This window comes from Carassius carassius, chromosome 9 (genome assembly GCF_963082965.1).
Source record: "Carassius carassius chromosome 9, fCarCar2.1, whole genome shotgun sequence".
NCBI classification, from domain to species: Eukaryota; Metazoa; Chordata; class Actinopteri; order Cypriniformes; family Cyprinidae; genus Carassius; species Carassius carassius.
In genome coordinates, this window is record NC_081763.1 from 23549266 (window position 1) to 24125981 (window position 576716).

Consider the following 576716-nt stretch of genomic DNA (forward strand, 5'->3'; position numbering starts at 1 on the left):
CGGTGAGAGGAGGTTGAGCGAGAACGCGCGGGTGCCTGACGGCGTTCAACCTCTCTGGGTCTGCGGGGAATCATCTGGCGGAAAGCGGCTGATTGCTGTTTCGCTGCTCTGAATTTCTCCACCACTGAAGTAACAGCCTCTCCAAACAAACCGTCCTTAGACACAGGGGCATCCATGAGGAAAGATTTATCCTTTTCCTTTATATCGGTGAGATTAAGCCAGAGGTGGCGCTCAACCATAATTAATCCAGCCATGGAACGGCCCACTGCTCGAGCAGTATGTTTGGTAGCACGAAGCGCCAAATCAGTTGCTCGCCGTAGTTCCTTAACCGCCTCAGGTGTAATGCCGTCCCCTTCGTCCAATCCTTTTAACAGCTCCGCTTGGTAGGCCTGAAGGACTGTTCTGTCGATTTGTGCTGCCTTGTCGAAAAATGCTACCTCCCATTAAAACCAATGGTAGCATAATTCGATAGCGAAAAGTGTTACCTATCAGATTTTGCTTCATGCATGATATTAATAAGGTGTGAGGCTTTATTAACATGTACACCTACCCCAACCCTAAACCTACCCTTACAGTATGATAAATACAGTGTTGGTAGCATAATCTGATAGGTAGCATTATTTGTCAGAACAAGGACCGCCATAGAATGAAGCGAAGCAGCCGCTTGGCCAGCGGCCATATAGGATTTTCCCACTAAACTAGACGTGACTCGACACGCCTTCGAGGGGAGGAGGGGGCGGGACTTCCACGCCGCGGCCGAATTAGGCGCAAGATGTTCGGCGAGAGTCTCTTCCACCGGCGGTATCGCTGTATAGCCATGGCCCGCCATGTCCGAAATGGTGGCGAAATCCGCAGCCGCAGCGTTCGTGATGCGCGCCGCAAACGGCTGTTTCCAGGACCTCAAAACCTCCTGGTGGAGATCCGGGAAAAAGGATAAAGGCCTCCGGGGCTGCGCAGGTGTCCGACTAGTTAGGAAACGGTCGTCCAGCTTCGAAGAAGGTTGGGCCTCGGCCTTCTCAACCTCCCATTCCAGCCCCAATGTACCCACTGCACGGGAAACCACATCTAACAGCTCACTGTAGGAGGGGGAAACACGCCTCTCCTGTCCACTAGGAGGGAGAGGGCTCATGTCGGCCGCGAAGTCCTCGGACCCCGAGGCCGCAGTGGAAAGAACGTCGTCATCATGACGGTCACAACCGAAGGAGATGGCACTACATGCCTCCGGTGTGGGCCGTAAATCCTCACAGGAAAAGACGACAGGTTCAAAAGTTTTTCTGTGTATTAGAGTAGGGGAGAGCGAGCGATGTGGAGAAAAATTTTCCATCGCTGAACTGTCCTCAAACTCCATGTCACACGTGTCACCCCAAGCTATCACCTCGTGCGGTGCCTCCGCAGTCGCAGAAGTGGTGTGGCGGGGGTTAGACACGGCGACATCGGAGAACACATCTACCCTAGAGCGAAGCACCCTGAGCCGCAGGCCATCGCAATGGGGGCATGAAGAAAGGCCGCTAAGCGCCTCCTGTGCGTGGTGTAAGCCTAGGCAAACTACGCACCTGTCATGAGTGTCCCCCTTAACGATGTACCTGGTACACAGGTCCTTGCACTTTTTGAAGCTCATCGCGTCTGCGGAGAGGAGTATACTGCTCGTAGATGATCGCTGAGAACGCGAGACAATAGGGCACAGAAGATTCGCTTCGTACTGAAGGAATGAAATCTGAGGTAAATGGCGCGCGGCACCAGGTATATATATGCTTACGCATGCTGGGCGGTGCCACGCGCTATTTGGCCAATAGGATTGGCGGGATGGTATAGGGCTTCAGACATTCGTCACACCGAAGGTGTTCCCATAAGTGGTGACGTCACCGCAGCATCGAAGTGACCTATGAAAGGGAAATACGTTTTCCTACTAAAACGTACACTCTCACATTGTCCCCTAACATTAATATCTACAAACACATCATGCATCAAATCCTGCCTAAAACCCCTGCCTCCCTTAAAACGTAATCAATATTCTACTCTGTGTCGCCATTTTGCCAACAACTTATCGTTTTGAGGTCTCGCGAGGTTCTGTGTGATTTGGACAACTTCAAGTTACGCCTCCTACTTCAAGTTACGCCCACTTCAAGTTACGCCCCCGTCTTGCAGTCTGCAGACGAACACGCTTGGCCTGACAGGGCGCGTACGAGAGAGAGCCCGGGCTGTGCGCGCGCACTCACAGTCTTCAAACAACACGTGCGCTTCTTGCTCTCTCCCTCCCTCGTGCATATTAACCAAAATCATTAGACACGATAGAAAAAGGGCGAAACACCCAAGTTTCACGCGCGCTCGTGCATTCACAGTCTTCAAACTACACAAGCGCTGTCTTGCTCTCTCTCTCGCTCTCTATAGAAGCAGATTAGTCTCAAATATAATTCACGCAAAAAACACGATTCACACATGCGTAGACAATTTCACATGCATGAAACCTAACTCACGTACACACAAAAAAAATTCACGTGCGTGAAAAAAAAATATATTCACAAAAAGCAATTCACAAGCACAAAATAAAATTATATATTTATAAAATACATTTCACAAATGCAAAAAACTATTTGTAGATATACAACTGTGCACAAAAACCTTTGAATGTTTAAAATGTACGAGTGTACGAATCGTCATTTACTACGAATCCACTCGGATTTGTGTGTGTGTGTTTTTGAGACTTTCCTGGCAGAGCTCTCTTCCCACAGTGGGTCTGTCGTACTCTTTAGCCAATCAGATGCGAGCTTACCATTCAACCAATCATATCATAAGCCACTGAGTGCATTCAAGGAGCACGATTCTGCGCACCTTTAGCGCAATATGGATTAATTCGTTTACACATTCAATCAAGACAGTTTTTCTAGTTAGAAAACTAGTTAGAAAAAAATACAGTTGTAACAGGACAGTTACAGTAATTATAAATTAAACTGCAATCAGGATAGTAAAAAGAAAGACCTGTAAAGACAAAAGTAACATTTTGAGAGTTGTGAAATTATAATTCTGAATAATCTTGTTTTATAAATTGATGTCTGTTAGGTCAGTGTGTACTTTCTTTACAGTAATACATTTTAAAACATGTAGCCTAGTCATTGTTAACCACTACGTTGAAGCAATGTAGTTCGATCAAGATAAACAACATCACATATTTAGAAATGTTGTTTAATTTGTAAATATATTGTCTGTACATTGTAATGCATCTTTCTCTTCTTATAATTTAGGAATATCTAAAGCAGTATATTCTTCAGCGACTTCACGATCGTTTAGTTCAGGGATTCCCAAAGTGTGGTGCGCGAGAGGAATAATGTAATGGCGGTCAGTTTTTTTTTTAAATGGGATTTTTCCATACAATAAAAAAACATGAACAGTAAACATTTCCTTTGTAATCGCTTTTATTTAAAAAAACCTATAATTTATTAATTTTCGATGGAAACGTAGAAGACAGATGCTGTCTTCAACGCACTGTTCTTCTTTTATGTGCTGCAGGCTAATATGCGTGCCAACTCGTTTCATTCATTCCATAATATATATTATAAATATGCTTAGCTGGCTGAAATCAGAGAAACTGTCAAGTCGGACATCTTATGATAAAGTTTTTAGTCAGGAGGAGAGGGGCCAAGAGAGAGTGAGGATTTGGAGGCAACAGAGACGAAGAGAATAGAGAAAGAAAATGAGCAAATAAAAAATCTTGAGGAAATCTCTCTCTCTCTGCAGGCTGAGCGACTTTTGCGCTGCACTCGAAAAGTTCCAGATGCATCCCCTTTCATTTTATTTTATGTTTGAGCCTATGCTCTTTGCAACTTAATTATGTTGTGGATCATGTGTAGGTTATTTATTGTCGCACTTGAAAAGTTTCGGATTGATCCTCGTTTATTTTTATTTTATCTATTTCGGAGCTTATTCTCTTTGTGATGTGGATCGTTTGTAACTTCATTGCAATTTAATTCAATGTACTGTCGTTCTAATTTCCATAAACGTTATGTTATGCAGCGGTTCCCAAACCTTTTTTCCTGTGCTCCCCCTTCTATGTCCCAACCATAGACTGTAAAAAAAGATGGACGACTCGCCTTCGCTCTCTTCCATTGGTCAAAACTGAAGCCGCCAGTGTCCCGATATGGCGCTGACATCTTGGACTTGCGCCTGTGCAGATAGCGATCTAGGGACAAGTTCTGCGCAGTAGCTATGCACAGTAGCAAGCAGGAAGTAAAGCCGCGAAATCAACGGCCCCGCCCCTGTGCCCCGCCCTCACTCTCCCTCGCAGAATGCACATACCGTAATCTGCACTGTTTTGGAAGTGGAGTCCTGCTCCTGTGAACTCTGTCTGCTCCGTTCCACTCTAATCTCATTAAAATAAGGTAAATACAATCTCCTCAGTCCTCCGAAGATCATGAAAAAAGCCTGTTGACGCTTCAGTGCCTCCTCGGCTCAGAGAGCTGTCAATCACAGCTGTCAATCACGACGTCACACCACCATTTTTAGAGCATTAAATAACTATCTAAAAAACAACTTATTTTAAAAACGAAAACTTGAATTTACATTAGCGTGATACAAACTACAGTAAATGACAAAAAACAGCTTCGGAAAAAAGATATTTGAAGGGTAATTTAATTGTTTAGTTGGTCTCGCGTCCCATTGAATTACATGGGGAGGCGGGGTTTATGACCTATACTAGGACCACTCACCAGGGGGCGATCGAGACGTCTTGGCTTCACTTTTCAGGGCTTGTGCGGCACGCTTGGTCCCAACCGGGTTGGCGCACCCCCAATCCCCACTTAAAAAAAAACGCAATAAAGCTGTCTTTTATCGCCATATAAAGAGTCATGAACAAAGAACATCAACAAAGTTTCAATATAATGCAACAAAGCACAAGCTTCCACTTTTAAGAGGACGAGTGACAGACACAGGCTCAGTAACAGAAAGCAAGGTTATTTTCAGCCATGTAAAAGAAACAATAGGCTAGGGCAATTAAATGACCATGGAGCTAGCAGCAGCATCATCTCAACCCGCGGCCCGTCACCAATTCAAATGCGTCCCACCATGCTGAACACAATTAATTTTTTTTTCAGTTTTACAATTATTATTATTTTTTACATTTATTTAAACATTTACTTAAGAAATATAAGCTATAGCCTAATGTTTTTTATGTTAAATTATTTTGTGTTTCATATATTATTTTCAGACATGATCAGACCTACTCACATAACATTAGTACGCATTTAACGAACACATACAAGCGCCCACTTTGGCAGAATTCAATCAACAGCCATTAGTTCGGTAAAATTGTGCATCATAATGGACAAATTTGTTTTTAAGGGAGAAAAAAAAGAAATGTGAAAAAGGCCAGCGAATGAACACGTATAAAAAATAATAGTCGCAGTATCAGTAGTGAAGGAGAGTGTTGGATTTTCGGTTTGCCCCGCATTTTACTTGAAGAAGTTCAGGCAAATGGGAACACCATATATTACATAGCATTCATCCTTAATTGAAGAAATGTGGCAAAACATCTCTGGAGAGAACCTTATATTATTAAATTCGAATGTGCTTTCCATAATTGATCAACATAGGCTACATTTGTGAATGCACATTTTCTGCAATGTCGCGTCAAGTCATGCTCCCGTGCGCGTCTTACAGACTGCATCTTAAGCCATATGTTAAACTTTCCGCGTCCGTGGGGAGACCGTTATGGACCGCTAGGTAGGCGTGACGTAATCATCGTCATGGGAGAGTGTGTGCGGAGGCTCTGAGAGGACGAACGCGTACCTCACATTTTTTTATGACCACACGGACAGGTGCGCATGGTCAGTAGGCTTCAAAAGCACAATTGCACATGTGAAGGCAGTGTGAAGAAGCCCATTGCTACTCGAACCTGTGCAATCCGCTTGCGCTTGGACTTGGACCATAGTGCGGCCCAGTGGAAAAAAAGGTTGAGAACGAGAATCACTATAACATATATAGTTACAAATTAAACAACGTTTCTAAATATCTGACGTTGTTTATCTTGATCGAACTACATTGTTTCAACGTAGTGGTTAACAATGACTAGGCTACATTTTTTAAAATGTATTACTGTAAGAAAGTACACACTGACCTAACAGACATCAATTTATAAAACAAGATTATTTAGAATTATAATTTCACAACTCTCAAAATGTTACTTTTGTCTTTACAGGTCTTTCTTTTTACTATCCTGATTGCAGTTTAATTTATAATTACTGTAACTGTCCTGTTACAACTGTATTTTTTTCTAACTAGTTTTCTAACTAGAAAAACTGTCTTGATTGAATGTGTAAACGATAAAATGTGTAAACTCAGACTTTTATGAAATAAACTAAACTCTTACCCGTGCTTCCCGTTCTTCATTTGCCATGCTGGATTACTGATGTAAAGGCTTAATTTCCATTCTAATTAATCCATATTGCGCTAAAGGTGCACAGAATCGTGCTCCTTGAATGCACTCAGTGGCTTATGATATGATTGGTTGAATGGTAAGCTCACATCTGATTGGCTAAAGAGTACGACAGACCCACTGTGGGAAGAGAGCTCTGCCAGGAAAGTCTCAAAAACACACACATACAAATCCGAGTGGATTCGTAGTAAATGACGATTCGTACATTCAGACACTCGTACATTTTAAACATTCAAAGGTTTTTGTGCACAGTTGTATATCTACAAATTGGTTTTTGCATTTGTGAAACGTATTTTATAAATATATAATTTTATTTTGCGCTTGTGAATTGCTTTTTGTGAATATTTTTTTTTTTCACGCAGGTGAATTTTTTTTGTGTGTACGTGAATTAGGTTACATGCATGTGAAATTGTCTACGCATGTGTGAATCGTGTTTTTTGCATGAATTATATTTGAGACTAATCTGCTTCCATAGCGCTCTCTCTCGCTCTCTCTCACTCTCCCTCCCTCGTGCATATTAACCAAAATCATTAGACACGATAGAAAAAGGGCGGAACGCCAAAGTTTCACATGGAGCATTCGGAGATTTTTTTTTCTACATGACAGACCGCTGGCTCCCACTGTTAATTTTTATTTTTTATTTTTTGGAAAAGCACTCTCTGTATTAGCTTAAAGCCCTAAAGTTTACATTGGTTACTGTATTCTTTCAATTGCTCTAAACAAGTATTTTGGGTGAACTTTTTTATTGAATGCTAGACATCAAGTTGTTGTTATTTTCATCTGAAAGAAGAACTATTTTTCAGTAAGCTAGGCCCTATGTGTTCAGTAAGCTTGTTTCAGTAAGCTATGTGTTTTCAAGGCTTCAAGGTTTTATTGAATGCTATCTCTGTACAAGTGCAAAGTAATGCATTCTTAGTCAGTCTTTTATTTTGTAATTTTAAGAGCAATAAACATATATTGCAATGTTAAGGAATTCATGTTTTTTTCATTCAGATATGTAAATCAAGATGTATAAATTGTTAGTAGTCAATTAATGGGGAGATAATCGAAATCAAATCGGTCTGGAAAAATTAATCGTTAGATTAATCGATGCATCGAAAAAAATAATCGCTAGATTAATCGTTTAAAAAATAATCGTTTATCCCAGCCCTAGTGGGAGAATACTTGTGGAGAAAGAACTGCTGGACAACACTGAGTATCACAATAAGCTGAATATGCATATGCCAGCCTCAGTTGTGGATAAATGCTTCATAAAGTGAAAAAATTTTTTTGATCTGTAGGAAAAATGGACAGTATATTGAGGTAGCAAACAGGATACAGAATTGTAAATAAAAAATTAAAAATAAAAAGAATGCAATTTAAATAATTGCCTAATGTTAAAAACCATGAAATGCCAGCTGTAGACGTTTGTATTTAATTTATAGAGACTTTTTGAAGTTTGAAGTAAGTAAAGTGTTTTCAGAATGCATTTCAAGTCTCTTATGCTCATCAAAAATGTGATGTCAAAGCTGAATTTTCAGCATCATTACTCCAGTCTTTAGTGTAACATATCCTTCAGAAATCATTCTAATATACTGATTGGCTGCTCAGGAAACGTTGATGAAAATAGTAGAGCTGTTTCCTTGTGTGTGTGTGTGTGTGGAAACTTTGTTTGTTTGTTTATTTAGGATTATTTGATTCATTTATTTGAAATAGAAATCTTTTGTAACAATGCAAACCTAATTTATTTTAAAAAAATAGATACTGACCACAAGCTTTTATATGGTAGGCTAGTGTAGCCCATATGCATGTATGTAATAATGAATATTTTGCCCATCTTCTGACAACTAATTTGGCCTTGGTTATAGCTACTGCAGTATTGGCAAAGTGGCATAATTCATCCCACATGAACCAAAATCAGGAAGAGCAGTGAACAAGAAAAGGACTATTAAGAGGGAGAAGTGGTCTTTCGAACAAAACAACGTCAAGAAATCCACACTGTAATATTGCACCGATATATTAAGGACTAGTCCTTATCGAGGACATACTAATAAAATCAAGCTAATCCCGCTTTAGATCAAAAATCGCACACTGCTTTGATCCCCTGGCCTGCTCGTACACTTTTTCTTTTACTGTCTATGGTACACTCCCAGGCAAGCCCGCACGGCGCACTATCCTGAATTACTTGCACACGGACACGCCCACCGTTTGCCGCGCGTACGCACGCGCACTGAGCGGTGTGCCATTTCCTGGATTCCTTGACAGGCCGAAATCAGGGAGCGAGGAGAGCCGTCGGAGTGAATTCGTGTCGACTGTCCAGAGTCCGCGAATTCAAGTCCGTCCAACAGGTGAACATCCGAGAGCGAACATCCTTACGAACATCTCCACCAGAAGCGGAGCATCAGTTCAGGTAAATGAAGCCCGTGTCATGCCTTTCTCCGACAGCAGGGAGCGAACTCAACCGGCATCTGGAGCAAGGCCTTCCTGATCCTCAAATGTAACCACAAACATTTCTGTAACTTCACTCGCGTTATTACAATGTTCACGGATGTATAAGCTACTACAGACCTTTATCTTGAAACCCGGAATATATTTTTTAGCTTTCTGCGTAATTTTACTTGAATTTGATCTGTTTTTCGCGTTAGCTATCGGCTAATACAGCAGGCAGGCAGCTCGCGAACAGAAGCCTGTGGCATTAGATATTGATCTTCTGCCTCACCACGCCCAAAATCGGGAACTGACAGCCGTTACCAGGTTTTGCCGGTTGAACAGGCAACTTTTGCTTTAGTAAGTTATATAAGTACAAAATAAAAACAGTGCAGATTTATTCGGAGACTTGGACTAATGTATGTGATTTAGCCCCGGCTTGCCAGTTTTTCAGTGCTGGTTTTCATCGTTTTTGACACTCAAGAAGCCATTCACAAATACATCCACGATTGCAAATTATTTATTATTAAACTCAAAATAAGCAGTTCAGTAAACATGTAATTAATGTCGATAAACTTGCGTTTCCAAATACATTTTGTCCAGTTAGTTTCTATATGTGTTTTCTGCAAAGAAAATAGTTAAAAAAGAAGCCAAAACAGCAAGCTTTGCGTGTCACCAATCAAAACCGGACTGGATCAGTCTGCAGGAGTGGAGAGGACCTCCTAGTGTTTGAAATAACTCCTGCACTTTTCCCAGCTGCATTACATGCATTACATGTATTCACAGTGTTGTTATACTAAATTCCTAATTTTTTATGTCTCTTTGGATAAACCCATCTGCTTAATGAATAAATGTAAATATCGAGACTGCTTGAATAGAAGTTAAGTATAATTGAAGTTATAATATTACTACCATATCAATCAATCAAACATGATTGTGTTTCATTTCAGGCAGAGCTGCAACTTATTTGAAGACAATGTCACTCCACCAGTTTTTGTTGGAACCAATTACATGCCATGCGTGGAACCGGGACCGGACTCGTAAGAAAGAGTTTCACTGTCATTTATTCGTAGATGGTGCCTGAAACCATGATTTTATCATTTCTGAACCAATGCCTCATCTCATGCAATGTTTTTCAATTACAGAAATTGCTATCAGTCCAAATAATCACGAGGTCCATATATACAAGAAAAGTGGGAATCAGTGGGTGAAATCTCACGAGTTAAAAGAACACAATGGACACATCACGGGTAAAAACTCCCTGTAAACTGAATTTCAAACATGAATGTTACATTTTTTAAAGTGTGACTCCACCCCAAAATGAGATTTTTGTTATTAATCACTTTCCCCCATGTCATTCCAAACCCATAAAAGCTTTGTTCATCTTCGGAGCACAATTTAAGATATTTTGGATGAAAACTGTGATGCTTGAGACCGTCCCATAGACTGCCAAGTAAGTTACACTGTCAAGGTCCAGAAAAGTATGAAAGTCATTATCAGAATAGTCCATCTGCCATCAGTGGTTCAACTGTAACATTATGAAACAACGAGAATACTCTTTGTAAGCGAAGAAAACAAAAATAACGACTTTATTCAACAATTCTTTTGTCAACAGTCTCCTCTGTGTCTCTTCATATCACTGTATGATCTTCTGTATCAGCCGCGCCACAAGGATGCACTGTTTTCTTTCAAATCAAAACTAAATATGCGTAGAAACAGTGCATCCTTGTGGCGCGGCTGATATTGTTGAATAAACTCGTTCTTTTTGTTTTCTTCGCTTACAAACAGTATTCTCGTCGCTTCATAACATTGCGGTTAAACCACTGATGGCAGATGGACTTTTCTGACAATGTCTTTCATACTTTTCTGGACCTTGACAGTGTAACTTACTCTGCAGTCTATGTGACCATCTCAAGCCTCCCGGTTTTCATCCAGAATATCTTAAATTGTGTTCCGAAGACGAACAAAGCTTTTATGGGTTTGGAACGACATTTTGGGATGGAGTATCCCTTTCAATTCCTCACATTATGTTGAAACAGACAGTTGACCATTATTATTGTTTTTTTGTTTTTGTTGTTGTTCTCCAGGCATTGATTGGGCTCCTAAAAGTGATCGTATTGTGACCTGTGGAGCTGACCGTAATGCTTATGTATGGAGTCAAAAGGACGGCGTGTGGAAACCCACCCTCGTTATTCTCAGGATCAACCGCGCTGCCACGTTTGTGAAATGGTCTCCGCTGGAGAACAAGTTTGCAGTGGGGAGCGGAGCGCGACTCATATCCGTTTGCTACTTTGAGTCTGAAAATGATTGGTAGGGCACAGCTGATATGTTGGACTACACTGATTGATTTATCTCTCAGTTCTTGTCACTTTATATATAATTATTATTTTTTAGGTGGGTTAGTAAACACATCAAGAAGCCCATCCGTTCAACTGTCCTCAGTTTAGACTGGCATCCAAATAATGTGCTTCTGGCAGCTGGGTCATGTGACTTCAAATGCAGGTGATTCTGCATATTAAATCTGGTTAACCCTTCCATGTAAATGTCAGTGGTACTGAAAAACTTTGTTAACGCTCTGAATCATATTTGCATGTTTGTTTCTTAGGGTATTCTCTGCGTACATCAAGGAGGTGGATGAGAAACCAGCTCCAACCCCATGGGGGTCCAAGATGCCCTTTGGGCAGGTGATGGCAGAGTTTGGCGGGGCAGGAAGTGGAGGATGGGTTCACAGCGTCTGTTTCTCAGCCAGTGGGAACAAACTGGCTTGGGTCAGCCATGACAGCACCGTCACTGTAGTGGACCCCACAATAAGCTCAACGTGAGTATTGGAAATGGTTGGTGTGTATTTAGGAAAAAAAACTGCTTATGATTTGTGGATGGACACTTTTTGTAATCCATCATGCTCGTTAATGACTAATAGCACACTTCTGTTTTGCAGGCCAAGTCAGCTGAAGACAGAATACCTTGCCCTTCTGAGTGTGACTTTTGTTTCTGAAAACAACATTGTGGCAGCAGTAAGAAGCTTTTTTTTCATTGGTTGAAACATGTTTTTTGTGCCATACTTTAGAGGTGATTGCCTTTTTTTTTCGTCAGGGTCACGATTGCTGTCCTATGCTGTTCAGTTTTGATGATGGTGGAACCTTGACCTTCATATCCAAGTTGGACATTCCAAAGCAGAGCATCCAGCGCAACATTTCTGCCATGGAGCGCTTCCGCAACATGGACAAGAGGGCCACCACTGAGGACCGCAACAGCACCCTAGAAACTCTACATCAGAACAGCATCACGTAGGGCAAATTATATATATAAATTTTGTGGAAATTTTTTTTTCCCCCAAAATAAACTAATTCAGTCAAACAAAAATGACAGTAAAGACATTTACAATGTTGCAAAATATTTCTATTTCAAATAAATGCAGTTCTTTTGAACTTACTGTATATCAGAAAATCCTGAAAAAAATGTATTATGGTTTCCACAAAAATATATTAAGCAGCACAACACTGATGTTGATAATAAGAAATGTTACTTAAGCTGCAAATTGGCATATTTAAATGATTTCTGAAGGATCATGTGACACTGAAGACTGGAGTAATGATGCTGAAAATTCAGCTTTGTTATCAGAATAAATTACTTCAGTTTCACAATGTTACTGTTTTTTACTTTAAAGTTAAAATAAATGCAGCCTTTGTGACCGTAAGAGACTTTTTTGAAAAAGATTTAAATTCTTACTGACCCCTAACTTTGTAAATAAATGATCATGTTTATTATTGTAATTGTGCACAATTATTTATAATTTGTAATTTCAACTTTGCAGCCAAGTGTCTATATATGAAGGAGACAAAAGAGATTGTCGCAAATTCTGCACTACAGGGATTGACGGAGCAATGACCATATGGGATTTCAAAGTTTGTATTTAATTCTTTCGAAACTATGCCAAACATCAACTTACTTCTGTTTTATCCCTTGAGTCTCAGATAACCAGAATTATGACCTTGTTTACTTAATTCTTTCCACAGACCTTAGAGTCTTCAATCCAAGGCCTGCGGATCATGTAAAACTCACACGAACTAGCATGACACAGCACAAGCAATGCAGCTTGAAGACTAACAAGGAGATTTCCGATAACACTTCTGAAAGTAAAAAAAGAAAGAAAAAAGAAACACAGAGCAATGGTATGACCTGATATGACACTCTTAAAAACTGAAAAACACTAATGGAAAAAGGGGTCAGGAACTTGTTTTCTTTTTTTTTGTTTTTTGTTTTTAGGAAAAAAAAAAGCCAAAGCTGGCACCCCAGCAGTGTGTGATGTTTGATCAAAATGTACTGGGTCTCCAGGGGAACCGGAGAGGTGTTAAATTAAAAGGAGAATTTTATGTAAATGGTCTGCTAGAAATAAATCATGTATACTACACACCATTTGCAAATGTCGTCTCTTTCTGTTTGAATCAATGCCTTTGTCGCTGAGATTGACTGCTTTCCATGCTAACAGGAAACATCTAGGCTTTCAAATGCTACTAGATATACACAGCTCTCAGATTGCAACAGATTGCAACCAAAGGTTGGGTTATACATGTTTTTTTTTAAGTTAACAGTTCTTGTAAATGATTACAATGCACATAAATATTTATTCAAAATAGTTAGTGACCATAAATCAGCTTTGCAGACGAAGGGTTTTAAAAAACATGCAAGTGAAGGGGAGTTGAACTGCAAACCCTCCTCACCAGCAGACAGCCGCCCACACAAGGAAGTGGTTATATGTTTCTAACAGGGAAGGGGAAGTAGTGCATATTTGGAGAGAATAACGAACAAGGAAATACTTTAGTTCATTCAGAGCAAAGCCAGCGTTTGTGTTGACTGCTCAGAGTCCACGAACTCAGGCTTCTGTTGCAGACTGTCAATTCCCCCCACATCTCTCAGTTTTTTTACGGTTTGCCGGGTAAGTAGAAAAAAACATGGTTTTGCTTATATGAATGGAAGAATTTTTTTTTTTCAGATGTGAAACAATCAGTAGATTCAAAATGCTTGGGTTTGTGCCTCACTAACATGCAGAATTACAACTAGAAAGTATGTTTCAGTATTTCTGTGACTTTCTAGCTGTAGCGAGAGATTTTCAGTTCTGCCTGACATTTGAAACTCACTGCTGCAAACTCCCTCAGCAGAGAACCGTTATGTTTTAAACGGAAACTATGATAGATACTGGGGGTGTTTTGTGTGTTTTTCTTGTAAGTGGAGCATCTGCTTTGTCGCATTCCCTTCTGGTCTGGTTTTAATTTACTTCAAACATTGAGGAAAATAATACTACTTGCTATTACAAATGCAAAACCGTTTTAGTTTTAAGTATGACTAAAACAGAAATAAGTAAAAAACCCAGAAAAGAAAATGAACAAACTTAAATGGGAAGTTCAAAACTTCTCCATTTAAGTGACAGGCCTTTACTGAAGTGAATGAGGTGTCATGTTGCAGGGGTATGATAAAACATTGTTTTTACCAGTTTATCTCAAAATATCTTCAAATTGAATTTGCAGGAAGAAGCAGCCATGTCTTATCACAGCTTTCTTCTTGAACCTATCAGCTGTCATGCCTGGAACAAGGACCGAACTCGTAAGTTCTCATAGTTGCAGCATCTCTTAGTCTTTGGAGCAATTCCCAGTGTCTAGGGCTAAATACATCCTTTATCATCTGAACTATGTATTCTTGTGGGAGCATCACTGACCGAATACACACATGATTCGTCTCCAAAGCTCATTTGATCACGAATCAAATACGTCTTTTGAGGATTTTTCTGAATAGGGTTGAGATTTGAACTATGGACTAATGTTTAACATTTTCTCACAGATATGGTCTTGCTACCCATATTACATGAATTTTAACATTTATTAGAGTTTTAAATCGTCTTGTGAACCACCACCCATCAAGCGCCTACTGAATGTCTACATTGTTCTGCTGAAACCTACATTTTGGATGAAAAGCTGCATATCCTTCCGCAAATGTACAAACACATGTATTATCATGCATGCCACATGTGCACTTGGTTTTATGTGGTTTATGATGCCAGTTAGAATCCTTTCGCATCAAAAGTTAAGTGCTCTCAAAAACCCAAAACAAGAAATTAAGAGTTTAAAAAACGACTTTAAAGAGCAAAAATCTAAACGTCAAAGTTGTGTCTTTTCACGGTTGCCGCCCTGCTTTTCTTTTCATGCTGATGAGAGAAGCAGTAATGACTAATTCCCCCCAGACTTCCTGTTTTACCATGAATGGTGCTTGGTTGCTGATGCCATACGTCTTCAGCAGACCACAGAGCAACAGAAACGATACGCCTGAGAAAGACTTTGAGGTTTAACTGCTGCTGTTAAAAACATAGCTCACCTATAAAAAATGTGAGACCACATCTGCTGTGCCGGGAAACAGATGCTGTGTCAGAATCCAGGATCGGGACTGTTCCCAATCTCTACGCTTGTTGCCTTTGTATTTGACCATTTGCTACGTATGTGACATACTTCCAACATTTTGCAAATGACGTGATACACTTCGTCAACCAAATACTGCTTTGAAGCAGTGTGGGTATTGGGATAGGCCTATTTACTTTTAAACACTATTCTGCAAACATGAGCGATGATGCCTGCCATAATGTTAGAGAGTTAAAGGTGGTTGCCAAGTGTTTTTGCATTGCAGTTCCTAAGGTTTTTTGAGTAGTTTTTAGTGTGTTGCTTAGTAGTTTTTCATTGCTCCAAAAGAGCAAAGTAGAGTCCATTTTAATGATAGTCTATGGGATTTTTTTTTCACTCATTTTTTTTTTTTTTTACACCAGACCAAAATATATCCCACCATCATAAATCCAACCTCTCCTCAACAATCCACACAGTAATGGGGATATTAATAATCATTTTAATAAAGTGGCACTAATAAAACTTGAAGAAACAAGTACTTACTACCAGAGGTGGGTAGTAACGAGTTACATTTACTTCGTTACATTTACTTGAGTAATTTTTTGGGGTAACGAATACTTTTCGGAGTATATTTAAAGATGGGTACTTTATACTCTTACTTGAGTAAATTTTTGGGGGGAAATCTGTAGTTTTACTTCGTTACTGTGTGTTACGCTCCTCTCGTTACTTTATCTTAATGCAATAAATGTTATAATGCTTCAGTTTATTCCAAACGCGCCGTCTACTTTTCTCTGGGCAATGAGCGATGCCCATTCGCGAATGATTCATTCTTTTGAGTCAATTCTGTTCAAAGGCTTGATCAAACCAATTGGCAAACGAGTGAATAGGTTCATGAATCAGTTTGAATGAGTCGTTCAGTTCCCTGCCGCACCGTACGCGCTGAGCATCTGAAGTGGTTCACTCGGAGTTGTAACGTTTAAGAACAGAAAGAGCGTTGAAAACGTGGCTGGAACTGCACTGAATTGAAATCTGCAAAGGCTATTATTTGCTAGCGATGGAGATCCTTATTAGATGAATACCGCGTGTGCTGTCTACTGTTTAACAGGTAATAACTTGGGCTACATTCGATTACAGTACACGATACCACTGTGACATTAGTTTGTTGTACGTGTGTGGCTTATAACAGAGGGGAGTCAAGTTGAATGCAGCTTCCAAAAGACAAAAAATAGCCGATTAAGATTTTATTGATTTTAATACAATCACACCTGTGCAAGTACGTTCAGCGAGTCATATTATCAGCTGCTAAATTCAGATCTGTGATTGCTTGCTGGCGCTTAGCCAGAGATAGATGCGTTTATACAGCGCTGCGCATTATAACCAATCACACATGATTCTTTTGAGCTTATTAAAGCATTGGCCAATCAGAGGCGTTCAGATGAGTCATCGCTAAAATGCCGGTGCTTCCTTCACTCGCTCACTGACTGGAGACCTCTTTCTGGCGAATTCTCTCGCAGGAACAACAAAGTGCAGATGTGTGTACGAATCTTTAATTAAGATATTGATTTCACAGTGTTAACAGTTTCAGTGATTTTAATGGGAGTTTCTGAGAGTGATTGAAATCTAGACTGTCAGTGAAAATTATCTTTAATAATGTAAATGTTATTTGCTCTCTTTCTGAACAATGAAAGATTAGTAGCAATATTTATATCACATTAACTTTCAATGTTAAATTCACATTTAATATAAAGTCAGTCGTATTAAAAATATGTTATGGCATGACACCTATATCTGTTACTTAAGTAAACAGACAGGGTTTTATAATAAATTACATAAATTGGAGTAAAGGCTGATGAAATATATACATTTATACATGCACACATACATTACATACATTTTATCTATAGATCTAAATAAAAATAGGCTCAGTATATATGACCCAAAGTAACTAGTAACTAACTACTTGAGTAGATTTTTTATCCGATACTCTTTTACTCTTACTCAAGTAACTATTCAAGACTAGTACTTTTACTTTTACTTGAGTAAATATTTCTAGAAGTACTTTTACTTTTACTTGAGTACAGTTTTTGGGTACTCTACCCACCTCTGCTTACTACTAACATATTTAGGCGGTTATCCAATGCATAAAGCCAAAGTATTTTTGTCCTTGCGCTGAATATCTTATACACTGGGATTCCTGTTTTCTTTAGAAATTGCACTGTGTCCTAATAACCATGAAGTCCATATCTACAAGAAGGACGGAAACAACTGGAGCAAAATCCATGTGCTGAAGGAGCACAATGGTCAAGTAACTGGTAAGTCTAGATGGTTCACTTGACCTACACAAAGCATTACTGTGACCAACATCATCTTATGCTGGCCATTTCTTCATCACCCAGGTATTGACTGGGCCCCCGAGAGCAATCGCATTGTGACATGCGGCACTGACCGTAATGCGTACGTCTGGACCCTAAAAGGAGATGTATGGAAACCCACCCTGGTCATTCTGAGGATCAACCGTGCTGCCCGCTGTGTGAAATGGTCTCCTAAAGAAAACAAGTTTGCAGTGGGCAGTGGCTCACGTCTGATCTCAGTCTGCTATTTTGAGCAGGATAATGACTGGTGAGTATAAAGCAGGAGAAATGGATATAGTGAGCTTTTTCTGGCAGAAGTGCTAATCTACTACTGTTATGAGGCAGATGGGCTCTCTGTTATTTTTAAATGGCTCGGTTTTAAGCAGTGCTTGGAATGGCATGACTAGAAATGCACAGCAGAGGATGCTGGTACTCACCAACCGCCTTGAAACTTGATTCATCAGTCGATTTGTCACTTTCAGAAACTTCCATGTGCAACAATGCTGGATTACAGGTTACATGTTACACATCAACTTGTGAGCCGCATGTGACCATATTTAACTCAATATACTCAATTTATCACGCTGTTGGTGTGAATTCCAGAATTGCTGTTTTGGGCCCTAGGCAATCATAATCTTGCTGATACACAGCAGACAATATCACAACAGAGTGAATGTGATATTGCTTTAATACAATAAAGTAGTTCAATAAACACTGCTACTAACAATACTGAAAAACTTTTTAGACACAAGTTTCTATTTCAGGGGGAGAATAGACAAACAAATGAACAACGGAATTTGCCCATCAACGCATTTGGTGGCGTTGCTAAACAAATCTAACTTTAAGGAATCGGTTTTATGAATGATTTTATGACTCACTCACTTGTTTCATTCCTGAATCAGTCAGTGTTTTTGAATAAATCAGTTGAATTAGTGAAAGTGAAAGTCATGACCCATACTCGGCATTTAACCCAAGTATCACACACCTGGAGCAGTGGGCAGCTATATCCAGCAACTGGAGGGTTCAGTGCCTTGCTCAAGGGCACTTCAGCCATGGGTGTTGAGGGGTGGAAGAGAGCGCACTGTTCATTCACTCGCTCCCACCTACAACTCCTGCCAGCACTGAGACTCAAACCTGCGATCTTCAGATTACAAGTCCAACTCTCTAAGCATTAGGCCACAGCTGCCATTAATGAATAATCATTCCTAAAGAAGCATGCAACGTCCGGTAGGTGACGCTTGCTCGCTCTCATTGGCTATCGTGGGGAACACGTCAGGAGCCGCAAATCGGGCCACCACCCCCAAATCGACCTTAAAATCATCTAGTGTGCGGCCAGCATTAGATAAAAAATTATTTAATGACTCACTTGTAAAGTAACTGTCACCACCAACTGGCAAAACTAAGTTACCTGCAGAAATCCCAAAAAAATATTACCCTTACGGAAATTAACCATGGTTTTACTACAAATAAATAAAAAACCCTGCTTACTATAATTAAACCATGCTAACCACAAATTAACCATGGTTTTGCTGCACTGACCATAGTTTAACCATGGTATTTGTAGTAAAACTGGTAATCAATACACCAAAAAAAACATGGTTACTACACTTTGACTGTAGTAAAACCATGGTTAATTTTCAGAACGGTAGTGAAAAATCCCAGTGCTACTTAACTGTTATACCAACAATGCGAGGACCAGAACTAACAAATGTTGTATTATGAACTACATTTTAGGATTTCAGCAGACATTAATTACTGTCAAATAATACAAACTAATCAATTGTTTTGATTTGGTGTATCTAAGATGCTTAAAGTTATTTTTTATTATGCTAGGTGGGTGTGCAAACACATTAAGAAGCCCATACGCTCTACCATCCTTTGTTTGGACTGGCACCCCAATAACGTTCTTTTAGCAGCTGGATCATGTGACTTTAAATGCAGGTTAGTTCAATCTTATTTGCATTATAATTTCTCTTTTATGAACACAGCTGTTATTTGAACTTCCTATTGGTTAAATCCCCATCCAGGATCTTTTCTGCTTACATAAAGGAAGTAGAAGAGAAGCCTGCTCCAACACCATGGGGCTCTAAAATGCCCTTTGGAGAGGTCATGTTCGAATCTACTGGAACTTCAGGTTGGGTGCATGGCGTCTGTTTCTCAGACAGTGGGAATCGTGTGGCCTGGGCCAGCCATGACAGCACTGTGGCAGTGGCTGAGGGAGGAAAGACTGCTGTGTGAGTATTGCCTTTCAAATCTGGGCCTTCACACACATGCCTTTAAAAATCATATTTACCTAATCATTTCATTTCATCTTGCCAGCTGCACCAGTCTTACTTCAGAAACCTTGCCTCTTCTGTGTGTGACTTTCATTACTGAGAACAGCCTAGTGGCAGCTGTAAGTATCTTCAGATGTCAGGCCTTGATGCCAAAGTAATCTGTTTTTTAGATTGTCCCCTAATTTTTATATATTTTTCAGGGCCATGACTGCTACCCCGTGTTGTTTGTCTATGATTCGAACAAAGCAGCCTTGTCTTTTGGAGGAAAACTCGACATACCCAAACAGAGTGCTCAGAAGGGCATGTCAGCCAGAGAACGCTTCCAGAACCTGGATAAGAAAGCCACCACTGACACCAAAGAAGCTGTCCTTGAGTCTGTGCACAAGAACAGCATCAGGTACCACATATAGTTTGTCTTTCAGCCACATTCCTTTATGTTGAAAGTTAGTAATTTCTCATCCACTGTGGCATTAAAAGTTTCAGTCACTCCCCGTCCTTTATTGGGAAAAAAATAGCTCTGCCCCAAAATCAAAAGATGGACTGAGCCAATGTTGAGATGCCCCACCCAGCATTAAATAAACAGATTGCAATTCCGTTTGCTGCCTCTAGTGGTGCTGAAAATACTTCAACTTGAAACATTAATATACAACAACAAACATTTTGATCTGTTAATGTATTTAAAAATTTTTTATCACTTCTTAGCCAAATCTCAATTCTTAATGGGGGAAAAGCACAGTGTGCCAAATTCTGCACCACTGGTATGGACGGAGGCATGACTATTTGGGATGTAAAGGTACTTGTTTAACTTTTGTGAATTTCATAATTATTCATTTGTTAGCAGTAGTCAAAAAGTGCATAAAGATGATTATAATTATTTTGTTAATTCTGTTTCAGACCCTTGAATCTGCAATGAAGGACCTCAAGATTGTCTAGACATTGCAGACATCAGAACAAAATGTCTGCCGTTCATATTGTTGCCTTTTTGCGATCTCTATTTTAATGCAGTAAGATTATGTTTTGATTAAGTGTAAGTGGTTTAAGGATTGTATACTGATACAATTTAGGACGTGGTTCAGGATGAACCAAAAACAGTATTTTGTCTGAATTTATGTGCTGGTCATTGATTGCTTTTCTTTAAATACTGCAGGTACCTTGCATTGGATTTTTAATAAACTGCAATTGAAACTAATAAAATAAAAATGATTACTTGCTAAGGATTAAACATGTTGAATATTTCCTGTGTTAACCCAATCATTTCAATGCAACTCTATGTAATTTGAGATGTATAATGTACATAAAAGATCAGTACACCACTTTCTACACTGAATTTAAATAGTTATGGAATGATGGGGGAAAATCTAATAAGATGCTAAACATTTTCAACAGAGGTTTTATTTAATTTTTTTTATATGGAACAATTTACATTTTATACAAAAATCATTAGAAAACAGATTAAAGTGGCCTTAGGGGTTGAGAGCTCATTGGCTGATGAAGACACAAGTCAATTTATTACTGACATTTGTTGATAAGCAACATCAAAACATGCTCAAGAGGCAATCATGCAGAAAAATCATCTCAAGATTCTTTAGAGCTCCGAGAATTCAGGCAGTATCTCCGAATGTCTATGTATTTTGTTTGCTCTGTGTGCTTATTTGGACACACCGGCTAACATTGTGTATTATTGTGAATATTTGGTAATCACATTCAAAAACCCTGAATATCTCTTTAAACTTTTGACCTGTTCTGGTTCAACTGCCAGACTATGTGACCTGTCTGTTCAGACTGACATCCATACGGATGTCTGAGAGAACATACCCCACTTGTAAGATAAAAGCTGCAAACTTTTACTAAAAATTGATGTTTATAGTGAAATATATTCCGCTTTTTCTCTTTGCAAAGGACAAGGCCCTCAAAGTAGGAACCTACCAAAAATGAGGCTCATGAGCAATCATCAGCTGCTGGTATTGAGAATAAATCAAAGGGACGAGGCATGACTTCCTTCATTCATTCCTTAGGTTTCAAACAAAATGTCCTAGAAACCAGTTGATGACTGGCTGCCTCTTGAAACCACGTTCAACACAGGCTAGTTCCTTCTCAAATCAATACATTAAATGCCTTCATCATTCATCAGTTCTACTACTGAGGTTGCTTAAGTGTTTGGGACTTCAAATAATACAGCTTTTTCAAAGAAATTAGGCTGTATGAAGACACGAGGGGAAATTCAAAGCCAAACAAAGTTTTGATCTCCACATTGCCTGTTTAACCTTAATGTGGTATAGGATTAATTAGAAGAGAGTATTGTAAAGCATGTGCATGTATAGATGCAGAAATTCAAGATAAAACTAAAAACAACCCTCTCAGCCTGTTAAAAACACTTTTCAAACAGTAATTGTAACCAGGACGTCATGTTAACATGTCATATAGATTATTACAGGACAATATTCACATTTTGCCACAGATGTTGATGATTGGTAAGGGACTCCACAATGCAGACACTGCACAGTCGTGTGGTGATGTAGCAGGTGGCGCAAGCCAGTTTGCTTTCAATCACAATCAAAAAATGACACAAATGGTCAGCAAACACATCAGAACCATCTACATGAAAAGCAAAGGTTTTCTAGGATTTCTATTCTTGGCACATGTACATGCAAAGCTAAGAAATGTGACACCTGCAGCTTGGATTTCATATTTTGGTCTGATTAAGGACATAACTGGGCATTAAAAAAAGGAAACAAAAGAAAAGTTCACCTGGTTTTATAAAGCCACAAAGGTGGGGGAAGGGAAACATCTATACGCAACAAGAGACAGAATAAGGCTACAGCTAGGCTTGCTTTAAAATGATCTCTCTTTTAATCCCGTTCTCTATCTGGTCACACATGTCCATAGCAGCACCAGAGGAGGGAAGCCCCCTCTGCAATGTCACTCAGTCGCTTCCATCTTCCATCCAGGGCATGACTGGCAGCAGCTCAGTCTGTTTCCAGGATTAACGGAGGCTGCTCGTTCTCTTCATCCAGGTGCATGGTGTTCATGTCATCCTCCACCCCAGCACCCCCCACCGCCCCCTGATCCTCAGTGTAACCTGAGCCAATGAAAACCATTCCAGGCCATTTTTAACATTTACATCTGATCATTCTTTAAGTGAAAACGACAGCTTCTTACCTTTGGCAACAGCAGCACTGTAGGTCTGTGCCACAAGTGGCCGGTCGTGAGCTGTTTGTTCAAGAATTTCATTCGCTGGCTCTGCACTTCCATCTAACCTAAAGGAAGAATCATATTTACATAAGAAATTCACATGACATTTCAATCAGTGTAAACCTAAAACTATTTCAGACAGATTCCATTACAATACATACTATTTAAAGGAAAGCGTTTTTCCATATTCCACTATGTTCTTCCCTCAACTTAGACAAGTTGATACGTACCTCTCCCATCTCAATCACTGTATTGCGCAGTGCCACTATGCTAGCGTTTAGCATCATTCATTCCTTAGGATCCAAACATGGATGAATTTAAAAGCTACCAAACACGTCCATGTTTTCCCTACATGAGTTACATGAGCAGTTACACGAGTGAGTATAGTGACACAAAATACTGCCAGTTTATTTTGTGTCACCATACTGACTCGTAACTACTCATGTAATCGTCTTTAAATAGGGAAAACATGGACGTGTTTGGAAGCTTCTAAATTCATCCCTGTTTGGATCCCAAGGAATGAATGGTGCTAAGCTAAACGCTAACATAGTGGTGCTGAAGGTTACAGTGATGAAAAAAAAAAAAAAAAATATATATATATATATATATATATATATATAACACTCTTTAGTAGCCATGATGCATTACATTTTGAGTGTCAAGCAATTCCTCTTTTTCCATGTACAAACAGAGAGAGAGAGAAATAAATTACAGCCAATCAGAAAATATTTGGCATTTAGCATTCAGCTATGGATTGGGATTACCCAGCACAATGCATTAGTCCTGTTCACAGTAAATTGTACAGGATACTCGATAACCAACAGAAACATTCTATTTATACATTACCATTCAAAATTTTGGGGCACTAAGATTTTTTTCTGAAAGAAATGAATGCTTTTCTTCAGCAAAGATGCATTAAATTGTTCGGAAGCGACAGTAAAGACATTTATCTTATTTCAAATAAATACTGTTCTTTAAACTTTCTATTTATTAAAGACACCTAAAAAAACTGATCACTGTTTCCACAAAATCAAACAGATTTCTGCTCTGATCCTTCACAGGAATAAATTAGTTTCAAATCTATCCAGAGACTTCTTCCAGAAACTTTTTCAAATCTTACCAACCCCAAACTTACATGATCGTGTATGTCAACACTTTAGTATAGGGACCAATTCTCACTATTAATTAGTTGCTTATTAGCATGCATATTACTACTGTAGTATATTGGCTGTTTATTAGTACTTATAAAGCACATATTCTGCTGCATGACCATATTCTACATCCCTAATCCTACTCAATACATAAACATAACACCTACCTTACTTACTATTAAGAAGCAGTAATTAGGAGTTTACTGAGGCAAACGTCATAGTTAATAGTGAGAACTAGACCTTAAAATAAAGTGAGACCGTATAGACTAGTAGTCTGATAGATAGTTCCAACTTGGTAACACCAGGTCTCACTTATGCTGCTTCATTAGTGTGCACTCTCCCCCCTCCTGTGGGTCCAGATTGTACAGGTAAAGATAACCATCAGCTGCAGCCACCAGCAGACGTGGGATCTTCTGGATTCTAGAAACCAATCACAAGCAAGATAATCAGAGACACATCGGGGTTGCTGATAGCATATTTAGACTGAGCGGTTTCCTCACATGGCCAGAGCGCAGACGTTCTTGTGACCTGAAAAGGGCAGTCTGACTGTAGCGAATGCCCTTCCTTGAGTGAACATCTCTGTCACATGTGCTGGCAGATACGTTGTGGAGGCCATCAATACTTTACCAAAGTATCCCGTCCAAGTAGTGGGCTCCTCTTGAGGCCTAAGATGAAAATAAAAAAAATAAAAAAGTTGCTGCAAAATAAAAGATGAAAAAGAAAACTATGCCTATGTTCTGTTTTTAGCACAGCTTGCAGATCTGTTATCAGAAGGAGGCTTGCTCTTGCTCAAACAAGATTTTAATCAATAAAAAGGAAAATGTACAAATGCTCAGGATTGTGTTTGAGGTGTGAGAAGAAGGTCTGAAGAACCACTTATTTCAGTGGGCATCATTACACTGACTTCTCTCTCTGGGTCTCCAGCTTAAAAATATGAACTGTCTCCGTGTTGCTTGAAGCAGACAGATAGAGTCCCTCCATACTGAAGGCGAGGGAACAGATGCTCACACATCTGTCGAGGGATAATTAAAGAAAGTGCATTGTTTTCACTCTGTGTGCTTATTATAGTTCTTGGTGTTTTTGTGTTGATAGAAATATAGTACAGTAATAGTTTACTACCTCTTTACTCCCCTCCGGAACTCAAAGAGCTTTTGGCCCTCCGGAATGGAGAACACTCGGATTACAGTGCCCTAAATAATACCAAGAAAAGAGGGTCTGAAAATGTAACTGAGTAAGCTTACAAAAACTAAAACTCTTGATCCATTATTATTCAGCACTTTAAATCTTGAAGGTCAATTTGCAAACACCATTCAAAAATTTGAAAGAAATTAATATTTTATTCATCAAGGACAACTTAAATTGCTCAAAAGTGACAGTCAAGATATTTATAATGTTGCAGATTATTTAAAAACAAAATTCTGTTCTTATGAACTTTCTATTTATCAAAAAAGTATATCATAAATATGAAGCAGCACAACTGTTTTCAATATTGAAAAAAAGTATTTCTTTGAAAATTCAGTTTTGCCATCACATGAATAAATAATACTTTAAAATAGAAAATGTGTTTTAAATTGTAATAATTTTGCACAATGTTATTGTTTTTCATAAAAATTAGCATTCTTTTCATTAGTAAACCTAATACTTCTTTCATAAACATTATTATTAACCTGAAAATTTTGATCGGTAGTGCATATACAGTAGTTGGGCAATATCACTAAAAATTGAAAGATTTGAGCTACAATTTATTTTCTTTATCACCCAAACAAGTGTAGCTAAGCAGAAGCCAAAATATAAACTTTTAATGCAAGAGGAAAAAAGTTATAAAGTTGTTTAATATAATGACATTTAATCATTTACTCATATTCACAAATACAACACATAGTAATAAAGAGCCTTCATATATTTTTAAACTACAACAAAAAAAAGTCATGGAAAATTCCATTCAGTGACTTCTGTAAACATTTTTGATTGACAATACAAGCAAACAGTTCAGAGTTTGGAATCGATTCACTGAGTTAGAAGTGAATTATGTGAATATTGGCCATATCACCCAGCTTTATTCTAACTGAATGAGTGTCTCTCACTCACACACACACACACACACACACACACACACACACACACACACACACACAGCTCTACCTTCTCAGATGCCGTGGCCAATTTGGTGCCGCTCGCATCAAATGCGAGTGCTGCTAGTGGACTATCATGGGCAGGTATCATGTTAGCTGCCCTCTGGGGAGGATTATCACACACACAGACATAGTGACCAACCCTGTTTAACACAATCCCTTAATTAAGCCATAATTAAGGCAAACATTAAAACTACACAGTACTTACCAGATTGACAGTGTCAAAAACTTGTACCTCTCCAATTGTTGCACTTCCCGGATAGGCCAAGTAACAGTTGTCATTACTGATTGACAGGGTACATAGTCCTATAAATGTTTACTGACATTAATAATCACAAATAAAACATCTGTCTGGTTAATACTAATAACAACAAGGCCATGCCATTAGCAACAGTTGCAAACCTACGCTTTCAGTTCCCCAAACATAAATAGAGTACTAGATCTTTCTGAAAGAAGCAGCTGCTACATGTACTTCCCCAAGAAAAGTCTGGAAAAAAAACGGCACACTGACAATGATGCATTGACGGCAAGCAGTGGTACCCACCGGAAGGATTCGGAGGGGTCTCTCGAATGGTATGTAGTACTTTCATATCCCTAATGTTGTGGATATAGAGTGACTCCTCTAAACACACGATCAGTCTCTGTGGAAATAAAGCAGGTTTGCAACATTCTCATTTGGTCTGATCACTTGCAATAAAACACAAAACTGTGAACATGCATCACAGGAAATGGATGTTTGCGTACTTACCTGTCTGTTTAGTTTTACAGCCAGTATAGTGTTTGAGTAGCTGTAGTTGCATATCTCAGTCCCTTTCTTGAAATGACAGACTTTCAGCTTCCTAGGTGCCTTAAGGCTGACAATAGCGACAAGGCTGCTGGAGAACAATCTCTCCACGATGCACACATCTTCTGTGTCAGCTGAGCACAAACACATGAGAATATAAAACATGTCTTATGCACTACACTCATGCAAACATTTAAGTGAAAGTGACGTGACATACAGCCAAGTATGATGACGCATACTCAGAATTCGTGCTCTGCATTTAACCCATCCAAAGTGCACACACACCATGAACACACACACACACCATGAAAACACAACCAGATTTATAATGGACTACAGCAGTGATTCTCAACCAGTTCAACTCAAAGGCTCCCCGTTTATTATTCAAAGTCTTTCCCCAATAACAGCAGCGATTATAGTTTTGGTATTTCTGCTGTAATTAAGCAGCTTGTTTTTGTTTTTTTCAACCATTTTTATTTACAGAAACTGGGCGTATTGATTTATTAATTTGAATTAACCACAATTATTTTGTGATGAAAGAATATTCAAGAACTGGATGTTCTTCAACAACAACAAGAGTTACGAAGAGGATATGATTTTGAAAGCTGGAAGTTTGCTGAGGCCACTGTTTAAGAACCAGTGGACTACAGGGACGTAGCAAAATTAACTAACACAACCCATTTTGAAGACTTTTTGAAATGTCTACATCCTGCCCTATTACTTTTTTTGAAGTTTAAACACTTACAGACAGGAAGACTTTTTCTGAATTTAGTTACAGTTTAAGACAATTGAGAGGCACAAAGTGTGCATGCAAGCCCTTCAGCTGTGACTTTGATGATACAGCACGTCGCTGAGTGCTGACTCCCTTTATAAAACCATTATTACATTAATGGAAATATCATAAGGATGCATAACTTATTTAAAATGGTATTTTACTAAGTAAATCGCAGTGCTGCCATCCTTACACTATGGTTTCTGACATTTAAACGAAGGTTAAGAGCTGGCCTCTATAGATAGTATTTCGGCACAGCTGGAATCTTACATTGAAATGTTGCCAATCAGCATCTAGAACTCTTCATTTGAATAATTTCAAGGACTCTCACTTTTCAAACTCCTTGTACACCCCTGATTATCTCTGACTTCCAGAGAGAGCATGATATATTATCAACCCCCTCAATCAACTTATATCATGCCAGAAGTATAAGCAGCCATACTAGGTATGATTTGCATGACTACACAAGCTGAATAAAGCCTGACAATAACTAAAACAAAAATAACTTACTACATTCGTAAATTTGTTCCAATTTGTCCACTGATGACAAGGAGAAAAACTTGTACCCGGACTTGGTACCAACAGCTAGGGATCTGGAAAAAGCAAAAGTAGTAAAAATAACGAAATGCTACAGTAAGTCATTAAAACACAAATCCACTTCTTTATGTTCTACTGGTTTGCTTAATGACTAAAAGCAGGTTGTAGCCCTGATGGGGAAATGTGTTCAAGAGCTATTATGCAATCGAACTTCAAGATACAAAAGTTAGACTACTAAACTATTTTAGAGTAGTTTACTTTCTATAGTGCTGAAATGTAGCAGCTGTTATTCTTAGACTTCACAGCTGGTTCTTTGGTTACTGGATTTGGAAAGATAAAAAACATAAAATTGCATAGAAACTATCAGCCAAAAGACGAAATCAAAGCTCAGTTTTAAGTCATAGGTTACTCTGGCGTTGCTAACATTTGAGCTAACGTTATTTCGCTGTGTCGTCCTACTTCATTAAACACACAGCTAAAAGATACCTTTATATAACACTTGCCAAATGAAATAACGTTATATAACCAAAGTTTGATTTAACATCCCGTGTTTAATATTTCACACAGTTAGGCTGAAACATAAAGCTTTGCAGAAAAGCAAATGTGTATTTTTCGTGTTAGCACGGGCGCTAGTGCTACAAGTCTCGTGGGTGAATTTGTCTAACGTTACTTCACAGGGCAAAATTGGGTGCTGATTTAAACAAAAATTGCATTAACACATCGTGTGCAATCGTCTTAAGAAGGACCGACTTAAAAGTCAGTAAGGATAACAAGAGTGAATTAGCACGCTTTAAAAACCTATCCGCACTGCACTGGAGCGACGACACAGCGAAACGCTTCAGTTACAACAAACGCAGCTTCGCAGGACTGCGGTGCAAATTACTCGTTGATTATACTGACAGCACTGTGTTGTTGTCGAGTAGACGGGCTGTTAGGCCAGCAGCAGTAGCGTGTTTCTTTTCTTACGTGTTATCCTGATTAAAGTTGGCGAAGAGCAGCTGGCTGCAGCCTGCCTCTCCGCTCTGACTGGCCAGGTTCATGGGCTCGACACCATTTACAGATTAAGCCGAAGGGAAAAGGGCTCCGATGTGGATTGAATCAATGAAATCTGGTGTCGTCTCGCACTGCCATAAGTTCCACCCTTGCTCCAATGAATGTTGTTGTTTTTCTCCAGCCACTGTTGCACCTTTTCCGTGCGCATGCGCAGTGACTGCTGCACGCACAGGCTCCGTTCCAATTAAAGGGAAAGGTGCTCTATTTCTCACTAAAGCGGGGATGTGTCCAGTGCTTTGCAGAACGTTTACACAATTTATCCTAATTAATTTCAGAAGCTTCCCAGTGAAGCCCCAACTTTAAGGTGGTGTTACATTTGTCTGTTTGCTGTGAGTAATAAGTAAATGTAAGAATAACTTTTAAATTGTTATTAATATTTCAAGATGAACACTTGGCCTGAAGTATCAAGATTTAGCATACTTGATTATGCAAACATAGTTTTTTTCTTTTCTTTTTTTTTTATAAATAAAACTCATGTTAATATGAGTTAATAAAACTAAACATTTTAATATCATCTTACGTAGCCATATTTTTGGGTGACAACTGACATTTTCTATGCATTTTACATTAGTAGTCTGCTTACCGCTACCGTTAGGACTATAAAATTGAATTGATTTACATTATAAGCTGTTACAATTTCACCTTACTTTTGGCCATATAAATAACATCTGCATCAAATTGCATACATTTTGTTCAGTTTGTTTTCAGTCCATAATTTCACAACATCATACAATATAGGCCATGAAAGCTTGATATCAAATGTGATACAAACATGAACACATTTGCAAGATATGCAATAATAATTTTGATTTTCTTTTTCCTAAACTCTAAAGGTTCAAAACTTCCATTTAAAAAATTTACTAATCAATAAATATCTGGATTTTTTTTGCCTATTTTATAGCCTGTTTTGTCTTTAAAATATTATTCAATTGTATCTTTAAAATATTTGATGTGATCTGGAAGCCATCTCTGCAATCATGATGGATCAGACGCAGATGGAAATGTTATGAACTTATTTAACCAGCAGAGGGCTTCATGTCTCTGAGATGACCATAGACTGGATCATTATACCGACTCGGACTTTTGAGTCGCGTTCAGCAAAATGAACGAATCTTTTTTCGAGTCATTTCGTTCATTTTAGCAAAATGTAATTAAAATGTTACGTGTTATTTCCCCAACACATCTAGTACTTACGCAAACGTTGATCACACTACAAACAATACAAAACTAAAATGCTATAAGATACAGAAAATATTAATTATTTTTTTTTATTGCAATATTAACAAACAAAAGACGATACATACAAGAAATATAAACAATCTTTCAAGACAAAAGAGAAATTATGGTTCAGTGTACATTAAAAGAGGAAATATAAAATAAATGTAAATCTATTCAACAATATAGTCTTAAAAGAAAAAGAGAGAAGAGAAGAGAAAAAATAAAAATAAAAGGAGAGGGCACAAAAAAGAAAAAACATTAAGGAAGAATATTAAACATGGCACAAATTCTGGAAGTTTTCATTGCTTTCTTGTTAACGGAAGATGAAATTGTATTTAAATACATCTTCAATTCTTCTTTGAAAAAGCTAAAGTGGGGTTTACTTTTCATATATTTACATTTATGGATATGAAACTTTCCAATATATAAAAGAAGGTTTATACAAAAACTTGCATTAATTAGATTCTTGTCTTTAACATAAAACCCAAAAAGAATTGTCTATATGATAAAGAAAAATTACAAAAAACCTTTTGGACAATCAGAGCATCAATATTATTCCAGAAAGACAGAGCAAAAAGACATTCCCAAAACAAATGATCAACAGTTTCAGAAGAGGCTTCACAAAAAGAGCAGGAAGTATCAATATCACTTCTAAATTTCTTTAAAAAGTATTTAACTGGATAAAATCTTTGAATAATTTTATAGGATATTTCTTTAACTTTATTTGTTAGAAAAAATTTCTGAGGAAGTGACCAAACATATGACCATTTAATTCATCAAAAAGGTTATTCCAATAAGAAATGGAGGAAGGAATTCAAGTAACAGGGTCCAAAAATAATGACCTGATTTTATAGTTGGATTTATATGCATTGAAAAACAAATAGAACCAACCACAGTGGATTCAGGGCTAGGGTGATAAACAGAAGTCACTGTAGCACTGTTATTGTTTCTAAACAGCATACAGATTTCCAAAGAGATGGCCTTGAAAACTATATTAAATTCTTTAATAGATACTGGGAATTGGTATCCTGAAACAAAATCGGAATAATTAAATAAATTACCTTCACTATCAAATAGCTGGTTTACAAACATCACTCCATTATTGAACCAGTTCTCAAAAAACAAAGATTTCCTCCTATGTAGAATATTACAGTTGTTCCAAATTAAAAAATTGTGTGGCGAGAAATTATGCTTGTAAATAAGTCTCCAAGCCATAAGCATCTGCTGATGATAATTGGAAAGCTTGACAGGAAGTTTATTAACTGAATAATTGCACATTAAAAGAAAATGTATACCTCCTAATTGAGAAAAGATATATCTTGGGATTATACTCCAAATAGAAGATTGATTGTGTAGGAAACGTTTAAGCCAATTAATTTTTAAGGTATTGTTAAGAGAATCAAAATCAATGAAATTTAAGCCACCTTTATTATAAGAATTCAAAATAACTGATTTTCTAATATAATGAGTTTTATTTTTCCAAAGAAATTTGAGCAACACTAAAATTCATCTGACATCTCAGTTTAGTATCTTTTATTATTTTTATTCCTAAACAGGTGACACTTTTTTTTGATGGGAATGTTAGAGATAGAGGTTGCAGCACATTTTTTTATCGGGAGTAATTCGCATTTATTAATATTAAGCAAAAGGCCAGATGCATTAGAGAAAGACTGAAGAGAGGTTAAAGCAATTGGGATCTGAGAGACATCTCTTAGAAACAATGCTGTATCATCTGCCAGTTGGCTAATAAACAATTCCGTACCAGCAATAGAAATTCCCTTCACAGGGGTCTCTTTAATATGTAAATTTAAAAATTGTGTAGCAATTAAAAAAAGATATGGGGAAATGGGGCAACCTTGTCTTACACCACGCTTTAAAGAAAATCTAGGAGAGGTGCCATTATTGAGTCGGATAGAGCTATTACCATTACAGTAAAGCATTTTAATACATTTGCAAAAAAAATTACCGAAACCCAATCTGTGCAGGGCTTGTAACATAAATTCGTTTTCTAAGCAATCAAATGCTTTATAATAGTCAAGAAAGAGGATAAAACTATCAGTAGAAATAAGATCTGAATAATCCAACAAGTCAAAAATCAAGCGTATATTATTAGAAATATGTCTCTGATGTATAAAACCTGATTGGCACTCATCTGACAACAATATCTATACTTCATGTTGAACATAAATATAAAGCCTACTGATAAAGGACACCATCAACAGTATTGACGGCAAAATAGACTTATGTTTGACAGGTGCAATATTTGAAAATCGATAATTATTTATTTATTTTTTAAATTACATTTGTATCTGAATTTATGTCAACCTATAGACTTTCAAACATCAAAATGTCATGAATTAATATGTATTTGTGTACAAAATTACATATAAACATATTTTCCTATTATATTTTGCCTGGAAACGCTTCCAACATTCTCGCGTGTCGCGCGAAAAATAGGCATCAGTTCTATTTCTAGCATGCACACGTTTTCCGCGCGGCTCGAGCCGCGCCTGAGACACGTGTCTCACGCAGGCAGTCTGCAAGCTCTAACCTATTAACATGGGAGCCGAATTAAAAACTGACACGCCACGCATCCAGTGTGTCGCCGGCCTCAGTTAAAATGAGTGAGGAATGTGGGGAGCGACAGAACGCGTGTTCCAATGAACAACAACTCCCATGAGCCTACGCTCTTTCCCGACGTCATCAAAGTACGTCTCATGTTATTATTTTGATTGAGTGACCCCTGGTGGCCAAAAATTCCATACTGCACGTTTAAATATGTACAATTGAGGAACAACAACTATAATTCCCTTTTTTAAGGGGTTGAAATAATTCGCATTGTTTACTTTAAATCGATGAAAGTCTGAAATGATCATATTTCTTTTTAAGTGGATGTAAACAAAAAAGATTCAGGGAAGATGTAAAAAAAAAAAAAAAAAAAAAAAAAAATTATGTTCAGGGAAGAAAAATAAGCGCATCACCGTCAGAAGTGGGTAACGGCATTTTTGGCTCAAAGTGGAAGTTCCAGAGATTCACGCACATATCGTTCCAAGGTCAAGTCAGCCTACCATCAGTCAGTGCGGAATTCAGATCCGTTACCTTTTAAGCCTTAGGAAATACTTCCGTCCAGTCCACAAATGCTCGTCCACCGACGAAAAAAGCTCTTTTGTTCTCTTTTCGGGCCTTTTCAACTATGGGCCAAAGCGTAATCCTCCTCGCTCTATCGGCCGGTGACAGATCTTCCGTGATTTTCAGTCGGCTCTCAATCAGAAAATCTCAGCGTCCTTGGCGGCACGCCAGACAGCATCTCGGTAGAAACGCGAGGTGAATTGGAAGATGATTCCACGAGATTTATTATTTGAATTAACACGGCCAAGTCGGTGTGCCAGATCAACTACTCCAGGGAATTTATTTTTAAATTGTGGTAGACGACATTGGCACACGTTGATAACCTCATGTCGGACGTTTTCTCTTTCTTTTTCTGGAATTCCGTGGATTCTCAGGTTCCATCTGCGTGTGTAGGCTTCTAGATGAGCCAGGCGATTTTCTCGCTCAGTGGAGTTAATTTCTTCTTTCTTTGCGCGCGAGTCAATAGAATCAACTCTTTTTTTTCAAACTTTTAACCTCACTGCAGACAAACTCAATGGTTTCCATCATTCCAGAGATTCGTTCCGTATTCCTACAGATCTCCTCCTTCATGTCTTTAATCACCCGCGAGTTTTCGCCAATCAACTTTTCCAAACCGTCTGATCTGTTTTTCACCAACTGAGAAAGCTCAGAGAGTTGTGTGGAAATAATTGCCACATTTACGTTATCAGTTCTTCGAAGTTTAACGGCCGGGGAACTGCATGGAGTGTCGGGAAACGGCGGAATCGCCTCCTCCGCCAGCATAATCTCAGAATCATCATTTTGTTCACAATAATCATGCAAACTGTCCCCAGATGCAGGAGTACTGTTATGTCGTCCGACTGTTTGTTTATCGTCACCTGTGCTACCAGATCTAGCAGGAGTATCCGACACTGTTTTTCCTGACTTCTTCGCACCTTTTCTCTTTTCAGATCCTCCCATTATTGTTGTTCCAAGAGTCCAAAACATTAATAAACGGAAATTCTCAAAAAAAAAAAAAAAAATCTAAAGTTTCGTTATAACTACTATAAAACAGTTTGGGATAGCTGAGCTCACAAACGTACAGGTGATCAGGGCGCCATATTGCACACCTCCCTTAATTAATTCTTTACCTGGGTCTTCAGTCTGTGATTAACTCACCCCCAATAGTATGTTCCTGCACAACCGGAGGCTGCAGTTTTAGGACCCCGTCTATAGGGCCCCGGTTATAGGACCCTAGTTTTTTGTGATAGTGCCACCTACCGAACTGGATGATATAGCAACGGTTGCAGTTTCAGGACCACAGTTATAAGACCCAGGTGGTTTAGTTTGTACATACATAGTTTGAAAGACATTTAATCTCAGGAGAATTTTTATTATATTTTATAAAATTAGTTTTTTATTCAAAATACATCAGAGGTAAAATTTAAACAATTTACACAAAACAAATTACAAATGTATATCAATCTTTAAACAACTGAAAAAGTGAAGTCTTAGTTTCTTGAATTATACTGTATATTGATAAACCTCCTTAGGTTTAACTAATTTGCTCGTTATCAGGTAAAATAAAGATGGAATCAGAATATGCAGTCACTAAATGATATAGCCAGATATTGTAATGGTTGTAGAGAGGCAAGACAAAACTCGAGAATGATTAAAGAATTAATTTATTGACATACATATATACATATACATACATACATATATACATTTACATACAAATATACATTTATATATACAGGTCCTTCTCAAAATATTAGCATAAAGTTCATTGTTTTCCATAATGTAATGATAAAAATTAAACTTTCATATATTTTAGATTCATTGCACACCAACTGAAATATTTCAGGTCTTTTATTGTTTTAATACTGATGATTTTGGCATACAGCTCATGAAAACCCAAAATTCCTATCTCAAAAAATTAGCATATCATGAAAAGGTTCTCTAAACAAGCTATTAATCTAATCATCTGAATCAACTAATTAACTCTAAACACCTGCAAAAGATTCCGGAGGCTTTTAAAAACTCCCAGCCTGGTTCATTACTCAAAACCGCAATCATGGGTAAGACTGCTGGCCAGAAGGCCATCATTGACACCCTCAAGCTAGAGGGTAAGACACAGAAAGAAATTTCTGAACGAACAGGCTGTTCCCAGAGTGCTGTATCAAGGCACCTCAGTGGGAAGTCTGTGGGAAGGAAAAAGTGTGGCAAAAAACGCTGCACAACAAGAAGAGGTGCCCGGACCCTGAGGAAGATTGTGGAGAAGGACCGATTCCAGACCTTGGGGGACCTGCGGAAGCAGTGGACTGAGTCTGGAGTAGAAACATCCAGAGCCACCGTGCACAGGCGTGTGCAGGAAATGGGCTACAGGTGCCGCATTCCCCAGGTCAAGCCACTTTTGAACCAGAAACAGCGGCAGAAGCGCCTGACCTGGGCTACAGAGAAGCAGCACTGGACTATTGGACAAATTTTGCATGTCATTCGGAAATCAAGGTGCCAGAGTCTGGAGGAAGACTGGGGAGAAGGAAATGCCAAAATGCCTGAAGTCCAGTGTCAAGTACCCACAGTCAGTGATGGTTTGGGGTGCCATGTCAGCTGCTGCTGTTGGTCCACTGTGTTTTATCAAGGGCAGGGTCAATGCAGCTAGCTATCAGAGATTTTGGAGCACTTCATGCTTCCATCTGCTGAAAAGCTTTATGGAGATGAAGATTTCATTTTTCAGCACGACCTGGCACCTGCGCACGGTGCCAAAACTACTGGTAAATGGTTTACTGACCATGGTATTACTGTGCTCAATTGGCCTGCCAACTCTCCTGACCTGAACCCCATAGAGAATCTGTGGGATACTGTGAAGAGAAAGTTGAGAGACGCAAGACCCAACACTCTGGATGAGCTTAAGGCCGCTATCGAAGCATCCTGGGCCTCCATAACACCTCAGCAGTGCCACAGGCTGATTGCCTCCATGCCACGCCGCATTGAATCCGTCATTTCTGCAAAAGGATTCCCGACCAAGTATTGAGTGCATAACTGAACATAATTATTTGAAGGTTGACTTTTTTTATATTAAAAACACTTTTCTTTTATTGGTCGGATGAAATATGCTAATTTTTTGAGACAGGCAGTTTGGGTTTTCATGAGCTGTATGCCAAAATCATCAGTATTAAAACAATAAAAGACCTGAAATATTTCAGTTGGTGTGCAATGAATCTAAAATATATGAAAGTTTAATTTTTATCATTACATTATGTATCGGGTCTTAGAGAAGCTAGTTTGTTTAGGTCTTTCTAAATAAGCCTTTCTAAAGCAGATATCCGTTACATGTTTTACATTACAGTTTACCTGGAAGGAAGTAAAGCGGAGGGGAGGGGATTGAGCGCACGCATAGCACAGCGGCATTGCTGACAGAGAGAGGAGTCGCGAGACAAATCAAATCCGCGGTCACCGCCTCGCGGCCGCTTCTCGCAGTTCAGCTCCCGAGCGCGCGCTGAGCAGCGCAAGTGTTCACGTGCTCGTAAAGGGCTGTGTACTGCTTCCTTCGAAGTTTGGGACGCACCGAGTCATCCGGAGTTTGCTCGTCGCTGGCACTGGGAGTATTCCGGCTGTCTACCCAGGAGCAAGTTCCGCTGCGAACATGTTCAAATATGTACAGTATGGATTTTAGGAGGACGAAGTTCAGCAGGTAAATTATCTAAAATAAAAAAATAAAAAAACGTTATAACATTGTTTTCTTAATATTATTGAAAAAATGTTTGGCTTTTACACTTGTTTTTTGTCCTATGTTAATAACAGAAAACCAGTAGCCTATTGAAAAGAGAATAAGGTCTGCTTAATAAGAACACAACACTATTAAACAAAGTAAAACAGCGCGAGCCAAGGTGTGTTTATTCATGGAGAAAATATTGAGGTTCTGTCAACTTCTACTTTCATTTTATTTTTGCACTGTTGCAACTTGCCTTTAGGGAGGATTTCCTGCAGACCTTTACACACACACAATGAATAGAAATGGATTGCAACATTAGCTAAAAAAAAAGAAAAAAAAAACAGGTCTGGCGTTAAACATATTTGTGTTTGTGCTAAAAAAATCGTCAATTTTAGATAATGTACATTATAATACCTATATTTATTTTACACAAATGTAAAGTCATCATATGAATTTACCACCCCCCCCCCCCCAAAAAAAAAAAAAAAAAATTATACACTTTACTCATATTGTCTTTGTGAAATGACCGAACTTCTTAGTATTAAACTCTCATCATTTCCATAAATTGTCATTCAACGTGACTTTCCAACAATAACGTTTTGGATAACATGAACTTTATTAATAAGAACATTTTCCAAATAATTTTTTTTTTCAGTAGGACATACAGATACTGTAAATGTGTTGATAGTTTTGTGTGATGACAAGATGTCAATGTCAGGTCACATACTTGGCAAACATAAGCAGGCCTTGTGTTTGTCTTTTAAGATCTTTGCCCCAGAGGATGTCGACTAGATTATGTGCAAATGCTGTTTTTGTTCTCTCTTTTATCTCATGTGAGCATTTTAAGAGCATCTCAATGCTAAATATATGTGTAAAAAATACTTTTGATTTATACTCCCACAACATGCTTTGCATAATGAAACAGTTCAATTTGTTGAAAATGTACATACATTAGGCCATCCAAGATGTAGGTGAGTTTGTTTATTCATCTACAAATTTCTCTGATTTGGAAAATTTAAGCATTATATCACTTGCTCACCAATGGATCCTCTGCAGTCAATGGGTGCCGTCAGAAAAAGAGTCCAAACAGCTGATAAAAACATCACAATAATCCTCTCCAGTACATCACTTCACATCTTGTGAAGTGACAAGCTGCATGTTTGTAAGAAACAAATCCATAAAGAAGTTTGAATTTTATTCTGTTGCTTGCTACTAAAATTCTCCAGTCTTCTGTCCATAACATTGCTTTCTCCTGTGCAAAGTTGTCTTGTCTGAATCAGGAGAGAAATATGGACAGATCAAGCACAGTCCAAAAGAGTTCTAATCAAATATGTTGGCAGATTTTCATGTGAATGGACAACAGCGGATTGACTTTTTCACTGGAGGAAGCATTGTTATGGAAAACTGAGTTGTATTTTGGCCAGAAGCAATGGTTTAAAGTTAAAAGATACATTTCTTTAAATTTTTGGGTGAACTGTTCCTTTAACCAAAGAACAGTGGCTAAAAATGGTGACTTTAGTTAGACTGTATTATTATACCTAGATGCAGTGTTTCCTCTGATCTCCAGATAACTCTGAGGTGAGTCATAAACTCCAGTCAGCACCTGATACCTTTCATTTAATTCTCCAGAATCTTCCCAGAAAGGTCAGACACAGGGTTCCCTTTCAATCTCCTCTTCTAAAGTACAGTACAATTAGTTGGACTGTGTGTATTTTTGACCCCTGTGATTATTGGTTTTGGATTCTCCTTGTTTCAGCGACAAGAAACTTGCATTGTGGCCATCTGAGTGCAAATGTTTTCAGTTTTCAGCCTCTGTCATATGCAATTGTTACACTCAACAATACATCACTCAGGAAAATTGTCTGTGCTCATAGAAGAACCAAACTTTATGAAGCTGGAGCATATGAAAGGATATATATATATATAATAGCATATAGACATTGATCTTTCCAGTTTAGCCCCAGATGCCATCATATAAAAGTAATTCCTTTTATAAAGGCCAAGCAGAGACACATGGGGTGCTGAACCCTGTAGTGTTGCCAAACATTAACTTATTAAACTTATTCATAATAATGAACAGGATGGCCTGCAGTGCTCAGAGTAAATATTTTTCCTGAATATAGTAAAAAATATTATGATATGAAAAGTGACACTATACCCAATAAATATGTTGCTTAAAGGCACAGTCTGGAGCTCTGTTACATTCACGCATTATAATTGAATGACTGTGAATGCAGTTCCTACATCACACCTGGATCACACCACACGTTTTTTTGTTAAAGAATATTAATTGCTTAATGAAAAAAAAATAACCCCAACAGCAAATATTTATATTCAAATAGAAATTAAGATATTTTTAAAAAAAAGGACAGGACTGCAACTGAAGACAATTAATCTGTTTACTGCTTGAAATACACTATAATCAAGACATTTAACCGAGAAGCAAAGTAAGATGGTTTCCGGAGCTTGGCTGGTTTATTCTGTTAAGCAGTGTAGCCCACTTCCCTGTGTCCTCAAGCACATTAATTAAACCAAACAGATAAAGAGTGTTTGGGGGGAAATAAGAAAATCCCAAGCCTCGGGTTGGCATGGAGACTATGACATCATCTCTCGATACATCAGCAGCTCAATGTAAGTTGCATAAAAGACCTCATTCCGAACAGGATTAGCTTCGTCGTTATAGTTACAGATGCTAGGCAACCATGCAATATAACAAAAATTCTGAAAATGTGATCCGAATGCATATTAAATCCTTGAGGTGCCTCAAAGAGGCTTATCTAATGCTCTTGAACCTGAACATTATGTGCTCTTTATCCTTAATGTGTTACATATATCTGAATTAACCTCTGAAATGAAAAGGACTATAACCTGTAACATTGTTCTGCTGTTTCTGTGGCATCAGATCCAGGGACGGCTCTAGACATTTGGAGGACCTAGGCAAAATTCATGCACTTGGAACAAATATTATTCCTAACTTTTTTATTTATACAACATTTAATTCATATTTTGTATATTTTTACTTATACAGTACCGGTCAAACATTTGGACACATTACTATTTTTCATGTTTTTGAAAGAAGTCTCTTATCCTCATCAAGCCTGCATTTATTTGATCAAAAATACACAAAAAGTAGTTATATTTTGAAATATTGTTACAATTTAAAATAATGTTTTTATTTTATTTTACTATACTTTAAATATAATTTATTCCTGTGATGTCAAAGCTGATATTTCAGCAGTCATTGCTCCAGTCTTCAGTGTCACATGATCCCTCAGAAATTATTCTAATTTGCTGATTTATTATCAATGTTAGAAACAGTTGTGCTGCTTAATATTTATTTTATGACCTATGATACTTTTTTCAGTATCACAGTACTTTTTTTTTGATGATTAAAAAGATGTTTAAAAATGAACAAAAATAAAAAGAAATCTTTAATAACATTACTATCACTTTTTATAAATTTAACACATCCTTGCTGAATATTACTGTTTTGTCCTGCATTTTTGATCCAATAAATGCAGACTTGAGCAAAATAGACACTTTGAAAAAAAAAAAAAAAACATTAAAAGTAGTAACAGCAATGTCCAAACTTTTGACCAGTACTGTATGTTTATATTAATCTAACTTTATATATAAGGTAATATCTTTATTATTGGTTGAGGATGTTATTATAGCCATGCTATTATTATTATTTTGCAATAATTTATTCACAGTTCCTCTTCAGTAAATGAACATCAGTGCTTTTATCATTTTTTACTAGCTGGGTATGGGCAGGATTTCCCCCTCCCATTCAATCAATAATGACTAGATGCTTTCATAATATTAATAAGATATTTATGTATTGCATTGTTACTTTAAATATACACTATACAGTACACAAATCAAGTGGAAGTGAAAGACAATCCCAAAGCAGAAAATAAGTTAATTTCTAGTCAGTTGAAACTGAATGAGCAGCAATGTGATCATTAGCAGAATTTAGAAGATATGCATACAAATGGATACCCCCCCCCCTTTTTTAAACATTAAAAATTGTTCTAGTGTTTTTGCTTTTTGACTTTTAATACAAACTTTATTTTATTAAGTATACTTAAGTAAAGATATTTTTAAGTATACTTTATGTAGCAAGTATACAAATATCAGTGTTCTATTAGTATACTCCTTGGGACTTAATTGGCCCACTTTCTAGTATATAAAAGTAGTTTGTACTGCAATTATATTAAAAGCGAACTTATAGGTATACTGATAGTTTACATATTAAATACTTTGTACACTTTGAAGTATAGTCTCAGTTAACTACTAGTTTAGTAGTTTTATACTGCAAGTTTACTCATAAGTTTCATTTAAGTGAACTTTACATCATACTTTAAGTATACTACTATGTCCATATTTAGGTTTTAATGTGTATATATTTTGTTGTACGAATATCTGAACATACAAAACATACAAATAAAGAACAGGGAATCTGCTTGTAAACAAAAACATTTTATTCTAGCTTCATGCATTCTTTTTTTAAACACTTTAATGTGCGTAAGTTTCATAAAAAATAAAGAAATACAATTTTAAACAAAAAGCTGAAAAAACTATGAATTGGATTCAGAATGATAATCAAAACGTAGATGGGGTCGATCAACACCCTAAAGCTTGACTGTAATTATTACCTCTTCAGCGGTCATTTTATTCCACAAGGTCACAGTTTTGATGCTGTTTCATGTCAGATGATCATGTTAGATTACACGTGCTAGTATCTGGTGTTTCTTTTTCTTCTTCACTTGTGTTTTTTTGGAAATTCTGTGCAGAAGATGTGTACTAGCGCCCTCTACCGTATAATAATGAAAACACGGATTCTAGGAGTATAGCTCAAATATACTTAGACTTTTTGTAAGTATAAGTCAAGTATACTTAAATGTCATTTAAAGAAGTACATAAAAAGTAAACTAAAAGCATACTTTCCATTAAGAAGTAAACTACTTGAATAAACTTCTTTTTGGTAATGGGCAATGTCATTCATTGTACGTGCAAATTCAGAATAGGGATATGCCGGTATCAAATTTTCCTGTTGTGTTTAATTGCTCATGCTTTTATATAAGGATAAACGTTATTATCATAGTATTGAAATTTAGTTTAAAAAAGTGCTCATAATACAGTATAACAGGTTAAAAACAGTTTTTCTTACAACCCGAATTCCGGAAAAGTTGGGACGTTTTTTAAATTTTAATAAAATGAAAACTAAAAGACTTTCAAATCACATGAGCCAATATTTTATTCACAATAGAACATAGATAACATAGCAAATGTTTAAACTGAGAAAGTTTACAATTTTATGCACAAAATGAGCTCATTTCAATTTTGATTTCTGCTACAGGTCTCAAAATAGTTGGGACGGGGCATGTTTACCATGGTGTAGCATCTCCTTTTCTTTTCAAAACAGTTTGAAAACGTCTGGGCATTAAGGCTATGAGTTGCTGGAGTTTTGCTGTTGGAATTTGGTCCCATTCTTGCCTTATATAGATTTCCAGCTGCTGAAGAGTTCGTGGTCGTCTTTGACGTATTTTTCGTTTAATGATGCGCCAAATGTTCCCTATAGGTGAAAGATCTGGACTGCAGGCAGGCCAGGTTAGCACCCGGACTCTTCTACGACGAAGCCATGCTGTTGTTATAGCTGCAGTATGTGGTTTTGCATTGTCCTGCTGAAATAAACAAGGCCTTCTCTGAAATAGACGTTGTTTGGAGGGAAGCATATTTTGCTCTAAAACCTTTATATACCTTTCAGCATTCACAGAGCCTTCCAAAACATGCAAGCTGCCCATACCGTATGCACTTATGCACCCGCATACCATCAGAGATGCTGGCTTTTGAACTGAACGCTGATAACATGCTGGAAGGTCTCCCTCCTCTTTAGCCCGGAGGACACGGCGTCCGTGATTTCCAACAAGAATGTCAAATTTGGACTCGTCTGACCATAAAACACTATTCCACTTTGAAATAGTCCATTTTAAATGAGCCTTGGCCCACAGGACACGACGGCGCTTCTGGACCATGTTCACATATGGGTTCCTTTTTGCATGATAGAGCTTTAGTTGGCATCTGCTGATGGCACGGTGGATTGTGTTTACCAACAGTGGTTTCTGAAAGTATTCCTGGGCCCATTTAGTAATGTCATTGACACGATCATGCCGATGAGTGATGCAGTGTCGTCTGAGAGCCCGAAGACCACGGGCATCCAATAAAGGTCTCCAGCCTTGTCCCTTACGCACAGAGATTTCTCCAGTTTCTCTGAATCTTTTGAAGATGTTATGCACTGTAGATGATGAGATTTGCAAAGCCTTTGCAATTTGACGTTGAGGAACATTGTTTTTAAAGTTTTCCACAATTTTTTTTACGCAGTCTTTCACAGATTGGAGAGCCTCTGCCCATCTTTACTTCTGAGAGACTCTGCTTCTCTAAGACAAAGCTTTTATAGCTAATCATGTTACAGACCTGATATCAATTAACTTAATTAATCACTAGATGTTCTCCCAGCTGAATCTTTTCAAAACTGCTTGCTTTTTTAGCCATTTGTTGCCCCCGTGCCAACTTTTTTGAGACCTGTAGCAGGCATTAAATTTAAAATGAGCTAATTAAGTGGATAAAAGTGTAAAATTTCTCAGTTTAAACATTTGCTACGTTATCTATGTTCTATTTTGAATAAAATATTGGCTCATGTGATTTGAAATTCCTTTAGTTTTCATTTTATTAAAATTTAAAAAACGTCCCAACTTTTCCGGAATTCGGGTTGTACAACAAAAATAACTGAACATTTAAATACAATAAAGCAATACAGAAAAATATATAAAGTTAAAAGTTTTGCACCGATTAAAGTGCAAAAGAACTATAAAGACCCAAAGGTATCACTTTACAATAAGATCTCTTTAGTAACATTCACAATGAGCAATAGCTACATTTGCTACAGAATTTATTAATCTTTGTTAAAAAATAAAAATTTTAGTTCATGTGAGCTCATTAAATAATACAGTTGCAACTTTAGTTTTTATCAACGTGTTATTAAATATTGGAATACCTAAGATGAATGAATGTTCAGAAGAATTTTTCATTGGCAGTTTATGTAAACTAATGAATTAACTAGTTAAAAATGAAGCCCTAATGTAAAATATAAATTAACAATAAAAAAAAATCTAAACACTTTCAAACAATTTCTGTTTGTAGTCCAATCATGTTGTAGTCCAGATTAAAAGCCTATTAAGACATAATACTTAGTATTTGGCACTGTGATGAACATCATAGCAAATACACAAATCTGATTGCCTATTTAAAATAATTAAATATGTTTTAGAAAGTAGGGCAGCTATTTTATTTGTGGTGTTTCAAGGGTAAGGACTGCATTTTCTGCAGTTTAGAGCCATCTGCTGTCAGAGAGTGAATGTGCTTTCATTCAGCGCGTCCCTCACGTGTTCCTCCATGTGCTTCTCATGAGCGCTTGTTTACATCAGAGTCTTTCAAGCAGCATGCAGCGGTGTTGTGCATTTTGACCAGTTGATGGGAATAGTATTCTTAAAATGCATTCCAAATTCTGAATAATTTGTAATATATAATTATTCACGGTATTTAGAAGTGCCCACGATAACAATATTGTGCATATTCATTACCGTGATATATCGCATTACCGAATACCGGCTCAAGTCTAATTCAGAACGGTGCTCGCACTTTTTTAAACTTTTTTTTTTTTTTAAAGCGGTCAGTGATCAGTGCAGAAATGACGCTGATCGACACAAGTTAATATTTATAATACAGTGCAATCACTTCAAAATAGATAAGGACAACTCACACACCTGCATTAGGAGCTATATTAGCCATTTGCTTCGCAGCACCTCAAGGATGTGTTCAGTGTTCGTCACAGCCAGGTTTTTATAACAAAACCCGCCCAATCGCTACTCAAAACTGGACCAAACGCATTTCAAGTGGGATCCCCCATTAAAAATCGCATTAAGGGGATAACATACAAGTGTTTTGACTTGATTCCCCTGGTAAAATTTGCATTACAGGGTCTAAATATCACGTTGTTGGGGTTGTTTTAACCCAAGGCAACAGTGTTAAAGTAGACCTTGGCAAAACTGATCACAGCAAACATTCAAAAGGTGGGACCTGCTTTGAAATGGCAACATTAATTGGTTTAATTGCAGGTGATAATTCAAGTATATCCAACGAACAATGAGGCTATACAGTGTTACGGTTATGGAGGCACCGCCTCAAAGCCCAAGGCCATAGACAGTTGTCTGTCGCTTACAGGTAGCAACATGTGTTCTGACAAATAATGCTACCTATCAGATTATGCTACCAACAATGTATTTATCCTGCTGCAAAGGTATGTTTATGGTTGGGGTAGGTGTACATATTAATAAAGCCCTGAAATGAGATGCATGAGAAACGGGGTCAAATGGGGATAGTTCTATTCACCAAAGACATTAAATCGATGCATTAATGTGACAGTAAAGACATTTAAAAAGTAATAAAAAAATTAAGACAAATGCTGTTTTTGAACTTTGTATTCATCAAAGAATCAAAAAACAAAACAAAACAAAAAAACAAGAGAAAAATCTAGAGCAGTTGTTCTAGAACTAGAGAAGACTGAAGCTCTACCTTCAGTCACAAAATTTATTTAATTAATACATTTATTTTTAGGTTTATGAACAACCGAGTCCCATCTAGCAAGAGATACCAGCCAACTGAATACGAGCATGCTGCCAACTGTGCCACCCATGGAGTAAGTGGACATCTACTTCTTATCTCACGCAGAGCTCAGAGCAGGTCAAAACAATATGTTGAAGAAACCTCACTGAAAATAAATTGCTTAATAAAGGTACGTGAGATGACAAACTGGATGGGTTGGTCAACATTTAGTATACAGACCTCTGGTTTTGTGAAGGAGTGGGTGTTTTCAAGAGGGAAAGGTTTGATGCCATTGTCCTTTGACACAGAAGGATCTCCAAGGTCACAAAAAGAGCACAGAGATTGTGTGATGTAATACTGCTTAATAAAGAACAATACTTTAAGGATATACAGGGACAAAATCATTGAACAATACCATTAGGTCACAGTCATCAAGTAGTCTTCTTAATACTGTCATTTGCTTGACTCGGTTCCTTTTCACCCTTGCTTCTGATCTTGGATTATGTTTTTTATGGGCATGCTCGGCATGTTCTTGCTTCGTGATGTTGTTTGGATAACATCTTGCTCTCTAATCCACGCCTCTCAGAGCCGCACATCTGGCACGCTTCAGCATGAGACATTGACCACACACCAAATCCTCTTTGCACCAATGTATTGTCGTTTGGCTAGTAAGTAAATGCTCAAGAATACTGTGCATCTACCTTTCTGATGTCTACAAATTAAAGTCAAGCCATGAAAATGTATGGTGTATGTTTGTCGATAATGTAATTTTGTCAGACTGCTTTTGCTGGCTTCTGCAGAAAACCAGTAAAGCTTGTGGGATATGTTAAGAAGATTTGATCAGACACAGATGGAAGGAGGATTGGTCAATGGTCAGGCTACAAATATTAGAATTTGTAATTTTTCAGATGTGATTACAGTAATCCAAATAGCAAAATGTACACATCACAGCGTTATTTAGCAACAAATCAACCTTCCTTTAGCAACTTCCTCTGAAAATTATTTGGCAACACTGACCAAACCGCATGTCTGCGCCATTTTTTCCCACACAGAACATGCAGGATTCATATTTAAATAGTATTTTTGCAGCTTAATATTCAGAACACTAGTCCATATTGCATTTTCATTTAAGTGTACTAACCTACTTTTGATTTAGTCATCCAATCTTTGGAAAATTCTGTGACATTCCACATTATAGTAAATTCTGTTTTTATGACTGGATTCTGCATTTTCCACATCACAAGACCAAGACCATGAAGAATTATTCTCGACTCGCCATCATCGAGTCTAAGACCTTATCTTCACAGTCTTGGTCTTTGAGTCTTAAACAATATTGTATGGTCTTGTTCATCAGGTCTGAGTCCAAGGCCATATTATCATGATCTTGGTCTTAATCCACATGCAAGACTAATACTAGTCCACAGCAATACTTGTTCTTGATTCGGATTCAACCCTCTTCTGATCTTGTTCTTGACTCAAACTCACATGGGCTGGTCTGCTCTTAAACACTGCTTTAACGCATACACACTCAAGTAATATATTGAGAATATACAAAAAAGATAGATATTTTGTCTTCTGTTCAGTTCTGGATCATTCCCAGTATCCTGGGCAGCTCTGTGTTGTACCTTCTTTCTGATGACCAGTGGGAGACCATCTCTGCATGGATGTATGGGACGGGTCTGTCTGGGCTGTTCATCATGTCCACCATGTTCCACACGGTGTCCTGGAAGAAAAGTCATCTCAGGTAAGTCATAACAGAGCAATGATATATAGCTATTATTTTAAAAAGTTAGAATGTTTTAAAGGCTTTCTTCATATACAGTTCTATTTTATTTTAAAACAGACAGTAAAGAACCTCGGCTGCACCTAAAATATATACTTTCGCATGTACATTCACATACATTTTAACCAAAAATCTTGACACTGAAAAAAAAAAAAGCATGTTCACTCTTTGTTAACTAAAGAAAAAAAAAAGTGCATGCAGCATGTTTAACATGTTTCCTCCTAAGGGGATTCAAGAATGACTAAACACACACTCATTATAAAGTGCTTTAAGATGTGAAACAAACTGATTTCATAAGTTAATTAGGCAGGTTTCCTTTTTTCTATACAATACAAAAATAATTCAGCTGCAAAAAGCAGAATATTGCATTTATGCACTTGCTTTGCATTTCTTCTAATTTTAAAACCCATGCATGACAACAGACGCCATCTGAAATTAATTATTTCCACCCGCCGTGTTGACTGCCAAGCCCTGAATTTACAGAAAACAAAGAGTAGTCATATGTCATCTGCATGCATACAGATGTCTGATTGTTAAATAGCTTATGAGGACTCTTCCTAGATAAAGAGCAGCTTCACGCTACGTTAGCAGCACCATTGTAAATTTACTGAAATATAGTACAAACTTTTCATATGTCTATGGTGCAATATTTAATCTTTAATGTGAAATGTTGTTTAGGCTTTAGTATATTTGCATATTCTGTGCTAAGAGGAAGTGTTAGCTGTAAATTCAGATTTAGTGGAAACATTACGAATGAACTTTGGATCTCTATTCATCCGTCTGTCATTCAGTCATGACCCTGCCCATTCCAAATAACACATACTGAAAAAAAAAAAAAAAAAGTCTCATTAAGAAAAACAGGACTCAAATCTGAATAAAAGGGTTGCAACATGCTTCACTGGAGTCACCTACATACCATTCTTCATTTAGAACAGGGGTGTCAGAGTTTAGTTCCAACTCTGCTCCAGCACACATAATGTAGTTTTCAAATAAGCCTGAATGACCTGATTAGCTGGATCCTCGTTTCCTCCAGGAACTGATTTAGAAGATCAAATCAGCATATAAGAATGATTTCTGAAGGATCATGCAACACTGAAGATTGGAATAATGATGCTGAAAATTCAGCTTTACCATCACAGGAAAAAATAACATTGTTAATTATATTCAAATGGGTTATTTTAAATTATACACAATATTACTGTTTATACTGTATTTCTAATCCAACAAATGAATCCCAGATAGCATAAGACTCACTTTTAAACAGAAGTGTAGTGCAAACTATAAAAAAAGAGAGTGGTTTTTATTTTGAAACATTTTCTTGCTGTAACAGGAAAGTGGAGCAGCGATTTCACATGTGCGACAGGATGGTGATATATTTCTTTATTGCTGCATCTTATGCACCCTGGTGAGTATGTGATGTGTGTGTGTGCCAGTAACATCACCATCAGTGTTTTCCAGCTTCACAGGGTTGAGTGTCATGTAAGTGGATGTGTTGTGTGCAGGCTGAACCTGAGGGAACTAGGACCCTGGGCTGTGCACATGCGCTGGTTGGTGTGGATCATGGCCTGCGCTGGCTCTGCCTATGTCTTCTTCTTTCATGAGAAGTAGGTGCCCACTTTTTTGAGGATGTAGAGGATAATAATCACTCTCAGATACTGATGGGGTCGTAAACATCCAAAATTGTGTAAAAAATGCTGTCTGTGCTTGTTAGTTTGCCAAGCAATTGCATTATGAATGCATCAAACAATGCAATTGAATATTAGCATCAGAAAATCTTTAAAATGGCTGTGTTACGTTTTAGGAACAAGATATTAGACTTACTGTGCTACACCGCCATGGGAGCTGTTCCTGCAGTTGTTCTTCTGTCAATGGTATGTGTCACCGACACCTATACATGTGTTCATAAATACAGTAATGAAGGCTTTTGAGATGTCCTAAGCAGCTTATTTATATTTTACAACATCTCTGTTAGCTAGCGATGTTAATATCAAGTATTCTTTGCAACTGAAGTAGGTTTTTATTTTCCCATGTGAGACCTAGGGCCAGTTGCATAAACATAGGCACTAGTTTGACCAACCAGCAGTTAGCCAAGGGGCAATCAGTCTTACTTTCTGGATTCACTTTAGACCAATCTACCTTTTTGTAGCTGACTTTAAAACTTATGACCAGTCTTGGAGAAAAGAAATTAGATGACTAACTTTTTAACACTAGTCTAAGCAGTTTACGCAACCCGCCACAAGTCATTAAGTCATTCAATGAATCAGGTGCCTTTTCTGATGAATCTTAGGAGGATTTAAAACATCCTATCAGACAAACACTCTGCTAAATGAATGCATTTTAATAAATAGGTTGGGATATATTTGTGCCCTCAGAAAGGGTTGACATTACATTATTTTTGTACAAGCCTTGTGGTTCTACAGGGTGCTTCTTAGAAAAATAATTTAATCACTTGTTTACTACTGTATATGACCTCATTCGATTGTAACTTATATAAATAATTTTTATTTGTTTATTATTTAAAGATTTATCCACAAGTTAAGTATCCTTCCTGTTATCACCATTCATTATATATATATATATATATGCATGCACACACACTTTCACGTTTATATTTTATGTATCAAATCATACATTTGCATCAGAATATGTGCATATTTGTAAAATGAAAGAGCTGGTAATGGATTGGTAACAGCAAGTTGTTATTATTATTATTTTTACAAATGCATACAAGAGAAACAAATGGGACACTTTTTGTACAGTGTCCCTTGTGTATTTTATCTGTGGGGGGCGACCTGTTTAAACTGAACACATTATTTCAGCCTAACAGAGAGGGCATATTAGAGCTGTCAGTGGGCGGAGTCTTCTACTGCCTGGGAATTGTCTTCTTCAAGAGTGATGGCCTCATCCCATTCGCTCATGCCATCTGGCACGTCTTCGTGGCAGTGGGGGCAGGCATACACTATTATGCCATCTGGAGGTACTTGTATACAACGGGGACCAGCCAAATAAAAAATATCAAGGTGACAGATGTAAAAGATCTGACACATACAGGGTTTGTTGAGCTATAAAAGACAGTGTATTTGATCATGTGCTGCCTTTGCATCCCTCTATATTAATCATAGACGGGCACGTTCCAGTACTGTTGGTCTAAAATACATTTTTCTATAGAAGGATTTCTGTCCTGTTAACTGGCCAGTCTATTTTTGCAGATGTGGTCTTAACCTGTTGACATAATGTACTGTATCAGCTGTCAGTGTTTACAGGGAAATGTGTGTATAATACAGAAAACATGAATAACATTCCACATCCTTTAACTGAGCTGTCTACTGCCTTGATATGAACTCCCATAATCAGCCTGTGCTTGTGACTAATGTATTGAGATTCATTGGCATCAAGCAGAATAATGTAATAATTAATAATAATTATTCGTGCTCAATTAATAAAATTGGTTATTATTATTATTCTCAAAGTTTTGCTGTTTAATATTTTTTTGTGGAAACTGAGATGCATTTTTTCAGGATTCTTTGATGAATTGAAGGTTTCAGAAATGTATTGCCATTCTTTACCTCTTTTTTAGTTGTTTTAATTTTTTTTAAATCTTACCCTGAACCTTTGAGAGGTAATCAGTTTCCACAAAAATATAAAGCAACACTTTATTATTGATCATAATAATGTTTCTTGATCACCAAATCAGCACCAAATTATTATCCACATGAAAGTTTAGCTCCCACAGAGCCATTTGATTCGTTATTGGGAGCGAGCCATGCACAGAAGCTCACATGGAAACTAGCCTTCATGAATGAGGTTTTTAGTAAAACCCAATAAGACTTAGCTCAAGGTCTAATAAAACTATAAACCTTGAGGAAATTCTTGCAACTAAATCGTCACTTTTAGTTAACAGTTAATCATAATGGTTTAATAATTGCAGATTTTTGTTGTGTGTTAGTTCTTCACGTGTTTCCATCTGTGCTCAGTTCAATGAATAACTCCAGCAGTTCTTTCCATGACTCTTTTACCTACTGACACATTTAGCCAGGATAGATCAGATATGAAAGAGTATGTTTTTAAGCACTTTGAATGTAAAACAGCTTTTTACTCATTTTGTCATAATGGTGCATTAATATGACAGTAAGAACCTGAGACATCTGTATTGTCAGATTTCATTTATATGGTCAATTATTTTGCACCATTAGTTTCAAAGACTTTTAATCAAAGGGACCAAATCTAAACTGTATTTTAACAGTTTTGACACTAATCATAAGTGACAGTAATAAATGCAACCTGAGAATAAACACACTGGATGTTTAAATTTATAGAAATGTGTCTCTAAAAACCATTTCAATAAATCAAGAAAGAAAGCACAATCCCCTTGTGTCTTGATATTTATTTGAATACACTTGTGACTGACTAGCATGTGATCAGCAGAAGTGAAACTCTTCTCTGATTTGCTCCGGTTTCCTAGAATTGGCTTACGTGGTCAGGAAGCTGGAATGTCTGTGGAGGAGCCCGCTGACTGCTCTCATGCCCTGAGGAAGTGAGGCGTTGGTGTCTCGGTGCCAGCGGGGGCTGTCGCCTCCGGCTGAAGGGGCCAGAACAAACTGAGCTACATTTGGTAACTTGAGCAAGTTAATAAGTTCATGGGCTCGTGTGATGATCTCCTCAGTGTCCTCCTCACTGTAGCACGCCATTACAGGAGCACTACGGGCAAACGTCCGCATCTTAGACAGGCAAAGCGACACTCTGAGAGAAACAGAAGGAAATGGAAAGAGAGAGATATAAAACTATTAGTTGATACAGGATTTGAATTCTACTCTATGTTATGGCTGATGATCATTTATTAGAGAGAGAGAGAGAGAGAGAGAGAGGGGAAAAAATATGCCTTGATTTTATTTTCTTACAATATCTGGCTAATACAGACTTGATCACAAATATGGAAAAGTCCAAAAGTTACATGAGAAAATCATGAAATCTTGCATGAGCACAGGGCTGGACAATAATTTAATATCAATATGTATGGCGATATATATTTTTTCAATAACGGTGATATGATTTTTTTATTATTTATATTCATTTAAATTATAGAAATTACTACTTTCATTTAGCAAGGATGCTTTAAATTGATCTAAAGTTATGATAAAGAGATTTATAATGTTACAAAAGATTTCCATTTCCGATAAATGCTGTTCTTCTGAACTTTCTGTTCATCAAAGAAACCTGATAAATTCCACTCGGCTGTTTTCAACATAATAATAATTGTTTTTTGAGCAGCGAATCAGAATATTAGAATGATCTCTGAAGGATCATGTGACTGGAGTAATGATGCTAAAGCTCAGCTTTGAAATCACAGGAATAAATTCTATTTTCAAATGGAAAACTGTTATTTTAAAGAGTTTTTTTTTGGGGGGGGGGGTGAACTACTCCTTTAATTAGTTGTTTATTAATATGTAGATAGAAAATTGTTTTTAATGAAATGATACTCTAAAGAAGGAACTAAAACTGTAAATGTCTTAATAAGTAAATGTCTTAAGTCATTGAGTGAGCCACTGAATAATTGTTTAAACTATTCATTCAAAACGTGGATTCATTCAGAAATTGAGCTTTGCTTTGAAAAGCACAATAATTCTGCTGTGGTTTCACGTCTGCAAAACTGAGCAAAAACAAATAATATTGTGCTTTATGAACTGTTGTATAAAATTACATTTACCCTCATGCTATTCAGGACAAAAACAATACTCGTGTGATATCGCTCATCAAATGATATAAAAATGAGACAAAGTTTCATACAGTGACATTTTTGGGGCCAATATCTTGAATTATAGGGGCACATAACTGCATTTATGGACTACATAGATGTTTCCCTGGCTGGGGACGTTAAAATATTTTAATTGTGTTATTATATATATATATATATGCATATAAGTTTTACTGCTCAAGACAAATAATGGACTCATGAACAACTATTACAGATTCAAGGGGATGCAAACCTTTGAACTGGTTCATTTGTGTAATTTCAGTTATTATTTTCCTTGGATTATATGTAAACATTTGTGATGTGAAACAGAATATTCAAGCCAGTACTAAAAAAAAAACAACATGTCATTTTTATGATCCTCTTATTTTGACAAAAGTTTTAACATTAAAGGGGTATGTACACAATATATGATATCATTTGTTGTGAACAAACTATAGTGTTGGAGCAGGCTGGTTTACCTGGGAATCAGATCCTGACTGCGTGTGGCCAGTTTGGCCAGGGTGGTCATGAGCACGGTGATGAGGCGCGGGGAGAAGCTCGGAGGACTGGCTGACTGTCGCACCTGTGTAATCTCAAACAGCACCGCCTCCAAACTCTCAAAAAAAGAGGTGATCAGTTCTACCGTGCAGCGAGGATCGTAGGACACGGAGAGATACTCGCCAATGACCCACACCTACATATAAACGTTAAATACAGTCACCTCAAGTACAGCATGATGACGCTAACAGCCACAGTTCACTTCTGATGCTCACCACATGTGTGTAGAAGTCTTCTTTACTGTATATGTTGACAGGGGAGCTTGCGAATTCCAGGATCTCTCTGGACTGATCCACAATCAGTGGTGGGCGGAGTCTGCACAGCGCCTGCAGATGGGTGCTGAACACCCTACAATCAATCATTAACACACGCAGAATTAAAAGAGATTAGAATATTCTGAAATGTACAACTAATTCAAGGAATTACTGAATAATCACCCCATTAGTATCCCCAGAGTATCTCTCCATTAATTAAAATAAGAATTCAATTCAAAAGAATAACTCTGGTAACAACATGCCACTTTACTGAGGTTTTGCCAATAAAGAGTGCCTCACTTTTGGACCTCAACATTAAATGTCTTGATGTTGTAGAGCAGACTATTTCTCTCCAGCAGCACTAGCAACATCTGGTTCATCATTTTCTCATCAGCTTTCTATAAAACACAATAAAATATAATAAAAAAAACACAAACAGATGGCACAACTGAGACCTCCACATATTGCTTGTACAAAATGATACTGAAGGCAAAAGCGAGTCATTTTTTCATAACGGTGTGGGCTATTAAATGGCCTGACCTTTCATTTGTGACTCTCACCTGAGTGACTGTGTTGAAGTACACATGCAGAAGCACAGGAACGACCTGAGCGCACCGAACAACACGTGGACTCTCTGCCATGTCATCCAGTATCTCATGAAGCATTTTTAACCTACGAGGCAATCACACTCCGATTTTTAGAGTAAGCAGGCATTTAACACACACATTTCATTTTGAATAGTGGCAAGCCATTTTTGTGCTGTAGGAGTGGTTATTAATTATAAGGTTGCAGGTCCGTGAGTATAACCATTAGAGCAGTTGTCACCAACCTTTTCAAGCCTAAGATCACATCCAAAGTACAAATGTAAACCAAGATCTACCACTTGCAAAAAAATTATGAAAAAACAAGGCCACAAAGTAAGTTCTACTTTGACATTCTTTGTTGCATGTTAGCACTAGCACTAGCAAAATATTTAACTATACAAATAGTATATAACTATACAAACTGTCAACTTTAATTCAACATTTTCAACAGTAATATAACATTAAGTATTTCCACAGGCTTATTACTCATATATAAACACAATAATCAGTCAATTACAGGCTTAAGCCAATAATGTACGGTTTCACTTTCCCTTTTTTAAACATATTTCAAACATTTCAAAATGGAAATACTCAGGTTAGTGCAACTAGCATACACAATGTTATGAGAACAGTCATCCTTCAATTCTTCAAAAATATTTTCACAAATTACAGACCTACATTCATTACCTCAATAATCAATCAATTACAGGCCTAAAACAATCATGTACAGCACTGATTCTCTTTCCCTTTTTCAACAACATAAAACACAAAACACTTAACAATATAGCCAACAGATTTCAAACTAGCAATACTCCCTCACTCTGAATGACATCATTGTAACAGCGCGCGCGCTCCGCATCCGAAGATGCACGACTTTGAGCCGAATCTGCCCGAGCAGACGGATATTAGTACAACTCTGGTACAACTCATCACACCGGCACCCAGTTTGCCCATCTAAATCAGTTGTACGGTCTGGCTTTCAGTCTAAAACAGTTGCATCAAGTATAAATGCCTCATCTTTTTGGCGAGGTGTGCGCAAAGTCAGCGGAGGCTCGCGCTGCAGTGCCAGGTGAAAGTATAAAGAAAGCGGTTGTTTAACAGACATTATATGTAAACTATAGGCTATTTGATTGGACAGATATACCCCTCTCCCTCCCCTAGCAGAGATGTATAAAGTACTAGAGATCCAGACTTGAGTAAGAGTACAAGTGCTCTATCAAAAAAATGACTTGAGTAGAAGTTGAAGTGCTCTTTAAGCACCACACTTAAGTAGAAGTACTAAAGTATTCAACATTTTTTGTACTTAAGTATTGCAAGTAGTCTATTTGAAAATGTACTACTCAAGTACTGAAAGTAAAAGTACAAGTATTACAGGGTTTCCCATACATTCATTAATTTGTGGCGGCCCGCCACAAACAACGCTGACCGCCACGGATTGATTCAGATTTTGAAACTATTTAATATGGGTACGATTGTATTTTATTGTAGAGCTGCACCCTGCTTGCTCCCTCCCTCTCAAAAACTGACAACGGAGGCACACACGACTAGCCCCTCCTCTTCGAACACGATCTGAATCAAAACATGAGCATGTGTTAGTTAGAGGACGGATTGTTGCCGGTGCTTAATGCTTATTCCCCCAGCGAAGATTCCAGAATCAATCCGGAGTTGAATGGTTAGTTATGAACACTGTTGCTCAACATAACTCTGAGAAGTTAGTCTATGTTAAGCGCTGTCGCGTTTCCATTACAGATTCGCGCAAAACTTTTGTGTTTTTTTTTTCTAAATATTGATAAACAACTATTGCGAAATGACGGCGTTTCCATTAACCGTTGTTATGCGACTAAAACGTCATTTTTTTCCTCTCGCGATCAGTCATTCCAAAAATCATGGCAACGGACGTTGGTAGGTAGATTTATATATATCACAGCCACCAGACTAGACATTATATTGTTATTATCTCCAGGTTCAGGTTGGTGTGTGTTGGTTTTTGTCCACCTCAATCTCCAGGTTTGTGTGTGTGTGTGTGTGTGTGTGTGTGTGTGTGTGTCAGAGTCTGTGTGTGTCCACCTCCAGGTCCAGTTTGGTGTGTGTGTGAGCCTGTGTGTGTCTGAGTGTGTGTGTGAGTCTTTTTGAATGTTTGAGTGTGTGAGCCTGTGTTTGAGTGTGTCAGTAAGTTTGTGAGTTTGAGTGTGTGTGAGTGTGTGTGTGTGTGTGTGTGTGTGTGTGTGCATCTCCAGGTCCAGGTTTGTGTGTATGTGTGTGTGAGCAAAATTTGCAACAAGAAGTCTGTGGAGCAGACATAGCATAGAAAGTGTAGCAATGGCATAGCAATGTAGCAATAGCAATGTCTTAAAAGGGATAGTTCACCCAAAAATGAAAATTCTATCATCGTTTATTCACCCTAAAGTTGTTACAAACCTGTATGAGTTTCTTTGTTCTGCTGAACACAAAGGAAGATATTTGGAAGAATGTTTGTAACCAAACAGATGTCAGTCCCTATTGACTACCATAGTATATATTTTTTCCTACTATGGAAGTCAATGGGGACCTAGATCTGTTTGATTCTTTCATTCTTCCAAATATCTTCCTTTGTGTTCAACAGAACAAAGAAACTCTGGAACAACTTTGGAACAACTTGAGGGTGAGTAAACGATGATAGAATTTTCATTTTTGGGTGAACTATCCCTTTAAGGTATCTGACACTAAGTGTTGGCAATGGAAATGTGTACTTGTCACTAAAAATATATGATATATATGATGAAACACTGTATTGTGTTATGTAGTTATTAAAGAAAGTACTCAAAAGTTTGAACATATTGTTTTTACTATTTCAAATGATTAACCTAAAGGACATTCCAAATTCCTTTGACTGTAACTTTTTGTAAACAAAAAACAGATTAAAGGGTTAGTTCGCCCAATTTGCAAAATTATGTCATTAATAACTTACCCTCATGTTGTTTCAAACCCGTAAGACCTCCGTTTATTTTTGGAACACAGTTTAAGATATTTTAGATTTAGTCCGAGAGCTCTCAGTCCCTCCATTGAAGCTGTGTGTACGGTCTACTGTGCATGTCCAGAAAGGTAAGAAAAACATCATCAAAGTAGTCCATGTGACATCAGAGGGTCAGTTAGAATTTTTTGAAGCATTGAAAATACATTTTGGTCCAAAAACGAATCATTCGATGTAACCGGATCTTTTTGAACCAGTTCACCAAATCGACCTGAATCGTTTTAAACGGTTCGCGTCTCCAATACGCATTGATCCACAAATGAATTAAGCCGCTAACTTTTTATTGTGGCTGACACTCCCTCTGAGTTAAAACAAACCAATATCCCGGAGTAATTCATTTACTCAAACAGTACACTGACTGAACTGATGTGAAGATAGAACTGAAGATGAACACCGAGCCGAGCCAGATAACGAACAACAGACTGACTCGTTCACGAGTCAGGAACACTGATCTATATATATAACTTATATTATAGATCAGTGGTCAAGAACCGTTTCTGTCAGACGTGTCCGATTCGAGAACCGATGAGCTGATGATACTGCGCATGTGTGATTCAGCGTGAAAGCAAACCGACACACAGAGCGCATGAACCGAACTGACTCTTTTGGTGATTGATTCTGAACTGATTCTGTGCTAATGTTATGAGCCCAGGTAAACCGAAGGCTTGCAGTCAACGCAAATGACGCCATTACGTCGAGCGCAAAAGAACCGGTGAACTGTTTCTTCAACTGGTTTATTGAATCGAACTGTCAGAAAGAACTACTGGTGATTCGAAAACCGATGCAACCGGTTCTTGACTCGTGAACGAGTCATTATCTGGCTCGGCTCGGTGTTCATCTCTCTCTTCACAGCAGTTCAGTCAGCACGCGCAGTTTTCTCAATCGCTTGATTCGCTCAGTGATGTGCCAACAAACCTGCCATCTACAGTTCTGGCAGTGGTAATGTGGGTTTGTAATGGAATGATTCGTAACATTTTTATAATTGTAACGAGTAACGATGCAGCACATAAAAAAAATATCGGAGTAAAAGTATTAAACTCATCGAAAATATGTACTGAAGTAAAAGTGGAAGTAGGAGAAAAAAATAATACTCTAATAAAGTACAGATACCGCCTTTTAGTACTTAAGTACAGTAGTGAAGTAGTTCTACTTCGTTACTATACATCTCTGTCCCCTAGACACCATTTACTACACACAATAGGCTCACACGTGGTGCATTTTAAATTAATAAATAATAGTTAATAAAAATATAGTTTTTTTCCCCTCTGATTTAAAAAACTCTTTGCGATCGACTTAAAATGCTTCCAAGATCGACTTGTCGACCGCTATCGACGGGTTGGTGACTCCAGCATTAGAGCATATTTTAATATGCACTACCGTTTAAAGGTTTTGGTCAGAATTTTCTCAGCAATGACATATTAAATTGATCAAAAGTGACAGTAAAGACATGTATGAAATGTTTATTGGGAAGCAAATCAGCATACTAGAATGATTTCTGAAGCATCATGTGACACTGAAGACTGGAGTAATGATGCTGAAAATTCAGCTTTACATTACATAAATAAACTTTTTATACAATAAAAACATAAAACCGTTATTTAAAATGGTATAATTTCACTAAATCACTTTTTTACTGCATATTTGATCAAATAAATTCAGCCTTGATGAACATAAAAGATTTTATTTGAAATTTGACTGACTCGAAACTTATAATTGTTATTATGTACATGTGATTGTAATTATACCTCCTTAAATTCTGCATCCTGCTACCCAGTTTTAAATTTAGGAATTGAATTGCTGAATTCTTCCTAGATTAAATTCTATAAATGAGTTGCCAGGCATTACCTGTCTATTGTGTCTCCAGTCCCGGCCTCAGGTCTGAGGATGTAGAGGAAGAGGCCCCTGTAGAGCGGCTGGCGAAAGGCATCCAGACAAGCGGCCACCTTCGCCCCCTGCTGGTCCCACGTGGTACGGTCTGAAGCATGATAGCACGCTGATCTGCAACAGCATTGCATTGCTAATTCACATCACAATCAACTCTAGTTTAAGCGCTGATCTGCAGTCTGTAAAGTCACATACCTCTGCTGGAGGTCCAGGGCTGCTGCCAAGCAGGGCAGATCAAGGATAGTGTGCAGTAACTCCATGGCTGTCTCTGGAGCGATCAGTGATGGGAGCAGCTCCACAAACTCTGCAATCAATCCTGAACTGTTCCACGCCAAGAACTGGTGGGAAAATTGAACATTTAAAAATCACTTCTTCAGAAAAAAAACAGTTCTCCAGAAAATGAAAATTTAGTTGAAAACTTTACCCCCAAGGTAGTGCTGCACAATTAATCGAATTTCTAATCGCATAATTGATTACAATTATGGATGACACTTTGGATTTGAATTTTGAAGGCAGCATAGATGTATCCTTTGCTGCCTTTGATATCCCACAATCCTCTGTGCGTTCCATTCTGTGTGTAAATTTATATTTCTGACTAACTTTTTGCATTTTTGATGTTCTAGCGAGAAATCATTATGATAGTAATTAAATATTAATATTACAGTTATCACAAAAACTCATTCTGTTTTTTTGTAGATCATTAAACTGTTACGCTGCCTCAGAATTCTGTTCGAAATCAGTTTCATGAGTTTGTGCAAAAACGCCGTCTGCAAAGTCATTGACGTGACGTGACATTCAGCCAAGTATGGTGACCCATACTCAGAATTCGTGCTCTGCATTTAACCCATCCAAAGTGCACACACCCGGATCAGTGGGCAGCCATTTATGCTGTGGTGCTCAGGGAGCAGTTGGGGGTTCAGTGCCTTGCTCAAGGACACCGAAGTCATGGTATTGCCAGCCCGAGCCTCGAACCCACAACCCTAGGGTTAGGAGGCAAACTCTCTAACCACTAAGCCACAACTTCCCTCATTGCCTCATACGGCAACAAGTCAGCTGCCTAAGTTTTCGGATGCAGCCAGCATTTCTACACAGTGTTCATTGCTCCATACTCCCTGAGCAGGGTGAAATCTGTTGTAGTTTACTTTACTTCGGAACATTCATTCACAGATTTGAGGTCCTCAACGTCTTCACACACAGAATATCCTGTGATGTCCACTTCGCAGATAATAAGAGAGACGTACAAAATGTGCAGAACAGTGGGGCGCAAGGACTGGAATTGAGAACTGCTGTATAAACATCATTCAATGTAAATTTTGATAATCGTAATAAACAGTCGCAATTACAATTTCAAGGGAATAATTGACAATTATGATTTTTTTGTCATAATCGTGCAGCCCTACTTCCAAGGCAGATGAAGATGAGTTTGTTTCTTCATCGGAACAGATTTGGAGAATGGATCCTCTGCAGTGAAATGGCTGCTGTCAGAATGAGAGTCCAAACATCTGATAAAATCATCATAATAATCCACAAGTAATCTATATGACTCCATTCCTTTAATTAATGTCTTGTGAAGTGAAAAGCTGAGTGTTTGTTTTAAAGTTAACAAATGATTGGTTTGCTTCTTATAAAGACACAGCCTTTCACTTCACAAGACATTACATGGACTGGAGTCATGTGGATTACTGTGATGTGATGTTTTCATCAGCTGGATAAAAACTCTTGACGGCACCCATTCACTGCAGAGGATCCATTAGTGAGCAAGTGACGTAATGCTAAATTTGATAATGAAACAAATTCATTTACATCTTGGATGGAGGATGAGTACATTTTTAGAAAAATTTCTTTAAATATATAAGTCCACCAGTCCACCTTCAGGAGGTTTGGGAAGCTCTGTCTGTAGTTGGCCACTCTGTCCTGCAGCACGCTAGCATTGAGAAGACAGAACTGGACAAACTCAAAGGCGAGCATGGGCTCGTTGAACTGCTCGGCGGGACAGTGGCTGAAGAGTTGGCAGAACACAGCCTCCGAGTCCACTGCGGCTGTCTCGCCTGATATTACAGCATATAGACACAGATGTATTCATAACGTCACACTATCAGAGCCATACACTACTGAATGGCCGCGTCACTCACTGTGGTTGAGGTAGAACTGAGCGATAGGCAGCAGGGCTCGAGCATAAGTAAGGTCTCCATGCAGTCTGCCGTACAAGGCTTTGATGCAGGGGAAGGCACGGTACACGTAGGACGGGTCCTCACCACAGATGATGTCCATTATTGACACTGACTCAACAATACACTGTACAACAGATAAACAGTCAGCATCCATATGCCATTTAATCATGACATGATTCATCAGTAACACAGTGTAATCCCATTTTATTTGAAATGATTCGAACATTGTTTTAAAGTTCTAATAATTTTTTGTCAGTAAAACCATTTTTACTATATTTTTGAATAAATAATGAATAAATGCAGCCTTGGTGTGCATAAGAGACTTCTTTCAAAGATTTTACTGAGACCAAACTTCTGAATGGTAAAGTATGTGGCACTTACTGCTTTCTGTAGCTCTGTATCTGTCTTCTTTAGTGCTTCTACGTTGTAAAAAAAAAAAATTAATAAAAAAAACAAAAAAGAGACATAAATCTATATATTCTCTAGCAGAGTGTATAAAGACTCTAATAGTTGATCTTTGCTCTACTCACTCCGGTCACTCTGTTCAATGAGACGCTGGCAGTACTCAAAAGCCTTCTCTCTGAGTCTCTCTTTAGGAGGAAGAAGTCTGCTGGAAGAGGATGTGGCCGACACCATGGACATCACTGAACTGTCCACCTCCGAGCGATCATCTGCACCAACAGCACAGCACATTACAGTACACTACAAAACCCAGAGCGTCTCCAGGAGGATCTAAACAAGCAAGCTCTCTGGCAGCACCCAATGCCAATGCAGGGCTGAACATATGACAGGATGCACAGGCTATGTTTGGAATTAATATTGTACAATTAGCACTACAATAGAACTATTTTTGTAAGTAGTTTATATAGTGTGCACATTATGCACATTTTCTGAATATCCACATGACTTACTACATATGCCAAAATGTGAAGTATACAAACAAGAGCACACAGAGTGAAACGCTTTATCATGCAAAACAAAGATATATTCTTACTCAAAATTAAATAATAAATAAAATATGGAATACTTTTCTATTATAATAGTATGTGCTTATCAGCAGTATGTCCAAATTCATAGTATTCATAAAACAGTAACACAGCTGACTTACTACCACGAGGTTCTGAAGTGCTCATCCAATGAACACTTTAATATCCCATGAAGTCATGGGAGAGGAGCTGTGGATGGCAGTATAGCAGCACAACTGTGAGTCACATGACAATTACAACATGACCAATGTAGTGCATCCTGTTTTCATTCATATTACCCAGAACATACTTTTGTTTAAATGTTATGACTTCATTAACTGGATGTCACACAAAAGTAAAGATGATAAGGTCATGTGAGAGCAATGCAGCATTAAATCCTATTCGCTTTATACTGTGTGTCTTGCACTATTTTATAAAAATAGGAAGCTGTATGAAGTTTATAATCCACATTAGAGAATAAGTAGTAGGGCTATGCTAGTGATTCATTCCAAAAATAGCCATAGAATCAAAATCAATTTGATACAGACAGCAGTTAATTATGAATCATGGATCAACGTCATTCAGTAATAGAGAGTTTCTGATTGGGTAGGAAAGAGAAGCACACTGGTCGTAGATTGATCATATCAGGCTTTAACGCTTGCATCTTACCTTGGTGCTGTGAATGAATGCCCTGTGATTTTTTTTTTTAGATTTTTTTAGCAAAGATGAAAATCCCATGTTACATGTCTTAACTAAGTGAAGTGTATATCTTACACGGGACAGTTTAAATACAGTGCTGATACCGTTACATTCATTTTCTGGTCATTTAAATAAAGCAAATAAAATATAAATCATTTAAGTAAAAAGGAAATATTTAATATAACAATGACAAAAAAATTATAATATGAAAATAAAAGCTAATCCAAAATATGAATCAGTAATATAACAATATATAAGTACTATTAAAATAACACTGATCATAAAGCAAACCAAGTGCCACAGCGTCTGTTTGGACTACCTGAATCTGTGTTCGTAGTCCCGTCCGTGTCATAAGTGAGAAGCCAACTCTTGATCATAGAGAAAGTGTACATATTCATCCACTGGTCCTCAGTGTAGCTCTGACCCACACACAGCACAGTGAAGAAGTTACCCATGACCACCCCGTCCACCTCCGTCAGCGGAGCAGGCTGATGAAGAGATGTTGACAAGTGATGGTCAGTTCACGGAGATCACTCAACAGTGTCTTTATAAACTTGCACTTGAGCTAATCGGTTGATGGTGAAGGTACTGACGAATGAAGAAAAGCAATATGCCCCACCTGACGTGCTCTCGGTCCACTGAAAAATCCCCCAGAAGACATGGAGGCTCCCTGGTGCATACTGGCATAACGCAACCAGTCCACCAACTTACGACTGACCAGATTCACCTGATCTGGGTTTAAATGAGCACATAATCCATTTTAACGTCTTTGCATTTTCCAGATTACAGTATTTCAATCATGCCTATCAGTGTACAAGAAGCAAACTATAGAGTGGGTGCATTTTGAAAATCTTATTGGAACAAACAGATTGGAACAGATTTGGAATCACATTATATTACTTGCTCACCAGCGAATCCTCTACTGTGACAAAACATCACAATAATCCACACAACTCCAGTCCATCAATTAGAACCTTGTGCAGCAAAAAGCTGCATGTTTATAATAAACCTTTATACAAAATATTACTTTCTTCAGTGAATAAGTCATCTAGTCTGAATCAGGAGAGAAATATGCACAGATAAAGCACAATTTAAATGTAAAAACAGCCCTAGACAGTTCTAAACAAATATCTTGGTGGATTTTGATGTGAGATGACAACAGCAGATGGACTTTTTCCACCGCATCGGAAGCATCGGTGTTCATTATGGACTCTTGGATTTTTGGCCAGAAGCAATGATTTAAAGTTAAAACATCTCAATGAGGCATTTGTTTCTTACAAACACACAGCTTTTCACTTCACAAAATGTTACCTGATGGACTGGAGTCTTGTGTAACACTGAGATGTTTTTTATCCGTTGTTTCTGCTTTTCATTACTTCTGACATTTGGACCCCACTGTAAATCCCAGAGACACTTCCAATATACTATTGCGTTTCACAAATGTGATCAACTTTACCATCTGTGAGAATCTCTGGATAGACAGTAATCATCTTCGAGAGAATGGGAAGCGTATGTCTGGATATCTGCCCATCAGACAGCCGAGACTCGAGACTTTTCAGCAAATGGTGGCAAAGGGGCATCACATCTTCTTTATTTCCAGCCTGAGGACATTTAGGCGATTAGTTCAGTGTTCATGAAGAGAACTCGAGCCGATCATGAACAGCATGTAACTCACCTGAGCAAGAACAACACTGGCCACGTGGCTGAAGGTCCTGCTGTCGGGACTGAGATCAGAGCACAGGCTGTTTACGCTGGGAGTAAAGCTGTCCCGGATGATGGAGGAGGACAGAACCTGAAGCTGCTCTGGACATGATGAAGACCGAAGAACCGTCTGCAGCTTCATCACCAGATCTGACGGGAGCCTGATGGTGATGGAGGTGTTCAATTACACACTTAAAATGCTCCTAAATACACCTTTCAGCACTCTTCTGAATGGTCAGACGAAAGGTGTCATGCCTATGCGCTGTTCATATATATTTCACATGAACATGACTCACTCTCTCGCATATTTAGTGGCAGAAACGATCAGATTGAGTCTCTGGAGGGAGTCCACTGTGTCTCCACTAACGTCTTTAGTGTGGAGCAGCTTAAATATGCGCCCGCAGAACCTCTGCAGCTCTTCCTCCTTTATTTCTCTGAAATAAATATTTATAACAAACGTATTAACTGATTTGTCACGGAGAAGAACTTGTCTAACTCATAGGCTACAACTGACCAGTCATGTGACGAATACTGCTTTTGACAGTAAACATTTTACGTAAAGAAACAGTTTTACCTTGCCTGCTTTATTAAACTCTCCGTCGCGGCAGCATACATTCTGAAAATAATGCAATTACATGTCAGAACATGTAACAAGGATCAAAACATTTGCTCCGTCAGCTATGATGTCCTGACTACAAATCACATGACAACAATTGGTTCCGCTTTTCCGCGTTAGTCGGCCACAAAACAGTGTAACAAACAGGAAGGTAGAATTTGCATGTATTTATACTGTTGTTGAATATCATATTTAATAATAGGACTATTCTATGTGTATAAAACCATATACGTAGAATATTCGTATCTGTCGGTAGATTTATGCTTTATATACGGTTCCCCTTTTGCCAGTCGACGGGGATCATTTTTAACTTGCAATTTATTGAAGCTCTTCAAGCAACAGCCATATGAAAATAGTTTATAGTAAAAATGTAGCGAGTTGAATGCTAGTTATTCCGAAATAATAATAAAAAAAAAAAATTCTAGTTTTATATTTACCTAAATTCTCTACAACAAAATATAATACAATTAACATATAACAAACAAACAAAGTTACTGAAGGACTGACTAACTACAATAAAAACAACAATCCTATAACATTGCAGTGTTAATGCACAGTGCTTTCTTAACTGTAAAACATTTTAAGAAGTAGTTTTGTCAAACTAATTAAATAAAAAGTCCTTGTTCAAAATTAATTAATAAAGCCAGCCCCCTGATCATTTACAATAGCTTTCATTAATTTCGTAAAATCCTTGTCCTTCATTTTAAATATTTGAACAAGATTTATAACACTTAGACTAGCAACGAGGCAATTTATTTGTTAACACTTAACAACAAAGTCCATTAGTTAATTACTTTGTTTACACAAATTAAGAAGGATCAACACTTATACAGCATTTATTAATCTTGGTTAATGTTAATTTAAACATTTATTAATGCATTATTAAAATAAGAAGTTGTGTTTGTTAACGGTTTATGTACTGTGAATTAAAAAACAATGAATGACTGTATTTTCATTAACTAACATTAACAAAGATTAATAAATGCTGTACTAAATGAACTGTTGATGTTAGTTAATACATTAACATTAACTAATGGAACCTTCTTGTAAAGTGTTACCATTTATTTTTATATAGATTACAATGATGCTGTAAAAATCAAAGCTGTTATTAGCCAATAGCAAGGTATAAATTCATACCTACTCTTCTTATAATAAGAGATCCTCATTACATATGCAAGCAGGCTGCAGTTGAAACTTTGTAGTTCAAACTTTTTAATAGTTTGCTGTTAACATTCCAGCATATTCAGGAGTTTTGCTCAGGCAAAGACAGGACAGAGTTGCACAGTTTTGATGCACAGGTTTATAAAGAGTGTTAATGCAATACAACGTGGAGGCAAATTGTGAAAAATTGAGCAAGGTACCCTGAATACAATAAAGACAGTAAGATTTAAATCTTTGAAAATAAATTACATGAATGATAAAAGAAAACAAAATGATGGTGAAGGCGCAGACATTCAAGGCAATGCTTAAACCTTCATCCATGTGGAATCAAAACAGAAAATGCCATCATCACTGATTCATTTAAAAGATTAGCCAGTGAAGTATGTTTATTTGTTCCAGATACACCATTGCATAAAATGCATAGACAGAAGAAAAGTCCTCATACACTTTGTGTAGTTGAATACACATTAAAACAACAACAGACAAACCTAGAGACATTCACAGATGCATGGCATGATCTCACTGATTTGTGGGGTGTTTTGTGTCCAATGCAAACAGATTATATCTTTTAACTAGTCAAAAGAGGAAAAAAAACCCCTACATCAGTTTAAATTAGAAATGTTTAGTGTATAAACACTTGCATATGCTAATATGCACAACACAAGAAGCACAAAAAGAAAAAAAATCTCTGAATCTTTGTGATAAAAATACTCCATGGTTATATATGCGTACAGACATTGTGAGATTGTGAAAAATACAATTATGAAAAAAAAACATTTAGGCAGTGACAGCTAATTCTGTATGATAAGTGTGTTAACAATGACAATGTTTGTTTCACCATTCTACTGGTTACTCCATTATGATCTAAAAGGAGAGAGAGAGAAAAAAAAGTGTACATATGGATTGGTTTCATTTGTCAGGCAAATCAAAATTTTGTTCTTGATTTTGAAATAAAAATATACTTCAAATGGAATAGTGTTTCTCTCATTTATTGAAGCTCATGTGAATACATGAATCAAAGGGCCATATTTAAGATCAATCTTTACGTTTTTTCACTGATATCTGCATCGTTTGAATCCAAATGTTCTTTCAAAGCTTTCAAAGGAACAGTTGAATCAAAAATAATCAATTTGGTGAAAATGTACTCACCCTCAGGCCATCCAAGATTTCTTCTTGGTTTGTTTCTTCATCTGAACAGATTTTGTGGAATATAGCATTACATCACTTGCTGACTTTCTCTGGGGAAAGCCATATAATCGACAGAGGACTATGGATAGCCAGAAGAAACAGTCTGAAGTTAAAAGTGACTCGATGAATTTGTTTCTTACAAACACACAACTTTTCACAAGTCATTAATTGATGGTCTGTAGTCTTGTGCATTACTGTGATGTTTTTATCTGCTTATAAAACCTTTTTTTAACTGCTAAGGCTTTCATTCTGACGGCACCCGGGTTCCTGACTGCAGAGGAACCATTGCTGAGCAAGTGATGTAATGCAAAATTTCTCCAAATCTGTTCAAATGAAGAAACAAACTACAAAAATCTACATCTTGGATGGCCTGAGAGTTTGTACATTTTCATTTTTGGCTGAACTGTTCCTTTAAATCCACCAAAAGACTTTTCGGTTTACTGAGCTGTAAGAAGTTCTCAATCAAAAAAAGCTTGCAAATGGTGCAAAACCTCACTGGTCAAAAAAGAAAGAAGATCTAGATTTAATTTCCTGTGCACATTTATCATATTGCTCAGTCAATTCCAGTCACAATATGATTCATCATCTCAAGTTTCTAGACATTATTACACTTTTTTTTTCACACAAGATGTGTTCATTTAAACCTGCAAATTAACTTCTTAGTAGGTAAGTTTGATGTGGTTTATCTTTAAGTAGTAGATCACAATGTTTGTTATTTTATTTAGTCCTGAAAGAAGTGGAGCACTAAGGCACTAATGATGAGGATATGTATTTGGTCTGTTAATATTTCGATTTCTATCACAAAAGGAACACTGCACGGCTGTCACTGTTCAACTACACTAGTATACAAAGAAGCTATCGGTAGCTCACGTAAAGCTACTTCACTATAATTTGCAACTTACAAAGCGATTACTGAACTGAATCCTGTTAGTGATTGTCTTGAAAACACATTTGAATCATTCTAACAATATATATTTACTCTTCTTTTAGTTAAACTAGAAAGTCTCATTAAAAGGCTGACTTTGTGTATATCACTGAGAGATAAGTTTCTTGAAAATACTGAACATTCATTTAGTGGCTTCTGTGATCAAGTGCTCACAGAAAGTCAGTGAAGAAACAATCAATATGAACAGTTACATTCCTAGGTCTGGAAAAGCATTTGGTTGACATCAGCAACGTATCACGTGCTTGCATTCATCCGTTGATGTTGCGCAGAAGTGCTAATCGGGATGGACTGAGCTTCACGAAACATCAAAAATGTATCCACATACAAATTCTAATGGTTTAATATATTGTTTAGGTCAAAAGTGGGTGTCAGGAGTCAAAACAAATGGCTCTTACATTCATTCATTTTTGCGCTAAACATAAACCAATCATGAAATTAGAATTCTTCTAGACATTTCTCTTTGTAGTAAGCAAGAAAGAAAGATATACACTATAATAATGTAGGTTAAAGGACTCCAGCTAGAAAAGGCCTCTGTTATATCTATTAATTTCTGCTTTGAGTTGTAACAATCTTATTTCATTAAAGACAGCCTTTTTTCTTTTAAACAGAGAGATAAATAAATCCTCACAAAGGCCGCACAGGTAACTGCAGGGACGCACAGCTTCCTGTGACCCTTCTTATATACTGCTTCATTTCAGAGACACTCACGGTCTCAGACTGTAATAGCTGCATAGGTATTGGTCCCACCCCATCCCGAAAAAAGAAGAACTCTCTCTCAGCTGTACCTTGTGAGGAACTACCTGGGCACACGTGCCTAGCTGGTGTCTTTAAGCACGTGTACCACTCTTCACACTTCTTTCAAACATTCTTACAAGATTAAAAACCCCTACAAAATTAAAACTGTGAGAGCATTGAATTTTAATGCTGCTCAATGAATTTACCCTCATGAAACAACAACCTTTTCTTACAAAGACATTCGAACAGTTACCCGTGTCGGGCGTTTACAAAACTTTGAAGTTCTTGTTTTAAAGAAAACCAAACACGTTTCCCTCAACATGTTTAACGACATTGCGAGATGTGCTTTAAAGATCGGTAGTCGGCTCACTCGCTCGCTCACTCGCTCACTCACTCGTTCATTTGCTGGCCTCTTGGTTCATTGCAACAATTACAGGCTGAGGGACGGGAGCGACACTGTCCTCCTCCATTTTGGGCCGCTTGGGCTCGGGCTCGTTGATGCTGGATTCGTTGGTTTTCATGCCGGAGGGCCTGTTGACCAGCACAGGTGGGGATGTTGAAGCCTGCGCAGCCAAGATCTGAAGAGGATTGGTAAGAGCTGATGACACAAAGAAAATGGTTACAGCTCAATGACTAGAAACAGAAAAATGTAGTCTAGTTTAAAACAAATGTACAATTTGTTTTCATGCTGGCTTTGTATTCATGATTTTCAACACTTTTATATAATTTCCAATACATAAATATATAAATAAAATGTATAATAAAAAAACTAAAAGTAATAATCATTCATGAATACCAGTATTTATTCATTATTTTTTAATGCCATTTCAGAATCAGAACATGAGTATATAACAAAATCATGCTATTAACAAAAAAAAACAGACAAGACATTTAAAATTATACAATGCATTCAGGTGTTACTTTTAAAATACATCAGTTAAACATCTTTAGTAGAAACCGTATAATCCACAGGAATAGGTTTAACAGTCAGGAACTACATTATATTTTACAACCTGAACTAATCTTGCCTTGTCATAAAAAGGTCAAAATTATCTGATATTTTAAAAGACTTACTGAACCAGACACACAGTCCTGAGGGTCTGCTGAAATAATATTAAGTTTTAGTTTTTTCCCCACCATCATCTTGGTTACATCATGACCGTTTTATTTTAGTATCACTGATAAACTGTTTTTTTTTCCTCTCACATTTTTTTTTACATTTTATTATGATGTTATGTTTCCACCTCTTTGTATTATGACTTAGATGTTATGTTTCCATTTTCATTTTTTAAAATTTTAAGTAATTTAGCTGTGTGTTTTACTTCGCTTTAGTTTATTTAGTGTTATTTTAGTATCACTGATAACCTGTTATAGGTTATTTCATAATTTGATTTTATTTTTATATTTTGCGTTTTCATTTTAGGTCTATTTAAACTGATAGTAAATTCATATTGTGTTTTATTTAATTTGGTGTTATTTTAGTATCATTGATAAGCTGTAACTATTTGAAAAACAAACTTTTTTTAAAAGAATTTCAAAACCTTAAAAAAAAATTAACAAAATGAATTAAACTCATGATGGAAAGGTTGTATCCATTCATTGCATGCATGAATTGCATTTCTATGTATTTTAAATGAATAGATCTGGACAAAAAAAAAAGTATGTTACGATGCTTACATTTAAAGCAAGTAAAAAAAATAATCATGCACCGTAAATTTCACATTTACTGGCTTCATAACAATGCACACGTAATTTACCGTAAGCACTGGTCACAGGAAGAGCATGTTTACCATTCTGAGCAATGGTCTGCACAGGAAGCTGGTGAATGGCGCTCTGCTGGACAACAGTGTAGCTCTGCTGCCCTCTATTGACCGAGCTTACGTGACTCCCTACAGCCTGAATCACTCTACTGCCAACCACAGGCATCTCCTCCACTGCACCTACACAGACCATAGACAGACTGTTAAGGCCTGTTCATAGAGAGTGCACATTTTAACAACTTGACATCCATGTAGATTTTGCAAAAAATTATTTGCAATAAAAAAGAAATAACGGGTAGTTGTACCTCTCTGATCTCCATGTACCTCTCCAGAGCCCGAAGAGGTGGTGTTAGCCAGGATGTAGCCATTTGGGGAGCTGGTCGAGGTGGTCAATACACGGACCATGGTGACAGCTGGCGCCTGCTGCACCACATGGATGGCCTGACCAGAGGCCTGGGAGGAGCTAATGATGGAGGCAGGCATGTAGGCCACAGGCTTGGGCATCGCGGCTGTGGACTGAGGAGGCACAGCCATGATTACAGGCTGAGCGCTCACTGGAGAGCCTGAGAGACGAGAGGAATCCCAGAAAATATATTTAGGCTTGAGAAGTGACACTGAAATAGTAGCTTGCTAAGATAGCAAAGATAAAAAAAGTAGTTAGCGACATTACAAGTTATAACAAAAAAACTGAAAACAAACAAACAAAATGAACCCAAATGAAAAAAAAACCTTGTATGAAACTAAGAAAAAAATAAAAAATAAAATAATAATAATACAGTGCTACAAATTTTTGCTACAAATAAGATGGAACAAAATGCCTTCCAGGAACTTCTGGGAAAACTTTTGGAAAAAGTGATGACTATTGAAACTATGAGCTTGTAAGGTTGTGTGTGTGTCATACAATAGGGCATTTTCAATTAATAACTAAATAATTAGTAACAGATTTTTCCATTCTTAACCAGATACAAACAGTACACTCATGGTAAGCCATATATATATATATATATATATACAGTACAGACCAAAAGTTTGGAAACATTACTATTTTTAATGTTTTTGAAAGAAGTTTCTTCTGCTCATCAAGCCTGCATTTATTTGATCAAAAATACATTAAAAAATGTAATATTGTGATATATTATTACAATTTAAAATAATTGTTTTTAAATGTATTATATAGCAAATCACATCTGCTTAATTGTCAAATGCTATATTAATGCCCAATTATACATTAATATACTATACTGAAAAACATAGTACTGAAAAAATGTAGGCAAGTTAGTATTGTTTCTGTTTGGAGACTTTATATCCAAAAACTGCTGTGCAGTCAGTCGGTACTGCTGTGCTATGAAAGGAAACATGCTCACCTGGTGCACTCTGGGAGTATCGGTACTCAGGCACAGAAGCAAGCTTAGAACCAAAGTCATGCTCATGAGACACTGGTGATCCTTCCCGTGACAGGCACTCAGGGGTCTGGAGGCCGCTCGAGTGTGGAGAGAGGAGGCCGGAGTGGGTGGGAGATGCTGGAGCGCTCCTGAAACCAACAGAATGATCGGTCAGTCACACGCAACTGACATCCTGCCACACAGAAACTCTCAAACACATGGTGAATGCTACACATAGTTGTTCAGATGTTCCTCGCCAAGCAGGGTCAAAGTGGGACAATTTGAATGGAAACATTTTCCAATGTTAAACTTTTAACAACTTTAAGAAGTGTGAATTGTTTGAGGGAGAAGCTTTCAAAACACTGTTCTTTTCGTGTGAGTTTGGGGTGACACTAGCAAATAATGGGTTGGTGCCAACATAGGTGCAGAGATGGGACACTTTGCTTTTACAAAAATAAATGGCCTTTAAATAGATGGCACCTCATTAGCCAAACTCAATTTTAGATGGGGGTGGGGGCTTACATTAAAGGTTCAATAGGTGATTGTCTTCAGAAACATTTTTTGTTATACTGGTTGAAAGTCTCTTCATATCCTGATAGCAATCATTAAGTTAAGTGGTTTAAATGTATTTATCTGCATTTATATATTCTGTGAAAGGTGTAGGACCAAGAAATGTACGTCCAATCAAAATGAGCATTTTAAATAGCTTTCCTACCTGCCTGTCAATGTATTTATCTACATACCTCTGGGCACCCTGTTCGCGCAGACAGAATACGTCATTAGCACATTCATAGAATGGGAGGCAAACATCACCAACCCGGTCTTCCTTCCTGGTACTGTAGTACTTTTAAAGTTTTCTTGCTGGTTAATGACACGATGTAGCCCAGCAGTTCCCAATTCCAGTGCTCGCGCACATATTTTACATGTCTCGCTTAGTTAACACACCTGATTCAGATGACCAACCCGAGCTACGTGAATGAACTGTGTTCCAATCGATATGATCCCTACACCGTGTTCATTGCTCCCTACTGCCTGAGCAGGGGTTTACTTCACTTTAAAACATGGACTGGAATTGGGAACTGCTGATGTAGCCTATTGTAATCATGTTGTCTCTGGTATTCTGGTCTGTGAGCATAAATGCGTTCAGGGATCTTTGGACGGCATTTGTAGGGAGACTTGGGCATTCGATTTCAGTGCTAATCAGGCTAATGATAGCATTTCCCAAGATCTCCTAATTGCACCTTTAACTGTCATGACAATACATTACTATGGTAACATGAAAACGGAAAAATACTAAACTACTACTTATAATTTTGTTTTATTTATTAACATATGCCTTGTAATGATAATGTAATGTTATGTATTACTAATTAACTAACTAGTTACTAAGTAACCAATGTTAATCACTACCATTTGTAATGTTAAACTTTGCATAATTGTATCACAACGTTAATAATAGATATATACAAAAACATTAAGCAGGACAGCAGTGTTTAATTTTGCGTTATTTTATATTATTATTGGGATTCTTTTGGTGAATGAAAAGTTCAAAAGAAGAAAAAAAAGATTTTGTAACATTTTTGTAAAACTGTCTTTACTGCCACTTTTTGCCAATTTAAAGTGTCTTTGTTGAAAATTATCAATTGCTTAACACTGATATCAATTTCTTGACACTGAATGGGTTAGTTGATCCAAAGATAAATTAATTATTAATCTGTGAATGTCTTGCAGGATCCCATCAGCCAGTCACCTGGTGAAATGGTACCTCCTACTAAAATACTAAAACACTGCAATTTTTTATATTAGGTCTAGTGGATGAAACGATAACGATAATTATCGCAATTTAATTTTCCTAGATAAAATGATAACAAGAGTTGGATAAATGTTTATGTGCTATTAGCAGAATGAAACCGTGTGGCTCATTTGAACCTCACCACATGGAGCATTTATCTGCTTGGCTCAAAGTTCAAGCAGCAGCACAGCGGGAGCTCACTAGAATAGATGAGTTTACTCGCTGATGTTCTCAGTCACACGACACTAAACAGTGCTGTGAGATCCAGTGTGAAGCACTCAAATTCATTGACAAACCCAAATGGCTCATGATTTAAACTAGTTTATAGCCAGATGAAACAGCGCTGATAAACAGCAGAAACACTGCGCGCAACAAGACAGTCAGAAGCATTTCAATCTGCAAATCGCCATGGATTTGTTAAAGGCAGAGAGCACAAGGATGGGTGTGATTTATGCTGCTTTACCAAATGACTCCTTAATCAAATGAAACGGATCAAATACAAAGAGGTGGCAGACTTACTTTGTTCTGCCCAGTGAAGAAACAGACAGAAGGGGAATAAAAAGGGAAACAGAATAGGCTAAGCAGGCTTCTATTACATCAGACAGTGTGAGTGTTTTAAGGGGACAGTGGGTGCATGCAAAGTAAAAGTGGGGGGTTTAATCATCTCACCTCGAAGACAGCGGGCCGAAGGGTGTGCGGAAGCAGGACACTCCTCTCTGCCGGCGCTTTCTAAAGGCCTGTTCCACCAACTTGGACTCCGATGAGGGGTCCACACGCCAGAACGAACCTTTGCCTGGCTCTTCCTGTGAGCGCGGCACTTTAATAAAGTAGCGGTTCAGAGACAGGTTGTGTCTAATGGAGTTCTGGAGCGAAATGAGAACCAAATTAGCACACAAACATGACAAACCAACAAAATTTAATTTTCGCAAATAAACTGACCTGCCAGCCTTTGTCGGCTGTCCTGTAGTAGGGATAATGCTTGGTGATGTGAGCGTAGATGCCACTTAGTGTTAGCTGTCTGTCCGGTGCTGACGAGATGGCCTGGACTATCAGCTGAGCGTATGAGTATGGAGGTTTGGACTCATCCTGAAGGAATAGCGGACCATGAATCTTGTGAACAAACATACTGATATTGACACTGACATGCATTAGGATGCTGGAGGTTCTTACCTTAGGACTGTCTCCTCCTGTTGCTTCAGAGTGCTGTTCTGACACAGCTTTGGCTGCGTACTCTGCTGCCAGTTGGAGATCTGAGGTGATGTTGTGCCCGTAGCGATATCCCGAGGAACCTGCACCCCGAGGGCTCGCTGGGCAGGAATTGGGAACGCTGGGTGGAGAAAAGATGAGCAGAAAGGTGTATAGAGGTCATCATCTATAACAGTCCAAGAAGATCAGAGATTAAAGGAACATGCCTCATTATTATTTTTATATTCCAGTTCAATGTTAATGTTTAAAGGCATTCGTTAGTGCTCACGAAGGCTGCAATTAATTGATAAAAAAAACCCTGTAAAACAGTACTATTTAGTGGTCGACCGATATATCGCCAAGGCCGATATATCGGCCGATATTTTGCATTTTTCAAATATTGCATTGGTCGATAAGTTTTTCTGCGTTACCGAGGTGTTTGAGGTGGGACTTTCATTTTGACGGTACACCTGAGCGCACACAGCTCACATTCTCCCTCGTTTGCTGTTGTCGTTAACTGTTGGTCTAATACAGATACAAGTGTGTCTAATAATCATATAGAACAGTTAAACAAAGGAATTAATGTATACAAAAAGTATTATAACGATTGATTTTATATTATTAGTAATAGAAAGGCAAACATTATAATACTTTCTAATCTGCCGTCAGCATTAAGCAAATACTCATTTATATAATTTAAACAAATCTTTGAATGGCTAATGAACATTTAATTTCACAAACCTTGCAAACTTAGTCAAATCCAGCTGTGAGATCTAGTGAAGTGTGCATTTTTATCCAGCATGATCGCGTGTTCTCTGTGTGCCGATCAGTGCGTGTGAATTAAATGCTTTACTTTTAACTCATGCTTTCAAATGATGCTGTGGTTTATGCATTTGCCCACTGTCATATTCATGTCATTTTCTCTGTGTGCTGTATGTAAAATGAGGGTTTACCTTGGCTTTATTTGAAAAATATGATTCCCAGTGCACGCAAACTTCCCATAACACTCAGTGCCCAGCTGGTTACAGTGTTTACTTCCTTTTTAATAAAATTTTTATTAAATATATATTTATTTCTTTGTGAAAAATACTTTGTCATCTAAAGTAGAAGTATGTTTATTTTACACATTTATTTTTTAATCCATTGTCAAATGATTTCAAATGTCTTAAATATATTATAAAAAACAAATATTATTATTATATTGGCTTTATATCCGCTTACCATATAATTATTTTGGTGAAAACAGACATTTTTTTTCGGGATCCTTTGATGAACAGAAAGTTCCAAAGAGCAGCATTTGAAATATAAATATTTTGTAACATTATAAATGTCTTCACTGTCACTTCTTGCTACATAAAGTTATTAATTTCTTTCAAAAGAAAAAACTAAACTTTTGAATGATAACGTACAACCCCCCCCTAATATAAACATCACGACAAGCACAGAAAGAAAACCTGGTTCTTTTCACTAAGTAGCAATAGTTCATTTTCATGTTGTGGCCAATATTGCAAATCTTGACTCTTTTTTAGAAAACTAAACATCCAATATCGACCAATAAATAGTCAATATTAATCAGAAAAAACTTAATGTTACAATTTTACTGTGAATCTCTAGATAAAGCACTGTTTGCGTAAAATACTACCACACAACCAGAACAACCACATCCATCTATAACAGCCATCCCGATCAACACTTTACAGCTTAAGTTAATTTTGGGGGAAAAATCCATGCTTCAAGTTTCTGCTTTTTAACCCTCCAACTTGCTTGCCTTTTTAGCCCCGATTTTAAGTGTATTTTGTCAGTATAAACATGTTTCCCAATTGTTTTTACACAGAGGGACATGTTAAATTGACTGCCTGTGGTAATGTTGAAAATAACCCACAACATTATAAGCTATATTATAACCCTTGTTATGCACCTGACATAAAAAAACAATGTGCCAGTAAGTGGCCCCGTGCCCAATAAACCCAACCGTTCAGATAAACAAACAAAATAATAACTAAGCCATTAGCCGCAGGGTTTTCCGAAATGTAACAATAATAACTATTATTTAGACTGATAGTGACAGAAGTGCATCCTGAGCCAAGCTATTTTAAGGCTGTTGTTTATTGACTACAGTTCAGTAAGTCTCCCGTAACACAGACACACCCCACCATTCCTTCACTCGCTCTGTTATTTTTTTTACCACTGGCTTTCTGACAGCAGGGCACAACAGAGCGCTCAGATAAGGATGTTGTACTGCAGGCTCCATTGTGTTGTGCGGGCAGAGACAAACCGGTTTCTCTGAGCGGCCGGGGGAAGGCAATTGTGTGCATGAGGGCACAGCGGGCAGGGTGCATTGGGTTGAAGTCCAGTCCTGAGGCAGCATTTTCACAACAGCTGGACCGTATTACAAAAACAACTTAAGGACAAGCAAAAAAATTCAGCTTAAAACTTCTGTACTAGAACTGAAACTTCTATACTAAATGTGTATCAAGTATATGTAAAAATAAATAAAATAATTTAAAAGTAAAATATATGTCCAAGAAATTTCGATTTGGAGTTTATATCATAAAATGGAACCAATCCCAAAGGATCCTAATGGGCCCAAAGTCAAATCAAAGAACCCAGATTTTACATTAGGCATCAAATGATGTTCCAACACAGTAATAACATTGTTTATGGCACAAAAGTGAACAAATATATACAAAAATAATCCAATAATTTAATACAATTTTATACTATTAAATAAAATATATGATATATAAATATGATATTTTTTTACACATTCAGGGTTATATTTATATATACTGTCCAAAAGCCTTTTAGAAATGACCAGTTTACTAGATTTAGATTTACTAGACTAGATGTGATGAACTCATTCAAACCTGTTTTGGGTCAACAAATATGCATAACGAATTGCATTTATATTAAAAAGCAATAACATGCCGCCACTTTCAGTGCTCATCAAGTTCAAAACATAATGTGTTATAAACAGTGAAGGTTAGTGAAACACAGCCACGTGATTCCAAAGGGTCATGTGCAGTAATGATTTACCGAAGACAACTATTAAACCAACTGATCATTAACCCATTTAACTTCCAGACATCTTTTCTGAATAAAAAAAAATAATAATTCACCCCAAATTCAACCCAACATCTAGTTTTATTGGTAACACTTAACAACAAGGTTAAAACAGTTGACTTTAACTAATATGTTATGCAATTATGAACTAAGAATGAGTGACAAATAGCCTACTGTTTCAACATGTATTCATGTACATTTCCATAGGATAAACTATCATTCAAAAGTTTGAGGTTGGTAAGATTTTTTAATCAATACTTTTATCCAGCAAGGATGCATTTAATTAATCAGAAATGACAGTAAGGATATTTACATTGTTACAAAATATTTAAATTAGATGATGTTCTTATGAACTTTCTATTCATTTGCATTCTTGAGCAGCAAATCAGCTAGGGATTAGGGCTGGATGATTAATCGGAAAGTAATCGAAACCGACATTCAGAACCTCTAACCGACTTAATTTTTTTCTTAATTTTAAATTTTTTTTTTTTACTTTATTATCTTTATCTCTTACACCGAGCAATAATCTGTAAAAAAAAAATGTTACGAACATAGATAAAATAACTGCTGATAGTGAGCTATGATGTCAGATCACGCTTTCAATAGGAAAAAATATCCCACCTTTACTAGTCGATCTCAACCGTCTGGCTGAGGCCAGTCTAAAAAGACGCTCAGGACAGTTGACAGAAAGCTGCTGCGTGTCGCCATGAAAGCATATCATTTTCACGTGTTATTAAGCCTTGCCACCATTCAAAAAACTTTAAAGCATTCAAACACAAGACGCGGAAAAGCTGAACTGAGCAGCTGGTCACTCGCGCTGTGCTCGGTGCGCACGCGGAGAGAGCCGCATCTCACAGACAGTAACACTGAACTGAGTTCTCCTTTGCGGAATTGCTAACGCAACCTTTTTACACCACAGACTGAACACAATTAATCATTGATTGGTAATTGGCCAACAAAGTATTGACTGTTGTCTGAAGTTTTGTTTGATTGTAATCCATTACATATCTTTCTATCAAAGTTGTCTGATATTATCAAGACGAATTTGTTCTGACAGTTTAACTATTGAGTTCTTGTTGAAGGTGTCTGAATTTTGGTTTGACTATGTTTAATTTTTACAGTGCTATTTTACCTTTAATTTTTCGGTTTCTGTACCTGGACACTTACAAACTTGAAAAAACTTAAACTCTGTGTAAATAGCACAAACAAATAAATAGAACGAACATACAAATTAAACTCTTTTAAACAGGGCCCACTGGTACAACGTGCACCGGGGCCCTTCTAACCCCAGCTACAGCCCTGCTTACAGTACAAACCTTGTCATTGAACTTTAAGAAAAAAAAAAAAAAAAAAAAAACGAAACAAAATAATCGTTCTTTAATCGTAATCGAGGTAAAATGTTTAGTTAACCGAGGTTTTGATTTTAGGCCATAATCGTCCAGCCCTACTAGGGATACACAATATTTTCGGAAAGTTATAGGAAGCAGCCGATAATGGCTTAAAATGTAAATATCGGCTTTGGCCCGACATGAAAAATTATGCCGATATGCCCTGCCAATAAGATGAATAACTCATATGTGCTCAGGGTGTGCTAGCGATAAGATCATGTCAGCAGTGTGGTCATTCTTGAAGTGAACTTTTTCCTGAATGATGATTAAAAGTTGAATGATGAATGAAAGTACAGAATGATGCATCCTTTGTGCGGAAGAGTCCCCGGGTCCAATGCCTCTCTGATAAGACATTTTATTTACTTAGGGGGCGCTGTTGGCCTACTTGTAATAAAATGAAAATGAAATACACAAATTTTCAAATGGATTATGAAAACTTTAATATAAGGAGCTCTAAAAGATTGTATATTGTATTGGATTTTTTATTTTTTTTTGTTTTACACATTTTCAATGTTCAAATAAAATGTTAAGGTTACCACTGCATCTGTCTGGAAAACAAACGCAGTGATTGATTTATAGTTGATTCATAGTTATTTTCAAAGCTTTCATATAGAAGAACTTAATTGTTTTTTATTTAATTCTAATGAGCAAGTTTTTATTAAAACGAACCAAAACAAAAAATAATTTGTTTATAATCTCTGCACGGGAAAGACTTTCCAAACAAAAGAAAATATATTGGTATTGGCATCCGCGAAAATCAGTTGTAAATAAATATATCTGAAATATATCTGCATATCGGATATCGGCAAAAATCCAATATTGTGCGTCCCTAAAATCAGCATATAAGAATGATATCTGAAGGATATTGTGACACTGTCTGACTGGAGTGATGACATTACAGGAATAATTTACATTATAAAAACAATTGCCATTTTAAATTGTAATATTTCACAATATTACTGTCTGTACTGTTATTTTTTTATCAAACAAATGCAGCCTTGTTTAGCATAAGAGAAATTATTAAAAACTTTTTTTTATCGTGTAGACACCAAATCTTTAGATGATAGTGAACAATATATATTAACAATACTTAATTTATCAGGAACAAACATCAATTAACAATGAAGAAAAAAAGGTAGCTCAATGTTAGTTATAATACTTATGCATAACTGATGTCAACCTCATTGTCAAGTGTTATCCAACATCAAAATTGTACTATTCTATTAATTAAAAAACAAACAAACAAAAAAAAACCTGCAGAAGGAAAACAGACAGTGGGGTCAAACATGCGCAAAGGAGAGGCTGATATTGCAGGTTGTACTGTACATGGCAGTTGTTCAAGTAGCTCCATGTGTGGGGAATTCAAAGGTTTACGCACATCTGCTGTTTGTGCAGCAGGCTGACAATCTGGGAAATGTCCCTAATCTATCACTCCACGCTGAGTGTATCCTACAAGAGAAAAATATTACAGTAGAAGTGCAGCTCAGCCGTCGATAACTAGTTCCAACCCTTGTAGAGCTGAATAGAAGGAAATACTCCCCCCCAGTAAGTGAAGAGGAATCAGGAAGGACAGAAAGCATGTGTCTGTTTGTGTTGGGTGTAGAAACAGTCCAAGAAGTGGGATGAAGGGGGTGTTTGGAGGCCTCGGAGAGAGGAAACTATCTGTGGCTCAAAACAACAAACCACAACACTTTCCGACTGACCAATCAGAGCGCTCCAAGCTCAGCACATGCCATATATGGTATGTGCACACAGCACGCTCACTGTGAGAGCCACACGTGGTGCAGAAGAGCAGAGAGGCCACCAGGGGCAGGCTTTTCCCACCACTTTTGCATCTGACTACATTTACAATGAAGCCTGACAGCTTTAAACGCATCAAAATCAAGCATCACCTTTGCATGCAAATTCTGCTGCTGCAGCATTAAATTTAGAAATGCATTCAAATCTGACTTTTGCTTAAACTACAGACAAAATAATAAGAATATGCAAAACCTATTGTTTTGTTGTCTTTATTGATAATATTTTCAATACTGCAGTTTTGCACAGCAAATACAAAATTGCGCTGCAGGTTTTTGCTTTTCTTTTTTTTTCTAAACCAAAACCTGAGTTTGCATTTCAGCAACAATATGACAACAAAATCTACTTTCAAAAAGATCTGCAAAAGAACTGGTTCTCTAATGAAACGTTTTTTCTGTGCGTGGTCAATTCGGATAAAGTCATACCTAATAGTTCCTGTCGGTGAAGGCAGGGGACTCATCATAGTTCTGAAGTCATTTTCTGGAATGCTGATTTTCAGTGGAGAGATTTGAGGGTAAAGGGGTATCACGGGGGACACAGGAGCCTCCTCCTTCTGCATCTCCTTGTGGTACAGCGCTGTAAACTGAATCTTTACCACCGTACTGGGAAATCGAAATGTGCACCTGTAGAGAAGGATATAGACACTTTAAGGCATTAGAATATGCGGAAAGAACTTTTTGTCCACCGAACCTTGAAACCAGTAAACCCACCAACTTTTGACCTACAATTTAAAAGTTTGGTGTTGGTAAGATTTTTTATGCTTTTAAAAGAGGTCTCTTATTCTCACTAATACATTGATTTACAATACAGTAAAAACACAGTTTTAAGACGAAAACGCACTAGTGTAAACGTATTGATGCTTGTCAATGTTGGCATTTCCACTGCGTTTCAGAAAAGATCGAGCGAAAACACATTGAGTGATGATTCATGCACACTGTAGCATCATGCTATATGAGACAATTTATAAGATTTATACTACATTTTTGCTTAAAACTCACTTTAAACTACCACTGCTTGTTTTGAATAACTTCTATTGTTATACGGTTACAATCGTGTGTTTATTAGTTTCATGTTTCATCCGTGGAAATGTTTTCCTGGGTCTCTTATGTACAGAACGGAACACGGAAGTGTAATGGACATTTGTCACAGGTGACAGAGCGGGTTATGAATGTGTAATATGATTGACATTGAGTCAGAACAGCGATCAAGGAAGAGAAAACACAGGCAGGCAGACAGCGCTGGAAGCAGCTAAAGCTTATCAGTGGAAAATGAATAGAAATTATGATTCTGTTAAAGCGATACAATTTAAAACGAAAATGCACTAGTGTAAAGCCTAAAAAAACTATTTGCACTAATATATTGTGTTACATTTTGTTTCTTTGTGCAGTGGCTTAGGAGATCAGTCTTTGAGTCTGTAAAAATGTTAACAATCTGAAATAATAAAACCAAATTTTTGGACAAAATCTAAATTTGAGTAAAAATGCACCCTCTCTTCCTCCCCTGTTCTGAGTTTTTGAACTGTCGGCCAGAGAGAATGATGAATTGGTGCACCGCCTCAACTGGATGTATTTACACAAGTGCTGCACAAGGAAGTCACTTTTAATGCTACAGCATACACACTGCACTGCAGTTGTTTTGAATGGTTGGCTTAGCATGCGCCCATTACGGGTTCAGTCTGTCCGTGTTTTCACAGCAGTCTGCAGGAATAGTCGCTCTGACCTCAATGACAACAAGCCCCACAGATCTATTCTGCAATGATAAGACAGATGGCATACACTGTCTGAAACACAGTAAAAGATATTTCAATATGAACGCGAGAGCCAAATCGGGATTTTAATCAAATCTAAGAGTCACAAAGAGCTGAACTCTAGCCACTACTGTTCAGAAAAACTATGCAGGGACCTTCCGTCTGATCTAGTTAACTAGTTTATCCACTTCTCAATCATTAGTGTTTACATTTAAGCTAAAACTGTCAATGGCATGAGAACTGCTTTCATTCTGATGAACTCTACAGATTACTGAAACTGAAACCAGTTTACTTGAGGTGCACTTTACCAAAAACACCTAATAAAGTAAGATCATCAACTACTCACAGATTGGTTTTCTAAAGGTGATTATTGCAGAGATAAACATAACCATTTATACCGCTAAACTTATATGTAATTGGAACAACAACTAAAACATGGAAAGTAACAGGAAAAAAAAAATCTTTAAAATACAAAATTTTATTATAAATGCAAGATTTAAAAACTTCACTACTTTTTTTGGTGGGTTGGTTAAAATAAATCCAAAAATAAATCAAATTCCAAACCTATTAAAAACTTTTAAATAAAATAAGATCATACTCAAATGATGAAATGAAATATTTAAAAAAAATGTAAAAAACAAAACAATAATTCAAAGATTTATAAGACTTTCTACTAACTACTGTAATAATTATTTACAGTTCAAAACAATATAAACAAATAAGACTGCATGAGGATTGTGTACAAACAATGTACTACTCAAACTGTGCTGTTCGAAGTGCTTTATTATAGTATCACTAGGTTTTCCCCTCTGTTCTTTGTCAGCAGAAGATCATAAAGCGGTTACTATTGATATGTGTCATAAATGCGGCCTGTATCTCACATCTGCCCACAAAATCATGTGGTGGATCCAGTCTCTATCATGCACACAGTTCCTGTGGTTGCAATGTGAAACGTTTAACTTTTCATGTTTGCATTTTAACCCATCTTAAGCGCCAGCCTCAACAAACAAAAAAACAAACACTCAGGGGTCAATAAATGTATAACATTTGGATTCACACAATTTGAACTTAGAAAATCCAGATCCACTGACGGATCCATATCCGGGACCTGAATGGATATTGAGCCCAAAATGTAAAAAGTCTGATTGTTTACACTCCCTCATGTTATCCCATTACTTTAAAGGAACACAACAACATTTAGACAGAACTGATTGGCTTGGTCAACATTTAATGGGGGGAAAACATTGTAGAATAGACCTAAGAAATAAACTAAATAAAGGAACTATCCCTTTAACTGATTTACTACACTCACAATCGCAGATTGATGAACATACTGTCAGATTTTCCTGGGCCGAGACAAGTTTGGAAATCCACTCAAAGTTGCATTTTCCCCACTAAATGAATGCACAAAACAATTTATACATCATAAACTGCAACTATCTTGAAATCAGTTTCTGACAGTTCTCGTATTCTCTCGCATGTGGTTCAGTGGGATTATGCACGCGCTGCATTAAGCACATTCATTTAATCTCTTGTATGTACAGTGCACTAGCTCTCTAAGTGAATAAGTGCTTGCCATCTGGCCACGGAAGCTAATGTAAGGCATCAAATCTCATTTTAGTAACTTACTCCCTCGGCAGGAGAAGTGGAGGTGCGCCTCTCCTCTGGAAAACGCCGTCGACAAACACACCGTTCTTGCCGAGACAGCGCAGGTAGAAATGCGGCTCCTCGAAGGCGATCTGCAGATGTCTCCTGGAAATGAAGCTCGAGTGGCCCATGTTGACATCCACGGATCCGTGCGACGAGTTCCGCCCCACGGTGACCGTCCTCTGGCGCATGGCGAACTCGAAGTCCCTGCCTTCCAGGCGAGCGAGGGCCTGCGACGGAGCGGAGAGGGACATGGATGATGTGATCCCGGTCGAAGTCGAGGAAGAGAGAGTGTACACGGGCGGGACAGAAATGGCCACCGGGCTACAAGGCGCAGATTTGAGGGCCAGTAGGGCTCTCGCTCCGGTATCATCCCCTAAATCAGCCATTTTGTTGAAAAACACCGAGGGGATTGCAAGCGAAACGGCTATGTGTTGGCAGGGTTCGCTGTGTTGCTGTTGGTGGTGGTAGTCAAAACATGGAGCTGGCGCGTGGAAAATACGTCATGGATAATCGGAGCGGAGCGGGTGCGATTTAATCCCTCGTTTACCTTTCACTCATTTTGAAACAGTTAGCGGTGAATAGTGCGATATCGTGACTATTTTTCGTAAAGTTCGTCTCAGACATTTATTTTGTATTTATTTATATTATTTATTTTTCATAGGCCTTACTCTAAGTTATCTGGCATATGAAAGGTTAATATTGTTGCAGTTCCAGGAACCGGACGACACGTGCGTTACATGTGGCAATAAAAAAGAAAGAAATATTCTTGATGTCGAATGCATGCGTGGTTACACGCATTGTAACTAAACACACGCGTTTTTTTGGTGGGTATTATTTCTAATTCGGTATGAAAAACCTTTTGAAAGGTCAAAATAAAGTGACGTGGTTTGGGCAGTGACGTCACCGCTCATCGACCATTCTGCTCTCTTTCTGTTTATAAACAGAGAAAGAACAAGGCAGAGGCAAGCCCCGGATGACGGAATCCCCGGATGATGGAGTTTCACAAGGACGCGTTCAAATTAAGTTGAAACTATACGCAGTTTCATTTACCAACACAAGGTGTCTGCCTTCACTATAAAATATATGAATATACAACATAAAATAAAACTGAGAAAAAACAACCTAGGAGTTCAACTGTCTGTTGTTTGCCATTAAAAATGACGAATTTAAATGATTTAAATACAATTTCGATACAATTCAGAATGATCATTCGTTATTCGTTTTAATCTATAATGTAGAAAAAAACATTACTTTAAATTGTAATGTCTTTTTCTACAGTCAAGGGGGAAAACATACATTATGTAATTGCAGTGCTTGCAAGGCATGCAGCATGTCTCATATTTCTTCATCTTTTCACACTTTTCTGCATTTCATTATGTTCCATCCATTTAATGCACATTTAAACTTTGTTCTTTTGATAATACCCTTTACCCCCTGATGTAATGTTTTCAAAATCTTACTGTCAGTAATGACTTTAAAGTTTGCCTGCCTGGCCTTCTGGATTATTTTACCAAGCCTTTTACATAAGCCTTTCTTAGTTATTTATTGTCCATTATTTAACCAGATAAAAACTTTCTAAGATAACTATATATATATATATATATATATATATATATATATATATATATATATATATATATATATATTACAGAAGTGACCTGGCAAAGATGCAGCACTACTTTATCAGAAGAAAAACAACAACAACAACAACAACAACACAAAACAGTATTAACAATATTCTTTGCTTTCTTTGTCATTTTAATGTGTTTCTTTTCTGTTTTGATTGAAATCAGGCAATGGTTTGTCTTCCAATCTCAGAAAAGGATGTAATGAAAAATAATGAAAACTTTCTAGGTCAAAATCAAAAATTCATCCTGTTGGGAATTGAGTCAGTAGGAAGTGGGAAGGAAAAAATGCTGCTGGATTTCCAATAAATGAAACATGTCTTTCAACAAAGATCTTGACCTTAAAAGATTTCTAGGTACTACTGTAGGTCTGAAAAGCATTTTGGTTTCATTCTCAGATGTCAAAGAAAGACAAGAATATTTTTAAAGACGAAGTGAACAAAGGGGCCTTAATGTAGGATGGAATTACAGCTGGTTACATCACATTCAGTGCTGAGGTCAACTTTACTGAGGCTCCAGCAGCTGTTACACACAGTGCCAAACTGCACATTTACTTGCTCATATAAATACTCAGAATTAAATAGCCTATATATGAATTGATTTACTTGATTAAGTGGGTATACAAACAATACCCAAAGAGGTGAATCTTATGCTCATTTCATTTAAAAATAATAGTGTTAATGTAAATGTAAATAAAAAAAAAAAGCAGTTTCTTTCTCAATATCTGTTTTTTAGTGGTGGTTTTTCCAGTGCACGGCAGCGCAAATTAAGGCTGCAAGTGGCATGAAAACAAACAATATCTTCCTGTTTAGTCTTCATTAACAACCATAATGCAGGACACTGGATTCTGTTTTACATTACACTGGAATGTAAACAGGACACTGGATTCTGTACATATACATTATTTGTTTTTGTTTTATAAAACATACTGTAAGTATAATAAATATAATAAATGTAATTAAATGTGCATAAAACATATTTATTACACTTCAATAAGCGTTGCACAAATGACACAAAATGAATGAAGCAGGATGAGCTCAAGCTCCATCATGATCTTGAGCACCATAAATCACATAATGGCTCACTTCTATTAAGTGTAAAAGATAAACATATAATGAATATTTATGAATAATGAAATATTAAAAAGAGAATTATAATTGAGTAAATATTCTAATATAGTTCAGTTTTCATGATTAAACATTTTCATATTATTCAAAATTATATAACGTAACTTTTGCATTGCATTATTGTTTTTCCTTGTGAGATCTTGGCATAAACTTCAGTGTGATGGGAACTTTTGGCTGAAAAGCGGCAATCCTCTCTGGGTTACAAAAAAAAGAGAGAAAATATACAAGAATTAATTAATTCAAGACACAAAGCAAGTCTGTTTCACATAGCTCATGTATATCAATTCTAATTGATGACTGTCAGTGTACTCACCTGTGTCTCTTTACATGTTTCCACAGTGAAAATCTGAAGCAGCTTCACAACAAGAAGTTTCGTGATCATTTGGGCGAATCTCATTCCAATGCAATTTCCAAAGTCCAAAAGGCAGGAAAGCGTACTGGTTCATCTCTGACTTACATTCTGGGCTGAACCTATAGTGATATATTAGAATCAAATTCAGTTGAGCAATTCTTGCTTCAATTAAATGGTCTAAACAAATAGAATTCAGTGTTTGTATACATAAAATTAAGTTTCAATGGAGAAATAAATAAATTAGTGTTGTGTAACCAAACAAGGGCATTTCCTTACACTTTATAGACCTTGCAAAATCCATATGAGAAAAAATTATTTGGTTTAGCCTGCTTAAATCTGGCACGTGGTTCTATAAACTGTTTAAATCACATGCTTTAAGATAATCATATGTGAGAAAAACTGAAGAAAAATTGTCGTGGTCGTGAAAAACAAAATTGGGGAAGAATCTTGTAATCTGTTAGTCCTATCAAATTCACAAAACCACATATTTGACAACAAGTTCCATTTAAAATGAAAGAGTCTATCATGTGTAAATGCTATCTCTCGAACCTTTTACTGTACCTCCATCAGTCGCCCACTTGTGAAATATGTAGAGTGTGTACTGTGGATTCTCTTCCATCTCTCATCTTTACAGTTATTCCATCAGCAAAGGGGCCAGCAAGGTCTGCATTTGTTTCCTGTACAAATTCCAAAATGATGATGTTTATTGGGGCATTAAGAAATCCTAAGCTTCCTGCCATTAGCACGCTTTCTGTACAACTTTGAAGGTGAGCTTACCCTTCTGTTAATTCTGTTAACCATAATTGCTTTGATCATTTCCAGGTCAGTAACCATTAGTATTATTTGGAGCCTTCCAACATAGATCCTGAGCACTGAAAGGAATATTGATCAGTTTACAGTTACAGTGATTCAGGCAAATACCTACAATACCATTCAAAGGTTTAAAAAAATTAATACTTCTATTGAACAAGGTTGGTTCTTTTGATATTTCATTTCCAAGGATCCTGACAAAAAGTATAAAAAATATTCAGCAGAACAACTGTTTTCAACACTGACACGATTGTCACATGATATTCTGATTTGCTGCACAATAAACATTATCAAATCAGCATATTAGAATGATTTCTGAAGAATCATGAGACACTGAAGACTGAAGTGATGATGCTGAAAATTCAGCTTTGCTATCACAGAAATAAACTACATTTTAAAATATTAACATAGAAAGCAAGTATTTCAAATATAATGGTTTTACAATATAATAATATTTCACAATATTCCAGTTTTTACTGTAAAATAATTGCAGTCTTGGTAAGCATAAGACTACAAAAAAAAAAAAGAAAAAAAAACATTAAAAACCTCAGACTTTTAATGAGCTGTTGTGATCCACTAATAAAGCACAGATTATTTAACCATCACAGCTGAACAGACAATTATCCTTACTTAAGCAAAACATCATATTTAATATAAATGTATGACTGATACTCACCCCCAAACTTTTTCATGCTTCTTAGCACTCTCCATATTGAAATGGCAAAAACCCTAAAATACATTGTATTCATTGTAATCAAAGATGGATTAAAAGAAACACTTACTGATCCAAAATAGTTTGAATAAACCGTCCTATATTATTCCTTTGTTAAGAAACATACATAAAAAACGACAGACACAAACAACTGAAACCAAGTTCATCCTAGAGTATCTATCTATCTATCTATCTATCTATCTATCTATCTATCTATCTATCTATCTATCTATCTATCTATCTATCTATCTATCTATCTATCTATCTATCTATCTATCTATCTATCTATCTATCTATCTATCTATTTTTTTAAATAGCTTTCTGGGTGAACAGAAAAACCACATTAGCTTACATTCAGACCAGATAAATAATTAAAAGAATGCAGATTTAAACCGAAAGGCTTAAAACGTCTCAGGTTACGAATGTAACCATGGTTCCCTGAGAGGGAACGAGACACTGCGTCCTCTGAGGGGACACTATGGGGAACACCTCGTCGTGACCCGTGTCTGAAGCATACTTTGAAAAACGCCAACGTGTTGGCCGGCGACAGCCTCTGACGTAACTACCAGCGCGACTATAAATACGCGCCGTAGACCCGTCACTTATCTTCTTCGCGAAGCTTGCGTCCGAAGCATGGCAGGGAGCTAGAGGACGCAGTGCCTCGTTCCCTCTCAGGGAACCATGGTTACATTCATAACCTGAGACGTTCCCTGTCAAGGGAACTTCGAACTGCGTTCTCTGAGGGGACACTATGGGGAACAGTATACCCACGCCGCCATGCTGAGGGGAGTGCAGACCAGAATCATGGCAAACACTAAGTACCAACTCTACCATTTCACCGGGAGTCGCCCCTGGGACGGTTCGAAGGCTGTCTATGACATTATCCCTTATGGCCAAAGGCCTAAGCTACATACCCAACTTACCTGTAGGGGCCTGGCCCGGGGTAGAGCTGAAGGCTTGGAATCACAAAAGATTCCTTTAAAGGGATACGGCTAAGAACCTAGCACTTTCTTCTACCAAGTCTTGCCTGTCACACAGGGGCTACTGCTAGCTTTCGCAAAAACTTGCCGACAGAGATGTCCCAACAGTACTCTAGTAGCGGTGCCCTGTTCTAGATAGGTATCAGAGGATACCTGGGTGGAGTGGTGCCCAAGATGAACGGGGCTTTAACCGACTCAAGAAAGGGCACGAAGCAGCCACGCGAAGCCCTTACCATATAGGATTTTAGAAAGAACGCAGAGTACTAGCGTGCGAACTTACCACAGTGTGGATTTCAGAAAGTGTGCAAAGACTTCACGTGCACACTTACCATAACATGGATTTACAAATACTGTTCTAAGGATGGGCCCTCGTGGCACTCTGATAGAGCAGCTCGTAGATGGAATGGCCCGGGAGCGGAACAATTGGAGGAAGGAATGTACAGACGAAGCCTCGGCCACATCTGTACCATGGCGTCCAGCCCCAATGGAGCTGGCTGAGTCAGAGGAAGCCAGAGGGGACAGTGCGATGCTCTCTCGAGCCGCAAAACCGATCCACCCAAATCTGGCCAACCTCTCCTAACTCTGCTTCAACACCTTGGTGCGAAGGCGCCATTCCCCGAGCCTCAGCCATCTATCTATCTATCTATCTATCTATCTATCTATCTATCTATCTATCTATCTATCTATCTATCTATCTAGAGGCACTGGATCGAACGGGAGAGGCGAGCTCCAAACCTCAAGCGAGGGGAGCATCACCTGAGGATGTGCCAAGCGGCCAGGCGGCCCCTCAGGGTGACCTGGCCGGACATCCATGAAATTCCCTGCAGTGCTGTGCCAGTTCTGACGATCAGCCAGGCTCCTCAGGGGGGGATGTAGGATGGACAACCGCAGAGCGCTTGCCTCCCACATGCGGGTGCCACTCCTCGGTGGGTGTCGCGCTCCGGGGGGGCGGAACCCACGCGGCGCGGCTGCCTGCCGAAAGCCTGTGATCTTGGCCACCTAATACCAGAGCACTGTAAAGGAAACTCACTGAGTTTGTTAGTAGACATATAACCACCAGCAACATAACACCCATAAGCAGATAAAGAAAGGGTTACGTACTCACCCACCCTCCTGTACTGGAGTCCCGCTTACGGGGCGCCCCCTTCTGGTTCGGACCGTCAGTAAGGTGGTTACTATGAACATAGAACCAACCAAAGCATCATAGGTCCCGGATAGGAGACTGTTGTGTGAGAAACTTTCCACCTAACCTCGATCAGGTGGAGAGCTGGTGGCTACAGGGGAATTAGGCAGGGGAGGATTAAAACATAAGTTAAAACAGAGGTTAAAAACATCCAGAGCTACTAGGTATCGCTCCGATCCGGACGAGGACGCTGCCTCGTCTGGATCACATACCTCAGACCCTGCTTACCTCTCCGTGACCCGCGATTCCTCTTGCCCCTGCCCTTAGGCGGGGGAGGAGCGCGAGCCGTGACATTAGCCTTCTGCGCCCATCTCCGATCCTCAGATTAAGATTGGCCAGGACCCCTTTGTTGTTCGGGCTCGGACCTGGACCTTCGTCGAATGAAGGATTTAAAGGCAGCTGAGCGCGCCCTTGCCTCCCTGAACTTTCCAACCACCATCTCGATGGAGGTACCGAATAGCTCAGAAGGCAAGTCCGGAGCATCGAGAAGAAACCCCCTTTCTTCCCTCCCGATGTCTGCCAGGTTCACCCACAGATGTCTCTCCGTTACCACCATGGCCGCCATAGACCTACCCATGGCGGAGGCGACCTGCTTGGTAGCCCGGAGAGAGAGGTCTGTGGTGCGGCGCAGCTCGGCTACCTGGTCAGCTGAAAGGCCCTCGCCTGTATCTAGGTCCTTCAGCAGGTCAGCCTGGTAAGCCTGAAGCACTGCCATCGTGTGCAACGAAGCCAAAGCCTGACCTGTTGCCGCGTATGATTTGCCATTTAAGTGGGATGTATCCTGGAGGGGCTTAGATGGCAAAGAGGGAGATTTAAGAGAGGACGTTTCCCCCACAGAAAGATAGCTAGCCAGCGTCTCTTCTACAGGGGGCATCCTTTCATAGCCGTTTTCGTGCATGCCTTCGATATTAGCATAACTCGTATGCTGAAACCGATGGATGCGAGAGGAAAATGGCCTCTTCCATTCCTTTTCGACTTCTGCATGTAAGTCAGGCAAGAATGGAAGGCTCACCTGGGCTGGAGGGCTATGGTCAGACAAATAATGCTCATCCAGGCGACCTCGCGACGTTACTTTTCTGGCACGCTTCCATGGCAAGTCTAATTTTGCCGTGGCGCAATCCATAACCTCTAACAGCTCCCCATATGCAGGGCAGGAGGATTGAGGAGGCTCAGCCTCAGCTTCTTCGCCACTCTCAGACATCTCCTGCTCTTCCTGGGTAAAACCAAGCAGAGCACTAACTTCAGTGTCAGAATGGGTTAATGACAACGCATCTTCCTCCTGAAGTTCACTCTCGTTTGCCGCCAGAGAGTGTGAAAGGAAAAGTCCCTCTCTACACTCCTCAGCGAGATCCATCTGTGATCCCCACGAGCTCATTCTCCTTCGTGCCTCGGCAACAGCGGGTCCTGAGCTGCGGGATCCAGATGGCTGTCCCTCTTTCCTCGAAAAGAGAGACAAATGAGAGCGGAGCTTTTTCACAGAAAAACGCTCGCAGTGCACGCAGATTGCCCCCTCGAGGACATCGCGCACATGCTCTTCGCCCAAACAAGAGACGCAAAGAGTGTGTGTGTCATCAGGTGTCAAATGATGCTGACACGGATGCACACACTGTTTAAACGCCTTGCTAGTGGATGCCATGATAACAATAATAGATCGCTCTTACCGTTTTGGTCGTTTCTCAGATGCACGCTTCAAACAAAAATAGTCAATGAAGACGAAGAGGATAAGTGACGGGTCCTACGGGCGCATATTTATAGTCGCGCTGGTAGTGACGTCAGAGGCTGTCGCCGGCCAACACGTTGGCGTTTTTCAAAGTATGCTTCAGACACGGGTCACGATGAGGTGTTCCCCATAGTGTCCCCTCAGAGGACGCAGTTCGAAGTTCCCTTGACTGGGAACCCCTTAACTGTCACTCACGTTTTTGAAGATAGACTTGAATGTGCATGATACAAACCTACAACCCGAATTCCGGAAAAGTTGGGACGTTTTTTAAATTTTAATAAAATGAAAACTAAAGGAATTTCAAATCACATGAGCCAATATTTTATTCACAATAGAACATAGATAACGTAGCAAATGTTTAAACTGAGAAATTTTACACTTTTATCCACTTAATTAGCTCATTTAAAATTTAATGCCTGCTACTGGTCTCAAAAAAGTTGGCAACGGGGGCAACAAATGGCTAAAAAAGCAAGCAGTTTTGAAAAGATTCAGCTGGGAGAACATCTAGTGATTAATTAAGTTAATTGATATCAGGTCTGTAACATGATTAGCTATAAAAGCTTTGTCTTAGAGAAGCAGAGTCTCTCAGAAGTAAAGATGGGCAGAGGCTCTCCAATCTGTGAAAGACTGCGTAAAAAAATTGTGGAAAACTTTAAAAACAATGTTCCTCAACGTCAAATTGCAAAGGCTTTGCAAATCTCATCATCTACAGTGCATAACATCATCAAAAGATTCAGAGAAACTGGAGAAATCTCTGTGCGTAAGGGACAAGGCCGGAGACCTTTATTGGATGCCCGTGGTCTTCGGGCTCTCAGACGACACTGCATCACTCATCGGCATGATTGTGTCAATGACATTACTAAATGGGCCCAGGAATACTTTCAGAAACCACTGTCGGTAAACACAATCCGCCGTGCCATCAGCAGATGCCAACTAAAGCTCTATCATGCAAAAAGGAAGCCATATGTGAACATGGTCCAGAAGCGCCGTCGTGTCCTGTGGGCCAATGCTCATTTAAAATGGACTATTTCAAAGTGGAATAGTGTTTTATGATCAGACGAGTCCAAATTTGACATTCTTGTTGGAAATCACGGACGCCGTGTCCTCCGGGCTAAAGAGGAGGGAGACCTTCCAGCATGTTATCAGCGTTCAGTTCAAAAGCCAGCATCTCTGATGGTATGGGGGTGCATAAGTGCATACGGTATGGGCAGCTTGCATGTTTTGGAAGGCTCTGTGAATGCTGAAAGGTATATAAAGGTTTTAGAGCAACATATGCTGCCCTCCAAACAACGTCTATTTCAGGGAAGGCCTTGTTTATTTCAGCAGGACAATGCAAAACCACATACTGCAGCTATAACAACAGCATGGCTTCGTCGTAGAAGAGTCCGGGTGCTAACCTGGCCTGCCTGCAGTCCAGATCTTTCACCTATAGAGAACATTTGGCGCATCATTAAACGAAAAATACGTCAAAGATGACCACGAACTCTTCAGCAGCTGGAAATCTATATAAGGCAAGAATGGGACCAAATTCCAACAGCAAAACTCCAGCAACTCATAGCCTCAATGTCCAGACGTCTTCAAACTGTTTTGAAAAGAAAAGGAGATGCTACACCATGGTAAACATGCCCCGTCCCAACTATTTTGAGACCTGTAGCAGAAATCAAAATGGAAATGAGCTCATTTTGTGCATAAAATTTTAAACTTTCTCAGTTTAAACATTTGCTATGTTATCTATGTTCTATTGTGAATAAAATATTGGCTCATGTGATTTGAAAGTCTTTTAGTTTTCATTTTATTAAAATTTAAAAAACGTCCCAACTTTTCCGGAATTCGGGTTGTAAATTTTTATAATTCATGACAGAAAACATTTTGCAACATGATATTGATGTACCATTTACATGGTAATGCAATGTTTGATTTTAAAATGGGTTTTAAAGGATGAATTTTGAAATTTTAAGTTTTCAGTTGATATATAGCTTCTGATGATTTCTAAAATGTGATAGAGAAAAAGGCAACGAAGAAGTCTTTTTTTTAAACAAAGGTCAAAACTCCTGTTATAATTTAGATTTTTAAGGGTCCACTCTTGTCATAAGTTGATCTATTACTTTTCCTACATAATTTTTAAGAAAAAACATTGGTAAAATATATATTTGGGAGTCTTAGACCTTTCCAACGATATATAGTTTGTCAAGATTAGATTAGATTTGATTGTAATATAGTGAAGTAAACGTAAGCGTCCCGTATTCGGGACGGGATGACAGTTAAGTGGTTAATGTTGATTTTAGTATATATATATATAACATTTTTCTTTTTCATGAATTATTACAGTTTAGTTTAAATTGTGCTGAAAAAAGGTAATTTTATGTATATTATACTTCACACCTTTCTACTTTATTCAAATTGTTGCAACAACAAAAAACTTTCCATAGATTCCCCAACATTCAGCCAACAGGCAGGACAGTGATACAAAATACAGCAACGGCCCATTCTAATAAAAGAGCTCATTTGATTAAATGCCTTCTGGAAGCTGTCATGTTGTCATTATTTAGTGTGCATGTTGATGAATATCAAGTAGTCATTGTAGTTGGAAGCATGTAATCAACAAACATTTAATTTATCATAAAAAAATCTTTACTTCATGAACGTCCATGACATACACTTGTGCTGAAACAGTTGGTGGAATTGAAACAAACATTTCCACAACAGTACACTCTTGTTTGATTACTATACTTGTTGTGTTGGCATTTTCAAGAACTGCAAAAATTCATACTTCTTGCGAAAGTACAACGGATCTACTGTACGTCACTTCTGAAGAAACACTACGGTGAACAAAATTCAGAAAAATTAATTGTAAAATTGCACTGTAAAATTACACTTTTAAACAAGCCTGTAAAAAAAGCTTATATTCTATCAAAGGAGGAAACTGAAATTTTTATGGCTCAAAAGTGCAGAACATATGTGCTATGAGCAACCGCATAACGATCTCCTCACATACTATTCATACAATCGTTCATTAAATAATTAAGTGTTTGCAGTTCCCAAGCGAGGCCACACAGACAGGAACAAAACAAGAAGAGTAACAGTGCAAAAAAACAAACAAAAAACTATGAACTTGATAGTTGATATGTGTGAGAATGAGCAATGGCACAAATCGCAACACATCTGGCACTGTCTCACCATCTGATTACACAGAGGCAGGGAACCAGAGCTGTCTGGCTTCTTTTCACAGCCTCCATAGGTTTTCTTGCTGGTGAGTCTATAGAGAATACACTGAAAACAACCGTGCTTTATTATCCAGGCCACATGAACGTGAATCAAATCCATTAGAGAAGAATTATATTTCATGACCTTGACGATCTCGAGTGCAACTTGTATATATAGCGACAATGACAGTGAAATGAGATTATTCAGACAAGAGTATACAGTAATTACAGCATGTTTTTCATTTAGCTTTTTCCTTTTGTTCTTTTCAGTGTGGTAAGGACAGGGATCTTCAGTGTGAATATGTGCCGCTGTTTAGAGCAGGAATGTCTCGATTTCTGTTTTGTCCTGCTTATTAAAACCACAGACATTTATGCATCTTTCACAACCAAGGCTGCAAACAGGAGGGACACGTTCTTTAACAGTAACTGATTAGTCTTCGGTATTGACGTATAAAAAACATTTTTTCACCCCTTCTCTAATCGAGTACATTCAGGATCCAGCGGTCACATGTGATGTCTCGTATAGTGCTCGTGGGGATAGTACTGTGCGAAACCAGACAATTTACTCTGCAACTATGTTGTCCGAGCCGCAAAGAGGTGTCTGGGTCCTCTTGTATGTCACACGAACGAGGAGAAGCCTGTGACGGGAGTCCGTGAGCCTGGCGCGGGCTGGCCGCCGGGGGTGTAGACCCCGCCAACGCTGTGCTGCGTGACCACTGTCTGATAGCAGGACTCTGTGTCCCCGCTGGCACATTCATCGTAAGAACAGGCCAGCGTCTGCTTCAGCCCCTCCTGCTGCCGCTTCCATGAGTTGAAATATGACGGGTCGCTCATGTAGTGATTCACAAATGAGTGTTTGATGGGCTCCTCTTCGCACTCGCTGTCTGTGGCCTGATCATGGAAATATAAGAGGGGAAGATTTATATTGCGATATGCTGTATGCAAGAGAAGATGTACAGTCAGCTGGTAAAAGTAAACCACAACAGAGTGAACATGTGTCAGTCACCTCGGACTCGGACATCTCTGCAGGCCTCTCTGTTAGCGCGGTGCTCTCTGTTGAAACCACGCCGTTGTAGTTGCTACAGATGTCTTCGTCTGAATAGCGCAGTCCGGCTGGATTGGGCCGGGGAGGGGACCTACTTGAAGAGAAAAGGAAGTTGTAAGAGCATGTATGAGATGTCAGCCAATCAAAAACTTTCTCTGTCGTGCATCTTTGTTTGCCTACCTCCCTCACTCAACAACAGCAAATGTAACCTACTGTAAAGGGGATAGTCCACCCAAAAATAAAAGTTTGGTGATCATTTACTCATTCTCACGTCTTTCCAAATCTGAATGACTTTTTCAGAAAAGAAGATATTTTGATTGTTGGCAAAGTGTTGGATACCCATTTTTAGGTGAACTATCCCTTTAAGTTTATCGAGTCCTGACAACCATAGGCTTGAGCGGGACACATCCCACAATATTTAGATATGGCTAAACTGTCCATCACAATATTTGATATTCTAGATGCTATAATGCACTCCATTAGTCAAGGCTTTGTATGTTGTTAGGATGAAAAATGCACTTATTAATGTCTTAATGTCAAATTGTTGGAGATGTTTGGTCGATCAAATCAAAGAAGGCAGGCCTTTCTGAGCACAGAAGCAGAACAGTGATTCATGATTGAGATGTTAAACAACCGACAGTGATTTCCAGAGATACAAACCACAACCAACTTTTATTTTGTCTAACTTTGCTGTTTTGAATGGAAAATATTATAGCATATCATTTGTGTAATGTATTTAATGATACAATAAATTTGGAGCTGTTTTTAATAAATTGGGCATACGTTTAAGAGTTAATGAATGCACACTGTGAAAACATTTAATGAATTTGGTTACTGGAAGCCTTTCAGTAAAATAACATTGAGTAAAATTCAGATACATTGCAATAAATGCTAGCTCTGCACTATTTTATCTTTCTTTAAAAAAATTGTTTGGTATCTTGCCAAAGTTAAACACATGGTAAGAGGACAGGATTAACTGTTCTAGTATTTAACACTGTTCTCCATCATTTGATAAAATACAGTGGATAATTTAATTAAATCTACAATAAGCCTAAACGGAAAGGAGGGATGTTTCGTGACCTCATTTAAAGGCACAGCACTATTTCAACACATTTAGCGGCTGGTTAAACAGTTTTTTAATGAAATATCACAAAAATGGCATAACCTTACTGTGAATTTGCCACCACAGGGTTATCAGATGACACATACATAAGCTGCGTTGTTACAGTACCTGGTGCCATTCTTCCTCAAGAAGACCCTCTTGACATGAACAGGCCTGCTGTTGAGCTCTAGAGCTGTGAAGCCTCCATTGTCCAGCGTGACCATCTCCTCCACCGTGGACACCGCTTTACCTACAGCAGTCAGCATATCATCATCACAGCAAAAACATCACCTGGGTCAAACCCTTATCACTGTTCGCCGGACGGCGTGCTAGTCTGAGTAGGCAGACATGTTTATCTGGATGAATATGCATGCAAATTTACAGCACATAATAATTATGTGAGGGAGGATGGATGGATGGATGTGTCGTGAAAAAGCTGAAGAGGTTTAGTCCAGGTCACCTGTTCCACAACTCTTGTACTTTCTGTTCTGTCCGTGCAAAACGAGACCAAAAACCACCAGCAACAGCAGAATCAGACAACACAACGCCAACACGATGAGAAACCACCACTCCTCATAAAACGGGGTGTCTAGTTGAGCTGTTTATGACCAAGAAAAGTGAAATATATAGATAAGAAATACAGAAATGTAGATTGTTGACATTTCAGAAAACTTGCTGCAAAAAAGTACTGTGTTTGATTGCCAGGGTGTTGCTAGGGGGTTGGTTTCTTTGTGGATTTAGGGCGGGAATACTCCATGTGACTTTTACTTAGGAGCCTTTCACACTGGGCTCATTGGTCTGGTTTCGCACTCTCTTGATTCTATCGAACCCCAGTGCATTTCCGGTCATCACAAACGTGCACAACATATGATAGAAAACAGAACGTGAGTCAATATATTGTGTTTTAAAATTATTTTTGTGCTATTATGTGCAGCAGAGTAAACTACACATGGGTTTATTCTACATGTGTCGCATTTGTAGACACGTTTTAAGTTTGTCCACTTTCGACCACTTCCAGAGGTAGTCAAAAACGCCTTTCACCGCATTGCTTTAGACATTCATGTGGTCAAATGAGTTTGAACAGCCACAAAAAAACTACCTACTTGCTGTCCACTGACTTAACATGTGAGCATAACAGGACGATTTCACCTTCGCAGTGTGGGCCAAAACACACAGACTAAAATTGTGGTTATCATTTGTATCCTTTCCATTCCCTTCCTTCATTTATTCAATCGTGTTTAAGTGTCGCATTGGTGCTCTTCTGAAAGTGACGTAGAGTGTGACAAAACACAAGTAGTGACGGGAGATGCTTTTAAAACACATTAAGACCAGGTGTAAACAGTAATGTGTCTCGATTGACCATTTGTGATCGGATCACGAAAAATGCATCTAAATACCAGATGTAAACAGGGCATTGGAAAAGTAATTTACAATTCTTCATATTACAAAAATTTTGTTTTATAGTAATAGTGACACTCCCCAACTTTTAGGAAGATATTTTCTTACTTTAGAGAAGCAGCAGTAATGGTCTACTATATTTAGAGGAGCAGTGACACTTTATCTGCTCATCTCTAGTGCTCTAGAGCTAAGGAGAGCATGGCCCAAATGTGCCAGAAGTGTCTAGTCATATGTGACAGCCGTTGATGGACTGCTCTGACAGCAATACTGAGCGGCAGTGACATCAGCTCACAGACAGATTGGAGCATGCCTGTGGTATGAATATTTCAGTCCCATGACATGCAAGATGTTGATAACATACTTTGCTTTTCGTTTACAAACAGACCTCTAGGACTTGCACCACACTGCATTAATTACTTGGCAACATGGCAGTTTTTCTTGAAAGCACTTGCCAATGGCCAAAGAGAACCACTGAGTGAGATGACAGCTTCATTTGTTTTCTTTGTATAGCTTTAGATGGCAACATTAAAAACTTGCTTTCAAATCCATGCTCACTGACTGCACTCTTGTCAAGGTTAAAGCTAGATTAGAACACCACAATGAATCATGACTTGGTTTATAATATCACAAATAAAAACCACTTTGTTTGGCTGTTATTAACAACAAACTAACCATATGACAGCCTCTGTGATGAGACCAAGTTAACATCTCGAAATCTTCTCAGTGATTATTACTCTGCTATAATATTCAGAGATACAAAGGTCTTCACTATATTTGTTTCAGGAATCTTTTAAGGCACTGGCCTCTAGATGACCCCAGTTACATTTATTAACTTTCCTCATACAGCAATCAGACATAAATTGTTTGTATTATCTGTGATGAGGAGGCAGACTGGTAGTTCAGAGTCCATGTTTTACAAATTCGGCATGTGGTTGCCCAACCACGGGAAAACGCCTGAAACCGAGGCAATCTCAATGAGTAAACATTAATAAGAGCAAGAGAGTCAAAAGAACAGACACATCTCTTGTTTTCCAGTACAGACATCTAACGTCAAGACACTATACATGTACAATACTTCTGAAAACAAAATGATGTAAGATATTAAGTCTTGTTTTCAGGAAAATAAATTATCATAATTAATGAAAACACAATTTTCATTTTTGGGTGAACTGTTCCTTTAACATTCATTTTTCTTATCCCATTTTTTCTTTGTTTCAAGCATAAACTAACTTTATTATTTTATTTTACTTTATACTTTTAAAGTAAATATATCTTGATTCAAGATTGATTTAATGTTTAAATATTGAATGGAAAACAAGACGAAGTAAGCTTCCCCCCAACTGATTCTCACAGGCAGCAATGAAATAAAACACAGAACACTTGGAGTTCTGTCAAATTATTCTCCTGTAATCTGACAAGTCTTCTTTTGAGACTCAGGAAAGATCTCCAAGATGTCTTAAACTGTGCCAAGATAAAGTTAGCAATCATTCATCACATCAGAGAACTCAGAATGAACTACACAAGCTACACATATTCATTTTATAGCCATTTTCTTTTCATAAATGTCTACAATTATTTAACTTTTGTGTTTTTTTAAAATTTTATTTCAATACCAAATCTTAGCAGAAACATGTCAGATGAACTTCATTTGTAAACAAAACATGTCTGAAAGCTCCATTAAGCCTCGTGAGCCAAGAAAGTGCAGCTTTTCCAGAAGGACATGGTACAAACAGTTCACATGGGTGTAAAAGTCACATTAGAGCTAAAAAATACCAACAGTAACTGATGCAACACCCTGTCAAAATCACTTGGATGTCTCATCTCAGTGCAGGAGGCCACGGAGAGGGTGTAAATACCTGACATGGCAGCAGAGGGAGCACTCGGCTCGCCGTAGCCGAACTCATTGACAGCCAGCACTCTGAACTGGTAGCTGACACCCTGCCGCAGGCGGTCTAGACTCACTGAGTGAGAGGTGCTGGTGGGAGGCAAGTGCCGCACAAATGTATCCCACATGCCTTCATCTGCGGAGAACAAGGTCACTTCCAGTGAAAATGTCATCATGCACTTGGAAGCACTAAGTTCATTACTGTGTCCCATTTCACTTAGCAGATGCTGACATCCAGAGCAGCTAGCAGACTGACAAGCAATGATGTTCAAATGTGAATGAAACCATGATGATGTGGAAAGGGCAGTTATATCAATGTATCCCAGCAACAATGGAAAGTAAATGATCAGTAGATTATTTCAGACCAGCAATTAGGTTCCTAAATTAACACTCATCAAACACCAAATGTGAGCAGAAATTAGTTTTGGCTGATAACTTTTATAGGAATTGTAACATGGCTTGAACTGGAAAAATTAATAAAAATTGCAGTGATCTTCTGGATTCTGAGGTTCATCAAGGATGCCTATTTTTTCTGTATATCACGTGGGATCACATAAACTGGCAAAATGGAAATACATTGAACAAAATTACAATCTGTCAATGTGCTTCAGGTGCAGTTTATTGGATTGGAGTGATAAAATGTCATGAAAAAAATAAAATATACCCCTGATTCCTGTCAAAATCTAAAATCTAATGAGGCTATATGAAAATAATAAAAACAAACAAACAGTATCTTATTTTACATAAATTTTTATTAACATTTTGAATGTTTTTTTTTTTTTTTATATATTTTCAGTTATTCTAACTTTATGTTTTAAACCAAATCTTTTACTAAACTCTTTTGCTATGTGCTTTGACATTTTTATCCATTTTGGTAAAACTTTTAGTTAATGTTAGTTATTGTTTTGACTGATATGAACAAACAATGAACAATACATTTATTACAGCATTTATTAATCTTTGTTAATGTTAGTTGAATAAAATACAGTTGTTCATTGCTAGTTTGTTAATTCACAGCGCATTATCTAATGTTAACAAGCACAACTTTTTATTTTAAACTAATGTTAGTGTTACCCTTTCTTATATTTCCATTTAGCTTTAATTTATTTCAGTTTCATTTTTTAGTTACTGAATTATTTATTTCAATTAGTTGCCACATTTTTAGGTTTTTTAAGTTTAGGTTTCTCATCCAATATTTATTTTTTAGTTTTTGATAAAAACACTAGTCGATTTAACTTTTAATTAGTCAAAACTCACTTTATGAATTTTCAGGGGTTTCAAAACCCCTTTAACATTTAAGTTTGATTTAAATTTACATTTGATTTTAAAATGAAAAATCCAAAATATTTATAGTGAATGGTTGATAAAAAATTGAATGTATTCGTTAAAACAATCCCCTTTTATAATTATATAACTTAACAGTTGCCACTTAATGATTACCATTAACTTGGTAGTACTGATATGTAGTCAGTTTTCTCATTCAGAAAATGAACAAATAAATAAATACACTCATAAATGAATGAGTTTTGAGTGATGTACCTGATGGGCGTGCTTCAATCACATAACCGGTCACATGACCTGCTCCTGTCTCTCCTGGTGTCCAATGGATGTTGAGCATGGATCCTGTCTTTGTGATTGACATTTCTACAGGAGATCCAGGAGACCCTAAACAGAGAGGAGAGCTTGCAGAAAACGGAGAAGAACAGGCGAGCGATCCAACCTTTGTGAGTGAAGATCTAAAGCTAACACCACTGTGAGATATTGATCCACGCAGGTGTTTTTCACAGCTTGGATTTCTGACACTTCTCACTGAGGAGTGGGGAATGTAAGCTGTGCTCAGCAACCCTGAGAGTTTTCCTGATCTGTTTGAATAGTTTGGCTGTGTTTGTGGTTGTGTAGCTTACCTCTGACAGGACCCGCTGTGATGCTGGCCTCTGCCTCAGGCCCGTAGGCAATAGTTTTGGCCTGCACGCGGAAGCAATAGGTCACGCCCTTGGTCAGGTCACGCACCTTCAGCCAGCGCTGCCAGCTGCCACGGATATCCACCGTTACCACTTTAGTCACACCTAATATGCACAAACACACACAAGACTGCACAATTACACACTACCACACAAGGACTGTAACGAACATTACAATGCTACAGCATCTTCCTACCTAGGCACAGCGAGTCAAAATCAATTACTCCAGTTATGTACGATAACACTCATTCTGAGTTCTCTGATGTGATGAATGATTGCTAACTTTATCTTGGCACAGTTTAAGACATCTTGGAGATCTTTCCTGAATCTCAAAAGCTATGTTGACATTAATACTATTGAAGTCAGCCATTTTCAGCTTCTGGCTTTAAGAAAACGTAACACAGAGCCATGGAAACTGAGTTGGAAAATGAGTTTTATATAAACAACTCATCAAATCATCATCAAACATCAAAATAACACCAAAACTATACTAGTGATGTAAAACCAGAACATTATGAAAACAGAATCGGATGAGAGTGAAAACATGCAGCTACAGACTGACCTTGAATAGGGGCAGTGGGCTCATATACCACCCTGTAGCCATCCACCACACCATTGGGGGTCAGCGGGAAACCCCAGGACACGTTCAGAGTGCTGCTGGTCACCTCGGAGAAACTGATGAAGCTGGGAGCGCTGGGGGCTGCGGGAACCGTGTAGTTTGATCAATGCAACAAATACAGTCTATGTTAAAGCAATAAACCTATGAGGCTGTGTTTGCGTTACAGGTTTAAATTATTATTATTTTTTTACCATAATTAAGTAGTGTTTTTATGCATAATGTAACCACATGAAGATCTTGACCACATTACACTTTCGTATTATAAATCAAATTATTACATTTTTTTTCAAAGCGCATATTGTACACACAAGTACCAGAAAAAAAACAAAAACAAAGAAATTGTCTTAGCAAATGAATGTGAAAAACAATAAGATAAAATAAACAAACTATTTTCCTTAAATGACTTTAAATATTTTTCAATAATTCAATGATCCATTAATGATTTCCATAAATATTAAAAGGAAAGAGGCTTATGTAAAACAGCATTATGATAAATGACTCTAATAATGCTTCCTTCCATTTAACTTGTCACAATAATTAATTCTGAATTTCAGAAAAAAAGACCATTTCATGAATTTTCTGTTTAAATAAGTTAACTAATTAAGCAAAATGTTGACTTTTTGTCAACATTTTGCAGCAAAAAAAATTATGTAATTAAAGAATAAAATAAATAATTATAATAATAATATATATTTTTTAATATTAATAAACTTAAAGTTTTCAGTTTAACTACAGGGTGTTTACAGTTGCTAATCATTGGCAACTACGAAAAGCATATTAATATTAAATTCAACTGGTATCTGTCACAGGTGTGAGTATATTGCCTTTTGTGCAACAGCTTTGAATGTGGCACATCCAATCTGATTTTAGAGTCTGATGTAATATGTTTAATAAAAACAAATCCATACAAGTGACTATATCCCACTCTCTCAGTGATTTTACCGAGCTAGATATGAAAATCTGTCCTCTTACACAAATGCAGCTCATTGCTTTAGGAAATGTCAAAGAGAGGTAGAGGTGGTGAGTTTCCTCTGTTTGACCAAATGAGGTCACATCAAGACATCAATTTTCAAACTGTTATTTTAAGGTGACTCGTGGGTAATAGGTCCCTCCCCATTATTTCAGTGAGGTGGAGCCTGAGGTCAAATCATTCCCTGCTTGTGCTTAATTCATTCCGACAACATTTATAGAGTCAATGATTTAATGTAGAACACATGAATTGTGCAACAGTCATATAACGCCGCATGCTCCAAAATATGATCAGGTGTCGACCTAGTTTTCATGCATGGAGAAGAACACAACGTGGAAGTGGACGTGTTGCCCTTGGTGGGCTGTCTGCGGTCAGATTAATAGTTTAGCCTTAAATGGTGCTACGGTTTTTGCTTAGGTCAGCGGGGGCCTCTGTGATCAGTCCTGAATGGGAGTTTAATGGTCGTTAGGATGATTTGTGCAGATGCTCACCTGCCTGAAGAGTGCGCCCCCTCCTGGGCTCACTGAACGGACCGTCTCCAGCAGCATTGAAGGCAGACAGCTTGACCATATAGTATGTGTAGCTGGTCAGGTTCTTCAGTCTCATGTTGGTTTCAGGTCGGAAGAGAATCTTAACTTTCTCTGTTTCATTCTGATTGTCCATCTCCCAGTAAAGAATCTACAGGCAACATATATATATATATATATATATATATATATATATATATAAAGTGTATAGAATTAAGCTGTGTCGGGCAAAACCAACAGCAACCTGCAACCCTTTCAGTCGTGACTGTATTCACAATGTACATTGACCCTAAAAAATATCCGGACACTTAAGCCACACTACATCAAGGGTTTCCAACCTTTAAGAGACCCATGGATCCCATTCAAATTCTTAGCCAACAGTGACCATCAGTAAATAAATAAAAAATGACTAAATGTTAAATAAATATTTTTTTTTCTACATTCCCTTAGTAATTCATATTACTTTTATTAAAAGCACTGATGTGTACACATTTCAGGTCACACATCCAGGAGAAAATAAACTTGTCAACACTGCCCCACGACTTTTATTAAATACAGTTTAAATACTGAATCGCTACATTATATTTTCCAGCGACGAGAGGATACAATTGCTGTTTTTAAGTAAACTCATTCTAAAAAAATAAACGCACAGAGGCGAATATACGCAACTTCCATTTCTCTCTCTCTCTCTCTCTTTCTCTCTCGAATAGGCAATATTTGCGAAAATGGTTTAGCGATTTCTAACTATTGGGGGGATTAGTCTACAGCAGTTATGGCCCTGATCAGACATATGCTGTGGCACTATCATGCAGTCTTTAATGATATGACGTTAACAAATATTAGCGATTTTTTGCAAAAATTTCTTGGAGTAACATGACCGTTAATATGAACTCACAATTGAATGTAACATAAAACAAATGATTACTTTTCGTTAAAATCTTTATTTATGCCAAAAAAGCTTACATTTATGTGTCTTTTTGTTCGCTGTAGCAGCCATGTTGCCGAGATAATTCATACCCCTTAGTTTGAAGTGTGGTCCCGAAAAATCTTCGTTTGAAGGGCTTTCTTGCCCTTCTCCTTACCCCTTCCCCCCCTAACCAAAAAAAGAATCAAGACACCACTACCCCTTCACGTGAACGCGTGAAACAGAGGGGTAGGGGAAAGGGGAAGGGCTAAGGGGTAGAATTGGGATTGGGCCTAAATCATGACAACTCTCAGGATAGATTGTAAAATCTTCATTAATGTAAATAGAATGTGCATAGGTTTGGTCTTGGTGGATTAGATCTGCTGAGGTAGTCTTATTTCTGCTAAATGCTCGGTTCATAAAGTTAAAAGGAAACATTCTGATGCAGCTAGAGAAAGCAAGATCCCCCGTAGCAGATCTAGACAAGTGGTGCTGGGGAGGCGGTGGGCTAAGATGAGTACATGCATAGTGAAAGTGAAAAAAAAGTCATGACATTTGCCAAGTATGGTAACCCATACTCAGAATAGGTGCTCTGCATTTAACCCATTCAAGTGCACACACACAGCTGTGAGAAGTGAACACATAATGAACACACATCCGGAGCAGTGGGCAGCTATTTATCCAGCGCCCAGGGAGCACCTGGTGGTTCATTGCCTTGCTCAAGGGCACTTCAGCCATGGGTGTTGAGGGTGGAAGAGAGCGCTGTTCATTCACTCCCCCCACCTACAATTCGCCAGCACCGAGACTCAAACTGGCGACTTTTGGATAACTAGTCCAAGTCGCTAACCATTAGGCCACAGCTGCCCCAAGCCACAGCACATAGACATTTTTATGAAATACATCCTGGTTATATAGGTAAACGGTAATGAGTACATGAATCTGATTGGCTTGGGAAAAAACTGAATTGAATGAACCAATAAGGTTCAGGTTTTCAAACAGGTTTTTTTTTTTTTTTGTCATAGCTGTTACTATGGATGGGTGAATGGATGTTAATATACTGTATATTTTGGCACATCTGAAATGCTGTATTGGCCAATTAGCATTCAGTACAATAATCTGTTTCATAATCTAATTTATTCAATCCACTATTTTTACATTACACAAATAGCCATACAAATTATTTACAAAACAAATCAAATGTGCAGTGGGCTTATCGTTTCTTCACTGATCATGCAGAACTTAAGTATTCAGTGAAACAACTGGGATATCTGGATTAACATGAATCTGCCATATTACTGCCAGGACATTTTTATATTCAATTCCATGCATATTTCATCAGATATTCACTTAACCCTCACCCATGATCATTATTTCATGACCTAAATGGGCAGTTCTTTAAAACAAACTGTCTGGTGCCATTATCTAACGCAGTAAATCTGTGGAGAATATAAGAAAAAAAAGACAGAAACTGATTGTAGCTATATTCTTCCACCATAGACATTTACATTTATGCATTTGATCCAAAGCGACTTACACTGCATTTAGGCTATACATTTTTTTTAATCAGTATGTGTGTTCCCTGGGAATTGAACCCACAACATTTTGCAATGATAACGCAATGCTCTACTACTGAGCGACAGGAACACATAAGCCCCTTTCACACAGCCATTCAGGCAAATACACGGGTAAAGTGTTCCGGCAATTGTTCCCGGGTCGCTAGATTTTGCACTTTCACACTGCCAGTGATTACCCGGGATATGTACGTGCTTTCACACACAACCCGTAAAGATCCTGTAACGACACGTGACATCAGGGCGTGACGTGTAATGTACGAAAACGAAAACGTTAGGCACGTTATACTTTCACTGAAGCTAGCGAACGAACTCGGCGTCAGCTCAGAAAGTGAGGAACTGATCTCTGCTTCATTACAGTTTGCACATATTTTTTTGTCGCGAACGTTGATCTTCCTTCAAAACAGCCGGTAAAAGAGTCGAGCGATAACACGCTTCATCACTTCGACACACATTAGATCTGGCTTTTGTTCACACAGCGCTCGTCTCGGGTTGAACCCGGCAATGTTACTAGGTCCCCGACCCAGGTTCAATGCCGGAATCAATCCCGGGACGTGATTGCTTTCACACAGAAGGCGACCCGGCAATGTTCCGGACAATTTGCCGGGTCCGACGTGCAGTGTGAAAGGGGCTATAGAGAGCTTAAAATGACAGTAGAGGTAAAGGGGAGGAGAGAAAGAGAACAGATGATAAGAGTATGAGAGAGACTGGATGAGGTGGGTGGTTTGGGGTGTCACCTTATATCCCTGAATAATGCCATTTTGGGTCTCAGCAGGGGGTGGCTCCCACTGCAACTCCAGCTGTGTGGATGACAAAATGTTGATCTGGATGTTCTGAGGGGCCACGGAGGGGGCTACGAAAGAGCAGAAGAGATACTGTAAATACACCACACAGTCAGTCTCTCCAGCTAACCACTATAAAATACATCAACTGTGCCCTGATAAAATGAGAAGCACTTCTTTGGTGCCAATACCCAATCTGGAAGCATTTCACATGCTTTAAACCTGTATGACATTCTTATTCTGATAAACACAAAAGAAGGTATTTTGAATAATGTTGGTAACCAAACAGTTGAGGGTAGCCATTGACTTCCATAGTATATTTTTTTCTTTTGTGTTCAACCGAAGCAAAAAAACTCATACAGATTTGGAACAATTGGACGATGAGTAAATCATAACAGAATTTTCTTTTTTGGGTGAACTATCCATTTAAGTCCGTCGAGATGCAATGTGGAGAATAAATATCAGATGAACACTGACTCCAGCGTGACTGCCGCCCTCTGTTGTGTCTCTGTTAAATGTCATTCATTAAAGGGGTGAGGAATACATAATCCCCATCCGTCATAAATCACAGCAACAGATGCAGCTTCCTCAGACAGCAATCATCATAAAAATTAAAAAAGCTGATTTAATAAGACCAAACCTGAACTCCAGGAGCATGACAACTTGTCTATTTTAGGCGCTTTCTGAGTTTACATGTAGTAAACAGGCTGAATCATTTATGAGCAGGAATGAATTACAGCTGTGGAAAGTGTAGTTCAAGAAGGGCTTGCACGAGAGAACTGACTGAATGAGCTGTTAAAATAAAACACAGACAAGCTCAGTTCCAACATCTAAGCTAGCTGTCTTGCTCTCTACACAGGCAGCATCCTAACCTAAACTCAACATTTCAAGTGAGATTTGGAACACTACATATAGACGACACCACTATATGTCATAACACTTTTCACATGAGGTGCACTGCCAAATGATGTATTATACACTACTGCTATACTGTTTTACACAATAAGTACTGCACTTATTCTTTGCACGATGTACTCAACCATCTAGATAATGAGGTCTAAAAGGTTATTTTGTCATCCAGTATTGGAGTCTGATAGCCCCTCCCCTTTGCCTACGTAATGTAACCTAGTCCTGCGGGAAAAAATGCAGACTTGGCAACCCTAAGTATGGCTGTTGGGATGGCAGAAGGCTTTAAGGGCAAAGCACCCTTCACGCCCGCTCTCCGCCTCTCTTTCCCAGCCTTCATCTTTTGATCCTTCTTAAGAGTATCTTCAGATGTAGCCAACCTGACGTTAATCAGAGGGAAATTCATTTGTTTGTTTGGCTCCTACCCTCCTGCTGCTGGGAGTAATCTCCACGCCTGGCCCCTTCTAATGATGCTGTTAATAACCTGATGTTGATAACCCTGCCTGCTCCGCCAGCTGCTTGAGTTCTTTATGACAGATTCATATTTACTGCTTCATTAAACCCCTTATTAGAGGAGGCCCAAAATGCTCCAAAGAGGTAAAAGAGGTAAAAAAATGCACGCACACATCCTGTCATGCCTAAACTCTCACCATGACTGCTTTTATTTATACTGTGGCACTACTACAGAAATGCTACTATTCCATAATAGTAATAGTAATAATCTTTGAAATGATTGGATAAAATGCTAAATTGTGTGGCAAGCCAGAGCCCTGAAAACAGCCTCTCTGTGCAGTGTCAGCCTGTTAGCACGCCTGGAGTGGAATTAAACAGCAAAAATGACAGTTAGCATTTGTAACAATTTGCCTGTGTTCGATACATTTAAGCATATGTTTTAAATGCAGACATAATGCATCTATTTGCTAGCAGCGGGAGGATTGTTTTTCCACTAAAGGCCCTTTCATTGATCATATGAGATGCCTTACGTGATATAGATTTTTTTCGGGCTGTGTAGGTGATAAAGATCCTTTCTTTTTTGTGGTGTACCCAATAAAACTGCACAACAATTATCAGTTTTCCGTGAAACAGTTGAAATGTCATATCTGGTTTTCCTTTTTTGGCAGCTCATTAGTTGAAAAGCTCGGCTCTTCAGCCAAGTAGCTGGATATTATTCAAGTCAATTAATATACTGAAAAAATATTGTTTTTAGTAACAAAACAACTTAAACTCCAATTGAAAAGCACTTGCAATTCAGCAGTGCAAGCTCACAGGAGCCTGATTGTAAGTTAGGGAAGAAGAGAGAGCTAAACCAACCTTCAGTACAGCTTAATACAGCAAATTCATCTTTGAGCACACTCTTTATTCAGCCATCTTTTCATATCTGCAAGCACTCCAGATTCACTGGATCCTTTTTGCACATTATCCTCAAGTCCTCTTTAAAAGCCCCCTGAAGTGCCTTGAAACAAGCAGCGTTATTCTATGTAGTGGCATCATTTCAACTAAAAACAGGAAGAGGGGGCGGGACATATCGATCAGCCCTGCCCCCTTTTTAAAACAGCCAATAGCATGTTTACATCGTCTGCTCAGGCCAGAGACATTGATCTCAGTAAAGCCGCATTTGACAGCCACAGTCTAATAGATTACCCTCTAGATTCAAAATGAAACTCTTAGTTAAACAAAATAGTTGTCATAATCATGCTGAGGCTGTGTAGTTGTAAAAGTTTTTAATATATGCATACTCGCGCACATGATCCGCTCTGTGCCATCGCATCTCTGGACCAGAGCCAAAGTCAGACTGTGTGCCCTGCTGTGGTTCGCGTGACACAAAATGAAACCAGACATCATTTGAACCAATCGAAAGCATATTTATCATCTACACTATGCACTACGAGGCATTCCCTGCACTTTTTCCACTACACTGTGGAAAAAGTGATTGATCTCAGCGTCTATAGTGCAGGAGGCGGGCGCTCCGGATTCTAGAGAGCATTTGGTTGGTCAGAAGATTTGATGGCAAGATGAAGTATGATGTGACGTCCAAATATTTTTGAGCCGTTTTCAGAAGAGATAAACTGCAAGCTTTGAATGCTTATATCTTCCAAATGCTAATTTTGTCACTGTTTTGTAGCACTCTGCTTTATAGATAACCTTAAGACTAACACATTAATGCTAACACCCAAAAAACTTTTGTTTTTAAGCCAAATTTCTTCCAAACCACACTCAGATCCCCAAAACTACATTTCAGTACTAATCATGATAGTATAGTGTCAGACAGCTATAACAGCTATTTGATTAAAAAAAAAAAACCCAAAAAAACAACAATCCAAAAAAGTCAAAAAATTGATTCAAACCCAGTCCTTTAGGTTTGTTTGTGTTTCTGTCACATTACGCAGCTCTGCCCTCTGTCCTTATGTTCCCTCTTCATGCCACTCCAGTATGGGAACACAATTCATATCTGTCAACTCATGTCATGCCTTATTCCTTGAAGGACTGGAGACAGAGTGCATGCTGTCCCGTTACTGGAGATCATTACAGCACATGTCTCCATCGCAAAAGGAATATCCATTGACAGTGGTCATCACCACATCTGTCAGGGTGGAGCAGCAAAGATGTTTTACTGCTAGTTTGCTCTCTCATTAAACTGGTTCTCGGGTGGAATGATGCCAGAAAAGCATGCTTGTCTGGATTTGACAAAAGTCTACTCTGTATTAGAAAAAAAACAGTTCTCAACATAACCACTGAGTTATGTTCTCAAACTGTGCAAGTTCAGAAAATGCAAGATACAATCCTGTTAACATCAAGGCTGAACAGTAAGGATGGCCTGGATGAATTATGGGTCCATTTGAAACTGAATATTATATTTTTTCATCACAAGTGTCTTTATTCATTTGTAGCAGTAATGGTATCACATATGTGTTTCAGTTCTGGACAGCAGGTCCGGCAGCTCGTGTCTCTGGCAGCATCTCTTCATCACACGCCAGTAAATAAAACTTTGCGTGCCATAGTTTAAACAGGACTTGCGGGAAATGTGCATTGATAAACCGTTATTAAATATGTCACATGATTTATTTTGATAGGTTAACTGTTTTTGTGGTGTTATTAGAAAGCACTTCCGCAGCGTGTTCTTTACATGAGAGAAGGACAAAGCCTTTTCTACTTGCTGCAATAGAATAAAATAAAATAAAAAAATAAAAGCAACAGCTACTGAGGGACTACATAATCCCAAACAAAGTATTTATTTCAGCAACATTTTGATAGCAATGTGTAAAGTGCCCTTCATTTTGACACAATCACTTACCTGCTTCTCCAACAAACACCTCTACCGGAGCACTTGGAGGGCTTTCACCAATGACGTTGTAGGCAGTCATCACAATTTCATAGCGCCTGTATTTCTGCAGCTCTGATGAGAATTCAAAATTACAAACAGAAGAGCCATAAGCATGCTTGAAAGACACATCTTGGCTTTGAGACAGCAGACACGAAGAATGAGAATACATCTGGGTAGAAACAAAAGCATCTCTGAGATAACCACCTACTGTTCCTTATCAGTGTGGATACAGAACAGTTTGGGTGTGATCTTGGAAAGAAATGGCATTACTCTATCCGAACTCTTTGAACACTATTGATGAGACGGTACATGGGAGACCGAGAGCACATGCAAGTCTCAGGCGGTGTGCAATGGGATTCACTTTGAGAATATCTCAGGGCCAGAATGTTCCTGGTCAGAGTAGATGGATTAGAAGAAGAACCTTGTTCTCTGAACAGGAAGAGTATTAGGGATTACACACTTTGCCAAAGGGAGTTTGAATATTTTGGACTTCAAAGCAGACTGATGTAAATGAGAAAGATGGCTAAGTGAAACTTACGCGTTAGCTCGAATTCTGTTAATGAAGGATTGCTGACAGTCTTCACAGTGCTTTTGGCTGTGGAGGGAGAAAGAGCAAACGATGAGGAATACATTACTGGAGAAGCAGCAGAGATGGAAAAGCACAAATCAAAGGGATATTTCATCATGGCAGTAAATCTTTGCTTTTCAAAGTTGCTCATCACACACTTCTCCAAGAAATTGATGAAATTCCACAATGCTCATCTTGTGCTCCAATCAAACCCTGCTAGAAACCAAAGCGTGCCAGTGATTAATGATTCAACAGTCAATATACAGTATTAAATCAAAAGATGGGGTGCATTAGGGACCTAATAAGATTTTTTAAAACTTATACTGATCCAGCATCAGTTGGATACAATTAAAGAAAAATGTGACTGGTCAGTCCTTTTATACAGCTCCTTTTGAGTGCTGTAACATAAATTAATATGCTTGGGTTTGTATATGAAATTATTTCAGACTTTCTGAAATATCTTCTCGTCAAGCTAAAGCACTTAAATTTTATTTACAAATTGGCAAATAAAAATAAAATAATAAAAATTAGAGGGTGCCTAAATGGATAGAAACAAAGAGCTCAGGGAGGGACTGAGAATTCAAATCGATCGTTTTTAACCATATTTTGAAATTTAACCATATTTTGAAACTTACCATACAAATTTTTGTCATTTTTATTTCATCATTTAATATTATTGGAACACTGAATATTGTAAAACTCAACAAGTAATATCACACAATATTACATAAATCATCAAAACCACTGCTAATACTTGCTGTTTGTGCTATTGTTTTTCCCACGAAATATGTTATTATGTTATTATAAATATAGCTTTTCATAAATAAAATGGATACCATTATGATTACCAATCAAAATAATATTCACAAATGTTTTGCTTCAAATATTTTGATGAAGAAACAGCTGGGGTATTTCTGAATAAACTGCCACTTTTTCATCCCAGAAGTGCAGAGCAATCGCAACAACACATGTACATTGGTTTAAAATAATTTAAATATGAGTTTAAATATCACTTTACAGTGATGCTGTGGTAAAAAATGAATGTTATCTTTTAAACTGTAATTCAGTGTATTAATAACTAGATGGAAGAGGAAATTCTTTGTTTCATGTGTCAAATGATCTGGAAGATTTTGTATAAAATTTTTGTATTTGTCCGACAACACACAATGAACAACAATCATAGGCACATAAAAACATATTGGCACAATAAAGTAACATAAATTCACTTGACTTTAGAAGAATGCTCCAAAAAGTGACGGGGACCTTGTTTCTGGAGCTTCTGGAGCACCTGCTAACTTTACAGTGTAAGGTGTTAAACCAAATAAAGCATAGCTCTGGTAATTTCCTCTTGGCATTTAGGGTGATGTCAGCAGGGAGGCACATTCAGCACCTAACAGACCTCAGATTTTAACATGTAAGACAAGTGAAGTGCAGATATTGCACTCCTGCCCTGGCCGGTTCAGAACATAGGGAAAGGAATTAAACACGCCTCTTTGCTCGGCTGCTCCGGGCTTGCGCATTTAAATGCTGTCAACACTGCTGAGCACAATTTGTCAAAGGAGATTTAGCAGCCGGATCCGGGCTGCGGAGAGAAGAGCCCGTTGTTGTGCTCTGTGCTGTACGCTTGAGCTCAAACTCATGATTACGCACCTCACACAGCCTGAGCGCGTAATGAGTTCACCTACACTCAGCCACCCGTCACAAAATGATTCTTTAACTGCAGGGAAGACGAGCATCCTAACTCTTTGATAGCACTCAAACTCGACTGACTTGCGCAATATTCAGCTTATTAATGTGAATTTCATAATTTGCCATTACTAATTGTGTCCCAGTTTAATTTCAAAACTCAACTTACTTTCTGAGAGTGTAGCTGGAAAATACAATATTCATCTTTGCACAAAAGCGCACGTCAAAAAGGTGAGTAAAAAACGTTAAGGAATTCCTTTTTTTTTTTTTACTGGATGGGTTAAAGTGTTCAAAGAATCACTCAAGCTATAAATCAGACCTGCGTGCAGATGTTTCTGGTTTAAGGGGAGAGCCACCTCCCGCTAGTTACCTGTCAGTTCGGTGCGCAGCAAGGAGCTGTTGATGGACCGCTTTGACTCTTGCGGTGCGCTGTCATACTGAAGCTCGCGGTAATAGAGCCGATAGCCCACCAGAACCCCATTCACACTCTCCTCCTTGGGCGCCTGCAAAGGCACAGATTAAATTAAAGGTCATTTTCTGCTAGCTGTTCTCGTGGTCCTTATTAAAGCACACCCTGATAAAAAGTCGCCCCGGCTGTAACTGACAGACAGCGTTGACTGATCTCCCATCGCGCGTCCATCAAACGGATAAGATAAATAAAAGATGAGGATTTAATTTCTGAGTCATTCAGTCAGTGGGTAATTAACAACGCTCAGAGCAGAGTGTAATCAACTCGGCCTACAGTTCTGCTGATAAAACAGACAGCAATGAGAAAATTCGGGACTCATAGGTCAGTGAATAAAGGTTTCAGCTACTAATTAATATCCCTTCAGACTGCAGGATCGCTGTCGCGTGTGGGTATTAATTATCCTGGGCTTGGCGAAGCCCTTTGTGAGCTCTGTAAATGTGTGGGTATCAATAACGCATGTCATTAATTTATGCAAACCTGCACGAGGAATACTAAGTGATGCAAGGCATGCTGCTCAAAGTGAGGAGAGGCTACCTATTGACAAGATCATTAAACAGAACAGGGCTGTAATTTCACTGGTGATGGCCTGCAAAATGTTGTTACTCTTCTCAGGCTGGAGCCGGTTTGTTATCTAGCCATCAGATAAACATAAATGAGGGTCAGAAGTTCACTCAACCTGGAGTGGGCCGGTATAGCGTACCTGCCACTTCACAAGCACAGACGTTGTCGTGGAGGGTTTCACGGCTTGAATTGTGGGCGCTTCATCAGGAACTGCAGATATACAGAAAATAACATTTGACAAGTTCGCGTAAAATACAATGTGAAATTCCATTGCAGAATAGTTCTTAGTTAAGGAAATACTGTTATTTTTATGTTGTTACAAACCTGTATGACTGTATTGTACTGTACTGTATAAGGCCGTTCTTTTAATATATATAAGGACTGGTGGTGCCAAGCTCAAAAATAACAAAAAGTGCCATAAAAGTACCATAAAAGTGGTTAATTTCACCAATTGTAAGATTTCTTTCTGTGAGAAACAGACAAAAAAGGCTTTTCACACAGCGCTAAACCCTGGTTATTGTTGTTCTTAAACCTGCTTTTAGCTCTGACTAAAGAAATGTTCCACTCTTGTGATTTAGTTGCAGGGTTTGCAGCACTTTTGTACCTTTAACCCTGCAATGCAGTATTAGAATGTTGTGGCTAGAAATTTATCAATAGACACCCAATCACGTGCCCCACAGAGTAGAGTCATGAAAACACTGTGTGTCCTTTCACTCTTAATTTTATAGTCTGAAAAGTCCAAACCTTGATAGCAGTTGCCAATGTATATATATATATGTGTGTGTGTAAAAATATGCACAATGTTAGAAGCTTTGTAAACTGGTTGTGTGCTACGTTTGGCCAATCAACGATACTGATACTGTAAATATGCAAATAAGAACATTAACCCAGGGTTTAGGAAAGTGAAAAAAGTGAAAGTGACGTGACACTCAGCCAAGTATGGTGACCCATACTCAGAATTTGTGCTCTGCATTTAACCCATCCGAAGTGCACACACACACAGAGCAGTGATAACAAACACACACACTGTGAACACACACCCGGAGCAGTGGGCAGCCATTTATGCTGCGGCGCCCGGGGAGCAGTTGGGGGTTCGGTGCCTTGCTCAAGGGCACCTAAGTCGTGGTATTGAAGGTGGAGAGAGAACTGTACATGCACTCCCCCCACCTACAATTCCTGCCGACCCGAGACTCGAACTCACAACCTTTCAATTGCCAGTCCGACTCTCTAACCATTAGGCCACAACTTCCAGAATTTACAGAATTACAGAATTTACTGTTACTGTTAACCTCATTATTATAAGGTATTATAAGGTAATGAGCTGTGTGAAATGTGAAGCAAGATAACCCAGGATTCGGTTTACCTGGGGTTTAGAATGACCCAGAGTTAACTATTGCAAGTGTGAAAAGCCCTAATGTCATTATTTACCAGTAGCAAGTTCACTATTTGTAGACTCTATCTTTTTTTCTAAGGTAAATTTTTAGATGTATAAGAACTGAAGATAAACATAAAATGTTAACTGCAAGAATAAAATAATTCTTAGCAGTTCTGACTATTAGAAAGTATAAACTGTACTAATGTAACTTTGTATATATACATTCATACATATAAAACTTTCCCACAGACCTAGCACTCTCTTGTGGCCCAGAAAAATAAGTCACACAGGTTTAGAATAGCATAAGGGTGAGTAAATAATGACAGAATTAAATCAGTTCCAAGACAAGTAAATGGTGTAGATAAGACAGTAGCTCCTCTACGACTTTTATTTGAATCAATATCGCATCAACCCAAGCCAGTAGATACAACACACTGATTATTACTCACCATCTTGTAAAGTGGTAATAGCATCTGTCTCTTGGCTGTACTTGCTGTCTCCGACGTCATTAGTTGCCATCATTCTGAGCTTGTATGAAGTGAAGGGTTTCAGCCTGAGGGATTGCACAGCTCGTGAACTCATATTGGACAAAGACCTTTCCCATCACAAATGATGTGGCTCAGCAGTGCATGTATGAACTAGTATCTATAAATGTCATGGACACAATCCATTGAAGCCCAAGGGCACACGCTGGCAATTACAGAGTTTTATCTTAAAGCACTTGGGGCAGAGAGGTGAGGACAGAAATAAGACACGAAACACTTCATATCGGACAGCTCAAATAAAGACATGAGTGCAGCATATAGTATTTCAAAAAACAGAAATATGATGTGAACAACTGAGGTGATGGTAAACTGTGCGGTCTAATAGGGCTGCAAAATTAATTGGAAAAATAATTGCGATTCCAGCATAAAATAAGTATTTATAATAAGGTTTAATTATATTATTTAAATGATAAAATACATTTATATTATTATTTGAATAATATATTTATATTTTAAATGTATATTATTATTATTATTATTATTATTATTATATTCTACATAAATAATCACAATTAAATTTCAGTCAACAGTTACTATTTTTGACATAACTTCACAACCATACTGCCAGTTAATGTGAAATAAAATATAATTAATTAAATATAATATAATAAATAAATAGATAAAAAAATCTATTAATAATTTTATTATTTGAGTTATATAATTATTTATACATAATTGCATTAGAATATTAAAGGATCAACAATAATCAACAATTACTTGTATCATAATCGCACAGCCAAACTGTCTAGCATTCTTCAAATAACTCAAAAAAGTATAATAAAAATGTATTAATATTATTTCAATTATATAACATTAATAAGTTCAATTATTATAATAATATAAATCATTAATATACTAATATACTTCATAAATAATTACATCAGCCCTTCTGCTTAGCCTTCTTCAGTCATTTTGTGTTGAAAAACACAGGCACAAAACTGTCTGGGATTGAGACTAAAGGGAAAATGTGGAAAATGTTTTGCTTTAATTTCTAATTTGTTCATTTCCCATTTACCCAAAACACACTCACAAGCCAATTGGGCTCATTAACGAACTAAACATGTCGTTTAGGTCTAATAACCGATCTCTGTCGATTGAGCTGAGTTGCACAGCACTTTCCAAAACGAGGGGGCTTTCTGCTACTCGTATTGCTTGGTTAAAGGGAATATTTTTCCCATGATGCCCAACTCCTAAAAGCCTCCAGCTGGTAAAGACACAAATCAGACCTGAATAATCCATTTAGCAACAATCTGGCTGTTTAAAAAAGCACTCAAAAGCTGATGGCTGAGAGAGTTTTCAACTGAGAAAGGGACTCATTATAATCAAGATGAGATGGCCCTCAGAACGCGTATAAAATACTATTTGACTGCCCATATAATCATAGCTGCGGATCTGACATAACTCACATGCAAAAAAGCTGGAACGCCTGTAGCCCAAGGTACTGATTGTTTCTCACTCTCTCAAATTGGATCGAGTATCATAAATTGCTGCAGAAGAAAAAAGGCACCAATGCATTTAATAACACTCCCTCCATACTGCCCTTATTGTACGGCCCTCATGAGCCTTTGAAGCAGCGGAGAGGGAAATCAACTCTGTAAGGGTACTGGAGCCCCTGGTGCTGCTGTTTGGGAGACTTTGGGGGAGGGGGTTGAAAAATGGCAAAGGAGCTCACCTGTTTACTTCCCAGGAGGTATAATTGTGGTTTATACTGGAGGAATGGGTGAGCCAGTCTCTGTTGGGTAGTTCCCGTGTCTGCAGGGTGAAGTAACGGACAGGAGAGGAGCCGTCCCCTCCAGGCACCCACTTGAGCTGTAGTTGGCGCGACTGCACATGTTCCTGGGGCACCCGCAGCTGCCGTGGAGGCTGCGGTCGCTCTGATGGAGGAGAGATATATGTGAAATGTGAGTTCAGGGGTCAGGCTGGTCTTGCTGACTGTTCTTAATCATGGGACAGGACTCTCCTACTCATGTGTGCATCAGTCAGCGGGTCTCGCCCTGGCCTCTCCACCCCCCACCACCCGTGTGACACACAACTGCATAACCTCATCGATTTTAATGGGAGAAATCAATACGGAGAGGCATAATTGTTTATTTAAAGGTGCACCATATCGACTGCCATTAAAGATGCAGATCATGTGCGATGAAAGCTATCGAAAGCCATGACTGCAATGGCCTTGTCCATGCAGCGTTTAAAAGCACCGATCGAGCAGCTTCAGGAGGTCAAAGGATGATATGTAATCACTCCCATCTTTAACCTAAACTATCTGTCTGTCTTGAAATTGATCCGCTTAATACCAGTATAGCAGTTGGGCTGCATATCATGACTCTATTCATGGCAAAGAACGATTGGATCATTTGTGAGCATTTCAATTTAAATATATGCTTAAAATCAACAGAAAACAATCGCAATCCATTTTACTTCCGTAATGTGACTTGGTTTCTGAATGAAATACCATCTATTTTTATACATTGTGAATTGTTTGGACCATGGAAAGTAGCTGTTTCAGAATGCAGCCAGACTTGAATGGGAGTTCTCAGTCTACTGTGGATAACTACTTTCCTCCCTTTCTCATCCATTTCTGAAGTCAATTTTACCCTTCATAGCAATTCAGTGTATCCCAATAGTAATGCTTCTGTTACAAATCTATTGTTCGCTATTACTGACAAACTTTTATTATGGTTCAATACATTAGTTGTTGATTGGATGAGTGCAGAACATAATGTGAACTTGCAGTCAATTGTTAGAAATTGTGAATGTGTTTGCATCACCTCTGATCTCAGTAGTTATAACCACAGCTTGTGCAGGTGTTCCCCAGCCCTGCTCCGTCTTGGCGGAGATGCGAAAGATGTAGGCCGACTCCGGGGTCAGGCTAGAGGCGGTGAACTGACAAATATCAGGGCCCACCTCTACTGTGATGAACTGGTTGGGATCCCCAGAATCCAGACGGTAAGCTACCTGGTATCCTATAAAACAGTCATTAGATCATCTGAGGTGAGTCTTGATCCTCCGTCCTTCTCATGTCTGAGACTTTACTCTAAAAACGTAAGATCTTAAGCTGACATCAAAAGTCTGAATAACATTTCCACAATCTCTGAGAGTCGTTTTCAGTCAGGCATGCTTTTGAGAACTCAAAGTACAAATGGAGAGAAGGAAAATGTCTCTTCAAAAAGCCATTTGTAGTTGGGAAACCATCTTTAGAAAAACAACAGCAGGTTTATAAGACGGACAGCTTTAAAAAAGGCTTCCATTGCACTGGAAAATCAGGTCTATCAGCATCTACTTTAAATTTGGCTCTGGTTAACATCTGCATGCATTGCTTCCCTTTACGGCAAAAAGACTCTATTCAAATAAGTCTTTCATCAAGGAAGTCCTCTGTCTTGCCTTCACTCTTTATATCAAATTTAATCCAAATGTCAAATTAAATCCAAAGAGAAAAGGAGCACAAACAAACCTGCATAAAATAAAATTTGTTTGTGTTTTACACAGCACCATAGATACAGCTCAGGCACCCCTTCATCGACACCAAACAAGAATTAGGTTCTTTTAACTCGTTTATACTGGATTTTATATTATCATTAATTACCATTTATTAAAACGATTCACCTAAATTAAATTATATTGAAACAGTTTCATCAATAGCTGCCACTCAAAATGAAGCAGAAAAGTACAAAATCAGTTATTTTATAATTGTATTTAGTTTGATATTGGTTGGAACATTTGATGGGACAAAAACAGAAGGTCCATATCTTTCATTACGAGGTTGAAACCAACACTGACAGAAATCATTTTGCTTTCTTTTCTTGAATAGGGACCAAATGTGGTAAGCTGTTAATTACAAAAATATTATTTAATTATTTGAATAATTTCACACCCCTAATATTTACACAGTTTTTGCTTTAAAGGTTTAGCAAAACAAACAACGAGTCTTCTGCTTAGTTCTTTATCCCTGGTTTAGAATCATTGTTTAACATTACTAAAATACTAAAATTAAAAATGAACTAACTAACTAAATTAATTAATAGTGTAATATATAAATCATATTAAAATATACAAAGTATATATATATATATATATATATGAGTATACTGGGAATCACTGTTTAACATTATTCATATTAAAAATTGTAACTAAAACAAATCAAATAGTGTAGTGTTGAAATTATATCTAGATATAGATATAATAGATTAATAGATGTTGCCAATCATTTAAAAATATATAAAGGGCTATATAAATCCCTCATTCATTAATTCATTAAAATACTACAAATTAAAACTGAAACTAAAACTAAAAATTAAAAATAAAAACAAATCAAATAAATATATGTGTTTTTATGTTAAAATACAGAATGTTTAAGGCCCATTAAAATGCATGTATTCCTAACTTAGAGATTGAACAGGCATGTTTTGACACAGAAGTGCTGTTCTAGGTCTGCTGAATTACCATTTGCATCATGTCCCAGGGAATGACACGTGTTGCAAACCTCAAGCAAAACAAATGATAATATTATCAGGAAGCATGTTGAAAATGGAATGTGTGGGCAGAGCTTGGCCGTGGGAGAGACGGGACATTATTCAACTGTCTATTTATCTTTCGGGATGCTTGCACTGCATTCTGGCCACCTTTGTCCCAGTGTCCACTTCAGCCATGAGTGGCAGTTGAATATTACATACATTCATCCCCAAACACACACACAGTTCCTTCCATGTCAGTGTCTATATTTCTAGAGATACGGAGAGTACCATGGGCAGAAAACAGCCCTTTTGCTCATCGTTTGTGTGGCTCCTGACCCATGCATTGTTTATTAGGGCTTTGCTTTTGGGAAGGCGTTTCCACTGTCAGGGCATCTGCCCATGTGATTGGCTAGGTTACCACCTCACAAACTCCAGCAGCTCTATTTTCCTCATTCATTGCCCAGTGATTACCAGTCCTGCAGCGGCCAGCAAAAACACTCACAAGGGCAGTGCCTCAGCAGAAAGGGCAGGAAAGCCCTGTGCTCTGCCACTGTGCTCTGCCACGGGTTCTCATCAACACTGGCTTTCAATGCATTTCCTTTCTTTGGGTGCCTCTTTTTATTATGGATATTCTATATATATATATATATTCAATGCATATCCTTTCTTTAAGATGCCTCCTTTTTATTTTGGATATTATGAAAGCCATTTGTATAATAAATTTATTTTTGCAACAAAACAAACAGAAAATAATGTAAAACTATTTAAAAAATGTTCATTCAGTTATTTTATATATATAAAAATAATATATAAATATATATTTTACTTTATTTTTTTTATTTTTTTGGTAATGAAACAATAATTGCACACACACACACACACACACACACACACACACACACACACACACACACACACACACACACACACACACACACACACACACACAAAACAGTCACTGCATCTCAGTAAACTCATTCTTATCAACATCTGCTTTCAGTGCATTGCCTATCTACTAGATGCAGCAAATTAGAGGCATACCCCGGAAATCTCGTTCCGCTCTTTCAAAGAGCTCTCTCTGTGACTTCAATCTACATACACAGCATCTCTTGATCTGCTGAAGTATGACATGGAAACAGAGTGCAAATTAACACAGTGCGGGCAGTATGTTTGACTGGGAGTGCTGCGGTGTTGATGTAATTAACCAGGTTCCGCTGGCGGGGGCTACGTCTGCCTTTACATCTATTTAGCTTATGTTCACAACACACGTCTGAGCTGTTCCGGTTTGATTTAGCATGGCATTTTCTGTGCAGTTCCTTTGTCAAACCCTTTTTTTGTGTTTGAGTGGGAGAGCTGGAGTCAGATTAAGTGAAACTATTTGATCTACTGCAAAATCCAAAGCAAACTCCCATTCACAGCTACAGACTTTAACAGTCAGGTTTGCTGGTGCTTCTGGGAACACACAACACATTTTTTCAGCAGCTTTGAAAATGGCATTACATTTAGGGTTTGCTGTAAATAAAAGTCTCTGCTCAAAAATCCAGCTTAAGCTGGTAGTTGTCTTTTTTTTGTTGTTGTTGTTGAAACATGGTAGCTGGTTTCTCAGTGATCTAAACTTGCATTAGCTGGTGCAAGATGGTGGACAAAATGAGAGAAGCATTGTAGAGAGACTTCCATACTTCACTTACAAACATTTAAATATACTGCGCTGACAAGAGATGTGATAACCAAAGAGGAGTGAATATGTCTCAAATTTTGGGCTGTTTTTCACACAAAGCAAGCATATGAACTGCAAACAAATCATTGCTTTTATTGTCCTTTCGCAGCTTGACAGTTGCAATCGCCATCCTCTCATGTCCTTGTGTTCAACGGACAGAGACACATGATTGTGAGTAAATGAAAGGAGTTTTAGTTTAGGAGAACTAATTCTTTCATACTGCTACTGCTACAAAGCAGCCTCTCTTTAATATAATCTACGGAGCCCCGCACATGACATGCAGGAAAAAATATTAGGCTAAATCGTGTGCACGATTTACTAATTCGTTCCCTCAATGTACTAAAACGTGCACACGATTAATATTGCGTTCCCTCGATTTACTACTTCGTTCACTCGATTTATAAATTGTGCGCTCGATTTATTAATTCGTTCCCTCGATTTGCTACATTTTTTTGTGTAGCTAATGATCGGCTAATGACAATGATAATGATTTAGCAGCTAGAAACCAGCTCTCATGTTCCAGAAAACTAAGCTATAGTATCTTAAACTGCATTTCCTCACATGGATTTACAAGACTTCTAGGTAAACAGTCATGCTGTGCCACATTGCAGACTAAAATTAACCATCCATAAACTTTCGATCTCATTTTTCTACAGTATACACACGATCACAAAGTCCCAATTTTTCCATCATCAAAATGCTTCAACTGGCATAACTGTATTCATAATTAATGCTTGGTGAATAGGATTCTATCAACAAAAGTCTATCAGTGTGTTTGGATCTCATCTTTGCATCGCTGAGATTGAGTGTATTCTTTTCTGGTGTGATTTGCACAGGCAGCATGCTTTGGCAGGCGGCTATTCTGAGCTTCATTCACTTGAGGTGTTTGTCAGACTAATCTCATTAAAACACAGGGATTTTCTCCTCTCCGGTTCCTTCTTCCCGTATGAGGAATTAGTCTCAGGTGCACAGTGACATGGCTTCATTCACAAAGCGGAGGAAAGAAATAAGTATTAAAAAGGGCTGAAACTAATTTGGTGAAAAATATATTCAAACTTTAAATTAAAAGTACAGTTTATTAAAGAAGTTAATTCATGGTCATCCAAGGCTGCATTTATTTTATCAAAATACAGTTAAAACAGTAATATTGTGAAATATTATTAAAAATTGTAAACTGTTATCTGTTGTAATATATTTTAAAATGTAATTTATTCCTGTGATGGATGATGTCATTACTCCAGTCCTCAGTGTCACATGATCCTTCAGAATCATTTTAATATGCTGATTTGCTGCTCAAGAAACCTTTCTTATTATTATCAATATTGAAAACAGTTGTGCTGCTTAATATTTTTTGGACACTGTGATACATGTATTTGGAATTATTTAATTAATAGAAAAATCAAGAGAACAACATTTATTTAAAATATCTGCAATTAATTCGTACATTCCTTTTTGAAAGAATGTAAATTTCTTACTGTGACTACTAATCAACTGAACGAGTGCTTGCTAACTAAAAATATTATTTAACAGTAGTGTAATAATATGATAAGAATATGTTGGGAAAAAGGCAAAATCTCAATTTGTTCTACATTTAATTTATTCAGTGTATAAGAGAAGGAATTTACCTATTATTTATCTTACCCATAATTATGCCATTGGGGTCCACAGGAGGCTGCCAGACCACCCTCACTTCTGTCAGATGAACCTCCGGGAACACAAGTCTCATTGGTGGTCCGGGAACTATTGAAGGGGAAAAGGAGAGGCCAAAGATGAGATTTTTTCATTACATGACTCTTGCAGTAATTACACCTATACACCTTACAGAACTCATAAAGCTTTCTTTTGAATTATAGCCAAACATCACGCTCAAATCAGATTTAACAGAGGTTATTTAGCTTTCAAAGCAGCAGCAGCCCCCTGAGACAGCCTCTGAAATGGTATTTACGTCAGGATAAGGTCATTATAAAAAAAAGAAGAAAAACAAAAAGCTTTGAAAAGGACAACACCAACAAAAAATGTAACATTCATAATAACACAAAAACATGAGATGAGGAGAAAAAGAGACAGTTATGATAGCACTCAAACTATGGCAGTTTAATGAACATATTCCAGACTAAATCTTGTCAGTGGATGAAGTCAGCTGTAAGAGTGAGCACTCATGTTCCATACACCGCTGCACAGAAATACTGTACACGGATCCGCTTTACCATAAAAATAAAGTGGTTCTCACCATGATTCTACGGTTTGTTTCTACAGTACAGTAGCTGCTAGGACATTGTGGGTGTTTGCCATGGATTTGCTGTAGCCTAGTTTAGACTGTAAGCCAAAATCCGATTTTTGTGCAAATCCAGGTATATATATGGAGATAACACGCACATGAGGAGTCTTTCAACAACTTCTAATGTGCGACTCATGAATTGAGTGCTTTTACTCTGTGTGAATCTGCAATTAAATCATATTTAGATAGTCTGAAAGCCAATGAACTACATGAAATGCGATTTTTGCAAATCCGTTTTGAGCTACATTCATATGTGGTTTAAAATCCTATTCATATTAGTGTCAACTAATGTGGCACACTCTGCTAAGGCACTGGTTCTGAACCTCTGAGGTCATGGGTTCGAATCCAGTGTGGTTAATGTGTACAGCTGTGGTCTAATGGTTAGTGACTTGGACTACTTAGCAGAAGGTCGCCGGTTTGAGTCTCGGTGCTGGCAGAAGTTGTAGGTGGGAGGGAGTGAATGAACAGTGCTCTCTTCCACCCTCAACACCCATGGCTGAAGTGCCCTTGAGCAAGGCACTGAAGCCCCAGTTGCTCCCTGGGCGCTGGATATATAGCTGCCCACTGCTCTGGGTGTGTGCACTTGGATGGGTTAAATGCAGAGCACCAATTCTGAGTATTGGTTACCATACTTGGCAATGTCATGACTTTCATTTTCATATCTAATTTCTGGAAATATGTTTCAGTCTGACTGCTCAGATCAGACCTTGCCTACAGTACAGACCAAAAGTTTGGACACACCTTCTCATTCAAAGAGTTTTCTTCATTTTCATGACTATGAAAATTGTAGATTCACACTGAAGGTATCAAAACTATGAATTAACAAATGTGGAATTATATACATAACAAAAAAGTGCGAAACAACTGAAAATATGTCATATTCTAGGTTCTTCAAAGTAGCCACCTTTTGCTTTGATTACTGCTTTGCACACTCTTGGCATTCTCTTGATGAGCTTCAAGAGGTAGTCACCTGAAATGGTCTTCCAACAGTCTTGAAGGAGTTCCCCGAGAGATGCTTAGCACTTCTTGGCCCTTTTGCCTTCTGTCTGCTGTCCAACTCACCCCTAAACCATTTCGATTGGGTTCAGGTCTGGTGACTGTGGAGGTTGAGGAGTCTTTTAACTTCTTCTAATGTGCGACTCATGACTCAAGTGCTTTTACTCTGTGTGAATCTACAATTAGAAAATCAGTTAATTAATTACTTTAAGTGAGTCACTAATAAACGCACTTTCCTGCCAATCTTTTCAGAGACTTTAAGGCTTACTAATCTAATCGTAGCTCAATAAAAAAACCCTCCAATTTGCTGCCTGCTTTGCTGATATGGCTCTGATTAAATCCAATTACAGGATGTTTAGGTTTGCAGACAAAAGCCAGGACAATCACTCATGTCCGGCCGAAACAGGATGGACATCCTGTGGCATCTCCAACCCCCTGAGTACGATATCTAGGTCCTGGATAAAATGGTACTGTACCATCAGTCCTTTATGAGGTCTGTTCTGGAGGGGAATTTAAAAGGCAAACACACAGATAATTGCTGCCAAGGTCGAGTGAGCACAGACGGGGGGACATGCTGCCCGGGCCCTGTGCTTCCATCATAAAAGTGCGGCAGTGAAATGGCCCGAGCTCTCTGCGTCTGTCAAGGGGTAGCTCCATTTACAGCGACGTTTAAAAGAGACCTGTTATCTCTTATTCAGAGAGCAGCACATAGCTGACCGCCGGTGTGCAGACTCCATTAATGTGACTCTGTAGCTGGCTGGATTAAGGGCTGACCCCTGTATTTCACATAGTGGGCTTCTTTTAAATGCCTCTTACAAACTGGGGAAAAAAGCTTCTATTGCTATCCCCCATGATGTCCTCTCTCGTCATAAGATTCTTGGTTTGTGAGGCAAGCAAAACTGCACAAAACTGCAATGTGACGTGTGTGTGTGATTCAGTAACGGAGTTGTTTTAGCTTATGATATTTAATTTAAAGGGGTCGTCATATGTGCACCAAGGTTATTATAGTTTTGCATTTTCCACTAGTTTTTATTTTTATTGGATGCAAAATTCACTTTTATACATAAATGTGTGTTGGAAGTGTGTGTAAACATCCATCCTATAATGATAAAAATCCACCCATTGTTTTTTTTTTAAATCCCTATTTTAAATTCCCTTTTCTTAAATCGGGCTGTTCTGAGATTCCTGTCAGAATGACGAAGTTCTGCACAGGCCCCTCCCATGATATTTGATTGACAAGGCTGTCTTACCTTAGACCCGCCCTGAGTGAGCTGGGAGCTGACCGCCATTGTGTCAACTCCGATGCAGGGGAGGACAAGAATGTCTCCAATTAAGCGATTGAGGTGTTTTGTTGCTGGATGTAATAATGAACATAGCAGTCGTCATTTACGCCTGACATCTGAGCTACTGAAGGTGCAGAGGATTAACGTTACATTAATTTTGAAGGGAATGCGCTGATCCCCGATCGTCGTAAATGCATCTATGTTCGCACAAATCATTCATGTACAGAAGTGAGTATATGTTTTTTTATGAATCTTTGCAAATCACCTTTCCTAATATGTGCTAGTAAGCCAGTTTCGGCAGAAGTAAACACTACTGCTCGCCACTCCATAGAATATAGGGGCGGGGTCAGCAGAGCTCATTAGCATTTAAAGTAACATCTACTAGAATGGTTTGCTAAAAACAGAGCTAATTTTGACAGGGTAAAAAATGTATTTTTTACACTATCATTGAGAAGTTTCAAAAGTACATTATAGACTTTTCATTAAGACCCTAAAGAATCATATTAACTTGTAAAACACAACTTATATCAAATGGGCATCCAATGTCCCCTTTAACAGCACCATATACACAAATTGCATAACCCCGTAAGAGAACATATCCAGACTAAGATATTCACATCATTGCAGAATTTATATCTTATAGATAGATATATTTCAATTGTATGTTTGATTCAGGTTTGTTATGGATTATAGAGTGACAATAATAAAAAAACAAAAAAAAACAAGTGTTGAAAGTTTAATCAAAAATAAGATACAGTTGTCCCTCTCAATATTCACATTAGTAATTGGCTGATATGGGTTTTTCAAATGGATGATTTGTAGACTATTACATTTGCCTTAGTCTTGCATGTGTGGTACAATCTAGTTCAATAATATATTTTATTCCCCCCTTTCCGTTGAGATATATAGATAACAAAAATAATTTCTAAGTAAAGAACTGATGCCAGGTGGTTTATATTTAATATTGAGTTTCCAAGTATAACATAACTGAATGAATTAAATCAGCTTTGAACATGAGATAAATTACAATTCAGCACTTCATATGTGCACAATATATAGCTTTATCTGACAAATCTCATGGTACATTGCGTATATCAGTTGTTTCTGAAGAACAACCTTGAGAGGGTGGCCTTATTTGTGCCCTTTCCCAAAAACATATTTCTGCTGTAGTCCGTCCCTTATGGCCTTGTTGGCTGTGTAGCAATCATATAAGAGTGCATTAGTTTCAACTGTTATCTCTCTGTAATACTGACCGGAAAGAATCACTGTTGTAATGGAGAGCAAACGATCAGACCTCTCTTCAGAAAGCTTTCATTCCTCAAATTCAGCCAGCCCTTCAAAGTCTATTTGAGGCTGATGAACACTGCCCAAATTTTCCCAGCAACATTGCTCAAAAAGTTGCCCCGTGTATCATCAGTCTAAGTTGCAGTCTATAAAGTAAACATTTGGAAGCCGTTCTCGCCAACAAAGTTTGTATTTGTGAGTTTGTGAGACTGTATTAAGTTAACTGTATAAGTTACCTGTCTAATACCAAATCTAGTCTTAAAAAAGAAGGTGAGTGAATTAGCTAAAGCCTGGCTCACACTACAGGAGTCTTCTTACATGGAAATCAGGGCCGCCTCGATCATATCAAACATGTTTTCATTTTTCAAATCTTGTAGTGAGTGCACGTTTAAGATTCAAAGAAATTCAATCTGCGAAGATTCTCCTTATGTGTGTGCTGCAACCAGATTTTGTAATGGGTTGGGATTTAAAAACTCTTGTTGTCTGAGACCGGCTTTAAGCGAATGCAAAGGCACAGAATGTACACCAAAAACAAATGAAGCTTCAAAAGCTATTGAAGACCTTCAGAAAAGTGTCTGAAAGAGCTTAATACAAAATGCCATTTCATCTTTTTTTTATTCTTTAAAATCCAAGGCCACATCAATCTGTGCAATCTTGTGCTCAGGGCAAATACCCATTACTCATGACAGCTCATAACCTTACACTGCTTGGTCAAGGAGGGTGCACATAAAACAGAGTTACTGCATTAAAGGGATACTTCACTGAGAAATGAACATTTGGTCATTATAAATCCTCATGGGTTTAAACCTGTATGACTTTCTTTCCTGGAACAAAAAAATAAATACTGTATTTGGAAAATTCTTTAGGTGGGATTTTTTTAAACAATGAAAGTTAAAGTGATGTTTTAGTGACACATATCACACACATATCACACACAGACACATGCAGAAAACACCTTAAGTAGTACTAGCACACAAGTCTTTACTCAATCACAGGATTTCTCACAGCTCAGTAGCAAAAAGATTATTAGCGAATAATGATTTATATTGTTCCTCACACAAAGCATCAGAAAACTTGGAATATTGCACAGATGTTGATGATTTCTTTTAAGATGCTCTATGGTGTTTTTTTTTTGCAGCCTGATGAACAGATGAGGTGACTAAGAACTGTTTTTGATGAGCTGCATTAAAAATAATTTGTGACCATGGACCACCAAACCAAGTGTAAATTTTTCGAAATTGAGATTTATACATCATCTGAAAGCTGTATAAATAAGCTTCCCATTAATGTATGGTTTATTAGGATCGGACAATATTTGACAGCTATTTAAAAATCTAGAATCTGAGGGAGCAAACAAATCGAAATACTGAGAAAATCGCTTTTGAATTTGTCCAAATTAATTCTTAGCACTGCATATTACTAATCAAAAATTAAGTTTTTATATATTTACGGTAGGACATTTACAAAATATCTTCATGGAGCATGATTTTTACTTAACAGCATAACAGCCAAAATGTATAATTTTGACCCATACAATTGTTTTTTGGTTATGGCTACAAATATAAGATTTAAACTGGTTTTGTGGTCCAGGGTCACATTTTATGTTATACACAAAAACAAACAAAGAACATACTGTTTTGGAATAACATGAAAGTCGGTAAATAATGACTTTTAAACTCGCTGTGTGGTCATTATATTGAATCACAGTGGTGAAATATGAAAAGTTGCTCACCATCATCCTTGGTCCTCTCCAGGACTGGGGGGCTGCTGAGCTGCCCATCTCCGATTCGTGTGAAAGCCAAAACTTGGATTTCGTACTGGACATATTTACGCAGGTTCCTCAATAAGACTGACTGCGTCAGATTGCCTTTAACCACGTTGACCTGTGCCTCTGAACCTGAGTCTTTCTCTTTGTACATAACCTGAAAGAATAGGCATATTAAGTATGATTATTGCTTACATCACTGTGTGATTTTGTGATTGTGACCGACTTTAAGAATGCATTAAATGGAAACACAGAGGCATAGCTGTTAGTAAAGCTGAATGACATGAGGTTTGTTCCTCTGAGCCCACTGTTCAGCAGCCTGTTTTTTTTCCTCTATAAAGCCTCCTGCTTTATTTACGGTTGACTTTAAACCAGAAAAGCATCTCTGAACACATGGGTTCACATCAAGATCTAGATGCATGGGTCAGACTTTCAATGAATTCCTTATTAAACTATTCCATTACTTAAAATGAAAGATACTGTAAACAAACATTAACAAACATCAATTTTTGAATTGTTTCTAAATTTAATTAAAGGAAAGGCAAAATGACAATGGCACAAATTTTTTTTAAATAAAATGTGAACTGTAATTTTTTTTTTTTAATGGTTTCATTTTAGAACTGTATAGTACAGCTGCAAAGACAAGTTATTATAAGAAATGTTGGGTTTCATTGAAGGATAAAAACAATGCCTCCTTTCCTCAAGAGGGAAAAACATCAAGTCTTTCATGTCATTTCATCATACATAACACAGTTTAAGGGGTTGTTGATCTTACATAAAAAAATGTTCATTCACTTCTGACATGCTTATTATACTGAGCCAAGGGCTCCTTCAGCAGACATTGTTTCAGAATACCTTAGCGCACCACTTGACATCAGGGTGAGGACATTTTCATTTGTGTGAAATCACAAAGAATGTAACAGACAAAACAACAAGGCAGAAGCTATTCTCACCTTGTATCCGAGGATGTTGCCGTTCTGCTCGTGCTCAGGAACTGGGCCCCAGGTTACCAGGATGCGACTGGAGCTCATGGCCTCCACCGTCACATTTTCCGGAGCCCCCGACGGCACTATGCAAACAGAGAAGACAAATCACACTCCTTATCGCACAGTGCCTTAACACACGGCCCGAGTACTTAGTAAACTCACGAGGATCAGTCACCTCTCCAATGTCATAAGGGAAAAAAGAAAGCAAACAGCATTAGCATGTGAGCAGTAAACAAGAGTAGGATTGTGAGGAGACAGTGAACAGACCACTAAAAGATAGCAAACCTTTAACACTAGGCCTCATATCAGGCAACACGGGTATCCCTACATGTTGGCTATTAGCCACACAATTATATAATGACTTCCTACACAGATGAACTTTATTTTCTGATTACAGTTAAAGTGCAGCCGTCTAAATTATGACTCACTAGTGGCAACAAATGGAATTACAATCTGTTTGAGTGGCACAACTTTGTTGGGCATAACAACATTGGGCCCTATCATACACCCGGCACAATGCGACGCAAGGTGCAGCTTAAGTGTGTTTGCTAGTTTCAGTTCGTTGCCGTTCGCATTTTCCCGTCCAACGTCACGTCGTTTAATTAGCAAATGCATTTGCGCCCATTTGTGCGCTCATGGGCATGCTGGTCTAAAAAAGAGGTGTGTTCAGGTGCAGTGCTGGCACAATGCTATTTTAAGGAGCTGAAAATAGACTGCCCCATAGACCAACTCAAACCTGGTCTAAAGTCTAAAGTCAATGGCGCAATATGCTTTTGTTATTGAAAGAGTGCGTTTGTAGAAAATGTGCCTCTGTGCGGGTCCACAGTGCGCGTTGACTTTGCTTATTACACACAGGTATGCGCATCACACAAACATGCCAAATATTAAAAACAAAAGGATTACAGTGTAAAAGAATATTATTGTTTAGACTACATAAATATAAAAATGTAATGATGGATAATCATTGCGTGTTTTAGAAATAGGCTACCTATTTGCAATTCAGCCTATTACTACTTATAATGATGAATGAAATTGGCTAATTAATTGAACAATCATGCCAATACACACATATATATTAACTGACTCATCGCGCGGAGCTTTGATGGATGCCTGCTTGTCCTGTAGATGATCTGCTTGCGTGCTTTAACTTCGCGCACGAGCAGATCAGTTTCTTTGCTTGAGAAGCGTTCAGCTATTCCGTCAACAAATTCCGCCATGTAAATAGTGATCCGCCCTGGCGCGAGCGCATCTTGCTCTTACAAGGAATGGGAGATGACACTCTGATTGGTGTATTGAACGTTATGCCCATTACTCATTAAGAGAATAGGGACGACCCATTCCAAAAATGCGCCCCGGCACACGGACCGTTAAAATAGCAAAAGTGGATTTGGACACGCCCTGAATGCACCTGCACCGTGCGTTTTACACTTTGCATTTAGATTGTTAAAATAGGGCCTATTGACTTTATTTATTCATTACTTGACCAACTGGATAAGTTTGGGGTGAGATAACCTGATCATCCAAAACCGTGGACGACTTGTGAATTGTGTAGCTAAAGCTTGGTTTTTAACAGTCATTTGTGGTGCTTGCTCATACTGAGGGATATGGCTTTAAATAAACTTCTCAAATATTGTGACTTATTGAACGGAGGTTGACTCTAATTTAAAGTGATCAGACTTACAAAATTTCACCTTGTGGAAATATAATTAAATGGGAAGAAAAAAATAAACTCACCAAGGCTGAATTTATTTGATCAAAAATATTTTGTAATGCTATTGCTATTTAAAATAGAGATTTAATATTTTAATACAATTTTAAATGTAATTTATTCATGTGATGCAAAGCTGAATTTTCAGCATTACTCCAGTTTTTTGACATTATAAATGTCCTAACTGTCACTATTGATCAATGTAATTCCTCCTTATGGAATAAAATGATTTATTTTTCTGGCCACTTTAGACCTGGGCTAGCAATCGCTCAGAACACCTTAACAACTGCCCAGCAAGCAAACCACAAAACCCTGGAATTGTGGTGCTATCTTGTGCATGTGTAAACATCAATATCATTGTTTACAAGAAATGTAAACATATTTACAATTCAGTCTGATATCAGCAGTCACACAGAAATGACACACTTCACTTTTAAACATAATGTTTTTGAAGCCATTTGGGGCCATAAATCTTTCTTGAGTGTATCTTGCAGGGAGCAACGGTAAAGATAAGTAGCGACATCAGGCAGCCAATCACCTCGCTTCTTATCTGCAGTGTAGGCATGCATTCAGAGCAGCTCTCGAGTGTGTTAGAGCATGAGTGTGTTGTGAGGGGCTGTTACAGTGATCACATAAAGGAAATACAATTTCAATTTGTGAACCACCTGTTTACATTTGAGAATGCAAATTTTAAAAAATCAGAAAATGCAAATTTCAAGATGCTCTCTCTGCATCACAGTGTCCCATCACATGTCTCTGTGTCCCATTGGGCTCATCAACCCGTGTTAGAAACAACTGGGTGTCCTCACCTGACTCACGTGTGCGTCCCTTTACAGGCTCACTCCAGGGTCCGGAGCCTATGGAATTAAAAGCCTGGATCTGCAGCTGGTATTCGGTCCACTCCTCCAGCCCCTCTAGGGTGATCTCCCTCTCCAGCCTGTCATTCACAGAACGTGTGCTGGCTTCACCCCGTAGGTCCGCTCGCAACACTCTGACCCTGTAGCCCACGCTCTCTGGGTTCCCATTGTACCCGGTCTCTGGTAGTGGCTGCGATGAAACATCACTCTCGTAATAAGTCACCAGAATTACTGACAGAGATGCTGCTTGACAAAGAGTGTTTTCATTTCATCAGCGGTAATGAAGATGAGGAAAAATTATTTTAATGAACACATACAGCATATGCTTAATGACAAGGAAAAAACAGCACTGCAAGAAATGAACTAACACAATGAACTAACAATGTCTTCTGCAGAAGAAAAATATAGAAAGAATTTATTTAAATTCAGCACTGAACTGCTTATATAAGATGAATCATCTGTACTTATAAAGTTAATGATACACATTTTTTTCACATGGTGAAGCAAATCAACAGTTTGCACAACATGTATTTTGCTAATTGCAACAAATCTTTTTATATATTCCTACATATTTAAATTAATAAATGTTTATGGTGTTATGGTCATTTTATGTTACATTCTGCCATTCAAAAGTTTGAGGTCAGTACGATTTTTTTTTCTTTTTGTAAGTAATTAATAATTTTGTTAAATGAGAACTCATTCATTTAACATTTAATCTTCAGTTTAAATATTATTTTCCTTGACTAAAATGATATACCCTTCAGGGTATAAAATAAAGACTAAAAATAAAGAATATGACAAAATATAGACTAAATTTAAAGAACTTTTTTCATTAGACAAAAACAAAAAAAAAAACCCTGTAAAAACAGTGTGACCTCTATAACAAAACAGCGTCCTGATCATTGCAAGCATGCTGAGCTCAGCCTAGCCCAATTAAATATACATGCTCCAATAAATCTCATATTTATATTTAATATGCATATTTAATAATGCTATATCATTTAAGTGCCCCCAAAAAGTCAACTGAATGATTTTGATTGGGTGCCAAAAGATAAGTGAGATGTCACGAACTGGCAAAACATCAACTCTCATGTGCTTTTAATGTGACAGGTAAAGAGCTTCAATTTGAGAAACTCAATTTAGGCACTAGCTCTCACATGTCAGCAGTCTTTATATAAGCTGAAAATCGATAGATGCCTAAAACACCCTGCTTTCAACATCCTAGCCTGTATTCATGTGTGATACAAGATAATGACAGTCTGTCAGAACACTAGGACTGAAAGATACAATGTAATAGCTTCCTTGAATTCCTTCTGTGAAAGAAACAAAAAATAAAGGAAGACCCTGAATTATTGAATAAGCTAGTTTAGCTCATATTTCTCAGAGATAATATGAATCTGCTGAATTATACCTGTTAAACTTTGAAGTATCTTATATCTTAACAGCAACCATTTGATTGATAAATGTCACAGAGATAGTTATGAAATACTTCATGAGTTTATGAGTTTGGTTAAGTTGGCTTGAAAATATATCTTTTCTAACTGATCCGACTTATGGATTTCATAAACCAGACTATCAAAACCACCTAAAAGCCCATAGACTTTCATTGAGGGGATGAAAACTTTTATACAATAAGACTTCTGGTGTATTTAAGCTGTCTATTGCTATAGCAAAACCTTAACAACTCCATGCTGAAAAAAACAGCTAAATCCAGCCTAAGCTGATTGGCTGTTCTCTCAACCTGGTTTTAAAGTGGTCTTATTTAGCAGGTCAGGCTGGTCTTTGGGTTTAGCTGCTTTTTTTATGAAATAAATTGGTTTTAGCTGGATTAGTATAGAAATATGTTGACAATATGCTAATCACTTACTAATCCTGCTAGCAACATTATAGCGACATGCTAGTCACTTGCTAATCAAGTTAACAACATGCTAGTAACTTGCTAATCATGCTAGCAACATGCTAGAAACATGCTAACGACATGCTAGTCACTTGTTAATTATGTTAACAACATGCTAGTCCCTTGCTAATAATGGTAACAACATGCTAGTAACTTGGTAATTATGTTAACATCATGGTCGAAACAAGCTAGTAACTTGCTAATCATGCTAGTCACTTGTTAATTATGTTAACAACATAATACATCCTAGCCATTTGTTAATCATGCTAGTAACTCCCTGATCATGATAGCAAAATGCTAGAAACATGCTCACGAAATGTTAGTAACTTTGCTAATCATGCTAACGACATGCTAGTCACTTGTTAATCATGCTATCAACATGCTAGAAACATGTTAATGACATGCTAGTAACTTGTTAATCATACTAATGACGTACTAGTTACAACATGCTAGTTACTTGCTAATAATGCCAGCAACATACTAGCGACATGCTAACCATGCTGGAAACATGCTAACAACATGGTAGTAACTTGCTAATTATGCTAGCAATATGCTAGTTTACTATCTATCTATCTATCTGATTGAATTTAATCTATCTATGAATTGAATTGAAAATTGTATTGCCTTCAAAACTTTAAAACTACTTCAAATTAGTTAAAACTGAAAACCCTCAAACTTTAAGGTTTTAAAACTACAAACTTTTTGGCTAGGCTTTTTCAAGCCAACTTAAAGCTTCTCTACAAACTTTACTCATCTAGTTTTACTCTACAGCCCTCTGGAGCATACTGAAGTTGTTTCCTCAAGGACACAATGATGATACTGTAACAATGAGTGGTGATAAATTCTCTCATGGGGGTTTGATCCTACAATCTACAGCCTAGACTTTTAACCCCAGTGCCACTTACCACCCAGCGTAGCCAGAGGCTGGTCTCACTGTCCGTGCGCACCGTCACGCTGCTAGGCGCCATGTCTGGAGGAGCCTGCAGGGTCTGAATTACACGGGACGGCATGCTCACCGGACTCGGGCCCACAATATTCACCTGACACATTCGGAACCTGTAACCACCAAGTTAATCAGTCACTTTGTTAAAACTTAACACTGGTAAGACTTCCCAAAGGGAAAGTAGATGGCAGTAGAGTTTAAGAGGAACCCTGTGTGGGGCATGTGCTCACTGCAGTTCACTTTATAATTGCAGCAATTACCATGAAATCAAAGTTTATCAGTGAGCAGAACAAATGGAGAGGTAGCAACATCCATAAGACCTGACATAAATTGCGAGGTAGAGAAAAACACAGAGGCAAGCAATTCATCATGAAGCTCAAAGATGATTCAAGCTGTCTGAAACAAACGGATGAAGTCAGACATTAAACCCGTTTAGATGACAGCAATATCTTTATATTCACTGAATGAAATAATGCGATTACTGGCAAGCCATAAATAAGACAATATCAAAATTAAACAGTTTACATGTGACAAATGCATCATACTGTACAAAGATTTTTACAAAATATAATTTTAATATGGTAAAAAGTACAGTACAGACCAAAAGTTTGGACACACCTTCTCATTCAAAGAGTTTTCTTTATTTTCATGACTATGAAAATTGTAGATTCACACTGAAGGCATCAAAACTATGAATTAACACATGTGGAATTATATACACAACAAAAAAGTGTAAAACAACTGAAAATATGTCATATTCTAGATTCTTCAAAGTAGCCACCTTTTGCTTTGATTACTGCTTTGCACACTCTTGGCATTCTCTTGATGAGCTTCAAGAGGTAGTCACCTGAAATGGTCTTCCAACAGTCTTGAAGGAGTTCCCCGAGAGATGCTTAGCACTTCTTGGCCCTTTTGCCTTCTGTCTGTGGTCCAACTCACCCCTAAACCATTTCGATTGGTTTCAGGTCTGGTGACTGTGGAGGCCAGGTCATCTGGCGCAGCACCCCATCACTCTCCTTCTTGGTCAAATAGCCCTTGATGCCTTCAGTGTGACTCTACAATTTTCATAGTCATGAAAATAAAGAAAACTCTTTGAATGAGAAGGTGTGTCCAAACTTTTGGTCTGTACTGTAGATGTGTAGCGCATTCTGGCATACAGCATTTAAAATAAAGGATGAATATAAAATAAGTGTTGTCAATAGATTAAAAGATTTAATTAAATAAATTACATACGTTTCTTTTTCAAATAAAGCAAAATTAATCTATCTATCTATCTATCTATCTATCTATCTATCTATCTATCTATCTATCTATAGATATATAAAGAAGTATAGTAGAAGTACATAGAAGTATATTTTCACACTTTTTCGATTACAAGTATATTTAATATGATTGGATGAAAATGAGAAATCTCACATCTTGGCTAAAGAGAATGTCCCTATCGAAAATAGGAAAACACAAATCCACAGCGATTCAGACACATGATGATTTGCAAATGTAGATGAAAAAATCAATTTGTACATGCAGAAACTTTCAGAAATGTGCAAACAAACTTGGATATTTATGAACTGTGCTTTGCATTTGTGAATCTTGTGCATTTGGTAATCATAGTTTGTGAATATGAATTAGTTTATGGTGAACTGATGTTTTCAAATATATAAACTTTTGTGGTGAATGTGAACTTGCATATGCGTTTGTGAATCACATTTTGCAAATATACAAAACAGTTTATAAATATTAATAAGTCTCTAGTCTCTATTATTTCTTTTGGCAGAAACAGTTGGCATCCATGCTTGTTACTTACATCCACAAGATGCCATATGCTATATTGTAGCTACGGTTATCACAATGTCAACCATCGCAAGTTCTGGATTGATTTTTCACCGTGTTGTATTCTGTACACACAGAGAGCGATCATTCAGATGCGACTGTCACTTGCAGAACTTGCAGTGTGTAGTGATTTCTGAAGTCCATGAATAAAATAAAGTGTTATCTGTGTGTAAATAAATTTAATGCACACAGTATGTCTCAGCAATTCTGTGTAAGTTCAACTGTCTTTTTTTGTTTTTTTTTAGCGTAAGACAAAGTCGTCAAGATCAGAAAGAACAAGAAAGAAGAAAGGAATGAATTGACGGAATCCTCAGGGAGAGAAGCAGAAAATAACAAGATCAAAAGCATAAATACAAAAGCGAAAACATTGCCATAGTGTGCTGACTTGAACTGTGAACCGGTCGATACATTTATGCAGATACAGAATTATAATCTGATTAAGATGAATACATGTCTTCAGTAATGCAACTGTAACTGGACTAATCTACATGTTTTAATTTGATTAGGCTCACTTAAAAAGTGTATTCATTCAGATGAAAGTAAATGAAAATGTTGCTCACATGGCAGTTTCTGTGTTAATGCAGCTAATGTGTGTTTGTAGAGAAACAGCGCTGACCTGTAGTGTGTGAATGGTGTGAGATTGGGCACCTCCAGCACCTGAGCTTCAGGGTCATTCTCTTTAACGTACAAAACCTTCCACTCTTCCTCTTCACCGATACTGCCCACCTGAAGACAGAGAGCCCTGCTGTTACAATCAGTGCCAACAATACCAATGACCCGATATATTAAAACATAAAGGCATTTGTATTATTTTCTCTAAAACAGACCCATTCATACAAGTGTTAAGGTTGAAAGTTAATGTACTTACTTAAAATATGTATTAAATATGTTTTTAAAAACTGTATTTACTGTGAAAAGCAAACACATCTTTTAAATAAATTGAAAATCTTACTCTTCACATTTATTGTCTTAGGAAAATAACAACATAAAAGCCAATTATTTTAGTATTATTTCTATTATTATTTAGATATTATTACTGTTTTAAAGATAACATGTTATCTTAAAATAATTGGCTTTTGTACTGTCATTGTACTAAACCCAAAACAAATGATTAGAACAATCTCTGGAAGATGTTCACTTTGTATCATTTTTTTTTCTATCCACTAATAGACTGATGACAGGGAAATAAATCTGAAAAGTAAGATTTTCAGTTCATTTCAAATGTGGTTGTTTTTCACAATAAATATTTTCCAATAAACTATTTAACAAATTACTGCATTAAACATATGTGATAAATATTTTAAGTTTGTACATTGATTTTGACAGCCCTATACATAGATTTTAAAAAATCCAGCTGATTAAAACTGCAAATCAGTATTCACTCATTTATCACTAGAACACAAAAAAACATGTTTTTAAGTTCTAGGGGCTGCTACAAAATCTTTAAAAATTATTAAAGACTTAGTCGATAAATGAGATTTACATCCTAAAAATGTCACAAAATAAAAGCGGTTAGTCATTTTTTGTATCAGTCAGATGGGTGATCTTTCATCAGAATAAGCAGTGGTTTTTATGGCAGTAGTCTGGCTACACGAGACTACCTGGACATTAAACTGCCAAGGCATTTCCAAACATCCGAAAAGAGTCATTTTTCAGCCCTGTTTTGAGAACGATATCGCTCAGCATTTGTCCAAAGCAGCAAAGTAAATGAAAGAAGGAGAAGAAAAGTCCCCACACTGTATTTTATTATACCCGGTACGTCACAGGACAAAGCCTCTTAGAGTGTTTTGTAGGGAACGGGCCTTCAGCAGGAAAGCAGAGCGAAGAGAGGTTAAAGCTTTTCAATCCAGGACAGTGCCAGCCACTGCCCCATTTCAAACACACTGTGCGAGCCAAGTCTAAACCAATCAAAGCTCATAGCACTCAGGAAGATTTACTAAGACCAGTGGAGTGTACTGTATGCGGTAAGCACTTATGCCAACGTGATAGATGTTGGACGTGTGGCACCTTATGCTGGAGACTGCCGTTGTATTTGATAGCTGGTGCGTTTGCAGGGGCTCTCTCTCGGTGACAGATTTCTGCAGCGGCAGATAGCCCGGCTTCAATCAACTCTGGGATTCAAGTGCCGCCACATGAAAAGCAGATGCTTCCTTTCGCAAGCTCCAGGCTGGCGCCGTCAAGTTCAGAGAGTTGACATCGATTACAAATTAGGAGACGTGATTCAATCTGTCATCACTTTTGCAGAAAGTCGCAGGCGATGTGGAAAGGGTGAGGATGTACTCTCAACACATTTCTGAGCCGTGGAGGGTGATCACAACTGGAACTTGCTGTTATTCAGGTTGAAATGGAAGTGCTGAGTGGAAGTGAATCGTGTGTGTGTGATAAGTCTGCATGCTGGCTGTTTTTAAAGCCCTGTGATGACAGCTGGATGCAGGTTTGAGTGTTTAAACTACTAAATGAACACGGTGTAACCTTAAGCATATATTAAACTGATGAGCAGATTGACTGAATCAAAGTGAGATTATGAGTTAACATTTTCCAATTTTATTCATTCATTCATGCATTCTTTATTTATTGTAAGACACAAAACAAACACCAAAACCATTGTTTGATGTACATAGAACAACAAATAAAAAAAGCACAAATGTTTTTTGCTTCACGGTCCCATCTTAAATCCTCAAGAACCCGACTAGTCTGTTTCTTTATTTATGTATTATTTATTTTTAGTTAGACACAATACAACAGTCAAAAATCTAGTTTGGTGACCTACTATACAAATAAAAATAGCACTTTTGTTTGCTCCACTATCCCACTTTGAATCATCAAGTACTGGTTTATTTTATTTTATTTTAGTTTACATATGTTTTGTTTCATTAACATTAAAATTAGTATACAACAGCCAAAAACCCCAAAAATATATATTTTATTTTATTTGTTTTGTTTTGTGAGACAAGAGCCAAAAATCTTGTTGATCGCAAATCAGAATCAAAGAAGAACTTGGCTAGTTTTAATTAATTTATCCATTCATTTTTTTCTTGTGAGACCATGCAACAGTCAAACATGTTGTTCACTGTCCACTGTCAAATAAAAATAGCTCAGGTAGTTTTTGCTTCACCTTAAATCCTCAAGAACTCAACTGATTTATCCATCAAGCTGTCAAAAAAGCTGAAATGCACATTCCTGGGATTAGAAGACAAAGCCTGCACAAATCATCATAAGTGCTTTGCTCAACACTGCAGGGACTATTCATTATCATGTAAAATGTTTTTGTTTGCTGCTGAAGACTCATCAGGGAGCACTGTGCGGATGTACAGAGTGATGGTAGGCGGATAATAATCGGATAAAGAAGAACTGAAATATGACTCACCTGCCCCTCAATGATCCACTTGGAGATGGTTGTCTTCCCATCATCCCCTGCACGGAACTTCAGCGTAGCAGATCGTGAACTGATCTTGGAAATAACCAAATTTGATGGAGGCCCGGGAAGTTCTGCCGCGAGTCCGAAATGAACCAAAAGTTAAAAGTCACACTTATCACAACAATCAATAACCATAAAACATCCACGAAGATGCCTTCTGAAGTAAATAACACTCAACATTTCGAAGTCATGGCTGGAATATTTTTAATAACACTGTGTAGATCCATGTCGCACGAGGGACTGACTCAATAAAATAAAAAAAGAGAGATTTGTGATTCTTTTGAAGTACAGAGATAAAAAGTCTCCTTTGGTTCGAGAAACCTTTGATGAAATTAAACTGGAATTAAATCAAATAACACACGATAGTCGCACATCTGCCTGAAATCCCCACTGAGATGTGTAGACGTCTGTTTCCCTAATGTCTCGCAATATGCAATTTATCAGCAGGCATTATGGTTTTGGCTTGGCATTCAGCCAGTTCAGCATTCGCCTTCTTTCAGCGAGAGAAAGCCTGATTTAAATCCGCTGCAAATGAATAATTCTCCTTCAGTGCCACATTTGATTTATGGCAGCACATGGGCAACAACTTTGCGGTTTCTAAGCAAAAAAGACCAGCTTAAAAGATCAACATTCTTATATTGCTAGTGTACAATATTCATGCAGAAATAAGGAAAACTACTGTAGCTCCAGTAATGCAGGTTTTATTTTTAATTGTCTATGTTCAAAAGCTACAACAGACCTGGTGGTACTCCAGATGAAATGGTGGAGGAAGTTACAGTTCCTACGCCCGCCTCCGTCATAGCTGCCACTTCTAGCGTGTACGTAGTGAGGGACGTCAGGCCGGTGACTTTATAGTCTAATGTGGTGTTGGTCAAAGTACTCGCCACTCGCGATTGGTTCTTCCCCTGAACTTCCCAGGACACCAGGTAACCTGCAAAGCACCATCACATTCATTAAACCTTGAAGTCATTTGAGTTTACTTCACTTTACAGCTCAAAACCCATGGGAATTGGTCAATTTGAGGCATCTCATCCAAGTCCAACCTGGGATGACAACTCACCAGAGCAAGAGGAATTTTTCTGAGGTCTTGAACTTGAAATAAACAATCACTCTTTAACAAACAAGATGGGTGAAATGGGGAACAGCTGTAGGGTTGTCTAGACCCAGGGCCCTGCCCCCTAACCCTCATCTAACTGAGACTAATAGCCAGCAGAGATCCAATGTAATTTGCTGTTTATTGGGAGTATTTTCTCCCAGAGTCAGCACTGTTTCCAATCGCTGAATGTCCTTTTCCATTGAGGCGCTCATAAATCAAGCTTTGTGCTGGGAGAGCCCACTGGAGAACAGGCCTAGGCAACATTCAAAGAGCAACAATGCTGTGTAAATTGATATAGACAGGAGCTATTTAGTCTAATGTATGTCTGACCTCATTCGTCTCCACACTCTCAATCTAGCTGTTCAGCAACTCACTCTGCTTCATCTACTGTATGTCCAGTATCAATGTACTGCTGCCTCGTTAGTCCACATCTAATTCTTTCTCCATATTATTGAGATGTCTTGAGTGACTGTCATGACAATGTGCTGTTCTGGTCTTATTTCATGCCAAAACAAAGACAGAAGGAAAAAAAGAAATTCTATCTTATACTTTGCATACAGAAAATAAACCCATGTATTTTTTAAGACTTGATTTTAAGATGATTTGCATTGTGACATGATTTTCATGACATTATATGTGCATTGTAGAAATATTTTACTTACTATTTATTTACATTAATGTCTTCTCATTGCCAAGTTTTTCTAATTTTCATTATTTTCAAAGATTTTTATTAGATTCTCATTGTTACAGTACTTTTAAAAAAGATCTCTTATGGTCAAGACTAAATTGATTAAATTTATAAAAGAAGTTAAAACTGAAATGTTGCGAAATAGTATGAAAAAACTGATCTTTTTTATTTATACAGTCTATTCCTGTGATCATTACTCCAGTCTTCAGTGTCACATGATCCTTCAGAAATCATTCTAATATGCTGATTTGCTGCTCAAGAAACATTTCTTATTACTGTCAGTGCTGAAAACAGCTGTGCTGCTTAATACTTTTGTGGAAACCATGATACATTTGTTTTCAGGATTCTTTGATGAACAGAATGCTCAGAAGAACAGCATTTATTTGAAATAAAAATCTTTTGTAAATAATTATCTTTACTGTCACTTTTGGTCAAATAATAATGTTTATGTTTTTGGATTTTTTAAAATTATTATTTATTTATTTATTTCAGTAATGATAACTAGGTGGAAAAAGCGCTTACTTCTCTTTAAAATAATTGCAACGATATTAATGGTCTGAAAAAGTCTTCAAAATCTTATTTCTTTCTCTTGATTTTGTGACCTGGAATTGTTCTTAACAGGCTTGAACAATGTTCTTGTCTTATGCTGGAATGTTACTTCATGCTTACAGATTTTTTGGTTAACATTTCTTTTACTTTGATCTGTTTTCTGTTTTTCATTCCTGCAGGTAATGATTCCAGCACAATATGGATACTGTAAATAGCACTCTTGGAATACTAAAACACATACATATGCGCCCACACAACTCACACGAAGAGACAACCTACACACACACACACACAATCACAAAAGCATCCTTTACAGCTATGCAACAACAGGGAGCGAAAATTGTTTCTGCCAACTGAATGCAAACAACGACGCCATAATTGCCTTTGTGCAAAAACTCAATGAAGTGTTAAATAGAAGTGTATCCATTAATAAAGCTATACGAACACCCAAGAGTTGCCATATGAAAATGGAGCTCCTTTACAGGCTCACCTGCTCTGTCTAATGCAACGTTCAGCTACATTTTAACAGGGGGGGCATATTAGATTTCATTCAACAGTAACCAGAATTCTAATGAACAATTCATTATTCCCAAAACTGAATTTTGCAAATACTGGGCATATAAATTCATTCAGATTCATTGCTACAAAATATAAGTGTTTTCTTGTATTATTATGACATGTCTGCCCATTATTTCTACAGTATCATATCAATAAAAACAGTATAAAGGTCATAAACACTCACCAGAAATGATGCCGTTCTTGTTCACAGGTTCCTCCCAGCTAACTCTCAGAGATGTGTCCAAAATCTCTGTAAAGCTCAAGCGACCAACAGGGCCTGGAACTAAACGAAAAAGACATTTCCTAGTTGTAGACTTCCCTTTGTTTCTAAACAAGCTCTTTCTACTGTAGGCTAATTGCGCTGATCACAGACAAATCCAAACTCTAATTATGAAACATGTGAAATAAAACAAGATTTAATCCCTTCATAATGAACCACAACAAAGACCCCAACGACACGTACACAAACATTGTTGCTATTTCCTCGTTCACTCTTTGTTCAGTCTTTTCCCACCAAATATTTCTCCTAATTTCTCACTTGTAGTGTCAAAGATGCCTGCAGAATTAATTATATCGGCTTGACCCGGAGAGCAGTATTTGTACTTAAGTCTAAGCAGTTTTATAAGACATTTTGTAATTTGGTATCTTATCACCCTCTAACTACCCCAGCAGAGTTTCAGAGCAAGAACACTGTAATGATTCTGATGTTGAGGCCAAAAGCTGGCAGTGAGCTACATATATTAAAACTGAAGAGTGTTTTTTGGGGTTTGCTTTTCTCGGCAACTGAAATAAACATTTTGTTCTGAACTATTCTGTTTAACTTAATTCTCATTGAAGCTTCCATTAAAACAAGGATTAAAAAGTCCATGCAACAGTGTTATTGTTTCTACATTTTTAATTGTGCTTATAACATGTTTTGTGACAGACAGACAATATGTCCTTATTTTATGTAGATCTAATCAATCAGAATCTGAGCACTACTTTTATTAAATAATATGATTCAGCGAGAGACAGAAATACATCCTTATGACCTGGAGTATGGACTGACAGACTAACAGTCCAGATACTTACTGTCTTCATGAGTCTGCACCAGTCTGGGGACACTGCGGGGCCCATTCCCTGGTGTGGTGAAACACAGCACTGAGGTCAAGTACCAGGTGAACTTTTTTAGACCACTGATGTAACCAAGGTGACGTGTCCCATGATAATCAGGGGTAATGGTCACGGTGATAACATCCTCTGGAGATCGTTCAGGCCACGCCATCAGCTGAGGGACAGACCAACCCAAAACATATCATATTTTTCTTCATATGACAGGGACTCAATGGAACCAGTACAGGAGAACTGAGTTTACCTTGTAACCTTGATTAATGCCATTGATGAACTGTTGAGGTGGTGGATGCCAGGTAAATTCAATTATGGTTGAGTTCACTGCCTTGACCTCCACACCCTGAGGGGGCGCTGTAGGAACTAGAGTCAAGTACATACTGTGTGTTAGACTCCTAAGTCTTATATAAGTCAAAACAATATGACAACAGAGTCATGATTCTTGATTGTTTGCCATACATACTTTGGCTGTATGAACACTTTGTTTATGTATTTGATGTATTTGTATAACACACACAAAACTGAATTTCATACTTAAAGATTTTCTGTGGAATTGGTTGTGTACATGCTTAAAAGCACTGGCAGGAAAGTTCTTACAAAAAGCATATTCATGAAAGCCTGGTGAGAGAGTTGTGTGTGTGTGGTTTTTTTTTCTTCTGTGGCTGATCTGTTCAGGTTACCTGTCAAGCTTTGACTTATTTTGAATCAAAAGACTATCTTTCAAAAGTCTGCCAATTATAGCCCTCTCTTAAAGCGGTGTAAACACATTCATTATGCAGTGGCTTCTCTGCTCTTCAGAGGCACTATTCCCTACCTCAAATTCCTTACTGGATAAAACATATGTAACCTTGGTGTTGTTTATAAAACTGTCAATCAAATCTAGTGTTTAAATAAAATTATTTCATCAAAGGAAGGTTATTTAGTAGTAAATAACATTATTGTTGCAGACATAATTTATCCACTACCATTCAAAAGTTTTGGATTGGTAAATTGTTTTAATGTTTTTTGAAAGACGTCTCTTATGCTCACCAAGGCTGATATAATTAATCAAAAAATACAGTTAAAACAGCATTATTTTGATTAATTTAAAATAATTACTTTCTATTGTAATATATTTTAAAATGTAATTTATTCCTGTGATGCAAAGCTGAATTTTCAGCATCATTACTCCAGTCTTCAGTGTCAAATGATCCTTCAGAAATCAAGCTAATATACTAAATTGCTGCTCAAGGAGCATTTCTTATCATCAATGTTGAAATTAAGTAATTGCAACATAAAGTGAAAATAAGGTTAGAAAGCATGAAGCCTCTGTGTCAGAATGCCAGTCTGTCAGTCAAGTCCGAATCAAGACTCAACCAATAGCAACGCATTAACAACGATGACTCAGATGGCAGATAAAAGAAACAGATGAATTAATGAGAGATCATTACAAAAGTGCACATCAAATACACTGAATACAGAAGCTCAAACGTGTATTACGCGCTAGAACTGATCTCAATTTTTCTCGCACATCACACATGCACATTTGAGCTTCTTCTTTTCCTGTTAATGGCAGTTGGTTGGCAAACCATGTCTCTATGTCTCTTTAAAATAATTAGAAAGATGAGCCTCTCAAAGCAGAGTCGTTGCGTTTGCCGCTCCCCAGATAATCATCCAAAATGTCCAAATGAGAGGACTCTGAATTTCCTGAGATAGATTCTTCTTCATCTGAAGAGAAAAGTGGCCTTGTACATAATTGACATAATTGTTTTGAAGAGGATTATTGTGGAAGTTAGCCGTCTGAGAAGAGGGCTCTAAAATAAATGTGGCGTATTCGTGGAGGCAAATTTGACCTCAGCGTGGCATGTAAACAAGGACTGAATCAACAGGGTTCAAACCAGCACACTTCCTGCCTCCGCTGATTGAAAGGAATTGATGAAAACTCAGAGGCTGATAGAAGCGGCAACTGTTAAGTAATGAAAAAAAGGAAGACAAAAAAAAAAACTGAGAGTGTGACAGAGAAACAAGGTCTCACCTCCCTGCAGCGTGTACTCAGTGACAGGCTGACTGAAGACGCCCAGGCCTGCCCCGGTGTACGCGGCCACCTGAATCTCATACTGGGTCCAGATGATGAGCTCTGTGATCAGGCAGTAGTTGATCTCAGGGCTGGTGATGTTCTTCTGCTGGTACTCTCCAGGGAGCCCGGCGAGCCGGTACCTGCATCAGGGCAATCGATGGCCAAACAGTGAGCGACAACGATTTTCTTCCAGGTCACTGTGCCATTAGAAGTCTTTCCACAGGCTGTATAATTATTAGGCACACACTAGCTCTCTTTCAGGGAAGAAACTGTTTTAAACACACCACCGATGGGGGAATGCTATTAAAAACAGCAAAACAGCATAATAGCAAAACAGTAACACATCCATTGAGGAGAATAAGAGGGGTCAAACACTGCTAATGGAATGCATCCAAGCTCTTGCTACATAACAGAACTGAGTGTCATTTAATTGGTTGATCTTCTCTGTTGGGTGTAAAATAAAAAATTTAAAATGCTAAAATTTAGAGTGGATACCTTGAAATAAAGCATCATGCAATCATAACTTTCTACTGTTTGTATTCGCTGGCTAAACGTATGCATACGCTGCCTTTCAAAAGTTTGGAATAATTATGATGTTTTTGAAAGAAGTCTCATATGCTCACCAAGGCTGCATTTTATAAAAAAGAAAGTAAAACAGTAATATTGTGAAATATTATTAGTATTTAAAATGATTGCTTTCTATTTGAATATATTTTAAAATGTGATTTATTTGTGTGATGGCAAAGCTGAATTTTTAGCTTGTGTCACATGATCCATCAGAAATCATTCTAATAGGCTGATTTGAATCAGTCCGATCAGTCTGACTCGCTTAGTAAAACGCTACTTCTTTCAATCATGTTAGACTCAAAATTAAGGAACTGGTTTGTGAAACTTAAATCAGTTTTTTTTTTAGGTTTTTCATACAAAAGCCCAGACAAACAGAATCTAAATAAAAAAAAAAACTAGTGAGGATGAAAGACGACTGTGGAGTCACCTCACCTCACCTTTGTCTGGGCAAAAGAGTTGCGCTTGAACACACCTCAATGACTACAGACAATGCTAACTTGAACATACATACTGAAGTGTGAAAGGAAATATCTAGCAGAACAACCAGCAGTTCATTAAAAAAGTCAATCGAAAAAGTTAGGATTGCAGATATACAAACTGTAAACAAAGCCTCTGGAGCCTCGTCATTTGCTTGCTGAGGGGCTCCGATGGCAATTCAATATGCTCAATCAGACAAAAAAGCCATGCGGAACAAACTGCAAATACTAGGCTGACATTGGCTTGGTGTGTCATGGCCCTAACAATGCGTAAAGACACATTCACAACGGAAATCTACGTGATAGATTTACTATCACATAGACATGTCAAACACTCCTTTTAAATCAGTTTGCTTATAAATGTGCTTGGCTACAATTGTACTAAAACAGCAGTGAAAGGTCAACTCCATTATCTAGATGGGACAACAAATGCAATCAAAACTGACATTGCTGGCCCCATAATAAGCTTCACTTTTTAATCAGAAGTGACTGCCAAATAAATAAACATGTATTTAGAAATGCAGATTCTTGTTCCATTAGTGGTACAAACTGGAATTACAAAAATAATGGTGACAGTTTTCAATAAGATTCCATTTGTTAACTTATATGTTAATTAACAAACTAACTATACAATTTATTCCAAGAATTTATTAATCTTGGTTAATCTTAATTTCAACACCTACTAAAATTAAAATTAATAATTAAAATTAAAAGTTGTACCTGTAAAAATAGTTTAATGGATCTGAGCTAACATAAACAACTGAAGAGTTGCATTTTTATTAACCAACATTAACAAAGATTAATGAAATGCTCATTGATAGTTAATATATTAACTAACTTTAAGTAACATTACTATAATGTGTTCAAATCTATTTCCCAAATACTTTCATTGGTTACAGAACCAGTTGGTCCCACCCCAAACCCACGCTATTGGTTGAGCCAGTGCTGCTTTGTTGGATAGTTCAATCAAACTGACATTTTTTCAAGGAAACAAACACGTTACCTATAAAAAAAATGCAGGAAACCATAAATATAAAGTCTAAAATGACCATTCACTGGAAAAATGACTCAATAGAAAATCTTGAACTTAAGCCATAGTATTGTTGAAGTACCAGCATTCATATTTATGCACATTTCATCAGTCAATTTCTATTTGTGAAATGGTTTGTGAGTGTCACACCTGAGGACGTAGCCTCTCAAGACTCCATTGAGCTGAGGCTCTGGAGGCGGCTGCCACTGCACCATAATGGACTGGTTGGTTCTGCCGCTGGCTACGATGTTCTTGGGCGGAGCACTGGGCGGTTCTTCTCTCAGCATCAATCTGGAGAGAAAGTGTAAGAGCATTGTTAGCACAGGTACACATTCCGCAGGGCACCAAAATATTCTTAAATAACTGATTCATTGCTCCATTTTCTCTTGTGGGAATCGAGTTAGGCTTTCTTGGAAAAGTCTCGCTGTGCTTTAAGCACCTCGATGCTTTGATTTTAGAGGTTGCTGCTTATGTGGCAACTGGCTTGGGTGCATTCACAGCCATACAAGATTGCGTTTGTTGGCTCAGCACTTTCAAGCTAAGCACTTCATTGAAATTTCAAGCTTTGGAATTACAAATAAACCAAGCATTTTTAAAGATAAGAGCATCTCATGGTTTGTTGTAAGGTAGGCCACAGTATGCTGTGCATGTCTGCTAAAGGATTTGTTTCCAATGTGAGTGCTTTTTAACAAAGAAAGAGCACGCTAAACAGCACTATTTCTGTTCAATCCTAAGAGGGTATAGAATATATATTTTTACAGCTTATATTTTAGTTTATTAAAGGGTCTCAATTCACATTTGTTGACTGAGACTTTGTGAGATGTTTTAAAAATGCAGAGGCTCTGGGCAAACATCTAAGTGCAAACAGACTTCAACATATTTCTCTCTGTAAATCTCTGAGACAGGAAAAAAGACATTGAAAGTATTGTTGATATTGATGTATTGAAATACAACACATGCATTCATATAGACACTATTTATTACTTTATTCAGAGTCCTTTATTTATCCTGGGACTGCCATTTGCAAAATTGGGAAATGTTTTACAACATTTGTTTACAAAAGACCCCATTGGTCCTTACTAGATCTTACCACAACAGATTCGTAATGAAATAGTAAACATCTTTTTGAAACAAAATGCTAATGATTTTATTTTGATGTCAAATATGTCATAATGGCTGGTCTCTAAATGCTAGTTTGCTAACAACCATAAATGGTTTTCTGTGTGCAATGCTTGGTTCATTCCACCAACAGAAAGTGCATTTTCTTAATTAACAAAGTTTAAAAATGAATCAGTGTTGAATGCTTAATAATGCCCATAGATTCATCCTGCCCTTTGCGTTTCATGCTAATGGACAGTTAAATCTGCATTAAAGTTTAATAGGATCATTGGGTCCTTTCAGATTTATTGTCAGTCTTCTTAAACCTCTGACCACACTTTGTTATTTCTTCCCAGAAGTCTATTTCATAATTAATGCAGTCCATAACCAATATCATGGAGCTTTTCTCAGACAGTGCTCAGTAAATCTGCCTAATGATGGCCGTAAGGAAAGACTTCTCGCTCCTCGCTGAAATAGAACTTTATTTTTTTGCCATAGCCATACAGTATTTACACATTTGTTTTACACACTTGCACTGTGCCACAAGCTATTAAACATCTGCTTCTGAATGTAAACAACACAATGACCTTTTTTTTAAAGCAGAGGCATTATTTGTTTTTCTGAGAACTGTTAGATAAACCATTTTCTAACATAATATTTACCCAGCATGAATTATTGCTAGTTTTAAACCCATCAGTTGTGTGTGCCTACCACCACCACCGTTAAAAGGGTAATTTTGGCCTTCCCCACTACAGAGGTCTCGACCTTCCATGACTATATGTTACAATCAGACAACAATATCATTCAGTTTCTGGGACATATATACATTTGCCAATAACTACGAACCAACATTTTAGCTACAGCTGAATTTAGGCACTTATTAAATATTTTGGTTAAGCCTTTATTTTACAATGTCCTTGTTACATGATACATATAGTAATAACAGTAAATTATGCATAAATGCTTGCAAATAACCCTAAACCAAACCATAATCCTTATCCTAAAACAACAGTAAGTACGTGTTATTAATTAATATTACTCAGTACTAAACTTAATATTACACTGTAAGAAGGACGTCTTAAAATAAATGCAAACAACTTCTGAGTTGTATAAATGTTGTTTATTTAATTTTGACACACATTTAATATTTACATCCTGCAAATCAGTATTTTTAACTGTATTTACATTTTTACTTTCACTGACCATTTTTTGAATAAACAAGACTTTGTAACGTTTTAAGATTCATTCAAAGTGGTGCACTTTTGGTCAAAGTCAATAATCAGTATGAAACGTGAGATCAGTTAATTATTAATGAGCTCAGTATCAACAAAAATCATATATTGGACTTTTCTGGTTTGAGATTGAATGGAATAATCATGCATTTTGCCAAGCTCTGCCAAAAACGTGGCAGATAAATAGGAGTTGGTGTGGGAAGGTGATGGCTCATTGTGAGAGAGCTGCATTTCTGTGAGCTTGTCAACTTTAGTCCCTCTGTTTAATAAGCTCAAAATGGACAGATGTCTGTCACAGCAAGGAGACATCCTGAACCTCGCCTTGGTTCCAGCTGAGAAATAATATCAATGGTAGCACCATTTTACCATTTCTAAATAAAGTGAGCAGTGCATAAAAACAATGTGGTGGTTCACACCACGAGTGCTCAAGGTTTTTTTACTGTAATGATCTTTCGGTGTTATATCCTCCACTATTTTTTTATCTAGAGCCAAACATTCTTAATTCAAGCCTTTCACGTGTGTTTAAAGGGGTCATATGATGCTTTTTTAAAGATCATTATTTTGCGTATTTGGTGTAACAGAATATGTTGACATGCTTTAATGTAAAAAAAAAACAACAACATTACTGTACATTATTGTATCTATGACCCGCCTTTCTCAAACGCCTTTTTTTCTACATGAAGTCCCTCCTTCCGACAAGAGCAGTGTTTGCAGTACACAAGCCATGGACGGTTAAGACAGCTGACTCCACTGTGTGACCCTGTCTCTCTCTCACACACATGTGCGCGCACACACACACGCATGCACACACACGTGCTTGCAACACGCAAAACTCTGCATTTGAACAGTCAATAGCAAATACTTAAACTAATAACAAAACATACAGTAACTGATTCAGAAGCGCCAGACTGCTGTAGCAAAGTCAGAATGACCTCCTCTCCTAGCTTCACGAAACGGTCGTCAATAAAGTGCGTTGCTGTGCTGTTGTAAGTAATCTTAAAGATTCCTAAATGCATCTACTTTTGGAAGACCAAATAAAGTGCTTTAGCTTTCACCTAGATACTCACAGCAAATCCCTGACACACTAACTGCGGTTACTGAAACCATGCCTTCTTTCTTTGCGTAAACATTTGGGCGGCATTACACAAATATTTCCACATAGTGACGTAGACATGTGGGAGTGTGTTTAAACGACGCATTTTTGGGGGCGTGGCAGTCTTAACTTTGATAAAGAATATCTCTTTGGATTTGAGACTTTAGTCTGCAACTTTACAGATCTTCTTTATTCACCAAGAGCTTGTAACACTCCAAAGAGAAATTTAAAATGTAAATTGCATCATATGACGCAATGGTCAAAAAATGGTCCAAAATTTGAACCCCCATATATTTTCTGTCACAAGGCCTTCTACCGTATCTAAAATAATAATAGCTTGATAAAACATCTGGCTCATAACTAACTGTATATATATATATATATATATATATATATATATATATATATATATATATATATATATATATATATATATTATTTTCTTTTGTACTTCCACTGGGAAGGAAATGTAGACAACGGACCTCTTGGAACTTTAATTGAACACCCCAGCTCTAAAGAGTGTATCTTCAATCTTTAAACTGATTCAACAGCCCTCCAGGTATGGGTCACGATTTTGCTATTTTGATATCGTAACGCATATCATATCTGAAATTGTTTTTCTGTTTATGAGTTAATCAGCAAGGGACTTCAAGTAACTTCTACAGTCTACCTGATTTCAACATGCAAATGACACAGATGTGAAGCACAAACAACCAAAGCTCAGTTAATACAGGCACTTAACTGAAACATCTGTGAGCAATGAGCATTCCATTTGAAACATCACGTTTGCAGTGAGTTTAAATTTGTAAGTATATTTGGAAGCAACAGTGTGCAGATTTGTATTCAATCATGAAATCAGATTCTCTCCTTTTGAAAAATACAGATTCTAAAATGTTTACAATGAAATGAAAAAAGTTAAACAATTCAACTAATTTCCTATTGAACAGTAATTTGTCAAGTTAAGTAAACATTCAGAAATAACATCTATATAAAATATAACAAGAAAATATCAGTAATATGAGTCAAACCTATTTAAAGAATGGTAATATTATCAAAATACTGTTTTGTAATTGAAAGTGCAAATACAAAGATTTTACATCTGGCAGCCAGTTTTTTTCCCCACAAATTAACCAGGCATTCATGCAAAAGCTAAAAAAAGGGAGCAACAACAACGAGCATTCATGATCAACCTACTCATGATGAAATGTGAGCATGTCTGAAACAGTTAAGCATTAATTTAGGTTAAACAAGAGTTAAGAACTAACACCTGTTCTTTAAAGTTGAATGTGTTCTCTCATCAGACTTTGCTCCACATTAACCTAGTTGACAATGAAAATTTTTCAAAGACAAACGAACAAATATCAGATTTATAGAGTGAGCTCAAAAGTCTAAAAGTTCAATTTCAATATACACTTTTCCTGAGAGGCATTCAACACTATAGCACTATTTTGGAAGAACAGGTGCTGAGAAATCAGGGGTGGGAGAGAATTAGATGTGAAGTCTGCAGAGACATGGTAGTACCCAACTGACTCACGGTGATTTCACAGTTTTCTTTAAATTGGTTGCCCATTAACAGCTCTTTGCATTTACTAAAACGCTATCATTATTCACACAAGCATACAAATAATGTCTTTTTCAGCTGCAAAAGCAGATGCATAGTTACCTTGATCGTTCCATTGAAACTGAAAAGTCTTTTCAACTTTTTCTTGCTCTCATCCACCTGTTTACTGTAGCTTTCAGCTAATTCAGCATTGAGAAAGAGGTTTAAACAGCTGGGTATCTCTGAAAAACCATCCTCAACACTCAGCTAAATAAAAGTGATTAATTTTAAAGTGAGACATTGCTGTTGCGGGTGAGAAATGACACCACTTTCTTTTCACCTGGAACAGAAATGGCATGTTTTGCCATGTCAGGAGCAGATAAAACTGAGGAGCTAGTGGAAAAGAGGCGTCTGACACCCACAGCTGCAGACCTGTGAAAGCGAGCTGCTAGGGGGTCTGATTAGAGCGAGAGGTGAGAGCAGAGGCCTGCCAGTCACGACCTGAGAAAGAAAACCTACGGTGTTGTGATATCAGCCACAGCAGGACATACTGAGAACTGTGGGTGGAGGATCAGTGACAGAAAACACACACTTAAACAGTGACAGACCTGATGGGCAGCAGCAGACCATAGTGTGATGGGACATTATAAGCCTATTCCTGACCAAGCTTGAGTGTAAAAAAACTGAATCTTACAACGATGGGCAGTTAACATGAGAATAAGCAGCTGTTGACAACCTTGGCCTCCTACCTGTTGGTTTCGATGCTGTACTGCCCCTTGCCCACCTGATTGACTGCGCAAACCCTGAACTGGTACGAGCGGGCCGGAGTGAGGCCCTTCACCATGGCTCCAGTCACGGTGGGGTCCACATCTGGCAAATACACTCTCCAGGGAGAATCTGGTATACAAAGAGGAGCAAAATTACAAGGAACATTATATACTGGTTATACATACTGTGGCGGGAGGAGCAAATGACAGACACAGTGGGTGTGGCGTCAGGCCTCTGAGAGGCTTTTATTTAACAGAAATTAAAACAAAATGTCATGACATGCTGCGATGCTGCACTTCTCGTCTAGTGTGCGACTGCCTTTAGAAGTAAACAGGCCTTTACTGCTATTGTATCAAAGTCTTGTTTATGTAAATGAGCTCTGATGTGATAGGCTGACCAGTCTGCATGTGAAATGAATCGCACTTATATTAGTTATGACTACGTAGGCCTTTTTCATCGGTAGGGCCCTTTAACTAAAGATCTGTTAAATGTAATCATTTCTGGAAATGATATTAATGAAAGTCATTATACAGTGTTATCAAACCTTGTTTTCTGTCTTCTAAAAACATGGTGGAATGGTGGTCATGGTGGCATATAATAATATAATCAAGCATAAGCAAATTATACTTGTCAAGATATTTTTATACGAATTAGTCATGAATACATAACATGCTCACATCATTCAAGATGGCCGTTATTACTTAATGACACTTAATGATCAGCCCATGTAGCTTCAGATATTATACAACAGACTCCATACAACATTTGGAGATGACGTTTAGATCAAAAGATATTAAAACAATCCTTTCATGAATAAATATCTCAAGATTCTTAAAATACTGTAAGTACTACTCATTGCCTTTTGAATCAGATCTTCTTAATGAGGAAGAAAATTACAGATTGCACTCGAAATTAGGGTTTTTGGGGGCAAAAAAGTAGTCAGAGAGAGAGCAGGTTTTTCTCACTTTCTCTGTGTTTCTAATGGGACTTCCCAGCCATATTACACCCTGCACCAGTAATCTTCACCTTCACTCCAACACATTCCTCACTGTCCTCTTCCAGCCCTGGAAGATCAATCTACTTGGGTGTTTTTTTCTGGTTCTGTAATACCACAGGCTTTTTCACCACTGGGTGACGGCAGCTGAGATCAACTCGTACATGTAGCATGCCGAGTGCTTGCTCTGGACTGGCCGAACATTCAGATGCATTATGGGTAGACGTGAATGAGGCACTGAGATCAGTAGATTCTTTAACACTGCCAGTTCTGCTCTATTACGGAGTAGGACATGCTTAAAAATTGTGCTACTGAGCAAATGGTTATACAGTGATCCCAGAAGTATTTGGACACCTTATTCACTCTTAAAATTATTTGATTTCAGAGCTATATTACTTTTCTGAGCCATTTCTGAGTCTTTTGACTACAGAATTTCTGGTAAAAAAATACATTACCCATGATTCTGCAGAGAAATCTCCACCAAACAGAGAATCATGAGAAGCAAATCACGCCATAAGATCTCTTAAGTGCCCACCCACTTCCATGAAGCACTGTGAATGACGCAATCAAGTTTTTAAGTTGATAATGTCATTCAGAATGCTTCTTGCATTTATAGTTATTTCCTTCATTAAAGCTCATTAAGTTCACAGTTTTTTTTTTTTATCTTTGTGGTCCAAAGATTGTATTTGATTCACTTCATAGCTAGTTAGTTTGCTTCATGGGTTATATATATATATATATATATATATATATATATATATATATATATATACTAAATTCCTATGAGAAAACTGACTGAATACTTCTGGAACCAAGTGTGGGTGTTCTGTTCCTAATTCAACCTCAGTTCCTCTCAAACAGTTGTCCTAGTAAAGTCTAGATCATTGTTTTAACCACTGTTTGACAGCCAGAAAGTGGTCAAAAAATGTAAAACCTAATAAATCAATTTTGTGAAGTTTTTCCATATTTTTCTTTACAATAAATACCATTTGGTTTATCTTACTGTTCTCTGAGAGCTCCACCACATAATGCAATAGGGGGCTGTTTCCATCGAAGGGTCTCATCCAGGACAGATCCACGCTGCGGCTCTCGTCGGCGTTCAGGCTGGCCTGTAGGTTTCGAGGCGAGTGTGGCAGCTCTCTGAGGACAGAGGATAGCAAATACTCAAAATAAGGGCTGTTTCACACTTCTTACACAAGTGCTCTTTAAACAAATCTAGCATATAGGTTCTATACAGAAAGTGATATTACTTTGGGGTTACTAAACTTTTTTTAATACCTGCTATATATGTACAATCAAATCTGAATATTGTTCAACTGGCGACTAGATTTCTGGCCAGATGGAAATCAAACACAGGGTATTACAGAAGCTCTACCAGATGTTCATTGTGGTTTGAATCTGTTGATTATCATCCATGGGACTGGCTCTCCCAGTAGACCTCCTTGGCCCATTTTCAGATCTTCTCACATATTCACTTCAACTGCTGGCTCCTCCAGTTTCAAAAAGATTCCAAATTCAGCCCGAATCTCACAGCCAGTCAAAAGTGGGCATCCATTTGCGTTTGTCTTTATTTTCTTAGCTTTGATTTCACTATAATGAATTAAAAATAGCTCTAACAAAATAAAATAAAATAAAAAAATATCTAAAACAATTCTTTTCTGGATTAAATATTCTTTTAAAGTCTTTCCATGTAAACGTATGTAATAAGGAGGTTTGTCCATTAATATATTGTCCTTCACAGGTATTATTAGAAAACAAAGCAAAGACAATAATAGATTTAATTGTCACATTTTTAACATAGAAAAATTAGACTACACTGGCAAAAACAAATCATAAGAAAAAGACCTCAGAATTAATGGTTTGTTCAGATTGTTGGATCATCAGTGTTTAGTTATAATGGTGTGGGCTGTGATCGCTGAAGGTGGAAAAACACAAAGCATGGGTGACTTCAGCCACTGGGGAAAGTCCTCCTGACAACATGCCCAATTCCACACAACCATCTGATACAACCACGGCATCTTCTCCAGCTTAATGAGGAGCCAGAAAACCCACAAACAGATAATGAGTCTTAGTTCCACACAACATTAGCTTCATGAAATCTGCACCAAGTACACACACCCGCTGGTTACTGCCGTCTTCCAGTGGTTTATTTCTGGAGAGCTTCTGAGGGTAATTTATTCCCTCATCATATTGTGATACAGAGTCATAAGCAAAGACTTCAGGTGTTAAAATGTTTAAGCTGCCAAGATTTGGCTTTTATTTGGGGTTTAAGGATTCGACTGGCAGACACGGTTTAGAAATATAGTTTCAAATAGCTGGGATAAAGAAATCTACACATTCAGAGACTGGTCAAAATGTCAAAAAGCTTTTTAGTTGACGGTCAGGAGATTGTTTTCTGGATGGAGAGTTAAAAGAAAAAAGCATTCATAAACACTAGCAAACTAGGTACTTTAAAAACTAGGATTCGAAAGACAGGGATTAAAGGCAAAGAACAGAGGAAAAACTTCTTTGATTAAATAAATGCTTTTAAAAGTTACAATTAGCGGGCCGTTGATGAATATGCAAATAGTGTATAAGCAGTTGGATACCAGATGGAAAGGTTAGGCTGAAAAAGGTTACTGAGGAACGGTCAGTCTACACGTTCCTGCTGAGAGCAGCAATCCTCTCGAATAGTGTATGCAGATGCTGCAGTGGGTGAGCAAACATAACGTGGAAGAAAGATTCCAGCATGCATAACAAATACAGTGTATGTCAGTTGTGACACACAGACGGCATGTTCAATGATAAACATGACCACAAACTTCAGTTTTGTAGGACTGCTTTTTGTGTTTTTTCACTGTTCACTGGGAATTTTATCAATCACACCGTACCAAACTGTATTCCACTGGAAATGCTGCTGGTACTGTATATATAAACCAGTTTCACTCATATTACTATGAATAGGAGAACTTACATCATATGGTGGTTTACGTCCCATTTTCCAAATGGCAGAATGGCATATGTAAAAGATTAAAAGCTAATATTTAGTTGCAGATCCCTTGCATGCAATCAAAGCAGTGAGTATGCAACCCACATACATCACAAGACTCTTGGTCTTATGCTTTGAAATGCTTTTCTCCAGCCTTTAATGCAGCCAATTCCAACTGTTGCTTGTTTTGGGGAGTTTCTGTCTTTAGTCTCCTCTTCAGCTGGTTAAATTAATGTTGAATCAGATTTAAATCTGGAGATTGATTTGGGTGATCTAAGACTTACATTTCTTTGCCCTGATAAACTCCATGACTGAACGGGCAGGGTATTTTTGGGTCACTGTCCTGATATGAAGTGCTTTCTAATGTGTTTGGTGGCATTTTCCTGAATATTGGTAGCCAAGACGATTTTGTACCCTTCCAAAATCATTCTGCTACTGCCATAAAACATGAAGTCATCATTAAAATTAAGAGGTCCTGTTCTAGAGACAGCCATGCATGCCCATGCCATGACACCTCCTCCACCAAGCTTTACAGATGAGGTTATATGCTTAGGATCATTTGCAGTTCCCTTTTTTCTCCACACTTTTGCTTTCCAATCACTTAGATGAAGGTTAATCTTTGTCTCATCGGTCCATCAGCTCAGTTCCAAAACTCTACTGGCTCACATTTGTGAAGAATCTTGTCTTTCTATTTTTGGTGCTGATCAGAGGTTTGCATCTTCAGCTTCTGTAATTCTGTGTCAAATTCTGTAGATTGACAGAGCATCACCCCAACTTTCTGGAAGTGGTTGGTGATTTTACAGACATGTATTTTACGGTTCATTTTCACAGCTTTTATGATTTGTCTGTCATCAGCTACTGTTGTTTTTCTCAACCGATCAGGTTATCGTTGGTTGCTGATGTCGCCGGTAGTTTCCAAACTCTTGATTTCTCCATGCTCTTTGTTTTTCCAATAGCTCTAATTGACGTCCTCTTTTCTTTTAACACATTTCTATAGCATCTAAATTGCTTGCTTTTCTTTCAGAGTCGGCTTCCTTGTCTTCATCCTGGTTTGTGTGTGTCATTGTCGAATGCAAGACTTAGAATGCAGAAGCAATGGATATAACTGATAAGACACATTCCCTGCTTTTAATATCTGAAGAATTAATGCAACCGGACACAGCTGAACACTTAGAAAGACCTGTGAGGCAACTGTTCCAATACTTATACTCACATCAAATAGTGGGATGAACTCTAAAAGTGCTGTCCTTTTTATTTGGTAAAACATGTGTGTGTCGAAAGACCTAATAATAAAATGTGACATTCTGTAGTTTTGTTTCATATTAATCTTTTAATCATATTTACAGATTTCTTGACTCCACAGCAAAAAAATAAACTGTATGTACACTGTATGTACTTATGTCAAAAAATAAGTAAAGTTTACTTATTGTGTTTATATTGTATTGCAAAACACTTTTGCTGCTATTGAGGTGGGTTACGGGTAAGCTTAGGGACAGGTTCGGTGGTCTGGGTAGGTTTAAGGGTGGGTTAAGGTTATTTTATGGGTCAACAGTGTATATTATAAATGTAGATACAGAAATTAATTACAGATGTAATTACATGCAGGTATTTTTTAAATATAAGTACAATGTAAAAACATGTATTTACACAATAATTGCATTGTACCAAATGATTAACTGAAATGTAAGTACGTAGTAGTTAAGGCCACTTAATTTAAAGTGGGACCAGCGCAGTTGTATCAAAGGTTGCAGTGCTCAAATGTAGCTGTTTAAATGACATTTCAGCATTAGAAAAAAAACATTTAAAGCACAGTTAATGTCAGTTGCTGCTGATTTGAAATATGTTGTTTAAATGTGATTTTGCCATGCTTTTTATTTTGAGATTTTGGTATTTCACAGTTCAGTTAGATAGATGTTGTTAGTTATCAATGCTTGAAATAGTTGCATGGATGTTTTTTTTTTATAATAACCGCAGAGTAAACTGTTCAGCCTGCTGATGTAGAAGTGACAGTCCTCTGTTCTTCAGCGTCACTTCTCACATAATATCCAGAATGCACTACCCAATGCTCTCATTAACCTATGCATGACCGTTGGCCGAAAGCGATATTACAAAATTTTACTATTTTACTCAAAAATGCTATAAAAGACATTGATCGTTGTGATCACTTTGTGTGTGTTCAATCAAAGTCATACACAAAAGTCATCTACATCTGGGCCAGCATGAGGGTTACTAAATTATTAGAATCAAAAATATTGTGGATATTTATCTTTGAGTGGAGTATCCCTTTATGTCTGTAGGATTTTTTTGTCTGTTCTATTGCCCGCCAGATGGAAATCATACTACACCTCACCTCAACAAGCCTCATGATGCATATCTATAGCAGAAAGCATGCGGTATGAGCTACATGACAAAGCTGAATACTTAGGGTTAGAGGTTTTGGAGAGCCAGCATATTTTTCGCTCTTCAGTTATGTCCTCACACTTCAAAGCCGGCTTGTGAAAATTGATGCGCAATGCGCATCTGGAAGGTGACACACATTCATCAGCACAGTGCATTAGTCAGCCTAATGCTCGGAGATGAAGGGAAGCGAAGTCACTCACATGACCTCCAGACGGGCTGCCCTGGAGTCGTTGCCGGCCTGAGAGATGACGTCACAGGTATAGTCCCCGATGTCCCCGGACCAGGTTTGACTGATGTGCAAGGAGCCCTCCTGCAGGCTGATACGCCCCCCTCTGGTCTGGCTCACTAACTCCTCATCCTTTTTCCACACGTACCTGCCAAGTGAAGGAGACGAGGAGCAGAAGAGAACTCTATCACAGTCAAACTAACACTGGGGGAGCACAGGAAACAGCACTGGCTCATTACACTGATATTGAGCATATTAGCGCTGAATTAACAGTACAGCACTACGGATCGCGCTTTGAATCAACTTAAAGGCCTGTGGGCTGACACTTTGAATTAACATTACAATCAAACCGAGTGTGGAGCACTGGACTCTGATGTTGAGAGGAGAGGAGGAAGCAGCGCGGCTCGTTTATCATCACCCACCTCACCGCCACGCGCGAGTCGTGGGTGGCACCGCACTCCAAAATGGCCATGGTCCCCTTAATGACACGTCTGTCCATGGGAGGCCTGGATATGGACGTGCGACCTTGGAGCAAACACAACAGTGTTAATTCTGCACTAGTTCAACATTTCCAAGAACCAAACAGCTACGCTTCACTGTTTAACAGCCTCTTCACACATCACCAGCCGAGTGCGTTTCCATCCCGCTGAGACAATGCCAGGACTTTACATGCTCTGATCAGTGTGTAATAACAAGTCTGGATGCTGTAGATATCACCTTGCTAAGCTGCGCTAAGAAGCTGCTTTCCATGGAGCAGCTTATCAGGCTTTGCTCTGACTTTACTTATTTATTCACTTAGGAAAGGAAGTTCGATGTGAGTTTTGCCTTTGTCCATTGCTCTAGAACCACCACACATTTCTACTGAATTAATAGTGGTCAGTTAGCAGTCATGTTATTTTTCCTGTCCATCTGAAATCAAATTATATGTTTGAATTGATCATAACAGATTGTTTTAAATGTGATGTTTTAAACATGATCAGTATGTTTAAATGCGCAATTAAGGCCAGTTCTAACAAACACAAACAATAAACATTTTAATTTCAATCAATGATTGTAAATGCATCTATTCAGACCAACACAAACATTTGTATGCCATCAATGGAAAGATTTTGTTTTGGAGAGATGTTCTAATCTTTTGTCCATCAAAACAAAAACAGCATTGCACTAGGCGTGTTTGTGGACATATGGATGTTACATACTGTAGCTACATATGGAAGCTTGTTTCTGTCACGGAATAAAAATATACAAAATGTTATTGCAACTTTTTATCTCACAATTCCGACTTGCTTTATTTATTAATTATAATTATTATTTATTTATTTAGCAATTTCAGGTTTATGTCTTACGATTGTGAGTTCAAATTTAGTTTATATTTTTTTTTTAAAACATGCCTAATTTTGGGGACGAAAGGATTCGTCTGTATCACAAAATGCATATTTCGTTTGATAAATATTTTGGGACATTCAATTTCGTATTCATATGAATGCACAAAATTTATATTTTGTTCATGACATGCATTTCTTGTACAAAATCAGGTGAAGGCCGGGATTGGACATGGTGCACAGAGAAAAAAAATGATTAAGCCCACTGCCACATTCATTTTCATACCTTCATTTAAGACTAAACTAAAAATTGTGAGATATAAATTTTTAATTGCGTTAAACAAAGTCAGAACTGCCAGAAAAAAAATCACAATGACCTAATTTTTTTATTCTGTGGCAGAAATTGGCTTACATAGATACGTCATCTTTCCTCTCTCAAGTCTCAAGTCAAGTGAAAAAGAAAATTGGTTCTGAAAGAAGTTTGAAGATGGGTTCAGTGTTACTCTTACTCCATACGGTGAGGGAGGCATTGGTGTTGATCACTCCCTCTGAGTTAGCGGCGTAGCAGGTGTACATCCCTGTGTCCTGCAGCACCACCGGTTGAATCTGCAGACCGCCGGACTCCAGCAGGGTGAAACGCGGAATCTGCACAGAACCGCTGGCGAGGATCTGAGTATCTGATGTGCATACAAATGCAGATAAACACACACACAAACATAAACCAGTTACCTCAATATCTTGCATCTGCTTCCATATAAGGTATTAATAGAACATCACTGTGCATGGAGTTTGAGAAGATTTTATTACAAGCTTAAAGTTTTCCAAGGGGAAAATCCTCCTGAAACTGCCTGCAGAGCTCTCTACCTTGTTAGGGGCCGCTATTATATATGCAACTTCATAATTGAGAATGCTATGGAAACGACTTCATGAATATACCCAAAAGAGTTGTAGAATGTAATGGAAGTTTTTTTTCATTACTCTTCCATGAAATTATCTTTTGTGTCTGCAATCGGCTGCAACAAAGACATCTTAATGGCCTCCTAATAAATCTCATTCTGATTTTGTTACAGATAAAATAAAAAATCATTAATTACTACAAAATATTGTACAGACTTTTACAAAAGACTACGAAAGATGTCTATTCTAAAAAAAAAAGCTGTTCTATTTAATAAAACCCTGAAAAATGTACCACAGTTTCCACAAAAAAACATTAAGCAGCACAGCTGTTTTCAACTGATATTTAAGAAATGTTTTCATGAATTGCTGAAAAAAAAAACAGAGCTCAGATGTGATTTAGGACTCATTCATTAGTGAATTATAACTGTAAATGCTCAAATCAAACATCACTTTGTACTACTGTAGCTTACCTTTCTTCCAGATAATGGCAGGTTTAGGGGCCCCAGATACCTGACAGGTGAACGAGGCCACTGCTCCGTCTGTGGCAGTGATGTCGACCGGCGCCGCTGTGAAGGCTGGAGCCATACCTGCAAAACACACAGTCACAGTTTTTCATCAGGACGAGAATATGCCATATCCGTTCAGTGGCCCCTCATTCACGCTTAATGCAGTCCGCCCACACTCCCCCACAGGAACATGCAAATTATTACAAGGGGCCAAACACCAGCCAGTAAATTGTATTAAAACAATGTTATGTCCCTCAAAACACTACTGATGCTTTTTATTAGGATGCGGGACATGTCTGCAAATTTGTGTTTCAAATCGGAGACCGTAAACAACTGGCATGAATATAATTATACTGTTCTGATTGGGTGCCCAATGTGGCATTGTGGAGTTGCTGGGTCATTTTTAATAAGCAGATATGGGCAAATGAACAGGTATTTCCATTTGGAAAAGTAAAACATATTGCTGTTTGAGAGCAAAAGATTGCTGTTTGGATGCATTGTTGAATATGTGCCACAATCATTTGGAACAGTAGAGAAAGAAATGTAAAACCCATTACAGCTTGCTTTCCAATTGCACTACATCATTTTTATCACATGAATACTGATGCCACAGTAAGGCTGGGCAGTATAAACAAATTTTAATATTATGCTATAAGCAATTATATATATACACATTTGGTTTCAAAACGCAATAAATCCATTTTGATTAATTTGAGTAAAAATGTGTTTTCTTTACCAAGAAAGTAGCAAGATGAAAACCACTATTTTCTGTTTCAAACTTTCACATAGCATCCTTAGGATATAAGAATGTTAAAAAAATAAATCCAGGTTTTGATTTTCAAAGATTTATTATAAAAATTTAAAAAAAAATTATTTCCCAAAATGCAATAACTCCATTGTAATCAGTGTTGTGGGTAACGTGTTACAAAGTAACGCGTTAGAGTACTCTAATTACTTTTTTCCTGAAATGTGTAACTTAACGCGTTAGTTTCGTGCGTAAGTAATCAGTAACTTCGTTATTTTTTTAAAAAAGTAATCCGTTATTTTAAGGAAAGGAAAGTCCCGACTGCAGCCTGCTTTTTGTCAGACAGTGGGGCTAGGTCTACTGTGCCACCTGCGGATGTATCAGCGGAGCCGAAGCTCTGTGATCGTAAAGTCAATGGCTGTGATACGTCTGTGCCCTGCGCCTGACCCTGTGTGTGTGGGGTTTTTTTTTTTTCGAACTCCCGGCAAGATGGCAGAGAGGACAGCGTTTGGTTTATGGACTGTGTTAAAGCGAATTTAGGCTTGTGACTGTGAGTGACACTTTAATAATAATTAGTTCGGCTATTAAGCGATTTGTCATTTGCCTGTGTGGCAGTGAAGTATTTAATTCGGTTTGTTATCATTTTTGTTTGACAGGCAGCTGTTAATTTCTGTTAGATCGTTGGCTGGCTGGTTGTTCATCATGGTTGTTCATCATTTCTAAATGGATTTAAATCTGCAAGTAAGTAAGTGTTTACAAGTAAGCATACTTGTACTTTGATAACTGCATTATTTAAAGTTAAAGAAAAATCAGGAGTTATCTTGTGGTGCTCATAATATACAGTAGCCTAGGCTACCTGGGCTGGGTAGGTGCGAATTTTGATTAATAATATGTTCTGTGATAATAAATAAATAAAACGCCATGTGGAATAGCCTATTGCTGACTGTCTTTCCTGTTATTGTTATCCTGCAGTGTTAATTTAGTCGGATGACTGACGTTATTCATTGTCGGGAGTCACGACTTCTAGGTGCATTTAAAGGGGCCGGGCGCTGTGTCTGTCATGTGTGAGCCGCTGCAAACGGCTTTTAATTTTTGGTAACGCATGAGTACTCTAACGCGTTACTTTTATGAATAGGTAACGCTGTATCATAACTGATTACTTTTAATTGATGGTAACGTTGTAACCTAACTAACTACTTTCCAAAGTAACTATAACCAACACTGACTGTAATGCACACACATAAGCTACAGACAGCAGCTCGTACGTCACGCGCGAATCGCTCGCGCACAGAATCATTCAGCGCGGAAATGTACTGTCAACCCTGGTCTACCAGAAAGACTCGGGAGATAAAATGTACGAAGCATACATTTATTGACAACTCAGCAAGCATTATTATAAATTTATTTGGCGGAAGGCCCCGTCCATAGTTCATAATCCAAGGGTAGCGGACCAGCATTTCCTGCCTGAAGACGAAGGCAGGGGCGCAGCCGACCCCCCTGGAAGGTAAGGACAGGACCATCCTGGTGGTGGGGAGGGTGGAGGTTGTTATCGCGTCGGCATCTGCGAACTCAAACATGTGTAAGTACCGATCTTTTATACAGAAGTATAAAGGCGTGATTGGATAATGATGAAGGTAATTAGTGACGAAGTAATTGAGTCTTCCTGGCAGAACTTAGGCTAAAGCTTTCATTTCTGTGATTTCTCGATAAAATAGCTTAGAAACTGAAAAGTTCAAGCATATTATTGTTAATAACTAAATCCCACAGCATCACAACTACTAGAGAGACACTGCCATTTAGAAATAATTTACACACACAATCGCTCTCACTAATGTATTCACATAAATGTAATCTTTACTGTGCTACTTTATCTGTATCTGATTTAGAACGAGCAGACATCTGTGAGAAATAAAACGACCCAAAGGCAAAAGAACTGATAAAAATGAGCTGTTATAGAAGCAATAGCCATTTGGGCAGCAGTGTGTAATATACCATAGCTGTGCACAAGGGGTTTTTCACAGCTCCAGACTTATTTGTTCATTAATGACGTCATCAGCGACTAGTCGACTTCGACTCGCATTTCATTGCGAAGTCATTCAAACCCTACTCCAAATTAAATGAACCTCTTTATGTATTACATGTGTGTATTCTAAAGGTGTCTAAGTGCTATCTTTCCTAGAGCACTTGACACAATGTTCGGAACTCAAAAATCTGAGGTAGTTTGACATGAAAAATCAACAGTTTCAATATGCTCCAATGTTTTTTTACAGTGACCTCACTCACAGGCTCTCTGGGTGAGTGATTACACATCAAGCATTCATCCACTGTACTTATCCTTGATCACTTTAGCATGAAACAAATCTATACAGTAATATAAAAAAGCAAGCAGAACAACTAACACAGCTTTGACTGAACCACTGCTCAATCAGTGAGTCTAGATATGCACAATCAATATGCAAGATAGAAGAAGCCACAATTCCATGCGAGATCTTCAGAAATTCAGAGCTGAAATGAGCAAGTGTTTTTTTTACTAACTTAAAACTTTCTTTAGGCCTGAAATTAATCTTTATTAAAGAGTACTTATTCTATATTTTATTTTTACTCTAAAGTACAACTTATTAGTGAGGTTTTATGCACCAGACAGTATTGGTGTTATTTTTATTTTTATACATTTTTCTGAGCCTGAACACTGTAAAATGTTTCTTTTTAAACAAAATATTACTTTTTTTTTAATTCCAAGCTTCTTTCTCAAAAATGGCCTGTACAAGCACAGATAATTGGATGATTCAAAGGTCAATACAGCTGGAAGTTAAAATCATTACGGCAATCTACATAGAGTAAATATGAGCAATCGGGGCTGTGGTAATTATCTGTGTGATGAGAGTGCTCCTCTGAGGGGGTCTTAATGTCCTCATGTACAGATCAGGGCAGTGCCCTGACAAACACTATGATGTTATCAACTTTAGACAGGCCTCTCCACAGGGAGCCATTGTGTCTCTTATGGAAACGAGTAGATTAGGAACACCACATCAGTCACGGCGGGGAACTGCTGTACAATGGATGAGAGAAGGTTCACTTCGCAGCTGGCCACATCACCCTTGAAAACGTCTCGATTGTTTGTGTGTCAATAATTATTAGCAGTGAGTCTGGAAACTATGCGATAAAGAATGCATGACACCCCTCTGCCCAGCCTCAGGGTCATACTCACTTGTGATGTCCAGGTAAGTGTGGACCTGAGCCTCTCCGGCCGAGTTCCTGGCGAAGCACTGGAAGATTCCGGCATCGCCGGGCTGTAGCTTCCTGACCTGAAGGCCCATGCTGGAGATGACCTTGTAGCGAGGGTTGTTGAGTTTACTGAGGGGCACGGCATCCTTATACCACTCCAGCTTTGGTATGGGCACCCCTGTGAATTAAAAACACAACACGACAGGTTATTATGATGGTCAGAAGAAGGTAGGAATTGAACAGTTGGGTCCAGAATGTTTTTATTACATTTTAAATGAAACCTGTAAGCATTGAATTATAATTTACTATACTACTATAATTATACAATACAAAAAATGGATATTCATTTTGAGATTTACTAAAGATAACATTTAATAGTATAAATACATTTTAAATGGTACATATTAAAAATAACCTCAGTGTAAAAAGAGAAATTTAGTATTAAATATGAAATATCCAATACCTACTAACACAGACGGACAGACAGACAGACAGACAGATAGACAGACAGACAGACAGACAGACAGACAGACAGACAGACAGACAGATAGACAGACAGACAGACAGATAGATAGATAGAATTAACAAAACAACAGAACGACAGAAACTTGCAGAATTTCATGCAGCTCAAGTGCTGCTGTCATTGAAACTAATCTAATCTAATGCTAAGCTAATCGCTAAAGCCACCTAGTATTGTTGGTCTATTGTCTGAGGCGGCACTACATTATTTAATGTAAGCTTCCCAGGTTCAGTGAATCCATTTTCCCAATGCAAAATTACACTATGTTTCATCCCCATTCTTGTTTCTGGAAGCTCAGGCCTGTGCGGTATGAAGCCACATGAACCGCACTGATCTACAGTAAACACTCTTTATTATACACACTCATAGGTCTAATTTGCACCCTTTGCATGATATAAAAAAAGATGAAGTGTCAAGAGGAAATGAGATGAACTGAGGCCTTACGCCTCCAAACAGATTCGGCTAGCACGCTTTTAAGAATATTCCAGTAGCTTGGAAAAGTGCACTCTCGGGGGGTAATGATTTAAGTAACAGCTGAAAGAGCTAACAGAGAAAATCATCACTCGCTGTGGCTCTCGTCTGCATCAAGAGAAGGAGACCAGATTGTATTATTCAAACTCATTTAGCGCTCTTCGCCTTTGGTTAACGGCTGTATCAAGCTCTACTCGGCAGCAAACAGCCTCATATTTTTTCTGTGCATATTTTCCGAGACATATCAAAAGAGCGATGGGCTCTAGGCATGTGTTATAGTCTTTTCCTTGATCCTCGAGAGCTGAAGACTTCTGATTCTGCTCTGGAGAGATATAACTTCTCAAAACAAAAGGATTCCTTTCAATCCAGCCACATAAAAAAGTGAGAACAGTCCCAGAAGCAGCACATAAGAGAGGTAATGGATTGATTCCACTTTCCACTCTTGAGGATACGGCGGGGTGACTCGCTTGTTTTTCTTTCTCACAGCCCATCTGATGCTGAGGGATCATTTTTACTCCTCGCTGAAATTGCACCTGAGCCAAGCCTGAACCTCAACGGACCAAAATCTTAAGTACGTTTATAACAGTTGGGCCGACTTTCCAATCCAGCACTATTAGAAAGCTAGAGAATATTTTGGGCAGAAAACCAATACCATTTCATCGCCCATTTTTCCACTCTATAATGATAATGGTTTAAGCCCCTTCCCATCAACACATCATATCTCACAGCTAATCGTAAACTCTTCGCCACTCGTCCAAAAGGCCTCCATTTGTCTTCGGCGAAGGGACACTAACATCCTCTAAATACAGATTTTATAAATCATCCCCAAACAGAGCAGGGCACAGCCTTTGGGGGTTGGTTAATAGCCCCGGGCGGCACTCCTGGGATTTCATTCACGATGGAAGGTGGCAGCAGAAAGAATGCTGTGAAAATTGCTATAAATACCTTTACATAACAAAGCTTACGACTACAAAAGCTCTGAGCGCTCAATGAAGTGCTTGGATTAGAAGGAGGTTGAAGTGTATTGTATGTCTATTGTGTGTAAAGCATATTGCAGAGTATACTTATAAATCTCGAATCAATCCAGCCCACTCGCTTTAAGTCCCGCACATAAAGCACTCACCTCGAGCTTGGCATTGGATATCCACGCTTTTCTCCACCTCTCCCATCATCTTTCTCCTGGGCTCGGCGGTGAAATAGGGCGCCTCTGCAAAAAACAAACAGGCTTGTTTGAGAACACACTGACATTTCTCAACTGATTACAAAAGAATGACGTTTTTCGAGGTACTGAAATTCATAAATGGTTTCAGAAAAATGATAGTGATTCGGTCAGTGGAGTTCATTGAGCGCAGATGGACGTGGGACACATTTTTTTCAATTTTCTGTAGCAACTGAACATTTGCGGGAGCAAAATGAATTGAAAATAAATTCATAAACATTGTCAAAATGGAAATGCCCGGCCTGTGGGCTTAATGTGGTCACGTGTCTTCGGCAGTCAAACATGTGGAAGCATCCCATTAAGACTGAGAGCACTGGTGGACATGTTTCATTCACTCACCTAATGCACAACATATTCTACTGTAATGTTTGGACTTCCTGAAGAGGCACAGACGGCCACTTTCTCACAATACTGCAGTATTACATTATAGATTTCATGCTTCTAAAATATCTGTAATGAAAATCTACCATTTATTATGTTCACATTATATCAACAGATCTCTATGAATGCTGTTTTGTTTAAAATGAACCGTTCATCCCAAAAATACATTTCTCACTATGATTTATTTATCTCCAGGCTTATGTACAGGGAAATCTTAGTCAAAATGTTCACCCCTCACACTTTTACACTTGCAGTCCATACAACTTCCAAGTCATGTGATTTCATATCATATAATAATATAATATTGCAATTTCATATCATATTGTACCTTGAGGGGTACAATAGCTTTTCACTGCTGCAGTATCCTTTAATGGGATGTTTTTGTACATTATTTTACCCCTAAAAGGTTCATAGAAGCAGCTTAATGACACATATTACTATTCTGTGATATTAATGTGATACAATTTTTTGGGGTAAATAAGGTACAAAGTTATCTCTTTTAAGTGACAAGCTGTTGTACCCATAAATATTTATTTATTTATTTATTTTTTGATAGTGTATCTTTATGTGAGACAGAAGACAGAAATGTAAGTTTGAGGGGTCATTTGTTAATGTTAAAATACATATGATGTTAAAGTAAGACACTACAAGCTAAACCATTGTTTTTCAGGCACTGGTCAGTTTTGAGATTTTGGGCTATTGTTTTCATAACTTGTCAATTTTCAGACTACTGGAAACAAATATTTGCATCTGTACATTTAAACTACAAAAAAAAAAAAAGTTTTTATAGAGTTTTCTCAAAATGTGATCTCCCCCCCCCCCCCCTGCACTGAGCCAGAAATACCCACTTCAATACAGCAATTGCAGATTTATTCCTATTTACTGTATATTCTGAATGAATATTTTATAGAGGGACTTGTTCATATAACATGCACATGATTTATATAATGTATTTTTGTTTTCTGGCTGTTGATAGTGTATTCTGATTTATGACCTGATCCAAAAGATATATCCAAAATCCCCTCTGTATAAACCTTTGATTCCAATATGAAAACAAAGATAAAGATTTTTTTACCTGTCTTAATACAATGCCTATATTTCTAGAAATCTGGAAATATATGCAAATTAGCACATATTTAAATGGTTAATTCCGTTTTTTTTCATATTTAAACATAACATAACTGGGCAAGTATGGTTATGTAGTTAATGTTTTTACCCAATTTACACATAGTGTCTATTGTTAATATGCAAAGGCAAGTTTAATTCATAATTCGATTTACCCCATAAGTATAAACACTTTGAAAAACATTGTTCTGTTTGCTTGATCATCATCCTGATGAACCTAACAACAGCAATACTCACTGTTTGCCCGTCCAATGGCAGATGAAGGGAGTGGGAGTAGTGTTACACACTAGTTATACACTGAAAATAAAATGATAATACATCGATTTGAATGTTAACTTTTGGGTAAATTATTCTTTTAATCAGTTATTTAAATGTTTTAATCATGAAAACCGTGGCAAGAAAGCACATTCATAGATTTATTTTCTATGAGCTATTTCATACATCTCTTTAATAGTTCTACAAGAAATGAATCTCATATGACGTACAGCTTAAAAGAGAAATAATTGTAGAGATTTATGCTTGAGAGACGTATTTTCTGAGAAAAAAAATCGCAGACCATCAAAAATCTGAAGTGCATCTTTCACCCAAATAAGCAGATGAATAAATGCATACTTAGAGATCTTGAATATATTTCAGACGCCCAAACAGTTACTAAGCTTTTGACTTATGTGCAGTACAATCTGACAGCCCACATTCATCAATTCACATGCACTCTTGCCCAGTGCAATATATTCCTCCTGTTACGGATCCGTCTGTCTATACATATGTATTGGACTTCACATGGAGCTCAGAACACCTGTCAACTGGGCTCTCAAATGGACACTGATGTGAAGTGACGAGAAGGCATAAATATTTAATATGCTGTTTAGCTCAATGGGTTTCCATATGTAACTGTACAGAGAAGAGGTGGACAAACTGCATATACTCAGTCTGTGTTAAATAAATTCAAAGACAGGAAAACTGTTGAATTCAGCATGACATTTACATTAATCATAGAAAACATTAAATCTAAATTATTTAGGAACAGACCATTGAGAAGTTGAGAGTTAAGAGAGCTAAGAGATAAAGACAAATTTGGGCAATTAATTCAATTTCAGCTTGGTACATGGTTCACAAGTGCTACAGTTAAAAAAACTACATTTTTATGCATTGGTCATTTTTGAGATTTTCTTAACTTGTCACCTTTCAGACTACTGGAAAGAAAACATTCAAATTACACTTAAGCCTTTATTTTATTAAACTTTATCTATTTGCATCCATACATTTCAATTCATTTCAAGTCTGTAAAGAGTTTTCTCAAAATGTGATTTTTTTTTAATATGTTAAAAGATTTTTTTTTATAGAAAATAATAATCACTTGACCCTCTAGCACTAGCTCTCTCTATTCTACCTACTGTTCATTATTTTTAATCATTATAAAGGGTCTGCTAAATGATTCAATTATCTCACAAATTCGGTCCATGGACTTCCATTCACTCACCACCAGAGGTCACCCATCATCACATTGACACTCAATACACAAACTGTTACATCTCTCTCCGGACTACATTTCCCAGAACATTTCCCACTACACTGATCATGGACTCACCTGCAATCTATTACAAACACATACACACTATAAAAAACATTGTTTGCACTTATCTCTGTGTTGAGCGATAGCAACATTACGGATCTGTTCTGAGTTTTCTTAGTCTAGTCTAGTCTTGTTCACTGCCTGTTTCACCCGTGTTTTGATCCTAGCCTGTTTCCCTCATCTTGTCTGTTCTCTGCCTGCCCTGGTCTATATTTCCTGTCTTGGATTATCCCTTTGTCTTGCTGACTCTGACTTTGTTTGCACCTTTTTTTGACTGTTTGTGGATTACATGTTTGATTCGCCCTCTGGATTACGTTCGCAGTTTATATTATCGTAACTTTAAAATATTATTAATAATGTATATACACATTTTTATTAGTATCATATACAAGTATTATTACTATTTAAACATAAGCTGACACATTAATGTTCTTTAATGTTCTGTGTAAATAATACTTATACGATAAAATAGTATTAATGAAAAGATAATAATAATAACAATAACAATAATTAGAATAGTTATGAATAAAAACAACAAAAACAATAATAGTAATAATTATTATTTATTTAAAATAAACAAATATGACTAAATTATATGAAGTAATTTGAAGTGTCAGATAAGGCAGAAATGGCTCCTTAGGGTACCAATCTATTCTATTAATTTAACATTGTATTAATGTAACCAGATCCTTCCTTCATTTTTACTCTGTACTGAGGTGTCCTAAAGATATGATAACACCAACATTTATCTCCTTACATGCCGCTCTTTCAAAAGGCTACAGATTATGTGCACTTTCTGTTATTAAATAAATCAAATGACTTGGAAATAGGCCTGATGGCACTTCACTGGTGTGTATTCACGATGATCCTAATGTGTAGTATTACCTGGTGATATTCTCATGCAGCACTTTGACCGATAGCTGTAATGCCTGAGGCTCTCCTAAAAGCTCTTAGCTCAGCTAATACAGTGTGTAATTTCAGGTTTTATGCGCAGTAATGTAGTGCTATATCTATCAGAGGGCTTTGCTGTTCATCACCCCCCACTGAGTGGAACCATTAAGTCTGTGGATTTTCTCTGCAGATGTACAGCTGTAAAAGCATTGTGTCAGAGAGAAGAAATTGAGCTTTTATTGGACGGAGTGTTTCACCTGTAATGAAGAGAAAGGCTCTGGCCTCCGCCGGCTTCACATTGCTGTCCAAAAGTGAGGCTTCGCACACGTACATGCCCACATCGGCACTCGTTGGGTTGATGATGGTCAAGCGCCGGCAGAAGGAGCCCACACCACTGGCTACTTCCACGCCATTTCTCCGCCACATCAAACTGAGCTTCTCAATCGGACTGTGGTAAACAACAGTGCAGAAATATAGTGTTTATATTACAGTGTGAAATACTTTGTTGCTGATAATTCTGCTGATTTAAACATGCCACCAAGGTGATAATAACCAGTTAGGTTAAGGTTAGGTAACAAATGTAAGGTTTTGTTGAAATTGTGAGAATGATTTAAAAGCACTAGTAGAATAATTTTTTCCTGGCAATTTCTACTGTTCAAAAGCTTGGATAAGTAAATAAATAAAAAAAAGAAAGAAAGAAATTAATACTTTCATTCAGCAAGAATGCATTAAATCAATCAAAAGTTACAATAAAGCCATTTATATTGTTACAAAAGATTCCAGTTTGAAATAAATGGTGTTCCTTTTGGACTCGTGAAATATTTAAGCAGCACAACTGTTTTCAACACAGATAATAATAATAATAATAAATGTTTTCAAGCAGCAAATCTGTATTGTGGACTGATTTCTGAAGGATCATGTGACACGAAAGACTGGAGTAATGGCTAGTGTTGACCAGTCTTGAGACCATTTTTTGAATGTCTTGGTTTTTTGTCTCAGTCTCGACTTCATTTGTACTCAGTCTTGTCTAGGTCTCAGACTAAAAGGGAAAAAACAAAACAAAAAAACAAACAGGGTTGGAAAAAGGATCACCCCCCTCCTAAAAATGACTTGTAAACTCAGGTGTAGCTAACCACCTTCTCAATGGCACACAAAGCCATTTGAGTTTCAACTGTGATTAGCTGTGGTCATTTTGATCAGCTCAGCATGAAAAGAGCTTTCCTGGAGCATTTCAGTCCTTGGTAGTGCAGCTGAAGCAAACAATCCACTATGAGTGGCAAGGTACCTGCAAAAGATCTCCGGGATAAACTTGTAGACAGGCACATGTCAGGATATGGATACAAAAAAGATTTCAAAGGCTTTATCAATGCCTAGAAGCACAGTGAAGTCTATTATTAAGAAATTGAAGGTATCTGGTACAACGCAGACCCTCCCTGGATCAGGACGTCACTTCAAACTGCAACTGGATGAATGAGCCAGGAGGACACTGGTCAGAGAGGCAACCAAGACCTACAGCAACTCTGAACCAGTTGCAGGAATTTATCACAAAGAGCGGTCATTTTGTGTGTGTGACAACAATATCACACATTCTCTACAAATGTGGCTTGTATGGGAGAGTTGCAAGAAAAAAAGCCACACCTTTTTCACTCAGGAAAATGGATGGGGCAAAAATACCATCAAATTCTTGAGGAAAATTGGCTGCCCTCTGCCAGAAAGTTGTCAATTGGAAGAAAATTTACCTTCCAACATGACAATGATCCAAAGCACACAGCAAAACTGACCACACAGTGGTTGAAGGAGAAAAAGTTTAATGTCCTTGCATGGCCTAGTCAGAGCCCAGACTTAAACCACATTGAAAATCTGTGGAATTATTTGAAGACTGCAATCCCCAAATGGTCACAACCAAATTTAACTGAAATTGAGCAGTTCTGCTAGGAAGATTGGGCAAATATGACAAAGTCTAGATGTGCAAAGTTAGTAGAGATAGAAACATATCCCAACAGACTAAAGACTGTAGTTAAAGCAAAAGGTAGTTCAACAAAATACTGGCACAAGAGGGTGATCCTTTTTCCAACTCTGTTATTCTCGTTTTAATTTTTATTTTAACATGTTGGTGTTATTTCTTTCACTTGTATGCTATAAGTTGCACTGAGTAAATTTCAGGCTTAATTTTAATTTTTTAATTTTTTTATTTCGGCAATTAAAATAATTCCAAACAAAGTCCTGCAATCCATAGCAACTGTTGCGTTTCCGAGGAACACACAGCAGTGATTTGTTACTGAATGAATCAGCTGCTTTGAACAAATCGGTTGAATAAATGATTCCGTGGCTCACACATTAATCTTTCGCCATCACCTAGACAGTTTTAGTTAAGACATTCATACTCAGTTTTTCCATCATAATTCTGTGTTCAGAGTTTTATTTTTTCAAAAAATAATCTTACCTATATTCATTCAATTCTAATTGCACTAATTCAGATGAAGCTTCTGTACCATCTCTGCAGTGCAATGATACATTTTAGTGAACATTTGATTGATAACAGCTCTAAATAGTGTCTAATTGCCTAATAGATATTTTTCAGGCAATAAATGTGGATCTTTGTGGATGAATTTCAGGAGTGCGTGTTTGGTCATGGACTTGTCTTGGTCTCGGTTTAGGTGGTCTTGCATTATTTTTTTAAATAGAAATAGAAATGTTAAATTGTAATATTTCACAAATTACAGTTTTTACTGTAATTTGATGAATGCAGACTTTGTGATCATAAAATACTTATTTTAAAAGCAATATAAAAATCTGTTATAATCATGGGTTAGAAATGTAGGTTAAATGGAGTAAGAATTTGAATATTGATGGTTGTGAACCTGTCAGAGGCAAATGAATATCAAAACGAACTGATTGTGTCCATATATCTGTACTCACCGTGCATTAGCAACACACTCTAGTGTGGCCTCACTGACTCCGGCCACCACTGTAGTGTTTCGGGGTGGGATTACAATCACTGGAGCCACAGGGTCCTCTGGGGCCTCTGAATCTAAAACAGGAGAGAAGGTGATAGGAGAAAAGAGACATTGAGATCTACATCTGTCTCTAAAATGCCTGAATGCTGGTCTTTCAGCCTGGTCAAGTGGATTAAGCTTGTTTTGGTGCCTCCTAAATTACCCAAAATCCCCACAAACCTATCAAAACAAACCAGCCTAGCAGTTTCACCAGGCTAGGCAGATTTAAGTCATTTTCACATAGGAAACATTAAGCGGAATATACACTAAATCAGCCAACATGTATTATGGTATTACCACTCTGAAAAAGACAAAAGTCAGAGAGTTCAGCTCATTATGTTTCATGCGTGCCTGACATAGAATGTTTTGAATAATGAATCTTTTGGCAGTGGTCTTGTAACATGCTCCAAACAGTGGGATTCCTCTACACCCCCTCAAAGTGCTGTTATACGAAATCATCCTTGGATGAAAATATGCTTTTTACATTTTTAAAATGACCCAAGCACATCTCTCATCAAATAGTGAAAAATTAAATCTTTCCTGAGGAAAATTAAAGAATATCTAAAATATTGAAATCTTATGATAATGAGGATTTAAATAACTAAGTTGAATGCTAGAATTAAGCCTTTGATGTCGAATTTGTGGAAATGCATGAAGGAGCTGCTGAACTCTGTTCAAATAGGAACTTCATGTGCTACTGTAGGTGTCCTAAAAGGGATGAGCTGCTCCAATTACAGATAGCATCTGATGTGACTTATTAAATATGTCAAGGACTGTACAGAGGCCATAATCACATATCCAAGATGGAGAGAACCAAATGTAATAGTTTAAATGAAAAACTGGCAGAGCTTTAATCTGAATATTGTTAGTGACCTTTAATATTCACAAAAAGAATATTAAAGGTCACTGCTAAAGACTGCATTTTGCTTTATGATTTATGTTTGTACACTGGGCTACAAATCTAGCAAATATTACAATATTTCTTGACAGAAAATACAATCATATAAACACCATGTCGATGGACCCAAATGTTTCAGTAAAAACAAAACACTAAAATCATCAATAAACGCCAAAAAGTTCTTTAGAATTCGCACCAATCACAAATTTAATTTAAGACAAATCTTAAATCAAGTGTAAATATAGTAGGAGTCTATTCTTATAACTAAATCTCCAGTGGTCTTTCGTGTCAGTAACAACCAAGACCGAAACCGATTGTGTGGGGCACATGGGCTTCCCTCTTTCCCTCCTCTGTACTCGCAGATGGGGCAACCCTTTGCAATATATAAAGATATTACTGAAATACTCATATTTTTTTTTTTTGAGAGTGAAAGTCCTATGGTGGGATAAATATGTGAGGCACAAAGTGTGTTTCAGGGGATCCTCCGGATGGTTACTTCTGCTTCAGTGGAAAAGTTGCCTCACCTGTGGCCATGGGAGGCAAAAATCTCACTTTGGACAAATGAGCCAGACATCAACTTCTATATTCAAGGGCTTTGGGTTCCTGAACTTTGTCTTTTATTTATGTAAGTTATAATAGTTTATGAATATAAGGTTACGCTATCTCCATTTCTGTGTATGCCTGTTATCTTGGCTTAGGCTCAAACTCAAATAGTTGTATTACTGTAGGTCTGCTTCTGGGCTTAGGAATATGTTTTTTGAATAGCTAGCCAAGGGTCTGAGTCAAAGTAATTCTCTGCATTACTTCAATACAGATTATTTGTCTATTCAAGTCTAGAAAGGCACACTAAAGGGATAGTTCATCCCAAAATGAAAATTCTGTCACCGTGATAAATTATGATATAATTTGAGTGAACAATCCCCTTTAAGGGGGGAAATATGTGTAGTATGAAAATCTACCACGATCTGCTTCAAGGCTCAACATTCATTATGAATTCGTTAAACTTTTTTGTAGATCAATTATTTCCCATGAACGTCAAAAGTCTGATAGTGTCCACAGAGCAGAAATGCCATTTAATCGAAAGCTAGCTGTAAACTCCAAGACACTTCATACAGGAGAACAGGGAACCATGTGTTAAGGACTAAATAAAACAAAAATTAGTGTTTGATTTACCACAAAAACAATGCAGTCTCCTTCAAAATTTCATATTTAGTTTGTTGCCGTTTATTTTCATTTTACTTTTATCTTTAACATATAAAACAACAACAACAACAAATGTCTCCACTGGTGTGGGTTTTGCAACTTGGTTTTCTAAGATATCTTACCATGGGATCCACGGTACTTCTTGTTCACTGTCCGGCAGCAAAGGCAAAAAAAAGAGGACAAATACCAGCCAAAAGAGTGAATTTACAGTATGCATGTAGTGTACAATATATGCACAGCAAAATTCACAAAAGTAGGGCATGTCATGGCATCAAGCTTTAACCCTAACTTTGAAACATGAGGTCAACAGGAATGTAGTTCAAGGACCAGTAAAGAATGCATAAACATTTCCCATTTGTGTAAATCATATTAAGGTGTGTTTCATCGACTATGGGCAATATTGTCCCTTTGGCACACTTTCTTAATGATATGACTTTTTATACTATTCTATGATGGATATGATAGTGGTGGAAGTGAATTTTAATTTTTATTTGTAGAATAAAATGCAACTTCTTTGTCTTTTAATGTCTAGCATTTCATATATCCTTAATACATCAATTGAAATAATATTTTTATCCTTTTTGCATAATTTACCAAAAACACATATACAGTGATTTTTCTGTTTTTTTTTTTTATATTTCAGATTTTGTTTTAAACTTGTCTCCTTTGTAACCAAGTACACTAACTGTTTTACAAACGTAATAATTAACATTTTTATAATATCCATTTTTTAAAACTGAAAGTTTGGGCCAGTTTTCACAGCAACACATCAACCCTGAGACTCAAATAGAGAAAATTTTAAAGTACATGACCTACAGTTAATTGCAGTTGAGATGTGGAGGAACGTGAGAGAACAGCCTCTTCAAGGCTGGAGAGAACTAGGCTGAGCCGATAAATGGCAGCAGAGGGGTGAAGACATCCTTATTTTCCTCCCCTAAATCTGTCGTCGCCTTAATTTTTCACAATGCCTAATGAATTCCTATGAAGTGTAAAAAGGTGATCTGATACCACCCTACAAATGGATTTTTTTTCAATCGAAAGAAAGGAGAACAGCTGGCAGATTGACAGGCAAAAAAGACACTGAAGCTATAAAATATTCAGTGATTCAGGGACTGGGGAAACTTCAAGGCTCATGTAGGAGTTTCTTCAGAAGGTATTGTCACACAAACAGGGCCAGATGAGCGAGCCGGGTGTCCACAGAACACAGCCGAGGAAATATGTGCATTTGTAGATAATGCCTGGGAGACAAATATTTGCTTTGTTGTTGCATGGAAGGTTTAGTATGGATGGCAGACATCATTAACAGAGAGGCAAACAGTGGCAGTCCACCTGTATGATTAGGACAGACATGTGATTTCTAGCAGCTCTCGGGCCTGTGTACGACTGACACCTGGGAAGGAGGTTGGACTGACATAAGGAACCTGAGGGTCTATTAAATGAACCTGCTCTGCATCAAATGGAAGCTTATTCGCATGTTCATTCCATAATTTATGCTCTATGGTGTATTAATATTACAAATAATGGAAGACAGCATTTTGAATTCGGTCGTGCCGTGTGACAGATGCCGCCCGGAGAAAGAAACATTCCCAAACAAGTGGATAACAATGGAGTCTGATTCTGTTGCTCTGACCTCATCCAGACCTCGTGCGGACAGCTGATGTGTGACTTCTGATTTTAAGTGCTGTTTCCAGCCTGCTAGTTTTGTGTTAAGGTGAACCACCGGCAGGATAAATAAAGACAGAACTGCTGCTATTCCAGTGCTTATCAGTGGCACACGGGGGGTTCAGTTCCTTGCAGGCTTGTACTGCTTGTGTTCCATCACTTGTTTTGCCAGGTAAAGAGGGGGGTGGGGGGGCCTGCAGGCGGAAGCTGGCTCTCAGAACCTATTTAGACAGACTCCACATGAATGGATTTGAACAGAATCAGTGTTTTGCGTATGTGAGGGCTTGATCCATATTCATTGTTAGCGTGTTTGGCATCTCTTCTTAGGCAGACCCTGCTGTTGCCTCTGCTTTTTCCCCACGGCAACACGCTAACTCAGTCAATGTGGCATGTCAAATAGAAATGAGCTCCTGAGAATAGAGATGGTTCAGCAATTTTTTTTTTTTTTAAATCACATTAGTTAGCAAATAAACTCTGGAGCTCTAAAAGTAAAAGTAAAATGATAAATACTAAAAGTAAAATGATACAAAAATCATCACTAATTAATTTTCAGTTTTATGTACATGGTATATTATAAACATTGAAACTTCTACAAATTGCCTTGATTAAACAATTAAAATGCCACTATACCGCACAAACAATAGACTGTGCATAGATACTTTACACAATTAAATATATGTTTTAATCAGGAAGCCCTGAGATACTAAAACTATACAAAAATAAAAACTTACTAAACTCTGATATAACCTTGAAAAGAATGATTTATTAAGGACTATCTGCTTTGGAAATATGCGAAAGTGAGTAAATTGCAAATTTTTCATTTTTGGGTGAACTATCCATTCAAGGCCCCGAGATCTGTTTCTTCGTGCTGGCACAAAAAAATCCTGTAAGCTTGTCTGTGATACCACCAGAGTGTTAATGCCAGCCTCACCTGCAAACAGCCATGGAAATCCTGAGTTAGATGTTCTTAATGTGACGGATTTGCCAAACGTTTGTTCTCCCAAACCACGGATCTGCCTTTTAGGTTAAGCAGGATGAGAGTGAATGTGCAGGACTGGGATATATTTCTCAAGCTCACCATGGTTTTGAAGTGACCGACCCTTAAATCTAGGAGCTGGTGTGGAGGCAGAGTTTTTTTTTAAGGGACTTTGTTACCAACTGTCTGAAATCATGTTCAGATAGCAGATGGAAGGTGTGGGATAATTAGCCTGAGCGAGACCCTGCTCTCTTTGAGTCTCACATTTCAGACATGCACTTTTATTGTTTCCCCACATGCGGCAGGCAGAACTTCAAAGTAATGGACCTGAAAGTCTGCTCTGAGAAACGCCAGTGATTACAGCCCACCTCAGCCTCTTTCTGAGTCTAGCATAGCGAAAGAATATTTGATCACTATTCGGCGGAATGAATAAAACTGTCATGACAAAATCTGCTTACACTACCTCATTACAGCAACAAACATTTTACCTTGCCATCAGGATATCATGTAAAATAAAATAAAAAACAATCCCATGTAATTTGTTGTTTTATCCTCTACTGTTTCCCTGTAATTTTAATAATCAGTTCTGGTCCAGTGTGGAAATATTGTACATACCAAAACTGTGATGTGATGTAGCCTTTTGGTTCATCTCTTAAATGCTGAGAACTTTTCAATAAAGAAGTTTAAATAGGAGAAAGTTTATTTCTCTGGGGTCAAGTGAAACGCTTTCCTCTTATAAAAGCACAGCCTGTTCACTAAGCTATCAAAGGAGCTGTCAATCAACAGGTTTCCCCTGGGCATTCTACATGAATTGGACAAAGCTGTAAATGTGCAATGTGCCTTAGGTCTGGTGTGACCTACACAGAAGCCTTTCATTAAATAAATCATAGACATATCCTCTTTTTGTGTTCCTGTCTTTCGCTTTAATGTATCTCCATTTTGAAGCAGACCCCACTCAACTCACTGTTGAGATTCTACTGCAACGGACGAGGTGAAAAAAGCAAGATGCATTGTTATGGCTTTTGTCGGCCAGGTAATGTACTGCATTAGCTCAGGCCAGGAAACAATGGATGAAGTGAAGACAACACTTTAAAAATGGAGAGCCTCAAATAGTTTCCTTCCAGTCACAGAGCTACAGGATCTTTGTCATCTCAGATAGCACTCGGGCTGCTTAGCATTCTCTCCCCGTGAGCTCATCTTATCGATTGACACTTGCATTTCTTTGTAATGCAGATGGCTGAACAATAAACACAGCCATACACAATCCAGGTGGTTTGGTTCTTATTCTGAGCCCCAAATATCCCCATCAATACAACTGATCCCACCCCGTGTGACCCACAGTTCAGACAAGTGAGTGATTTCCCACTATACACAGTGAAAGAGTGGTGGAAAAAAATAACAAGGAGGATGTTGGATCCTGGGAAGTCAGCTCTGACGCTGACACAAGGTGACCTTTTTGGTGCTCCATGCCCATCAAGTTGAAAGACAACCAGAGATCTGGCCCTAAACTTTAAAGGAGCTTGCTATTTCACCTGGACGTGGGGCATAGAGGCGGTGTGGAGTGAGCAGACATCCATGACATGCTGGAGGATCAAGGAGGTCTAAAATACCTGGAGAAAGCTAACTGTTAGCATACAGTAATTATCATTACATTATGGAAAATAATGAACTTTTATCACAATATGCTAATTTTTTTAGAAGGACCTGTATTGACAACATGACTAAGCAATTTGACTGTCTTATCCATAAAATATGACACAAGGAATTGTCGTTCTGATGGCACTGACATGTTCATTGACACAGATACTTATTTTTGAGAGATGAACTAACGATTTTGAGCAGGAGACTGGCTTTTGCAGGTAAACCATGGTGTTTTGCTATTTGTATGAGTTGTTTTGAGAAATTAACTTACTGTTTTGCAAATCTTAAGGATGATTCGAGAAATGTACCAAAGTGACTGAGAAAAACTGTAACTTGACATGATGTCTCAAAAATGTGGCACTCATGTGCAAGACACTACAAAAGATGCGAGACTTGAGTATCCATTAACCGCATGTTTACATAGAAAGCCAATGAAAAATTGTAGCACATTAGAAAAACGCATTCTGTGTTTGGCCCCAAGGCATTAGACAGACAGCAGAAAGAGAGACAGACAGACAGACAGTCAGACAGACAGACAGACAGACAGACAGATAGACAGACAGACAGACAGACAGACAGACAGACAGACAGATAGGTAGATAGATAAACAGACAGACAGACAGACAGATAGGTAGACAGATAGATAGACAGACAGACAGACAGACAGACAGTTATATAGACAGACAGATATATATATATATACAGATAGATAGATAGGCAGACAGACAGACAGACAGACAAACATATAGACAGACAGACAGACAGACAGATAGACAGACAGACAGATAGATAGACAGATAGACAGATAGACAGAGAGACAGATAGACAGATAGATAGATAGATAGATAGATAGATAGATAGATAGATATACAGATAGATAGATAGACAGACAGACAGACAAACATAGACAGACAGACAGACAGACAGATAGACAGACAGATAGATAGACAGAGAGACAGACAGACAGACAGACAGACAGATAGATATACAGATAGATAGACAAACAGACAGACAGACAGACAGATAGACAGACAGATAGATAGACAGACACAGATAGATAGATAGATAGATAGATAGATAGATAGATAGATAGATAAATTTCCCAGTTCTGAATTCTTCCGTCATTTTTAATTGTGATGAGGAGTGCAGCAGGCAGGGTGAAATAAGATTTTAGTCTCTCAAATAAAAAAAAGTTCTTAGTCAGTGGAGAAATGTGCCCTAGTTTGGCCATCTACCAGCAGGGGCTAACAAGGAAATACTAAACAGCCAAACTGTGACCCCTTGGGTCTGAGCGAGCGGCTCGAGGCGCCGCAGCAGTCACAGGCCATACGCAGCAGGACAAAGCTTTCTGGAATTATTTTCTGATAGTAAAATAATTCCCAGTCACAGAGCATGTTAATAAAAGCAGGTGAGGACACTTTTTTTCCAATTAATGATATAATTATGCTGCTGCAGTGGGAACATACAACTGAAGTGGAAGTGAAGTGACATTCAGCCAAGTATGGTGACCCATACTCAGAATTTGTGCTCTGCATTTAACCCATCCGAAGTGCACACACACAGAGCAGTGAACACACACACACACACTGTGAGCACACACCCGGAGCAGTGGGCAGCCATTTATGCTGCGGCGCCCGGGGAGCAGTTGGGGGTTCGATGCCTTGCTCAAGGGCACCTAAGTCGTGGTATTGAAGGTGGTGAGAGAACTGTACATGCACTCCCCCCACCCACAATTCCTGCCGGCCCAGGACTCGAACCCACAACCCTTCGATTGGGAGTCCGATTCTCTAACCACCAGGCCACGACTTCCCACGACTTCACATACAGCACTGTTGGGGTCAAGAGTACTAGTTTAAAGCCCTGCACAGATAAAGTGTATCCCCTCTGTGCTCTGATCAAAGGCTAGTTAAAGTAAAAGTGCCTTCTTGTCTTCTTTTCAGACATTTGCTGAATAAATGTTTTGAATTGGCAGCTGGCCCCGTCAAATTAATGTGTGCTTGTCCATTTATCCAGAGAGTGGTCTTGCAATTCAATATGTGTGAGAATGTGAAATAATGAGGACACCAACTGCTTTTGCACAAATTAATTAGTGTACAGCGATGCGTATGAACAACAGAGTGCAAGATTCAGGTTAGAAAAAACAGCCTGAACCGTTTCAAATAAATGCTTGTCCAGTAATCCTCCAGGGAACAGACTTCTCCTTCAATGATTCAGATGGGCCGACAGCGTGCACAGCTGTAGCTCAAAAGCCTTTCCCCCCTTTCTTTTCCCTCATCTCATTAATATCTGATTCCTCTTATGCCCAGAATGGGTATTCAAACATCTGTGGCTCAAATAAGTATAAATAAATTAAACATCTTTCAAGGTGCAACAGTAAAAAAAAAAAAAAAAAAAAACACAACACGCATTCTATCACACATACAGTTGAGTCCACTACTAAAAATTTCTAATTTGGCTAAAATGGCTTCATTAATTATATAACCAGAATAACTTAAAGTAAAAAAAAAAAAAATCTAAATAATAATTTAAATTAACAAAGCACTCAAGCTGCATGAATTAGTGATCATGTTCCATTTGAGAAAATCCAAAGAGTCTTTTGAGCTTCAAAGTACATCACTTTTTTTTTTTTATAAATTATAAAAAAATATCCAAGGAGTGAATGAATCAGTAAACAAACAAACATACTATAATAATATAAATATATGGACCTGCAATATTGTGGAAAAAATATGGCTATATACAGTACTTGCATTTGTACATTCTTACCATTATTAACCAAGCTTAAAATCTTACAGACCTATTTGGTTAATGATAAAGTTGCTACAATTCTTCTATAATATTAATAATAAAAGGCGATTTAGACAAATTACAGTGGTTATATAACCAATGTTATTTCTGCCAAAAACAGCAGGTTTTGAAATCATTACTTTATGGTGTCTCAGCCTTGTGCTTTCAGACACTTCAAGTAAATGAAGGCTCACTAAGACTGACTGCGGCATCATTGATAAGGAGAGCCACACACTATAAAAACCAGAATGAATAAGAGTGTTAAACATCTTTATTCTCAATCCACACTACCGAAAAGGGGAGAGCCCGGGATCTGTTGGAGACCCCGGTTGCCTGATCTGAATGCTGCAGGCAATCTCACAGGCTTAAATGTTACACTCTTTCGACACCAATCTTCAGTGTCAGAGGTTCCTCATATACGGAGTTCCATCTCCCAGCAAAATTACATGGCCGGTGCCTGAGTCGACTGGCTTGGAAATTAAGTTGCACAAGTAGTGTGGAGTGAGGTGCGGTAGGATGGGGGATACAATAATAATAATAATTCAAAATAGATACTCTCTGGCTCCTGACCTCGGCTTTTCACCTATGGAAATGTCTTATCTCTGTCTGGAGAAATTCCAAAGTTGTCTAAAAATCCTAAAGCACATTATCAACTTAATAGAATTCTACAGCAAAGTACTGACTGATGTCATCTAGATTGCAAAGGAGAGAGTACATTCTCTTTGAATAAGACATTCATTAAATCTGCAGCAGCATGTCATTTTCTTATTACAAATATAATACAATTAATTCTATCATATAATATAATATAATATAATATGATAACTTCAAAAATAACACGTACATTTCTGTGAATTTCTGTTTAACATCTTAAAAATAAATAATAACACCGAATGTTTTATTTTTTCGACTTTAAAACTGACAGAGACAGAAACATCATTATATTACAATATATACACTACAGTCGTGGCCAAAAGTTTTGAGAATTAAATAAATATTAGTTTTCAAAAAGTTTGCTGCTAAACTGCTTTTAGATCTTTGTTTCAGTTGTTTCTGTGATGTACTGAAATATAGTTACAAGCACTTCATACGTTTCAAAGGCTTTTATCGACAATTACATGACATTTATGCAAAGAGTCAGTATTTGCAGTGTTGGCCCTTCTTTTTCAGGACCTCTGCAATTCGACTGGGCATGCTCTCAATCAACTTCTGGGCCAAATCCTGACTGATAGCAACCCATTCTTTCATAATCACTTCTTGGAGTTTGTCAGAATTAGTGGGTTTTTGTTTGTCCACCCGCCTCTTGAGGATTGACCACAAGTTCTCAATGGGATTAAGATCTGGGGAGTTTCCAGGCCATGGACCCAAAATTTCAACATTCTGGTCCCGAGCCACTTAGTTATCACTTTTGCCTTATGGCAAGGTGCTCCATCGTGCTGGAAAATGCATTGTTCTTCACCAAACTGTTGTTGGATTGTTGGAAGAAGTTGCTGTTGGAGGGTGTTTTGGTACCATTCTTTATTCATGGCTGTGTTTTTGGGCAGAATTGTGAGTGAGCCCACTCCCTTGGATGAGAAGCAACCCCACACATGAATGGTGTCAGGATGCTTTACTGTTGGCATGACACAGGACTGATGGTAGCGCTCACCTTTTCTTCTCCGGACAAGCCTTTTTCCAGATGCCCCAAACAATCGGAAAGGGGCTTCATCGGAGAATATGACTTTGCCCCAGTCCTCAGCAGTCCATTCACTATACTTTCTGCAGAAGATCAATCTGTCCCTGATGTTTTTTTTTGGAGAGAAGTGGCTTCTTTGCTGCCCTTCTTGACACCAGGCCATCTTCCAGAAGTCTTGGCCTCACTGTGCGTGCAGATGCGCTCACACCTGCCTGCTGCCATTCCTGAGCAAGCTCTGCACTGGTGGCACTCCGATCCCGCAGCTGAATCCTCTTTAGGAGACGATCCTGAAACTTTTGGCCACGACTGTATATACAATGTACTACATTAAAACCACAGCTAAATGTGACATTTATTATAATGGGTTTATGTGAAGACTGTTTTAAATACATGTAAATGGAAAGTTATAATTTTTTGTTTTATGTTTTTTAACAGTGATGGCGCAAATTTTACTGTAATGTTGAATGGATATATTTACTCATTTTAACCCAAGAAAAAAACAAAATCAGTATCAGTACTGGTGTTGGTAATACTCATGTTCATTTATACTACTTATTAAAAAGGTGCCATTTAACTACGATCATTTAAATATTTAACTGAAATTTTATTGTTAAAGGGGACTTGAGATGCCAATTTCCAACAAATTGGTATGATTCTTTAGGGTCTTCATGAAATGTCTGTAACATACTTTGGTCAAAATCCCTCAACGGTTGTGTAAAACAGCACCCTATTCACAAATGAAGACTCTTATGTTCACTTTTACATCCAACTACAAAACACTTGCATTTCTTACGAGACATTGTTGTCAGTACAACTATCTATCTAGCTCAATTATTGATATTGTTTAGTTTTTATTGAAAAGAGGAGTGAATGGATTTGTATTATTGTAGGGTGGTTGTTTCAACACAGTTAAGACACATTTATATGCATACACCATGTAACAGTGAATTTTGCATCCAATGTCCCCTTTAAGTGTGATTTATTTAATTTAATTACAGAAAAAATGTAGATTATTATTATTATTATTTTGACAGCACTAAACAGCTAAAAGGTTTGGGGTCTGCATTTTTAATGTTGCGCAGAAAGCTGCATTTATTTGATAAAAAAAAAAAAACAGTAACAATTTTTTAAAAGTTAAATGTTATTACAATTGAAAAGATCTGTTTTCTATTTGAATATATTTTACATTTTAATTTATTCCTCTGATGTAAAGCTGAATTTTCAGCATCATTTCTCCTTCTTCAGTGTCACATGATCCTTCAGAAATCATTCTTATATGCTGATTTGCTGCTCAAGAAACTTTTATCATCATCAATGTAAAAACAGTTGGGCTGCTTAATACTGGTAAATAGAAAGTTCAAAAGATCAGAACTTGAAATAGAAATCTTCTTTTAACAATGTCTCTTATATAAAAATCATGCTGACTAATAATATTCTATGGCACCGTTCCTTCTATACTATTGGTGAGAGAAGCATTAGGCAGGTCTGAGTCCGGATTCCCGCTCTTTCCTGAGCTACTGCTGTGAGGGGGAATTTCTTCCCAGCCAGGACATGAGCACGCTTGCTCTATGAGAGAGGTTAATGCTCCAGCAGTCAAGGGGCTCTTCCCTTGAGACACAGTGAGAGATTAGCACTCTGCAGTCAGGCTCAGGAAGAGTATGGTCTGAGGTTTACCAATGATGAAGGCTGCCTGTTAAATTCACAGCACTTGTGCATAAACACACACAATGGTGGGACATCAGCAGACATCCTGCCTAACTGATGATTGTACGGCTACTGTCCCTGAGGGGCCCATCGGTGACAAAACACACACTGGTGTCATCGTCTGGTCTTATAGTACATGAGAAAGGGGAAGTAGAGGGGAAAAAGAAAGCAGATCGTTTCTTGTCCCATTTTATGACTGCACAGGAAAATGACAGTCAGGGAAAATGAGTTTCTCTTTGCTTTCTCTTCAAAGCGATTCCTAGTTTCCTGCAGGTAAATTAAAAAAGAAGGACTGCTGTTTGTCAGAAAAATAATCCTACTTTTAAAACTATTTAAATGTAAAATAGATTTTAAAAGTTAGATATACAGTAGCACCTCTGCAGAGGATCCTTAGTGGCACTAACAAAAAGCATCACTGCATTCACAATTTTTTGACTTTAGAATTTGTGCTAAAGTTTGAATACCATTGCAAATGCAGAGATAAAAAAGTAACTAGCATCATACAGGTTCAGTTTTTAAGACCGTCTAACTTTCCAACTCACAAGCTCTCACGTGGAAACTCCAAATACGCCCAGCAGAAGAAATCCAGGAAATCCCTATAGCGGTTGCTGAATAAACAGATGATTTAGCTGCTTTCATATATAGCTTCCCACTGCTCCCAGTGTGTGTTCACTGCTGTGTGTGTGCACTTGTATGGGTGAAATGCAAACCATAATTGACCACGCGTCACTTCATTTTTTCACCCACTTAAAGGTAATGTGTCATTTTTTTCCATAAGTGGCATCAAACAAAACATGACTGATTTCAAACAAATAAATATATTTGAATGAAAACTGAGAGATTTCTGTTCCTCCATTTAAGTCCATTCCACCACAACTTTACTGTTTCCAAAAAATGTCTTTGTCCTCAAACATGCTTGCTTAGAGCGCAAGAACCAGTGAGGTTGGTTTTCATGTGTCAAGCAAGTAGAGTTGAGCAGCCGGGTTTTCTTATATATGATGTGCTCTACATATGTGCTTTGATCAATGTTTTTATATACATAAAATCTAAATTAAGTCTGTTAATCATATAGAGCAAAGTGATCAGGTTTCTTCAGAAGACTGGGATTAGACTGCTTGATTCATATGGATTTCTTTTATGTTCTCTTTATGAACGGCATCAAGTTTTGGTGTAAGAAACTTTCAATGGAGGGACAAAAATGTATCACTAAGACTGACTGCATGTTTAGAAGATGAATGAACGCCTTATGGGTTTAGAGGGACATGAGAGTGAGTAATCGATGACAATTTTAATTTTTAGGTGAACTATCAATTTAAACTTTCAAAGTAGCTTCCCAAGCACCATGTAGATGAGTATGGTCATCAAACAGCACCATGCTATACATATATCAGAGTAAAATTTCCTCTAAGTGACTCTGTAACAATATACAAACTTCATAATCACGGGAAGAAGAAGGCGGGAACCGGCGGACATTCAAATAACACTTTAATTACAAAATAAACACAAAACAGCGCGACAGCCCCTCAAGGACGAGTGCAACTAGGGATGCACGATCATGATTTTTCATGACCGATTCCACAATTATGCAACAAACAAGAAAGAATGAAAGTATGCATAAACAAGAGGTTTATTTGGTATTTAATAGGCCAAACTGGCTTTTGGCTATTGAAAACAATAACGGTAACCATATGAAATTAACGGCAGTAACTGCACAGTAAGTAGCCTACATCCAATACAAACATAGATGGTATGGCCCTTAAATTAAAAGATTAACTGTAACCATATGATATTAAAGGCAATAACTGCATAGTTCTACAATCCAAACAACACAATCAACACACATTCAATAAGATGTTTCTTAATCACCATTCAGTATTTGTTTTAGTTTTTAAATATGGTTTTAAATGAAAAAAAACTTCACCAGTGAGAATAAAAAAAGTATGCTATATAAATAAATTATTCCAAAATGTTAAAAGCAAATAATGTTGGTGCGATTAAAACAAAGATGCAAAGTGTTTCATTCGTCCAATAAAAAAAAAAAAAAAATAGGTTAATGATTCACATCTAGATTTTTTTACTTGAGCCAATGAAAAATAAATAACTATTTGCTCAAGTTAAAAAATATAGATGTGAATCATTACCCTAAAATGTTTTCATTGGATGAATGACACACTTTTTTTCAGTGTGCTACAGCAGGTGATTTTTAAATCAAATGAAGTCAATGTATTTTTAAGGTAAAAGAAAAATAATCATCCTATACAGAACTGACGTTTACTTCTGGCTTTTCAACAAGTTTGCAAGTTATACTTTACAAAAAAAAAAGCATTTCAGTTTTGTCACAGTTTAGTCGGTTTCTTTTCTCATCCAACACGCGAGAAGTTGAGCTGAATGTCCCTTCACTGTCTCCGCTTGTGCAGGGCGTGTATGGAATTACATAGGTGCGGACAGGTACAGTACGCTTGCGCAGGGAAAGGCTCTTATTTGTGTGCCAGTACACCAGCTGCTGTTTGCTTCCCGCTATCTGTGCCTCAGACATGAAGCTCTGCACTTCCAGTGCTGAACGGCTGCCCCTGTCCTGCGCACAGATTTCGAAATACTTCCACACAAATTACATGATAGCGAATGATTACAATGTAGTCTGTGCACACGGGCACACTTCTGGAAAAATCGGCTGAAAAAAAAGACCAAAAACCAAAAAGATTTATGGCCGGTCAACCGGTGCATCCCTAAACAAAACCAAAACACAAAATAAAGCCCAGGCCTGGTCCTCTCTCGTCTTTCACTGTCGTAGCTCCTCTTTTGTATCCTTCCATTTCCTCCGTGGGACTTCAGACCGGTGAGTGGAGCAGGTGTCACTCATTTCCAATCACTCCAACGGCCTCACTCCGTTCCCATGGCTCTCGGCCCCACCCCACTCATCACAGACTCCAAGACTGGTTTTAATCAACTACCCCATAATTCTCTTTTTATATAAGAATGAGTTTTCCTCAAACATAAATCATTCTTAGCATGAAGGCCATGACAGGGTTGTTGTAATCTCCCCAAATGCACTCTATGTCTTTTAAATGAGCAAGCGAACACCCTCATTCTCATGCTGAAAATTAATTATGTTTTAATTGCACTGATGGCACTGTTCAGCCTCGTTCTGCACTAATATTACAACAGTCTAAATGCTCCATGCTCTACAAATGTGTGAAAATGACCCACCTCCATTAGCATATTTGAGCTGTCACAGAATGCCAGTCCAATCCGGCAGTCATTCCAGGAACTCAGAGTCATCAGCAGCTGTAGATACCCTCTGCATAGATTTGTATGATTCCTTTGGCCTTGGCTTGAAATCCAATGGTAAATGCCAACAGCATTTTGGTAAGTGCATTAACATACATTCTTCAGACAGCATTGCAAAATGGCTTTCGGCAATTTGCTTCAGAAGTAATTCATATAGACGGACAGGATGAGGAATGATAAGCATCATCTTAAGAATACACATTGGAAACGAGAGAGGAGTAGCCAACTGATTCTCTGACCGCCCATGATGCCTCTGTTTGCCAAGGAGTTTTGGCCACACTTGCCAGTCAATAAGTGTGTGTAGTTATTGCACTCTGACACACAAGAAAGAAATCGCTTTTTCCATTTAACAGCAAACTTTATTAAAGGGTCGGGTCACCGAAAATGACAATTCTGTCATCATTTACCCACCCTCATGTTGTTCCAAACCTGCTTGACTTACTTTCTTCTGTGGAACACAGGGAGAGATGTTTAGTAGAATGTCCAAGAAAAATAAATAAATTTAAAGGGATAGTTCACCCCAAAACAACAATTCGGTCTTTTTAAATTCAACGTTTAATTAAATGGAAAAGAACAGGTGGACCATTCTGCTAATAACCTGTTTTGTTCCACAGAAGAAATAAAGTCATACTGGTTTGGAATAACATTAAGGTAAATAAATACAGGTCACTGGCAAGATCGGGCCACTGCTGTGTCCTCACAAAAGTGGATAGTTTGCACATGTTTTTAAAGCTTTTCCAATTTAAACAATCAATTGATTTAAAAACATTAGAAGATGCGAAAAGTGTAAGATGATGCAAAAGAAAACTCCATTCAGTATTCGTGCACTGTGCTCTGTGTGTACAGCAGCATCTCTGCATGCAAGCCCCAAACTGAATTTCTCTTTCACGTCTTCATGCACTTTAACATACAAAAACACCTTGCCAATTTGAACATTAAAGTGATTTAAATGCATTCAAGCTCAAGAAAACACAAATAACATCTCCATAATTCTGTTTTGTGTGAACAGCGCACACTTACTCCGTGTCTCAGGCAGGGCCAGTGATAATATCAGCAGGGCAAGTAAAAAATGTAACCACTTGGCCAACGGAGCCAGTAGAAAAATCCTTAGTGTTGAGCCCTGAATTAATTACAGAATTCCCACTTTGGAGTTGAACTATCTGTTTAAAACGCTGGCCAGATTTCTAGGATTTTATAGTACAATCACAACTCAAATAATATGTCCACAATTAAATGAGATTATGTTCATCAGGCATTGTCTCCTTTCTATGACCGAGGCAGACTTCTTGCAAATGCTGGTATAAAGAGGTTAGACGGTACTAAAAATTTTATTACTGGGAAACCACATTACTGACTTTTTTTTTTTTGAGAATGAAAGTTTGTTATCATCGCTTCCAGGCGCGCCTTTTAGCGACAGAATAAGCCATCTGAATGCCACCTGACTTCAACAACACACACATATATATATATGGAGGGTAGGCATTCCAGATATATATTCCACCCCATTCCATTCTGATGTTGGAATGATGCTTTTTGCATATGCAAACACTTCACTTCAATGCCTCTTTCATTTGTTTGCAATCTATGAAATAGAATGCTACTGTGGATATACAAAACTGATTGCAGCAACACTTTGAGGCTCTGCACTGCTACAATGAACACTGGGAGAGGCCCCAGAACACAATATGATTTGCATAAAAAAGATGGCTGTTTATTTTTACATCACAATCGCGCCATGCTGGAGTTTCATAAAGGAGATATCTCAGAAGCATCGGCCTGCCATGAACACGCTCATTTACATGCAGTGTTTGTTGTGGTGCAAGAAATGAAACACGCAGACTTTCCTGTAAACAGACTTAACCACTGTACTTCCATGACCTTCTTCCACCGCTAGCGATAAATTCGCAAATGTGACTGACAAACTGACATGACAGTGACTAGACTTACACTGACCATAAAGCTGTGGTAGCATGAATACTAGCCGAAACACATGCTGTTATGTTAATACCCGAGGACAGACCTGCTAGCTGAAATGGAAGGTGTGTCTCATATTTAGAAATGGTGCCTCCTTTGCTTATTTTCCCAAAATACGCCTGATATTTCCAATGATGGCAGACAAAAACTTGCTCAGTATCTAAATTTTCAGCCGTGGCTTGTCAAAAGATATGTAGCTGTTGATATAAAAATGTTACACTCTCATTCCTTTTTGTATGCAGGAAGAGAAAGGGTCAGTGAATGAGGCTTTTATTAGTATTATTATTAGTATTATTCCTGCCAGTGACACATAGGGTCCATTGGGTTGGACTGCAATCAAATGCATGCACTCATTAGCATGCTGTGCTGCTGTGCATATCCGCTTGTGACTTTAAGTCTCATTTAAAAACACGACTATATTTGAGCAATGCATGTCTATGACTACGTCTTGCTGTTAAACAAAACTTCAGTCTGTTTCCTGGGGCCTAAAACTAAGAGACGAAACACAAATTACAAAACAGTGCAATTACTAAACAGTGAAATGGTTTACCAACTGGTAATTACTGAAACCACATGGTTGGTAAGCTATTTATTAATACTGCAACTACAAAAGTTAGTTAAGAAGAAATAAAAGAAAGAGAATAAAAAGATCTTGAATGAATAGAGTGCATTCCTCTGATGAAAAATGTTAAATAACTGTTTTAATTAGAAATAAAATATTGTAATAATTTCATTACAGAGCAGTATAAAAAAAATTGAGATTTTGGGTTATTTTTGAGACATGTGGTTCTGCAGGAATGTATCTTGTATTGTCATCTTCTTAAGGTATATTAAAGTGCCCCTATTATGCCATTTCGAATATTGTCTTTCATGCAGTGTGTAAAGTAGCTTCATGTGAATGTAAACAGGGTAACAGATTTGCATAATGGCCACCTATGATCAACACTGGCCAGCCACGAATAACTTGACCCGCCTTCAAACACTGCAGCTTGTTAGTGTGGTTAACATCATATTGAGAAGAAGCTGTGAAAGTAAATTAATTTTATTTCCACTTCCAAAAGATAAGCTGCAAAGAATCAGTGGTTGAAATATTTTTTTTTTCCACTGTACTACAGCAGTACAATCTTTTTTTGTCTTCCCAACATTTTACTGATGACTGCTAATATCGGGGAACTCAATGCAGGGATTCACAAAACGCTTGCTTTTGAAAGATAACTCAGTACCCAGTGTATTTGGATCAGCTGGCTCCACTGAATCACAACCTATACATATGATAATTAATATGTTTTTATTATCATATTTTCTATCAAGCGTTTAAAATACTACGGCAATGGTCGTATTTTTCCGACATGTGATGTACGAGGTAGACCAATCACAACAGACAGGTCCATGTGACCAGTCAGAATAGAGTAGGTTCACGAGAAGGAGGTGTTTAAAGGGACTGAATATTAGAACTGCTTTGAACGAATCATTTGAGAATCGTTGGAAAATGAGGTAATATTAAAGGCATATTTTGAGAAAACTGTCAGGATTGGACCTGTTGTCATGTGTGTCAGTTCCTGTTTTTCCTTATTTGTTCTGTTTCCTGTCCTTGTTTAGTTTGATTATAATTGATTCCATACACCTGTGTTTTCCCCATTATCCTGCTTTTATTAGCCCATGTTCTTTTTTGTTCAGTTTTTTTTCGGGTCTACCAGTTTCATACGTGTGTCTTCTTTCTGTTCTCCCTGTTGGATTTACTACGGTGTTGGATTAAATAAAGAATCAAAATATTTTGATTATCCTGGGCTCCCTGTTCCTTCTGGCAGTGTAGCGTGACAGAAGACCAGATCTACAACAATTTATTGTGTGTCTCGCCCTCTTTTTGTTTTCCATTTTTTCCTGTTCCTCTCTCCGTAGTTTAATGGATCCCCTCCTTTACCCCGAATTCTTCCTCCTCCTGCTGGAGCAGGAAGGACGATCTCTCGAGGACAGCATCGCATCCCTCTCCTTCTGCTTCCAGCCTCGGAGGCCCGGAATCTGCCTTGGCCCATAGTCCCAGCGGCTCCACCTCGGCTCCTAGCTACCTCGCCTCCACCGTAAACCATCGATCCATCAGCTCCACCAGTCTCCTTTAACCCTCCGGCTCCGCCTTGGTCAGGCGTCGACCCGCCATCGCTTCTGGACTCCTTTCCACTGGCTGCGCGCAGGGGCGTCGGACTGGGGGTAAAACCAGTACTGATTACCAGGGCCCCAAAGGAAGAGAGGGCCCTTGGAAAGTCTGGAATATATATTTTCGAGGGGTCGGGGGGGAAGGGGGCATTAGGACTGCCTATGCATAGGGCCCAGGATCTTGTGCAGCGCCTCTGGCGGCGCCTATTCGCTCTGTCCCACCAGCTCCATTGAGCACCTTCCTCCTGCCAGCTCCACCTTTGTCCTATGTCGTCTGGCTCTGTTGTGGATCTCTGGATCTCCGCCTCGGTCGCCAGAGCCCTGGCCCCCCTTGATCCTCGGCATCCCCCTGGCTTGTTGGTTCTCGGGCTCCTCCTCAACCTGCTCCGCCGCCATTGGTCGGCCCCCTGGAGTTGGCGGCCATTCCTCCTCCATGGCTCCTCCCACCGTCGGCTCCACCTTGGGCCGTCATTATGGCTGTGGCCTGGGTCCAGCTGGACTCCTCCTGCTCCAAGCTCCTCCTGGCCCCTCCTGTCTCCTCCATGTCGTCTCTGTCTGCCGGCCCCCTCCCGGGGGTCCGTCCTCCACCAGAGCCTCCTCCCAAACTCCCGCCTATGCCTCCTCCTGTTGTTGCCTAGAACAGTGCTTCCCAAACCTCTCCTGGAGGACCCCCTGCCCTGCACATTTTGTATGTCTCCCTAATCAGACACACCCAATTTAGTTCACGCAGTCACTACTAACGAGCTGATGAGTGGAATCGGGTGTGTTAGATAAGAGACACATACAAAAGGTGGAGGGCAGGGGGGCCTCCAGGACAGGTTTGGGAAGCACTGGCCTAGAACATTAAGTCCAGACGATGCTGTAATCAAAGAGGAAATTGAGGCAGGCAAACTATCAAAAATAACAATGACACTTCTTTTCAAATCTTGTCAAGAACACGAAAAGGGGCCAGTGTTTGACAGATAAGACGGCTGAGATTTGCCTAATCGAGTGTGTTCATCTCGTAATCATCATAAAAGGTTAAATGCCTCTAAACCTATAAACATTTACTATCAAAAAAGTGAACAGGCAACTTATTATTCCTCCGTCAAGAGTTGTTGCTAGTTGCCGCTGCCAGCTCCTATCATTTTTGGTTAAAATTACAGGTGACAAGTTATCAAATCTAAGATATTACAAACTTAACATGATCTCTTGGGGGACCTATTTGTTTAAGATATAGCCAGTTAAACAAGGTGCTGAGTGTCAGGGATGAAACCCTCATCGAAGCAGCGGAGCTAATTTGAAACTCCTCAAGGAAATCAGATGGTGGAAGTGGAGTGGGAGGTGTGCGGAGAGGATATTCTGGTGGGATGAAGGTGATAATAACAACAAAAATAAATAAAAATAAATAAAGGTAAACAACATGGGGAAGAAGGCTCAGCTTTAATCATATTTAGTCTCTCGGGTCAGTTTATGGCACAGTAAAGCAGTTTTTGTTTGAATGTAATCTGCCAGCAGGAAGGCTATGGTAAAAATTTATGGAGGTGTTCATTAAATTTTAACGATGCCATTCTCTGAATATTCTACATGATGGGGTTCAATCCCACGCCCGCCCCTGATGGTCCTGCTGTTTCTGTCGAACTCTGAGTCGCGTGGATATGCGTCGATTCTTCAGTTAGCATTCACCCAAAGCCTCGGTTCACTCTCAAGGAGAGATCTGCACAGGAACTGACTTGCAAATGATGGCTGCAGGTGGAAGTGTTTATCACATAGCTCTGACTGAGCTTGGCATAAATTTGTCCCTGCAGCAACGGTAGCTGCTCATTCAAAACATGGTAGAAGTGTTATTATATTCTGCTGGCCTGAAGGGAGCACTTACACAGAGCTGCTATTTCAGGCTCACAGGTGACCTGTTAATTTACATCAGGGGCAACTTTAGGAAAAGAAAAGAATAGAAGAAACTCTTGGTAGTCCATTCAAATAATAAGTCATGAATATTACATTCAGTTCATTCATCACACTGTAAATGGAAGGTAAAGCTGAATGCACTGCATTGTGGGATGCATTACCTGGTATATTATATATTTGATGCACACTGAAAAGCTGTATATTATGCACATTATTCATAGCAGGGTTGTGCATCATTCAGAATTTAATGAATTAATAACTAAATCCCAATTCAATTTTGAAATTTGAATTGAGGTAGCAAACAGTATGCAAAACTACAATTCCAAATTCCAAAATGTAAGAAAGCAGAATTAAAATGAAATTAAATTCAAATAATTCATATATATAAATATATTTAAAAGACATAAACCCTACAGACAGAAAACAATTGAACGAATGATAAATAGATAGACACAGACAGATAGACAGACAGTTAGACAAACAAATAAAAAGACAGACAGAGAAACATTTTATAAATTAGGCTTTAATTTAAAAAGCAGAAGAAAGCATATTAAACCCTCGTGTGGTTTGTGAGGGGGGCATAAACAACACATTGACAGACCCTCTATATACATTTTTAATGACTCAATCTTCTATTTCTCTAACTGATCATCTACTGTAAACTAGACTAGCATATTTTGATGGGGACTGATTTGATGATACAAAAGACAGCTAAACTACAGCTTTGATTATGTTTGTGCACAAACAGGCATTTTGAGAAGGAAACCGTTATTGATTTTCCCTTCCTAAAAACTTGGCTTTCTCTTATTGTCACAAATCCAGATGATGAAATGCAGCGGGGCTTAGAAACGCACATTTCCATGAAAGGCATTTTCAGGTAACCATGGGATACCTGAGCAGACCACTACATACAGTACAGATTCACTGTGTCCAGTATGAATTCAATATCTGCTCACATAACTGTGCAGCATTGTTGAAGTCAGAAAGCAAAGCATCTCCACTCTCAAAATTAAAACAATAGGAAAAGAGAAGACATGATATATAATTTAGAAAATATAAACCAACCCCAGGTTCCTGTGTTGATGTTAATCTCAAGACTATGAGTTCACCTGCTGTTCACTGCCTACATAAACAGCTGCCTTCAACAGTCAGCCGCATCCTAAACATCATGAACCCTCATAAGTGACTGATGTGAGATGTTCTACGTAGGAAGAGTGCAGACTTAAATGGAGTGATGTGCAGCACAAAAACAGAGCTCTGCATGTACAGAAGAGGTTGATGTAAGCATGTTGCTAACCTAACAAAAGACTCTAATTAGCACAAAAACACTTATACACAAATTACAGGAAAAACCTTACTAAGCTATTTTCATCTATTATGTTCTGTATTGACCAAAACTATATGCAAAATTCAGTTTGTTTTGCCGTTTTAAAGATTAATCATTTTCTTTCTCAGTTTTTTTGTCTTGTTTTTCAGTACAAATGCCGTAACATCTTCAAAACAATCTACATAAAATTGAGAATCTAAATGACAAAAGAATGTTTTCAGAGTGATCTGAAAACAGTGTAACTTAAAACAAAGAAAAACTAAATAATAAATGTAATAAAAGTAATAAATTTAATGCAAAATAAAAACAAGATTTTTCATACACTAATTACAAATATATTTATTGCATCAAAATTATAGTAAAAACAACAATACTGTAAAAATGATTACAATTAAAAATAACTGTTTTCTAATTAAAATTTAAAAAAGAAAAAAGAAAAAGAAAAATGACACTATTAGAAGTTAAAATAAGCTATAGAAGTTATTCGTTCAAGAGCAGTGAGTGATTTGCTGTTTTATTTTATTGTTTGGATTAGGGCTGAAATGATTCCTCGAGTAACTTGAGTAACTCGATTACAAAAAATGATCGAGGCAAATTCCTCTGCCTCGAAGCCTCTTTTAATTTATTTTAAATTTCACGTCAGGTTCTTTCGCAATTATTTTTTTTAATGCGACACAATGCGTTAACGTCACCCACAAAGCGGAAGGAGACACAAGCGCTGAGTCTGAAATCGCATACTGCAAGGAGTCAGCAGTGTTTTGATTTGAGGGCGCGGGCACACGTAAAGAGAACATCGTGGCGTGTGTCCATTGCAAGGTAGAGCTGGCATACCACAACTAGGAACATATGATTTCCGCGATGCAGAAAACGCGGAATCCAGTCATAAAATAAGAATTTACAGTTTAACGCAGAATGGCACGGAATTTGACAAATTTTGCATGAATTAATCAAAAATAGGTCATTGCACTTACATCAAATCACGATATGGACTAATATCTGTAAATATTAAGCCGGAACAGTCTGTTTAAAATTGAATCCTGCATGTTCTGTGTGTCTCTGTTAATGAATGGAGCAGAAGCGCGTCTTCCTTTATTAACACACACTGAAGCACGCGTGACGCTCGCAATGATTTCAGGATCTGCTGTCTCGTGAACACATGAACAACATGTAAAGGCATGTCCCTATTGTTGAAAAGGGGGATGGGGAAAAGCTGCTCATTTGCATTTAAAGATACATGCACGAAAACAATTTGCTTCTGCTTTTACTTTAAAATGGGCATTTTCAAAATTATATAATGAATTATCTATGGGGTATTTTGAGCTGAAACTTCTGGGGTCACCTGAAACTTACATTACATCTTGTAAAAAGGGGCATAATAGGGGCCCTTTAATATATGTAATGCAAAGCTGAATTTTCAGCGTCATTATTCCAGTCTTCAGTGTCACAATTGGTAGAAATCATTCTGATATGCTGATTTGGTACTGAAGTAACATTTCTTATTATCAGTGTTAAAAACAGTTGTGCTGCTTAATATTTGTGTGAAAACTGTGATTTTCAGAATTCTTTTATGGATCAAAATTTCCTTAAAAAAAAAATTGAATCATCCTATATATTGTCACTTATAAGTAATCTTGTTTTAAGGATACAACAATATTTTTACTGGTAAACAACACAAAAGTACTTAGGAGATATTTTTTGTTTAAGTATTCATTTGATGATGCCTCAGCATAATGTTGCTGTCTAGTGCCTACTGTGTCATGCAATTTTATGAATGCACAGCACAAGTTTGCCAAGTTCTGTGAAAGCAAGCCTGAAAAGCCACCTGTAGAAAAGCATCTCAATTGTGAGACTTATTTTCATTTAACCACACTGATACATCACACAATGGACACATCTCTTCAAAAGTGCCAGCTCTGTTTTAAAATGGCAGATTATTATTTCAGCCAGGAGAAATGAAACAGAACCAAGCACACAGTTGCCTCCAAATGAGATCATTAGTAATGGCAAATAATGACTGAGCTGGTTAGACTAAGCCTATTTCCTTTCAAATAAATCAAGCTGCTGTGAGCGTTAAAATGCTGCCTTTGCGAGGGAAAACGACAGGTATCTGAACTCAGATAAATCATCTGTATCAGAGGAACCACATCCACTCGATTATAAGACAATACGATCCAATAAATTCAGCCTCTACTAAAGGGCAGGTGTAAGAATCATTAGGCCCCTCAAGATTTGATTCATTTTAAGTAGTCAGTCACAATGCAATTCCAAATCGATTCTGAATACATGGCTTACTGAAATATTTTCTTATCTGATCTAGTTAAAGAATCTTCATGGATTGATCATGAATAATTGTAGAAATAATCACACTTACTAAAGCAACATAATCTCCTTAAAATGCCTCTTGAAATAGCAACTCTTGAGGTGATCCTTTACATTGGCCCTTTGAAATCACGTCCCACTCTTGTGACTGAACTGTAACAACATGTTCCCGAGTGTTATCAGTTAATCAGCCTTGATCACATGCTCCAAGGTGGCTTATTCGACCAGGTTGAACTTTCTGAAGCCAGGTGTGAGGAATAAGGAGAATGAGGGTGCGACAGCATGGAGCCTGATGGAAACACCACCAATAGGAATCCATGTCAAAAAGCTTTTCAGTGTGATGCACAATAATTCATTTATGATCGGGTGGATGCTTACCTTTTAGGAAGAAAAAGAAAAGAGGCAAGAAAAAATGCCTCTGAATATGGAGTTATTGGAATTAATGTGTGAGGTCAGTAACACGGTCACTGTAACACTGGTATGCTGCGAACATGAGCTCTTGAAGCTCCGCACTCTTCTGAGATGGGAGCAGGGTTGCCAGGTTTTGCAACGAAACCCTCCCGCGGACATGAAAAACAACCCATGGCAACAGTGTTAAAGTAGCCCAATTCTGCGGGAAAAACACAGAATTTGCAACACTGGAAGGAAAGCGGGAGTACAAGCTCATTTTCATTTAAAGGGGACATACACATAAACAGAGCGTTTGGCTCATACCCTAAAAAGCAATTTCAAGAAGCTATAAAAAATTATCTGTGGGGTATTCTGAGATAAAACTTTACATACACACTCTGGAGATGTCAGAGAACAATTGAAACATTGTATTAATGCATTCTATGGCACCTTTAAAAGGCCCATTCACACAAGGGACCATAACTATAACAATAAAGTTTTAATGATCTTTCTAATTTTAAGATAATAGAGACATGCACACTATGGCTATAACAATAACAACAAAGAGGAACAAAAACTGTTGGAATTACTTTTAAATTTACTGCAGAAAAAATTACTATTGGTGTGGGCGAGAGAATAGCACACTTCACACCACACCAAAACTATAACAATAGCACACCATTTTCAGAACACTTTTTTCCAGCTGATGAATGATAAAATCATTGACAGACAGAGTGATCAGGGGTAAACGACAAAACTGCAGTGCATGCTTAGGATAAACAGAACATTATCATGCGTTTGGCGTGGATGCTAATAGAGTTATTGTTCTAGGTGTGAAAGAGCCTTTAGCCTTTAAAATTCCACCCCTGGCCTCTAAATTTATGGCTCAGGTCTGTCTTTAAATGCAAATCCATTGGATTTCTTCACCAATTTTACTGTCTACAAGGCAAAAATTGCACGTACAATCATTTAAAAAGTAATTGCACATCTCTCCCTCAACAAGGAGCATGGTTGAGGTAATGAATGTTGCATAAATGGTACTGGAAATATTCCATTTAATGCTTAGGGTTAGGGGTGTGTTCAAATCTCAAACCTTCTGTATGTTCATATGGAGGTTTAGAGTTGCCCTTACACTTGCCCTAGCAAACTAGCTAAGGCAAATTACAATAAGACCAAGGTCATGGTTCTTCAGAGGTCATTTTTCTTCACTTCATTCATAGCACTTGATCTGAGGTGAATGCTGGATAATTTCTGAAAAGCAGGAAATGCCACAAGGGCAGTCTTGACAAATGATTTGTACTTAACGCACATTAAGGGCAGTAGAAGCTTTCATCTGCTGTCTGCAAGTGTAATTAAAAAAGGGTTTCAGGGGGGCTGCTTCCCACCGGATATTCTTTATTTTTTGCTGTTTTCTTCCTGAGAACGGGAAGAGTAGAATGAGACTTTGGGCATAAATGCCACAGTGCAGTCACATGATGATAGACCCCTTCATCTGGCCTCAACACTATTGTTCCTCAAATATCAGGGGAATTAGCACTTCAAAGGGGAAATTAATTAACTGATAAATTTCAACAGTGCCCAAAAAAAGTATCACCAGCACCCTAACAAATCACTGGTTCAGACAGAGCTATAGACACTGATACACGCTCATTATGATGAGCACAATTGTATGTTATCTGTACCGCATTCACAAATTTGACGCTAATCATCTGATGTGATAATCTGAAAACCGAGGCTGTTGAAAAGCAATTGAAGAGAGATCCACGTTAAAGCCTTTTATCGAAGACTAGTTTAAATGCACTCCATTCATCAGGATATTAAATCTCATAATTCATTTGAATTGTTAACTCTGCAATTTCATGTTCCTTCATCTCACATCAAATTCTAGCTCACTGCCATTTCCCAGAGGTCAATGAAGTAACACACAGCCACTGCCAAGATTGTATTATAGTTATTCTGGATTTTATTATTTGGCTAATTATTTTATGTTATGGCCAATAACTAATAAATTCTGGATATTAAAGTTTTCACAAAAATATTAAGCAACACAACTGTTTTCACAGTGAATATTATGAGAAATATCTATTGAGCAGCAAATCAGTAAATTAGAATGATTTCTGAACGATCATGTGACACCGAAGACTGGTGTAATGATGCTGAAAATTCAGTTTTTCATCAAACAAATAAATTACATTTAAAAAAATATTTAAAGGGGGCATCAGATGCCCATTTTACACAATTTGGGATGATTCTTTAGGGTCTTCATGAAATGTCTGTAACATACTTTGGTTAAAATTCCTCAGTAGTCGTGTAAAACAGCACCCTTTTCACCTTGTCAAAAACAGTGAGCCATTTGGATGCATGTATCTTTAAATGATAATGAGCTCTGCTCACCCTGCCCCTCTTTTCTGTTTTTTTTTTGTTTTTGTGTATTCTGTGGTGCAATAGTTACCATCAAAAACAAAACTAATCCACTGAGTCCTCAGTGGCTATGATGGCTATAGAAAATTACAGTTTATGAAATGAGGGTGGAGATATGCTAATACGTGTGTCAGTATAGTGGATTTGTGTTTCCTTGTTTTAGCCCTGTTAGCCTTATTTGGTCATTCTTGTTTCTGTCCTCATTTGTTTCCTTATTAGATCATTAGCTCCAGTTTTTTTTTTTAAGTTTTTATTTTTTGCTTGATACACCGCGCCCAAATGGAGGAACGGTCAGTGTTTATCTTAATGGCTCAGGTGAGCTCAGACCTAATCTTCTTTGCGAGGGCATTTGTGCCGCTCGCCCTCGCCAACTCCCTTGAGGGGGAAACCCCCGCGATGCTGTTCCGGATCGGGATGAGATTCCATCATCCCATGAAGCTCCCAGAAACCACAACCTCGATCCCGATCCGGAACTCCTCTGCCGACTGTTCCAGTGTCAAGTCAGCCGAAAGTTCCCAAGTCAAGTCAGTCGGCAGTTAATATGGCAAGCCCACCGAACATTAATATGGCAAGCCATTCAAGCGTTCATGTGTCCCCAGAGCCCGCTCCTTGTAAGCGCCTTCCAGAGCGCCCTCAAGTGTCAGCTCCAGCCCCAGAGCTTGCTTCAGTGTCAGCTCCAGCCCTAAAACTCACTCCATTGCCAGCTCCTCTAAAGCGCTTTGCTGTGCCTGCTCCTCCAGAGAGCCCTCCAGTGCCAGCAACACATAAGCACTATCCTGATCCCCAGCTCAGCCCAGGAAGGCCTCCTGTTCCCGACTATAGCCCACGGAGGCTCTTGATCCTGTCACAAGCCATCGTACCAGCCTGCCTTAAATCAGCCATTATCATTCCAGTCCCTATGAAGCCTGCTGCAGACAGTTTATTTGAGTACAGACCAATTGCACTTACATCTGTTGTTGCAAAGTGTCTAGAGAGACTGTTTTTGAGGCACATTAAAGCCAGCCTCCCTCCCACTTTGACCCCTACCAATTTTCTTATAGGGCCAACAGGTCTACAGAGGATGACATTGCTACAGCACTCCCCAAAGCTCTAGAGCACCTGGAACACAGAGGTAGTTCTGCGTTCAATAACATTACACTGGACATTCTTATCAGAAAACTCCTTCATCTGGACTTTTCTACTCACCTTTGTACTTGGATTGTGGACTTTTTCACAAACCGCCCTCAGTGTATTAAGCTTGGCCTTCACCATTCCTCCACTCTCACTCTCAGCACCGGTTCACCACAGGGATGTATGCTGAGCCCACTACTGTATTGCCTTTATACCTATGACTGCATCTCCACTCACTCCTCCAATCACATTATAATATTTGCTGGTGACACAACAGTGATTGGACTCATTTCTGGAAGTGATGAATCTGCCTATCGTTACAAGATCAGGAAATTGATGTTGTGGTGCTCTGAAAACAACCTGGTGTTAAACACAAGAAAAACTAAAGAACTCATCCTGGACTTTAGGAAAGAGTCCACAGTTTGAAATTTCTGGGAATCTATTTATCTGACAGTCTCTCCTGGTCCACAAATACAATAACGACTGTTAAAAAGAGCAGGAGGGAGTCCTGAGGGACCTCCAGAGCACCCGTCCCCCCTCCTCCTTGGATGTTATGTGGCATGAGGACATGCCTTCCGTAAGCGGGTGTTACATCAATGTTGTGGACTTGTGTTTCCTTGTTTTACCGCTGTTGCCCTTATATGGTCCTTCCTGTTCCTGTCCTCATTGTTTTATTATTAGATTATTAGAGTGTTATTCATTATCTCCTTAGTCCTTCTATTTAAGCCCTATGTTTCCCTGTCTCTAGCGTTTGCTGTTATATGTCTTTTAGTCTCCTCCACACTGTGTTCTAGCCCATGTATGTATGCCCTTTTGAGTTATTAAAGTCTGTTTCAAGTCCTTCCAGCGTATCCTCATCTCCCCATTCCTGCATAACATGACAGTCTGTCAGGGGTTGTGGGAGTGGCCACGGCCTAAGTTTTTTTAAGGATTAAAAAAAAAAATTAGTGAATGGGTTTTCATCATTGTAGGGTGGTTGTTTCCACACACTGCTAAGACACATTTATATGCAATTTTGCATCCGATGTCCCCTTTAAATGAAAAACGGTTATTTTAAATTGTAATAATATAAAAAAAAAAATTGTGTGTTTTAACTGTATTTTTTATCAAATAAACACAGTTTTGGGAAGCATAAAAGACTTCTTTCAAAAGCTTTTAAACAATTTTACTGACCTTAAAGTTTTGATAATATTTATGTAATTTATATAATAAGATCTGATAATATAAACATTTGTAAATGAATGGGCTCTGCTCCCTTATTAAAGAACATATTAACATATCTGGCCTTGTCGTCAGTCATTTGGTTAAGATCCTTTAATAATTAGCATTTCATCTTCACTTTTGCCTAAAATTAGAAGTCTCTCTTCCCCTCTTGCATTAACCACAAGCAGGCTTGATGATGCACTAAAGCAATAGTGAAGAGCTAATTGGCTTGAAAGGGTACTCGGATAATGACTGGTTATTTCTGCTGCAGGCTAAATTAATTTCTACTCCCTTTCACCTTTTAGGCAATATTTCGGATAGAAGCAAATGACACTATGCCAGAGGAACATCCATTTCAATTGGTCCGAACTGACAAGGGGAGCCTATATGCTGTTAGTAATTGTTTTAACATTACATGGATAAGAGTTATGCACATTAGTAGGTAAATTGAATAAGACAACAATTTATTTGATCAAATCAGTTCTAACTTTCAAAGTGAACACATTTTTGAGAAGGCTCAGCCATTTCTGCCTCTTTTGACGGATCATCACTGGCTATGTATGCATGAATGGGACATGCACATTAGTATTGTAAAAGCTAGCAACGCACAGTAGCACCTGCCAAAGCAGCTACGACAATAGCAAGCAAACAATGTTCAGCTAGCAGATCCAAGTGTGTCATTGGAACAAACAGATTCTGTGTGTCATTCCACGGATGCCCTTCCTCTCTGATAAATGCTCTGCATTAAATGGCCCCCTGGGGGAATGGAAATTACAGGTGCCTCGCATCCGCATGCCAGCCTGCAGGTGCTTCTAAAGCGAGCGTGTTCAACTGTGCCTACAACACGTGGGCAAAAACAAAAGAGGGAGCGGACAAACTGAAGGCCATAACTCCCACGTCTGGTCGATAGTTCTGTCTGGACTACATCAGTGGCTGCCCATGTGACATAAGCTGCAGGGTAATAGAAATGATCTAGTGAGATTCGTCCCCCCCTCAACTTACCTGCCACATTCAGGTAAATGGATGGGCTTGTCTTATTTTCTCCATTCTTCTCATTAACAGCTTGGACATAGTATCTTCCAGCATCTGCCGCACCCGTGGCAAGCACCACTAGCTGGTTCTCCAACGTTATGGCTCTGTGGAGAGTAACAAGGCAAATTAAATACAGCTGTGTTAAACCATTATTGACAATTAGTCTGGTTTCCTAACAAATGCCACTATCGCAATAGAGTGACATTACTTTAATTAGTGCTTAACTGATGTATATTGGGTTCCATAAAACTAGCTTTGCCATGAACTCATTGCACCCTGGGTTTGACTGAGACAAGTCTGGCGTGGAGAAATTTCATGGGGCCCTGAGCATTTTCAATGTACCTGATCACTCATTCTGCCACAAGCTGAGAATCAATAAACGATAAGGGTCATTACGGACAGAAATACCGCTGTGGGTGAGAATAAACCTATAGGCTACTATCTAAGTGAGGGAGCTGTTTATTGAGACCCTGACTTGGCTCACACTGAAAGTGTGAAAAAGGAACAGTTCACTGAAAAAGTCCAGAAAGGACCATAGAAGTCTCATGAAGATTCTATAAAAACAGTTCATATGACAAATCAAAAACAAACGTTTTGGTCACAGTTTAGTTTGTGGACCAATTCTCACTATTAACTAATTAACTATAACCTTTGCCTCAATAAACTCCTAATTTGCTAATTAATAGTTAGTAAGGTAGTTGTTAAGTTTAGTTATGGGGTACGATTAAGGGATCTAAAATTGGGTCATGCAGCATAAGGCATTAATATGTGATTTATAACTACTGATAAACAGCCAATGCTAGGAATATGCATTCTAATAAGAAACTACTTAATAGTGAGAACAGATCCTTAAAATAAAGTATTACCTCTGTTTTCAACTGGTATAATAATGAGAAATGTTTAAAAAAATTCACTAAATCAAAGGATCATGTGATACTGAAGATCAGGGCAATGGATTGGAAAATTTTGCTTTGCCACAACAGGAAGAAACTACATTTTAGAATGCATCAAAATACAAAACAGCTATTTAAATTGTAATAATAGTTCACAATATTACTGAATTTTCACATTTTGAACAGTAGTATGTTTATACACAGACACACACACATACTGTATAATGTATATAATAATTGAAAATATTCTTTTGAGTTGCCTCTTTTCAAAGAACAAATCAACAAATCATTTGAACCATTTCACATAAACTCAGGGAAAGGTCTTAGTGTATTACAACATAAATTTTGGCCTTTAACAAATCTTTTATCGATATTTAGTGACCTTATGGATCCCTGAAAGCTCCTTGCCCCAGCAACTGTAAAAAACAAACAAAAAAAAACCTTTTTTTAAAAAATAATATTTTCTTTGGTGTTCCACAGAAAAAAAGAAAGTCATACAGGCTTTGAATGACAGGAGGGTGAGTAAGTAATAGCAAATTTTTCATTTTTAAGTGAACCATACATTTAATAAGAGTCTATCTCATTCAGACACTTGTAGACTGAAGTCAGAGCCACTGCTATCGCACTTATGATTATTCAGAACACGTCATACTTCATCCATTAATCCAAAGTTTGCAGGAAATACATTAAGTGACAGATGTGTGTCACTGTCGATTTTTTCAGGTGACAGTTTCCCTGTGCCTCTTTAAGGCAAAATTACCCTCTCAAACCAGCAAAGAACATGGCGCTTTGATAACTCACGACTCCACGTAGGCTGGATGGAATTGTTTTCTATTCATTTCTTTAGATGAAAGCAGGTACAGATTGCATATCTCCAGCCCTGACTCCTACTCCTCCTCATGCATAGTCTTTCTCCTCCCACATTTCTTGATTAATTGATGACATCCTCAATTACACATCACTGCTGTCTAAGAGATTTTCTGCTCAGGCGTGACCACCGTGAAGAAGCCATTGAGAGGCTGAGCATGACTCGTGGATGCTTTGAAACTTATGATTAGTTTTTTGTCTCCGCGGGACCTGTTGTGTCTTCCTACACGTCGCGAGTACAAGTGCTGCAGTCATTACCTATTTCCAAGACAGATCCCTACAAAAGATTGTCAAATCGCAGAGATGTTTGTACATAGACAACTAAATAAAAAATGTAATGCTGCAGAATTGGAACAAGAGAGCTGCTGGCGCTTCTACGGCATGCAATGTTGACATGTAATTAGAACGAGCTTCAGTCCTGCTTAGTACTCCTTTGCAGTTTCATGATTAAGAGCCGATTAACATAAAGAGATCCATCAAAAGTTGGTGCTTTGTTGGGGAAGGGGTTCTGCGAGGAAAGGAGATTGGCGGCCGCTGATAAGGATGCATTACATCGCTGTCTGCAGACTCTGCACCCTGACACCTGGCTGCAGATCCGGCCTGGGCTGCATCTGGGAAATAAAGGCACCCTTCACAGATTTCAGTGGCGGGTTTGAAAGGTCAGATCGATCTGCCTTGATGGACTTTTAATTATTAAATCTGCATTGGCTGAAACAGCTTGGCAAGCATCAGAGGGTACGAACTGATGTGTACATTAACAGCTCACCTTCATGATGATTTAAGAGCCTAATAGCAGCATGTGTGATCTTGTGTAACGCTGCCAGCGGAGATAGCCAGAGCCCGAGCGTTTACCTGGTTTATGCTGTGATCAGAATTGATGTGACCTGTGTTTAAAGTGATTTTATGATTAGTCCAGCTAGTTTGAAATCTATTACAATTGTCTAGATGAATGACCCCCGCTCGCGGTTTGGTAAACAAAGCACAGTGGGAAAGATAATGGGAATGCTTGTTTCTGATCCCTGAGGAATCTTTGATATCAGCCCACAATGTATCAAAAAGGCAGGTTGGGAGCCATGTGAAATGTTAATCCACTTAGGAAAGGTGCCGGAAAGCCCAGGTAATCTAAACATTCAAAGAGGATGGCTATTTCGATTTGTTAAAAATGCTGTGCACCAACACGGCTAAAAAGTACCAATTTAACCGGCCAGTCATTTCCAATATAGGAGAATCAAATCTAAAGATCAATTTGCTGAGATTGGCTCTGATGATCATGCTTAATACTTTTAATCATCTCTATTTTGAAAACGAAAAGAATTTTTTTTTTTATATTGTTTACCTGCCATTTCAGTAGGTCGTGTGTGTGTGTGTGTTTTCACATTAAAAAGCCTCTGAAATGTAACAAAATGCATACACGTTGGTAAGGGGACAGAACCTAATTCTCTCGTGCACTGGACAGACGGCTAGAAAGATTTTCCATTAATCAACATGGCAAGAACCAGCTTTCAGAAAGATGGTTTAGAGAATATTTGTTTTCATTTACTGCCATAAATTACGCTCTCAAAATAGGCTTACCAGTCTAAGATGTATGACAAAGTAATTAAAATGTCAGCAACTCATGTTGTGCTCCTAGTTCCTGGGAGCCCAGCTGCGTGGCTCAGATGTTACGTTTTGATTTATGATGCTCTCGGGCCTTGGAAAACTTTCTCCCGCCCACATCTGAGGACAGAAAAGCTTACCGCATTGACACCCAGGGAGCAGGCAGAGACACAAACACTGCTGCCCTGAAGCGTCGCGACCCGGAATTATGTTGGAATTACGGAAAACGTTGTCTGTGCGGTGTGTGCCTCTAAGTAATGCCGCAAAAGAAGAGATCAAAGTCTATCTGAAAGTAAAAAAAATCCAGGCAAACTATCGTGACAGAAAATATTCTGTGGGTCTGAGCAAAAAAGATAAGTGCAAATGTCTGTGTATGTGAGACTATAAAGCAGTCAAAGAACTTGGGAAAGTAGCTTCAGGGCCATACAGGAGGCCATAGAGAGTGACACTAGGTCTCCTTTTCCCATTTAGCTCCAGGATCAAACAAATAAATGCTCAAAGTGAATGAAATCAGGTCATGGCAACTTTCTTGTTTCAGGCTCAGATGCCTAAGGTGGTCTGCGGGCACGAGTCAAGCCTTTTCCCCAGCCGTGCTCTGAGTGTCTCAGAAACACGTACAAAGTACAGATGAAGCATAGACTCTCTGAAAGCTGCTTAACCAGAAGCCCAGACCTCCCTGTTTTCTCTCTATGGACTAAAACTACAAGACTAAAAGAGAGAACATCACAAAATCTCCGTCCCTTCAACCTGACCCCTCACAACAGAACAGACTGTCTGCTTCCGAATTCTGCTGCCTACCAACTGTTATACTGTAGAAAGAGCTCAGTGTGAAATTCTAAAGGGACAGTGAACTAAATGACAAAAGAAGAGACATGATGAGACGAGACTAGTTGATATGAGGTGCAAAGAGATTAGTAGAAACAACAGCTCTATAGCAACATGTTGAGATGAGAAGAGACAAGAAGAGACATGAAGAAACAAGAAAAAACAAGTAGGAGATGAGATAAGACAGAATAGAGGGGAGGGGACAAAATGAAAAAAAAATTCAAAGAAGAGTAGATTGAGAGATTGAGATTGAAATGAGCTGAGCTGAGCACTGATGGTCTGTTCTCCTCTCTCTCTTTCTTCCATTGCTATGTATCACAGCACACTGAGACACTTTCACACAAACAGGGTGGAGCTGAGCCGGAGTCCGGATGATCAATGGTGTAAATGCAATGACAGCAGAAAATCTCTCTGCCAGACCATATCCAGGCCAAAGTTCTAACTGTTCTAAGCGTCTGCTTTCTTAATATCCATTAAAAGCAACAGTCCGCTGCAGTCTCCTCTCTGTGATGAATGTGCTGGCCACCTGTAGGCTGAGATGTACAAGTGAAGATAACCCTGCTTCCTCATCCGTCCCTCAGCCCAATTTAACCCTATGACCATGGCAATCATGACTAATGGCCTTTCAAAACCCAAACTTAACCATCCCCGTTGGTCTGTGCTGTGTTGGTCAGAACCACAGTACGCTTGCATTGTACACCTGGAAATACACTATACATAATCAACAGCAGTTCACTTCTAGTTGTAGTAACATTAAATACAGGTCATACTGGAGTTCAGTATGACTGCAGTTCATAAACCAATTTCTAAATCTAGTAGTAGTAGTAGTAGTAGTATACTTTATTGTCCTCGATAGGAAATTTGTTTTGGATCAAATACAATTTCCTGTGTCTTTTTTGTGTTAATTACCAACTCATTTTTTATCACACCAGTCAACAAACATACTTATTTCTGCTTGATAAATGGTGCTAACATTATCATGCTCGTAAAGTAGACTTAAAATGGCTGTATCGTCTGAATATTTAAAAACATAATTCTGTGAATGCCAGTTTGAGCATTCATTTGTGAAAAGTGTAAAAAGAATAGGTGAACTGACACAGCCTTGAGGAACAGCAGTACCACTACTCTTTAGCAGTGAAATGCAACCATTTACTTTTACACATTGGGTTCTATCTGTTAAAAAAGAATAATACCATTTGGTAATAAGTGGGTTAACACACCGCTCGTTTTCTCCATTAACAGTTGAGGTTGGATAGTGTTAAAAGCAGAGCTAAAATCAATAAACAGTAGCCTGGCGTAAGCTTTAGGACTAAGGGGTCTAATTTGTCCACAACCCCTGCTTCTATCTTTCTGTCTACCAATATATTGCTCTCTTAATCTGTAAGAACTAAAAACCTCCAAAACCTTTAGGCTTTTTTAACTTTAAGCCAACATTCAAAGTTTATCTGGGCTTTGAATTTACATTTAAATTCTATGTTCTAATATTTGAATTTTAAATACTATCAAATATTGATATTAAATATTATTATTTTGTAATATTGTATTGTATAATATTGATTGGTTGATTATACTAATCAAATATAAGTCTGTATCAAAACCTTTAATGGGTATATATGAACAATCATTTGAAGCATATTGTATGTTTTATAAGCAGTGAAATAAGCACGTATTTGACCGAAATTCCAGAATTGTCAGCAAACTGCATATGTAGCATGGTGAATATTTATATGATTGTCAACCAATGGGATGCTACATTTTTTTTCTTTCCAACAAAAAAGCAGTTGAATATGACAAGTTCGTAATCATGACTTCACAAGTGGGAAAAGGGAAATTTCCGATAGCATGTGAAGGCAGCAGAAGTAATGGTGATGGGCATTCCGTTACTGACATGCACTGCATGCAGTAGACAAATCACAACAGACTGGGTCATCAGACCAATCACCACAGTTTAGCGTTACACAAAGGAGGGGTTTGGAAAAATGAATCATTGAGCGAACCATTTGGGAGTCGTTGAGCAAAAAAGGAAAAAAATAAATGCATATAATAAGACCTTGCATGCCTGTTGTTGGGGACTCCCAAAACCAAAATATGAACCTTTCATAACCCATAATAGAGGCACTTTAATATATCAAGTGCAAAAAGACACTATGAAAATGTCATTGCTTTGAATTAGTTCCAATGGATATTAAAAAATCTTCATGGTCACATATTATTTTTGACAATAAAACTGGTTTTGCAGGTTTTCAAGCAGCATAAAACTATGCAGCATCATAATAGGAGTGTTTCCAGTGTTGTTTCAGTCTGTTTTAAAAAGATTGTAAAGTTTAATCTTTGTATATACAAAAGTGCAATGCTGAAAAAGACAAGTAATAACAAAGAACGCATTTCATTCATTCAAAAACGTTTCTTACGTAACAAGTCAGCTATACATAATAAACTTTAAAAGTATATTTAATATATTATTGTTATATTGTGCATATTTGTCTTCATTTAAACTCACATATGACATCATAAAGTGTGGGTGAGATATTGGTAGTATTTCTAAATCAGTGTGTGTAAAGAATCTCGGCCGAGGCTGTTTAAAATACAAAGCTTGTATGTTTTTGGCAGGAGCACATTAATGCTCACAAAATCTAAGTCTTTAAGTGACGTTTTGCATGAATATGCTTTTGTTTCATTGTGAAGAATTACCTTATTTGCTTCTACACATCCCTGCTAGGCAATCCATAGCCAATTTTCGAACTTCTAACACCGTTCATAATGTCTAAGTAAAAGCTGTCTTTTCAACGGCTGCTATAATAAAAAACAGTTATTTACGCATTAACATCTAACAAGATTGTGTTAGAGAATGGAAGATAAATCTAAACATCTCCCTAATCCTTATCTGAGGCGAGCCGAGCCGCCAAGCTGAGCTGAGGGATCTCCTTTGGTTTCCTTCAATGAAATATTCAGGTTCTCATCAATACAGACAATCAAATATAAACGAGTCTGAAGGGATATTTCCGTCAGGTTCAGAGAATGGTGAAAAGAGGTCCAAACAAGATTTCTCACTTTAAATATTGAAGACTATGGTAACTTTACAGGGTAAAGCTCTCACCGAAACCCCAACCTCTTCAAACCCGCATCTAAAAGGTACTGCTTAAAATACCATTCAACAAAGCAATCGAATGCACTGCATCCGTACACAACTTTCAAGTCACATCAAATGGGTTTTCTGTGCCTCTCGCAGCGCCAAACACAGTAGACTACATAACTCCAGGGTTTGAACTCAAGAAAGCTAACTTTTAATGCATATGCTTTTTATTCCATCCCCATAGAAATGAAATAAATAGCCTCCTTTACTGGATCAAAAACAGCCAAGCCTTTTTCATTAGCTGCATTGCATACCGAACACCTGAGCTGAGGAGCAGAACTATGAGAGATAAATAAACACTGCTGCACCCATGTGGGCCATCCCTTCTTTTCATTCTCTTTGTTCCACATTATTCTACTAAACAATAGAACCATGGCATGTACTGGGGGCTCGACAGTACCAAACACAAGATTAAAACAATTTTTACCTTTGTGCTGAGAGAAAGAGAGAGAATAAATAAATGAACCAATACATTTGGGGAGAATTCAAGTCGGGGCATGACAGATGATGTTTTGTTGAATCATTCAAGAGAACTTGAGGAAATTAAGTGTTCCTGTAGCTCAAAGGTGTCCAATCCTGGTCCTGGAGGGCCACGTTCCTGCGCAATTTAGCTCCAACCCTAAGTAAGCACACCTGAACCAGCTAATTAAGTCTTGAGGATTAGGATAAGATGATAACAGTATGTGATTGGAGTTGTACATACAAATATACAGTATACATAAAACGTTGGTAAAAACTACCTTGATGACCTAATACTTACAGGAAGATGCTGTAGTGTGCATCCAGTGGACACTTTTCTATCCCATGAGGTCTGGGAGAGGATTTGTGAATGGCAGTGAAGTGACGCAATGGATGATGTTTTTTTATGTCACATGACAATGACAACATGATGATTGCAGTACGTCCAGGTTACATTTACACTGCACACATTCATACTAGAACATACTTTTTAAATGGTCGCAAAGAAAGTACCTTCAAAAGAGTTTAAACAAGTATAGTATGTGATTTCCACTAAATCTAAACACATTTATGCAATCTAACAACACAGCCTTGACATGCAATCTATGTAAACAGATTTGAGGTTAAATTATGTATTTTTGTTGTCATTGGATATCAGTGATCTGTTTATTTTTCATTGAATTTTTTTTATATCTCTTTGTAAATGTAAGATTTGTGGAAACAATTCATTTAGATTTCTAGGGATTTTTTTTCTTTCCTTTTTTTCTTTTTATCAAATGTAAATCCCTTGACTTGTGTTTAATTTTTTAATTCATGGAATTCCATTAATTACGTTATTCATTATAGCCTACAGGCTAATTCAGCTGAACCATTAAATCTAAATTTAGAGTTTGTTGTTGCTCTTTTGCATCAATAAACATAGGTTATAAAACATAAAATTAATATCATTATTATAACAGAATTGTCAAAACTCACACAAAACAATTAATTTATTACTCTACTTAACGATAATAAATAAATAAATAGAAATTACATAGGGTCGTCCTACCCCAGTGGGGATCCTTTGATGTTTTTCCATTTTTGTGCATTAACACAAAATCTGCAAATACATCCATTTATTTCCCTTAATAGTACTATACTGGATGATGCATCATCATCTTCATGTACATGCTAATCTAATTTTTAAACTTGGTTTAGAAGTAAATGCACACTGTTTTTAACTTATTAAGTGTTTTGGAGCAGGTTGAAGTGTCTGTGTACGAAGGTGGCCTTCCTCAGAAATGAAGTGCAGAATCTGATATCCTTACTGAATCTCAGCTGGTAGAGCATGGGACGACAAGGTCATGGGTTCAGTTCTTAGAGAATGAATGGCCTGAAAATGAATGCAATTTTGGTAAATGTGAGCTAGAACAAAACCATCTCTCCTTTCTGTACAAACACATTGGGTAAAACCTGTAGCAGGTATCCTGCAGCCTTCACAGCAACCTCACCCAAGCAAACGCCTTCTGTACAGTCACTCATGTATCTTTCTTTCTGCTTTGCAGGGCCTGTAATAGCTGCACAGCACCATTATAGCTACAATCACTGAAATATAAACTGAAATAGTGCTGGAGGAAAAGTTTACAAGTTCACTGGGAAGGCAGCTATAAGAGCTTCTTTAAAGGAAGAAAGGAAGGGACGGGCCTGTCTTCTGCCTTTGATGGTAGAAGCGAGTATTGCTGTCAATCAAACTAAACAACCTAAAAAAGTCCTAGTGAATGCAAAAAATATACATCTGATCTTGTTTTCTTTCCTCAGCTACATTTTAGGGCATCTTTGTGACATAGCCGTGACTTTGGGTCCTGAGACTGTCAGCTAGCTTTGGGATGTGACAGTAGTACAAAGGCAGGGAGGCATCTTTGTTGTGTCAGAGTTCGCAATAACACTGTGACTAAATAATGAGATGAGACGTGCCTCATCAGAAATGTGAAGGCTGTGTTGTTGTGAGACTTTGCACAAGAAGAAAAGATAGTATGCACTATTCTCTTTGATGAACAAGGTTTTGGAGTGCTTGCCCTCTGGACTCCTGATGCCACTTTAGCTTTCTGTGGGTGGTATATGTGGATCCCAGCAGCCTCAACCATGTCAACCAGTTCCCTCGCGATGTTTTTTTCAAGTCCTTTAAAACTTCTGAAGCAGGAGGAAAGAAACCAGTGCAAAAACAGTTTTAATGTTGTAATACTCTGCAAGATTAAGCACTCTTCACCATTGTGAGTTTCCTAAAGCAGATGAGTTATCTTTCAGCCTGACACATGAAGGGAAATGGAAGAATTCAGCGTTATATGAAATTCATACAATTTAGAAAAAAAGTTATATTCATCATTAATAATTATACCGAAAAAAGGGTGTAGGATTTACTTAGAAACAAGTAAAACATTGAATTAAACATGCAATTTTGAAGTAGAAAGACTGAAATTGTATATTCCTGTAAAATGTTTTAATAATCTTTATAATAAACTTTTTTTAAAGTTTACGAATGTAGATAGATAGATAGATAGATAGATAGATAGATAGATAGATAGATAGATAGATAGATAGATAATTAAATTAAACTTTTGCAAGACAATTATATTTCATTATTTAAAAATAACTGACCACCTTTAAAATACTAACTAAGGACAGCTTAATCAAAAAAGACGAGCAAGTACATAAATAAATAAATACGGTTTACTTATTTTAGTGAAATTTTAAATAAATATTTAAAGATTTCCACATTGAAACCCATTAAAACTGCAATACGATGTCCTGCAGTATAAGTGGCCATGCTCAAATGCTTTTTTGTTGCTGACGAGAGAGCCCATTTCTGGACAGGAGTATTAAATGCAAAACACTTTCAAAACAGCTGCAAAAGAAAACAACTATTTTTATTCTATTTATTTATTTATAAAAATGGACAACTGCACATCCCCCAAATGCTTCTTTAAACTTACAATGCCGCTGATGAGTTATATCCAGTAATACCAAATAAGGAAAGGTGAAAACCTGGCAAGTAAAAGCCAACAGGAATAACCAAGTGGTAGGTACGTATCCACAATGGCATCATCTAAAAACATCGAAAAACATGCCAACAGTTTTCTAGCAACAAATCACCTCAGCTTCTCTGACATGAAAAGTGAAACATAAGACACCCTGGACAATTTTTACAAGATTGTTTCTGTAAAACATTCCCACCAAAGAAAATAAAATTCCACTGGAAATTCTATTATTTTATAGCATCAAAGCCAGAGAAAGGTAGGATATAGTGGGTGGTTGACAGTTTATTGAAAGATCTCAAGAACTGAACACAAAAATAACATTTTTGTTGTTTCCGTTTGTGATTGAAATTGCATTATAGAAGGCACATTATAAAAGGGGCCACATGTCTTACATTTGAAAAGTTCATTCTTGATTTTTACAGCACTGAACACTGGGACCAAACAGTAGAGTGACATGTAAAATATGCTTCTGATTTCATGCTTGTAATCATATTTTTGAAGCCATAATATCATTTAAAAGTGCTTGTTTAGCCAACAGCAAATGATGAATGACTTTCACGAATAGACATGTAAAATTCAATTTGCAGTTGTCAGAAAATCTGATGTGGAATTTTTCAAAAGAAACAATCTCATTATAGAAGAGACAAAGTGTATTTTGCGTGGGGATTTGACACAGCACAATGCAAAAAAAAAAAAAATAAAAATAAAGGGTCGCTGGGCTGTTCATGCGTGTCCGGTCTTAATATCTTTACATGACAACTAAAGTGCAACTATCAACCATGTTTCATGGCGAAGCTGCTGGGAATGATGCAGCAGGCCTTTCTCACTCAGTTATAGACTGTTGAATTGTGAAGGTGGGGTTTCCACGCAAAACAGGTCTGCCTGTATGGAGACGGAAGCAATTCATGGAAGAACTGGAGGGTGGCTTGAAAAAAGGCTCTCCCCCTGTCAATGCAGTGCTTCAGCGTGGCTGAAATTGTATAAGAATGGCTCTTGTGCTTGGCATGCAGTGTGTTATATCATGGAGACACAAGCGTGCATACAAAAACAAAAACACAAAAAACAAGAAACACAATCAGCTCTGCCTAATAACCACTGAGAGCTGAGGCACTGTTGATTAATAGCATTAGTCAAGGCAAAAGCATGTAGTGTATTAACTGTAAATTGGCCTTTGGAGGCAAGGAGGCCTTGGAGAAAACCATTCATTCATTAACATATGAATTCATTTCATATGACATTTATTTAGTTTATTTAAATATGAAAACCTCATGACCGTCTAAAACAGGCATGGACAAATCTGGTCCTGGAAGGCTACTATCTTCCAGAATTTAATTAAACTATGCATGGGTCGGTATGAGACTTTGATGGTATAATAACCTTTGAGGTTTCAATATTTAGGAAATATTGAGGTTTCGTTGTTTAACAGTATTGTTGAAATGTGTTATTTTTAAATGACTTGGAAGAGCATTATTTTGTGTATTTGGTGTAATGCAATGTGTTTATGTTGTTGAAGGTAAAAAAAACAAACTTATTTTCAACATACTGTATATTTCTGTTTCGATTTTTACAAAGCTCATCATTCTGAGAAGCGAGGTATATACTGATTGGCCAGTTATCCAGTGCATTGTGATTGGCCGAATGCCTCAAGCATGTGACAGAAATGTTACGCCCCTAAACATGCTTTGATGCCGTGTCCCGTCTCTACAAGACAAAACCAATAAAAACCATTACAAATGAGAAAGGAAAAATTGAAATCACATTATATGACCCCATTAATTTTAATCAAGTTTCACAAAGTTTTACATATAATTACAAATATTTAGCAAGTAACACTGAATTAAAATTTAAGTTGAAGGACTGAAATATCTTGTCAAACGTACTGTAATTTCTTGTCTTCAATAAAAAATAAAAATAAAAAAACGTTCCCACTGTTCCAGCAATGGCTTTTGCTTCTTCTAAAGCCCTTAATAATTACAAAAGTTGTTTCTTGGTTGGGCTACAGATGGGCTACAGCAGCAGAAGACCACTCCGGGTGCCGCTCCTGTCAGCTAAGAACAGGAAACAGAGGCTACAATTCGCACCGGCTCACCAAAATTGGACAATAGAAGATTGGAAAAATGTTACCAGGTCTGAAGAGTCTCGATTTCTACTGCGACAGATGGTAGGGGCATAATTTGGCGTAAAGAACATGAAAGCATGGATTCATCCTGCCTTCATCCTCTCAATGGTTCAGGATGGTGATGGTGGTGTAATGGTATGGGGGATATTTTCTTGACACACTTTGGGCCCTTTAGTACCAATTGAGCATTGTTTGAACCCCACAGCCTACCTGAGTATTGTTGCTGACCATGTCCATCCCTTTATGACTACAGTGTACCCATCTTCTGATGGCCACTTCCAGCAGTATAATGCACCATGTCACAAAGATCAAATCACCTCAGACGGTTTCTTGAACATGACAATGAGTTCACTTTACTTCAATGGCCTCCATAGTCACCAGATCTCAAGAATTAAAAATTAAGGCAGTTCTGAAGGCAAAAGGGGGTCCAACCCAGTACTAGCACGGTGTACCTAATAAAGTGGCCAGTGAGTGTATATCCTTAGATATATGGTTCCAAATGAAGTAAACATTATCTCGTTCATAAGGTGTAGTTCTTATATATAGATATATGTATACAGTCGTGGCCAAAAGTTTTGAGAATTACATAAATATTAGTTTTCAAAACGTTTGCTGCTAAACTGCTTTTAGATCTTTGTTTCAGTTGTTTCTGTGATGTACTGAAATATAATTACAAGCACTTCATACTTTTCAAAGGCTTTTATCGACAATTACATGACATTTATGCAAAGAGTCAGTATTTGCAGTGTTGGCCCTTCTTTTTCAGGACCTCTGCAATTCGACTGGGCATGCTCTCAATCAACTTCTGGGCCAAATCCTGACTGATAGCAACCCATTCTTTCATAATCACTTCTTGGAGTTTGTCAGAATTAGTGGGTTTTTGTTTGTCCACCCGCCTCTTGAGGATTGACCACAAGTTCTCAATGGGATTAAGATCTGGGGAGTTTCCAGGCCATGGACCCAAAATTTCAACATTCTGGTCCCTGAGCCACTTAGTTATCACTTTTGCCTTATGGCACGGTGCTCCATCGTGCTGGAAAATGCATTGTTCTTCACCAAACTGTTGTTGGATTGTTGGAAGAAGTTGCTGTTGGAGGGTGTTTGGGTACCATTCTTTATTCATGGCTGTGTTTTTGGGCAGAATTGTGAGTGAGCCCACTCCCTTGGATGAGAAGCAACCCCACACATGAATGATGTCAGGATGCTTTACTGCTGGCATGACACAGGACTGATGGTAGCGCTCACCTTTTCTTCTCCGGACAAGCCTTTTTCCGGATGCCCAAAAAAATCGGAAAGTGGCTTCATCGGAGAATATGACTTTGCCCCAGTCCTCAGCAGTCCATTCACTATACTTTCTGCAGAAGATCAATCTGTCCCTGATGTTTTTTTTTGGAGAGAAGTGGCTTCTTTGCTGCCCTTCTTGACACCAGGCCATCTTCCAAAAGTCTTGGCCTCACTGTGCGTGCAGATGCGCTCACACCTGCCTGCTGCCATTCCTGAGCAAGCTCTGCACTGGTGGCACTCCGATCCCGCAGCTGAATCCTCTTTAGGAGACGATCCTGGCGCTTGCTGGACTTTCTTGGACGCCCCTGAAGCCTTCTTTACAAGAATTGACCCTCTTTCCTTGAAGTTCTTGATGATCCTATAAATTGTTGATTTAGGTGCAATCTTAGTAGCCACAATATCCTTGCCTGTGAAGCCATTTTTATGCAACGCAATGATGGCTGCACGCGTTTCTTTGCAGGTCACCATGGTTAACAATGGAAGAACAATGATTTCAAGCATCACCCTCCTTTTAACATGTCAAGTCTGCCATTCTAACCCAATCAGCCTGATCTCCAGCCTTGTGCTCATCAACATTCTCACCTGAGTTAACAAGATGATTACTGAAATGATCTCAGCAGGTCCTTTAATGACAGCAATGAAATGCAGTGGAAAGGTTTTTTTGGGATTAAGTAAATTTTCATGGCAAAGAAGGACTATGCAATTCATCTGATCACTCTTCATAACATTCTGGAGTATATGCAAATTGCTTTTATAAAAACTTAAGCAGCAACTTTTCCAATTTCCAATATTTATGTAATTCTCAAAACTTTTGGCCACGACTGTATATATATATATATATATATATATATATATATATATATATATATATATATATATATATATATATATATATATATATAAATATATATATAATTTAAAATATCTAACTTTTTTATGATCATCAAAATGATAATCCACATTACATATAAATAAGTTCTCTATTCAAAACCAGTCTTTTATTGTGTTTTGAATATCATAAACTAAAAAGGAAATTCAATATAATTTAATAATAATTAATAATAATAATAATAATAATTCATTACATTTACATAGCACTTTTCTAGGCACTCAAAGCGCTTTACATAGACGGGGGTATCTCCTCATCCACCACTAGTGTGCAGAATTCAAATGGATGATGCGACGGCAGCCATATTGCGCCAGAACGCCCACCACATACCAGCTTACTGGTGGAGAGGAGACAGAGTGATGAAGCCCATCAGCAGATATGGGGATTGTTAGGAGGCCATGATGGTCGGAGGCCAATGGGTGAATTTAGCCAGGATGCCGAGGTCACACCTCTACTCTTTTCGAAAGACATCCTGGGATTTTTACTGACCACAGAGAGTCAGGACCTCGGTTTAACGTCTCATCCGAAGGATGGTGCTTGTTGACAGTATAGTGTCCCCATTACTACACTGGGGCGCTAGGACCCACACAGACCACAGGGTGAGCACCCCCTGCTGGTCTCACTAGCACCTCTTCCAGCAGCAACCTAGTTTTCTCAGGAGGTCTCCCATCCAGGTACTGACCAGGCTCAGCCCTGCTTAGCTTCAGTGGGAAACCGGTCTTGGGCTCCAGGGTGATATGGCTGCCATAAACTTGCCATAAACTTGCCATAAACTCCCATAAACTAGGCCACTAAATGTTTGCTTATAAATAAATAAATAAAATAATTTCTCTTCCAGGATAATTTCATTTTTTAAATTCCATAACCATAAAAACCCTCCAAATCATCTGTTTTCTCCCTTTTGTAAACATGCAAAAATGCTAAGTGCATGAGACCACTTTCACAATCCTTTGAATCTGATAAATATGCAAGAAACTATTCCAGCTGAGTATGAAGCTTTTGTCACGAGGAACATAAGAGGAAGAGACATTTGACTGCTCTCTCTGCCACCAGCACTATTAAGAAGTTTATGCTTCAATAAGCCCTGCAGTGTGCTCCAATAAGGCTAGCGTTTGCTGAAGCTGAGATGCTGAGAGCTGATCTATTTGAAGCCTCAGCAGTGACCAGAACTCACAACAAGCTTATAGGGAGAAACTGCGTGGGACTTTAAAAGAGAGATAAGGAGTCCACTTTGCAATCTAGCTATGGGCAAAAAGCCCAGAAAACAGCACGGTTTGATTGCAAAGAATTATGCCAAACCCCTGGACTCTAATGTTATCAACCCCATCTGTCAATATCAGCCAGAGCCCCCCTCCCAAAAAACAGCATGGACAAGACTTCTATTGACTGGTTAAGAATGTGGATTAAACAGATCATAGAGGCTGGATTATGAGGTCTGTCCAGGGATCTGATGGCAGCAAGTTTTCAGGCGGTGCTGCTGGAAAATAGACTGACGTAAGGGAAATGGTGACCTTTGTGCGGGGCCTGGCCAAGTCACGGCGCTGCGCTTCATTTCAGCGTGGTCAATGGGGCAGTCGTCCAACATCTGATGTCGAGCACATTACCAGCCAAATATGCATGGAGCATTAACAGCTGACACTGGAGCCGGATAACGAACAGCATGCATGCAAACATAAGGCCCATACTGTGGCTGATCTGGATCAAAATGCCTATGCTTCTAGCCCTGGTGAAAACATAGTGTTTGTGGTGTATTGGATGCTGATGTACCTGGTATAGGGCCAAAAGCACAACCACTTGTCCTTGAATATATTTTTCAAAATCATGGCATCTCACTTGGATGCTTATCAAGCCACTTGGCCAGTTGTTATTTTCTTAAACAAACACAAGCTTCGCTATTTGGCTGACACCGTGGAATAAACACAGACTATTCAAGGAAAGCAATTACCATCGGGTCATTATCTATTGAAGCATTGCCTCTCCAATGCCTGTGTCTGCTCTCTCCACTTTAAACATTCATGTTGTTTTCCACAACTCCGCCATCCTCTCGAAGACAAAAACAAGAGAAATTCAGCGGCAAACAATTGGCCTTTAGAAAAACAAATGGTAATTATAAGTAATTATCAGTGTCTTCAATTAAGTGTATAATGTATGGAATTTAAGTTGGCTGTTTAATTTGTATAATTTACTCAAAAGGTGCCAGTAATTCCTCTTGAGAATTTCTGACTGATCCAAGGAGGCTGCTGATTAGGAAGCCTGTCCAGGGATGTTAGAAAAACACACCTTGCAACTTCCAAACCTCACATATGAAACAAACATGCCTTTACCAAGACATGCCACCCATCAGCCATTATTGATCTGCACCTTCAGGTATTTAATGATCCCTCAAGAGAGGAGAAAGGCAGGATGGGTGATGGAGGTGAAATCTTGCTGAGGAGCGTCTCTGATGCTGCTTTAATGTGATCCCTGTAGCATCTCCTCCCCATCATAATTAATTCTCAATTAAAGTGGGCAGCCTGCAGCCCTGATACGGAGAACAGGAAGGAGGGGCGCCTTTGGAGTCTGATTAGTAGATTTACATCGATCAGATACATCTGTTCAATAAAAAAGAAGGAAGACATTCTCAAGTCTATTTTTCACCTAGATAAACGTTCGCTAGCCAATGTCAAAAAAGACTTTGAGTTGGGAAGAAAGAACTGGAGTAAATGGGCTGCAGTGCCATATAATGCAGATGAATGAATATGTTTGGAAGCTGTTAGGATGATTAAAAGAGGTTTAGAATGTCACCTTAAGGTGAAAAGCTGTACACATGTGTTTCTCCTGAATTACAACAAGCCTTTCTGTCTATGATTGGTCTTCCTCTTGGTCTTTTTTATTCACTGTGGCACCGACTCTCTCTCTCTCTTTGGCATAGATGCAGATGACCTTTTGTTTTCTACGACACAATTTGTCAAAAAAATCTTATTTTGAACTAGGAAGGTCATAACTCAGCAAATCTCACTTCTTTATAATGCAAAGAAAAATGGAACATTATTCTATGTGAATAAAAGTGGCTTTAGTAACAAAAGAAAGCACTGTAGCAATAGAAAACTAAATGAATATGTAGGCAAAATTAACCTAAGGCTTTATCTAATAGCTTAATCTGTGGGCAAATCATAATTTAATGTCCCTAAGTAGACTCTAAAGCTGACATTACTATTACACCATTCGCAATAGAAAAGAGAAAAATAGTATTATATTTTATATTATTATTAAAGTGCCACAATTATAAAATTTTTAAGGTTCCTAATATTGTTTTGGGAGTCTCCTACGATAGGATTACATATATGCAAGGTCAATATGCCAAGTGCCATAGTTTTAATAAACATTAGTGATTACTGAATAATTGGAGCATGGAGGGAAATGTTGTATTCTAAATCCTATGTATTTACTGTAGGTTTTTTTATTAATCAAAATGTATTGCTGTATTTATTTCTTTAATATTGAGCCACCACAGACAATTATTAGTTGTTTTATTGTACTATTAGGGAGGCCATATGCGCCGTTCATACGGGACATGTCCCAGCCAGGATTTTAACAATGCCTAAAATATCCAGGTTTTGGCTATTTGCACTGTGCAGATTGATCGTTGTGTAACATTCATGAGAGCTATAAAGAGTAGAGCAGATGGCTCCTTATGCGTTCGAATCGCATCTTAAAAAAAAAATTTATTTGTGCACAGCGACCCTTCAAGTCAATCGAACGAACAAACACATGAGCATATTTGCATCGCTTTGATCGTTCCTTCTAGATCTCACCTTCTCACACGCAGCCCCACGATTGGTCGATTATGTACAATACCTGCATGTTATTGGTCAAACTGCTCTGGATGTTTTAGGCAATATTAAAATCCTGGCCGGGACGTGTCCCGTATGAACGGCACATATGGCCACCCTATGTAGTATATTATATTTCCAATAATATAAGGTTCATTGCCTTTTTTGCAGTGAAACGGTGTAGGCAAACTTCATATAGTAGATCAGTGTTCAAAGTGTCTGTCCCTCAGTTTTAGAGACACACATTCAAGACCCAATCAGATCAAAATAATTCTAGACAAAACAGAAAATGTATACATCATGAGCTTTAAGCTTATTATATGATTCAAGTCTGTATATTTTTCAGTTTCTGTATTCCTCAGTCCCATATTTCAAAAGTACCATCTCACCAAAAATTGCAATCCCTCTGCAAACGTCTTTACCCTAATTTAATGTAATCTTCCATACAGGCAATTGCTCAGCAAACATGACCTAGTTTCACTCACCAGAGAGAAACTTCCCTTCAGCATTCTCAAAAAGACTTTATTTATCATCTTTCAATGTCCCATCACACAAAAAGAAGTAAATGTTGTGTTGAGTTCAATATAATTTGGAAAATACATTGCTTTGTCTTGCCATGTGCATTATTGGACAACACCTTCTTTTGCGGGACTTGATACGTGATAATTAGATCCATCCCCAAAAAACTATTTAGCCTGCACCAACATGAAAAACAGTGTTTACTGAAATTATTGTAATCTTTGCAGATTACACTCACCAAACATGTAATTAAAGGCTTGGAGTGTGAACTGTTTTTTTCCTTGCGAGTCAAAGTGATTCGAAGAAGTGAGCACTTATCATACCAATGACAAAGCTTTTAGAAAAGCTGCAGACAGAATTCCCTGAATGCACTAAGATGGTGTTCCTATAGCTCAATTGGTAGAGCACTTTCTATCAAGCGCAAGGTTAGGGGGTTCGATTCCCCAGGAACACATGATATGTAAAAATTTATAGCCTGAATGCACTGTAAGTTGCTTTGGATAAAAGTGTCTGCTAAATGCATAAATTTATTTAAATTTAAATTTTTCATTAACATTTTTACATTTAAATTTAAATTTAAGATACTAACCTTAACTTTGCTAGTATGCTTAAAAGTAACAAGAATGGAGAAACTGATAACGGGTGTACTCTGCCAAGCTTGTCTTGACTTGCCAACAGAGCAGCCCAAAAACCGTTGCAGTGTTACTTAATTTCATACAAAGTCGTTAGATGCACAAAGTAAACAGGAGGAGGGAATGTGGTTTTCTTTCGAAGCGTTGCACAACAACCAGTCAATGACACCAACAGATGCTTGTTCCCAGTTAGTGGCACAAAACACACTGCAAGAGAGCAGCAACCTTGAGCAAATGTACAGGATTAAAAATAATTACTCTGCTCTTAGTAAAGGCGACTCAGTAATTGTGGCACTAGGTAACATATTGTTTGTTTGTATTGCATGCTTAACTCCGATGAGTGCAATAGTCAATTAACTGCTTATAAAGTAGATTAAAGTTCCTGATTTTGAGGTCATTAAGTCTGAACACTGAACATTTAAATGAAAAGTAGTAAAACGTTTGTATTGGTAAAACATATGTGTTAAAATTCTTGCATAGCTCTTAGCGCCAAGGCAACAGAGCAGGTGCATTACCTAAGCACATGCTAAAAGACAGATGGACGGATGGATGGACGGACAGACAGACAGATAGATAGCCCAAGCAGTTACAGCTCGTTAACTCTAGCATTCTGCCCGCTTCAAATCAGACACACAGATGAAATGGTGTGGTAAGATCACATTTATTTGAATTAATTATCGATCAAGAGAGAGAGAAAGAGAGAGATGACAGTTGATGATAACGTGACGTGAGTGAATTACCAGCATCTGGGCATCTCTCTGGGCAGCTAAAGTTTCTGTGTTTCTGAATCTTCCTCTGTTTGTGTGTGTGTGCATCAATGAAAGAAGCACATTGATATAGAATGGTGAAAAAACTGACTTAAAAAAAGGTACCAGAAAGGTAAAAATTAGGGTTATTTTCATCAGTTACAGCTCACTTTCTCTAGCTAGCTTCTCTAGCTTCAGCCAGGTTCAAATACAGAAATGAAATAGTGCAGTAAGACTACATTTATTTGAATTAATTATAGCATTTGTTTGAAATTAATAATCGATTGAGAGAGAGAAAGATGACAGTTGCGTGTGTGAGTTACATGTATCTGCGCATCTCTCTCTACAAATTAATCTATTTGGTTACTTCGATTTTACCTCATTGCTGAGGAAGATAATGTAGAGATAAAGTATCTATGCTATTTTATTAATAAAAGTTGTGGGGCAGCACCGACAATAAGTTTCTGTGTGTGCGCAGCACAATCTGTGATCTCTGACCTCTCTTCCTCTCACTGTTTATATGCGAGTGATGTGTGTGTGTGTGTGTGTGTGTGTGGTGCGTGCATCAATTAAAGTAGCATATTAAAACAGAACAATGATTACACGTTTTAATGCATACCTGCCAGCCAATCAGAATCGAGTATTTAGACAGACAGACTCTCTGTAATATACAGGGAAACTGATTAAAAGCTCAGAGCTCAGAGCTTAAGACAGCACGGCTGGCCTGTAGCCATCGAGCGGCAGTATTCAGGTGCACGAGCCATGAGTCTTGATCTAGCTAGCAGCTTTGGACACCGCAGGATACGGCTTATTCTCCTGCTACGTCAGAACTGCCGCGGCGCGACAGATGGACAGACACAACAACCCTGTGTGTCAAAACCCGCTGTAGCTTTCACTTTAATTCAATTATAAAATTGATTACCTGGAAACTGGCCTCCAGCTAACATATGCTTTGGAAAGCATGTTAAGACTTAAAAGCCTTCCGACGCAAAGCTAAGCAGGTATTTCCAGCGGTCTGGACTGAAAAACTGTCTGAAACCAAATATCAGCAATTAAAAGTTTTTTTTGGTACTTTGCTTCTCATCCAATCTGGCAAGCCCAGATTTGCCATTTAAACATGTTGAAAGTTCACTGTGTTTATGTAATCGCTATTGACCTTTAATTATATTTATCTTAAAAAGCACTTTGCAATTGCATAAATTAGATATTTATGAGGTGAAACGTATGCATTATTCACTGGTCTATTTGCATGACGAATGGATCTGGGAATTAATTGCAATACTTAATAGTTAATGCAGAATCAGCTACGGCCGGGCCATTGGTTTCCCAAAATATCCCATTCTTCAAAATTAAAGATAGTGTTTTTTTTCCTTCTCAATTTAGAGAGGTGAATATGTATTTTTTTATGCTGTGGGCTGTAATGGACTGTAAAAGGCTGAAAGGCCATCACAAAGCATATACAGTAAACTCTTGTATTAGCTATTTGTAGTGAAAACCATCAGGATAGATGGACACTCTGTATTTTCCAGGAGTGAATTAGCTTTCAACAGGTAACTAATTGTGCAGATGAGATTTCAGATGGAGAAAAGTCAGCTCTTCATAATACGTTGACATTTCCACACTCGTATTTACCACTACATTAATCCGCCTCATCACAGTGAACTCTGGTCCACTGTCTGCAGCTGCACAACACCACTTCTGCTGCTGGACATGTCGTCCCTGCAACACAATGGAGTGTTTCAATATGTCACACATGAAGTCTTGAGCTTGATCTTCCTTTTCAGAACAGATTGCATTCTGTCTACCCACACACTTCTGTTACCCGCCATCGCAGAGATGGGCACGAGCGTCTTCTCACATGAAATGGGGTCTGAGCAAGAGTGCACCACATAAAAGAACTGACTGACAGAGCTGGTCGCTCAGTGAAAAACAGGATAAGGGATAAACATGGTGAAGATAGATATCTTCCTTTTCATTTTTTCCAGCAAACACAGAACGTCTCTTCCGTTCACACGTCTAGCCAGTCTCAGTTTTTTTTTCTCTGCTGAATGCGGGTAGCAAACTAGGCATAATCTGTTGTGACTTATGAGATGCTTTTTGAAAAGCAGACATTTCAACTATTGTTGAAAGTACTAGTCGAGCTGATTTTTTTAAATGAGTGAAACTTAAATATTCTTTTTTACAGCTATCTAAAACATTTTTACTTACCTCAAACGTTTCAAAATTTTCATCCTCCAAAATTATCCAAAATATAAATATTATGAAACTTTTATACCTATTATAGTAAACAAAGACTGATTGATATCAGCTGTACAGAAATTACAACTATGCCTCTTAGTGATCTCTTAACTAACAATTTTAAACCTAATAAAGTTTTTTGAAACGCAAGTGTCATTGTTTCCCAATAAACAAAAAATTATAAATATTAAACAGCACAACTGTTTTCAACATTTATAATAATAAATAGCAGCAAATCAGCATATTAGAAAGATTTCTGAAGGATCATGTGACACTGAAGACTGGAGTAATGATGCTGAAAATTCTGCTTTGCCAAATTAAATACATTTTTTATCAAAAACTTTCAAAATGAAAACTCCCTAAAAACTCTCTCTCTCTCTCTCTCTCTCGATATATATATATATATATATATATATATATATATACATATATTGTCACACTTTTTTTAAAGTTCGAATTCCTACTATTAACAAACCATTAACTATGCCTCAAATAAACTCCTAACTTTATATGGACAATTGCAAAGTTCTCCTGTGATGCATGTGAAATATAAAGTGTGTTTTTAGAGAGTTTTAAATGTCCAAAAGTCCAGCGGGCAAAAACATGGCAATTTACATGGCACCTCCATAATATAATATATGTATTTGGATGGTAAAAAACCTACTTTTGGGCCAATTACTATATGTAAACTCAGAGATGATAAATCGATCAGGAATAAAAATACCCCAAAAAACAGTAGGTAATTCGTTCAGGAAATTCTCCTGGGCAGTTAGAGGGGAAAAAAGGCAATAAAATCACTGAATAGCACCTATTAATGCTGAAATTGCATCATGTCAACATGTAAAACAATCACAGTCCAAACAGGGCTATAGAGAGTCATTCCTGTTACAATCCCAAGCACAAACCTTTGCTATATGAATATGTCCTGGGATCATGGGACAATTCTTTCCATATTTCAGTCCAATCAATCATGAAAATTTAATTTCTCTGCATTCTCACAATTCTGGTCAATTTAGCACTTGCTCAATAATGCACCTTAGAGGTGCCATTTCGTTTTATTTTAATGACAACTTCTCTGGAATAGCCTGTGAAAAGGCTATTATCTATCATCCGTGATTCAGCTCGATACCGGTCCTGATTAATGTGTAATTGCCTTTGAGTCAATGATAATTCTTTAGCAACATTTAATCACACTTCGGTTCCAACAGAGCTGCCAGTAAGCAGACACACACAAATTGCTCTCAAACACCCAAAACCTTTCTGCCTGTGAGCAGTCCAAACTTTTCTTTAATGGTGTCTAACAAGCTTTCTATCGGGCAGGCAGCTGATGTGAGAGTGAAGGAGATCAGGACAGGCTCACATTTTCATTACCCTTTTCTTTTCTGCTACTTGCATCTCTTTTCCTCTTGTTTACTGAAAGGATTCAACAGCATCTCTCCAGTGTGCAACACTGACAATTTTATTTATGATTAATGACATTTTTATTGTTGGATATAGTAAAAAAAGACCTTTAAAACTGGACAGGCCGAAATCATAAATGTGCATTTGCTGTTTAAAACCTGCTACTTTTAACACTGGTTTCATTTTATAATTGTAAATGAAAGGTTGTTCGTGAATAATGAACAAACATACCTAACAAAAAAGGATTTGTGTCTATAATGCTTACAAACAAAAGTATTGGGACACCAAAGTGCCTTGACTGGATTCCCTGGACCTCTGTTTTAGCAGTGACAACAGACTCATTTATTTATGAGTGAAGGAGGGACTGGATGAAGACAAATGTGAGCAGAAGCCTTGGGCTAACACTGGCTCACCCCACAGATGCCCCAACTGACTGATGATGGCTCTCAATAATTAACTTCATAAAGGGGCCCTACCATCCAGCAGGTGTATTAAAACCAGGCCACATAAACGGCCTCTATCGAATTAGCCAAGCCTAAGTCATTTTTCATTTGACTCCTCAGAGCCAAACCACATTGATTCAAAATGGACGTGTCTATTGGGTGAGAATATGAGCAAAGGGCAATGGCTCGAACCCTCCCTTGAGTGACAGGACAGAGACGTATTTCTCAGCCGTGTCATCTCCTCCTGATTACATTTGTCTAACACATCATTTACTACCTGTGGAGAGGAGTGCAAGGAACCATGACAAACAGTTGAAAAAAAAGAGAAGGAAAAAAGCTAGCTAACATGATTTGAAATAATAACAGCAAATCACAAACATATTACTGGCACAATTCAGCTCAGAACAAATCTGATATCTCATTCTTTTCAGGAGAGCATATTCCTGGAATTCAGACTCTTGAAAATGGCTTCCTTGACAGGTCTGATTTTGCTAAAGCCCCTTTTAAGCAAATCAGTCCACTCAGCAGCTCTTTGTAATGATATTTTCTAGTCGGCTCCTACTTACTTGAATGAAAGAAGTCAGAAATAGCTTAGCATTCTTTGCCAAGATACATTTCCATTGCATGTCAAATGCACATTTTTTTTTATCAATCATCTTATTTCAGGTTAAAATTTGAATAAATATTTGAAACAACTAAATTAATCAAAGAAATGTATTATAGTAAAATAAAACTGCATTTAATATAATAACAATAATAATACATTATTATTATTATTCATATCACAATTTTTCAACAAGCTCATGTATAATAATTTATTACAGCATAATATTATATTTAATCCAATAATATTAATAATAATAAAACTAATTCTTCCTATAATTCCTATCATAATAACATTTGCCACGCTCATGTTTTAATGTCAAATCACCTTAAAGATACAATAAAAATGTTCATTAATTAGCTAATATCAGGATAAAAATGTGAAATAAATAATTGAAACAATTAAATAAAATGGCAATAATAATAATAATAATAATAATAAATTATTTCCCAAGCTTGTTTCAAGGTTTTAATGTCAAAGCATGTACCAAGATGTAAAAAATGGACGAAAGGAGATTCACATACAGCGGAGTAGAAAGACAGCCACATGGCTGCTATCACCTTGTACAGAGGAAAATAATCAGCTTCCTGTGAACACTTCCTTTATTATCTGGTTTCTTGCTGGTGGTACTCGGGACAGGATGATTCTAGTGTGGAAGCTGTTTTATGTGCAGAGTGCAATGGGAGCCTGAATAGCTCATAATGGGTGGTAACATCAAAGATCTCAAATAATGAATGATGAAAAATTCAGCAAGGTAGAGGAGGATGCAAGGACAAAGCAATGAGAGGTAGTCACAATATCTTATTTCCAACCTGCTACTTTCATCTGCAGTGGCAACAGAAAGCACTTCTCACCAATGGGGTAATTATTGCCATCATGAAAGTTTCTTGCTGTCTAAAGGGGAAGCCAGTGTGGAACAATAAGAGTGACTTTCAAAGGTGCTTCGCTGTCCTCCCCTGCATTGACATTCACCTCTGGACCTCTCTGCTTTAACAACTTTCTGCTTTTGTGTGACTCAAAGACAAGAAAAGACGACCAAAACAAACTAGGAGAGATGGGGAAGCAGAAGCTGTAACCACACAGAAGAGGGGTAAAAAACAAACAAACCTTTGAAAAAAACTATGGACCATTTGGATTGTGGCACAGTTATCCCTCAGCACGTGGATGCGATAGGAATCACACAGCGCAGCATCGCCCGTCCACGCGGCCACTTATTTCATGCTACATTAACAGACCAAATGGACGTTTCTGAGGCCACGGAAAAACTGAAACTAGAAAACACAGAGCTCAAGAAATAATAATGCTGAAATACTGCACAGCAGCATGTGATGAAGTTACTAAAAATCTATTTTCTTTAGGGACTGTTCAATGGGCTTTCAAATAGAGTTGGATTAATATATTGACTACATAGCTCAACAATTCATAATGCTGAATGGAAGAAAATAATGATCTGCAGGGCAAAGAGAACGAGCATTTGCAATGAAGCCGTACTGGAATAAATATGACCGCCTCAAGCTGCTTTCACTGAGTGGCGCCTCTGCTTTCCACATTTCAATGAGATGCATTTTCACAACGGAATTTAAAATGGACAGCTTTAAAATGAATGAAAAGTTGCTGCGGCCACAAAACGTATTTGGACACTCAAGCCACTCACGTAAATATAAATGTGTGATTGTGCTAGATGCAAAATATCAAACAAGCCAGCATTTCTTTTAAAGAGGAATGGCACAATATAATTTTTCAAAAAAAATATTTCACTAAAAGATGCTTGTTAGGTTATAAATGACAAACAACAGAAATATTTTTCAGAATTGTATGCTTGTGCGCTCATGCTAGGCTTTGAGCAGTGAAATTACTTCAGACCCTGCAACAAATATGAGTAACCAGATTTTATGTTGTGGTCAAGGACTCATGGTTTCAACAAATTATAAATAATATATCACCAGAGGTGGGTAGTAACAAGTTACATTTACTTCGTTACATTTACTTGAGTAATTTTTGGGGGTAACTAATACTTTTCGGAGTATATTTAAAGATGGGTACTTTATACTCTTACTTGAGTAAATTGTGGGGGGAAAATCTGTACTTTTACTTCGTTACTGTGCGCGACGCTCCTCTCGTTACTTTATCTTAATGCAATAAATGTTATAAATGCTTCAGTTTATTCCAAACGCGCCGTCTACTTTTCTCTGGGCAATGAGCGATGCCCATTCGCGAATGATTCATTCTTTTGAGTCAATTCTGTTCAAAGGCTTGATCAAACCAATTGGCAAACGAGTGAATTGGTTCATGAATCAGTTTGAATGAGTCGTTCAGTTCCCTGCCGCACGCGCTGAGCGTCTGAAGCGGTTCACTTGGAGTTGTAACGTTTAAGAACATCAGCAGCGTTGAAAACGTGGCTATGGAACTGAACTGAATTGATAGCAGATTTGCAAAGGCTATTATTTGCTAGCGATGGAGATCCTTATTAGATGAACACCGCGTGTGCTGTCTACTGTTTAACAGGTAATTACTTGGGCTACATTCGATTACAGTACACGATACCACTGTGACATTAGTTTGTTGTACGTGTGTGGCTTATAACAGAAGGGAGTCAAGCTGAATGCAGCTTCCAAAAGACAAAAAATAGCCGATTTAGATTTTATTAATTTTAATACAATCACACGGTTCGAGTATGTTCAGCAAGTCATATCATCAGCTGCTAAATTCAGATCTGTGAACACTTGCTGGCGCTGAGCCAGAGATAGATGTGTTTTTACAGCACTAAGCATTATAACCAATCACACATGATTCTGTTGAGCTTATTAATTCATTGGCCAATCAGAGGTGTTCCGATGAGTCATCGCTAAAATGGCGGTGCTTCCTTCACTTGCTCACTGACTGAATACCTCTTTCTGGCGAATTCTCTCGTCAGAAACAACGAAGTGCAGATGTGTGTACGAATCTTTAATTAAGATATTGATTTCACAGTGTCAGCAGTTTCAGTGATTTTAATGGGAGTTTCTGAGAGTGATTGAAATCTAGACTGTCAGTGAAAATGATCTTTAATAATGTAAATGTTATTTGCTCTCTTTCTGAACAATGAAAGATTAGTAGCAATATTTATATCACATTAACTTTCAATGTTAAATTCACATTTAATATAAATTCAGTCGTATTAAAAATATGTTATGGCATGACACCTATATCTGTTACTTAAGTAAACAGACAAGCTTTTATAATAAATTACATAAATTAGATTAAAGGCTGATGAAATATATACATTTATACACACACACATAACATACATTTTATCTATAGATCTAAATAAAAATAAGCTCAGTATATATGACCCAAAGTAACTAGTAACTAACTACTTGAGTAGATTTTTTATCCGATACTCTTTTACTCTTACTCAAGTAACTATTCAAGACTAGTACTTTTACTTTTACTTGAGTAAATATTTCTAGAAGTACTTTTACTTTTACTTGAGTACAGTTTTTGGGTACTCTACCCACCTCTGTATATCACTATATAACTCATTTAATGTGTTTGCATGCACTACTGTTCAACATTTTGTTTGGTAAGATTCAGAAACATTTCTTATTATTATCAATATTGAAGACAGCTGTACTGTTTAAAGTTAATTTTTAAAAAACGTCTGAATGGTACTCGGTTACAAGTAATTGCAAAAAATAATAACAATATTAAAATAGCTGAGAAAAGGTAGTTCTTGAGAAAAGAGATAGCACCATACCATGAAAGATTTCTGAGATGAACCTGTAGTTCATGAAAATGAATAATAATCCCATTAATTACAATAAGTATTAAATTAAAAAATAATCACATAAATAACAACATGCCACTTCTGTTCCAATTCTGGGAGGGCCATCTTACATTGACCTGAGAGGGTCTAATTTTAACTTCTTACTTCAAAACAAAAACTATAATTTTCACTCCACAAATGTAAAACCATTGATGTGTTAATAAATCGCTCATTAACAAACAGACACATCAAACTTTGATATTCAACATAATACATTGTCATAGATCACTATTTTCCAGAAACACAGAATTAGATCAATAACAGTTTTAACTGTCTAAATCTAACAATGATATTCAGATGAAATGACAAAATTAAAAATAGTGTAGCCATTTATCAAAAGTGCTAAGGTCATCTTGCCCCAGGGGTCTCACCCTACTATTTTTAATCATACTACTGTAATACTTTTATAGGCCACTGTATATTTTACTGTTGAAAATAAATTGATAAAATGCACAAAAAAAAAAGCAACAAATGTGACCAAAATAGTCTGCTAGTTGACTCCTCAGAATCTGTAGAGCAAAATAACCATTGCCAATATTATCAATGCAACACTCTTGTTATTTTGGGTACCTCTTGACTGAGAAACTGCAATTGATCAAACTAGTTAATATGTCTGTACTGAGCATATTAAGCTTTGATGAGGGCATCTCAACAAAGAACCATTAATTTCCTCCACTCCACTCTTTGTAGAGGACATTAGTGTTTTGCAAAGCAACATTTATCAGTTCTGGGAAGGAAACATCTTACGAAACTCACAAATAGATTTATGCTGTGGCATGTTCATCCATGTTAATATTGAATCAGGGCCGTAGATCCTAGCACATGGATATATTCTGATCCTGCAAAAAACTAAGGTTCACTTAAAGTGGGAACTAAATGTCTTTTCTAACTTGAAAAATACAGTCACGCATTGTTTTTTACACAGAATCTGTACCAATATCATGGACCATAAGTATCACTTGGCTACTGAGTGTAGTTTGGGCTCCTTCTCAATGCATCCTGTAAATGTTGTCATACACAAAAGTAAAGGTGCTTCACGATGCCATAGAAGAAACGTTTTTGTCTAAATGGTTTCATAAAGAACCTTTAACATCTGAAGAACCTTTATGTTTCATAAAAGTTTCTTTGAGGCAAAAGAAGGTTCTTCAGATTATAAAAAGGTCAGAAAGAGAAGGTTCTTTAAATTTAAACTCTTAGAACTACTGTGAGAATGTTGCATCACCTAATTAATATTCATGAATGAAAAATTATATGTTTATAATGGGTCCCCGTCCACTTCTCAGATGGTTCCTACCACTCTGCTGGGAATTATTATTTTTTTTTTAAACATGTAACAGTTAATATAAGTGTTTAGAGCTACATCATGGTTCTGTGATGTAAACTAATGAAACAAACAAGGTCATTAATGTAATGACCGCGCCAGTCAAGTGCTTATGAAGTACAGCCCAATTTCCCAAAGTCCATCCTGGGGATTTTGCCCAGTAACACATAGTGCCAGTTTAAATGGCTAAGCTGATTGCGTTGCTTCAGCCACTGCCACAGAACAATTAAGGATGTGACATCACATCCAAAAGTGTGCTAATGGGCTTGGCAGGATGTATGATTGTTGATATCACTCTACCATCCTCTGGACTGGTTGAGCTTCTGGGTTCAAGTCTGGATACCGTAGACACCAGCTGGGCTTCGTACAGGGTCATAGCAGCAGTGCTGTCTGGGAAGACCGCCAGGCCCCCAAAGGTACAGATTCCCTCAGTTGCATATGCGGCAGTGAACATTGTCAGCAGCAGTGGCATATTGATTTTATGTATGTGCCCCTGCTTTCTATCATGATGCAATATTCTGTCAAAGCACTGGCAGGAGAGCTCCGGTCCAATTATTGAGCTGGCATGTAGCCAACCGCCTTAACTACATCTACGAAGAGCCCATATATATCCACCTTATAACATATCTTTCGATCGATTGCTCAATTTTACTTCAGAAGAACACAAGATATATGCACAAAACTGCATATGTTCAAAATCTGTTGGTCTGGGAGTCGTTTTCCTTGTTGACGGTTCTTCACTTTCCAGAAAGTTCCCTTAAAGCAAGTCGGTTTACTAGCTGTCAATTTTCGGAAAGCCCTGCAGCAATTTACAGACTTGCAATTACAGTTCATTTACAGAGTATTGCAATTTATGTCAATGTTTCTTGAAATTACATTACAAAACAATTCACATCAGGAAAAAAATCCAGTAACAATGGTGACATAAGTTGTGCTTCTTACAAAGCCTGCATTAAAAAGTAAAGTAATTTATTAATGTGATGGCAAAGCTGAATTTTCAGCATCATTACTCCAGTCTTCAGTGTCACATGATCGTTCAGAAATCAGTCTAATATACTGATTTGCTACTAAAGAAACATTTATTATCAATGTGCAAACACTATGCTGTTTATTTTTGTGGGATAGAACAGAATATTTTGATGAATAGAAAGTTCAAAAGAACAGCATTTATAAAAAATGGATTTTAAGCAACTTACTGACCTCAATGGGCAGGGCAAACTGTTCATGACAGATTAGCATTTACACAATAAATGTGATTTGGTCCCAATGCGTATTTGAGTAATGAGGCATTACTCACTGAATGACACATGGTGATTGGTTGTCCACATGTGACTGGATCAACGAGACGTATAATAATTCCAGGTGTAAATAGAAATCACAGAACCACGATCACAGTTCTACAGCTCACTTTGAGTGTTTTTATTGAAAATAAAACTGCCTGAGCGTCGACCTAACTAATCAATCCAAGCCTGAAGCCAAATGGAACAAATGCAAATCAATACTACCAGAGTCTAGTTCTAAATTTACCTGCGTTAGCCTGCTTATTTTTCAATCACACCTTCTACCGAAATCAACTGCAATTCTCATACTGTATGGGCCAAGCGCTGTATGCAAGGAGTGAAAGGTGAGCCATTAGATGTGTTTCAGTGGTGGAGTTTTATTTGGGTCTCGTCGGAATGAAAGACACTTGACTGATAACGCTGAATCGGATCAGCCTCGTCGATCTCAGTCTGGGAGAGCTGCTAATTAGAAAAATGCAATGAAGAACTACCGTAGCAAGATTAAAGGAGGGCAGAGAACAGGCATTAATTGTTCTTCTGTGACAAGGCAGTGGGAGAAAAACACTCACGCACACACTCAAAGAACGCGGTGCAAAGTATCCATGTCTTCTGCAAACACTGGCTGAAGTGTCTGTCTGTTTTACCCAACATTTTCCAGTGTGGGTAGCCATAAGTGGATGCCCAAATGGATGAAGAGAGAACACTTAAGGTAATTACATCTCTTACATGAACCCAAAGCAAAGGACCTGTGCAGGGTCACCCAGAATGTTCCTAATGAGCAGGTGTTCAGGTTTAAAGATTAAACAAGCAATTAAGCTCTACTTACACTCTGTTGCTAGGAATGATCTTGTAGCCGTCTCTGAACCATGTCACCTGTGGCCGTGGAAAGCAACTGACCGCTGGGGAGTTTAGGATGGCGGCCCGTCCCTGTGTCACTGTCTTTCTTTGGTCATTGTCAATATAGTCGCCCATATCTGTGAGAAGAAAGCCAGGGATTTTATTACAAACATAGGAGAACTTGTTTTCACAAAACAGAGCAACCCTGATGATTCATTCAGGAGGCTTTTGGGTACAAACTGCAGAGGTATTCAATCAGAAACATTTATTCAAACATTTATTCATGGCGCACAGCACCACAAGATTGCATCACCATGCTGAACAAAAGAACATCTTATACAATGTGCTTTGAATTTGGTTACATAATTCCAGCGGTGTTTTAAACCAATTTTACAGTGTTTAAAAGTTCTTATTTCTGGTTTTAAAGTCAAAAACAACTGCAGCCAGTAAACAATATCCCTAAACTGGCTAAACTTGCACTGACAGGACTCCTAACAAATACATTTAGTAAGGAGCCATTAGCTCCTATAAGAAAAACGGCAAATGATTTTTTTTTAGGTGAAACAGAATAAACGGTTTATTTTTAAAAATTATTTTTACCTTTTTTTTTTACATTTTAACATTTCAATCATACTGTCATGTGGTTATGCCTTTTTTCTTGACTTTATCAGCATTTTAATCAATCTTCTAGATGACTGGGAACTAAGGTTCACTTAAAGTGGGAACTAAATGTCTTTTCTAACTTGAAAAATACAGTCACGCATTGTTTTTTTACACAGAATCTGTACCAATATCATGGACCATAAGTATCACTTGGCTACTGAGTGTAGTTTGGGCTCCTTCTCAATGCATCCTGTAAATGTTGTCATACACAAAAGTAAAGGTGCTTCACGATGCCATAGAAGAAACGTTTTTGTCTAAATGGTTTCATAAAGAACCTTTAACATCTAAAGAACCTTTATGTTTCATAAAAGGTTCTTTGAGGCAAAAGAAGGTTCTTCAGATTATAAAAAGGTCAGAAAGAGAAGTTTCTTTAATTTAAACTCTTAGGACTACTGTGAGAATGTTGCATCACCTAATTAATATTCATGAATGAAAAATTATATGTTTATAATGGGTCCCCGTCCACTTCTCAGATGGTTCCTACCACTCTGCTGGGAATTATTATTATTTTTTAAAACATGTAACAGTTAATATAAGTGTTTAAAACTACATCATGGTTCTGTGATGTAAACTAATGAAACAAACAAGGCCCTGTCCACTCAGAGACATGTTTAGCTGTATACGCATACATTTTGTAACGTATAAGCATTTCATCCACACAGATCCGGCGTTTCGGGGGTGCGAAACCGGGTCCCAGAGTGGATAAATCTTAAAACGCCACCCTTGCGTTTTTGTGTGGACAGCGAATCTGTATATTTTCTGAAACTATGATGTCATCAGCCCACGACTCGCCCCCTAGTCAGACACTTTTATGTCACGTAAAAGCAACAAAACCATGAACAAACACTGAACAATTTTCTTTTTATTAACTAACTTTAACACAGATTAATAAATGTATTGTTCCATGTTCATTTGTTTACCGCACGCAAGGTTTATGTGCATGGTCCAAGTCTTCTTCTCCATTTTTAGTGCATCTCTGTGGCAAAATTACAGCGCCACATGCTAGTCTGGCATGTATACTATACTGTTTTGTGTCAGTTTTGTGGTTTCATGCAGGTGCAGATATTTCTTGAGACGAGGGAAAAAAAAGATCAGATAGGGAAAGCTCTGGCTTCGTGTGGACGTTTCCTAAGACTTGCCTTAAAAGGACTGTTACTGAAATTACACACTTCATCTAACAAGCAATCTTGTCTGCTTGTTTGGTTTGAGTAAATGAGGAAAGATGTAATTTAAGATGATCTTAAAAGAATAATTTCTCTATTACTATACCACTAGCGTGAACATGGCCTATTTTTGATAACTCCATCATGGCTAAATGTTTCTCTGAGCTAAAATGTTGAAGCATCTAGAAGTCAGTCAAGGTCAACGTGAACCTTAAGAGCATGTTCTAAACGCTAGAGTAAAGATCCAAGCCTAAAAATCTTCCTTATTCAGTGTAAATCCTGCCTTATTCAAAGCATATCTGGCATCCTTTAAGAGGTATCACTCAGCTCTTCACATGTATGTGCAAGAAAGAGAATCTGCTTTTTTTCTCTCTTTTCCCATGCATTTGCTAAAAATTAAGAGTTAGTGGAGGGCATAGATTAATTTTTTTAATCTAGATTAATCTCACTGTGATCTTGAAATTAATCTAGATTAATCTAGATTAAAATGGCTCATTCGAATTCTGCCGAAGGCATTCAGAAAATGTGTGTTACGTAAAATAAAATTGACAAACAGTAAGTCTTTGAGAAGGGGTTTATCAAGCTAGGTGGTGCATTAGAAAAGGGGCTCATCTCCTGTTTCCAAAATGCATCACAAAGTGCTTGAAAAAGCTGTAAACCAATTCCACATTGCACAAGGTGCAAACAACTTTACGCCTGTTTAACACATACTCCTTCTGCAGTGCGTATGCGTTTCTTATTTTTTTACGCACCCATGTTAACGGATTCCAGTTGCGTTCCAGGAGCGTTGCATCTGCAGCAGTGCAGCGATCGTTTACGTACCGAGTAGCGGACTGCAAACGCGTCCTGTGTGAAAGCACATTGATTCCGTGCTGCAAAACATACGTAACGCACACGGACTGCATACGCACTGCAGACGGAGTATGTGTGAAACAGGCATGAGCAGGGCCGTAGCTGGGGTCAGCGGGGACCCGGTGAAGGTTGTACCAGTGGGCCCTGTTTGAAATTGTTTAATTTGTATTTTCGTTTATTTTTATTTATTTGTTCTATTTACACAATGTTTAAGTTTTTTTCAAGTTTGTAGGTGTCAAGGTACAGAAACCAAATAATTAAATGTAAAATAGCACTGGATAGTCTTCAATGTAAAAATGAAATATACAATCAAACCTACATTTATTCAGACACCTTCAACATTTCTCACAATATTACAGTTTTGCTATATATATCAAAAATTATATCTGGTGTCTGAATAATTTTTGGTTTGACTGTTAAAACTACAAAGTAATTCAGTCAAGAGCAGTGAGTGATTTTATTTCATTTTCTTGGATTAACATTAGAGCAGCCAGTAGCTAAATTAGGCGCGGTCACTTTAAGAGACGATGAACGCATAATACACATCCCATTTTTTTCCTTAACTGTTTACTTTCACTTAACTGAACACAGCGCGTGAGTAAGCAGCTACTCTGTTCAGCTTTTCCGCGTCTTGTGTTTGGATGCTTTAATGTTTAATTCGACAAGCGGTAAAGCTTAAAAACACATGAAAAAGACAAGCTTTCGTGACGATGCGCAGCAGTGGCCCGTCAACTGTCCTGAGCATCTTTTTAGGCTGGCCTCAGTCGGTTATATAAAATATCAAGGAGAAAGTCATCATAGCTTGCTTAGTATAGACCCAGCTCCCAACCCAACTTTGAGAATAGATTAACGGCGATATTTTTTTTATCGCCCGATAAGAGTCTCACGTTAAAGCAGCACGTTAACGCAGATAGCGGCCCACCACTAATATATATATATATATATATATATATATATATATATATATATATATATATATATATATATATATATATACTCCTGAACAAAATCTTAAGACCAGGGGATGCATTGCAAGTTTTACACATTTCACACTAGTGGATCATAACCAGGTTGTAAGTGCTGCTTCAAAATGCCAAAAGAAGAAACAGGAGCAAGAGACAAAAAATTGAGTATAGACAATTTATTGAAAACTGCATTTAAACTCAAACAGGCTGTTCATCAGCTGATCAAAAGTTTAAGACCATGGCCATAAAAAGGTCAAATCTGTACAAAAATATGGCTTTCATGTCATTGTTCTTCAATCAGTCATACTGTCAAGATCTCCTGATGGCAAAGGCAAAAACGTTTTCTGTCATTGAACGTGGCAGGATTGTTGAGCTGCACAAGCAAGGCCTCTCACAACGCGCCATCGCTGCCGAGGTTGGACACAGTAAGACATTTCTTAAAAAATCCTGAGAGTTATGGGACAAAAAAATCAAGTGGTAAACCCAAAAAGATTTCACCTGCACTGAGCCGCAGGATCCGACGGGTTGTCCGTGAAGACACAGGTTGATCCTCGACCCAAATTAAGGCCCTTACTGATGCTGACTGCAGCCCAATAACCATAAGAAGTCATCTGCTAGAGAAGGGCTTCAAGAACAAAAAATGTCTTCAAAGGCCACGTCTCCTCCCACGACACAAACTTGCCCGTTTGGAATTTGCAAGGGAGCACCAAACGTGGGACACTGAAAGGTGGAAGAAAGTTTTATTCTCTGACGAGAAAAAAATTAACCTGGACGGTCCTGATGGCTTCCAACATTACTGGCATGACAAGGAGATCCCACCTGAGATGTTTTCTACGCGGCACAGTGGAGAAGGCTCCATCATGATCTGGGGTGCTTTTTCCTTCAATGGGAAAATGGAGCTTCAGGTTGTGCAGGGGCGTCAAACGGCGACTGGCTATGTGGATCTGTTGCAGCGGGCATCCCTCTTGACCGAGGGCCCCCGTCTGTGCGGTAATGACTTTCAACAGGACAACGCTGCAATTCACAACGCCCGCCTGACGAATGACTTCTTCCAGGAGAATAACGTTGCTCTTTTGGTCCATCCTGCGTGTTCCCCATATCTAAATCCCATTGAGAACATTTGGGGATGGATGGAAAGGGAAGTTTACAAAAACGGACGTCAGTTCCAGACCTTGGATGCCTTTTGTGAAGCCATCTTCACCACATGGAGCAACGTTCCCACCAGCCTCCTGGAAACAGTTGCATCAAGCATGCCGAAACGAGTGTTTAAAGTGATCAACAAGAACGATGGGGCTACTCAGTACTGAGTCCTTTTTTGACACTTTTCGTTCTGTTGTGCGTTTATTTTTGGGCTATGGTCTTAAATTTTTTATCAGCTGATGAACAGCCAGTTTGAGTTTAAATGCAGTTTTCAATAAATTGCCTACTCTCTATTTTTTTGTCTCTTGCTCCTGTTTCTTCTTTTGGCATTTTGAAGCAGCATTTACAACCCGGTTATGATCCACTAGTGCGAAATGTGTAAAGCTTGCAATGCATCCCCTGGTCTTAAGATTTTGTTCAGGAGTATATATATATATATATATATATATATATATATATATATATATATATATATATATATATAACTGTTATTTTAAATTGTAATAATACCAACCCCAAGTGTGTGTGTGTGTGTGTGTGTAAGTTGTCTGAAGTCATACAATATCATAGAACAGAAACAAAAACAAATTTAAAGCTCAGATCTGATCTACTACATCAACTCACATGCCACTTGTATCTCGGCTCTTCTCTGAAGCAGAGCGCCCATCCTGTTTCTCACCACACACTGATAAACACCCATATTGGAGCGCTGGAGAGAGGAGATGGTGTACCTAAGAGAGAGAAACAGAGTCAAAAACTTTAATTCATATCCCAAGATGATAAAAAAAGCAGGAAAAACAACAGTTCCCTGCTATTTGCCAACAAATTCAAGAATTTTTGTTTCAAATGTGTTCCTAGATAGAGAGGTTGGGTTTAAAAGGTTCACTATGGAATGATATTGCGGACATTATTCAAAAGGCATTGCAAATTGTATTTGCAATTGCGTTTTCAATTTGTGGACGCATAAAATGTGACATAATCCAAACGCAAATGCAAATCGCGCATTACCGTTTTCATTTTTTCGATTAAGTGAACGCACAGTGTCTGCCAAATTTAAAATGGAAATGCAAAGTCCGTTTGCAATTGTGTTTTCCATATCTTACGAGCTATGAGCCTGTCATATTTAAATAGCAATATTAATTACCACATTTGCCTTTTCACTCTCTCTGCACTGTGCATGTAAACTGCCAAAACTCAAATGGAATCGCAATACCTTTTGCATTTGAATTTCCAACATCTACATGGAAACCTGTCAATCAAGTGACAGGGGTGGGGCTATTTTATTGGGCGTGTTTGCATTGGGAAGTGACGATCGTACTAAAATGTACCATGTTTTTACTAGGGTAAATATGAGTTAACGATAGTGTTTATAATTAAGCCACAGTAGCCACAAATGTACAGTTGTCTGAGACGTTATAAAATGTTCTTTAATATCATGAACCATAAAATGTAGTCAGTGTTCTGCTATTGTTTATTTTCATAATAGATAAACACAGGCCACAAGTTAAGACGGTCACAGATCTGGTGCTGATTCAGTGTAGCTTGGTAGCTGAGTGGTTAGTGACTGTCATCTCTAACGGCATACCATCTTTTAGCGCGTGTTCGAAACCCGGGCCAACACAGACGTTCTTTATTTTTTTGTTTATCCTACTAACTTCAGCCGCTGATTTCGGACTTGCATCCTCAGTAGTTCAGACTTTGTGCATTCGACTCGGGAGTGTGATGTCTGCGAGGACGCAGGTCCGGTAATTCTGCAAACAGCAGCGTACTTGATAACATGTCAGCTCGCCTTGACTACTGCAATTTTCCTCACTGTATGATCGCCCGTTTGGCAGCTGAAGTTAGTAGGATAAACAAAAAAATAAAGAACGTCTGTGTTGGCATGGGTTTCGAACACGCGCTAAAAGACGGTATGCCATAAGAGATGACAGTCACTAACCACTCAGCTACCAAGCTACACTGAATCAGCACCAGATCTGTGACCATCTTAACGTGTGGCCTGTGTTTACCTATTATGAAAATAAACAATAGCAGAACACTGACTACATTTTATGGTTCATTATATTAAAGAACATTTCATAACGTCTCAGACAACTGTACATTTGTGGCTACTGTGGCTTAATTATAAACACTATCGTTAACTTATATTTACCCTAGTAAAAACATGGTACATTTTAGTACGATCTTCACTTCCCAATGCAAACACGCCCAATAAAATGGCCCCACCCCTGTCACTTGATTGACAGGTTTACGTGTAGACGTTGGAAATTCAAATGCAAAAGGTATTGCGATTCCATTTGAGTTTTGGCAGTTTACATGCACAGTGCAGAGAGAGTGAAAAGGCAAATGTGGTAATTAATATTGCTATTTAAATATGACAGGCTCATAGCTCGTAAGATATGGAAAACACAATTGCAAACGGACTTTGCATTTCCATTTTAAATTTGGCAGACACTTTGCGTTCACTTAATCGAAAATTAAAACGGTAATGCGCGATTTGCATTTGCGTTTGGATTATGTCACATTTTATGCGTCCACAAATTGAAAACGCAATTGCAAATACAATTTGCAATGCCTTTTGAATAATGTCCGCAATATCATTCCATAGTTCACCCTCACAGTCACGACTAACCTTTTTTACACCAGCTCGCACATTAGCCTGAACAGAGCGCATCAAAACGGCACACAGGAACTTCTCTCCATGCCCAGCTATGATGACGAATATCAGATTTCAGGCAAAAGGCCACTTCGAACAAAAGCAGAGGTGTCGATCGCTAGGGCATTAAAATTTGTTGGCATTTCCGAATACGGTGAATACATGACTAATGTGCTGTTGCTCACTACTTAGTCGAATCTGTTTACATCTCTGAAAATGCCATCCGGTGGGTTTTTGTGCATCTCAGTGGTGGTTTTCTTCCATCACAGGAACTCAATAGCAATACCGCGGCAGCTCTGAGCATGCTGTTTAGATGATGAAAGATAATAAGAAAAGCAATACCAATTAGAGCAAACCTGTTCTATAGATGGACAAAATGTAGAAACACTTGACACGGGAAAGCGCAAAGATGCGAAACACCTACTTTAGCATGAATACGACTCCTAAATGGAAGATAAATCAAACATCTAATGTAAAATTTGACATTAACTGTGAATCAGGTGTCGGCAGTGCACTTTAAGTAACGAATGAAAGCATTATTCGTCTCCAAAGAGAGCCGGGCAGCGCTGCAGACTCCTCTATTAAGACAGAAGGAACCCATAGGGCCAATTCTTCAGCAGCTTTAACACCACACACGTCTGAAGAAATGCTGAGTGCTACAGAGACAGTATGCTGATTAAAAAAGGTCAGGCTAAGAGGCCATCATTAGTGAGAAATTAAACATAATGCATGGAGAGACCTCAACTAGGAAATTATATCGTTGATTAAATGTACTACTGCATTAACTAAAGGAATCTTTCTTTCTAGAAAGAAAAAAAACTTAAAGGGACTGTAAGTAGGAATTACTCCCATCTAGTGGTGAAATTGTATTTTGCATTCAAACTAATTTTGCTCTCCAGCGCCTCGCTTTTTCAAATGCGCGTTGCATCTACGGTAGGCGATATGTACCAAAAAGCTTTGACAGGATGTCTTCTAATAGCACTTCGTTTTGGCGACGATGTTTTCTTCTCCTGTGGCGCGGCATATGTATGGTCCATAATAAGAATGCAATCCAGACTTTTAAACTTGCCGGTGAAGTTTCAAGCGCCTCTCACTGCTCTACACCTGCGTTTCTGGCTCTGACCGAAAACGCGTTGTGGAAACGCGTTGGCTTAGTACTTTTTGTCCCTCTCTGCTATTATAGTTTTGCAAGATGGCGGAACTACATGGAAGCCTCCGCCGACCTACCCGTCCCATGTATATAAAGATAATAAATTCTTCATTTACGAGGATTAGTTTAAACATTGGCATAGGTATTTGTACACCATTGAGGGCATATTTATGAATAAAAATATTGATTTTAGATAATAAAATACCTAAAAAGTTACTTATTGTCCCTTTAATTAAAAATAATTTGAATGCGCTTCAATTATAGTAGTTTCATTCTTGATTAAAGGCAAGTTCCACTTCCAAACATTAAAATACAGCTTCAACATACTTAACAGGAGCATGTATTTAAGAAGATTCATTTGAACATTCATACAGCTAAAATAATAGTCCCATTGCTAATAGGACAATGTAGACAAATATTGACATTAATTAATTAACTTATTTTTTCCCAGTTATGGGCTTTTTTTTCATCACATCAATCAGCAAACAATGGCACCTACTATCCAGTCAATTCCTGCTGGACAAAATCAAGTCCTGTCCTACACTTTTTTGTTTGATAAGACATTTCACTCGTATACATGTCACAATGGGGAAGAATATAAGGTCCCAATTTCAGTTACATCACACAATAAAATATTCCAATCACAAGTTATATTTACCTTGACTTGCATGATTTCACACTTTTGTTTACAGTAGACCATCACAATTAAAATTACTTTCATATTTTACAAGCAGGACAAAGGTAAAATAATAAAATCTACAGCATGCATTTGAAATTAAGTGGCATCAATAAATAAATGAAGGCCTGTTTAAAGTTTCCAAGCCAGTTTTAAAACAGAAATTCTAAATCTGTTTGTTCTGAGACAAATAATAGAGATGAAGAACAACCTTTGTACGGAAGAATTAAAAATGCTATAACAAAAGCACAAGCTTCATATTTTGAGAGGTTAAATTCTTCTAAACACCTTCTCCAACATACTTTTTGATGATTAGATTCTATGAAATTTAGGAAATTATATTCTTTTGTAATCTATAAATAGTTCTGAACATAACTTTCCCATTGGAAACATCTGAAACAGTTAACACTTATTTTTTTATAATAATAATAATAATAATAACAAAATCTTTAAATTCCAAACTGCTTTTATTAAAAACTACACATTATTTAAGTAATTAGAAAGATTCCTCAAATGGATCCATAAAAGATAACAGCAGAATAAGAATATTGTTCTAAGCGTTAATGGTCATGTTTTGAACGAATTTAATATACCTGCCACAGACAGTGAATAAATGTGCAGCTTGTACAGAAGAAAAGCTGCAGGCGGGATTAATATTAGACTTTTTGTCTCTCATATTAACCGTGAGCCTCTGCTGTTCTCTCTCATTGTAACCATGAGACAGTTCTGAACAGGACCTCATCTCCAGAAAGCCTTAAGATGAAAGTAGGCACTCACTTGTAGTCGGGGGAAAAGGCTGTGATGTCTGTGTTGTTGAGCATCCATTTGAACTCCAGAGGCCAGCTGCCCTCCGCCAGGCAGGTCATGACCAGACGGTTCCCTTCTAGGTGGATCTCTGGAGGTCCCGGTTCCGTTTTGAAGTAGGGGGCCACATCGCCTGCAGGCAGACATGAAAGAGGCAGTTATTAAAGGTGCCAGTTCGCCGTAATGCTTCCCTGACCCGGCGCAGGCACAAAGTCATGTACCATCAAAGATGAAGTCAATATGCAAGAACATTACTGGTTCCTAAATTTGCATCAACCAGCAGCATCAACTTCACAGAAATCCACATTGATAGATATGCATATTTATGGCGATTCCTCTGTGTGAGCAAACAAACAGAAGCAATCACACAAAGGTTATCGCAACGTGTTACTACAAAGGTGGAGAAATCTTTCATGACACCTCATAGTGCCGGAGAACCAAAGATAGTCAGTGGCAAACCTTTTAAATCCTCCATCTGTGGATTTCGCCACACTTCACAAGAGCAAGGCTCCGAGTTTTGATTTGAAAAAATAAAACAAGACGACTTTGAGGCAGGACACCTGAGTGCAGTGAATCTGACTTCTGTCAGCGGCATTGCTGTGTTTCCCCTAAAGCTCAGACAAATCAATTGTGCCATGCAATGGCTCTTTTAAACAGTGTATAAACCATTTCAAATACAGTATGTACTGTAAGCGAGAGAAGTGTGTCTCAGCCGATGTGCACTTGCTGCAAAACAACATTTTCTGTATCATTTTGACAGCAATATCATCTAAACATCAGGAAGATTTACTCAAGAAATAGAATATATAATGCTTTGTTTTATTGAAGACATTTCTGTTTTATTGAAGTATATTTTTCTATCCCCAGTGGCAAGATGCTTTCTAATTTTAGGCATAAACCTAACTAAATATACAGTAGATAGATTTATGCACACAACATATAAGCAATATTTGTCAAAGCACTAAGAAATAAAAACTTAATACAAGAGATGTTTTTTGAACACAAGTGCTATTATGTTATGCCAGTAAATGTATCCAGTTTTAGGGATGTTTAGGAGTAAACAAGATACAGATACTGATTAAGAAAGCAACGTTTTGCAGTTCTGAGAGATATAATGAGACTTTTTTTAACCTACGCCTCTACAGATTCCTGTACTGGATGTAGTAATTAATGCAAATTAATTTGTTAAAGAAAAAACATCCAAATGCAAGTTGGTTAAATTGACTCGTTTGGATTTATATATCTACATCCAAACACGTTAAGCTTGTGTACAGGCTCTTTATTTGCCGTTTCTGTTAAATGTGCAAAATGTCAAGGCGTCACAAACCTGCTGTATAGCACATGGTGGAGAATGTAGACAGATGCAGTGGAGCTACTGTGAAGCATATCAATGAGGCCTGTATAAATGGAATGAAAGGAGTGAAATGAGGAGATGGAATCCAAAGGCCAGTGAGACTCCAGGTGACAGCTGTGAGATATATTGTCCTTGAGGACAGAGCGATTGAGAAATATCTGTCAGTGACCAGTGTGGGCGAGGAAAGATGGGCATTACTTTATGGGCATTTTATAGGTTTACCATAGTCGTCTTTCCAGAATGGAGGACTCAAAATGCAAGGACCATACATGGAAGCAGATTTCCTCTGTTTTTCATCACTATGATAAAAATTTATGAAAGGACCTGCTGCCAATCACGTTCCATCCTGGAGCTCCTTCTCCAGGGAGTTGAGACCCTTTAGCTCATGAGTATTCAATTCAACTTCTGCAAGGTCCAGCCTCAGAATTTCTCTACTAGCAAAGTTTAGAACAATCTGAGACTTGATTGCATTTAACCAATTCTTAGGAAACAGTAAACCCCAGAGTGTTTTCCATAAAGACATGAGGAGGTCTGATTCTCACATGCGACACACAAATGTACACCAGACTCCCTTCAAGAGTTCAAAAACAGAACCCTGCTTGTGTTGTTCTATCCCACTGCAAAGATCGAAGGACATGCCACTCTTATTTTATTCCTCCAGCACCGACATAAAAACTGTAAAATGTTAGTAGCCTTATGGTTGGCTGTAAATATAAAAAAGCAATAAGAGTAGCAAGGAAACAGTGTACCCAAGTTTAATCATCTTCACTGTTGTGAGGAACACATTGTTAGAAAGTTTCCAGCCGTTAGTATCAATCCATTTTTCATCGGACGTGTTTCACCTACTGTACTTAGCTAGAAGCTCTTCTCCGACAGCTTGATTCAGTTCTCTCTCATTGTGTTTTTTATTCTTATTTGATGCTGTGAATACGAGAGAGGAAATGCATTTTTAATTAGGGACGCACCAATCCGATACTCAGTATTGGTATCAGTTCTGATACTGCCATTTCAGACAATCAGACGAAGACCGATCCAGACATGTTCATTGATCTCTTGAACACAATGGCCAATCAGAGGTGTTATTAATTAACAAACAATGTATGTTAGAAATTCATTATGTATTGTAGACAACTTTATTGATTTTAAAAGAAAGTTGTGAGATGAGTGACAGCTTTTTAGTGATTGTAAAGTGAGTGGTCTTTCACACTTGAGGCAAAATAGGTATAATCCATTGAATAAAAGTATTGTTTTTCCTGCTGCTAAGAGGGTAGAAATTTTGGAAGTGAACTCATATAAATGCTCAATTCACTCAAAGCTGTTATTGAAATATATACATAAATATGGCATGACTTGTAGAATTTGACCGCCTTTAAATCACAACTTTTAGTATTTGACCCCTTTAAATCAATCATTTGAGCGATTACGCCTCAGGATCAAAACATTTATGTTTTAAACACAATTTGCACTCACATTTCTTCAGCAAGCATGTGAGGGGAATATCAGCAGTGTACACAAGGAAAATCTGTCACTGACAAAAGTACACATGCATCATGATGGGCTATCTTATGTTTGCAACTAACATTGTCCATCTTGATGAAAAAGGCCAAAAAGGATCTTGATTGTGTTAGCATCAGGGCCATAGGTATTCCCAGTGAAATATCCAGAGAATAATACACAATGACTGTGCGTCGCTCTTGAGACGTGCTCTGTTTGATTTGCTGTGGGAATGGCTGTCCTTCTGAATACCAACACGTTCTACAAATTCTCATTCAGATAGGATCAAATCAAGCAGACAAAAAATAGGAAGCGGAGGAAAAGAAACAAGTACAACTGCACCAAATCAGCTCTTCACCTCACGGTAAGGAATTGAAAACATCCTCTTCTGCTCATCATTGTCATAATGATACGCCATACGCAAACATCCCTCCATCATATTCAAAATGAACATTATTAATGAGCGTAATAATGGTATATCAGATAGATGCAGGATTTTGATGTAGTTTCAGACAGTCAAAGCCTCTTTAAGCACGCTACATCTCGATAAAGACCCTTCCCATCTGCTACGGGTCCCTGGGCGGCTCAAGCAGATGCCTGTTAGACAGGTAGTGTGTGGGCGTCTCTTCCCGTCTACTCCACCTATCCTATTTTGCCAGGTGTGCTAAATGGAGCCTTCACTTTCCATTTGTCGTTGCATGAAGCTGGAGTGGCAGTGTGGGGCTCATCAGCATTCTGCCTCTCCAATAGACCGTACTACTGTAAGACATCTTCAGGAATGCATAAGCAGAGACCAAGAAGGAAATTCAATTTGTTGGGATTATTATCAAAGATGAAATGCTCCGACAGCAGACAGCTTGGCTAAAAGTGGATGTAACGGGCTTCCTCCAGGGGTGATGGGCTACATTGATGAAACCGGCCCTTGCTTTTCATTAGCTTCTTCTGCTTTCCTAACTTTTCCTAACAGGAATGCAAACTTGTATTCATAAGACGCTACGGGAAAAGTCTCTTTTCACGAAATACTGAAGCAAAAAATTATCCTTAATTTTGAATTTTTGTAAAGCGCATTTGCAGCAGTACACAGCCATAGGCAAGACGGCTCGCTCGCTCATTGGCTGCTCTGCGGCAAGTGCACAGCCTATCGAGCGCAGACTGATGCCATATCAGACCAATAAGGGAGTTTCGCGCCCTTCACGCCACTTCCCGCCGAAACGGGTGTGGCCCAACGTTATAAAAGGAGCTCGAAAAGGCTGACTCACCTGGTTTTTCATCTCTTCAGCGAAGCTCACGCATCGTTGGATCACGAAGGAAGCAAGCGCCGTCTGATAAGCATCTCAGCGGGACGAGCCACTTCTGAAGCTGCTGGCCTTCGCCACCTTCCACTGCCGTTCCTGCTGCGCTCTCCGGCGCACATATACTTTCAATTCTGGTATATCCAACGGTTCTTTATGCGTGTGTGTGTGTTCGCCCTGCGACACACACTCGTAAAAGAGCTTGCGTCTTTTTTAAGATGCCTTCCTGCGGCTCGTCAGAGCCCCACTCAGCGAGGGAGACCGGTACATCATCTGTGTCTCCTGCCTGGGTGAAGATCATGCAGCGCTCGCGCTCGCTGACGGCGGATGCCCTCACTGCGAGCTGTTGCCATGGTGACTCTTAGGACTCGCTTGGCCTTTTTCTCTGGGCCTGCATTCTCCGCTGCGCTGAGGCGCCGTAAAAGCGTCGCTTCCAGAAGGCCGAGGATCTCGCGCCTTCTGCTCAGAAGCCCAGCAAACGAGCTGACATCGAGAAGGAGCCAAGGCGAGTGCTCACGCTGGCCGCGACGAGTCTCGGCCTCGAGTGGTCTGCACCGGCGCCCCTCCTCTCGTTCCCGGCTGGATGGTAGTTTCCTTTCGGATGAGCGTACTTCTCAAAGCCCGCCTCATTTCTTCCTGAGCTTCACGAAGAGGTGGCAAACGCTTGGAACGCTCCATATTCAGCTCGAACTCGTTCGTCTGTCTCGCTAGCATTCTCCACACTGGATGATGCTAAAAACAGGAACTACCAGTCACTTCCGCCGGTGGAACAGGCGATAGCGATGCACCTTTGTCCGCCCTCTGCTGGACGGCGGACGAAAGCGGTGTTGCCATCCAAGGCCTGCTGCATGACGTCACCTCTGCTCGCGCGAATCTTTTCTTCTGCTGAGCAGGCTGCGTCTGCACCACACACGATAGCTGCTTCATCGAAGCGCCGGTGTACGAGTTCCGCTGTGGCAGAGCTCCGCTGTGGCTGAGCTCTCACCCAAGCACGCCGCTGTTTCAGTTCCAGGGATTGTGACTGTTTCAGCGTCTTTTGCAATGCGCAAGCCTGTACGGTTGCCCGCTTGCCTGCACACAAAAACCGTTATCACGGCTACCCAGATATTTCTCGAAAGAGGTGTAATTTCTGGTGTCCCGGCCACGGCCGATGGTGCTATAAATGTAGTGACGATGCCCACTGCTCAGTGCCCATCTCCACATATAAGCACAGCCCGTCACACAGGGCTCGCGCCCATAAAAGCACAGATCACTACAGATCACTAAAAGGTCAAACAAAAAAAAAAAAATTTAGCTGGAGTGTGTGTACATGGTCTTAATGTATTTCTTTGTTTCTTCAACAGGACTAAAATTTTAGCCAATAATTAGGGTGACCATATGCGCTGTTCATACGGGACACGTCCCAGCCAGGATTTTAATATTGCCTAAAATATCCAGGTTTTGGCTATTTGCACTGTGCAGGTTGATCGTTGTGTAACATTCATGAGAGCTATAAAGAGCAGAGCAGACGGCTCCTTATGCTTTCGAATCGCTTTCATGTGTTTGTTCGTTCGTTTGACTTGAAGCATTGTGGCACACTTTGTAGTTTTTTTGGATTTGTGTGCAGCGACGCTTCAAGTCAATCGAACGAACAAGCACGTGCGCATATTTGCATCGCTTTGATCGTTCCTTCTAGATCTCACCTTCTCACACAAAGCCCCACGATTGGTCGATTATGTACAATACCTGCATGTTATTGGTCAAACTGCTCTGGATGTTTTAGGCATTATTAAAATCCTGTCCAGGACGTGTCCCGTATGAACGTATTGATGTATGGCCACCCTACCAATAATTATTTTCATTTTATGGCCAATAACCAATAAATGGCCACTATTAAAAATAAACAGCATTTTGTTTAAAATAAAATAATAACACCAAAAACTAAAATCAATATTTTTTTTTGATGTAAAATCAATTCATATTTCATACATTGCATTAATGTTGAAATACCTAAATTCACTTAAGCATAACAATTTTACAATGTATGGTATGAAATATGGGTAAAATATAAAATTTAACTGGTGATAGTATTGCCTATTGAAATTTCAGTATTGTCACAAAATACACAACTACCTCAAATATCCTACCAGCCACGAAAACCAAGACTAAAACCAACTTTGCATTCCTTAACAAATCAAGGACCCTCTGCAATCATTTGTAACATCATATAAGGAGCTAAAAGCCTCCCGATGCTGGTTACTTCTTCACTCCATGGGAAATACGGGCCTGCCTTCTGACTCTTAACTCAATTACCTTTAAAAGGGCTCCTGGGAGCACTAGCCTGCTTTTTATCTGTCAGTCTGTCTGGGGGAGTAAAGCCCACACACTGACAATCAGAGTGGGCAAAACTAGCTCATTACCATCTATTTGATGAGCTGACTGTGAATCAAAGCGCTAGCCAGGGCTTTGAACCTGAGAGCACAGCGCTTGACAAGATATGATGCATCAACACATGAAGAAACATGCATGTGAAGTTAGCGAACAGTCAACCACATACTGGCGCACAAGGCATCAAACTAAATTTCAACCCAAATCAGGGGTACATTATTTGAATAAGTGGTGTTTACTAGGGAAAGTGTCATTACTATTGCTCAAACTTGAAAAGAACATGCAACCATACAACAATGTGCTAAAATAACTCAAATCACTTCTATCAACACCTCAAATCACTTCTATCAACACCTCAAACCAACATTCTATCAACCACCAAAAACACCCAAGCAACGATACAACAACTTGCTAAAACCAACTAAAAATAGTGACCATCTAGCAACACTTTAGCAATCCCAGCAGCTATATAGTAGGATGCTTAAAGGATCCATTAACTGCCTTTTAATTATTTTGTACAGCTCTCATAGGTCCACTTATAATGTTCTAAAACAATTTACATCATAAAATTTATTTTGAATAGGCCATTTTCTTTCCTGTTTTGCCCCCCCCACCCCCACCCCCTCCCCCTCATCAGAACAAAAGACGTGGCAGATTGTAAACTCGGAAGAAAACGCCCACTGTATGATTGGCAGAACAAAACAGTTGTAAAACTGATTCGTTGGCGAACCGGATATCACAAACTGCTTTGTTTTGAACTCTCTCTCACAACAGACACGGAAGAGAAGACAATGCTGAATAAAGTCATAGTTTTTGCTATTTTTGGACCAAAATGTATTTTCGATGCTTCAAAAAATTCTAACTGACCCTCTGATGTCACATGGACTACTTTGATGATGTTTTTCTTACCTTTCTGGACATGGACAGTATACCGTACACACAGTTCCAATGGAGGGTCTGAGAGCTCTCGGACTAAATCTAAAATATCTTAAACTGTGTTCCAAAGATAAACGGAGGTCTTACAGGTTTGGAACAACATGAGGGTAAGTTATAAATGACATAATTTTGCTATTTGGGTGAACTAACCCTTTAAAATCACTGAGAAGACTTTAGGGAATATTGAAAAGATTATACTAAAAACAGATTTTTCCTTTTCATTTCTGAAAAGTTTTGTGTACAGACAACAATATTGTCCAAAAAAAAACATTCACCCTAGTATCAGTACAGCATATATCTATTTTTCTAAAAAACACTAAAGAATACCTTATTAACGCCCTAACAACCAACCACAACACCCTAGCAACCATACAGAAATGTGCTAAAAACACTTAAAACAATTAACATTGTCAAGCTTCATATATCCTTCAGAATTTCATCAGCAAGCAAATGTATTTTTCAATTATTAGAAAATGTTTTTAATTATTTCTAATGGAATAATGGTTACACAGTATCTGTGAGGTTTAGTTCCATCTTTGTGTGAATTGACTGTTAAATTAACAATTATTGCTCCTGATATGATAAACGAAAGGATGATTCTCTTTAAGAATACCAATTAAAGTTTTAATCTAAAAATCAGTGCAGTCAGCTTCGTTCTGCATGTAGAGTGAAAGTTAAAAACTCTTCTTGGCCGGATGGCACAGGATGATCATTCCTCTGCCTGACACTGTCTGACAGGCCAGACAGGGAGCAATCAACCCTGTCTACACATCACTGTGGAGACTAACACTCAGACTCCAACACAGATGGAAAGAGAGAAACACTGAGATTCACCCTCAATACTCACTCTGGGACATGAAGCATCTCGTTCACAAGAGGAACCAAGTTCATCTACTCTGAGTGAGTTTAATCAGATTTAATACAGTATAATACTATAATACAGGCCATGCAAAACAGTTCCTCAATTAGTAAATTATAAAAAGAGAAAAAAGAAAGTAACTGTTAAAGAATTGTTTTTGTTTTTTTATACCTGCCTTAAAAGGAACAGTTCACCTAAAAATTACTAATTCTCATGTCGTTCCAAACCTGTAAGACTTTTGTTCATATTCGATATATTCGATATATATTCGATATATAGTTATAAAAACGAATGTGTCAAACTACAGAAAATTTGGTCTGGGGAGAAATTTGATAATGAATAATGAATACACATAGAAATCTCAAACTTTTGTTTGCAGATATTGCAAATTTTAGCACAGTTTGAGACACTGAGATGTCTTTTAAAGAGAAAAACATAAGATTACCAAATTTTTCCCTCAGAAGGAAAATCAGAGAACCAGGAGACTTGCACAAACATTTGCTCTCCATTCTCATTGCTGTCTATGAGAAACAGTTAATTCTTTGTTATGCTGATGAGTGGAAGACTAAGAAAGAATAAAACAGGCAACAGTCCAACAGTATCTTTCAAAAGACCATGGACCTCAAAAAAAAGTATAGCTTTTCAACAATTTGTAAGAACTTCAAGAGCAATCCTAGCTATTGCTAATGCGGTTCACTCTTAATATTATTATTTCCACTTGGTCACTGAATGTAGGATTTAAACATATGTCGCCACAACCGTCTCTCGAGACATAAACAAACTCATAAAGGATCCAGCAGAAGAGACTTCAAATGGAGGGTAATCACTCACAACAACAATCACTGGAATGCATGAAGCTACCGTGATAATCAAAACAGCCATCTGCCTCGGTGTCTATCATCCACATAAACAACTAAAAAATCATCAGCGTTCGAACATTCAGACTTTAAAAATGCAGCACACCTTCCCCCGTCATAGAGTGAGATCTCAAGACCCATAATATCACTCAATCTTCCATAACACTGAGGTCCAGCTTGGACTCGGTTATCTCTAAGATGCTGTGGCTTTCTCACACAACTCTTCAAAACCAACTAGTCTGTCCTACAGCTTATGGAATAAGGTTATCTGCTAAATACACAACAAACCATGTACATTTCCACTCCCAGCACTTAAAAGTACTGCAACTGTTCCGGTAAATCTTGAAGTATTAATCACACAGGAAGTGTATGTGATTTAACAGCATATTACAGAAGTGAAAAAAAAAAAAACACGTTTTAAGATGTTCAATTAGTATAATAAACATCTAAAGCACAAATATCCCCTGTGAGACAAGGTAAATATACCTTTGCACAGCTATTGAGTCACTAAACATGGCATGCAACCCAATATCAGTCTGTCAAATCACTACAAAGGAATTTAATGCCATCCACCTCACTGGACTATTAAAACCCAGAAATATTGGTATGGGATCTTGTTTTGGTGGCCTTTTGTTCTGGGTATAGTTTATTTTGAAGGTTGGTTTCTTTGTTCAAGGCATGTGTTTGTTCAGTGTCCCTCATTGATTGTTTCCAGGTGTGTGTCATTAATTATTCTCATTAAGTCATGTGTATATATTTCCTTATGTTTGCCTTGTTCTGTTTGTTTAGTCCTTGGGTTCTCAGGCTTTAGGGCTCACGTTGATGTATTTGGTGTCCTCAGGCTAAACCTGCACTGCATTCTCTACTGCTGTAGCTGAGTGTTACATTACAGAGGGATGATAACAGTGCCAGGTCCATCTGCTGGATAAAGGTAAACCACTGACTTACCTGGCAACTCGCATGGAAGGAAAACACTGAACCAAGAAACCAATCTTCACGATAAAAGATATGGCAAACAAAAAAACACATGAACAAACACTACCACAATGTGAAGACATTAACAATGTTACACATTATTTCTATTTCAAATATAGCTGCTCTTTTTAACTTTCTATTCATCAAAAATTATGAAAAAAAAAACAGAAGCAGCACAACCATTTTCATCACTGATAATATAAAATATTTCTATTCCACATCAGATTAGCATATTAGAATGATTTCTGAAGGATCATGTGACTCGTTCAGCTTTACCATGAAAGTAATTAAATGTTCAAATATTTTAAAATGGAAACCATTATTTTACTGTAAATCTTACTGATCCCAAACATTTTAATTTTTTAATAATTAACATTAAGCCACCAAAAAAATAAAATAAATAAATATAAGGAACAAAATCATACGGTCACATTTTTGTGAGGCAGTTTCACTGAGAAACTCATATGCTATATATATATATATATATAATTTTTTTTTTTTTTACAATGCAAAATATCCATGACTGGTACATAATCATATAAATCGTATCAGTTCCCTCACTTCTGGCAAAAAGTTAATTTTGGACCTTGAGATGTGGGCACCTTTAAAACCCGGCCACTGTGTTGCCACATAACAGCACTATGTTGCTGTAGAAACGCAGCATGAATACCAGTTGGGTAACCTCTCATCAGATGCTGCTGTGAGCCTCCCACATGTTTCAAGCTCACAGAAGCCTTCTGGATCAACGCCAAATATCCATAACTAAATAACATTCAACTTCAGTGTCTGTAAGCGAAGTGGCACTCTGCAGGATCAGGAAAGTAATGGCTTCAATGAAGCTTCCGAGTGCAGAGGCGTCCTCATACGCTGTGATTGATAGGAGCTTAATTCAGTTGTACTGGCCTCTAATGATTCCTTTAAAGAATGAGATGGGCTAGGACAGCCCTGAAAAGTGATGGAGGCTCTTGTGAGGCGTTCCCGAGTAATGAATGTGCCCATTAAGCAGTGTAACCAATGGCCATGGAGTGTTTGGATGATCCACAAGGCATAAAACATTGAGCTCAACATGTTTTCTGTAATCACTGGTCATTTGCAGCCATCGAGTGCTGTACTGCACTGCGGTCGCATTTCATTCAGCACTACAGGGTTTGATTAGCTGCCTGCTTTTATTATTTTGCTATCTCCATTGTGTTCACTCTTCTGCAACCTTAAAATCAACATGGAACCCTTGGTCATCCATTTTCTACGTTCAATCCCAGAAACCCAATAAGCTGATTGATAGAACAGTAGCAGTATTTACTATATAATGGCAAAAATGTTTTGCTTGTTCACTGAAAGTTTAACATTGAATGTTTTAAGGTAAAAAAAAACTAAATTCTTCTTTTACAATTTTAATTTAAAGTAAACTGCATGCCTGGCACGGTACGAAAGAGAAAATGTACCTTAGTGAAATACACCCAATTAAAAGAATAATTAGAACGAGCTGACTGAACATAACCAGGCTTGATAACAACAGCTCTGCGCAGTATTAACCTTCACCATTTGAGTTCCTTTAGTACATTCAGATGTCAGATAAAGCTTCTTTATATCTGTATTACAATCTGAAGGGTTATAAAAGACACTCTAGAATCACAGTATGGGCTGTATTCAAAAGAAGATAACTTGCTCACAAACTTTAATAATATGTTCCAGGAAGTCACAAAAGATGTGTAATCAGAGTCATGATGCAAGAGTCTGTGAACATTTAGAACAATAGCGTGTGTGACGCAACATTTGCAGAATAAGAAACCTGACATTGTCACGTTCTGTTTTACTATGTGTGTATTTTGTTCTGCTTGTGAAGCACCTTGGTCAACATTTGTGTTGTTTTAATGTGATATATAAATAAACTTTGACCTTGACCTGACACTTTTGCATATGTGACCCTGGACCACAAAAGCTGTCTTAAGTCGCTGGGGTATATTTGTAGCAATTTCCAAAAATACAGTGTATGGGTCAAATTATTGATTTTTCTTTTATGCCAAAAATCATTATGATATAAAGTAAAGTGTACATTTCCTAATCTAAATATATTAAAACTTAATTTTTAGATTAGTAATATGCATTGCTAAGAACTTCATTTGGAAAACTTTAAAGGTGATTTTCTCACTATTTAGATTTTTTTGCACCCTCAGATTCCAGATTTTCAAATAGTTGTATCTCGGCCAAATATTGTATATTTGTACCTTGAAGGTGAAGCAAATGCTGCCATCATGTTCAGTGTAAACTCTTCCATAATACTTCCGACAATAGTATCATCCATGGTGCCTTATTATGGCAAGAAAGAATATATTTAATGCATGATGAGCATCAAATATGATCAGGAAGTACAGAGATGGGTTTGACCTGTAATAGAGTAATAAGACATGGCTGCTGTACCCTAGAGATGCATACCTGCACAGTCTGGCTTCAGTTAAAATTCTGTAGATGGGTAATGGATACTCTATAAAGTGCCCAAGGTAAAGTCATCTTCTCTGACTTTGGATTGCACAGGAAAGATTCGGTGCAGAATTTTAAGCATTAAAAGCCTCTATCCTGCTAAGCTGCCTTCATACCCTAGGCACCACAAGTAGCAGCTCTGAGATTTCCCCAATCTCTCTGGGGGGATGAGATATTTCACAGAGCTCTTTCAGACTACTGACAGTAAAAACAGTTTTTCTGCTGTGGAAAGAAGAAGAAAAAAGGAAAAACACAAGGTAGAAAGAAAGAAGCTCGCACCTCTGACACTAGGGAGCCCTGAGTGGTGACAGGGACAACGGCACTGTGTGAGTAAGTGTTCTCAGTGTGTTTTGGTAAAGGGAGGACAGGACTGCAGGCAGGTCACAGGGGGGTTTGAAGTGACTTGTGTGGGAGTTTGGATGCCTGTGTGGGAGCCCTCCCAGAGGTGGATGCTCTAGAAACCCAGAGTCAGATATAAAGTGTGCAAAGAGCCTTACAGCAATGAAGGAAAGAACAAAAGCTATCAATAAACGAGAGCACCACACCACATATCCCACTGGATATTATGTATTAACTCTTACAGGAATGAACTAGCCTATCCCAACCATTATTTGAATGATAATTTTGTTTTAAGCCATTATATTAACACAAAGAGATTTTACTTGGAAATATCAACGACTCAACATGGAGGCATTCAGAAACATAACCATTAACATTTGAGCTTATAAAATACCCCCTCTAAGTAAAGATTCTGAATGAACTAAAAAGAAGCAAACATTTATATTAAGAGGTGAGTGAAACATAGTAATGTAGCAGGGTAAGGTATAGCCCAGGTATGATTGGTTGATGTCATGCCAGCCTGGGAACCTATCAGTGTTCCTATTTCTTTGTCATTGTTTAAAATCTTTTAAATCCAATGAACCTATCAGTGTTGGGATTGATCCTATTAAAAAGAGAATGGTTTGATTATTCAAGATGCTTCATCCTTGGTACTAGATCGTTGTGGAAAGGCATGGACAAAGCATAGGGTTTGTTGCATCTCCCTGTTGTGTTGTAGCAAATAGGCCTTTTTCAGGTTAGTTTCCCAATTCTGAAAAAGGATTTACTTTTTATAAAGGGGTTTTATTGTCTTTTGGTCATCAGCATGCTAGCATCTGTGGTTTCATGTGGTGAGCGACCATGCGTTTTGCTACATTGGAATTCTCTCTCAGTATGTATGATGGGAGGTTGTCCTGTGTTTTATAAGTGTAATGTAGATCATCTTTGTGTTATGTTCAGCAGGTGTAACTACACATCCAGGGGTTTCCAGTACCTTGGTTGAAGATGAATGTACATCAGTATGACTGCACTGCTGCTTTGTTTTTAGTGTTCGTTGTATAACCGTTTAACTCTTGTTGTGATATGAATGTCTTGGTTTATACCAGTTAATTATGTGTTGTTGTTTTTTTTTTTTTTTTGAGTAGGAACTTTTAAAGCGGGGGTTTTATACTTTTAGTGTCCACTTGGAGAAGTGTGGAGTTTGGCCAATTGTATTCCTTTTCACAATTGTGTGGTTTGGGGTATGGTGTGAGGTGATAATCCAAAAGGCCCCTGCAGGTCATTTTTTCTCCTTCAGGTCATTTTGTAACCGGTAGACTTGTGTATTAGGCATGTTTTATATTGTATCCCAAAAACCCAATGCTTGAACCATTTCAATTGTGTATAAATAAATTGCAAATGTTTTCTACTGTCTATGTCTCCATGCTCACCCTGGCTTTTGGCCACGAACCTGTGTGCCCTTTCATAGGGCTATTATGTCTCTATGTAATCCGGGTGGTGTAGTCTACGTATATCCATTTTTGGTGCCCCCCCCCCCCCCCCCCAACTGACCACCCTTTGCCACCGTAATGATACTTCTTCTTGGTAATTGTACTAACATTGCATAGCAACATTATCCTCTCCAGTGCAGTTACCAAGACACTATTTTGTTGACAACATGAACAGCTGTGAACCTAATGGCGGTACCTTTATTTATTTATTTTTTCCCCTTCATCATGCAGTTTGTGTTTTGGAAGTCTGAGGTCAAGTTGAAAAACCTTAAATTCGACTTTAAATGGAACATAGTATTAGTACATATCTGATATTATTTCCTCTTATAACAGAAGAAGCATTTATATGCTTCACACAGTAACTGAATCTAACAGAACCCTGAAAATTATTCCACTTCCTGGCACATTTCACGTTAATATTACAACACTGCATCCTAATCAAATGCGATGCAACAAGTTTTTCATATCCTGACTGAAAATGAAATCCTGCACAAAGTGACAATCACTTAATCAGACTACCTTTTACACTCTAAAACAGTGATATATCGGCCTACTAAATGAAGCAGGTTTATTTCAACATTCCATATTAAACTATGACAAACTGCTGTTAATAGAAAAAAATAACGTGAAATCCATTTCCTATCATATGAAGCAGAACACAAACTGAATGATTTCTAGTTCCAGCATACTTTGCTTCACACTGATTTACTTTTTTTTCTGTATAGTACTTGAGTTTTACCTTAACAGTGTATTTGAATAAAGCATAGAGTTAATATTTAGGAATATATTTTTTTTACTAAACTCAAATGAAACTAGTTTATAGTACCTACTGGTTTTCAACGTGTCACTCATTTGAGGTCGCAGCAATTAGCAAACAACAATAATCCAATGAGACAAATCAATTTCCAGTAGGAAAAAACCAAGTCCCACTCCAAATTTCGAGAAATTCGAGAAGCAGTTTCACTTGCATATACAATATGCAATTTCCAATCCATTAGACTTTAAGTGGAGTATGATTTTGGTCGGGTGTCTGTGGGTGGAGCGGCCCAGTGCATCTCATTAAAAACAGACACTAAACAATTCACAAAATGTTTTGCCACCTGTGAATTGATGTGGACACTGAATGTTTAGAACAGTAAACTTCAGATTAACATTGAAGTGTGTTGTGATTGATATCGCGACAACTTGTTTCAAGAGCTGAGTTCTTCCGACAGCTAAATGGGACTTGACTTGCTAGTATACAAACTAGCATGGTCAACAGACAATCTCCTCCTGTCTCCTCAGATTTGAAAAAGAATATACACAGAGATTGTTTCTGTCTCTCTAGAGGATGTTAAGCAAATTAAAAGCACACAGAACAAAGAGAGAAAAACACAGCATCCATTAAAGCTGACTTATGATCACTGCAAATGTACAGTGTGTGCGTGTGTGTATGCGTTACTAATGGTAACCCTTTTTTACGTGTCATCTTCCCTCACAGACAAGCCTGATGAGTCACACAGAAAAAAAAATCTGTACAATGAACAAAGCAAAACATCTTGAAAGACCGATATTTAGAAAATAACAGTTACTGTGAATCATTAATGGACCACAATCCGATCTTTAATCAGTTTTTTTTAAGTTGAATGAGTACTGTAGTAGTGATTTCCCATGAGGCAGAACTTCAGCATTTCTTCCTCTTTTAAAGGGTGCAGCTGATTGCATCTCGCTGCATAGTTATTTGACAAATTCACCGGCTTTAATTCATTATTTAGATCTGACCCATCAAAAAACTGCATTCAAGCTGACCCTCAAGTTCAAACTAGTCTTTCAAATGCGGTGAAGGAAAGGGTAGTCTATATTTCCCAGTCTGTGATGCAGCATAGGTAGGTGTTTTTCTGACCTCATGCCCAGCACTGTCACTCATCACTGGCTTCCTTTCTAGCTCGCAGCTAACAAAGCAATTATTTCAAAGTCATGAAAAACCACAGAAGAGTGACAGAATCTACATAAAGGATTTATATTGCCGTTTAATTTGCCCCTAAAAAATTACTGATACAAAATTTAAGGCTGAACAGAGGATCTCTTTTTGTGTCCAATATTGTGTGGTTTCAGAGAATGTACTCAATTTAGTGAAAGACTTCTTTTACACCCGTTGATGACATATGTCGCACGTGCAATGAAAAAAAAAGGTCTGTGCGATGAATAAATTTACCACTGTAGCACACGTGTGATACAGTTAATAATAATAATTAATTACATTTATATAGCACGTTTCTGCTTTTCCAAGCACTCAAAGCACTCTACATTGTGAGGGGGTATCTCCTCATCCACCATCAGTGTGTAGTATCCACCTGGATGATGCGACGGCAGCCATATTGCACCAGAACGCCCACCACACACCAGCTTACTGGTGGAGAAGAGACAGAGTTATGAAGCCAGTCAGTGTATGGGGATTGTTAGGAGGCCATAATGGTCAGAGGCCAATGGGTGAATTAGGCCAGGATGCCGAGGTCACTCCTGTACTCTTTTCGAAAGACATCCTGGGATTTTTAATGACCACAGAGAGTCAGGACCTCGGTTTAACATATCATCAGAAAGACGGTGCTTGTTGACAGTATAGTGTCCCCATCACTACACTGGGGTGCTAGAACCCACACAGACCACAGGGTGAGCACCCCCTGCTGGCCTCACTAACACCTATTCCATTAGCAACCTAGTTTTCCCAGGAGGTCTCCTATCCAGGTACTGAACAGGCTCAACCCTGCTTAGCTTTAGTGGGCCGCCAGTCTTGGGCCGCAGGGTGATATGGCTGCTTATAAGTTAAGCTTAAAGTTCTGGTGCCTCCGTCTCAATATACTGTACAATGCGACATACATTTACAACAAAAGTTAACTCAGCGGTAGAGTTACAGTCACGGGACACTGCACTTATGTGCAACCACAAAAGTACATTATTTGTATGTGCTTTAAAGCCTTGCCGATGAAACATTTAATTCACATGTTGTGCTAACATCCATTTTTTTTCTGAGTGTGAACACGTGAAGTGCGTGCACACCGCACACTAAAACAGCACCTGCCTGATTACTAGACTAAGTTGTCTTTTGAGTCTGGTTGATTTTGTCTAATACTGTCAAAAACACACAAGGATTATATATAAACAAAGTTTGTTATGTCTAAACTGAAATTAAAGAGTTGAGAGAAAAACAGATGCATGCAGCTCTTAAAGCAAAATAAACTAAACATGATGGCGCTTCTCATTAAAGGAATAGTTCACCCCAAAATTAAATTAATGTCATAATTAGCTTGTTGTCCAAAACCTGTTTTAATATTTTTCTTGATCTGAACACAAAATAATATATTTTGAATAATGTGGGTAACCAAACAGTTTGTTTTCTAATAACAAAGAAAAAATAATGACAATGTCTGCACACTTCAGAATCTCATTGGATGCTGAAGGTCATCTGGGTTTGATCATCTACAGTACTGCTTCATGAATACTTTTTGGACATGCTTCTCATTGAATGTACTGCTTTTTAAATACTACAAATGAAAGTATGCATATGGGGCATATTCATCGGATGTGAGGTGGGAATCATTTTAAGGGCTAAAGGAATTGTAGAGAAATTGTAGTTTAACAAGAAACTTCTCACTTCTTACCAAAATCTATTTCGAAGTCTGTGCAAATATCTGGAGAAATGGTTAGTATTTTATACCATGTGTTAAGTAGGTACAATGTGATGCATTTGGGATTTACATTATGTATATTTGACAAATGCTTTAATTCAAAGTAACTTACCATGCATCTGTGCTACAGCTACATTTATCTGTGCGATCACTGGGAATTATAAACCTGTGACCTTGGTGTTGCTAGCACCAGCTGAGACACAAAGAATCAAAGCATCTTTTATAAGTCCTTACTAGCAAAAGCACAGGTCAAATAGGCTTGGGAGAAAATTATTCACTGATGTGTTTTGATTCTTTTTCAAATGATTCTGGATTGGAATTCAAAATGATTGAATAATTCTGTTTAATGAAACAGTTGCTAAATTGATTTACATATATAATCAGACATTCAAAAGTAAATTATTCTCATGATCAATCTCATCAAAGAAAACTTATTTGACAAACACAATTTAAAATCAGCATGAAATCAATCAAAATGTCATAAATCAATCTTCCATTGAAGTGACAAACTTCTCTCTGGTGATGCATGCTGGACTTATCCAATCATTTATTTTTTTAAACTCCACCAAATTCTAACAATTAACTTCAAGCTAACAATCAGATCTGTCTCTTTCCAATCACTGCAACTTTAAAGAGTTTATTTGAGCATTTAATTGAAAACAGAACAAAAGCAATAGAACTTATTATTACCTGCTTATTTTTCTACTTTTTTATTTGTGCCACACTGTTGCTACAAAAAAAAGAAAAAGAAAGTTTTAAATTTTGATCATGACTAATTTATTTAAATTCCAACCACTGTCAAAATATCCTGACAATAGATCACTTTCCATAGTTGACGTGTTGCATCAAAGTGAAATCTAATTAACAAATTTAATGTTTGGAAATGTTTGTCTAAAATGTCTACATAACCAGGGGTGCACATAAGTGGTCCGCAGGTCTGCATGCGCGACAAAAATAAAAAATGCATGATATAAATATTAGGGATGTCCAGATCCGATCACGTGATCGGAAATCGGGCCCGATCGCGTGGTTTCAGACTCGATCGGAATCGGACGTTACCTCCCGATCAGGACTCGGATATATATATATATATATTCTCATATATATTCTCATTAATTTTTAACACATCTTTTGTTATGCGGTGGCACAGAGTTAGACCCTTTTGACTCCACACAGAAACAGCAACGCGTGCGGCATGACATCACTTTGTTTTCAAGAGCTGGTGTAAATAAATATAGATTCAAACTCAAAGAGACATGATAGTTTGCGCATGACCTGATATTTCATTCGGACCCAGAATACAGCGAGATGAACATCAGAGAGTGCTAAACTCTCATGCAGTGTGTGTTTCATTCATACTCGAAGCCGGAGCGCGCTCTCGCGCTGATATCAGGATATTCCTAATATGGACAAAAGCGTCCAGCTATGCTGTGGTGCTCACAGGAAAACAGAAACTTATGCAAACACGAAGACGTTAATATACGATCACGACAATAAATTGTTCTTCAAGTCATCTCCAGCAGGTGATAAATAAAGTATGAACAATGCAGTGCTGATTGACATAGTACTTATTACAGTATAGAAACTATTCTGCATTATTATGTGATAAACAGTGTTTGTAGTATATAAACAAATCATTATTATTTGTTATTGTCCAGCATTTATAGATTTCTAAGCCAATTAAAAGCTAGAAATTAGAGAAAAAATAAAGTTGCCTATACTACCAGTCAGAAGTTTTTGAACAGAAAGCTTAAGGTTTTTTTTTTTTTTTTTTTTTTAAGAAGTCCCTTCTATTCACCAAGCCTGCATTTATTTGATCCAAAGTACAGCAAAACAGTAAGATTTTGAAATATTTTTACTAGCCTATTTAAAATAGCTGTTTTATATTTGAATATATTTCAAAATGTAATTTATTGAAGATCCTGGATCTGTTTTTTCGCTCTTCTTTATTCTTTTTTTATATATTATAGAAGTATCAGATCGGGACTCGGTATCGGCTGATACTCAAAATCAAATGACTCGGACTCTGACTCGAGAACAAAAAAACCTGATCGGGACATCCCTAATAAATATGTTCTGACAGTGCATTTGCGTACCGACATGGTTGACAGCTGTTAATACACAATTACCAGTTTAGATCACAAACTGTACTATATAAGTTTTATTTTCAAACCGAAAGCATAAATCTAGGCTATGCCATGCCGTTTTCAAAGCACAATGCAAAACTGTGACATTCATCCACTGACGCTCCTTAATCAGCAGCAGCGCTAAATCCGGAAGCGCGTATACTTACTTGCCGGCAAACCCGCCAAAATAAAAGCCTGCTGATTTTAAGTTTGAATGTGATGAAAACGCTTTTATTCATTTATTTTTAGACGCTTTTATCCAAAGCTACTTAAAATTGGGGAATACATAAAGCGATTCTTCTTAGTGAGGGAAGTGAAAGTGACATTCAGCCAAGTATGGTGCAGAATTCGTGCTCTGCACTTAACCCATCCGGAGTGCACACAGAGCAGTGAACACACACACACACACACACACACACACACACACTGTGAACACACACCCGGAGCAGTGGGCAGCCATTTATGCTGCGGCGCCCGGGGAGCAGTTGGGGGTTCGATGCCTTGCTCAAGGGCATCTAAGTCGTGGTATTGAGGGTGGAGAGAGCACTGTACATGCACTCCCCCCACCCACAATTCCTGCCGGCCCGAGAATCGAACACCCTTCTTAAAGAGGCAAACAAAGAAAGTAGTAGTAAATATTAGCATTTTATTTTTAATAATATCACACTATTATTCAGGTTTTTTTTACTATTATTTTATTTAAAAATAAATAAATAAATAAAGTGCAATAATATTATTATTAATTCATTTTTTTATAGTTATATTTAATGGGTCACGCAATATGCAGTGTAAGGACCAAACCAAATCTCCAGGTTCTTTTATGAGAACCAGGCTGAAAAAATAATGTGCACCCCTGTACATAACTATTTTTTTGTCTATGTTTGATTCATATAGATCACTTTTGTGATTTCTTTTTGTACTTTTTAGTGCCTAAAAGTTGGTTGCATGGACTTTTAGTGGCTGAACAAAAGGATAAGAGAATATCAAAATATCTTAATTTGTGTTATAAAGATGAATGAAGGTCTTATGGGTTTGGAATAACATGAGGGTGGGTAAATAATGATGAGATGAGATGTAATGCTGGCTGTAAATGACTATGGAATTGTTTCTAAACCAAGAACTCTACATTTTTGGAAAAGAAAGAGCCACCCCAAACCCAAGCAGTATATGTATGTGAAAAATGCACATTTCTGTGTCTGGACCTTTAACAAGTGCCATGGTGATTCTTGCTATAAAGTTAATAGCAGGCCAGTTTCTAACAGTGGCCTTATAAAAAAAGACCGACTCATTACTTGCTTCTGGCCAACGATGCTGACAGTACCCGTGTTACGAGGAAAAGAAGGATCTTGAGTTAATCCGGTATAGAGTAATGCTGCAAAAATAAACTACACCGGACACCAGTCTTTGTCCAGGCAGGACAGTAAATCTGTGGCAAACAGCAATGCACAGATTGTCATCATTCAGGGGAAGAAGTGCTGCACCTGTCTGGATGCTGAGGAACAGCAGTAAGGTCAGCCTCTAAATCACAGGGAGAACACAGGGAGAATTTCGCTGTCTTCCTCCACAGGACAGCATTAACCGAACCTTTACCGGCATGTCTGACAGGTGCGTTGAATCTCCCCGATGACAATTAACTCAGTTGCTCGGTTTTCACATGTTGAATATTTTATGTGTACAGTGAATAATCCCAGTCGTGCCCACACATATCGATTCAGCACAGGCTTTTTGTGTAGATGGAGTGAAAGTATAGACTGCTGCTAAAGAGAATAGCCTAATTACCGAGCGTAGCCTTGTGAGGAGAAAAAAGTGAATAGAAAAGGTTGTCCTTGTATAATTGATCAACATTGTTTACCATTGCTAGGTAGGTTTTACAAAAGAAGTGCCAAAAGCAAGCTGTCTAAATAGGAAAAGGAGAAAAAGAACTGTTAAAAGGGCCTTGCTGGAGATTCGTTAGCATGATAGACAAGCCCAGTTAGCATCGCCCCGAGTGGACTTGTGCTCAGAGTGAAGAAACCTGCCAACAGCTTAGCGGGTTACAGATGCTATTCCAGCACTCAACTAACTGTACTTTCTCTTCTCACCATAGGTGTTCGTCCAATCGTGCATGAAAACAACATTAATGATAGTCTTTAAAGCACTAAACTAACTGTGTGGAGCCAGCAAGAGACAGCTGAGTGTTCATTTATACCATGCTAATTAATTAGTGCGACTCTCTGCAATACGGCAGAAAAATTCACATCCTAATTGTCCTTCACGGATGTTGGGGGGCGAACGGTCTATGGTTGTGTGGAAAATATCACAATTAGAGATAAAAGATTTGCAACTGCACATTCTCCACGCAAAGCAAAGAAGACAATTTCCCCACTTAGCAACGAGAGTAAATAGCAATAAGTGTAGGATAATTATTGACACAAAAGCAGCAAACTCATAAAGGCAGCAGTGAATCAAGTGTTGGAACAAGAGACAGAAGAGCAGGATTTATTGTAATGGTCTTTGAAAGGATTACCAATAATAAAGCGGTCATGCTCGGACCAATGCTCTTCCATTAGTGCTCACAGACACAAAGCTGCTAAAAAGTGAGCTGCTGTCGATAAACCTAAACATGCTCATACAGCCTGGACTGGTAGGGAACCAAGTACTAAGATTATATATATACAGTATACTGCGTGTGTGTGTGTGTGTGTGTATATATATATATATATATATATATATATATATATATATATATATATATATATATATATATATATATGTGTGTAATTTAACAAACAAACAAAGAAAACAGATCAGATGACAAGTTTCTATAACTTTAAATTTTATCTACATAATAAAACATTTTACAGTTTTATCTACATAATTAAACATTTTACAGATTTATTTCTTACTTTATATTAAAACTTAAACACATATTCGTCTAGCTGTTGCTTGTATTTTTTCCATTAAAAAATTCGAAATAGCCCTATATTATTATATATCTTGTGTGAACAATTCCAGCATGTTTTCATTTTTTTAATATATAGAATTTTGAACTATCTTGAACTATAATTTGGAATATTTGTTTTATCAAAAGTTGATCTTCCAATGAAATGACAGACTTCTCTTAGATGATGTATGCTGGACTTCTCCAATCATTTAGTTGGCAGAAACCCTGCCTGTTTCTTACAACTGACTGCGAGCTCACATTCAAATAATGGATAGAACCAAGTCCCTGTCCTACTTTTTTTCCTTTATAATCCGTTTTACTTGGATGTACATCTCAATACAGAAGGAAAGGTCTGTCGCTACTTCTATTTCAGAAGTGTTTCAGATTTTCAAAACTACTAATAAAGAAAAGTGCAGCACATGATTTTCAATGCACAGACATGTCCCCTTTATATCTGTCACATGTCTGGGCATGATAACAAAGGAACCATGACAAGTTCTAAAACAAATCCGTTTTTGACTTTCAAATGAACCATTGATTAACATAGGAGGCAGGAGGGTTAGGCCAACAATACCTGAAAGCTAAATGTGGAATTCTTTCATTCAGTCTCACGCGGTGTCTTTTCAAAGCAGCGAAATGACACCTGAAAAGAAGCTGGCGGTCATTAACTGTTCATCTTGTTAATGAGGTGTCTTATCGCACAGGATCTTTTATGAAACTGGCTAGTGCTCCATTTGGATACATGGCCTGTAACCTGTGGCACTAAAACATTGTACCTCACTCTGGCTCTCTCAGGGTGTCTGGAAGAAAAAATCATTCAGGCTAGTCTGACAGAATTACTGATTCAATCCAATCAATGGTGGCCATCCTCATCTTTAGACTAGAGTTATTACCAGGTCTGAGGGATCTGAGATGCGTTTGACACATGTTCTCAGTTGACATCTGTGTGGTATGAGCGTGTGGCAGAAGAATGTCCTTAAACTATCTATCTATCTATCTATCTATCTATCTATCTATCTATCTATCTATCTATCTATCTATCTATCTATCTATCTATCTATCTATCTATCTATCTATCTATCTATCTATCTATCTATCTATCTATCTATCTCTTTGATTTAAACACATGTGTAACACAGGTGCCATTGTGCTGCTGTTCCTGAGATTTTTTTTTCCAAGATATTACTATTTTTATTCAACAAGGAAGCATTAAATTGATCCAAAGACTGCATAATAAAGAAAAAAATATATTTTAAATAAAAGTTCTTTTGAATGCCCTGTTTATGAATACAAAGTATTTTGTGTGCATATAAAAAAAGTCTGCATATTAAATTTTTGAAGGATCATGTGACACTTGAGGCGTGAAAATACTTCTTAATTAAATAATAATAATAATTATAATAAATCTATTACAAATATCTCACTAACACCAAACCTTTGAACAGTATATATTAATATACATATCATATCATACTTGAAAGCAACAACAACAAAACAACCAGACACGTTTCTCTTTTGTTCCAAAGCTTTCTGGGTTCTTTATGCTTCTTTATTATGCTTACTCAAATTGTTGTGAAAAATACATTCAAATAACCAATCTTGCATTCTTATTGGGTCATGATTTTTAAATTCCATCAGCCCAGTTGAAATAAACTGAAAGTCTCAATGCATTTCTAATTAGCGAGCATAGTACCCATTCATTTGTCAGTGTAAGGCTCCACGGCCCCAGGGGGATCTCCTCGCATTTTACAGCTTATTGAAATGAACCTTCTGAAATGGTGGCACACCGTCACAGACAGTCAAGTCAATTGAGGCCGAGGCTTTCCTGAGCCCACACACATATTTGTTCTGGAATTATTTTTTGTGTTCTTCAAAACAAGTCTGATCAAAGTCACCCTATTGAATATTTCCAACACTGAATTACCAATGTCATTTTGCATCTTTCTTGAATTGACCCATAAACACATTTACATTTATTCATTTAGCTGACGCTTTTATCCAAAGCGACTTACAATTGCTAGATATGTCAGAGGTCGCACGCCTCTGGAGCAACTAGGGGTTAAGTGTCTTGCTCAGGGACACATTGGTGTCTCACAGTGGATTCGAACCCAGGTCTCTCACACCAAAGGGATGCATCTTATACACTGCGCTAATACTACCCCCTAAACACATATGCATAAGTGACCTGGCGTGACACGTCACCTCCGCTGAGAAGCACGAACCCTGTGGCCATCGTGGGTCGTCAGTCAGGGGGTATTTTCTCACTCCGCTGGGTCAGCACTTTGATTTGATTGGGTCCAGGGCCACGTGACTTGTGTGCCACATCTGCCTGATTTGCATGCTGACCTGGCGTGGCTGTGGGCTCCTGTCTGAACTCTCACAGCATCGGTGCTGATATATGGAACTGCAGGCTGCCCAGGGGCGATGACTTATTCTGTGCATTCATTTGCTTCCTGCAAAGCATCAACAAACTATTGCATAGTACATGAGTCATAGACACCAGCAGGAGAAAAGACCTCGATCTAGCCAGGAATATTGCTGCACGAAAAACTCAAACTCTGAGTTCAGAAAGTCAGTCTAGTTGAAGTTTAAAGGCCAAAGTATACTTCGGTTCTTATGCATATGCGAAAAGTCTATCTTCTCTACTTAGCTTGTAAAACGATTTATACTAATAATATGAAGTGTTCATAATTTTTTTATTACAAATTATAACATAACGTGTGTACATATTAAATTATATAAAAATATAACATCATAAAACTATTTGTTATATTTTATATAATATTTTAAATAACAATGAAATGTATTAACAAATATAACTTAAAAATAACGCATGCATTACATATACATAAATATATTGCTTAAACTACATACAAAAAGTCACTCACAAGGCCATATGTCAGTGATTTTAGCATGGCCTAACAATCATAAATTTTATATACTTTCCTTTATTAACAAAACAAACTACATATTTAATACTATGCATAAATATATCTTATAGATTTCCTTTGATCAAAAATTGCAAAGCGCAGCTCAGACATAATTTAGTCAGATGAGATGAAAGCCATTAAACTGGTACCAATCCTTCACTTCTGAGAGTCTGACACCAAATGCCACAAAACAGAGATCAAATAGAGGACTGATGCAACATGAAAATGTTCCTCTATCACCAGACTTAAATGGCCTTATTCCCCCGAGACAACTGTGATTTTGTGAAAGCAGTCTGTAAAAGTCAGTAAAAAATGGCCTTCATATTGCCGGCGCAGTGCTGTCATCTTTCATGACAATTCCGGCCTGCCACTGATGGAGTCGCATGCAGAATGAGGTGGAGCCACAGGACAACGCGCTCATCCTGGACAGGATGCAATCTGTGTGAATTATTGAATTACTGTCAGTAATAGAGGGTTTCAACACCACATGCATTACAGCTTGACCAGAATCTCCTCACAAAACCATCAGATGGGCTGGGTGATCAGCCAGAGCACAAGTTTAAAGCACCCACCACACTAAAATCAAGTAAATATTCTCATAGAATTATTGAAAAGCCTTTCAGCATGTGGCACATTCTTTCACTGAAAGATCGGTCTATTCTTTTAACAAACGAGTACCTGCACAAAATCTCTTTTTAAAGTCATTAAACCCATTAGTTACAATAAGACTTTATTAAACTGTTCAGATACAGTTAACAGCAATAAATCAGGACGTACTCTTTGTACAGAGCTTACTAAGGCTTTTTTTTCCCAAGAGTAAAACATTCAGTTTCTGATATTAAAACTGGATGTCTGATTCAATTCGAATGAAAGAACTATATGTTTCTCCGACTTGACAAATAGAAGCAGGGACACAAGACTAAAGGCCTCAACCTGTTAGAGAGAAGCAGCCCAGCACCAGTACATACATTTAACCTCCAGCACCAATACTCTACCCAGAGCATCGCTTCGACCTTGTGTTGATAAAGCAAATCCTCTCTGCCGCCTGTGCTGAGAATTTTACACAATGTCACGGTAATTGGCCAACCGACTGGATCAATGTTTGAACCTAGTCAAGGTGTTTTATTCCTTGGTGTGCTTTCAAAATTCCAGCTGCAGGGAGATTTTTCTACTGTTGACTTAGATGTAATACAGTATGTACAGAAGTGTGATGTACAATAAAGATGGGAAAAAAAGAAAGGTTTTATGTGGCTCACATTTCAAGCCACAACTTAAATGATTAATTCACCTAAAAACGAAAACTGGCCATCACACATCACGGCTTTCAAGCTGAGATCCAAGCAACGGTATCAATAAAGAATCATAAAAATGGTCCATATGCAAACTCCTGAGGACAGGAGTGACAATAACCACAAAATGTGGTTCAAGCAATGCATACATTCTCGCCTGAACAACCAACTATAAAACCAGATTTCATGTCATTATAACATTAATATTTTGAAAATTATGCTGGTTTTCTTCTTCGCCATTAACAATTTTTCAAATGGCATTCTGGGATACCTGGCTGCCTCAAGTTTGCACAAGTCACCTCTTGATGTGTCCTTGTAAAAGGGGCAGAGCAAGAACACATCCAGGCATTTGAACTGTACTTGGCTAGATGTAAACTTTGAATTGGAACAGAACTTGGGCAAAGATTTATGACGTTATTGCATTTACAGTATATAAAAAAACTAAAACATTTCTTTGAAGGAAGGGTATAGCACGGAAATGCCTTTCAAGCAAAACGTTTCACTAAAAAAGTTTGTTGGGTTATAAGTTAAATTAATAGACATACTGTTGGGGGGGGGGGGCAACCTTTCATGTTGTGGTAGTAACAATGCACATACATGACAGAGTGCAGTGCAGACAAGTGTACAAAGATCTTTGATTGAGACATATTTCTGAGAAACAGCAACATACTCGTCTCTATTAAATATGAATGCAAATGTTCACAGGACTTTCCATAAATGAGCAGCTGCCCATTCAAGTTAGTGTCAGAAATTAACTTAACAATTTTCATGGCCATTTTTACTTCTGTCAGTGTTGATTTTCAGTGTTGAAATTCATTCAGCAATGAATTTGAAACCTAATTGAATCTAAAATGACAGATGCTTGGTATCAGCAAAAGCATTTAACTGGACTTCATGCAGAAAACAATAACAAAATACAAACAAAAACAGAGAAGTTAACCAGAATGAGCATCAATTTGGCTGCAATCTGGGGCTTTCATTACAGTAAAATGAAGTTAGCTGTGAAAAACAAAAAACTTCAGTATCATTTGTTTCCAGATGCCTCTTGGTTGGATATTTTGCATTTAATGTGTTAACATCAATTTTTAAATATTTAAATACTTTTTGTGTCCAAATACATTACTGTTAAAATGGATGGGGCCTGTATAACTTTTAATATGTTTAAAAGAAGTTTCTTACCATGGCTGTGTTTATTTCAAATACATAAATCATCCTTCAAAAAACATTTTACCATGCTGATTTGCTTCTCAAAACATTTCTTCTTTTTATCAATATTGAAAACAGCTGTGCTTCTTAATATATTAGTGGAAACTCTTACTTTTTTCAGGATCATTTGAGGATCAAAAGATCCTTATTTGAAATCTTTTGTAAAATTGTGTCACTTTTGGCCAATTAAAAAAAAAAGTGTTAAGATTCTAAAAGAATATTACTGACCACAAACTTCTGAAAGGTAGTGTTATTTTGCTATGGTGCTACACGAGTAATGCTGTTTTATCTTATTCTTCATTTTAAACACAAGCCCTGGCATTTACAGCCTGTATTTCCCATATATGTCTCCCCACTGGAACACAGATTGCCTCTATATTAAATCAATAGCACCAGAGAGCCAGTGTGTTACATGTGGCCTACAGGATAAAGCAACCAGCTCTGCATGAGGTGGCCCTTGCCTTCAGTCTGCCTGGCTCAAACACAGATCTTCTCTGATTTACACACCCGTGCAGACTCCCAAAATGACAGCTGCAGATGCTGGGAGCAAAAGCTCCGACGGTCTGCGTTTGCCCACAACCCATCGTATGACGAATGAGCCAAGACTGTAGCCTCACCTTTCATTTCAAAGCCATTACATTTCACCAGGCTCACTCGCAAACTCTGAGAATGACATACAGAGGGCTTGGACAAGCGCGCTGACCTCCCTGCACATACGCGATTGGTTTTTGCATTCTTTGAACCCTTTCTTCTCCATCAAATCTGCTCAGGAGCTTTTCAAACTGAAGCAGCGATTGTTTGCAGCTTGGTGTAATTGTACAAGGAGAACACAGGCATCGGAGGCTTCATCACTAATAGGACGAGATAAACACGACTGTGGTGAAAAACATACAAGCCTGGTGGGTCTTAATACGAGATCACAGTAAGAAAGCCTGAGGCTAAACGGTATTTCAAAGGCACATTAAAGTCTTCTCCCAGGGACTACTGCCGCGAATACCCTCAAGTCAAACTACGACACAAGCACAATATCGGCAGCCCCTGAAAGAAGTCACATAACAGCATGAAACGCAACAGGAACATTCTGATGTTCTGATTGCACATTTAATATAATGTAGGATCCACATGGTCCACTGTAAGATGCGAAAATACTTGTGCGCAAAGTTTTTTTTTTCATCCTAGTAGAGGAAAATTATTAGCCTAAAGCTAAACATTAACATGTCAATTGTCATTAACATTGTTAAATATGACATTAACATAATTCAATTCACTACAAAGTCTGTTTGTCTGTCTATCTATCGAATTGTAAATATGTGAAAATTATTGCACTAAACATTTAAAAATACCTGTACTTTATATGTTTATTCTATGTTCCACAGTTTCGACTACTAGACACTTCTTCAGTTCATGAAACACAGGTTCATTCATAACATCATAACAACTATACTGTATGTAAACACAAAGCAAGCAAGAGAAACAAGCTGAGACCTGTGTGTCGGATGCCAGTGGGTTGTGGTCCCTGTCTGTCTGCCTATTTGATCCCAACAGAGATCTCAGAGATTAAGACATACAAGTCTAAACACAGACGGTCAGTACAGTAACACTACAAGCTCTTCGTTAAATCATTATGGTTCCTTTGATCGCTCCACCCTGTACATGGATAACTGTGGCGATCTATCTATCTATCTATCTATCTATCTATCTATCTATCTATCTATCTATCTATCTATCTATCTATCTATCTATCTATCTATCAATCTATCTATCTATCTAGGTGGGGCCAGCGAAGATTCTGTCATTTCTGAGCACTGCATATCCTGTGTGCAAATGAATAGAGGAAGGCTGGCTTATTTTTTCCAGGATGTTCTCACGTGTTCACGGTGTGGGATGATTGTACAATGCTAAACACAACTGACACATCCTGAAAGAATCTGAAGTAAACCTCTCATCACTGCAGACACAGAGAAAGCAAACAGCTGTGCATGTTTGATTTTAAACACACACACACACACACACCTACACAGGTGCACACACACACACACACACACACACACACACACACACACACACACACACACACACACACACACACACACACACACACACACAAATGTATTCAGAAACACCTGTTTAAGGGCTGCTTTTACAGTCTGCTTTTTAATGATCATTGTGAATATTAAAATACCATCTCTGATCTCTTGTCTACACAATCCATTCATTTCAATAATGTTTGCCAGAGGGTTGACTTTTTGAGAAATATCTCGGCTTTGCCATTTGACTCTCAAATGCCTTAAAAAGTGCCCAGGTCAATGTGAGGCCCTGTGTATATTTTCTTTTAATCAGGACTTGAAATGTTGTGCCACGTACAATAAACAATTTCAGTCGCCCACAACACTGAGCCCATTCAGAAGATTAGATTATGATTGGTTGGTCCCTGAGCTGGGCTTGTTGACAGAAATGTGGTCCCTTGCAATAACTCACAGCCATGGGGGGAAACAATCTGTCTGAGGAGGGGTCTGAAGTTACACCTGCAATATGCTCCCGCTCTCAGCCAGCCGTGATGAATATGATACGCAACTATCCCCCGCCACAGAGCCCGAGCCCTAGAGTAAATATGAGACAAACAAACCAAATCCACTTGTTTTATCTGCTGAAAGAATACAAAGGTACTGGAGCCACAAAGAGTATTTCAGCAAAGCAAGTCACTGCATGTTATGTGGCGACAGAACATGATTGAAAATGCCTTGGTTACGCCCCAACTATTTTAACAACTGAAACTAAACAATTCTATGGAAAAGCATTTGTACTCAGGACTCATTTTAGCCTTATTAACACTATTCAGTTCAGTCAAAAAAAGTACTGAAAAGCACCAAGGTATATTGGACATGTTCTTATATCAACACATAAAAAACATGGATGGTTTGCAACCTTATATAGGACAGTGTAACTTTATTCCATTATTGTTTTACTTTAAATCTCACAATGTGACTTCCCAGTATGTCTTAAAATGATACTATTTCTTATTTTAATCTAATCTCACAAGTGCTCTTATTTTTATTTTTATTCTGAGGAGAAAACAACCTTTCATAGAATTGTCAGTTATTTTATTGCATACTTGTACTGGCAAAGTTAAACCACTTCCAGGTCAATTATGAAGAATGAAATTTCCTTTAAGCTATTTAGTTCTGCATTTCATTCAATTTTCTAAAAAGGCCGCAACAGCCAATATGTACATAAAACTGCAGAGATGAAGGAGAAAGGAAAGTGGGAAATATTATGAAGAGAGATGTCATAAATTACTCTAAATAAATAGCACAGTATGCATAAAAAGAACCCTACTCTAAAGGTCTGCTACCTGAAATTTGATGGGTCCATAAAAAAAAGCCAACAGGTTTTTAGGTTGGGTTCGGGTAAATTTGTCATAAACAGCTTCTAATCGTCTTTTCTTCTTAAGAAAACAATATATATTTAAAATATAGTTTTATCATCTTAACACAACATGTTTGCACATGTTCTCTCGCTCGCACACTCTCTATGTCACAACACAACAGTTGGCATGCACACCTCTTAGTGAACAATGAGTATTATAAAACTAAAAATGAGCTAGAGAGAACTCATGGTGACAAAGCATGTCAAGGAGGATGAAAGGAATCTGCTGGGTTGATGAAATAATAACAGCAGTTTTCTCATTACTCTCAAGGCTGAACAACCTTGCAAGTTGCAGCAGCAGAAAGAAGAACTATAGAGCAAGAGTACAGTTACTTTTTATCAGACAAGGACAGTCACCTTTTACATTTTATTCATTTGGCAGACTATTTTATCCAAAGCAACTTAACTGAAACCATTAACTGTCAATGCAGTTCTTTATTTGAGCAAGTTATTGTGCAACAATTTCTGTTTCAAGAAGTTTGAGTTCCAAGAAGAATTTATGAGACTGTTTATGTAACTTACATCTGTTGGTCATCCAATATTTTTTATTTTTGGTAATTACGTGTTATTTTCTCTTTGCTCATGTGTGCTAAGGGAGTCATTGCGCCTTAATGAAACTGTTTGTTTCAACCCAATCCCATGAGAAAATTTAGATTTTATGAATTGATGAGTTCTCATGAATTTGTTCAATTTGATATACGAAAATGTACAAATTAGACCAAACAGATTAATATGAATTTGCCAAAATGCTACATAATTATCAACTACCATGAGACATGCAATCCTGAAATACAGCATACCTTGAAAATTTAGCTGCTGTGAAAAATTAACAGTACTAGTAGGGTCGATTCAGATAAAATGGTACAGACTTGGTTCAGGCTTCGATCTGAAGCCCACTGCACATTCACATTCAGCCATAAAACAGCATTGATATCTGTCCAATAGACCGATCCGATTATAAACAACCTGTATGAATCACACAGAATCATTTTCTTGAAAATGATGTAGAATATTACGTCGCATTATTCTGCTCAGCTAAAAGCAAGTTTGTGACCGGCAAACTGCCAGGTATTAAACTTGACATGTAATTCTTGCTGCCCGTGAGGTGAAACCTGGCAAAATAATAGCAAGAAAACTGAGGACTCTTTCTTTGGCAACAGTCCAAATAAGCTGTTATGAATATGTTTCAAAAGCAATTTGATTGATCAAACTGTTCATAGACATCCTCTTTCGTAATCATCCTTAAGACGAGAAGAGAAAAGAAGAACTGGATTAGTCATACTCTCTTCAGTTAAAAAATGATTAATTGATTGATTCGCGCTATAGACCCCATTCACGCATTTCGTTTTATGGTAGAAGAAATGACAAAAGTACTCTATAATTATCCCAAGCTGTAGCCATGCCAGCAAGATATTTAAACGCCTTCCAACCCAATCAAACATGCGCAGTGTACATACATGTATTAAAGTATATGTAATAACTCCTATCCTCTCTAGCTTTGTTGCATTCTCATATTGTTTGGCAGCTATTGAAAATGGACGGAAATCATCCTTGGCTGTCACTCAAATTCTTTATAATCTTTTAAGACCATTGTAATACAGTGGAGGAAATAATGATGTGAATGACTTCGGCGGAAAGACATTTTCTTCAGGTTCAGCCAGCTAATACTGATACAGATGAAATATAGACTCTCATATTCATGTCCTTGCCTAAATATTTTTTTTAAATAAATATTAAATAAATACTAAATATTTAACCACTCTCAACTGGCTGTTCTTGCTCAGGGTTAATTTCCATCGCCCCGTAGTCCTCCCAGAAACCACATAGGACTAGTGCGTCCAGCCCCAATCAAGTTCCCAAGTCTAGCCCGCCTGCCGTTCCCAAGTCTAGCCTGCTTGCCATTCCAGAGTCAGGCCCGCCGACCGCACCATTGTCAAGCCCGCCCCCTGGAGGCCTGTTGTCCCGATTAGGGCTGTCCTGAGGGGCCTACAGATTGCCCACCCACCCACCCCTCCCCAATGGACGTTGTGTGGTGCATGGACGTGCTTTCGGGGAGGGGGGAGTAATGTCAGATTTGTGTTCCCATTTTGTTTTCCTTATTTCCATAAAAGCAACCCAGTCATCCTGCCTCTGACAGGACGGCGTTGCCAAGTCACTTCAACATTTTTTTGAAAGGGTTATACCTCTAGAATCATCTTAGTGAAGGTGTCAGTTTGAATATGATCAAAGGGATGTTTAATCTCTTGCCGAAAATGAGTGCTCCTCTATGTCAGGCGGACTCAGGAAGCCACCTGTGTGATGGATCATCTGAGCTGTCACCTACCCATGGATGATATTAAGGGACAGCGGCCTGCCAAACACACAGCTGCTGCTTAGCCTCTACATAGACCCTTCTACCTTGAACAGCACAGGACCTGTGGCATAAAGGAATGCAAGTACAATGTTTTGGCGCATGGCATTTTGGACTGGTGCTGTAAAGTAAGCAGATGAATGAACTGCAAAGAGCCTCTGCCCTCATCAACTGCCCTGGGAAAATGATAATACTTGCAATCCACCGGAGTGTAAGAGGCAAGAGACAATGAGGTGATGATAATGAAAGTTTCACAAATCGCAAGCGAGCATTACGTCCTTAAACCTGTGTCATGATGAAACGCTCAGCAGACTAAGCCTGTTTTATCACTCAACTACATTCTTATTCTGAGTCTAATTTTCATAATTATTTTCACATGAATACTTTTCAGCAAGGATGCATTCATCTGATCAAAGGTAACAGTAGACATTTTTATTTGACAAAGAAAATGACAAAGACATTTACCTGTATAATGTTATACAAGATTTCCATTTCAAATAAATGCTGTTCTTCTGAAAATTTAATTTTTCAAAGAATACTGAAAAAAGTAACACTGTTTCCACAAAAATATTAAGCACTGGCAGCACTTTTTTATTATTATTATTTGATAATAAATGTTTCTTGAGCAACGAATCATCATATTAGATTTATTTCTGAGGGATCATGTGACACTGCAGACAGGGGTTGAATATTCGGAGGAATATTATATCACAGAAATAACTTTCATTTTACAATATTATTTGTTAAAAATATGAAATTATAATATGATATATTTATTATTATAGTAGTATTTTACAATATTTCTGTTATCCTGTATTTGTATCAGATAAATTCAACCTTGGTGATAAAAACTTTTCAAATTTTTTTTTACATTTTTAAGAGTAGTGTATGCGTGTGAAATTATCTGTAATTATTTTAAACATATTCACAAAATAATTATAAAATACATAATTATAGCAATAGCATTCTTTTAAAAATGCATAACTTCTCAACTGCCATTTAATATCAAAAGAAACTTGTTTTCTTTAGTCTCAGTCAGAGCAGTATCTTCCTGTTGAAATGGGTGGTTAATTAATTTGAATAAACAGCAAAGTGGACCAGACTTTATGTTGGCAGTCAAAAGTCTGACTAAACGAGACAACAAAAGGGCAAGCTCTCAGAGAGAAGAATGGGAAGTGTTAAATGAATTCAAAAATAAATAAATTAATCCAAATCCTTGAATACAATCTAGACACTAACTATATTTGTTTTTCTGGGGGTGGTCTGAAGTGAAATTAGAATCAGCCTCAGGTCAGTTACATATTCCTCTGGTCAATTCATTCATCAGTGGCTTATACTTGCTCACTATTATTTTGCACCTAATTCCAAGGCATGTAAGTGTCTGGTTAGTGCTATGTCAGCCCCCAACTGGGATCCTGTCAGAGCACACCAAAGCTCTTAATTGAATACTGTATTACCACTGTTTTAGCCGTAGGGTGCCCACACGACACCCGAGTTAGACAAAGGCAACCGGCACGACCCCTCTCTCCAGCCTCATTAATTACTACATCACATCCCTGCCTTCCACTCCTGTGCCAAAGGGCCCCTACCGGCAGCTCGTGTAAAAGAGAGAGCAATGGAAACATCACAGAAAACCCCCTTGAATACCCGGGAGGGTCTTTCATGTTGGCCAAAGGACAGGCAAAGCCATGATAAGACTATCGCTGGGAGAGGACAGGGAATACTGTCCATTTAGCTATTTCCTGACTGATTTTTTTCAAGCTGTTCACTGGCGTCAAACACCTTCTGCTCTGCCACTGTAATCGAAAACAAAAGAGCCCACAGGAAGTGGCTCTGGGAACTGACCAATCGCTGCAATCGTGAACACACATCCTGCTTTTGGCTCTCACGACCATGTATTGATAAACAGCCATTTGGAGCTTCAGATACAAAGAAAAAACAATCCGGGGGGGGGCATTATTACTCTCAGCATTCCAGAACACCTCAGGCGGTGATTTGCTTCCCTCATAAACTCGACATTTACTGTGGATAGGAAACAAGACAAAAACTAGATATTATTCAGTAAAAGCAGTAGTAGTAGAAGCAGTAGAATATATATAATGCATATAATATTTTTAGTCTTGTAATTATATTGTATTATATTATATTATTTGCTTAGACACAGGCTTTGTGGATTGGCTGTATTTAAATCTGATTCATTTGCTTCAATATCCAATGTATGTACTTGTACTACAGTTGTTATAGTAACCGTGTAAGAGTTAGCACAATGGTAATAAGACTTCCTCATTCAACAACTCAAAGAAGCTGTTAAAGTGAAAAAAAGAGACTAATACTCATGTCTATCATGAAATTTCACTGAACTCACACATCCCAACAGAGAGCACAAGCAGTTGAGGGATTTTACACATTTATGCATACAGTATACTGTGTTGAGGAATGCTGAGTCATTCACTCATTCAATATTCACTACAGTTGTTACTACATAGTTATATGAAAAAAGAGCAAATGAATAAGTGCACTCTGATTTTCAGACAGTACTAAACCATTTGTATTACATTATGCATTTACATGTTTAAGAGTTCCGTCCCAAATTATGAAACGACAACTCAAGACTACACTTCTATACAGTAACTACATATTTTGCCAAAACTGATTTAGGACTGAAATTAATTTTTTAAAGACACATTCACATTAACAATAGTACAGTATATGTCTATTGTCAATTGGGTCATAATATGTCTATTGTCAAAGAAGTCAAACCAAATATTCTTTTGTTTAACGCAGGGAATTTATGATTATGTGGATTCCAAAGAAAATGACTGGATTTTGCATACAACACTTTACTGAGTCACTATGAACTTTGACCGCACCTTCAGTGACTGTGATCTTTCCTGTGACACACGTTTAGCTCAACCGTGCTCATTATTAGAGAAAACAAGTGTGAAGATAGATATCCATTCAATTCCAAAAACATTGAATTAATTTCTCTAACATTCAGTATTGGCAGAGTTACTGAAATGTGCATGTTTGGCGAAATGAGACAAATCAGATTTTAATGTCTGTGCGAGCAAAGCCATATTCTTCTTTAAAGCCCAAAAGCATGTCCCATCTCATTCTAAAATTACAAGCACTGATTCGCTAATTTTTTCTTGATTCAAGTCTGTTATTCGCACAGTTTGCACAGACATCTTTTAATTCAATTAGCTTTGACTCAGCTGAGAGACATATGTTCATCTATTGAAATGAGGCAGGGCTTCAGATATATGTGCCAAAGGAACAGACTGCACATTTGAATATTTGCGGCCACTATTCCTCCATGTTGAGCGAGGTTTCATGAGAGTGCCGAGGTGGGCGAGAAACAACAGGATCAGAGGGTTCAGCACTGTAGGGGCCTCTAATGAGCATCATAGCACTCGGAATGAAAAAAAAGAAGAAACTATTTCTCACAATCCACTTTATGAGTACAAGGAAGCATCTTTGTTTTCAGAAGCACTGGGAACAAAAACAAGTGTCATAAACAGCTTTTATTTGTGAAAGTCTTCCATTCGAACATGCCAACTCTCAGTGCGAAGCTACCAAACTGAAAGAGGGAAAAAGTGCAAGATCCGGATGCCACAGCAAGTCTTCCTTTTCTCCATGTCAGCTGCAGCCACTAGATGTGAGGTCTCGGCACACTTCCTCAAGTCTTCAGTGCTCTTGAATCTGACAAGTCCAGGCGAGGCTGACAAAAGTTGTGTGACTGTTTCCTCGACATTAAACGTGCAGCAATGTGCCAGTGGTAGTGCTGGAAGGCTGTGAGACAGCCTACTGAAACAAACAGCAGACAGTGCCCTTATCCCAGAAATAGACCTGCCTCTGACTGACACCTCAGATACGTTTAATGAGTGTTAGCCTATGAATATTTAATACCTTTTCTTCTTTTTTTGTCAATTTGAGCTCAAAGGGCTCTCACTGAAACAATGGAGAGAGATGATGTTTTAATGGGACCCTTGAATCTAGAGGCCGCTCTTTTGACTTTTAAAAAGTTACTCGTTCACCAAGCAACTGCCAAATTATCTGGCCACATCTGTGTGGTACTGTATTTGCTAAAAAAAAAAAGAAGCAATTTTTAGAGGGAAAAAATTTAATCAAGGAAAATGTGCCATCGAAATTATGCAGCCATCATAAGCTGACCTTTCACAGATCTTTTTTTCCACATTAAAATTAAACAAACTTGCCTCAGAGCTTTCCCTTATTCAAAACCTGCCTTTCATCACATTTGTTCTAATTAACTAAAAATATCTACTGTTTGTGCGTGAATGTTTTCAAGAAAAAAATACAAAATAAATAAATAAATTCACAGGAGCACGTGCATGTAATTTTGTTCTTTCCCTCATTGAAATATTGATGAATCTAGATTGTTCTAAAAGAGCAAGGACAGGTCTGCAGCAAGTCATTTGCAAAATACAGGGGTCAGTGTTGGGTCTGCTTATAATTATTATTTATATTTTACCTCTTGATCATATTTTTCACACTTATGGTATTAATTTTAATACATAAAATTACCTAACTAGTCTTCTACTATGCTACAATCCATCACGCTCCCTAAGGTTACAAAATTTCTGGACTTTTGGTAGTACCTAGGATAGCAAAGTCCACTAGAGGAGGTAGAATCTTTTCGCATTTGGCTCCCAAACTCTGGACTAGCCTTCCTGATAACGTTTGGGGGTTAAGACACACTCTCTCTGTTTAAATCTAGATTAAAAACACATCTCGTTGGCCAAACATTCAAATAATGCATCTCATAATCTTGGATTGCAGTTATATCTGATCAATTGCGCATTATTATTATTTAGCTTGGGTAAAACTAATTAATTTTACTTGGTTGGAACAGCAGCTATGCTAATTAGGTCTCTATTTGTTTCTGCTGTAACTAGGATTTACACAAGCTCCAGTCTGGATCCAGAACACCTGAGAAGAGATGATGCCAAACCCTAAAAGGACCTCAGAGGATGCCAACCCTGAAACAACATACAGAACTACCAAATTTTGCTCTATGTTTGATTGCATCATATAATAATTGCTGTTAATAGTGTTCATCATCTGTTTGATTACATCTTTAATTGATTTTTCCATACATTTCTGCCATATGCACATAATCTGACAGTCACCACAGACAAGATACTACTAAATATTGTAGAAACTTAATTTTCTGTAAAGATGTTTTGCAACAATTTGTATCATAAAAGCGCTAAACAATTAAACTTGAATTTAATTTAATCTAAGTGTGATTTTTTAAATGTGAAGATTTGATGATGAGAAAGTTCAAAAGAATAGTACTTATTTAAAATAGAAATGCTTTGTAACATTGTATAGTAAAAAAGTCTTTGTTGTCACCTTTGATCAATTTAATTTGTCCTTGAATAAAAGAACACCCCCCCCCCCAAATAACAAACAAACAAACAAAAAAAACATTCTAATTGACCCCAAACTTTTGGGTGGTAGTGTATGCAATTTTTCATTTAACCCTTAACTAAGCGCTTGTCATATCACACATATTCAGTATTTTCAACCATTTAATGCTTATTTAAAGTTTCAGATACACTGATGTCTGTTGAAACGGCAATAATGATCCTTACAAATATATATATTATATATTATATATGTTTTTATTGATATCATATACAGATTGTGTAGGTAACTAAAGTTTACTCTGCTCTTTTCCCAGTTTACCGCGGACTAATGTGTTTTCGGGAGGAGAGGATGTATTTGAGTGTTGTAAATCCCACAGCTTGGATTCAGAGCGAACTAACATGGCGGCACCCATAACCCGGTATAGATCAACTAACACGGTCGATATAAAAGTTTTTAAACTACAAAATATATTTACTTACACATATTTCAGAATCGGAATATCAGATATTTCATAATATAGTGAGCATGTTTTGGGAACATTTTGAATAAAACAGGAAAAACAAAATAAAAGTGATCCATGTGTCATACAGATCTATTGTGGCTGTGTTGTGTCACATGACAAGCAGAATGCGTGGCCATGGAAACAATAAGGCGATACATTCTAAAATAATGGTTGTCTAAAAAAACTCACGCCTGGGGCTCAGCTAGAATATTTTATAACCATAACATTTAAATGTTTTTGAATGAACAAGTGCTTAAAAATATAATTGGTGAATTTGTGTCAAGGGTTTTAAAATATGGTTTTAATAAAATCTATTTGTGAATAACATGTTGTTTGTTCATTGTAAATCCATATCAAATTTAGGAAGCAAACAAACAAAAAAGCATTTTATTCCTCCTGGGAGTTAGTGAACTACTCACAGTACTATAAAACTACCATTTAATAATCAGAAGAAAATATTTTTAAATGGTCTTTTTGAATGTTCTGCAATTCAAGGTAATGAAATATTCTGTTCATACTCAACATATATGCTAGCAGTACATGAACCAGCAATCATTCACTTTATATTCACTCAAATAAGAGAGCTTTATGCCTAATGACTTTGAATGTAGTAATTGTCTGTACACACCATGTAATCATCTGTTATGCTGACAAGCTAATTACTCGGTAAATGTCAATCAAAATCACAACAGACAGTAACAGATTAAGCAACCATGATGTTAACGTTAACAGTCAGTAATACTGTGGAATCCTTAGTTCATTTGTGTTATGCTGAAACTGAGATAGCCCAGCAGGAGAATATTAAGCATGATTTTAACCCAAATGCTCTGAGAGCAAACACTGTGCGAAACTGCTGTTATGCAACACGGCTGAAGTGTTCTTAAAGATTAACTTTGATAAAATGGGGGATATTCATAGAAACGATCTGTTTTGCCAGTATTCTAACATTGCACACCTGTCCTGCAATCAGACATTGGCTGCGTTTACATGCAATCAAATAACCCGTTTGTAATCAATCAGAATCAGACTGAAAAGCCGTAATGTAAACACCTTAATCGATCTGATTGAGCTCGATCGGAATGAAATTTCGATCGGATTAAATGGGCTGGTTTATTCCTCTTCTAATTAGAGGTTGACCGATGTGGGTTTTCACTGGATGATGCCGATATTTAGAAATCAGGGCAGCCAATGGCCGATATATGATGCCGATTTTTTTGGCCGATATGTTTGGCCGATGTTTGGCTCGTAAAAGTGAGTTGAGAAAATGATTGCAGGGTCCAAGATAGTAATATTAGTAGTAGCCCAATTTAGAGTAATAATGCATAGAGCACCTTCTCAAAACAGTTCTGAAGCATGCTTTTTGTTTATGTTTACTGACAGAAATCAGTGTTTCCCACAGACTGCAAATTAATTCTCTGTCAACAGGACGTGCTGTTGCAGCAGAGATATAGCAGTTTCCCCAGTAATGGCTGTAATCAAATAAGCGCTGCTCATAAACGCTACTTTATCAGGTATTACAGGAAAGATGAAATTAAAATGACATCGAAGCTTTTCTGAAGACAGTCGGTTCTTTTCAAAGATACATTCATATAAAAACACCCGCGCTGCGTTTGAATTTTCAAACGGGAAGCGCTCATTTTATTCAACAAAGTATCCTTTTGAAAAATCTATTTGTGGTGGTCAGTTTTAAAATACGAAGCAGTCAGTATGTGTACTTAACATAGCCATGGAGCACTAGAGGAGGCCTAACTATGCCACACACTCAGAACATCTTTCAAGGAGGCTCACAGTGAGCCTACAACTCACAGATGCTGTCCTAGCAGAGCTCTGGCGAGCGGAGGTCTCAATGAAGTTACTCTCTGTAGCGAGGAGGTCTGACGACAAACCTGCCACTTACTGAACTAAATGAACCTGCAATTCAGCAGAACATAAAAACCCAAATGGCCAGGTTGAGTCCTCAATGTGAACGCCTCGGCTACTATAAAACAGAAAAGAGGAATCAACACATTTCCACCAAATATGGAATCCCTTACAATCTCTCTGCCTCAGCATGGAGATCAAAGGAAAAACAGAAGGCTCACAATGACAGGCAGTATGTACAGACAGAATTTTTTTTTTCACAAAATCTGTCTCACGCAGCCAAAACAGATCTAATCTGTCATTGGCACAAACTAACTTTAATAATAATAATAGCACTTTTCTGTCTCTAATTCCTCAGAATTAGACATACTGTATAAATAACAATAATGTTATTTGAGTCAAAAAGAGGAGCCAAAAAAGGAAAACTTCCTGTTGACTTTGTGCTCTTCCTTCAACCCTGCGGTGAGGCTTAATCCCGCCTCACCGTAATGGCAGTCGTGGGACCCAACCGCAGGGTGTGCGCACTCTCAACTCTCATCCCTTAAGAGAGAGTCAAGCCTGGGTGGAACCAATATATATATATAAAAAAAACATCACTAAAGCATGCAATTTAACTTCAAGCACGCTAGTTCAAAAGAATCATACGAGAATAGATGCAAATGCATCACTATAAGTGCCTTATAGAGACCCGAACAGACTCATGCAAATGCTAACTACTATCCCTTAGTAGAGAGCAGAAAGGAAAGAGTTCCTTCCCTGTTTCTTGTATCCAGCTTCCTCGAAAAAGACAACATTCCAACAGGAGCTATGCTTATAACTCATGTACAAGCAAACGGTCTCCTGAAGACAAGAAAGAGAATGACGTATTTCACAGGTGCCCTTTTATACTCTCGGCTGAACCAGTTATGACTTCATAGGCTGTTGCCTGCCAATGTCAAATTCATTCTCATGCTTCAGAGACCGGTCATGCTAGAGACATTCCCCATAGCGCCCTCTAGGGGATGCAGCACGAGTTCCTTTTCACTGAGGTGTCACAAAAGATTTCAATATGAAAAGATTTTTACTTCATCTTCACCAAACTGCTTTGCAATGGAGATAATGAGCAGTGTTCATACTGTACGTAGCAACCATGCACACAACCCCAGTCCTCCCTGAAGTTACCGTTCTGCCTCCATCTGACAGCATGTGGCAGTGCTGGGAGTTCACGGATTAACAAAAGGTTTCAGCATTCAGTGTGATGCTGGCAATAAACTGGGTGCTCTCTCTTATAGACCTAAAAATGGGCAACTCATGAATATGCATGGAGCTTGAGGAAAATTCCTCACAGAGTGAAAGGGGACTTCTCTGGAACGAGGTAGAAAATGAAAGATGGAGAAATACAGCACACTTTGCCCAACCATATATTACAAAGAGTCTTTACTTCTCACACCACATCACAACAAACCGAAGGGGCTGGAGTCCATTAATATTAACATTTGGATATGGGCGATAACTTCTTTGAGATGTTGCGGTGTGCCTTTGAAGGGTAAAGAAAAGTTAACTGGTAGTCAACTAAATATATGGACCGCAGGGGCGCATACATCATATGAAAGAGCATAGCCCATTCACCATAAACACAGACAATTGCCCTCAACCTCAAGCTCCTCATGAATAAATGCAAAAGTTTTTATGTTGCCTTTTGGTATGACTTTGAGTGGCTCAATGGTATTCTGACTCAGGTAGACATCACTCAAGCCAATTTCCCAACATCAGTTCTAGCACAGTGTCACATCTTGTTACTCTCTCATGACATTAGAAAGCTGTTGGGATATGGCAGAAACATAACCCATCTTTCAGCAGACCAGAGCCTTTTTTCAAGGGTGCTTTACTTTCGCTTACCAAGGAAAGTGAATGAAGAAACACAAGCAAGGTAAATCTATTTGATATAATTGGTAATTGTGCGGTGCGACTAGCTGTGCTGATAAGAGCCGAAATGGATGGGCACTGTCAGCTCCTCTCTATCATGCTGTCAGTTGTCCAAAGCCCAGGGGACCGAGGTCTCCTACTGACTCATTTCCATAGCCACACTTATGCAGGTAGAGATGGGTGTGTTAACCAGACACACCAGAGATCGGCCAGTGATCCCAGGTGGAATTAAGCAAGCAAGGCAGGTCTGCCCAAGGTAAGTGAAAAACCTGTTAGGAATCTGCATGAACAAGGCCGGCTATGGATTTGTAAATCATCCATGCCCTTGCTGATCAACCGCACTGAGTAAATGTCATACGGCAGCTTTGTTCTTTGGTTCTCCTTGCCTCCAGAAATGAAACAAGTATTGTGCAGAAAGTGTGCACACATATCTACACGCCAGCAGATGAACATACAAACTACGTTTTGAAAAATTGAAACGCAAGTGAAGCAGTATGAGGACAGCACTTAGCTATTGATAAGGAAGCAAAGGAAGAGTTTGTAAGAGCAACTGACAGCAGGATTGATGCTTGAGACAACTCTTTAAAAACATGGGAGAATGTGTTTTTCACCGTACACATTTTCTATACCTCCTGATGTAAATCTCATGGAAATATGTCCAGTTCACATTTTACTCTGGAACAAAAAGAACAACAAATTTTGCATACGGAGAAATTGAAGTAAATTAGTTAAATTTTCAGGGTCATTAAGATTGGGGCGAGGATTAGGATTCGGGATTGTAAAATTGCACTGGAAAATTTTTTACATTTATGCATTTTCACAGACGCTTTTATCCAAAGCGACTTACAGTGCATTCAGGGTACACCTTTTTTTCTTTCTTTTTTACCATTATATTTGTTTTTTTACGCTGCTAATGCAATGCTCTACCACTTAGCCACAGGAACTGTTTTGAATATTTGTAAAAAATATTTAAATAGCTTCTAAATAGTATGCTATAATACTATAAAAACAAATACTATAAAAACAGTATTTAAATATGTATTTATTTGAATTTATTTTTACTTAGATAATTGTAACAAATGGAGAGAATTGGGATTGTAAAATTTGATTGGGGCCGGTGCGAGGTAAGGAGTTTGGCCCCCCTTGGTTCGTTTGTGATTTAACCAAGACAAATTGTTACAGTTTCATGAGAATCAAATACTTACATTCAGATAACAAAAGAATATCATTAGAAATGCACTGATTGATCGGCCAGTGATCGGATTTGGCCGATTTACCTAATGATCGGCCCGGATCGGTGACCAGCCAATCAGTCTAACTTCTTTTCGATTTCAAGCCAATCCATTTTGATACCAGCGCGAAACAGGCAAGAACGTCACGTCAGCCGCACATTCTCACTCTCTTCTCTCTGACGACCCCTTCTCTCTTTCTCACACACACACACACACACACACACACACACACACGTCTCATTCGCTCCGGTTATATAGTGCTTGTATTGCACATTGTTTTAGTAATTCCTGCAGGTTTCGTGCTTACATCAAAAGCGCACGCACCACCACTGATTTATATTAGTAGTCCGCAGTCCAATATCCCTGCTGTTGTCTGTCATGTTAATCAAAGAACAAAAGACAAAGAAAATCACGTTCTGCTCTTGACTGAATACCTTTTATAACTTTAATGGTAAGCATTAATTTGTATTTCATGTCTATAATGAAGACTACAAAAAAAATATTGATAAATTTACATTTAAATACATTTCTGTAGTATTTCTTACCTGAATAAAAACTTAACCTGAAAAACTTAGTTTCATAGCTCTCTTTATTTCTATTGCTTTTATTTGTGCTGTTGTTTTTATTTGTTGTCATTTTATTACTGACTTTTTTTACTTTGTTTTTTTATGAAAAAAAAAATTGCGTTGAAGAAAAGTAGATTTTTGTTTGTTTATGCTGTCAATTATAGCTCTTACACAGAAAAAAAAATCGGAATCAGCAAAAATCAGTATTGGCAGAACACAATAAACAAAATAAAAAAAAATTAAGATTCGATCAAGAAAATTGCAATTGGTGCATCTCTAAATATCATATGTTGACTGCACACACACACACACACACATAACGGCTTTTATTGAAGCAGTCATTATCTCTTCTGGATAAGATGTGTGATTAAGAACACTGCACTAACAAAAGATTGCACGTAATTCATAACTGTGGTGATCTTACCTAAAAGCAGGATGCATCAGCAAACAAGGAGGCATGAAAGGAAAAAAGAAAAGAGAAATTCAGATTAGAGGTTATGGATGTCATTACAGGACAAATTAAGACTTTCACAGCACAAACAAAGCCAGAGTGAGTTCAGTCATACATGAATTCGGAGATTCCTTATGTATTTAAAAGTTTACCTAGCTGATTAAGATAAAGCGTTTTCATAATAGCCTGAAGACAAGCATGACACACACACACACACACACACATATAGTAAAAATAAATAAAAGTGAGATGAAGAGATGCATCTGAACATCTGTGTGACCTCCACATCATGACAGCAAAAAAAAAAAAAAAAAAAACTCTGAGTGTTATAAACTTAGTGTGAACTCCCTACTTAGACCAGACCTTCTGACCCTCCACCCACCCCCTCTGAACACACACATGCTGGAGTCAAAAACCATACACAAGCTGGATCTCTCCACTAAAAGATGTGCACAGCTGTCTGCCTGAATGTTCCTCCCTAGCTGAACCGCAAGCCATCTCATTCCACTGAAGACCAAGCCCTATAAATGTGAGAACATTAGATCTGTGGGCCTGCTGTCCTGACAGCCCTCTATTTTTTATAATGAGGTGTCCAAGATGCTAAAACTATCCGTAATGCTAATCCTTTGAGGAAAACATTCTGAAGTTATCTCAAAACCCTTGATTTCTAGATTGTCCATGTTGGTTATTAGCTATAAGCATTAGCTGGCTGAATAGCCAATTTAGTTTAAGCACTCTTTTAGAAAACAGTAACAAAATTACAGTATTTATAGGTGCAGGGGCGTCTTCTTATCAGGTGGCCTCAGGGACAGGGTCAGAGGCACGGTGCTAGTTCGATTAAGAGATGGTGTCATAACTACACGCCCATGCATGTACTGCAGATAGATTGGGGGGATTTTCATGGTGCCCCATGTCTCAAAGTCTCATCGAACAAGGAGCTCCTCCATCTGGAGTTTGCTTACAAAGGTATGTTGTTAACTCAGCATTCAGTCTCCTGTCTGTTTGACGTAAAACCTCTAACTGTACTTCCATCATTCTAAAGGTCGGCAGGCTGAAATGCATTTAAATGTAGCCATATAAGCCAGTTGTATGTAGCCAGTTTTATGTAGCCATATAAAAGAAAAAAATAGAATTTTAAATATTAAATACAGTAAAATGGTAAATGCCAATAAGCTTACGTCACACAACTTCTAACAGGTGGCTGGTGGCATTAAGGAAAGGGAGAGCATCTGACTGGAAAAATATGATTGACCTTTTCAAGTTGATTCTGTTTCAATTAAAATAACCATGGTAACTAAATTTGAACAAATTGTAGTTGTGCACACTGAAGGTGCAATTTAGGTAAATTTTGGTGGGAAACTATTTATGAAAAGACGTGTGTAACAGAACTACATGTCCTACCCTTCTCTGTGGCAGCAGGATAATGATGAAAAGCATTCATAGCGTTGAATACACAGCCAATTCAAATACTTTAGATTTTTAAGCATCAACTTTATTTAGACTAAAATCACATCACAACAAAATTACAGTTTTCCAATTTGCAAGCAGGAACTTTAAGATTGGACGCAGAATAAGTCAGCATGAGTGTGATTTAATTAGAAAAAAAAAGGCTCATAGGATTAGAAATACAGTCTGTTGAATTCTGAGTATTGGTTATAGAACACAATTTTCCCAATCCGAGAGTTCAGAGTTTTTTCTCAATTTCAAAGTTTTTGAAAAGGCATATTTTCAATGTTTCATCAGCTAAATGTCATCCATTCAGGTGTGCAATAATATAGAAAACAGAATGGAGTTTTGTGTCGCACAGCCTTTTTTTCCATTCATATCAAATGTGGAATCGCCTCTTTGGTCTAGACTTCTATGATATCTGTATAAATCTAAAAATATAATTCACATTACCATTTAAAAGCTTCGAGTCAGTAAGATATTCATTTTTATTCAGCAAGAATGCATAGTGACAGCAAAGATAGTTGTAAAGAGTGTTAGAGGTGCATATGAAAGTCTGGTGCTAGTAATCTAACCACACTGCTTGTTTCAAAGAGCTTCTGTGAAGAAAGCAGCTGACGTATAGACCTACATAATGAGCTTCAAATGCTCAGCTCAGAGGACTAGTATAACTCATCTCTTTCATTAATAACAGACTTTGTTCACCCACCATTCAAAGCTTTACAAGAGATATAAGATTTCGCTGATTCCACTATTGACTGTTTTGCAATATATTACACAGCAATGTGGGCTGTGAAAAGTAACCATAGCTCTAAATCATTTCGTTATCCCACTCAAGACCACTTGGACAGACAAATAAACTAAAATAGCAAGAATGTGTATATTGATGCGATCTACGGTGGAGGCTGAAACACTGTGGTGGCACACATTGGACTAATCAGCGAGGTTCTCTTTTTATCTCTTACTCTGAGTTTGTTATACTTATTTTCTCAAAGATTTCATTTGTCTGTTCTTCAGACGACACAGGCAGTTCAAAGACGTCCCTCTCAATTCCACAAAAATGCCCTAAATTATGAGCAGCCTTTCCAAAAACCACTGAACAGACACAAGACAGGCCTTCCCCTTTCATTTCAATCTAATAATAATTTTAGAGACGTTTCAACACTGCTCAGTGTTTAAAAAGAGAGTGGGTTTGCAAAAGAGTGACCCATAATTTAACTGCCAATGAAATGTAAGAGTAGCGCACAACGTTTGCTGATGATATCAGCTTCTCTGACTCAATTGAGCAGCAGCAGTAGGTGAGATGCCTGATAACATCATGTTCTTAGCTTGAATTGTGAAACTGCAGTAAGTGGAACACCAAGAATGAAATTACATGATTGTGAGAACAAACCTCAGTCTTAAATTTTACACAAACGAAGTTGAGATGGAGAAAACAAAGTCAATTCAGCGTTTATGTTGTCTAAAGCCCGGTGCTACTTTGCCGTCTCAGAAAAACTTCAGGATTGTTCAGTTTAGAGCAGAATCTGCAGCCTTTCATCACTTACTGTAATGTGACCATTCCTGTGATGGTCAGTAAGATTCTGCTTTTTTTATTAACTTTTCAGCAAGTATGTGACTGATGAAAAGTGACATATTATAATATTACAAAAACAAAAAAATTATGTATCCCTTATATTTCTATTTGTAAATATTAAGCACCACTGTTCTGTTTTCAACCTAATATGATTTCTTTTTTTTTTTTGAGCAGCAAATCAGTATAATAATGAGTTCTGAAGAAAATCACAAAAAGGAGACCACACACTGAACTAAGAAAAAAGATTGGTGGTGGATGAGGAGATATCCCCTGACAATGTAAAGTGCTTCGAGTGCCTAGAAAAGCACAATATAAATGTAAATAATTTATATATTTATATATATTATATATTATTAATATATATAATTTATATATATTAATAATTAATTAATTAACTTAAGTACTGATACTAACCAGGTAAATTAATGAATAGCAGAACTAAAGAACTAATTCACACTTGTTCACACCAAGCACGATAACTACAAAGATAACTAGCCTCGACACCAGCGGATGGTATCATCTGTTTATTCCAAGTTAGTGCACACTCATCTGCTGCTTAAAGTTCTCGAGCTCATGATAACAGTATTGATTCTGATTGGCTGTCAATGTTTTTATCATCCATCAGTTGAAAAAAAATGTTCTAAAAAGTGATTCCAACTATATTGTTTCTCTGTGCCTTTGTCAATATAGCTGCAGAGTGGACTTTGCTATTCTATAATACTGAGAATGATTTTTAAACTATATTTTTATCGTTATCTTTATAGTTATCGTCGTTGGTGTGAACAAGCCTTAAGAGATGTTGATTTCACATGTCTACCCCTGCTTCACTAGTGACATTGTACAATCTGACTAGCAACAACTGAAAGATGGTAAAAAGGGCACAGTGTGAGCCCGGTAAGATACATGTTAAATAAAACCACTAAAACATATTAAATCATGGTTTGTTACTTCCTATCATTTGTGCTCTGTCCCTTAATCACCTCTAACTGGCTGGAAGAACTACTTCCTGTTGGGCAGAGAGTGGAGGCCAGGGGCTTTCAGCACAGTAAGCAGGTCACGGAGAGAAAGAACTTGCACAACACGCACAAAAGTTGCTTGTTCCAGCTGAGAATAGGTCTATGGTTGGACAATAGCCAGGCATGCCATCCTCTTTTTCTCGGCATGAAGAATGGGGCTGACAAAGCATGCAAAGAAATCCCGCAAGTGTTGATCAGAGGTGCGAGTGTGTGAGAGCGTGTGATCGCAAACCAGATGGAGCTATAGAAGAAAGTCATGTTAGTGAAACTGTAAATTTGGTTTGTATACTGTGTGACTGACTGCTGTACGTAAAGGTTTCGTAATCGAATGTCGCTGTCTACTCTGAATGTAACAAGTAAAAAATAAGCCTTTTAAATTTATCTTCAGCAGTGAACAATGGTTCACAGCTATAGTTACGCTGCTATTTCTGCCATCCTGGTGATAATGAGACAAGGATCAATAGCTTCTGGAGGGGTAAAACTAGACATACAGACTCATGCAGAATACTGTTGTTTGCTGGGATTTTTCTGTTTCAGCCCAGAGGTTAAATGAGGTTCAGAGATGAATGCTCAACAATGGACTCGTGTCTGGGCTGTTTCACTTTCACTTAAAATTCAATAATATTTGGATGATTCTAAACACAATTAGCAAGTAAACTGGGTTGTTTTAAAGCAAAACAGAATAAAAACTGCCGAAACTAGACTAAGGTCTAATAACTTTGCCAACCTCTATTGTCAGCTGTTTCCTCGCACTTAAATGTAATGCTTAATTCCTTTTACAACAGAAGCTTATGAGAGGAAAGCAATCTATAAGAGGAAGATATTTTTAATGTTACTTCAAAAAAAATATTTGTTTATTTTACAATTTTGTTTTTTTGAAGAAATAAAAACTACTCAAATTGAGATTTTGTAATGTTTTTGATAGAAGTCACTCATGCTCACTAAGTCTGCATTTGATTTATTATATATGATTATGTTTGTCAGTCAAAATATCAAATTCAGTTTGATCGTATTTGATCAAATACAGTAAATATTTTTCAAATTTAAAATTCTAAAAAGTTCAAAAGAACAGCATTTTTGAAACTACCTTTTGCAGCATGTGAAATGCATCCTTTAACTTACTGACCCATAACAAAAAAAAAAAATTATATATATATATATATATATATATATATATATATATATATATATCAGTGATGTGCGGGTCAGTGTATAAACAACCCGCACCCGACCGATGTTTTCAACTAACCCGCCCGCAACTCGGACCGCAAAAAAAAGAAAAGAAAATATTTTACCCGACCCGCTTCCTGACCCGCATTTTTTTAAAAGTAGTAAATGCGTCACCCCTTTATATTAATATAATTACCTAAATAGGCTATAGCCTACAGGATAAAAAGCGTTATGATCGCACACACAAGGCTTGCCACAAAGAACCGGTTAAAGTAATGATTATGCATGTGTCTAAATTAGCAAGGAGACATTTAATCGTTTAGTAATAAACTGGTGTTTTCTGTGTCGCTGCAAAGATGAAGTTGACGATGCGGACTCGTCATGAACGCCAGAGAAATGCAAATTTCATATGGATTACATAATCAGAGAGTAGCCTATTTATTTTGGTTTGAATATTTTCGTTTAAAAGTAGAAATTTCAAGCTTTCTGTAATATATTGCCTATATTTATTTTTAAACCCACCGATTAAAAGATTAAGACACTACCTTACACAAAATATCATCCAACATTTACAGCTATTTCAGAATCTGGAAAAATGACTGGGGCAAACTTGTTACTGCAGTCATGTACGGCATGATAAATGCTCGTCACTTCTGCTGCCCAAACTTTGTCAGCCTGTGGGTCATTTGGTTTATTGAAAAACGATTGCACTGATTTGCATGTTTCTTGATGATGTGCTTTTTTTCTGTGGTACTCACATGCACCATGTCGCTTCACGTCGTATTCTCCACCATGTCCCACTGAAAAAAAAGCTCTCTCTGCTTCGCCATCTACAGGTCTTAATCAAGAGTATGTTGCGGTCCATTCGCTATTAAAAGTGCATCTTCTCTTTTTTGTGGCCATTAACCTGACCGAACAGCGCGCGCGTCAACAGTTTGATTGACGTCGTCTCAGCCTATCGACTAACGCTTTTATGGCTCTCCTCTGAACTATTGGACATAAGTTAACAGTACACCTATGGACGTATCCGAGTATTTATTAGGCAGGGTCGAATGAAAAAGTGGGACAGATGCTCAATTTGCGTGAGTCGGGACAAAGGGTAAAATTGCTGTAGGCTACAACGTAAAGCGGGACAGGTGGTCACTCTATTCGCGCCAGTTATTCAGCCAATAAAGTGTAGGCCTATATATTTCAAAATTGTGTCTAGTACTATATAAATTACAAAGGTTTAATTGGCATCTTTATTTCAAAGGACCCGACCGACCGTGACCAGAATATCATTAAAAATATTTTTGGATGACTCGTAACCGTGGGTGACCGCAGGCACCCGCTCATTTTGGATCAACGCGCGCATCACTGATATATATATATATACACACACACACACACACACACACACACACACATTAGGGATGGGACGATAACCGGTTTTATCGATAACCGTGATAAAATGTGCTGAAGGTTAGTAATATCGTTTAAAAATGAATTATCATTAAAACCGTGTTTGATTATCGCGGTTTTAATAACTCGCTATTAAATCATGTCCAGCCAGCAACAGTCTGACGCAAGCGCAGCGCACAATGTTTTTTTGTTTTTTTTCGAGAAGGAATGGCGAAAGTCAGTGACTTTTCTATGCTTTTCTATGCTTCTACACTTTTCATTGTAAGGAAGGAAATGCCACAGAATTTAATCTTTCTTTAAATTAAGTGCATAGAGTTGCTTGTTTTATTAGTTGTTTGTAGATTATTAAATATAAAACTTGCTGAAATGTTTTCAGTGTGAGCATCAACTATTTTTGAACACTTTCATCTCGTTTCAACAAAACCGTGATAATATTGATAATCGTGATAATTTTAGTCACTATAATCGTGATATTAAATTTTCATACCGTCCCATCCCTAACACACATACACACATACACACACACACATTAATCTAGATACGCTTGTACAGACAAATAAACACAAAATAACTATTTGCCAGACAATACTTCAAATATTTGATTGAGAGCAGTTTAGTATACATGTAAATATAAAACTGTTTTTATATGTGAATAAATGTGTTCCATTGGGGAACGTAATATTTGGAGAACCTGGGCATCGGTTGAAAAAACCCTGACTTAATACACAAAGTAAACAAGTACAATTGGGTATTCATGAAGTTAAATACAACAACATTTAAAGTTATTTTCATTTGCTATTCAAATGTATCTGCCTCACTGAAAGCAACATCAGCATCTTAAGTTACAGGGACAATTCTACCGGGATCACTCAAGGATCGTTTCTTGCTGGGTTTGAATCACCTCTGAATCACAAGCTTTTAGTTATCAGTTCAGATCTTTAACCACTAAATTACAGTTCCACTAAAAAAAAGGTAAGCAGAATCCAAAGAGACCCCATGAGACTTCTCAACAAACTAACAGCCTTTAAAAGCATTTCTGACCATGAGATTCTTGAACAATACTCTCTTCAGCAACACCGATATCTGTTTAGCAGTTTGAGGAGATAGCCATGTCTAAATGACTCGTTCCTACAGGACACCATCTACACAGTAATGGGCACAATGTTCTGTGTGAACTGCTGCCGGCTCATTTTGAATCATTGAGACTGTGCCACTCATCATCTGGCAAGTCCCTTATGCATGAGAGCCCAGGAGAGATGCCATCTTCATCCTGCCCATGGCACTCATATCTAAAAACACACCATTCTCTGAGCTACACCAAATTAAGCCAAAAAAGTACACTGTCAATTGTCTGTAGCATAGCAATGTATGAACCACAGCACACACAGAAGTCACTTTCAAACCAAGCGGCTTTCTATTGGTCAAAGCAGGAAATTAGCATGATATACCTGAAACCACTGTAAAATCTGCACATGGAAATCTTTCGCCCTCACACGAAACTATGATTTCATGGATTTCTTTTGAAATGAGTGGATTTCACCTGTGAATCACAGTAAATGTAACCACACCTTAAGCACTATTAGTATCCTCGGTTGCGGTCAAAAATTTTTACTTTTGAAAGGCTTGCATGCTTAACTGTGCAAAAGACAGAGGGGAATGTGAAAAATTATATATATATAATATATATATATAAACGGACTTGAAACAATATGTTGCACTGTGAGTGTACCTGAGGAATGCAGGAACATGGCACAAGCCAGAAGGAGTCGCAGGTGTTGAGAACGGCCCTGTTTTACCCACCAGCTCTTTCAGGAAGAAAACTACTCTCCCTTTGAAGAAATTGATGAAAAGCAGATGAGAGAGTTAACCTCCAGCCACACTTGCCTGAGTCTTTTGATGTCCATCAAGGCATGTTTATTCACCTTGCATTCATGCTACGAAAATCTCATTTTAAGGAACAGAGGGCAGACCTGTCAGGCATTGCAGGGAACAGATAAAAACAGATAGGAGGTGTCCAGGAGAAATGGCTTCCTGTGTTATCTTATTCCAGAACAAATTAGCTCCAGTCAGGGGAGGTTGTACGGGCATGGAGACATCATGCTCTCAGATGAGGCAACATTGTTCATGTCACATTGTATCGCCTATCGCCATACATCTCGGGGACAATACATCTTTGCTATTGACATAAACAGCAGGCTTGACGTTATCTATCCCAGCTCTATCTTCTGCATCAGGGGGAAACATATCTAAATACTAATGCACTACTTGAAAGTATATAAATGAGATTATCAATGGAGTACCTTTCCATTGGGATAGAAATTTTGAGTCATTTCATGACTATGAAAGAAAATAAAATGCTGGCAGAGAAATACAAACAGAAATACAAGCAAAGAGACCATTTTATTTAACAGGCCGGGGTGGTAAAAGAAGCCACTGATGTTTATATGTGAAGTCAGCATTACATCTGGCGCCTGTGCTCTTCTCTTTATCTGAAAGAGGAAGGGTGTTCATCGAGAGGGAAGTCAAGAATTATTCACAGAGAGGAAAATCAAGAAAATATGGTATGCCAACTGGGGCCAACTAAGCCAAATGTGACTTGCAAACTGACATAATTGCATGAGTGTAGGCCAACACATTTAATAGAATAATCGAGATTACAATTACAGTAAATTAAGCAAGTCTCCATAGGGGAAAAATATACTAGGGAGCTGTTTACATTTAGGAGCCAAATTACTTTTAAGTTGACAGAACTGCTTGATGAAGGTCAAGATGGTTTAGTTGTTTAATTTGTGCCATATAAAATGTAAAATGTTGTGAGAATTTTATAAGAAAAGAAGCCAAATGCTGTGTTAACTACGGCAGGGGTTTTCAAACTACATGGCCAAAAAGAAGTGCTACTGGGCCCTTTAAATATTTTAGAGAAAAAGTGCATAAACAGTATATATGAACAAGTGTTGAAAAATATTATTTTTACCTAGATAGCTAAATAAATAACAGTTTTACTCCTAAATAAAGCTACCCTCACAGTTGATCTTATGTCATCTCATTAAGCTAAACAATGAATGATAACACAAATGATAATACAAATGAACTTTCTTAATTTGAAACTGTCCTCACCAGTTTATTTTAGTTGAACCTTGGCAAGAGTTGTATTGCAGTGTTGAAAGCTTCTTTATAACAGAAGTGTTTGCATTCGAACCTATCGCTGTTTTTTTTTTCTCCTCTCCTCTCTCTCGCTCCAGTTTTTCACAAGTTCATCAAACAACCGCAGTAAGAATATTTCATCAAGCACGGTGAGTAATGGCTTCTCCTGCTATTGTTATTTGCACCTCTTGCCACATGTACAGTTTATCTATCTCTGTCGCAGATGAGGGATTCACATGTGACAAATGCAGGGAAATAGTTAGGCTGACAGAGAAGATTTCAGAATTAGAGACACGCATCCAAACTTTAATTGAGGACAGTAAGAATGCTAGGGCTCTAGATACGGCTTTGGATGCGTCTAGCTCAGGGATTCCTGTACATTGTCCGGTTCCGGCAACAGAGCCCCTGCAGCAGGGCAACTGGGTGACAGTGAGGCAGCGTAGTCGTGGGTCAAAACACTGCTCTTCTGTTCCGATCAAAACATTAAACAGGTTCTCCCCACTCAGTGATGCACCCACTGAGAAACCTGATGAAAGTGCTCTAGTTATTGGTGATTCTATTGTACAGAACGTGAATATAGAGACACCAGCCACCATAGTCAAATGTTTACCGGGAGCCAGAGCGCCTGACATCTTGGGAAATTTAAAAATGCTGGCTAATGCTAAACATTAATACAGTAAGATTGTTATTCATGCCGGCGCTAATGATGTTCGACTTCGCCAGTCAGAGATCACTAAAAATAACATTAAAGAGGTGTGTGAACTTGCAAGCACGATGTCAGACACTGTAATATGCTCTGGTCCCCTCCCTGCTTACCTTGGTGACGAGATGCATAGCAGATTGTCATCACTCAATGGCTGGATGTCTAAGTGGTGCCCACAGAATAACATAGGTTTCATAGACAATTGGATGAGCTTTTGGGGCAGACCTGACCTGTTGAAAAGAGATGGTCTTCATCCCTCCTGGGGTGGCGCTACTCTTCTCTCTAGAAATATGGCAAATAGTATTAGTGTTTATACTTGACTAACTGGGGCCCAGGTCAGGAAGCAGACAGACTGGCTAAACCGACCGTCTGCTAGCTGCCTCACGTCACAGAGGTCAGCTAATTCTCAGCACATAGAGACTCTTTCACCTAGATATCACACTATAGAGACTGTGTCTGTTCCCCGAACTAGAAAATACAAAAAACGTCCAAACCAAGTTAAGATTAACAATTTAATTGAGGTTCAACAAATAAAAAACAGATGCAATATGGATAAACAAATGATAAAGCTTGGCTTATTGAATATCAGATCCCTTTCTACGAAAACACTTTTTGTAAATAATATGATCCCTGATCATAATATAGATGTGCTCTGTTTGAAAGAAACCTGGCTAAAACCTGATGATTACATTATTTTAAATGAGTCCAACCCCCAAGATTATTGTTATAAACATGAGCCGCGTCTAAAAGGCAAAGGGGGAGGTGTTGCTTCAATTTATAACAACGTTTTCAGGATTTCTCAGAGGGCAGGCTTCAAGTATAACTCGTTTGAAGTTATGGTGCTTCATATAACATTATCCAGAGAAACAAATGTTAATGATAAATCCCCTGTTATGTTTGTACAGGCCACCAGGGCACCGTACAGACTTTTTTAAAGAGTTTGGTGATTTTACATCCGAGTTAGTTCTGGCTGCAGATAAAGTTTTAATAGTTGGTGATTTTAATATCCATGTTGATAATGAAAAAGATGCATTGGGATCAGCATTTATAGAGATTCTGAACTCTATTGGGGTTAGACAACACGTTTCAGAACCTACTCATTGTCGAAATCATACTCTATTTTACTCTGTTTTGTGCAAACAACATATAGCCAAAATTGTAAATTCTACTTCTTGTTACAAGTATGGTAGAACCATCACTTCTACCACAAAAGACTGCTTTTTAAGTTATCTTCCTGATGTATCCAAATTCCTTAGCATATCCAAAACCTCAGAACAACTTGATGATGTAACAAAAACTATGGACTCTCTCTTTTCTAGCACTTTAAATACAGTTGCTCCTTTACGCTTAAGGAAGGTTAAGGAAAACAGTTTTGACACCAGTATCGCATCAGACAGTGCACTATAGACCCCCTCAGGAACAGTTCCACTCATTCTCTACTATAGGAGAGGAAGACTTGTATAAACTTGTTAAATCATCTAAACCAACAACATGTATGTTAGACCCTATACCATCTAAGCTCCTAAAAGAGGTGCTTCCAGAAGTCATAGATCCTCTTCTGACTATTATAAATTCCTCATTGTCATTAGGATATGTCCCCAAAACCTTCAAACTGGCTGTTTTTAAGCCTCTCATCAAAAAACCACAACTTGATTCCAAAGAACTAGTTAATTATAGACCAATCTCGAATCTCCCTTTTCTGTCCACTGATACTAGAAAAGGTGGTATCCTCACAATTATATTCCTTCTTATGCTGTGTTCACACCAAACGCGAATAGAGCGTCTGGCGCGAATGATTTCAATGTTAAGTCAATGCAAAGGCGCGTTTACGCGCGTCTGGAGGTCTCGCGGTGCGAATGAGGCGTTTAGCGCGGCGCGGAAGACGCAAAATCGCCTCATTCGCGCGTCTAGTTCGCGCGAATGACACGAATTGAGCATCTGGCACGATAGGCGCATTACGCGCGAATTGTGCTTTTGTGCATTTATGTGTTTGACGCAAATTCGCATCTGCCGCCCGAGTTGAAAAATTTGAACTTTGGCGTCAATTCGCGCCGCGTTAACCAATCAGGAGCCTGCTCAGGAGTCACTCATTCAACATGGAGGAAATACTGATGTTATCAGTAAGCAGTCAACCGGAACTTTATGACACAAGTATCACAGACAAGTTCATATTTCAGGAATAAAAAGGACCTAGCTTGGAAGAGTGTGCTGTAAATACAAATTTAACTTTTGAGTCACGTACACGTTTATCGACCCGCGGCCTTCCCGCTGTTTTTTTACAACTATTTTCCCCCTAATATAGCCTACAGCTACTTTTCGCTAACAAGATAATGCGTTTATTCAGAGGACGTGTGCAGGAAAAAGTGGAAAAGACCCGAGTGCTCGATTAACATCAGCCATCTTGCAAACAGACAACCGCTAGCACTTGCCCCTCCCACAAGAAGCGGATTTCGCCTCAGACGCGCGTCAATTTCGCTTCAAACTTTTGCTTTCTACGCGCGTCTATTTCGCTCTAGACGCGCGAATGCATTCAAAATGTTCAAGCAGCAAACTAGACGTGGTAGACACAAATTTGACGCTCTATTCGCATTTGGTGTGAACACAGCATTAGAGAAAAATGGTATATGTGAGTATTTCCAGTCAGGATTTAGACCGTATCATAGTACTGAGACTGATCTCCTTAGAGTTACAAATGATCTGCTCTTATCATCTGATCGTGGGTGTATCTCTCTATTAGTTTTATTGGATCTTTGGATGCGTTTGACACAATTGACCACAACATTCTTTTGCATAGACTTGAACACTTTGTTAGCATTAATGTAAGTGCATTAGAATGGTTTAAATCATACTTATATGACCGCCATCAGTTCGTAGCAGTGAATGAAGATGTATCATATCGATCACAAGTTCAGTATGGAGTACCTCAAGGCTCAGTACTAGGGCCGCTACTCTTCACGCTTTATATATTACCCTTGGGAGATCTCATCAGGAAACATGGTGTTAGCTTTCACTGTTATGCTGATGATACTCAGCTCTATATTTCTTCTCGGCCCGGTGAAACACACCAATTTGAAAAACTAATGGAATGCATAGTCGATATAAAAAACTGGATGACGAGTAATTTCTTACTGCTAAATTCTGAAAAAACAGAGGTGTTAATTATAGGACCTAAAAAACTCTGCTTGTAATAACCTAAAACACTGTCTAAGACTTGATGGTTGCTCTGTCAATTCTTCGTCAGCAGTTAGGAACCTAGGTGTGCTATTTGATCGCAATCTTTCCTTAGAAAGCCACGTTTCTAGCATTTGTAAAACTGCATTTTTCCATCTCAAAAATATATCTAAATTACAGCCTATGCTCTCAATGTCAAATGCAGAAATGTTAATCCATGCATTTATGACCTCAAGGTTAGATTATTGTAATGCTTTATTGGGTGGTTGTTCTGCACGCTTAGTAAACAAACTACAGCTAGGCCAAAATGCAGCAGCAAGAGTTCTTACTAGAACCAGGAAGTATGACCATATTAGCCCGGTCCTGTCAACACTGCACTGGCTCCCTATCAAACATTGTATAGATTTTAAAATATTGCTTATTACTTATAAAGCCCTGAATGGTTTAGCACCTCAGTATTTGAATGAGCTCCTTTTACATTATAATCCTCTACGTCCGCTACGTTCTCAAAACTCAGGCAATTTGATAATACCTAGAATATCAAAATCAACTGCGGGTGGCAGATACTTTTCCTATTTGGCGCCTAAACTCTGGAATAACCTACCTAACATTGTTCGGGAGGCAGACACACTCTTGCAGTTTAAATTGCTTGATTGCAAATAAATGCAAAGACACTATTTAACTGAACAGAGATGACATCACTGAATTCAATGATGAACTGCCTTTAACTATAATTTTGCATTATTGACACACTGTTTTCCTAATGAATGTTGTTCAGTTGCTTTGACGCAATGTATTTTGTTTAAAGCGCTATATAAATAAAGGTGACTTGACTTGACTTGACTTTATGAAAATTGTGCTGTGCATTAATAGACCTCAAGACTGACGTCTATTAATCAGAATTGATCATCACCACTACAGTATCAAGGGAAATAATGAACAGTTATGATTTTTTTTGTCATTATCATGCAGCCGTACACAAGCGCTATGTGCCACAGAGACTTCTTCAATGTACCTCAAATGAAGAGGAGCGATAGCAGATCTGACAACTCGAGAAGCAACTTCTCTTATTTGCAGACATATTGGCAAGCCTTCACTAGTCAGTCATGGGTGTTAATTGCCAAAGACAGAAAAACTCAAGAGTGAAAGGACAGTGTTATTGTGTATTCCAGCAAACCCCACACAATAAAACAAAAATAAAATGTGTGTGTGTGTGTGTGTGTGTGTACAAATTCATGCACTTAACGCTATATGCTCAATGTCATGTGATGATTTTTTTGACATGGTGCTTCAATTTAGCAGCAGCACTCCATGACAATATGTCTAATTGAATGCGTTCAACTGAACACATTAGCTGCTCACTTGGTTAGACACCAAATCATTCATCAATTCTGCCAATGGTGAAAAGGCTCAAACATCATTATGGGTTCTAAATAAGCAAACAACAGGAGTCCTTGCACTGTGAAAAAAATTCTGACCGAACCCCTCCAACAGCTAAATGCACATTTGAAGCAAAACAAAAGCCTAAAGCCTGCATTCAATGTGCATCAATACTTGACCAAATAGCACTTTTGACATTAATAAATGTAAATTTCTTCTGACATTTAGAAATTATACCAAATTAATTTCCAATGCATCGGAATGGGACGTTTCATTTGAAAATCGCTCACAATTAAAGTGCCAATATGTGTTTTTGGGCTGCCATTCATCCAGCAATGAATTAAATTAAGATGCCAATATGAGTTTAAATGAAGTCCTTATAGAAAAAAATAAAACAAAAAACTTTCCGTGAAGAATATGTCATCCACAGCTACTGTACAACCATATCGAATACAAATGAAGGTGGAGGTCCTAAAAGAATCTGTAAAATTTCTGTAAAAAAAAAAAAAAGATTGTTGGCAAAAGATGGAAGTGGAAATATGACGTTCATTTTTCTTTAATAAGTGACTGCTTGATATTAATCTGATAACCAGTATGACATTGTTTCTCATGTGGGACTTAAAAGAATATATTTTGAATAATTTTGGCAACAATTGTTTTGATGCCAATTGACTTCCGTTGTATGTGAAGTCAAGTCAAGCAAAAAAAAAAAAAAATAATAATAATAATAATAAATACAGGGTCGTTTCTCAAAATATCTTCTTCATGTTCATTTAATTTCCACCTCAGACATGTAAACACTGGCATAACCAATGGCATAAATCTGGGGCGGGACTATCCATCTGTCCAACCAATAAAAAGATACGTGGACAAAAAGCATCTTGCTTGATTGTTTTAGCGTTTTCAGACAAAATATTTTTTACAAGTACAAACACATATTTCATTAAAGTATAAAAAAATGTATATATTTTTTAATAAAATTATATTGATGTTAGTTATTCTGAACTACAGCACATGTATGCTATTTCTGAAGAAAAAAATAAGATTGAATAAGGGACAGTGACCAAGGCTTCACCAATAAACAAAGCCCAGAAGAGGTCATTTGTATCTCTGTCAGACTGCAAGGCAAACACAATTCATGAGACGAGCGATATTTACAGCATGACAAAGTCCTTGAGCACACACCAAGGCGTCAGACCTTGGCAACCCATATGGATGTCAAGCAACTGTTGTTTCCCCACCCCACCCCCCACGTGTTATTTTTCTTCATCTGTGCTCAGATTGACGGCTTGAAAATGAGAACTGCTGAGGCTCTCAGTCCAGGGTAGCTTGAAATTGACAGCGCAAATTGAACTGAAAACTTTAGGCATTTCCTCACGGGAGAACATACACTGAACAGAAACCTTTGATGGTTTACCTTGCAGTGTTAATTTATGCGTTTCAACCCCAAATTCTAATGTGGATTTGTTTTGTTTTTCAGTTAGACAGGTCTAACATAAAAATCACCATAAAAATCAGCATCGGTCCTTTAGAGGAATTTCTAGGAATCCAACAAGATCGCTATATAAAGGTACCACAATGTTTTTAGTCTCTGTGAATTCTAATGAAATCATCAGTGGTTGAGTTGCCTAAGAGAGAAGAAGGGCTAGTGAATGAATGGGAAAGAGGACTGCTTGGAATTCTGCTCCGAGATTAAGCTGGGCCGTGCCGAGGGGTCACCGAGGCTGAGGGAGATGGTATTCACCAATCCCGCCTTTCAGCTCTGCTGCGTCAGAAATTGAAATCCAATGGTACAGATGGATCTGAAATTGGAAGTAATTTTACAGATGGAAAAGATGAAAACCTAGTTCGGGGAGTCCTGTAAGCTCTTGACAAGTGAAAGAATCAAATTAACCTCTGTGGCGGTTCTAGTGGTATCGGCTTTACCTGCTCATTGAGACGCCCCCAAACCCCCCAATCCCGTGATGAGCTGAAGTCCTGTGAAGCTGTGTAATGAGAAATTAACCTGAGTTTAATGGCCTGGATATCTGAGGTACGGCCTGACAGTAACTAGATGAACTCTGATATATTCACCTATCAGAGTTCATCTAGTTGAATCAGGGTGATCTAGTTTTTTTTGGATACTTATAATGAATTTAAGTGAATGGAATACAATGGTTAACGGTATGCTAGAAAAAGGTGTTTTAGTAATGTCAATGTTAGTTAATGCATTCTTTTTTTAATCTTTTTTTTTACAGTATTTAAATTAATTCATATTCATGTTAATTCATTATAGATAATGCATTCAATTACTGTATACAGTGTAAATATATTAAATACATTTATATAATACATTTTAGTAAGTAAAAAACAAACAAATATATGCAAAAATTAACTAATGCAGTAAACGTATTTTAAAACTGCATAACATTGTTAGTTTATGATGCTAATGCATTAACTAATATGAACTATTCTTACCATTGCTTCTTTTAACAATGCCCACTGTACACTGTAAAAGATGACAGTGAATTTAACGGTAAAAGACTGTAAAAATGCTACAGTAAAAACCTGTCAAATGGTTAATTGTAAATACCCCTGCTATATACGGTGAAAAATCATAAATTGATATTCCCAGAGTCCCCTGTATTACATTTCAAAATGTATGTTTGTATTTTTTTTTTGTTGAAAACTATTTTTCTTCTTAGTTTTTTCTTATCAGTTTTGTATATTAGGGTTGTGTGTTACACCTAATGTTGTTAAATGAATGTTTATTGCATTATTTCAGTTTCATATGTGTTACCATGATGGTGTTTAGTGTCTTATTAACTGGGGGGTCAGTACTGCTTTACAAGAAAACTACATACATACATACATAACATATACATAATATACATGTATATACACAAATAACATATTACATTATAAATTAGGCATCAAGAATTAAAGAATATCTTTTTCACACATTTGTCTATCTTGGTTAATGTTAATTTACAGTTTAAAGACCTTTTTACATTATTCGATCATGTTAGTTCTTAATGATGCTACATAACTTTTTTTATGAACTGATCAATTCTTATTCTGAATAAAACAGGAACCAACTGTTGCTATTGTAATGAACACAACTTTCATGTGCATGATCGACGGATAAACTGCACAACTTCAGTGTTGTTAACTTTGTGGATATTTCAGCAAAAAACATACTTTGCAAATTCAGTTTAACAGCATTAATTTAAAGAGGGTCAACTTTAGCATTCAACTGAACTGTGCACCTGCATTTTACATTCTTGCAAAAAATGCATGTCTTTGAAGAGCAGTGCTTTCTACTTCAACTTCTCAGGTATTGTCAATGGTATTGAACACATTTCTATCAAATTACCATTTAAAATCAGTTAGAGAAATAGAAATGTATAATTATATTTACAATTAAAGATTCATATTATATATAGATCTTGTTTTGATATCCATCACAGGGGATTAAGTTTTATGTAGGGGGGGTCAGGCTTCCAAAAAATAAAGTACAACAACAACAACAACAAAAAAGTAAAGATCTCTGTGAATGGTGATGCAATATGTTGCATTACACTGTTCTCTTACGAGAGCTCTCTCGTACTGCGTCTTAGCTAAGACGCTACGGGAAAAGTCTCTTTTCACGAAATACTGAAGCAAAAAATTATCCTTAACCAGTATTTTTGTAAAGCGCATTTGCAGCAGTACACAGCCATAGGCGAGACGGCTCGTTCGCTCATTGGCTTGTTCTGCGGCAACTGCACAGCCTATCGAGCGCGGGCTGATGCAACATCAGACCAATAAGGGCGCTTCGCGCCCTTCTTGCCACTTCCCGCCGAAACGGGTGTGGCCCAACCTATAAAAGGAGCTCGAAAAGGCTGACTCACCTGATTTTTCATCTCTTCAGCGAAGCTCACGCATCGCTGGATCACGGAGGAAGCAAGCGCCGTCTGAGAAAGCACATCAGCAGGACGAGCCATTCTGAGGCTGCTGGCATCGCCGCCTTCCATTGCCGTTCCTGCTGCGCTATCCGGCGCCTATATCCTTTCAATCCTGTTATATACAAGCTGTTCTTTATGTGTGTGTGTGTGTTCGCCCTGCGACACACACTCGTAAAAGAGCTCGCGTCTTTTTTAAGATGCCTTCCTGCGGCTCGTCAGAACCCCACTCAGCGAGGGAGACCGGTACGTCATCTGTGTCTCCTGCCTGGGTGAAGATCATGCAGCGCTCGCTCGCTGACGGCGGATGCCCCCACTGCGAGCTGTTGCCATGGTGACTCTGAGGACTCGCCTGGCCTTTTTCTCTGAGCCTGCATTCTCCGCTGCGCTGAGGCGCCGTAAAAGCATCGCTTCCAGCGGATTCTGGAACCGTCTTCAGCTCAACCGAGCTCGCCGGTTCGCCCTGCTTCACCGGCCCCCCCTGCTTCACCGGCCCCCCCTGCATCGCTTCCCGGTGGGCAGCGCCCGCTGTTTGCCGGCGCGTCGTCCGAGGAAGTCGATCTCAGGGCCGCGTCGGGGGAAGAGGACACGCGCTCTCTGCTAGCTTCGGGCAGTGAGGGCTGGGCGAGCTCCGAGGATCTCGCGCCTTCTGCTCAGAAGCCCAGCAGACGAGCTGACATCGAGAAGGAGCCGGGGCGAAGGCTCGTGTTGGCCGCGATGAGTCTCGGCCGCGAGTGGTTTGCACCAGCGCCCCCCCCCCTCTCGTTCCCGGCTGGATGGTATTTCCCTTTCGGATGAGCGTACTTCTCAAAGCCCGCCTCATTTCTTCCTGAGCTTCACGAAGAGGTGGCGAAGGCTTGGAACGCTCCATATTCAGCACGAACTCGTTCGTCTGTCTCACTAGCATTCTCCACACTGATGATGCTAAAAACAGGAACTACCACTCACTTCCGCCGGTGGAACAGGCGATAGCGACGCACCTTTGTCCGCCCTCTGCTGGACGGCGGCAAAAGCGGTGTTGCCATCTAAAGCCTCCTGTGTGACGCTGCGTCGGCACTACTAACGATGGCTGCTTCATCGAAGCGCAGGTGTACGAGTTCCGCTGTGGCCGAGCTCTCACCCAAGCGCACCGCTGTTTCAGTTCCAGGAATTGTGACTGTCTCAGCGTTTTCTGCAATGCGCAAGCCTGCACAGTTGCCCGCTTGCCTGCACACAAAAGCCGTTATCACAACAGCTTCAGCAACGCAGCTCGAGACCCCCGTTCTCGCTCTACTGGCCGTCGCCCCGCGCCGCGGGGACCGCGGCAGAGGATTACGGTGAGGCCGGGAGCCCCGAAGCCATCCTGGGAAAGCCATCTACGCATGCTGCATGACGCTGCGTCGGCACTACACACGATGGCTGCTTCATCGAAGCGCCGGTGTACGAGTTCCGCTGCGGCCGGGCTCTCACCTAAGCGCGCCGCTGTTTCAGTTTCCAGAGATTGTGACTGTTTCAGCGTTGTTTGCAATGCGCAAGCCTGTACGGTTGCCCGCTTGCCTGCACATGAAAACCGTTATCACGGCTACCCAGATATTTCCCGAAAAAGGTGTAATTCCTGGTGTCCCGGCCACGGCCGAAGGTGCTATAAATGTAGTGACGATGCCCACTGCTCAGTGCCCATCTCCGCATATAAGCACAGCCCTTCACACAGGGCTCGCGCCTATAAAAGCGACTCAAGTCGATCACGCGCACTACATAGTAGACGTGCCCACTCCTCAGTGCCCACAATCACTATGTCACACGCGTCATGTGGTTTCTGTAAAAACGAAACCCGTGCACGTTCGTCCGGCCACGGCCGATGGTGCTATAAATGTAGTGACGATGCCCACTCCTCAGTGCCCATCTCCACATGTAAGCACAGCCCTGCACACAGGGCCCGCGCCCATAATGTCGACTCAAGTCGGTCGCGCACACTGCATAGTAAACGTGCCCACCCCTCAGTGCCCACAATTACTATGTCACACGCGTCATGTGGTTTCTGTAAAAACGAAACCCGTGCATGCTCGTCCGGCAACGGCCGATGGTGCTATAAATGCAGTGATGATGCCCACTACCCAGTGCCCATCTCCACATGTAAGCACAGCCCTGCACACAGGGCTAGCGCACATAAGATCGACACAGATCGGTCGAGCGCGCCGCATAGTAAACGTGCCCACTTCCCAGTGCCGGGGTCGAGGAAGAGCGAGCTGCCCGCTGTGATCAGCGCGCTCCCCGCCTCAGATGCGCAGCACACTCGAGCACCGCCGTTGCCCAGTCAACAGAGCGCGTTTCGCATCCAGCCCTTAGCCATTCATGCAGATGCATGGTCAGTGCTTCCAGGGGTTTCGGATTGGGTGCTAGGCATTATAAAGAGAGGCTACTCGCTACAGTTTTCTCGACGCCCACCGTGCTTTTCAGCGCGCGTCGAAACTACGGTCAAAACAGAAGTAGCACACATACTTCGGGCCGAAATATCAAAACTGTTGAGCAAAGGGGCTGTAGAGCCTGTGTCTCAAAGCGAGGGGGGGCTGTACAGCAGATACTTTCTGGTGCCCAAGAGAGACGGGGGTCTCCGGCCCATACTGGATCTAAGACAGCTGAACAGGCATTGATGAAACGCAGTTTCAAAATGCTCACGACCAGGAAGCTCCTCGCGCAGATTCGCAGAGGGGACTGGTTCATGTCAATAGATCTGAAGGACGCGTATTTTCAAATACAGATAGCGTCAAACCACAGGCGATATTTGAGATTCGCCTTCGAGGGCCAGGCATACCAGTTTGCAGTCCTGCCATTCGGCTTGTCCGTAGCTCCTCGTACGTTTACGAGGTGCATGGATGCAGCGCTCGCTCCTCTTAGACTCAGAGGCACACGAGTGCTGAATTATTTGGACGACTGGCTGGTTCTGGCCCGATCATGAGCGGAGCTCATGGACCACAGAGCCGTTTTACTCGATCACCTCGAGAAGCTCGGCCTCAGTGTCAATTGGGTGAAGAGTTCGCTGAACCCCAGTCAGACGATCCTGTTTCTGGGTATAGTTCTGAACTCGTGTTCCATGACGGCGCGGCTGTCACCACAGCGCGCGATGGGCATTCAGTGTGCAGCGAGTTCTTTCCGCTGTGGCGCGACTGTGGCGCTCAAACACTGTCAAAAGATGCTGGGTTTCATGGCCTCAGCATCTCCGGTTCTGCGGCTGGGCCTGCTCCGCATGCGCCCCCTGCAGTTCTGGCTGAAGGCTCGGGTGCCGCGCAGAGCGTGGGCGTCTGGCCAGCTGCATTTCAAGGTCGATCAGAGCTGTGTTGCGGCTCTAGCACCTTGGACAGCGAACGGCTGGTACCGATCAGGTGTAAGCCTGGGGACTTCCCCGAGTGTGAAAATGGTGTCGACGGACGCCTCCACTTCGGGATGGGGAGCGCTGCTCGAAGGCAGACCGTCCTTTGGCCTATGGTCAGAACGGGAAAAGCTCCATCATATCAACTGCCTGGAAATGCTGGCAGTGGAGAACGCGCTGACGCGCTTTTGTCCCCATATCAAGGATCACCACGTCATAGTCCGTTCGGACAACATGTCCGTGGTGTCCTACATAAATCGCCAGGTCGGTCTCGGGTCCCGAAACCTGTGCAGGCTGACGGAACGCCTCCTGATTTGGGCTCAGCGCAACGTGCGCTCGCTGAGAGCAGTGCATGTGCCTGGACTGCAGAATCTGGGTCCAGACAGGCTGTCCAGAGGCAATGTTCCTACGGGCGAATGGTCTCTACACCCGCAAACAGTCCGGCTGTTGTGGGAGAGATTTGGCATGGCGGAGGTGGACCTCTTTGTGTCCCACGAAAACGCTCACTGCCCCGCGTTCTTTTCCAAGAACGAAAGCGCGCTGTCACGGAGATGGCCGTGCTGCCCGCTTTATGCGTTCCCTCCCGTCTCCCTCCTTCCGCAGGTGATAGAACGGGTGAGAGAAACGAGATGTTCAATACTGCTTGTAGCACCTCTTTGGAAGAACCAACCATGGTTCCCAGATTTGATGCAGTTAGCAGATGTCGCCCCGTGGCCGGTACCGTTGAGGAGAGACCTCCTCTCGCAGGCCAGGGGCTCGATTTGGCACCCTCAACCGGAGTTGTGGTCCCTCTATGTATGGGCACTCAATGGTTACCCGCTGATCTCGCAGTGGGAGTGCTAAATACCATCACTCAGGCTAGAGCTCCGTCGACACGACGTCTGTATGCCTCGAAGTGGTCGGTGTTCTCCAGCTGGTGCACAGCTCAAGGTTATTCACCCCTTAGTTGTGAGGTGACGGAGGTCCTCTCCTTCCTTCAGGAGCTGTTGGATAAGGGCAGAGCCCCATCCACGCTCAAAGTTTATGTGGCTGCCATCGCGGCGTTTTCTGAAACGGCGTCCGGTCAGTCAATAGGAAGGAATGATTTAGTCATCCGGTTCCTCAGAGGAGCTAGGAGGCTGAATCCTCCCAGACCTCCGTCAGTCCCTATGTGGGACCTCGCGGCGGTTTTGGAGGCCTTGAAAGGTCCCCCTTTCAAGCCTATCCAATCGATTAGCCTTCAGCATCTGTCGTTCAAGACAGTATTCTTGTTGGCTCTCGCTTCTGTGAAGCGTGTGGGTGATTTGCACGCGCTCTCGGTGAGCCAGTCGTGCTTGGAGTTTGGGCCCAATGACTCAAGAGTCATACTCAAACCTAGGCACGGTTATGTGCCGAAATCCCTCAACACACCGTTTCGGGCTCAGGTTATTGCCCTGTCTGCCCTGCCGGTGTCAGGGGAGGATGGAGACTCGAGTCTTCTTTGCCCTGTCAGGGTTTTAAGAGCTTATGTGTCTCGCTCTGCTGCCTTTCGGCAGACGGAGCAGCTATTTGTCTCGTTCGGTGGGCGTTCCAAGGGAATGGCTGTTTCGAGACAGACTCTATCCAGATGGATAGTTGACGCCATAGCGTTAGCTTACGCTTCCAGGGGCCTTCAGTGCCCGTTGGGCGTCAGAGCACACTCCACAAGAGGCATCGCCTCGTCGTGGGCGTGGTCTACTGGGATCTCCTTGCAGGATATATGTATGGCGGCAGGTTGGGCCTCGCCGTCTACATTTATCAGGTTCTATAACCTGGAGGTTCCCACCTTGCAAGCAAGGCTGCTGTCGGTATAGGCGAATCAGGGCCCTGAGGGGAATTCTGAGTTCACGAGCGCTATGCGCTGCCGACTGTTATATGGGCAGTATTGCGTAAGACCCGCATTGCCACATTGGTCAGGCCTTGCCTCGGCTGTGTGACGTCATATTGCCGCATCTACGGATGCTGCTAGATATGGGACGGAGGGCTTTTTCCCTTTTCTGTCCTGGACTCTCTGTGAGTCCCTCAGGTGACTGTGCACTGTAAATCCTGGGCATTGCTTCAGGTTTATTGGTGTGTGATCCCTGCGCGCACGGCGTTTTACATTGGGTTCCCGTAGCGTCTTAGCTAAGACGCAGTACGAGAGAGCTCTCGTAAGAGAACATACTCGGTTACTAAACGTAACCGAGTAGCCTTTTCGAGCTCCTTTTATAGGTTGGGCCACACCCGTTTCGGCGGGAAGTGGCAAGAAGGGCGCGAAGCGCCCTTATTGGTCTGATGTTGCATCAGCCCGCGCTCGATAGGCTGTGCAGTTGCCGCAGAACAAGCCAATGAGCGAACGAGCCGTCTCGCCTATGGCTGTGTACTGCTGCAAATGCGCTTTACAAAAATACAAAATTAAGGATAATTTTTTGCTTCAGTATTTCGTGAAAAGAGACTTTTCCCGTAGCGTCTTAGCTAAGACGCAGTACTCGTTCGCTCTTCTAGAGAGAACCGAGGTTACGTTTAGTAACCGAGTACGTTTTACAGTCGCATGTTTCCTATGTGAATATAAACACAGGACAAAAAATATCAATGGATTTTAATTTAAAATTATATAGTTATACGTATGCACTATACCAGGCTTAATGTGTTCATAACTGAAAAATCACATAAACTTAAAAGAAAAAGAAAACAATGAAGTTGCCCCATTGCAATTGAATATAAAAATGAAAAATGGCGTGATGGAGCATTTGATAGCTCAAAATAACAGTTCCAGATGCATGTAAATGACAGGTATTAGAACCTGTGAGTCACAGAGCTTATGATTTCAGCATTAGAGGATTATAATAACTCTTTGCAATGGCCCAGCCTAATGCATCCTGCCTCTCATTGATAACTGCAAACCTGTGCACTGACTGCAGCACCCTAACAGCCTGCTAAATCACATCATTAGGTTTTCATGGTCTCTTAAATTATCACAGTGCAATTTTCTCTATTTCTATAAACTGTAAAAACCCACAGTGGACTCGAGCATCAGTCAGAGAAAATAACGGTGACGTATTCATAATCATACTCACTGCTATAGATTCAGTTCACAGTGAGGTATGTACAAAATGACACATTTTAAAAATCGACTGGTCATGTTATCATCTCAACTACTATTTGGGTTTTATGATCCGTGTCTGCGATGACAAAACCTCATAAAAAAAACCCTAACAATATCCATGAAACAACGCTGAAATTGTGAATGTAAGCACAAACAAAAGACAAATATGTAACATTCGTAAAACAAAGTCATTAATGTTCTGGAGTCACATTCTCTCCTCACGGAGTGAATCATCAAGGGAGTGGGAGCACCTGCTGAGGGAGCCACATTAAGCTAATTTTAGTTAAAATGTTTTAAAACATGCAGGTTTATCAGGCAGACAAATGTCATTTCTGCAGAGAAGCTCATCACTCATCCCAGCATGCTCTCTGTTTGAGATTACTCTCCGGCTTTCGGCGGCCTCGCTCAGCCATTCTGCCTTAACGCAATTAGCGCAGCTCAATGCTGTCATGACATATTCTCCTGACTTCAGATAATAGCATAGTTTATGAGAGGGGTCTTGTGACTATAAGTTTGTGTGTTCTTGTGTGCAGTCTCTGAGGTGTTTTGTTTTGGGAAATTTAAGGAATAGTTCACACAGAAATGACAAGTCTGTCATCTTTTACTCACCCTCATGTCATTCCAAGCCTGAATGACTTTCTTTGTTCTGTGGAACAGAATATTGTGAAGAATGTTGATTTGGTGAGCACTGACTTACATTGTATGGAAAGAAAAAAAAAACACTGAGACATTTCTCAAAACATCTTCTTTCGTATTCCACACAAGGAAGAAAGTCATAAAGGTTTGCAATGACATGAGGTGAGTAAATATTGAAAAAAATTTAATTTTGGGGTGAATTATCCCTTATAAAGAGAGATGGAAGATTGAAGAGGTAGTTGAAGGATAAAAAGTGGACTTTGTCCATGACTTCCATGACATTTGTTTTGTTTGGAGAAATTTTGTAGAACTCTTCCATGCAATTACTGAAAAGATTGAAAAACTCCATAAAATTTTCGTTAAAGTAGTCCATATGATTCATCTCATAATTTTAGTGAAGCTATTCAATAGCGCTGTGTGATGAACAATCCAAATAGTTATGCACTATTCCCCAGTGTTGAGCACTAGTGTAATGTTAAGCCAGCCTGTTTTAAATGTTTAAAATTGAATAACAGTTGAAAACATTTGTTAGAAATTTAGAAAAGTAATCTAATTGTAAAATTAGGGCTGGACAAAAAATATTAAAATATACTGTTGATGAGAACCATGAACATAGCCATACTTACGTGTGATTCGCAATGCTCAGGTTAAATGCAATAGGAATACTATAAATATGCAGAAGGATTTGATATTGTGCATAAAGCATCATGATTTCCACAATCAGTGAATGAATGGCGGATGGCGTTGGGCACTGTTTTGTTTACTAACGTACACACATACTAAAGCGCGGGCGACGCTCGCGGTGTTTTCAGCTTCTGCCGCATGATATGAATACACGAAGCTGCTCTGAGAGTCACTTTATTAGCATTTTACCATTTAATTTGAGAAAACTACCGTCATATCACATACACAGCAGCTGCAAGTTCTTCATGGCAACCCGTCAAAATAAAAGTTTAGTTTAACGTTAAGAAACGTCAGCATATTACTATTTAGCAGTCTTAAGACTCAATGCTACTACTGCTAATACAAATTAATAAATCTTAATTTTTTTTTTTATATAATCACATTTGTTTTCTTTTTTAAATTTAACAGTAAACATCTGGTGTGCAGCACTTTGTTTGCCAAAAAAATAAAAGGGTTAAATTTTCATTTGATTAGGATAAATTAAATGAATGTTTTAGGCCTTCATCTAATTACCAGAAAAAAATAAGAAGAAAATTTCTATTAACAAAATCTATTATTGTTTAAATAAGGACCCTATACAAATAATAATAATAATAATAAGTTTAAAATACAGGCCTGTGGTTCTTAATTTCTTTTTATTAATTCACCATTTGTAAACGGATGTTTACTGTTCTTTTTTTTTAAATATCAATCATTTGTTTTGAAAATATATTCACTGAATGTAATAAAAAAATAAATTGAGAATCGAATCGAATCAAGAGCTTGCGAATCGAAATCGAATCGGGACATCTGAATCAATACCCAGCCCTATTTAAAATGTAGGGTAACTTCTAATCTATAACTTATACATTTCCAAAGTAACCTTCCCAGCACTGTTATTCACAATAATTGGAGAACCAAATCAGTCAAATTTGTAAATAACTCATTCAGATTCAGTTTTGTGATTCACATGAAACTAATGGTAAAATATCTGACTTATTCCATTCAATTCAATTCAAGTTTATTTGTATAGCACTTTTTACGATACAAATCATTGCAAAGCAACTTTACAGAAAATTAAGTTTCTACAATATTTAGTAGTAGCTTATCAGTGGTGACTGACAGTTTATGTGCATATGGCAGAAATTTTCAGAAAAATTAATTAAAGACATAGTCAAACAGAAGATGAACACTATTAACAGTAATTATTAGAGATTGACCGATATGGGTTTTTCTATAGCCGATGCCGATGTTTAGAGGTCAGGGTCAGCTGATGGCCGATATGTGCTGCCGATTTTTAGGGCCGATATCTTGAAGTTTTCCCCTTCATTTGCATGCTAAAATGTCACACTAATAATAAGTGAATGCACAACATTTCTAAACTTATCATCATTTATTGAGCACTGACTTGAACCATCTCTCGAATCTTAATCTTGTGCACTGCACGGTATTAAAATAAAAAAAAAATTCCAAAGTTAACCAAACAAAATCAATAGACTGACCAAGTATTAAATATATAAAACAGGTATATATATAAATAAAAGTCAATCATTTACATAAAAGTTTTAGAGCATTTATCAAGTAGAATTTTTCAAGTTTGTTGGAACATAAATGTACACTTAAATATACATTTAAATAAATACAATTTTAAAAATAAAAATCTGAAAAATATAAAAAAATAAATATATAAAAAATAAATAAGAGTAGTGCTGCAAACACACTAGCAACCAGCAACATTTGTGTTTGGTATAAATTAGGGCTGCACGATGTGTCGTTTAAGCATCGATATCGCGATGTACGGATCCACGATAGTCACATCGCAGGATGTGCGATGTAGGCTGTCGTAGTTGATCCGTTATTCATTAACTGTACGGGCCAGCTACTCCCCTGCCCTTGACAGTGTGATTCGCGGATTAATTGCACAGCTTAACCATCATAGAGTGAAAGTTTATAATTGACAGGACTGAAAACCACATGCAAGTTTAACAGGGCAGAGAGAGAGGGAGCGCGAGAGAGACAGAGAGAGCGCGCGAGAGAGACAGAGAGAGAGAGAGCGCACGAGAGAGACAGACAGAGAGAGAGAGAGCGCGCGCGCGAGAGACAGGGAGAGAGAGCGCGCGCGAGAGAGACAGAGAGAGAGAGAGTGCGCGCGAGAGAGACAGAGAGAGAGCGCGCGCTCGCGCAAGAGAGACAGACAGAGAGTACATTAGAAGTACCATCAATGTTTATAGAAATGTATATGGATTTATTTTGCATGTAATTTTTTTTTTCTTATGAATATATATGTATTTTTGTTTTGTTTGTTTCTATTCTGCTATGTACAATGCTTTGACAATATGTACCTTTGTATGTCATGCCAATAAAGCAATATGAATTGAATTGAGAGAGAGAGAGAGAGACAGAGAGAGAGCGAGCCGTTTTCAAACAACACGAAATGAGAATGTAAGTGTGCTCACCCCATTTTTGTTTGTAAGAAAAAATATCGCAATATATATCGCAGAAAAATAAAATATTGCAATGTCATTTTTTCCCAATATCGTGCAGCCCTAGTATAAATGACACAGAACATCTAAAGTGCATTCTAATTTCAAACTTACATCGCAGTCTGTTCATTATTAAAATAAAGTACAGTCAACCAAACATTTAAAAGGTTACACTGGTCAGTTTAAATAGACCGTAGTATACCGGTCCACTCTGCTGTTATGCCAAGGACGTTTTTGCTCATGTGAAGAGGATGATCTTTATCGTCTAGTTTACATTAAACAAATAAAAAAAATTATAGTTTAACATTCAGATACATTGTGAATATGGAAACATTTGGATATGTGCAGAACAAGACGTGAGCAATAACCTCCAAATACATCTAGTCAAACCCGCGCTCGCTCGTCCTCGTATGGATCGGATCATTTTTCGGATCAGCAAAAAAAAAAAAAAGGCCAAGACAAATAAACATACGTTTTGTCTTTTTTTATTAACATTAAATTAAAATATATGAAATCAACTTAAAGTGCACATAATATCTTCTTTTTAACATAATAGCCCGACTTCTCATCTTCCAGTGTGCTGTGATGAAGTGAGCAGTTATCGTCACAGAGCTCTCCGTCCCCCTGGACGTCCACCCGTCTGTCGTGAGCGCAACAGAGGATGCTCGGGATAGTTCATACACAACTCTTTTCTTCTCCTGTTCATAAAGATCTGGCACAATATTTTCACTCTAACCTCTTTCCTCATCATTATATCTGACAGGGAATCCAAAATGCGCGGGCCGTTCAAGCTCCTCCGTTCCTCCGCTCGCCATGACCACTGAGTGTGGACTAAACATGCGCAACTCTTTTTTCATAAATCAATCCGCGGGTCACGTGTGTGCCGAACCGGAGATATTGATCCGAACGGATCACGGATCAATGATGATCCGTTGCACCACTACTATAGTGTGTCATTTGAAAACATTGCAGATGCGTTTTAAAATACAACAACGAGCACCACGAAACCATTTAAAGAGGCGCATTCAGCGGTCTCCTTGACGAGAAACAGTCAACAAAGTAAAATGATCTCCAACGTATGGCGCGCTCTCTTCATTTTATCAAATTATCATAATCACATCTATTCATTTTACAGTCCTGCTACTAGCATTTTATTCAGACTAATACCCCTTTAATTCGGGTGAGAAAGCTTTTTTTCCAAGTGGCTTTTGCACATAATAATAATACCGCTGCAGACACATTTTGCAGCATTAAAGTAATTAATTGATCATTAATTTAAACGACGATCGATCATGGAAATTATCGAATATTGACATCCCTAAATACAAATGAGTTGGATGGAAAACTGGTTATTGTCTGCATCAAACCATGCTTCCGAACAAATGTGATTCACCGTTCTGGGCAGCTCCAGGACAGCTGTCTCTCCGAGCACGCTGCTGTCTGTGAGCGGGGCGGAGTAACGTCAGAAACAGTTTACTTTGGTAACGTCACGCTGCAGTGTTTGTTAGAGCTGCCAACTTCTCCACCCCATTTACAGAGTGAAATTCTCTGACTACCTTTATCTCCCAGGACTGCTGTTGAATCTTCCAAAAGTTTTGGCTTGGGGTGCTTCACATGCTGCTGCAGCAGCACTTTCCACCGCACCAATAACACGGGGCTGCCCGCCGACGTGCCGGACTTTAAATCGGCGCCACTAAACACGGATATCGGCCGATGCCGATATATTAAAAAATGACAAATATCGGCCCGATATATCGGCCGACCTCTAGTAATTATTATATAATGCAATCACACTTGTAGCAAAATCTGGTAGTTCTGTAAGTTGTTTCAGGGTTAGCATCATCTGAGGTCCTCTGAGTGGGTGACATCATCTCTTCTATCATCTCTTGACATCACTCATATGACAGATCAGACTCTGATGAATGCAAATAATTTAAATAAAGCAAATAATTTACATGTTGGTATGTTTCTCACACAAAGCAATCATACTTCAAAAGACTAGGATTATTGAAGACAAAAAGTAAAAACTAATTGTACTACTTATAATCTTATGGTATTTAATAACCCTTTTCTCTGCTTAATTGTAGAAACAAATTCATACGGGTTTAGAACAACCATAGTAGTGAAGCCCAAAGAACCCATTCAGATCAGAAATCACCCTTGCTATCTGAACACAAGGAACACTTTGAAAAGAATGCTGTTGTTTCCTTTGAAAAGTATGCTGGTTTAACCCTTCTCAGATGATGGTGTCTCACAGTAACTGCTAGCCTCAGCAGGTTGCTGCATTCAGAAAGGCAATAAACTCCCACAGTGCAATCCTGAGCCGGGCTTCATTTGATTCCAAATCTGATTTAAATACACTGGCGTATGACTTGTTTGTGGGGCAGAATAAAGACAATCTATCCATCAAAATATCCACAGTGTCTATCCTGAAACTTGGAAGCTATCCCATGAGACAATTAATCTGATTTTAAATGTATGGCACCATCCCAGACACTTACGTGAATGCTTATTGATTTACTGTACACCACACATCCATACTTTTTCAGTGGAAGCTGAATATGCATGTCATATAATACCTTCGATATGTGTGTTTACCAAATAGTATGTTTATAAGTGTGTGTATGAGAGAGAGAGAGAGAGAGAGAGAGAGAGAGAGAGAATGAGTAAAGGACGAGTAAATGGGTTTGGTGTCAGTGAGAGATGGGTTGAGTTTTCTTTCAGTGGTCAGAGCTGTGGTCCGCATTAGGGCATTTGCTTAGCGCAGAGCTGCATTTTAAATGACTCAATCATTTGTTTGCTGTAACCGAATGCAAATATGAAATGATGCCATATGAAATATTAGACGGAGGGATATGGCAATAAAAAAGGGAAAGAAAGACTTTGAGTGCAATGGAGCCTAATCTGAAGCATTACCATTTATTTGTTGGCTAATGGGCTATTTGCCATTCTATTGGTCTGATATTGCACTGATACAGTCATGAGCAAAGGTTTGTGAACTCTTGAAAATGAACTGGAGTTTTGCATCAGCATATTCTCAATATAGCCTGATCATCAAAATCCTAACATTAAACAAGTGAATCTAAAAAATGAGAAGTACACAACATTTCTGTAATATTCAACTATAAATATAAAGCATGTGTTTATTTTTTAAACGTGACAGTAAAGACTTTGATTAATAGATGATTATTAGAAAGTTCTTTTGAACTTTTAACCTTTTTAAACTGTCTTGAACTTTTCTTTTGAACAAAAAATCCTGAAACAAAATGTATCACTGTTTCCACAAACAGATTCTGCAGCACAAATCAGCAAATGAGAATCATTTCTAAAGGATAATGTGAAAATAGTTTTGAAAATATATTAAAATAGAAAACAGTTAGTTGAAATTCACTAATATTTCACAATATTAATGTTTTTACTCCATTTTTGATAAAATAAGATGAAATAAAATGCAGCCTAGGTGAGGAAAAAAGGCGTCTTTCAAACAAGAAAAAACAGACTCATACTTTCAAACAACAGTATATGTCATAAAATGCAATGAAAACTGACAGAGAGCCCTACAGAGAGCCATATTCCCTATTTAGTTTTGTTTTACACATCAATGAAAATGTCTGACGATATTTAACATTTCATTTCTCTTTAGTTTCTATTTGATAGTCACCATATATTCAGTGAACTGCACTGTCACCTTAATGTCACACTGTTCACTTTCTTAGAGAGTAAGCAATGAATGTGTCTGTCATCACTGACAGGAAGCCTCCTTGTTACCTCTTCTTGCCTTTAACCCTGACAGACATAACTGTGATATAAAACAAATCATGACAGGTTGCTGCTTTCCTGTTCACAAATATTGGCCATGAAAGAACCCTTAACATCCAGATTCACACATGCGATAATTAACGGCTGAACCTGATGTTGATATTGGTGATGATGGCAACAGAGTCCCTCCAACTTGTGAAGAGGAGTGCATTGGATAGGCATAGAGCAGCCTGTTAAGAAAATATATAGACTCCCTAAACTGTTAAAATTCAGATGCTGTTTGGCTTTAGAAAGCAGAATATGTCCCTGCAGTGATAACTGGGTCGTCAGCTCTACCTCCAGCAAAGCAAAGCCTCGAGCTGCCATCAGGAATCCAGACGGCTCCAGCATGCAGAATTTCACGAGATGTCAGCAGGAGTGGACAGCAGGGAGGAAGTTACTAGCCATTACATTCTGCTTATGGGCAGCTGGAGAATCCCGAAGATGGTATAAAATGGTATAAAGCTTCTTTGCCAAATGCAAAAACAAATGAATGTTTAGTTAATCAATGACAATCAAATCTAGACTCCATATATATATATATATATATATATATCATAAGAGAATACCCTTATTTATTGTCTGGGTTCATGTGGATTACTTTGAAGCTGCCTAAACATGAATTTTGGACCATCAAAAATGATTTATGTTGAACCTCGTTCACTTGCATTAGATGGAGAAAGATCCTGTAATGTTTTATTTCAAAACTTGGCTGAAGAAAGAAAGTCATATGCATCTTGGACGGCATGGGGGTGAGTGCATAATCAGGAAATGCTCATTTTGTGGGTGAACTATTCCTTTAAATCTAAGTTATACTTGCATTTAAATAAAATATTCAAGCATGTCACATCAAAATCCGTTATAAAGATGGCAAGGACCAGTGATATTTGGCATCACAGACATTGTGCTGCATCTGTAGGTTTGAATGGGCACAAGCCTGAAGATTTTCTGCAAATGACTAAAAACATCATTTGATCGTCAATGACACAGCATTTAAATAAAAAAGGCATCTCACAAAAAGAAACGCTTGTGAGGAAGCAGCATTTTGAAAAAGCTATTCCAATTGCACAGGCAACGAAAACATATCAGCTTCTGATACCAAAAGGTCTGCGTAACACATTTCAAGTGCACACACGCACATTCCCATATAAAAGCATCAAAGAAAATTCAGTGGCACATGAATTGATTAGTTCAGCCATCTCGTATCATACTATGTCCCTGCAAACTCAAGGTGCAATAAAAGAAAAACACAGTGACAGTGAGAAGGGCAGAACAGATACAGTAGCAGCCAATGAAGACAATACGTGGCATGAAATCTAGATCAAAAGGCCTTCAAAATCCTCCCCTGTGGAAGTATAGGACATCCCTCATTAGAGCACTGAGCCTCTCGTGAGGGGATTTTGGGTAAAGATGCAGATTAGCGTGATTATGACACATGAACGCCTCCCTTGATTTCGGATTAATCACTTAGAAATGGAAATTACCTCTGCTATTTAGACAGAAATGATTAACATTTCATAAATCAAGGGTATTTTGTATAAGGGTTGTTATGGAAGAAAACAAGAGAACGGCTTCATCAGTTATTGTGACGTTATTGTTGTATACCAAGTACAAACTGCCAATAGCAATAACTCTAACAAACACACCCACGCTTTATTAATCACACTATCATATTTAATGACACTAGCATAATTTTTACATAAATTCAGATAATAATTAGAAAATTACATGAGGAAATGTAAAATCCGAGACACCCCATGGACAACATTTCTTTGGGGACTTCCAAGTTCAGCCTCCATCTGTTAGCCGTAAACAGTGAGAATACTGAGGTGCATTATTTTAACCTGACTACAGTTATATTTTGTATGCTAACATGGATGCCTAAGACTGTTTTAATTGCACTAATTAATGCCAGAACAATGATGTTAATAAAAGCTGTTTGCAGAGCTAAACATTGCACCAACTTTTGTCCTCTTACCAGAGTAACTGCTCTTGCAACTCATTTTAAATTGGCTTTTAATTAAAGATAGCCATCTCTTAATGATCACATGTGGTTAGGTTAAACAACAACCCAACACCTACTCACAGAAATGAACTAAAGCAATTTTGCTGTTTGAATCTGAGAATCTGAGATGCTATTGAAACTCACTCACTGGTCAAGAGACCAGGCAGTGAAACTATTCTAATGATACGCTCTTTAGAAAACTTAAAGAGTTCAAAATCATTACAATATTTACAGTATTCAATATATTGCCCAGTTTTTATGCAGATTTTAATTCAGCCACTCCTAATCTCAATCGTGATCTCCCTTCCCATAGTTTCCAGACTCGAAGGACCCCAATTGAACACCAATATCTAACATAATATGTTTTAATTGCATGTTAACTTGGGTGTGGGGGGGGGGGGGGCGGATTCTCAGTTTCAAAAAACTATTTGGACATATGACAGAGTATTTCTGTGCCAAAAATTTTACTTCCGTGTTCGTAAAAGTTTTTTTTTATTGTGGTTCTTCATGACGTAGACGAGGGTGGAACTCCTTATATGGGCATTCATCGAACAGAGCAAGAGCGATATTGCACCCATCAGGCCATCCTTAAAAATATTCTTGTTTGCCGTAACCCGACCGACCCTGTCAATTTAGGACCGAGTCAATTTTTATTTGACTTTTAGTCCAACCGACTTTCCGGTTGTAAGTATTGTATATATATCTAAATTGCCTAGGCCTACATACAAATGAAGGCTACGTTCTTTCTTTAAAAAAAACCCTGTGACCTCATCTATGTTTACACTATTGGTTAACGGATGTCACACTCTGGCCAGTGCGTTCGCTTCATCTCATACTCTCATTCACTGTCAGAGTCAACGGTTCGCGCTTGGTAATGATGGCTGCGCCAGCAGTAAACAAAATGTTCGCAGTCACTGTTCAAAGTCATACGGGTTTGGGCACCATAATACATCTAAAAGATTCATTAAAACAGCTCTACACCGCTTTAACTTGGCACGAACTTCTGGAAAAACTGTGCCCGGATCTTTTCCAATCCCTTCTCCCCCCCCCCCAATGTTTTATTAGCTTTTATAGTTTTTCATTCTTTCTAGTCTAAAACTTGACATCATGAGCGTTAAGCACAAGAACAAACACAACTTCAGCACGTGTTTACCACGGTAAACAGAACACAGTAAGCAAAACTATGTTTCCTAGCAATGACAACCGCGTTAAAATCTAATGAGAAAATTGCTTCTTCTAACTGAGACTGTCACAGCATTTGTATACGTACTGTTGCCCTCATGTTGGTCTGATTGCTTCGATTGCTCTCCTCATTTGTTGCTTTGGATAAAAGAGTCTGCTAAATGATGATTAACTGTAATGTAAACGGTAAAATTTTTGCACTTAAATGCATCTTTATATATAATCCAATATATAGCTGTCTTTATATTTTAGAAAGAGGGTCGCTTGCGGGGAAACAGAAACACCCTGGTTTAGTATACATATTAAAAATAAAACTGATATATGACAGAAAATTAATAAATAAATGATTGCATTAGCAGTTATTCAGCTTTTGAGCACAGAGCGCAATCTCATCAAATGCAAGTCTGTCAATGTGTTAATTATGTAGTGTGTGGACATCTATTTAAAGTTGTAGGTGGACAGAAGGCCACTGGGTGTTCGGAGCCTTACAGTCCTTAATTACTTACGATGTAAACTAATAATCTCAATCAGAGAGGTTCATTTCCATTACTGTTTATCTATGCACCATCTGGCTGCACGACTCAAGACTCAAATGTGCCTACTGTTAAAACACACAGGCCAAAGGCATGAGGCAGCTGGGCCCTGCCAACAACACAATATGGAAAAAACCCAAAGCTACAAGTTGGTTTAGCTGGTCCACTTGCTGGTTTAGCTTGCCAGACAGCTGAATGGTGCCTAAAACTAGACCAGGGTTTTCTAATTGTATAGAGAGGTTTTGGGCACTAAGACTCTAAAACCAGTTTTGGCTTTTTGTTCTTCTTTGTTTGTTTCAGCACAGATGGAGTCAAACAAACTGACATGAGCTACACTTTGTAATGTTTCTGCAACATTTATCACCCTTCAAGTTCCTCTCACAGACTTTGATATCATACCGCCTCGTGACATCAGCAGAAGGATGACAAAAAAATGTGTCAGAAAAACGATCCTGAAAGATATTATTGCTCTTGTGATGTATTGGAGGAGAAGGCCAGGCCAGGTTTGAGAGAGTTAGCCCATTTACCCTTTAAGCCCACCATCAACTCTGAAGTCAAATAAAAAAAAGACAAAATCATATTTTTTGCCGCTCATTATTTTAACCAATCCAGGGATTTGTTACTTCTCTGACATTTTTTATTGCATACCAATCACATTTGTCAATGTTGAGTTAGCCCCACCCATGTGCAAGTTGTCTCAGGTTACCTCACACAAAGTCACCCCAAAACTTTGGTGTTTTGGCACTCTTCAGAAATCAAGACATTTCTTCAATTTTCAGCCATTTCTTCGGTAAGTGCATTGATATTGTGTCAAATAAGAGATAAATGTATAGTTTTTTGTGTACGAACAAATAGTACTTTATCATTTTATATCATTTTCCTTTAAATGGAAAGATGAGTTTTATTAGCTTGCGTTCAAAGCTAATCTCTAGGTCAAATCATTAGCCTTACAGAAAGATAGACTGCCAAAGAATTAAGCATGTGAACTACAAACATTAAATGTCTTGTGATTAATTATACATTCATTTACCAATAAATACATCATAAATTGTTTTGTAGAGAAGATTATTTTCATAAATTAACTTTTTTTTAAAGATGGGCTTAAATGGTACAGTGCCACAAAACGCATGCAAACTATAGCCAAAACAAGCTAACCTTAAATGTAAAAAACTTAACATTTCTCAATGTGAGCTCAATAAAAATAACTCTTATGCTTAGTCCACATTATATTTAAGCTCCATACATGTCTTTTTAAACAAATCTTAGATTTTTAAAGGAAAACAATGTCTTTTTTCACCATTACTGACAGTGGTACCATTTAAGCCCACCTTATGTGTTTCAATGAGGAATTCCTCAAATTACAAACTTTGATCAATTTTCTGTGTGAAAATGTTAGGCTAAATGATAACAGTTCTTTGTCTGCTTTTATCTTCCATACTACCTTAATTTACAACTATATTTTGATAAAAATTAAACACTGTGTAGCACCATTATATAGGCCTAATAGATGTCTGCTAATGTGTATCATTTGTTTTCAGTGAGAAAATGCCAAAAAGGAAAAACTACAGCACCTGTTCAAAAATCGTAGAGGCATGTCGCCTTTACAATGAGGGCACAGTTAAAAACTTGTCTTTGCTTGCAAAACAGTTTGGAGTGGACAGAAAGTCTTTCAGGGAGAGAGTGAAGGCAAAGGTCAGAGTTGATGCTCATCAGGAGAGACCTTCCTCAGTTCAGCTGTAGAGAACGAGATTTCAGAGTGTCTTCAGGTATGAAGAATGAAATGTTCTGTAGCCAATGTTTTTCATGTTGAATGTTATTGGTACAGGTGATGAGTACTATGGCAACCATTAGTCACTGAAAAAATTATATTGTTGTTTTACTTCTTTAAAATCAATAAACTTTTAAATCATTCATGATGTGGGCTTGTTTGGAACACATGCGGGCTTAAATGGTGCCAAAGTACCAATTAAGCCCATGCCAGACTTCTTACTTTATTCCTAAATTATCTTAATTTTATATTCTAAAATGTACATTGACTAATTAATACAATTTCAAATGAGAGATTAATCTTTCATTTTAACAAATCATTTATCTTATAAACTATGTCAATATCTATGAAAAAAACCTAAACTTAGATTTTGGTGGGCTTAATGGGTACACTTACCCTACATTACACTTCCATTACATCGTAATTGGAAATCATCTTGCATAATGTAGGTACGGACAGAACCACCAAAAAAGAGAGATTTGCTAGTTGACCTTATCTTTGATTAGCCAAGAAGAATTAAAAACAAACAAAGTTCCAGCTCTGAGTTTCAATAAACGTAATCTGAGTTTACTGGCTAACGAATATTTTCTAATAAATAATGTACGTTGCTAAACTACAATGAGGCTGTTTATGTTAACAGCATGTGTTCACAGCACTCACATTTAAAACCAGCAACGGAGAGAGGTGAAGGAAAGTTTCTGAAGATCTGAGGAGCAGACATTAGCATTCACAGGGCAAAGTTGGCATAAGCCAAGCATTATGAGACTTTCATGGCCCAGAAAATTGGTGCAGATTTGATACCTCAGATTAAAAAGCCAAAAGCTTCTTCCCAAACAGCTTCCCACACATTTAGTGGTGGGTACACAGCAACACGCTATTCTCAAACATGAGAGACAAAATAATAATATTTAAAAATAATAATACTATAATGTGATGCATGCAAAATACATAATTTTGTCCATTACAAATTCTCCATCTACAAACAGACGTACATCGTCTGCCGATATAAGGTATTTCATTGCACTTTAACATGTAATCTGAATGGCCTATGTATGTCCAATATTGTAAATGCGCCCTCATTAACTGAGTTTAATGCCACAGTTATGTTAAAATGCATCTCATTCTTGTTTCTGTGGTGGTGCGTTGGCCTCGTCATAGGGCGCACGGTCAGGAGCGCTGTATGACTGATGCATCGGTTCAATTTGGCTTTACTCCAAATATATGAACTTATCTGTTTTGAATACTTTGGATTTAACGTGTTCATAATGAAGCATCATAATGAAGATGAAGATATAGAGTATATGTTTATATGTGAAATCCTGAAGGGGAAGTCGAATGGCATCCAGTGGTGATGTAATGACGTGTGCCATTAATCAATCTATGAACTATAACATGTAAAACGGTAACATGAAAGGAATATTCTAAAAGCAACTCATGTAAACATAGTCAACTTGATCATAGTCTCGTCTTATTCATAATAAGGTAAATAATTAAATTACAGATGTCCACGTAAACATAGGTGTTGCTCCTGTTTGTCAGTGCCGTTTCATCTGGCTCTAAACTAGTTTAAATCACAAATCATTTGTGTTCATCGCATTTATTTAACACATTAACTAAATTTGACATTACAACTGTCAAACTCATTTTAAGAAGACTGAAGAAGTCACAACTTAAGCAAGAGTTAAGTCATTTTACTTTTACAATGTGATTTATTTAATACAATATATTTAATTTCAAGCAATGTTGGGTGAAACTGATTTATTGTGATACCTTTGATAAAAAATTAAGACAAGATGTCAGGCAAAATCAGGCACCTCAAAATTGGATTCCAATCGGGGGAGTCCTGATCCAATTCCAACAAGAATGCCAAGGTATGGAAGCATATGGGTAGCAATATTCAATTTGGAATGTAATATGCAAAATGACAATGCAATATGTAAAATGGCAATGCATTTCTGTATTTACATTTACATTTTCCAATACATTTGTGCAACGTTTGGTGCAAAATGAAAATGAAAATTAAATTACATAATTTTCATTTGCCATTTCACACACTAGTTTTAATATGTAAAATGAATACAAATTTTAACGCTTTATAAGTTGCAAAATTAAAATGAAAATGAATTACAGAAATGATTAGATATGTATAAAATGCTCAAGTAAAAACTGTGGCAAAATTATCATTCAAATGCTATTTTTCTTAATTGCATTAACACTCACAGTCAAGACACTTACGATTGCATTTTCATTCAATGTCCCGCAATGAATGTAGCAAAATTCAATGTGCACATTGAAAATGCATTCCGAGCCGATCACGTCTCCGCGCCCTTGCGCCATGTCAATCACTGCGTGAACAAGGATGGGGCTTGCAGAAGGTCAAGAGACTCAATACTCAAGAAGAGGATTCAAGTGAGAGAACATGGACAAGACAGTTGGTCCGTGTACGTTTTGATCTATTTGGTTTATTATTTAATTCAATGAGAATTAAATTAAAGAAAGAATGAAAGGATCGAGCTGAAGGTGGAGCGATTCGACCAATCAGATGAAAGCAGCGTTTCAGCTCCGCCCACAAGTAGGAATAAAATATTGAAGCCATAAACCGAAATGATCAAAATGTACACGGACCAACTGTCTTGTCCATGTTCTCTCACTTCAATCCTTTTCTTGAGTATTGAGTCTCTTGACCTTCTGCAAGCCCCATCCTTGTTCAGGCAGTGATTGACATTGCATGAGGGTGCGGAGACGTGATCGGCTCGGAATGCATTTTCAATGTGCACATTGAATTTTGCTACATTCATTGAGGGACATTGAATGAAAATGCAATCGTAAGTGTCTTGACTGTGAGTGTTAATTCAATTAAGAAAAATAGCATTTGAATGATAATTTTGCCACAGTTTTTGCTTGAACATGTTATACATATCTAATCATTTCTGTAATACAGTTTCATTTTAATTTTGCAATTTATAAAGCGTTAAAATTTGTATTCATTTTACATAATAAAACTAGTGTGTTAAATGGCAAATGAAAATTATGTAATTTAATTTTCATTTTCATTTTGCACCATACGTTGCACAAATGTATTGGAAAATGTAAATATAAATACAATATGCATTGCCATTTTACATATTGCATTGTCATTTTGCATATTACATTCCAAACTGAATATTGCTACCAATATGCTTCCATACCACGGTACTTCATTTCCAAAATGTAAAAATTTCGATTTAGTGTGATTTACAACATAAATTAGATTGATCAGGGTTAATATTTTAATTTATTGACAAGCCTAAAAAACAATTACTTCAGCTCACACTACATTCAACTGTATATTTGACACATTCTGTCCAGATGAAAGATCCGCCTCTCTGAGAGCTCTTATGCAAACAGCTACTGTACTCATCCCTGGGGAATTCAAGGCTCTTGAATCAGTCTCAGAGACCTGAAGTCATCCATGTCTGAAGCAGAGGTACAATTTTACAAAACACCAGTAGAGAGCCATGCTTAATCTTTATTTCATATGTAAAGGTTCCATTATATGTTATATTTTACTAAATGCACTTTAACAATACTGAGGTAAATAATAATATTAATTAATCTGAAAAATAAAATTATTTAATTATTTATCCATCCTTTGTTGTTCTAAATGCATATGCTGTTTTTATTCTGGAAAAAAAATGGTTCATATGATTGACGTAAAAGCCAAGATACGCAAACACAACATTTTAAAAAGGCAATTAGCAAACAACAACGATCCAATAATCCAATAAATTATCGAAGGACAAAATTATGTCCACCCTATTTTTTTATTTCTAGTTAGATAAGTAATTTCAATCAGTTATGAGTCACAGTAGGGAAGAAAAGACTGTTACAATTTCCATTTAATGCCAACTTTAAGTCAATATTAACAAAATAGTGATAAAATGCTTGTTGAACGGCAAATATGTACATAAAGATTCTTCTAAATTTCTCCTTTTGAGTTCTACAGGAGAAAAAAAACACAGAAACAGGCTTGAAACAATATGAGGGTGAGTAAATAACACAATTTTCATTTACGGATGAACTATTGCTTCAAAAGTTACTGTAAATCTTCACGCGAAACAATTGAAGAAGACCATCCAGCAACAGCTGCACACTAGAGAAGAATACTGCTTTTCCAGTCGACGGTTATTAACAGCAGAAAAGAAATTGTGTAAGCTTGTTTTAATCTACTAATATCTATGCCATTACAAACAAGGGAATTGCAGACTTGAAATATTCATCCAATCTAGTGATCTGCACAGACTCTGATATTATCCCCACAGCAGCATGTTGTAGTTGTTGTTCCAGCATTCTTTAAGCACTCTCTATTAGACTTTCCTTTCAGCTCAACCCATTTTAAACCACCATCAAATGCTCCAATCTACCCAGTTGTCAGTTCATAACATTGGGCTTCAATGGTGTCCTAAAATGATATGCAAAATGTCACTGTGAAATTAATAATGACATTCATATTTCTGCAAATGCTGCTATTACACAGCTGGAAACCGCGAGATGCAGAAAACCTCCTCGCCACTTACGGTTAACGACAGTTTCCGACTGACATTATTCCAGCCTTCTCAGAAGTATTCTTCAAGAGCGAACAGCAGAAAGTCTTCACATGTTCTGACATTTAAAATTTGTAGAAATTTGAGATGTAAAAAAAAAAACATACAACAACATTGAGTTCTGGCACGCTACTTAAAAGTCATTACCTGCTACACTTGGGGTTCTACAGCAAATATCAAGGTCATGGATTTCAAGCGCCTGCTACAAGGATTCGCCTGTCAGTCTGAAATGAGAAGTTTGCTCAATGGCAACAAGTCAACGTATACACGAAAAATCTCCAAGTCTTCTCTACACTGAACATAGATCCAATCACAGCAAAGTCATTTGAACTCCAGACATGTCTACATTAAGATCAATGGATTATTGTATTTCCAAAAGTGAATAACTTTTCTATTTAAATAATGATAAGTACATCAGTGACCTTTAGAAGTCATTAAAACTGGAATTTACTACCTCATTTAATCTATCACTAGGTGAATGGAGTTCTCAAATAAGTGGCTCATGCAATAAGACATCGATACAGACATCACTCTTTGTCTTCCATTCATTGCATTGAAAATATCATGAGGGCAAAGCAGAGTAGGGGTCAATGAGAATCAATCCCAACAGTTTAATAATAAACGTTCAATACAGCATTAGCCATTAGGGACTCTTTTAGCTGTGGTGCAGCTGAATGTGCGTCATTGTTGTTCAGGCTGCTCTTTTTTGTCTTCGTCCACTCCTGCCTCCTAGCAACCCATGTAACGCTACACCGTGTCGGTTTGTTGCGAGGTGCACACCCCACCTTTAGATGCTGCCTCTTGAATGGTGACCCAGTCTCTGTTTGAATACCAATGTTAGCGCACATAAAAGAGCTATTCAACAAGTATCAGCACATCCCCCCCATCATCTAAAAAGCTTTGATCTGTGCCACATCATCATGCTGCTAATCTTCAATGTCACTGCTGTGTTGCCACATCATACAGCAGCCTAAAGAGTGTGTAGCTGAGACTGGTTAAAAATTCAAAGAGTGTCAGGAAATAAGACACCATTGTCTGACAGGTGTGTCTGTGGTAAGGGGCATGGACTTGTATTTGCATGTTTATGCACGTTTAGCACTTCCGATGGCACTAGTCTGCCCTGACCAAGGTAAATTTGTGTTTCATTGGCATTTCATTAACGTAAAAAGAAAATTAAATCATTAGGGAAAGCTCAATTACAGATTGCTCCAAACGACTGTAGAAGCAGCTAATGTTCAAATATGATCTGCACCTAAATAGAATAAAACTGTATGCACACCCTTTTTAAACCATCTTTTTAAGCCTTCTTATTCTTCCCATTCAAAACTTAATTAAAGAGATCTATAAATTTAACCAACAAACTCACAATCACAACTACGGCTGCACGACACTGGAAAAAAACAGCATTTGCAATATTTTGTCTTGCAAAAAGTTTTTTTTTTTTACAAGATTATTTAAATAGATTTAATTGGGGTGATTTTGCACAGAGGAATTTTTTTTTCTTTTTTTTCTTTTCTTTTTTTAAATTAAAAAATATAATTTTTAAGAGTAAAAAGGGTAAAGAGTAAAAAAAAAATTGTTTTTGTGTGCAAACAATCCTTTTAGGACTAAACAATTTGGGAAAAAACTTGGGAACTCTCTATACAAGAACAAATGAAAAAAAATCACTATTATCATTATTTAAAATACTATTGTAAAAAAAAAAAGTGTTTCATAATACAATTCTATATATTACAAATGTATAGTTATAATACTAATATTTAAACCTTTATTAGGTTTTAAATATTATCAAGCTTAAATTTTGGAGGATTGCCAGCAAATATGTTTATACATTGTTCATTTATCATTTTCATTGCACCGTTTCTTGAGCTGCACACTTGTAAATGAACACAGTTTCATGTGGAAATCTGCTGTACATATTTTTTAATTATATCATAGTTTTTGATAATCACACTAAGCCAGTTTTATTTTGATACATCATGCAAACTTTGATTCGGACTGAAAAAGTTGGACAAAAAGACACACACTCAACACTGTGCACTCAAAAAGGTTTGTTCAATTAACTTAACTGAATTAAGGAAAACTTGCACTAAATTAGTTTAGGTCCATACAACAAGACATTAAAATGTTTCTGTACCAACTTAAAAGATTTAATAGATAATAGTAAGCTATTACATATTTCAATGGCTTCCGTGATGAATGTGACCTCACAGCCAAATCCCATCCAAATCAGTATATGAAATCACAGATGTTCTACATTATTAATTGTAACAGAAAGGCTGTTTAGAAGCCTAATCCCGTCCAAATAGTGCTTTTGGTGAATCTGTGTTTGTAGGGAAGGTCAGCACCTGCCGCTTTGAGGTTTAAGGTTTGGACAGAGGTCAGGTTAATGAAGGGGGGATTCACTGGAAAGCGCCCAAGGTAATCTTGAGCACACAGATGAGGGGCCCTTCAGCAAACGAACTAAATTTTATCAGTCATGACCACAACATGTGTTGCCAGTTATTCTGCGAAGACCACCAGAACACATCACTTACTTCTCTGAAACCTCAATCAAAGCAGTCATTCTCTCAGGTGCCCTGTTTCTGATGCGATATGCAGTCGAGCACTGCGCACCAAAGCTGCATGAAATGTTGTTGATGTAGCACTGACAGAAACTGATAGTCTCTTTTGAGGTGCAGTCATTAAAATTTAATAAGAACAGCTCAGGTGAAGCAGCACTTTTAATGGTGTGTACTAGGATTGTGACGGTAAGGAAATTTTCCCACCATTTAATCGACGTGTGACAACACCGGTAATACCGGTATCACCATGGGGGCGGGGGCGGCGGCGCCAAGAGTGTTCCCTCTTTTCCTCGCTTTCCTTAGCTTTTAAAAAGCGCCGTGCACATTTTACTTTCACTGTCTAAGAGCGGCAAATAGGTGTAAAGCAATTGTTTGTTTTTAGTTTGTTTGAATTTTCCCTCTTTTCCTCACTTTCCTTCTGCTGCTAATTTGAAAGAGAAAGTAAAATGCGCTTTTAAGCGGCAGTTCGGCATCAATTGCTTGAATGCAACAACAACATACAGCGTCAAACTCACTTTAGCCTAGAACTTTTATTAACAAAACAAATAAAAGTATGCCATGCTATAGGGCAAGCTATGCCTAATATATAAAATAACAAATAACTTACATAAAGTTTAAATAGGAATACAAAACTGGAAATAGGCTAAGTAAACATATATAGTCTAAAATATTACCAAATAAATAAGAAACGTATGCTGCCGCATATGTCACGATTGACTATCTGGGTAGAAAACGCTTATTAGCAAAACGTAGGGCTGGACAATAATTCAATATCTATATGCATCGCAATATAATTTTTTTCGATAATGGTGATATGATTTTTTAAACACATTTCCAATATTTTGATATACATTACCAGTATTTCGCATATATTGATTTATTTGTGACGTTTGATTTATATGAATGTATATCTGAAGGGAACCGACTGTCTTAAGAGGCATTTTAATTTTATCTGATAAAGAAGCATTCATAAGCAGAGCGGCTTTGATTACAGCCGTTACTAGAGAAACCACTCTCACAGCGCCTCCTGCTGGCAGACAATCAGTTTGCATTCAAGTCTGGCTCTAGCAACATTTTTTTTTTCGCTGCAGCAACTCAGAGCACTTTTCATACTCTTTATCCTGCTTAAGCACATTTGTTTCAATATATAAGAACAATCAGCTTACACTACCAGGCAAAAGTTTTTCAACAGTAAAAAAATTTTTTTTTTATTTAAAAAAAAATTCTGTATAATGTTTTTCTTTTAAATAAGTATTCTACTCACCAAGCCAGCATTTATTTGATCCAAATACAGCAAAAACAGTTTAATTTTGAAATATTTTTACTTCTTAAAATAACCGCTTTATTTTCAAATGTAATTTCAGTGATCAAATCTGAATTTTCAGCATCTTTACTCCAGTCTTAAGTGTCACATGATTCAGAAATCATTCTTATAAGCCGATTTGCTGACTATCAATATTTAAACCAGTTTAAGTTAAATTTGTTTTTTTTTCCAGGATTCTTTGATGAATAGAAAGATCCAAAGACCAGCATTTATCTGAAGTAAAAAGCTTTGAGTCAGTATCATTTCTTTTTCTTTTCTTTTTTTATTAATTTATAATTTATAAATTATAGAAATTTTAATTTAGCAAGGATGCTTTAAATTGATCAAAAGTGATGACAAAGACATTTGTAATGTTACAATTACATTTCTATTTCAGATAAATGCTGTCCTTCTGAACTTTGTATTCATCAAAGAAACTTGAAAAAAAAATACTCAGCTGTTTTCAACGTAATAATAAACTACTTTTGAGCATTAAATCAGAATATAAGAATGATTTCTGAAGGATCATGTGATTAGTGTAATGATGCTAAAAATATAGCTTTGATATCACAGAAATAAATTACATTTTTAAATATTTCCAAATATACAAAATATATTTTTAAATAGTAAAAATATTTTTAAAATGTTACTGTTTTTGCTATATTTTGGATCATATAAATGCAGGCTTGGTGAGCAGAAAATATTTTTTAAAATCTTACTGTTCAAAAACTTGTGACTGGTAGTGTATATTAGCCTGAAGTTAAAGATATTAATATTAATAAGGTGAGTCCGAGACGATTATTTAACAGTGATTTCACATTTATTGTTTGTATGAAGACTATATAAAAAAAACGCTGAACATTAACTTATTCGTGCAGTTTTTTTCTAAAATATTATATGGTTTTAAATCTGGTGTAATAGACTTGTCAAATTAATTTTTCATAAGTTTATATGCACAGACATCAGTTGTGGGCATTCTTGCCAGTTTTTACGAGGCTTTTTTAACAGTGTTCATGTCGATATCGGAATCATATCGTATTAAGAAATATATCATTATATAAATTTGGGCCATATCGTCCAGCCCCAGCAAAACCTATAAGAAAGCTTGAAGGCATGGCACAAATTTTAAATAAAGTACAAATAAGTGAACAATGTGCAATCAATTAAATAAGAATTTGAAACAGTAAACTGAATTTTTTATTTTAAAAATCATGTCTGTGCTTCGTGGGCAGCACTTTGACATAAAGTGCTTTAAGGTATAAAAATGGCAAAAATATAACTATATTTTGAGGTACACAGAAACTTGCAGTAGTTACGGAAAATAACAATGAGAAGGGACAATGAGGCTGGAATTTAATAAATAAGTGAGCTTTGTGCTGTGCTACATACAAAGAGATTTTCTAATGATAACCAGGATCATTTACAACAATTGAGAAATTTCAAGGACTTGTTCTCCTCCTAATTAAACCGTTGTCTGTATGCAATAAAGATTATACTAACCTGACCTTAAAACCATTCGTGCACGGCATAAGAAAACTGATGCGTAAAATTGTAACTTTAACATGTAATATTGAGCAACAGAGTACAACCTTTTGCTCTGTAATACAGTAGGATGTGGAGGTTGAAAATATGCAATTCATTACAGTTTAAAGTCTTTTAGAAATAAGACATTAAGTGCTTCCATTAGTAATCACTGCCTTCGGTGGAAGTAGTTGAATAAAGAATTCAACTTATTCCAATTTATTCAGTGTTGAATAAAGAAAGAAAATTAAGGAAAAAGAGATACTTTCTTATAATTTCTGAACAGACTGAGCTAAGATTTCAAGATCATGCCATATGAGCAGATTTGGCATGTCTCTGTCACATATGGAAGACTAATTGTCAACCAGTCTCTAAAAGAAGATGCCACTAACTTGTAAATTGATATCTTTAGAGTGTACCATACCAACACTGCCAATACATTTCTATAGAGCCTGTTTAATAAACCGGTATAATCTATAGAGTGCAAGCAGTTAAATGACATAATTCAATTATCTTGAGGTTATTTCCTTCCTATGAAGCTGTAAATTGATCACCTTTCCCTGAGGTTATGAGGGAAAGGGAGGGAGGAACATGTGGCTGAGATGTTTTTATGTATGTGTAAATCACTTACATGTAAGTGATTGACCTGTTCATGGAGGCATATCTGAAGAGCCACGGCACTGATTGAAATTGAGTCAAGCGATGACTTGAGATAGTCAAGACACGTTAATGAGAATTAAGATCCAAGTGAGAGAGAATAATGGGGAGGCTTATCTTAATCCCCATGTTCTCTAGAGCGGGTCACGGAGGTCCGCGAGTGGTGAGGAATTAAAAACAGATGCCCTGCTGCACTGAGGTCTGCCCATTCTCGCAAATGTGTGGAACACATTCATAAGAAAACCAGCAACAAATAATTGCATCGCATGAGAATCTAGCACTGATGTTCCAGTAAAAATGATGGTGGAAACACACAACTAATTTATAAATCCAGGACCTAACAGTGTCAGGCCTGTGCAGGTCCTTTCTAACTTGTAACAGAAAAAAAAATGGAGAAAATATTAGTTAAGTTTTAAACTTTAGGCTGCATTTATTTGATAAAAATACAGTAATATATTGTGAAATATTATCACCATTTAAAATAACTTTTTTCTATTTAAATATATTTTTTTAAATAAGTTACTCCTGAATTTTCAGTGCCATTACTCCAGTCTGACCCTTCATGATCCTTAGGAAATCATTATAATATAATGCTTTGTTGCTCAAGACACATTTATTACATTATCAATGTTACAAAACGTGCTTCTTTATGTTTTTGTTGAAAACTTGATATATTCTTTGATGAATAGAAAGTTCAAAAGAACAGCATTTATTTGAAACAGAAACAGATTAATTTAATGCATCCTTGCTGAATAAAAGTAATAATTTCTTTAAAAAAAGAAATCCTATTGATCCCAAATGATAGTGTACATTTGAAGATAATAAAAAAAAAGTTTGTTTTTGTTTTTAAATGGATAAACGAAAAGTTAAATATATATTCATTTGTGTTCTGCAAGAAAGAAAATAAAAAGAGGAAAGTCATTCAGGTTTGAAATATCATGTGGTGAGTAAATGGCAGAATATTAATTTTTTTAGCTGAAATATAGGCAGGTTACTAGGTTTAAGAACAAAGCAATTACTTACAGCCGGTCTACAAAAGAATCATATTCAGGAAAAAGGAGAATAGCGCACTTAAGACATAGAGCCTGGGAACGTCTGCTTCACAGATGCATTGCTTCCTATCATTTATTACCAATGACCTTTTGATACCCTAGACCGGAATTCATAGATACTTGCAGATACAGTTTTCAGAACATCAGAGGACTTTGAGAGTCACTGATATCACAAAATAAATGGGAAATGAATTGTGTCGGCTGTGCTCATTGCCATCCAGACACATAAAAATTTGGTGAGTCATGGAGAGAAGCTTCTAATCAGGGTGTGATCTATTTATTAAACAGCTGAATGGAACTTTTTTGTTCCAATAGTAAAAAAGTCTTTATTGTCTTTGGTTTGAATTGGATGTGAAACTCTCTAATAGTTCTGTAAGAGTTATTGTTTATGCCCTTTTTAATTGAAAGCGAGGAAAAAAGCATTGATCATTCAAGAGGACTCTGTAAATAGAAAGCCACAACTTCATGGATTGATTGGTTCACTGTCAGGCATCTGTTGATTCATGAATGCCAGAATGCCTGTGAGAAAGGAACTGGCTTACAGGGGGCGGAAAAGCGGTGCACATTTTCCCAGAAAAAACACCTTCAATGAGGAAAAATGGCTAGAAAAAGAGAGGTATGAAGAGCCTTATATACTGAGGTGTCTGTGACAAGCAGAACGTTGACAAAGGAACGATATGACGTTTTTACTGCCATCTGGGTTTGTGCTGATTGGCACAAGGTGCTGGTAAGACTCTCTGGCATAATAAGGCAGAAACTCTAGGCCGTATTTTTAACTGACAGCAGAGAAATATTTACATACTCTAGATGTGTGGGCTAACAGAAAAGTAGCCCAAGAAGCTCGGACTAATACTAAAATTTATTTTTAACCCTGTAAATGGCAATATATGTCACAGACTGATCTTAATGGGGCAAAACAGTTAACTAGTGATTTAAATTTACATTTTAATTCTTTGTCAGTTGTTTTTACAGTAGCTTGAAAGTTGGTATGTAATGATAATTCATGATAACCTCATTATTTTATTAAAATTCTATTATTATTCTCAAATAATTTAGCCAGCTTAACCCCTGCCCCTTTCTTACAATCGGCTCAAACTTAAATTCAGCTCTGCCACCATCCATTAAATTCAATAGACAAACACACACACACACACACACACACTATAAACAAGACAATATGACAACACAAAGTTTAGGAGTTACTCTCTATAAACAGTTACACACCATCCCTCTAACAAAGAGATATTCAATTGCTGCATTGCTCCAAAAATACCAGGCATTCAAAACTTTGTTGATGACTCAGAAACAATCAGTCATAAAGGACAAGCGGACAGGCTACTTTGTTGCTACAAGAAAGAAACACTGCAATTCAGCAACTATCTTCCCCCATAGTCCCATCGATGATGTACACTCCATTGTCTCTTATTGATTAAACGTGGCTGCCAGATCTGTAATATTGGAACTGAAGCAGCACAGACAGCCAGAGCCACTGTGTGCTGTTCATTACAGATCCAAAATGTACAATTAGCCAGCAGACTGAAACAAATAGGCTTTTTCGTTCAGGATAACCATGTAAAATACATGCTGTAAATGGATGACTTGTGTGCATGGCGACATGGGATCTTAGAGCTCAACTCAAAGGCCGTAACTGGAGACATGAGGCCATCAACCGCAAACTCATCTACTGTATGTCAATGTCTGCACTCTCAAAACACTTGGCTTTGAAAGTTAATGAACGATGGAGATAACTACAAAATATATGCTACATTTGCATTCTTCCACCATCATTTACTGGTTTCCCTCTTCTATAATTCATTAATGTGTCCAAAAGGCTAAAAAAAAAAAAATATATATATATATATATAAGGCCTACTTAAATTAACAGTTATAGCACCTGAGAGATTATTAAAAAATACTAAATGCAAGTATGGTAGCATGCAAACTATCAATCATTACAGTGTCAAAAAGTCCAATGTTAAAAAGGAAAATGCTTAAACTGAGACCTCAAACACTGCGATTTTTAAAAATATGAAACATATGAAAGCGCAAATACAAGCAGCAGGGAAGCTGAAAAGGACTGAGCACTAAATATTCTCATACAGACAGTCCAACACCTTTTCTACGGCATCAGACTTTGTGAGGTTTCCAAAAAAGCTTTTATCAGTCGAAGTGCATTAAGATAAGGATGCTCTCACAATAATAAGTTGTCATTCTTAAGTGGAGACCATAGGTCACACCTCGGATTCAGCAAGGAGACCCTTCTCGCCAATGCGAAACACGCATCGATCAGAAGTGCATGACTGAGTGCCAATGAGCAAGTGACTTAACAGAGTAATTATGAGGGAAGTAATGTCTTCACAGAGCCGGCGTGAGCAATGGTACTTAAGATGGTCCTTAACGTGTCTGAACCTGTAGCCTTACTAGACCATTATCTGCTTGTCCTGACATTTATTTCCCGATTTATCCTAATTCATTTATCTAATTACAAAATCATTTGGTTGGTATCCAGAGGGTCTTTGCTTTTCAAACTGGCATGATGCAGATTGGCATCATTAGAGATAATATATACCACAAGCAACACGACTAATGAACCGTGTGATTGAACTTCACTCCTCTCCGATAAAAATATGAACAACACACTGGAGCCCTTGATTTTGAAGGTCTGATGTCATAAACTCCCTATATGACATCATAGAATGATATGGTACTCAGAGACATGGGAACAATTTTTGACATTGTATTATGTCCCAGTTTTACTGCACTTACTTCATCATTTCCAGTGTACTACTAGAGGTGACCCCAAATAGTCGACGATTCGATGCTTCGATTCGAGAAGCCTGATTTGACTACCAATCTAACAGTCGAATATTCGCTGGCTGTTATGATTATGCCATTCTGACTATATGTGAGCGCTCAAATGTCTGATTTCACATAGAACTTGTGGTTTTCTCCCAATAAGTTAATATGCAGCCTATTATGATAAAGCCGTGAATAAGAATCTGAAAAGAAAGAAGCTTCAAATAAATTTTTAAAGTGCGTGAATAAATCCAACCACCCCTATAGATTTATGTTTCACTTTCCATAATCCGTGACTGACAGAGGAGCATCTTGGCGGCAGGGATTTTAAACTTTACCAAGACTTAAACTGACATGGGCAGAGACTGGTTTTTTTTTCGAACAGGTAGGGTACAAGCGATTTCAAAACATTTCAACCAGTGTATATATATTGTGAATATATTATTTACCTGAAATAAGATGCATTTGGTAGTACTACAGTGATATCTTAGCGCGCAGCACGAGCAGGACAAACAACAAAGCAGAATATCAATAACATATGACTGGACTGTTACACCCATACCATTATAATGAGAACACCATTATAATAAAACGCGGTGAATTTTTAGAGTTTGGCTGCTGTGTTTCTGCACATTGCTTTGTGAAGAACGTGTCCACAAAAGGAGTTCGCATTCAGAGGCACGCAGACTCGTTCATTTGCATTCAGGCCCTTTTTCGCAGATAGCCTAAAACAGATCAAAACAGAAATGCAGAACATTAATAACTACTGTCATGTAGGCTAACTTTATAATGAGAGCACTATTGTAAAAATTGTTAATTGTTATGGTTTCGCCAACGTTAAGTGTTAACTATCTTTGAATAAAAACATTTTTACCCCGTTTGTATCTGCGAGGCATTTGTTACAAATTTTCCCTGTGTGTTAACATGAGTAATTATGGCTGTCTAATGTCTGACTTGACTCAATGTATTTTGCCCCGCCCCCAAACATATGATTTGACTATCAGTCGAATATCAGCAAGATTCGAAAATTCCAATTTGACTATGAAAATCCTTAGTTGGGGACTATGTACTACACTAATGGCTAATGGTTATGTGGATGTGAACTGATTGGTGGCAGGGTGTAAATCTACAATCCACAACCCTAAAAGTAGCATGTTACAAATCATTTATTTTTAAATTGAATTTCTTTAATTAAAAGCATCTTACTTAACCTTAATAAAAAAGAATGTATAAATGTTAATGAAGCCTTAAGCCTTAAGCTTAACTGTTAACCAGATCAAAAATAAACAAAAAAAATGATGATAGCCAGGTGTTTTTTGGCCATTTCGAAATTATTACCATAATTTGATAACCATTAACCAAGAGGCTTGCCAGTTAATTCAATTGTTTTCGTGAATTTTGAGTAAATATTGTGAAAAACAAATGTGAAAAATAATCGCACAGCTAAATAAAATCAGACATTAACATAAATCACAAAATCAGTCAAAAACAAAACAGCTAGGGATAATTAATCAGGTGCTTTTAGTAATTAAACTTTTCATATGTGAACTTGTTTAAATGTTGTTTAAAAGTGGTCATTTCAGATTTTTGGTGCATTTAAATTTTATATTGCAAATATAAACCTTCAGCTACCCTGTCCTGTAAATATCATTAACAACACTGGCCATTGAAAAATCCTTATCAGTTGGCAACTAAAAAACAAAAAAAAAAACTCATAATACAAATACTTAAAATTATGATGGGTATCTTAAAAAATTAACCACAGACAGGCTTCGTAAAATATGCTTAAGGCTTGGATTGAATCAGCATCCAAACAAAAGAATTGACTATTTTAATAGACTATCACAGCTGTTCAGCATCTGCAGTCAGTCCACTTGGCGTCTTCCTTCATAAATCAAAGACATGTCAGAACATAATTGAGCTGCACTCAAAACTATTATAAAGTGCCTCACAATCATTCATTTTAATTGGTGCCATCAACCACAAATGTTATTTATTGAATTAAAGATTTTGAGAGGGCATGCAATTGGAAACAAAGAAAAAAGACATCTGTAAGGTCAGAGGCACCAGAGATTGCATGCAATTTTTTGCGGTGGGTAATCAGAGTTATGCATAAGTGCATTCTAATAAGTTTTGCTCCCAGTATCTGCACATTATAATGAGGGATCAACAAAACAAGACAAGTGTTGCCACCTTTGGTGTCAATGAATGGATGTGTAGCAAACACGAGTAATGAGGAGCCAGCACACCATGCAAGTGAACAGTGAGCACAAAGCCATGTCTGGAAAAGCAAACAGCTGCAGCAGCCTCCTCATCAGGATGCTCAATGCTCTAGAGAAACTTTGGCTGACATATGCTTGAGTATAGACGGATGGAAGAATGGATGGATGGATGAATGGATGGATATGCCAAGGAGAGAATGAACAGGGCAAATGCTGTGAACTCTCCCTATTGTCTGACAGAATGACCTCTGTACAGAATATCTGACTGGTGCACTCATTATAAAATTTTTGTACATAAAGAAATAATACACTGTAAAAAATTATATGACCAATAATGGCTACATATGTTTTTAAATAACTTTAACTCATAAAAATCATTTCAACTTGATTTTTTAAAGGAAGTTTAGTATCATTTAAGCTAAAATGACTTACAGATAATGCAGCAACTGAACTTATAACAAGTTGTTGGACATTTTTTTCAGTGTACTTTAAAATATTTTACAGTTATAATATATATCTTTACATGAGATGTATCCTCATATCAGTAGCATAATTAAAGTTTTTTTTTTATTTTAAATGAATCAGGTCCACTGATGGGGGTAGACATGTTAAGATCACATGACTACTTTATCTCCATAACTACCATATTATTCGAAATGTAAATGTTTTATTGTTACCAGTTTTATTGTTAATTCTGTTTAAACTTGTCTAATTATTTTTAATGCATAAAAACAACTTTATTGAAATTTATTTTTACAATAGCCCTACGAAATTCTGTGAAAACATGAAGAAACAGTGTAAATAATCCCTTAAAAATTCAGTTTTAATCATTTTAGTTGTAGTGATAGTAGCCACTAGTATGTAGCGATAGTAGTAGTATAGTATGTACATTCTACTAAACAATTCTAATATATTTCTGTCACAGTTTCTTCAAGTTAAACCAAACTTTTATTTTGACGGGTGTCGGGAAAACCGACTTTAAATGTCTTTTTTTAGAATTATTTTTTTTAATGTTTTTATTTCTATAAATGGATTGAGAAAACATCTATTAAACAGCATGCATATTGTACAGCTTGTACATTATCTTCATCTACAATTGAAATTTATATGAAAGTATTTAAAATCCACCAGCATACCAACAAAGAACAAGCAACTGCTGTTGTTTGCACAGATTTCTATTCCACTACGAGAAGTGAAAACTCTCTGAGTTGACAGCTTGTATTTGACTCCTCCCTGACTGCAACCACCTACTATGGAGTACATTCAAGGCGAGGTGTTTGGAATCTCATACAAACCTATTGTTACATAAGAGTTTGTTGCTACACACGACTGCACAAGGCCATAAACACAATGTGAGAAGACTTCCTTGAAGACTCCCTACCGTTGCTGCTGACCAACAAAAAACCTTTCCCGATACAATAGCATTATGTTCACAACATGTAGAGATGATAACAGCACAAACAATGTATGATTTTCAATGCTTTGCATTTTGGTTCCTGCCTGCAGGCTCTTTCAGCAAGATGCTCGCAATCTACTCCCATACAATATGTCTGTATCCGTGTGCTCAGCCTATTCCCTTTTCATTTCTCCTGAAGCCATGATATCAGTTGTCGTGCTGTGAATTCATAGCTCAGCAAGTTTGGATTCATTCCACTTGAATGATGAATAGAAAATTGAAAAATCTAGTCGCCTTTAGGTAAGTCTTTAGTCATGGTATATCTATTCACCAAAAGCAAGTGTGACTCAGAGCATACAAAAGGATTTGCAAAAAATACAGTACATGTCTATAAAGAATAGAAGAATCATTTGCTAATACTGTGGTGTTTTATACTGTAGATGGTATACACCGTTCACAATCCAGGCTCATTTCTGCAAAATTATATTACGTTGCTTATTGCATGTTTCACTGATATTTCAAAGTGAAATGTGCTAAAAGCGTGTTCGGTTTTATCCAAATCTGGCGACATTTTATTAGGTTGGTTGTTGTGTATTGTTGCAGAAACTAAATGTCTGTTGAGTGGTGATTCAAGGTTAATATCACATTTGAAAGTAACGTACCACCTACCCTAAACCTAATGTTAAATAAACAAGATAAAAATCTGCAGAAGCAACCATGCCTTTTTAGCTTGCTTAGAAGACTTTGAGGTCTTGACTTGTATTTCACAGGACTCATATCTGAGTGCAAATGCTGTACCAGGTGAGCTACCAAGCAAGTTTACTATGTCAAATAGCCATACATATGGAGCTGGTTATGTAATGTAAACTTTAAAAAGTATTCGTTTACAAATCATGCACTATAATAAAAATGTTTCAATGTCATATTATAGAATATTGTGCAAGGAACAACACAAAAATAAGTAAATTAATCAATAACCTGCCCCTGTAATCACAATTTGTAGGTGTTTTACTGCAAAAGTGTTCATTTCAGGTAGAAACTGCAGTGAACTGCATGTAGGGATTTTGGTCATTGTCAAAAAGACCATATTTTTTTTAGTCTTTAAATCAGGTTTTAAAAATTACTGGAAAATATGTCTTTTTGACAATGACCAAAGAAGTCACAGACCAAAGTCGTGGCAGATATTTTTTTATGTCTTGTAGATTGCAATGAAATAAATAAATAATTATAATTAAAGTATATACTGTAACTGTGTCTACATTATATTAAAATACTCAATATTTTTAAATTATGGACATATTGAAAATCTTTTTGAAGACAAAATACAATTTCTGTTTGTAATTGCATGGTTAATACAGATAACAATTCTTGAGGAAATTGACTCAATGTGAAATGATTCTCTCATTTGAAAGTGGCAGAACAGGCTCAGGAAAGAAAGTTTGACTGCATTAGCAACAGTAACAGGGAAGTGAACCTTAACAGAGGGTCAGTTCCACACCACAGACCATTTTTTAACAAGCTCTTGCTCATTTTCTCTCTGAATGCAAAGTGACGGCCATACACTACACTATATCGGCATTTTGAATAACTGCAACAGGAAATGTCAACCGTTATATCATTTCAACTGATAAATCACTCGGTTCTAATTGATAGACAAAATGATTAATCTATAATAATCAAAGCTGAATAATCCATTCTGAACTCATTAAGATTTTATTGATGACCTCATTTCCCTAACGTGAGAAATTAAGCAACGTCGCTGAAAGGCCTCAATACTTTTTCTCAATTTATAAAAATTTGATGACAAGGCGAGTGTAAAAACAAGCTTCAATAGCAGTAGATTAATTACCTCATTCAGAATGGTTGCAGGCTTCCACATGCACTTGAGCCAGTGCACTTGAGCCAGCCAAAGGCAAGGTTGCAGACATCCCTGTCAATTAGATTCTACTTTTAGACCACGTGCCTTCGGGACAAACAAGTAATGTCACTGCAGTACGCTCCCAAGAGTTGTAGTCTGACTGCAGGCCATGCACTCTGCTGTAGGTCTATGAACTATCGCAGCTTCACAAGCATTTGATTTAATCACATGGAACATTTAACATTGCGATTACAACGGTGAACTCAAAGTCTTTCAAGTAATTCATTTCTGCCATTGGGGAAAAATCTTGCACAGACTTTGAGTAATCTGGGGAGACTTGCCTCAGATGTCTCAGATCTAGATCAGACATTAATGATTACAAATAGTGGTTTATCCTACTTAAACACTAAATTACACTCAAAACATGTTGGGAATATAGCTTTCCAAATGCATATTTATTTTTTATTTGTTTTTAAATGCAAGGGGCTTATATAGACATGTAGTTGGCATCTGGGACACATCGCTGATGTCTGTCTTTTCTCTGTAAAGGGTAGCAATATCTGTAACAGCCCTGGGCTGCCTACTATTTCTAAAGAAAAGACAATACCCAAAGCGAACATTTCTGTGGATTCTGGTCTCTTTTTTTTAGCTTTCCTGCTATCAGCTGAATGTATAAAGTTGCTCGCAGAGTTCACACGAGACTTGAATGACCTTTTCATTATGGATTTTGGAAAAGAGCAAATGAAGATTGCATAAAACAACTTTAACACGTGTGATATCGTGAGCTAACACATGGTATCCAGGACTCAACAAGGACTTTTTTTCAGCAGATTTTCTGTTTTTTTTTTTTTTGTTTTTTACTTTCCCTGCCAATGTTTCCACTGGCCTCGCTGCACACATTTCTATATTTATTACAATGTATTTCAATTAACAGGTTTATTTTTTTACATAAAAAATTTAAGTTACGTTTTAATATTAAATATTAAAATAATGATTTTAACCTCATCAAAAAAATATAAGCTAACATAAATCATTTAACTTTAATTAAATGCATAATAAAACTAATCATATATTATAATAAATAACTCATAAATTAATAAAGAAACAATTGCATATGATACAAATATATTATATTTATGCTATGTTGTCAAATGTTTGTAAGCCATAAAAAAGTAATGTATATGATAAATGAAAAGTATGATTTTCAGTTGCAATACACAGCACTAACCTACAGTACAAGAGCAATTGAAAGTTCCATCAGCTTGCCTGAGACTCTCACGCTGGCCTTGGGCCAGTAGACCATCCTAATCGTTGAGCCCTGCAGTATCAGTACAGAGAAGTAAGTGATGGTCAAACTGAAATTTGAGCTGTATTTCCAGAGGAAAGCTAAGGGAGTATTTGAAAGACCTGGGATAAAATATGGTAAGCCCTTTTAGAATTGGGACTGTCAAGTTCTTGTACCATGGGCTCGCTTTTCCTTTTATTCCACACCTGGGTAGAATAACCATCTAACGGAGACGAGGGCAAGGGTTCAAACTTTTTTCTCTCTCATTTCAAAAGAAAGGCTTACTCTTACGAAAATGGATGCAGGTCAGTGTGGCTATTTGCATCAATTCAGTATATCTGACCAGTGAAAAACGGCCTTCACTACCAAAAGTGTCTGAGATCCTCAATGGTGCCGCCAATCTCCCATTGGTGATAATGGATGCAGGATCTGGCTCTCGCTTTAGGCCTTTTCTCCACTCTTGTACACTTTTTACAACTATCTTTTCTTTAATTGCACTTCAACTTCACAAAGGACTGCTATTCGCTCCCACCGAAACAGCACCTATTTATCAAGTCCACAAGGAGAAACCATAATAATCCTCCTCTTCTCAACTACACAAGCTTCTGGCTATGATTACTTTGAGAAAGACTGACGATCCAAAGCCACAAAATCTGGCTTCTGGCACTGTGACAGCTTGGTTTCTCCGGATTACATTGAACTCACTACAGCCGGATAAAATACGGTTGTCTAAATGCCAATAATATTGTACGTCTCTATAATTTTGTATAAAGGCCATCTTGTACGAGCTGGATGGTGAGGTCCATAAAACCATCACATTGTGGTAAAGCAACATCTCCACCCTCCTTTGCAAACAAATTTACTGTAACCAACAAGAGTCTGGTTTACTCAGATGTTCAGTCTCTCCTGAGACCAATTGGTCTACTGGAGAGTGACTGCTAATTGAGACAAATGTGAATATGGTGTCCCAAAGGACATCTGCACGAGAAGCCCCATCCTTCTATTTGTTTTTCTTTCTTTAAAAATGCTCTCACTTCAGCATGCCCCCGCCAGCTCTCAGGTCCCTTATTTATAGATTATCAGATATGTCACCTCTCATATTCTACACGTCCTCTCCTTTTCATCACTCACTTCTCACCGTGCAAGATCAAGCTGCCCGCTTTACCAGCGTCCATGGGAGAAAAGTGAAAGGGAGATGCCAAAGCTAACAGAGAGCTGCAACCTCTGCTCAAGAGCTGTTGATTTTAAAGCACAAGGGGTTGCAGCTATATCCTGGTCTTTTATCAGGAGATTAATTTAATCTTGGATGAAAGGGAGATTGCTAGAATAAAAAACACTTGACCGAGGTCACTGAATGCGTCTAAAAAGGACAATTTACTAACATGCTAAAAGACAAAAAAGACATTACTTGACATCCTGATCAAATAAAGAAGATGGTCCATTTAACGCGACCTCCGTTGGGCCCTTGAGCTGCAGATATTAGTTTCACTGAACACACTGGACGGTGGAAGGGAGAGACAATCTGCCTATTGTTCCCTCTACTACTCATCTGAAAACCTTACAAAACCAAGTTGGAAAATCTCTACTGCTCCTAAATTAAAAATTAATGAAAGGTCTGGCTTTTGTCCATGATGCCTTCTGTGCACAATCACAATGGAAAATTATCTTGGTTGTGATGTACAATAGAGACTAATTTAGAGAGACTAAAAAAAGTTGGAGAACAGTCACATAATTCAGCCCGAAAGCAAAGAATCTTACTTTGCTTCACACAGGTCTATTCTTACCTGGTAGTTCTCAACTGCAATTCTTATCCCCTTCAAGTGGAGTCTGAAATATTGTAATTATGAGTTCAGAGCACATGAATGAACAATCAAAGTCGTATTTACAAGCTGGAAACTCAGAATTTTGACACTGATCTAAACACTGATCTTTGATGTAATATATCTATATTATATTATATAGAGATCAGTGAGTGGAACGCAAGTCTGTAGTGAACAGTTTAAAGTTAATCACTCAACTTTTACAGTTTGTATTGTGTAATCATCATTTCACCATTTTGAATTCAATGTAGTAATTTGTGTTTACTGTTCAAAATATATAATTTTTGTTTGTTTAGGCTACTTTTGTGTTATGTTTCCAACTTGAATGTGTGACATGTAGTAAATGCACGATTCGTGATTTGATTCATTCAATTATGTCATAATTTACTCACCCTCAAGTTGTTCCAAAATTGTGAGCTTCTTTGTTATGTTGAAAAATATAATAATAATTGAAGTATGTCTGTAAACAAATAGTTGATGTTAGCCACTGATGTTCATAGTTTGAACAAAAAACTAAACTTGTTTGTGCACTAAACAAGTACTGTTTTGGGTCGCCCCTTCATGTCCCATGTAAAATCTTAGAGCACTTCTAGAGCAAAACCAATTTGTGAACTACTGTACCACCTGCAGTCACTGGATTCACAGAATAGAAATAAGAGTCAGAATCTAAACCTAAAAATGCAGACCACCATCTCCAAAATTAGAAACTGAGGCTTGACCCTCCCACACATAACACACATCCGACAAAGACAGTAGAAGCCAGAGAACCTGAAGAAGCATGCAAAAACAATCTAATCACCCAAGATGCATTGCCCCTGACAACAAAAACATCATTAAGACAGCATAATGGGCATCTTTTCTGGTTGAATCATCATTCCACATAAGCATGTTAGTTGTACTCTATCTAAAAAACAGCAGAGAAGTACATCTTGGGAGGTTGGCGATGAAGGTCTTACCACATGTACAGGTTCTCCCACAATGCACCTGAGTCCTACACGGGCCACACTGCATGCCCACAGATTACAATTAATTACATACCCAGAAATTAACATTTGGGCTTAACTGACCATGTAATTTTACGTGAGCATGGGCGGCAAACAGTTTACCTTGATATAAATGTGTGGAAAGCACATTAGCAGCTGCACTGTATCTCTGTTGCAGTGTCTAAGGGCATTAGAGGGGATTTCGTTTTACTGACACACAATCATTGACGGCACACAGGCTCATTTCTACGCTGAGAACTGCAGAAACTAATTCAAATGCTTGAAGCAATATTTTGTAGGTTTAAACGATGCAAATGTCAGCTATACTGCTCTTTTGTCCACAATTGGCAGTAAAACACCTCTTGAGTGCTTTAAGGAATGTGTGTCTATCATATATAGTTTTTTTTTTTTGTCGTCGTCGCTGCTTTCATTGTGCTGATGATTGGGAAATAACTTGGCTTGCTCTGGGAAAGTGGTGTGTCTTTATGTCAAGAGTCAAAAATGGCCCAGTGAGAGTGCAGATTTGCATATCATTTGTCTGATAATGCATCTTTTTAAGCACTTCATCATGCATCATACACAATCAAAGACATTGGCATAGTAATCTGCCTGATCACAATTTGTCCTGCTGCCTATGAGGTAAAAGCACATGCTGATTGCATCTGAACAACAATAATACTATTGTTGAACAACCATGTGCATTTGTTGCATGGGATGATTAGAGTGAACAGCCTGCTATCTATATGTGCCATAAAAAAGCACCGAAGCACAATAATTCAGATGAATGTTGCCCATTTGCACCCACAATTACTGAAGATCAATTAGGCTGCAGAAATGTTTATGGTAATATTTAAAGGACATGGATGTTAACATTTAAATGGTGTGGATCTGACAGCCTCCGGCATTATCGAGGAGTGGATGACCCAACATCACAGACACGAGAGTGAGCAGCAACTAGCTATTTCTCCACATTACAAGAACAATTACATCTTCCACAGGCATGATTACCCAAGGCCTTGCCAATAAGTGTGTGCTTATAGTGGGATCTTTGAATTAGAGATGGTTCATCAACTGACATCTCACTATCCCCTGACATTTCGGTCAACAATCTCGTACTGGCACATCAAGGTAAGCCCAGAATGCACTGCAACAAGTGAAAACTTGAAGACGGTGGATTAAGTATTCTAAATATACTTATATGAAAATATTATAAATATAGTTATAGTTTGTTTACTACTTAATGGTATTGATGAAAAGAGTTTAAAATAATTAGGTATTAACAATATCAACATTCAATAATACTAATGTTGATATTGTTCATATTATTATAAAAAAATAAATAATAATATATCATATATGCTTATTTGCTGCTCAAGAAATGTCTTATTATAATCAATGTTAAAAACAATTGAGTCAGTTAATATTGTTGTGGAAACTATGATACATTTTTTTGAAAAATCTTTTATAAACTGAAAGTTCAAAAGAACAACATTTAAAGTGAAGTCACTTTTGATCGATTTAATGCACCTTTGCTGAATAAAGTATTATTTTCTTTACTTTTTAAAAAGCAATTGTGTAGGTGTATTTTTTTCTTACTACATTGTTTATTTCATATTACCTTTATTCAAATCAATTTCAAGCCGAATCTCCTATGTGTTGAGCACTAGGATGCTAACCAACTGCTCCAACTCACTCCCTTATAAGGGTCAATTTCAGTTGAGACGCTCCCTTAGAAGGCAGCAGGCCTGGGTGGAGCACTGGCAGAAAGTTCATTTAAATCAGCATAATTAAATGTGAGCATAGTCCCGCACAGTTGCAAATTGGGAGCATGATGTGAAGGGGTTCGGGTCAAACTGTTAGAAACTGGCGCACTTGCCACAAATCAGCCACGTGCCACCGTGTGCCCCAGTGGTCACCACAGCTGGCAAAGTCAGACGCCCTTCTCACCCCCCATGACCTGCTGTGCTCATTTTCATACTGCCCTGCCACAGTAGAGCGCACAGGCTGCCTTTCACATCCATGGGTTCATTACTACAGCATTCAACATCAGTCACCGCATACGCACATACATAATAGAAAAGTCAAGGAATTTCATGGATCACATCCTTGCAAAAATGTTTGTTCTTCTCTAAATTATTACAGAAGATGAGGCATGTTGAAATCAAATTTATGGTCTTGGGGCATAGACAGCTCAGCTTTTTACTGAAAATCTTCAGCTTTGAGTGGAAGTAGAATAACTGGATGGACAAATGGGTTTATCAGCCTTGATCTTTTTATATGAGAATGACAATACAGCCAGGCGAAAAGCACATGGGAAAAGTACATCAGTATTTGTTTATGCAAGTCCTGAATTTAACTAATGAAGCATAAGAAGACCATATTGAAGTCGATTTCATCTTCATCTCCAAAGCATCTGAGAAATGCTGATCCCATGACATATGCATATTGAAAACATGCGCTAAATGTTAAATCAATATGCCCACATTGTTGTGCGGCTTGTGCATAAGAAGGCACAACAAATGCAGCATATCTATAGAAAACATTCAGTAACATACAAGTTAATTGTCATACATAAAATACTATGTCATTGTCATATGTATGATTTGCTTAATTGGTTGCATCTTAAATCTAGAAGACAATTCCATTGGTTTCTGTTTATTTTTAAATGTGTTTATTTGGTTTGTCCTTTTTATTTGAGTGAAATTTTGATTCCATATAGATCATCTTACTCACTTAGGCATACACAATATCCTTTTTTTTCTTGTTCCTAGAATTTTCAGTGTAGCCAGACGTAGGTCATTTCAGTATAAAGCCCCTTTTGATTGGAATAATCTTCCTGATTCTTTGAAATCTATTTCTACCTCCCTTTATCACTTTAGGTTATCTTTATTTTCTTATGTTAAAATAACTTTGATTTTTGATATATATATATATATATTTTTTTTTTATTTTTTTTTTTTTTATTGAGATAGATTTGATGATTTTCGATTACTATTCGGCTTTATGTTGATGTATGATGTTTAGACTGTATCCCAACTGATATAGTTCTAAAAATCGTTCTCAATATTAAAGAATAGTGGAGTCCACACCACAACTATAACGATAAAGGCACAGAGAAACGATATCGTTGGAATCATTTTCAGAACGATTTTTTTTTCTGATGAACGATAAAAACATTGCCAACCAATCAGAATCAATCCTGCTGTAATGAGCTCGAGAATTTAAAGCAGCAGACACGCATCCGCTTAGAATACACAGACAATATCATTCACTGGTGTGAACTGTGAAGCTGTAGAACTGTCTGCACTACAAACCAGTGTGTTCATAATTAAGATAATACATTCAAATAATATGGTACGACACACCAGTTTGCACATTAAATTTGACAGATTAAATTTACAAATGACCTTTCCCTCTTTTGTGGGAAAAATAAGGTGGATAAAAAACACCAGTGATTCACAGCTACTTGCTAAGGAACTCACATACACAAAGTAGCCTTGTTGAGAAGTTTGGGTGAGTAAGGACAAAATGCACAAGATAAAGTACTTCCAGTGCCCTGTAGTTAGTGAAATCAGTGCAGAAAAAGCTAAGTGTAAAGCAATATGTAATGTGTAATTGCAACATTCATTAAATTGTAGTAACCTGATACTTAGTAAAGTAGAGTGTTAAAGTTCCTAATATCTCTGATACTCCGTAAATCTACAGAGTATCTAAAAAGATAGTCAAGTACAGTAAAAAATTACATTTATTCAAATAATTTACACATCTGCACAAACCTTAATGATATTCATGAAATAGTAATTCACAGGAAAAATTAATATATTGATGAAGATGTCAACATTATAAAACCACCATTAATTTATAGAGTACATTTTTAAATTGACGTTTTATCGAGTCGAGCTTTAAAATATCTTTCTTTTTTTCCTTTTTCAATGACACACAAGTTAAGGTGAAAAGCCCAACAGTTTCAGTTTCAATAACATGGTGGCATCATGTGCAAATCATAAGCAAATCTGCTTCCACTCATGATGCCATCATTCAAGGCACGGCGCATGTTTGCATTGAAGGAGTCGAGAAATGTAAATTGCCTCATCATTCCACCCAATTATGATGACAGATTGCTTATAGAGTCCTGCGGTCATATGTATTAAAAATAAAGACTACGTGTCAATGATCTAGAAGTGAGAGGAAATGCTGAGTGTGTGAAAAAATTATTCCACACTATACCAAGCCATTTGGCAGGAGATTGAGCCCAGTATTCACATCCTTTCTTTTCAAATAAGAGTTTGAGAGCTTGTGCTAATAGGTGGTTTATGTCATTTCAGTGATTAATGTGGCTTTCTAGTCTAATTCGCTTTCAGATGTCATCATGCCAATCTCTGCACAGTGGTGGTGCGGCTCATTTCAACAGGTGTTTCCTGATTAGGCTTGACTGAACTTTGCTCTTGTGGCCCACTTAGAAACTTCAACTGATAACTGTGTTATTGTGAAACCAAAATCTGGTTCCCATGCTGCTCTTCACATGTGTCTAAACACATTTCAGGTGATCTACTTATCAGCAATACTGCACAAAATGCTTTCTTTCATGAAGGAAAACTGCTCCTCTTCAGCATCAGAAAGAAAACATGGAAGGGTCAAAAAGGATTTGCTTGTGTATTAATGTGTTATTTATATTTAACAATGTTCTGCAGGCGAGTGAGCGATTCAAGATAAAACTGTGGACATCAGAGTGAGAGGGACTTTTTCTGTGTGATCAATAATTGTGTGGGTGAGCGTGCTGTTTGAAGAAACATAGCACACAATTCAGTTCCTTGTTCTCTGTGTTAGATGACATACATCTGTCCAATCAGAATGAAGGATTATGCTATAGATCAAATACTTTGCCAAATCATAAAAATAATCACCAAAATAACTGGAAATAACTAATTACACATGACTAAACTAACACAGACTGCTTCTTGTGTAAGCTTCTTTTATAAAATTGTAGTAAAAGCAACATGATGTTTAAAAGAACACCCATGTTTAAAATAAGATAAATTCTTTAATAATATTAATAAAACTAAACAACACCTTTGCTAAATATTAGTTCATTAGCATAACTGCAGGTTGTTTACTTTAGCAAATTCGCGCCTTAGCACACCAGGACTGTCACAGATGTGTGTTTATTGCATTTCTAATCTAAATTTATTGAACTAACGACTCTGTAAAATCCCTTGTGAAAAAAACTGTGCAAATCTTAAAAGTACATTTTTATAAATACAAATTATTATTTTTATTTGATGGCACATTTAAACATAATATTTTTGAATGTTATAAACTACAAGTTCATCACTAAAAAATTTTTTATTACAAATATATTTCAATACACTGTAAAAAATATTTTCAAAGTCGTAAATGAAACAAAGATTATAAGTAAGATTATGAGTATGTTTTACAGAAAAACACTATTTCAGTCTGTCTACTTCAAAAAAACACATTTAGTTGAATGCGTTTCTTGTAATCCGTTCCTTTGTAATTATTTTGTAGAAATTTACTAGCAATGTCTGAGTGGAAATTATTTTTGTAAAGTCTACACTTTTTTCAGTGCACATGACATACAAATTTAAGCATAAATTATTTATTTTATTATTTTAGCTTACCATTAATGCTTCTGAGTACATTCAGCAGTATGTTAATATATTTCAATAACAGACTGAGACTACAGTACAAAATACATTTTTAAAATCACATGAAAACATGTAAGTCAAAAAAGCACTCTAAAGTTCAACTAGTTGCATTTAATATTAATTTCAACTTTTTTAATTTACCTGCAATCAACATGCAATTAAGTGTCAGGAAAAAATTACATTTAGTTCACACTTATATATATCCTTTTAAAGTAAATTATACCATAATAAGCATAGTTTAAAAGTATGCTAAAGTGTACTTGTTTTTATTTATATATATATGCCAAGTATCACAACAGGTGACTGCACTCTTTAAAATGTGCTCTAATGTCAGCTGAAATAACAAAAAAATCAAAAAGCCCTGCCTAAACCTGTTAGGCATCGACAGTCAGACAGGCTGAGCAACTGTTATCATCTGATAAATTATTCACCACAAACATGTCTGTTGTATCTGATGAACATGAGTTGCACGACAGCCTGAATCCCTTTGAATGCTAAAGACATGACACAACTGACACATTTTATATATGTGTAAATCGCAGTTTTATTATATCAACAGATCAGCTTTACCCAGTGGGCTATTTCAGGTATTCTTTAAAAATATATGAATCTCTGAAATGTATGGTTCTCTTTCAGATATGTTTTGTCAGTTAGAATGATCTGCTTAGCTTATATCGATGTAGCTACAATTAATTTGTTTCATTTCATATTTCATTTTCAGCTCTGTGTGTGCTTTTCAGTTCAATAGAAAGATCAACCTCTCAAATGCAACCTAGTGTTACAATATAGAACACATTCTGTTATGTGTCTATTATGGTTAGCAATATTGTGTACTCATTAACTTTTATACAACAGTTCTATGTTTACTAGTTTCTAGATAGACTGTCAGTCTGTATATTAGTAGTGGGATTTTTCAGTGACTCATTCTGCAAGTTACATTGTTATGCTAATACGTAGGTGTCAACCAGTGAATTTATGAGTAAATTCATAAATCACTCATTCAACCAATTAGTTCAAAAATATTTAACATCTCACTTTCTTTATCAATGAGTCACTAAATCATTTCCTCAAAAATAGAGAATTCTTCAGAATGAATCGTGTTGTAACAGTTATGCTGTTAATTCCAAAAAAGTAATACCATATAACCAAATTAGACCTATTATGAAGTTAATGACAATACAAACACAGATCAGAGCTTGGTATTTTTTGAATATTAAGGGTCAATGCTCTCATTGAGTTTGATTGTGAATAATATTATCCAAAGTAATCAAGCAGTGACTGTCATGTAATCAATAAAGCCAAAAAACTTCATGAAGACATTTAAAATTAATCTGATAACAAATATACCAATTCCACAAATTTGGTATCAAATTAACTTTTTCGTAGCATGTATCCTCACAGATGGAATTTTGAGTCATGAATCTTAGTAGAGTTCAGTATATTAAATCAGTATCACTCAAGCAAGATTGCGTTATGGCCATATATCTGTACAACAAGTGCAACAAATATGTAAAAAGTACAGAAAAACCAAGAGATGTCTCAAAAACCTGAAAACAATCTGTGTTTGTAATTTCATTGACTTCATAATAAGTCTAATTAAGTTATATGGTATTAATATTTGTAAGAGACACTGTGTTGTGACTGTTCTTAATTAAAGAAGTACATTTTATTTCAAACATTTCCAGAATCGTTAAATAATTCTAACCTTACTTTGCGGCAGTCTGTAATCTCTTTTAATTCTCAGTGTTACACTTAGCCTTAGGTCAACAGTTTTACATTCTTGCCGACTTCATCAGTAATATATTTCTTCTATTTTATTCATTCTTCATATGTATAAATTCCCATTCATTTTCTATTCCATTACATCTGAACCCTGGCAATAATAAGTAGCAATCCATTTTACTCTTGATGAGATTTGAAATGCATCTCAATCTTGAACTGATCCCAAATGAACTCATATTTAAAATGATGACCATGAAGAATGAACATTTTGTAGCTCTGCTTAAACTATGCTTCTATGTAAAAAGGCTTCGTGAATTATATGGATTTTCAAAATGACAATTTTCCTAGACAAGTCAGAGTGTTGCCTGAAGAACTAGTTAGCTAATTAGTCTTAAGAAAAACCTCATATAATGAAGCTGGTTTTGGGCCTGAGACAGAGCTATACAGAGTGCAGTTGAAAGGAACAAAACACACAAGGTCTGGAGATGCATTTTTAAAAACACAAGAGTAAAGAGTAAACTCTACTCTAAACCTAACCGATGCCGTTAACAAAAGCAAATGTGAGATAAAAAATGCATTTGCTATTTTAGATTCCTTTTAAAAGGTTTTGAACTCTTTAGTGGAGAGAAAACTTGTGTTTCACTGAACTAAGACTAAGTCAGAAAATCAATACATATGTTATCACATGCACACAATGACCACTCTTTGTCATAAATTCCTGCAACTGCTTCAGAGTTGCTGTAGGCCTCTGGATAGCCTCTCTGACCAGTTTCCTCCTGGCTCTCCAAATACCTTCCACTTCCATACCTCCCCCTCTATTCAAATATTTGATCCCTTAAAACTTATCTTTGATCATCAAAATGACATATTTAAATGTTTTTTTTTCTTGTGAAAATATTCTCATGCCTTAAAATAGCTTGAATGTAACTCAACACCATTGCCCCATTTACTATACACTGATCTATGAATATGCAAATGAGTCCCGCCTCCACTCAGTCACACCAGTCAGCGCCTCCTGATCCACTGAACTGTACGCAAAACAATGGCATACACGGATAATGACTGATAAAACTATGTTTTTACTAGCAGACAACTACAGTGAATACTGTAACATTTGTTAAAGTTTCTTGATGATGTTATGTCCTAAAATGCCTTGAAGACTGAAATACAGCCATTTGTGATTCTTAATTCATGTGCAGACGCCTATGTGGGAGTGGTGGGTCTGACTACTTTTACACTGTTGCCACAGGCTATAATGCAAGGTTCTAAATACATGTTAAACCACAGCTTCATGGTTTTTTGCTCTAATTTATTTTTGGCTTGGTGTTGGTATATTTTGCATTGCTAGTGATAGGAATCGATCCTTTGACGTGATTGGTTTTTGGTTTGTGATGTAGCAAACCGAGGGCTGTTTCAAACTGCAATTTTGGGTCAGCCTTTGGGAAACTATTCAGCAATGGTGTTGATTAATGGATTGGCACATGGTTTGTCTAAAAGCATTGTCTATCACCACATAGACAAATAGACAACATTAAAAAAAAACTTGATTTTCACTACAGGGGGACTTTAATATCAGTCTTCACACAGTAAGTAAAGGAACAAAAGTTGTTGGTGTATTATTGCCAGTAGTGTTCATTTCTCTGGAAACGGCAGTGAAATGGATGTATGTATGTATTCTGTAGGTACAGTACGTTTAGGTGCAGAGTCATATATTTCCAATAAGCCTGGGTTGTCAGATTGACTAGATGGTTACTAGTTGGCCATTGTGGCCTTATGCTTATTATGACAGAACACTTAAATAACAATGGCAATTAAATAAGGTACTGATGTATTTTGTATATTTAAAATGTTACTGATTACAGATTGCTCATGATTGCTTTGACATACCCTGACAGCTCGTACTGATAACATAATGACTCACACATCTTCTTAATTGAGATGAGATGTGTTCTTGTCAAGTTCCAGTAACTGCTCAGTGAGGCTTTTTCAGTATGACAGTGTTTATAATAGAACAGGCTTTTCTTTAAGTAAAAGTTTACATTTAACTACCAAATCAGTAGTTTTTTAAGCCTTTTTTGAACTGTAATTTTACATTTATTAAATTTCATTGTTTGCTTAACCTTTTTTCGTGTAGTAAATCTTTTTTGAGATATGATTTGAAGTGTCAAATCTGCTCATAGAAATTCATTTAATTTGCAAGTAACTGGAAACGCAATCAAAGCAATACAATCAAGGGAATAAAATAGTGGCTAATTTACCCAATGTTACTCTTGGAAAAACAACTCTTCATTTCATTAACCTTTATGAAAACAACAGACTTGATGATTAACCTTTCTTTAAAGCAGCACATGAGAGGAAACTGAAAAAAAGTGGTATTTATGTTAAGCAGAACTGACACAATTTGTCATGTCAGGAGTTGTACACACTCAAAAATTGATAGACTGAATGCACTGTAAGTCGCTTTGGATAAAAGCGTCTGCTAAATGCATAAATTTAATTTAATTTAATTTAAATTAAATTTAGAAGACAGGAGGCAATTCCTCAACTTTGATATGAAATACTATGTGGTATCCTTCACCTGGACGAGCTGGCAGCGCTACACAGCTGTGAAATGAATGTCTGCATTATATGCATTCACAATGATTTGTGTACAAATCAATAATCAAAAGGATGGCAGCAGGACTCAACACCCAGTTGCCCCCAGTAGCTCATATTTCTCATATCTGTCCAACCAATATTTTCATTTCCCCCTCCACAAGACTTTTCATTTATCTTTACAATATATATATATATATATATATATATATATATATATATAGTACAGACCAAAAGTTTGGAAACATTACTATTTTAATGTTTTTGAAAGAAGTTTCTTCTGCTCATCAAGCCTGCATTTATTTGATCAAAAATACAGAAAAAAACAGTAATATTATGAAATATTAATACAACTTAAAATAATAGTTTTCTATTTGAATATACTTAAAAAAAAAAAATGTATTCCTGTGATGCAAAGCTGAATTTTCAGCATCATTACTCCAGCCTTCAGTGTCACATGTAACATCCAGTCTATCACATGATCATTTAGAAATCATTCTAATATTCTGATTTATTATGAGTGTTGAAAACAGTTCTGCTGTCTAATATATTTGATGAATAATAGGTTAAAAAGAACTGCATTTATTCAAAATAAAAAAAAATCTAATAATATATATTCTAATAATATATTTTCTTTACTATCACTTTTTATCAATTTAACACATCCTTGCTGAATAAAAGTATTGATTTTATTTTAAAAAAAGAAAGAAAAAAATTATTGACCCCAAATTACTGACCAGTAGTGTATATTGTTATTACAAAATATTTATATTTTAAAAACTTATCTTTTTTTTTTTTTTTTTTACTTTTTATTCGTCAAAGTATCCTAAAAAAGTATCACATGTTCTGAAAAAATATTAACCAGCAGAACCGTTTCCAACTTTGATAATGAATCATCATATTAGAATGATTTCTAAAGGATCATGTGATAATGATCCTAAAAATTCAGCTATGCATCACAGAAATAAATTATAATTTAAAGTATAATACATTTTAAAACAATTATTTTAAATTGTAATAATATATCACAATATTACATTTTTTTCTGTATTTTTCATCAAATAAATGCAGGCTTGATGAGCAGAAGAAACTTCTTTCAAAAACATAAAAAATAGTAATGTTTCCAAACTTTTGGTCTGTACTGTATATATATGTTTTTCTGTACTATATACTATACATATATTACAAATCATTTCTAATATATTATAAATACCTTAAATGTAATCCCATGACGGCGACGATTCTGAATTACACAAACATTTTTTTTATATATTTACAGAGTCACAACGATGTTCAATAAACAACAACAAAGAACACATTTTTAAGTTTGAAAAAAGTCATTAAAAACACATGTACAGTATATGACACTTTTTCATCTAAAGTGAAGCATATTCTTCATATACAGAAGTACACTGCAGAAAATGAAACATTAGCAGGAGCTGATTGCACAGATGGCGAGGCAATGAAATTTAAAAGTTTACAGCCATAAATGAGTCAGGTGGATGTGTCTGCTGGCACATCTAGCAGATGATATACAGGGCACCAGCACTTTCTTTGGGAACTAAACTACATTTACCTGCACAACAGTGATGCGCGGGTCAATGTATAAACAACCCGCACCCGACCGATGTTTTCAACTAACCCGCCTGCAACTCGGACCGCAAAAAAAGAAAAAGAAAATATTGTACCCGACCCGCTTCCTGACCCGCATTTTTTAAAAGTAGTAAATGCGTCGCCCCTTTATATTAAATTACATAAATAGACTATAGCCTACAACATAATAAGCGTTATGACCGCACACATAAGGCTTGCCACAAAGAACCGGTTAAAGCAATGATTATGAATGTGTTTAAATTAACAAGGACTCATTTAATTGTTTAGTAATAAACTGGTGTTTTCTGTGTCGCTGCTGAGATGAAGTTGACGATGCGGACTCGTCATGAACGCCAGAGAAATGCACATTTCATATGGATTACATAATCAGAGAGTAGCCTATTTATTTTGGCTTGAATATTTTCGTTTAAGAGTAGATATTTCAAGCTTTCTGTAATATATTGCCTATATATCTTTTTAAACCCACCGACTAAAAGATTAAGACACTACCTTTCTACAGCTTTTTTCTTAGCTATTTCAGAATCTTGAAAAAATGCTCGTCACTTCTGCTGCCCAAACTTTGTCAGCCTGTGGGTCTTTTGGTTTATTGAAAAACGATTGCACTGATTAGCATGTTTCTTGATGATGTGCTTTTTTTCTGTGATACTCACATGCACCATGTCGCTTCACGTCGTATTCTCCACCATGTCCCACTGAAAAACTGCTTTTGCATAAAATGCAAAAAGCTCTCTCTGCTTTGCCATCTACAGGTCTTAACCAAGACGGTCCATTCGCTATTAAAAGTGCATCTTCTCTTTTTCGTGGCCACACTGTCTATGGCTGCTTAACCTGACCGTACAGCACGCGCGCTCTCCAATTTGAGATTCTTGAGGAGGCGTTCGTGCACCAGTCAACAGTTTGGTTGACGTAAGACTCAGCCTATCGACTAATTCTTTTACTGATCGCCTCTGAACAATTGTACCTAGTTAACAGTACGCCTATGGACGTATCCGCGTATTTATTAGGCAGGGTCGAATGAAAAAGCAGGACAGCTCAATTTGAATGAGGCGGGACAAAGGGTAAAACTGCTGTAAAACAAAGCGGGACAGGTGGTCACTCTATTCACGCCAGTTATTCTGCCAATAAAGTGTAGGCCTATGTATTTCTTAATTGTGTCTAGTACTATATAAATTACAATGGTATTTCAAACGACCCGACCGACCGCGACCCGAATATCATTAAAAATATTTTTGGATGACTCGTAACCGCGGGTAACCGCGGGTGACCGCAGGCACCCGCTCATTTCGGATCAACCCGCGCATCACTGCTGCACAATGCCCTAGAACAAATATAATTAGCCCAGAGACCTTTCTAGAAGGACGGCAGGGGATTGTGCACCTGCTACTGCTTGACAAACTCGCTCTCTGCCCCGGGTGTTTGATTTTAAGGGCACTGTGGTCCTCTGCTAAACCCAAGAAGCCAGAAAATCAGTTTATGATTTGAAACAAATACAAACACCTGCAAAAAGCCAGATTTGCCCAAGAGCCAAGAGCATTTTTAGCGTATAAATGGCAACTTTGTCTTTCGAACACAAACTGCGATCATTTTCTTAATGTTCCCACTTTTGGCTTCTCTAAAAATAAAAAATAACAGTGGCTTTGAGATCTTAAAGGGTCACTCCACCCATTTGCATTAAGAGGTCCATTGTTAGAAAACCAGTCATACTATTGAATGGTTGTGCAACATTCTCTCATTTTCCCCTGAGACGAGAGAAATCCACTATTTACCTTTTTCACTTCCTCCTACAATGACGCAAAAATCGTCATTTGACGTCATTGTAGGAGGAAGTGTAAAAAGGGTGGATTTCTGTAAAGACTACAAGCACAAGTAGTCTGCCCATAGGGGGTTGTACCTAATGCGCTAACAGACCTATCACAGATCAGTGCCCGTGCGTTTGATTTCACCGGGAGAAACTTGGAGGAAAATACTGATTTTTCAGACGGATGCATTGGGGAGGATTTTGATTTAGACGAAGTTATGTTAGAAACGGATGTTCGTGGCTACCTTTATGAGCCACAGTACAGCGACGAGCAGCTAAAAAAACATGAAAAGCGTCAAACTAACACAGTAAAACATGGTTGATTTACATCGATAATAGCAAACTTATATATAACTTTTAGCTAAGTGTCTAACGTTACATTATTACGTTACATACTAACTTTACTTACTCATTTCTTGACAAGTGTAACGTTAGTTACTGAGGCAGACACATTAAAACAGCAAGCGCGCAAAACATACAAGATATTTAGTTCGTAAACAGAAAAATCATAGGAGATGTGTTTCTTTACAGCAGATGACAATGTCAGTGTGTGTTCTCAGTAGCCACTAGCTGCTAATAGAGTCTAGTCAGAAATAACATTACCTCCAGGCAAATGCGTTTAGTGCTGCTAGAGCTGGTGGTTCCCGACGTTCCTGGCTTTTCGTCGTCATCGTCTGGCAATGAAAATACTGAAGGAATTGCGTTTTTCAAAAGCGCGGGTCTCTTCAATCCTAGGGGGTTAGGCGCATAATCTTCGGGCTTGAAATGTAAACTGCACGCCGTCTGATTTTTTAGTGCTTCAAGTGTTGTGTCCTCACCGAACTTAGGGTTATTGATAACGTTAGCCCGTAGCCACTTTTTGCACAAGTCCGTATCTTTCGGGAATCTGTGAATACTTACTCCGGGTATTTTCCTTGTTCTTGAACAACATCCCGGTACTATGCAAGTGCACACCATTTTGTCACAAAAACAGTAATTGGGTCGCAAAATAACTCTTCACAACAAATTGTGCCAAATAATTTACAATCGGTAGCATAGAGGAGAGTTCAACTATAATCCACATTGATGGGCGGAGAAGTGGGAGTGGCCTGTGGAGCTGAGCATTGCAATGCACTATGGGGATTGTTGTCTACAGTCCACAAGCTCTAAAAAGTTATTTTCTGCCTTTTATAGGCCCAGAAGGACCAAAATAAAAAAAAAATGATACTATTCTACTACATATATGACCCACTTTCAATACAGATTCATGTCTCCACGGGTGGAATGACCCTTTAAGAACCTAATCTTAACACTCAGATTTATACTCCCATGTTGAATGAAGCGAAAAGGTTAACATGTCAAATTCATTCCAAAATGCTAGCTCCGATAATGCTGTTGGTTTCTCAATTCAGATCAATAATATCTAGCCCATTCCCAGAACAGTGCTGGGAGCTCTCCAAACATCAGAAGACCTTGACACAGGACTTGGGAACTGGCGGACACTGCATGCACCTCAATAACTTTGCCGAGCCTTTATAAATTAAATAAATTATATAAAGTTGGACGCATGCAATAAAAGACTGCAACTGTGAGTTACGGTAACTACACAGCTCCACACACACAGAAAAGTGTTGTCTGCTTTCACATTTCTCGACTGATGTGAGGTCAATGCATCCTCTTAAGAGAGCATTCAAGGACTGTTTCCGTATGTTTAAAGTTAATTATTAACCCCAGCGGCGTATATAAAGTAGACTTTGGAGCATAGCTCTGACAGTATTCTTTATACATACAAATGACAGATTGGTCATTTCGTTTATTTTTTTTCCAATGGTGCATTACGAAATGGGATATTTACTCTAAAGATCACTCAGTATAAAAGGAATAGTTCACCCTAAAAATGGAACTTTCCTCGAAATCGTCTCACCCTCAGGCCATCCAAGCAGATTTGTCTGTTTCTTTGTTAAAACAGATTTTGAATGAGAGAAAAAGAGTCGAAACAGCTTATTAAAACATCACAATAATTCACAAGTAACATGACTCCAGTCCATCGATTAATGTCTTGTGAAGCAAAAAGCTGTGTGTTTGTAATAAACGAATGTATCATTAAGACATGTTTAACTTTAAAACTGTTGTTTCGAGCTACAGCATAAGTTCTGAATTCATTCTCCAATGAAAAAGTTGTCTTGTCTGATCAACATACTAAACATTTATAATGATGTGAGAATTCAACAGGGGATGGACTTTTTCACTGGACGAAGCATTATTATGGATTATGGGCATATTTTCGCCAAGAGCGACAGTTTAAAGGTAAACTGCCTTAATGATTCGTGGATTACTTGTGGATTATTGTAATGTTTTTATCAGCTGTTTGGACTCTCATTCTGACGGCACCCATTCACTGCATCTGTTCCATTGAACAAACTCATCTACATCTTGGACGGCCTGAGAGGAGAGTAAATGTTGAGCAAATTGACATTTTTGCGTGAACTATCCCTTTAAGTGGATACACTTTCTCTGGCTTTATCTTTAGTGAGTGTTTATCTTGAAAGACTAAAAAAAAACACTTAAATCAGAAACTCACACTTGAATATTTCAGATAGTTATATGGCAAATGGAATGTAACATGGATATTAATTCTGTTTATTCTTGTAGAGAGATGACACTGTTTTTATTTTTAATCAAAACAAAACACTGTTTGTACCTAAAAGCAGGTTTTAGGCTTATTTCTATTACATATTTCAGTCATTTATTTTTATATTTATAGCTCAATCTAGCTGATTAAAACACCTTTAAATCCCTTAATGAAAATCAGTTGTTGTTGTTTTTGGTTTAGTTTTTCACAAAGAAAATAGCTGCCACTAATTTTACCTTCAAGAATACAAATGGCACAAGTGACAAAAATACACATTGTGGGTGGAAAGAGCTTGAGCAGGATGAGGTTTTAATTCACAGGAATTTTGGTCTTTTTTTAGATCAATTGTTTAGATCATTGATCCTTTTGATTACAGGGAGAAAATGACTCTAATCTGTGGCATATTAAGGAATTAAAAATTTTCTTTTTAATGAGGCATGCTGTTTTGGTTATTTTTCAACAAAAAATAATTTGACAGAAGAATAAAAGAGCCTGTCAATAATAGCCACACATGGCTGATCATTTCTATTACACCCCCCAATGTCTAAAACAACTCATTCCATAAAAATAAACTGCATCAGTTCTGTCAAGATCAGTTCCATCATCACTTAAAAAAAAACACAATAAAGCAAACATCAAGAGTTCTCACAACAGCACTAACCAATCACTTTCTTTTCTCAGCATGCCAACTGTTACTCTTCTCCCCAAGTGGACCACTATGCATATGCAGGCATCATATTTTCCCAGTATGAGAAACATTACAAAGGGAACAACAGCCAAAGGATGCATATGCCATCTGTGACCATGCATGCAGTCCGACCTAATGACCCCTCTATTGTTCAGGTCCAGAGATCTCAGCTCAACTGTCTGTTACATAGGCAGACAGAAATTTCACATTCCATTATCACTGAAATCAAGTTCGGCAGTCTTATGACATCAGTGTCAAACACATCGATCACACACTATTCTCCAATATGAAACCATTATGTTGAGCTATAGAACTTAAGTGATTCTTCAACATTTTTGTCCACTTGGAGCAAAATCTTTTTAAAAATAACATTTTCAGTTAATCTGACACTGATACATACGATTAGTATTTTCAAAACTGCTGATATTAAGTGAAACATTTTGAAGAACAATAAAGTTTTTCCATAAAGCTTTATATTTGGTTATGATGGTGTTAATGCAAATAGACAGGGGAGGGGTTACATCCATAAAAAAAAAAAAAAATGTATCATTCAATAAATCAATAAATAAATTCTCATTACCAACCTGGTTATTTTCTAATTTAAATTTTAAAAGAAATTTAATTTCAGAAACAGCTCATTTCTATTTAATAATATACATTCAAAACGGATTGACTGCTAGCATGTTCAAGGCTTATTCAACTTTCTCTCTAAATAACACATAACATCAAAACTCCAGCCCACACAATACAATACACCAAAATTCCCTTGAAATCTGATCAAGGCCAAGATCAAATATTTATTCCAGGAAAGCAGCCTAACGATACGTTTTGACAGTTGCATTGTCAATAGTGAAAGTGCCTCTAATAAAAGAATCACCATAATATCAGAATACTGAAGTGTTGAATATGAAGCTGCTGTGTCATATTCAAAGACCATCAGGTGCTAATACGTTTTTCTTACCTTGTGTGACCGCTTTCAACACATGGACGTGCATGCAGAAAAACGCCCACCAACTCCAAGTGCACAATGCAAACTTTCTCTTTCCGTTCCCGCTGGCATTCCTCCCGTAGACGCGTGTAAAAATCTTGGAAGAAGTGCTCTTAGGATCACACATGATGGCATTCTCGTCCACACACGGGAGAAGTGCTGCTGAGTAAGCGCGCGCAGTGGCTTTACGGGAAGCGTCGCCTCCTGAGTAAACACGGTCCTCCTCCACTGCCGTGTTGTGTCTCCCAGCTCTGTGTGCTTTAGGCAGACCTGTGAACTGTCTCTCTGTGGGATCAGATCCACTAGCGTCCATTCCGCGATCGCGTGCGCTCCGTTCCGCAAGTTTAACTCTTATGAACGAGAAGGGACAGTTAGAAAACGATGCATTCCGTCCAGTCGAAAGTTCCCGGTGAGCTCGGCGAATAATGTGCTTTTCATTAACAGTTAAATGCAGCCAGCTACAGCGCGTGATGCCCGTGAAAGCGCGCGATCACTGCACACACGTCATTATGGGTTTATGAATATACTGAGTCTGGTAATTAAATGTATGTATTCCACTGATGACACCACACTGATTCACTTTACAGGATCCAGTCAGCCTTTTTTTAGTAGCTAGCTACCCACTTTAAAAGAACACGCATTTAATAACTCCCCAAAGTGCGTGTATAGTCGCAAGATCCGCTCTTACTTTGCAGATCCAGTTGCATGCAGTGCTGCTCCTGCTGTTATTGCAATGTTGCAAACCATAACCAACCAAAACGGTTGCATGCAGCCACGTAAAGCAAGTCAAAGACACCCACAAACTGTATGCGTAGGCTACTAAAATGACCTCTCTTAAATTCACCGACAGTGCCTGATGTAACGACGCAGTGAATAATATTATAAAAGCGAATCTCTAGATAGATATCGCAAGGTATCCCAGGTGCTCCGGCGTACTTTTGAGCAGCTAAAGCAACAAGCGTTTGTTGGTAGTGTACGTGCGATCAGAGCTCAGGCTCACAGCGAACTGAAGCGAGTGAAATGTAGACTAGTGTACAGCCAGGTCCAAGCGCACTTACAGCAACTTCCATTGAGAGCCGCAGCCGCTCTCTCTCTCTCTCTCTCTCTCATTCACTCACTCACTCACCTCCGCCCGCTCAAGATTCATTGGCTGCTGCTGCCCAAGGCAATACTTTATACAGTCCTTCAGAGAGATTCAAGTATTGCAGAATTAAACGGAGTGTTTGATGGGTCTTATCGCCCTTAATATAGCCCTAAAAAATGTTGTGGGTTGGGGTTGTTACAACAAATTTAATTAGACTATATTACAAAGTGAATAGTTGTTTTAAACAACGTTTCTGTAGGCATTTCGGACCTGCTGCCAGTCGTTTGCAAAAAAATAATAATAAAATAAATCGCGTTCGCCAACGTCGCCTTAATAACCACAGCAACAGGTTCGGGTTCACATGTAGCTTATTTATAAAGAAATGAAAACAAAAAAAAAAACTTGTAGAAAGTCGTAGCCTATATGGCCACGTTATGGCTGACGACATTAACCTCAAAAGATTGAGCCTCAAGAATCGTCTTAAGAAATCCGTTAACCGCCTGTTTGTCATTGCAAATTAAAAATAGGCTTACATACAAAAAAATACTTGAGGAATGAGGAAACAAAAAATAACTAGGCTACAAATAAAGTAGCCTAGGCTATATAGCTAATAAATAGAATTGACATATTAGAGTAGTTTACACAAACAAAACCATTTTTATTTCAGGTTCAGAAATCAATCACTTTTGCTGTTTTCGTTTTTGCCTTCACAAAATGAAATTAAAATATTATGAATGCTTGCTGTCTTACGTAGCCTAAAGATCTTACATTAATTTATTATTGTTTTAAAATAGCTTCTGACTTCAACAGGCACAACGGTAAATTTTTTAAGGACTTTATTGCAAACTGTTGCTTAAAGGGGGTGTGATTCTTTAGAGCAGGGGTAACCAGGGTGACCCCTGCTTTAGGGTCTTCATGAAATGTCTACAACATAGGCTAATTTGGTCAATGGTCATGTAAAACAGCGCTCTTTTTACCTGGTCAAAAACAGCTCTGGGCTGCATTTCTCAAAAGCATTGTTAAATAAGTTGATCGCAGAGACCATTGGTGGCAATAGATCTTACTATGTACTTAAGCTTACGTTTACATCCAACTACAAAACACCTGCATTGCTTACAAGACGTTGTTGCTACAGCTGCTCGAGCGCGGAGAAAATGATGGACAGCGTACAACCGGCTGAGGGCGTGGATACGGGACAGTCCGTCAGCGGTAGTGGGCGGGGCTCGAGTAGTATAACATCATACGGTTCAGAAAATCAAGACAGCTTGAAAATTGAGAATGTTTGTGGTTTTTTGGGGGGGGGGGGGGGGGGTATATATATATTTTTTTTTTTCTTTTTTTCATTGGAGGGTTTTTATTTTCACACACTGCTAAGACACATTTAGGCTATATCCAAGTATTATGTAAAAGTGTCCCCTTTAAACTTGATATTGCTCATTAAGTTACAACACAGTTAAATGAAAGTGATAAGTTGCAGTGTCGTTACAACTTACTTTTCTCATTCCAAGTTTTTGTTGTTCTTGTCCTCTATCATAAGATCAAGTCATCTCAAACACTTCCTGGTTGTTAATGTTAATTAACACAACTCAGGCTAAAATGTGTGAATCAGTTTTCTGTTCTACAGAGATAAATAGCTTGGCTTAGCCTTGATGTCAGAATAAATAAAATTGACCTGAAAGGGCACAAAGTGGCATGTCTTTCCAACAAAATGATTCCATTAAATAGATTGAGCTCTTCGAGTTTATATGTCCCACTTTATTAACAGTAAGATATTGTGGGGATTTTATCAAACTTCTAATCCTTCAAGTTTTAAACTTTGGCATCACACACTTGTGTTCTCTTAAAATAAAAGCTCTTTGTTGGCATCTTTGGTTCCGTGAAGAACCTTTAACAACCATTTAAACTTTCCATTGGACAAAAGGTTTTCTATAGCGGATAAAGGTTCTTTAGATTATTAAAATGTTCTTCACACTAATAAAAAAAAAGATCTTTTGAAAACCCAAAATGGTCATTCTACGGTACTACTGAGAAAAAATAAATAAATACATTTATTTATATTTATATATATATATATATATATATATATATATATAGATAGATAGATAGATAGATAGATAGATAGATAGATAGATAGATAGATAGATAGATAGATAGATAGATATAGATAGATATATATATGTATTTATTTATTTTTTCTCAGTATATATATATGGAAATTTAATTTTTAAGAGTATAGACAACTAATAAAAAAAAATCAAGGTGACGTGTTTGGACTTTCTATTTTACATTTACATAAAAAAAACATCTACTTGCTGAAAAACACCTTAGCATCTATTTTAGAGAATAGCTACATGCAATGTTCAGATTGGTGCTGAATATCAAAATGCTAACATTGTCAACAAACCCTTTAGCTTTAGAAACCCAAACCTTTACCTTGAAGTTTTGTAATTAAGACTTTAAATGCCATATATAATCCACCTGAACGTCTCAATGAGTCTAGACACTACCTGGGGTCTCTAATTGTTTAGGCCAGTGTAATAATTCATTCTGCGACTGATATTTACCGTATGAGAGAAAGAAACAAAAGGAGAAACAAATAGCTTAGAAAATGCCTTTTTCATCACAGCAGGAAACAGTTTGTTTCATGAATGCAGATTATGTTCTAATCAGGGGCGCAGATGGGTTTTTTTTAACTGGGGGGGACCAAGCTGTCCAGCAGTCAAATTTTCTCAGTCCAGAAAAATCGACAGCTCAGACATAGACATTTTTTTTGTAACTTAATTCAAAAAAGCAAACTTTCTTATATTCTAGATTCATTGCACACAAACTGAAGTATTTCAATAGTTTTAATTCTGATGGCTATGACTTACAGCTTAAGAAAATTAAAAATTCAGTATCTCAAAAATTTGAATATTCTATTTTGAGCTTGATTAGTTTGATTAATTTTGAGTAAAAATACAGGGTACCTCCTGGGATAGTTTAGAACGTGCAACCACAATTATAGAAAAGACTGACTTCACATTTGTCCAAGAGACAATCATCAACACCCTCCTGAAGGAGTGTCAGCCACAGAAGGTCATTGCTGAAAAGGCTGCTGTTCACAGAGTGCTGTATCAAAATATATTCATAGAAAGTTGTCTGGAAATAAAAGGTGTGGTAGGAAAAGGTGCACAAGCAACAGGGATGACCACCGCCTTGGGGAAGATTATCAGGAAAAGCCGATTCAAGAACTTGGGAGAGTGTCACAAGGAGTAGACTGAAGCTGGAGTCAGTGCATTAAGAGTCACCACACTCAGATGTCTTCAGGAAAAGAGCTACAGCTGTCACATTCCTAGAACCAAGCCACTCCTGAACTAGAGAATAACATCTGAAGCATTTCACCTGGGGTGAGGAGTAAAAGAACTGCACTGTTGCTCAGTGGTCCACAGTCCTCTTTTCAGATGAAAGTAAATTTAGCATTTCATATGGAAATCAACGTCTGGAGGAAGACTGGAGAGGCACAGAATCCAAAGTCCAGTGTGAGGTTTCTGATGTCAGAGATGATTTGGGTGCCGTGACATCTGCTGGTGTTGCTCCATTGTGTTTTATCAAGTCCAGAGACAATGCAGCCATCTACCAGGAGATTTTGGGAGCACTTCCATCTGCTGACAAGCTTTATGGAGATGCTGATTTCCTCCTCCAGCAGGACATTAGTAGGCTACCTGCCCATAAAAAAAGCAAACAAAAAAAATTGTTACTGTAATCATTAACAAATGAACCATGGATTTACTACTCTAACCATAGTTTAACCATGGTATTTGTATAACTATGGTTATACAAATGGTAATCAAAACTCAAAAATAAAAAAAAACCTTGTTTAAATTTTCTTTTTGTTGGGGTAATTTTGTTTGTGTTGAGTATTTGCAGAGCGTTTCTGTATTTGTTTGTGTTGTGAGTATTTGCAGCAAGTGTGCTGTCAAACTGATGATGATGTTTTCTTAATTTGCTGGTGCTTTTTCTATTTGAACGCGTTTTGTGAAGTTGCAGCGCGTTGAGCTCTCTCGGCCACAGTGCTTCGCCCCTATTTTGAAATCTTCACCCCACAAGTACATACGCAACCATGGCAACGACGATCGCGGAAACAAGCGAAGATGACACACAAGCATATTCAAACAAAAGCCAACATGGATAAGTTGTGTGAAACAACGCAAAATCAACGTTACTCACCTATCAAAAAGAAACAAAGAAACCTCAGCGTCCGATTCGAGCCCTTCCCAATCCTTGAGTTTACGTGGGTCCTGCCTCTTGCCTGATTGTAAACCCTCTTTTTTATCTGCCATCTCTCTCAATCTGCAGTCGATCTGCTAATATGCTAATTTTGAATAAAAGCGTCTGCTAAATGTAAATGTAATATGCGTCCTGTGTGCACTCAAATTGAGTGCTCTCTTCTCGCTGTCAGGACAAGACACACCCCCTTACCGCTGATTGGCTACAAGTGTGTTTTGAGACTCGCTCACACACTGCGGTCAAAAGTGTGTTTTCAAAAATCCTTTAATACACATTTAAGGATCCATGTGATTCATCGTGTGCTTAATTTGTAAATTGCGAGGTCCCGGAACAAAGCGGGGTAAACGGATCCGGCATGTGATTACAGGAGGGAGAGGTAACGGAACATTCGCGCAATCACATTGGTGGATCAGTTTAAGTGATTTTAAGAGCGTGCATCAGTTGCATTTAGGGTCTGTAAGGTCATGAAAATGCCATGCGATTAAAACAACAATTTCCAGGCCTAAAAACGTTTGGAAAGTTGTGGAATTTTATTTTTCAAATCTCTGTGTAATAGTAATATTTATTCAGCCCTCGCAGTCACATCCAAAGCTTGCGCGTATAAAGCCGCCTCGCGATCCGGTGACAAACTGGGTGCGTGGCGCAAGCTTCTCAGCTGCGTGGCTTGTCCGTTTTTAAATCGGCTCCCATGTTAATAGGCAGGGCCGGCTCTAGGTTATTTGGTGCCCAAGGCGAGAGAGCTCCTGTAAATCTTGTAAAAGAAATGGACAAATACAAGCAGTGTGTGGACAGTGCACAGTAAAAGTGTACAGCGTGTGCGCAGCTTTCATAATACGATACATACATATAATTAACTTTTTTTTTTAACTCTGCAATTTTGCGCCCCGTCCAGCAGATGGCGCCCCAGGCGGCCGCCTGTGTCGTCTGTCGGCAAAGCCGACCCTGTTAATAGGTTAGAGCTTGCAGACTGCCTGGCGGCTCAAGCCGCGCGGAAAACGCGTGCATGCTAGAAATAGAACCGACGCCTATTTTTCACGCAACACGCAAGCCTGTTGGAAGCGTTTCCAGCCAAAATAGAATAGGAAAATATGTTTATATGTAATTTTGTACACAAATACATATTACTACATGACACTTTGATGTTTGAAAGGCTATAGGTTGACATATATTCAGATATAAATTTAATTTAAAAAATAAATTAATAATTCTCGATTTTCAAATATTGAACCTGTCAAACATAGTCTATTTTGCCGTCAATACTGTTGGCGGTGTCCTTTATCAGTAGGCTTTATATTTATGCTCAAGATGAAGTATAGATATTGTTGTCGTGAAGACAAGAGTCTGGTCTGTCGGCGGTCTCCCTCTATGTCACGTACAGTAGCAGCAGCGCGCCAGCGCCGCGTCAGGCATGATTCTGGTGTGTAAAGACATAGAAAACGTGAAGCAGACGCAACGCAGCAGAAACGCCACGCTCACGCCACGCAGCCAGTGTGTCACCGTCCTTAGCCTATATAAGAGTTATTTTTCGTAGTTTGTTGAGTTTAAGCAACCAAATACACACAATATGATGTCTGATGGTTGTTGACAAATAAAATAGTTTCATGGCACACTCTACTAAAGTACAGGGGGGGGGGGTAGAAAAAAGGGCGGGGGGGTCAAATATTAAACAACACTGCGTCGTCAGTGATTGTTGTATGTATCAGGCACGTGCAATTAACATTCGGCTATATGAAAAACAAGCTCAAAAGGAGTTAACGAGGTCTTTGGCCGGCGAATGAGGAGATCTGTGTTTTGACCGCATCTGTGCAGCGCATTATATGCTATCATCACCTTTTACAGGCTATATAACGTTTATTGTTGCTATATGGGCGCTTGGTTTTTCTTGTTGTTTAGTAAACTTGGCCAATGTCTCATGATATAAACGATAAAGTGCTTATGCACAGGATATTCAAAACGTACAAAAGTATATTGGCTAGATGGCAAAAAACCCACTTCTCCAGTCTTCAAACACACAAAGACATTAGCCTTTACAGACATCGTGTTTGAGTAAAGAAAATGCTGTACTATTCAAACTGTTATTTGTTTACCCTTGCTTTGCAAATAAGCGGAGATCTGTCTCCTCCAGGCTGTGCGTGCGCGTCAATCTGAGTGGAGGAGGGGGAAGTGACGAGGTTTCGCTTAGAGCTTGAGGATCCAATGGCGTAATGAAGTTTTACTGACAAGCTCTTTTAAATACTTATCATTGGTTAAATATTTGTAAAACCCTCTGATTTAAAATAATAATAACGAATAATAATAGAGATGAGGTGCCGGATCCGATTTCAGAGGTGCCGGATCCGGATCCGGCTTGTTCCGGCACAAATTAAGCCCTGGATTCATCAGTTTGAGAGATTTTTCATAATCAGAGAGGCCTGTGATGGTTTTTAGACAGCCGACATGATTATTGCGTGTTAGCCGTTGCACCCGACTGAATGTGCACGTTGTTTTCGTGTTTTTGATAAGTGGTGGTGCATATGGCGAGTTGCTCGGAGTAAAAGCCTCTGCATCTGTTTATTTCAGAACACTGTCTGCATGGCAAACAGTGTTGAGACAAAGCCAGCAACAGCAGGGCCTGTTTATTTCATGCCTTTCAGATCCAGGCCTTGTTTCCTCTCAATAAATAGTTAGTGTAAACTGTTTGTCTGAGAATGGCCCGTCTCATATGCTGAAAATGGGTCACTTCTGTGCTTTGTGTGGCCTCAAGATCACTCAAATCCCACATTTCCTCAAGCCTGTCACAGCCCATCCCCTGCTGGCCACGTTCATGGTTATATCTCAATGAGCAGGGCTTTGACTCGGAGCAAACTGGGCTACCATTCTTTACTGGCGTCCAATAAATAATTTCTTCCTCTTATCTAAGGCAGAACCACAAGGACAGTACAATCAGATGAAAAGGAGACATCAACCCTGTAGTGCAAGTGTGGCCATGGGGCTTGTTGTTGCCATGCTGGGAGGTCGAGGTGCTGGATATCAGAGAGATGAGATAATGGCCTGGCTTAAGAAGTCACGCTCCTTCTGTGAAGTACCACAGCCCCCTGTCAGATACAGATCAATGACCCTAGCAAATATCTTTGCAAATGTATCTTCTTCTTTTTTTGGGGGGGGGGGGGGGGGGTGATAAATTACTTATCGTCATGGCAATAAATATTCTCCTCTGCTGGAAGAAAGATAGGCTCTCTGGATACAACCCGAATTCCGGAAAAGTTGGGACGTTTTTTAAATTTTAATAAAATGAAAACTAAAAGACTTTCAAATCACATGAGCCAATATTTTATTCACAATAGAACATAGATAACATAGCAAATGTTTAAACTGAGAAAGTTTACAATTTTATGCACAAAATGAGCTCATTTCAATTTTGATTTCTGCTACAGGTCTCAAAATAGTTGGGACGGGGCATGTTTACCATGGTGTAGCGTCTCCTTTTCTTTTCAAAACAGTTTGAAGACGTCTGGGCATTGAGGCTATGAGTTGCTGGAGTTTTGCTGTTGGAATTTGGTCCCATTCTTGCCTTATATAGATTTCCAGCTGCTGAAGAGTTCGTGGTCGTCTTTGACATATTTTTCGTTTAATGATGCGCCAAATGTTCTCTATAGGTGAAAGATCTGGACTGCAGGCAGGCCAGGTTAGCACCCGGACTCTTCTACGACGAAGCCATGCTGTTGTTATAGCTGCAGTATGTGGTTTTGCATTGTCCTGCTGAAATAAACAAGGCCTTCCCTGAAATAGACGTTGTTTGGAGGGAAGCATATGTTGCTCTAAAACCTTTATATACCTTTCAGCATTCACAGAGCCTTCCAAAACATGCAAGCTGCCCATACCGTATGCACTTATGCACCCCCATACCATCAGAGATGCTGGCTTTTGAACTGAACGCTGATAACATGCTGGAAGGTCTCCCTCCTCTTTAGCCCGGAGGACACGGCGTCCGTGATTTCCAACAAGAATGTCAAATTTGGACTCGTCTGACCATAAAACACTATTCCACTTTGAAATAGTCCATTTTAAATGAGCATTGGCCCACAGGACACGACGGCGCTTCTGGACCATGTTCACATATGGCTTCCTTTTTGCATGATAGAGCTTTAGTTGGCATCTGCTGATGGCACGGCGGATTGTGTTTACCGACAGTGGTTTCTGAAAGTATTCCTGGGCCCATTTAGTAATGTCATTGACACAATCATGCCGATGAGTGATGCAGTGTCGTCTGAGAGCCCGAAGACCACGGGCATCCACTAAAGGTCTCCGGCCTTGTCCCTTACGCACAGAGATTTCTCCAGTTTCTCTGAATCTTTTGAAGATGTTATGCACTGTAGATGATGAGATTTGCAAAGCCTTTGCAATTTGACTTGAGGAACATTGTTTTTAAAGTTTTCCACAATTTTTCTACGCAGTCTTTCACAGATTGGAGAGCCTCTGCCCATCTTTACTTCTGAGAGACTCTGCTTCTCTAAGACAAAGCTTTTATAGCTAATCATGTTACAGACCTGATATCAATTAACTTAATTAATCACTAGATGTTCTCCCAGCTGAATCTTTTCAAAACTGCTTGCTTTTTTAGCCATTTGTTGCCCCCGTGCCAACTTTTTTGAGACCTGTAGCAGGCATTAAATTTTAAATGAGCTAATTAAGTGGATAAAAGTGTAAAATTTCTCAGTTTAAACATTTGCTCCGTTATCTATGTTCTATTGTAAATAAAATATTGGCTCATGTGATTTGAAATTCCTTTAGTTTTCATTTTATTAAAATTTAAAAAACGTCCCAACTTTTCCGGAATTCGGGTTGTAGATTCCAGAGCATATTTATCTATTTCTGTTTAAGTGACGTTTCTGATTGGTTCTTCAAGAGCCTGAGGGTTCAATGGACAGTTCACAAAAAAATTGTTCACTTCATTTACTTATCCGCATGCTGTTCCAAACCCATATGACTGACTTTCTTCTGTGCAATGAAAGTGAATGGTGATCATAAGACGTAATTTAGTTTGTCAATATGTCTAATCTGTTATGCATTCAAGTCTTTTAAATCATCTTTTATCGGATTAGTCATATTGTCAAACTAAATTATGTTTTATGGTAGTTTTTTTTTCACCAATCACTATCATTGCATGGAAAAAGGCAGCATGAACTAGCTTATAGGTTTGGAAAAGCGTGTGTGTGTGTGTGTGTGTGTGTGTGTGTGTGGATACATGTATGTATATACATTTATATAAATATAAAATATAAATATTGAGACAACTGCCTTTGAAGTTGTCCAAATGAAGTTCTTAGCAATGCATATTACTAATAAAAAGTTAGGTTTTGATATATTTACGGTATGAAATTTACAAAATATCTTCATTTTTCTTAAAAGAAAAAACTATAATTTTGACCTATACAATGTTTTTTGGAAGTACAAATATACCCCAGTGACATAAGACTGGATTTGTATATATATAAACACACACACACACACACACACACACACACACACACACACACACACACACACACATACACACACACATAATAATGTTGTTACAAATCCATTTGACTGCATAAGAAATAAGATCATACAGGTTTTTAACGACATGAGGCGGAATAAATGATGACAGTTTTGTCATTTTTTAGGTGAGCTATCCCTTAGAAAAGTATCACTTTTTTGAGTAAATGATGTGCCTTGCACTGCCTTGAGCTAAATGTGAGCAATCTTTCAGGCAACCAAAAATTACAATGCTTTGTTGTATCGGGTTTGTTTGAAGCACACTAAGAACTCTAAACAAGTCTTGCATTCATCTGTTGCTTTGATAACCAGCCTCTATTACTCATTACAAGGCCTGACTGACTGACTGTTTCCTTGCCAACACTCAGTTTGGCTCCTAACAGACCCGGCAGATGTAGAAAATCCTTCATTCTGCAAGAGAGGAAGACTGCTGCGAGCTACAGCACCAGCACTAGCATCTGGATGGTAGTGCAAACCTCTGCATAGCGTGGCTAACACATATTGGTTACTGAATAATTACTTTATGCAAATGTGTGTGGGTGCATCTGACAACTTATATGAATGACCTTGAATAACTGAAGTGGTTATTACTGTCTGACTAAGCCTAGATGGCAGTGAACATAAAGTGAAGTTTAAACGTGTGGGTACTATTTGGTGTGTTATCACCAAGTTGTAGTGTACTGCACAGCATGTACTGTATGTGTGGAGGTGAGTACAGCAGACTGTCCTGCGCTAACATACTCAAAAAAAGCTTGCACTGATGGTGAACCAGATGCAGAAACTAAGTTTTTAAGTGCTTAACAAGATTAAATACAGGCAGATACTAAAAGTGAAAACTACTATCCACTAGACTTAATAGTCTACTTTTAAGCAGAGAAGTAACATGGAGATACTTTATATGCAACGTCTGCTATCAAATGTGATCTCACATGAATCTTGGTATCCTATAGCTAACCTGTGAGAGTGCTAACCTGTGAGAGTGCCCTATGAGCCACTACAAACTAAAACTGAAGCACAGCACCACACTGCCCCCTGTGGCACAGTGGAGGAACTGTCTGTACATTCATGTGTATAGAGAGCCATGCGGAGAACACGATGTTCTCTGATGGAGGTTTCTTATTTTTTAAACTAAAGCCTATTATGTCTCTGAGGTATTTATGTCCCTGCGGTATTCAGTTTTTAAATGAATAGATTTGATTTTTTTTCTCTATTTCTTTTCTTTTTTTTATGAAGGCAACATTCAAACATTTTGCTTTCATTATTAATTTTTCTTCTTTTCAAATGCTATTTATTGATTTTGTTTTTTTCTATCAGTCATACAATATGATAATGATTATTTATACAGAGAATGAAATTAACCATTTAATAATCATAATTCAAACAACATTTATTGTGCCAACCTTTTTTTATGAACTTTTAAAGAATAACTTTATAACACACACAATAAAAATAAATATATGAAGTATGGATTTTCTTGTCCTTTGTCATCTCGTACACTGACACTTTTGTCTTAAACAATTAAAAAAAGTATTTAAATAAATAAAATAAAGATTGTTCTAGGAAGAAAAACATATTTTTTCAGTGTCACTTTAAAAAGTCATGTTTAGTTCACTGTATTACTTGCTGTTTGTAGATATGTACTAGCACTTTCTGAGTAAGGGGTTTCTATGCTTTTTTTTTTTTTTTTGCACTTGAAATACTAGCTTATTCCAAACATGTCAAATGTAATTTCTACCTCAAAATGCTATTAAACACAACAACAATACATAAAGCAGGATGTGATGGAAATGTCACTTTGGTGGAGATGTTCACAATGTTGCACAAGGACAAAATTCTCCCACAGGGCCAAAAGTGTCCATAGTGGAAGAAATACTCAAACATGTAGTGTTTTGCATAAAGTTGAAGTCTATTAGTGTTTACTGATTGCATGGCTTTTCCTTTTATCTGCTGGTCCCTTATGAATACATCCAAAGAAGTGTACATATAAATTCGACTTTATTCATCACAGGCTCCAGGGGACACCTCTGAACACATTTTCATTTATGAATAAGTGAACAAGTGCTGAAAAAAATAAAATAAAAATCAATCTTTTTGGTTTGCTCGGCTGTGGAGTGTTGTTATGCCTCAACGCCCTAACAGAGGGCACACAGGATGACTCGCTATGATAAAATGAATCCACCCATTCCAATGCATGCACAATCTCCCTGTATGATTAGACATGAACTGCTGCTTCAACAAATGCCATGACCCATTCACAGGGGGCAACAGGCTGGCAGCCCACTTTATAGGCTCTGTGGAAGCATGTACGCATTTGATGAGTGGGAGTCTGAGTGACCTGAATGTTGCCGTGGGGACGCACAGAAGTCACCCTGATAGTTTCATTTACCTCTGATAAAATTTATCAGCTCCACATTTCAGTATGCTGTCCTGGGGTTTAAGAGTTATCAGGAAAGGCACTTGAAAATGTAATTAATTCAACAAAGAATGCCCCCAAATAACATTTGACCTAAAATTGCCGCATGAAATATGTGTCCCCTGCTGTAACTTCACCATGCCTGTCATTAATGTGCTATTGTGGATGAGTTCAGACCTTCAAACATGAAATGCATGAACAATGATTCAGACACGCTGTTCTGTTTCTTCCACCACATAAAACAGATGGCAAACTAGTTCTAATATGAAAATATGTTCTTGATGATTAAAATTCATGTGGTGAAATCAGGGGTTAAAGATATGTTTAATCCTGGGTTAAGCAATATTCTTAGCCCTGGGGTACGGTGTCCTGCTCCAAAATGGTGCTAAGGTGCCAGAGACATTGTGTGAAACATTACGGTACCATACTAAAATGTTATTGCTGGTTGTTTAGCAGACAATCAATCATAAACTAAAAATGCTGTCTTTATTTAAATATTTATACACCTTGATTATGTATAAAAACATCACATGCTGTTTTTAGTTTCAGTGGCTTAGAGACACAGTTAAAAATGTCAGAAGGGATGGAGAATACATTACCTTGGAGGATGAAGAATATTACTTTAATCGTACATTAACATTCTACAGATGGACAGGTTGCATGCTGTATTTGTCCAGGGAGGTCTGGAAAATGCCACCCTTGTGAAAAAGAAGTACTTTTAAAAAGAGTAGACTAGTTATTTTGGAAATGATATACTTAAGTGTGAAATGAGTTTAATGTTGGTCGACACTTAATTGCATGTTAAGAATAGTGCACCCCAAAATGAAAATGTGCTGAAATTTGTGTCACCCTCAGGTTTTTTAAGATGTAGGTGAGTTTATTTCTTCATAGGAACAGATTTGGAGAATTTAGCACTACACTTACTCACCAATGGATCCTCTGCAGTGAATGGGTGCCGTCAGAATGAGAGTTCAAACAGCTGATAAAAACATCAAAACAATTCACAATTAAACCACATGACTCCAGTGCATCACTTAACGTCTTACTGTATGAAGTCAAAGGCTACATGTTTGTAAAAAAACACATCAAATACACCAATAAGACATGTTTCACTTTAAACCATTGGAGGAAAATATGCACAGACCAAGCACTGTTTATCAGTGAAAACAGTCCCAAACTATTCTAAACAAATATGTTGGTGGATTTTGATGTGAGAGAACAACAGGACATGGAGTTTTTCACTGGAAGATGCGTTATTATAGAGTAGGAGAAGTGATTTAAAGTTAAAATGCCTTAATCATGAATTTGTTTCTTACAAACGTAATTTTTTCATACATATTATATTATCTGCAAAAAAAATAATAAATATATTTTTAACATCTGAAAGAAGAAGCAACATGCTATCTGTACTAAAGGTACTGTAATGATCTGACCATTCTTTGTGACTGGGTCGTTTTAATGAATTATTGCTGTAAATACATGTCTTAAGGGGATGATCGTTTACTAGTACTGATCATTATACTGTAGGAATCAAATGTGTGAGTTCATATCATATAAATGTGAGAGGCTAAGACACCCAAGAGAAGCAGAAACTATTCTTAGGTCATCCTACCCAAAATCAGAAGCTAAATCAGTTTGCAAAATATTAAGCTGAAACATTTTGAAAACACCATCAAAGATATAAATTCCTGAATAAACATTGTATAAATATTCCTGATGGTTCCATGATTCCTGAAGGATTATCTTCCTTGGTGCATGAGAAACAAGGCACACACAAGAATATAATTAGATCATAACATATTCACTTTGATTCAAATTAAATATGTTTATATGGGGAAAACACGCTTGAAATTGGAAAATGATGCATTATTGGCTGCACAAATAGTTTCTCATGCCAGGAAAAATTTCCTTTGTGGGATCTGTTTTCCCTGCTGTAATTACAGTGCACACTACTACTTGGTGCGGGGTGAAGAATAAAAAAGAAAAAAGTGAGATGACAGACCATCAGTGAACTCTTTCTGAAGCAGGGTGAAGATAGCTTTTAAAATAAGGGGAAATAAATGCAGAGAACCCCTGTAGTGTTCAGCGAATGTGCATGGCGGATAGCTTTGTCACGGCACAGATTCCCTTTCCTGAGGTGAAATTAAAGGTTGAGTTAGAGTGTCATTGATCAGTGCTTTCTGTGGCAACCACATAATTTTGCATAAGGCTGGAAGCATATCCTGCTCTCTTCACTGATAATTGTTTATTTAAAACACGCCACTTCATTCACAAGTGTTTACTTTTTGCAGAGTGAAAGATATAGTTCCCTGAAAAATTTCGTCTTCATATACTTACCCTTGTGTCATTACAAACCTCTTTCAGTACATTCTTGTACGGAAAACAAGGTCTTTTCTATATAAGGAAAGCGTACAGTGACCAGGGATTGTCCAAACGGACAATAAAATGGACTATATTACATTTTCTGAGGTCAAATGACAGCTTTTGGTGAGAAACTGATTGAAATGGAATACCCTATTCACTTTTCCCTTCATCAAAGTTCTCAAATTTCATATGTGCTTCTTCATATTCAACTCTAAGTTAAATGCACACTTTTGAATTTATATGCACAATTTATATTTATGGTGCTTTTTTGGAGTTATGAAGCATGTGAAACATGGCCTGAATAGACTGTTAATTTTGGATCAGCCTGCATTAATATATAGGATTGCCTAATAACTTTGAATAGCACTATAATTAACTTTAAGACTTGGAAACTCCTCACCTCAGCTCATGAAAACTTTCTGCTGTGGCTGAATGCAAATATTCCCTATTCATAAACGCTCTCATTGTTATGCATTCACTTTGTGAATAATAAATGTGAACTTTTGCTCTTGTCTAAATTTGAGTGAAGTTGTAAAATTATCTGTTGCTTTTCATAGGTGATAAAGTTCTTGACAATGCCATCTGATCTTGTTACAGGTGTGGGAGTTTTTTTGGCATTTAAAGTGTGCTCAATTTTCACTGGGCTGCTTCTGAGCGATACATTTCCTGACCCATGTTGCACGGTGTAGTGGTTCCACTGTATTCGTAAGCATCGGGTCTATTAATGCAGGGCTCCTTCTTACTCAACAGACATGCTTTGAGCCACATTTGATCACAGAAATATAACACTGAGTTTTGATAGCATCTCAGGGTGCTTCGGTTTACTTGTTTCTCTACTATTACAGTGATTTTTACTGCCTTAGTTCTACATTTTATTACAATTAAATGGAAAATAATTGTATGCATAATATGTATAATTTATATAATGCTGACTTCATACGTCATTCCTCCGGAATTTTATCAGTATAGTAAAATAAAAGTCAGATCTTTTTTCTTTCTTTCTTTTTTTTTACAGTGAAGTTCAAAAATGGTTTGATTGATGAAAAACTAGGCCTATTTAGGTTTAGCATTCCATCATGTTAGCCATGGAGCGTAAAATGCACAGTGACAGTCTGTCACATTCCCTTGGTTTACCTTAGAGCTTTTAGAGAGTGTATGTGTCTTTGCCATCATCTTAAATTGATGTATTAATATTAACTTCACTGATAATCAGCCATGTCTTTGATTCAAATAATAGTGGGCCGGTTTGTATGGATACAAATGAGCAGCTTAAACATGAGTGAATGGCTTCAAAAATGAAGATGATGATTCATCTTTCCTTTGTTCTTCACATCCCGTTTAAGATTCATATCCCCTCGTTAGATAAATAAATTGTATTTAGGTAATGTGATAATAGAGAACAGACTGCCTTTACCCACACACTGTGAGTAGATTATAACAATGAATGTGATGAGGACATGTCTGCCTTTTGTGAGACTAAAATCACATTAAGAGTAAAGGACATGACTTTCTCATAGCTCTCTCAATCTGGTCTAATGCACTAAATACCAGTAGATGTATAAGAGGGTCCACTTTGATTAAGTTGCCATCAAATCAAGATTATCCTTAATAAAAAATATTTAAACTAATAACCTCAGATTTGTGAGTTTGGAACACTGATTGCATTTAATTTTGATGGTATTTTACTGTTTAAGGTGTCATTCAGTCATTAAGGAGTGCATTCTTGGTCTATAATCTCTATGCTTTTTATATGATTGTTTTTCAATGTCAGCTATCTGAATATATTTAAAAAATGTAATTTATTGTACTCCTGTGGTGGCAAAGCTGAATTTTCAGCATCATTACTCAGTCTTCAGTGTCACATGATCCTTCAGAAACCATTCTAATATGCTGATTTGATGATCAAGATAATCAATGTTGAAGACAGATGTTGCTGCTTAATATTTCTGTATATTATATAACTCTAAGCCTAAACCTTACATTGATTCAAAGTGACAGTAAAGACATTTATGATGTTACGAAATATTTGTATTTAAAATCAATTCTGTTATTTTGAACTTTCTATTAATCAAGGAATTCTGAAAAAAAAAATCTATCATGGTTTCCTTGAACCATTTTATATACATACTATGTGAGTTTTGTTGCCTTGACAACACTTTGGTCATCAGGCCATGGCTTCAACACGAGAGCATTGTCACATCCACTATAACTTCCCAGCAATGATAAAAGTATGGCAAGTCTACAGCAACAAATTTACCAATGCCAATCTCTGCCCTCAGGTCACGTTTCTGTGCATTTTTCCTATATGACTCTAATGAGCACGCAGCTCATGCCGCATCCCTCTCTCTCACTCAAGCAGTCTCGTTGTTACAGAAGAAGGCAATCAACAATGCTTTACACTACGTTCATAAACCATATAATTTAAATATAATATAAATAACAGAGCACAGACACATGCAAGGGTGTACATACATTTATTTAGCCTGTGTTCGAGTCCAAATTAATCATTAGATAAGATGAGACAGTAGCTTTGATTATAATTATAATATAGTATTTGACCGGCAGGTCTTGAGAAACCCCAAGTCAACCAGAAAGAGACTTCAGACTGATCAGAGATGTTGCATCAAGGCTGATGTTCATCGATTTACCCACTTCTAAGGAAATTGATGGACTTGTTTAGAGCCAGGGTCCATTATGGCTCTCAGTAATGGAACATTTCTTTGAAAGCAATTTATTATTTTTAAGTTATGATCAGAATAAATATGATTACCATATAATCCCTTGATATTTGGAAAGCTGTAATGGCGTTGCCTTCTGAATTTGCATTCACCATTCAGATTCACCAAGAACAGTTTCATAGGTTTATAGGGAGAAAGCAGAAATATCACATTGTAATGCTTTAATGGCAAAACATTTAGCTATATAAAAAAATAAATATCATTGACCCATTGATACATGGTGTCTTCCACATAGGATTTTGACCATTCAGTGTGATTTTCATTGAGCATTGCAATTAATTTATGTTCAGTTCTGCTGTGACTATTACAAATAAACTAATGACACAGCTTTCACAAGGATATTTTAATTTAACAAATGCATAATTATAAGACTTAATGCAAACTTCAATGGTTGCATTTTGTATCAACAAACAGTGTAAACCAGTGATCCTCAGCATTTTTGACTCCAAGGTGCCCTTTGTTCTCAAAAACAGCCTAATCAAATGCCCCATGAATTTTCAAGTTGCTCGTCATTTATTGAATAAGAATTGAGACAAAAGATTCTTTTAAATGTTTTACTCATCATTTACCCAGTAGTACATTTTAGAGCTTTAAATTTCATTATAAAAACCCACTTAGAGTTATAAAATATTATACATTTTCCAGACTTTTCCAGATCTAGAAATCACACTTTTAAAATTAGTATTCCTCATATCAGAACCAGAATCAGAAAGAGGTTTATTGCCAAGTGTGTTCACACACACACAAGGAATTTGTCTTGGTGTTAGGAGCTTCCAGTACAGAAAGTACAAACAGTGCAGACCAACATATAATTAAGGTAACAAAAACACTAATAATAAAGAGAATAGACAATAAATTATAGATAACAAAAGTAATAAAAATATACAGAAAAGAAGAATGTCCATAGACAGAATTGAATCTGCAAGGTTTGATCAGTTATATGTGCAGTACTGAGGTGTGTTATGTGTGGTTCAGGTGGGATACGGCCTGGGAGAAAAACTGTTCTTGTGTCTGGCTATTAAGTGCTCAGTGTATCCAGGTTTCCTATGGGAATGGTTCTTCAAAGATAATATAATAATATAATTATATATTATATATACAAATATATATATATATATATATATATATATATATATATATATATATATATATATATATATATATATATGTCCCCGTTTTTTCAAAATGCTTATAAACCATACAGAATGAGTTTTTTAAGAAACAGTTTGTACAGTATAAAAACCATTACGCCTATGGGATGTCCCCACTTTTCACAAATACAAACGTGTGTGTGTGTGTGTGTGTGTGTGTGTGTGTGTGCGAGAGAGAGAGAGGGAGAGAGAGAGAGAGAGAGAGAGAGAGAGAGAGAGAGAGAGAGAGCTTGTTCTCTTTCACTCAGTGTTTTATACAAGATTGTATATTAATGAAAACAATAATGAAACATTTAATTTCCCTGACACAGAGCAGATCAATAGGTACTCATTAGCAACAGAATACTAAGAATGTTGCTCAGCAAACAGTCTTCAATGAAAGTGCAGTCTTCGATTAAAGTATCCACTCAACCATGACAGCATGAGAGTCAAGTAACTTGGAGAAGCACTTTAATTTTCAATAAAACGCACTAGTGAATTAGTATTAATATAATATACCTATACAGTTTATTGCAGCTAAGCAGTTGCTTTGTGTCTTGCCACTAGAGGGCACAGTCTTTAGCTAATTGGCTGGATTTCTTTATTTGGTTGGCTTCCTTACATGCCACTGTCTTAACTGCAACGTTTGAATTAGATCTTTGATTTGAAGTGTTGTCTTCATTGTCATGTTTGTTGTACATAACCCTAACATGAATAATTTTATATGCTCATTAAGTATGATTAACAGAGTCTACACAAAAGGCAACGTGTAAGCTTCATCTCAAGCTATTATTATTAATGAATTCATTTATTTTAGTAAAGTTTCTCAGATACATACAAGTTTCCTACATCATGACTCTATCATAACGTTATTTTCACTAAGTTAAGAACTTTACAACATGTTTACACAACAGTTAAAATAAAAATTTCCATCTTATCTCATGCAAGCCCTGAGTCAAGGTAAATTTGAATTAAATCAGGTTTATTTTTGTTCTCCTCATTTCAGTCTAGTATAAAAAAAAAAAAAGAAGAATGAAACTGTCCCTTCGGCAGCAAGGGCGTGACATTTGTATAACTGTTACCATAAACAAATGTTTTGGGGGATGCATTTGCATGTTCTGTACCATAGAGTTCATGATGGAACTATCTGTCAGATGCTGGAGAGAGGAACAATTCCTCTATAAGCCAACATATGAGCACATAAATAAAGACTTCACACAGTATATTCCAAAATCTGTCTGACAGCTGTATCTCAATAATATAACACTCCAGCATTATTCATGCCACTTTGTTCATCTTTCAGGTCTGAGCATTTGAAATCTAGATGAGATCATTAATTTTTAAAGCTTTAGCTATTTTTATATATTTATATTTAGCTGTGTTAGCTATTAGTGATTGAAGATGCAACACGATGGAAGACTTTCAGAATTGTGTCAATGACTCAGATAAATGTTAGAATAATTAAGATTTGCATTTGCAACCTTTTGGGTTTAGTGTTTAGTGTTTAGTGACAATCAGAATATTGAATTAAGGTAAGCAAACTGGAAAAACACAATTAACCACTTAATGAATATATATATATATATATATATATATATATATATATATATATATATATATATATATATATATATATATATATATATATATATATATATATATATATATATATATATATATACATACATACATATATATATTCCCCATATGTCCCATGGTGAGCTGCACAACTGCAGCTCTAAGTTTATGTAGTGATGAGCTGCATTAGCTCCGCCCACTTGTCGCACCAGCGCTTTGAGTGACATCTGTTATGAGGCTGCAGGTGAAATTATCCGGTTCGTCTTGAGAGTTGTTGCGACAAAAGCACTGGCGTCTTCAAGTAACTAGAATGGAACGGTCGAATTAGACCCCGGGAAGTGATCTTCAACAGGTAAACCACTTTACTGACTTTTTGAGGAGGAAGAAGATTTATGTAACTAATATTTAGTAAGTAAACACTGCAGAGCCGAACTTCTCTACGAAACTCGGCGTCCGATAGACCGTCATACGTCGGAAACTAAATCGTATCAGGGTTGTTATTATACGTATGATGCTCCCGAAGTCGTTTTGTTTTTGAACTTGGGGAACAGTAGGCTATGTAAACGCTACTTGACTTTTAATCAGTGCAGAAGTAGGTTAGTGAAGTTCTTTACAATGCGTAGCCTCCTCGCGCGCATAAATGAAAATGTTAAACTGATGCAAGCAACTGATGAATTAGTGTGATTAGATTATCTTTTTGGCAGAAAGACAAAAAATGTATTTTGACTCATCTTACTCATAAAATTCGTCGTTCTCTCCATTTATTAGTCACTCATCCTCCCTAATAACCAACTAATAGGATGTAATGAGTTTAATCTTGCTGCTTCAACATGGGCTATAAACTGAATGTCTGATGCCACAGCAAAGTGACTGATAAAAACTAGTGTGCATGCTGTGTGCACTCACTGAAAAGTATGGCGGTGAAAAGATCTTGCACTACTACATGAAATCTGACACTATTAATCTAATGACAAAATGTTTTGTGGTGAATTTTTCAGATATCTATTTAGTGCATGTGAATGTCACTATATACTGTCTAAATATCAACGTGTTGTATTTACAGAGACTTTTGCATTGTTGATGGGATTTGGTGCTTTAGTGCTTTCTTTCATCATATATATATATATATATATATATATATTTTTTTTTTTTTTTTTTTTGTGTGTGCATTATTGAACACAAACTCCTCCATTTCACAATCACTGATGCAACTGATGGAAATGTAGTCGTAGCAATTGCTGTTGTCCTAATGAGCACACCCTGTCTGTCCCTTTCCATCCTGCTTGTGAGATGTGCATGGTGTGAAGGTGTCATGTGACCGTTAAATGGGATAAACAAGCTTCCACTATGTATGTTCAACAGCTATTCTGACCTCATATTTGCCTAACAAATTGAACCACATGTCATGGCATGCTTACTTTGATAATAACTAGGACTTTGGGTGAGTCCTCATTATACTTGGAAAGCTGCTCCTTTGAAGACCACTTGCTCTACAGGAATAGTAATTGTTTTAGGATGCATCAGTAAGCTTGGTGTGTCCTGTACTGCCTAGGGCCTTGCAGGTTTCATGATGTTCATGACATCCATGGCAAACTTCTCATCCACACCCAGTTGATTAAGCAGTGACTAAAGAATAAAGTGTGGAATTTGCATGGTTGCAGATCAGCAAACAGTAGTGCCTTAATAATGTAGTCAATATTTTGGATTTGACACTTTTTTGAGTGAATGCGTTTGTAAATGAGAAATTATGTGAGAATGACTAATACTTTTGAGTGATTTATAATTTATGTCATATTTATTTCATAACATGTATTAATTCGAGACATGATGCCATATCATGAATATGCATAATGATATGATACACTTGGGTTAATTAATCAGACAATTGAAAGTGTGATAATTGGTTTTGGATAAGAAAAGAAAATGCATGTATCATTGGTTACTACTAGTTATTTTAATCAATAGAAACTAGTTGGCAACAAATCAGCATATATTCTGTAATAGTTAGTTTTTTATTTATTTTAATTTTATAAATAAAATGCATTTGTCTGAAGGTCATAGTCATAATCATGTCTTATATTAAAGTTTCTGATACAGTCTGTGAAAACAAATTTCCACTTCTGAGGACAATAAAAAAATGAATCTGAATCATAACCAATCAAATATCAGAGTTTAGTTTTGTTTAATCTATAGCTAACATAAAGAAACACTCAAAAACTTTAAACAAAATAAGTAAATGTGTTCTAGCAGTGTTTCTTTTTTGTGTGCATTTTTACATGCATTTTTCCATAAACATTTGTTTTTATTTATTTTAGTTAACAGCCATAATTGTTCATACTGAGAATTAATTTCCAATACTTTGACTGAAGTATTTGATCCACAGTAGTTTATATTGCAAGTAATATGCTCTCTGTTACAAACACTTTTAAGTCTAGGGAAAATAAGAGGTGCAGCATCAAAACACTGAACATGTACTGGAATACGACAACACACAAACCATGCTGTATTTGATAATATGTTTGTTTACTAGTCAAAAACGGGACAAAAAAATTTATTCAGGATTTTATTTACAAATTATATACACCTTGTAACCAAGCAAAAAGTTTCACAAAAGAATGGGGAAAAGAGAAAAGAATGACACCGTGCCAAATCAAAGAAAGAAACAAAATATAACCAATCTTACTATGAAAAAAAAAACAGAAAACCTTATCTAATTCAACCATAAATATTCCTAAATTCCTAAAAAACCCTAAATTAAATGAATTAAAAAAATCTTCAGTGTCAAAGATGCCCTAAATAAAACTACTCTTACTACCAACCAAAAATGGTGTCACGAGACACTAAACTTGTTTTATACACAGTTGAAAACTCAGTGGGGCACATGTATAATCACGTGATATTTTACCTCTTCTTTTTCTCTTTCCCCATTAAGTAACTTATATCCGATACTAAACATTCTGAGTATTGGCCGATACCAATACCAATCCGATACTTTTTTTAAATGAATGTAGTATTTCTATACTTTTGTATGTTGACCTGATCATCACTTTGTGTGTTGAACACAGTCAAATAAATATAGATAACGTCATTATAAAGAAAAATAACAAATGAAAAAAATAATTAATCATCTATGACAAAAATACTGTTATAAATTAGGTTAGTGGATAATTCACCAGCAAAAGGTACTGTAGAAAAATCATGAGTGCACAATAATTTTACAAAATCTAAACTTTTAGTGAAAAAACTTCATAATGTGCGAGCACAGATTTTAATAGTCCACATATACACATGAAAAGCATGCCATATCAACTACACGCTGCACCTGACTGAGGGAGAGTTGAAAGCTCCTGTTTCTGGATTGTGAATGTCATCAGATTGGCTCTTAGGTTCATGTGCAAAGCATCGTCCCTCACAAAGGTTGAATTGTTAGTGTTTTCTGGATCTTGGATCTGAGTTCAAGCAGTTGCATTACAGCTGGAATGTGCAGACTCACTCTTCAACCCAAAAGAATGGATTTCTTATGGTCCATTTGAAACAAATACATATTTGTGTCATCAATCTGGACGAGTAGAATTTTTCAAAAATCTCAGTTCAATTTGTACATTCTATAATCAAGTTTAATTAGAAATGTGGTTAGTGTTCTAAGGCTGCTATTTGCCTGGCTGTCACAAAGTCAACAAGAATTCAAGTCATGTTTTGATGACTATCTAATTCATTCCTTTGTTTGTTTATTGGATTATGTGTTTATTAAATAAACTATGTCAGTGTTTGATGATGAAAGGAGTTGGAATTATTTGTCTCACTTGCAGATAGGGCAGTTTTTGGGAAACGTTTTTGGAAACAGTCAGTGTTTGTTTTAGTTAGTTGCGGAGAAATGACACAGCTCACAGGAGGAAGTACTGTAAATCACATTTTAGAATAATAATATGGGAATGAAATGTAAATTATTTTTATTTATTTATTTATATATTGGTTTACACTACTGCTTAAAAGTTTGGAGTTGGTAAGATTTTGTAATGTTTTTAAAATAAGTCTTGTATCCTCTCCAAGGCTGTATTTATTTGATTGGAAAAACATTCAGCAATATTTTTTAGGAAACCGTAAGACATTTCTTTTTTTTTTTTAGAATTGTTTGAATGAATAGAATGATTTATTTATTTATTGTTTAACATCATCAGTCTTTATTGTTGCTTTTAAAAAAAATCATTTTAATTCCTCCTTCCTGGCTTGGAAGGCTTGGAATATTGCCCATGAGTTCCATAGACCACTTTTATAGTACAGTATAGTTTACAGTACCGGGCCCTTCTCTCTTTGGTGTTCCAACAGTAAGAAAGCCATGCAGGTTTGGAACCACATGAGGGGGTTTTAAATGATTTTTATTTTAGTGAACTGTTCCTTTAAGGAAGTAGCGTTTTGTTTTGTTTTGTTTATGCAATAAGACATGACACATATCATTATTTCTCTGACTAAATTGCTATATTTAGTTTTCTCATCAGCACAGTCTTAATTAGGTCAGAATACCCTTGACCCTAATGTTTAGATACAATTTCAGTCATTGTAAGCAAGGCCACACATCAGACCTGCAGTAGTGTGTTTCACTTTCACACAAAACAGCCTGGTGCAGTTCCTCTGAACTGATAGCTGTGAGGAGCAGGGCTGCAGCCCATTGGCTGATGAGGCGCTTTTGGTTTGTGGTTTTTTTTCTAAAATCGGATGGACCCACAGAAGCACGTGGTAAGGGCTTCCGCTAGCTTGGTTTTGCGCTGCTCTCCAAAATGAGTGAAAATCAGCCAAGCAGGGTCCCACAGGGATAGACAGCAGTGTGGTGCAGAGCTAAACAACCTGTAGATGTAACGTACACTCTTCTTCGATGCTCAGTGAACTTGAATTTTTTTTAATATTGTTCAGTTAAACAAGCACAAAATTGTAGGTCCTTGACTTTCTTTGACCAGGCAGCAAAAATATATATTTTTTTATTTTGAAAGAAATTTATTAAAGCAAGGATGCATTAAATTAATCAAAAGTTACAGTATTATTTTTATAATGTTGCAATAGATTTATGATTTTTTTCTGATTTCCAATTTTTTGAAACTTTCTATTCTTTAAAGATCCTGAAAATAAAATGTATCACAGTTTCCACAAAAATATTAAGCAGCACATCTGTTTTCAGCATTATTATTAATAAAAAGAATGTTTTCTTGAGCAGCAAATCAGCGTATTAGAATGATTTATGAAAGATCATATGAAACTGAAGACTGGAGTAATGACTGTTGAAAATTCAGCTTTTTCATCACAAGAGTCAGTTACATTTTAAAAATACTTTCAAATTGAAAACCGTTGTTTTAAGTTTTGATCAAATAAATGCAGCTTAGGTGAGTGTTAAAAAAATCGAACCAAAACCAAGTGTGGTTTGAAATCTGCTTCAAATTAGAATTTTATTCATTGTGTCTCAGACATGTGATTCATAATCAGCTCAGATTCATGGTAGTTTTACATTGGTCGAGACATGACACAAATATAACATAATACAAAGTGCATTATATATTTAAGAATTGACTGCACCTTTAACATGCAGTTTCACTCACTTCTCCCATTACTGAAAATTCATAGTGAAGGAGTTGACTTCATAAATAAAAAATAAAAAAACCTGAAAATAAATACATAATTTCCAGTTGTCCATCTCTCTTTCCACACTAACAGTGACTTTCAGATGTTGTATGAGAGAGTCTGTAGGCACCTAGACACTGATGTACTGTAGATGCACATGTATGTTGACTTACTCTGGTAAGTGGAAGTTGATCTCCTGGTAATAAATTTAAAATATGAATTTAAATATACTTCTAAATGAGTATCACTTCTGCTGTGGAACCTTAAATGTGTTCCCAACATTTCTCCTTTTTTTTTTTTTTTACAAGGTCGAGTTAAACACCTGCTAATGAAAAGGGGAAGTGAAGAGCGCTCTCTTACTCACTAACTCCAAATTAAGTCAAGAGGAAATCTGGTCAAGGTATAAGACGGGGTTGGGGGTGGACTGCGTGTTTGTGTGTCTGTCATGGTGAACCGCTGTACGTGATGCTTCATTTTGACTCGGCTGAGTCACGTCCTGACACGAACACCAAGTGGTACAGTAAATCGCTGTTAATCATTGTGCTAAAATGTGAAGGGAGAAACCCCTAGTTTCCCAAACAAGAGCGATTTTGATCTCGTAAGGGGAGGGGGGTTCATCATGGGTGAATGCTCTCACCCTCATTTGCTTTCAAAACTTTACTCGCACTCATTCCCATACATTTCTCTGATAAGAAGCTGTCTTTGCTTTTGTTTGAACAGCAATGGATGCTGATGGCTAATATTAGATGAATGACTCCTGCTGTTGCACATCAGACTGACCTGATATAGCTCTTAAAAATGGCAAACACTGGCTAAAGTCTGCAGTTCTTCCTTTCATTTAAGCAGAAACCCACTGAGGTCTGATCAAATGTCTGCTGTCTGTTAAAGATAGGGAAGTAAGGCAATTACGTTCGTGTTTGCACTCGCATACTAGAGGGGCCAAAGAGAAAGGGCAGATACAGGAATGGAGCCTGAGATGATAGACGCACAGAAATATGCAAAAGCATGTGTGGCATATCAGTAGTAATGGTTTTATTTAATTTGCAAAGGATTATGGTGCTCTGGTGAACAGTGCTGGTTTTATGCTGCCGCAGGGGGCTGAATGCACCTTAAACATGTATTTGCCACAAAAATCTGTCATGCAGAGCCTTTTGTTAATAGGTTGGGTTACACTTTATTTTGATTAGTTCACTTTCTACTAACTGTAAGTAACTTTAGCAACTGCATGTCAATTAACTCTCATTAGAACATTTGTAGACTGTTAGGTAGATTAGGGTTGGTAGAATAAGTTGCCGTACTTGCAAAGTTACTTATAGTCAGTAGAATGTCTGTTGAGCGACCATCAAAATAAAGTCTACTAATAAATTAGTGACAGCTAGTTGACATGTAGTTGCAAAGTTATTTATAAGTAGTTGAATGTCTAAAGTGGACAATCAAAATAAAGTGTTAGGTTGCTGCGCATCAGAAAATATGCTGGAACTTTTGTTTTGTAAGGTTTTGTAAGAGTGTTCTCCCCAGAAAATGTCAGTTTCATTGTGATTTAGTTTCTTCCAGAGAATGGAGCTGTGATATGGTGACCAAATAAGGAATGCTTTCGCCATCAGATAATGCATCGGAATTTGTGTACACTTGTAAAAATCTTACGTTTCAGTTTACGACCAAAGGTTCAGATTTCATTCAGAATTCAGCAAGATGCATAAATTGATCAGAAGTGGCAGTAGTTTTCTATTTGAAACAAATGCTTTTCTTTTGGACTTTCTGTTAATCAAACAATCTTGAAAAAAAATACTGTTTCCACAGAAATAATAAGCAGCACTACTGTTTTCAACATTGATAGTAATAAGAAATGTTTCTTGAGCATCAAATCTGCACATTATGACTATGAATACATGAGATTTTAAAATCTCTTAAATAGAAAAAAATGAGAAAACAGTTCTTTTAAATTGTATTTTTAAAAATATTTGTATTTTTAATCAAATAAATGCAGCCTTGGTGAGCATAAGAGATTTCGTCAAAAACATTATAATAATCAAACAATGGGCCAGTCAGCTTTGATCTCCAAACTCAGTTCAACATCATAGAAATGTCATTGTGAATTTCTTTATTTGCTATTATATTTGGGTGGTTGCTAGGCAGTTTCTACATTGCTCTTCATTTTAAAATCTGTCCAAGAGATGTTGACACAGGTTACGTTCCTCTGTTGTTTCCTCTTTTGTTTGTTTTTTTGTTTTTGTTTTTTTGTATGTAATTGTTGGTCTAAGTAGTTCAATGAAAATTAAGTCAAAATTTATGCACCCACCCGAACGTCATTCCAAACCTGAATTACTTTCTTCTGTACAAAACAAAACAACTGAACTGTTTGTACTGAACAAAAAAAGGAGATATTTGAAAGAAATATCACCAAACCATTTTGGTGACCATTGACCTCCATTGTATGGTGGGAACAAAAAAAAAAACACAGACATTTCTCCATGAACTTTGTGAACTATACCATTGAGATACAAACAGAGAAATTTTCTCAAAGATATTACATTAATAAACCGATGAATATATGAATCTAGTATGGAATTAGTAGCTACCGTTCATTAGTGCTTGCACATTTAATGCAATACGGTTAAGTGTTCCTTTAATTTCAGGATTTTTGTGATTTCAAACTGTCTAATGTATAGCCTATAAGCATTTTATCAGCCATCTGCAGCCCTGCTCTCGGTATTTATAATGTTTGACCATTAATCACTGTGCCACAATCTGTGATCCAGTTACACAGTTATGTGCTGCAGTCATTCAGAATACTATCAGCTCAGTTAAGCACTAATGAACACAAGCTTCAGTCATGTGCTGTGAAATCTTCACAGCCACTGTCCACAAGGTTTAAAAAAAGATATGGTTTATTTCACCTCTCTGAAACAAGATGGTTTGTGATTGCACATAGAAGCATGATGCTCGCCGCAGGACACAAATGTGCCAGTATGGTGACAGAGCCACCACAGCTGCAGATCACTCTTGCATGAATTGTGTTTTATTGTTGACATTTGTGAAGATTTTTAAAGACAATAAATGGGCATTAAAGGTAGTTGTGTGAAATTAAACAGTGGTCAATGTAACTTAAAAATTATAAATTTGCAAGTGTGTTTAATAACATGTTTTTTTTGTTTATTGTATGAATCTGCATTTAAATAAACTATAATCAACATTTGAGCAAACAAGTCAACAAGAAACCCTTTTTGCAGCTGAGTGAAACAGTAGAAAAAATGTAGTGCGGTGAGCAGTGTTACAGTGTTACCCATTATAAGTAACACAAGTTGTGTGTGAATATGAAGTTACTGTAGTTCCAGACTAAATATGAACATATATTTACTCATCTCACCTGCACAAAAACAGTCAAATGCAAACTCAGAATATTATACAAATCTGCAATACTTAAATGTTAAATAATACAAATATAATTTATGTATTTAATCCCATTTTATTAACCAATGTCTAATTCAGCCATACTAATAAACAAAAATGGCACATTTGTCTTTCATTTTTGTTATTGTTGAATAGTGTTTGAACTTTCTTCTCCTGCGTCATATTCTTTATTCAATAAGTTTGAGCGGCGCCCTCTACTATACAGACATGAATTTACATTTCCTTCAGCTTGGGGGGCATTCATTTAACTTTTGGTGTGAAAGGATTTTTAAATTTGTAAAAGAAGAACTTTTTAATATTATAAACAACAAGCAAGCCCTGCCCAGATTTAAAAAGAAATTCAAAAGTAATGTAACACATTACTTTCCATAAAAAGTAACTAACATAATTAGTTACTTTTTTTTTAAGAAGTAACGCAATATTTTAATGCATTACTTTTAAAAGTAACTTTCCCCAACACTGGTGGTGAGGGATGTTCAAACTTTTTCAGTGGACAAAAATGCCATAAATTTTAACTTGAGTTAAAAATGATGTGTGGTTTACATTTTATTTTATTTTATTTTCAGTTTATTTAACAGGGACAATGCAGTATAACATTGCTACAATTTCATGCAGCCGATGCTCTACATATAGGCTTCTAGCCAAAGGCTAATTTGCAGCCCCAGTCCCTGGTTAGGCTAAAAACAAAACAAAAAACAAATGAAATAAAATAAAATAGACAACTAAGACTATGTACAACCATCAATGTTCACATATCTGCTTTTGTTTGAACCACTTTTTCAGTTTTGTTTGAAAAATATTCAACTGTGTTTGCATTTTCAATTCAGCTGACAAGCTGTTCCATAACAATGTACCCTGAACTGTAAATGTAGATTGTGCAAATTTAGTTTTTCTCTGTGGTGCTATACAGTTCTGTGTAGTTGCACCTCTTGTAGCGATCCCCTTACTACTCTGTTTTGATATTAATTTGCATATAACTTTTGGCGCAAGATTATTTAAACATTTAAAAAACATTTTAATAAGAGATGAATTTATAAAATTTTCAAAACTAAGCAAACTATATTTTTGTAAAATGCTACAGTGATGCCATCTGGTTGGTTTCTTATCCAAAACTTTCAGTGTTTGTTTATATAGGGATCTAACAGGTTTAATAGTCAGTTGAGAAACCTGACTCCAGACAGTCACACAGTAAGATAAGTGTGAAAAAATCATTGCATGCATGTATAACTTGGCTGCTTTCAATGATATATATGGTCTAATCATGTAAAAACAATTCAGATTTGTTTTGATTGTTCTACATAGCTTCTTAACATGCATATCAAATTTCAAATGAGAGTCTAAAATAACGCCTAAATATGTAAAATTATTAACTGTTTCAATTTCCTTTTGATTGATCTTAATTATAAAACCACTCATTTCCTTCTTTCTAATTGAAAAACACATTGAGACAGTTTTTGTACAATTCAGGGTCAAACAACTGTTCTGTAACCACTGTGACACACCAATCATTTCATATGTTAATATTTCTGCAGCTAAACTTGGAGTCTTTGCAGATACATAAATGACTGTGTCATCTGCATATAACTGACATTTTGTTTGCTTACAACAGTTTGGAAAATCATTAACATATAAGGAAAACAACAATGGGCCCAAAATTGACCCTTGAGGGAGACCCATATTATTATTTCGTAAAGCTGATCTTGAATTATTAATTTTAACACACTGATCTCGGGATTCTAAATATGATCTAAACCAATTCATTGCCTGCTGAGTGAAGTTAAATCAATTTAATTTGTGTAGGAGAATGTCATGATTCACCGTATCAAATGCCTTTTTGAGATCTAAAAACACTGCACCTACTACATTACCTTTATCTAAAGATTCCTTAATAAATTCTGTGAGATAGCAGTTTGCCATTTCTGTTGAATACTTAGGCCTAAAACCAAACTGTTTAGAGTAAAGTAAATCATGTTTTTCTAAATAATTGATAAGTTGTTCAGCTACCAATTTTTCCAGAATTTTTGAAATTGCAGGAAGAATAGAAATTGGTCTATAATTCTGAACCTCATCAGCTGATCCTGCTTTGAAAATTGGAGTTACAATACTAGTTTTCCAATTTGAAGGGAATGTATTTTCTCTAATTGATAAATTTATCAGATTTACCAAGGGCTTTATCAAACAAGCACTATATGTTTTTACAAATGCAGTATCCATTCCAAATATATCTTTAGCCCTTGAGTTATTCAGTTGATTAATATTTTGAAGTATCTTATGTTCATCAACCTCAGAAATATGAAACGATGAGGGTGTTCCATTTATTACATTTTGAGGTAGTTGTATAGTTTTAAAACGCATAGCAAGCTCTTCCACAGACTGAGTTAAATATCTATTAAATTCATTGGCAATATCAGTGCTATCAGTACTTAATCTACCATTTATTTTCAGCTCCACTAAAGGTTTTCTTTGTGTACCCTCTCTTTTAGAAAGTTTATTTATACACTTCCAAAGAGATGAGCTATATAAGCTTATGATGAGCTTATAAGTCTATCAATCACAGCCCCATTTTCATAAGTGTCAAATTCTGTGTATACCCTGACTATAGCCTGCATGATCAGTGACGTCAGCAGAAATGGAAGATTGTTTTCAAACAATTTATTATATTTAGGGCTGCGTGATTTGGGTGCAAAAATAGATTTTTATAATAAAATTAGAAATTAGAACATAAAACATAATAAAATGTGACCCTGCCTGTGAAAACCCAGCTAATGTCATATTTTTGTGATTTACTGTTTTCTACTTCCTTTAGAATCATCCTTATTAAAGATGTAGAACATTCTGTGAAAATATAACTTTTCTATCTTTAATATTGACTGCATAAGGCCATGTCAAAAACTGAAATCAAAGTGAAATTAATGGTTGAAATCAAACGTTGATGCTTGATATCTCATAATCAGGTTTTGAGACTTTAGCCTGTATTTCACAGACAGGGTCACAAATTAGAAATGTGCTGGTTTGTATAGCGTACAAAATTGGTACAGATCAATGTGACTCAATCTGAATACTACTACTAATAAATACATAAAAAATATTAACCAAAATATTTTTTATTCTTCTAATATTTCACAGTAGTCATCGTGCAGTCCTAATTCTATTTTATTTTTAGTGTTGTGTTATATTTTATTTGTAAAAAGAAGCAAAAAAATCATTCACTTTAGATCATAAAACTACATGAAGGAAGTATGTTTATGGGTGAATGGACACATTTATCTTTGTACGTGCAATGACAAGTTTGTTTTTATCTGATGTGCTATCAATGCTATGGGTGTGAAAGAAGAGTTGAAATGGTGTCTAAAACTCTATTCTCTCCCGTTCTCGTCTCATAGCGGCCTCTAAAGGAATGGAGAACGGAGGCTCAATGAAGTTGCTAGACTACGGGGAGGCATCATGGGAGAATGCCGAGAAGAACCGGTACATCTTGTGCCGTTTCATCAACCCCAACAAGCTGACCTCATATCTGCGCCAATGCAAGGTCATCGACGAACAAGACGAAGACGAGGTGCTCAACTCTCGCCTGCTGGAGTCCAAAGTCAGCCGTGCAGGTATTATTCAATGCTTTCGTGTCTGCTTAAGCATACACTGTAGAATTGTTGATGATGTGATACGGATCTGCCCAAGGTTGGTCTTGCTCTCCAATCGTATTGCAGGGACATCAACATTCCTAGATGCTGGTGACAGAAAATACTAAACACTGTGGAATATGGAAATGCAAATTCAATGCTGAAAACATTTACATGCAAATCACATCATCAATCAGTTACTCGGTCACCCCATCTTTCACTCTGTTTTTCCAAGTGGTGTAATGTGATGATGGATGGACGCTTTTAATCCTGTGAGCTGACGCTGTAGTTTTTCTTTCCTATCGACTCCTTCCTGAACCTTCGTAACATTTTTCAGCTTCCAAACAGCCACAGGCAAAACGGATGACAGGGATTCTGTCCGAGCAGCTTGCTGAAGTCTGCACTGTTTGTTTTTTCACAAACCAGCACATCAAAACGTTTGTTTACCATGGCTGGGATTTTCACAGCCCTGTAATGATTCTCTTTTCTTCTGGGACTGACACTTTGGCACATAATACAGAAGATCATCTTTTTGTGCCAGAGCTTTCTCTAGTGAGTTAAAATACAATGCACTGCTTTCATCAACGACAAATCTGGATCTTCCTGCTACAGCAACACTACGGAGTTTAATACCAGATGCAATTTGATAAGCAATTTGTCAGTCCACACCAGGGTCAACATTTCTATGAGAAGCAACACAATCAGTCACAAATCACAGCCAAACAGAAGAGCATGTGGGCGGAGCTTTTTACTCACCCTCAGGCCATTTCTTTCTTCAGTAGAACAGAATGAGATCATTTAAACAGAATGAGATCACTATAACATTCGTTTAGAAAAGAGATTTCCAAAGTAGATTTCCATTTCATTCTGACCTTAATATTTGAAATATATTATGTACAGTATATATGAGTGAAAAGTGTCTTATTTAGCTGAAAATCATGATTTGTTGTTGTCTAAATTAATTTCTGTTACTATCAAACTCTGTTACCAAGAACTGACAGTTATGAACAGAGAAGCACACGCACTCTCACACATACACACACATGACTCAATTCTGTCAACACTGTCACTCTACCTTGGTAACAGAGCTTGACACTACCAGAATTGACACTTGACATGATTAATTCTGACAAGAAATCATTATTTTCAGCTATACTGTATAAATTTAAATTAAATTAAATTTTAAATTAAATTAAATTAAATTTATGCATTTAGCAGACGCTTTTATCCAAAGCGACTTACAGTGCATTCAGTCTATCAATTTTTACCTGTATCATGTGTTCACAGGGAATCGAACCCCCAACCTTGCACTTGATAGCACAATGTTCTACCAATTGAGCTACAGAAACACTAAGACACTTTAAATTATATAGTGATCCAATACAACAAATGTTTATAATATAATTATAATATATTTATAAATGTGTATATACAGTTAGTTAATTTTATACAGTTAGTCTTGTCAGCTTACTACTGTAAAATGAGATGGCATTTTAGCCCAGAGTGAAAAATGAACCAAAAATAACATATATGACATGACAAAATAATGACTGAATTTAGTATTTAAAAAAAAATGATGATGATGATGTTTCATCCTGATCACGTTCACATGTACTATTCAAAGTAATCTAAAGGTCAAATCAGGTAGAAATAAGCTTTTTTCATTTCAACATTATGTTTCAGGTCGGTTGTTGGATATCCTGCACACGAAGGGAGAGCGAGGCTATGTGGTTTTTCTAGAGAGTCTAGAGTTGTACTACCCAGACCTCTACAAACTCGTTACTGGGAAGGAGCCTACACGCAGATGTTCCACTATAGTCGGTGAGCCACCTTTAAATTAATTCTGCCCATATAAATGACCTACATTCATGCCTTAAACTGTTTTCCCTTCCACCTGCTTCCCCTATGAGATGAGCATCTGCCATAAATCCCCTTTCAGATTCGTGCAGTATTGCACTATGGTGCTACTATGGTACACTAATGGTATACTATGGTACACTAATACCATGGTATCAGATGGTGATACATGAATACGATACATGTATATGATGATATTTGCATGACACACAGAAAATTCCAATGGTACTTTTTTGTGCGGTAGTGTTGAATTGACTGTATTTTGTCCTTTTCCTGTAGTGGAGGAGGGCCAGGAAGGCCTAATCCAGTTTTTAATGAATGAAGTCATAAAGCTTCAGCAGCAGTCCAGGGCTAAAGAAGTGCAGCGGGTGGACATCATGACCAAATGCCGCACGCTAGAAGATGAGCACAAGAAGCTACGACTGGCCAACCAGGAGCTGCACACCTTCCAGGAACGCTACAATAAGATGAAAGAAGAGCGTAATAACTATAGCGATGAACTTATTAAGGTGAAGGATGACAACTATCAGCTGGCTATGCGTTTTGCCCAGCTCAGCGAGGAGAAGAATATGGCTGTGATGAGGAGCCGAGACCTTCAGCTAGAGGTTAGAGGGCTTCTGCATGCATTGCAGGACAATTCAAGTCAATTTTTGTCTTCAAAAATTTTGTCTCCTTCTATATTTGCTGCTAACAGTGATGGGTCACTTGCATTTACACAAATGATTTGACTACGTGGGATACAAATGTTGACTGCTGTCTCTCCATTTCCTCTAGATTGACCAACTAAAGCACAAGTTGAACAAGGTGGAGGAGGAGTGCAAAATGGAGAGGAGGCAGTCTCTGAAATTGAAGAATGACATTGAGAACCGACCTCGGAAAGAGCAGATTTTTGAGCTGGAGAGAGAGAATGAGGTCTTGAAGATCAAACTCCAGGAGTTGCAGTCCATCATACAGGTGAAGATGCTTTTTGCATGACAGTAAATAGAAGACAGTGAAAAGCAAACCGCTGGGAAAGGTTGCTCAAAGTCAGAGATTTCAGAGTTGTTTTGTATGCTTGTTTTGTTTCTTTTTATGCATAGCCCGGGCCTCTACCTGATTCAGACAAGGCCATCTTGGATATTCTGGAGCATGACCGACAGGAGGCTCTAGAGGATCGTCAGGAGCTAGTCAACAGACTCTATAACCTGCATGAAGAGGTCCGACAGGCTGAGGAGCTCCGGGACAAGGTCAGTACCAGCCTTATACCTTCAACAATCATTTTAGGCTTGAGCTCCTTTCAAAACAGTGTATAGCACCTACAGATGTTGGGTAAATACATCATTTTTTAATTAATAATGGAACTAATGGTTGCTTTGGAAAAAAAAAGAAATTAAGAAAAAAAAAAACCTCACAAAGAATTTTTTTAAAAATTGTCTAATATCAAGATTAAATATATTACAGCTCAAAGTTTTTCAAAGAAAGAAAAAATAAAAGAAAATAAAAAATATAAAAATAAATTCATAAAACTGTCAGCAAACATCCTGAAGAAAAAAAAACATGGTTTCCACAAAAATATTAAACAGCACAATTGTTTTCAACAATTATAACAACAAGAAATGTTTCTTGAGCAGCAAACCAGCACATAAAATGATTTCTGAAATATTATGTGATGCTGAAGACTGGAGTAAAGATGCTGAAAAGTCAGCTCTATTATTGGAATAAATGACATTTTAACATATATTTAAATAGAAATCAGTTATTTAAAATGTCAGTATTCACAATGTTGCTATATACATGCAGACTTGTTGAGCAAAAGACACTTATTTTCTTTCAAGAACATAAAAAAAATCTTACCCAAACTTTTGAACTGTAGTGTTTCTGATAGTATTGTATCTTCTTCTTAATAATTCTTTTTTTTTTTTTTTTTTTGTGTTTTAAACTATCCTGTCCTGTTCTTGCTATGAAAATAGCCTTTGGTGTTGAAATGACACTAAAAAAGAGGAACAATTTTGCATTTGAAGAAATCATGAAAGTAGGCCTTATTCACATGCAAGCTAGATGCATTGCAACACGTTATTAACTTATCTGCAAGCAATGCAATACATTTTGCCAAAATGAGTCATCTTAGATGGCAGCATAAGTTTGCTGCCTGCTGTTTAAAACAGTCTTACTGCTATAAGTGCACTGACTGTAAAGTGCCTGAAAAGGCTATATAGGTAGACCGCTCACTTTTGGCAGAGACCTTAAGCGTCAGGTCATATTTGTCAATTTTAATCACATTTTTAATGTTCAAATGTCCTCATGATAAAAATGCCAAATGTGATTTTACATTGGCCTCTTGGGGGACTAAGTGTATTTAATATGGTCTCAGCATGAGGGTTTTTAGTTGACGGCTAGAAATAATGAAGTGTAGGCAAAGGTTTTTTTCTCTTGTCACACATGAACGAGAGGTGACAGAGGCTGCTCTGAGTGGCCCCTTCTGCAATGTGCTGCGGCTCTAATTAGAAGCGCATCTGAAGTGACATGTGAAAAGTGTCAGAATTCAGGCTAAGACAGGAAGGGGGGGAGGGGTGGCGGCAGTGACTTCTTATCACAGTCAGCCCTCTTTTGGAGCTTGCAACAAATGTGCATTTTAGAGTGTTGAAGACCTAATTCAGCCACAAAAGAATAAAAGAACATTTTAGTTAGTCTTGTATAGCTTACTAGTATCACTCTTAACACTACAAGCAAGTTTAATATGTGCGGAATGCTTGACAAAGCCAGACATCCCACATTCCCAAATATATGTTAGTGTTTGTTTGTTTAATGACATGGAAAGTAATCCTTGTTTTTGAAAGTGTTGGTGTGCTATGGAAATTTCTGCTTCAACAAAATGAAAATGTATGCTGTAGCTGTAAATCTGTAAATGATGAAGCTTTGTCTCTTCGACATGTCGTCAGCAAGGTTTGAGTCACATGAAAGTGTTTAGTGTGAAATGAGGGGTTGGTATTAATAAAGAGCTGAAAAGAAACCCTACAAACTGTTGCTTTTAAATCTTTTAACAGTAAGGTTTCCTCTCAGGGTCAGGCGATCCAGTTTTGAGTTGTGCTATTTTGCCCTTTATTCTGTTGATGGGTTTAAATGAGAAACATTGAATCTTCTTATGCACAGTATCTGGAAGAGAAGGAGGACCTTGAATTGAAGTGCTCCACTTTGGTGAAGGACTGCGAAATGTACAAGAACCGCATGAATACGGTCATGGTGCAGCTGGAAGAGCTGGAACGTGAGCGGGACCAGGTTGAGTACTAATGTTCCTACTGATGGCTTTGGATTAGTTCATTTCCTGTTTCTTTAAAGGGCTGTCGGTATAGTAAAGTTTTTCTCGGTCCCACAGGCTTTCAAGTCAAGAGATGATGCACAACACCTCGTGTCTCAATGTCTGATTGACAAAGACAAGTACCGCAAACAAATACGAGAGCTGGAAGAGAAGAGCGATGAACTTCAAATAGAAATCGTACGCAAAGAAGCCAAGATAGTCAACCTAGAGTGCAAACTGAGACGGATGGCCAAAGAAAATGGTTTGGATCAGGTGAGAAATTATCTGTGTGATTGAAAAGTTGAGTGTTTTTCCTCTTTTAAACTAGGTAATATATATGCAGTTTATAACAGTTTATCGCCATATCAGTTATAGGCTGATTGGCTGGCACCATTGAGGATTTTTCTTTATTTTATCATGGTGTTTTCCCCTCAGAGTCTGCCACGAGACATTACTCCACTAATTATAGCTCAGCACTTTGGGCAACCTGATGGAAATACAGGAGGACCTTCAGAGGACTCTGGAGAAGACACTGTTGATGATCAAGAGCCTAAGCTTCAACGCAGAAGTAACCTTAAGGGCAGAGTGAGTACAAACTTGAAGCTGTTTTCTTTTTTTTTAATCTCTCATTCTGTATTATTGTTCAAGAATATCTCTGTCATTCTCAATTATTAGATCAATCGACCAAAATCTCCAGCTGCTGGACCCAAAAGTCCTCTATTCCAAGGTAGAATGTTTATTTAAAGAGCTCTGATGGTGCTGGGTGCCAACTTGCAGTTAAAACGTAGTTATTGTGTGGTAATGTTCACCGAATGTTTGCAAAAAGAATTTCCTGTGAGCTTGGTTTCCTTTCTTTTTATCTCTCATTATATAGCCATGCCTTTCAGCAATGGAGATCTGTTAGAACCTGCTGCCACTGACAACACAGGTCTACACAGTGCTAGTGCAGTGATTTCTCCTGCAGACATCTGCTGTAAAAATGTAGGCTTTAAAGCATTATCATCTGACTTGTATATCTCTCCAAGTTGCTTTAATTTGAGGGCAAATGGTGTGTATGTGCTTGTGTCTCTTCAGCTGCGGTGCCGTAATGACAGTATCATGTCCACCGTGCCAGAGCCTCCAGACCAGAACTCCATTGTCAGGAGAATCAAGGAGAACTCAAACTCTCAATACAAATTGTAATTAAAATCAGAGCTGTAAAAGACAGTGATTAAAAGGGAACGAGTAGACTCTCCATTCGAATTTCTTGCCATTATTCTTAGATGCAGACTTGGAAGACATCAATAAAATAAACACTAACAATAATAATGTAAACTACATAGTATAATATTAATATTAGTTTACCTAACATTCAGTACACCTTCATTAAAAAATGTGTTTGTACATAAGGCTTTATATATTATTTTTAGTGTAAAACAACAGTAGTTGTTAAAGAGTTTTGTGTCTGATTTGTATAACACAAACTGTGGTATTTGCTTTTTAAAATAGTAGCCTAATTATTTTGAAACTGGTGTACTTGTAACAAAAAGTTAAATGGATATTGTTTAATATTTATTGATTATTTAGAATGCATTTCCACAAAAACACCAGTTGGTAGATATAGTAAAGTCTTAGTAAATTGTTGCTGGCATTTTAGAGTCAAATTGACTGTGCTGTATCTCTCTTTCAGTATTCTCCCTTCAGAATCTGTAGATACTGACAGTGGAGACAATGCCGACATGGGTATGAACATGCATAAATCATTTATTCTGCCCACTCACCACTGAATCAAACCCTTAAGTCTTTGTAAAATTGTCTCTTTCTTTACTATAGATGACCATGATTTAGACATGTCCTCCTACGGGCCTTCATCCATCCATTCATCTTCATCTTCCCACCAGTCTGAGTCAATGGACTCGTATGATCTGGAGCAAGTCAATAACATCTTCAGGAAATTCTCTTTGGAGAGGTATTTTGTTTTTATTTAAAATCCTTCTTTGTGCACTCTCAAGGCAAACTTGAGGGAAAAAAAGTCAGTCTTTGTCATCTCAATTCATCCTCACTGTGTACTTCTATATTATCACCCCACTTTGAGCTGTGCATGTGTCCGTTTTCATTCTCCAGACCGTTTCGTCCTTCACTGACCTCAGGCCCTCCACAAAACCCATTGCGGCCAGTTCAGAGCCTTTTACTCTCTGGAGAAAACCTTCTGTCGGACGTCACTCTGATTGGTGGAAATGATAGTGGCATCTTTGTGTCCTCTGTCCAGTCTGGTTCTGATACAGAACAGGCCGGAGTTAAAGTTGGACATCATCTACTACTGGTGGGATTGAACTCCTGCATATGTTCCACAATGTGTGTGTGTGTGTGTGTGTGTGTGTGTGTGTATATATATATATATATATATATATATATATATATATATATATATATATATATATATATATATATATATATATATATATATATATATATATATATATATACACACACACACACAAATAATAATAAAATAAATTAAAAAACTGTTGTAGTAGTAATGATCTTTTCCCGTGTGGTTTCATTTATCCCCAAGTTGGAAGGCAGTGTTCGTGGAGAAGCTCAGAGTGTGGCTTTGGACACCTGCACCAAAGAGGAAGCTCACTGGACCCTGCAGAGATGCACCGGACAAGTGCATCTCCATTACAAGTCCAACTATGATGGTGAGCCAGACCTCTCTTAAAAGGAAGATGCTTTCTTCAAAGGTTCAATGTGCATAGGGGAGGTTAAAAGGTACACTGCTTCAAAAAGTCCTATGCCACTCTGGAAGGAACCTTATAACATGTTCAGACTAGGTTTGCTGTGACGGAGTTACCATTGTTATCCAGCAACAGTGGTTACTTCAGATTTTTTTTATAGTAATATAAATAATTTAATTCCGTTAGAGAATAGACAATACAATAAAAGATTAAGATTTAGTTCCTAAATGAAATGCAAAGGTGCTTATTTGGCAATATGACTTTTACCATTTATCAATTTTTTTTGTAACATTTGTTTCTTATTTCTTTGATTCCACGGTGTTTGCTGATTTTTACTGTATTTAAAATTGTTGTTTAAATATTTTATTGTCATTTATTTATTTAATTTTACATCAAGTTTTTATTTATTTGTTTTTATACATTTAAACTTGTGTAAGTTATTTATTTTATATTAGGCCTATAGCATGGTGTATTTTTATTTGGTTTGTTAACAAAAGTCCAATTTTACCTTAGTGAGTTGTTGTTGTTCCATTTTGTTGTTGTCCATTCAAGTAGTTGTCGCCAAATTGACAATAATTTGAAAGTTAATGTAAAATGCACACATGCATTTATAAACTATTTAAAAGTAAAGGAAAACAAGGCAAAAAGGGAAAACCCAAAGGAACCCCACCCCCTGGTGATAGTGGTATTATTGTAACACGTCGATTAACCAGTGTGGGAATATTTCCTCACCGTCACAACCCTAAATAGGACTGTAAAGAAAAGACAGGGCTTTGGTCTATAGTCTTTTTGTCTGCTCCTCTTTTTCTATCACACACCATCGTATTACATACACTACTTTTCTTGTTTCCAGGCTACAGACGGCTGCTGAAGGACATTGAAGATGGCACAGTGGTATCTGGAGACTCTTTCTACATCCGTCTCAATCTGAACATCTCCAGCCAGTTGGACAGCTGCTCACTGAACGTACGATGTGACGAGGTTCTCCATGTTATGGACACCATGCACCAGGGCAAATGCGAGTGGCTGTGTGCCCGAGTGGACCCTTTCACCAACAAGGATACAGAGAGAGGCACCATACCGAGCTACTCCAGGTGAGGACACTGGAAAATTAGTGACCATTATAGTGTTGGTTTCAAATCGAGTGTGAACATTGGTCTATTGCCTGATGCAGATTGTCTGTCTTGGTGTGTAGGTGAGTGTGTGGGGTTGCATTTTTATATCTTTTGACTGTGACGAGAAGCTGTAAAGTGAATTTGGTTGTCACTTCCTCCCCAGAGCCCAGCAGCTCCTCTTGGTGAAGATTCAGAAGCTGATGTGTCGAGGAGGTCGAGAGGAAGTCGACACACTGCAGAGACTCCGGGTCAGTTCCTTCTGGATTATTGGAAAAATGCGGCCACTTTTGGCTTTCATATTTGTTGATGAGTCAGAACCAATGAGACACAATTTGAATGTCAATAAAAGTGAATGCCGTTTGTTCTGCACCTTTAAGATGTATTAATGCAAATGACCTCTGTTATAATTGGCTACAGTAGTACATGCTGTTGTTCATCAGGGTTCTTGAATACAGTCTAGGTGTTATGTGTATGGACATATGTCAGATAAATCATAGTCACGATGTCATGCCATAGTCAGTGGTTTATGGAATGTCACATTTTTCATAAATTATCTTCCCATGTCTTCCCTTCTAATGAATTCTCTTGCTTCTGTTTGTGCCCACAGAACACTTTACAACCTGAGGAGCCCACACCATCTCAAGACCCCAAGTCTAGTCCACGTCTGTCCAGAGCCAGTGTCTTCATCTTTCAGTTATTACAGGTAAAAAGTCCTCTTGAGTTTGCTCATCTGCCATAGTGCTGAGGTCTTAACTGCAGATAGGAAAGTGCTAAGTCTTGCTGAGATTAAAAGAGATCTTGGTGTCAGTTTGTCAGCAGGGTGGATAACAAGTACAAGAGGATGAACAGCAATGAGCGTGTCCGCATTGTCAATGGAGGAAACCCATTTACAATTTCCAGACCAGGTTTTGAAACACTAAGGCCTGAGGGTAAGACTGCCCACCCTCATCTTTACTTGTTTATTTCGAAATTCGAAGGAATCTTTCCAGTGGCTGCCATGTAGCCAGGCTTTGTACGGTCATGAAAATGAAACCTATTATATATATATTTATATATTAATTAGTTATGCTCTAAACTAATTAGCCTTTTTGAGCACAATCCCAAACAATTATTTTCTGAATTAGTTAAAAGGAATGAGAAACCAATGCTTTCTTATTCACAGTGCCGCACATGTCCATTTCTAGTGTTTATGCTGAATGACAGTAAACTGCTTTTAAAGCTGACCTGTGAAGTGTTTTTGTTTTTTAGAGGCGTCTGACCCAGAGAGCGACTTAAACAAGAGCTTGAATCTGATCCCATACAGTCTAGTGACCCCACAGCAATGTCAGCGCAAAAGACCCGTCCTCTTCACCCCCAACATCCTCGCCAAGACCATCGTCCAGAAGTTCCTTAATCTTGGAGGTGCTATGGAGTTTAATATATGCAAACCAGGTAAAAGTGGGTGGAGGACGGTTGTCCTAATTATAGCAGCACACTGTAGTGATGATATATAAAGATATTGTTCTGTAAACAGAAAAAAACAGTAGCTTGCATTATTAACTATAGGTCACATGCTGTATATAACTATAGGCCTTTATTTTAATTTGTTCCATGACTTCAACTCTTATGTCACAGGCAACAACCCACTCAGTCTATGTTTAGCACAAGCTTTTGAATGTATGTAAGAAACCTCAGATAAATCTGTTGCAGTTATTAGTGTTGAGTGGGTTGTCAGTAAGGCTGGGGATAGAGAACATTAATAATAATAACACTATTAATGCAAAGAACACACTGAAACAAAAAGTTACCTAAGAACAATATAGTTTTCTGTAGAATACAGTGGTGTAATGGCATTGTTGGATATTATTTTAAAAACTCATCAGATGGCATAATTTATTGGTAAACCCAACCTTTAAGATCTGACAACTGATCAAGTAAAAAATTATGAATAATGCTTAAAAATCATTTTAACCAATTATTGGACTATCTTTAACCATCTTTAAAAAACAATAATCAAGTAACGGGCTGAAATTGATGATATTTGGGTTCATTAATGGTTGAAGAACACTCATGTGTAATTACTGACATTGGTAAGGTACTGTTCATTGGTAGGATTAATCAAATCAAAACCACAATGTATCAAATACTAACAATGCACTCCCTAGATGCAAGCAATGTTTTCCTTGACATGCCTATTTACAAGAACTATAAATTCATCATCTTTTCAGACATTGTGACAAAAGACGAATTCCTCATGAAACAGAAGATAGAGCCCATCATTTATTCCAAAGAAAAGCAGGCCTGCACATATGAATGCATCACCCCAGAAAACATCGAAGCAGTTGCCTTCAAGGTAAAGTTACAAATGTTCGTTTCAGAAGAATTTAATAATAGCTAAATTATGTTTTTGCTTTTAAGTGCTGTCATTTCTTCTGCTTACTCAAGAAGCTCGTTGGATATTTATGTTTTCGCTGTTTTGCCAAGCAGTATAATTTTGAAGCGCTTGCTCCTTTCCTAAAGACACCAATGGGATTGTCACATTAAACCAAGCTCAACTTCTTAACTGGTTAAAGGGATACTCCACCCCAAAATGAAAATTGTCATTAATCACTTACCCCCATGCCATTCCAAATCCGTAAAAGCTTTGTTTGTCTTCTGAACACAATTTAAGTTAATATATATATATATATATATATATTGTAGGAGACAAACCAGTTCCTCCTGATGGCTGCAGATGCAATCTGCTTGTTGGGGGTTTATCAGATGGTTAGATGAGAGGCAGCATATTGTTTTTCACTTGCTAATGTGTCAGGAGATGAGTCTATTTTTCCACTTCAAATCTCACTTGTTCGAGAGGTGTGCCAAAAACAGGACAAAAAAAGAGAACTGACACCTCACAATTCTCTCTTCAGTTCTCAGTTCTCTTTTCTGCTTTATATGATCCATATTTACAAAATAGTTTATTTTCTTGTATAACTGTTGCTTTTTGATCATAGTAAATAGAACAAAACATAAAAAGTGTATTTTAAGGGAAAATAAATATATGTTTTGTATGTTTTTTTTCTTTTTTTTAAGAATAAGCACTGTCTTTTGGAAGCTGATCTGAGCTGTGTGAAAGACTTGTTGAGGAGAGAGATCTATCCCATCGTGATCTTCATCAAAATCTGTGAAAGGAACATCAAAAAATTGAGGTAAGAACTCTTCTCAAGGTCTTCATTCTTGCGAAGACTCGTTGCACTCTTAAATGAGTGTCATATTCATTATTTAGTTCTAGTTTGAAGAAGGTCAACGGTTCCTCAGATCATTTAGTAATCGTTTCTGATGTTTCTTCGAGCAGAAGACTCCCTCTGAAGGTGGACTCTGAGGAGGAGTTCTTGAAGATGTGTCGCTCCAAGGAGAAAGAGCTGGAGACGCTGCCGTGCTTGTACACGGGTGTGGAGCCTGACTGTTGGGGAGGGGTGGAGGATCTCGTCAAGGTCATCAAGGACAAGATTTTTGAGGAGCAGAAGAAGACCGTCTGGGTGGAGCAGGACCTGCTGTGACCCGATCACGGGAGCAACGTCTTATGGTGCACCAAAACTCTGTTTCCAGCTAGGGTGGAATGTATGCATGCAGCACAAGCGTGTGAACAGGAAGTGACTCCGTCTAAGGCGTCTAAGGTGAGGTGTGTTTCTTTCTGCTGTCAAAAAAAATGAAATGCAAACACGTGAATGGGGAATGTTACCATGTGAAGCTCCTGAGGTTCACTTGGTAAGCAGTGGAAATGTTCTCATGCCCAAGCTTCTTATCTATTGTCAATAAAATATTATCCTTCCCAGCATCCACCTGTAATATTTAATATAGCGCTGACCACTGAATTTTGCTTCAGTTGTGTTCTGGTTGATTTGTGTTTAACTGTAAATTGAATCTGATACCACCATTATTGCAGTATACAGTATGTATTTTTATCTTTATAGGCAAATTACATGAATTAATATTTGTGACGTCTATATTTATTTAATATAAGCCCACATTTGTAATATGTTTTTAAAGGTTTGTCTTTGTGCAGATGACACACATGTGCTTAATTCTGCGTCCATTTCAGCTGCTACCTAAATACTTGCCAAGGTTTAACTGCATCTCTAGTATTCATACTGTATTTCAATGGCATTATCTGTATTTACATGTCAAGCTACTGACTGTAATTTGCAACCGTTTTATTTTTATGTTGGCATTATTTTGGAGTTTGTTTAAGCTGTCATTGATTGATGTCCTGAAGTGGGATCTTATCTTCTCTATCTGTCTCTAGATGTTATCACAGTGAGAGCTGTTTCTGGTGTTTACTTCATGTAATGTTCCATTCTTTAAAGATGACTTACTGCTTGCCATTTAGAAATATCATGATTTATGGGTATCTTACAAATAATAAAAAAAATAAAATAAAAAAAAATACATTTAAGGTGAAATGTATGGGAATGTATAAGGGAAAATTGTTAGGCTTTAAAGAAAAATAAATAAATATATATATATATATTCATGGGCTATGTGTTGTCACAAATTGAATGTGTGTATATAATGAAAAGGGGTTTTTAAGCATAATTTTCTGTCAAGCTTCTGTTCTCTTGAACTTTTCCTTGTTTTATTTTTACATAAATATATATTTTATGCTGAATGACGATGGAACATTATTTCACAAAAGTTATTTGAAAAAGTAGATACTTTTCTTGCATTTAATATGCTTTCCGTGTACATTAATTCGCTTTTGTCAATTTAATTTGGTGCTGACACCAAAATGGGATGTCTTCGACCCATGCAGTACAAATATTTCATTTTATCACTCAAATAATTCTATATATATTTTAAATTGACTCTAAATGTAATTATTTGTTAATTAAATATATGTTGTTTAATTAATTATTGTATTTTTACAGTACAAATATTCTGTTTAATCACTCGCATACTACAAAGTCATGAAAACTCGATGTGTAATAATTATAAAAGAATTATGAAAAAACTATTAATGATTGATGTCAGCTACCCCTGTGATTCTAAACATACAGCATATAGATGTGTGTATAATTATTGTTTATGAGTGATGCGACTGTAGGGGAAATTTAATGTACCAACCGTAGCACCTTATAAAATGAAACGAACGTCTATCGTCTAGAAGACAGTTTTTATAGCATGTAATGGCATCTTATCCAGGGGTGTACATCATTGTGTCGAGGGATCACATTTGGTGAAAAAAACAAATTTGTCACTATCATTTTGTCTCTTTTGTGTAATCTCCAACTCCCAAGCTTTGATTGAATCTATTTTTTGTAAATATTATTTTATAAACAGACACCAGAATGTACTTTGCAGCTGGCACAACAATGCATGCTGTGTTTTATGCAATAAATGGTTTTGAGAAGCAGAGTTTCTGTTTTCTGGGTTTACACTGTGCTTCAGAAAGAAACCGACATGTTGTTGCTGTTGAAATGAGAACTGAAAAAGACTAAAAGGGCTTGAAAAGAGGAGAAATCCTGGAGGGAGTGTGTCGCGAGCAGCGCAGTGGAAATTTCAGTTGGTCCCTGCCAAGCAGACATCTTGTTGCTTTATGTGGGGTTTCTGGTGGTTCCTCTCAGAGTAGCGTCACTTGCAGGCAACAACTCTGACGGTAAACCAACTTTCCACTGTGATTGTAAACACCATTGAAGAGGCTCTCGGATCTTGCACTGCTCACCAAAACCAGGAGAAATTGGTTTCATGTAACAGAACACGTCACATTCGCGTGTTTATAACCTAAAAAGACTGTTACTTTCTTCAGTTAAGGTCATGTTGTGTTCTTCAGAGGGAAAATATGCTTTTAAATATGCCAGGTAATTGTTTACGGCGGTCAATATTAATCCATAAAAGGCCAAGGAGAGGTTGAGATATGAAAATATAATTTTGCACATCAATGCAAACACATTATGTTTTGAAAGTCCCAGACAAACAATGCTGTTTTCTGTGCATTGTAGTCCATGCACCTTAGAGATTATGCTCCAACCAGTTTGTATCCTTTATCATAATATATTCAAAACCCACAACATGAAAATCCAGTCTCTGCAACCCCGATTGAGCTTTTCATTGCCGTACCTTCCAGTGGTTTTTATTTATGTCTTCCTCACACAGCTGATCGCTACAGGAAGTGTTGCGTATGTCGCGAGCATGTCACTTTGGCAGATGGCTTGCCAGTCTGTAAAAATGCCTTTGCCCTGCATCCATCAGTCAAACGTGTGAGGAGCGCCGGAGCTGAAATGTCATAATAGACTCTCCGTGAAGGTGTGTCTGTCACAGGCATCAGAACTTCTGTGTCTAGGCCGTCTATTTCACCCACAACTTCATAAGCCATCAGATCTCACTCAAGCTTTGTTCTGAGAAGCACAAGGCATTTATCTCTTCTTCTAGCTGCTCACCAAAGCACAGTGTTTAATACGTTTTAAAATGCGCAGAGAAATTTGTGCCTTTGCTGCAGCAGTTCACAAAAACACACTTTCAAGATCATTTCTTTGATTAGGAGAGGAAAGCGATTGCTCATCATCTGCACCCTTGAAAGGTGTTTAATGCTCATGCATCTCATTTATGTAAATGTTATCTCTTTAAAGTTTTAAATTAGATTATATTTCTTTTTAATTATATTATTTTCTTGATTTCTCTTTTTCCCCCGTTCTCTCTCTTAATAAAGGTGGGCTTTGTTTTTTTTTCTTTCTTTTTTCAGCAAGCCTTCTTCAGTCTAATAACAGCCATTTGTCACTCTGGCTATCAAGTACAGACCTCCATTAATGCCACATACACTTGTCCATGTATGAGAGTCATTATGCTGCAATCAAAGAGTGGGGTGAATTTAATTATTTGCTGTTTTATTTATTTAATTAGACATTTTCCTCTAGTCCTCTGAGACCACATGCCCACTGGGATTGGTTTATTCTTATCTCACTTAATTAGGCTGGACAAAGCTCTGAATCTGGTTCCGATTCCCTTGTTAAATATGTTTGCCAAGCGTTTGTTCCTAAAAACATTATATTACCGACTCTTTGTTCTGCATGATCTTAAGGAATAGTTTTAAATAACCTTTTGAAATCAAGTTCATGGTGAATGGGCTGTTGAGCTAAAAAATAAAATAAAATAAAATAAAAAGGACTTTTGCATCACTATGAACATGCGTTCTTGAGAAAAAAAGAACTATATAAAGACACCTTAAAAAAATACATGCAGGTGAATAAATAGTGTCTTTTTTAGTGTTTAATGATAGTGTCATATAAACAGAGTTCTAGCATGAAACTGATGGTGCATTCTGATAGGTCTAACTCAATCTGACATAATGACATCATTATCACATCGCACAGCTGATTGGTTCTCTCCTGTATTGGTAGCTAATGAGCTCTCTGCTCAGCATTCAAAAATATGACTAGAGTTTGCCGTAGCAGTGCAGCTCACTTCAGAAACCCTCCACCTTCCCCAGCTCCACCTGTATAGATCTGCTACGAGGTGATTCATGTATGCTATGGGGTTATTTCATGTATGTTATATTTGCAGCAGCAATATTCTTACATGCTCACAGCAGCATGTTGTGGATGTATTGGCAGTAGCAAGTCTCAGTACTTGCTCTGATGCAGCAGCAGTGTGGCAGATCTATTCCAACAAGACCAAATAAATAACATTGTCATCTACATTACCATGCCAATCCCTCCGAGAGTTGTCATGCCAGAAATGTTATAGTTTATGCCCTGTTAATTTTTCTTTTTATAAAATGCTTTTGCTGACATGCGCGTGCTGTGCTCAGTCCCCAATATGCAAAAAACTTACCATAAGACAATGACTTTAACTGTTACTGTCACAGTGTCTGGGTTGTGTTCCCTGGGTTTCCACTAGGTGTCCTCAGTTCCCACAGTGTTTATCATTTATCACTTCCTGTCTCCTTATTTGGTCACCTTCCTCCTTGTCTAGTTAATTGATTGTTCCCCACCTGTCTCCTGTTTCCCCATTATCCTTTTGTGTATTTATACCTGGTCTGTCTGAGTCTTAGTCACGGAGTCCTTGTTTAATGTTGAGGTTATTTCATGTCCGTCATCTTGCCTTGCCTTGCCTTGCCCTGTCTTCGTGTCTTGTATGTTTGGATATTCTGGTTTTGACCCTGCCTGGACTGTTTACCCCTCTGGATTACCCTTTGAATAAATATCATACCCGCACTTGGTTCTCTCTCCTGTGTTCTCTGTAACACCGATCGTGACAGAAGGACTCCGTCACTGCAAGAGCCAGCGGTATGTCGGCTTATGTCTCCTCCCCAGCCACAGTGCGGGAGAGGAGTGGATTTGAAGGAACTCGCCTGGTGGTTTTCCGGGGAACCAGAGGAGGTCGCCGAGGAGGGAGGGGTCGAGAGGATACTCAGCACCGCTCTCAACCAGGGCCGCCCTTCGACCCGGGGCTCGTGTGGAATGGATTAGAGCCACCGTCTCACCATGGCGGACGGAGAGGAGAGAGGAGGCGCACGTCCGCCACAGTGGCGTCACTGCCCATGATGGCCACTAGTCCAGCGCCACGAGGCAGGATGGACGCCAACACAGCACCACAACCCAAGGCGATCACGAGTCCAGTGCCACGGTGCAAGATGGCCGCCAGCTCAGCGCCAACGCCCAAGAGGGCCGCTGACTCATTCTTGGATTATTTCGCTACGCTGTCCAAGATCCTAGAGATTCCCAAGACGGTTAACGTCATGGCTGCTGAGCCAGCGCCACAGCACAAGATGGCCGCCAGCCCAGAGCCACAGCAGAAGATGGCCGCCAGCCCAGCGCCACAGCACAAGATGGCCGCCAGCCCAGCGCCACAGCACAAGATGGCCGCCAGCCCAGCGCCACAGCACAAGATGGCCGCCAGCCCAGCGCCACAGCACAAGATGGCCGCCAGCTTGGAGCCACAGCACAAGATGGCCGACTCAACGCCTGAGTCTCCAGACAAGGTGTCACCGACTCACCAACATAGAGGGCGGAGGAGGAGGAGACAGGCGTCTACCGTTCCTCAAAGCCCAGAGGACGTTCCCGAGGCGGTGCCCGATGCTGTTCCGGAGGCCGAGGCGGTGCCCGATGCTGTTCCGGAGGCCGAGGCGGTGCCCGATGCTGTTCCGGAGGCCGAGGCGGTGCCCGATGCTGTTCCGGAGGCCGAGGCGGTGCCCGATGCTGTGGCGGTGCCCGATGCTGTTCCGGAGGCCGAGGCGGTGCCCGATGCCGTTCCGGAGGCCGAGGCGGTGCCCGATGCCGAGGCGGTGCCCGATGCTGTTCCGGAGGCCGAGGCTGTTCCGGAGGCCGAGGCGGTGCCCGATGCTGTTCCGGAGGCCGAGGCGGTGCACGATGCTGTTCCGGAGGCCGAGGCGGTGCCCGATGCCGAGGCGGTGCCCGATGCTGTTCCGGAGGCCGAGGCGGTGCCCGATGCTGTTCCGGAGGCCGAGGCGGTGCCCGATGCTGTTCCGGAGGCCGAGGCGGTGCCCGATGCTGTTCCGGAGGCCGAGGCGGTGCCAGATGCTGTTCCGGAGGCCGAGGCGGTGCCAGATGCTGTTCCGGAGGCCGAGGCGGTGCCCGATGCTGTTCCGGAGGCCGAGGCGGTGCCCGATGCTGTTCCGGAGGCCGAGGCGGTGCCCGATGCTGTTCCGGAGGCCGAGGCGGTGCACGATGCTGTGGCGGTGCCCGATGCCGTTCCGGAGGCCGAGGCGGTGCCCGATGCCGTTCCGGAGGCCGAGGCGGTGCCCGATGCCGTTCCGGAGGCCGAGGCGGTGCCCGATGCCGAGGCGGTGCCCGATGCCGTTCCGGAGGCCGAGGCGGTGCCCGATGCCGTTCCGGAGGCCGAGGCGGTGCCCGATGCCGAGGCGGTGCCCGATGCCGTTCCGGAGGCCGAGGCGGTGCCCGATGCCGTTCCGGAGGCCGAGGCGGTGCCCGATGCCGTTCCGGAGGCCGAGGCGGTGCCCGATGCCGAGGCGGTGCCCGATGCTGTTCCAGAGGCGGTGCCCGAAGCCGAGGCGTCTCAAGTCTCCACAGGCAGTCCAGAGTCGAGTCAGGTTCCAGTTGACCCTCCAGAGGCGAGTCAGGGGCCAGTGAACTCTCCCGAGTCGAGTCAGGTGCCAGTGACCTCTCCCGAGTCGAGTCAGGTGCCAGTGACCTCTCCAGAGTCAGGGCTAGTCACCGCTGATCCTCCAGAGTCAGGGCTAGTCACCGCTGGTCCTCCGGAGTCAGGGCTAGTCACCGCTGGTCCTCCGGAGTCAGGGCCAGTCACCGCTGGTCCTCCGGAGTCAGGGCCAGTCACCGATGACCTTCCAGAGTCAGGGCCAGTCACCGATGACCTTCCATAGTCAGGGCCAGTCACCGTTGAACTTTCAGAGTCAAGTCAAGTCACTGGGTGGTCTGCTGCTCCGCCCTGTTGGACTCCGGCATCGACCACAGGGGCGTGGTGGTCATCTGCTCCACCCTGGAGGACTCTGGCCTTGACCACAAGGGTGTGGTGGTCTTCCGCTCCGCCCTGGAGGACTCTGGCCTTGACCACAAGGGTGTGGTGGTCTTCTGCTCCGCCCTGGGGGGCTTCATGTTGTTGTTTTTTTCCTTTTGTTTTTGTGTTAATGTCGGTCCCTGTTCCTTTCTGTTAGTCTGGCCCTCCGTCCCTCCCCCTGAGCCTCCACCTGTCCGCCTCCCTCCTGGTCTCTGTTTTGTGTCTGTCTTGGAGCGTCTGGGAGCCGCTCCGTAGAAGGGGGGTACTGTCACAGTGTCTGGGTTGTGTTCCCTGGGTTTCCACTAGGTGTCCTCAGTTCCCACAGTGTTTATCATTTATCACTTCCTGTCTCCTTATTTGGTCACCTTCCTCCTTGTCTAGTTAATTGATTGTTCCCCACCTGTCTCCTGTTTCCCCATTATCCTTTTGTGTATTTATACCTGGTCTGTCTGAGTCTTAGTCACGGAGTCCTTGTTTAATGTTGAGGTTATTTCATGTCCGTCATCTTGCCTTGCCTTGCCTTGCCTTGCCCTGTCTTCGTGTCTTGTATGTTTGGATATTCTGGTTTTGACCCTGCCTGGACTGTTTACCCCTCTGGATTACCCTTTGAATAAATATCATACCCGCACTTGGTTCTCTCTCCTGTGTTCTCTGTAACACCGATCGTGACAGTTACACCCCAAACAAGAGAAATAAAATTTACATTTGTTATTCAGAGTAACTTCCCAGAAGTCTAATGCCATAAATGACTGTCTGATTTGAGTATTTGTATGAATAATTATCTTCATTAATTACTAAATTAATAATAATTAATTTTTATTAATGTAATGATTAATAGAAATATTTATTGGAATTATTTTTAATTGTTTGTTTTATATATAATTTTGATTTCATTATCATTGTTATAATTATACTGTTTTTATATTGCATGCAAACATTGGCTAGAAAAGCTTACATGCAAATCAGCTCTCACCAACAAATTATCCGATTTCTCAAAGTTGTAGCACTCGGTGCTCAATTGCTGCGTCTGCTTCGAAGCATGCGGGAAACACAGATGGCAGTGCTGGTTATTTCAGCCTGAACCCTCTCCAAGACTGCTATCAAGAGCAATTTGCCCAATGAGAAGAATGGATGCTTGTATATTTCTATGTTGCTTTCTGGTGAGCTTTGGTGACCAACGTGTAATCATGGCCATGTTGCTCTCTGAAAGCCTCTTCAGCTGCGTTTCATGTGCATGTTGATTTCATCTTTCCTCCAAAAACCCAGTCCAATTAACCTCCTGCTTGAAAATCAACTTGAAAGCTTTTCTATTAAATGTTTTCCTTGTGCACATCAACGCAACAAATAGGTTTAAGATCTGAATCACAACCACAGTAATGAGAGGTTTTGTTTCCTGTGCTGTAAATTACATTGAATAACTGGAGAAGGAACCAAAAAATTGTCACTATTTAGATGCTACTGTTGGTAGTCATATTTTTCTTATTTTGGTGGTCAGTGGCACAAAAATAGCCCGCTCTACTTTTCTGCACCTGCGGTATTAATAAGAAAATGCCTTTGTGGTGCTGTGCTGGTAAAATGTTTAAATATTATTTATAGTTGTTGACAGTATGTGTAAAGCTTTAGCACGTAATGAGAGTGTCTTGTTAGTGCAGAAATAATAGTACTAAGCAATACTAATGATCTTTGACAAATAATGTTTTGATTAAGAATATGCTCATTATATGGTTTCTTTACCTGTGGGTTTCTTTTCTTTTTTAGTCGACACGTATGCATCCTACAGAGCTCATTTTACTAAAAAAGAAATGATGTATTTGGATGAGAAACTATGAGTCAAAGGAAATGAATGAATGTAAGCGCAGGTTAACACTGCCCTCTGCTGAATGAACAGTTATTTTTATTATTATTATACAAGCAGAAGACCACAGGAAGAGCCTTTTCTTGATCTTAACCTAGAGTAAAACATCTCATGCAAAATCAAATAAACTATATATACAAGGTCAGTATTTTTATTATCTTATATGCTGACCATTTTATGAAAAGGCACATTTTGTTCAGGACACATTGTTTAACCTTAAGAAAACTTGATACTCAAGACTGGAGGAAAGCATACTACTTTTACTACCTTTGTCTTAATTGTTAAACCTCTGGGTTTTTTAGACTCAACATAAATCAGTAAATCACTGTACGTGCTTAACAGATTTATTAGACCACCTGTCTTACTAAAGAGAAAACACAAATATTTTAGAAATCTGTCAAAAACTTGTTTATAACTAAATATGTTATTGTCGTTTATAACGCAAATAACAAACTGAAACAAATAAATACAGTAGTTTTTATTCACACATAAACAAACAACTTCCTATTTTTATGATCTACTTTGGCTTTGATAACAGCTTGTATTCTTGCTGCCATTGTTTTATCTATTTTTTCTACAGTCTCTGTTGTTATTGATTGTATCTTGAAAAAATAAAAAAATAAAGTGCTTTACTTTTATTTGTATTTTTTATTTTCTTGTAAAACAGTGAATTCGAAAATGTATGTTAAACAACAGTAATTATATTCTAGCATTAGAAACACAAAAACTAAATAGCTTACACATACTGATGGATTAACCACTTGAGAAACATAAAAAAAATATTTTGGTAATAACTAATACTGTTAGTTTAGGGCAGCTGTGGCACATTGGATGGTGGTCTAATAAATGTGTAAAGCACTAAATATATTATGAATGAAACATGAATACAGATATTATGTTTCCAAGGGCTTGGTGCATGTTTTAAAAACACATTTCCTCAACATCCTTTTCCAAGTGTTTCATGCCAATTGTTTGCATCATATCTTTGCCAGGGTTCTTGTAAAATTTGATTACGTCCACACGGACAGTAGTGCATGCTAGACAGCTAGGGGCCACTAACAGTGACATTTCTGACACTGGCTGGAATCCCCCTCATGTCAGTAGGCTACAAACGCCCATCTCAACAGCAGGAGGGGCGTCAGTCCGGAGAGAACCTTCCCAGAGCTGCGAGCAAACATCGCTCCTCCAGAATGAACTTTTGGAACTTGTCACGTCGCTAAAGGAATACGGTTTCCCGCTAAATATCATCTCCTGAGCACATCCAGCGCTTGATCTGTTTATTTTTTTTATGCCTTTCTTCATATTTTAACGGACAACAGTGTCGCTTTGCTGGGGAATGAGCTATTCAGTGTGCAGGCTTTTACATAGTGTCTTTATAATGGAGGAAAATGCTTATTGTATTTCAGCTTTTTCCTTTTAGTGTTTGTTTTAACCGGTGAATATTCACAGCAGATGTTTGCCGGCGCCAGCTGAGTCTACTCTATGTAGGTTTTGTTTAAAACTTAAAGTAAAGTTCTTTGGCACTTTAATGAATACATAAGGTGGTAACTAATCGCGTTCGAGTTGGAAAGGATGGCTGGCGTGGTGCGCACCCTGAGCCGGTGTCTGCTGCCCGCTGAGGCCGCTCACGATGACAGGAGCAACGGGAAAGGACGAGGAGACCGCGAGCGCGATGCGAACCAGGAGCGCGAGGCGAAGCGGCGCAATCGCGAGATCAATGCCATGATCGCGCGCGAGAGGCGCTCGGTGCGGCGTCTGGTGAAGATCCTGCTGCTGGGCGCCGGAGAGAGCGGCAAATCCACATTCCTCAAGCAGATGAGGATCATCCACGGAAAAGAGTTTGACCAGAAAGCGCTGCTCGACTTCAGGGATACGATCTTTGAGAATGTCATCAAGGTAACGGTATCAAGCATGACAGTTTGCGTGAGGTTCGGTTGTTTGTGACGTCATGGTTGTCGGGTTTTGTTTGTGAACAGTTTTGTAAGTACGTTTCGTTTATAAATAATTATTTATTAAAGGTTTTATAAAAAGATATATTTATAAAAGAAATTTTCAGCATATATATTCCATTAAAGAAATAGATTATAAATGTATAGGTAGGCAGGCAAATGGATGGACATTAGATAGATAGATAGATAGATAGATAGATAGATAGATAGATAGATAGATAGATAGATAGATAGATAGATAGATAGATAGATATTTGTATTTAGTTTATATATTTAATCACAAGAAATTAAATTGAAAACATAGATGGATAACTTTAAGAATAGATAGACAGAAAAATAGTTAATTAATGATCTTAATAAAGTAGAACTGTTGTATTGCATCAAAACATATTAAAATGATGTTGTGTTAGGTTGTGTAGTTATTCTAAGGTCACAAAGGCCAGGTTTCCTTGCCCAAACTGGCTTATTTCCTGCTGAGACATGCACTTTTGTCCCAATAAGTCAAAAAAACATTCTCTACAGAAATAGGAAACAAAAATAAAAGCATTTTTGCATTCAGCATAATTAATACTTCCCCAAAGTTTGTGCTTCAGCCATCAGAAAAAAAGCTCACATGAGCTCCCATCACATGTACTATCATACTAACAGGCTCACGAGTTACTATCAGTTTTTTCCTTACATATTAGATGAGCTAAATCTAGATGTCCAGATCAAGTTTCGAGTACCCAATCCATGCGAAAATGTTAACATTTCCTCTTATGTATCTGACTAGCCTAATTCTTTTTGCTGTTAGTCATGTGATGGTTGCTTTAGGCATCTGCTCTACCGCAAAGCAGAATCCCAAGGGATTGTTCCTGGTTCATTTCCCTTTAAGCATGTCTATTTAAGATATCTGTGTTTAATAACAGTGGTTTGACTCACAGTTCTGATTAAACGAGAAAGGAGTGACAATGCATCCCAGAATGTGTGTGCGAGATGAGATAGTGGGCCCGGGGCTGTTGGAGTTACTGAGGAACATGAGGAACAATTTGTAGCTTTTCTGGTAAAAGCAATCTTTTCATAAACCAGGAATCACAAATCAGCATCTTAACATTTGCAGGCTGGCAGATGTTCTCTCGTAATTACCACAAGACGAAGCTTAGCTGTCCTTACAATTAGCAGTGCATGGAGTCAGTTTGTTTGGTCTAGGTTCATTTTTCGCTCTCACTTATGAACAGAGAGATTGTGTCTGACTTATCGTTGTGAGCTCATGTGCTTTCTGAGCTCACGTGCCTTTGGATGTCTCAATATGTCCTGATTTTTCCCCTATCTGTGTACGCTCTGCGCTTGTGTCTTCCTCTCTTTATCTCTTACTTGGTTTTACATTTGGTTTGGGAAGTTTACTGATGGCATCTGATGTGATCATAGTGAAGCCTTTGAGAATAGCTGCTGATGGCAGAAGACTCTGATTACAGCCTGCATCTATGTTACAATAGAGATAGAGAAGATCTAACAGTCTTTTCATTTTGTTCAAGATGTCTATGTGCTTAACAAACACTAGCTGACTGAGTCAGAGCCTTTCTGCGCTGTTTATTTATAAAAGAGCTTTGTTAAAAAGCAGCAGTGTGTTGTGCATTGTCTTGTCAATGTCATCTTTATGTGGTACTCTGATTTTATGTTAGATGAGATGTAATTATTATATGGATCAATGGCATAATGCATAATAATTTTTGTCTATTAATAATTTATTAAAATACATAAAAATTCACACAACAGGCAGAAACATGGAGAAAACATTAAACAGGAAATAATATTGTATTGAGGACCCCTACAGACTCTCATGACTGTGTACGTATAAGGCCAAAAAGTATTTTAAAATATCAGACAATTTGACCTTTTTGACAAGACGGTTTGTTCAGGATGTGAAATAGCATGTGGTGCAACTCCCCCAAAAGTAATGATAAAACATGAATTAATAAATACATGATAGATAAATAAATAAATACAAAACTTTGAATTTGAAATATGTGAAATTGTTTAATAAAATGCAACTACACTGATCAATAACCAAATCTTAATATACTGTTGCATTGCATCAAAACTTCTTAATAATTATGTTGAGTTAGATTAAGTTATTGTAAGGTTACCAAGGCCATTGCCCAAACTTTCCTTTTGCACTTTTTATCACAAGAAGTAAAACAAACATGACCTAGACAAATAAAAAACACTAATAAATGCGTTTTTTTAAAAATCATTAAGATTTGTACACTTACATGTATTCAAGGTGTAAATATATTTTTAAGTCATTAAATTAAAAGTTTTTTTCAAACCAACTTAAATACAGTTGGATTACAGTTCTACGAACATGGTATGTGTTTTAAACTAATTTTTTTTGTCATTGTTCCACATATAATAAATGCTTTTCTTCTCTATTGTACATAAATATGTCCCTATTCTGGCAAACTATGATGTTCTTTTATTCAGTGGGAAAATAAAATGATAAATATCCCTATCCTTGGTCTTGTTATTTTATCCACAGTTTGGTCAAAAGCTGTGCTGTCAGATCAGAGTTCTGGGTCAGTGGAAGAGTTTTGCTTTATATGGAAAAGGTTATGTTTCTCAGGATGTCAGAGCAGAGGTCCACATGTTCCATCATGGTTCTTGTCCACCAAAATTTAGCCAAACTGCCAGACATCAAATCATGCATCCTTCCCACAGCCAGACAAATGTGTAAGCTCTTGTCCATATAGTTTTCAGGACTCCAGGAGCCTGTGTTGTACAGAGGCAGATCCAAAAGATTCACTTTGTTTCGATTGGGACTGATTGTGATTAGTGCCCGGTTGCATGAAACTCCTTAAGCTAAGAAATCCCTTAGATATAAGGTTAAGGGTACCCTTAGTGAAACTTGGGTTGCAAGAAAAAACCATAAGGGTTTCCTTAAGGAACTTAAGGCTGTTATTAAGTTTTTCCCCTTGATTATCTAAGTGTTCCCTTAAGCGTTGCTACAAAGTCCTTAGTGGCCATTTCACCTTAATAAATTTAAGTGACCAAAACAGCTCCCTTAAGTCAACTTAAACTCAAAATACGATTGCTGATTTAGTGTTAATTGAAGAGGAGGAAATACCAAGGCGTGTTTTTAATGATCGTAATAATCCCTTGGAAACGATGAATGGTAGATGAAAGGCTGAAAAGTATTATTATTATTATTATAACCACTTACGAAAACAATAATTGCCTTTTCCTCCTCTGTCCAGTTTGGTTTACGTTTTTTTGTTTTCTGTTATGTTTGTACTCTCCATAGCAAAAATATATTATGTGTATTAATATTATATTAAGTGTGATTTTAGCAAGGGTTTGGCTTTGTGGTTCGTTATGTTCTGTTTACTGTTAGAGGTAGTAACTATAGCAACCGCGGCAATCTTTGCCATATGTTGTCAGAAACTACTGTGAAACGCTTACTATAAACACTTAGGTAAGGGTGACAGTTAAGAGGTTTCTTGCAACGCTCTTAATGAAATCCCTTACCTCAGGGATTTTTTCTCCCTCAGGGAAACCCTCACTTAAGGAGTTTCATGCAACCGGGCACTGATCTCTTTCATTAGCTCCAGAGGCAAATGCTGAGGCCTGTGTTTTGGAGCATCTGCGGGTATACAAGAACTTGAAGTCAGCCCTAAATGTATGTGTTGGCGCTTATTAGCAAAAAGGCCTATTTACACTGAAGACTCATTTATAGTTCACTATAAAACTATATTATATTACTAAAAACTAAATATATATAACTCTTTTAAGTTTGGGTTGGATTCTAATTGCCTGTCAAGGTTTTAAAAGTCTACATTTCTGAAGTATAAACTGGTATTTTAATGTGCTATTATTTGAAGTTTATTTGATAGGGACAGTGCACAAGCACACCAAATCCTTCTCTGATAAGAACCAGAAGATGCTTTTAACCACGTTATAATGTTTCCACCTTTCCATGGTCTGTTTGGAATTGCAGAAAAGCTGCCGTGCCAAGAATCTTTTGATGAAAATGTTTATTAGTTTCAGTAACATTCATTCTTTCTAATCACGTTTTTATTTAATTTTACTCAACAAATTCTTTTTAGTCTATTTTTAGGACAGTTACAACTGTGGTGTTCAATATATTGTTTCAGAAATGCAAACAATTAAATGTACTGATTGTTTTTTCTTAATTTGGTTGGTTTTATGTTGTTTAAGTTAACTTTAAGAAAATAAATATGGCTATTTGTAAAAAATAAAGTTCATTATTAAATCAGTTTTTAAAAGAGGTCAATTATCTTTGAAATTTCACATGGGTTTGAATCAGATTCAGTTTGATGGTTAGTTTACAACCAGATGGTGCATCTTACCCACTGACTCCACTCACTTTACCCCTAACCTGGTTCAAATTGACCCACAGAAACACTTTTTTTTTTTAGATTATAAAACATATTTTAAAATCCTTTGTCAAAGATATGTTGTGATCGTTCTAAACTGCCAACAGACAGTGAAGCCACCGGAAGTGTTCGATCCGCCATTTTACTAATCCCTACTCGGCAGAGAGCACCATTGAGACACATGCAAACCGCTGACCTAAAATCACCCGATTAGAAGCAAATCAGTCAAACAGGATTCGTTTCTATGTTATGTGTATGTAAATTAATTTTTACTTCAGATGTTATATGCAGTGTTTATGGTTTTTTTTGGACAGGATAAAAGATATATTTAAACCGTTTAGGTGGGTGTGTCTGCTGCGCACTGCCGACACATGTAATTGATCCATCACAAAATATAGACTATTTCTTTATGTATGTAATTATTTAGGAATTATTAAACATGAACCTGTTAGTATCAGAAGTGGATTTGAATATATTACAATGAATAATACAATAGCTAAATTAATTTATTTAACTACCGTTTAAATCATTACCTGCTTCCAAATGAATGCTGTTCATTGTTGCAATATTTGCAGTTAGCTACTGTATGAATAAATACACTATAACAAAATGATATAAACAATGAATAACTGTACAAGGCAAATAAACGTTAGCTACTGTATGAATAAATACACTATAACAAAATTATATAAACAATGAATAACTGTACAAGGCAAATAAACGTATACAAAGCATAAATCTTTCTTCAGATTTCAGAATGAGCACTTTGTCATTTGTTATATATGTTGAGGTTGTGTCCGCCTGATGTTTATCATGATGTTCGCTACTGAACGTAGCTTTTTAATAAGTAGGGGAAATTTCCCGACATTTAAAAAAAAACGTTTACAGGCCTAGGGTGTTTGCATTGTAAGAATTTACAGAGATACTTCAGATTTAAAAATGCTGACTTGTAAGGTGATATTTTCTCATTAAAATCATACAATTTCCTATTAATTCAATAAAATATTTACGTACATTAGGGATAACCAATATGGAGGCACGGCGGCTTCACTGTCATGACGTCATGAACAATCCAGTTCTCTATTATAGATCAGTGCTTCTGCCTCTTTTCCCCTTATTTTGAGGACCACATAAAAAAAAATTACTCATCTTACATCACTCTCCCCTACTTATAAATATAAAAAGGTTTTTAAATTAAAATTAAATAAAATGTATGCATTTAGCAGACGCTTTTATCCAAAGCAACTTACAGGGCATTCAGGCTATCAATTTTTACCTATCATGTGTTCCCAGGGAATCGAACCCCCAACTTGATAGCGCAATGCTCTGCCAATTGAGCTACAGGAACACGTTTTTCATGTAGTATAGTAAATGGACTGCTTTTATTTGAGTCAAAATATTTTTTAACATGGCTAAATCAACTTACATTAGGCTACAACGACAAAAGTCAGGTCAGGATAAGGTCAGTTAGAAATAGCCTAAACATCTTAGAGTAAATTGCAGAGTTTCCGTTTTTACAGCGCTTTTATTGAACTGAAGTTTGGTTGTAGGAAGTATAAAAGTTCCACATTGTTGTGAAATCTTTTGTAAAACGATTTGCATTTCATGTAATTTAGTTTAGGTCTAAAACAGTTGCCCATTAGTGTGGATTTATTTATTTATTTTTTGTAGGACAGTACAACAGTGGCCAATAAAACGAAAGCATGTGATAATACTTAATTTCACAGTCTAAAGATGGGTGGAGTGGCTTGAAAACTAGACTGGAGACTTTTTTGTCAGCGATGAAGTCAAGGTCAGATTGGAATAGCTCCACAATGTTGGTCTCTATGGTGTTGCAGTATCCCACAGTCCACGGAGCCAGAGGAAATGCTTCTCCTCAGTGCACAGACAGTGAATGCCACAAACAATGGCGATTCAGTCGTGCCATCATCACCATCTGTCATCGCCCATCCCTCTGAAGGCTTTAGGATGATGACCATGTTGGTGATGTTTGTTTCACTGATACCAACCAGTCTAGACTTTTTCTCAGGGTTGGAAAAAACTAAAACAAACAATCCCAGAGGTTAACAGTCGTGTGAGCGAATCTCGGCCTATGTGCTGATCAAATTATTGGTTATTTTAAAGATAACATTATCTTTATTTCAGCCACTTTACAGTGGCAAAGGTCCAGGAGATAGTCCTCTCAACTTCTTCCAGATCCTTCCAGTAATGCCTTTTCGGTATTATATCACTATTTGCCCTCAGCCTGTGGAGGTGTTCTGGAAAAAGTTTAAAACTGTTTTTAAAGTCAATGTTTATTTCTAAAGAAATACTTAGATAAAATCTAAATTGAATAAAATCCTATATCTCTTGTTTGATGGCTTGTTAATCCAATCAAAACCAGATGGATAAATTCAATTCCCACCCAATTTCATTTGATATGGTAATAGAATGCATTAATAAAGCTAAATGTGTTGTGGTTACAGTCTTTAATGTCCAAAAAAAATAATTTGATACACCACAATCAGTCTTTCCTGCCTTGTTTTTGTTAACCCACATTGAATAACCTGAGTAATTTATGTCTGGGAATTTATTACTTCCTAGATCAGTAGCTAGATATCTAGTCTTTTCTGTTACCTCTTTAGTGGCCTTTTAGAAAGCTATCTTTGATAGTAGAGTGATCTAAAGACTGACCTTATACTGACACTGCATGTTGGGACAGGATAAGATCTCACCTCCGTTTAGCCCCTCGTACCCCTCATTCATCACTCTGACCCTTCAAGGGTCAGTTTCCCTATTGCAAAGCTCTTGATCTCTTGTGCAACGGGACACCATTGGCAGTGGAGCATTTCCTCTGTTTACTACATCCTTGAGAAAATAGTTGTGGTTTTCGGTAACTGCCCAGAATGTGTTTTCTGCGCCATCATCCCAAGAATAGTTTGTATGGATGGATGGATGAGCATGTTACCAAAAAATTAAGGGACCGAAAGGTTAAAATTCATACATCCTGCTCAAACTATGTTTGTGGGGGAGGATACAGGAAGTTGCTGAAGGGTGACACAGGGAGAAAACATATATCAAGCCCATCTTCCTGTGTGATAAATCTGAGAGTTTCTCTGTGACCGGAGTCTTGGGAGGCTCCTTCGCAGGCAGCTTGTTTATGGCTAAGGAGTTGTTGCTGATTTAGCTGTGGTTGCTCAGCAGTGGGGAACCCGTGAGTGGCTGCCTGGTGCGCTTCCCACATCTGCTTACTCTGCGAAATCACAGCACTGCCATTACCACCACTGGAGTAATTACTGTGCTTGACACGCAGGGCCCGTTTAATGCATGTCAGATGAGGGCCAGCGGATAGGATTTGCTGTCAGCTGTGTCTCTCTGCAGAAACCAAGATCCCTGAATATCATGTGTGCTCTACATTCAGGAAATCCCCCTTTTTTGACAAACAACAAGGGAATATCAAGAATTGTCTGTTGTAGACTTAAAAATCACATGGAAAATGTCTGTGGCTTTTTTGCTTAAGACTTACAAAACAAGTCTCTTTGGACGATGCCATTTAAAACAAACACTTAGGGCTTGTTTTTCAGGAGGCATTTCAGAAACGATAGGAGCCCTGGTCACGGCGAGGTGAGGTTTTGGTGGCTTTCAGAGCTATTTTTGGGACTTTGCCATGACTCAGGAAGAGATTGGAAGCCCTGCAACTGACCTCTCCACTATGATAAAGCTGCCTAGCCACTCTCTCTTTTCTTTCACCCTGACTGTGTCAATAGTTCCAGCCGAGGAGGACAGGAGGATACGTCTACGCTTTCCTGATAGTGCTGGCCAGAAATGGGTGAGAGGTCAGAGATGGATGGGTGGCTTTGGGGGCTGCATCTTAGAGACAATAAAGGCAGTTTTGCCCCAAGGAAAGTACCCTGAAAAACCTTGACTAAGGCACACTTTTAAGAGGATTAAGAAGAAACAGTAGGGAGGCCTTAAGCACGAACAACTGTTTACATTTGATGGCTTGGGAAATCTTGGGTTTGGGAGGTGGGGGAATCTCAGGATTTGATGGAGACAGCCAGACTAACAGGACTGTACCGCATTCATTTCCTATCGCTGCACGCGGTTTTAATGGTTTTGCAATGCAACCGCCTTGTGTTGATGTATAGATCCTTCACACCTGCGGACAGACTAGGAGTTTTCATTGCCCTTATGCTCAACCCATTGACCTGACGTGCATAAATGCCATTAAATGCACTCGTCCGGTCCACTGGGTCAAATCCCACAAAGCACCTGTGCCTGAGGGACCCTTTATCTTCTTCGGAGACAAAGGCTAGCTAGGCGCTCTAATTACTGTAGCATACGTTTGCTCAGGTCACTTTTGAGCGCTTGTGTTGATGATTCATACGTGGCCCTGTAAAACAGAGGAAGAGGACCGAAACCCCCTTCTGGGACCCTGAAAATCAGGATGTTATTCCAGTGCAACAAAAGGAGGGAGAAATGTGTTGCAAAGAAGGACTTTGCCTCGGTTGATAGTATTGCAGTTATTATCAAGAAAAGTCAATGGCCTTATGTTACATTTACAAAGTGTCTCATGATATTCCTGCTCTTCCACAGAGCTCAACCCTCCTGGTAACTGCCAAAGGCTCAGTTCAGGGTTTTGTGTATTCGTTGTTATGCTTGGAAGCGAAGAGGCTCATTTAAGGAAGTTTAGTTTCAGTGCGATTGCTGTTCTCAACAGAGCTTTCTGGAGATGTTTTCATTTTTGGCTTCAGAGTTGAGTGTTTCAGTTCTGGGATCTTTTGAATATACATGTCGTGACTGAGTGGTAGCAGTCTATGCTTCTTCTAAATCAGGTGTATGTGAGAAGGCCAATGCATTAAAAGTGTACAGTTTAATCACTGTTATAAATTGATGCACACCCCCATACACACACTGCTGGCACACAAATCTGAGATCACGCTGTGCAAAAAGTAACATTCAGAAAGCTCATAAACTTGTTGTCAGCGCTGCCGTGTGACTTTTATTAATCGATACTGAATCGCTACATTATATATCTCAGCACGGAGGGGGGTAAAATGTTTCTGTTTTTAAGTAACTAAAAACTCAGCTTCATTGTTTGTAGACAGAGAGAGACGCAGACAATTTACACTCTCTCTCTCTCTCTCTATCTTCTCTTTCCCAGAATGGCCATATTTGAGAAAAAAATTTGAGTAGTTTGCATCACTGGATATAGCTGTCGGTCATTTAACATTTCTATTGTAAAATGTATCGTTAAAAGTTGACTAATATTAAATGATTTGCAGCTTCATCTAAGCTTGCTCTCTTAAACGTTAAACTCACGCTTCGCGTTCTGCTTCTGCAGTATGAATAGTAAACCCCGCCTACTTTGATTTGATTGGCCATTTCAGTCATTTTGTCCGCTGAGGCTGTGATCTGAAGCTCTATGTGCAGCAGTCGCGCATGCATGAGTAGACTAGCAGAAGTTAATTCTCACACTTTAATAGAATTTATAGCTCCTAACAGGCTGTGTGACTATGATAACTTATTGCCTTAAAATGTATGTCAGTATGCAGTTTTCCCTATTGCTAGTGTGCCAGCGATTATCCCTCTGCGTGCCACTGTTGGTACACGTGCCGTAGGTTGCCGACCCCTATTCTAAATGCAGTACAAGCACACTTCAGATTCATCTTTATATATTTTAAGGGACCATAATCTTGAATGATATATTATACTTTTCTTAATTTGTAGTTTTTTTTTTTTCGTGTGTAATTTTTACCCGAGGTACAATTATAATGCTAGTCAAGGTTTTTTTTGCCTCAAAAGAGTAGTAATTTTACAAAATGTTCTACCTTCTTTGCGACATTTTTTGTTTAAAGGCCTGTTCACACCAATGCAAGAAATTTGGTCAGATTTTCACATTTTTTTTGATTTGTAAGAAGAGTGGTGTGACAGACACAGTGATGAAGCTCGAATGTGTTTGCAGTACATAAGGCAAGGACGGTTAAGACTCCACTGTGTGACCCTGTCTCTCTCTCTATCTCTCTCTCTCTCTCTCTCACACACACACACACACATGCGACGCTCAAAACTCTGCATTTGAACATTCAATTGCAAATGCTTAAACTAATTTAAAAAAAAAAACTTGCAGTAGCTCATTCAGAAGTGCCAGGTTGTAGTAGCAAAGTCAGAATGACCTCCTCTCCTTGGTTCATGAATCATAAAATGCATTGCTGTTCTGTTGTAAATAATCTTAAAGATTCCTAAATGCATCTACTTTCGGAAGTCAGAATAAAATGCTTTTGCTTTCACCTAGATACACACAGCATCTCTCTGACACACTAACTGCGGTTACTGAAACCACGCCTTCTTTCTTTGTGTGAACATTTGGGCAGCATTACGAAAATATTTCCATATAGTGACATAGACATGAGGGGCCGTGTTTGAACGAGCTGTTTTAGGGGGGCGTGGCAGAGTCTTAACTTTTATAAAGAATCTCTTTGGATTTGAGACTTTAGTCTTTGCAGCTTTACATAGATTCTTCATGGACCAAGAACTCCAAAGAGAAAGGAAAAATTGAAATCGCATCATAGGACCTCTTTAACACTCAATGAAACATGTAAAAAAGGTATTAAAACCAAATTAACATTTATCTGGTCAATTCTGATTTGAGGTTGATTTTTAGACTTTTAAGACTTTGATAATTATTTGTCACTTTTAACATAAACAGTTGGTAAGTGGCATGAAACTGAGCGTGGGAGATTTACAAAGACAGAATTTTAGCAGGTTTAAAGTGTGCTGTGGGTGTTACATGAAGACGTTGCAACTATCATTATTTTGTCTCCAGAAGAATTGTTTCATCATGCTGTTATAGAAGCTCAGCTCCAGAAGACACACCCTGCTGCAATTATACACTCCAGAGAAACATGGCATTAATTCTCTCTCTCCTTCTCTTTGTCTTTCTTCCTCTCAAAGGGGATGCGGGTACTAGTGGATGCCCGAGACAAACTTGGCGTTCCTTGGCAGAACTCTGAGAATGAGAAGCATGGCATGTTTGTTATGTCCTTCGAAAACAAAGCAGGCATGCCCGTCGAACCCTGCACCTTTCAGCTGTATGTCCCAGCCCTGCAGGCACTCTGGAATGATAGTGGCATCCAAAAAGCCTACAGCCGACGGAGTGAGTTTCAGCTGGTGAGTGTAACCACAATACATTTCCTGACAACCTGTGCCATCTGGATATTCTTCACAGGAAGAGGGCTCTTTTGGTAGTTGGCAACATGTGTTCTCATAAAACAAATAATCTATTATTTACCTGGGATAAGTGCACTGCTCAAGGGCACAGTGGTGATCGTTCATACCTTCAGCACACTCAGATAACAATCTAATTAACCTTTGGAATATATAGTGATATTATTAAGTCAGATTCTTTAGGGAAAATAATTTGGCTAAATAAATACAAATACAAATACAAAATTAATTTGTATCAATAATAATTAAGTGCACTAGTGTTAAAAAGTTTTTGTTTTTTAAATATTCTTCATGCAAGGTATACATTTTACAAGTAAATGTGTTCACTGAGAATCAAACCCATGATCCTTAACAGTTGATAGCCAAGAGGTTATGGGAAATATGGTAATATTCCAGTGTCATTTAAATGGAAATCTTTGGCCTAGCTATTAAAGCTAGACACTGGGAGACCTTAATTAAGCCTGCTGAGTGCAGAAAAGCAGAGGAAGCTTGACTTATTTATGTTCATCTCATCTCAGCGTGTACGTTGCCACAGGACTTTAATGAGATCAGAAGCTGTGCACAGGAGTCTCTCAAACTCGAATCGCTATGACTGCGCACTGGAGCGATGCGATTCACATACACATCTCTGTCACAATACCTCTGGATCTTTATGAATTTTTAAGCTTTGCTGAGAGTCCTGAAGATCGAGGTCAATGGAGCAGGATGGAGGACAGGATAGACTGCGAGGAAACCTGTGAGGAAATGGCACAAATTTCCCTTCATGCATGCGATAGTTTGCCTTCTTAGTGCTCATGTTCTTTTGTCTATAAAGAAAGGGAGAAAAAACTTCATAAAATGCCATTTTCCACAGAAATTGAGAGCATCTCACTGATCTGATTATTTTGATGATGTAGCTCTTGACCTTTTGCTGTGGTCATACTAATTTCAAGGGCTAAGAACATAGTGTGTAATCTGATATCTGTCTTTGGCTCTTAGATGAGGAGTTCTGCCCTCAAAACCCCCTGCATTTTTGTTTCTTTTTCACAAGTGGGTTTGCATCATTGGCTCATGCTACTGTGATTATACACATACAGTCTTGTTTTCTTAAGGAATTTCTGTAAATCCAAAAAAATAAAAATAATAATAATTTTCACAGTATCATAAGACGCTTGGATGAAGCCAGTTATAGATCAGATATTACTCAGATTGGACATTTTATTGTGTGCTCAATTTAGATTTTAACAATGATTTTGTCAAACTTTAATTGTGACTAAATTTTTTTTTTATGTTTACAATTTTTTATGACCAAGTTCAGTAGTGATATTTGTATAGCAGGGTGGCAAAATGTCTACATATATTTAATGCTGATATAGCCTATAATACAAATGAATGATAGTAGATAAGATTTACACAAAATGCTGAAATTATTTCAATATTAACTAAGAAAAAGAAGAACAAAATACAGGATCTTTGTAGATTCTGGATCTAACAATGACCAGAAGGGCAATTTATGCTACAGTAATGTTTTAAAGCACCCTGGGAAAAAATAGACCAGGAAAGAGATGGAAGTGAGGATTTAAATTTTAATAAAGATTCCAGAGTAGTATGGTTAAATAATTTAGTGAAATATTCCATCAAATTAACAGATCTCTGCTATGCAATGTCTGTTGTTTTTTCCCATTGCAAAAGAAGATTAAAAGAAAAAAACATAACCCAAAACACAACACTTTAACTATAGATAAAACTAGAGAATGACTGAGAATTTGAAACCTAGTGCAGTAAATGATGGATAATAATAATAAATACAGTCAAATCAGAACATACATCTAAGAATCTTGTAACATCCATCATCTAGGGGAATAAGCTTTTTAAGTATACTTGTCACTGTAAAACCATTATTTGCATATTTTTGCCTCAATGGAACATGTGTGATGTCTGTGGAGTTTGACCCAGCTGTTTTTTCTTACAGTCTGTGACATGAGTCTTTTGACCCTATATGGGTCATTACGTTGAACTGGCCGTCTGGGCTAAAGGGATGGTGCCCCAGACTCCCTCAGTCTCTTTTCTTTTCTCTCCTCTGTGAAGGCCTGTTTGTTTGTGAGTCCATTCAGAAGCCAGCGAGTGGGAGGACATTACAGCACTCAGCCTGTCTGACTGAGTAACTCCTGTTATTGACAGAGGCCGAGAATTAACCCTGTCGTACAAGACTTTGTTTATACCATTAACAAAAGTGTGCCTATGGAAATGCTGCTTTATTTTTTTTTCTTCACTGAAAGTCTTTTCAACCAGTCCTACTCTGAAACATATGCAGAGTGATAGAGTAGAGAACTGCAAGTTGTACATTCTAATGAGACCAGAACATCTCTCTAGATCCCACAAACAGTACACAATACAAGGTGGGGTCCAAATATCAAAGATCGCATTGAATCATTTCAGAATCTGAAATACACCATGAGGTTTACGACTGTTGAACATTTAAAACCAAAAAACATTATTACCCGGAATTTGTGAAATTGCTCAAACAATGCTATGTACAGATGGTGTTGATCTACTTCCACTGAAACTCAGAATGCTCTTGGGATCATCTCAACATGATCAACATCATCAGGTTTTTCATTTACTTGCAGAGTTAATGCATGTCTTTGTGAGGATCTTGGCCCGGATTCTACCAGTGTCTGCTCCATCCTTCCAGCTATTGGTAGGATTATGTCGGTGCAAGGGAAGGCCTTCTGTACTCAGTTGTAGTCTATTAGAGGATCTCTTTAGGGAAAAGCATTGGCATTGACCATGAGAAACAAGCAGAAGACTTTTTGTCAGTATGCAACCCTAAATTAATGTCAGAAATATGTATGACCATTGAATGTGATAAATGTTATGGGATTGCATTGAGTTGGCTGAATGGATGTTGATAAATCTCTGTGATTTGAGTTTAATGGTTGAGTGATGTGATTTGTGCTGAGATGTAATTTCCAGTATTCCAGTATTTATGGGGAAAATTTAAAGGGAACCCGGCTTTGATGTAAGACTAGCACATTAAAAGCAAAAAGACAAAAAACAAAAAATGGACTGGATCCATTGTCAATGAGGCTGCCAAAATCACAAGACTCGCCGTTAGCGGGAATGCGGCTCTAGTCATATTTTGATTGGACACAAACGTTGCTATGCCTGAAGGCTGCGGAGAGTTCATGGACAGGAAGTCTGTATTGCTACTTTGTTGAAGGCTGACGCTGCTGCCCCCCAAAAAACCACACTAGATCTCAGCCACAGCCCAGACCAGAGAAGAGATCTGTCTGTGCAATGCAGCTTCACCACAGTTGAGTTAGAGCCATCATAAATTCCTTCCTGAAAAATTCACAATAATATTCATATCCATTGTTTTTTATTTAAAGGTTGGGTTGCTTGTATATCAAGTAAAGTGAGACACTCTGTTAAATAATCGTTGTAAAAACATTTTGAATATTTTTCAGATTTTTTGGAAAGCTTTATTCCTTCCAAATTATATTCAATGATTTGATTCGAAACTAAAATTGAAAATTTTGTAATTTTGTAAAAAACGCAAAGAAGCTGTGCGTCCATAACAGGATGATTTGTCACAAAGACTGTGTTTTGTATTATGGATCATGGATCATATTTCACCTCTAAATTAACAAATACATTACATTTTGCATAAAGAAAATGGTGCCATTAAAGCTTTTTGCATTGTAACATTATTATAGTAAAACAGATAACAACAGACTATGCACAATTATTTTAATTATTTAAAAAATTTAATATGCATTAATGAAAGGCAGTTTAACAAATGCTTCTATGAGGTATGAATACTCAGTTCCTTTTCAGGAACTCGAGCTGCGTCAAGCGCTTTGGGGAACGTCCCTGACGAGACCGACTCTGAATATCGTATGCAATCAGTCCATCGGAAAGGCGTGGCGTCACGGGCGGGGTGACGTAGCGACCAGGAAGCTATAAAAGCACGTGCCGTGCAGCTGGCCTCAGCTTCGCGTCTGTCAGCAAGCGCTCTGTGTGTGTGCATGTCAAAAGTCTGTCCCGTTGGTCCTATTTATTGTTGTCTGTCCCTTAGCCATTAAAAGATCGCTAAAACAGCTCAATATGCCAAAACAAAAGCAAAAGACCAAACATTTGAAGGGCGATTCCAAGCCGCGTTATAGATTGTGTGTTCCTCCCTGCCCTCGCTACATTATGAGCGGGGATACACACAGTCTGTGCGTGGCTTGCCTGGGATCGAAGCACGCTGAGTCGGCTCTCGAGGGGGCCGACTGACCGCATTGCGAGCGATTGCCAATGCGGACGCTTCGATCCCGGAGGGCTCTCTTCGAGGAGGGAGCCTTCACCAGCGTTCCTCGCGGTGCTGGCCCCGCTTCTGCCGAGGCAGAGCGGCTGCTGCACTCGTGGGGTTCGCAGGTGGATCTGTCAGAGGGAATGGAGACGGGCCAGTCCTTATCTCCTTCCTCATCTGCCAGATCCGGCGCCCAAACCCTGGGTTCGGAAGCACGCTCATCGGTTTCTTCCCCCCAGGGTGAGGGATCAGCTCTTCACCTCTCGTCCTCCGAGGAGGTCGATGTGGAGACTGTTTCTGGGGATTCGCCACCCCTGTCGCCCTAGTATGAGGAGCTATTGGAGGTGGTCACGCGAGCAGTAGATAAATTAAAAATCGACTGGCCTGCTGAGAAACAAACTGAGCCGCAGAGAAGCAAGCTAGATGAACGCTTTCTGCGGCCGAGGCAACCACCTCCACGTCGGAGCCTTCCGTATTTTCCCGATCTCCATGATGAGTTATCGAGATCGTGGAACCATCCTTATTCGACCCGCCTCTTTGGCCCCGATTCATTATATTATGGCAACGTGATGGGGCTGGGAGAGCGTGGTTATAGAGCGATGCCACGGGTCGAACAGACGCTCGCGGGCTATCTGTCGCCCGGCTCGGCATCGTCTCTAAAGGCTCCGACATTGCCCACTAAGCCTCTTCGAGTTACATCTTCGCTAGTGGGCAAAGGTTATGTGGCAGCAGGTCAGGCTGGGGCTTGCCTTCATACTATGGCAGTTCTGCAAGCTTATCAAGCTGACCTGCTGAGAGATATTGATGAGGGAGAGGGGATCAAGTCTGAAGATGTAGAAGAACTAAGAAAGACCGCTGATCTCTCCCTCCGCGCCACTAAGGAGACCGCTCGCGCAATTGGGCGGTCTATGGCAGCCTTAGTGGCCGCGGAGAGGCATTTGTGGCTGACCCTGTCAGAAATAAGAGAACGAGACAGGGTCTGCCTCCTGGACGCCCCGCTTCAAGCCTCGGGCCTGTTTGGCGACACAGTCAACACTGTCGTCGACAGGTTCCAGGAGGCACACAAACAGGCAGCGGCGTTCCAGAGTTTCCTCCCTCGTCGCTCTCGTGGTGCATCTGGGCAGGAGATGACCACGCCACATACCGGCTCCTCACACCGGGAAGCGCAAAAACAGAGTGTCGCCGCTCGTGCTCCCCCATGTCGGGACCGAGGGCAACGACGCTCTGAGTCGGGGGCTTCTAGGGCTAAAACCGATTTAAGATCTGTCATCGAAGCCCGGAAGTCCTCGACGAAAAGATCCTGATGCCAGGATCCAGAGGGTAGCCCCTGCTGGGGTAGAGCGCGGTCCACCTCATTATACGGTGCCCGTCTCACCTCATTGCCCTCAGTGAGCGCCACTCCCAGTTACTTACGCCCGTGAGCGTAGCGGAGCTGGGATGCTCGCCGCCCCTTCGGGGGCCTCTTACACCAGAGGTCAGTCTCGAGAGACTGATTCCCTTAGTAGATTATTTAGCAGCGTGGAAGCTACTGCCAAATGTATCTCAGTGGGTCCTGCGTACAATAGAAAGAGGCTATTGCATTCAGTTCGGTCATCCACCACCGAAGTTCAACGGGGGTACACCGACTGTGGTCGGCCCCCAGCAGGCTCTGGTTATGGAACAAGAAGTGAATACCCTTTTAAGGAAGGAGGCCATCGAGGTGGTCCCTCCTCTAGACAGGGAATCCGGATTTTACAGCCGGTATTTCATAGTTCCAAAGAAGGATGGGGGGTTGCGTCCGATCTTAGACTTACGTCACCTGAACCGCTCAGTTATGCCACTGAAGTTCAAAATGCTCACTGTCAACCAGGTTGTAGCTCAAATCAGATCCGAGGACTGGTTTGTCACAATAGATCTCAAAGACGCATACTTCCACATATCCATCCTTCCACAACACAGGAAGTTTCTGAGGTTCGCTTTCGGGGGCAAAGCTTATCAATATCGAGTACTTCCCTTTGGCCTCGCACTCTCACCCCGCACGTTCACGAAATGTATGGATGCGGCTCTGGTATCCCTCCGTATGCAGGGCATCCGCATTCTAAATTATATCGACAATTGGTTGATCCTAGCTCAATCAGAGCAGATGGCGGCTCGACATCGAGATGTCGTTCTCGCACACATGGGGGAGCTGGGTTTGAGACTAAACGCCAAGAAGAGTGTACTTTCTCCAGTTTAGAGAACCACCTATCTAGGCGTAGTGTGGAATTCGACCACGATGCAGGCACGTTTGTCTCCTGCTCGGATCGAGTCGATCCTCACATCAGTCGAGAGAGTCAAAGAAGGCCAGTCACTCACTGTCAAACAATTCCAGAGATTGTTAGGGCTGATGGCAGCTGCGTCCAACGTGATACCTTTTGGCCTGCTGCACATGAGACCCCTACAGTGGTGGCTCAAGTCCAAGGGCTTTTCCCCGAGGGGAAATCCACTTCGAGTTATCAAGGTCACGCGGCGGTGCCTTCGTGCCTTAGACATGTGGAAGAAACCTTGGTTCTTGAATCAGGGCCCAGTGCTGGGAGTTCCTTGTCGCCGTGTAACGCTAGCGACAGACGCGTCCCTCACCGGTTGGGGTGCGGTCATGACTGGCCACCCTGCCCGCGGTCTGTGGAGTGGTCGCCATCTGACATGGCACATCCATTGCCTAGAGATGCTAGCAGTCTATCGAGCATTGAAATTTTTCCTCCCAGACCTGAGAGGTCACCATGTGTTGGTGCGCACCGACAACACATCAGTGGTCTCTTATATCAATCATCAGGGGGGTCTGCGTTCGCGCCCCTTGTACAAGCTGGCACACCAGATCCTTCTGTGGTCCCAGGGCAAACTCCTCTCGATCAGAGCAGTGTATATTCCTGGGAGATTGAATGTGGGAGCAGACATACTGTCGAGACAGGGGCCGACACCCAAGGAATGGATGCTTCACCCCGAGGTGGTGAAGCAGATATGGAGAGTATTTGGCACAGCCCAGGTGGACCTCTTTGCGACTCAGGAGACATCGCAATGTCCCCTCTGGTTCTCTCTAGTTCATCCAGCTCCTCTGGGACTGGACGCTATGGTACAGACCTGGCCGAGGCTTCGTCTGTATGCTTTTCCCCCTATCGCTCTGCTCCCGGGAGTTCTGGCGAGAGTACGCCGGGACGGGGCCCGTCTACTACTAGTAGCCCCGTTCTAGCCGGGCCGAGTATGGTTCTCAGATCTAGTCTCGCTCCTCGACGGCTCTCCGTGGGAGATACCGATCAGGACAGACCTACTCTCACAGGCGCAGGGCACGATGATTCACCCTCGCCCGGAGTTGTGGAAGCTGGGGGTGTGGCCCTTGAGGGGGCACAACTGTTAGCAGCTGGTCTCTCAACTGAGGTTGTTGAGACCCTACTCCAATCCAGAGCTCCCTCTACGAGGAAACTGTACGCCCTGAAGTGGAAGCTCTTCACTTCATGGTGCAGAGACCGCCAGCTTGACCCAGCAGACAGCCCAGTTGGTACAGTTCTGGAGTTTTTACAAGCCAGGCTCTCTGCGGGGTTATCCCACTCAACCTTAAAGGTTTACGTGGCGGCCATAGCTGCTTTCCATGTCCCTTTCAATGATCAGTCAGTGGGTAGACACCCCCTAGTTACACGTTTCCTCCGCGGTGCGCTGAGGCTGAGACCTCCAGTACGATCCCGTGTTCCCCCCTGGGATTTGGTTGTGGTTTTAGAGGCTCTTTGTAAAACTCCATTCGAGCCAATACAAGATATCTCAGATAGACCTCTGACACTTAAAACTGCCCTGTTACTGGCAATCACCTCACTAAAGAGAGTTGGAGATCTTCAGGCCCTTTCGGTGGCCCCTACCTATCTAGACTTTGCCCCTGGTATGGCCAAAGCATTCTTATACCCTCGAGCGGGTTATGTTCCGAAGGTTCCCTCTGTTACACCACAACCTATCGTACTGCAGGCCTTCTGTCCTCCTCCCTTTCGGGAGCCAGACCAAGAGAAGCTAAACTGTATGTGTCCAGTGCGAGCACTGGACGCATACGTCCACAGAGCTGCCCTGTGGAGAAAATCCGACCAATTGCTTGTTTGCTATGGTCCTTCTAACAAGGGTTCTCCTGCCACCAAGCAGACCCTTAGTCGTTGGATAGTCGAGGCTATCAACGTCTCCTATGAGTCCTCTGGTCTTCCCCCTCCTTTGGGGGCCAAGGCTCACTCTAATCGGGGTATGGCGGCCTCTAAGGCCTTCTCAGCAGGTGTGTCCCTCTTGGACATCTGCAACGCTGCGGGGTGGTCCACGCCCTCCACATTTGTCCGATTTTACGATCTTGACATGCGAGCCACGCCGGGCTCTTCTGTTCTCTCGTCTTAGCTGTGCTCTTCGGATACACACTAGGCAGGGATTTGGAAGTCTGGCAGCGTGGGCACATCGTTCCCCAAAGCGCTTGACGCAGCTCGAGTTCCTGAAAAGGAACGTCCCAAGGTTACGAATGTAACCCTAGTTCCTTTAAGGAACGAGACACTGCGTCGCAGAGCCATACTCCCGGCACCCCTGCCGGCGCTTGCTTCCCTACTCGAAGCTGAGGCCAGCTGCACGGCACGTGCTTTTATAGCTTCCTGGTCGCTACGTCACCCCGCCCGTGATGTCACGCCTTTCCGATGGACTGATTGCATACGATATTCAGAATCGGTCTCGTCAGGGACGTTCCCCAAAGCGCTTGACGCAGCGTCTCGTTCCTTCAAGGAACTAGGGTTACATTCATAACCTTGGGACGTTACTCATGATTTACTTAACTGTGATAAAAATAACATTAAAAGAAAAAAATAAATCATTCAAATAAAAGGTCTTTAACAGGCTCCATTTTGCTAATGTAAAATATAACTTTCAAAAATATAATAATTTCCATAAAAAATAAAAAGGTAATTGTCTCATGATTACGACTATTTTCTCGTAATAGTGCCTCTATTTGTATGCTTACAAAGTGAATTTATATCACAATATGGCTTTAAATTTCATAATTGTTATTGTTTATAATTGGATTGATGGCCCAATCAGCCTTCATGTAAACACTGAGCTTGATGCAATTAAATTTCGATCGGATTGAAAGGGGTGATGTAGATCTGAAATAATACAATAAACAGGAAATATTTGGCATTAAATCTGACTACTTTTTCAAAAATACCTTGCAAACAATTACATTATGACATGGGATGATCATCTTCTAGTCTGTTGTCATTGTTGTTACCATAAGAACATGAAGTAGATGTTTAATTGATCATTTTTATTTTGCCCCATGATAGTCAGGGCCTGAAGAATGGAGACATTCCAGTTTTTCTGCATCTGTGTTTTTGTAACACCTATGTGAGAGCTTTTGTCAGAGGACAAGATCCATGTTTGTTAAATGCGAAGGCCCAGTTATATTTCATCCGTGCAAAGCCGTCTTAGCCATAACAGGGAAGCTTGCTGGGCTTTTGCCAATGAAAGAATCTGCAGAAGGGGTAATGATGCCCCTTTGTAAGACTGTAAAAGAGAGGGTGGGGGTGTCATTTACACAGAGAACCCTCCCAAATGACAGTGGGCCTTATCCCGTGAGCTTCAGCACATAAAACCACATAGAACATCATTATATATGCTGAGACATTCCATTAGTGAGCTTTTTATCTCATGTACACAAATAGCAGAAATGAAGACATATTTCAGGTTTCACATACCCACCCCACATAAGAACATTTCAGTTCGTGACCCAAGAAAGATACCCCGGCCGCTGCCCAAAAGCTGGGCAGCATTCAACATTCCTCAGGGAGATTGATGTTGCTGGGATGTGTCTTAAATTCCTCACGGCTGAAAATAAGATGGATGCTGGTAAGCTTCCTGTTACCCCACTTTTTCTGTACAAGACGTTTTAATGAGATTCCTGGCAGTAGAAGGAGCCACCTTGCTGTGCGTAGTTACCCAGAAACAATAATTTTAAGGATGATCTTTAATAGTTTACGATGGCTCCTGGAGGTCTCACCGGGCCCGGGCCTGCCTCGCTCTATTTTTCTGTTTCCATTCTGTAAACGTGGGGCACATTTAAATTGTTTAATGGTCACAGAGGGCCAATCCAGAATATATAAAGTGAATCCATACAGAGGAAGGGCGTATTTGTTTTCTGAGCAGACTAGAAGCGATTGCTTATAGCAGAACATAAGCCTTCCTCAGAAGAGCTGGAGATAAGCAGAACAGAGCACATTCCTGAGCAGCTGCAGCGTAGATATCCAGAGACTGGTCCAGCCAGCATAGACATCAGCACAACACAAACACAACCAGAAGCCAGTGCATGTCTACTTCTGTCAGAAGCTAGTACGTCTTCTCAATGTTTTCTGCAGAGAAATGGTTTACTCATGCATGTGTCCTTCCAAAACCGTGTGACGCTCCCTTTTTAGAACACTAAAGAACATGTTTTGCAGAATGTCCGAGCTGCTATTTTTTGCATGCAATATTTTACAGACAAGCGTCTTTACATGGCCTATTTGAATGCAAACAAGAATGAGCTGGAAAAGTGCAGCTTCAAAATCATCCTAAACTTAGGATGATTTTAATCCATCACATTGGCTGCACAAGAATGTTCAGTTCATGTCAAAACAGATGCATTAAAAACTTTTTTTTTACTTTTTAATAAAAATCTGACCAATTTGGTTTTTATCATTAATAGTGAGTGGAAAGAAGTTCACTCTCAGCTTTTTATTAAGTAAATATTTTCCAGATGATATTTTAATAATTTTTCTCACACATTATAGGTTTTATACATAAAAGGGTATACCATTTTAATTTGGGAAGGGGGTCCCATGCCTGCATACTTGGATATCCTTGGCATCAATGATTTCAAAATCTGTTTGGAAAAAAACTAAATAAATGATGAGAGAATTTTCATTTCCCTTTAAATCCCTTTGGATCATGAATGTTGCATACTTCTCATTAAGGATATCTTTCATTTTTGGCTTGCGGCATCTTAATTTGTATCAGCACCTCCCTAGACTTTGCGCTTTTGTCAGTCCACTCTTCTTATTAAATCAGTCTGGCTTCTCTCTCCAGCGGATGTGGCTGCGATTACTGCTGAGTGTTTGTGGCCGCTGGTGCAGAGTGTGCTTAGTCAATAGTTGCCTGGTTTTTACACACTCTGTAATTAAAGTAAATCCGTCTAAGTGTGTGTGCAATACGCTGTCGTAGAAGAGTGCTGAGCTGTAGGAGAACTTTTCTCGCTGAGTCCTGCCACTCCTTTGGCTGTGGCCAGGGTAAATAATGCCCTATTGTTGCTCAGTTGACTCCCGGTCAAAGGGTAACACGCTCCACCCCGGAACATAGCCAGACTTATTCATACAGCTGGGATATAGACACTGGACTGGGGGATTAAGAGCCCGGTTTGAAATGTATGAGAAGTGAATAAATGGAGGAAACCCAGACTCAATGTCATTCATGGTTCAGAGAGAGTTACGGTTAATTACTGCAGTTAATCGGTGGTGGCAAGATTGATGAAGGCATACTGACCAGATGTTTTGTGAGTTTTGGCCGAGATGTTTGCTGAGATCACTTCCAGAAAACATTTTATTAATTCCTCAAGTTTTTTTATTTATTTACTAAGAGCAAGAAAAAGCATGGAATGAGGCAGATGTAGACATTAGATAAATAGCTTTGCTACTAAATGGCTTCTTGACATTATTGCTGCTTTCAAAATTGTTTATGTTCTTCCACTGAATTGTTTCACATAGCTAATCTATAAAAATAGCTTAAAAGCAATTTTAATACTTCCTCCATTTAGGGCATCCAGAAATGAAAATAGATATTTATATTTCACTATATTTAGATAATCTTTTCCATCTTTTCTAAATAAACACATTCTTTACTTTTGGTGGCAGACTTTGATGCAACTTGCTTCAGTTCTTCTGAGACAAAGTGGTGTTTCTTGCAGATTGCAGTTTTACTTGCAGTGGGTGAATCTAAAATGCGTGGGTGACATTTCACCCTCAAATCAAAGAAAAAAGAAATTTATTATTTATTGCATAAAGGGAATGAATTTTTTACTTTTATATGTTTTTGCATTTGTGACATTAATGCTAAAAATGCCCATTCTCATTACTTTAATTACTGTATTACAGTTAATATTATCTCTGTGATGTATCTTGATTTCTAATATGCTTTTAGATTCTCTTTTCTCTGCCATGTGCCAGTGCTATACCTTAACAAAAGATCATATATAGACCTATACCTGTAATCCAATGTCTTAAACAGCTAAACTCAATGTTTCCAGATTCCTATCATTCCTACATCCCCTTTCTTCTGCTTTTTCTGGGCGTCATGTCCTCGCTAACTTCACTATAACCCCTCATTTCTCAGGAGACAGAATGGAAGTGACATGGCAGAGTGGCTTTTGACTCTGAGAGGTGTCACTAGTGCATTCAGCCATATTTCTCTGACTGCTCTGTCGTCTGTCATGTGCTATCTGCAGACAGACTGTCAGTAGCGATAAATGTACGCTCATTTTGGCCTGCTCCTCCAGTGTCCTATCTGTCTGTCTGCCCTATCTAGGCCATTATAGTACAACTTAGTCAAAGTACTCTACAGGCATTGCTGAGGTTTGATATGACCATGACAAACACTTCCATTGCCTTGACATTCCTAAACTGGAGATTATACACCAAAGTGGCTTACCAAAGTTATTTTACTTCTTATAATGGAAATGAAAGGTTTGTGCATGTGTCTGCAGGTGCTTTCCTGTCTAAAAAAGTCTAAAATATGTTTTGTTTTTTGTCTGTTTTATCTTTTTTTACTTTTACTACATTGTGATTCGGTCACAATGGTTATTAGTTTATAATGAATAACAATTTAAATTTTTTATCATTTTCTCATACAACACTATCCACCTTTTTCCTGACATAAAAATGGCCGTCGCCATTTGTGAATTCTATGGGTGTAGCTTCCGGTCTCATTGGCGTCCAGCTATTTTTAGATGTATAAAACAGTTAGTTTTGCTGCTTCATATTGACAATTGATGTATCCTATCATATTATTTGAATCTGTTAATCTTAATTAAGAACACACTGGTTTGTACTGCAAACAGTTTTAGCGTTTACTGCACGTTGTTATTCTCCTCGTTATTTACCTATAGCGGCTAATGAAACAGAAGTCTCACCCATAGGCTTACTTCTGCGTTGAGGAAAAAGGTGGATTGCATGACTTCAGAAAACATGAAAAACAGTGTATAAGTTTTTTAATATTTTTATTCTTTTAGGACCTTATTGCAGTCTGAAACTCTGTATTCATTGTAATGGCATTGAAGGTGTGATTCTTTAAAATGTCTCTTTATGTGTTTCATAGAAAAAAAAGAAAGTCATATGAGTTTGGAATGACATGAGAAACACATGAGCTACATTATACACTACCAAAGATTAAGGGTCAGTAAGTTTTTTTTTTTTTTTTAAAGATATTAATACTTTTATTCAGCCAAGGACATTATTGATCGAATTTACAGTAAAGACACTTGTAATGTTACAAAACATTTCTATTTAATTTCTTATGAACTTTTTTATTCATCAAAGAAACTCTGCAAAAAAATATTGTGGTTTCCACAAAAATAGTAATCAGCACAACTGTTTTCAGCATTGATAGTAATAAGAATTATGAACATCAAATCAGCATATTAGAATGATTTCTGAATGATCATGTGAGTAGTGATGCTGAAAATTCAACTTTATCATCACAGGAATAAATTACTTTTTTTTTTTTTACAATATATTAAGATAGATTTTTTTCATATTTCACAATATTATTGTTTTTAACTATTTTTTGAACCTTTGTGAGCAAACATTATAAATTGTACAGAGGTGTAACATATAAAGTGCATTACATTTAGGTTCCAGGATCATAATTGTTCTCTGGGAATGATAAGCTCAGAGAGACATTGATCAAATTGAGATTCCTCCATCAGCATGTTCAGTAAAGCTCAGTACATAATTCAGTACCGCTTTCATGTCCATGAGAAAAGTGTATGGATTAGCAGTAGATATTAAGTTCTGAGCCCCTGTGAAACAGATGGTGAGTGGGTTGTTCTTACTGAAAACAGACCCAAGGGGAGCTCTGTACTGGAAGAGGAAAAACTGACTTTACAGGCAGCCATATCCTTGGATGTTTGGCTGTTGTTGAAAACGTCATACACCCACACTGCTTTTCTGGACTATTATTTTTTTTTTATCTCCCACTCTGTTTTTATTCCACCTGTCAGTGGTTTGTTTCCAGGCCTGTCTAGGGTCAGTCTCCCTGAGGGCCCACCATTAGGCGAATGGATAAGATATGAGCAGAACTGATTGAGGTGTGACACAGGAGAGAAAAGAGGAAAATACCCGCAGAGCCATAGAGTGCCGAAAGGAGGAGCAAAAACAGCGGCTCGGCTCTTAGTCTCACACTTTGATACACATTCTCAAATTACAGAGGACTTGACAGACTGTGTCTGCTGCTGAGGTCACACGTAAATCAGTCGAGGAAATGATGACGCAACAACTAACTGATAAAATCAATATACATCCATAATAAAATGATCAACAATTCAGCAATTTCTCTATCGATTAGTTGCATATGTCTTTATTGACGACACTTTACAATAGTGTAAACCATCTTTCTATGAATAAGGTGCCTGAGCTACATCAAACAAATTGAACCAAATTTCCATTAGAGCATTTATTATGAAATGCTTCATAGACATATTATTAGTTTGAAGCAATTTGCAACTACATTTGTTTGAAATAGAAATTGTTGGTTACATTTAATGTCTGCCACTTTTGATCAATTTAATGCATCTTTGCTGAATTAAAATAGTAATTTCTTACTGACCCCAAACTTTTAAATGGCCATGTACACATATATAATTTAAGCAGCATTAAGGCTCACAGCATAATTTTTTTGTTTCTAGGAAAACAGCTCATGTTATTGTTAACATACCTCTGGCATAATGTAAGTCTCCAAATAGTTTTCAGAGTTCCCTGACGCTCATCCATTTTCCTTCTACTGGTCTCCTCCAATTCAGAAATCATAATAATAGTCTATCCGTAAAGATAAAAGGCGAAGTGTACGGTTACAGCTAGATCAACAGTGTGGGAGCAGCCCGAGGTTCTGTGAAGTTCTGGAGGTGAAGGAGCTCCATGTGGGGGATTAATGTGCGTTTTCTTCTCGCATCCAAACCAAACAGGCAATCCCACTCCAAGAATCAGGAAATCAAACTCTGTTTGTTTTGCGTGAGGATTATTTACATAGTCTGATATTTATGAAGGCAAGGCCAGACATCATTACTGCAGAAGAGGGCTGCTTTTCTCTCTGAAATGAGCAGAAATTAATTTCGAAGTTTTGCTTTTGACTGTATATAATTATTTACTTGTACTTTCATGAAGGAGATATTTTGAATAATGTCTCAGCCCTTCTTTTCCAAATAGTGAAAATTAATGTGGACGCCAAAAAATTATAATAATTATAATGCTTAAATCTAATTTGCACTTCATTTGCAAAAAAGGAACATAAAGCTGTATTGCACTTTTCTAGAATTATATACATTTGCTACCAAGAGTGAAATGAAAACATCCAGTGATCTGTTCTCAGTCACCGTGGAACAGTTGGACATCACTTCAGTAAGATCTCCACTCAATGCCGAGGAAGGTTTTACTGTCAGATATAACAAAGTGTGATGTGAAAAGAATCCCTGATGGACCCGCTGAAACTTTAGAAAAGCATTCATCTCTTCCACTCAGCTTTGTTCATATGAGCTCTTTCCCAAGATGACACAGATGCTGTTTGTTGGAAACAGAGAATACTGCAAGATTTATCAGGGCTAGTTTTATGTCATGTGCTTCTCAAGATATATTTTTATCCTAAATATGATTTCCTTCAAGCCATTTCCCTTAGTTGCTAAGCGATTAGGGTCTATTTTTGAGTCAAGGGTGATGAGGACTGCCTTTAATTGGATCTCATTTCTGGAGATCTGCTGATTATTTGAAAGAGACTGGGCCAGAATTGTAGCGATTGAGATCACCGCTGGGAAGGGAAGGGGTTAAGGCCTCTGTACATGGCCGTGCTCAATCATGCTTCCCCTTACTCACTGCACAAATACCCAAGGGCACACTTTCTTACATTGTGCTAAAGTTGTGGTGGTGCATTGAGAGCGTAGATCTTTCCCACACTCTCTGTAGGCCATCATGTGCATGTTGAGCTCAAATGGAGGGAGGAGGGTCAATGACCTGCAGCATATACATTTGTGAGGAGAAGGGACCAATCAGAGAGCCCAGATAAGGGTCGGTTGACAGTCCTGTGCTTTAGCTCTGTTCTACTGCAGCTTCTGACTATACTGCATAGGGATAAATTTACTGTGCCAATATTTATATACATTTATATAACTGTACTTTTGTTAGTTCCAACTTTTGACTTACTGTCACTTACTGTGTTAACTGTCACTGAAATAGAACATATAAAATCTAGGGGGATTTTTATGATTAATGAAAGTCATAAAGGTTTAAAATGTTATATACTGTGTATCTAAAATTCAATTAACTGTGTTAGTTTAGCTATAGAGTCATGGCAGTATATTTCAGCTTCAGTTTATTTCAACTGTATTTGTTGCAGCTAACACATTTTATTTATTTATTTTTTCGGGGGTGGGGGGGTTATGCATTTATTTCTTCAATTTTGATCATATAACTAAAAATACATTGCATAAATTAATAATGGTAGTTCATTATATTATATTATCATTATATTATGTTATATGATGCACATATAAAATATGTATTATATATATCCTATATTAAATATATATGGGCAATATATAGAATATGATATATACTTTTTATTTTTGTAATATCATTATTCAATGATATAATTATAAGTTATTATGAATAAATATTTTGAAAAGAAATGTATATGAGTGTGTGTGTGTGTGTGTGCGTGTGTGTGTTGTGTGTGTGTGTGTGTGTGTGTGTAATATACACATACATATATATGTTTTTATTGTGTGTGCATATTCTGCAGAGAGATTGGTAATAACCACAGGCGCTGCTATCAGATATCTTTGTGGTTTCCTGCCTGTGTGACATTAAACTCTGATGATGTTGTGCTGTGTATGTGTGTTGTGTGTAGGGTTGGGGTGTTGGGCTTCAGTCAGTTATAGAGGGCCAGCGCTGTTCGACTAATCCCGTTTTCACACACAGCTGTTTCCTGTTGGGAACATGGACCAGACCAGGGGCCTTTGTGAGACACACACAAACTAGAGGACACAATTTGCTTTTCCAGACAATGTCCACTGAAACGCCAAGGCCGCAGTGTCTGCCATCCAAAAGCCTGCGTGAAAACAACTCTGTCAGGAAATAATGCTCAACACAGCAGTTTAGTTGATCTCTCTATTGCTTCATTCTAAGGAGTCTATTCTGTTAAGACAGAACATTTTTTTTTTTTTGCTTGGAAAAGTCTGCAGATATTGGGCAATAAATACAGTTATCAGTAGATTGTGGCTTATGAAGACAGCAGACATAATTGATTCTTGGACGAGACCAGTGTGAACATGCTGTACTGACTCCGATCACCCTGAATTTCAGACGTTTCATCAGTCAGCATTATTTATGGATTGGGCTTTGACTTCTGACCTGATTCTCCCGTAGTTATAGGAGTGAAAGTCTGAGCTGGATTCAACACATAGAGCCTGCAGGCGTTCATGTGCCTGTTCATTTGTAATGTTTGGAAATTATAGGATTCATTTATTACAGCCAGCGTTCTGTAATGTAAACAGACCTTTAATGCAATGTGGTCATTACTGTAAAATGTGCTAATGTGCACTTAACCAAATGTTGGTCCATGAGAATGATTTTTCATTTGACTCCCTACAGCACTTTATAAAGTAACAGGAGATTATGAACATTATGTGTAAAAGCTACATTATAGAGTTAACTGGAGTTCTACTGACGGGCACTTTTTGATATGAGTGTCCCACATAGTTCTCAGACAAAGATAGGAACATCCTGTTACTTTTAGACTTTCCATTCCTGAATTAGAACAGCTTTTGGGATTGTGTTGCCCTATTTGTTTTAATAAAAAGATTGAAAGAAAGTTTTGCAAATAAGTCACTATGTCAGAATAAGAACTGAGAATGTGTTTTTATAGAATTTTTTTTTTTTTTTTCAGGCTACACCAGTTTGGCGTCTGTAGTAAAGTTTTTGAAAGAAGTCTTTTATGCTCACTAAAACGGCATTTATTTATTATTTATATTAACACAATGTAACCATTTTCTATGTTAATTTAATTTCAAATGTAGTTTATTAATCCTTTAATCGATTACAGAACTGAAGAAATATATGTAAATATTATATATCATTTAATTGTTTAGTTTATTCTGCTTCATTTAAATTAAATCATAGATGTGAGTAAGCTGAAATGCCTGTTATTGCGCGCAGAGTAAAACACTTGTTTTGTGGTCTTTTTTACAGAGTGAATCAGTGAAATATTTCCTGGACAACTTGGATTGGATTGGACAACTGGTGAGTCAGGATAACACAGCGTTATTTATTAGTGTCAGTTCTGCATGGTATATGATCATTCAATGTTTTAATGATGATATATCTATTAAATAAACAAAGATAGCCATCTGGAGAGATAGTCAGAAAAGTGATTTTTATACACTGTTTCCCAGCGGTGGTGACACTGAAAATGAAAGTAAAATGGTCTCTTTGAGACTGATATTGGCCAAGGTTGCCAAGAACACATTGTGTGTCTCACATGAGTGATAAAAAGGCCTGGGAGTGTTTTGTGTGAGCAGGGAAACCAAGGCCAAATCAGAACAAATACATGTTAGTTTGGGTGGGATGTGAGGCCTATGAAAACGGCTTTGAAGGTAATTTTGTCTGCCCTTTCTGCAATTTTCATTAAGAGGTTGTATGTTTATGACAAAAGATTGCCTAGGAACCAGTCTTATTTTACTTTTGATCACATAGATTGAAAACATAGCAGAATGTTTAAGTATGTTTTAGGTTGCACAAATGGATAAAAAACAAAGCCCTACTAGAACGCAAAGCATTTGCTGTGCAAATAATAAGATTGCTAATAAAAAATATTTCAGATCAAATTAGCTGAAGTAAATTGCTAAAAACTTTATAATCCTGCTGTCTAATTATAAACAGTGTATTTGCTGTTGACTCAGTTTTACTCAACCTGTTCTTACAGAATTATGTACCGAGCCGACAGGACATCCTATTGGCCAGGAAGGCCACCAAGGGAATTGTGGAGCATGATTTTGTCATTAAGAAGATCCCATTTAAGATGGTAGATGTGGGTGGCCAGCGCTCTCAGAGACAGAAATGGTTTCAGTGCTTTGACGGCATAACCTCCATCCTCTTCATGGTGTCCTCCAGCGAGTACGACCAGGTGCTGATGGAAGACCGTCGCACCAACCGCCTGGTGGAGTCCATGAACATCTTTGAGACCATAGTCAACAACAAGCTCTTTTCCAATGTGTCCATAATCCTCTTCCTCAACAAGATGGACCTTCTGGTGGAGAAGGTACGCAAAGTCAGCATTAGCAAACACTTTTCCGACTTCCGGGGAGACCCTCACCGACTGGAGGACGTGCAGGCCTATCTTGTGCAATGCTTCAATCGTAAATGTCGCAACCGCAGCAAGCCACTTTTCCACCACTTCACCACTGCCATTGACACTGAGAACATTCGCTTCGTCTTTCATGCAGTCAAAGACACAATTCTTCAGGAGAACCTTAAAGACATAATGTTGCAGTGACTTACAGTAATTTGATGTGTTTTGCCATTGTTTGATTCCGTTTCCCATCCTATTGCAGGAGGAAATGCCTTCTTTACTTCATTTTAACCAATTTTACCAATGGCGAATGAAAATGACATGAATCTCTCTATGTCATCACTTATTTTAATGTCTTCCTGTGAAACAGGAACTTTGAAAACACCTTGGATTGAAGTAAAGCCAAGAACATTTAAGGGTTTTACACTTTGTAAATGCAAAGAAAATGAAACAGACGGACAATCAATCGTTATTGAGTATTTCCACCTCTTTTCTCAAGGATAAACACAATATTACACTGGCTCATCTTCCAAACAACATCCTAGAAATAAATCACAAACCTGCACTGAACATCCTGTTTGAACAAGTAGTTAATTTCATGTCACTGACAGGTTTATTTTTTTTATTTAACCTTAACATTTAAATCACATTTTGCTTTATCTATGCTTGTAAGTTTATAGATGACATGCAAAATTCTCATTAACAACTAAGCAGGGTTTTTGTACATAGAGTGAAAAGGAGATTTCCAAATTGTTAATAGTCTCTTCTGCTTTTATGTGTCTCTTCACATTAAGCTGCAAGCTTTGCAATATAGATAGGGTCAAATCACTGGTTATGCCTAACACCACTAATAATGCATTAATGGTATTCTTTAAATGTCATTATTGCACAGCATATGTACTTTATGAGTATAAATATGATGTTAATCCTCTTGAAATGTGTGTAACCTGTGTAGTTAATGACTTTACAAGGAGTCAACCTGATGATGTTTGGGGACTGAGTGTTATTCTTCGGATCTTGATGAATGTCTGATGTGAACAGCTGTGTGCTTTTGGTTTTAGCTGGAGTTACGATCCCGGACGAGCCCCCTATTTGTTGCGCCCAAGTTGCGATAAAATTATTTTAAACTACTTCATGAACTGGGTGTGAAGTGACTTCCTGGTGCTGTCTTCAAATGCTAAGAAGTATTTGTTGTGGTTTGAGTCATTTTCCAGAGATCTAATTTTGTCATCAGAGGTAATCGCTGACTCACAGTATTCTTGGGGGACGATAGGTTTCAGTTTCAGTGCAGGTGTCCGCTTGTCAGAACATTGTTTTGTGTTAAGGGAAAGCTTGAGATACGTTATCAAGTAGTTTTCAAGTTTTAACAAGAGCATCAAGCCCTTTTCTTGCATTCTTTCTTGTTTGTGGACTACAATTGAAACTGTGACTCATTTCTTGCGAAAAAACATTGACACTGTTTCTCTGTGTCCTTAAGGTTTTTAAATTCTGTCCTTCCTCATAATTACCGCAGTGCCATGTTGGCTTACTGAAAGTTGGCAGGAAGGGATTTGATTTGAGATATTGGACACACCCTAAACCTTTGTCCCTGACAGCTATTCCCAGTGGGAGCCAAACGCATGCATTTACTGGAAGATCTCTGGCTTCCGACTGGATTCTTTAATTCAAGACTGTGTTTGTCCTTGTTTCCTCTTTTAAGACCACAAATCCATTGGGAGAGTTTGAAAGTTAAATAGCGGAAAAGAAATGCAGACACAGTATGAAGGCTGTTAAAACCTGCAATCAAGAAAAGCATATGGCGTGTAATTAATTTGATATAAATTATATTTGGGGAATGATAATCAAAGAAACTATTTCCAGTTGCAGTTGCAAGCTACTGAAGGTGATTTAACTACAGTATTTAATTAAGTTACATTTGCTGCTCTGGTGTTTTGTCCCTCTTAGGATCTCAAGAGTTTCACTATTAACAGGATGTCTACTTCAACACTCTTTCAGTGTTTTACTGTACTTTTTCAACTTTCAAATATTGCTTCCCTAATGTTTTAAGTAACCAGTGATTGTAAAAAGTGAGAAATTCCTGATTTTAACTTCATTATGTGTGTTTTGTATATAAGAACTGTTTAAATACAATAAAATGTTGAGTTATACTTTTGAGCTTGTTCTTATACAACTGCCTATTGCAACTTAATATGCACTGTAAAAATATGCTGTTTAATTTACAGTAAAAAAACAGGTGGCTTTGGTTGCCAGATATTCACAGTAAAATGTATTATGGGATGGCATATAGTGCCTGTATGTAAGTGATTTTAATATACAGATTTTTGACCCTAAAATGAAGTGATATCAACCATTATAATACAGATTGTACACTAGAATCCATATATGAAAAACTGAACGTTCTCCACTCTGTGCATGTCCTGCACAAGGCTTTGGGAGCAAGTTCAAACAAAGTCAAATAAACAGAGGTTATGCAAGAGTTAAGTTGCAAAGGAAGTGTTACCCTCAACTGGGGTCTGTGCTCAGTAAGTACCATTTTATCTTGAAGCTGAGATGCATCTTTATCGAAAAGCCACAGGTCTTTGCATCAAGCTGTTTTAGGCTTTATTGCATATAAGAGTTACTGAGAACATTTCCTTTCCTATGAGGGAGCTAATGTTTGACTTAGAACAAAGGTCCTATAATGGTAAGATACATCTAAACAAATATTCCCCATGTAACCCTTGACAAATCCTCTGCTCAAGCAATCAGATAATGTCTAAGCACACAAAGTGCATTTTCTGGGCTGACCATGGGTTATTTGTTTGAGGTAAAACTCATGACTTGTGTTATACTTAGCCTACATTTCCTCCAGGCTGCCTTTCGTTGCACTTCGAAATTGAATGCTGATATTTAGTAATAAATAAGGGCAGCAGTCATTGTCAGACTGTTTAACAATGTTTCAGTCTGCCCTTTATTTTAATCTGCCTGCTAGGCCTGTGTTGGGCTTTCAAATACACATTCAATAGTGATTTTTCCAGTATCAGGGAGTGAGAAAAAATGTCAGCTATGACATATTAGCTTGAAAAGATGTGCCTTTAGGAACTTTACTGTTAGTAATCTAATCATAACTGCAAAACAAATTGCTAGAAGAACACAGATCATTACGGTGATGGCCAGAGTTTGTCCAGACACAGACAGAACAAATCATCTGACTCGTGCATGACTAGGAAATTGATCACTAACTAAAGACAAACAATATGAACTTCGAACTCCTTGCAACAAGAGCGCCCCCTATTGGTTATGTGTAAAGAGGCGTTTGTCTACTAAAAAGACCCCAACTTGAAAATCTCCTTTAGAACATGGTATTTAACATACCACGAAGAAAAAGAAACTAAAAGGAATTAAAAATACAATGATTCTTATACTTTATTCATTTTTATTTTTGATCTATAAAGATTATAAAGAAAAGTATATCCAATATCAAGTTCGTTGTTTTTGCTTGAAGAAGAAGAATTGGCCTTTCATTTTGTTATCATTTATTTATGTGAAAATTACTACTTTTATTCAGCATGGATGCATTATATTGATTAAAAGCAGTAAAGAGACAGTAAAGAGATTTAGAATATTTCAAAAACATTTCATTAAAGAATCCTGGGGGAATAATATTTTTCCACAAAAATATTCAGCAGCACTACTGATTTCAACATTGATAATAATAAAAAATGACATTCAGAATGATTTCTGAAGGATCATGTGACACTGGAGACTGGAATAATTACGCTGAAAATGAGCTTTGCAACATAAATTACATATTAAAATATAATGAATTTATAAATAAGAAAATACTGTAATAATGTTTCATGATATTGCTGCTTAAACTGTATTTTTAATCAAATAACTGCAGTCACAAAAGACTTATTTCATAAATTGTATATAAAATCTAAAATCTCTCTTTCAGTCTCTCTCTCTGCATATATATATATATATATATATATATAATTTTTTATTATAATTTTAAGGCTTTTGAGGAGGTTATACACGTGTAACTTTAAATTCCAAAATATACCTATTTGGAACAGCAGTTCATTTCACACAGATGTGTATATATAATTCATTTTGAACTGTTGTTTAGGTCCACAATTCATTAACTGGATGAAAAGTACAATGATTTTCTTATTATTACAACACTGTGCATATTCAGTGCATAACATTCTCCTATTGTGTTTAATAATTTCCTTGTGTTTCTGTAGGACTGCCACAGGTCATTGTCAATCAGTGTAATCAGCTGGAAAACATCCAAACAAAATAGCTTTTTAAGGTCTTAGTAATGAACTAAATCATTAACTAAACTGTGTGTTGCAGTCATGCCCTGAGGATGTATTTGAAAAATAACTCTCTTGTAATGTTTCCAGCCGCCCCGAAGATTAAAGGGTCTCATTTCCACATCACTACCCGGCCTCATCCTTCCAGTGCATTTACATGTTATGTCACTGGAAAAAAACTTACAGTGTGTACCACACATCTGTATATTACACTCATTTGCTATCAAAGAACAGTGGGGTACAGGTACAATACCCAAAATGTGGTGCAGTGGGATGAAAGGAGACTACTGGGGTACACAAACGAGCCTTGAGATTTACAAATTAATACATTCATCCCACTGTAAAATAACATCCAAATCTAGTACAAACATCTATCTGAGACTGCGTTGGTTAAAGTCACTAATGACTTGCTAATAGTTTCCAATATTGGCTTTCTGTCTCTTCTCATTCATTTGGATCTTAGTTCAGTCTTCGATACTATTGACCACGCATAGTTACTTAATCATCTTTGAATTGTATTTGGTTTGTCAGAGACAATTATTGGCTGGTTTAGGTCCTATCTTACTGTCCGCAGTCAATTTGTGGCTATAGATCCAAGGTTGGTCCTGTTCATACAGGTGTCCCACAGGCGTCAGTATTGGGTCCCTTACTTTTTATTATGTATATTTACTCACTTGGTCAACTACAAAGATCTCTTGTTCTTAATTTATCACTCGATGCTGATGATATGCAGATGTATATTCATTTAAGATCAGGTCAACATATGGATGTTGTGAATCTTTCTAACTGTATTACTGAGATCAAAAATGGAATGTCTAATGGTTTTCTATCTTTAAATAGTTCCAAAACAGAAATTATGCTCCTTGTCTCTCCCCATTAACTGCGAAATGCTGGTTCTCTTACTTTGTCTTTTGATGGTGTTGTCTTGGAGTCATCTTTGATTCCTCAATGTCATTTGAGCCTTTTGTGCAGAAAATGGTTGTAATCCATTTTCTACTCAGAAATATAGCACGTTTGTGTCCTATGTTGTCCTTCTCAGTTGCTGAGAGGTTGATTAATTATTTTGTTTTTTATAAATTCATAGTCTTTTCACTGGCTCCTTTTAAAACCTTTATGCTAACATATAAGGCTTTGCATGATCTGGCTCCTCAGTGCTCAACTGACCTTTTAATGCCTTACACACAGGGTTGTAACTGGGGTTTGCGGGGCCCCGGTGCAGTTTGTACAATTGGGCCCTGTTTGAAATTGTTTAATTTGTATGTTCGTGCTATTTATTTATTTGTGCTATTTACACAATGGTTACGGTTTTTTTTTTTCAGGTTTGAAGGTGTCCAGGTACCGAAACTGAATAGTCAAAAGTACAAAAGCACTTCATAGCCTTCACTGTAAAAATTAAATATACAGTCAAACCAAAATTTATTCAGACACCTTTAACATTTCTAAGATTATCACAGTTCATTTGCTATAGTTTAGAAAGTGGTAATAAAATATGACAAGAACTCAAAGGTAAACTGTCAGATCAAATACATCTTGATAATATCATATAACTTTGATAGAATGGTATGTAATGGATTACAATCAACCAAAAATTCAGACTGTTAGTATGACAATATTTACACAACACAACTATCAATAGTTTGTTGAACATTTACCAAGCAATGCTTAATTTTTTTCAGTCTGTGGTGTAAAAAGGTCACATTAACAATTAAAGAAAAAAACACTTAAACAAAGGTCAAAGTGTCGGAATAATTTTTGGTCCCAAATTTCTTTTTAATCAGTTTTATTGGTAGTCCACTGTATGAAGAATTTTTGGGTATAATATGTCAAAGTTTATGCTGAATGGCTGTATCGGGCTCTTTTACCTCGTTTCTGTTTCTAGTGATGCTTGGTCAGGATAATTTGGTGTCACTTTTCGATGCACAGGGTACCCCTTTAGTATGATTTTTGACGGGCAGCGTCCTCCATTGTTTTAAATAAGAAACCCTAAGCGTCAATATGCCGACGCAAAAGGTTGATCGTCATGATTAAATTATAATATTGCCATTCTTGTATATATGTTGGGGTGTGATTTTTCAATGTACACAGTCACAACAGTTCTATCCGTCTGTCTGTCTGTCTATCTATCAGTTTTTGCATACTACATTAACGTTAGTTCAGTACGCATATTCGGACGGAAGATACTTGTCACATGAACAGGAAGTAGAAGGAGAAAAGCAAAGGGAAAGACCATGTTGATTATAAAAAGGGTTATGCATGTTATATTTTATAGCAGATTTACGCATTTAGCGCATTTGGACCACAGGAATAACATTATAAGGACATATACTCTTCTTTTAAATTCAACCGTCATCGTGTTTTTACATTTATGTTGTGTATTACTACGAAACTCTCAATAGAGCCCTCCCCCGCGCTCCGCACACATGGTACGGTCCTTCTCTCGCTCGCGGCGGTGGTTGGCGCCGGCTGCTGTGCACATGGCCGAGTGATTCAAATCTCTGGATTCATGCAGTGAAATTTACCAGCTTCTTTTCACACGCCCAGACTGACAGGAATCGATCTCTAAATGCGAGACACGGATAATATGGAGGCCGAAATGGAGTATGACGACGGAGAAGAAGAGCCTTCATTCAGTGATCCGGAGGATTTCGTGGATGACATCAGTGATCAGGGTAAGAGAGGCCTGCGCTTTAGCCCGCCTGCTAACGAGATACGAGTCACACAATAAGCTTTAAAACTCAATATATCAGTCCGATAGTAACACAAACACCATTCGGATTCCTTGTTTAGTAACATATAATGCCACGTAACTGCTCAGGTTTAGATTAAACACTTTTTATTCCAGTTAACGCTTCCGTATTTCAGTTCAGCCTGCGCGCGAGCAGGACAAAAGCTTTAGGGAAACAGACGCGCGCGCAACATTGTGTCAGCAGCTTTTTGTGCTCTTGAATTCAGACAGTCAAGTGCTGTAGCATCTGTTTGTCCATGCCATGTTTAAGATGCTAATTTGTCTTTTTATTGGACGGTGTCTCCGTGTGCAGAGCTGCTGGGGGATGTTCTCAGAGATAAACCTCAGGAGGCTGATGGCATCGACTCGGTCGTGGTGGTTGATAATGTCCCTCAGGTCGGACCAGAACGTCTGGAGAAACTCAAGAACGTCATCCAGAAGATCTTCTCCAAGTTTGGCAAAATCACCAATGACTTCTATCCATTCGCAGATGGAAAGACCAAGGGGTAACTTTTGGTTTGCTTGGAAGTCGGGATGCATAGTCGTTAATGCATTGACCTATTATTAAAAAGCTTATGAATATTAGAAATGGACGCATTGATAACAGTGCTTTTGGAACCTATTATATATGTTAATACTGACCAATACGATCCTTAATATGGAAAAAACATGATAGAATAATGTTATGCTTTTAGTTTTAATGAATGTGCTTTGTCTTCACAGGTACATTTTCCTGGAGTACTCTGCACCAAGTCATGCTCATGAAGCTGTGAAGAACGCTGATGGCTACAAGCTGGACAAGCAGCACACTTTCCGTGTCAACCTGTTCACAGACTTTGACAAGTATGTTATCTTAAATTATGCTGTTGTTTGACAGCATATGTGAATAATGGATTACGTCTGAAATAGAGGTCGACTGATAAGCAGTTGTTGGTTGCTGATGCCAATATGTTTGAGAACAGGCTGGCTGATATAGATTATATCATATCAGCATAGTAAATAACACGTTCTGCAATTAAAATGTAGAAAAATAGAAGTCTCATTTTACTAGGCAAAGAGAAGAAAAATAGTTGATGTGGAAATTAAATTATGCTAAATCTCTCCTAGGTACATGTCAATCAGTGATGAGTGGGAATCTCCTGAGAAGCAGCCCTTTAAAGATTTTGTGAGTAGTTACTCTTCAAAACTGTTCTGATTGTGTGTAATCCAACCCTGCGATACGGTAACATGCTTTTAAGTTTGTGTATTGGTTTGAAAGTTGGTCTTTTGGTTTCAGGGGAATCTGCGTCACTGGATGGAGGATCCTGACTGTCGTGATCAGTACAGTGTAATCTATGACTCTGGTGAAAGAACAGGCATATTTGCTAATGATGTCAAGGAACCTATTGAAGTAGAGGAGAGAGCGGTGCGTTCACCCATTCATCTTTTAAAATATGATAACCACGTGGCCATGCGTACTGTATTCAGTATTTTTTTTCATGTAGCGCTGGACCGAGACATACGTGCGCTGGTCTCCAAAAGGCACCTATCTGGCCACATTCCATCAGAGAGGCATTGCTCTGTGGGGCGGTGAGAAGTTCAAGCAGATCCAGAGGTTCAGTCATCAGGGGGTTCAGCTCATTGATTTCTCACCCTGTGAGAGGTAAAAAAATATATTTTTTAGTCTGTTTATTTATAAACCCACATTTATTAAGGAGTTGATGAGATTAAAAGAAAACCTAAATTATGTTTTATGCAGAATGTTTACTCCATTTATAAAAGAAGAAAAAGACTTTGTTTATATTAAACTAGCACATGGAAGGAGATTAATATTTTGTAGTAATTTTTTTTTTTTTTCATTTTAATAAAAAAAAAATATATAAATGTGTTTGTATATAATTCTTTTTTTTAGTTTTAGTGGTTTTAGTAACTCAAGTTAAAAAAAATTATTGTATTTGTTAAAGTTTATTTTATTTAAAGTAATGATTTTTTGGTTTTTCGTTAGCCATAATAACCCTGGTTGTCAGTCGATTGTGACCGTATCATAATTACCAAATAACAGCAGATCAATCATTCATTCACTACTTCACATATTTTAAAGAGATCTTTAAACAAGGAGAATCTTTTTCAGTGTATCATTGTGTATTACATTGTACAGTCCGATGCATTTTTTTTTTTTTTTTTTTTTTTTTGCTATTACACGTTTTTAATGTAACTTGTTTTTGCAGGTATGTGGTAACATTCAGCCCTCTTATGGACACTAAAGATGACCCACAGGCCATCATCATCTGGGATGTTCTCACAGGACAGAAGAAAAGAGGCTTTCACTGTGAAAGCTCTGCCCATTGGCCAATTTTCAAGTAAGTGTGGTCTGAGTTGATTTTTTGGGCACATGTTGCCAGTTAGGGCTGTCGTGGTTAAGAAATGTCCCCTGCGGTTATTATGGGTGGCTCAATAGCGCGATATGCGACGGTATTACCGCTGTTGTTGTTTTTTTTACATACCTACTTTATCCTGATTTTGCTTCATACAAAGCTCTATCGTTGAGTTATGTAGCATATATTGTAGCTTTTTTTTAACTGACAGAGAGACACGTTTTTGTTTATTGTTAAATGCCAAACAGCAACAAGAACATGCGTTTTCCAAAAAAATGTTTTTTTAAGGAAATCAAAGAGTTCTAACACGTATTACACATGTATTTGCGCGTGACTTTGGACAGCAGCGGAAATCTAGACTGATTATAACGTCACCACTGGCCCACCAGGACAGTGCATTCGCGTTGGAGTCGATGCACTCCTCATGCAGATAGCGTGTGTGAGCTCGTTATCTGCTCACGCTCTCTTGGGTATGGGCACTGACGCGGAGGTTGTCCGTGACTTCAGCAGGTATGCCTGTTACTTTCACGGCTGTATTTTACAGATTTCGCAAAGGCTTCAGCTACTCCTAACTGTCGGCCGGTCTCAGCTGTTCTTTTTGATGTTGCTCCGCGACCTGATGCTTGAGGGAGCAGCTGCGCTGGATGACGGGACACTCTAAAACGCTTACCGTGAAAAATACTTAACATGGCTTAATGTACTAAGACAGTGATATTTACAGACCAAACTCACTAAAAATCTATCTACAAAAAAATTAGATGAGCCCTGAATATGAATGCAACTCGTTTAATAACACGATAAGCCTTTTCCTCCCATAGAAAACCGTTATAAGAAAACACTTAATGTGGCTTAATGTACTAAGACAGTGATTTTTAAAAACCAAACTCACTAAACATTATACTAATAAAGTATACGATGTACAAAAAAAAAAAACCTGTGAGCCCTGAATATGAATGCAAGTCGTTAGTGCTGGGCGGTTTGACCAAAAGTTTATATACCGTTTTTGTTTTCAAAATTATGCCGTATATGACGGGTTTTTTTTCATGCATAATCAGGTGTATAATGCATTTTCTGCTGGTTGATATTCCAAGACGTGCTTGCGGCTAAGGTGCTGGAGCAAATTGCTCGTGTTGCCGCCTTTGGCGACAATTTTAGCCTGACAGCACTTGCATAAAATGGATATTATCTTTGCATAAAAGATGCAGTGCATATGCAGTCCGCAGCACGGACTCATTGTGCTTTCACACAGGACGTGTTTGCAGTCCGCTACTGATCCGCGTCTGTTTAGTCCACTAACACAACATTTGATCATTGTTTTGATTTTTATCATGTTAAAATATATATATATTTTTTCAGCATCGTAAGTCTTTTATAACGGAACAGTAACGATCTTTCATATAGACATTTAGTTTAAACTCAATAAAAATAAACAACGCATTATTCATGCATTTTACTTCTAGGTTTGTGTAATAAGCTGCTCAAGCAAGCGGCAAAACATTTAAACACAATAGTTAGCCTACTTATCTTGTTAAAATATTTAAAATGAAAACACCACAGACAGATACAGTCTCTTGTATTTTGCATTTAAATCTTTATCACAAGCAATCCCACGGGTCTTAATGAACTTTGTTTTTCTGCTTCCATAAAAGTGAACATATATATTGTTTTCCTTGTTTATCTAAAAGTGCTCTTTTTCTTGTTTTAAACCTAGCCAAAAACCCATGTAACTGCGTTTCCATGTCAATCCATGTTAATTTTTCCCGCGAACAATGCGATTTTCACTTTTAATTCAGAGCCTGCAGCACAGCAAAAATAGACTCAGTACGCTGCAGAGCACCGCTCCTTGACACCTTGTGCAGCTGGAATCCATTAATACCTTTTAATCTTTTTACTGTCTATGGTTAATACGCACTGCAGACGGACTGTGTGAAACAGGCGTTATAACTTAACACCAGAGCACTGCTGTGTTTACCCTCACCACGCCTCGCAGTCGCTGCTTAGAATTGTAAAGGGTCTGTCTGAAACAGTGTCTCACGGCCGCGGCGCAGCATAACGTTCGCACCGAACGCTGAGTAAATAAATACACCGGTATGGCGGTATATTCAAAATTAACATTGTAACGAAAATATACACCGGTTTTCGGTATGAAGCATTTTAGAATGTCCCGATGACCTCAAATTAGATGTATTGCCGCGTCACAGGAACCTTTTTGCAGCACATTTTGCATATCGGCTCATCTATATTCGCTGGCTCGCCCTTTTCATTGGGTTGAAAGCCAAATTGTTCCCAAACTGGCGACGTGACATTAGATTTTGGGACAAGATTGAGCGCCTCCCATCGTTTCAGCCGGCCTATTCAAAACAAACGGTGCACCATAAAGCTACAACGGCTCGCGAGAAAATTACAGTCGTAACCATATTGTATGATTAATTTATTTAACATTGAATGCACAGTGACAAATTGAAAAAACAAGAAGGCCACAGCCTCATAAAAAAAAAAAAAAAAAAACTGAACACTGCGGTTGCCGCGGTTTCTGCGGTTGCTATCTTTCCTCTGCGGTTTGCTTGTCAATAGCGCGGTATTACAATATTGCTGTTATCGCGACAGCCCTATTGCCAGTTTGATTACAGTCATACTATAACATATTATGTTTAATATAAGTATGTAATCTAAATCTTGTTCTGTTCAGGTGGAGTCCAGACGGGAAGTTCTTTGCCCGAATGACTCAGGACACACTGAGCATCTATGAGACACCAGTAAGTGTCCTGTGATCCAGATAAAAGGTTTGAGAATTTGAGAGTTCAGTTGTTTAATTAACAAATCAAATTGTCTCCTTTTCTAGTCAATGGGTCTTTTGGACAAGAAGAGTTTGAAGATAAATGGAATTAAGTGAGTAGAATAAAACAGTTAACAACATAAATACACTGCTGTTCAAAATCCTTGGATGTTTTTTTTAAAGAAATTTCCAAGGCTGCATTTATTTGATCGAAAAACACAGTTAAAGCAATAATATTATGAAACAATTAGTAGATTTTTAACAGTTGTCTTTTTTAATATATTTTGAAATGTAATTTATTCCTGTGATGTCATAGCGGAATTTTCAGCATCATTACTCCAGTCTTCAGTGTCACTTGATCCTTCAGAAATCATTCTAAGTACTAATCCCATTTTTAGGACATATTTTAATGTAAAATGAATTTTGTTTACAGAGACTTCTCTTGGTCACCTGGTGATAATATCATTGCGTTCTGGGTTCCTGAGGATAAGGACATCCCAGCAAGAGTAACACTCATGCAGCTTCCATCCAGGAACGAGATCAGAGTGCGCAACCTGTTTAATGTTGTGGACTGCAAACTTCACTGGCAGAAAAACGGAGACTATCTCTGTGTGAAGGTGGACAGGACACCCAAAGGAACACAGGTATGAGAGCTGCTTTGAAACTGTGCTTTGACAATACATTCAAATGTTTCCTTTTCATGGATTTGCTAAAAAGGATTTTTTACCATAGGGCGTTGTCACTAACTTTGAGATCTTCAGAATGAGAGAGAAGCAGGTACCTGTGGATGTGGTGGAGATGAAAGGTAAAGTAAGAAGGAACTTAAGACATTATCTTGTCATTTCTCATTTCTTAGGGTCTTAAATACCTTCTTTTGTTTCTGATTTCTCTGCCTGTCTTATAGAGGGCATCATTGCCTTTGCCTGGGAACCAAATGGCAGCAAATTTGCTGTGCTCCATGGTGAATCTCCCAGAATCAATGTATCATTCTACCATGTGAAGAACAATGGCAAAATTGACTTAATAAGTAAGTGTTCACATTGTGAATGTATTCCTCTTTACAGATGTTTTGTATGCATGTCCGTGATCTAAAAGTTTACCTAAATGTATTGTTTCAGAAATGTTTGACAAGCAACAGGCAAATAGCATCTTCTGGAGTCCACAGGGGCAGTTTTTGGTGTTGGCTGGGTTGAGGAGGTCTGTACTCATTAAGTATGCTGTGTTTGTTAGTACTTTCTTTTAGAGTGTTCATTCTTATGACTTTCTGTGTTTCATCCTGCAGCATGAATGGAGCTCTTGCTTTTGTGGACACGTCGGACTGCACCATTATGAACATCGCAGAGCATTACATGGCCTCAGACGTAGAATGGGACCCCACTGGACGATATGTTGTGACATCTGTCTCCTGGTGGAGTCACAAGGTGATTTATCTAATTCTATTGGAAATAATATATATTAGTGTTGAAAAACGTGGTAATGAATATTTAAAAGTGGGATTATACCAGCAATTCCCACTAGCATTTTAAGCTTATTCTTAAACACCTCTGATTGTGTTCACACACTCAACAGATATATCAGTGATCGCCTACAATGATTAATACCAGTATAATTATTCAGGGTTTCCATGGGTCTTAAAAAAAAGTCTTAAGTTTAGTTTTATCAAATTTAAGGCCTTAAAAAGTCTTAATTATGATTTGAAGAGGTCTTAAATTTGAGACGGAAAGACCAGAATTGCGATATGGCTAAGGCTACCTTCATACTGCAGGCTGAAACGACCCAATTCCGATTTTTTTTTTGCCCCTATGCGACCTGTATCTGATCTTTTCATGACAGTCTGAACGACACAGATCCGATCTTTTCAAATGCGACCCAGGCCACTTGGGTATGTGGTCCTAAATCCGATACGTATCCAATCTTTTGAAATGCGACCTCCGTCTGAACGGCCAGGTCACATGTATCCGACCCGTACGTCATTGATACGCTACAAACTTCATAATTCTGCGTTGAAGTAGGCCGGAATGAGAAGATAAACAACAACCATGGCAGACGATGCTGCTTAAATAACTTTAATATTGCTCAATGAGCTTCGCTGTTGACTACACTGTTGACATCCATGTTTAGCTACTTCTGCAAACAACGAGTGACGTCGTTGGCCGTTGAGTACTCTTCTGCGCATGCGGATCACTTCTGGGTCATTTCACGTTCACACAGGAGATCACAAAAGGTCGCATTTAATTGGAAATGTGAACGGCCTTGCAAAAAAATCAAATTTTTTCAAAAAATCGGAATTGAGCTTTAAGCCCTGCAGTGTGAACATAGCCTTTTGAAGTTTAATTTTCACATTTAGGCTAAGGTTATGATGGTGTGTGCTGCATTGTGTTCTGCTGTTACCGGGGAAACAGTTATATTCTACCAGACTCTCCACCTGCTGGCAGAGAATAAATGAGCATTTTCAATAAAACTGTTGTTTTGTTTAGAGTTCAGACCAATGCGAAAATCGACCCATGTTTTTACCCTGTACACGCAGAGATTTAAATGTGAACTGGTGGATCGATAAGAAGACAATGCATTATCAAAATCTAAAAAGTACAGTGGTGTGCGACATGTGCATTCTTTTACTGCATGAATCAGTCATTTAAAATGCATTTAGAATTATCACATAGTTCAAGATATGGGGCAGAAAATTTATATAATTAGGGGCCAAGCACCGAAGGTGCGTGGGCACCTATTGTATCCGTTAGGATTCTTTAGGGGCCAAGCGCCGAAGGTGCACAGGCACCTATTGTAATCGTTGGCGTTATTATTATTAGGGGCCAAGCACCGAAGGTGCGTAGGCACCTATTGTAATCGTTGGCGTTATTATTCTGCTTCTTCTTCTTCCGCCGCGAGTCTATGGCAGCCCATAGAACCGATTGCGGGAAAGTTGTATAATTTGGCACACTGATAGAGGACAGTCCCAACATTAACTATAGCAAATTTGAAGCCTCTAACTCCTACTCTCTAGCGCCACCACTTGTCCAAACATTCAATGTTTGTATGCTAATAACTTTTGAACCGTAAGCCAGAAATTTTTTTTCCTCTGAATCCTTGGCTCATGCCAAGTCGAATGAACCCAAAAATTCAAAAAAAGCAAGGTTTAGTTTTTTTTTGCTATTTTCAATTTTTTGAAAAACCTACTTTTTCGAACTCGTCCTAGACGGTTAGTTCGATCTTCACGAAAATTGGCTCATATCATCTTCAGACCATGCTGGCAAAAAGTTATGGAATTCAAGTTGATTCGTCCAACCGTTGTCGAATGACACGTGAACAAATTTGACAAAAAAGCACGCAAAAATGCATGTGAGGCTATATCTCGGAAACGGTTTGGTATATTAAGACCAAACTTGGTGTGTGTTATAACAATCATGACCTGAGCCTACCTGCAGTGTTTCGACGAAGTGCCTCCTAGTGGTCAGGAGATATGAAAAATGCATATTTTTGCTTATAACTTCCGAATGGTTCGACCAAAAATCACAAAACTGGTCTCTTTAGATTCGGTGGGTCATGTCCAGTCGAATGATATCCAATTTTCCTGTGTCAGCCATTTTAGGCGTCGGCCATTTTGAATTACGCTTTAAAATGCTGTATTTTTTGAACGCATTACCGTATCGTTACGAAAATAATTACAAAAATGTTCGGCTCCATGCCCTGAAGGTACTCAAAAAGTTTGGTGGAGGCGCCACCTTGTGGTCAAAAGTTATAATGAAATATCTAAAAAATGCTAATAACTTTTGAGTAAATTAGACAATTGAAATGAAAATGGTCTCCCCGTATTCTTTGGGTCATGCCGAGAACAAAGATACCAATTATGCCAAAATTGGCCATACTTCCTGTCCGCAATTTTGATTAATGCTGAAAACCTACTTTTCGAACTCCTCCTAGACCGTAAGTCCGATTTTCACCAAATTTGACTCTGATCATCTTCAGACCAAGCTGGCCAAAAGTTATGGTTTTCGTGTCGATATACGAAAATGTTCTCATTTAACGCATCAACGAATTTGCTAGAAGAGTGCCAAAATGCATTTGAGGCTGTATCTCTGCAATGCTTTGACATATTTGCACCAAACTTTGTATGTGTCATCCACACCTCACACTGACCATGTCACATAAATTTGGTAACAGCGCCACCTATTGGTCAAGAATAATAAACCATTCATTAACCATGAATAATTACACTTTTAAAAATGCTAATAACTTTTTAATGCATTAGCCTATTGTAATGAAACTGGTCTCAAAATATTCCCTGGCTTATGCCGACAACATAGATACCAAATCTGTTACATAGATACCAAACTTCCGGTCCGCCATTTTGATTTATGTTGAAAAGCTTCTTTTTCGAACTCCTCATCAACCGTAGGTCCGATTTTCACCAAATTTGAATCAAATGATCTTCAGACTGTGCTGACAACATCTTATGGATTTTGTGTCTATAGACGAAACCGTTTTTGCATACCACAGCGACGAAATTGAGGCATCATGCCAAAATGACACTTTAGGCTGTATCTCTGCAATGCTTTGGCATATTGATACCAAACTTTGTGTGTGTCATTGACAAGTCACACAGAGTGCACCAAATTGATTTGATAAACAGCGCCACCTATTGGTCAAACTTGATAAGCCAAGAAATCATACTACTAGAGATTGTATTTGTTTTTTTAGCCATTTCAATTACAATCATCCTAAAATTGGTTTAATTGGTCTTTGTTGCACTTCATGTGATGCTCCTTGCCATGCTTAGCTACTCAACTTTCCGCTGGAGTGCTTGGCCCCGTAATTGCTGCTTGCAGCTATATTTCTGCTTCTTCTTCTTCTTCCGCCGCAAGTCTATGGCAGCCCATAGAACCGATTGCGGGAAAGTTGTATAATTTGGCACACTGATAGAGGACAGTCCCACCATTAACTATAGCAAATTTGAAGTCTCTAACTCCAACTCTATAGCGCCACCACTTGTCCAAACTTTCAATGTTTCTATGGTAATAACTTTTGAACCGTAAGCCAGAAAATGGAAATTCTTTTTTCCTCTTAATACTTGGCTCATGCCAAGTTGAATGAACCCCAAAATTCAAGAATCGCAAGGTTTAGTTTTTTCGCTATTTTAAATTTTCCGAAAAACCTACTTTTTCAAACTCCTCCTAGACGGTTTGTCCGATTTTCACGAAAGTTGGCTCAGATCATCTTCAGACCATGCTGGCAAAAAGTTATGGAATTCAAGTTGATTCGTCCAACCGTTCTCGAAGGACACGTGTAAAAATATGACAAAGCACGCAAAAATTACAAGTGAGGCTGTATCTCAGCAACGGTTTGGCATATTGAGACCAAACTTGGTGTGTGTTATAATACGCATGACCTGAGACTACCAGCAGTTTCAACACAGCGCCACCTAGTGGTCAGGAGATATGAAAAATGCATATTCTGGCTTATAACTTCTGAATGGTTTGGCCAAAAATCACAAAACGGACCTCTTTAGATTCAGTGAGTCATGTCGAGTCGAATGATATAAAATTTTCCCATGTCGGCCATTTTGGGCGTCGACCATTTTGAATTGTTTTAAAATGCTGTATTTTTTTGAACGCAGCATCGTATCGTTACGAAAATAATTACAAAAATATTCGGCTCCATGCCCTGAAGGTACTCAAAAAGTTTGGTGGCAGCGCCACCTTGTGGCCAATAGTTATAATGAAATATCACATAAATGCTAATAACTAATAATAATGCTAATAAAATTAAAGTGGTCTCCCAATATTCTGTGGGTCATGCCGAGAGCATTGATTCCAATTAGGCTAAAATTGTCCATACTTCCTGTCCGCCATTTTGATTAATGTTGAAAACCTACTTTTTCAAACTCCTCCTAGTCCGTTAGTCCGATTTTCACCAAATTTGACGTGAATCATCTTCAGACCATGCTGGCAAAAAGTTATGGATTTCGTGTCGATATACGAAACTGTTCTCATTTAGCGCATCAACGAATTTGCTGGAAGGGTGCCAAAATGCATTTGAGGCTGTATCTCTGCAATGCTTTGACATATTTGCACCAAACTTTGTATGTGTCATCGTGACCTCACACTGACCATGCCACATAAATTTGGTAACAGCGCCACCTATTGGTCAAGAGTAATAAACCATTCAGTAATAGGGCTGGGATAAACGATTATTTTTTAAACGATTAATCTAGCGATTATTTTTTCGATGCATCGATTAATCTAACGATTAATTTTTCCCAGGCCGATTCTATTTTGATTTTTCCCCATTAATTGACTACTAACAATTTATACATGTTGATTTACATATCTGAATGAAAAAAACATGAATTCCTTAACATTGCAATATATGTTTATTGCTCTTAAAATTACAAAATAAAAGACTAAGAATGCATTACTTTGCACTTGTATAGAGATAGCATTCAATAAAACCTAGAAGCCTTGAAAACACATAGCTTACTGAAACAAGCTTACTGAACACATAGGGCCTAGCTTACTGAAAAAAAGTTCTTCTTTCAGATGAAAATAACAACAACTTGATGTCTAGCATTCAATAAAAAAGTTCACCCAAAATACTTGTTTAGAGCAATTGAAAGAATACAGTAACCAATGTAAACTTTACGCTAATACAGAGAGTGCTTTTCCAAAAAAAAAAAAAAAATTAACAGTGGGAGCCAGCAGCCTGTCATGGAGGAAAAAAATCTCTGAATGCTCCACGTGAAACTTTGGCGTTCCGCCCTTTTTCTATCGTGTCTAATGATTTTGGTTAATATTCACGAGGGGAGGGGGTGGGGGAAGAGAGAGAGAGAGCGCTCGTGTAGTTTGAAGACTGTGAGTGAAACTGCGCATGAAACTTTGGTGTTTCGCCCTTTTTCTATCGTGTTTAATGATTTTGATTAATATGCACAAGGGAGAGAGAGAGCAAGAAGCGCTCGTGTTGTTTGAAGACTGTGAGTGCGCGCGCAGCCGGGGCTCTCTCTCGTACGCGCTCCGTCACTGTCACTCGCCGATCAAATAAGGCTTTGACAGCTGCCAAAAAAAAATATCAATGCAGAAAAACCCCTGGATTGGTTATATAACGTTGGACAGAATGTTGATCCGGCCATCGCGTATATTCAGCGCACATAAGGTAAACGTTTTGCAAACGTTTTTTAGAGAAATAAAAACAGGTCGACGAATCGATGCGCATATTTTGCGTCAATGTATTTTTTGCGTCGACGTCATCGATGACCTCGACGCGTTGTCCCAGCCCTAACCATGAATAATTACACTTTTAAAAATGCTAATAACTTTTTATTGTATTAGCCTGTTTGAATGAAACTGGGCTCAAAATATTCCCTGGCTTATGCCGATAACATAAATACCAAATATGCCAGTGTATGCTGAACTTCCGGTCCGCCATTTTTATTTATGTTGAAAACCTACTTTTTCGAACTCCTCATCAACCGTAGGTCCGATTTTCACCAAATTCGAATCAGATGATCTTCAGACTATGCTGACACAAAGTTATGGATTTTGTGTTGATAGACAAAATCGTTTTCACATACCACCGCGACGAAAGTGAGGCATCATGCCAAAATGACACTTCAGGCTGTATCTCTGCAATGCTTTGGCATATTGACATCAAACGTTTTGTGTGTTATTGTCATCTCACACAGAACACACCAAAATGATTTGATTACAGCGCCACCTGTTGGTCAAAAGTGATAGGCCTTTTAATCTTATTACTAGTGGTTGTCTTTATGATTTTTCAGCCATTTCAATTACAATCATCCTAAAATTGTTGTAGTTGCTCATTGTTGAATTTGGTGTGATGCTCCATGCTATGCTTAGCTCTTCAATTTGCCGGTGGAGTGCTTGGCCCCGAAATTGCTGCTTGCAGCTATATTTTCATATAGTTATTATCACATGAAGAGTGCAGTTTTTTTTTTCTCTAAAATTCAGCATAGTTACAAATGTGATTTTGATTTTATACAACAGTTCAGTAAACAAGGAGTTAATATTAAGAGACTTATGTTTTAGACACTGTATTTCCTGTTTTTGCTCTATTTCTTCAACAAAAATCATTCCAAACACAGCCAAAGCGCTGTTTTGCGTCTCTGAACAACAGAACAGTGTTTTTTTTCTGAATGAATCGCCCATGTAAATGATTCAGTTCAAACACAATGACTCACTTAACAGTGACTTGCTGCCAGTATTTGCCGCTTCTGTGTTTCCTCTGCATTGCAAAGATCAGTTTTGTTGATATTGGTTTAGCAAAAGTTTTATAAAGTTTAGCATTTTATAAAACATGTTGTCTTTGTGAAAACTTGTATCTGAACTGTAAATTATACTTTTTACAGTTAATTTACGGTTTAATATGGTACTATAGACATTGCCCAACCCCGTTCCTATGGTATTCATTTTATTTGTGCAGGTCTTAAATTTTAGCTTAAAAATCCTGCAGAAACCCTGTTATTGGAATTAGCAGTATTGGATTTCATTCAGAAAATATCATAAAAGTGTTTATTATTCTTTTATTTGTACTGAAAATGCATATCAGATATGCATATCAAATTTAATTTGTTTTAAAATTTAGGTGGACAATGCCTTTTGGCTGTGGACATTCCAGGGTCGTCTGCTGCAGAAGAACAACAAAGAGCGTTTCTGCCAGCTGCTGTGGAGGCCCCGTCCACCCGCTCTCCTGACTGCAGACCAAATAAAGGTGAGGAGGGGTCAGATGCAGGCTTTCTCTCATTACTCGTCAAGCAGAGTGAACTCTAATCCCACTGTACTTTTTGAAACCCACAGCTCATCAAGAAGGACTTAAAGAAATACTCCAAGATCTTTGAACAGAAAGATCGTCTCAGTCAATCCAAGGCATCAAAGGTATGAATTTGATGTTTTTTTTTCTTCCTAGGATACACACAGTATTCATATGTGTATCAAATGTCTGTGCTCAAATTTAAAAGAGCGCTTTGTGCTTTGCAGGAACTAGTGGACAAGAGACGTTCCATGATGGAGGACTATCACAAATACCGTGAGAGAGCCATGGACATGTACAATGAGCAGAGACCTCTCCGCCTCGAACTCAGAGGAGGTAACTAATGCAGAGAGCAGCTCTGTTCAGCAATGACTTTTATTGACCATCAGTGACATCTCTCAGGCTGCTTTGCAAAGCACAGTTTCAATGCCTTTCTCTAGAATAGACCTGTTGTATTAATCTTGTGTTATCAGTTTGCAATTAATTGATCCAACCAGGATTTTGGACATAACTGCAATGTTTAATCTTTGAGTTATGTAATCCCTTTGCCGGTTCAAATGAAGAACTTTTATGCTCCAAATACTATAAATCAACCGGAGGGCCTTATTAAAACTTCTAAGGGGGCCTTGAGATGTTTTCTAGATCTGTAAATTAATGCCCTGGTGTTTTATAAAACAATGGGCAGTTTTATACATTATATGAATATACATTTTTATAACTATACCAAGATTTAAAATATTGTATTCGGCAGAAATTGTGAAGAAAATTAATGGTAAAAGTCAATATCTGTGATTGTTAACCGTTCACATATTGTTGTGGATAATGGGTTGAGGACCACTGCTATTACATTTACATTTACATTTAGCTGACACTTTTATCCAAAGCGACTTACAATTGCTATATATGTCAATGTCAATGTCACCTTTATTTATATAGCGCTTTAAACAAAATACATTGCGTCAAAGCAACTGAACAACATTCATTAGGAAAACAGTTTCAATAATGCAAAAATGATAGTTAAAGGCAGTTCATCATTGGATTCAGTTATGTCATCTCTGTTCAGTTAAATAGTGTCTGTGCATTTATTTGCAATCAAGTCAACGATATCGCTGTAGATGAAGTGTCCCCAACTAAGCAAGCCAGAGGCGACAGCGGCAAGGAACCGAAACTCCATCGTCGACAGAATGGAGAAAAAAACCTTGGGAGAAACCGGGCTCAGTTGGGGGGCCAGTTCTCCTCTGACCAGACGAAACCAGTAGTTCAATTCCAGGCTGCAGCAAAGTCAGATTGTGCAGAAGAATCATCTGTTTCCTGTGGTCTTGTCCTGGTGCTCCTCTGAGACAAGGTCTTTACAGGGGATCTGTATCTGGGGCTCTAGTTGTCCTGGTCTCCGCTGTCTTTCAGGGATGTAGAGGTCCTTTCTAGGTGCTGATCCAGCATCTGGTCTGGATACGTACTGGATCCAGGTGACTGCAGTGACCCTCTGATCTGGACACAGACTGGATCTGGTGGCCACGGTGACCTCGGAACAAGAGAGAAACAGACAAATATTAGCGTAGATGCCATTCTTCTAATGATGTAGCAAGTACATAGGTTGTTATGGGAAGTGTTTCCGGTTCCGGTTTACCTAATTAATGCAGCCTAAAAATCCTTTAACGGATTTGGATAATAAAAGCATATTAGTATGTTATGTGTATGCCAGGTTAAAGAGATGGGTCTTTAATCTAGATTTAAACTGCAAGAGTGTGTCTGCCTCCCGAACAATGTTAGGTAGGTTATTCCAGAGTTTGGGCGCCAAATAGGAAAAGGATCTGCCGCCTGCAGTTGATTTTTGATATTCTAGGTATGATCAAATTGCCTGAGTTTTGAGAACGTAGCGGACGTAGAGGATTATAATGTAAAAGGAACTCATTCAAATACTGAGGTGCTAAACCATTCAGGGCTTTATAAGTAATAAGCAATATTTTAAAATCTATGCGATGCTTGATAGGGAGCCAGTGCAGTGTTGACAGGACCGGGCTAATATGGTCATACTTCCTGGTTCTAGTAAGAACTCTTGCTGCTGCATTTTGGACTAGCTGTAGTTTTACTAAGCGTGCAGAACAACCACCCAATAAAGCATTACAATAATCTAACCTTGAGGTCATAAATGCATGGATTAACATTTCTGCATTTGACATTGAGAGCATAGGCCGTAATTTAGATATATTTTTGAGATGGAAAAATGCAGTTTTACAAATGCTAGAAACGTGGCTTTCTAAGGAAAGATTGCGATCAAGTAGCACACCTAGGTTCCTAACTGATGACGAAGAATTGACAGAGCAACCATCAAGTCTTAGACAGTGTTCTAGGTTATTACAAGCAGAGTTTTTAGGTCCTATAATTAACACCTCTGTTTTTTCAGAATTTAGCAGTAAGAAATTACTCGTCATCCAGTTTTTTATATCGACTATGCAATCCATTAGTTTTTCAAATTGGTGTGTTTCACCGGGCTGCGAAGAAATATAGAGCTGAGTATCATCAGCATAACAGTGAAAGCTAACACCATGTTTCCTGATGATATCTCCCAAGGGTAACATATAAAGCGTGAAGAGTAGCGGCCCTAGTACTGAGCCTTGAGGTACTCCATACTGCACTTGTGATCGATAGGATACATCTTCATTCACTGCTACGAACTGATGGCGGTCATATAAGTACGATTTAAACCATGCTAATGCACTTCCACTGATGCCAACAAAGTATTCAAGTCTATGCAAAAGAATGTTGTGGTCAATTGTGTCAAACGCAGCACTAAGATCCAATAAAACTAATAGAGAGATACACCCACGATCAGATGATAAGAGCAGATCATTTGTAACTCTAAGAAGAGCAGTCTCAGTACTATGATACGGTCTAAATCCTGACTGGAAATCCTCACATATACCATTTTTCTCTAAGAAGGAATATAATTGTGTGGATAACACCTTTTCTAGTATCTTGGACAGAAAAGGGAGATTCGAGATTGGTCTATAATTAACTAGTTCTTTGGGGTCAAGTTGTGGTTTTTTGATGAGAGGCTTAATAACAGCCAGTTTGAAGGTTTTGGGGACATGTCCTAATGACAATGAGGAATTAATAATAGTCAGAAGAGGATCTATGACTTCTGGAAGCACCTCTTTCAGGAGCTTAGATGGTATAGGGTCTAACATACATGTTGTTGGTTTAGATGATTTAACAAGTTTATACAATTCTTCCTCTCCTATGGTAGAGAATGAGTGGAACTGTTCCTCAGGGGGTCTATAGTGCACTGTCTGATGTGATACTGTATGTCAGAGGTTGCACACCTCTGGAGCAGCTAGGGGTTAAGTGTCTTGCTCAGGGACACATTGGTGTCTCACAGTGGATTCGAACCCGGGTCTCTCACACCAAAGGCATGTCTTATCCACTGCACCAACACCACCCATGCTATAAATTCATATAAATGTAAGAATTTAAACCAGCAAGATGTCTCTCTCTGGTGCAGCAGTGTGTTTTTAGCCAGTGATTGCTAAATGCTAACTGTTGAACCATTGGACCTAATTATCGGTCATATGTAGGGCCTTTTTTCAGTAGGTTTAAAAGGATATGTTTGAATTATTGGTTCTGCAAACAAAAAAAGGTAATCAACATTTGTGTGAAATTCAGTTGCAGCAGCTAAAAAATTTACATGCATTTAACTTTTTGAAAAGTTTCACTTGTGGCAACGTTTTAATTGTAAACTAAATAAAAATGGAAATGGAACAGCCAGATTACTTTTTGACATGGTAAATCTGGATTTGAAAAAAAAGAAATGGCAGTGAAATGTACTAATTTCAGAAATGTAAAAAAAAAAAAAAATCTGTTGCCTCATTAAATCTTTGACAACCACAGCTGCACATTCCCATCAGCAGTGACTAAATATAAATGTGGCCTAACCAAATGGTACATGGCTACAGACAGTGTAACAGTTTGTAACCAAAGCTATTCAGCCATTCAGTCTGGTTGACAAACGTTTTGGGCTGTTTTATCTTGCCTCTTGTTTTAGTATTCATTTTTATACTTTATTCATGGCATTCCATATGTGTTATTGATTTATTATACAGTTATGACTTTTAATTATCAGCAAAAATGTAATGATTGTGACAGCCCAACACTAGAGATTGAGTATAAGACTATTTTAGTAATCACTGTATTTGCTGATCTTTTCTAGGAGTGGACACTGATGAGCTGGAAAGCAATATCGATGACTGGGAGGAAGAGACCATTGAGTTTTTCATCAATGAAGAAATTATTCCCATTGGAGATCTGTAATTCCAACAGCAGGTGCTGTGTGTGTAGCAATATGACTCTGATATGCTATTTGAAATACCTTGGTGCAGTCATAATAATTTTATTTTTTCCTTATTTTCAGTATCCCGTTTTTAGTGGAGGAGTGTGGACTATCATTGGAGAAAAAAAATTGAGGCATCCCCTAGAAGAGTTTTCCTTGTTATCATCAGTCAAGTGCCTCTTAATACTGGTCACTGCGGAAGGAGAATTTTGTGCCACTGTTGACTGCTGCTTTTTAACAAAATCATCCAGCTCTGGGAGAATCCACCCTGCCAACATCATTCAGGCCTGCTCTTGGTGGATCTGATCATTAGGCGTTCCTTTTCTTGCCTTTGATTGATCTACCTCATCATAAGGGTCTTACCATGGCACAATATGCCACAAACTGTTTTTCCATCATCTCACAGAAGGAAAACATTTTGTTTCCTAAGATTTTCCAAAAGGCGAACTTGTACTCTAGTGTGCAAAAATGGCACTACAGTGGTCTGTATCCTCCTCCATTCAGATTACCTGATATTAAATGCACAGCAAGGGAATAAAGATGAACTGAAATTCAAGCGTTTGTTGGTTTTCTCTCTTGTTAAACTTAAGGCAAAAGAACATGATGCATATGATTGCAAATATTATTTGGACATGAATAATATAAAGTTTTTGTATTGTAAAATTGAGGGATTTTGGGAAAGTCCAAAGTAAATCTAGATGGATGTTAAATATGAAGTATTATGCGACATTAAGGTTGTCTTTAAACCTTTGTGCTTGACATTTTTTTATGGATTCCTTCTATTGGTCCTCTTGATCACATTTATTGTCAATTACATTTAAATGTATTTAGCATTTTTATTGTTTAATTCATTCTTTTATAATCTGATTATGCAATTTTAATCCCTGATTAATTGAAGAACATAATAGATGAATTGTTAAAGAAATTACAAAACTTTACGAAAATCTGATTGCAATGTTTTAATGTATTTAATATTTTTGTCTAACGATACATGTCTACACTTTTTTTTTTCACTAAAAAGCATCACTAAAGCGTTTTCATATATATATATATATATATATATATATATATATATATATATATCTTTAAAGAAGTCTTGTTAAAGAATGTCACCTTACATCTTGATTTTTTGATGTCTTGTTTAATTTTTATTATTTCTTTTTTGGTCTTTAGATCATTTTAAGTAATGTTTTGTCCCCATTGAAAGATGGATGAGCCCCCATAGTGTGTCCTGTTCCCATATTTTAAAACCACTGGTCTTTTGGCTAAAAGAGAATTACATTCTTTCACTTTTTAATTTAAATGGTCCCATGAGCTTCATTTAATGTTATAACTAACTTGTTGCGTATGTTAATAACAGAACATGTCATGATGCTGCCATTTTTCTAAATGATACTCGTAATACTTTATATATATACTCTGACAAAACCCATCACTGTACGCTTCAGTAGCAGAAGCCTGCGTGCACTTGGGAATCTCGCGATATCTGCGTGGAGCAGTAAAGCGCTGCTGTGTCAACACCCCGCACACATCCCTCCTCATCTGACGCCGTCTGTCCGCCGAGAAACCCAGACTCCTGCGATGAGGAGGTGAGACTATGGTCGTTACAGCCATGTTTAGACACACTACAGTGTCATTTCGATCATATCATACTAAACACAGCAGTCTTTTAACTCCGTCAGCTCGAATTTTACAGACGAGCCTTGAAATCACAGGCATGAGTAACGTTAGCTTGATGACTTCCCGTGGAACAAAAAGTGGTTAGGCGCGTGTTTGCACTTGCTCTAGATTTGACTTCATATCTTCATTTTGTCAATGAAAACCAATCGACACACCATCACCCGGTTTAACCGAAATCGGCTACATAGTAGAGTATGCATAGATGAATGGCTTTGTCAGAGATGATGTGAAAGAGCTGCATTGTGTCAAGCTGAATGTGACGGGTCGCTTTTGCCTTTAAAATGAGCGTGGTAAATGTGTAGCTGCTTAGTTTATTTTGAGTTTTCGGAATTATAATTGACCCGAATTTAAATATATAAATAATCATAAATCGTTTTTTATTTTTTTATTTTTGCAATTATTACGCCACGCTACTACGCACGCATATTTTGTTTGTAGCCAACATAACTGTGTTGTGCTGTGACGTTATTTAATTCAGTCACGAAATGAGCCAATAGCTGTATATTCTGTCCCTGCGCTTTCTACAAGTATTATAATGATATCAGTATTTCATGTCTGTGTATTATTTGGTAAGCAGCCTGTAAACCCTTTCTGGGTGATATGAGACTCCAGAATAACCCTCGTCAGGGGTTGCATTGCATTACTTACTAAATAAATCAGTTTGAACTAAAACATCTGGTAGCACACTGTATTAACTTCCATTAATAAATAATTAATAAACATTACATAATGCTTAATTGATCATTAGTTTATTACAAAGCTAGACATATGAGATAATGTGCTTGTTAATGTTAAATAATGAACTTAAATAAAAAATATGTTAATCATTATGTAATGTTTATTATTTGTAAACTGAAATACAAGTTATTACAAATCTTATTTATTGATTACTTTTTCATGTTTTTGCAGTACCCAATCTAAAGAAACTATTTATTATTTGTAGATGTTTCTAAACGTTTACTAATCATTTAGTACATATTAAGACACTTATCCTCAGTCATGTCAATGGTCAAAAGTGTCCTAAATGACCTGAACTCACAATCTTCACTAATCATTTATTAATCATTTGTTCATGTTTTTACAGTACCCAAGCTATAGTATAAACTATTCATCATATTTTAAATGTTTATAAACGTTTACTATTAAGCATTTAGTACTTTTATGGACACTGGACTTTTTGTTATTGATATAATGTCTGTGTAAAAGATAGTTAAGATAAGCCGAAAGTTTGCGAAAGACGCAACAACAACAAATCATTTGAATTTGGGTGCAAAACATGTTTTTAATTGCCTTAACACTCAGTATACTATATCATTAAATAGACAATGTTTCTTGATTCATACATCAACAGCAGAGAACAAATACATTTGTAAGAAAATACATATTAATTTATCAAATCAGTGTAACATAAACAGTTTGAACCATGTCCCTTTATATATAATATATTCAAGTTTATTTGTATAGCGCTTTTTACAATACAAATCGTTACAAAGCAACTTTACAGAAAATTATGTTTCTACAATATTTAGTAGTAGCTAGTAGTTTGTGCACGTTTGACAGGATTTTAGAAAAATAAATAAATAATAATAATAATACAAGACGTAGTCAGCTAGACGATGAACTATCAATATTATTAATTAATAGTTATTATATGATGCAGTCACACATGTAGCAATAATTGTTAGTTCTGTTTGTTGATTCAAGGTTAGCATCATCTGAGGTCCTCTGAGAGTCAGCATCATCTCTTCTCAGGTGTTCTGGATCCAGACTGGAGCTTGTGTAAATCCTAGTTACATCCCGTGGCAAAACATAGAAACAAAATAGAGACATCATTAGCATAGCTGCTGATTCAACAAAGTAAAATTAGTTTAACCCAAGCTAAAGAATAAAAATGCACATTTGATCAGATGCAACTACACTCACAATTTAAAAGATACATTATTCGTATGCTTGGAGAAAGAGATGTGTTTTTAATCTAGATTTAAACAGAGAGAGTGTGTCTGAACCCCGAACATTATCAGGAAGGCTATTCCAGAGTTTGGGAGCCAAATGTGAGAAAGCTCTACCTCCTTTAGTGGACTTTGCTATCCTAGGAACTACCAAAAGTCCAGCATTTTGTGACCTTAGGGTGCGTGATGGGTTGTAGCGTGTTATAAGGCTAGTTAGGTACACAGGAGCTAAACAATTTAGGGCCTTATAGGTAAGTAATGATAATCTGTAACTGATACGGAACTTAATAGGTAGCCAGTGCAGAGACTGTAAAATTGGGGTAATATGATCATATTTTCTTGACCTCGTAAGGACTCTAGCTGCTGCATTTTGGACGACCTGTAGCTTGTTTATTGACGAAGCAGGACAACCACCTAGAAGTGCATTACAATAGTCCAGTCTAGAGGTCATGAATGCATGAACTAGCTTTTCTGCATCAGAAACAGATAACATGTTTCGTAGCTTGGCAATGTTTCTAAGATGGAAGAATGCAGTTTTTGTAACATTGGAAATATGATTTTCAAAAGACAAATTGCTGTCTAATATAACACCCAGATTTCTGACTGTAGAGGAAGTAACAGTACATCCGTCTAGTTGCAGATTGTAATCTACAAGATTCTGTGTGGTGTTTTTTGGTCCAATAATTAATATCTCTGTCTTATCTGAATTTAATTGGAGAAAATTATTTGTCATCCAATCTTTTACATTTTTAACACACTCTGTTAGCTTAGATAATTGGGAAGTTTCATCTGGTCTCGTTGAGATATATAGCTGGGTATCATCAGCATAACAGTGGAAGCTATATTTGACCTTTCAATCACGATTAACCATTAACAAAGAAATGTAAATGCTGTGTCATATAAAGAGAATATGAAATGTCACTTTTTATTGCATAAAGAGAACCACAATATTGCCAAACATTGAAGCAAACAGGTTTGGCACACTCTTGACTTCCCTATTCTGATTTGTTTTTCTCTACTTCAGACTAAGATGAATGCAGTCTGCGCTGTCGATGGTGTAATGGAGTTGAGGTGAGAATGGCTCTTTCTCACTCAAAATCAACTAAAATGGGAAAGTCCAGACTGTTCCGCATTTTTATGATTGTTGGTGCCGTCTTCATGATTCTTCTTATAATCATATACTGGGATGATGTGGGGGCCTCTAATTTTTACCTCCACACAACCATCTCCGGGCCCCATCCGTCCCACCTCTCTCCACAGAGCCGTCGTGGCCCTGAAAAGAAAGTAGAGGAAGACAAAGATAGCTCTTTTTTGACAGACATAGATGCTTTTGTCAACCAGTTTTTAGAAGGAACCGCAGACCCCACGGAACAGGTGAGAGGAGAACCACCCCCTGGAGACCCCCACAATCAGTCCTCTGAGAAATCAGAGGAGAAATTCGTCCCAAGAAGAGAGTGGAAGATCCATCTGAGGCCAATTGACCCTGAGAAAAAACAGAGGCAGGACAGTAGAAAGCAGCTGATCCAAGATGTGTGCAGTAACAAAAGTTACTTTGACTTCCCCGGAAAGAACAGGACTTTTGATGACATACCCAATAAAGAGTTGGATCACCTCATCGTGGACGACAGGCATGGGATCATTTACTGTTATGTTCCCAAGGTGGCCTGCACAAACTGGAAGCGCATCATGATCGTGCTGAGCGAGAGCCTGTTATTGGACGGCGTGCCCTACCAAGACCCTCTAGATGTTCCTCAGGAGCTCATCCACAACAATAGCCTGCACTTCACCTTCAACAAGTTCTGGAAGCGCTATGGAAAGTTCTCACGGCACCTCATGAAAATCAAGCTTAAGAAATACACCAAGTTTTTGTTCATCAGGGATCCTTTCGTGCGACTGATCTCTGCCTATCGCAACAAATTCGAACAAGAGAACGAGGACTTCTACAAAAGATTCGCCGTCACCATGTTGAGAAAATTCAGCAATTACTCGGATCCGCCGGCATCAGTCGTGGACGCTTTTGCCGCTGGGATTCGACCGTCTTTCTCCAATTTCGTTCAGTATTTACTGGATCCTAACACTGAGAAAGAGATGCCTTTTAATGAGCACTGGAGACAAATGTACCGTCTGTGCCATCCCTGCCAGATAAATTATGATTTTGTGGGGAAGCTGGAGACCTTGGACGAGGACGCTGAGCATTTGTTGCGGATTCTCCGTGTAGACAATGTTGTCGAGTTTCCACAAAGTCATCGCAATCGAACGGTCAGCAGTTGGGAGCACGATTGGTTTGCCAACATACCATTGGAGTCCAGAAAAGAGCTGTACAGGCTCTATGAGGCCGATTTTAAACTGTTTGGGTATTCTAAACCAGAGAAGCTGGTACATGAGTGATACGCTGATTGTCAACTTTACTGAGGTGCTGACAAGATTTTCACAGCACAAGAAACAGGGCAATAGGAGTTCCTGCTGCATGGTTCTTTTTTTACATGATGCTGTTTATAAAGGCTCTTTCACATGACTCATGTCCAGAGGATCAATGTTTGGCTAGTGTCTTGTAGGTAGATACAGTGCTTCCAAAAAGCATATTTTTCCATTGGCAGCTATTCAAAAGTACAGCACCCCACCCATGACATCAGTAGAAAAAAAATGAAGAACATGTATTAACAACTTAATTTGCTCCCTTATTTTAGTTAAATTGTCGCTACGTTGTACTGAGTTGTTCCCTTGTTAAATTGTGGCCATGATTTAATTAAATTAAAATGTGGGAAGAAGTTAGTGCAATGCGGCCATGAATTAACTGAAACAAGTGAATTAATTTATACGTGGCCATGTTTTAAATTAAAGTGAGGAACAAATTCATATAACTTGGCCATGATTTGACTAAATTAAAATGAGCAAATAATTTAGTACAAAATGGCCACAATTAAAAAATAAAATGAGTGAATGAATTTGTACACTAAGTAGTTGAGGAAATATTATTTTCTTTTTTAATTTGTGGCCATGGTATCTATTTTTTTTTCAAGTCACGTACATACAAAAGTATTTGTGGTTTGCAAATACTATAGTGAGTGTTTTTTATTTTGAGGGCTCTTAAAAACATAAGGACATGGTTATTTGGATTTTTTTTCCTGGCCTTTTACATTACGTGATAGTCTCTAGAGCAGGGTTTAATGCAGTCAGCCAGTGTCCATGTTGCCATGACCTTACAGCTCAGGTAATTGTCTAAAAACTTGCTGTAATCGAAGATGGCCGATAAGAGAAAGCATGGCACGGATTGCTGACCGTGTCACTGGCTGCACTTTGAATAGATCAGTGATAAATGGTGCAACAAACTTGAAATTTTAGTATTGTGTTAACGTTCACCCTGTGCTGAGGGTAATGCTGTAGCTTCAAGCTTCACAAAATGTGGTTCTGTGCATTGGGGGAATGCTGATTTGAGTCATGTGAAAGAGCCTTTAGGTTTTTGTTTGGAGCTTGTGGGCATTGAAAGTAATACTGTAGGGAATATACATTCCTTGCACACAGGTTACATTTCCTGAGTCCATTTCCCAGTATCCCACTAAATGTTACTGTTTTTTTATGGACTTCATGGACAATTTGAGAGACGTATGATGGTTACCTACAACCTACTCAAAGAAGCCCAGTTTTCTTTTTTTTTTATATTCTCAACAGTGTTTAAAACAAACTCAATACCTTATTACTATTATTCTTGTAATGTGGATAGATGTGATCATCCTAGCAAGAGACCTTTGTCCTTTTTCAGTTGTATAGTTGTATGTTTTAAACTAAAATATCACAAGAAATTTAAAAAAGTATTTTACATTTAGCAAGTGCACATATTAGAGTATTTTAGAATATTTTTGTAACCTTTTACAACTAAATGTGAAAAGTGAAGGCACTTTTGTCCTTGGGGGGAAAAAAAACTACATAGTATTTTGAAATGCACAAAAACATTTTACATTTGTTTTTGTTTTTCTATCATAAAGGGATCACTGCCCATATATTCTTTATATATAGATACACAAAAACCTCAATGTGTCCATGGAAAGTTGGAGACAAATTATTTTTTATTTTTATAATTTTTTTCAACCTTTTAAAGTAGTTCATAGTCAATTATTTCACAAAATTGCCATTGTTCTGCAGTGAAGTGAGTGAATGGAGTAACTGTCATCAGAAGGATATTTCTTTGTAATAGAGGCTGGAGATTTCAGATTATGGCCTGCTCTTGTCGAGGAAATCTTGCCTTTCATCATTTTGAACCTTTTATTCTGTTGGTGTGTAGCAGGGACTGAAGCTCTCTGTTCTGCAGCATGCTATAGATGTTAGCATGTGTGCCTTGCAGTCCTTCATATATATTCATCACTCATGAATATTGTAGCAAACTAAATTTACCATTTGTAAAATATCTGTTAGGTTTAGACTTTAGAGGGTAAAATAATGGCCTTGTTTGGATATTGTTAGGAATATAATTGCAGACACAGGGTATTTCTTTCTTTCTTAGCAAGAGTAATTTGGTGTAATTGAAGCACAAATGTCAGTATTAGTTCCTCTAGTTGCAAGTTAAATGTGGGCATGTGCAAAATAAATATTTAATAGTTTATTAGGGTTATTTTTTTAGTATTTTCTTTACCAAGAAAGTGTTTCTTTTGCTTTCCATCATTTTTTTGTCCCGCATTTTGCACATTTGATCACATGTTTAAAATTGATCTCTAAGGCAGTGAGAGATTTAAGGAAGAGAAAGTGGATTAGATTGTAAATTGTAGTAGGGAATAATACTGTGGAGCAAAAGTGTAGCATGATTGTTGTGAAAGTGACGGGCCAGAGGGAACGGGACGTCCCATTTCAGAGGAAGCCACGATTCTGAATTAGCGCACTGTTGGGCCCATTCAGTAGCAGTGCCTTTGGAGAAAAGTTTACACACAAAAAAATTATTTTTGTAAGTAAGTCTCTGACTTGCAGTTAAAACAATCAAAGCTCCTACTTAAAAAAGAAAAAAAGAAAAAAAAAGAAAAGTGTGGTATTATGTGTTGCGTCATGGAAAAGATCAGATTTGTAGCCACAATTCTGGCTTGTGCTGTTGAGATTTGTCAGATCAGTTCCCACATTTCTTATTTCATAAACCACAAGTTCTGTTACATGGAAAAGTTTTAATACACATGTGCATTTGCCTATGCTGTTGATTTCAGTTTCAAGATGAGGACCTGTGTTTTGTATACATTTGGTGCCACATTGTATAAAGAAAGTTGATATATTGTTTAGTGTTTTGATGCCAATTTTAAGAATATATATATATATAGTACAGACCAAAAGTTTGGACACACCTCATTCAAAGAGTTTTCTTTATTTTCATGACTATGAAAATTGTAGAGTCACACTGAAGGCATCAAGGGCTATTTGACCAAGAAGGAGAGTGATGGGGTGCTGCGCCAGATGACCTGTCCTCCACAGTCACCGGACCTGAACCCAATCGAGATGGTTTAGGGGTGAGCTGGACCACAGACAGAAGGCAAAAGGGCCAACAAGTGCTAAGCATCTCTCGGGGAACTCCTTCAAGACTGTTGGAAGACCATTTCAGGTGACTACCTCTTGAAGCTCATCAAGAGAATGCCAAGAGTGTGCAAAGCAGTAATCAAAGCAAAAGGTGGCTACTTTGAAGAATCTAGAATATGACATATTTTCAGTTGTTTCACACTTTTTTGTTATGTATATAATTCCATATGTGTTAATTCATAGTTTTGATGCCTTCAGTGTGAATCTACAATTTTTATAGTCATGAAAATAAAGAAAACTCTTTGAAGGAGAAGGTGTGTCCAAACTTTTGGTCTGTACTCTGTGTGTGTGTGTGTGTATGTATATATATATATATATATATATATATATATATATATATATATATATATATATATATCCTGGTGTACTTTTGAGTCATAGGAATTTCTCAGTTGCATGAAATATTTTCAGGAGATCATGTTGAAAAAAAAGGGGAAATATTTGTTACATTAAATCAGGTCTCAGCAAGTGTATTCTTGTCATTTGGTTTGGTTAGCTTTTTTTCATTCGGGCTTTGAGCTCTTCTTTTATTTATTATGGTATTATTTAATGCTTCAATTTAAAAGAAAATGGTTCAATAAAGTTCAATGCATGGTGCAAACACTGTAATTTGTAATTGTTATTTGCCCTTTATTTGTTTTACAGCAATGTTGTTAATTTCTAAAAGAACCATGTTTATTCAGTAAAAGAGCTCTTCTGATGGTCATCCTGACTCTCTTTATATGTGTGTGTATACAGGTGCATCTCAATAAATTAGAAAGTCGTGGAAAAGTTCATTTATTTCAGTATTTCAACTCAAATTGTGAAACTCATGTATTAAATAAATTCAGTGCACACAGACTAAAGTAGTTTAAGTCTTTGGTTCTTTTAATTGTGATAATTTTGGTTCACATTTAACAAAAACCCACCAATTCACTATCAACAAATTAGAATACTTCATAAGACCAATAAAAGAAATATTTTTAGTGGATTGTTGGCCATCTGGAAAGTTTTTTCATTTACTGTACATGTACTCAGTACTTGGTAGGAGCTCCTTTTGCTTTAATTACTGCCTCAGTTCAGCGTGGCATGGAGGTGATCAGTTTGTGGCACTGCTGAGGTGGTATGGAAGCCCAGGTTTCTTTGACTGTGGCCTTCAGCTCATCCTCATTGTTTGGTCTCTTGTTTCTCATTTTCCTCTTGACAATACCCCGTAGATTCTCTATGAGGTTCAGGTCTGGTGAATTTGCTGGCCAGTCAAGCATCTACAAATGCTGGTCAGCAGAAGGAAGCTTGAAGTGCTCCAAAATTTCTTGGTAAATGGGTGCAGTGACTTTGGTTTTCAGAAAACACAATGGACCAACACCAGCAGATGACATTGCACCCCAAATCATCACAGACTGTGGAAACTTAACACTGGACTTCAAGCAACTTGTGGTATGAGCTCCTCCACCCTTCCTCCAGACTCTAGACCTTGGTTTCCAAATGAAATACAAAACTTGCTCTCATCTGAAAAGAGGACTTTGGACCAATGGCAACAGTCCAGTTCTTCTTCTCCAGGAGTGGCTTAACAAGAGGAATACGACAACTGTAGCCAAATTCTTTGACATGTCTGTATGCCTTGACCCCATCCTAAGTCCATTCCTTGTGAAGTTCGATTTTGCTTGACAATCCTCATAAAGCTACGGTTCTCTTGCTTGGTTGTGCATCTTATTCTTCCACACTTTTTCCTTTCACTCAACTTTCTGTTAACATGCTTGGATACAGCACTCTGTGAACAGCCAGCTTCTTTGGCAATGAATATTTGTATCTTACCCTCCTTATGAAGGGTGTCAGTGATTGTCTTCTGGACAACTGTGAGATCAGCAGTCTTCCCCATGATTGTGTAGCCTAGTGAACCAAACTGAGAGACCATTTTGAAGGCTCAGGAAACCTTTGCAGGTGTTAGCTGATGTCAGCATATTCTAATTTGTTGAGATGGTGAATTGGTGGGTTTTTGTTGAATCTGAGCCAAAATAATCACAATTAAAAGAACCAAAGACTTAAACTTTCAGTCTGTGTGCATTGAATTTATTTAATACACGAGATTCACAATTTGAGTTGAATTACTGAAATAAATGAACTTTCCCATGACTTTCTAATTTATTGAGATGCACCTGTATTTTTGTCATTGTAAATTATGTAGAATCAGAATGAGCTTTATTTCCAGGTATGTTTACACATAACACGTGCAGGCGGAAGATGGAAACCAAGTTACCTTAGTATAGTGTCCTTACTCTAGTCTCCCTTTGGCTTATTTCGAAATCCTCTGACTTTTTCTTTACAAATCCTCGTTTTGTTCTTCTAATTCGTGACCAGCGATTTGTTTTATTCTCTCTGCGCTCATCACTAACCACGCAGCGCTGACAAACTACATCCGCCTGCACGTCTTCCAGTTCCCAACAGTGAGCAGAAGTGAGAAAAAAATGAAATCTGGATATTTACCTTACAAAAATGCGTGGATTTGCTACAGGACAAGAGAACTGACTTTGTGACCATCTCTCTCTCTCTCTCTCACTCACACACAAACACACACACACACACACACACACACACACACACACACACACACACACACACACACACACACACACACACACACACACAAGACCGCAAAACTGCATTTGAACAGTCAATAGCAAATACTTAAACAAATAACATACAGTAGCTGATTCAGGAGTTGCCGTTCTGTTGTAAGTAATCTTAAAGCTTCCTAAATACATCTACTTTGGGCAGGCAGAATAAAGTGCTTTTTTACTTTCACCTAGATACACACAGTATCTCCCTGACATGACTGCTTCAACACTAACTGTGGTTACTGAAACCATGCCGCCTTTCTTTGCATGAACATTTGGGCGGCATTACGAAAATATTTCCACATAGTGACATAGACATGTGGGGCGTGTTTGGGGGCGTGTCAGAGTCTTAACTTTGATAAAGAATATCTCTTTGGATTTGAGACTTTAGTCTTTGCAACTTTACAGATCTGCTTTAAGCAACAAGAGCTTGTAACTCTCCAAAGAGAAAGGAAAAATATAAATTGCATCATATGACCCTTTTAATAAAATCAAATGTTAAAAAAATAATGATAAAATAAAAATAATAAGTAAGTTTTGGAGAACATTTTCAAGAACATACTGAAATGCAAAATAATATTTAAGTTTTTCTTTCAAAATGTATCATTTAATTACATTTCTATTTCTAGCAATATGATAACATTTAACTTTTATTTATTGATTTTAAACATTAAGTTTTGGATTGTTGGATTCAGGAAATGAGTGCAGTTAAATATCCAGTATCAGCCCAATACATAATAATAATAATAAACATCTGCGATGTTGGCTGATAGGTATTGTGCATCCCAAAGAAAAATACAGAAAATATGTTCCCTTTACAGAATATTGGCGTGTTGGCAGGCCTTAACCACTAGATGGCATAAAAGTCCACAAGTCCACTATATGTTGAGAACTTAGGCATTAAAAGCGTGGTCATGTGATCATGCAGTGTCTGGGCATTCTGATTCTGATCTTTATGGAACATTCCCCACTACCTTTGATAAACTGTCTATGCAATGTATTCTTGTAGTATAATATGGCTATTACAGTTTTTTACAATCACTTTGCTACTATTTTCAGAACCTTGATGTCATTTTTTCACAACTCTAGACACAAAACTCAAAACGGTTATCACTTGTAACACAGGCTGTCTAATGTTCAAAACATTGCCTTGCGCATTCACATCTTTAAAGAAATCTTGCACTTGCACAATCATTGGTTCAAAACACAAATTTACTGTGAAATACCATTGAAACATAACTATAGATCAGGGGTTTTCAAACTGTGGGTCGCGACCCACTCGTGGGTCACGGAATGGAACAAGGTGGGTCGCACAAAGTCACTTGGCTGCAGCTAATTTTGCGTTTCAATGACACACAGACACTAACACAGTTCAGTCTAGGGCTGCACGAATGTGACGAGTGGGGCGGGGCCTAGTGCCATGGGAACAGAGCTAGGCCGGTGGAGTGATTGGGAAATGAGCAACACTCACCGGTCTCAAGAACCACGGAGGAGATCGGAAAGATACAAAAGAGGAGCGATGACAGTGAAGGACGAGAGAGGACCAGGCCTGGGTTTTATTTTGTGTTTGTTTTTTATTTGTGCACGGCAGTCATCCGAGAGGGGCTGTCGCGCTGTTTTGTGTTTATTTGGTTATTAAAACTTTGTTTGATTGTCCGCCGGTTCCCACCTCTTTCCACGAAGGAGTCATCGAGGCGGTGGGCTGGAGTGAGTTCGCCCCCCCCCCCCCCCCCCCCCCCCCCGGCAACTCACTCCAGCCCACCACATCGAGCACCCTCGGCGGCAGACTCCTTCGCCCTGCTCGATGGCACTGCGGATTCACCCCAGCGGCGAAGGATCTTCGGCAGCGCGCCCCTCCTTCCTCCCTGGCTTCGGCACCAGTGTAAAACATTAAAATCTTCACAATCACAGGAAGAAGGAGGCGGGAACTGGGAACCCACTCATCACAACGATATAGCCCACCAACATTAATAATGAACTGCAATATCCTTAGTGTGATTTTCAAATTGCAATTAAGTCCGTGTGCGTTGCGTGTTTTGAAGGTCTCAGAGCAATGTCATTAAAAGGTTCAATCGGTCTTTTTTTACCTATTTCACAATTATTTTAATCTCCAAACTGTTTTAGATAGTTCTGCTTTGCTTCTTATGCTTTTCTAAAAAAGTGTTGGATTGTGCTCCGTTCTCGCCGACACACACGGAAGGATCATGAATGCAACAAAACACAGCAGCGCAGATCACACTTCACTGGAGTGAGCCTGCTTCACGTTTTTATGGACACTACATATTTTAACGCCAGTAAACAAAAATTAAAACTTGTAAATTTGTAGTGAAATTTTCAGTTGTACTCTAAAATAAAATGGTTATTTTTCTTAAATACTTAATTTCTGTCATAAAAATTTTAAGTAAGATTAGGTTTAAAGTAATTTCACTCGTTGTTTTTTTTTTTTTTTTAATATTTTGGTGGGTCGTGAAATATATTACACTTGTCTAGGTGGGTCGTGGAATGGAAAAGTTTGGGAACCACTGCTATAGATCACCCACACACAAGCAACCGATAGTTTCACTGTGTCATTGTTCGTACAATCATTAAATATTGTAGAACAAAATAGGTGATACAGGTTTCATTATGGTACTACATGTACTGTAAATGCATCTCTGTAAAAGTACTGCAGTAGTAGAGAGAATACTACAGACACGGTGGAATCATTGAACAAAGTTTGTAATATATTGATGCAAAACACTACAGTACTGTACAATTACAACATAGTTTTATTTGAATCAAAGCGAAAATAATTAGCTATGAAATTGAAACCCACCACACCATCTTCTGATATAGCCGCACACATGGTAATGTTGGCCCCACGTTGTCCAGGTACTTGGATGGTTTCCCGCTGGCCAATGAAATTCCGACCTCTCCTCCTTGTCTTGGCCAGATTAAAACCTGCCTCATCCAAATATATGAATTTGTGATGGTCATCATCAGCATCCAGCTCCATCACCCTCTAAAAATACATTTTAGAAAGAGATTTAGAGATTACTGTACAATGTAGAATTTTTGAAACATCACCTATTCTGTGATACACATTGGTATGCAGTCATTTGACAATTGAGAGTAGCATAATGTTTAGTGCATGCTGATAACTTGTGGAACGTTCTGATTATTGAGGCCACGGTTGACCTTCTGAGGTTTGGTTGTATCATTGTAGCCGCCTCAGTCATTGTCATGCCATGATTTATGACATGGTCTACAACTATTGCCCGAATTTCATTGGTTACTCTATGCTGTTGCTGCCGTTGTCTTGGTCCGTGGCCCTGTCCTCTGCCACGTTCCCCCACACCTCTCAAACGAGGCCCACGACCACCTCTCAGAAGTGGTGCCTGTCCCCTACCATTCCTTTGACCAACATGTCTTCCTCGTCTTCCTCCCACCACTGTTTGACCTCCATTGTGACCTGGATCACCTGCTGGCTCCATGTTACGTATCACTATGCTCTTGCAATTGGATCCCAATCAATTCTTTTACAATGTGCACTCAATCATCAGTAATGAGCTGGCAGAATTGGACAAGCAATAACAAGGGCCTGCATCTATACAGTGCAGTACTGTCAATACTGTAAATAGTCTGAAAAGGTGGTACAGTATTTGGGGCCATAGACACAGTGTCTGATGAAGCATTATGATAAAATATTAGGCTACATCCATGGATATTGTAGTCTAATTGGTTCATGCTCCGCGCTAATTGGTGACAATGAATCTCGTTATCTTGAAACGTTCATGATTTACAGTAAACATGGAAGATTGTTTGTGTGTTTCCATACTAAGAGTAATGCAACAGTTACTTATCATTTTGAGCAGTTGTATCAATTGATAGTTACATCATTGTAAGGAAATGAATAGACACTCATTTGAAATGTAATGTGTGGATTGCCTTTTGAAATAGTAGCACTTTGATGTTAAGTTGTGTCATATTGAACAGGTGATTTTTGTTGAATGAACAAATGATCTAAGTTTTATGTGTATTGTATCCAAGCAATTGAGAAAAGGGTTAGAGTTTTGAAAAATGTGCATTTTGATCATTGGTTGTGAGTTTTGTGTCTAGAGTTGTGAAAAATGACATCAAGGTTCTGAAAATAGTAACAAAGTGATTGTAAAAAACTGTAAGAAAACAGGAGTGTTGAACAGCTGTTAGGAAACACTTACTGGCATTTTTTGTATTCCTTTGTGTTGTAGGTATTACCAATGTACTGAAGCAGACAGGATGCTTCTTCCCTTGACTGTAAGGAAAGATCAGTGTATGGAACAGTGTGGTCATGAAGGCCACAGATGGTAGCGGTCACAGATGGCCCGAGCGCTTTCCTTTACATTGCCCTGGTTAAATGAACCACTCAGACAGGATAGGTTTTGGTCTGTCTTGATTCCTACATGGATTTGTTCCATATCTATGCAAGTACACAAAAATTGCAAAACTTGAAAGGTAAAATAGGAAAGGATGTTATGATGGAGATTGCTGATGTTGTTCAAGCTCAGGTTTTTGCTAAATTAGAAAATCACACTCAGGGTCATGAAGGGGTGTAAGCACCATATTCCGATTTTCTAATCATAATCTGAGGTGTAATATAGATGATTTGTATGCAAAGCTGTATAGGTAGTTTGCAATTCTATCTTAGGGTATAGACCCTAAAGATATTTGGAATAAAATATAAATGCAATATGCAGCATGACTAATAGTTTACACCCACTGGCTATACCAAAAAGATGAATTAAAAACAGCTGCTCTCTGCTCAAAAAAAGGTGTATTTTACAGACTAAAAAAAAATCTATATTTACCCTATTAATTTGGTCTATGGGAATCTGACTAATTATTCACTGCAGATGCACAAAAGCACATTTGAATTAAACCGGAAATAATTAAATGATTTGGGATTTAAACTGGCAAATACGTAAACGTACACCATGATCCTGGGACCAAAACCAGCTAGAGATGTTTCACTCCCACCAATATCAAGTAGACCTCTGGGGTTAAATAGAAGATGAGATGCATGACAAGGATTTTTCTAAATCATTGCCATTTTAATTTGTTAAACATCAAAATGATATGGTGGTATTTTGTTCTTTATTAATTTAATAAGATCTCTTCATTGATTTCCTGCCTCTCCTTTTTTTCTCAGATATACAGGGACTTTTTTTTAACTCTAATGAATGTAGACACACTCTTTTTTATCAGTGTTTCAGTGTTGTCTGTGCATGTCACAGTGATCATTTTCAACAGATCTCTGATGAGAAATGCTAATGAAAATGGTCTGCCGACAGGTCGCTTGCACTGAGGGCATGAAGTATGGTTAATCACGCCTTTTCACTTCACAATGAAATCAGTGGTTTCGACCGATGTCCTTCCCTCTGATTGAATTAGATTGGCTGAAAAGGGCCTAGCAAATGTTAATCTCACAATAAATTTAATTTTAGCTGGTGCTAGTGGGAGGGAAAAGTTGAAAAGTTAAGAAAAAAAAATTCTCAGAACTATATTCTCCCTTATACACTATATGGACAAAAGTATTGGGTTCAGCTGTTAGCTGTTCAGCGGCTAGAAATTCCACGGTTAACTGTAAGTTGTATTATTGGGAAGCAGATCCATTTGGGAACAGCATCAACTCAGCCATGAAGCAGAAGACTACGTAAAGTCACAGAGCGGGGTCACCGAGTGCTGAGGGTTGGGCTAGACCCCTTACTTCCAGTGAAGGAAGAGATGTTCAGAATTGGCACAGGAGTCCCTAAGCTTGCTGTTAATAATGTTGTTATTTTTGCATTTATTACTTGTAATTAACTTTAGTTTATTATTCAGTATTTACAGGAATTAGATATACATTTTAGGCATTTTCCCTGCTCAAAATTTAAATAATTCTATTTCTATTGTGAAGTGTTTTCAATAAAATTATGTGCAATTAAATAGGTGAATATTTATAAGTCTATCAAATAAATTTGCCTTGCATGAATCTCTTTTACTGGGATTCTGCTGTTATCAGTTATTCAGTTATATATATACACATACAGTATATCACAAATACACATAAATTAACGAGGGATACACTATGGCTTTCTGTACAAACTTCTTTCAAACATGCTGTCAGTATTTTTTTCTCTTTTTGAGAGGCCAGCTGGCATGTCCCCGAGACATAACCCAGGAATGTGCAGATGTTTACATGCAGCACTCATCCTCTCTCTCTCTTCTCTTGATGGATTGCTTTCACAGCTGAGGGTAAACCAAGCCATCACACATCTGCCATCATATCACTAAAGCCAAAGATTCCACCCCTCTGCAGAGCTAGGGGTCAATCGTAGGGATGGAGTTGTCACTTTTCTGTCTCCACAGGACATAAGTGTCCTGTACATATGTTTTTGAAAAGATGTCAGTCTGGGCATATGGCCTGAGGTGCAATGGCTTTCTAAAAAATGTTGAAACTGTGTCTGCAGAAAAGGGGTCAATGACGTGACCCTTATTTTTTTTTATTATAGATTATTTAAAAATACGTTAAAATGAATTTTATAAAAACAATGACTTTAATACACCTCTTCTATTATAAGCATATTTTTTTATATGTGAAATTATTTAATATGTTATATGTTTTTGGGGAATAATGGGCATGGACTCCACAAGAGCTCTGAATATGTCCTGTGGTATCTGGCACCAAGACATTAGATGCAGATCCTTTATGTCCTACAAGTTGCAAGGTGGGTCCTCCATGGATTTGTTGGGCCAACACATCCCATAATGCTCAATTGGATTGAGATCTGTGGAATTTGGTGGACAAAACAACATCTTTAAACATTATGTTCCCAAACCATTCCTAAACAGTTTTTGCAGTGTGGCAGATGTATTATCCTGCTGAAAGGGGCTACTGCAATTGTTATTTTACATTTACATTTAATCATTTAGCAGACGCTTTTATCCAAAGCGACTTACAAATGAGAACAATAGAAGCAGTCAGGTCAACAAGAGAACAACAACAGTATACAAGCGCCATGACAAGTCTCAGTTAGTCTAGTATAGAACGCATAGCCAAGGTTTTTTTTTTTAAATGAAAAGACAAGAAAAGGAAAAGTGCTAGTATTAGTTGGTTAAGTGCAGGCGAAAAAGATGAGTCTTTAGATGTTTCTTGAAAATGAGTAAAGACTCAGCTGTACGAATTGAGATTGGGAGGTCATTCCACCAGCTGGCCACAGTCTAGGAAAAGGTCCGTGAGAGTGATTTTGAACTTCTTTGGGATGGCACCACAAGGCGTTTTTCACTTGCAGAGCGCAAACGTCTGGAGGGCACATAAGTTTTAACCAGTGAGTTTAGGTATGTTGGTGTCGTGCCAGTGGTCGTCTTGTAGGCAAGCATCAGTACCTTGAATTTGATGCGAGCGGCTACTGGTAGCCAGTATAACCTGATGAGGAGAGGAGTAACGTGAGCTTTTTTTGGCTCATTGAAGACAACCCTCGCTGCTGCATTCTGGATCAATTGCAGAGGCTTGACAGTACATGCAGGAAGGCCCGCCAGGAGAGCATTACAATAGTCCAGTCTAGAGAGAACAAGAGCTTGGACAAGAAGTTTGGTGGCTTGCTCTGACAGGAAGGGTCTAATCTTCCTAATGTTGTATAAGGCAAACCTGCAGGACCGGGTCGTTGTAGCAATGTGGTCTGTGAAGCTTAACTAATGATCCATCACAACTCCTAGGTTTCTGGCTGTCCTCGAAGGAGTAATGGTTGACGAACCCAGCTCTATAGAGAAGTTGTGATGAAGCAATGGGTTAGCTGGAATCACCAGGAGTTCTGTCTTCGTAAGGTTAAGCTGATGGTGATAGTCATTCATCCAGCTAGAAATGTCACTCAGACAGGCTGAAATGCGAGCAGCTACCGTCGGGTCATCTGGCTGGAATGAGAAGTAGAGTTGGGTGTCATCAGCGTTGCAGTGATAAGAAAAGCCATGCTTCTGAATGACAGATCCTAATGACGTCATGTAGATGGCGAAGAGAAGTGGTCCAAGTACTGAGCCTTGAGGAACCCCAGTAGCAAGGTGTTGTGACTTTGAAACATCACCCCTCCAAGACACACTGAAGGACCTGTCAGAGAGGTAGGACTTAACCCACAGGATTGCGGTTCCAGAGATGCCCATCTTTCTGAGGGTGGACAGGAGAATCTGGTGATTGACAGTGTCAAAAGCAGCAGGTCCAGTAAGAGGAGTACTGAGGATTTTGAAGCTGCTCTTGCTAGTCGCAGGGCTTCAGTAACCGAGAGCAGAGCAGTCTCAGTTGAGTGGCCATTTTTGAAGCCAGACTGGTTGCTGTCCAAGGAACAAGGAACATAGAAAGCTGGTTGAACACAGCTCGCTCAAGTGTCTTTGCAATGAATGGAAGAAGGGATACCGGTCTGTAGTTTTCAAGAAGTGCTGGATTTAGAGATGGTTTCTTGAGCAGAGGGCTTACCCGAGCCTGCTTGAATGCTGAGGGAAATGTTCCAGAGTGAAGAGAGGAGTTGATAATGTGAGTAAGAGAAGGTATGACTGAAGAAGAGATCGCTTGAAGGAGGTGAGTGGGGATCAGATCAAGTGGACAAGTAGTAGGATGATTGGACAGGAGATGTTTGGAAATATCCATCTCTGAGAGTGGGGAGAAGGAGGAGAAACCGTGTACGTCGGTCATTGTGAAGTTGTCCTCAGTCTGCGGTTTGGAGAATTGGTCACTGATGGTTCTTGTCTTATTTGTGAAGAAAACTGCAAAGTCGTCCGCTGTAAGAGTCGATGGAGGAGGTGGTGGCGGCGGATTAAGAAGAGAAGAGAAACAGCTGGTCTAGACAACAGTGGGCAAAAGCTGTCCAAGCAAGATGTTAAAGTGGAGCAAAGAGTTTCCGTAGCGCTGCTTGTGTCCAGAGCTGAAAACTGAGAGAGTGCAGGAAGTGAGGATGAAACCACAGAAGATAGGTGAGATGGATAGAGTGAGCGTACAGTAGGTTCCGTCGAAAGGTGACCTGCGTTGGAGTGTGAGGCACTTCAGGGGTAAGTGCTAGGTTAGCAGTAATGAGGAAGTGGTCTGAGGTGTGCAGTGGAGCAACTGAAGAGTTGTCCACAGAGCAACAGCGCGTGTAGATGAGGTCCAGTTGGTTGCCTGATTTGTGAGTCGCTGTAGTTGACACTAGCTTGAGATCAAATGAGGTGAGCAGATTTTTGAAGTCAGCAGCCTGGGGTTTATCTAGGTAGATAATAATAATAATAATAATAATAATTCATTACATTTATATAGCGCTTTTTCTAGGCACTCAAAGCGCTTTACATAGTCTGGGGGTATCTCCTCATCCACCACCAGTGTGCAGCATCCACCTGGATGATGCGACGGCAGCCATAGTGCGCCAGAACGCCCACCACACACCAGCTTACTGGTGGAGAGGAGACAGAGTGATGAAGCCAATCAGCAGATATGGGGATTGTTAGGAGGCCAAGATGGTCAGAGGCCAATGGGCGAATTTAGCCAGGATGCCGAGGTCACACCTCTACTCTTTTCGAAAGACATCCTGGGATTTTAATGACCACAGAGAGTCAGGACCTGATGTTGAAGATGTTGATGTTGAAGTCACCAAGCAGTACCAGAGGAGTACCATCTTCAGGAAAGTTAGATAGCAGCACATCCAACTCCTCCAAGAAGTTTCCCAATTGACCTGGGGGACTATAAATGACCACAAAGTGGATTTTGACAGGGTGGGTTACAGTAATGGCATGTGATTCAAATGAACCATTACCTGTAGGTGATGGCTGAAGATCAAATTTCCATTCTTTTGATACAAGGAGACCCGTACCTCCACCCCTCCCAGTGGTACGAGGAGTGTGGGAACAAATGAAATTAGTGGAGAGGGCTGCAGGGGTGGCAGTATCTTCAGGTTTGATCCAAGTCTCAGTCAGTGCCATGAGGTTGAGACCGGAATGAGTAGCAATAGAAGAAATGAATTCTGCTTTGTTAACTGCAGACTGGCAGTTCCAGAGACCAACTGAAATAGAGAGCGTAGTAGTAGAGGTCAGAGGGACAGGCCGTATGTTTGTCAGACAGGCCTTCCTGCGATGTATGTAGCGTGCTCTTCGAGTGTTAGTAGTGATAGTAGAGATCTGAAAGCACATAGTGACTACAAGTGTAAGAAATATTTGAGGACAAGTTATACAAAAAGTAAAGAAAGGGGGGAAAAAGCAATACTCAAGTGCCCTGATTTGCCTGATTACCTGTGATTGAAGTCAGCTGGCCACGCCTCACTATTTAGCAGATCGAAACTGGGCAGTCCCGCGATAGGCAAACGCAAAACCAAGCGCCACTTTCAGCACGTATTTACCAGGGTAAGACACACACACTTTAAACCAAAAACTTTCCTAGCAATAACGATCACACAGTAGTCTAATGAGAAAACAAGACAAAACACTCACAAACTGCTGTCCTTCTCTGTAGCTTGACTGTTTCTTCTGACAAGTGCTTTCAAAACAGCTAATTAAGTACTTTCTCTGGCTTTGGCCACGCCTCACTATTTAGTAGATCGAAACTGGGCAGTCCCGCGATAGGCAAACGCAAAACCAAGCGCCACTTTCAGCACGTATTTACCAGGGTAAGACACACACACTTTAAACCAAAAACTTTCCTAGCAATAACGATCACACAGTAGTCTAATGAGAAAACAAGACAAAACACTCACAAACTGCTGTCCTTCTCTGTAGCTTGACTGTTTCTTCTGACAAGTGCTTTCAAAACAGCTAATTAAGTACTTTCTCTGGCTTTGGCCACGCCTAACTATTAAGCAGATTGAAACTGGGCAGTCCCGCGAAAGGCAAACGCAAAACCAAGCGCCACTTTCAGCACGTATTTACCAGGGTAAGACACACACAATTTAAACCAAAAACTTTCCTAGCAATGACGATCACACAGTAGTCTAATGAGAAAATGAGACAAAACACTCACAAGCTGCTGTCCTTCTCTGTAGCTTGACTGTTTCTTCTGACAAGTGCTTTCAAAACAGCTAATTAAGTACTTTCTCTGGCTTTGGCCACGCCTCACTATTTAGCAGATCGTAACTGGGCAGTCCCGCAATAGGCAAACGCAAAACCAAGTGCCACTTTCAGCACGTTATGTCAAAGTAACATCCACATGAATGTCAGGACCCAAGGTATCCCAGCAGATCATTGCCCAGAGCATAACACTGCCTCCGCCTGCCTGTCTTCCTCCCATAGTGCATCCTGCTGCCATCTGTTCCCCAGGTAAACGACACACATGGACTCGTCCACCAGATCTAAAAGCAAATGTGATTCATCAGACCAGGCCACCTTCTTCCATTGCTCCACAGTCCAGTTCTGACTCTCACATGCCTATTGTAGGCACTTTTAGCAGTAGACAGTGGTCATCATGGGCACTCTGACTGGTCTGTGGTTATGCAGCCCTAAATGCAGCAAACTGTTATGCACTGTGTATTCTGACTCCTTTCTGTCATGGGCAGCATGAAGTTTTTCAGCAATCTGAGCTACAGTAGCTCTTCTGTGTGGTCGGACCAGACAGGCAAGCCTTTTGATGAGTGGATCACCAGCTGTCCTTCCTTGCACAACTTTTGTAGGGACTAACTGCTGGATACCAGGAAAACCCCCAAAACTCACTATTCATCTAGCCATCACTATTTGGCCCTTGTCAAAGATCTCTTCACTTGCTCATTTTTCCTGCTTCCCACATATGAAATTCAAAAACTGACTGTTGGTTTTAAAGGCTGATAAGTGTATATGGAGATTTACTTTGACATATACCTGGGAAAAAAGTATTTTAAAATGTATTCAAGGTATATTTCATTACTGACCCTGTCATTTGTCTCTGACCCAAAGAATGGTGAGACCTCTAAATGGATTATACACATGGTGCATTTGACACATGACATCCTTCTTGGAAACTTTGCTAAGGTTTAATTGATCTGTTATCATAAGCAGATAATCTTAAGATCTATGAGAAAATAGCACTGTATTACTTGATGATTTATAACTCTAGATATGATTCAGGCGGGAGATTCAGGTCAACTGGGCATCTTTACTAATGATGAAGTCATCTGTCTCCTGACTGCATCCTAATGTATCGAAAGTCCAATCTTAACTATATTCTGCAGCAACCATCCTTGGTATTTATATATTCCCTGTGGTCTTCCCTTTGACATCTTGAGAGAATTTGTGGGCACAAGATGACGCGGCACAGCTAATGGATCAAAGCAAAGGAGTATTTGTATTAGCCGTAATCCATGTCCTCTGATGTCGCTTTTGGATTTGATATTAAACCATTTGCATATAAAGTACTGTGTCCTGTAATTGCATTGGGTAGGTTGGATATTTTCGAATGGTATGGCATTGTTTATCTTGTGTGTTTTGGGGGGAAGCAAGTGGTCAGATCATCATGAGTGTATTCAAACCGCGCTTGTGCACTGCTGATGAGGTCGTACGTGCTCTCACTCTGCTGACAGGTATCTAGGATTTATCCTAGGAAATTAGTGGTATTGAAGGGAATGTCACAGATGGAATTGGTTGGATGATGTGTGACTATCTGTTATTTATTCACGGACTCATCCTGCTGGGGTTGATGACAGTGGAGCCAATAGTGGAACCAAGGTTAACATCAATCATAGAAGTGACTTTTGCACTGCGAAGGAGTAGGATCTGTTACTGGAGATCACCTGGAACTGATTGTTGCAGCTTGGATCAATGGAGTTCACATGATAATGATGATCACAGTGTTTAAGAAGGTAAAGATTGGAGGCTCAAGTGATGCCCATTATGCTCTCTTCCTCTGTGTTTCCCTTATTCTCATAATCATGGGACATGTCTTTGTCCAATACATTTCATTCAGTTCTAAGAAAGACGCTTGATGTATTTTACTTTAAGTAATTTGTAGAAATGGCAGAGAGTATTTTATATATATATATTTAATGCTGTATAGAAAAGACTGGGAATGGTTATAACCTTATCCACTATTGTTTAAAAGGTCAGTGTATATATATATATATATATATATATATATATATATATATATATATATATATATATATATATATATATATATATATATATATATATACATCTTTAACATTTATTTACTTATTTTTGAAAGTAATACTAAGGTGTTTGTTTGAAGTTTCTATTCAACAAAGAAATCCCCCCGACCTCTCTGCACCAAAAAAGGTATCACCGTTTTTACTAAATATTAAGCAGCTAAACTGTTTTCAACAATGATAACAATAAGAAATGTTTCTTGAGCAGCAAATCTGCATATCTGAATGATATTTTAAAATATGATATAACTGGAGAAATGACTCCATCACAGGAATAAATTGCATTTTAAAATGTTTTACAATAGAAAACGGTTATTTTAAATTGTACACTGAAGGATGTACAATTTACAGTACAAACAATTTTCACTCAGGAGTGGCTAAATTTCACAAATAATTACAAAGCCCACATTTAATTAAACATGAAAATCTTAAATAAGATTCTTAGATTCTTGTGAAACCTACTCCAATTATCTGTTTTATTTCACTTTTACATTATAATAATTCACAATATCACTGTTTTTACTAAATTTTAAACAAATAAATGCAGCTCTGATATAAGCATAAGAGACTTTAAAAAAACATTTGAATCGTACACATTTTTTGTGCTTATCTTACATTTTTATATAAGGTTCCCATATTCATTTGCTACAGATTAAGATTATTTAAAGTTGTTATTCCTGAATAACATACTAGTAGGTTGAGTGGGTATAACTCTACAAATATTGCACAATACTTTAACTTCTCTTTGAGGAACCTTTATTGGTCTGCACATCAGTGCACTAATGAGAGCATGAGAGCAAATCCCTGCAGCCATGTTAGTGAAAAGCTTAACACTTTACAATAAAGTTTATAATTAGTTAACAGTTGTTAGCTGTACTAGTTAACATGAACTAATCATGAACAATACTTCTACAGCATTTATTGATTGAACATTTACTAAGAAATTATTAAAATCAGAAGTTGTGTAATTGACAGAATGCACTGTCAATTAACATGAACTAACAATGAATAACTGTTTTTTCATTAACTAACATGAATAAATATTAATAAATTCTGTAGCAAATGTATTGTTCATTGTTAGTTCATGTTAACAAATTAATAACTAATGTTAACAAATAATACCCTATAGAAAGTGTTACCAAAAATCTCCAAGTAGAAGCAGCTGAGAGAATCAGCTAATACACAGGGGCTTGAAATTATCTGTTCAGTGACAGACCAATATATGTATGTGTGTGTGTGTGTGTGTATATATATATATATATATATATATATATATACACACACAACGTAGAAGCACTCAAGCTGCATGAACTTGATCAAACCTGATGATGTTCTCCAGCATGATTTGAAATGATCCAGAGTGCATTGTGAGCTTCATTGGAAGAAGAACATGTGACCATTTATATCCTATAACTACTTCTTTGTTTAAAACCTTTTTATTTTTCAATAATAATAATAAAAAGAAAAACAGCAAGACATTCAGTAAACTTGTGGTATATTAAGATAAAAGCATTGACATGTTTTGTAACTCTTTATTAAAACCATGGATCTCAGTGTAGGCTTGGACTATGAATTTAATTCATTTTTTTTAAAAATTGTAATAAAATAACAAAGCAATTAATGTCATATTCACTTAAGTTTAATGAAATCAACCATTTTATTTTGAATATTCTTTACGGTAAATATAAAATATCATTTTAACAGAATGTCTTAGATTATAAGCATGTATTTAATGCCAGGGAATCTAATCTCGCCATATTTTTTCTTTTATTCAAGAAGTGTTCCTTGTTTTTTCTGTTATGCCCGCTCCTGGTGAAATCATACTCAACGAAAGGGTCGCCATGATTTAGACATGAACGTTACTGTCCAAAAATATAGACTTAACCCAGTCCCTACCCCTAAACCTAACCCTACCCATAATGTATTCCTAAAATCAGTGTGAAATGATAGCTGACAGCTAACAACCCTGATCTTAAGCCTAAAACAGATATTTCCTGAAAAGTTAACCCCTTAATTCTGATTGGTTGATTGGAATGTTGATCCAGGAACATGTTGTACTTGGTGAAATCACACTCACCGAAAGACTAGTGCTAATAACTGCTGTGGTCTGTATCACTCCTGAACAGAATTACTGTTCATCAGCTTCCAAAACTTTTGTCATCTCAGAAAGTCACAAAATGAAGAGGTGATTATTGTGTGGATCTATTCCCATCAAAAGATCTGATTCTATTCACGTTGGTTTCTATTGGAGAAGGCAAGTACAGATAATTATTTACAATCAAGCACAGTACATTTAATTAAATCGAACTGCTTTGAATCTTCACAAGGCATTTAAAACCTATACATTCTGTCTGTATTTCATTTCATTCATGCACTCTTGAAAATCTTGAACAAATATGATTTTTTTATGAATGCAAATTTATATGTTTATATAGTACGCAAAATCAATTTAAAACACAATTTAATTTAAAACGGGGTTTCAAACCTTTTAAGTCAAGGACCCCAAAATGATGATTTTGAAGGACCCCCTTCCTAAAACATAATGGCATGTATTCATAATTTGACATATTTACACTAAATGAGAAAAATATTAAATGTGTGAAATAACAGATAATAGAATAATTTATAAAATATTAAATAACTGACTTTTATACTGTCATTGCACTTAAGCCAAAGCAAATGATTAAATATCTAGAAGATATTCAATTGACTTTTCTTTTCTAACCAGTATTATCTACAGTTAGATGCATAACTTGAAACTTTTTATTTTAATTATTTTAATTAATGAAAATTTGATTTTACTTAAGCCGTCAATAGAAAGAAAAAAATAGAAAGCAGAATGAAACTTAGAATATCCAATTCAGTAAATGTGTTTAATGATTATTGTGTTAAACATGTTTAATTAGTATGCTTTATATAACTTTGAAATTCTACATATTGTAAAAAAAAAAACTGGGTCCCCCAGTTTGAAAACCCCCAATTTAAAATACAACTCTCCTGCTTTTTGGTGGCAAGTAAAGGCCAGTCCATACTAACACAAATGTTGTGTAAGAAAATTTGGTCCTATTTTCGCATGTGATTTGTCTGTTCAGATCAATAAATATAAAAACAGCAGACAGCCAAATTCACTAACAGTAGATGGTTCTTATAGAAAAAATGTAAATACCTTGGTTTCTTCATTACACAAAGTAGTCCTGCACAACTTTCCATTTCCAACACGACAAAAAAACTCCATTGCATCAGTGGCATGCAAATATTCGCATTGGTCTGAACAGCTGTTAATTCTAATTAAAATATTTATAGCACTGAATTTTCGCATCCAACCATTTGTCTTGGTGTGAAGAGGCCTTAACTGAGCATTTATGTACAATCTGTGTCAGGGATGCCTATACAAAACTAACTGTCCTTTATTTACAGGAAATCCGATTTTACATCAAGCAACTTCTAATCATATAAACTCTAAGTGATGATGCATTATACCTGTGTACGGTTAGTTATGCATTCAAACAATGCTTATATTGCATCAAAACATCAGAATTACATGCATTTTTGACTGTACTACAAGGCAAATGTTCGAATCTCAAATCTCATATCATTTCTTTTCTTCTATGGAACACAAAATATGTTTTTGGGTGAACTATCCCTATAAGTGACTTGCATAATTTTCGGTAATATTCACCCTGACTACAAGTTGGATAACTCGAGACTGCTTGAAGACACTATCTTCTCTGAGAGGCTTTGGAGAGACACCATTTGGCTGTTGTTGGAACACCAGTCAGAAAGAGTCTCCACTGATGTCTGGCTCACGGCACCTTGCCGCCGGCCAGATTTCTGCTTTTTGAGAGAAAGCAAACTGGACAGTTTAAAAGAGCTGGAGGATCGAAGGACGGAAAGCATTCTTTGATGATACCTGGACCTGACTGCTCTGGCAGAGCGGTACAAATCACCTAAGAAACAATAGCAGATGGGATTGAGGCTGGAGTTAGTGAGGCCCAGCCACTGCGTGAAAGGCCGAGTCTGCAGAACCCAGTGAGGTGGATGAACCTCGTGGTCAATCAGGATGTCTGCAACGTAAAGCGGAAGCCAGGAGATGGCGAATAAGAGAACCAGAGTGACCACCACTTTGACGATATTCTTGCGCATCTTGAGATGTGAAGCGTGCACGACCTGGCTGTGTGGATCGAAGTCTGCGAATTGTTGAGAAGCCCTCCAGAGCTTCCTGCCTGTCAGAAAGCTGATGATTAGGTTGAAGGTTACAGGGATGCAGTAGAGAGCAACAAAAAGGAGCACGTTGTAGACCTGCTTAAGTCTCGCTTGTGGCCAGAGCTCTCTGCAGATCGGCACGGCGATGTCGATTAAGTGGATCTCGTCCAGCTTGATCATAAAAAGCAAAGGTGCGCAAATGGCCGAGGAGAGGATCCAAACGCACACAATGGTGATATAGATCTTCTTCTGGGTGAAGTACGAGAGGGAATTGAGTGGGCTGTGAACGCTGTAGTATCTGTTGATGCTGATGACGGTAAGGCTGAGGACACTTGCAGATACGGAGACCGCCTGGATGAAGGGAACAGCCCGGCACAGGAGGTCTCCGTACACCCATGCGGTGTAAATGGTGTGGCCGAGCGTGATGGGCATGCAAATGCAAACCACCATCAGATCACACACCGCCAAGTTGATGAGTAAACTCCGGGTGGCACTGATGCTCTGCATCCTCTTAGTCTTCTGGCAGGTGAGCATTCGAATGGCCATGAGATTTCCAATGAAACCCACCACAAATGATAATGAATACATGACGGTGAGAGCGATAGTGGTGGGCTCCTTGATTGTCAGCAGCAGCAGTCTCTCCAGCTCTCCACTCTGGTGGAGGAAAACATCATTCGCAAAGTCCTCGGCACTGTGGAAAGAGGTGTTCAAGGACAGCAAGTTGTTTGAGAGCAGAAGCTCTTTTTTCAGCAAGCCAGCAGTGAAATTCATATTCCTTTTGTTTCCCGTAAAGGTTCAGGAGATATTTGTGACGTTTTAATATGTGGTGGTTGGAATCCAAAGGCTGCTTCAGACATCCCAGAGTCGATTACTAAAGCTCAAGGCATCTTCATCTTCAGCCAAAAGGAGTAAGGTAATGAAATCCATCTCTTAGCCAACTGCCCTCTACGGAAACATGACACACATTAGGAGGGAAATTAAATGACAAGATAACATCCAAGTAATTGCTCTGACTAAACTGTAATCCTTAAAATCCAGTGCCTGATTAATAATAAATGTCACTAATATATTTCTTTATTACATTTTCATTTTTCCCCACCATAATCTTGTCATTTTTCGTGCGAGATTAAATTGTGAATTATGCAAACCACAATAAGTCAGCTGCTTAAATAGAATAAATAGTGTGTGATATTGTGTGATGGTCCTTAAGGGCACCGTTTTGCAAAATTATTCTCATTTCATACTGTTTAAACTAGGTTTTTGAAACCAACAAACAAAACCACTAGAGAAAACAGGCATTTGTGTTATTGGACTTAGATCATTAAAATAAACTCTAAGCACTGGTTAGTAAAAAATATAACAAATAACTCCATCTCTTAATATTGCATGCTTACTTTTCTTCAAGTATGATTAAACCGTCCCTATGCAAACTCTCAGGAATGAAGGATCTGGAGACACAATAAATCTCCTATCTTGTCTAGCTGCTTATAACGAATAAATTGCGTGTATTGCGTGCAATTATAGAATGTAAAATATAGCCTAAACGGCATCAAAACGACACAAGATAGAAAGCAATTTGAGAAATATTACTACATACCGACGATATTTGGACTAGCAGCAGGTGCGCGCGCGTCAGGTGCAGTCAGAGAAGGACTGGGTTCATGTGCTTCTCCTTCATCTCCAGCTGATGCGAGGAAATGAGCGTCAGCGTCACACGACTCTGCTGGCGGAGCTGATGCGTGTCTCTGATGTGATGGGAACAGTTTTCTTCTTTTTCTCCTCTTCTCTCCGCACACACCGAGGTGTAGTGGCTGCAGAATTAAAGTGGTACTCACCACAAAAAAGTTGTACATATAACGAAACAAACAGCACTTTTGATAGTCTACTTCTATATATTTGCATGAGATGAAGGCAGATTACATTTTTGTTAAAGAAAAATTTGTTTTATTTTACATAGAACAGGTCGCCACATCAGCCATCATCACATGATCAGCTACGCCATTCATTTAAATAATAATAATTAATAATAAAATGGTCACCTTCTATAGAACAAAAAGTACATTAAAAGCTCAAAAAAATTCTAAAAACAAAAACATGCACACCAAACAGTCTGATCAATAGAGCTTGAGTCAATAGCGTAGTTCAGAATCAGAGTGATGGTATTGATCAACACGTGTGTGATCCACTGGTCCAAACCTAATGAGCATGAGTGGAAAAAAAAGTCCACACCTGCTTTAAAAGTAAACCCTGCTTTAAAGACTTAAACTGTGACACACTGCTCTTAAGACACAGAAAACTACAGCATCAAGCACAGAGTTGCAAAGTCACAGACACAGGAGACATTTTTTTCCAATTTTTTTTTACTTAAGGCTCGAATTGAGGGGGTTGCGGGGTGATGGCATCCCCCAGGTTGAAAAGAAGACAAAAATCTTCTCCAAACCCCTAACCATCCCCTTTAGAATAATATGTGTGTTATGTAAAATATACCATGCAAATTAAATGTTACAATTCTCTAAATTACATGATTCACAAACTAAAGATCGGCGATTGGCCAATCAGAACCATAGACAGTAAAAGAAATGGACACAGCGACCCCATTGGAACTCAATTGAGACAAGTGAAGCCCATTTTTAGCGTTTTTTAGCACTTCCGTTTCTGACGCGCAGAGTCAAACTAAGCTTGATGACGTCAGCAACCTGTCTGACAGATGTAAATCTTCTAGTAGCTGTGCGTGAAAACTGCCATCGTTAATCTTGCAGAGACGGCGAGCTTGAGCGGGGAGTTCTTTGGCGTGAGTGAGCAGGAGTAAGAATTCTGATTAATTATTTTATATAGTATTTTAAAATGTAACGCCAGTACGCCATATTAAGTTAATTACCTGCGAGCTTCTCCTCCTGTCTGTACGGTAATGCGACAGAGAGTCGAGTGGTTATGATGCAATCGTTAGCCTATTTTTACAAAAACTGTTTCTACGGGACCATAATGTAACATAGAAGGTAATGGAGCCCTTTATACATTGTCGTGCATCTTTAGAAATAAATAATGGACAAATGGAGTCTTTAAACGCCTCAGATTTAAAGTTATTCGCTGTCAAAGTGACGCCAAAATGAATGGGAGTCAATGGGATGCTAACGCAAGTGAAGTTCTGCTACAAGATGGCAGCACGCGGCCGACTTCAACTTCCGGTCGACTTCCTTGCCGCCTGATCAGAACTCGTTACTGTAACAAACTGCTCCCAAGCGGAAGCAAGTTTTCGTGATCTTTCGTGCAAAATGGTTGAAGCGCAACTTTTGAAGTCCTTTAAAAAGAAGACAACGGATGAGGTATTATTTTTTTCTTGATTACAATTTAAAGACATTCCCCGACATTATGTTATTGTGCTGTATGTGTGACGGATTAAGAGACAATAGTATAATAGCAAAAAACAAACAATAACAGAGCATTCACTGCACGTAGAAGCCTGTTACAATACAGTTAGAATGCCCTTATAATTCAAGCAATGAAAGAAAAGAGTTTTTACGTTTTTATATTCCTTGCTCAAGCAATGTACTTTTTCTGATTATCTTGTAATATTTCTGCGCGAGCACAAATGTGCTATTCATTTTATACAACAGTGCATAGCAACACGCTGTTTTCCTTGAAATGAATCCGATTTTGAACGAATCGAGTGAGCCAGTGATTCAACAGTCCAGTCAGATGGACTCACTTGTTTAGTTTCTAATTGAATCAGCCGTTTTGAACGAATCGTCTGATTTGAATGATTCAATAAATCATTTATTAAAACATGGACTTGCTGTAACTTACTGGCAGTGTTATTGTCATCATTATTTATCCAAGACATTCCTAAACCAGACAAGGTGCCAGCACAAAAACATATTTAGCAAAATATTGACCAAAATTCATCCATTTCAGGCACCAGAAGGAGAAAAGCTTATAAATAATAGTTAATTTAATAAGGCAAATTTTTCATTAAATAAAAACCTTTTTGGAACAAACATTGTAATCATTATGTGTAATTAGCTATAGGATCCCATCCCCGGCCCAGCTGAGAAAGAAACTGACCCCAGAAAATATGCGTTGTAGTCCAAACGAGTCGTTCGTTGTCGTTTTTGAAAAGTGATTTCTATTAAATAAATTAATAAATTGAAGTGGACTTTGAGCTGTGTAACTTTGCTGATATTTTTTTATGATCAAAAAGCAACATTACAGACTAACTAAAGTTGAAAAACTGAAAACGCATCATAGTACCCCTTTAATATTTCTCAGGGTAAGTTTAGTAGGTTATAGGCAAAACTTTAAGTCTGAAGCTGCATAAATGATATTGAAAATTTACTTTGCACAGACATTATTTTGTCACATTATGGGGGTAAGTTGTCACAATGGGAACCTGCAATTAAACAGCATGTAATGTACTATGTTAAAGCACTTTGAGCTATATCTAGCTTGTCGCTGTTAGGCTACAAATCAAACTCTCAACAGTCTTTAACGTCATGCAGTCTATGCCAAAAAAAACAAGAAAAAAAAACAATGAGAACACAGTGCATTATCACTGATTAAAGAAAGATTTTTACCACTTATCACAGTTTACTACTGTTCAAAAGTTTGGGGTCGGTAAGATTATTTTACCTTTCTTTTAAATAGCAAGGATCCAAGTGAAAGTGAACACATTTATAATTTTTACCTTTCTTTTAAATAACAAGGATGCAAGTGAAAGTGAACACATTTATAATGTTGCAACAGTTCTATTTTAACTTTATATTCATCAGATAATCATGAAAAAACATCAATATCAATATTTTTGTATATGTAAAATATGTATTTCTATATATGTATTTGCATATATGTATTTTTGTCTTTTTATTTTATTATTTTATGTTCTGTTAAAGAGGGAAGATATGCATGGTTAAAGGTTAGCCAGTCATATTTTATTTATTTGTATATATATATATTTTTTATTTTCTTAGGATGTTTTATATCATAAGCTGACCCAGATGTATTTGCGGAATCTATTTTAGTCATTGATTTTGTGGAAAAACAAATTCTGAGTCACCCAGATGAGTCCTTCAGACATCTTTTCAAACATCCCATTTATTCACAGATTCATATGAATATGGATTTAAGGTAAAGCAGGTCATTAAAAATAATCACACCTTTACAGAGGATAATTATGAGTGTTGAAAGGTGTGTAAACAGAAATGCAAAAAACGATAACCCACCATAAACAAACACAAGGTTCACTCCAAATGAATGATCTGTTTGGCCTTCCTGCCCAGCACTTAGTAAAAATGTTTTTTGGCGATCTCTAAAGAGGAGATATTGACATCATTCACCACTTGAACTTTCGTGACGGTCTTCAGGTCTTCCACACGGTGTTTGTACTGCATCACCTTGGTTTCGTCAATGTAAACATGGAAGTTATCATTGTCTGAGTTAATTTCAATCTGTTGAGAGACAAGGAGTCAATGCTGACTAAATCATCTTCACTCATAATCAAACATAATTCCTGCTGCTCATGATGCTTTGTCAATAAAAATGTGCTCATGATGCTTTATCACCTGGAAAGGCTCTTCTTTCCCAAGGGGGAAGCTGCTGCACCTCTCCTCCTGCCCCCAGTGGTTGGCCATGTATGAGTTGCAGATTATATCTGACTCAGTGAAGCGTGGGTTGAAATGAAAGGCTATTTTGTCATCGCGGTCACATAGGAAATTGATCTCAAACCTTGAAGAAAACACATATGCAATAATGAACAAATCATTTTGGCCAGAACAGAACCTGAGACTAGCCTACTGCTTGAAGGGCTATCATTGAGCTAAGATGAGGTACTTGCATTTGAGTATTTCTCCATCACTCTCCTACAAGTGAACGCTGAACGAGAAATGATGGGGGAAAAAAAATCACGTTTCCCAGATTATATTTAAGTTTGTATCTGTCTCTATTATAGGAATAATAACACAACAGCATCAAAGTGGATCCCAGGATGAATGTTATGAATGGAAAAGCATATAACTGAACTGCCGCATACAATGTTTGTCTCCTATGATTGTCACATTATTATTATATACTACTCTTCAATTATAGCCATGTTGTTTTCATTGCAATTATTCTTTATCGAAAACCTCATAAATGAGCAATTCATCAGTATGAGTTATTTATACTTCATTATTCTTGATGTTTCTGTTTCAAAAAAATAAAAAATAAGATTGATACTGATATTATCACAGAAAATAACTGAATGAGGTGGGTGTGAAAAAAAATAGATGACAAAAAACACTGAAGCTGGTGTATTAAAAGACATGAGCAAACAAGCAGATGACCTTATTAGATTTCTAATAAGTGATGAAAGCGACTTTCATTTATAACATTCCATTTACACAACACAAGTATTTTTTTTTAGCAATAAACTTTAGACCCAGCTAACAATATGATCTTAAATATGTTTTCCAAATGTTCCAATTAAGTTCTGAAAACATTATTTCTGGATAATAAAGATAATTAAATTAAGGTCTAATTAAGATTTTCAGAAAAGACAAGTGTGATAAGACAAGTTGGAAATAAACTTTGGAGGACAGTGGGTTTCCAGGAGTAGAGTTGAAGATCTAGGCTTCAAACCACCTAAAACTACTTGGCAGTAATGTCTAGACAAACATTTAACTATTTAAAATTTTTCCATAAATGATGTATAAATGCTTTTGTGCTAACTTGTTCAGAATGTTATTCAAAACCAGATAGCTTTGAACAAACGTTCTATTAACATTACTGGAAAAGTGTTTGTCAGAATGTTAACTAAAGTTCACCGTTCCCTTTTAGCTGAAGGATTGAGTACTTACTTGCTGGCTTCTGCTGGGGTCTCTCCTTTCAGGATGATACTCCATCCTGGACATAGACCATCAGGACAGGATGCCTCAAACTGAATCACAATGAAAAAACAAGCTTCATCACATTCACTGAATAGTACAGAATACATTTAGGGGTTTTCAAAAGCCTGATGTCTATGACAATACCAATAACTAGAGGCTAATATAATCCTAGCATATACTGTATATAGACACAAATAGAATTCACTTACAGCAAATTCAATTTTATCAGCATTATTTTTACATGCAATATTTGCTCAAAGCTGAGCATAAATATATATATAATACACACACACACACACACACACACAGTATAAAATATAACATTCATCAAATATATAAATACGACATTTTGATAATATTATAAGTATTTGAGGTTTATTCATTGACTTGGCTGTTGGTAGATTGTGGAGCTGATACAAGTGGAAGCTGATGCTGATAATATCCATTCAGCAGATATATAAGCCTAACAATGATCTATCACTATAATGTAGAGTATTTACGGTTCAGGCGACCCAGGGTGCTTAAGAGCTATAACTGTCCAATTACCAAAGGCTTCCATTCAGGAATCTCATCTCCGACTTCATCATGAATTAATAGACCTTTGTTTCACTGCATGCCTATCACCATTCAAGAATGAAATGAAGACGTTAAAGCAAAATTCTATAGCCTGAAGCTAACTTTGACATTAATTATCAAGCAGGCAGTACTTTTTCATACAGATAGCTTGCAAGGATTGTGAGTGACAGACCCCATCCGTCACTGCTGAATCAAATTCCATCCGTTTTTTTTTTTTTTTTGCAGTGCTGGGCATAAAAAGTAATTGCCAAATGTAGTCAGCAAAATCCCAGTTTGCAAAATGCAAAATATATAAAGACAGCATAAATAAAAATAAGTAAAAAGTAATTTAAAAAAAGCTGCTTTAAAGACTATCTGAAATCTATAACCCTCCTTCATTAAAACAATTTGCTCTTAGCATTTGCTAATCTTAATATTATCCTAATGAAAGCAGTTTAGATAACACACAAACGTATGAAGTTAGGCTAGCTGGCAGAAATCAGGCAGGCAGAGAATTAAACTCAGTGATTACTGGAAGAACATTAGAGGATGACGTTCCTTTGAGCAGAAGTGAGACGTCGCCTGCATTCGCATTATCTGTTCAGCTCCATTGGCCAGCACCTGTTTTATCTGAGACTTTCATGTGTGTCTACGCTGTGCTGCATGCTCTGTTATCTGGATTATGAGCCACTTTCATAGAGCTTGGTGCCACAGGGTGAGGACTGTTTGGGTATCCGAGGGGAATTGCTAAACTAGTCACGCTTCCTGTGCTCATCAACGCTGAACGCCAGATTCCAGTAACTGCTTGCAGAGATATGCATGAGATTTCATGCAGCATATATATGAACATAAATTGGAAGCAGCAACCAGTATCTGTGAACTATAAAAGTGCAGATCTGGAGCTGTACCAAAAAAAATCATTGGTTGTTTAAAAGCCTCTCAATGACATCGGAAAGGAAAGCAAGCTGATTTGTGGTGTTTTACAGGTAGAGATGAAGTGTTCTTTAGATCGAAACTGAGCCTTTTAATGTCCTCATTACTTTAAGTGCAGTCGCATGGAAAATAATTAAAGCGTCATTAGTTTAGCTTGCAGAAAGATAGATAGATAGAGAGAGAGAGAGAGAGAGAGAGAGAGAGAGAGAGAGAGAGAGAGAGATGCAGAAGAGTTAAGAGTCACGCTACCATCTTATAGGAGATGTTGTGCATTTTAAATCCAATATTTATCATCTAAACCTGCCTCTGGTTTAAATGATTAAAATTAAACACTATGCCAGACTAAAAACTGCTTTAATTACATCAGCAACTTTCCATTTAAGTGCTCAAGCACATTTGACCATCACAGAATCTTGAAATACTTCGCTATTACTTAACATAATAAGCAAACTTGACCTGATTCTGTTTGCAGGTTAGCAGACAGTGTTTCCCTTACCCGTAATGTCATCTTGTTGGCAGGGCCGTCTATTGATCAGCTTCCAGCTGGATGTGTTTTGGAAGTGAGGGGTCATTTAAAGAGAGGGCGAAACCACGTGAGGGTGAGCTTAGCAGGATCAAGGTTGCAAAATGGGCTTTTGTGTGTGGCAGGTTCATGCATAGAAAAAAGTGCAGAAATACAATGCAATTCAATAGCTTTGCCTTAGGCCACATGGGAGGCTTGTGACAGACAGCCAAAAATAACATTAGGTCGGAATCACCAGCGAAGCATTTCAGGTACTTCACCAGTTGCATAAGCACGATTGCAGTATAAATCGTATATGGAAATAATGATGTGGTTAATGATCCATCGTTCATTATGGAACACAAAACATCACTATTGAAATGAATCACAGGATTAGTTTTTTCCACCAATGGAGTATATACATTATCTGGGGGAAGGTAATGTGATTTTGATGACTGTATTTCAGCTGCCCGGGACTCCTGTAGGAGCTGGCGGAAAGGAATTGTTGGCATCAGCAATAAGCGAGTGGTGCCATGTGACTTTTTTTTTAACGTGTTTTTCTGTAGCAGTGAATGATTGGCCGCTGATCCTGGGGATTAAACAACTATCCATGTGGGTGTCTGTCTGGGATTTATAACCTATCAAATCTGCCAGCCCTCAGGAATTTCCTGTCTGCTTTTAGTCACAATGGCTGGCTAAAGCTCATCAGGGCCGAATGTACATCCCTGCTTACAGCTGCAAAATACTCTGAATTTCTATACCGCCTAGGCCTTAACAATACTTGAAGTTCATGAATAAAAAATCATGGTCTAGTGCACATTATTGCTCAAATCAGACAGCTCTTCTAAGCAGACTCTTATTACTATGGCCTTTGGAGACTGAATGTCCAAAATGACCCACTCTACTCTCTGCCAGTGATCGTATATGGTTTGTATAGTTCAGTGTGTGTGTGTGTGTGTGTGTGTGTGTGTGCATGTGTGTTTACAGTTGACCAGGAGGTTATGGCTGGGAGCCCCACCCTAAACACCCTTGTCCATTCCTGAGATAGGGGAATGACACAACAGCATTCTGATCACATAGTGCTGTTATCTTCATGCATGCCAGGGGCTCCGTCCTGCTAGATTACATCTCATATGACGCTGTGAGGTGCCTCTTGGGTACCACAAGCCCAGACACACAGTGACAACAATTTGCTCGAAAGTGGGTGGGGGTCTAAACAGAATGCTAATAGGAACTATCAACCACTACAAACAAACAAATCATTGTGACACTTTGTGTCGCTACTAATGTCGGTGCTGTAGTGATATCAAACACTCTCTGGTGAAGTCTGCTTGAGGCTTGTAGGAATCTCGAAATTAAGTATGTGAATCTTGTGAGAAAAGCCATTCACATTTACATAGAATGATAGAATGCTAGATAGATAGACAGACAGACAGATAGAATAGTGTTGTTCTAAAACACAGTTGAAGGTGTTACATAACGTGCATATCTGAATCCACACATGCATGAATGCACTGGGTCAAAGAGTGTGAAATGAATTGTCCAATGGAGCAATATGGTGGAGGTTTGGGGCAAGGTTGTACTGATTGATGTAGCGGGAACAAAATATCCACCACATGTCTTTTTTTAGAACAGCATTATTTATAATGCATATGGTTTAATTTGGTAAATGCAGCACATGTTACATGACCTCTGTATGTCCTCATTAAAGTCCAAGTCCAGTGTTTGTGTTGGCTGTCCTTGCTCATACTGTAAACTTTCTCATCACAGAAAATCACTCATGGACACATCAGCATGAGCTGAAATTTCATTCTCCATTTATTACATACATTTTTTTTATATTGAGAATCTAAGCCACAGGGGGGAAATCTGTGGAAGATAGGAATGTTTGAGTCACCAACATAACACTTATGCTGTATTTCTCCCCTGGCAACCTTCAAATGTTCTGATGTTGTTTGTCATTATCATTACACAGTCTGATCACAATTTTACAGATTTCATCAGTGCAGAGCTGCAAAGAGTGAAGCCGTTTCTGAACTTCATGTCTTGCATCTTTATTACTTGTTCTAATCTTATGAAAACTGATGACAAACTCTATAACATGCTAATAAATGCAGTGAATTTTTACATGGTAAGACTGGAGTACACACCTCATTCATGCAAGGTTTTTTTTTTTTTTTTTTTTTGCAGCAGCAGCCCTGCATGAATATACTGTCAATCTTAACTAAACATTAGGGTTGCGTAGGTATACAGTTGGCCAGGAGAGGGCGACAAATATCTACTTATGTACTCAGTCATACCTATTCTGTGAAAAAAAAACTTAATTGATGCTAATGACACACACGCACAGATGCACACAAACACACAAAATCAATAGAATTTCAACCTGGCTTTTTTTTTTTCACCATCCTCCAATGACCTTTAAAAGATGCACTTTATCTCCATAACCTAATGTTACTGTTTAGCTAGGCAGCCGAATAGATTCTAATTTTTCCACTAATAGGCTCTAATCCACACAAAAATGGAGTTTAACATCACCAAACATCAGGGCCTGAAAAACAAAACTCCTGTCAATAGCACCATCAATCTACCAATACTCCCGTTGTACAAAAAGCAGTCTTTGCTAAAGCCATATTTTGTTCCATAAATAAAAGTTTGATCTTAGTGGGGCCCAACTGAATTCATCTTCCTCTTATAAACAATCAGGCTATACTTTATGGCTGTATATGTCACAGATCAGTTTTACCCCTTCACAAAACACCCCATAAAATGCTTCTTTGAGAAACACAACCAGACATATGAGCTATACAGGACACGAAACAAGTCAAGCATGTTCCCAGATGATTCTCAAGGCCTGATTTCATCAAACCCCAGTCTGTTGTTTACATCTTAGTCTTGTCTCAGGGTTTAAAGTTCTCATTCCCAAGAGAGTCTAGACAAAAAAAGCCAAACATGCATCAACCATGTCTCCATTTTTATTCTCCACTGCATCCTTATGCTGTGTCTTTGATTTCTCCATCCTGTGTGCATAATAATGAGAAGAGGCTGAAGTTTCAGCCTTGTATGCAAGCCCCCACCACCGATGTCAGCATCTCTATTTACATAATGATGCAGTGGGATTCAGCTCTTTTAGAGGCTTGTGAAAATGTGCCATATGGTGCAGATGGGACCAGACCACAGCACGACAGGGAGGGCAACTTTTTCCCACCCTGTGCTTGACAGAGGTCACACAACAAGGCTGCTCTTGTGTGCTCCTCTTTGTTACAGTCAAAGCATCATGAATCATCCCACCTGTGATGGAATGAGCCGTATAAATGATAAAATCCTCTGTCATGTGTAGAAACACAGATACGGAAATAGTGCCCAGCTCTGACTCATCTTGCATGTCTTAAATTTTGCAACCTGAACTTTAGCCACCTTCTTTCATGACCCAAATTTACAGAAGAACTCAAGTTCAAGTTCAGTTTATTTCTAAAGCACGTTTATGCACGGACATGTCCAAATTCCATCCATTCAGAATTCTAGCTGCTGCATTTTGGACTGTTTGTAGACTAGGGATTTGGGACTTTGATATGCCGCAATAGAGGGAGTTGTAATAATCCAGCCGAGATGTAATAAAGGCATGGATAGCAACCTCTAGAGAACTATCATAAAAAAAATAAAAAGATTTTAGAGGGATTTTGGAGAGAGAGAATGAAGACAGAAAAAAAATAGAAACTACAACAGTGCTCAACTGTTTATCATATTTCAGGCAGTTATCAAACTCCATACTTGGGGAGCAATACATTAATTGAGAGACAGTTGATTGCTTGCCCTGCGGAGTCTGAGGGGCCAAAGACAATAACTTCTGTTTTATCTGTGTTCAACAAGAGAACATTTTTGGAAAGACATGACATCATTAAGACATGCTGACAGAGTATCAACAACACTTATTTTTATTTTATTTTTTTGTCACAAGCAAGTAAATTTGCATATCATCCACATAACAGTGGAGGTAAACAACATATTTCCTAAAAATATAGCCCGGTGAAAAAGGTAGAGAGAGAAAAGAGCAGGTGCTAAAATAGAACCCTGAGGAACCCCGCAGATTAAACTGCCTAAAGACGAGATAAAGCTTTACATTTTAACAGAAAATCTATTGGTTAAAAAAGAAAGATTTAAACCAGTTTAAGACTGCCCCAGACTCACAATGTAAATGATTTGCCTCAAAAAGTGAGAGTGTATTATATCATAGGGGCATGAAAAAGGTTTAAGTTTTGTGATAACTTATTTTACTGATTGTAAGGATCCAAGATTGAAGGTTATACAAGAGGTGGATGGATTCATAGATGACAACACTAAATAATCTGTGACCTGTATCTGGGCCCTCAGATTTGTAACTCTGTCACCAAAGTATCATATCTCAAGAGTGCAAAAGATAGTTTTTGAAAAGAATTTATCAGAGGATTTAACACTAAGTTTATAACAGAGAAAATAACTCAAATTCAATTCAAACAAGAATCAAAAAGAATTCAAACAAATATTCAAATGTGAAATTTTTAATAACCCCATATAGTTATTTATTTATTTATTAATTAATTTTTTTTAATAGATTTCAAAATATACAGTTAATGGACAAAAAATATGTATATATTTTTTCTCAAATACATTCATATATATATATTTCTTTCCAATAGATTTTTTGGTAATTTTTTATATATTTTGGAAAACATATATATATATATATATATATATATATATATATATATATATATATATATATATATATATATATATATATATATATATATATATATATATTGTTATGCATAGGTAACAAAAACATTTCAAAGCATTTCAAATATATTTTGCCTTCTATATTTCAATCCAAAAAAATACATTCACGTGTCACATTTAAAAAAAAACGTTTTGAAATATACTTTCTAAAAATAAAAATATTAAAATATATTGAAAATATATTTCAGTGAGTTTCACTGTTTACAACATATATTGAGCATATATTTAACATCTTTTTTGCCACATTGTTTTTCTTTTGCCTTATGCGACATATTTTAGCAGGTCTTTTCCTGGACTTTTTTTTTCCTATGGACTTTTTTTCCTAAGTCATAATCAACAGCATATGAAGCTGTTTATAAGTATATTCTTCCCCAAAGCAACATTATGACTCAATGTTGACATTATGATCATGTGGATCTGTTTTTCACAAAAAGCACAATTCACAAAAGTATGCGCTCACACGAATATACATATACAACAGATGGACACATGCATCACTACAATAGAGTAACTAAGTCCAGATGGAAGCTGTATTAGCTCTGCTAGCCCCAGCTGCTGTCTGAACATGACTATGTAAAATCCATCAGCTGCCCTACCCTAATAGACAGCGGTCTGTTCATAGCCATGACAACAGCTCGCCTGGCTCTGTCGGTACCCTCAAAAGCAGGATCACATGTGCAAACAGAGCAAAGTGGCAAATCACATGTATCAAGCTTTCTGATTGGCCAATAGGCTCCTCAGCTCTGTTTGGATCTCACTATGGGGTAAAGGTTGGGGTCCTTTGAAGATGACAGTAATCTAACCACTCATCACATGCAAAGAGAAAGGGTACCCAGAGTTAAATTTTATTGCTTAGAGGCAGCTCTTTTAGCTTATGAGACTAAATTGAGTTCTCAGATATTTTTTACATAAGTATCAATTTTGTTTCAGGTGTTTCTTTTAAAATCAGTAGGAGAAATAAAAATAGATTGAAGTGAGACCATGCTGACAGAATAAAATGACAGACCTATAAAAGTAATGCAGATGGCATAGCTCAAATAGTTTAGTTTTAGAAAACCTAAGTACACTGAGTAAATAAATGGCTAATATAGTTACTTGGAGTCAATGAAATAGAATGATAATCTTTGGTGCAAATTCAGACACTGCATGTAGCAGAAATACCACAGATACCATCTTTTGGCAAGATTATGGACGGAATTCAATCATTCTCAAAGTGCACTTGTAGATTGGTTATACACTAGTTATTGTGGTGCATTATGATGAATGAGTACATTTGTAAATGTCCACTATGGGTTCGGACACCACTACAAATGAGTGTGGCCTCAAATAATGCATTAAAATTATATAAAAGACAATTTTGGATACAGCTAATGTTGTCTTAGGTTAGCTTGCCAACTGCCATCAAAACAACAACAAAAGCAGATGAACATTTCTGCCACCTACTGGACTGGAGTATGAAGCACCGTAACGGTGTCCAGTGCAATCCTACTGTTAAAATTGTTACACTATTGGGTCGTTTTCACAAAACCTAATCGGGGCATAAAAATGACCAGCAAGCCGCATGTTGTCATGATGGGAGAAACAAAGCTTTTTGAAATTTTGAATGAGTTGAACCAATTGCTTTGCTAAATGATTCAGTGTTTCAAAACTGATGCACTGACAACTTAGCCCAAACCTGCATAAAAATAGCAATGGCAAATGTTTTACTGAAAGTGAAGTCTATTAAATGCAGAAATTAACTAATCATCCAATAGCCTACCATTAACTATTATTATAGGTGCAATTTTATTACATTTTAGGGCTTGTTTTGTTTGTTTTATGAACGGCTTGGCTAAATATGTCAATAACAGACTAATAACTACAACTTATATTATAAAAAATTCTAAAACAGAAAAAAAAACAAAAACAAAAAACAAACAAAAATGAAGACATTGATTTATGGGTTCACAGAGATCATCACACCCTAGCGACGAACCACTAAAATGAAAGACTATCAAAACAGTTACGGTGTAACGAAGCCCCGTTTACTATAATCATGTGACTTTGTCAGTTTGATACATGCTTTGAATCACTGGTTTAAAACAAATGATTCACACTTTCTGTCAATTAAGTCTTGACAGAAAGTGTGACAGAACAATTTCTGTGAATTAAGTCACTGTCAGCCCACTTAATCCACACAATCAGATATTTAATATATGTCTCCTTTTACGTTTCACCGAAGAAGGTGAGTCATGAGAGTGTGACACTTTTTAAGCCAAAGTCTCAAATCATTCTGTGCTGTCTTGGGGAAACAATTTAGATATAAAATAAATGTGTATTTCCTATTGACTAAGCCATCAGGAGGACCCAGTAAAAGGGCAGCATGCCGCTCAGCTTCTGTTTATGTAGAAAGCACCCCTGACCCTCACCAGGTCGCACACTCTTGACTGCTCACAAATCACGGGGCCGAGGAGAGAAGGGCTTGTGTGTGTTTGTTTGTCCGCGAGCACTTCATGTGGCATGCCTGCCCCTCACAGATGATAGGCATCCCAGGGGAGACCCCCTGCAGAAATGCATTCCTTCAGCTGCAGACACTGTGGTGAGTCTTGTGACCACAGCTCTGATCAAATACACACCCTTTGATGAGGATCTAAGCCCTTAGGAACGATCTCACAAGCATAAAGCAGTAACTGTTCACATGTTCAGACCACTGAAGAGGTGTCAGGACTTTTGTTTAAACAATTTATTATATGTATGACAATATTTAAAAGTACAGTTCACCCAAACATTCTGTCATCATTTATGTTTCAAACATCACTCTCAGAAACAAAAGGTAATATGCTGATATGTACTATTTAGGTACTAATATGTACACATTAAGTGCTTATATGTACCTTTATGGTACTAAAATGCACCTTTTAGGGGTGAATGAGGTACAAATATATTTGAAAGGTTAATGCCCTGGTGACAGCTTCTGTTCCTTTTTTTCTGAGAGTGTTATGACTTTATTAACTTGGATTATTTTGTTACTGTCGATTTAATGAAGTAGGAACTAAAACAACATTGAACCCCATTGACAATTTTTTTTTCTAAATATCTTTGTGTTCCACATAAGAGAGAAATTCGTACAGAGTTGGAACAACATGAGGTGAGAAAAAAAGTAATATATTTACTGTAACACCTGAGCAACCTCCGAACAAAAACTATCCTCCTGGAATAAATGGTGAAGACATAAAAATCGATATTGGTCTGTTAAAAGATGAACTAGCATAAAACAGCAGGAGATATACAGAGTGTAAAACCACATATCACATATTCTCTTTAATTTCCATTCTTTTATGAGGTGCCATAAACAGCCCTTGCTCCAGTAATAAAGGCTTAACATGGCCTGCTCAGGACCTGTGAAAGGAAATGAATGTCTTTGTTCTCGAGGAAGAGAGATAGTGTGGCACAGTTAACTTTTCTTTTATCATAAATTAGTTTATTGCACAGGTGTTTCATCTCTTGGGTACTGAAGAGTGCATAGTGCACAGATGTGACAATATAAATGATAATAAAGTTATAAGTGTTCCTGTTTGGTTGCTGTCTTCCTTATCTGTTTGGACCAAAGTCCTGGATTCATTAGGAAAGTCAGACAATACTGCTGTGGCTTTTCACTTTCAGACTCTGTCTGCTTTGAGGTCAGCTCAAGAAATGAACAATGATGCCATTGTGGAAACAATGATAAGGAAACTCTGACAGATAAAGCAGCACTTGAACTGCGAGCCAAAAACACTAATATTACCCTGCAGTCTGGCAGGAACAGCTAAACATTTGGAAATGGTTATTTAGTATTTACTGAAGTGTCAGTTGTGAAATAATAATCACATTTGTAGGTTCAGATGTGTTTTGTGATATTATTCATATTTGGAACAGCTATAAATCCAACACACATTTTTGCACTTAGGAATAAAGCACAAGGTTGGCAAAAGTTTCCCTTCTATATTAGTCAGTGTTTCTTAGTGATGATGTAATGCTCTTCTATGTTCCTTTCTGTTTCAAGGGAATACTGTGACGGGGAGACAGAGGCCCAAGAGGACATTTCTAGCTCATTCATTTGTTGACTCACGGAATTTGAGGCTCTTAATATCAGCTAAACAAACTCCTTCATGGTCAGGTAAGATTTACAGACCCTTGCAGTAGGAAACATGCTGTTTTACTACTGAACCAGTAAATCCCCAAGAGAGAGAAACTAGAGAAGAGACAATAAGAGATGAGACAGTAAAATAAGACAAAATAATGAGAAGAGAAGAGATGTAATTACATAGGTACAAGATAGGAGATGAAAGGAGATAAAATGTAGAGAATAGAAAACTGAACAAAAGATGAGATAAACAAAAAGAGATGATAGAAAAAAATTAGACTGTATGATGAGACGCAAAGAGATAATGTGATTACATGATGTAAAAAAAAAGAAATGAAATAAAATTATAAAAGAAGAGAAGCAAACAGAAGAGACCAGTGATAAAACAAGACCACAAGAAGAGAAGAAGAATGAGACAAGGCTAAATGATAAAAGGAGAGAAAAATAAAGATGAGAACAAATGAAGAGAAGGGAATAGATGATAAGAGAATAGAACATCTGAGACAAGATGAGATGAAACAATGAGTTGATATAAGTTAAGAAATGAGACAAAAAGATGAAATGATACAAAAAAGAAATGACATTTAAATGATAAGAAAAGAAGAGAAACAGTAGAGAAAATAGATAACGCAGGATTTGGAGTGATGATGAAACGACAAAAGAGTTGAGATGAGACAAGACTAAATGATAAAAGAAGAGAAAATTAGAAAAAAGGTGGGATGAGATGAAGAAAACAAGAGACAAGACAAAACTAAACTAATCAAAATAATAAAGGAAGTAATGAGACATGAAAAGAGCTGACAAGAAACAATAAGAAAACTGAGATGCAACGAGAGTATCCTGCTCATAATTCTGACAGTCTGTGTATTGGGCGAGTGAGTTGTTAGTACAGCGGGGCTGATCTCTGTTTGCTCAGCTTTTAATGGCCTCATCGCAGAGAATGAAATGGCAGCAAGCAAAACAGAGGCCTTATGGCGCCCAGCAGGGCTCCTGTAGGACCAGGGACCAGGGGTTTGTGGCCCCCCGTTCTGTTTTTCTGTCTTTCCTTCATACTGTTTATTTTCAATGACCTCAGATGCATGCAAACTGTTTTCCGGAAGCACCGCTATATGAATGTCATTTACAGATGGTAGGTCACCAGGACAGCAAAAAGCAGACATTGTGGAAAAAGATGAACTGCCTCCACCAAAAAAATGATGTCAAGGACATGAAGAATGACTATTTTTCATTATGCAACATCGATTTCATTTTATTAAATTTTAATACATTTTAATCAATATTTTTTTATTAAATAGGACTCATTTTAAATGGTTTAAATCAAATAAAATCTGATTAAACCCTCATTCAGTAAATCAAATTCTACTTCATAAATCAGTTGCTTCCACTGTTGGATAATGCAGCAATCCGTAAAGCAGAGAGTGGCAATACTTTAACTGAACTCTAAAATAAATCTTGAAAATTGCCACAATGTATGGCACATAACGTCATGTTTGTGACACTTCACACCCGTTGAGACAGTCGTAGTGTCGCCCCGGCCCTCTATTTCAAGCTCTTTGATAAGATTAGGCCTCTTAAACCTGACAGCTCGACTTGTTCTGTTTCTGAAAACAGTACACATCTGTCTCTGCTGTCTAAAGACATTGCTTCTGCAGTCAATTCCAACAACCAGTCACATAGTACTACACAAATCATCTGATCTTTCACATTACAATAACTCAACATTCTCATATGAACATGACAATATCGTGATATTTTCCTAAGATAAAAGCCATGTTAAATAATATACAACCTTTTATATGATAATAAAGTGATAAGCTAGGACAGGTTGTGAGTTATAATGGTTTTACCACTGGTAAAGTGACCAATAATCATACAGTGTTGCTGATGTGAATGGACAAAAGACACAATGTTAAATACAGTTCTGCTGTTTACATACCTCCTGCAGAATAAGCAAGATGTTAATAATTTTACCAAAATGAGAGGGATTATAAAAATTGCAAGTTATTTTTTATTTGGTTTCATCCTGGCTAAGCTCTTTCATGCAACAGATCTTTACATATAGTCCAGTTTAAAAGATTATTTGTGTAAATTCAGTTATTATTTCATCTTTGATCCCTCTTATTTCGGTAAAAACATCTTGGATAATCTACAAGGGCTGTGTAAAATTATGAGTAGAACTGCAAATAGTTAAAATCTAGAAATGAAATACAGTTCAAGCAGCATAAATTAGCTGTATAATAGTATATTTTATTAATTATAAAATAATATATAATAAATAATATGAATAACGTAGTCATAGGTGTGTTTTGTCACTATTTTACAGCAGTACCAAATATGGCTCATTCAATCAAAATGTACATAGTAAAAGAACTATGTGTATTACAATTGGTTATTTTTATATATTATTATTAGGCTATGGAAATTAACAATATATAATAGTTCTTTATATAAATGATCACTGGCTATGATTATAATGTAGTCTGTGCAGTGCCAGTCTAGCATTCCTGTGCTAATGTGCTGTGCTGCTTTAGCCTGTGTTGAGCCGTTCTGTTTACCAGACGAATGTAAATCATGATATTGGAGGTCTTCTGGGGAATAGGACTGTGTTGAGGGTCAGAGCATGGTCATCTGCTAAAATCGTTAGCCTCTCGGACGTGCACAAGCACATCTACTGCATCCACCATCCTGCAACAAATCTGGCCTAGCCAGCCATTCAAAACAAGACAACCATGCACTCCAAACGCCCAGCCATTACACATGTTTGCAAGATTAATGAAAGGAAGAGAGAAAGAACACTCTCAGGATATATGACGACATGGTTAAAATGTGGGATATGTTGATAATTAAAGTGGATCAAAGGCCACAGATCAGGTTTAAGGTGTCTGTTACTGACAAATACACCATGTGTGGGAACATGAGGCGAGTTGCTTTTAATAATTTTTGAGTATTTTCTTAGATGCATCCTACTACCAGTTTGATGCACAATTTTGATCTTGTAGACAGCAAGTATGTAATTGCTGGATGTTTATCAAACAGGGAAAATTGACTGAGAAGGTGTTCCAGTGGTGGTTTTTGGATTTCTTTTGAATTGTTATATTGTGATTGTCCACATGGAGATTATGACCCTCATACTCTGGAGTCTGCAGACCAGACAGCAAGCCTTAATTCAATATCCCTGAAGTTTCTGCTTGTGTGTGTCAAGTCTGGAGTGATGGTCCACACGTGTGTTAGAGGAATTATTTCTGATTTGACACTTTGGCCTCAGATCAAAGGATGGCCAGGACTGGAGGTCTGAGCACAGTGTGTATAAAGCAGCCCACTGACAGATTCATGCTCAGACCAGCTGTTCTACCTGAAGAAACAGCTTGTACAGATTACGCCATATATTATACTAAGTGACATCCGGAAGAATTTGATCCATACACTAAACCTGGAGATGAAAATCACCACCACCATTCTTTATCTCAAGCATAGCAAGAGCTTATCTAATCTTATTGAAGCCAGGGCACCCCAAATATGATGATGTCCTTAGTTTAAAGAATACAAAGGAAGCTATGCATGCTATACTGAACAAAATTATAAACACAACACTTTTGTTTTTGCCCCTTTTTTCATGAACTGAATTCAAAGATCTAAGACTTTTTCTATGTACACAAAAGGCCTATTTCTCACAAATCTGTCTAAATCTGTGTTAGTGAGCACTTCTCCTTTGCCGAGATAATCTATCCACCTCACAGGTGTGGCATATCAAGATGTTTATTAGACAGCATGATTATTGCACAGGTGTGCCTTAAGCTGACCTCAATAAAAGGCCACTCTAAAAGGTGCAGTTTTATCACACAGCACAATGCCACAGATGTCACATGTTTTGAGGGAGCGTGCAGTTGGCATGATGACTGCAGGAATGTCCACCAGAGCTGTTGATCATGAACTGAATGATCATTTCTCTACCATATGCAGTCTCCAAAGGCATTTCAGAGAATTTGGCAGTACATCCAACCGGCCTCACAACAGCAGACCACGTGTAACCACACCAGCCCAGGATCTCCACATCCAGCATCTTCACCTCTAAGATCAACTGAGACCAGCCACAGCTGCTGCAACAATCGGATTGCATAACCAAAGAATTTCTGCACAAACTGTCAGAAACCATCTCAGGGAAGCTCATCTGCATCGTCAAATGCTCACATTTGATGGCGTCTGGCACTTTGGAGAGTTGTTCTCCTCACGGATGAATCCTGGTTTTCACTGTACAGGGAAGATGGCAGACAGCATGTAAGGCATCGTGTGGGTGAGCGGTTTGCTGAAGTCAACGTTGTGGATTGTTGGGATTATGGTATGGGCAAGCATATGCTATGGACAATGAACAGAGGTGTATTTTATTGATGTTATTTTGAATGCACAGATATACAGTGACGAGATCCAGAGGCCCATTGTTGTGCCATTCATCCACAACCATCACCTCATGTTGCAGCATGATAATGCATGGCCCCATGCTGCAAGGATCTGTACACAATTCCTGGAAGCTGAAAACATCCCAGTTCTTGCATGGCCAGCATACTCACTGAACATGTCACCCATTGAGCATGTTTGGGATGCTCTGGATCGGTGTATACAACAGTGTGTTCCTGTTCCTGCCAATATCCGGCAACTTCACACAGCCATTGAAGAGGAGTGGACCAACATTCCACAGGCCACAATCAACAACCTGACCAACTCTATGTGAAGGAGATGTGTTGTACTGTGTGAGGCAAATGGTGGTCACACCAGATACTGACTGGTTTTCGGACCCCCCTGGTAAAATAAGAACTGCTTCTTTAGCAGCAAGTCAGCATAATAGAATGATTTCTGAAGGATCGTGTGACCCTGAAGACTGGAGTAATGATGCTGAAAATTCAGCTTTGCATCACAAGAATAAATTAAATTTTTAAATATATTAAAATAAAAAACCCTGTTATTTTAAATTGTATTAAAATGTCACAATATTACTGTTTTATTGTATTATTCATCAAAGAAATGCAACCTTGGTGAGCATATGAGATTTCTTTCAAATAAATTAACAATTTTTACAGACCCCAAACTTTTGAACAGTGGTGAATGTTTGCTATCATGTTTGCAGGTGCTCTTGTCTTCCTCCTGTTAGCCATTTGAATGCAAATGTTGGTACTGAAAGCTGCTTCCTCCACACTTCCTCACACTTTGCATTCTTCTATAACGGTATCTCACTTGCAAAAAAGCACTTCCTTTCCCTTTAACTACTAACTGATTTCCAAACAGACCATTATTGCACCATTCAAGAGCTCAATACTGCCTGGTGCTTACAGAACATTTACAATTAAAATTAAGAGACAGATGTGTGGTGAAGGCTTTTTGTTTTGTCTTAACAACATGGCAGCATGATGCAATTGGAGAAAACAATAACTTTTCTGAAGTTGTTGTTAGTTTCTATCGATCTCTCTTAAGTTCCAAGTTCCAGGGTATCTAAAGTGCTTTTAGGATTTAATTTTCACTATTTTTGAAACTCAACAGGGGGAATTGAGGATTGGCACAAACACTTTATGTTTTCCAACTGGTTTACATTCAAAACAGCCAACAAAGAGAACAAATGCGGAAACAGTTCACACTGCAACGAGAGGCTTTATGTGGTGATATCACTTACAACTTCCTTTGTCATCTACTGTTCTGGTGCTGTTGCTGTTCCTTTGTTACTTGACAGAGAGCATTTGTGTCAAGGAACAAAAAACATAAGAGATAGACTAGGGAGAGGCTCTAAAGAACCAGAAGTTCCTGGATGGAGGAAATGAACGTTTTGTGTGTGTAGCTTGATGACAGAAGAAGCAAGTGCGAATATATCATCCTTTTTACTCAAAGCAACCAGTGGAACATTGATTGCAGATGTGAATCTAAAGAGGGAGGGAAGGAAAGAAAGAGAGTATGATGGCAGATGGTGGGGCAGAGCCCCTGAGGCTAAGAGCAATGTTATACCCTGAGACCAGGACACCTAATAATGCCCTGTTGAACCTCCCACCTGTGGCTCCACAGCAGACAATGTTATCTCAGCTCCCTGATCTATTGTGCGTCTCACTGGCTGTAATGATGGTGGAGAGATCCACACTACAGTCCAGATCTCTCCCTGGAGAGATGGACCCTGGGAACAGCTCTAGAATCAATGCAGTCTCCCCATTACACCCAACCATTAACATCACCGAGATGTGATAGAGATTTTTGAGGGTCAGTCATCTACAACCCGAATTCCGGAAAAGTTGGGACGTTTTTTAAATTTTAATAAAATGAAAACTAAAAGACTTTCAAATCACATGAGCCAATATTTTATTCACAATAGAACATAGATAACATAGCAAATATTTAAACTGAGAAAGTTTACAATTTTATGCACAAAATGAGCTCATTTCAATTTTGATTTCTGCTACAGGTCTCAAAATAGTTGGGACGGGGCATGTTTACCATGGTGTAGCATCTCCTTTTCTTTTCAAAACAGTTTGAAGACGTCTGGGCATTGAGGCTATGAGTTGCTGGAGTTTTGCTGTTGGAATTTGGTCCCATTCTTGCCTTATATAGATTTCCAGCTGCTGAAGAGTTCGTGGTCGTCTTTGACGTATTTTTCGTTTAATGATGCGCCAAATGTTCTCTATAGGTGAAAGATCTGGTCTGCAGGCAGGCCAGGTTAGCACCCGGACTCTTCTACGACGAAGCCATGCTGTTGTTATAGCTGCAGTATGTGGTTTTGCATTGTCCTGCTGAAATAAACAAGGCCTTCCCTGAAATAGACGTTGTTTGGAGGGAAGCATATGTTGCTCTAAAACCTTTATATACCTTTCAGCATTCACAGAGCCTTCCAAAACATGAAAGCTGCCCATACCGTATGCACTTATGCACCCCCATACCATCAGAGATGATGGCTTTTGAACTGAACGCTGATAACATGCTGGAAGGTCTCCCTCCTCTTTAGCCCGGAGGACACGGCGTCCGTGATTTCCAACAAGAATGTCAAATTTGGACTCGTCTGACCATAAAACACTATTCCACTTTGAAATAGTCCATTTTAAATGAGCCTTGGCCCACAGGACACGACGGCGCTTCTGGACTTCATGTTCACATATGGCTTCCTTTTTGCATGATAGAGCTTTAGTTGGCATCTGCTGATGGCACGGTGGATTGTGTTTACCGACAGTGGTTTCTGAAAGTATTCCTGGGCCCATTTAGTAATGTCATTGACACAATCATGCCGATGAGTGATGCAGTGTCGTCTGAGAGCCCGAAGACCACGGGCATCCAATAAAGGTCTCCAGCCTTGTCCCTTACGCACAGAGATTTCTCCAGTTTCTCTGAATCTTTTGAAGATGTTATGCACTGTAGATGATGAGATTTGCAAAGCCTTTGCAATTTGACGTTGAGGAACATTGTTTTTAAAGTTTTCCACAATTTTTTTTACGCAGTCTTTCACAGATTGGAGAGCCTCTGCCATCTCTCTCATCTTTACTTCTGAGAGACTCTGCTTCTCTAAGACAAAGCTTTTATAGCTAATCATGTTACAGACCTGATATCAATTAACTTAATTAATCACTAGATGTTCTCCCAGCTGAATCTTTTCAAAACTGCTTGCTTTTTTAGCCATTTGTTGCCCCCGTGCCAACTTTTTTGAGACCTGTAGCAGGCATTAAATTTTAAATGAGCTAATTAAGTGGATAAAAGTGTAAAATTTCTCAGTTTAAACATTTGCTACGTTATCTATGTTCTATTGTGAATAAAATATTGGCTCATGTGATTTGAAATTCCTTTAGTTTTCATTTTATTAAAATTTAAAAAACGTCCCAACTTTTCCGGAATTCGGGTTGTATAAAGAGACATGCAAGCTGTATATTCGGATGTGAGGGTTCATTCATGTACAGTGCTTTATAGTTGGTGAGTTGTGACACACAAATGGCTGGTTTTTTTTTCAACAAAAAAGTTATTTGGTGTAAATTCAAAGTCAATGGGCACCAGCAACTGAATGGTTACCTACATTCTTCAAATTATCTTCTTTTTTCACAAGGGATAATACTTTTTCATGTTTGATTTTAAGGATGTTTTTGTTTGTTTATGTAATTTGGTGTTGTCTGAAGTTACAACTTGGTATCCATTGTAAATTCTGAAGAAAAATCTGACTGTATATATATACAGCCAGAAGTTGCATTGTTTGTCTTAAATTTAAATTTGTGTACACACAGATATAAAACCATATTTTGTGTTTATATAGCAATTAGTTGTCTCAACACGATCACCAGTTTATTTATTTACATTTTTGGGACTTTGCCTTTTTGATTGGACAGTTCCAGGAAATGATGGGGAGAAGGAAGGGGAGAGATCAGGGAATGACCCAAACCGGGTTCGAACTTAGGTCACCCAAACATAACCTACAGTTTTAGAGCATGTGAAGGTCTCCAACTGCAGACTTTATAATATTTATTTATAATAAAGATGTATAAAGATGAATACTTTCTATAAAGTCTGTATATATTATGCACAATAAAGTAATTTCAATATTTTTCAAAATGCACTTACTTAGCATTTTTAAAACTGCTAATTAAAAATAAAAGCAGATTGTTTTCAACTTTGCAGTGGAGTAATTTTCTCAGAAGAACCTTGTGAGCTTTAGAAGAGATATGACAAAGAAACACATCACGCCTTAACACCCCCCTTATCATCTCAAACACAGACACTGTCCCAAATCCCTGCACTCTCCTCACTGACTTAAATCCACACATGGAGTTTGACTGACCCAGTCTGGAATGTGCTGAAACAAGGGTCTCCTTGGATATTAAATGCCAATCAAGTGAACTTTCACATAAATAGCTAACACACAGAATCTGTGACTCTCCGTTTTATTGGGTGTATCTATCTTGAAAGATTTACAATGTTATTCTTCTGTAACACAGAACCAGGGCAGTGCTGAGCGAGTTATTTCCAGTTTCAGAGAGAAGTTTTATTCACGGGTCCTCCTGATAGACTTTAGACTTTAATCTGCAATGTAGGTTCGTCAAACAAAGACACTCATTGTCCTTTAAAAACAACAACAACAACAACAAAAAAGGCAGCCAAGAGGAAAACAAAGTGGTTCAAAAGCTTTCAGTGTGCTGAGGGATTTCATGCACAAAACCGTTACTGAGAACATATGAATCATGTGACAGGTGGAGCGGAGTACTGAACCTGTCAGTTAACAGATATCAATTGTAGGACCTTAAAAAAAAGGTAAATCTGTATTACACACTAACCTAGTTTTTTTTTCTTAAAACTTTCAATAATGTTATGAACTACTCTAGAATAAAAAGTACTCTACTTTACTCTAAAAAGAAAAGTTCCAAAAGGGGTTTGTCGCAGAAATATCATTTTGACACAAACCATTTTGGGTTCCCTAAAGTGAACATTTCATAATGTTAAGAATACATTTATAACTTAAAGAAACCTTTTTCACTATAAAGAACCTTTTATGGAATGGAAAGATTCCATGGATGTGAAAGGTTCAAAAAGAAGGATTTCACAACCATTTCTGGCTCCCCAAAGAACATCTCAGTGAACAGTTCTTAAAAGAATAAAGTTTCGTAGTGTGAAGAGCATTTTAAAAATCTAAAAATACTTTTTTCCCTTTAATCCAACGGAAAGGTTCCATGGTGACAGCTGCATTTTTAAACAAGACAAGCTAACCAGTACAACTCAAATTCTAAATCAATGAAAAATCTTCTAATCCTTCCATCCCAAATAATTAGAAATGTAATATATTTTTATGATACACTCTAATAAAAGGGAGTTAATTACCTAATACTGTGTTTGTAGAACTAACACAACCATTAGCAGTACAGACTGGCCTTGTGAAATCAAACATTTAAGCACACAAAGAAAAAAGCGGTGGAACCCAGATCTTTGTCCTACCTCTTATGTAAACATGGCCATTTCTTGCAACCATCTTTCCCATCTTAGAAATCCTAGAAATCTGAGTTCAGCTAACATTTCAGATTCTTTCAGATCTAATAAATCAATCGCAACTTATGCATTATATTATGATTTGCAAATGTTCTTTTGCCATGCCATTGTATCTTATCTACATAATAATGGGTTTGCAGAACAGCAACAGCTTTACTGGTTGAGAAACTTGCATTCAAATTCAGTAGGATTATTATTTGGTGCCATGAATAAAATAAACAGATGCTAATATGTAACTAGTTCTGTCAACAAGACTTTGAATCAAAACAATGCCTCCCTATGGATCTATTCACACAGAGAATGAAAATTCATCTGACAATAAAATGAGGACTGTGATATTGTGGTTCTTAAACTGGCCTAGTTTGACAGTTTTGATGGTATTTCTCAAATGTGTCATGGCAGCAGATGATGGTCTGTAATCAGAGCTCAATGCCATTCTCTGACCCCTGACATCAGCCCGTCTCTGCTGCTAACAGTAAGGCCTCTGCGCTGAGGTGAGATCGCTTGTGCCTCCGTGCCAAACCATGCTGCTTCTGACAGCAGGATATTTCTCTACCGCCCTCCACACACTGTGTGGACGAAAAACAAACTCATGGCAAAGTTGCTGGGGAGAGCAAACAAAGTCTTGCTCTTTTCTGATGTCAAAACAAACATCTCTTCTTGTTACTTTTAGATGATAACATCTACAAGCACACTAACTCAAACAGTTCTCAAGGGCTGCTGGGCAAGTAGAAATGGCATCTATACTTATGTCCATCTTAGACTGAAACCCAAAACATTCAAAACTCACATATAATTTTTATAAACATGTCTGCCAAATGAATAAATGTCAAAACAAACCCTCCAGCTGAAATTTTATATCCAGAGACGTCTATTTCAGTAAAAAATACATTTGGACACAGAACTATACTCTTAGAGAAAAAGTAAAAAGCTGTCACTTGGGTGGTACTCTAAATGGCTCATTTTTGTACCTTATCTACCCCAAATGGTACATATAAGTCTCTTAAATGTACATACAAGTAAAAATATATTAGTACCTTTTGAAAGAGTATCGCCCCAGGTTTGTACCTTTTGTCGATTAGAATTGACATTTCATTAATCATTGCTTAAAATTGCTAACAAATGTGACTAGCATGAACATGGTTGATCAGTCTGAAAATATCTATATTCAAATGTTAAAGAACAGTAAAATCAGATGCTGATTAACATTTTCAGCTAACAAAATTCAAGATATTGACATCTGGTGTGTTAAAAGTGTCTGTTGAACAAAATATATATATATAAAAAAAGCATCAGTATACGATTAAATGTGATTAATTTAATCAATATTATTAACCAATATAATTTTTATACTATACTGCCAATATAGTATGTTTTAAGCTAGACTGAGTAAACTGAGCAAAAAAAACTCAAGTCTTTTTGTGAAAGCTCAGCCATGCAGAAGCAGACAGGAAAGGGAAAGAAGAAAAGGTTGGAGGATTGATTCATAGACTGGCAATAAAACTGTTGAGTTAGAGCTTTGGGACAGGAAGTGGGTCTAAGTCAGAGTCTCTTATCTCACCCAGGCCCGGAGCAGTCAGAGGGGGTCACACATGCCTTCAGTCCATGAGCCAGAGCAGTTCTGTTTACACACTCTCCCTAAAGCTGTCACAATGACAATTAGTGAAGATTTACACCACTTTCTAAGGAGAGCTATAATCTTAGGATTTTAACAGCAACCATCTGAGACTAATCAGTACAGATAAAGAGAGCATGAACATTCTCCTAATGAGTATTTCTCGTAAGTAGCCATTTAACAGATGCTTTTATCCTATACTATAAGTTTGAATTTCCTAAAGAGCCACAATACATCTTATTCACTAACAGGGTGCTGTCTCTGCTGGCTTTGGCTTTGGAGTTAAAAAATAATTTTCAGAAGATGCACACTACAATTTAAATATTTGGGGGTCCATAAATGTATTTAATTTTTTGAAAGAAGTATCTCATGCTCACCAAGGCTGCATTTATGTGATCGAATATACAGTAAAAACTGTAATTTTGTTTAAAACTGTTTTCTAGTCTAATATATTTTTTAAAATGGAATTTAATGTCATGGCAAAGCTGAATTTTCAGTATCAATGTCAAAAACAGTTGTGCTGCTTAATATTTTTGTAGAAATCTTTTTTTTTTTGAAAGTTTAGAATTTTATTTGATAGATTTTATAATAAATTATTTTGTAATATTAAATGTTTCTTTACTGTCATCTTTTGAATTTGTCACATTATATATATATATATAAAAAACAACTGCAAAAAAAAAAAAAAAACTTTATAGTCTTGTGTGTAATGTATTAACACCCTCTACCACTGATAACAAGCCACATATTTCTCTTATCTTAATTTTCATGTAAAAGTAAGAACTCATTAAATTAATTAATTGCCAGTCTTTTTCAGGTTAGACATCAACTTTCAAATGAAAATTCTGTCATCATTTATCAATCGCCCTCATGTCACATCAAACCTGTACAACTTTCTTCACTAACCCAATATATATTTGTATAATAAATGCTATTTTGGCATTCATCTGAGCGGATTCAGGTGTATGGGTTGCAGCAGAGAAATTATGCCTAATGCCAGATTACAGCATCTGCTCCAAACTGACCACTCAGAATGAGCCACAAGATGGGCAACTACAATGTGCAGACTGTCAGACCAATGTTAAAGATTTCAAATCTGCTCAAGCTTTAAGTCACCCTTCACTAGCATGATTAGACACAAGCACAGCGAAACTTTAATGAGCCATACTAATGGAAACACAAAAATCCCCTGGATGTTCCACAATAGCACTTCCTGTGCTCTCTGCATAACTGTGTCCAGCAGCGCTGATCTGTTTGCTTAGTGGCTATCAAGAGGAAAAACTGACTCATGGTGTGCCTCGGGAACCCCACCGACGCTACTGGCCTCGCTGCAGAGCCAGCAGCAACATAAACACAGATCCCTTCAGCAGCCCCGTGTCAATTTCCCACTATGTGCACTGATGCAAACACATTTCCTGCTGAGGGAACATTACATTCCTTGCATTGATTCTCAGTTCGTATGGCTGAACTGGCTCTTCAGACAAATACATCTGATGGGAGGTCATAATTACTAGGTTGAATAGAAGTCATATGCACCATTATGAGCTTTTCATCTGCACTTAGCAGACTATCTAAACATTTGCCTTGGCATGGGTGTTTCAGTAAAAAGTGCACTTAAAATTATAGCAAACCACTAACAGGAATTGTGATTTGTTTATCTTAAAATGCTTTGCTTTATTTAGATTGCTATGATTGCTGAATATGTTGAAGCGTTTTTCAACAGAGGTTACTCGCATTGGCAATTTTCCCTTTATTAATCAGTGCTTTTAAGTATTTCGAGGGGTTATTTTTCATTTCCTGTCCAAAGAGGCAGCTTCATATCTGATATGGCATGAGCCCAACTGAAACAAACTGACAAGTTTTCCCTCAGTATTCGCGGCCGATACAATCATCAGCATCAATTTCATGCTACGCGCCGTGTGGGCCCTACCCAAAAAAGTCAGAGTTCACAGTTCGTGTGATTAGAGGAACAATGCAAATTTTCAGTGTGAGAGATGGTGTGTTAGGCTCTGCGGGCCTGCGGGCCTGCGGGCCTGAGGGAGTCCCACCCATGGAGAAGGAAGAGGAAGAGTGGAGGAGGGTGGTCAGCAGCGCTGGGCCCTCACTCACATTGCTCGCCCTGTTTGTGCGCTCCTCTGTGAGAGACTAACAGTAAGACTTTATCGGATCAAAGTGTGCACTAATAATCTAACACCATGTTCCCACACATAACATCAGCTAGCAAAACAAGTCAGATAATAAGGAGAACAAAACTCAAAATTCAGTCTTTTTCTTAGCCATAAATGCCTTTTATTGTTTTCTCTGATGGTGAACAATGGCAAAAAAAATTGCAGATATACATGAATCTACATTCACAAAACATTTTACTTCTGCAATGTGATGTATTTCCAAGTGGAACAGAAAAAAATGTAGAGCGGGACTCGATTTTATCTAAGGGGAATTAATTGGATCACGTAAAGATTGCAAAGACAAACAATTCATTTTCTTTAGAATAACATGCACTGATGAAATATGCACAAAAAAGCAAATAGGGCGAATTTTGATTTCATGTTGACTTTAAGGCATTTGAAATGCTGACTAGTTAAGGTTTTAGTCTTCATTTGTAGCGTAATGTTCAAAACAATGTACAAAATAAGGAAGAATCTCACTCTACAATTAACTAACAAAAATGGCTGATATTAAAGATATCCAAAAAGGCATTATATATTTATTTGTAACTATTGGATTACACTTATAATAATTATATACTTAAAAGAAAACAGTATCTGACACAAAAATTGAACACCTCAAACAGGGTGAGAGGATAAATCATTAAAGGCAGGGTCGGTGATTTAGTTCAAAAACATTTTTTGTTATGCTGGTTGAAAGTCTCTTCGTATCTCAATAGCAATTTCTAAGTTATGTGGTCTAAATTTATTTACTGTACATCGTCTGTGGAATGCATAGGACCATAAAATGTTCGACAAGACATAGGCTGTCGTACCTGCCTGTCAACGTATGTAATTGCATACTTCCACGCACCGCTTGCGCTGACATGATACGTCATCAGAGCGTTCCATAACGCTGTTGCAGACAAGAGGGAATGGAAGGTGTTAATATTGTAATGTTATGCGCTTTGTACTGTAATGTTTTCTCACTGGTGAATGAGACCTGAGGTAATCTGACAGTGATGCATTCAACCCTTCAACAAACACTGTCTCTCATCGTGTCGCTGGTTGCTGCCTGTGCATGTTCATGTGTTTTGGAGGAGCTGTGGCTTTGGAGAGTGATTTGCAGGGAGAGTGGGATCTTATGCTTTCAAAGTTAGCTTGATATTGCAAGCCTCTCCAAAATTGCCTACATTTTACACAGATTCAAACTAAATGGAACCAATACAAGCAACAAATGCAGTAAGTAATTTAATTTGGTTGAAAAACAGCAGTATTGATGAGTATTTGTTGCTCTCTCTCTCTCTCTCTCTCTCTCTCTCTCTCTCTCTCTCTCTATATATATATATATATATATATATATATATATATAATATGACTCAAACAAATCACCCAATTTGCTGCGATCAGTTCCACTTATTTGTATTAAATATAGTGCAGTAAATCAATTAAAAAAATCAACTAATTAAATGCACTTTTTTCTGAAATTAATCACGATTAATCCCACCTGACAGAACACATATTACAAATGTTAATTGCGTAAAACATTTTTTAATGAGTTAAACTGATAAAAAAAAAAAAAATCCATCACAAATCAAATCACCCACCAAGAGTTAGCAAAAACAGCTAGTTACTAGAAAAACTGTACTGTTTTGAAAACAGTTAAAATTGTCACACTGTAGTTGAGTTAGAAGCATCACTACTTTTGGGTATAATACTGAAATGAGATGAAAGCCTTTATAACTCTTCAATAAAACATGTTAAGTGTTATTTTATCCTCGCTAATAAGTTAGCATGGTGTGCATGTGACAATAACAACATCCAGCTCTCTGGCTCAAGGCCTTTAACACATTGCCAAACAGGATTTATGGTTCAAGCAGATATGTTTGAGCCTCCATGTAAGCAGTCCAAGAGACATTATGGTTGTGATAAATAACTCCCAAAACAGCCAAACTGTGGAGAATGGTGGGAATCTCCATTGTAGATGATGAAGAGCTTAGGTGTACAAAAACAACTGCTCACACTATAAAGCATGACAGCCATCTAAGATCTCTGCGAGCTTCTGTCTCAGCAGAGGTTGACTGATATTATGATTGTTGCACGGTAGGAAGTACATGAGGAATGTTTCTTTGACATCTGAGACCCCTAATGATGAGAACAAGGGTGGAATCCAGGAAGACAGCAGGGTGTTTTTGTGATCGGGGGTCTTCCTGGAAATTTAAAAACATTTACATTACTCGGGTCAGAGGAGCAGTGGCTGGTTAGGTTGATATTAAAGCACAGAGCTTCCTGTGGACACCTGTGGACAGAGCTTCCTGTGGTTTTTTTCCATTTTACCCCAATGAAGAATATGACAAGATGTCAGAGGAGGAAGACTTTGCCCTAGTAATCAATCTCTGGCTGGCTAGAAGGAAAAAAAACTCCTCACGACCCTCACCCTATGATAAGGTCTCTGTGTTTATCTTGACTTACAATGAAAAATCTGGTGAACAGGGTTGAATAAAGAAGTAGCCTATTTTGATGTGCTGACTAACATACTAAAATTTTAACTGTAATATGACAACTAACACTTAATATATTTGAAATGTACTTAACAGCAGCTTCCTCATAACAAATGTGTAATGAAAAATACATTTTAAATCATGGCATGCAAGTTTCAGTCTGGGTGATTTAGATGTGAAAAAAAAACAGCATATGCAAGCACACTCCCCAATAAAGAAGGGGTAAGTTCATAAAAGAGGCCTTAAGCATGTCAGATAACAGACCTACTGGCTACAGCTGCCACTTCCAGCATATAAAAGAGGCCATACGACCTCTGACTGTCTCACAATTTTAAGAACATCAACGTCCATAGGATAACATTTGAAAAATCCTGCAGCCCTACTTTGTGAATAAAACTATGAACATTTATTGTCTTTTTCTCTTGAAGGCCACGGTTTGCGTCGGGCAAGCAGCTTATTTGTTCCAGAAGAGGGCAAATCCACTAAGACCTCTCATACCACCATGAAAATCGGTAAGCAGTGCCTCAATCTATGACTTTGCATATTAAACAATGAATAAAATATCAGTGCTTTATCTAACCTGACTGTGCTGTTTGAAATCCCTCAATTTCAAGTAAATAACAAAAGAAAAGACATCATGGCATAAAATGTTTGTTCACAGGTGTGTTGAAAACAATCCAGATGAACACATGACTAAAGCTGGATGGCTCAATCAGGGCTAAAACTTTTTGACTTGACCTGGGCTTTTCACTCAATGGCTAAAGTTCCAGCTTCTACACCATTCTATTCAGCAGTCAGGCCAATGCTTTCATAAACTCTCTCTCTGACCCAAGGCTCAGCTAATGTCAAGCATCAAATGGACACTTGGACACTTTAGGCTGTCAGGAACTGTGTTCACCAGCCGAGGAGACCTGGGTGAACCAAACAAAAGCATTTGTTGAGCAAAGTCACGCAAGTAAATGCAGCCTGGTTTTTTTGTTCATAATTAAAAGCTTTCCTGAGGCTTTCATGACCCTGGACTGATGCTTGTTTTTTTTTTATTTTGTGAGGGAATTGTTTAGGTTTTCTACACTAGTCCCCGAGAAAGGACATCTATCTTCTGCCAAAAATATTAAATATACAAGCTATCAAGAAAATTAAGGCATCACATTTAGCTATAACTAAAGATGTTGACTGCATTGTCATAGTGCACTGAACCAAGAAATGCACACTTGAAGGGATAGTTTAATTAAAAATTACAATTCTGTAAGTTGTTCCAACCCTGGCTGCGTACAAATGATGTGCATACTATGGAAGTCAATGGGAACCAACAACTGTTTTGTAACTTAAAGCAATGCATTTTCCATCAACTGTAAGTTTCCCCTGGCACAACACATTTCGTATTGATTTTGTAAAGCTCTTGTCGCTTTGGCTTTGTTCCAGTTCAGCAGCACTGTATTCTAAAACTTCTGCACTGCAGTTCTCCATCTCCCTTAATAGACTAATAAAATTCATCCCTCACCCTATTTTCCCTTCTGCAATGTTGTTTCAAGCCTTATGATAAAACACCCTGGACTTGTCCAAATAGCTCACTTCTGTGATTTGTCTCAATGCTTTCTGCCAAAACGTTCTTTGTATGTTAAATTTGGTTTTTTTGCGTTTGTTTGTTGCTTCTGAATTATGACCTATTTGGCATGAGTTATGGAATTTGCATGTTCCTGTGGGAAATCTGATGGTTTTAACCAAGTCAGATTCAGTCAGAGTTCAGTCTTCTGTACAAACTCAAGCTGTGGCTGAACACACTGTAATTTTCTTGGTTGTGTCTTTGTGGATCTTAAATTATTGATTGACACTAATAAGCTACAACTAAGGAAATTTCTGGCAAGCACTTAAAAGTCCTAAGAACAAGCAGCTTTTATCTGTATCTTGTGTCTGCAGCTCCCCGTGGTTTTGGAGTTGCTGCAGTCCAGTGATGGGATTGTCTGTGACCAGTGAATTCCACAGTTCCTTGTGTAAAGCAGTGCCAGTGACTTCATGAGTTCTCCACCGGAGTCCCGTCTCCTCCCAGACTGCCCTGCTGTCTCCCACAAGTGCCACAAACCCACCACGGCTCTTCAGCTCCTAAATATGTTAAACAGGACACATGGAAATGAGCTGTTTTGATGTTTAGACCAAATTAGTGGGCAGATTACTAAGCAATTGACTTCAGCAATATCAGCAATAGTGGCACAAATTCACTTAGAAATCAAAATTGTTTCACTTTTAAAAAGCATTGATGATTAAACATGTATTAGGTACCTTGGAATGTGTTAAAAAAACATGGTATATGAATAGTATTTGGATACTTCAGCCAACAGAGTCAGACACTATGAAATATGAAATAGTAGACATACTTTTTAAAAGACAAGACAGAAAAAAAGCAAGTGGAGACTTTATTTATGATTTAAATATTAATTGAACATTTCTACGTACGTGTGTTAATTGTCTGTTAACGTTGAGGGAAAGTGACACACACACACACACACACACACACACAAACACGCACGCGCACACACACACACACACACACACACACACACACACACACACACACACACACACACACACACACACATAAAGCTGAGAACTAAGAACATTTAGTTAAGGCATTAAAGGCATTAAAATTAATTGCAGAAATAAAAAATAAAAATAAAATTTAGATTTGTATTATTATTTATTATTATTATTATTATTATTATTATTATTATTATGCAATGGAAAACATTTAAAATCTATCTTGGCACCATCTGACTTGAACATCATAAGTGTTCATCAGCATGAAACATAAAACAATGAACACATCATACATTTAAGTTTTTACAGCCTGAAGGACTTTAGTTTTGACTAAAGTATATGAAAGTATGTAGAGTTGGAAGGACCAATAGCATTCAGCTCCAAAAGCATTCACTGTCGCTGTCATGGCAACCAGTCTCCATGGAGTCAGGCCTGTTTGTGCAGTGTGGTTTTGTGAGAGTCTTTCTCTATTGTACGATTGTTCCTCTAGCGCCACACTTCCCCCTGGGGCATTCCCCATACAACATCTGTCCCTCTCAAGTCCCCGCCCCACATGCTCTGCGCACCGCTCCCATGAAAGCTTGGTCACTCGCACCTGCTAAGAGGGTCAGAGGTCATCCCTCAAGTATGCATACACTTTAAAAAATGATTCAGGGCAATCATGTTACCACAATTTAAATGAATGTATAGATGTAAGTTAAAATTGTTTATATTTTAATATATATAATAATAATGCTCATTACATAACAGTGTTGCTCATTACATTAAATTAATATTGTGCGTAATTTAAACTCAGATCTCTGCAATAATTGAATTTCTTTATTAAAATTTATTCTTGTTAACTTTGGAAATTGGGTAGTGGATTTCTAGTTCCCAGCATGCATTGCATAAGACTGGATAATGTTGAAATTAAGGGTTCTTTTATGAGTTTTTTAGTGAAGGGAGAGGCATGTTAGTGTTTAAAGGAAAACGCCACCGTCTTCTTCCCTCAACTTAGACAAGTTGATACGTACCTCTCCCGTATCAATGCATGCACTCAATCGCTGTAGTGCGGTGAAACTATGCTAGTGTTTAGTGCTAGCTTAGTACCATTCATTATTTAGGACAGGGATGAATTTAGAAGCTATCAAACACTTCCATGTTTTCCCTATTTAAAGATGGTTACATGAGTACCGGAAGTGTTTGTGATTAGGAGTTCATGGAAGTGTTTGGTAGCTTCTAAATTCATCCCTGTTTGGATCCTAAGGAATGAATGGTGCTAAGCTAAACGCTAGCATAGTGGCACCGCATGCTACAGCGATTGAGTGCATACACTGAGACTGGAGAGGTACATATCAACTTGTCTAAGTTGAGGGAAGAACATAGTGGAATATGAAAAACGGTGGCACGTTCCTTTAATGCTGTTATGTTTGACATTTAAAAGAGTTTCTACTATGTTGAAGTTATTGAAGTTACCATTGCGCTGAAGAGTAGACCACATGAAAGCAAACCCTACATTATCTCTATTAGCAATGACTGCACTAATGCCAGTGACATCTTACTTGTGCATTAAATATACATGCAAAATAAGTTACATATAGCATATGCTATGACAGCAGTGGATTTGAGCTAAAAAAAGAAAAGAAAAAAGGAATCCCTTATTTTGATTTGGTTCCAGGCCCACAAATCCGTTATTTGGAGTAACTTAATTTTTTGAGTAATCATCTTAAAAATGTGTTTATGTTAAAAATTATTAAGTTCTTCTTACTACTGTAGTTTGTTGGTTGAACTTATTTCCCTAGAAGTTGTCATAAAAAAAAATAAATAATAATAATAATTATATATATATATATATATATATATATATATATGCAAACCTTTGTTAATTGTTGTTGTTGTTGTGCAACAACATGTTGATTTTTTTTTACAGTGCACATCACTGCTTCTTTGCTTGACTCCATCCAATCATGACCTAGCAGCTTGGGTTTGTTCCTCCATCTGAGGAGAATTTTCCACTGCTCATGACAAATTCATCAAGTAGTAATTCAAAACTAGGTTTCAGTGGCTTGTTCAGATGGTTTCTCATTCATTTGAACATCACAAACACTGCCATTTATGGACAACAGCCCAGTCGACCGCATTACACAGCATTCAGTTTGTGCTCTTGTTTTCAGGACATTCAAACTAAACACCAAAGTACTGAGCAAATCATTAAAAAAAATCTCTGAAATGAATGATGACTGTAAGAGGATTACATTTTAAGCTGCTTGGATCTAAGACATTGGTGGCCTTTTTCACAATGATGCCATAATTTTTTCACAATGATGCCATAGAACAGTGATTCCAGTTTGGTTAAAACATTTTTTTTTCTCAGTGTGAAGAATATTTCAATAATCTGAATACCCTTTTTCCACTACAAAAAAACTTTTGTGCAATGGAAAGTTTCCATGGATGTCAAAGGCTCTTCATGGAACCAAAGACACCACCAAAGAACATTTATTTTTATATTTTCCTAGGTTTTGCGGGTCATCAAAGCATATATGTGCTTGGTACGTGTTAATGAAAACGCAGGCCGCATCTGCTACATGGAAAAAGTCTGACCCCTGTTGCTCATGCTGACGTCCCTGTAGGAATGACCCATAAACCCTCTTCAATCTGTCTGAACATTCCTCTAGCATGGACAATAGCAGCTCTCACTGACTCTGGCAGATGGCTTGCCTCGGGCCCTCCAAGCCAAGCCTCTTTTATTTACCCCTGGGCTTGATGCATATACTATCAGTCATCCTTTTCACTCTTTTTCTGTCACTCCGGGCACCACACTGGGAGATGAGCAATAGATCTTATCTTGTAGGTGCTGCCTATAGTGGTGGGCAAATGAAGAGTGATTGGTCACAGCAATGGCAGAGAGCCACTGGTGCTTTCCATTCATGCACTGAGAATAAAATGCTTGTCCATGGCTGGCTGGAAGCATGCATCCCCTTAGGGATGAGTTATACTCAAGTCCTTTGACTGACACTTAACTGTGGAACAGTGACATTAATGGGAGATCTTTTCATTCTGAACTCAATGGCAATCTACAGTCATTTATTGACTTTACTGTGCATCTGTTTTGTAGAAGGGGCATCGGTGGCTTACTTGGTGTCTCTGGCAACATAAAGCATGACAAAAGAAAAATGAAAACCAAATCAGCTTTGTAGTTATACATATACAAAAAAGCATAAGATATGTAAGTCCAGTGGTACAGTCCCCGATTTGACTACAAAGTGACCCTGGTGCAAATATGGAATATGGATATTTTAATAGACCGCTCAAAATTACTTGAAGGGAAAAAGTATTTGACTATATATAACATATACAACTATGAATGGCAAAACAGGAAATAATAATATAAAATCTGAATATAAATAGATATAAATCTGAATATATAAATGTAAACCAAATGTATAGTTATAAGTCTCAATGTATGACTGTAAATTGTCAATATAGGTTTAGTTTTAATTCCACATCATTGTAGTAACATTTATTTATTTATTTTTTAGTTTAAATCCTCAAAATTGTGAGGGACAATATGCCTCCATAAGTTTTAATGAACATGATGTTTCTGCTTACATTATGTGTTGCATTTCTTCAGCTGAGGTTATGGTAAAACCACATGTCTGAAGAGGCAGCTTTGAGGAGCTTTGAATATGTGAGGCATCTATTCCCCTTTAGACTTTACTGGCACATCATGCTCTTGGTGCCAGTTTGCTGTAAAAGCAAAGAGGGAAAAGTTAGTCACCATAGTTAAATTATGTCATGACACAGGCCCAAAAGCCAGCCAGGAGAACCCAAGTTCTCTAACCGTCTGCTTGGAAATGAGCATAAAGCTGTTCTGAAAAAAAAAGGAAAAGGGCTTATTCAGAGTTTGTAGTGACAGGCTGTGCTTTCTTTAACACATCTGCTGCGTGCATGTCTGTACAGCTCACAAACAGGTCTGTTGACAGCATTTCCTTTCTTCAGACCTGAAAGACCCTTCCCACCCCCTGATAGATAGCCTTCATTTAAATCAAAATAGCCTCTTAGTCGAAAGAGAGAAAGGAGAAGCACCACTCTAGTGCACTTCTGCATAAAGCCCCTAAAAGCCGCTTTCTCTCCAAGAAGAAAGAGTTCTCTTAAACAGCCTGATACTGAGCCTAATCACATACAGAGAGAAAGAAAAGAGCTTGTGTGCCGGCCTGAGGCTTTGTACGCCTTCTTACAGCACAGATCCTCTGCTTTAACATGTCTGCCATGACACACTGTAAACAGCCACAATAAAAACTGCTAAACCACGGCCATGATATAAACAGCTTTATTTTGTCCACATGCAATGTAATCTGAAATGTATTTATGCAGTTTTGGCTCACAGAGAGAGTTTAATTAAACATAGCACAAACCAGGCCTAGCAGGACAGTTCTAATTTGCTTAGGAATGACGATGTAAGACAGTTGGGAATCAGAGGCTGTGTTTCTGAAAGTGCCAGCTTGAATCACAGATACAGGATCATGACCATGCCTAATGTCATGAAGTTATTCTAACTGGAGAAAGTGGAAAAACTGGATAGGCTGAAATGATGAAACTCTTGAAATAGTCCTTATCGTACATCTGATTTATATCAGACACTTTCCAAGGTCTTACATTCTGTTTATTTCAAAGTCAAAACATAACTGTGTTTTTCTTCAGTCTTGTTTTTAGTTGCATCCTCATAATCTCACTTGTGAGAGAAAGTGATGAGACCGCATAAAAAGAGAATCTTTTCTGTGGTTGCGGGTGGGTCAGGATGTTTTTCTCCCAAAGAACATTCATTTTCAGGATGACACCCAGATTTTAAATACAATGATTAAGACTGCTAGCACCTCAGCATACAGTTAGCTGTTACTATGAATAAACTGAATTGTCTGGGGGAGATGCATCCTAAATACCATTGAAGAAAAAAAGCATATATTTCCCTTGTTAAGTACACATAAGTATAGCTCACAAGGGAAATCTATAATCTATAAATAGATATCTAAAAAGAGTAAAATCACTAATATTGTGAAATACTATTACAGTTTAGAAATGTATTCCTGTGATGACAAAGCTTTTTATTTTTGTCGTTTTTTTTTTTTTTTTTTGATGAATAGAAAGTTCTAAAGTACAGCATTTATTTGAAACAGAAATCTTTTGTAACATTAAAAGTGTCTTTACTGTCCTTCTGGAATATAAGTTTCTGAATGGTCATTTTTCAGACGTCTACATCCGTACATTTGCTAATCTGCTATTCAAAGCAGTACATGAGGCCTGTTTTGCTTCCTGATTCAGCAATTAAGATGAATTGAAATGTGAGGCCAGTGAGCGGTTAGCATTTATTAGACCACAGATCCGAGCAAGTACAACTGGACTCCATCTGACATGATTATACTAACCACTTTTTGACAGCATGAGGAAAACAGAGTAGGATAACAAATGGTGATAAGTGAATCATGTTTTCTCAAAGTCAGTAAAGTCAACTAACGCCATACTGGAGTCATGTTCATTTCAAAAACAATCAGTCTTAGCATAAATGGAAAAAAACACTCTACATGGAAAGTTTTGGCTGTGACAAATGTGTTTTTCATTGGTGAACCAAGTTCCAATGCAGTGCAACATGCCTCATTTGTCATATCTCATATACAGCACATGACCAGAGCCAGAGTCTAACCCAGAGTGTAAACTCTGCAATGACTTTCAGAGGGTTCTGCTCTTTTAAAAAAAAATCTAGGCACAATCTGTTGAAGTTCATCTCACGCTATCCAAATTTTCAGTTTTCAAAATGGTTCACTGTATAATGAAAACACACTCTTATAATTAACCTTTGTGATTACTGAAACATTTGAAAACATTGTCGATTTATAGTTTTAAAGCCCGCTCGTCTCAATCTTTATTTCGACTTCCCTTTGGGGTTCATGGTTTAATTAAGGGAACCAGACCTCCTCAGATGACCCTAAGATTTAAAACCTGGAAATCATATTTCCATATATATCAACACTAAATAGAGGGAGGGATGTGTAGAGATCATACATTTTAAAAGAACAAAGGCCTAGAGGAACGTAATAGCAATCCTTAATATCACTGCAGAACTAACACTGCATGTCAAAACTGCTAAACAAGTTAAAGTTCTCATTCAAAATAGCCACATTTGACTGTTTAACATTAAACACACTGATCAACACATTTGGCAGCAGATAAAATAAACTATTATACAGTCATTCCTGTAGTTTGAACAGTACGTAGATTATTGCACCAGAAACTCCAAGGTTATGGGTTCAATTGTTTAAAATGCCTATAGCCATGATTATTTTTATAACATAGCATGGCCTCTTGTACTTTATCGCTTAAATGTGACACAAACACATCCGCAAAACAATCCTCTCTTCTGGTTTGCTCATTAGGACATGTTGTCTCTTCAGCACTCATGTCATCTCCGCTGTATTGTCTCTGTTGGAGCTCCATCCTAAATCAGAATGGACAGATCTGGAGCAACACAATGGGCCTCATTGTTGGGCCCTGAAAGGCGAGCATGTGCTTTGCTAATGCTGCAATCACCACAGCCAACCTCTAGGACAACATCTACATTCAGCCTTTGATTAAGGAGCCACATTTAGGCATGGGTGACTTCCTAAGAGGTGCTTGGGGGTTGTGGGAAAGAGACGTGGAGCAAGTGTGGCCTTGTCTATGGCTGCTGCCGACCAGACTGAATGCAGTCAGAGGTTATTAATAGATGGGCCTAATACGCTAGTTGGTTACATGAAGACCGGGACATGAGGTTACCTATGTTAATCTGGAAAAGGACAGGAGGTGTTTGATAAGTCCCATACCTCAGATCAAGTGGTTCCAAGAGCACAAAGACTGTGTGGAATCAGGCTGTATGTTGAGGATAACAGGTGGTACTTGTACAAGCTTCAAACTCATTCTTGTGGCTAAAAGGACGTGTTTGGCATCAACTTCTTTCAGCCTAACCACACTCTTCAGGAGTCCCCTGTATTTTCACAGCAAACAGACCAGAGGCAGTTTTTAGGCAATCCTGGCTCATTAGTGCCCAATAAGATAGCAAAAAAGGAATAAAGAAAAGAACCAAATGTTTATTTATTTATGTATGCATGCATGTATGTATGCATGTATTTATTTAATTACTAAAGTTGAGCCAAATTTAAATGTATTATTATTATTATTATTATTATTATTCTGTAACAGTTTACAATAGTTATATAAGTACATTAACATAAATAAACACTGTATAGTTATATAATATATAAAAATATTTACAATAAACATTTTCATATTTTAAATTTTTACAGCATTTATTAATGTACTAATTAAAATAATGTAAAAAATGTACTAGTATATGCAGGAATTAACATATAGCCTATAGCTTTAAAAATGTAGTAAATGTATTGTTCATAGTTATTATCGTCATTAAGGAATAGTATAGAATCTCACTATAAAGTGATTATTATTTCATTTTTTTTTTGTAAATTATTGTTTACCTAAAATAATTGTAATAACAATTGAAAATAATTGAAATAACTTCATTTTCAAATATAAAAATATTTTATTGTTATAGTTATTATTATTCTAAAGTGAATCTTTTTAATAAATGATTGTTACCTAAAAATACCTAAAATTGTTAAAGATGTAAAATTTTATTGTCATTATGATGATGATGATTGCATTTAAAATGCTGTTTAAATTTGCATGATGGTTTTAATGTAGACTTACACTTAGTGGCTGTAAACATGGTTTACTCAGGGACAAGAGGCGTCTTTCTGGAAGCATCATGGGATTGAAGAATGTTTACTCTGCCACAAGCATTCTAAAAAATCAAAGTAACCACAAAATGAAACATGGACATATCAGATGACACAGTTATCAGTCACAGACCTTCATTCTTTGTAGAAACTTTCTATCCACAGATGCAAATTAGACTTACTGGAGCCTTAACAGGTTTGCATTTATCTTTACCGTAACGTTTTATAATGAGCTCAGATTACTTTGCAGTGTGTTTACCCTGGAGAAAACACCAGTATTATGAAAAACACCTGGTCTGGTGATGGTTGACCAGCACAGAAAAGCTTAACTGGTGAACAGTCAACCATCTTTCTAAGAAACTGGATGACTAGGGTAACCTGTTTGGAATGAGACTGGCATCCAAAACACAACAGATGCTGGTGGGTGCCCAAATATGCTGGTCTTCACAGGACAGCCAAGAACCCCCGCTGTTTCCTCCCCCCATCAGATGCTCTAGATGTGGCCAGAATAACTCTCCTGATATCTTACCACAAAAAATATATGTGGTAAAATAATAAAGTAAGTTTTTATGGCTGAACTCAACATTAAAAGCACACCAGCTGACCTACAGATGCATATTTAGCAAGCTGAAACAGAGGAAAAACAAGAAAAGCACTGTGAACAAAACATTATGAGAAGTACACATCTGTCATGGGGGAAAAATAAATGAAAGGATCCATTTTGCCTAAATGAGCAAAATGGTCAGACTCAAAGGAGTTTGTCTATGCCATATCACAACACTTTTTACAGCTCATTTGAGCCGCTCAGTTCCTTTATTTAATAACCCCATATGCTTACAGCAGTTGCTTAAATGGGTCCAAATGTGGTGAGTTAACCTGTTCCTCTGTGATTTGTCCCGTGGGAAATCAGGATCCCTGTAACCTGTGGAAATGTAGTATGTTCCCACGCTCACTGTATGAGTTTGGCAAACTCACATACACTAAGAGCTGACCAGCCTCCTCTGGCTCAGTAAGATTTCCACCTAACTCCACCCAAATCTAATCATACCATGAGACTGTGCCCATTATACACTACTGTTCAAAGTTTGGGGTCAAGAAGTTTCTTTCTTTCTTTCTTTATTAAGTAGGGATGCATTAAAATTATCAAAACGGATAGTATAGACATTCGTAAAATAATAATAAAAATAATAAAAATATTTATATTTCAAATAAATGCTGCTCTTTTGAACTTTCAATTTAGCAAAGAATCCTGGGGGGAAAAAGTATCACGATTTCTACAAATATATGAAGCATCCCAACTGTTTTCAACATTGATAATAAAAATAAATATTCTTTGAGCAGCTAATCAGCATATTCAAATGATTTCTGAAGGATCATGTGACACTGAAGTCTGGAGTAATGATGCTGAAAATCCAGCTTTATCATCACAGGAATAAATTACTTTTGTCATTTGTAGTGTTTTCATTCCAATAAATGCAGCCTTTGTGATTTCCTTCAAAACATTTAAATGGTATTGTACATATTCCAGGTTCAGTAAGAGGCATAATGTTGATTACTATAAAAGATATATGGGGTTAGTGCAGCACAAACAACGAAAGTACGTATATGGGCTTATTTGTGGAGGGTTAAAAAGGAGAATTGTGAAGCTTACAATTTTATAAAAGCCATTGTATTAATTATTTTGCTTAAACTTGAGTCATTTGAGCTGTTACGTTCTTGTAATTGTGGCTGTTTAAGGATTTAGGCTTTATGTTGTCATGTCAACAAAGCTGTAAAACTGGATGTAACTTTACACACACACACACACACACACACACACACACACACGCACACACTAAAAATGTTTTGTGGATGTACTATCAAAACAAGTGTGTTTAAGGATCGACCCCCTTCACTTCCACTGGAAGTGCCTCACTGTAACCCAAATCCTTTGATAGTAAAGAAAAGACAATTGGAGATGCATTTTTAATCAACATTATGCAAAAAAAGCAGTCGATTTAGCTTAACTTGAACTGAACCCCAGAAATATTTCCATAATGTTTCTAAGGAAAGAATGAGAAGAAACAAGAGGGATCCTGTTTAACTAAAGCATTGGGCCATGCCTGCTCTGCCTCTAAAAGCCTTTTCAAGGAGCTTACTGAAGGCTGTCAGGTCGTATTGAGCAGACTGAATGCTGGGACGGCCGGCGGTGTCCACCCACTAGAAGTGAGCAGGTCTGTGACCCCGTTTGGTGGATATATTGGCTGGCATGTTTACTACTGACCCTTGGAATGAGCCAGTTTTATAGAGACATAAGTAGAGCAGTAGATTCAGTCAGCTGACCAGGCAGCACGTCTAGAGAGAGCGGGGAGACGGGGGTCTGTGCGTGTGTGTGTGTAATGATAGTAGACAGACTAAATCTGTGTTTAACAGGTGGTGTGGGTATTGTGTGGCGTTTGTGACCCTACCCATGCACCCGACCCGACTTGTTCTATTCATTAAGCTACTGCTGGAAGTATAATATATAATAAATAAATAATAATTTCAAGTGAGATCTCTATACAACTTGTTTCCTTTTGGCAGGTACAAGGTAATTTAGAAACTAAATGGAAATGCATTTCAGATATTTCTCCTTTGAAAAAAAAAAAAGAAGAAGAATCCCAATAATCCCACATCTGAAATGAATTAGATTTAGGAAAGATCTTAATGTCTCATACACCGTTCAGAATTGCTTATTCAGTCTTCAAATAAATATTTTAATATAAACCCAGACCAAATTATCTGAGCTATAATGCTTTCATTTGAGCTCCTACCTGTATATCCTATAACTCTTACATATAAGATTTTTTTTCTTTTGAAATAATTTAATACTTTTATTAAACAATAATTAATTTGAATTGAACAAAAGTGACAGTAAAATTTGCTTTGTTTTTGCAACAATGTCAAGTAAAAACTGTTATTTTAAACTTTTGAAAACAGTTTTCACACAAATAATATGTTTTGATGATGTGACACTGAAAACTGGAGTAATGATGACGAACATTTAGCTTTTCTATTACAGGAATAAGGTAAATTTTGAGATATGTTGAAATAGAAAACAGCTATTTCATAATATTGCTGTTTTACTGTATTTTTTAAATCAAATTAATGCAGCCTTTAAAAGCATGAGAGACGTTTTTCAAATATTAAAAAAAATCTTTCTGACCCATAACTTTTGAATTGTAGTGTTCATTGACAGTGCCTGGGTAATTTTGTCTGAATGATATTTATCTATAATCAATTTATTTTTCTTTCAAATGAGTTGAGAACAGTCCAGTAAAATCATATTTTTCAAAGAAAAGCAAAAAACTAAATCTTTTTTTTAAACACTTTTAAAAATCTTGTGAAATCATTTTGTTTTCAACTGTGCAGCGCTGAATGAATCTGGATCAAGATGAACAAAATTAAATAAGCCTGAACTGAATTTTAACCTGATTATTGGTTGTTGACTGAAAGAGTGTTGACACTATACATTTACAGCCTCACAAAGCAAATTACCCAAAAAAATGTAAACATGAGTCACTGCATTAAGTTCCCCTGACGTAAGAATTAAGACAGATGAGTGAAGGAATAAAAACCCATGTTAAGGCAGTTTACAGTTTCTCTTTAGTGATTATTACGCCTGGTTCCCTTTGTGGACCCATCATATGCCTCACATGGCTGTGAAGTCATTTAACAACCTCACAGTCACATCTGCTTCACATTGAAAGGATGCAATTCCTCTGGCCCCCCATGGACCACCACATAAAAGCCACCCTACTCTATTGCATCCTTACACAGGCCATACAAAAAGATAACAAGACAGACTAGAAAATTATCATACAGAGGCTGCTAGAACTGCAGTGACTGCAGTGAATTCAACCCATAACAGTCAAACTTCAGTAAATCAAACACCAAAATGTGGACAAAGACATCACAAGGGACTGAAACCTGAGATGCCGGCTGCAAAGTGGAAGAGAAAAGCAGCCAAAACTGTGAAATCCAAAATGGATTATACAAGAAGTGTATTATTACAGATTGGCTAGATTACTGACCTTGAATGACTGTCCCATCTGTCATGGTTTCTCTTCCTGTGCGCACAGTGATGGAACAGCAGCAGGGTTGAGGGTCCAGGCATTATACTCAAATGTTTGGGCCTCTCTTGACAGGGAAAAATGGTCAAACTGGGCTTTAAAAGCCAGCAGTTACTGTACCAGAGACAGATTGACTCCATGGGGCCTCTGGTGTGTCCCGAGCCCCTGAGGAAAGGGAAGTCAGGGGGTCGGTTCACTGGGAAGCTGGATCAGGTATCGGGGCAGTACGAGGCCCAGGACCTTTATGAGCTCTGGGGGACTACCACGACAGGTCATAATGGTGACACTGAGGAACCTGAGACCAGATCTAGTACTTCTTACCTGCAGAGAGCACTAACACAGGTCTGAGATGCAAATCAAAGCATGGGAAAGAGACAGAACTCACAATAAATGTAATGTATCACAAACTGAGAGCTTAGATAAAAACAAAACACGACTATGAAAAAGGATCCTGTCCATGTCAATGTGTGTAATATTTCTTCTGAGGTGACTTTGTAATAATATTCTAAAATGAAGAATGGCCCCATTCTTCTCATATGTTCTGGGTCTGTGTTATGTATCTGATCAAATAAAAAAAGATTGCCTTAATATTGCATATAGTATTTCTTTTCAATAGATTTATATTTTTATTTTAGATACTACAAATGTGCTACAGCAGTTCCAACCCAACAATACCAACATTAGAAAAGGTTGGGACTGTGTAAATGAGTCTCACTTTTCTGAGAAAAATATTAACAAAGAGGTCCATGCAAATGCACTGGTCAGGTGACTTGGCAGCCATCTATGAGAACTTGATAACGTGATATGCCTTATGCAAACCAAAACACAAATTCCAAACACAATTAATTTAGCAATGAACTCCTGTTATTTGGTCTGTTACAACTAGTAAGTACAACTAAAGTTTTATTTTTATTTAACAGCAGTATTTTGTATTTATTTTTTTGTTTTTGAAAGAAGCATCTTATGCTCACCAAGGCTGCATTTAACATGATCAAAAATACTGTAAAATGGGAATATTGTTGGTAAGGTTATCATGGGAATTTAACAGGTAACCAGTTACTTCACTCTTTATGTGAAAAAAGTAATATCAGAATCAAATTCAGAAAGAGCTTTATTGCCAAGTATGTTTGCACATACAATAAATATATTTTAGTGACAGGAACTTCCAACACACAGAGACAACAACACAGATAATAAGTAAAGATATGTGAATAAAATACACACACACACAAACACACATGCACTCACACACGTACACACACAGACACACATAAAAATAGAACAATATTTACAGTTGTGTTATATATGGAATAGAATTTAAAAGGAATGGAATAAAATTTAGGGTAGTGTTAAACAAACTTATGTGGTATTGCGCATCTTTTTATTTAACAGTGGGGGAGAACATTTAACTGTCCATGGGGTAGATTGCCCTGGGGGAAGAAACTTTTCTTGTGCCTGGCAGTCCTTGTGTTCGGTTCTTTGTATCGCCAGCCAGACGGTAAAAGTTAAAAAAGGAGATGGTTTGGATGCCAGGGATCCAGAATGATTTTCTGGGTCATTTTCCTCACTCTGGATATATACAGTTCTGGAAGGGTGGGCAGAAAGAGCACCAACAATCCTTTTTTGCAGTCCGGATCATCTTCTGTAGTCTTCTAAAATCAAATTATATTACATAATGCATTACCCCCAAGAGTGATGAGTTGTGGACCAATTCCTCTGACATCTGTAATGTTATTTTCAGAGCGCTGTTGAATTGGAGATTACTGTGGAAGCTGACAAACCATGCTTTATCTAACTTTGAAAACATCCACTGCTTTGCTAAGTCAGATGAGACTGAAAAATTTAGGACAAGTGAGCTCATCAGCCAGTCCTATCAGTCAGTGCTATATTTCCCACGTCTCATGCCTCTCCCTCGGTGGGTGAACTGTGATTAGCATCACACACACATACAAAGAGAGTCTCAGCATTTTCCCAGCAGACTCACTCTCTTCTGCTCAGTACTTTGTGAGAGTTCCCCGTGAGATTCTCACACAGCAGCTCTCTCTGTCATCCTACCCCTCCACAGCTCTCTCTCTATGTTTGCCTAAGGTATCGCTTCCCAGTGGCTTCATTCTACCCCTTGTGACCTGCATTGGTGGATGGTGTCCCCTGCGAATACATCACAAAACCTGTCCGAAACCAAAGTAGCTGACATGAGAGAAAAAAAAGAACTCAACAAACAAACAAAATCAAGCAGGACAGCTCTTTTGGTTTCGACTGTGTTAATTGGTACTGTCCCGGGGCGCTGTTCTCACTGCTGTTCCAGATCCACCCCTTAAAACGACAGCCCCAATTAATATACAGTTGATCTTCTCTGTCTCACAGAGCTGTAATGCTGTCACTCATTAGCAGGTTCTCAGGATAACAGGCCAGGGTCAAAGTGGAAATTATGGGAAGAGAGTGGAAGTGGGGGGGGGGGCAGGTTTGGGAGGGGGTCAACTGTTATGCAAATGAGCTGATCCAGATCAAAGGAAAGTACAGACACCAATTAGCACAATAGGCCAGTCTCAGTTATTCTGAGCTGTTAGATGTCATACTGTTTTTATGAATTGAGCAATAAAACAGACGTCCCGAGACTGTGTTTTCCTCTTGGGATCTGCAGTTTTAGAAACTATAACATGACTGGGCAACATGTGGTTCTTGATAGGGGATAAACAGACATGAAAACAAACAGATCAAAAATTCATTTTGGAGCTTTTTGCAGTTAATGAGAGTCTACAGGGGTTTTGTGTTTGAAGTTGTCACCCACTTACCAGCGCTGAGGCTTTTGACACTTTGGACAATTACTTTCACGGTTGTAGGTAAGACTCGTGTGGCCTTCATCATCAATCTAAAATGGTGTTTAACTTCCACACGTCCGTGCCACACACAAGTTTAGTGTGACGCCTTACCATCCCGAACCTGGTGCTGAACTTTCACACCAAACTGTAGACAACTACACAATACAACTACAAAAACAGTGACACAATAAGGATTAAATACACGTCGCACATTGCACATCTTTCAGAGCAAGAACACAATGCTGAGGCCAATTGTAGATAAAAAAAAGTGTATACATGCTGAACAAGGTCAAGCTACAGTCACACGATCTAGGTCTGTTAATCTAATTTGTCTGGAGAAGTCGACACTAGTTGTCAGAACCAGTCGACAGATTATGGGCAGTCAGACTTGACATATTTCACAGAAAATCACATAGATGATGGGCACAGACTTTTTTTTTAGCATCAGATTCTAAATCCGTCCAGTCAGAGGAGATCAAGGATATTTGAAATTT

The 576716-nt window shown here is 37.9% G+C and overlaps 13 protein-coding genes and 1 long non-coding RNA gene across 21 annotated transcripts; 7 read left to right on the top strand and 7 right to left on the bottom strand.

The window, feature by feature from the left end:
- Nucleotides 1-8635: 8635 nt before the first annotated feature.
- Nucleotides 8636-13088, top strand: LOC132149363 (actin-related protein 2/3 complex subunit 1A-like). The gene is made up of 10 exons (XM_059558539.1): nt 8636-8813; nt 9781-9870; nt 9976-10080; nt 10918-11140; nt 11225-11332; nt 11436-11648; nt 11769-11844; nt 11924-12117; nt 12645-12735; nt 12847-13088. The coding sequence occupies exons 2-10, from the start codon at nt 9807-9809 to the stop codon at nt 12883-12885; spliced, it is 1113 nt and encodes a 370-aa protein (XP_059414522.1). The 5' UTR covers nt 8636-8813; nt 9781-9806; the 3' UTR covers nt 12886-13088.
- Nucleotides 13089-13614: 526 nt separating this feature from the next.
- Nucleotides 13615-21065, top strand: LOC132149364 (actin-related protein 2/3 complex subunit 1B-A-like). Its single transcript, XM_059558540.1, has 10 exons — nt 13615-13766; nt 14360-14431; nt 17424-17528; nt 17613-17835; nt 19401-19508; nt 19595-19801; nt 19887-19962; nt 20044-20240; nt 20546-20636; nt 20738-21065. The coding sequence occupies exons 2-10, from the start codon at nt 14368-14370 to the stop codon at nt 20774-20776; spliced, it is 1110 nt and encodes a 369-aa protein (XP_059414523.1). The 5' UTR covers nt 13615-13766; nt 14360-14367; the 3' UTR covers nt 20777-21065.
- Nucleotides 20838-29624, bottom strand: LOC132149362 (WD repeat domain phosphoinositide-interacting protein 2-like). 3 transcript variants are annotated; one of them, XM_059558536.1, is made up of 12 exons: nt 29378-29624; nt 28385-28467; nt 27067-27236; nt 26863-26959; nt 26527-26624; nt 26329-26421; nt 25306-25376; nt 25085-25198; nt 24687-24851; nt 24499-24606; nt 23003-23100; nt 20838-22922 (listed from the first exon to the last, which is right to left on the bottom strand). In XM_059558536.1, exons 1-12 carry the CDS (start codon nt 29449-29451, stop codon nt 22810-22812), a joined length of 1284 nt encoding a protein of 427 aa, XP_059414519.1. In that variant the 5' UTR covers nt 29452-29624; the 3' UTR covers nt 20838-22809. The 3 variants fall into 3 exon arrangements, with proteins under 3 accessions (XP_059414519.1, XP_059414520.1, XP_059414521.1); XM_059558537.1 differs by having other exon boundaries at nt 25091-25198; nt 29378-29623; XM_059558538.1 differs by lacking the exon at nt 25085-25198.
- Nucleotides 29625-37170: 7546 nt separating this feature from the next.
- Nucleotides 37171-51742, top strand: LOC132149366 (monocyte to macrophage differentiation factor 2-like). The gene is made up of 7 exons (XM_059558542.1): nt 37171-37466; nt 46164-46245; nt 47735-47895; nt 49265-49339; nt 49437-49538; nt 49736-49805; nt 50754-51742. Exons 1-7 carry the CDS (start codon nt 37429-37431, stop codon nt 51000-51002), a joined length of 777 nt encoding a protein of 258 aa, XP_059414525.1. The 5' UTR covers nt 37171-37428; the 3' UTR covers nt 51003-51742.
- Nucleotides 51743-52391: 649 nt separating this feature from the next.
- Nucleotides 52392-66237, bottom strand: LOC132149365 (AP-5 complex subunit zeta-1-like). The gene is made up of 17 exons (XM_059558541.1): nt 66066-66237; nt 65788-65925; nt 65466-65652; nt 65247-65391; nt 64410-64522; nt 64110-64278; nt 62657-62797; nt 62508-62545; nt 62088-62250; nt 61825-62003; nt 60151-60293; nt 59917-60069; nt 55038-55149; nt 54778-54875; nt 54439-54571; nt 54145-54359; nt 52392-52674 (listed from the first exon to the last, which is right to left on the bottom strand). The coding sequence occupies exons 1-17, from the start codon at nt 66104-66106 to the stop codon at nt 52404-52406; spliced, it is 2439 nt and encodes an 812-aa protein (XP_059414524.1). The 5' UTR covers nt 66107-66237; the 3' UTR covers nt 52392-52403.
- A 4071-nt stretch (nt 66238-70308) lies between these two features.
- On the bottom strand, nt 70309-86418 carry LOC132149367 (forkhead box protein K1-like). The gene is made up of 9 exons (XM_059558543.1): nt 85881-86418; nt 82930-83127; nt 76242-76398; nt 76011-76157; nt 75741-75934; nt 73262-73428; nt 72203-72460; nt 71895-72077; nt 70309-70735 (listed from the first exon to the last, which is right to left on the bottom strand). The coding sequence occupies exons 1-9, from the start codon at nt 86285-86287 to the stop codon at nt 70536-70538; spliced, it is 1911 nt and encodes a 636-aa protein (XP_059414526.1). The 5' UTR covers nt 86288-86418; the 3' UTR covers nt 70309-70535.
- A 2171-nt stretch (nt 86419-88589) lies between these two features.
- On the bottom strand, nt 88590-90154 carry LOC132149377 (uncharacterized). Its single transcript, XR_009435023.1, has 4 exons — nt 89783-90154; nt 89555-89682; nt 88967-89124; nt 88590-88847 (listed from the first exon to the last, which is right to left on the bottom strand). It is a non-coding gene; the product is annotated as an uncharacterized LOC132149377 (long non-coding RNA).
- A 7900-nt stretch (nt 90155-98054) lies between these two features.
- On the bottom strand, nt 98055-383110 carry LOC132149376 (protein sidekick-1-like). Of its 6 annotated transcripts, none has more exons than XM_059558558.1 (46): nt 382340-383110; nt 255947-256106; nt 251312-251418; nt 245894-246041; nt 213158-213291; nt 183763-183789; nt 181463-181574; nt 178801-178991; nt 174478-174561; nt 172347-172541; nt 168358-168474; nt 167500-167667; nt 166091-166193; nt 165643-165816; nt 161078-161214; nt 159062-159209; nt 153500-153640; nt 151235-151416; nt 149468-149583; nt 149185-149380; nt 148298-148396; nt 145962-146153; nt 145172-145293; nt 142421-142530; nt 139937-140087; nt 137087-137324; nt 134537-134652; nt 133551-133740; nt 127619-127717; nt 122578-122772; nt 121482-121683; nt 119714-119817; nt 118029-118099; nt 117230-117362; nt 115144-115200; nt 114576-114677; nt 110333-110448; nt 107085-107271; nt 105567-105704; nt 104948-105109; nt 104583-104708; nt 103015-103179; nt 100221-100358; nt 99890-100004; nt 98620-98749; nt 98055-98504 (listed from the first exon to the last, which is right to left on the bottom strand). In XM_059558558.1, exons 1-46 carry the CDS (start codon nt 382677-382679, stop codon nt 98232-98234), a joined length of 6711 nt encoding a protein of 2236 aa, XP_059414541.1. In that variant the 5' UTR covers nt 382680-383110; the 3' UTR covers nt 98055-98231. The 6 variants fall into 6 exon arrangements, with proteins under 6 accessions (XP_059414541.1, XP_059414540.1, XP_059414539.1 ...); XM_059558557.1 differs by having other exon boundaries at nt 98620-98752; XM_059558556.1 differs by having other exon boundaries at nt 99890-100010.
- A 20572-nt stretch (nt 383111-403682) lies between these two features.
- On the top strand, nt 403683-429481 carry LOC132149368 (caspase recruitment domain-containing protein 11-like). Its single transcript, XM_059558545.1, has 24 exons — nt 403683-403808; nt 415858-416073; nt 417775-417912; nt 418228-418553; nt 418723-418902; nt 419028-419174; nt 421078-421203; nt 421301-421495; nt 421658-421807; nt 421898-421949; nt 422097-422203; nt 422297-422400; nt 422892-422944; nt 423035-423170; nt 423326-423524; nt 423777-423903; nt 424793-425033; nt 425218-425302; nt 425662-425757; nt 425863-425983; nt 426303-426485; nt 427262-427386; nt 428109-428224; nt 428371-429481. Exons 2-24 carry the CDS (start codon nt 415872-415874, stop codon nt 428573-428575), a joined length of 3414 nt encoding a protein of 1137 aa, XP_059414528.1. The 5' UTR covers nt 403683-403808; nt 415858-415871; the 3' UTR covers nt 428576-429481.
- Nucleotides 429482-438670: 9189 nt separating this feature from the next.
- On the top strand, nt 438671-472906 carry LOC132149369 (guanine nucleotide-binding protein subunit alpha-12). The gene is made up of 4 exons (XM_059558546.1): nt 438671-439257; nt 450617-450832; nt 469661-469711; nt 470394-472906. Exons 1-4 carry the CDS (start codon nt 438934-438936, stop codon nt 470961-470963), a joined length of 1161 nt encoding a protein of 386 aa, XP_059414529.1. The 5' UTR covers nt 438671-438933; the 3' UTR covers nt 470964-472906.
- Nucleotides 472907-477482: 4576 nt separating this feature from the next.
- LOC132149370 (eukaryotic translation initiation factor 3 subunit B) lies at nt 477483-496558 on the top strand. The gene is made up of 18 exons (XM_059558547.1): nt 477483-477729; nt 478099-478291; nt 478509-478628; nt 478893-478950; nt 479062-479190; nt 479270-479427; nt 479993-480124; nt 482829-482895; nt 482982-483028; nt 483349-483559; nt 483648-483720; nt 483820-483942; nt 484034-484112; nt 484198-484336; nt 491511-491636; nt 491723-491800; nt 491903-492011; nt 495883-496558. Exons 1-18 carry the CDS (start codon nt 477624-477626, stop codon nt 495981-495983), a joined length of 2049 nt encoding a protein of 682 aa, XP_059414530.1. The 5' UTR covers nt 477483-477623; the 3' UTR covers nt 495984-496558.
- A 4101-nt stretch (nt 496559-500659) lies between these two features.
- LOC132149371 (carbohydrate sulfotransferase 12-like) lies at nt 500660-504918 on the top strand. The gene has a single exon (XM_059558548.1). The coding sequence runs from the start codon at nt 500709-500711 to the stop codon at nt 502017-502019; it is 1311 nt and encodes a 436-aa protein (XP_059414531.1). The 5' UTR covers nt 500660-500708; the 3' UTR covers nt 502020-504918.
- Nucleotides 504919-524079: 19161 nt separating this feature from the next.
- On the bottom strand, nt 524080-526764 carry LOC132148627 (QRFP-like peptide receptor). Its single transcript, XM_059557324.1, has 2 exons — nt 526645-526764; nt 524080-525994 (listed from the first exon to the last, which is right to left on the bottom strand). The coding sequence occupies exon 2, from the start codon at nt 525820-525822 to the stop codon at nt 524533-524535; it is 1290 nt and encodes a 429-aa protein (XP_059413307.1). The 5' UTR covers nt 525823-525994; nt 526645-526764; the 3' UTR covers nt 524080-524532.
- Nucleotides 526765-530106: 3342 nt separating this feature from the next.
- LOC132148628 (grifin-like) lies at nt 530107-533972 on the bottom strand. The gene is made up of 4 exons (XM_059557325.1): nt 533893-533972; nt 531879-531958; nt 530607-530769; nt 530107-530492 (listed from the first exon to the last, which is right to left on the bottom strand). The coding sequence occupies exons 1-4, from the start codon at nt 533902-533904 to the stop codon at nt 530328-530330; spliced, it is 420 nt and encodes a 139-aa protein (XP_059413308.1). The 5' UTR covers nt 533905-533972; the 3' UTR covers nt 530107-530327.
- Nucleotides 533973-576716: the final 42744 nt, after the last annotated feature.

Bases quoted from the DNA above. Each gene is read 5' to 3' on its own strand.
- LOC132149363 (XM_059558539.1), top strand. From the start codon at position 9,807: ATGTCACTCCACCAGTTTTTGTTGGAACCAATTACATGCCATGCGTGG. The intron at 11,141-11,224 runs GTAGGGCACAGC...ATTATTTTTTAG, and splicing joins TTTGAGTCTGAAAATGATTG to GTGGGTTAGTAAACACATCA. The intron at 11,845-11,923 runs GTAAGAAGCTTT...TTTTTTCGTCAG, and splicing joins AAAACAACATTGTGGCAGCA to GGTCACGATTGCTGTCCTAT.
- LOC132149364 (XM_059558540.1), top strand. From the start codon at position 14,368: ATGTCTTATCACAGCTTTCTTCTTGAACCTATCAGCTGTCATGCCTGG. The intron at 14,432-17,423 runs GTAAGTTCTCAT...TGTTTTCTTTAG, and splicing joins CTGGAACAAGGACCGAACTC to AAATTGCACTGTGTCCTAAT. The intron at 19,509-19,594 runs GTTAGTTCAATC...ATCCCCATCCAG, and splicing joins TCATGTGACTTTAAATGCAG to GATCTTTTCTGCTTACATAA.
- LOC132149362 (XM_059558536.1), bottom strand. From the start codon at position 29,451: ATGAACCTGGCCAGTCAGAGCGGAGAGGCAGGCTGCAGCCAGCTGCTC. The intron at 28,468-29,377 runs GTAAGAAAAGAA...TGCTTTTTCCAG, and splicing joins AACTTTAATCAGGATAACAC to ATCCCTAGCTGTTGGTACCA. The intron at 27,237-28,384 runs GTAAGTTATTTT...GTTTGTGCTCAG, and splicing joins GGAACAAATTTACGAATGTA to CTGACACAGAAGATGTGTGC.
- LOC132149366 (XM_059558542.1), top strand. From the start codon at position 37,429: ATGTACAGTATGGATTTTAGGAGGACGAAGTTCAGCAG. The intron at 47,896-49,264 runs GTAAGTCATAAC...TTGCTGTAACAG, and splicing joins TGGAAGAAAAGTCATCTCAG to GAAAGTGGAGCAGCGATTTC. The intron at 49,340-49,436 runs GTGAGTATGTGA...TGTTGTGTGCAG, and splicing joins GCTGCATCTTATGCACCCTG to GCTGAACCTGAGGGAACTAG.
- LOC132149365 (XM_059558541.1), bottom strand. From the start codon at position 66,106: ATGTATGCTGCCGCGACGGAGAGTTTAATAAAGCAGGCAAG. The intron at 62,546-62,656 runs GTGAGTAGAGCA...TTTACAACGTAG, and splicing joins CATTGAACAGAGTGACCGGA to AAGCACTAAAGAAGACAGAT. The intron at 62,004-62,087 runs GTGAGTGACGCG...CTGTAATATCAG, and splicing joins TCAGTTCTACCTCAACCACA to GCGAGACAGCCGCAGTGGAC.
- LOC132149367 (XM_059558543.1), bottom strand. From the start codon at position 86,287: ATGGCTGATTTAGGGGATGATACCGGAGCGAGAGCCCTACTGGCCCTC. The intron at 83,128-85,880 runs GTAAGTTACTAA...CCTTCTCTACAG, and splicing joins CCACTTCTCCTGCCGAGGGA to GTGCACATTTCGATTTCCCA. The intron at 72,078-72,202 runs GTACAACTACCC...TGGTCTGTGTAG, and splicing joins GGTACATGGAGATCAGAGAG to GTGCAGTGGAGGAGATGCCT.
- LOC132149376 (XM_059558554.1), bottom strand. From the start codon at position 382,679: ATGGACGCTAGTGGATCTGATCCCACAGAGAGACAGTTCACAGGTCTG. The intron at 251,419-255,946 runs GTGAGTGCCTAC...TCTCTCTCTTAG, and splicing joins GCCTTTTCCCCCGACTACAA to GTACACCATCTCCTCTCTCC. The intron at 161,215-165,642 runs GTGAGTGACTTC...CTCTGTCCTCAG, and splicing joins GCAGCCCGTCTGGAGGTCAT to AGAGCTGCCACACTCGCCTC.
- LOC132149368 (XM_059558545.1), top strand. From the start codon at position 415,872: ATGGAGAACGGAGGCTCAATGAAGTTGCTAGACTACGGGGAGGCATCA. The intron at 418,903-419,027 runs GTGAAGATGCTT...TTTTATGCATAG, and splicing joins AGTTGCAGTCCATCATACAG to CCCGGGCCTCTACCTGATTC. The intron at 422,401-422,891 runs GTAATTAAAATC...TCTCTCTTTCAG, and splicing joins TCAAACTCTCAATACAAATT to TATTCTCCCTTCAGAATCTG.
- LOC132149369 (XM_059558546.1), top strand. From the start codon at position 438,934: ATGGCTGGCGTGGTGCGCACCCTGAGCCGGTGTCTGCTGCCCGCTGAG. The intron at 439,258-450,616 runs GTAACGGTATCA...TTCCTCTCAAAG, and splicing joins TCTTTGAGAATGTCATCAAG to GGGATGCGGGTACTAGTGGA. The intron at 450,833-469,660 runs GTGAGTGTAACC...TCTTTTTTACAG, and splicing joins GACGGAGTGAGTTTCAGCTG to AGTGAATCAGTGAAATATTT.
- LOC132149370 (XM_059558547.1), top strand. From the start codon at position 477,624: ATGCGAGACACGGATAATATGGAGGCCGAAATGGAGTATGACGACGGA. The intron at 482,896-482,981 runs GTAAGTGTCCTG...CTCCTTTTCTAG, and splicing joins TGAGCATCTATGAGACACCA to TCAATGGGTCTTTTGGACAA. The intron at 483,029-483,348 runs GTGAGTAGAATA...TTTTGTTTACAG, and splicing joins TTGAAGATAAATGGAATTAA to AGACTTCTCTTGGTCACCTG.
- LOC132149371 (XM_059558548.1), top strand. From the start codon at position 500,709: ATGGCTCTTTCTCACTCAAAATCAACTAAAATGGGAAAGTCCAGACTG.
- LOC132148627 (XM_059557324.1), bottom strand. From the start codon at position 525,822: ATGAATTTCACTGCTGGCTTGCTGAAAAAAGAGCTTCTGCTCTCAAAC.
- LOC132148628 (XM_059557325.1), bottom strand. The intron at 530,770-531,878 runs GTAAGTACTCAA...GTTTTCTTCAAG, and splicing joins ACCCCAGCAGAAGCCAGCAA to GTTTGAGATCAATTTCCTAT. The intron at 530,493-530,606 runs GTGATAAAGCAT...GTCTCTCAACAG, and splicing joins GGAAAGAAGAGCCTTTCCAG to ATTGAAATTAACTCAGACAA.